General features: G+C 44.0%; 11 protein-coding genes and 5 long non-coding RNA genes across 39 annotated transcripts; 5 read left to right on the forward strand and 11 right to left on the reverse strand.

Annotated features, from left to right (window-relative positions):
* Positions 1-785: 785 nt before the first annotated feature.
* Positions 786-9,334, reverse strand: LOC122185718. Of its 2 annotated transcripts, XR_006180957.1 has the most exons (6): positions 9,020-9,334; positions 7,992-8,149; positions 7,390-7,637; positions 6,218-6,285; positions 2,091-4,477; positions 786-1,946 (listed from the first exon to the last, which is right to left on the reverse strand). It is a non-coding gene; the product is annotated as an uncharacterized LOC122185718 (long non-coding RNA). The 2 variants fall into 2 exon arrangements; XR_006180958.1 differs by having other exon boundaries at positions 786-2,242.
* Positions 4,892-7,202, forward strand: LOC122185717 (thymosin beta-12-like). 2 transcript variants are annotated; one of them, XM_042881762.1, is made up of 3 exons: positions 4,892-4,962; positions 5,865-5,972; positions 6,835-7,202. In XM_042881762.1, exons 2-3 carry the CDS (start codon positions 5,873-5,875, stop codon positions 6,870-6,872), a joined length of 138 nt encoding a protein of 45 aa, XP_042737696.1. In that variant the 5' UTR covers positions 4,892-4,962; positions 5,865-5,872; the 3' UTR covers positions 6,873-7,202. The 2 variants fall into 2 exon arrangements, with proteins under 2 accessions (XP_042737696.1, XP_042737695.1); XM_042881761.1 differs by lacking the exon at positions 4,892-4,962 and having other exon boundaries at positions 5,755-5,972.
* Positions 9,335-17,439: 8,105 nt separating the features above from the next.
* On the forward strand, positions 17,440-20,718 carry WNT8A (Wnt family member 8A). Its single transcript, XM_042881722.1, has 6 exons — positions 17,440-17,510; positions 17,589-17,622; positions 17,823-17,961; positions 18,789-18,914; positions 19,058-19,200; positions 20,158-20,718. The coding sequence occupies exons 1-6, from the start codon at positions 17,440-17,442 to the stop codon at positions 20,716-20,718; spliced, it is 1,074 nt and encodes a 357-aa protein (XP_042737656.1).
* A 12,943-nt stretch (positions 20,719-33,661) lies between these two features.
* On the reverse strand, positions 33,662-42,879 carry NME5 (NME/NM23 family member 5). 2 transcript variants are annotated; one of them, XM_042881405.1, is made up of 6 exons: positions 42,589-42,879; positions 41,411-41,576; positions 39,295-39,500; positions 38,836-38,936; positions 37,726-37,844; positions 33,662-35,367 (listed from the first exon to the last, which is right to left on the reverse strand). In XM_042881405.1, exons 2-6 carry the CDS (start codon positions 41,537-41,539, stop codon positions 35,281-35,283), a joined length of 642 nt encoding a protein of 213 aa, XP_042737339.1. In that variant the 5' UTR covers positions 41,540-41,576; positions 42,589-42,879; the 3' UTR covers positions 33,662-35,280. The 2 variants fall into 2 exon arrangements, with proteins under 2 accessions (XP_042737339.1, XP_042737338.1); XM_042881404.1 differs by lacking the exon at positions 42,589-42,879 and adding an exon at positions 42,004-42,074.
* Positions 42,880-48,886: 6,007 nt separating this feature from the next.
* Positions 48,887-76,723, forward strand: HNRNPAB (heterogeneous nuclear ribonucleoprotein A/B). 5 transcript variants are annotated; one of them, XM_042881399.1, is made up of 9 exons: positions 48,887-48,978; positions 49,099-49,402; positions 52,455-52,623; positions 52,714-52,872; positions 53,276-53,407; positions 54,973-55,081; positions 55,175-55,327; positions 55,404-55,488; positions 72,499-76,723. In XM_042881399.1, the coding sequence occupies exons 2-8, from the start codon at positions 49,137-49,139 to the stop codon at positions 55,472-55,474; spliced, it is 1,059 nt and encodes a 352-aa protein (XP_042737333.1). In that variant the 5' UTR covers positions 48,887-48,978; positions 49,099-49,136; the 3' UTR covers positions 55,475-55,488; positions 72,499-76,723. The 5 variants fall into 5 exon arrangements, with proteins under 5 accessions (XP_042737333.1, XP_042737335.1, XP_042737336.1 ...); XM_042881401.1 differs by having other exon boundaries at positions 72,766-76,723; XM_042881402.1 differs by lacking the exon at positions 72,499-76,723 and adding an exon at positions 57,579-58,015.
* PHYKPL (5-phosphohydroxy-L-lysine phospho-lyase) lies at positions 50,222-66,419 on the reverse strand. Of its 7 annotated transcripts, none has more exons than XR_006180910.1 (14): positions 66,342-66,419; positions 64,781-64,899; positions 63,780-63,939; positions 63,129-63,203; positions 62,293-62,380; positions 62,088-62,204; positions 61,875-61,969; positions 61,366-61,591; positions 60,952-61,106; positions 60,342-60,431; positions 60,004-60,134; positions 59,553-59,609; positions 54,256-54,843; positions 50,222-50,319 (listed from the first exon to the last, which is right to left on the reverse strand). XR_006180910.1 is itself a non-coding variant. In XM_042881394.1 (13 exons), the coding sequence occupies exons 1-12, from the start codon at positions 66,398-66,400 to the stop codon at positions 59,557-59,559; spliced, it is 1,368 nt and encodes a 455-aa protein (XP_042737328.1). In that variant the 5' UTR covers positions 66,401-66,419; the 3' UTR covers positions 54,850-54,925; positions 59,553-59,556. The 7 variants fall into 7 exon arrangements, 5 of the variants coding, with proteins under 5 accessions (XP_042737328.1, XP_042737329.1, XP_042737327.1 ...); XR_006180909.1 differs by lacking the exon at positions 50,222-50,319 and adding an exon at positions 51,052-53,469; XM_042881394.1 differs by lacking the exons at positions 50,222-50,319; positions 54,256-54,843 and adding an exon at positions 54,850-54,925.
* Positions 75,773-224,581, reverse strand: COL23A1 (collagen type XXIII alpha 1 chain). The gene is made up of 29 exons (XM_042881805.1): positions 224,372-224,581; positions 221,097-221,166; positions 118,288-118,332; positions 112,348-112,355; positions 108,960-108,986; positions 98,200-98,226; positions 96,719-96,745; positions 96,160-96,186; positions 90,424-90,459; positions 90,086-90,112; positions 89,656-89,682; positions 88,483-88,527; positions 87,843-87,905; positions 86,587-86,631; positions 86,051-86,128; positions 85,717-85,740; positions 85,043-85,096; positions 84,235-84,279; positions 83,654-83,743; positions 83,264-83,326; positions 82,532-82,573; positions 81,868-81,894; positions 81,304-81,375; positions 81,150-81,203; positions 80,752-80,778; positions 80,209-80,262; positions 79,558-79,644; positions 78,062-78,139; positions 75,773-75,778 (listed from the first exon to the last, which is right to left on the reverse strand). Exons 1-29 carry the CDS (start codon positions 224,579-224,581, stop codon positions 75,773-75,775), a joined length of 1,485 nt encoding a protein of 494 aa, XP_042737739.1.
* A 1,680-nt stretch (positions 224,582-226,261) lies between these two features.
* Positions 226,262-235,046, reverse strand: CLK4 (CDC like kinase 4). The gene is made up of 14 exons (XM_042881651.1): positions 234,935-235,046; positions 233,369-233,428; positions 232,560-232,717; positions 231,305-231,530; positions 230,020-230,110; positions 229,542-229,608; positions 228,440-228,556; positions 228,185-228,351; positions 227,982-228,076; positions 227,679-227,808; positions 227,277-227,359; positions 227,013-227,092; positions 226,737-226,824; positions 226,262-226,618 (listed from the first exon to the last, which is right to left on the reverse strand). Exons 2-14 carry the CDS (start codon positions 233,420-233,422, stop codon positions 226,481-226,483), a joined length of 1,494 nt encoding a protein of 497 aa, XP_042737585.1. The 5' UTR covers positions 233,423-233,428; positions 234,935-235,046; the 3' UTR covers positions 226,262-226,480.
* A 4,212-nt stretch (positions 235,047-239,258) lies between these two features.
* Positions 239,259-310,479, reverse strand: RASGEF1C (RasGEF domain family member 1C). 3 transcript variants are annotated; one of them, XM_042881634.1, is made up of 14 exons: positions 310,422-310,479; positions 270,862-271,044; positions 269,243-269,365; positions 266,562-266,699; positions 261,327-261,539; positions 258,359-258,433; positions 255,166-255,258; positions 254,384-254,486; positions 254,197-254,276; positions 253,645-253,740; positions 250,520-250,615; positions 249,121-249,244; positions 247,073-247,145; positions 239,259-246,658 (listed from the first exon to the last, which is right to left on the reverse strand). In XM_042881634.1, the coding sequence occupies exons 2-14, from the start codon at positions 271,036-271,038 to the stop codon at positions 246,634-246,636; spliced, it is 1,416 nt and encodes a 471-aa protein (XP_042737568.1). In that variant the 5' UTR covers positions 271,039-271,044; positions 310,422-310,479; the 3' UTR covers positions 239,259-246,633. The 3 variants fall into 3 exon arrangements, with proteins under 3 accessions (XP_042737568.1, XP_042737569.1, XP_042737570.1); XM_042881635.1 differs by lacking the exon at positions 310,422-310,479 and adding an exon at positions 284,269-284,375; XM_042881636.1 differs by lacking the exon at positions 310,422-310,479 and adding an exon at positions 273,544-273,584.
* LOC122185649 lies at positions 310,227-315,290 on the forward strand. The gene is made up of 3 exons (XR_006180940.1): positions 310,227-310,334; positions 314,621-314,731; positions 315,096-315,290. It is a non-coding gene; the product is annotated as an uncharacterized LOC122185649 (long non-coding RNA).
* Positions 315,291-333,419: 18,129 nt separating this feature from the next.
* On the reverse strand, positions 333,420-355,251 carry LOC122185727. Its single transcript, XR_006180962.1, has 3 exons — positions 355,080-355,251; positions 334,691-334,809; positions 333,420-333,745 (listed from the first exon to the last, which is right to left on the reverse strand). It is a non-coding gene; the product is annotated as an uncharacterized LOC122185727 (long non-coding RNA).
* Positions 355,252-369,647: 14,396 nt separating this feature from the next.
* On the reverse strand, positions 369,648-382,538 carry LOC122185671. The gene is made up of 2 exons (XR_006180943.1): positions 382,473-382,538; positions 369,648-371,263 (listed from the first exon to the last, which is right to left on the reverse strand). It is a non-coding gene; the product is annotated as an uncharacterized LOC122185671 (long non-coding RNA).
* Positions 382,539-394,425: 11,887 nt separating this feature from the next.
* On the reverse strand, positions 394,426-418,085 carry MAPK9 (mitogen-activated protein kinase 9). Of its 7 annotated transcripts, XM_042881482.1 has the most exons (13): positions 417,536-417,688; positions 414,296-414,333; positions 413,935-414,109; positions 409,793-409,922; positions 408,594-408,652; positions 408,098-408,236; positions 406,390-406,555; positions 405,032-405,103; positions 401,273-401,455; positions 400,183-400,307; positions 399,618-399,681; positions 399,059-399,130; positions 394,426-398,443 (listed from the first exon to the last, which is right to left on the reverse strand). In XM_042881482.1, exons 3-13 carry the CDS (start codon positions 414,054-414,056, stop codon positions 398,301-398,303), a joined length of 1,275 nt encoding a protein of 424 aa, XP_042737416.1. In that variant the 5' UTR covers positions 414,057-414,109; positions 414,296-414,333; positions 417,536-417,688; the 3' UTR covers positions 394,426-398,300. The 7 variants fall into 7 exon arrangements, with proteins under 7 accessions (XP_042737416.1, XP_042737414.1, XP_042737418.1 ...); XM_042881480.1 differs by lacking the exons at positions 414,296-414,333; positions 417,536-417,688 and adding an exon at positions 418,019-418,085; XM_042881484.1 differs by lacking the exon at positions 414,296-414,333 and having other exon boundaries at positions 394,426-398,371.
* Positions 418,086-418,646: 561 nt separating this feature from the next.
* Positions 418,647-435,080, reverse strand: GFPT2 (glutamine-fructose-6-phosphate transaminase 2). The gene is made up of 19 exons (XM_042881751.1): positions 434,982-435,080; positions 430,333-430,440; positions 429,607-429,705; positions 428,824-428,949; positions 428,230-428,288; positions 427,592-427,726; positions 426,009-426,070; positions 425,100-425,179; positions 424,706-424,823; positions 423,848-424,011; positions 423,644-423,739; positions 423,436-423,533; positions 422,986-423,106; positions 422,516-422,673; positions 422,266-422,380; positions 421,548-421,675; positions 420,733-420,900; positions 420,176-420,337; positions 418,647-419,533 (listed from the first exon to the last, which is right to left on the reverse strand). Exons 1-19 carry the CDS (start codon positions 434,986-434,988, stop codon positions 419,489-419,491), a joined length of 2,049 nt encoding a protein of 682 aa, XP_042737685.1. The 5' UTR covers positions 434,989-435,080; the 3' UTR covers positions 418,647-419,488.
* Positions 435,081-442,385: 7,305 nt separating this feature from the next.
* On the reverse strand, positions 442,386-445,473 carry LOC122185737. The gene is made up of 3 exons (XR_006180965.1): positions 445,454-445,473; positions 445,074-445,169; positions 442,386-442,771 (listed from the first exon to the last, which is right to left on the reverse strand). It is a non-coding gene; the product is annotated as an uncharacterized LOC122185737 (long non-coding RNA).
* Positions 445,474-482,722: 37,249 nt separating this feature from the next.
* Positions 482,723-513,325, forward strand: CNOT6 (CCR4-NOT transcription complex subunit 6). 3 transcript variants are annotated; one of them, XM_042881488.1, is made up of 12 exons: positions 482,723-482,881; positions 497,055-497,168; positions 498,976-499,162; positions 502,857-502,942; positions 503,385-503,489; positions 503,578-503,646; positions 504,749-504,906; positions 505,419-505,573; positions 506,182-506,336; positions 506,820-507,050; positions 508,354-508,556; positions 509,202-513,325. In XM_042881488.1, the coding sequence occupies exons 2-12, from the start codon at positions 497,057-497,059 to the stop codon at positions 509,412-509,414; spliced, it is 1,674 nt and encodes a 557-aa protein (XP_042737422.1). In that variant the 5' UTR covers positions 482,723-482,881; positions 497,055-497,056; the 3' UTR covers positions 509,415-513,325. The 3 variants fall into 3 exon arrangements, with proteins under 3 accessions (XP_042737422.1, XP_042737424.1, XP_042737423.1); XM_042881490.1 differs by having other exon boundaries at positions 503,385-503,474; XM_042881489.1 differs by lacking the exon at positions 482,723-482,881 and adding an exon at positions 495,450-495,485.
* The last annotated feature ends 7,300 nt before the right edge of the window (positions 513,326-520,625 follow it).

Raw genomic sequence — 520,625 nt, forward strand, 5'->3', positions numbered from 1 at the left:
AGCTTTTACTTGGAGAAAAACTATCCCCACGTCAGCAAACTATTTGCTTTTGGTTTTAATTGTCTATCTGCAAACAAATAATTTGATACAGTCTCCTGGACATGTTTGGTCTTAAATGGACCCTATTGACATCTTGCAAAATATTGACAAAAGAGAGTCCTTTGAACAGCAAAGAATTAGCAAACAGCAACGCTTCCCAGCTGGTTGCTCTGCAAAATCCTTTCCTTTCCTATATGTTCTTTCCAGAGACAGTAATGTCTCCAAAAGGAGTCTTTACTTTGTTCCCCTTTTCCAGCATTGAAAGCTTTCCTGAGTTTTCCTTTACAGCACCAGCACAAGGCTCTGGTAAGCTGGAGCCCCACAGCTCCACTGAAGCTCTCTCTCCAAGCAGCACATACACAGTCCTTTTGACTCGTGGCTCCCAAAAGGGCACTGAAGGATCCATTTTTGAAAGCTTTACCTTGTGTTAACAAAGGAAATTTCACAAAGCTCAGGTAAATAAGTGAAAGAATCTGTTTTCTGGAAACGGAAACTCCGCCACAGAGAAATGCATTCATCTTTTTGAAGGCTGTCTGCCATTACAAGATGTGTGTATAAGGATTTTTGCTTTAAACTGAGTTCAGTATCAAAGGCACATGCTCTACATCAATGTCAGACATTTCTACTTGGTTTTCTACCAGAGTTTTTGATTACAGCATAAGGATTTTTTTTTTCCTTGTGTTTGGAAAATCTGTCTTTAAAGCAGAGATCTAGGAATATAGAGCAAATGTGGCTATTGAGGCTTGTTCACATTTTAATTGCATGGTTGCAGACTTAACAGGAGAGAATTCTTTCCTTCTTGAAATTCAAGACATTGAAAGGTTAATTCAGTCTTCTCAGTTCCATTTCCTTCCGTTCCACTTCCCACCCCCATCTGTAGACAGCTGAGTTATTTGAATTTTATGCAAGCTTGTATTCATCCGAAGGGAAATATCATTCAGTGTAAGCATCAGAGAAGAGAAAATTACACTACTGCACATTTTCATTTCTCAGTTCCAATTTGCTTTTGTCTTTATTCACTGGTTTGGGCAGCAGGCTGACACACTCATGCCCTAACGCGAGCTTCCACTCAAAAGTTAACTTGAATTAAAGCTTGAATGTCCCCATCCCCTTTAAATTCCTGTACTTTAAACCTTTGAGGATCTGCCCTTGAGCTGTGCTGCTCTTCCTTTGAGCTGCAGAAGAGCTGCAGTTCAGGTTAGCACAATCTGCCCACTGCCAACACAATCAGTCTCTGCTGCTCCCGTGTTTTTTCATGGTGTGGTCACTCACATTCAAAGTATAATAACTGCAGAGGTGACAAACTGAGTGTACAGAGCCCAAATTAACCCTGCTATGAAGACTTATCCTTAATAAGACTGCAGATGTTTTCTGTTGGTTTTTTTACTTTTTTTGGTATATACTTGCAAGGAGCAAGCCTTAAAGTAGCCACTGGCAACACTTTAATGTGGTCAAATCCTGAAAAAAATGGTTATTTGCTTTGGACACTGCAGAAGGAAAGTAGCCTAATATTTCTCCTTTACATCTTAGAGAAGAAAAAGAGTGTCTATGTAGCATGCTGCAGCACTCATTTGAGCATGCAACTGATAACAAATGTGGAACTTATTGATTACAACTTTCTTAGGTAATTGTTGGCCTTGAACACAAATTGTACTCTCTCTGTGTATGGCTTACAAACCAGCTCATAAAACTGGAGAATGATTTTTGGAAAAGATGATGTATGAATCCCTTCACGTAGAAATACAACTTTTTGTTCTGGTAATTCCTTGCAGAGATGAGCTAGAGGAGATAGCAGGCTGTCTGCTGCTCTGCTTCGGTAGCTTTCCTTCCTTAGGCACCTTAAAAACGTGAGAGTTGATCTTCTTTTCCACAAAACATAATGCATACTTCAGCTCCGAGGTCCCAATCTATTGGAAGTGAAAGGATTTTGCAGCACTGGTGGTAGGCATCCCTCAGCCTCAGCCACAGCCGTGTGTCCCTGAAGTCGGGGCATTATGCCATCATATCTGCCCCAGCACACAGCGTAACACTGATGGAAATGGCAGACTCACCTGCTGTCTGTTTTTCCTCTGGACAAAAATGAAAATCTAAATGCTGAACTTGTAGATCTCTGGATTTTATTACCTTCTCTCTGATTGCCTGGCTTATCAGTTTGGTAGTCCAGCTGCAGATGAAGTGCCACAGTTCAATCAGAACAGTGCTCCTTTTGTTTAAAGTAAAAAGAGTGAAGAGGTCAACAATGGATTGTTGGATTCAAGAGGCTGCTGAATTCCAGAGCAGTCAGCTGCACTGAGAGAGGTGCTCTGAGCACACTTCCAGTGCTCACCCATGACTTCTTTCTCTGCCCTGCTCTTTCTCTCTGCATATGAGAGATGCTACTGTTCTTAATGTCTAGAGACACAAATAGATATATATTTAAAAAAAGAAGTAAATAGTGTAAATCATGCTGACCTAGCATTTCTAGAGCAGTATTCATCACCATTTGCCCTATAGCATACTGTTGTGACTAATGTGTCACATGCTTCTTTCCCCACCCTTTCTCTGGGAGAGAATCGCATGCATGGACATTTTGTATTAATCTTTTCCCTTTAATAACGCACACATATGTCACCACATTTTGCTAGAGAAGGCAATACCAAAGCCAATTATGTAGTGCTGGAAGACACAGTTTTGGGTCAGCTTTTCAGAAAGCTATGTTGCACAAATCTCCATCTGGCCAAACCTTTAAAAATTCACCCCCATAGTAAATTTTGGAAGTCAAAAAGAGAGGGAGAGAGGAAATTTCCACTCCTGCTAGCTTATGTTTTCTCTCCGTTTTTTTCCTGCTGCAATAAGACTCCTAGCATAGACTAACTCCAGAGCTATTTGGAAAACATGGGGTTGGAAAATATAGCCAGAGCAGAAGGACTGTCCACATCTAGCCTGTCTTCTCCTCCCATCTGCAGCCACCCTTAAGACCCAACATTCTACAGGAGGAAAACTGAACACCTTAGGTAACAATCAAACACACTGGAGGACAAGAACCAATTGTTTACACACCAGCAATGCAGGATTAGAAGAGACATTCTGCCAAAGAGACATCACTGCCTTCCCTACACCCCCAGGATTCATTGTCTCTTAGCCTGGGAACCTGTCTGCGTTCCCAAACACGGTTATTTTTTTTGGCAGCAAGATAGAGCAAACAGCACAAAGGGAACTGAGAAAATCCTTCCAGTGAAGCTGTAGTCTCCTTTCTGTTCCCCTAAGGACAGAACCCTCTAAGTGTAGCTTACAGCACACGCTGTCCTGCCACCTTGCTGGAAGGTGTTTGATTCCAAAAGGAATTGGGGTGCTCGCAGAACCCAGCCCAGCAATTTCGGCCTCAAAAAAATCAATCTCCTACCTTTACCACCAAAAATACCACAACGTTTTGCAAATGAAATCACTGTTCAATTTGAGTGGGTGTGTTATTTCGAGACAGTTGTGTCAGCTTATTGGCTCAGCTACAGACTCCAATCTGCACAACGTCTGTTCCCCGACGCGTTCGGATGCTTTGTCCCTCTTGGTCCCACATACAAATAGATGCAATCTGATTCTCAGTGTTGCACCCAAGAGAAAGAAGCCCCTTCTTCCTGCAGCTTCCCACCTCATCACCGTGCAGCTCGGCATCTCGCCAACACCTCTTGAGCCAGAGATGAGCACTGCATCCCCAAACTGTGGACAGTGCAGACACAGAGACGACTGAGCCAGGCTGCACCACTTAGCAGAACTTTGATCATAATGAGCACGGCCACATTGCTGCCCGCAGCCCTTTGGGAGCAGCCACAGCACAGACAGGTTTGCATGGTGCTGAGCTCAGCGGGACCCAGACCATCCCTGTGGAGTTCAAGCTGAGCCGTGCTGTGCAGATGTTCTCACGTGAAGGTGCTCTGCTCTCCTTCACCTCGTTCCTTATTTTAAGTACACGTTGGAGGAGGAGGTCCTTCAGTCGTGTTCACAGTGCACACAGATCAGATCCCAAAGCGCTCTACTTAAGCCTTCGGAAAAGTCCCACATCACCTTCCAGGATCTCTCCATCAACTACATTTGTCTGCCCAAAGATCTCACAGCTGCCCAGCGGCTCTTGGAGCTCATCTCAGCTCCCTTAGTTTGCTGGAACTCCAGCAAACTATTCATGCTATCCCAGGTTGGACACCTGGGAAAGGCAGTCCGGGTACATGGCTAAGGATGGCCACCTTGTTCAGTTTCCCACAAAGTGTCCCAGCAAAACACAGCCAAGGGCTCCAAGCCATTACAAAGGGTTTTTAAAATCACATCACTCAGCACCCAGAGCATGATTTCCTTCTGTCAGCAGGACGTGCAAACACAGCTTCTCACAAAGCCCAGCAGGAAGGTGGCTGCTTCCCAGGGACTGCCTTGCAGTGGGAGGCACCTCCATGAGGATTTGTAGCTGCCAAACCTGAGAACAAAGGAGAGATTCTTTGTTCCTCCTTCCAGGACACATGCCTGGCCACTAGCTGATGGATGAGCCTCGGGTGGCAGCCGTGCCACCATCACTGTGCACAGAGCCATCTCCAGGGGTAGGGTATCCCCCTGAACTCATCACCCACAACCTAGCACCAGCCCTTAGGTGAACTCCAAACCTCGGCATTACAGGAGAAGGGCAGGAAACTCAAACACCATCATCTTGGAAAAGGAAGAGAGAAAAAAATCAAGATGTATTTTGGCTGTTTTCTGTGTTGGTTTCTCCATTTCCCCCTCTCGTGCATTTTCTGCAGAGGCAATCTGTCCTTTCCCTAAATGCTGAGCAATCCCAGCACAGAACTAATCAATATTAATGGCGATGGGACCGGGGGTGGGAGGAGAGGAGGGATTAACGTGACCTTTTTAAACACGCGCTGCCTCAGACGGTCACCGAGCAGCTGAGGAGAAAGCAGCCAGACGGTAATGCCATGTGCTTTCAGTAGCTTTGCTTTGGCTTTTTTTGATGGTTTGTTGTTTTTTTGGGTTTTTTTTTTTTTGTTTTTTTCCCTATGAATATTTACTTCTGTTGTCTCAGAGCAGATAGGAATAGAATCAGGTTGTCTTAAGGAAGGAAAAGGTATCCGCCTGCCAGCACCCGCAGGCCGATCATCCTTGCTAGAACCTGTGCTGAGCTCAGCAGAACAATGCATGGGATGGATTTTAGCTTGAATTCCTATTAAAAATGGGAACTGGATGAGGGATGGTTTGCCAGTGCAGCATTTAATGCTGGTGTGCTTTGTGACTATCTGCTATGTGGGGTCCAATCGAACGCACCGACTCAAATATTGAGTGCGAGAGCAAACAAAGGACCCTGCGAAGCAGCCCTCCTATTGTCGGGCACAAATGCACACAGCAGCTAATCCCCCCTGCTGCGGGACCGACTTAGGGCAGTGTACTGAGAATTATAGAAAAAGCCTATTAATGAAAACAAAACCATTATTGAAACTATTTGTGCATGTCGGATTCGTGGCTTACTGCAGAATTTCTGGGTATCAGCATTCCTCAAAGCAGCAGTTCAGGTCAGGAGGTGCTGTGGGTTATTCTCTGAATGCATTGTCTGTATTTAGTTTTGTTTCCGTGTTCCAAATGTGACTTTTAGAAACTGATGCTGAGAAATCTATATTAAATTCTACTCATGTCTTTCCTCTTCTGCTCTGAGAGCACCAAGCTTTGGGGAGCGACCCCAGATTGAGGCGTGAGATCTGTGTTTGGTTTTGAATGAACATTTTTACCGCATTTCTTCACTTTTGCAGCAGGCTTTGCCTTGCAGATGGCACAGCACGAGCTAACAGAGCCGGGTGTGCTTTCCCTTTCTTTGTCAGGACCCACCATGTCTGACAAACCAGATTTCGCAGAAATTGAAACGTTTGATAAGACCAAGCTGAAGAAGACAGAAACAAGAGAGAAAAATCCATTGCCCACCAAAGAAAGTAAGTGCTTGTGAGGCTCTTTGAACCGAGAGCAGCAGAAACATCAGCCCGTATTGCAGCTAACGTGCAGAATGAATAGCGATCAAACTCATCCCTGATTTAAAGGGGGACAATACTAAGAGTTGTGCTAAATGTTGACTTTCCAAAGGTAGGAGCAGCTAAACCCAATTGTGCTTTTTGTGTGGAAGTAATCTGATGGTAACATACCCTGCTAAAAGCAAAGATAATGGGATAATGGGACATACCTGCACAGATGCTCAGAAGGGAAGGCAGTGTCCCAGGAGGGGCCTGGCCCTGGTTTGGCACATCAGAGCTGTGGGAATAAAGCAGCAGCAGAAGCCCATCACCGCCTGTCTCAAACAGGAAACCTCCCTGAGCACAGGGTTGCAGTTCCAGGCTTTTGCCTTCCCCAATGCCTGTGCTGTATCAGATGCTGTCTGCATTTCCCATTCAGCTTTGGTGTGAAAATGGCACTTCCCTGCTCTTGGACCAGGCTTTGGGAGCAGGCTCTCTCAGAAGAGCACCACTAGCCACAAAGGGCGCCATTAAATTAATATTTTATCAGATGGTTTCTACTTGGGGTCTGTCAGTGCTGGCAGCCATGGGGACACACTGCTCCCCCAACAGGAAACCCATTCTGCCCTGGTTTGTTGTCCCTGCTGATGTTCTGTCTGTCCTACAAGAGGAAGATGCAACATCACAAAGTGGACCTCAGTAGCAAGGCAGACAAAGGAATACATCAGAATTTTGGGGCGGTCAAATCCAGTGGGGATTTGCCACCACTCAGCACAGAGACCTGTTTTGCCCCCAACCCTTGCAGTGCTGATTGACAATGGTTTTGTTCTCTGCATTTTTCTGGCAGCTATCGAACAAGAAAAGCAAAGTGAGAACGCACCCTGAGCGTCAGAGAGATGATGTGACTGCTGCTTCTTCGGTGGGGTTTGGGCTTCTGCGCTGGGTTTTGTTCTGTTTTGTTTCCCCTCCCTTCCACTTTCCCCTCAGTGCTCATTATCCATTTCATTTATTTCATTTAGCAAACACTCCTTTCATGTTCCCAGGAAGAAGTTTGTTTTGTATGTGTTGCTCTGTATTCTTAAAATGGGAATTCAAAGTTCTGTACCACACCCATCACTTGAAAAAAAACAAAAAAACAAAAAAAAACAACCAACTGCATAAAAATGTTTTCCTAAACCTCACAATGAAGAAGTTTCTTCCATCCAGCTGTGTTTGAGACTTTACAAGTAGGAGTTGCTGTGTAAATCCAACAACAAAGGTAGCTGTGACTGTGGGCAGCAGCTCTGCTCCGCCTGCACAGGGGATGTGCTGATGGCATCTGCCTTCATCTGACCACACCAAATGCAAGAGGGCATTTCAGGGGAGCTCCAGGGAGCAAACCTTACATTCTAACAGGTCTTACCTTTGGACAAGGGTGTGAATAAGATGGGAAGGCATTAGCTTGTTTCAGTCCTATCAAACAGCAGGTTGGAGGTCTCCAAGACAAGCTGATGGCTGGGTTGAGGAAGGACTCCTATCAGGAGCTCAGGTGGGAATGGCTGCAGCTCTCTCACTGGTGTTCTGCCCTTGTTAGCCTATCAAGATCCAATCAGCCTTGGTACAGCCCTTTGCCCACCTGATACCAAGCAACATGGGAATGCTGGAAGGTCTCTGGGCAATAAAGAAAAGAAATTCATTGTAAAATTATTACTGCATTGATTTTCTGGGATGTGAGACACCTTTGGCAGCAAACAGGCATGCAACAAACCCTCAGAGCAGACAAGGTATCCTTGAGTCTTCAATACTAATGCTGCAGAAACACCCCCTCTGGGCTGGGTAGAGCTCAACAGAAGTCTGCTCTGGTCTCACTCTGTTCTCAGTTATGTGCTATCGTGTTAGCTCTGGAATTAGCTGCAGTTATGTGTTATCGTGTTAGCTCTGGAATTAGTTGCAGTGATATCAGGGGGACACATGATTAATTTGGGCAGATACACTGCTGCCACCAGGGCTGCAGCCTGGTCTTACCTGCACAAGGAAAGGGGATAACTGAGTGCGTATCCACTCCGCAGGGACACTGCGCGTATGGCTGAGGGAAGTGCAGCTGGCCTATAGGCTCCAGGGAACAGGAAAGGATGGTTGACATGGAAGGCTCTCACTACCCAGGAGTTGTTTGACAGCTGACACTAAAAGTGAATCACAAGATTTGTAAATAAATTAAAAGAGCATAGCCACAAAATGGGCAACATTCCCTAGCAACAAAAGGTAAATGGTGACCAAGAGACCAAGGGGAACGCATTATGTGCAGGGCTGGTAACTTCAGAGCTTCATTCACCTCCGTGTTACGCAAGGGGGAGGGTGGTATGCTTCCACCCAGGGGCTGGGAGCTTGGCCTTGGCCAAATATCTGTTGTGATGGCAGCCTGGTGGTGGAGACAGCATTTAGAACTGGTACGGAGAGAACAGCCCCTGCTGGCAGCCCGCACTGCTAAGAGCATTCAGACAGATTAACCACTGCTTTTCTGCGCAACAGTTTTGGCAACCAGCACGCACCACAACCACACTCAGCATGTGAGCCTGAAGACTAAACTTGCTTCATTTTCTTGTGCCAGAAGACAGCATTCTGCTCCACATGACAATCTCCCTTGTTCCCTGCCAGCTCGGAGCATCTGCCAACTTGCTCAGCACAATACGTGATAAATCACCCAAAACTCTGCGTGCAGTGGAGCCGATGGGAAGCACCCACACCCCCCAGATCCCAAAGTCTGTGCTGTGCTCTCAGGCAGCAGGAAGGGAAACGAGGTCTGGCCAAAGCAAGAAAACAATAGAGATATTCTTCTCTTTGCTTGCCCAGAAGCCAAGGATTAGCAGTGCTGCTCTGAGGACAGAGGCAAAAGGCCAAAGCAGCCCACAGCACCAGAGGCACCAGGTTTGTCCCAGCTGTTGCTGCCCCAGGCTCACACTGCTCCCATGAGACCTCCTCCCAGCTGAGCTACTTGTCCTTAGCGCCCTGTACACTACACTCAAAGTCTTAGCACTTTTATTTGTGTGACTTACCCATCCAGGAAGGCTTTGGAGCCAAGGACAGCATCAGCCCAGTTCCCCAGCCCTGGGCTGCAAAGCTTTCCAAGTTACAGCAGAGCTCATAGCAGCTGCACACCACAAAAGGCTCTGCAAGGATCGAGGCCACAGCTCACCCAGCGCAGATACTGCAGGCTGGCATATTTGGAGGCTGCTTCTTCCACCATCAGCAGCTCAGAGAGACTTGAAGTTGAAGGCACGCAGTCACAGGACCCCAAGTTGAGAAGTGTCCTCCCCTGTTGCAGTGTGAAGTCACTGCACCAGGAGACTAAGATTCAAAAAGAGGAGGGCCAGGTCTGGCTCTCTGTTATCACAGTCAAACAGTATTACAGCCTTTATCTGCAGGGCAGGCTGAGGGCGCAGACCAGGAAGTTGCTGATTACCTGCAGCCAAGACCAAGGCAGAGTGAATGCTGATCATTCCAGCCACTCTGCTGGGGAAGTGTTTCCTGCCAACCACACTGAGCACCTCAGGTGCCCCTAGGAAACATCTTAAACTGCTCTGAACCCCCATCTATAGCTAGGCTCACTGATAGCATCCACTCTTAGTACCCAGACCTTCTCCAGCTTTCTGCAGGCAGGGCTGACCTGAGCCACCTCTTCCACAAATCTTGCCCACCTCCAGGTGGGGTTGGGGCTAATTAGCTGAAGAGCAACAGGCCTTTGCTGTTTGGATGCTTTACATAATGAGACAGTACCTTAGGGATCTTCCAAAGGAAAAAACAGCTTTGGTGCTAATCCCATCACAGAAAAAAAAAGAATCATATACAGACAAACACCAGCATTCTTGGCATTGCCATAGAGCCAGCCTTGTCCCCTTGTGAGTCACTGCTAGTTGATTTGCACAGCCACAGTGAGCCCTGGCTGAGCAGAGGAGATCTGCATTCCTCTTGTTATTATACAGAAGATACTTGATCAAACAAGGCTCGTTAGGCAGGTGTTTGATAACAGGGAAAGGCAGGGAGGACAAACCCTGAACTTGTTGAGTTCCAGTTTAAGCTCACCTACAAACCATAGGGGAATCCTGATGACTCCAGTTCCAAAATACACTTTTTTTTCCCCAAAAATTATTTTTTAACGTGGTGGCTGAGGTGTCTGACAGCATAATGCTCGCACCAGGCTCGAGGAGCTGGAGCTTTGGGAAAATATTCCGTTGTGCTTCTGCTAAATCTATGGGCTCGTGACCTGACAGAGACCTCTCCTGCTACTTGAGGAAGAGGGGAGAGGAAAGCAGGGAATGTGTAAGGGAGTGAGCCCAGTGACACAGTGTCAGCAGGATCTGAACTGCAGCTGCATGGGAAGAAAGATGGAAGGGAGCTGAAAGCACAGCTGAGGAGGTGCCCAGTGTGGCCAAAACCCAAGTCAGAAGCAGCACAGGCAGCTCTCCTGCCCCTGTCCAGCTCACTCATTGTCTTCCCAAAACCATGGGATGAAAACAATGGCCCCTAAAAAGCACTGACCTAGCAGTGCCAACCTGGACCTCCTCTGCAGCAGGGAGGGAGCAGAGCTGCTGCCTTCCCCTCAGCCAGGCACAGGCAGCCACAGTCCCACAGTGTGCTGCACGTCCTGCACCCAGCACTGAGTATGGAGGAGCAGGCGTTCTTGTGCAGCTGTGTTATCCTGATCCAACGCCATGCCTCTCAAGCTGGCAGCGGGCTGAGCTTTGCCTCCCACTGCAGCTCTGCGCCAGGCCAGGCATCTCCACACACCTCTGTCATTTCAGGACAGACCATTCAGGAAGGAGCAGTTGCTGGGGATGGTTTGTGCACATCTTGCATATCGTGCTGACAACAACTCTTGAAAGCTCCTATGATAAACTGCAAATGTTCTGATGCTGCATGTTTTCTGCAAGGCCCTCCACAATTCATTCAGTTGATGGAGAAGTGTGTGTGGATGGGGTCCAGCAGCAGGCACCAAACAGAATGAAAGAGGATTTCAGAGCAAACCAACCATCTCAGGCATCTGAAGCCAACTGCACCAATTCAGAGGCTGATGCTGTGAAAATATTTGCATTTGGCAAAGTTGCAGCAAGCAGGGCGGGAGTGAGGGATGTGTGACTTCAAGTGGGTGTTTTCAAACAGCATTTTGTTTGGGGAAAATAATCCCTCTTGGTCTGCTTTGTTTTCTCATGGTGCTGGAAACAATTCTCCTCAGTGGAAAGAATTGGGTTTTTCTGTTGCTGTGTCCCTGACTGGGAGCCAGCAAAGGTTGTGTGGCCAACACCCCTGCCTTGCTAGCACTGGAGAGGTCACCTCCAAGAGTTAAAGAAACACAAGATGGGCCCCGTATCATGTATTTGGTTTAGCAATAAGAAAACAAGTACACATGAACCCCCCCTGGGTGCCCTGGAGCAGCAGCATTGCTCTGGGGAGTCGAGTGCAGGGAGAAGGATCCACCACAGCTCCGACTGCTGCCTCAGCTCTGCCACAGCACAGCCTGCACTGCGCTCCTCCTGCTTTCCCTGTGCCCTGTGCAGCCTACTATCGCAGCACCAGCCTGGCAACCCGAGCCCTCACCTCCCACCTGCACAGCCCTCAGCAGGCAGAGGTGCATGGTGAGGACAGGCACTGTGGGATGGAGGCGTGGAGCAGCTTTGGTAGCAGCTGCAATTCTTCCATGTGTGCACATGTGCCCAGGAAAGCTTTGGCGGCATCAGTCCAGGGGGAGATGGTAGGGTCCAGTGCAGGGAAAGCCGCAGTCGCCATTTTATGTCAGTGGTGCACAAGCAGGAAGGAAACAGAAGAGCTTAACCTAAAATAGCCCTCGGTGTGCAGAATGAGCCGAAAAATCTGAACCCCAGAGCCACGCTGGGACAGCAGGGCAGCTGTTTGTAACACGGGGTGAGCACACAGAGCGGCAACACCCGTCTACGACTTCGGTCTCTGCTGCAGAGCGTGCCCCGGGGCCGACCTGTGGGAAAGGCCGCTCGCTGAGCTCCGAGTTCAGCGCCCGGTGCCGCCCGCCCTGCAGGCTGCACACAGCGGGCCGCCCCCAGGGGGAGCCCCGGCACCGCCCGGACGGATCCGGGCCCGGCGCTCCGTGCGCTCGGAGGGCGGTCCTGGGACACCTCAGCCCGCAGAGGGCCCTAACGGTGTCTGAGGGGATGATGAGGAGCCTTTGTGCAGCTTCGAACCTGTAAAGGCTTAAGGCTGCTTTTGTAAGGCCAGAGAGCCTGCCCAGAGTCGTTGCCTCAGGTGACACTGGGAACATCTCTTCCCACCTCATCTAGTAATAAACACACGGCACCTGCAGGCTGATTGAAGCCTCTAATGAACATGCTGTCAGTGCTTCTGGGAATGCAGGACCAGAAACAAAGCTCTCTTCTCGCTGGGCTGTTCCCAGCAAGACTCAGAACTCTTAATGTTTCTTTCCACCCCAATTTCCCCGGAAAGACATTGCAGTTTTGTGTGCTCCTCTGCCCATGAAAATATTCACGGCTCAAATCATCACTTCCATGATACTGAAATCTGCCCCCATTTGCTGCCAGAGCCACCACCTGCTGCCCTGCACAGCCGCGCACCTCCAGCTCCACAGCATGGGTATGTGGGCTCAGGGTTTCCCCAGGACACAAAGTGGGTCAGGGCAGGAGGGGAGGCAGAGCCACAGCCACTAAGGGACATGTAGAGACTGGTGATGTGGAGAGCTGTGGAGCACCACACAAGCAGCGTTATTCATCAGTTAATTTAGCTCAAGTTTGAATGGGAATGATGAAGAAGGAGGCGATAATTTTCCTTCATATCAGGGGCCTGATCTCTTCCTGGACAGGAGTTTATCTGCTGAGGTGCTGCATTTGCGGAATGGGAGATACCCACATACCCATGGAGTAACCTATGTGCTGCACTAACACTGCTTTGCATGACACTTCCTCTAACGAGGGAGAGGAAAACAAAACTTCTGGCACTGCTTTATCGTGCTGATGTGTAAACAGCCCCGTGGGCTTTGAAGGACACACCTGGAGGAGCAGATGAGGTGAGGCCCATCAGGTCACAGCACTGAGGCATGGCAAACTAAAGGCTGGAAACGTGTGTCTTATCCTGCTCTGCTCTTCATAGCAGCTCAAGCAGAAGGACTAAGCTAGTTGCCCAAAAGTATCTTTATCTCCTCTTAGGATGCTGCAGAGAAAGAAGCACAGAGTAGCCATGGGGATTTACCCATCCAGCTCTTGGGAGGATGGGCAGACAGACCTCAACAGCCCTTCCCAGGGGGAGATGCTGAGTGAGGAGCAGCTTTGGTCTGCTATAGGGAGATCTGAGGCCACAAGAATGGGATTTCTGTGCACACACACAGGGTGGCACAGCAGGGCTCTTACCAGACTGCAGTCTGCCTATAGCCCCCATGCTGAGTGGGGAACAGCTGCCTTGGGGATCTAGAAATGGGTGAGGTCATGGAAACAGAGTGGAGAAATCAATGGGGAGAGAAGGTAGCGGGGAAGGACAGATTTAAAACATGTGATGCAAAACTGGTGAGAAGGACGGGGAAGAAATGCCCTTTATCTGCTTGCAAGTGAAATAGCCTTGCTCTTGCCAGAAGCAACATCCCAGCTTGCTCCTGAGCTGAAGTCTCCATTTTGAAGCCCAAACTGTGCAACCTCACACCTCCTGTGGTCCTTTAAAGATCTGATGGTCCTGTAGTATATTCCAGGAGGCATCTCCTTCAATAGCAGAGCCTCTTACATTGGAGTTGCTCATTCTGGGCTTCCCTGATGAAGTTCACTGCTTGCCCCACCACACAGTGCATGAGGCTATGTTGGGAATCAGGATTAGAAACAAAAAAACTGGTTGCATTGTTACAACTGAGAGAGACGAGCTGCTGCATGGAGGCAGGAGACAGGAGCTTCTCATTTGGTCACAACAAAGTGTACCCTCCAACTGCACTGCTGGGCTTTTAAGCCTTCGTTCAGTGAACATGAGCCCACTTCTAATTATGTACCAACATAGGGATCAAGAGGACTGAGCCTGCAGGGTAGGTGTGGCACAGAATCTAATTTCAGTTTCACCCAATCTTCAATTAACATTCCTTAACCAAAACATGTTCGTTATTCAGGCAAAATTCCCCCCAGCACCGGCAGGACGAGGGCTTGGGTCCTGCAGGCTGCTCCTGCAGCTGGGAACTGCAGCAGACAAAGCAGACACGAACCTATTTTGCCCACTATGGGAAACCTGGTGTCGGGAAGACTGAAAAACAAGAGCTGAGCATTCAGGGCACTTATTTAGTGCTCATGATGGATCATTCTGGAGCAAAACAAAACACTCCCGTGGCAGAGAGACTGTGCAATCCAAGGGTATGGCATCACCTTGGGGGCTTGGGTGGCTTCCTGGGGAGAGCACAATAAAATGCAGCAGCTTCCGGCGCTGCTGACAAGGGGGTGTCTCTCTAATTACCCAGGTGGATTTTATTGTAATGGAGCCAGCAATGCAGGATTTGACGCGAGGGGTCTGAATGTATCACCTGCCTAGGGCAATTTAGTGAGCTGTCTGTGCTTTATCTGTTGTTCTCCATGCCAGCAGTGCTCGCTCCCCTTGCTGCTCCCTGCACTCGTGACCCCCACACGGCCCATCCATCTCTCTTTGCATGGGCTTCTACATGCAGCATTTGTATGATCTGATTTGCCTCGTGTCTGCCTTCCTTTAAATGCCATATTCTGATGTGAGTAGGATTTCATGAGTACACAGGGTTGCAAAAACACAATTAAAGTCTCGTGGGGCAAAATATTTCAGGACTCCCATCATCTCACAAAAAGCACTGCCTGTTGGGTCACGTAGCAAGAAAATAAGAAACAAAGCATCACTAGTTGGTCAGTAAAGCCAAGGGGCTCTGGCCAACATCCAGGGCACCGATTCCCAACCAGCATTCCCTGCTCAGCTGTTTGCAGCAGTACCGAGCCTCTGCTTGTCCCACCAACCCCACGGCTTGGGGCTTCGAGGACCGCTGGCCATTCGTTTTCTGCACTACCAGGTAAACAAAGGAGAAATTTTGCTTTCAGATTTTTCTTTCCCTACTAGTTTCTAAGGAATGGGAATGCCAAAGGAAAACTCCTCCAGCATTCTGCAGCTGAGCTGTATGGCTCGGTGAGCACAGGCTTTTCCCATGGTGATGGATGAGCCAGCACTACCCCACAACCTGGGGAGCAGAACACTGAAATCAGCTTTGGAATAACTACAGCCAATGCAGCTCTGCCATTTACTTTGACATTTTATGCACATCAGCCTCTGTACCTCAGTTTACCCAATCAAAAAGCAGAGACTGCTACATTTAATCTCTCTTCCTGCAAGAGCACTGAGCAAAGCACTTTATAAGTGCAAAATTTATCAACACAGTAGGAGCAAAGTCTGCTTAACCATAATGTCTGGGTGGTGGGGAAAGTCCTCCAGCAAAACCAGCATCCCAGCCCATGGGTCTGAACAGGCCAACAAATCCCCAGAGCAGGAAGGCTCATCTGTGCACAGCTCTCCATTTGCTGACAGCTAGCAAAAGTGACAACATTACAAGTGACTTTTAAGATCCCGTGGCTTTAATAGGGAAAGATGTATTTTAACAGCCCAGGCAAATAACTGTGCAATGCTGCCAACTGCAATGAGTGCTTGCAGCCACGCTTCACGCCCAGAGAAGCTGTTATTTTTCTGGCATTAGATTGGAGGATCATGTGTGAGCTGACATAACAGACATGCCAAAATTGTTCAGCTGTGCAGGCTCTCCCAGACAAAATACCCAAAAAAAAACCAACCAACCAAAAAACCGCCAATATGCCCCCAGGGACAGACAGACGCAAAGCCCGAAATGACATGTGTGCATCTAGAAAATGCACAGCAGATTTCCAAGTCATATGCACAGGCTTCAATCAACGAACCTCGCTGATACATGGGAAACACTTCATTCCCAGTAATTGTCCTTTGACAGCTCTAACAAGTAGGATCTGCTCGGGATGGTAATGATTACAGTGCTGACTCACAGAGGGTTTTGCCGTGCTGGCAGCAGCGCACCAGCATGGTGCTCACTTGGAAGGCATTTTGCATTTTGAACCAATCTGCATTTTTAATCCTCTGACTGCCAACGGTTGTTGGTGGCTTTGCGGTGCTGACTCCCGTTTCCCTCCAGCAGGGGCTGGATGGGGATGTTCCTCTCACTTATTGCCCAGCAAGGGGAGTGAGGTGGGGGTGTTCCTGGACTCCCCATGATCGGGAGCTCCATGTGGGCTCTCACCGTGCTCACACACACACCATGGGCAGATCAGTGGGCACATTTGAGGCACAGTCTGCTCCTGCCCCTGATACAGCCCAAGCCTCCGCTTTGCAGCCCCTCAGCACATCACATCACCTTGCAGCAACAGCAGGAGCCCAAATGTCAGCACCCTGATGGGGAAATGAGAGCAGCGGGACAAGGACAGCCCTGCGCAGGGTGAGCCAGCCTGCCTGGGGCTGCTCAGCCACAGGAAAACCACCCGAGAAGTTTCCATGAACAAAGTCTTGCTGCTGCTCCATTACAGCTCCCGCAGCCCTTAATGACCGTGACTATGAAGAGGCCTTTTGGTTTTCCTCTGATAAGGATTTTCCCTTCCAAGCACACGGGCTTGAAGCGGAGGGGCCGAGGCAGCGCTCACGTGCACGGAGCAGCCAGAAGCCAGGGCAGACCTCGCTGCAGGGAAATCGCAACCCCCGGAAAACTGTTCCCCTAATTACAGCCTTGAAGCATGGAGCAAACCACATAAGTGATTCACACAGCGTTCCCAAGCTGCAGCCGCGTGAATTGGAGAGATTTCCAAACGCTGCCGCGACGTGCACACTATTATCAGGATGGAAATACGGAAATTTTCATCATAAGGAGGCGAGGAGGGGGAAAAAACCACCATTAAATGAACCTCTTCGTGTCAAGAAGACCTGGGAGGTGTGTCGCTGGTGGATCTGTGTAGGATACAGAGCTCTCATGGCAGGGAGCAGGCTGGCAAGGCGCTGTAGAAATTCTTGGGTTTGTTATCGCAGAGCTCGGGGCCCGGCCTCTGCTTGCGAGTGGGGTGTGAAAGGGAGCAGGCAAGTGCACTTGGGGAGGGAGAAAGGGATGGAGCTGGTGTGGAGTGGAGTTAAAAGTGGCCCATTGTTAGGGAAGTTTGCTTTCCTCACATCATCACAGCTCCCAGTGACACCGCTCTGCCTTTTGAAGTGCAACATTAGGCGTTTCCTTGTCACCCATTGGTGAGGGAGCTTTTTTACCACATTAAGTCATTGGGTAGCAAATGAATGGGGGGTTTTGACTATTCAGAACTTCACCTTATAAATATCAGGGTTGCAGGTTCCTGCAGCTTTCCTGGACCCGAATATCTGGAGATACATTGGGACGCGGCGAGGCAGCCTTGCCAGGGACCTGCGGGATCAGCGGAGGGAGCCGGGTCCCACACTGACAGCCATGAGGGGCAGCAGCTTCCTCCTCCTCTCCATCGTGGGCATCTCTGGGGCTGTTCTCAATGCAGCAGCGTGGTAGGTTTCAGGGTGTGTGGGGGGATGCTCTTGAGCCTGTGTTAAATGGCGTGGCTCATTTTCCTTTCTTTGTTTCAGGTCGGTGAATAACTTTCTGATGACAGGACCTAAGGTAATTAACGCAGGCACCATCAATAATTTAAGCGGAGCGATTTTGTTTTGCAAATGGGAAATACTGCTTTTCTAAGGAACCAGATTTCCCAGAGCATACCAGCTCCGAGTCCTGTTGAGGCAAAGGACCTGCAGCCCGTGTATGTCTGTTGTCACAAATAAATGCTAAGAGACAAGGCCCTGACGCTGCTCTCCATGCAGGCGTACCTGACGTACTCCAGCAGCGTGGCGGCGGGCGCACAGAGTGGGATGGAGGAGTGCAAGTTTCAGTTTGGATGGGAGCGTTGGAACTGCCCCGAGAGCGCCCTGCAGCTCTCCACCCACAACCGCCTGCGCAGTGGTGAGTGCCTTGAAATGAACAACCTGGTGATGAGGACGGTTTTCTGACCCCTAAAACTTATGTTTGCTTTTTTCTGTCTGCATTCATCTTCCTAAGAAACACAGCCAGTGTTTCTCCTGTGGTCCCAGGTTCATTCTGGGTATGCATCCTCTCTAAGCCAGAGCTCAGCCCTGCCTGCAGCAATGGTCTGTGCAGCATCACAGCAAGCACTGCTCTGGGCACCAAGCTGGCAATGGGGAAGAGCGGGGAAGGGAGAAACCGAGGACGTGCTCTAGGAAACTGCTTTCAAGGGAAAGTTGTGGGTATATTTGACTGTTATCTACTTCAGCCAGCCATTGTTTCACCAGAGTGAAATTCTATTTAATAGAATCGTGGAATGGCTGAGGTTGGTAGGGACCTTAAAGATCATGGGGCTCCAACCCCCTACCACAAACAGGGCTGTCAACTACTCAATCAGGCTGCCTGGGGCACGCTGGCTCTGTTAGGAAAGCCTAAAAAGAAACTAAAACAGGAGCACGGATCCAGACTGCTGTTAGTACAGATCTGACTGCTGACTGTACTATCCCACTGTTGCTAAGAACCTCTGTCCCATACAGGGATGCTTGCAGAACATTGTGCCAAGCTGCTGAGGCTCTTGATGCTGAAGCCTGAAGCTACTCCAGGCAGGAGCATTTAATTTCTGTAGCATCTTACCTTTTGCACAGACTCTTTTGTTATTCTCTTCTTGCTCCTTCAGAATGGCGATGGCTTCACAAGAGAGCTTCCTTCCCAATAAACAAGGACTGGTGTATATGTTTGTGTGACAGCTTTTCTCCCTTCTCCCTCAGCTACCAGAGAGACATCCTTTGTGCATGCCATCAGCTCCGCTGGTGTTATGTACACCCTGACCAGGAACTGCAGCATGGGGGACTTTGAGAGCTGTGGCTGTGATGACTCCAGGAACGGGCGTGTAGGTAAGATGCTGACATGCATCCTGCTGTGACCGACCAGCAGTGAGATGGGCTGCCATCACCCCAGCCCCACTGCACTGCAAGTCCTGTGGCAGAACTCAGCCCAGTGGGGCAGTTCTGTTCTTACCGTCTTGTTTGCCTTGCAGGTGGCCGAGGCTGGGTCTGGGGAGGCTGCAGCGACAACGTGGAGTTTGGGGAGAGGATTTCCAAGCTCTTTGTGGATGCTTTGGAAACAGGACATGATACCCGTGCCCTGATCAACCTGCACAACAACGAAGTTGGAAGACTCGTAAGTCAAATATTCAAAAACATAATACTAATTGTAGTAATACAAATATAATAATAATAATGTATGTCAGAAACAACATCAGACAGCCTAGTAAACTGTTCTGGTCCCCTTCTCCAGTAGCCTGTGACAATCTAGGCCTGGTAATATTTGTTGGGGGAAAAAAAACATAGCCAGAATCTGACCCTAAGCCTGAACAGGAGCTGCAGTAAGATCCATTTGCATCTCCAGCAGCTGTGTGCAGCACAGTTAACTACTAATGCCATTTATTCAGAAATGCACCAGTTTCATGCTCACATCCATAACACAAGTACCAGCCCACATTCCTGCAGTGGGTTTTTGCAAGCTGCTCAGCAGGGAAGCTGGCTGTGAGGATGAGCTCGGTACCCAGCCCATGAAGGCACAGTGGCTCAGGCCAGACCTTGTCTGTAAAAACAAGGACAGCAGCACTTAGCATACCTATCTCATAGGGTGTGTCGAGGCGTAATCTCACATAGATACCAGTGATTGGGACCTTATAAATACCTGAGGGAGATGAGTAGATAATAGCTGTGAAGTGCTCGGCCTGGAGGAGATGCACACAGGCTCTCTGTTGTTACTCCAGTGCATTTCACACGTTCTGAAGGAGGTCTGTGGGAGGTGATGGGTTCATGTGCCAATGAGCAAGATGAGTCCCAGACTGGGACGTGCCAGGAGGGTATGACCCTGCCTCTACCCTGGCCAGAGAAGGGCTGGGGGCAACAGTTTGTGCCTGCTCATTATCTCCATCTTTTAATTAGTGATGAGGACAGATGTTTGCCTAGAGCTGAGATAAAAGCATCAGTTTGTGTCTTGGGAGGACCTGAAATCCTGTGGCACAAGTCACGTTTGACCCATTCCTCGCCGCAGTAGAAGTGCCATACATTGAGATTTGAAAGGCGATGACCTGCTGCTTCCAGCTTCTGCCCCTTTTCCTCGCAGGCTGTGAAAGCCACGATGAAGCGAGCCTGCAAGTGCCACGGGGTGTCAGGCAGTTGCAGCATCCAGACATGCTGGCTCCAGCTCGCCGACTTTCGGGAGATCGGCAACTACCTGAAGATGAAATACGACCAAGCCCATAAGCTGGAGATGGACAAGAGGCGGATGAGAGCCGGCAACAGCGCTGACAGCCGCGGGGCCACTGCCGAGACCTTCCACCACGTCCACTCCACGGAGCTCGTTTTCCTGGAGGACTCCCCTGATTACTGCACAAAGAACGCCAGCCTGGGCCACCACGGCACCGAGGGCCGCGAGTGCCTACAGACCGGCAGGAACCTCTCGCAGTGGGAGCGGAGGAGCTGCCGGCGGCTCTGCACAGAGTGCGGCCTCAAAGTGGAGGAGAGGAGGACAGAGGTGGTCAGCAGCTGCAACTGCAAGTTCCACTGGTGCTGCACAGTGCGCTGCGAGCAGTGCCGGCAGCTGGTGGCCAAGCACTTCTGCTCCCGCCGCGATGCCGCTGTTGCCAACCACACCAAGCGGCGGAACAGAGGCCACAGGAGATAGGGGGAGGCCAGCAACCAACCGCCTGCCAGGCGGGACCTGTGGGTTTCTCCACCTGTAGTGGCCCTGATCATAACTGAGGGAAGGAGCCTTACCCGGGGAAGTCACTTTATATCAGACAGAGGGAAGAATTTCACTTTTTTGGTGGGTTCCACGCGTTGCACTGCCGCCAGCCAAGGTCAAGCAGTGTTAGCGTGAGTGGGACGGGCACCATGGCCAGGGTTGGTCCTGTTGGGCTTCTCCATTTCTGTGCAGGCACCACCACCCCAGCACCCCTATTTCTGCACAGGCGTTGCTTGGAAGCACTCCTGATGGGGAAACTTATGCACTTTGTGATGTGAGAGGGTTTTCTGAGTGCTGCTGTTTGTATTAGCACAGCTGCAGCTTTTTGAGGGTATCAGTAGGTTTAAGGACTGTGTTTACAGGGTTGCTTTTTACTTTTAAAATGCTGTGGTTCGGTACCAGACCCTCTACCTGAATGGATAACAGCCTCATGTGTTTGTACCAGGTGAAATTAATTCGTTTACAATTCCTTTACTTTTTAAAAAAACAACATAGCAAATAAGAATCCAGAACTCTTTATGCCTAATGCTGCTTATTAAGAAGCTGAATTGTTGCTTAGCACAATCTCTTTTCTCCATACATTTTGAAGGCATCCCTAAAGAGTTAGATGTCAGCCTGTATTTTGCAATAAACACCATAATGAAAACAAGTGGCTTTCTCCTTTCAGACTTCCCAGCAGAACTTCAGGTGTAAAACCACCCATTTCCAAAGCTCAACACTTCCCAGATTCCTCATCACAAATCCAAGAATCCACCAAGAGGCCTTTTCTTTCCCAGACCTCAATGAAACTTGGCCACAGTCATAACTCCTTACAGGGTTTGCAGTAACAGCCGTGCTGCAGCACTGGCCGGAGCCCATTTTGAAGCTCTGATGCCCCTTTAATTTGTCTGTAGCCTCACGTCCCCAGACAGCGAGAGGCAGCCCTGCTTTGATGTGGAAAGCACCAGCACTGCTGCAATATTCTCCCAGGCACGAGAGGAGCACTTTGAACTCAGGGCAGGGGGGAGAAAACCTGAGGCCAGCTGTGAATGCGCCTGCGGCTCAGCTCCCCTGTTGCTCCCCTGCTGCTCAGTGGGAGACCTGGTGGGATCCTTCCTTGGGCAGCCCCGGGGGTCTCAGCACTGGGGGGAGCAGCAGTGCACACCTTGCACTCACGCTTTGATGCTTTGTGTGCCATGATGCTCCCGGAGCAAATACAGCCTCTGCTCAAGGTGCAAAACACAAACTGGGAGCGGGGCTGACATGAGTTTATGTTTGCAACAGACAGTTTCCTGAAAGGGGGAAGGGCTACAGCAACCAACAATCAATTCTGGGGGATTCTTTGCTCTTTCCAAAGCTCACATAGCTAGCAAACAAGCCACACCACCGGAGCCAAAAAAAATCCACCAGCACTTTTTCAAGTGTTGCCACAACAGCATCTGTTTGCAAGCCACCAGAATTTAAGCTGAACTGGAAACAATACAAACAAGCAAACAAACAGGAAGGAGATGTTATTCCACCAGCACAATTACCAGGCAGATACAGAGATGGTCCTACTGCAGAGGAGGATCACAGTTAACATCTCACCCAGGTCACGTCCCCACAAACCATCCCCTGTTCTCCCCAACCTGCAGTTTGTCGAGCTGGCACCTGGACCTGCTGCACTGCATCTGAATGCTGGAGATTGCTTTTTTTCTCCCTCAAATCTATTTGCTTTTTTTTTTAATCCCATTTACATTTCTGAAATTCAGACTATCTGAGGCAGCCTGATCAGATCTTATGCAAAAACCAAAGACCACATGCAAAGTGAGGAGAGCCTGGGAGAAAGTTAAGTATCAGTCCGTGAGATCAATTTCCACTTCTTCACACCTTGCAGAGTGAACACTGAGTCTGACCAAGGACAGAAGACAACAGTGTGCCCTAGGGCCACACCTTGACACACATACTGCAGTACAGGGGGAGCAGAGCCCTCCTCTCCAGGATACAACAGCCATCATTTCTCACTACATTCCCTACAGAACAATAGAGATTCCAGGTCCCGATCTATCAGCTGCTGTCAGGGAGCTCCCCAAGCACTGGTTTTCTGTAACCACACACTGTGAGCACGAGGGCTAAGAAGCTGCAGGCTGCCGGCCAGGCTGACCTCACCATTTCAGACATGTTTCTATCAAAACAGCAAAATCTCACATACCAGTTTTCAAGATAACTGATGACACACAGTAAAGTGAAGTCTTGTCAGCTGCGACTTGCAAAGACTCAGTCTCTATCCATAACACTGCAAAGGGACTGGTGGTGTCTTTAAACCCGAACATATTTACTCCCGATTAGCTGAAATCAAATAAAATTTAGGACACTGATCCCAACCACCTGAAATCACTTCATGTTTGTGAAGAAGGGGGACCTGGTTTTAGAAATGCTTGAGGAGGATCCTGATGGCTTTACCATAAGAAACATAACAATCCCAATTCCAACGAAAAAATGAAACAATTTACAGCAGATGCTGTATGAACTCAAACCAAAGTCCCAGTACCCCAGAGGGCTGCTGCTCAGAGCCCTGCCTGCCCACATCACCAACAAGGTGACTGCCAGCAAGATGCGCATCAAGCCTATTTAATTCACAACTTGATAGTAATGACAAGAGAGGGAAATGGAGCCAGGAAGGCTGCGTGCCGACAGATTGCTCACATGGCTCTCTGGGAAGCATTTCCAGGGTGGCTGCATTTTGGCTGAGTGCTCACTCCCTGCTGTGGGATGCTCAGAAGCCCCATTGCCCCACTACAGCCCTCCTCTATTCAAACCCGCTTCACTTCAGCTGTTAAACTCTTTGCTGGGTGGATTAGCTTTAAATTATGCTGCCGATGCCCTTTCATGGATTATAATTCTGTACGAGATGTTTGCTCTGTATCCTCCCCTCGTATTAAAGTGTCAGGAGTGCATCCCCAGGCCATCCATCTTGAACGTTTCCGCATGGGCTTGGCAATTCTCTGACATGAATATTATGGCTCTCAATGCCAGTCTCCATCACTCAAGCTGACAAGTGTTAGATTCTCCTCTCTTCAGCAGGGTAAGGGACCTTTTCATATGCAGCGTAGATTCCCCGTCATGCTGCATCTGTTGCAACGAAACCAGGGATCCCAGCAATTCCCTACAGCCTTAGAAAACAACTCACAGGTCCTTTTCAACTTGCAAAACCAAGCCTTAGCATGACAAAGTTAAAGGCCCTTAATCAACCTCTGCTAATGCCTGTTCTGTAGAGGAGGATGTAAAAGCATCCAGGCGATGCTTTCAGTGAGATTTATTAATGAATGGGCTTTCAAGGAAAGATGAGGAATTTGGTTGCCAGCTTGCTGGAGCATACAGAGATTTTTATGACTTCAAACCAATTCTAACCCTAAGCAACACTTTCGTAGGTGAGGTGCTTAAAGTTAAACCCCCAGACCCCTTGGTTTTCAGAGCTGCTATGCATACACACTCCCACCTGGAACACAGGAGCTTCACTCCACCAGTGCCTTGCAGGGAGCAGAAGGAGGAAATGGCTCTCCATGCCCTGCACTGGACACTCCATATCACCAGAACAAAACTGAATCTGCTGGAGAACTGCCTCCTAATTCAGTTCAAACTACCAAATTGACATTACTCCAGATCTTTGGCTAAACCAGGGCCCAGTAATTTTTTCTCTCTATTGAGCAGAAGTACTTTCTTAGTAATTTCACCCACCTTCTCATTGCACAGCCCTGTGCAGTGGCTCGCAGCCAGCACAACCTAACAGAAACTTGTTAACACCTTTTCAGCTCGGTCTTATTAAAGTCAAGGTAATTAAGAGCTTTGCTATTTACAAAACAAATCCTCTCTGTAACACCTGAGAAAAAGCATTACAGGTGTTTCCCAAACACTTCTCAGCTGGCGAGAACACCTACGGTACCCATCTGCAGGGTGGTGCTGCAGCTGCCCTCCCTGTTGGAGGGGATGAGCCCAGGTTTGGGGAGCATTTGTGCCACACTCCTGTACAAAGGCACAGCGAGTCTGCAGGGCAGGGTTACAACTCAGGGAGAGAAGACACCGACAGTAAGGCAGGGTGGAAATTTGCTGCCTGCCTGCTGGTCCTTCCTCACTTCTGCTGCAGGCATGTAGCAGTGCATGAGAACCTCTTGTGCGTGAGGCAGGTTGTTCTCTCCAGATGTCCCCACAGGTGGCTGGAAGCAGCAGGTGACCTACCCCAGGTGTGCACCTCTGCAGTGAGCCACAAGCTCACTCCCACCCCGCTGTTTCCCTTTTCTAGGTCCCTGTTTTCTCCCAGGATACATCCCGTGTCCCCCACTTCAGCAAAAAGTGAAGTAAATCCCCTCTTTTCAAACAAGCCTGGAGGCAAAGAGCCCTGTAATGGGAGATTATGGAAGAGATGCCGTCAAATAAATGCTACTTGCTATGTAGTCTCAGAATTAATTCCTTCCTCCTCTTTTCCCCCAAACTCACAGTGCTTTCCTGGTGGCCTCTGGCTTATGAACAAGAAAGAGGACGGAGCAAAAAATCTTACTTGGATGCAGTGTTTCTGCTGGGACAGCTTCACATGGGAGCATTCCTGGCCCAAGAGGACCTCAACCAAAGACTTCTTAGGATTTAGAAAAGATCCAGTCTGAAGTCTGTACCATGTTCAGGCCCCAGTTCAGCTTTTCCAGAGGCTCTGAAAGGCAGCGTGGAGAGCATTGGTGGGAACCCCAAACACAGTGGAGAGCAGTGGTGGCAGCAGCTGGGGATGCTCACCAGATGCAGGTGAGAGAAGAGAAGAGCAGCAGTTGTGTGGGCCAGAGTGGGACAGAAAACAAAAGACAAGAAATCCAAGTCTGTTGTGGAAGGGGAATGTAGAGGTTTACAGGGAGATAGAAATAAGGGGAAAGAGAGAAGGAAATATTAGATAGTATTTTATCTTTCCTTTTTTTTTCTCATCTTTTTTCACTACCCTATGCAACGTGAACTGAAGCCACTTGTGGGCATGTACAGGAGAGAATAGCTCATCGGGGGACATATAACCACAGAGCCTGGACAGTATACAGCCCTTAATTTCCTCCCCTTAATGCTTTCAATAGCTCACAGAATGCCATAAAAGAGATAATGATGAGGTCAGAGGAAAGACTGTAAAACAACGGGGCACAAACCATTACCCCTCTTGGGCTCAGACTCATGGGATGGGGTGCTTCAGCCAGCTGTGCGCTTGGGGCAGCTGCTGTGCTCCACAGCCATCATGCCTAGCACTCAAACCATGCTGTGATGGGTGTCCTGGTCTGACACATCGGGCTGTGAAAGTGATGGAGCTCCTGTGAGATTTCAATCTCTTCCCACAGCTCAGCCAGACACAAATAAGGGTGAGGAGAGCAGTTGTCCTGTCTCTTCCCAATTCCACAAGCTTTCCTAACTCACAATGCTCCTGGCCCAACATTTCCAGTTGCCTGTCCATCAAGGGTAGATGACAACTTTAGAAACACCAATACCTACTTCTCTCCCTTTTGCCCAGTGCCTTGAAATTAAATCTCCTGAGCCAGTTTTGCATCTCCACTCCTGCCAGGCAGAAGTTCTGCTGGCCAGCTGCCACCACCCATTACAGGGACAAGGCACCTCCTCCCTATCACTAAGTGGATTTTGAAGGCAATAAGAAAGAGAGTAATTACATTAACACAGCTCCAAGTACCTCCCGATGTGCTGAGTATTCCCAGCATTGCAGCCACTCTCTATGAAGCAGGTAATACTGGTAAGTGGTAGGCTGCAAACATGGTTCGGGGGAACACCCGTGCTGCACCAGCAGCAGCTAATACTGGGCAGGAGTCCTGGGAGCACAGCACTGGGACTTGGGATGGTTTTGTTTGAGCTAGCTCAAGTCCAAAAGCAAAGCAACTATATTTAAACTTTGATGTGCATAAGTGAATAAGCCCTATCCCAGGGCAGAGTTGTATTTCCCAGCTTTCAGCTATCCTCGCGGTTGTTTCTTGTCCCATAGCCTCCCCTCGGGGGTGCCGGGGATATCATCCTGTGGATCAGCAGTCCGAGCCTGTTTTATCCAACAGCCTACTATTTACATTCCCTGTGAAACATTTTTTGACAGCAGCACATTCATTTATTCCTCCATGTACTACAGACAGATTCAGGCTGTGGGACTTGAATCTGGATTTGAGACAGACCCCATTGGGAGTGCTCCATCTCCATCTCTGAGGTGTGCCCAGGTGCCCAACCTGGCCAGCATCAGTGGCAGGACAGGGGATGTGCCCACCACGGGGCTTTATCTCCCTAATCTCCAGAGTCACAGATCACCACCTGGTCCCTTTCAAGCAGCCCAGAGCTCTAAATTGTACCTCTTGTATCCAAACACCATCCAATCTCTTGGAGCCAGGCCAGGTACGCTGATAAGGAGATAGTGTAAATGGTCATGCACGATAGAGGTCAAAAGTCAGTTTCCTGTGGTTTAACCCAGCAAGTGCTTATTTAGGGTCTTATTTAGAACATTTTTGGTTATCTCCTCTTCTGAAGGCACCATTCTGGCTGAGCATTCAACACAGCTCTGCTTCAGTGTAAAAGGTTTCAGACCTTGTGTGAAATGAAGTACAGAGTGCTCTGTACAATGCCAGCACTAATTTAATAAGAACTGTGGCAAAAGAAGCATTGAGAAAGATCGTGGAGAGTACTGTGGTAAAGGCCATCAGTTCCCTCTGACAGGAAGCTGAGCTGAGTTTTAAACCCGTGGTGATCTTTGGGACACTTGTACTTTCTCTGTCCCATGAAGATGTAATTAATTTCCACATCACCATGATTTGCTCAGTCTTGCATTAAGCACTCTGCCTTGTAACCAAGCTAACCACTGACAACAATTCTTCCATTCAATCTTCTGAAACTAACCACAAGAGTTTTCCCACAGACAAACAGTTTACCCACAGACGAGACTTTCTAGCACTGAAAATGCAATGGCTCACAGGTGGAGTGAATGCTTCAGCAACGTGGCAAGAATTACACCATGGGGACATGATGGCTCCATTTATTTCATAAACCAAGTCTAACTAATTTAGCAAAATGAAGACAATCAACAACAACAAAACAAAAACAAAAACAGGCATGGAATCAGTTTTCCAGGTGAGTCAACCAAGGAAAATTGCCTGAGCCAAATTAGTAAGCTAACAGCATGGCACCAAGTTACATAACTGGCACATTACATCAGGAAGAGTCAAGCCTGAAATAAACTATCCCATGAGCTTCCACTATTATTCATATGGGCACATCTGTTCTCACATGCACCACCACAATTTCCTTCATATTAAGGCTTCAGATATCTTCTCAGTGCATTGTCTTTGTATTTATAGTTATTCAAGTAAGTGTTAACTCTGTGAAACCCGAGGCTGTTGACAAAAGAACTTGATTTCCACAACGAAAACTCCAGTACAGCAGCACTGGCAGCTAGGGCCCGACTGTCCCATTGCACAGAGACTTCAGAATACTCTGAAGAAATAGCTCTGCCTCTCTCTACTGCAACACCACTTGCAAGATTTCAACCTTCTCTCACCTCCAAGAGCCTTACTAATTTAGAAGAATGCACTGTGACTCATTATTTCTTCCAAAGAAAAGATCCAGAAAGCCACTGCATCTCCATTAGGCGTCTGCACCTCCTGCTGTGGCTTGAACTTAAGGCACCAGAGAAGCTGCAGTATTAGCTGCACTGGAATGTTTTGGTTTTCCCTTGCTAAACAAGCCCATCTCCCCAAGTGTGAAAGTGCTTCAGTTACCAAAACACTCTCGTGAGGGGAAAAAGGGAATTTCCTTATTCTGTATTTAACCAATGGATTCTCACTTTTGATTAAAGCAAAGAGAAAAAGACATGCCTCAGCATGTTCCCTTTACCCTCTCCACCAAGACAAGAAGAAGCTTTCAGAAATTCACTTTTTCTTCTACAGATTAAACAAATTCCCATCAACAAATTATTATCTCTGGACCACTGTGTAAAACCCACAACCTCTGTGAGCACAGCCAAGCTAACATTGCATGTGTGCACATAAGAGACATACCTTAATTGTGGAAAATCCTGCTGGCACCAGGTACTGCTCTCTCATACGCAGGGAGGGTTGTGCACATTAATGGTCATTTCATCTTCTTTTTTTTTTTTTTTAAATGTTCAAACTTTCTCAACCATAATGAAGAAAACCTGCAGCAGAACAGCAAATGAACGCCAGGTGACAATGAGATAGTGGTTTTCAACCCAGCTGGATAAGTACAGCAAGATCCAATTCCTCATTGCAACAAGGGAGTGAAAACCCAGAATTCTCAGTTTGTCCCATCAGAACTTAACATTCTCAAATCGTATCCAAATTGATATGATATCACTTTTAGTAGAATCACACAAAATTATAATGTGGATGTAGCCCAACATCATCTGCTGCAATAAATCTGTGAGAGAATACACAGTGCACCTGGTGGCAGACTCACACACCTTGATGGAGGTGCATTAGCAGCGTAGGAGTTGCACTCCAGATCTGCCAGTACAACAGAGACACTGAGAGCACTGCTGCCTCTGCTCATTTTCACTTCCATAGCTGAAGTACAACTTCAATGTCTCCATTACAGATACCAAACCTCCTTCTCCCACAGCTGTCTTACATGAAAGTTTTTTTAATGACTTTGCAGTTGAAGTGCTGTTTTGGTTTCAGATTATTCCCACTAGACTGAATTTGCATGTATTTGTTACTGCACTGCCTTACAAGAACACATGCTAGAATACCACCTTTTTCTTCACCACCAGATATTCTTATCAGGTGTCAGATGAATTCATCCTTTAAGGTTACTCTGTAATACATGTTATTTTTTAAAACTAAGCTTTGGCTGGACTGAAGAAAACCAGCCACTGGTTTCTGATAGCTAACTTAGGAAGATTGGAATTCATGAATAGATTTATCTTCAGACATTACTACAGAGATAGCTGCTCTCTTCATTAAAACACAGAACCACACACACAGATCCTCTACACATATGCAGCTAATAGCCACTGCCTATGAGAAAACATTTCAAAATATCATACGCCAAATGATCCCAGCCCCAAACAATAGGCAAACTTTGACAACCCAGCTGTTAAATTCCCTACTTCCACACAGCAGTAGATACTGAAAGGTGCCCATCACAGCAACACGACTGCAGTAACCATCTGCTTGTGTAGTTTACTCATGTGGCTGCTCCAAAGCTAGTGCAAGCAGTAGGTGCACAAGCAGTCATGCTCTAACAGATGGAGTGCTCAGCCCCTAAACCATTAGGTGCATTGGATGATCACGTGAATACTTGCCTACAGTCAGATGGAAAAACTGAGCTGCTAGGCAGACAGGAGTCTGATGGACAAGCCCATATTACAAGTCCATAGAACTAACTTGAATTCTTTCCCAAAAAAAGGCAACGAAGAACCTTTTCCTCATGAACTCAGAGGACGTTAGATTGGGCTACACATCAAGGACATGGTGCTAGATCTCCTTAGCTACAATGGACATTTCTCATTGAAGAAATACACAGCTTTGTTTGTAAGACACAAAACTGGAACAAAAGAAAATGATGGATTTTATTGATTCTGCTGCTTCAAAGGATGACCTGAGGGGCTCATTTGAATTCTCTGTACATGACCTTCAGACTTGTACCATTTGTGCTCCATTAGTTCCTTTGTACAGCATTCTGCCATCTGGTGAGAAAAACTGTTATCAAGAAATTAGGTATCATCATTAAAAATACATTTATATATTACTCAGAAAATTTCTTTCCAGGAATGCCATGTAGTCTAAAGGAAGAACATTGTGAGTAAGCAGTAAAACTGCATCACAGCTGCACTTTGTGGTAGGAGACATTCTCTGTAGGTAATGACCAATGTAACACTGAATTTGGAGAATGCCTCCATGCCTGGTCAGTGCTCAGGTGAGGCAATGTTACGTTGTATTGCAGTTCATTAAAAAGGCAATAAAAAGCTTAAGAGTTTTCACGGATCCTAACCATATGAACCTAGTAATCAGTATGATAGACTATCATTTACATGAATAGGAAATTGAATGGACTTTTCATTTCCTATGCCTTTGTTGCTCCCTTTCAATTGCACTGATGGTGCTATTCGGGGAAGCCCAGCATGGTGTCTGTTTACAAGAGAACTTTGCAAAACAAAGACAGTCATGGTCAAAACTTTGTTGGTCAATTCAGTTTATTTACATGGAAGACCTCAGAAGAAAAAAAAACACAACAAAGTATTCTGAAATATCCTCATGGCGTGGTTTTGATGGAAGTGGTGAGTTAGCAGAGGATGATCTCACAGCTATCTACGTTTGTGGAGGCCACATTAAAATCATCTGGTTTTCAGAGAGGCCCGATCAAACTTCCCTCATCCGGGCAAAAACACCATTGCAAATTTTCCTTTGCAAAATGGTCTATGATGAGGTGTTCTGCACACAGGGAACAGTATTGCCCATGTTTCACTGTAGAGAAATCAGGCTCAAGCACTCTCCTCCCAGTTGGAGTTCAGGATGCGCCATGCCAGCATCTGACTGCATTTCAGACGTGTGTATCACATAACAGCTGAGCAGCTCTCTGGTTTTCTTTTCTTTTCTTTTTTTAAGCCAAAAGAATGGAATTGTTCTGAATACACCATGAAGAAACCAAAAGAATAATTGGGACCAATGTTTTTAAGGAGTCCTTGCTATGCCATAACTTCTCCTGGTTCAGTTGCTAAATTACACTATAAAAATAAGTAAGTGCAATTGAGAGGCTGTGTTAATCTCAGAAGTTTAAACATCACCCCGTAATGACTGCTTTATAGTGGCCCACAGTAAACTACTTTATGGGCCATGCAGGAGATTTATCCACACGCGTACGCTAAATACTGCTGGGAATTTTCTCACATAGAGAAATGAGGATGACACAAAACCAAATGCATACAAAACATGCAGTCATTCACACTGCAGCAGGAATACCACCCAGTAGGAAAGAACATTTACGACACCGAAGAGAGATAAGAGCCGATAGCCAGCAGTGAGACGTTGCTTTTGGAAGTGTAGAATTTCCTACCTTGATAATCAGTGCAGATTCTAGAAACATAACAAATAACAACCGCCTCTTTGCAAGGAAATGAGAGCTTAGGCACTGACTATAAATAAGTTACAAAGAAAAAAGGAGTGGTTTGCAGAGTTGCTTATCAAAATCAAGAGATGTTAGAGCCAAATTAGGATCTCGCACATAAAAGTTCCCTGGGCTTAAGGGTGAGTATATTTGTGATTTCTTGCCCAGGCATTTGGGGACTGCACTCAATCGCCTTTAAAATTTCTCTCTAGTAATACAGGAGATCCATCCTGTCTGACTCAGAGATCCCAGATTAAAAGTCTTTTAAAAAAAGTTGGTAGCATAGTCTTATTTAATTTTAATTTTATTTTTAAAGTAACCTGATTTCAGAACAGTACAGCAGCTAGACAAGAGTGAGTTAACCTGAAATCCATCACTACCTGAAGAGTCAGCCTGATTTTCTCAGGGAAAAAATGCATTGCCATACAAGACAACTGTAAGTACACCAGGCACTACATGAAGTCCTTTATGTGAGTGCATCACCTCCCTCAGCCATAAAGCACTCACAAGCAGTAAAGCAAAGATCATTCTTAATCTCTCTGTGCTATCATTAATGAAGTATCATTCACCCACTTGTCTGCAAGCTGCCGTCCTCTCCCGCAGGCCGCTTCATCTTACAACAATGCCTCCTTTCTGGCTCGGAAGACCAACAACTGGCTCTCCCCTGAGCTTCTGGCAGATCTCCGTGGTCACCTGGCAGGAGGCAGCATAACAAGAATTTATTTGACAGGCATCCTCCCAAGGAGGCTCAGCGTATCAGTCATGCTGCTGACACCCTCGCTACCCAGAGGATCTGATCTTTGCCTCAAATTGTTGAATGAAAGCTCTAAGTGCCAAGCAGCAACTCATGTCTGAAGCTTGGCATGCTGGAATGCTCAGACTTACGTAGACAAAGTGGAACCGTCCTTGATTGAGGCTTATGCCATGTTTAAAGTATATTCAGGTTTCCTGGCAGTATAACTGGTCTATACTTACGGTTAAAAAACCCCTTTTGAAACAAGAAGTCTGAACAATTACACACTTCACAGTAGCCTAGTAGCTTATAGGTTCATGAATAACTTCCAAGGCACGTAGCAATGAGCACATAATAAGCAAAGCTCCAAGAGAAAGTCTTATTAAAAAAACAAAAAACCCACCAAAAAACAGAATTATGGGAAGAGATTGAGCTACTGGTTTTATGGACATAGCTCTATTCCAGCACTCTAGCAGTACAACCAAAATGAACTCCCTCAAAATTAAAATACCCAATAGAACCCAATAGGCAAGGTAACTACTTGGACTCAACAGAGGTCACTAATTACCAGAGAGCTTGCCTAGCAGACATCAGATGATAAGGCATCTTCAACTCCTGTGTTTTTTTTCCCCCAAAACTACGCTTTCTCTGATGTGGAATCACAATGCTGGCCAAGCCTGTAACGCTGTGCCAGGCAGAAACCTAAAGCTCAACTGAAACCTGAGCAGCACTTCCTCAAACAGCCTCTCCTACGGTGTGACAGCTCCCCCAGGGGACCAGGCCGTCATCCTGCCTGTCCTCTGGGCAGGACTGTCCTGCCCACGTCCCACTCACTGATGCAACTTCCTCCACATCTCAGCTGTGAGGTTTAGTTTACCAGGTCAGTATTTGTCCCTGGTGTACAGAGGCAGCGAATGGAATACTAGAGAACAAAACAGATACGCACCTGAATGACTGATACATTATACTGCATGGTTATGAAAGTAACATTTGCAACTCCAGCTAGTTTTGCCTTTTTTTCCTACACATCCAGTGTACCATAGGACCCGGACACTCACTGCAGCATCTACAAACCTTCTATAGGTATGACGTAACAGAGGTCTATTGCAAAAGACAAACAGAGCTCCAACAGTGCCATAAAGGAGATATTTATTGTCAAACTGTGACACATCTAAGAAAGTAAGCAAACACCTCAGTAACTGACAAAAGCAAAGGAGAACACACTGTGAATACACTGGATTTTAGCTTCTGGCATGTTCAATATAGAAATGCTTTGGTTTGGCTAACAGGAAACCACAAAGCACAACTGTCCTATAATTGCAGCAATCAGACACGTGCAGGGAACAATAATTACAGGCAAGAGAAATTAGTTATAAAGAGATCTGTTTGCTGTATTTCTAATGACCATGTTGTTTTTTCTTCACATCTGAGCGTTAGGCTGTTGTGTTTTTCGTTTTGTTTTTGTAGAGGTTGGTTATCTGAAATGGCAAGTATGGCTCAATTCTCTTAGAAGATACAAACGATTAGCTTAGAAAAAGTTTAATATTACAGATAAATGGCTCAAATTGCTGCTAATTACTCAAGTTTGAGAAGCAATGTTTGCCATAAAACAAACTCTGACTTTGTGTTAGTACGAGTTAAGTCTACTCAAGTTTCAGAACTGTAAGCCAATGCTTTCTCCTCGCAATCCAGGAAAACCGTAGGATATAAAGTTTGAAGTTAACAGTGCAAATACAGCTTTGAAGAAAACAAAAAAGCCTCCTGCCCTCTCCCAACCAGTCCAATTAGAAATAGAGTACAGGATTAACCACTGCTTGTTGAACAGCATAGCCCCCTTGAAACTGTCAAATAAAACATAGTAAATTTCAAATGTAAACTACAATACAAGGAAAACAACAGCAATCAGCATAGCTTTTAAGAGCAGATGAGCACAGAAAAACACCCCTATTACAAGCTGTTGCGTTTAAGCACCTTTCTTTAAACAAATATTGGAAATAACATCAGCATTAGTCCCTAAAACACACCCTCTTGTGACTTCCAATAGAAATTAGAGACTGATTTATAGCCACTGTGCCTTTTGTCACAGAGATGGAAAATGTACATTCAAGGCACCCTTAATTCAGATTCCAAATTATTTTGTCAAAATACATCAGTCTCAAGTCACCACTTTAGGAGTTGCCATAGTTCAGTGATGCAATCAACAACCATATTTCTCAGGTTGGTAACATGGCCTCAATGTCTGTTTTCTAACTTACATTCAGGTACCTTCTCTCAGAAGCAATTTGTGTCTCCTAAACAAGTACTGGAAACAAGTCTGCTTAACAAAGTATAGAACAGCTGAAGGTCATTTGGGAATCTGCGATTGTCTTAATGATTTTATTTTCCCCAGACAACCAAACCAAGATAATTAGAGAAAATAGCAGCTCAGGTAACACCTGAAGATAATTTCACCCTTCTCTAATCACCTGACACAGTAGATTTATTACGTTAGTCTACATTCTCAAAGTCAATAGAAAAGTTACTACAGCTTTTAAATTCTGGTTAAGAGTAAGGATTCCATAAAGACACGAGAGTAGTTATGACAGTAACATTTACTTCAAATAATATTAATTGCCCAGAGATACAATGAAAATGATGACATCTGTCTGTAACTTGGAATACTTGAGATGATTTCCACTGAGATCTCACTCCTGGTGTTCTTCTTCAGCGATGTAATGCTGTAACCTAGGTTTGTTAGGGCTGTGTTCCATCAGCCAGTCAGCGAGCCACGTCTGTGTAACAACAACAACAAATTCAACACCTTCTGTGGGTTTGTTTGTTTGTTTGTTTGTTTTCTCTATGAAGTGTAAGAAAAGCAATTTAAAGCATTATTTGAAGCCTCTGACACACAGTCCTACAGTGCTGTAAAATGAAGTCCTTACAGGAAACAAGAAAAAAAAAAAAAGCCTGATTTTTTCTAGATGTTCTTTTGAATCTTCACCACTTCTATTGCTTTCAAATAACTCACACCCTTTGGCTGAGACAACCTCAGTGCTGCTAGAAACTGTTTCTGAGTGGACTGACATTGGTTTTTTATTTCTGAAGATTTCATGAGGAACAAACAAGAGATTAAAATTAGCCTAAATTCAGTTCATGGGAGAAAAACACCTAAATATGTGAACAGAGTATAGAAAAAAATGCTCCATCAATTTCCTTGTGAATCACCTTGTAGAATCAAGCTGAAGAGCAATAGCCAACGTATATTTTTCAAGTACAGCAATATCAAATCAAGCTTATTTTCCGTTTGTGACAAGGTCACAGTCATTAAGAACGTGGAAGAAAGAATTAATACATTTCTATTGGCATATAACTTTCTCACAAGAAGGACGAGGAAAATGGTCTGGTGAAGTTATTAGTTCTAGCTACATAACTGGCCAAAACAAACGTGCTCAGAGCACAGAGATAATTGAAAACAAAGAAACAAAATGATTTAAGGAAGTGTGGCCTACGAGTTAAGATAGAGGAAAGAAAAAATAGGTGGTTTTTTTATTATATATTATATATTATTTTATATATTTATATTAATATTATTATATTATATTTATTTATTTATATTATTATATTTATTATTTATGAAGAAATGACTGGGAAAAAAAAAAAAAGGAGAGACAAGGACAGCCTTCAAACAGGCAACAGATTGCTGCAAAAGAGAGGAGATGTTACATTGTCTCCAATGTCCTCTGGGGACACCAAAGCAAAACAAACCAAAGCAAAAATGTCTTGGGTTTAAAACTGGAGCACAGGAGACTTAGGCTAACTTCTAGTGAAAGGTTTTCAACTGTATATAATTCAGCACTGAAACAGATCGCCTGGGGAGGCAGATTCTCCATCATTTGGAGTGCTGAACAGGCCAGACAAATGTTTGCTAGGAATGGTTGTGTACAATTGGTTTGGCCTTAGGGCAAAGGGATGGATGAAGTGGCTGCTTCAGGGACATTGCATCTCAGCGTCTTAGATTTCAGTAGTCACAGTGCCAGACATACAGACAAAGTGAGCAGGCTGTGAAGCTGGAGCAGTTACAGTACATTTAATCTGACACGGGTCACAGACACACCTCAGAATGCTCTTAAGGTCTTTTTCTCTGCAGTGTCTCTTGTGGGAAAATGCAGTGTGGATTAAAAGAGTGTTAATAATGCAGAATGCACCACAGCTCCCAGTAAATCATCACACTGATTAATTTTCCACATTCCTGAGTACGTATAGTGTGAATTACTTGAATTTTAAGAATACTCCAAGAAAAAAAAAAAAACAAAAAACCTGCATTTTCCAGATGAAAGAAAGCTAATTTTATTTAGGCACCAAAGAGAAAAACCCAATAAATTAACCCTTCCCCCCCCCCCCCCCAATAAGAACTACAGTTCATACGAAATCCTTTTTTCCTTGAGATCTCCTTTAAAGGAGGGCAAGACGTATCAACTTATTACATAGAAAGGGTTGAGATGACATAATTTTCTAGAGGCCAGTTTGATTATTCAAGATGGGTTTTACTCAGCAGAATCGTAATTAGTTTTCCTGGTGAGCTGTGGGGGCAGCCCATGTAACTGTTATCAGTGCCATAGTCAAGATAATTGCTCATCCTGAAGAAAGATTAGGTTGGTATTATTAAATTAACCATAGTGATGAAGTAAAGGCAGCCTTGCTAAGAACTCTACAGTGTTTTACTCAAGCATGTAACTACTACCAGATTGATTAGCATCGAAGTAAGCTTACCTAGAATCTATGATGAGAGCTATTTCATCTCAAACTTACCTCAGAAATATTAAAGTAAAAACTTTCTCTTGGCATTATATAATAGCACCTATTTGCTTTTCCAGACATGTGTAACAACTTGTTGGCAACAGTTTTATCAATGTCACCTAAAATGACTACTTCATAAAAGAGGATTTCATACAGCCTTGGCCCTCGTCTCATCTGTTAACAAACAAATCAACTTCTTGAAAGGCAAATGCTATCTGACTACCTCATTAGCAGTTAACTGAAACAGCACAGCTCTTCTGCAAAAGAGAAGCTTATATATATACAGAGAGCATGAATATCAGTGTAAAACAAACATATCACAAAGCACACAACGCAGTGCTGATATACCATACCATTGGATCTGCTGGCTTCTCTTTACAAAGTGCAGTGAGCCCAGCTAGTAACGTAGGTTTTATGTGAAGATTCAAATAATCTCTAGCTCTTTGTCCAGCTGGAATTGGCTCCGAGATCACTGTGAAGAGCAACCACAGGCATTGGAAAGCAACTTATAGAGCGATCAAAGAAGGCCTTCTTTCATAGGTTGTTTATAGTAACATTAAGGTAAATGGAAGCTCATCTAAGTTAATAGTATATAATAGTTTATGAAGATTTTCACACAACAAACTGCAAAGAAACCATTTAAACCCCTTTACAATGTCACTGAGGAAATCTTTCTAATTATAGCCAGTTAGGAGAGGGGAGAAACTCAGACTATCTGCAGTAACATCTATATCTGTGAAGATTCATTAGGAGGTAGGAGAGCAAGAATATATTCCATAGTTTATGGAATCCATTACTTCCTTCTTGCAGTGTGGCTCTGGTTTCTGAAAACACCAAAAAAATCTCATGTTAATTCTAGCTTTGCTAGCAAATATGAAGACTCGTGGTTTAGACAAGGTAAGGTAGGAAATATAACAAGCTTTTCTAGTCAGTTCCCCTTGCATCTTTCTGTCAAAGACTAAAATCATAATTGAAATGTTACTTTATAAACAAGAGACTATTTCCCAGTCTTTCCAGGTACTATGGTCCATTTCTCTAGCATTTACCTTAGGAAAAGCTCCTGTCATGTGAGTGAACAGTTGCTGTTGAACAGACACTGCTCAGCCTGAGCCCAAGCGGGATCTTCTCAAGCCAACAGGAGTTCCTGGTCTGATCACCGCCAGAAGAACATGCTAGAGTATAATAGCTTCCAGTTTTATTTGCAGTTTTATCTGCTCCAGTTCCCAAGCCACGGAGTTTGAAAAGTAGAAGCACTCACTGTAACTATAATGGCTCTTCAAATAGATATTGGTATGCTTTTTGCAGGAGAAAATACCAACATAAATAAATACACATTTGCACAAAGCAAACAAGCTGAACCCTTCTAAATTAAATTATATCTAGAGTCTGAACAGAGGCAATAAGAGAGAAGGATGCTATGCTCCCAAAGGCTGGCAATATATATATTTTTTGCATCATTTTACCTCCTGGAAACATGAATCGAATTTCTCTTTCTGCTGAGAACACGCTGAGACTGCCATGAAGTCCATTCCTCAGATCATCAGTCCCATAGATCGCTCTTAAACTAAAAGCAAGAGAAAGAACTGCTGAGCGGGCAACTGCAAATACCTTTAAAGTCCCTACAGTATAAAAGCAATACACATAAGCTATATAACAAGGCTGTGGTGTGATTTGTTTTGTTTTCAAACAAATTAAGTAGCAGATTAAAATTTGTGTTCACACATTCAGCATTCTCTGTAAAAAGGGTGAATTTTACATATGCAAAGGTGAAAACTTATGTTACAAACAAACTAAAGAGATAACACTAAAAATCCTTACCTCATTTGAAAGAGGGAGAGCAGTAGAAGGCAGAAGAAATTCTGGTCTCATTTAAGAGAATGACAAAATCCTACTGAGTCCACCAAAATAATCCAGTGAATTACCTGTGAGGGTGAGTCATCCTAGCTTTTATGCTGTTTGATGGTCCAAGCAATTCCTTCCAGTATGAGACTGCACGATGTCTGGCAAGAACCATAGCAACTGAAGGTCCAGAGCTCATATAGGCTGCTAAATTAGGAAAAAACATTTTTCCATACTGGTCTGCATAAAAGATGCTGCATTGCTCTGGGCTTAACTGGAGCTTCCGTTTCTGGGGAAAGTGTAAAACAGAAGAGAATGAAAAAAGCATGAAAAAAGCTTACTATTGAGCTAGTTTGCTGCCTCAGGTACCACACTGTTCTTTGGGGCAGTCACATTGTCAAGTGCGAGCTGAAGAGGTACAGAGTAACTTCCCAACTTAATCTGATTCTCTCAGATTTGGTCCTCCTCAAGATACAAAGCAACAAAAACCAAGAGGTTGCTATGTTAATTACATAGACAAATGCACTACTTGAGGAAAATGAAATCTTGGTGTACACAAATTGCAGTGTTTTAAAACCACTGGGTGACACAAAGTACAGTCAGGGCATAGCATACAAAACCCGAAAAGCATTACAAGAGCAGTGTTTAATTATTCATCTGTTGCAGAAGAGCATTCCACTTTTACAAAAGTTTCAGCCCACAGCACTAATTATACAATTGTTCGTTCTTTCATTCAGTGCTTCAGGACTTTCACAATAACTATCCAGCCAGCAGGTAGCCAGAATTAGGACAAGTGTAACAGGTTATCCACCCGTTACAGGTTATCCACCAGAGGGCATGGGGCAGCATGAAGAGAAATAAACTTATTAAAAAGTGCTTTCTTTGAGCCTGCTCTAATGTGATACAAAGTACTAAACGTTCAGATTCCTATCAACCTCAATGTCAAAAGTTAATGACTGTAAAGTTCTTCTCATTAAAAAAAAAAAACCAAAACAACCCTCTAATCTTCTGATGAATTGCCTATAAATAAAACAACCAGAAATGAAGGGGAAGAAATTAAAAAAGAACAAGTTTGAAAAGAGGCATTTACAAAAGTAAAAGATTACCGTTTTGGGAAAATATATACGTATAATATTTGTATCTAGAAGCCTGATTGCTGCTCACTCAGTGCCGTGGCCAAGGCGCTGTCGGCGGAGGAGGAGGGGGAGCAGGAGGAAGAGAAGGCAGAACACGATGAGGACCACAGCGGCACCCAGCGACCGCCCCAGCCCCGCTGGGTAACATGGAAGAGGGTTGGTTTTTTTCGTTTTTTTTTTCGTTTTTTTTTTCGTTTTTTTTTCCCCCCCCCCCCCCCCCCACTTGTGATCGTTTCTAAAGGAAATTAAAAAGAGCAAAGACTTCCTGCCAAAGTAGTATTACTGGCTCCTGCTGAAGATAGCCCTTACTTCCTATCTCTTACCTCAAAATAGCCTGAGGATTCTGAATTATTTTAACAGATTTTTTTTTTTTTCCATCTGTTCTTAGAGAATGTACAAAGAGCTCCCTGAATGAGGGCCTAGAGTATGCACGTCCTTGCTAGCTAAAGGCAAATCTTTATCTTAACCCAGTCTCCACCAAGAATCACGGCCTGGAAGCTTTCCAAGTGACAGAGGGGGTTGCACCAGTGCTCTGCGCAGCATCCCCACAGTCACGTTGTTAGGTCCAAAACCATAAAGGACAAACTCAGTCAGACCTATTTAAGTAGAACATTTGTAATGCTTTTAAAGCCCTTTTAGGACAAAAACACTGGGAATAAGAAAAAGCACTTCGGTCCACAACCTGCCATTTAAATCTGGAAGCATCTACTTGGCAAATGGGTATATGACACATTGATATTAGAAGGGGATCTCACTAAAGAGCTACTTTGGAGCACCCACCCATCTGCTACATGTGTTACATAGACGAACTACTAAACCCAGTTTATTAAGGAAGTACGGGATCTCTTCTGGCCAGCAAAATCATTTGTGCGCTCTCTTCCATGTCACGCACCAACAAAATGTATCCTCAAAGAATCTGGGAGTTGTGTCTGATGACACGAAAAATATAAACTGATTTTTTTTTACAACAAAAGCTTTTAATTATTGAACTGACTGGTGAAACTTAAGACTATTGATGTGACTCACAAACTGCAGCTGTTATCTCAGGAACACAGCCTTTTACCTGGATAATCATGAATCCAGATCTGAGGATGAGATCCTCTATCTCTTCCTCTTTAGCTACAACATCAGGTTTGATGAGAGCCAGTGTTTTTTCCACAAAAATCTGAGGTTCGGGCATTAGCATCTGCATCTTTGCTTCTAGATTAGAAGCCGGGTGCTTCTTTGTCCTGCAATGACATCAGTTAATGACATTTGGGGTTTGCCTACCACGCAGTCACCTGCAGCCACACCCAGTGCACATCCAGGAAGGAAGCAGGACGTCCTCATTTCAGACCTGGACTAGTTAGCATCCCGTAATTCACGCTCCCATCTTCAGTAAACGAATGTTTTGTAGAAAACAAGCCAAAATTAAGCATTGTTAGCCAATCGTGAATTAAAAACTCTTCTAAAACTTCTCTAACTCAGACCATGCATGAGCAGAAGCACAGCTATGCACAGAGATCAGCGAGATATGAGGCTCCAACATTTCTCCCCGAGCAGTGGAAGCAATGTGGTTTCCTGCAGAACTGTGCCCTTCTCCCCCGTGCCCGTGGGTCTCCGAGGAGACAAGGCTGAAAACACACGAACCCCCGCGGAAAGCCTGCAGCTACCGACCTGGAACCACAGCTCCCAGTCACGGCCTCCAGAGGTCCCGCCGCGCGCGCCAAGCCGCCATGCCGCGCAGCTCCCCGTTGCTAAGCGACGGCGGGGCCGGGCGGGCAGCGGGCTCAGCGGCCACAAGATGGCCTCCGCGGCTCTCGCGGCGGGCGGCTGCGTGCGTGTGTGGGGGGGGAGCAGAAATGGCGGCCCGGGAGCGGCGCGCCCTCGGCTCGCCTCGCAGCCCGCGGCAACCGCGCTTTCCGGACCTCGTTTGCACTTTTCTGAGCGTCTGATGTGATATGAAAATAAAAAAGGGAGTAAATCGGTTTGGGCAGAAGGTTTCAAGGGATCTGTTGCGTTGTTAATTCTGTGACGCAGCTTTCTGTCGATTTTACTCCACGCGGGAAGCACAATCTCACGGCAGACCCTCATAAGCAGAGGTCACACTGTTGGACGGGTATTTTGGAACAGAAATAAACGTCTGAGTGCAGAAGCGGGTTGTTTACACGTCGCTGTGCGGTGGCAGCACGCACAGCACTTCCTGTTCATTTCCCGTCCGATCTGCCCTGGGATGCAGCTCACAGCTGAGCAGGCACTGACCTGAATTCCCAGCTCTAGAATACAGTTTCTCAGCACTTTGGATTGAAAGGCATTTTCTCCCCGGTGTGACTCGGTTGCAACACAGAAACAAGCAGCCTGCCGCCCTGCTGAGGCCTGCCGGCGGCTATCGGGGAGGCACAGCCCGGCGGCTGCGATAACACCCGCACCAGCCCATGGACTGCTCACTTTTGGGCCTCGTCTGCTGCCGTGTGATCTTTACCAAAAACGATGTGATCCCAGGCAGTCTGTTTGTCACATCCAGCTGGAATGGCCTGTCACATTCATGCCCCTGGGGTGAGATGGACAAAGAGACAAGTGCTCATGTATATGGGCTTCATTTCTTTTTATTGAAAACAGGCTGAAAGTTGATACAAAGGTGAAAGGGCAGAAGGCAAAACACTTAGAGAGCCATAGGTGCAATATTGCGTAGTAATGGTCAGCAGAAGAAATGAAAGTTAAGTCTTGAACAGTTCAGATATAGACTGATTTTGCTAATACAGGCATACGATGTTGGCTTCTTTATCAACAGTTAACAACAGTTGAGTTGAAGATACTGTAAATGCAGCAACTACTCACAGATAAGGAAAAGAAGTGTTTTATGAAAAATAAATTCCTAGAAAGATTTGCGAGTTCATCTACTTTTTCTTTTAGTTCAGGGTTAATTTGGCAAGAGCTGTTCCTTGGCAAAGTAAATGCTTACAAGGCTGACAGGCTGACCCTGGGTTTAGCAGCTCAAAAACCTCCTCAGCACCAGTGAATATTTCAGATTATTACATAAGAAATATTGAATTTAATATCCTCACAAAGTACTGCTGACTTTGATCACTTGCAATTTCTTCAGTGTGTGCATTTTGCTCCCAGTTAACCAAGATAGGAAAAAAGTATCTCAACATCCGTCTGTGCATCCTTATCTGCTGAAGCTTCCCCACGAGCAGCATCCTGTGCGCTTCGCTCCTTCCCCCATCCTTCTGTGTCAGAATTTCTCCTCCTTGCTGTTTCCAGAAGCATTTCTGGAGGGCGGAGATCATCTAATTTTAGCAGCTCGGAGAATCCTCTGCTCTCCAATGAGCGAGCTGCTGCATCTGAAGCGGCAGCCAATTACCCGGGGTTTCCTCCTGCTGCACTTCCCACGACCGTTTAATAATGCAGAGTTACACATTTAAAGGGGCCCCCCCACACTAAGAGAAAATAACAGTGTGTCCCCTAACAAAGAAGTAGCTTTATACAGTAAGACTATCTCAGAGGTTTCTTCTAAATCCTCGGATTCCATAAACCCGACCTTTTAACCCTGTGTTGATATTGTTATTGTACGCACGTTATCTTTGTAGTGCTTGAGAAGCTATTTCTAATAACTAAAAGGCTGGTTTGAAGCATTGTCTCTAACTTCTGTAGCCCAGGGATGTTACTATGGGCTAAGCAAAGAAACAAACAAAACCTGAAATTTTAATTACAATGCAACAAACCATTACTGTTCTGAATACTTCTCTGGGCATAGCTTGGCTGCTGTATCTGATCTGTTAAGTGGTTTAACAAGCCTTGTTTGTCTTATTTTTAGCTGGCATGGAATATAATAACATTAAGATGATGGTTGCAGATGCATTTGCATTCTAGTAACAAATAAATAACTTCTTAAAGAAAAAAATACTGTTTTAGAACTTTGAACTCCAATATTGCAAGAAGATGGACAAAATATTTACTGGGGGATTGTTCATTAAAAAAAGAAAGGAGGAGGAAAAACAGAATGATGTAAAATTGCACGGGATAATGCAAAATAATAAAGAAAAGTTAAAGAGTAATACTGGCTAGTTTCACTGATTAAAAATGAAACTTACACATTTTAGCTTTACACGCATTTTAATGTCAAGCATGAAAAAAAAAAAGTAGTAATAATTTCCTGGTTATTCATTTGCCACACAAACAACTTCTGTCCACCACTGACACCATTTTTTTCGTTTCTGTCTCCCACAATAAAGGCTGGGATACCTACATGCAGTACCAGCTTACCTCCATAACCTCCATCCGTGCTTGCTCTTGCAGTGCAAAGTGTCTTTGACGGAAATCCTGTGACCAAGCTGACTTCCGCTCCTGCAAGCCCGCTCCCTCCTCCATTTCTTACAGCTAAACAATTCTGCTGCAGCTTGCCTACATGCCTGTAATCCTAGCTAACTTTTTATTGCTTTTGACTAACCCAATTCAAGCCTTCATTTCTGCTGTCATGTATTTGCTATGTCACAATTTTCTTTACATATGTTATTATTTCTACAAGACTCTAAGTAATAAACTTCTTATGTACACATCCTCTGTAACTCCATCAATTGCTCTGCTGTCCCTCTTCCATTTTATTTCCTGATCACCCTCATGCCCCCTTTTTCATACGTTCACAGCTTTTATCATACACTCTGCTCTGACCCCCAGCATCCACAGAGATGCACTTCAACCTCTTGTACATCAATCAATTAATTCAATATAATCCTTCCGTAGAAGCACCTCTTCTCATCTCATGTTTGTAAGTCTTCCAACCACACCTCCTATCTGGTTGCAGACAGGAGATGTGGTTGGAATTCACTTCAAACACAGTTTTGCTTTCTCTACTCATCTAAAAGCTTCTCAACACATCTTAAACCAAACTCTTTTGTCTCCAGTCACTTTTAGCATAGCTAGCTTCCCTCTTACCTTAGCTTTTGCAATTATTCTCACATACTGCTTTTTCCCCAGCAATAGCTTCCCTTGTGTTTCTTTCCTGTGTCTGCAAGAACACCAGTGAACTCTGCTATAATTTCTCTCCTCCCTTCCCTTCTAGCTCATAGCTCATTGTGCTAATTGACAAATACAGATATGATTGCCTCATATTACTGTCTCCTTTCAAACTTAAGGTGTTCCCATTGCAATTTACTGTCGTGTAATGAGCGTGTGCTAGATAAATGATCTGGCTGAAAACCAACCACTTTTCAGCTGAGTTATTTTACAACTAACTGTGCAAAGGAGTAGGTGGAACTTCACAGCCAGGAATGTGAGTTTTAGATTCAGATTAGTCCAAACTGCTGTGACTTCTGTGAGTCACTGGTGTGGCTGGGTATCTTGCACAAGCCCTTCTCATCTCAGTTACTGCTGATATCTTTTTCTCTGATCACAACATATAAATCATTCTCTTCCACTCAGATTTTTTTTTTTTTGCGAGTGTATTTTATTTTGTAGACCATCTTTTTATGTCAATTCTCTATGTCTTTCCACATCAAGTATTTTCTGCTCCACACAAAACATTTGGTTTTCAGTTGTAAGCCCATACACATATTGATCAAGTTCTATTTACCTTTTGTTCCACAAACAATAGCTCCTACAATGTAAGTCATCTAAAGCAATTGAATTCTACTAAGCCATTTTAAAGTAAAGACTCTCCTGCTCAATTCCATGATTTTGCTTAGGATGCATTCATGTTGAATACCTGTCGAGGCTAGCATAGGCGTCCTGTTCTCTGTAAAGCTCCTACTCATCTGTACATGGGCATAGCATGTGGATACTGTATATAGATACTAGACACCCTTTACTTCTTAAATATATGTCTCTACCTTATTTCTACGTAGCATAAAATAGAGATAGTAGTGGAAATTGCTTTTCGGAATTGCCAAGCTGAGAGACTGAAATGGGATTGACCAGAAGAAATCAACAGTTGGAAGAGATTACAGATCTGAAGAAAGCGTTGTTAAGCACATCCATGCAAGAGCTACAAAAGGAAAGCAGATAGTTCAGCAAAGCAAAAAAAAAAAAAAAAAAAAAGAAAGAGAGAGAAAGAAAGGAAATGGAAACCTATGGAGAACTGCAAATCTAACAATAAATCATGCAAGTCCTTAGCAAGGCTTGATAAAATACAAAAGAGATATTCAGAGCAATGACTTTTGCAGAGAAATTAATACACTATATCATTAAAACTACCCAGATTACATCCATCATCTGAACCTAAGCTTAGACAACAGACTTTCATAAACTGCCACCCATTTTGGTCTACTCTTGCTGCTGGTCTATACACTTTTAACTTCAGAGCACATTTCTGCATTCAGCTGCCACAAATATAAAAACCTGCAAGAAAGAAAGTAGTTAGTGAAGCTTAGCAGTACTTATCTTTTCATCCACCCCATTTAAGTCCAGCTGCAGACATCAGTTCAGTCTTAGCTTCCCCCTCTGTGACTTAAGCAAATGCAGGATAATTTCCAATTGAAGCAAGCTGATGGTTCTGTATAAATTAACACATACAGGTGATAGCAGCTTTAGGTACAGATCTGATTACAATCTAAGCCAAGGAAGCCTGAAAGAAGCCAACAGAAGATCTCTTGCTGGATGTGGGGTAAGTTTCCTCAAGATGATACAAAGTAGGGAAAAGAACACCTTACAACAACAACAACAATCTTTGTTTCTAATTACACTTAAAATGTAGTATTAGAAAAAAAACTTTAAAGGCACAGTCTTGTAAAGATAAGTATCTTTACCAGAAAAGAGGTACACAGCCTGTTCTACAGAATCACAATTTTCAAGCCTGCTAGTTAGATGCTCTTTCTATCGTTCTTACTGGATGTGACCTCATATAACAGTTTCATAAACTTTACAATTAAGAGATGGTTGTGGAGCTTGTCCACAGTTGCTCATTTAGATCACCTATTTTCAGATTGTCTTAATACTTTTCAAATTGTGAGCAGCAAAACATAAGGGAAAAAAAAATGATGGAAGCAAATAGTTATGTCCAAGGATTTAAACTTGAGAAATTTGTAAGAAAACCTGTTACAATTCCAGTAAGAAATAGGAAGCAGTTTTGCTTGCATGGGAATCAAAGCAGAATGCTCAGCCTGAACCAATTAACATGGCTCTCATGTCAAGTACCACAAACAGCAAAGCAACACAGTGGCTTCAAATTCCTGCTTGTGGATCTTTATATGATATGATCTTTACAATACTAAGTATGATATATATACTTTTTGTTCCTCTTAAGATGTCTGACTTATAGATTAAAACTGTTTTTATGCTGAAAAAAAAAAAAATTAGCTTCTTAATCTGAATGTGCTGCATTGACTTTATTTAGTAAACATCTTTAATGCTCTACCCACATGATGCTGCATATAAAACCAAATATCCCACAGTGTGTTGTGATTTTAGCAAGGTGCTACTTCGATCTCACACAGGATAGAAGTTGACCTAAAAGTGGTTTGCTGAAGAACAGCCTGGATCCTGGACTTCATAGCTCGCAGAATAAAGGTAAATAGTGCTGCTTGTCTTCATTACACCATGCGCACTTCCTGAATTGTAGCAATGGTGCAGGTAAGCTGGGCCAGAGGATATATTTGACAGAGGGTGGGACGCTCCATTACATTTACATTTATCACTGCAAAAAGTTAAACTGTTACTTTTAGCACCACCAGCAAAGGGTTTCATGCGTCTGAATTGTTTTAAAGAGGCGGTAGCAATCTTTGGCTCTCCATCTGAAAGCTGAGCTCCGTGCCTTTGCTGCAGACAAATGAGATATTAGGGATGGTACATTGCACAAGAATTTAAAGCACTAACACAAGGAGCGTTGTCTACTGCCCTCCTCACGCGGGCATTGCCAGCAGAGCCGGTACATCCTTGGGCAAAAAGAGCGCCGGCCCGGGCCCGCTCAGGGCTCCAGCTCCGGGTTATGTAATACCGACTCCAGGTTTCCATCAAGAAAACAAACTCCGGCCTTCTCTGTTGCAAAACCAGCAGAGCTGGAAACATGTAGTAAACCTCTCTCCCTGGAGTGACTGAGTCAGCGCGCACCGCACCTTCACGGAGCGGCGCCAGGAAACGCAGCGGCGCTGCCATAACCGCGACTCACCGGGACGGGAGCGCTTTGCGGCGGACCGTTAGGAGGCTGCTGCGGGCAACAGCCATCGCCTCACGCGGGCGTTGCGCCTCGGGCTGGGCTTCACGCCCGGTCTATTATCGGGAAGCGCCTCGAGAGAATAACGCAGTTGTAAGTGAGCGCGGCAGCCACCCGCACGCCCGCTTCTCCACGGGCGCACGGAGCTGTGGACGCTGAGGTGAGAGGCGCGAAGCCCCCGCACGCGCTTTCCCCCACAACTCGGTCCCGCGGGCCGCCATTCGCCTCACCCCGCGCGCCCCGCCCGCCCAGCGCCGCGGAACCAATAGGAGCTCCCGAATCTTACGAGTGACAAAGAGCGACGGCCAGCCAGGAGACGTCTTGTTGCTGTGTGGCCCAGGCTCCGGCGGTATAAAGGCGGCCACGCGTTAAAGCTTCGGGCCGGAGAGTACGTGTCTTGGGGGGAGGAGGAGGTGGCGGCGGGGCCGGTGCGGAGCAGCCGAGCACCGTGGGGGATTTTAATCCGATTCCGGCCGGCCCGGATTTTATCGCGAGCGGCTTTTAAAGTGAGTAGGGGCGGGCGGCGGCACGCGGGGGGAGGGGCGGCGGCGGACCGGATCAGACCGGCCCAGCCCTGCGGGGGGGGAGCGGCCTCGCTGACCGCCGGCCCCGTTGGTCTCTTGTAGGCGCCTCACGTCCCTCTCGCCTCTGCGGACGGGGCAGCATGTCCGAAGCGGAGCAGCAGTTGGCGGCCGCCGCCGGCGCCACCCAGAACGGACACGAAGCGGCTGAGAGCTCCGGGGAGCAGCAGCAGGCCGACACCGGCGGGGCCTCGGCGGCTTCGGCGGGCACAGCGACGGCGGCGGCGGGAACGGCGGGAACGGCGGCGGCGGGAGCCGGTCCTGCGGCGGGGACGGCGGGGGTGGCCGCCAGCCAGAACGGGGCCGAAGGCGACCAGATCAACGCCAGCAAGAACGAGGAGGACGCGGGGTAAGCGGCGGGCGGAAGGCGGGAGCGGGCCGCGCCCCCCCATCCCTGCCTCGGGCGCCATGTGCGGCGGCAGAGCGCGGCCTTGGGCCCGGCGCGGCCTTCGGGCGGGCGGAGCGTCCCGTCGGGCCCGGGCCCCGCGGGGGTGGACGGCGGGCGGCCCCGCGGCGCGGCGCTCGGGCGGGCGGCGGAAGGCGGCCCGCAGCGGCAGCGCTCCCTTTGTTCTGGAGCTGCCTTTTGTTGGCGCCATGTGGTGGCTGGGGGAGGGGCGGCCGCGGGCCCTCGCCGGCTCGCGCTGTAAAATGGAAGGGATTTCCCTCGGCGCGCCTCCCGCCTCGGCCGCTTTAAAGCAGAGGGGAGGAGGGAAGGAGCAGCTCGCTGCCCGCGGTGCTGGCTGCGAACTTGGGCTTCGCGGAGAAATCCCGCCTGTCGGCAGAACGCGAGCGTGCTTTGTGTAGGGCGTGCGACATATCGGGGGTTGGAACCTGACGGTGGCAGTCTTAAGTATTTTGGGAGGAAGGAAGGGAAATGCAGCACGAGCAAAGTGATGTGCGGTGTGATGAAAAAGTAAGAGTGATTTCGGTTTACGTCTTCGCAGCATTGTCAGAAAACTGGTTATTAAGAGTGAACTGGTTATTAAGAGTTTTCTGGAGGACTCGGGAGTTCTGCTGCGTTTTAGTAGGAACATTCATACACGAAGAGACTAATTTATTCACGATCGCAGTCGATTCTTTTCTTACTTTTTGAATATGTACACTTGGCATGAGATCTACCTGCCTGTTCCTGCAGACTCTTTGTGAGCCTGGCTGCTCGCGTATTTAATTGGAACTTCCTTTGTTGTCACTGGGCCCCGAGTCGGGAGTCGAGGGTCGTTTGCCTGAGGCTGAACAGAGCTGAAGCTGCAGCAGTGCGATACATTTCTGTTTATAAGGGAAGGAGTAAGAGTTATACGAGCTTCCTGTAGCCTAGGGCCGGATGTGCCTTTTTTCACAGCATTAAAGGATTGAGGCCTACACCTGTGTAAGCTGTGTGAATTTTCTTTTTACATCCTTAGTGTGCAGCATTCCCTGAAAAGTGGATGATGTCATATCCTGTGTGACAAACAGGACAACAAATTTCAAACCCAAACCTGTAAACTGAAGTCTCTAAAGAGAAAGAAACCAAGAATAAAAAAAAAAGCATAATTATTCATAGGGATTGTATTGAGTGAAAATTTTCAGCCTGTACACAAGACTTGCCCAAGATAGAGTTCGGGACATAGGCAGTAAATACAGTTAGTAGCTGAAAATTGCTTTGATTTGTGTTGGTATTCTGGGGAGGGGAAAAAAGAGATTGCATTAGTAGTGCAATGTCCAGTTTGTGGCTGCTGAAGGGGAAGTGAAATACTAAGAATTGATCTTAATTTCAGAAGCTCTGTGCTGTGGTGTAGAAATATATGTAGATGTTGAGCATACCACTTTAAAAACCAGAAGGCTGTAAATCAGTGTGATATCTACTCCCGTGGTAAGCGATTATTTTAGCACTGGCAATACCTGTGTGCAGTCCCATCCTTAGGGCATGCCTGAGCTGCCTGCAGATGAATTCCTGTCATCCCCCCTTTGAATTTCTCTTGGATCTGTTCTGTAGGAACATCTGGTAAAACCAGGGCATGCTACTGAAAACAACTGTCAGTCTGTTTATGTTTTGCATGGTTGCTTGGTCAGTAAGCGATTTCAATGAGAATGGAGCCATCAAGTTACCTTTTATCTTTATTGAAACGTTTATTAAACTCTGGAAGGCCTTCTCTTTAAGGCCTCTATTTTAAGGGCTGTAAGAAGCACGGATGTGACTTAGGCCTTAAAGACTAAACTGCACTACTTAGTTGGGAGTGCAGCTGGATCTGAAAAATTACTGATTTAGCCTGTGAAGGATATGGTTTTCTCCAGTAAAATGAAAAAAGTCAAGCAAACAGATCAATCACTTTGCAGATCTTTTTCTCAAGTTGCTACTTGATCCTAAATGGAGGCTGGTTTTGGCAGGTTAAAGTTATACATTAACACCAACAGCCAATTTTACTTAGATGTAGGCTAGTTTATAAATTGCTGCTAGCTTCTATTGCCAGATCGTGGTTACCTCAGAACAGAGTAGTGACAACTTAAACTGCTTTAGTCTGCAGTTAGGTAAAAAGGCTCGCATGCTTTTAAAAGCTCGGTTTGTTACCTTGGAAACTCTGAAAATAGAAAACAATTGTGCTATTAATGGTATTATTTAAGTGAGGCATTTGAAAAGTGCCTTGTTGACTGATCTTAGTTTTGTTTAGTTTCAATTCTGTATTGCACTTGAGTAGTTTATAGTTCTTTGTGATACTTTAGAGGTAATCTGTGTGGGAGTGTGGGTAAGGAAGAACTGTATCGTGGCCTCCCATGAAAGCAAAGACTGGCTTAATATTGTCACACTGATGAAGATGGAACTAGATTCAGGAAGCGAGCAGGAAGAAGTGCACAGTGTATTTGTTAAGGCAGGTCCAAAGTCCTGTCTGTAGGAGACTGATCTTAGATGTCCCAGATGTCTCTTAAATATCTCTTAAGTGGTAAGGCTAATATTTTTACATTCATTTCTCCAAATTAAGACAGATCTTAAGTGTTTTGATTTTGGTGCCCTTTTCTAGCCCGAGTGCTTTCACAGCAGTATGTGTGACCTCAGTTCCTTTCAAAAAGGAAAAGGCAGTAATTGATAATCAATACTGCTTCATTGTAAGTAACAGAATGACAGCGGAAGAACAGAAGTTACTGGTGAGAAGCATTTGAAGCAATTTTTCCTGCTTTTTTGACAGGACCTCATAAATTTCAGTGTACTGTAATTCCCTCAAAGAAGAGGGAGGGGAAAAAGAAAAAAATCAAACCCTCGTGTGTCCCTGTAGCGTTAGTTTTTGACAAGATGCAGAAGTGTTTAACCTTCAACATTTGGACCTGTTCTGACAATGCTGCTGAGGCTTGTGCTGCTGTGAACATCTTCCTGCATGTGCTTTTCGGTAGTACTTCCTGAATCTAAACAGCTGTTCTCTTTGGAATTTCAGGAAAATGTTTGTTGGTGGCCTCAGTTGGGATACAAGCAAAAAAGACTTGAAAGACTACTTCACCAAGTTCGGTGAGGTAACTGACTGTACGATAAAGATGGACCCCAACACAGGGAGATCCAGAGGCTTTGGATTTATACTCTTCAAAGAACCTGGGAGTGTTGAAAAGGTGAGTTTAAGCTTTGTCCTCAATTTCTCAGATTCTTAAATTAGAGGGAAATTTTCTAGCTTAAGTTAATCTAATTAAATTGCCTCTTAGGTTCTGGAACAGAAAGAACACAGGCTAGATGGACGACTAATTGACCCCAAGAAGGCCATGGCAATGAAAAAGGATCCAGTGAAGAAAATATTTGTTGGTGGACTTAACCCCGAAGCCACAGAAGAGAAAATCAGGGAATACTTTGGCGAGTTTGGAGAGGTGTGTAATGCTAACTGAACACTGAAATGCAGTATAGTTAACAGTTGCTGTTTAGATTACTATGGCTTGCAATTATTAGTAATTTCAGATGTGTCAAGCCTTTTGTAACTGATCCAGAGGCTTCTTATCTTGAAGCAAGGCAGGCATTGCACTAAATGCTTATGTTGCTAGTTAGATACCTCATTTGAACTCAAACCATTCTATTTTATGTTAAAATTCTTTTTAAGACTTGTAAAGTTAGTTGAAGCCTCTGGTTTGAAAGCTAAGCTTTCTATGGGAGGAACATTGCAACTTCAGTGTTGCTTAATATGTATAGATAAACTTACAGTTTTACTGTACCAAATGCTATGCACTTTATTGTTCTGCTAAAATTTGAGCCTAAGACAGTATTTCATGTCTTTAGATTGAAGCAATTGAACTTCCAATGGATCCAAAGACCAACAAAAGGAGGGGGTTTGTGTTCATCACTTTCAAGGAAGAAGATCCAGTGAAGAAAGTTTTGGAGAAGAAATTCCATAACGTCAGTGGAAGCAAGGTAGAAACTTAGATTTGTGAATCTTTGACCAGGCTGTTAAGCAGAATACCACTGTCTTTACTCTGAAAAAGATTTTTGTAAAGCTATGATTCCAGAGTACTCAAAATTCAATAAGGATAGTGTGCAATTTGCTGTATTATTTTCTGCTCTGTGTTCAGCCACAGAAGCTGCTAAGGTTCTTTGCCAGTATTTGCGGCTTTAATATTTATTAAGTGCTCTGGGCTTTTATAAGTAAAGGATTTAATTAATATAATTACATATGTATGGAAAAACTGGCTTGTTTATATATCAGTATGGTGATATAAGCCATCTGAATAGATTCATGTTCTATTTTTCATCATAGAGTAATTGCATAAATTCAAGGCTTATTGGTGCCTTATGCTGAAGGGCCCCTTGAACCTCATCAGCTGTCTGTGAGAACCACTGTAACAGTGGTGTGAGATGCTCTGGTTGTCTGATGCTGCTTATCTGTGGGAGCAGCTAATACAGGTTAAGGTGTCGAGCTTATGAGGACTGGAGGCAAATGATGTACTGGCTGGAAGGTGTCCCTCTTTTGCTTTGTGCTCAGTGCTATCCATCCATACACTAACTTCAGAGTCCTATCAGAACTTTTCATACAGCCCCACGTAGTAACTTGCATTGCATGTAGATTAAGACAAGATTACTTTACGCAACACAGAGTAAAGCTGTGGTCATTACCTGTTCATTTGGTTTGCCAGACTCTGTAGTTAGCCATAAAGTTCATAAAGAGGCAAAGGATTGGGTGTGAGAAGAACTGAGAAATCATATCATTAAGTCTCACATCTGTGGCTTGTTTTTATCATAAGATAATAAAACCAGCACCTTACCTTAAAGCAGGATCCAGTGTGAAGAATTCTAAGCAAAGTTTCCTGAGGTACCATCGCAGGGTGGTATTCCTCTCACTGCTTCATCTCCAACCATACACCGATCTAGGAAGTAGAAGCTGGCTGATAACTTGAAATAGAGCTTGGGGGCCAGTCCTGGAACTTTTAATTCCAGTTATTTTTAACTATTTGTAGTATTGGAGAAGTTATGTTTTCAACTGTTGGTGAAGTGTACTTCACAGTCCAACATACTCATAGTACAGGCTGCACGAAGGCTGCCAGGAAAACTCATTTGGCTTATTTTTCAGCCTTGTTGGTAGCTCTTCAGTCAGTGCAGCTCAGGTGAAGCAGTTCAGCAGCTTAGTCCTAGAGTTTGTGCAGATTGGGGGACAGCCTTGTAGCCACCCTGCAGGCAGTAGTGGCTGTGCTGAGGTGACCTCTCCACTTTCCTGTGAGGAAACTGATGGTGGGGAAGGGGTGGCATAAAGTACTCTGATAGCAGTAGCTGGCTTGAATGGCAGGTAGTGACTGACTTACCTTGGCCTGAGCAGCATGATAAATCAGATGCTTCTGGATGTGCAGTAATACTGGCTGCGTGACAGGGAGCACAGCATGAACACCTTTGCCTCTAGAATAACCTCTGGCTTTCCTAGGTGGCTAGGTTTGAGCAGTGCTGTTTTAAGACAAGTAAGCACATTCCTCTTTATTCTTTCGTTTCAGTGCGAGATAAAGGTAGCACAGCCAAAAGAAGTATACCAGCAGCAACAGTTCAGTAGTGGTGGAGGAAGAGGTAGCTATGGAGGAAGAGGCAGAGGTGGAAGAGGTGGTGGTAAGTATTGCACACACTACTTTAGTATGGACACATTCAAACTAAGCTGTGTGTACTAAAATGGGATTTTGTGGATGGTTTTCCCTTCTATAGCTCAAAGTCAAAATTGGAATCAAGGTTATGGCAATTACTGGAACCAGGGTTATGGGAATCAAGGATACGGCTATCAGCAAGGTTATGGTGGCTATGGAGGCTATGATTATTCAGGATATGGGTATTATGGATATGGACCAGGCTATGATTACAGTAAGTAAAGAACTGTATTGGGTATAAGCAAGCGTAACTAATTAGCAGTTTAATGCATTTGTTCTCTTGTTCATAGGTCAAGGCAGTGCAAATTACGGGAAGACACCAAGGCGTGGTGGCCATCAGAATAACTACAAGCCATATTGATCAAACTTATTCAGGTATGCAGTGGCATGGTCTCTTTTGGAAAATGACTGCATAGGTTTTGTATACAATGCTGTAGATGGTATTTCAGTTCTGTACCAAATTTAACTTTACAATAAATTTCTATGGCCTGTTAAATGTGCATCTTACTTGGAAGAGCTCCTTGGAAATGTTTTACATGTTTAATACTTACAGATAACTAGTTGTTTAGACAGTGTGGTGTGTAAATTTCAGCCTTGCTGAAGATATTAATTAATGATTTTATTAATAGGTTAAACTGAAACTGATTTTGAGGGTCTGCTTAAAGCTGCAGCTCTGCATCTAGGGACTGCCTCTTGGAGTTAACTATGGACTCTGCATTACTCCAGTTGTACAGAAAGAGATGCATCTTTAGGGAACCAGTGTCACTTTCCACCTTTTTATTTTGTATTGTTTTTGTGTCATACATTTCCTGTAATGGAAGTGTTAATTTTACTGTACTTTTTGGTACCTTTTTGGAATCTAATGTATTGTAAGGTATTTTACATGTGTTCTGATTCACCATGACATGGATATTGAAGCTATCCTAGCTTTTGAAATAAAAAAGGCGTAATCTAGTGTCTCGTGCCATTCTTCAGCTCTATCTTAGTAAAACGGCAGTATGTTTTTCCCAGAACTTAGCTCATGGCAGTACCTTGCTAGATGAAGAGTTGGGCTTGCTGCTTTTAATCTGGAAACGAGAGGGCTGTGTTGGTAGGTCGTTGTGTTGACTTCAGCAGTTAAGTGAGAGCTGAAAACTGCAGTCACTTGTGCCTAGAGGCTATGGAAGAGAGCCTGGGCGGAGATCCCAGCTGTTGGGGCTGCGCTGGTGGCTCAAGTTCTAGACAGGTACAGAGGTAGTTGTACTAACTGCAGTAATGGCTCTTGTGGGTGGAGCCAAAGGCTTAGGTTTCAGGTAGGGTTTGGCAGGCAAGACAGCCTTGCAGGAGGAGGCTTAAGAGGTATGCAAGAAGCTAGCTGCTCTTCCTTCATGTTTCAGCCTCTTGACTCAGAGGTTTCTAAAGTTCTTAACAGTATGTACATACGTCTTGAAAGACAGGTTAGACAGACATCAAATTATGAATGCAAAGCTTCACTTTTTGCAGTCTTACTGTGTATCAAAAACATAGTAAAGAACTTCCACCTGAAGCTGTGGGAGGAAAAACAAGGAAGGTGCATCTAATAATACAACTATTTTTCTAGAGATACTCTTTCCTTTCTATTGATTACCTTACCACAGTTTTTAAGAAATAACTACTATGTGATTTGCTTGTCTGGTTGCAGAGTAGTCCCTGTCTTAAACTTAAAAATATTCCAAGTAGCAAGTACTGCTGCACAAAGTAAATTTCTAAAAATTTCTAATCTCTGTTAAAGTAATGTTTTTTTTTTTGTTTTTTTGTTTTTTTTTACTTCAAAAGTTGATATTTTTCTTTAACACACGATTTGATCCAACAAACCAGCAGTGGAACCAAATCAAGTAACTACGAAAGGAGAAAACCATGTTAATAGTGATTTTTACTTCTTTTTTTCCATGAGGGAAGCAGCAATTCCTACAGGAATGACAACGTGCTGCTCCCTGCTGGCTGTCCTTGAAATTAAAAACCATAAAGTTAACCTCAGACAAGTCTTACAGACTTTTAAGCTGCACTCTTGAATGTAAAAAAGAGTGAAGCAGATCTTTTAGTTGGGTAGTGGGCACGTGAGCGTTATAGTTGATGTGTGTAACAAAGTGCCCAACTTGAAAAACATAAAACTAAACAGTTGAAACAAGTAATATTTGGAAGGATTACTCTTGAAGATTGGCAAGTGAAGTGCTCTATTCTGTTGCATCTTTTTACTTGTTTTTCTTTTGAATTAAGGGTTAGAATACCTTTCCAGCAGGTGGCTTGCCCACTGAAGGGGGATTTGGACGGTGTTATGCCAGAACCATACTGCTGCTGTATTTCTGTCTAGTTTGTTAGCAGTATCTTATCAACCTGTTACTGGTTCCCTTTGGAAGATGATCCTCAAGTAATGCTTCATTTCAGTGGTTGGACTAGATGATCTTAGAGGTCTTTTCCAACCTTAATGATTCTATGATTCTTTACAGGTGATGTGGCCTCATGCAGAAATGGGTTACTAGCACTTATATGAAGAGCTTGCTTTCCCTTTCTTGCATGAAAGGTGTGTGATGCAAAGAAAATCTTACTGTCAGGTGAAAGCAAGGGCTTGTACACAGAGTTGTATCTGAAATGGCTGTGACATACTGTTCATTTACTAACTGTACTCGGATATTTCCTGAGGACAGTATTTCCTAACAACAGCTGTGGGAGCTGTGACTTTGAGCTGTCTGTTCCTCATGAGATGAAGCTCTTTACTTCATCTGCTCATTGCGAGCTTGTTGATTAAAGTGCTAACTAGGAACTTGTCAGCTTGAAACTGCTTCCTGAAACTGATCAGAGGAGCCTGAGAAAAGCATTTCCAGGAATGGAGTTACCACTGGTAGCAGCAGATAACAAAAAAAAAAAAAAAAAGCCAGTTGGCTCCTCTTAATTTTTAAACAGGCACGACCTGAAAGAGCAGGAGTTTGGAAAACATAGTCTATAGTAGCTACTAGAAAGATGTTGCTTTAAAACCAGTTTTAGATACTATGTTAAATAAAAGCCAATCCCACATCTGCAACAGTTGAATATTTATTTCTCCTAAAGCTTTCACTTAATAATAAGATAACTGAAAATAACAAAATCAAAGGTTAACTTATCTGGTCTAAGACATAGTAATATGAGGATTAAATGTACATTATCACAGTAGAGTAATTTTTCTTAGTAGGTCTTGAAACATGTTTGAAACCTATGGAAAGAAAATAATGTTATGTTTTTCTTACAAAGTATCGTAAAGCAAAATCTCTTTCATTGCCTTGTTTTCACTTACATGCAATGTAAGTGTTGTACTGTACTTAGTGAGAGGCTTTTTTGCATTCTTGCTTTTCTGTAGAGGAGCATTTTTTTGCTTATTTTAGATTTGCAGATAAGCATATTAAGTTATTAGGTGTCTGAGTTAAACTGATTCTGTGAGTCATCCCTCTGTTCTCAAGAATCCATAGTACTAACAGTTGTATGTCTTTTTTATTAACTTGCTAAATAAAATATTAACACACTTTTCTTGTGCCTGCTATACTGCTATTGCTCTGAACCAGAAACTTGCATTTCCTTAGCTTAGGGCCACAGCACTGTGACTCCAGCATGGCGCTTGAGGCCAAGTGATTACATTCATAGCCCCACATCATAAACTTTACTGGTACTTGATTAAAGACACATTCAGTTGTCTTCTGGTAGGGAGTTGGTTTAAGGAAGTACCAGGCGTCCCAAAGTGTTGTTATCAAGGTGTTAAAGTAGCTTGATGTTCTGCAAGCTACAGAAGGACCTCAACAGATCTCAGAGTTAGGAAGACTTAACAGGTATTTGTCTTACTAGCGCCCCAAACCTGGTAGGCAGAGGGGTAAGCTGATGCTGATTCATGAAGCAACAGCCACGAGCTTGAAATGATTCTGTGTGATTCAAATAAAGCAGGGGCTGCAGTAGTTTTATGAAGGGCTATAAACAGTACTATCCCTACGAGATTAAATGGAGGTTCCCAAATAATGGCATGCAAGAGGTATAGTTTTGGAGCACACATTCTTAGGGGCAGTTAGAGAAAGACTTGCTGAGAGGTCTGATCCATCTGACTGTAACCAGGCACCGTATGAAGCTACAGCTGCTTCTGCCTGGAGGCTAAAGAGCAGCTGGCACAAGAGCTGTGACAGCATGAGGCATTTCTGAGATATGTTCGACCTAGCTTGAAAACAAATGAATTCGTAACAGTGTTACACTAGAAGTATCAGACCAATAGAAGGAATAGCAGTGAATTCCAGATGCAGCCAAGCATAGTGCGTGCTTCGGGACTGCCAAAGAGCTCTGAACTAATTTCGAGTAAAAGCAACTGAGAAAACTTAGTCCTGCTCTACTGCCAGGGTCAGTGCCTGTGAAGCATGTTTAGAAACATCAACTTCTAAACAGTAATATAAAGAGTGAATATAGATAAATACCTGCTTAGGTTGAGCCAATGGATGTTTTCTCCTGGTTCAGCTGTTTGTTTTCCATATCTGGAAGGACACCAAGCAACAATTTAACAAACTTGCAGTTGACACAAAGTTTTAGACTAATTTGTTTAACACTGAATGTGCACCAGTTGTACAAAAAGCATCAAATGCATCTAGAAGATGCCTCTCACCAATGAAATTTGCTTAACTTTGACAGTTGCTGTAAGTGAACACTACCCTCTGCCAGAGCAAAAAAAGGTGTACATGCATCCTTGGAGTAAAAAGTTCTGCTAGAGAACGTGGATTGTTCGGAAGTGAAGGCTAAACTCTCAGTGATTGACTTTCCTATGTGTTTAGTGTCTGTCATTTTGGCTTTGTTTCAGGACTTCTGAAAAGCAGGTTCAGCTGCTCAGTCCAACAGTGACTGCTATAAGGCATTTTTTTTCACCTGTATTACCTGTTAAAAGCTTGTCAATGGTGTCCACTACAAATTTTGCATCCTCCATAGCGAAACACATTGGGGGCTTGAATTTAAGTACATTTCTTCCTGGCCCATCTGTACTCAGTAGAATATATTCTTCTTTAAGCCTGGGAAGAGTGGTGACAGAATTATTTTCACCTTCTGCACATAGCTCAGAAAACTTCAAAAACATCCTAATGGTGACTGTCCAGACAATGCTTTTCAGTGCTGACTGGTGCTAATTTGCTGTACTTCAGCAGCTAATGAATGGCAGGCTGCTTTGAAACTGTATGTTTGTCTAGCACACTGAAAAGCCGTGTGACTGTTGCACAAACCTTGTTATTAAATACTCTGCTTCTTCTGTGGCTGGGGTCCTTTTTGCTTGATCTTTAATTAAGTCCACTCCAATGAATAGGCCAGAACCTCTTGGAAAGAAATGTAAATAGTCAGACTGTGTCACAAGAAGGAAGTGCAAGTGAACTAAAGGAGTGAGAGACACAGTTAAGGTTTGGTCTCAAAAAAGTCTGAGAATTGGGGATGGTTGTTGGCTACTGTTAAAAAAAAAAAAGAAAAAAAAAAGTATAGCAATCTTGCAGAAATATGGTAGTATGGTATGGGCTTGTCCTGTGCTGTCATTCTGAGTATTCTGTAACACTTACAGATTGTGTTCTTTGTGCACTAAACTACTTTTGTTTAAACTTCTGTCTTGACAATTGATAGATCAGAAGTGTTATACTGGCCTAGAGTGGCAAAGTTTATCATACTTTTGATCAGCTCAAGTATGGTTTAATCCAATGGACAGTAGGGTGCTGGTTTTTGTTTTTCTTTTTGCTAATGCCCCAGCTCTGAACAGTTTCATAGAAATACAGTTTTCTTAAACTTGGTGATGTTAAACTAAACAAACCAAACAAAAAGCAGCTAAAAATGTAAATAAGGCATTGCTACCTGACATCACCAATGATGGGGTGCTTGATTTTTTGCTCCACGAGTAGCTTCATCAAGAAGTTGCCAACTTCTGTGGCATGAACCTGAAGCTGTTCCTTCTCTATCACATCCAGAACAGCTAATCCAATGGCACATGAAACAGGGTTTCCTCCAAACTGAGTTCAGGAAAGAAACGTGCAGTCTTGTCAATGAAAGCACAGCCTCAGTGATAACATGAGCACACTAAGATTTATGTCTGATAGTCAGTAATTAGAAAGCCAGGTACCAGAAGGATGCAATTAATATAAGCAGTAAGTGTGCGGGGGATGAAGATCAATTAAAAACAAACGCCATGGTTCTCATTTTAGTACTGACTCCTGTTTTTAAAAAACGAAACAAAAAACAAAACACAAACTGTGGTCGGTTTTTACTTACTGTGTTGAAATACTCGACTCCTGTGGCTGCAAATGCTTCTGCGATTTCTTTTGTTGTTGCTACGCAGGCAATAGGGTGCCCATTACCTATGGGTTTCCCCATAGTGACTATGTCAGGTATAAACTCTTCTCCCTGAAGCTGGAATGCCCAAAAGTGCTTGCCAACCCTGCCAAAGCCGACCTGAATTTCATCAGCAACAAATACACCTCCTGCCTTGTGCACGTGCCTGTAACATAACAGTGATTATATGTTAGGAAGGGAGTAAACGTATTTTCTGTTTTGCAACATACAGAATAATTTGCAAACTTGTTGAAAACAAACTTTGTGAAGGAAAACTTCTATACCAATGTTTAAAAAGAGGCCATGGCCCCACTAGGATTATCTAATGTAAAAGCATTCATCTTTCATCTAAAGCTATATGCCACAGGAGACAGAAATTCTCCTGTCATCTGTACGTAGTACAGATTTTATGTTCTGCAAGTGAAGATAATGAATGCCTGACTACTTACTCTGCAACTTTGTGGAAGTAGCCTTCTGGTGGGATGATTTGACCACCGACGCTTGGCAGAGATTCAGCAAAAAACGCAGCAATCTGAAACATGGACTGCATAATGACTGACCACAACAGAGACGTGTGTGGAAGTTGTGTGAACAGTCAGCATTGACAAGCACCTGTACTGATCTCTTATGCAAGACAAAAGGTTGAAGAAATCACTTCTTACCTTTCTGCCTTTCTTATGTGCTTGCTTAATAATATTTTCTACTTCATTAGCATAGGCTGTTGCTGGATCTTCATGGTCCTCTCTGTATAGTCCCCTGTATGTGTCTGGAACAGGAGCCTATGCAAAGGAACAGCATTCTGTGTTCGGTAAATCATAAATAAGTCTTCATTTAATTTAATCAGTCGTTACAGGCTGCAGTACATACCACGTGGACCCATTCCTTCTGTCCTTCTAGATTTCTGAATTTATATGGGCTTATGTCAATCAGGGATGTCAGATGTCCATGGTAAGCACTTAAAAAACAATCAGCAGAGCTAAATAGTAATTTCCTCATTATCACAAGTTCTTTAGGCTTAACAGTACTGACATCTAAAGAGTAGATGAGTTACATCACCTGGTAGGAATACACTTACTAGTGAGAACAGCTGTAGGATTTCTAAGGGATGTAGGCAGACAGCAATCCTTAGCACTGGTTTTCCAGAGCCAGCAAGTAGAATTACAACAGTGTAAGTCACAGATAGCATTAAAAGACTGCAGGAGTCGATGTTTCTGGCCTGCTTCTGAATATCCTCCAACAATGGAATTTTCAGTTTCTCTGGACATCCTGCTCTAATATTTGCCCACCTTTATGGCAGAAGAGCATTTTCCTGTCTCATCAGAATTCTTCAGATTTCTCCGTCTGTCTGCTGTCCCTTTTTCCTGTCACTGTGCAGCTTCAGACCTGGCTTTGTGGGGTTTTTGTGTGTGTGTGTGCCTTCTAAGAATAAACAAACTCAAGTTTTTGAAACCTCAAATCTAGAGTTTCCCCTCCTGTAAATGACAGCAAAGTGCTGGCTTTGTTTCAGCATGGCAAAGCCTGTCCTGTGCTGGAGAGCCCCAGCTGAATGCAGTCAGTACTTTAGGAGTGGTTTCACAAATACTGAGCAGAGGAAAATTCTCTCAACTTCTTAGCTACATTCTTCCTACAGTAACAAGTGCTCGGACCACAGATATAAACTGAGCCTTGTAACCTACAGTAGATAAAATTGCCAACATACTTACTGGTCTAGAACTATAACGTCCTCATGCTTTGTAAACTGTCGTGCCAGTCTTAGGGCAAGATCATTAGCCTCAGATCTGTAATTGAAAAAACTGGTGTTTAATTGCAGATACCCGAGGTTTGAAACTTGCAGAGAACACAGAACTAGATGCAAGGTACTGTCAGAGCCCTGAGTAATGAGTAATGCTCTGCACTCATTAGGTAGAACTGCTTAACAGAGTAGAATCCACCCTTAAAAAGCTGGATTGCAGACACTATGTGGAAGCAGTTTCCTTTTCATTTTAATGCGTAGGTTGCTTGGGAATACAGGAGCTTCCCATAAGTAGAAATGTGCATTGTAACACTGAATTTTGAAAACATGTCAGACCAGAAACAAATACAGTAAACCTTTATGTTAATGTAGTCCAAGGCCTAAGAATAAAAAGCTGTACAAATAAAGCACTAGCTCAGTTTTCTGACAGAGAGCTTGGTGAGTACAAACTTGAGATCTGCTGATATTCTAAATGATCACAGTTTCTTCATAATCAAACATCTTCAATTCCTTTCATTTTTTTTCTAATATAGTCATCGCTCCAGAGCATGCAGCTGGCTGCTGTACTTGTCTGTACACAACCAGGGCAAAAACAGTAGCGATTCTGATACAGCTGACTTACCCAGAATTCAAGAAATAAAAGGTGCACAACTTCTCAGGCAGCTTTTCTGAAAGTCTCTCTGCATAATCCGTCAAGTTGTCATGAAGATAACGAGAATTTGTATTTAGCAATTGGTTTTGCTCGTGGGCTGCTTGTACTACATCGGGGTGACAATGTCCAACTGAGAGAGGGGAGAGAGAGGTTTGAGAGTTCTTTGTTATGCACGGTGTCTTTTAGCAGGCACATAACGTCTTTGTGCTTATGTTTCTCCTAGCAGTACAGAGCTACTGTCAGTGTTGTTCGTATTTGATCAGTTAGGCATTAATGGTGTTATCAGCATAGGACAACACTGGTATGCTTTGAAAGCTATCCTGGAAAACTTCCATTGTTCAGAAAGGTTTAAATTGGTTGTTGTATTTCAAGGCTGGTGGTTAAATACTGCAAGTCGATATACTGAAACAAACAGCATCTAATTTTATACTTTGAATTTAGACATTTGAATAGCTGTATTTACAGATAAGCTTTACCATCAAATAATTATATATTGTCGATATATATTGTCATTACATATTGACAGTAATATATGGTATGACTGTCAGCCCTGACCAGCAATTTCGAGTACTGTAAGAAACAGCTACTTCATAAAACACCAATACTGCACCACACTGGGCTGTGGTCCTTCAGTAGCACCCTTAGTGCCATCTGTGAGTACAACAAACTGTCCTTTGTTAGTTTTACAGTCAGATCCTTGACCTGAATTTTCTTGCACAGAGCTCTGTGAAGTTTAGATAGGAACTTTTCTGTGAAGGTAGAACAGGAAGCAAGTCTGGAAAGCACCACGTTGATGCAGCAATCCAAACGTGAGCAGAAGTTTCTCAAACTATAGGCTCAGTAAAAGTTTCTTCCGCTCCTCCAATTAAACAACCACTTCCCCCCACACCATGGAACAGTGGTAAAGAGTACTGATTGTTCCTTGCTCTGCTTAGTAAAACATGGTATTGAACAATAGAACTTGAACTTACCATGAGCAACGTTGTTTATGCAGTCAAGGTATTGTCTTCCGTTCTCATCATACATGTACTGGCCTCTTGCCTTTACAATCTTCAGCGGATCATTAGGATAAAACAGTCTGCAAGAAGAGCTGTGTAAAGCATCAGAAAGCAAAATAAGCCTTAGTGAAGTCCCCCAGTCATCTAGTAACATTCTCAGTGTAGTTAATAAAGAGAAAGACATCATCCTCCTGGCCCCTAAAAGCACAGCTTAGGATGGAGAAAAGAACAGTCTGTGCTCTGACTCGATAGCCAAGTTTCGTTAGGCTTGCAGGCACAAAACCCCATTCCTGAACAAAAAATCCTTCACTGGCAATCCCCAACCACAGCACACAGACAGGACTTGGTTCTGAAGTTTCATCTGAAACTACAGTTCCTTGGTATCTATGCTGGCTGCCCTCCCTGTTTTTTAAACTATTTGTGCCTGTCTCTCATTAATCACTTTTATTATACTCCTGGTATTCTTGCTGAAGGCACAGCGCAGCTGATTCTTACATCTGTACAGAGCTTCACTAACGCTGACAAAAGCCTTGAGTAATTTATTTAAAAGTAATTTATAAATAGTAATTTATTTAAAAGTCTGGGCAACGTATCTGCCAAAGGAGAGCTGCAGGATATCATTGATACTGAAGGACAGTGCCAACCTGTAATACCTCATTTAATAAGCATTGCTTAGAAAAATAGAAGGGACATAACACTGTATACTGAGAAATATCAATTAATTAAAAGAGTTGGTTAAAATAAGACAGTAGTTCACTGTCCGTCCCCTACAGGAATCTTACACCGTCCGTATGCACTGGCAGTAGGATGTCAGAACAGGTTTGTCAGTAAAATCACGCTGACAGTTCAGCCTGTGCTAAGAAAGCAGTAATGAGGCTGGGCTGGATCCCCAGGAACAGAGCAAATGAGTTACAACAGGATGCAGTGCACAGGGCGGTATCTTCGGCTCAGCGCGGCCAGCACAGATCTGGTTGCAGCACTGACCCCAGCCTGCTTTCTGTCGGCACGAGGCTGTACGGATGGAGGTAGCCTTCCTTTCCAAATATGTAACATTCCTGCGGTCAGACAGAAATGCTCTTGCTGCCGTTCCTGGTAGCATTCTCCGAACCAAGAATTTTTAAAATCGTTTGGAACAAAGCGAGTGATTGAAAGCCTGGAGATGAGTCTTGTGCTTAGTTCTAGTGTGTTAATTCTGACGTTTTCAGCTCGGACAGGTGGGCTCTCGTTCTGTGTCAGCAGCACCAGGAGCCGCTCGGCAGCCGCGTGGTTTGCTCGCTCAGAGCCAAGCGGCCAAAGATCGCTTTGTAAGCAGTTCTGAGCTCCAACAGCCGCGCCGTGCCATCCGTGTTTTGAGGGCTCTCGATGCCTTGTTTCATAACCTTCCTTAAACGCTAATTATACGAGTAAAGCCCAGGCTCCGCTCGCTCTCAGCACCGTCTCTCTCCCGAAGTTGCAATTCAGAGCAGGGAGCGCTCGCAGCCCCGGAGCGCCGCGCTCGCAGCCCCGCTCTCGGTAGGACGCTGCCGGCACTTACCCGATGATCCGCCGCCGTAAGGACAGCGTCTCCTGGCGAGAGCGCTGCGCTCGCCTCATGGCCGCCGTGTCCGCGGCCCGGCCCAGGCGGGAGGAGCCCGCTTAGGGCGGCATCCCGCCCGCCCGCCCCGCCGCCGCTCCCCCTGCGGGCCGCCGGCCGGCACTGCGCTCCGTGCCGCAAGGCGATGCTGCGGCCCCGGCCCCGCCCGCTCCCGAGCCCGCCCTCGGCAGCACCGAGGGGAGCGGCGTAACTCACCCGTGCCTCGGCCTGCCCTCCGTCTGCTGGGCTGGGCTCCCCTAGGAGCGGGAGTGGTGACTTCACCCCGCGGGTCCTATTCGCTCTGGGAGGTTCTACCAGCGCTCGGTGCTGGCAGCAGCACACGAGGCTCAGAGTGATTTGTGAGGGTAGCTAATTAGGGGTTAGAGCTGCTGTGTTTAACACGCCGCGCTCCTTAAGCGAAAGTAAAACAAACCTCTTGTATGGTTGAGCTCCTGTGTCTGCTCCCCTGCAGCTGCCCCAGAGGCAGCGGGTGGGATAAAAGCCAAGCGCTGCCCTCAGGTGAGAGGAGATGGTCCTGGTCATGTTGGGATGGAATTCCCTAAAGAAAAACACAGAGATAAGAACCAGAGGGGACACATGTCTGGCACTCCGCTGCTGTAGGTGCTGTATCCCCAGCAGAGCCGTCGGCATGCTCCACTCTAAAAGATACCAGATTTCTATTTTTTCTTTTCAAGTATGTGTTTGTATTCATTTGTTTTAAACTGACAACAACTGAGAGGACTCAGACCATTTGACTACATACCCAGCAGACCAGAATTATTTTCAGTTGCAGTTACTTGGTAAAGACAGGAGCAGTTTAAGTTTTGTGTTAATACAGGGAATCCCAAACCAAATTGCCATAGATTTAGAACTAACTGAGCTTCAGTGGTAAAACTCAGATGTTGCATAAGTCAATTTTGAACTGCTGAAATGAACTGAAAGACAGTAGAAGAAATATGAATAATGGCCATTGATCTTTATTTGAACTCTTGTCTGGTTAAGATACTTTGCAGCTATTTATAATACCAACCGGAACATTTACAGTTTGCTTATTCTTGGTTACAAATGCAGAGTTCATTGTACATATTCACACAATTGTAAAAGCAACCTGTACAGAGAGACCATTTCTAAACACCAAGCCTTTGCTTTTACTACAGAAAGCACAAGGAAATGTTTTTGGAGGTCTCGAGCTGATGTGCTGTTCATTGCAGCTTTAAGCTAGAAATACATACTGCAGGACTAATTAATAACCATTTTAACATGTTAAAACAATGGATACGAAATACTGTCAATTAATGCCTTCATTTTTAAAACAGTTGTTCCCCAAAGCAGTGAGTAAATAGAACACTCTTCATAGCATACACAATTAAAAATTACAACTGTTGCAAATAGAAATGTTACTCACTTTTTTTTTTTATATATTTATATGTATATATATATATATATATATATTTTAAAAGTGGTACATTTTACAGAGGCTTCCTCAGCTTTGCATACGATACCACGTAAATACAGCCACACAAACTACTGCTCAGGGTGCTTAGCATGGACACGTGTGCTGCACACAGCCCTGGCAGCTCCAACAGCTGCCCCGAAGCAATGCAGCCATTCCCGTAAATAAGGCTTGCATAACTTGGGAGAGGATTAAGCCTTATCAGCATAATTTCAAACGGGTACAGATAAAACTCATATTGCATACATTTCTCTCAATTGCGTTATAAATAAATCAGATTTTCAGTTAGGTTTTCATACCAGCAGCTACAGTTTCTCTACTTGTATCATTTCAGAAATGGCACCTAAATGCTAGAGGACAGACCGGTGTTAAAAGATCTGTATGTCCAAAGCAACGTAACGTGGCAGAGCTGGTGGCTTTCAGTTCTGACCGGTTGAATATTTGTCATATTGAGCATTTTGTTTTCACTAAGATACCAAAGAAGAACGCTAAATAGCAATGCAGGAGTTGCTCTGTTATGAAATTGCCTATACCGTGGCATTCCATGTATGAAACTGCCCAGCAAACACAACAGGACTCCAGCTCCTTTTCTGACTAATGGCAATTTACCATCTCTTCTGCCTATTTTGGAAATTCAGTGGGTACCTGCAAAACCAGGTCCTACCTTTATTTCATAGCAGAGAAGCAGATTTGAAAAGCACCCCCTTCATAAACTCATGTAAAATGCACTTTTACAAATTAAATGTACAATTCAAAAGAACATAAAAACCCACACGTTCCTGGGTACACAGAACTGTACTTCAGATGCTTGGGACATTTCCATTTTAATCTTCATTAACAGCCACGTTACATAAGAAGCCACACACAGACACACAAGTTCACTGTGTCTGTTCCATGAAACAGCAACTGAGGACTCCTACCACAGCTTAGCGAACCGGGATTAATTGTGCTAAGACATAGGAAAACCGCAAATGTTAACGTATTTCTTATTCTGCTCTGCTGTCAATAATGCCACTTCTTATGCATTGAAAACTCATGTTTCCCAGCTCCCCTGCAGTTTTCCCCCAAGCCCTCTGCAGCAGTATAGAGTCCTAAGGTCTATCAAGGCCGTCTCCCATTCATTTCCAAGTGTCAGGTTTTCAGCACTTGCTTTAGCTGCAGCTTACGCAACAGTCAACCCTTCTGGTGTGCCATCTGATGAATGAAAGCATGGGAAAGCTGCAGTGGTTCACTCGAGAACATGAGAAGCAATGTTAAGTTCACAGGTACAAACTATATACTTACTGGTTTGCTTCAGTACGTTATTTTTTTTTTCTCCCCCAGCTGTTATGAACAAGCCTAAATGCTGTTCTGTAAGATTGCTGAGCTCAGTGTATGCCACATTGATTGTCTCACTGAAGTATCTTAGGCCTCTTCAAATCTCATCAAAATACTTCATCTCACTTTACAGTCTACCTGGTTAAGCCTGGCGATACAACCAAACACACCACCAAGTACATGATGAGTCAACCTGAGGGCCTGCAGTGAGGCCAAGTACAGTACAGGGCCTTTCCTGCACCCTGAGGATGGTGGGACCAAATCTGTGCCTGGCTGTGCTGGCGTAGGTCGGACCCAAACCTATCCTGGTTCAGCCACTTACATACAGTATTAATTCAAGAAAAGCAGCCTGGGGACACTTTATTTTTAATCATGGAATTATTACTAATATTTTTGCATATATTCATACAAATCTATTGTCTGTAAGGAAAGTAATTCAGAGCTTTCAGTCTAAAAGTTTAGAATGGAAACTTGGCTGGCAACGTCCTTTTATTTGCATAACGCTTCAAATTAATTATCTGGGCAACAATTGGATTATAAAGAAAACGACTGTGTTTCCCAAGAGGAAATACAAGAATTGGGAAACATATGAAAGTTTCTGTCTAAGCACTCCTGCTTTGCGCTGGTTGATTCGAACCTCAGCTGGCAAAGGTTTGTCTGTGCCTATGTATGCAGCCAGTTATGGAGCAGGGCTGTCATTTCTGGGGTAGGGATGGTTTCCCATCATAGCACCGAATTTGTTGCTGTTCAAACAAGATGGCCTCTAGAGGGCAGCATGAAATCAGCATTCAATGCCCAGGAAAGCCATGCTCCCACATGCCTTTATGGTGAATTCACAGGACGCATTTATTGAGAGCAAGGATGGCTGCTTACCACTACAGTGAATCTGAGATTTTTCTGGCATTTTAGCATTGTAATTAAGTTAGGTGTTACAGCTGGCTGAATTCTTTCATTCTGGCCCCCAGACCAGCAGACAGGCTGTCCTACATGAAAGCTCATAAAGAAACATGCTTCCTGGGCACTGGGTAACTATAACCATCAGAAACACCAGCCTAGCATCCCGGGTCGTTGTCCATGGAATACATTTTATCATTGCATAAGCTGCTTTGAGCCACTGAAACCTCACGTACGTTTTGCTGGCTTGTTAATTTCAAACGCAGAATGTAGGAAATGACAGAAGATTAAAAAAAACCAACTCAGTTAAGTACTTTAGGTTTTCTAAAAAAGAAAACACATTAGGAAGTCTGTTATAAGAAACATTCCTATTTTAAAATATGCAGGAGAAAAATCTGTATGAAAAGAAACTCATTGCCATTATATATACAGCAAGAATTAGAAGCAGAGTATACAACCAAGCCTTCCCCATGACAATAAAACCAAGTATATGGCTTTTTGGGTTGTTTTTTTTTTTTTCTTTTTTCTTCTTAAGCTAAAATCCCAGCGCATTGGGTCTTGGAAACAGTTTCAGTTTGGAGTCAGACTGGATTTTATCTACCACCTGTTTCACAGCCCAGAGAAATAACACTGGTGAACTAACTGGCCCAGCCTGCAATTAGATCAGCTGCAGAACTCTAATTAACCCCCCCTGCCCCTCCACTCAGGCTCACACCACGACAAGGGCACTGCTGGAGCTGCCAGCACACTCCTGGCACCAGACCGGACCTACAAACAGGGGCATTTTTGACCACCAAAACGCAGACACAGCTGAGCTCTGGGCACTTGGCCACACTCACAGCAACACCGTTCCTGGAGCACAGACAGCCCTCACAGCTGCATGTCCTGTTCCTGGGAGCAGGCAGACAGCATTATCTGGGCCTAATGGGAATCACCACACTTCTAAAGTCAGTTACATCGGACCACTAATGTTCTGTAAACTAGAAAACTGGAATAAACGCGAGTTTGGCTTGGCTTAATTTCCCCCCAAGACAAAGAACTTTAAGCGTTTTAACCCAAATATTTGTTCACTGATGAATCCACAAAGCTCACGCACCAGCCACTGCACTGATTGAGATAAATCAATTGCTCAGTCACACTGACCTACATTTCATCGCGTCAATCATCTTTATTGCTACTGACATCTAGTGGCAGCACTTAGCTGCATTTTGGATTTCCTGTAAAAATTTCTTACCTTCTCTCAAGCCAGAAAAAAGGGAGAATTCCTGGGGGAGAAATGCACTGTGCTCTGTGAGTGGCTGAGATCATTCCTGAGTTTGGACTGAGACCACTAACACTGCCCAAAAGTAAAATTCATCTTTGTGAGCTGTTTGCATATTCCGTGTTCTAAAGAGACCTACGTAAACATTTTCATATGGAAAGAGAAAATAATCAACTGATCTGGCATGAATCTGCTGAGCAAAGCACATCCTTTTTTAACTCTTCCCAATAAGATCATGACCGCCCTGAAACAACTCTTCATTTAACAACCTCCCCTAAATGTGCGTGCATGGGAAGCACATGGATCTAAATACATTTCCTCTCAGACTGTGCAGTCAGTGCAAAAGAACAGTTACTCTAATATGGTTTTTGAGTTTGTGCTGCACGATGGACGAGAAACACTGAGCTCAGAATGCACAGGCTAAGCACAGCGGTCACTGTGCAGGACCAGGAAGGACGAGGAATACAGGTTACAACTGCAGCCCCTGGCAGTATTTGTGCCTGGAGATCTGTGCCATGCCCTGTGCCCTGAAGCTCTGCTTGCCCCAGGTTTCAGCTGCTTTGGTGATGGTTGGGACTGCCTGGGACCAGCAGACCTGTAACTAACCCCCTACTGGTTAGTTCCTCAAAGCTGGTGAGGATAGGTGCCACATATTGCAGGACTTGCCCCTGCCAGCACTTCCCATGGAAACGCAAGCAATAGCACACCAGAGAAGCTGCTTTGCACAGGCTGCTGGTCTAGACACACGCAGTATATCTGATGCATCCTGAGCCACCAGACTTGCTGCTTGTGCATAGGTGGACCTGCTTTGTACGTGCAGGATGCACCATATTCAGCGTGCAGCACAAACCCAGCAGAGGGCCTTAACCTGGGGATTTTCAAACATTACCTCTGCGGTGTCTGTCAGCCGAGGTGGCAGCACTGATGGGTATGGATCAGCCACAGCCCCGTGCTAGGATGCTGCTTCCAGCCTTCCTCCTGGGCTGGCACGGGAACATTACGAGGGGATGGGGAGGAAAAACCCCTGTGAAGAAGTTCAGTGGCTTTAAAAATAGCTCTCCTGCTCTGCTGAGAGCAAATGGCGTGGGTTCTATGGCACCAGGCTCTGTGTTGGGAGGGGGAAGGCGGCCATGCACAGCGGTTAGAGCAATAGGTAAAGCACTGTTCTGGTATTCTGTATCAATGTTTTGCAGGCCTGGCAGTGGTCACAGTTGATGCCTACAAGCACTGGATATTCCACAAGTTGAAGACGGAATACTGACTTGTTTACCTGAAGATAATAGGACTTCGGGGGTATTTCCTCAGAGAAAATATAAATTTTAATATAATTTCATAAGCTTTGGAGGTTAGCTTGTCTTGTAGCTTCAGTGATATCAAACTTCTTTGAGTAGGAGCTAGATAGAAAGCTGTTTAGTTTTTGCCAGCATATGTAAAACAAGACTTTTCTATCTGCATTGTAGATTGTTTGTGGACACTTCCAGATTCTTGTGCTTTCTGCAGTCATTCTGGGGACTGAACTCTCATTGATATCGATAGAGGTTCCATGAACAGGACATCTGCAGGATACCGAGTAGAAGCCCACAGTGTGGTTTGGAGTAGTGAACTGCTTTAGTTTGGAGATGACTGGGGGAGATGGGAAGAGCAACTGTACATTAAGGGAACAATGACAGATCTTCCCAGTGACATCAATGAGAGATTTGCCTTCGACCTTCCACAGAAGAATTAGCTTTAATTTGGGACAGCAAAGGGGTTTTTCAAAAGCATTAAAAGCCAGTGGGAGCTCTTTCAGCAGCTCCTTTCGCCTTTAAAAACCCTCACACCAAAAGTAATAGCTAACGTCATAAAATGGAAGTAAATAAAATGCATTTTCATTGCTGTTTGAGTTACATAATTCTTGTTTCTTGATTTGTTAGTTGATCTGAATTGATTTGATTTGTACAGTGACCGAAAATGTGGTCAGTAACTAATTGGTAAAGATGTGAAATATAGCCACAAAGCAAGCAGCGTGTAGGTGTAGGCCCTAGGCAGTGAACAAAGCTAGACAACAGATTACTGCCTATGTCTGTAAATCTTGTGTGTCCACACTGACCAAGCCAATGTCCAATTCAGCGTTTAACAGATGACAAATGCTCCCACCTGACTGAAAGGATAAGCCCAAGAACAGCTAGGACACAGTCACCAGACATCAGAAACCTCACTCTGTCTGTGCAGAGCACCGAGCACATTGCTGCTGCTATTCACACCACCAGGGCTAGCATTACTTACACCAGGATGGAGCTGTGCAGGGCACGTTCCCCCTGGAGCCATCAGCCACATGTCCTCCCAGCGGTCCTGCAGCACCAGCTGCCCTGAGATGCAAAGGAACCTCCTCACAGGTTCAAATCTACTCAGTGCACCAAAAATGACTCCTTGTATCAACTGGCTTGTCAGCACAAAAATCAGGCCCTTAATTTCACTTGAGCCTCCTACACAGCGCCTAGCAACTTCTATTGGGCTAAGGTATTTCCTCCCGAAACCATCTGTGAAATCAGAAAGGCGTTAAAGCCACGGGGATTCATTCCATCACCACTCTGGTTAGGATTAGCCAGGCTCACCAATAAAAAGCCATGGCTTGTTTTATGTGATTTTGCATAGCTTCCACTTCAGCCATTGGATGCATCTTCGAACATCTTTCTCTGTTCAGTTCAAGAACTTACTGCTATAAAGTATCTCCTCCTTGTAAAGGAATCTGCCTCTTGATCTTCATTGTGAGCTGAACAGACTCGGCTGTAAGCCATTGTGTTTCCTGCAAAATAATTTTTCAGAGCTTTTTTCTGCACAATCCCTGCTTTTCCAAGATCTTAAGAAATGTTACTCATAAGATGTTTGCAGTTCTTTCCTTTTTAAATTTCTCTCATTAATGCAATATGTAATAGAAATCCTAATCATCCTTCATTACCTTGCTCTGCATGGATGTGCCTGAGATAAGTTAAAGAAAAGAGACCAAAAAAAAGCACTGACAGAGGAGGACAAGAGGAGCGTGCAGAGCTACACAGATCACAATCAAACCACACAAACACAAGGAAATAAAATGCAAGTGAATCCTACAGACCAAGACAAATACTCCGAACTCCAAGTTTTGGAACCCCAGTAGCAACAGTATACACTCTTGCTTAATGGAAGACTTCAGCAGAGTCCCTCCCTGCCCCACAACTGTCTGTTCTGAAAGCATTGCTGTGTTTTTGTTTTGAAATTTTGCAGTAGAGGTTTCTTAAAGAATTTGAGTTCTGCTTTTACAAAGAGCTGGCACATCTTCAGCTGCAGACCACAGAACAGGACCCAGAGGTGCTTCCTCTTGAGATCAAAGGTTATCTGATAGTAGCCAAAACATCCACAGGCAGTCCAGGTTACTTTTTCCAACAATTTGCTATTTCCATCACAACGACAGCAGGCAGCAACAAAGGGAGCTTGGCCTTGTTTCCTCTGCAGGTTTGAAGTCCTTTTGTTTGACCAGATGGCATACAGCAGCTTCTTCCATCCTTAGGGCTGCATCCTCTTTTTCTTTTTTTTCTGCCAGTTTTTTTCACTCTTTGAGTACACACGTGCAATGCAAATAGAGTTGAGAGCCAGGTTAGGACAGGGAGCTGGTAAGGCACACAGGGCAACGCGCTGTCTCAGTGCTGTTAGTTCACACAGCAGCATTAGCAGTGAGTTCTGGTCATTCCCAGCAAGTGTCATTGGTACCTTTATCACGTCTTGATGTTATCATGCATATCTTATGGGTTTGAGAGCTTTACAGTATATTCAGAGTCCATAAATGACAGAATCCAGTATAAAAAAAGGTCAATATATTACTGTTGAAGGGCTGTTTTCTTCCTTTTTTTATACAAAAATCAAAAAGATCAAAATATATCACATTATTTACACACTGTGCTTCATGCTTAGAGATCACTGCAAAAGAACACACAGACAAACATTTTAATCAAAGAGAAATGCTCCATTACTCATCTTGTTAATATCAAGATTGATGATCAGATTCCTTATCATATTAACAGCATGTCCAAATGATTTGGCACCGAATTAAAACCTTACACGCTAAGGGCATGCTTATGTCCTAACTGAGGGCTTGCAACCAGTTAGTAACGTGCTTGCTGTTAATTGGTGGCTTTTTCAGCCTCAGCAAGGTTTTGGCGTGGTGCTCCCTGCAGCTGTGCAGACAGCAGTGTGTGCTATGGGGAGCAGGGCATGGAGGCAGGCAGGGCACTGTTCTCACAAGGCACAGCGCTGCTGGGCAGGCACACAGCCCACTGCTGGAGCACAGCACCTAACAGCTCCCCAGGGCCCACGCGAGGAGGTATTGGCATTACTCTCACTGTACCTTGTGCCAACATCCTGCTACTGGCAGTCCGTCTGGTCCCTGCAAAACAGAATATATGGATTTCATTTCTGTTGATGGCAGTGTAAGTGTCAGAACCAAAAACCCAAAGCTCAGTCCTGAAACAATAAAAACGTCAGCAGTGCGGTAAGAGACAGTGAGCATGCAGAACCAACTTACTGTATATGCACAACAGTACATACACAACAGTACATACACAACAGTACATACACAGGCAGTGTGGTCTGTGCACAGCACAAAATCAAATACGCTCCAGGATAAAAAAAAGTTGACACTTCCTTGCAACAAAAGTGAACACATAAAAGTCTGGAACCTCGATTAATTCAGAATCTGCTTTAAAAAGTAGCGTTTTTGTGATCAGACCTATTTGTGGAAAGCATGATGTGGAAATGTATCTTTTGTTCATATGCACTTCTTGAGTTGGGGTTAATATATCTTTTCATGATATTCTGTGTTCAATTTGATCCTGCAGTGCTTAGTTTCTTTAAGAAATCTCGAATTGCTGAACTGACTGAAATCGGATAGGTTGTGGGCTGTGTAAGGGGAGTGAAAAGACTTGTCTTTTTCTGATGGAGATGCATGAAGTATACAGAAATGAGAAAGCTGGAAGAGCTTACTTACCAGGAGGAAAACACTGACAAGGAAGGAGCCCTCAGCAGAGGAATGGACTTTTTATGACCAACTTTTCAAGCTACGTTAGCAGACATAGCTGACTTCAGCTATTTCAGCCTTTTCTGATGCTGGATTTTTTAAGGCTCTTGGATCTCTGATTGCATGAATTGCTGCATGTAGAGCTACAGGGAGCACACATGCACCGACCCTTCCCTCAGAACCACCTCCAAGTTAACTAGGGGTTGGAAGCCACGAAGACGTGTTTGCAGTGGAGAAAACTGCTAGTGCAAATAGAGGTCAAAATGCATTTTTACATTTTTTACTGTAAATGTCAGTCATCACATTTTTTGTATTCTGTATTGATTTTATATGTAAAATAGCCTATGCCCAATAAAAGAGATGCAGTGATGTAAGGTTACCCTTTCCAGCTACTCCTAGTGTGACAGGTCCAGTTATTTTCAGACTTTCCTATAACATTACGGTAGTTGGAAGCACATACAGTTTTCTGCTGACAGCAAGCCAGCATTTTGATCCTTGACATTTGGCGTGGTCAGGGGGTGAAGGGTAACAGGGACAACATGCAGAGTGGTTCTGGCACCTGGAGACGTCCTGACCTGGTCTGTCAGAGCACATCCCAACACACCGATGGTCACAAGGCTGATTTCCCCAGGCTTTTTTCCCTTCTGCACACTCAAAATATTCATTTTGGCCATCATCAAGCTCCACATGTTTCTACCACGCTTCACTTGAATGATTCCAGAACAACTGGTCAGCTCACAAAGTGCTTCACAAGCCTCAGCTGAGGCTCATACCCCAGAACTGAACAGAATCACTGAGAACCCAGTAGCCCCCATGACTACAATGGGGGGAGGAGGAAGACAACCTCCCAAGGCAGCGTGCAACAGCTAATGACAACTAATGACAATTAACCTGTCATACACAGGCAGGAAAAAGCGCATCTGCTGCATTAACTGGTCACTGTAATCAACTGTAGGAGAAATCCCCTTCTGCCCCTACGGTGCCTGCTCTATAGCTTGACTTTGTGTATTCTGTACAGTTAGGATGGGACATGCTTAGCAAATATAACATCTCTGGGGAGTAAATCTGAAGAGCTGAAGCAGGCCTGCTGCTAATAATTGGTTTCTTTGACACATATGAAAGCAATTTAACTTTTTGAAAAAGAACTTACTGCCCTTTTGTTTCTCTGAAGACAACTGCAAATCATCTAACATGCAGCATTTTCTATGGTTAAAAAAATGAAAATAAAACAATGACCTCTTTTAGCTAGTCAAGCAGAACCCTCTGGATCAGCGAGCAGAGCTTGAACCTCTCTGCCTAATCAGAGGATTTCAACCTGAGCTCCACAGTGCAGAGCTGATGCAGCAAATGCCCTTTTAATGCCCAAAGGGCCCACGACCTCCAGTCACAGCACCTCGGGCTGTTCAGTGGGGCAGCTCAGCACCCAGCTGGTACCACAAGGGGAACACTTGGCCACAGGTACCCAGAGAAACAACTGAGTTTTAGGATCCACTGCTGAAAAGAGTCAAACAGCCCCCTGTGCGATCTCCCATGGCCTGCCCTCCTTGTTTAAAGGCAGTAGGAAAAAGGCACAACCCAGTGGTGTCCTTCTCTGAGTGCCAAAGTGAAGCGTCTCGTTCCTGCTGTTTTGCATTCCTTCTCTCCTTGATGGGATTCATGCCTTAGGAAGGGGCTTGGCCACAGCAGGACACACACAAACCATGCAAGAAAGGGAAGAGCAGGTACCGTACCAGCGGGCAGGGCACGCTCACCCCATCCAGGCCTGGCAGACCTGGGTCCCCATTGCTGCCTGTAATACTACGATCTCCCTGTTTAAGAAAAAATAACTGCTTGTTGAGAACGATAAAGGACATGGGAGTTCCTTGAACAGACATCAGTGCCTGAGCAGAAAGGAGAAAGAATGGGCTCAGAACTTTGCGCATCCATTTCTGATGACACAGCAAATCAACAGAGTTGTTTTATGGTGGGGAGCTCACAGACACACAGACTGTCATCTGGGAAATATCTTCTGTACTCAAAGCAGAGATTCTCATTTGAAAAAGATGAGGGTTAAATCATCCAGCATGTTGAGAAAGGAAAGGTGATCCATCAAAAACAAAATATTTGTAGCTCACATTCAATCTCCAAGCAAAATAAAGCACAATGAATGAAGGATATTTTTGCTGGTACGGTGGAGTTCCGCGACAGCTTTGATGGCTGTAGCTGTGCTGGCGAGGTGAGAAAGCCACACATTTGGACAAGCAATGTGTTTTTGGAGAGTTAAAGCAGAGCTGGCACTGCTAGTTAAGTGCAGCTGAACTATGATGTAATAGTCACATTTGGGCAGCCTCAATAGTAGACACAAATTATTCTTTCATCCTAAAACCGCACAGCATTTTAAGGAATGGCTATCTCTGGTTTCAGTCATTAAACGAACAGCAGTAAAGTAAAAGGAGGTACATTTTACCAGGCCAAACAACCAGGGTGAATTTTTTTCTGAGCCGTATAAAAGGTTTGAAACATCCTGGAGAATCCCAGCTTCCTCAGACCTAAACATCAAGGCAGGTTTTCTGGAAAGGCTGTTTGTGTACATGCAGCACAACGGCGGCCCAGGATGTGTCTGAGAAAGGACAGATCTGAGCTGCTAGCTGCTATCTCAGCCTGAGAAACACGGGAGGTCTCTGATCCCAGAGGCACTTTTTGGCAGCCTTGGGGCTCATACATCACACAGCCTTGGCTGTATTAACATGCTATCAACACCAACCTACTTCCCCACGCGGGAGAGCTAGAGTCAGCATGGTCCCTGCTCAGTTTGGGGAGATGATGGGATAAAGAGCTGACCTGGCTTTCAAATTGCCTCCCATCCGCTGCACAGTTACTCCCCAATTGCAAATGTACTCAAAATCTAGGCAGGCAGCTTCACCAGGGCACGCTATCTCCTGAAGAGCGTTACTGAAGCCCATTGTTCCTGACTGCAATAAGAAGATCACTACACAAAGATTCTTTATTTTTACTGCTGTGGCTTGTTCCCATCTGGCCAGTGAGGAGCCCTTAAAGCGAGCACTGAACTTCCAGCAGTGCAGATAAAACAAACCATTAAGAAAAGTGAGAAAACAATAACCATCTGCTCTGATTTACTGCAAACTAAAGATCTACCAAATCCTCCCTCCCTTCCCCGGGCTGCAAAGCTGCAACCCCTTTCAGTCCTTGCAACACACGCTTCAGATGAGCAAAGCAGAAGACATACCACAGGGCAGGGTTGGTCCAATCCGGGAGGGCCAGGTTCCCCCTTCTGCCCTTTGGCTCCTTTTCTCCCTGGTATCCCTCGCTCGCCCTGTTGTTGCAAAAGGAAAATAGTATCAGGAACAGAGGGGTGGCTGGCAGGGGAAACACACCTTGTTTTTACTTTGCACAGTTACTGCAGCGTCCCACATGGCAGCCAGAGTAGGGATGTTTGCACTGGTGCAACCTTAATTGGGCAATTAAATGACTGAAAGTCTTCAGTTAAAGCAGGATAGCAATAATTTAACAGGGTGGCTAAGTCACCAGTCACTGCTAGAGACCAGGTTGGTATCTGGCAGCAAGGAGTGTTGGGCAGCCCCTGCCAGCGCTGCTGGAGCACCAGCTTCCAGCACGGCACCAGTCTAAGGATTCCTGCAACAAAACCTGACTGGGACCCAGTTTCAAGGTCTATAAACCAAAACTAGCAATTCTTCCCAACCTGGAGCTGCTAGGCTGCTCCAGCTCCCCAAAGTTTGCAGGCTGCCAAGGAGGGAGAAGCTTACAGCTGTGAACCACAAAACACTGGAGCTGGAGGGGAACCCATGCTGCGGGACATGAGAGGAGCAGCCAGTCCTGCTCATCCCCACCAGCACCCTTACAGCCATGACCCACTCACCTTCTCCCCTCTTTCACTCTTCTCTCCCTTTTCTCCTCTGAGACCTGGGAAACCCTGTTATGGATTTTTTTTTTGGTGGGAAAAGAAAAGGGGTGTAAGCTTATTTTGTGCACATCCCAGTATCTCAAATCAACAAAAGCAACCAGCAAAGAATATGGCATTTTCTTCCTTTTTTGTCTTTATATCTCATAAATTTATTGGGAAAGCTAGTGCTTTAACTATCCTGCTAACATTTCATCTGTAAGAGATTTTGGTTTTCCTGAATCTAATACAAGTATTCTCAACTGGGAGAGAAAGCCCCCCCAGCACCTTCAGCTGAGCAGTGGTAGGCTGTGTGGCACAGTACTGCTGTGCAGCCAAACAACTGCTGCTGTGAGTTACGCCTCTTCCTACTGACATCGTTCTGTGGGTGCCCTAAGAAGGGAGAACAGTCTGTGCAGTGTTAGTTATGTGTATTTGTGAGAACAGCAAGCAATCTTGATGGCCTTCACATGTGTGTGATTCACATTTTGACACATCACAATTAACTTTCTCCATACTCACATCTAATCCCGGCTCTCCTGGCTTTCCCTGCAGTTGTAAAAACAAAAACAAGACACATTGGACTGATTTCAGTGCAGCAGGCAAAGATTTCCATTTGGTGACATACTAAGTTTGGTGGAGATGGTGAGGGTTGCACACCTGTCTGTGCACTCAGCATTGCCTGCCTGGGCTCGATGTGCTCCCAAGTTGTTCAGGGAGCAACCACTACACCCAACTGCTGTCATCAAATGCTGACAGATGCTAAAAAACAGCAACTCATTGGAGCTGAGGTTCTGGAGACGAATGTTGGTAAAATGAGCAACTTTGACCAGGAAAAAGCTTTGGCCATCCATAACCTAGCTTCTATGGAGCTCCAGTAGGGAGAAGGAGATCTAACGCAGGCCTACATCAATGATTACCTTTTCTCCTTTGGTACCAGGTAAGCCAATGAGCCCTGGAGCACCAGGGAGACCCTTGAAGGCAGTTAAAAGAAAGAAAAGAAAGCATTAGGAAAGTTGCTGTAAGGCTGGGTTCTGCCAACAGTCAGAAGTGAGACGTGGGGAAACAACTCACAGCTGGGCCCGCATCGCCTTGCTCCCCCTTCTCACCGCTGTCACCTTTTTCTCCCTTTGCACCATCCAAGCCCTGCAGAAATGAAACACTGGCATCAGCCAAGCAGCACGTGGGCCTTGGGAACAGCCTCAGGTGGGAAGTTGGTGCAAAAAAGCAGGATTGTGCTCTCAGGCAGAGCAGTGCAAGCATAAAACCTGCTGCACCAACCCCAAACACAGCTGTGGCAAGGACACCTCCCTTGCTGCTGTTAATGTTCTCCTCTTGACCAGACCATACAAGAAAGAGTTGAAAATAAAGGTTTCAGTATGTGGGTTTGGAAACCCAGACTTGCATGTGCTGCAGGCTGACAGGACTCCATAGTGAATTTAAGATCATAAAACGTATTTGGAAGGAAGAATGGCTTATTTTCAAAAACACCAACTGCTGAACAACACAATCAAGGGATGTGTTGTCACAAACTGTGACAAAAAAAATCAGTCCCCAGAGCTGACAGTCCTTTGTGGTCCTGCAAATAATGCAGTGGAAGCCTGGAAACAGTGGGTGACATTTGATTTATTGACTTACTTTAGGCCCCTGGATTCCTGGAGGACCCTACAGGAAAGACAATGGTACATTATAAAAGCAGAATTTAAAAACAAACCCCTACGTCTGCTTCCCAAACCGCTTCTTGCTAAAGTTACGGGCTGACAATAGCTAAATATTTCTTTTTCAAGACAGGTGGTAGTTTATTTGGTTCTCCTACGTCAAATCAGTGGGAAGGAACTGTAAAAGGCTGCGTTGCGTAACACGCAACAATAAAATGCTGAAGAGTCAGCTCTGGAGGGAGAGCTGTGCAGCAGTGCAGAAACGCTGTGTGGTTGTGAAGCGTCACCCTGCGTGGTCTCCCCGAGGTGCCCATGGACCAGTGAAGGTCTCCCAGCTTTCCTGACTCCCTTGGCAGCTCCTCGGCCTTTTGGAACACTGTAGATACCAAACACCTCAGAAAACTGCACTGAAAATGACTATGTGTATTCACATCACTGCCCACATCCTCTCCCGCTGCAATCAATGGCAAAAAAAAACTGACCTGGGCAAATTTGTGGGAATATCAACACCACAGTGGTGGGGAACCCAAATTGACAGCAGCCCAGATTAAACAGAACAAAACCACCCTGTTTCCTTTCACTAATTGCATGGTATAACTCTGTAGCTCTGTTCTATTGCGCATGCCAGCGTCCCATCATCCTACCATGGGGCCGGGCAATCCGGGCGGTCCTGGCTCTGGGATGATCTGCATGAAAGAAATTAAATGGCACGTTAATGGGGCTGGGAACGGGGACACAGAGAAAGCAGGCAGCTCAGGAAAACCTCACACAGCCCAGGATTGCTGAAGCCTGCCCTCTAATTTAATAGAGGTAATCCAGGTATCTGCTAACCAAAGAGGTGCCCGTAGAATTAGTAGGTAAATGGATCTCAGTAAGCACACAGATCAGGCTGGCCTCAGAAATGAGAGGCGTGGGCCATGCTACTCAGTACATTTGCTAGTTGCAAAATAGATTCAATGGAAAATGAGGTCATTTTCCATATGGACACAAACCAGCCTTTTTGTTTAGAAAAAAAAAAAATCAGAATTAGAGCTCATATGTCATTAATAAACACCTAAAAAAAAGTTTATGAATTTTGATACTAAGCACAAGGCGTGAAAAAAGAAAAAAAACAGGAGCCCTATAAAACAGCACAAAGCACAGTACGTTTTTAGAGCAAAACAAAATAGCATTCAACATCTCAATTACCAAAGCAAAGTCTGAAGTACCTACACAGTGCCTGATCATTTCCCTCATCTTCCCTCATACACAAACCCCATTTAGAGGCATCCCAAAGTTCTCATGCAGAAGGTCCGTCCTGTGCTCTGCACTGATGCACACACCAACTTCCCCTGCCCTTGCCTCATGGAAGAGGCTGCGTGGTGTCAGCGCCTTACATGGTTGTTCTGCAAACACGGTGATCCAGTGTCTCCTTTGTCTCCTTTTGGCCCATCTGCTCCCTGAAAGATATGGATTTTGCACTGAAGTGTCTCATCTCCCAGAAAGAACAAGAGAAAAATGCATTTGTCTTCCCCTAAACGCCATCCTCCCTTGCTCCAGCAATAGCTGCGGAGCTATTTGAGAAAAGGAGGTTTTCCCCAGGCTGGAGCACACATTTCATTTATTCTGAAGAAAGCCACTATCAGCATTATTAGTTAGGAACACTCCAAGTCCCCACTTCCTCCACCTGAAGCAGTGTAGTGTGGACAGCCCACTGCCCAGCTCAACAAAACCCAACCACACTCCAAGACTTGCAGGAATCAATGCACTGCAGCACACAGACATACCGGTGGACCTGATAAGCCCATTTCTCCAGTCTCTCCTTTCGGTCCTGTGACCCCTGCACTGCCTTGGTCACCCTTAGCTCCTTTGGGACCCTAGAATTTTACAGAACACAGATACGGGTGTTGAAGAGAACCAACCAAATCAACACCCAACCAACCTGTTTCTGCCTTTCTGCTGTGTTGCTCTTCCCCCCCCCCCCCCCCCCTCATTGCAGCACCAACTCGTGAAAACATGTTTTAATGTTAAAACTCACACATACTGATTTTGCAGACACAGCAGAATTTTGCTTGGCCACAGCAAAGAATGCAGCAATTAGGTTTTGGAAGGTTTACGTCAGAATTTGAGACTGTCTCACAACTTGTAAAAGTAGCCCATTTAACTCAGCAGATGTGGACAAGAGCATCATCTGCGTGCTCAGAGCTGAGTGTTTAACTCAGGGAGGTGCAGCGTTGTAGGGCTGTAGGGGCAGGCTGATGTTGGCTTTCACAGGGGCAGCCACCACAGACACACAGGTCACTTCTCTCTAACTCAGCTCCTGAGTGCTCTCCTGCACCATTCCACCCAGTCCAACCATGCTGTGTACCTTTTCTCCATCCAGTCCAGGTGGACCTGGCAGGCCCAGCTCCCCCTGAAGCAACACAAAGAAAGCAGAGCCAACAGTAAATTAGATCAGTAAATAATCCTAGGAAGACATTTTGCAAGGAAAGAAGTTACTCATTTATGGTGGCTATAGGCTGAGCATCGGAGTGTGAGGAACAGCGGTGAGGATGACACCCAGATCTGATGGGCTTCATTGGCCCAGCACAACCTGGGCTGAGGTTGGGCAGCACCAAAATCCTGCCCTTTCCCATGTGCTGACACACACTGGTAAACAAATTAAGCCTTCTTTTAAAGAAAACTATAGCTGACACTAAGTTACTGGTGATCAGTTACGAACAAGGGCAGTGGCAGTGCAGCAGGGGCACAGTGGCAGGGTGCAGGCACTGCCCCAGCATGTCGGTGTGGGGCAGGAGGTGAGCTCATACTGCAATCTGTGACACTCCCAAACCCAACTCAGGCATTTTCCCCCATTTTCTTCTCTCTCCTGCCCCATGTAAAGTACCAGACCAACCAGGATTTCAGCCCTCAGGTGTAGGGCAGAGATGGATTCCTTCCTGGAACATGTGCTGTAGGGGACCAAGAACCAAGGAAAGGAGAGCCCTTCTTGGCTGCTGTATGAAAACTTGCTTTTTCAGCTAGAGGAAGCATTAAGGAAGCATAATTTCCTTCACTATACAAGCCCCAAGTCCTGCCTTGTTTTAGCAGACATTTGCCCAGTCTTATGACATGAGAGCCACTAATAAACATCCAGCTCTGTCAACAGCACAGCCTGCACTGGCGGTCAGCCTTACCTTGGGGCCTGGAGCTCCCTGTGGGCCTGGTGGCCCTGGGGGACCTGGCGAGCCCTAAAAAACAGCCAACAGAAGAAGCATGAGCACAACTGCTTCGCCTTCCACAGAGCACACGGTGTGTTCAGCACCAGCACAAACACACCCGTGAGCTCAGCCCCTGGCACTGAGGGTGCTGGTGAAATAGAACACATGCCCTGAGCCATGCAGCAGGCAGGGTGCTGTGGGGTGTCAGCACAGCCCCACATTTGATTGCATTGTTTGCATTCTGCTGGGTACAGAGAGCACAGAACACCTTACGTTGCGAGGTGCAAGTCATCTCAAACAGCAAACTCACGGTCTCCCAGCTGAAAAACAACCCCGTATCACACCTTTTGTCCTTCAAACACTACCATGTTAATCACACTGGAAGCTGTGTAAAGCAATCGCTTCTCCAAGCTCTCTTCCCACATAGGGTAAGCGTGCAAACAGACAACAACAAGCAGAACGCCTATGGCCGAGCAGTGTGGTGTGCTCTCAGCCATGTCCCCATGCACACACAGGGACGTCCTGCAGATGGACCCTGCTGCATCTGCTGGGGCCGCCCCAGGAGCTCCATCCACAGCCTCCACTCACGGAGCTGCATGCCGTGCTCCTGTCAGAGCAACCCATGCAGACATCTGGCAAACGGTAATTACCACCACTTTGTGTATCCCTGCAGCCTGTTATAAAACAATTAGGATGGTTCTCAAATGTGTCTGTAATTAAGTACTTATTCTGTTCGCCTTCTTTTATCCTAACACAAGCAGCAGGGAGAGGCTTGGCAGGCACTGGGGCAGGTTAGCACCCAGGCACTGCAGCCCATCCTCCCACTGCCTTCAAGGACACCCAAACAAGAGACAATTTGCAGTGAAAGCCACGCACAGGGTGGAATAAACCCTGCCCTCTGGGCTGGCTCTGCGCTAAGACCTCAGGAAGGAGAAATAGCATAGGACTTCAGCCCCTCCCTGCCACCCCCAGGAACCAGCTCACCTTGAGTGCATCCAGGATGCGGCCGTCGTAGTCGATCACCACCGTGTCACCCTGTTCCCCTTTCAGGCCAGGGGGACCCTGCAACCGAGGACAAACCTGTTTAGTTTTTGCAGCACCTGAGAACCAGGCTGTGTGACAGCAGGGACCCAGCAGCCCAGTGTCTGGGGGGGAATTACCAGGCACCAATGTAATGAGCTCCTAGATAGACAGCTGTCATCCATCCAAACCTCAAAAGCCTACAAACGTACGTAACGGAGGGGTGCATCAAAATCATTGAGTAACCCTATTGACAGCTTCTTACAACAAAGGAAAAATGATGACAGGATGGTCACACTGATAAGAAAAATCAGACTTTACTGCGTTTCCCAGCGCTGTCTCCACGGGCAGTATTTGGTATTGTTTTAATATGCACCATCTGTATCTCCTAACATGGAACTGATCCTTACACTATTTGACAACACGCTAAACAGAAGGAGGTGGCGTGGGGCAGCTTGGGGCATGGTGAACACTGAAAGGAAAATCCTGAACATCCATACCCGGGGTCCGATGGAGCCGACTCCTCCCTTCTCACCAGGCTCACCCTGAAAATGCAGATCATATTTTTTGTTTCAGAAACACCAAGGAAAATGTGGAATATTTATCCTACAACTAAGCTAAATGGCACGAGATGCCAGCATGCATTTCAGATTCAAGGCAAAGTATGGTGCCAACAAGGAACCGCTGCACCCAGCAAAACAAAAGCCCCCCAAAAACACAACAAAACAAACAAAAAGCCCAACAGATCTGACTTCAGAGCAAATGCATTTTGCACAGAGTGATACTGGAGGAGCTAGCTGGCAGCAGGAAAGCATCCATCCCATTTGCACAAGTGCTGCCTGCTGCTCCCGCCATGCCAAGCTCTGGCTCCTCGTGCTGCAGCTTCTTGCTTCAGGCTGAATATCGCATGTGGAAAGTCTCAGCCAACATGTTTAAACCATTTCTGAGGGCGACTTTAAGGAAGGAGTCTGTGCCAGTTATTTTTTATTATTATTTTTTAAGTTGTGAGTTTTGAATGGCTTTAAGATTCCCACCGCAGTGACCTGGAGTTCAGCTCAGGATTCAGAACTGCCCCTTCTGCCATCCCATGGAAATCTATTCATGAATCATATTAAAGCCCTTGACATAGTAACACATAATAAATATACAAACACAAGAAGTCTTCATAGGAAAATTTCAATTCAGCAGACCCTAGGCGGAACAAACAAGCACTGCTACCCTGTTTTTAAAACAAAAAACGTGAGAGGGTCATCCAAGCCCACGTTTCTGCATCCTGTATAGCCTAGCAAGGAGCCATGGCTGCTCAATACAGAAAGACCAGGGATAGATCAGACTAAATAAGAAGCAGCTGAGGAGGGAATAAAGGCTCATGAATGCTGTCCATGTTATATCATCACCACTTAACATATCAAGACTGTCTTACTACATCCCTTTGCAGTTCTGAAGATAAGTAGAACAGTAAGGCACATAAGCACTCTCCACTTTGAAGCGATACCACAACAATCAATGCATGAAGGTCAAAACGTGATCAGAGATTTAGCTATCTGGGGAAAAAAAGAGGCAATTCAACGAAAAACATTAAAGGAGATGATTTTTGGATCTCCAGCTTTCATTAAGCTGCCAGAAAAGGGTAAAATACTTCTCAAAAAACTCCTATTTGTTTCATTTTTGGCACTTTATGAGACTTTTAGACAGTAAAGGCTTATGACACCAACCCAGCCAAAATGCAGTGCCTCCCCAGCAGGCTGGCACTCACCTTGGGTCCTGGCACACCATCCGTGCCATTCTCTCCCTTCAGACCCGTGCTTCCCTTTTCTCCCTGAAAGCAAGATGATTTAGATGAATGCTGTATGGTTAGGATGCAGAACAGATTTTCCCAGGTTGTAGTTTTCTTGCTTTATTGTTACCTTTATGAACACAAGTGAAGAAAGCTCCGTTTTCAGCCTAAAACGTATCACATTGCCTATGTGCAAAATGGGGAACATTCAAGATTAAGGGGAGCTTTACAGGCTCAGCAGTTTGGCTGTGGGTTGTGTGCTCATCTGCAATGTTGGCTCGACAACCACAGTCCAAAGGCTCCCAACTGAGAGCCCACTGGGTACAATGCCCCATCCCAAAGCCCAGGCCATCGCCAGCAATGCTGTTTGAATTGTTTCTGCAAGTGGAGGCTCTCCATGGCAATTCTCTGCAACAGCCAACAAGTTGTAAACTCCAGGCTTTCTGACCAAGGCAGAGGGATGAGTTACACATCTTTCTCTTTTTTGTTCTTTTCCCATATTCAGGCAGAATTGTATTTCTCAGCATGTCCCAACCACACCGCAGTGCCAACAAGCAAGCCAAAGAACAACAGGTGCTGCCAAGCACACACATTAGATAGACACAGAGCAGACACTCACCTTAGAGCCCGAAAGTCCTGGTTCCCCTGGGATGCCATCATCACCCTGATGAAACAAAACATAGCAAGTGAAACACAGAGGGCCTGTACACATGTGCCATCTGGGTTCAACTCTTCATTCACCCTCATTGACCTGAGCACAGATCCAAGCCCCACTCGGGTTTGCAGGAAGCCAGGAAAAACCTGCAGCATGGTCTTCTGCTCCCATCCAGCTCTGTGTCGGCCTCCTCTGCTCACAGGTATGGGGCATGGCCACAGAGTTATATATTTGACCCACAAAGGGTATTGGGGAGCCTTGTTAATTTCACATTTTTTTCACATTTCACATTTTAATTCACAAATTAACAGGCCTCCTGCAAACTACCCCTCATCCTCACGGACTTCACTGTGACCACCAGCACACCAGGAGATCTTCTAGGGTTCACGTGTCATGCTTTGTTCTTCTCCTGAAGTAATACTGCCTTGTAGGTGCTTAAGAGGTTAATTTTGCTGGGCAGTTACCAAAACTTTACACAAATTGTCATCTGAAAAATGCACATGGCCACGTCTGTTTTGGGGCAAAACAACCAGAGGAAACGCCTGGGCCCTGTCACCACTTTGGTTTTGGATGAAGGCAGTGATTTATTCACTCCTCGATAGGGCCAACAGCAGAAAACTTGGACACGTGCATCTCCCAGTCTTTGACACCCAACCCAAACAGAGCATCTGTCCTTCTGAGTGTGGGAAATTCCTCTCCTGCCCCTGAGAATTGACCACACTGAGACTGTGTGTGGCCATGCCTCTCCCCGGGCTCTCCCAGGAAACTGAGCCCACCACAGGGCCTTTTGGGAGATAACATCCTCCAAAAGCTTCTCAGTCAAGCTCGAATTATTTGAGCAAAAGGACTCAGACCTACTGCTTTGTTTTGGCATCCAGCATTTCATTCTTTTTGTCTACAGGGCAGATGTGATTGCAGCTTCTGGCCTGTTTGCTGTAATGAAAGCCATGCTTTGACATGGCAGCATCTGCGCTTTGGGGTTGTGCGGTCGCAGCTCTTCATGGAGCACACTGGAGGGACCCTGGGGAACAGCACTGGGGTGCTACATGCAGCCAGGACTGCAGCTTCTCCATCACCCTCTGGAAGCGGTTTCCCTAGTCTAGAACTCAGCAAAGTAAAGCAAAGTCACTGTTTTACCTTCTTTCCTTGCATGCCGGTCTCGCCCTTCAAAAGCAATAAACAGAGGAGAAAGATTAGGGAACAAGAAAATAAGGCCAATTGCACCAATACTCAAAATTCATTGTCAAGTTCAAATAATGTGTTGCTTGCGTTGGTCAGCTCTATGCTCCCAAATTGGAAGAAAGCACATTCCTACAGCACGCTGACCTCTAACTCCCACAGCTCCTACCCCACCCCATTTCAAGGTTTTACCAAGGGCAGGGGCTGTGCTTTCTGTGTAGGTTGCACACTCAGACAACTTCAAGTCAATGGTTAATTCAGTAGTGCAGAAATTCAGTATGCGATCAATACGGGTGAGAACAACTCCACCGTGAAATGTGTGTGTGCATTTCTACTCCTCTTCTACAGAAATATGTCAAGAATTCTTGTTAAAATGCTGATCACCCACCTTTGGCCCCGGGGGTCCCCTGGCACCCTATGGAATGAAAAATCAGTTTGTTATACTTATAGAGCAAAACAGAATACAGACACGTCCAGGAATATTTTCATCCCCATGAAAAAAATGATGCAGATGCCAGCTTTTCATCCTCCCTTATAAATAGAACCATGCTCCCAACAACAACTAGTAAATAGATACACACATATATTTTTACTCGTGCGTTCTATGCATTACAATTTTTGGCATCAATACGCAAAGACATGAAAGCACCCAGTGCAGAGCAAGCAGCACACAGAGCAAGGGATGTCCTGGGCAGTGCAATAGGAACACCTTTGTGCAATACTAACCACAAGGCCGTCGTCCCCTGGCTCGCCTTTAAGACCCTACAAAAAAAAAGAAACAAAAGAAACAAGACCTGGAAGTACCTGTCATTCATTCCTCATTCTCAATACTCAGTGATCAGGCCATCCAACAGCATTGTGTTTCAGCTTATTTCTTTATTAAATGTATTGCCAGTGATCTGGAGATTTGCAACAGGTCTTCTGATGCCTACAAATCACTGAGGGGATCCCCCTTGGGCTCCCTGCATTACAGCTGGTGGCCACAAACACACGCTCCGGGTCCAGCTCTTTTCTCCAGAGCTGAAGATGGAAACCTCCCTCTGCTTCCTCACCCTGAGACCCAAAGCTCTGCAATGCAAGCAGCCTCCAGCACTGGGGACACAGCATTTGGGATGGGGAAGGGGATGCTCTTAATTCTCCGCTCCCTCACTAGACTGGGGACCACACAGCATGTGCCCACTGCACATCTCTGGTCCTTACAGGGGGGCCTTGAGGTCCTCTTGGGCCATCCTTTCCTGTGTCACCAGGAGGCCCCCGGGCACCTGGGGGTCCTGGTGGACCAGGGGGACCAGTGGCTCCATCTCGACCTTGATCACCCTGGAAGAAGTTCACACAGACACGGTGAGATGAAGCAGCACGGGCAAGCACAGCAGCTTGGTATTGACCAGAGGGTGCCCACAACACATGCATTGCATCCCCAGGCCATGGGCAACTTGATCTCTGCCATGTTAGAATGAGGGTAGTATGATTGGGTTGTGGTTGGACTCGATGATCTGTAAGGTCTTTTCCAACCTGAGCAATTCTATGATTCTATGATCCCAGAGGGGTTAATTGCAGCAGCCAATTGGGAAGGCAAAGAGCAAGCTCAGAGCTGCTCCAAGATCTTTGAGTCTAGTTCCTCAAATGGAATTTTGCTCAATGCCTTCCATCATGGTTTCATCTCATTAAGCCTTTCCCCAGTGACCATCTGCATAGAATCCACCAATTCAACATACCCAGAAATAAATGAAACCCAACAACATGCTGGTGTGGAGCATGCACACAAGTCCAGACCTTAGCAGACCACACAAAAAAAAATCTTCCCCCCACCCCCAAAAAAAGCAGTTCTTAGTAGTAAACTTTAAATACAGCCAAAGTCCTATATTAACATCCAGCTCAGCTGACATCCTACTGGGATGCAAGGGAAGAAAGCAGCCACTGCCTCTCCTTGTGATTGCAAAGGTTTGGTGCACGCTGTGCAAGGGGAGCGCTGCAACCCGCCGCCGGCCACCGCGGTTCCGACATGTGGCTACACAATGGAAATCCTCATGGAAAGGCTGTGCCATAAATCTTTTAGCAACATCTGGATGGGTTACCAGTGAGGCACCAACAGGACTGTATTTAATATGTGGTCCACCCTCAAATCACAGACAAGTGTGGGATTTTCAGAAGTCCTTAAGTGACTCAGCAGCACAAACCCCGCTGCCTTTCAACGAGATCTGCACTCCTAAATCACTCGCATGATTTTTAAAGACCCTATCTGCTAATCCTGAACGCTGCATCCAATGGTGACAAGAGTCTCCCACTGAATTTTGCCTAATTAAAAAGTCACATTTAGAGCACGGGGATTTAGGCAATTGCATTTTAGTGCACTTTACTTTGATACCAGCATTGTCCATATGCCCTATGAACATTTATAGGGTTTGCTGCATGATCCTGCTTCCCAGGAAGGACCAAATGCTGAAACACCATCACTTTTATGTCTCCTTGCTTTGCCAAAACTCCCCTGAATTCTGACAGGGCTCACCCCAGCTGCTCCTTGCAGGCACCTCTGAGTGCTCCATGGCAGTGACAATTCCAAACAGCACCAGTGCGCCATCAGCCAGAACGAGGGAACAAAAGCAGCTCAAACAAACACAGCAAACCAGAGGCAGCAGATTTGATACGTCTACCTTGAGCACCCGGCGGCTAAAGACCAGCTGATCGTTAGCCAGAAATCCGTGATTGAGGCGAGGGAAAACCATCTAGCACAGTGCAGGGGGAGGAGGAAGAGGAAAGAGCAAGAATTTAGGATGCAAGCACAGCACAGAGTGAGTTTGAAAGGCCATAAAATGCACAACAACTTCTCTTCAATAATTAATTGATATAAGAGGAGTAGGTCTAGATAGACAACCTGGGACTTTAACATTCTGGATGCACTATCAGTAAGTAGACACAGCAAAACAAATCTCCTTTCATGAGCTTACTGCACAATAGGACATTGAGGGCTGCTGGGTATGGACGATTCTCTACTGCAGGACTCTTCTTCAGAATGCAGAGCATTTTCCAGTAAAAACCACATGGGATATATCCCAGCATTTCTCCCGAGACCAAATATTATCTTTTTTTTTCAGGCAAAAATGAATACTGATGTATTCACCAGCCTGCAAAACGCTGATAAATCTCTCAGATTTATATGATGCAAAAACAATGTATTCAGACCATGTCAGTAGTCATTGCTATTGTCTTTCAGCCTTCCCACTTATCTAGAGAGAAGCAGTAGGTTTCCTTTCTCAGGCTGTTTTTGCTTGCTCCCTTTTCCACCATCCAGCCTAGGGTTCATCCATCAGAAGACTGCAAGAGGAGAGACCAAGCAAGCAGCATGTCCTCCAGGAAAGAGGATTTTCACTCTGCAGAGAGGCTTTAGCTCAGCCCTCACTCAAATACAGCCATTCTGGAAAGGAATGATGTCCAAATCCTAAAGGGTAAAACTGAGATGAAACACATCCACATTAATGGTGTCACAGAGCCCTTGCACATTTTATTTTAAATGATTCCTGCTAAGGATGGTGATTGCCCCCAGGGCCATGAAATGCAGAGATGTCATCTCTGGCTCTGCAAACATCTGGACTACAGAGAGGCGGGTGCCAGGGGAGCACACAGTAAGCCAGAGCTGCCCCAAACTGCACTGGCCCTGAGGCATTTGGGCTGTTGGATCTGACCTTGTGCAGCAACGTGGCCTCAGAGAAAAGAAACCATGAACACTGACATTTGTCAGCTTCAGAGTATGCGATTTAGCTATTTCAACATCATGATTCAAAATAAGTAAATACTATAAAGATCTGTACATTTCCACAATGGCTGTCACAGTGAGCCCTGCAGGACACTCCACATGCTGAGCTCTTAACCTGCAATTTGAGCTCAGCAAGCATCTTTCTTTTTACATAAAGAGAGAAAAAGCCCCTTTTCACTTGCTGAGCCCACAGCTGTTCAGCTGCGCCAGGTTTAACTCTACAACAGCTCAGAAGCTGACGCTGCTGGGACAGTCTCCGGCCATTAAGCAGGAGAGCACCTCATGGGCTATGGAGCACGGGCCCTTTTCTCTGCAACACGAGGCAGAGGCACTGGGAAGCAAAGCTAGAGAGCCAACAGCCTCAGGTCACCTTTGCCAGGCACCTGGACACCGGATAAAACCTGGTGGTGCCGCACTGCCGTTGTCCCCGAGCTGCCTCATCTCAGCAGTAAAATGCCTGAGACATTTTGGCAAAGCTCACAATCCTTGCTCTTCCTTCACCTGACCTCCTCCAGTGACTCCCACCCGTGGTGCCTGTCGGAAGTTATACTTGGGATTCTTTAAGACGCGTGAGGACAGGCTTGTGTTGAAGCCCCTCTTCTCTCCTTCAGAGCCAATCTGGCACCACTGCTACATGCACAACCCAGATGTGCAAAGTTCATCAAATCCCATCATTTGTCCAAACGTCTGCATTGCCAGTGAGAACAGGATCAACTAAGCCAGGGTAATAAATCCAGAGCGGCTGTCCTGGATTATGAAGCTGTTTAGAGGTGTAAGGAAGTGTTTAAGAGAGAAACCAGCATGAATTGCAGGGCACAGAAGTCCCAGCTCTGACAGCATCCTGCTTTGGCTCCTTCTTTCCTCCCCAGAACAGAGAGGACGTGTGGTCTTACTTTCTCCCCATCAGTGCACCCAGGGGCATTGCACCAGTGCTGGGTATGTTTGTTCCCTGCCTGGTTAGGCACAGCCCCACAGCACCCTTTGCAGGCCCCCAAATGCTCAGTTTTGCCATTGGGTTTTGCCTGGGACAGCCCAACAGAAACTGCTGCCTCCAAAACTCACTCCCAGTATTGACACGAGCCACGCTCCTGTGTGTAATAACCACGTATCCATGCTGCTGGCAGGTATTAGTTAGGGACAGATACAAAAGCAGACACCAATATGTCCAGTAGCTGTTCCCCAATATCCTCATCTCACCTCCATTGCGTGCAGTCCCTCCAAAACCAACCCAAGTGCTATTTTCTTTTAATCTGCCATTCCTGGGGATAACATGCTTGTGTTCAGTGACACGCACTGTCCCAGCCCCACCTCTCATAGACACATTTGTGAGCACACAGTGCTGGATACAGCCAGAGTTATTTATCTTCCCGTTGATGTGATGACTTGCTGTGACATCTTTCAAAATCAGCTCAACAAAGCTACCACCGAAACTCGAGGAGGAAGATAGATTAAACTACGAAATAAAAAATAATCTGGGCCAGATGGTATCAATAAGTTTCATATCCAACCCAGCCCTGAAAGCTGGAGATAGAACAGCACGATTTTCACAGCCAGGCACTGGTTGGTAGACCTACTTGGTCCAGCCTTTTACTTATTCTTGTGTAATATATATGTGAATATATATGCATATAAAATATGCATAAATAAAAACAAGATGACACAAGAATAAAACAAAATCTGGACAAAGATCAACCATGGGAAAATAAGTACATAATTATTGGTAGATTAAAATATTAGACAAACACTGCTGTGAAAGCTGGTGCAAGTCTATGTTTGCAAGTCCAGCCCAGGCCTCTGCCCACTGCTCTGCAGCAGGATGGGGGCTGCAGGCAGCAGTCAGGCCCCCTGCTTACCTGGCAGCATGAGACCTGGAGCTCCAAGCCTGGTGAGCACCTCCAGCACCAAGCAAATCACCAACCCCACACCTACCCTCACCAACAGAAATAACCTATAGCCCCAGCCAGGGAGCAAAGACTCACAGCCATGTGCAGCTGAATTGTCTCCCAAAGCCTGTTTTGGGGGTGGGTACTCAGAACAAGGCTGAGATCTTACACTGAACCCCTCCACAGCTGTGCAGGAATAAATCTGGCTGGGGAATTTTAGGGGCTCTTGAAGCCCAGGGGTGACGTTTCCAGATGTGGAAAAAAAATGACACCAAAAAGCACTTAACAGCCTCAAGCAGAAAAAGGAAAGATGGCCCTGAGGCATCTCTGGCCAACATTAACCACTGCCCTCTGCAGAAAACTCCATCTACGTTATAGACAGAACAATTTCCCCCTCACCTTTTAACAGCCTTCATTCTCAATCACAGGCAGCCTAGGCACTGCCTGCACATCACCCTCTTCCCAGCAAGAGAGGACAAATCTCCACCCCACCCAACACAGCACCTTGCCTTGGGAGCTATGACTTCTATCATGTACTGGTACTTTGATGCCAGGAGACAAGGAGCACAGCTTTGAGAGGAGAACAGAGCCCATCTCAGACATGGAAAGAAGGAATGAGGGATAGGAAGGCACGTGAAACTCTTAATGAGGCCCGTGAAGATCTTCAGCTCCTTTCCCCATTCTCATGGTTAGACTGAAACAACGTGAAGAGCTCCAATGGCAAAACAAAGCATTTCCAGAACCGCCACGTGGACAGAGTTGCACGCTTTGCACAGTGACCAAACCCAACCAGAATTGGGAGTGAAACAACACAGTGTCACTACTCACCCTCGGGCCGATGTCCCCTGCTTCACCCTGTGCGTCAGGAGGAACAGCAAAGGTCAGCTGTTAGAGGTCAGATTTCAAACGCGAGGAACCAAGCGCGGGGTCAGCTGGACGAGGGAACAGCACACAGGGGAAGTGGGAACAGTTCTATTGCTTAACGTATTCAAAACCAGGGAGGAGAAGTCTTGGAGACAACACAATAGGGAATGGTTCTGCCCTGGCAGGCGATGAAACATAATAAATCTGAAACAACGGACTGTTTCCAACTTTAAGGCTCCGCTAGCAAATGCTTATGTCCTACATATGCATGGACTAACATCACTTTCTGTACAGTAATGACATTCCCTGGCTGCTCGAATTTCACAGGAGGATGTCATGCAAACAGAGAGATAGAGCCCGCAGCCTTTCAGCTCCTGTGCTGACACAGCTCTATGGCTGAACCAAACCAAGTGGCGATGCCATGCTGTATGGGATGTGCATGGGCAAAGTGAACAAAAAGAATCACAGCAAAACAAGGACATGCAGCGGTTTCTGATTAACTGCATGCTAATATAGTCTTTACCTTTTCCCCTTTTGGTCCTGGAGGCCCCTGAAAAAACATAAGGACAACAAATCAGAAACAGTGGAATCAATGCATACACTCTTACCCCAACATCAAAACCAAGCCGATTGCTTTCACCAGTTCACAAACCTGAGGCATGTAACTATTGCTTTAAGCAGTTTGTTGCTGGACACAAACAGCACACTGCTGGGAAGCAGCAAGGGGGTCTGCCTGCTATGCAGGCGCACAGGAGTGGAGAAGGGCTGGGCAGAGCAGGCAGCGTGACAGCCACTCGGGGGCAGATGATGCTGAATAGATACAAGACATTTCTCGAAGTATTAAATCACTTCTAGAAAAACACATGCTCAGCATATCATTACAACAATTATACATCTGTTTGAAATAAACAAGGAGGATGGGCTGCTTTCTTTGGCCTATTCGCTGAAGACATAAGTCATATTCCTTCTAAACAGCTTTCTGTAAGACATACAGCCAGAGACACACTGCAGCCCCAAAGAGAAGCCGCAGAGCTTTGATGTGCTGCTCTACATCCTTCAAGCACAAGACCATCAAGCATCATTTGCTCAGTCCAGCACACAGCGTGGAAGCAGTGCGGCACGGAAGGAGGCAGGAGGTCAGCAGTGATGCTGGAGCATCTACAGCCTCACGCTGCATCCCTCCTGCTGGTAGCTTGGCTCTGAGCAAACCTGCTGGCCGCTCACTCTTATGGAAGAGATCGTGAGCAGTCTGGTTTGAGTTTGGCCAATCTTAAGTTTGCTTTTTCATTCAGGCTCTCCCTGCTGCTCATCCAGAGGTCTCCCTCCTCCCCTTCAGCCACTTGCATCCCTGTTGGTGAAGGAGTGCAGCGCTGAGGTTTGCATCACTCTTTTAATTATGGTGCTTTGCTAATTCAAAGACAATATAAAAAAAGAAGCAAAAAAAAACCCAACCACAGCTATGAAAAAACATACAACATAAAGCTATAACAAAATATTCCCTAGCTGGCTAGAAATTAGGGTAGTCAAGAAGTTATTCCAGACAAAGACTGAGCGACTTTAGAAAAAAAAATAATCACTTGGTCGAGGACCAAAGCTTGAAAAGATTTCAGATGGTGCCCTCTAGTGAACGTGGAACAAACTGAGACTGGGAAACAAAAACCAGAAGCAGCCACGCCTGCAGCAGTTTTCCAGTGAAAAGACTCAGCACTGACCGGTGCTCAGCCAACACCATCAGTGCGTGTGCGACTGTAAAAATTAGCAAGAGAAGCATAGAGCACTGAGTGTCCACAGGGCTTCTGAGAGAAAAAGAAAGAAAACTCAGGCCCAGGGCTTAAACTTGCACGTGTTACTGATCACAGTGTAATTATCCTAAATGCAATCTGCCCCATAAACAGTTGTACACACAGAAAATATCTGGACTCAGGTTGTATTTGGGATTCTGCCTAGACATGGCACAGCAGTGTGAAGGAAGAGATGACAAGTTCAGCAGGTGCTGCTACTTACTGGTTTGCCATCCAAACCAAGGGGACCCTGAAAAGGGATGGAAGAAACAATATGATTAAAGAATAAAATACTCCAACAATTTACAAACATAGCAGTATCAGTCATGCTCTGAGAGAGACTCTACTCGCATACTGTACAATCCTTGGCTATGTTACTTATACACCTTATCCTTCATGCATGCGATCCAGCAAGAAGGTTTCACAGCAGCTGAGCGAGAGGTGACAACTTGCAGAGCACAAAGAGGTGAGGAAGGAAGCGACAGGGTTAGTGACAGGGGCACGTGGTTCTGGCACAGCACTCAGGACTACCTCAGGTTTTTAAGGACTAAGAACTGCTCTGGTTAAACTGATGGGGTCCCAGGAGTGATTCACCACAGGCTTGGAGCAGGATGCGGTGTTCTGCTTTGTCCAAAGGACGTGCTAAAGCTCTGCTGTACTCTGTGGGGAGCACCCATCCCCCCCAGATCACAGTGGGAAGCCTCATGGATGGGGCCAGGTGTCTCACTGGTGAGGAAGGAAGGGTACATCCATCCCACAGATCTTATGTGCTTGTCCCATCAGCAGCAGCACTCCACCAGAAATACAGCTGTATTTGCAGGACCAAGCTCTGGGCTACCCCAGCTCTCCCTTTCCTAGCACTGCTGCAGGAGCGTGTGGTTGATCAATGTGTGCAGCTATTTACATTTAACAGTAAATCCAAGGAGAACTGCATTTTCCCTCTCCTCTACCTGCAGCCTAGGCTCTTAAAGCCTCTCCTCACATAGACAACTCAGCCTGGAAATGTTTCCCAAAGAAATAAGACACGATGGCTGCAAGTCCACAAAGTGCTCAGGCTCCTTCTTGCACCACAGACCCCCCCAGCCCAGGCTGACAAGGGCTCCAGGCAGAACCCAGGGCTGTGCCAGATGTCCCCACAGCATCTTTGGCTTTGCAGCCTAGAGGACCTACTGAAGCACACACCCTCTAGATGGTTGCATAACACAACAATAAAGAGTCAAAGTTTTCTGTATTAGGGAACTGTTTAGGGTGAACTTTTTCTGAGTTTAGTTTAAATCTATGATGCTGAAATGGAGATTAAAAAGAAAAAAAAAAAAACAGAAGAAAAAAAAAAAGAGATATTTGTAAGAGAACTAAAGTCTGCATTAAAAATAATGTGCCCGTCTCCCAGCTCCAGCTGTCAGTAAGGAATAAATCAGCCTGCAGTAGCAGTACTGCCAGGCTTGGAGTGTTAAACCCCAGGTCTGCATGGCTCTGTTGGATGAGAGACAAACCCAGAGGGGTGGGGGAGCAGTGCCCAGGATATTCACCTGAAAACAACAGGCATCCCTGCACACCTGAGTTTTTGGAAGCTACCAAACCCTGATTATCTACGTACTGTATGTTATTTATGACGAACTACCAGCATATAAATGTCAATACACAAAAGTGTTGATGAAAGATACGAGCGAACTTAGCAGCGTCCACTGATACGGGCTTGTGTACCACAGCCAAACTACTCCTTCCCTGACAGATATCACTCTGCACTTTAGTTCAGCATACTTTCTTCACATCAGAGTGATTGGGAAAGGTGTCAGGTCTGCCAAATTTCCCTCCTGAAGCTACAATTGCTGGAGCTGTTTGACCTGAATCTCCCAATGCAGCTACGGGGGACCTCCAGAGGAAAAACATGGGACCTGAGCAGGGAACTCACAGCACATCCAAGTTCTCAACAAAACAGAAGTCCCACGGATTTAAAAAATAAAATAAATTTATAATAGCAATTCATCAGCTTCTAGCTATTCTTGTATCAGTCCACAAAGGGACATCCAGAAGGAAAAACAATAGCCTATTCAAAGAATGTTTGTTTGAGGGAAAGCATTTAATGCTCAAGAGAAACAATATCCATTGGGCTTTCAAAGGGGCTCTGGGCCAGCCGCTCCGCTGAGCGGACAACGCCGTAAGTTAGGCTCGTAAACGCTCATCAGTTCAGGCTGAGGTCTGATGGGCTGAGCCCAACCTGCCCAGCCAGCAGCCCATGGCAGAAGGCCCCGAGCAGTCATGGAGCTTCTGGGGTAAAGGAAGAGACCACACTGGAGGTGTGGGTGTGCTCCGTGGAGAGCCTGCAACATTCAGAAGCGCCCAAGTGTTGAGATCATGATTCTCCCTTCCTTGAATTCTGGTCCATGTCATTTTAATTAAAGATGAAGCAATGTTTAGTTTAGTTGATAACTAAGGAACAGAAAAACAACTCCCTGTTCTCCAATCAAAAACCAACTCTAGAGAAGCTTTCATTTTGGAGGGGACAAAAACCACACTTCAACAACCAACAAAGAGCTTAAAAGAAGGGCGAGCGTTCCGTACACCCCACAACAGAGCCAAAGCAATAGGAAGCTTGCAGAGTTGTGCTGCGATTTTTGCCAGGGATAAGTTTCACTCCTGTCCTTGCCCATGCTCTACTACAAGCCTTCTGCTCCTAATCACACAGTGAAAACACTTTACATAATTCAACACTCACAAAGTTGAGAGACGATGAACCATTTTGTCTACAACAAGCCTGATGCTTTGAGACTGAGTAGAGAAAAAATGTCATCAGCTTTTCTTCAAACGAGGATCTGACCAAAACCATCAGTGCAGTGACAAAGTGGGACAAAACCCATCAATTCCAAGCAATTTGAGCAAGCCAGCACTGGTGTGGTCCCAGCTGGGCACCAGCACAGCCACTGAGTGAACACTGGAGCCACTGATTGCTGGTAAGTAACTCAGATCTCATTTTCTGATCACACACCAGTAAGGACCACCTGCATTCAGCACTAGGTCAGCATAGCTCTGCAGGACATCACCAACATTTGAAGGGAAAGGAGGAAATGTTCCTGTCAGATTGATAAAGAAAACACATCTGCAACATCTGGCCAGAGCCACGCTGGAGCATGGGAGGCGAGGAGATGGGTCAGCAGGAGCAGAGGTGAGAGGTACTGCAGTTGCACTCCCAGACAGTAACACCCATCACACAAAGACATGATTTATGTGCTAGCTGAGAGCACAGACCTGTGCCAGGTGAGATGCCAGAGCATAAGTGCAGTTTGCTACTGCTTCATGCGCTCTCACTGTCTGCCTTGATTTGGTCACACATTTCAGCTTTAGTGCCCTATCACAGTTTTAAAGAACATGATATTTTTGGTGTTTGTTTCACAGTAGAAGCTCAGGAGGGTCAAGACACAGCACCAAAATACCTCACTTTTGCAGTGACAGCTGATTCACTCAATGCTGAGAGCCACCAAAGGCTTAGGAACAATTAGAAAACACGTCAAGCTTACAAGCTCTGATCCCAAAAGCAAACACTCATGGATTAAATAATGAACATTTCCCCTGCACATCCCTTACCCCGCTCAGGGGGAGGCTGGGTGCCAGCCAGGCTGACCTCCTGCCTTCCTCCTCCATCACTGATGCTGTTGGGGATGGATTTGCTTCAGCAATACTGCAGGAATGTTAGGGGCAAAATATCGAGTGAAAACAAAGCCAGAGATTACTAAAAGGCCAACCCTTCCGAGTTGGGAAATCTTCTCTCGTGGTTATTTTTAATGTTTCCTGCTCTGCTAAAAATTAGCATGGAGGTCGGAAGGAACCCTGCAGTCAAATTTTCATGGATTCAAAGGACTGCCTTCAATCTCTGTCTCTGTGGTTTAGAAGAATAGTAAAATCTTACATTTGAGAAGGAGAAAATTGTCAGAACAAAAGGGCACAGCAGTATTTTAGCACTATCACCAAGGGCCTGGGATCACTGAGTGCTGCTGAGCCTCTTTCTGCTCCATCCACCACCACCACCGCTCCAGGAATCACTGGCCCTTCCAAGCAGCAGCACTTACATACACGTGAGGAACCCATGGGAAGGGTTACCTACAACACCTCTGCAGGTGATGGCTGAGTCCAGACAGATCCCTTTTGGCCGTTCCTTCTATGAGATCTGTTGGTATGCTAATTAACAACCTTTGCTAATAACGTGCTTCAGATGGAACTACATCCTTGCAGCCACAGCTGAAGGCAGCAAATCCCCAGTAGAGGGCTCAGACAGAGGATGCAGAGCAGCAGCCTGATAAGGGCCAGGCGTGTGTTAACCAACCAAAAAAAAAATTGTGTTCTATTTAAAAATTTTTTTTAAAAATCCTCATATTGCTGGGCAGCCTTACGTCCATTCTTTGACAGAAACAAAGCAGAAATGAGCAGCAATGTGCTAAGAGCTTCACCCATAATGCAAACCAGAGCGTGGGGCTCTGCAGGAGAGCTGCCACTCCGCAGGCTGGGCTGTGCCATGCAAGCTGCCCGCCACCCAACGTCCTCTGCAAGGGGATCCCAGTGCGGATATCAGTGCTTACAAGGGTTCCTGAAATCCTTCAAAAATACAAAATAAAACAGGAAGGAGGAAAAAAAAAAAAGCAGCCCTGGCACTCTTCCGAGGGTCTTTTGGAGCAGTACTGGACCCTACTCATCGTTCAGTTCCTTCTGGGCACCACCAGCGCAGGCTCACTGCAGCACTTTGCTCCCAGCTCCCTTCCCAGATGCACCAACAATGTTCATCAGGGGTTCATTATAGAGGTAAGAGACCTTTTCCCCTTCAGTATCTGCCTTTAAGATAGAACTCCAGCACAAGTCTCCTTCCATCTCCTCACAGGACTCCCTCATTGCTTCGCTAGGCATCTTTCCAAAGATGCCTGGAAGTAAATTTGATGTTAAGCAGCGCAAAGGGATGGAAACAAATCACTGCACAGGCGCAGCACCAGATATCGCCTCAACTCCTGAACCTGCTTAGACGAATCACAAAGAAATGTCCCAAGAGAGACATGGGTTCACCCACTCCTTCCAGCACACAGGGAAGCAGAGAAGCCCTAAAGTTGCCTGCCCTGATGCGTGGGCCAGTTCCTGCTCCTCCACACTCTTGTACAATTGCACGAGATTGTGTCATCTGCTGCTGAGCACCAGGTCAGGAGCGAGAGCTCATCTGTGCATCACATGGCACCAGTTTGCTTCCAGAACAACAAAGTGCTTTTTATGGAAGAAAGTCCCCTGACTTCCCTCAAATTTCTGAGGTTGAAATGGGTTCCATGTGTGCTGTGCAACTCCTCCTTGTAAGCATTTGGTGCCCAGTTGGGTTCTGGACAATTTGTGTTTAGCATCCAGCTAAGAAAGGAGACAGCCTCTGTGGTGGGAATAAAATTTTGATGTTGGTAAGCAATTGTGTTGGAGAATTCCAAGCAAACACTTCAACCTCACAGTATCTTTATATCCTTGACCTGCTACTGCAATTCCAGCTCTATGGCTCCATTGGAACTGCCTCCCCTATTGGGCCAAAGAGCATATTCCTTCGTTTTCCTCACTTTTCCTCTGCATACAAGCAGCAAAATTCTCCTCACAGTTGTTGTTGGCGCCTTTGCTTGGCCAGAAGTACTGGAAGAGGAATGGGAAGCCCAGAAGACAACCAAATTCATCTGCCATTCCCCTGCTGGATGCGATGAGGCAACTTTTTATTTTTCCCTGTGCAGGAACTACCTCTAAATCCAAAGAAAAACAAACTGCTGCCCTGAAGAGATGTTCTTTACAAAGTCATTGTCTCCACAGACAGAGACAGTAAATGGACACAACAGGAGAATGGACTGGATCTGCTTTCCTGGCTTAAAGTTACCCCCTCTAGGCAGTACGTGTATTGGCCACAAAACTGATATTAGAATGAAGAAACTCAAACTACAAAATTTGCCTTGTAAAATGAATTTTTTGTTACTTCTGTCTTTTGGAGTCTTACTGGGAGAATTATGTGTGCAAATGACTTAATTCACAGGAGATACCCCTGAAGTTTGAATATTTATGAATAAAGAGGCCCGTGAGAACAAACATAGGACTGAAGCCTGCAATTGACTACAGTTCAACAGTTATGAACTTGATGAACCTAGCCAAGGAAACAAAAAAGTCAACTTGTTGATGGCAACCTTCATTTTGGAGATGGACACCAATTACACAACACTGTTCTAGGAGATATCTAGCAATGCCAGACATTAAATATGATGTTATTTTATACGGGCATTCACAATTACCCCAAACACCCATGGAACATACAGGAGCTCCACGTCTGTGCACAAGCTACCACTCTGGGTCTGGAAATCATCTGCCTATTGTAAAAACAAAACAAAACAAAAAACAACACAAGAAAAGTATGAGATCCACACACTCGTTCCTACACCCATGGGATCTGACCACGTAGCATGGTCTCCCACCCCTGGCAGTCTTCCTGAAGTGTTAAACTGCTGTTCCCAAACACACTTGGCTAAATCCACGCTCTGGAGCTTTTTGGTAAACTCGAAGGGACCACGACAGAATGGAGGAACTGCCACAAGCAGTTGGCTTTGGCACGTGTTCCTCATTTCTCGCCTGTGTTCAAAGCACGTTTATGGGTTGCACACAAACAGCTTACATGGACTTTCCCCTGCTGAGTTATTTACATTAATTGAAACTCCTAATTGCTCGCTGGAGGAAACCCCAAACTCAGCTAGTTGAAGCCAAGGTCTAGGGCTGCCACCAAAGCATTGCCATGCTGCGGTCCTGGGAGATACGGAGCCAGCTTCCCTTCTGCAAGCGCTCCCCCAGCCCTGCTCCCAGACATCAGCTCAGAAATAACATTTGGCTTCACTTTTTGCCTTGAAAATTAATTAAGACCAGAGGTTGTCATCCTTACAAGTTCATTTCTGGCTCCAAGCACTACAGTTGAGCGTTTAGCTCACTATGCAGAGCTCCCCAAAAAGCATTTCAGAAGATGCTGAGCCATTTAGCTCCAACTGCAACTTAACCCAAGATGAGAATATCCTGTGCAAGAATATCTCAGTTTTGACTTAGCAGTTACTCCCTGCAAGGTGCATCTGCGTAGAGCAAAGTCTGTGTTAATCTCAAAGTTCACCCAGCACAAAGTGCCAGGATGCAGTGAGGGTTCAAAAGCCCCCTGTTGCAAAGCATGTAATTAAAAACAACCAACAACTCACTGTCCTTTACCAGAACTCTGTTTACTCATCTTGTTGGCGTAGTTATCAGTCAGCAGACAAGGATGGTATCACTGGATAGTGAATTACTTTGAGCAAGAAGGTGCGTGATTTCTCAGCAGGCAGAACTGGAATCCCTCTCCACCCCCACAACCCTGATGAGCTGCCATCACTGCAAGAGATGGGCAGAGCAATGCCAAAGCTCTTTCAGGCAACACGCATTAATGATTTACAAAATTCAAAGGCAAACACTATACGCTGGAAGAAACAAATGAGTAACACTCTGATCAACTAAAAATAGATGCCAGTATTCCAAGGAAAACGTATAAAGTAAGAGACAACTCTGTTTCCTATCACACTTCTTCTGCAAAGCCTATTCCCTGCTCTGCTTTTTATTAATGAAGACACGCACATAAAGTAATTCACCTCATTAATCAACTTAATTCCTTTGGTTTCTTCCCACTTGAAGTGACAACTCTCCATTGGGGATGTCACGTTTAGGTGGTGTTGTGGAGACCAACTTTGGGGAGGAACGAGTTAGCAGAGGCAGATGAAACTCTTCAGCAGAGTTGGGCTCCAGAAGGCTCTCTGATGGATGGGAAGAGGGAAGGAAATGGTTTCTGGTGAACAGTAAATATGACATCTCACTGGGAAAGAGGAGAAATATTGTGTAGGAGGAGAGCTGAGTGGTTTGAAGGCAAGGAGAAAACCATCCCCACATGGGGCAGGAGGATGGGATGAGCACAGGCTGCTGAAGGCACCTCCCAGCCATCACTTCTCTCATCCATAGATTATCTGATTCTATTAAACAATCTCATGATGGGAAGATCTGCCTGCATCAGAAGGTCACTTGGAAGAGCTGTACTGGAAGCAGACTATCCATCAGGTCTTCATTTCATATCTCTGTTTCCCAAACACAGCAGTCTACATCACTATCATAGGCAGCCAGATGCACCCCTGTGCAAAGCCCACCCCTCTGTTCCCTTCTTGGCTTTACAAGGATGAATGACCCCCAGTGCCAACGCACCGACCCTACGGTGAGATAAGCACAGGTCCCTGCTCAGGCACAGAGCAGAGCGTGGGGGCAGTGCACATCTGCTTCTCCTCTGCTCCAGTACAGCTGTGGAAAAACCCAAAATCGATTCTGGGTCTGTACGCAAGTTTGGGGTGGGCACTCTCGGCAAACACCAAAAGTGTCATCCAAATTGTCCTCATCAATCTGATACAAAGCTGCTGGCATCTCTTCAGAACAGCTGGTGAGGGGAGCGCCGGAGCGAAACAATGCAGGCAAATCAGCAGGAGTGGCTGTCCTGCCCACAGCCATGCTCTGCAACACCCTCCAGAGCAGCAGGGAGAGCTCAGCACCCAATTGTGCGCACTCAAAGTGGGTGCAGCTGAAGCCCCAGTGCTGGCCCCATCGTGCTGGGCATATTCCTGAGCAGGGCAACTGTTGGCACAGTGAAATAGGAGCTGAGCATCACAGCCAGAGACATAAAATGGCCCTGGAAGTTGCTCTGCTCCCATGCCCTCCATGCAGCCCACACCACGCAGCTGCACTAATGCACGTTGAAGGCTTTTCCTGTCCAGGATTGTGCCTAGCTAATGTGTCCCAGCTCACCAGAAGAAACAACTTGAGCTACTGAACTTTGAGCCTGTGACCGCAGAGAGCTCGTGCTCTATTTCCACTTCATTTAATTCCAACACTCAAAACCAGAAGGGACTTAGGGTAACACACGTTGTTGTTGGCACATGCTTAACTGTTAAACAAGAGTCTCAAAGCCCAGCTGGGATGACAGACTGGCTCAAGCCCTCCTGAGAGGCTATCTGCTCTCCCTTTTGCACTCAGCACCTTGCTCAAATGCTAGCAACTTGCAAATAAAATCAAAGAACTGTTATCCAAGAGGTGAAAGTGTTACCACATCCATCTCTGGTGCCAAACACTATTTAATTTCCACTCACCACTACTTCTGCACTTGCCTGTAGCCAAAGTTCCAAGCAATTTTGTTAAGGAACTGCAGAAAGCATGGGAGAGGGGAAAAAAACTTTCAGAAATGATCAGAAGGTGCCAAGATGATGGCACAATATCCCCACATGATTCTATGAAAGCATCTACTCACTAGGCTCAAGGCTCAACTGAGGTTTCCTACGTTAGAGCCATCTCTGGCCATGCCAGAGCCCAGCCCTCCCCACCAGCCCCATCCCCAGCAGTGCCCCCAGCATGGTGCTCTCCCAACAAGGACATCCATTGAGCCCTGTGCACCCTCCACTGTGACACAGTTCACCTCCACCACCAGCCCTGCACTGTTGTACAGGTGCAACCACAGCCAGACGAGGCCTACGTATACCTTCAAATTTTACCTGCTCAGATTTCATTTCATCAGCCAGAAGGAAACTAAATAATTACATCAGTTTGCCCAAGCACCTGGATGTAATAAAGTCTCTCCACATGCTTCTACTGAATTACTCTCAATTCTGATTTATGCTGTTTTGTCCTTCACATATACACCTTGAAAATACAATTATTATCACCTCCTTATTAGATAAAGCTACTTAGCATAGCCACAGGCCAGCAATTCACTGTTCACTGGGTTCGGCTCATCATTTTGCAAGGCCCATAATAAAACCGGTAGCGCAGCAACAGAGGTCCCAGGGAGCAAGGAGACAGGAGCAAATACCTTCCAGGGATATAATGCTGTTCTCCCAGTGCAAATGTAGTAGCAGAGCTGGAGGTGGCTGCCAGCCCTGGGGCAGCAGCAGAATCCCTCACTGGGACCTGGAGTCAACACAAGGCTGGGGCTGGCTGCCAGGCAGGCTGGGGGGCATGCTCTGTGCTAGGGAAAATCTGCTATTTCATCTCAGCATTTCTGATGTTCACGACTCCACGACTAACTGCAGGCACACGCTTTGCTAGAATATCACCAGCATAAAGATGAGGACAAACCTGCCCACAGCCAAGGGTACTGCTTGTTCATCAGTGGTTAGCCACATCCTGCAAGAGCAGGAAGCCACCGTAAAACTACAATTGCATAGGTCAACTAGAGCAAAGTCTCCCATCTCGAGCTCAGCTCGGAACCACCACTCATGTGTTTCTGTGCCCTCCTTGCTCTGTGAGGCCCCACAGACATGACAAGCCTCCAACATGGCTGCCAGGGGAAGATGGAGCCATCCGAAGCAATGGTGCCCCAGCCTACTGCAAAGTCCTCCTGCTCATTCTGCAAAATTAACACACCTGCATGTACCTCTCCTCCTCTGGGCCTGCTGGAGAAAGGTTCCTGTCTTCCTCCATGAGGGGAAAATGGAAACTGAAATCAGCTTTGTTTTCCTTCCAGCCCTCCTTCCTCAAGCTCTCCATCCATCACACGCACAAAATCCAACAGATGTTGGTTTCATTTAACAGCTGCTCAGGGGAATCAGGACAGGGCATGAGGTGGCAGTAACAAGGAGCAAGTTTTCTTAGCAGCCTTCTTGAGAAAAAAGCAAACAGGCAGGAGTGCAATAACAAATACCACAAGAGTGTTCTGTAATACCATGAAAGACTTCAAGCCTTTTGCTCTGTAAACAACAGAGAACACTGCAAAGGCTCCTGAGATTTCGGGCCAAATCTCTCTAAAGGCCTTCAGTGACAAAGAGTGCAGAAAAAAGGAAAAAAAAAAAACAAAAAAAAAGATCAAGACACGCAAAGAAAATCAAGTGTCATGGTAAAGACAGAAAGAATGACAGGGTGCAGATTAAAAGAGAATTAAAACAAAAGGAATAGCGGAGTTACCGGGTAACCATCGCGTCCTGACTGCCCCTGTGGTGGGGAACAAGCGAGATATCAGGTCAGTCAATGCTCATAGCAGCAGGCAGGGCAGGGGCTGTCAGCTCCCCCACTGGCCCTAGGACCAAACTCCTCCATAGAAAACTCTCGGAGCAATTTTCTTCCCCAAGAACGTCATGCCTACAGCCAATTTTTCCCAGAGTTTGACCTCATGCCTCACTTAAGCTACTTACCAAAGGCTTGGCCAGCTTGCTCCCATCCCTGCTGCCCGTGAAGCACACAATAGAGTCCCAGCCATGCACCCATAGCCCCATCCCAAAACCAGAAAGAGGTTTTGTTGGTGATTGCTGAGCACTGAACTACCCTGGCACCTGATCCTGTGCAGGTTTCCCCTTCCAAATCCATTACTCTCTTTGAGGTTGAGATTCCCCCAGCTCACCTCTACACCTCGCTTCTGTTTGCAGTGAAGTGGAAAGCAGTGGATGCTATGGGGAAAGACCTTAAGTCATTAACAATACCTGTAGGATCAGCAGAGAAAACCCCAACTCAACCAGAGGACTTCACCCTTTCTGCTTTCTCAAAGGCATTTACAGCTCCAGTTGAGCCAGTGGCACAGTGAGGGACTGCTGTAAGCCAGACACCAGGAAGATTCCCAGGAAGGAGCTGTTAAGCATTAGCTGGTACACAGGCAGGCAGTAAGGCATGTGTCTGCTACAGCAGTGTCATATGCTACTATAAACATAGATTATGTCAGCATGCCTCAGATATGCAGTGATCTCCACACGTTTCCTACAGCACGAGCAGCTCTGGCAGCCCATTCCTATCCATTACAATGGTTTTCACTTCTTGCTAAGTGCTCCTGCAGCTCCAAACGCCTCCTGCAGCACTCTTGGTTCATCCAGAAACAACACTGGCTTCCACAACCACCTATTTAACAAATTGCAGCCTTGGGATAAAGCATACAGTGAGGTCTTTATAGAGATGTATGGCACTGGAGCACACACACAAATAGGAAACACTTGTAAACTCGCTTGCTGGTGAGCTCCCCAGTCAGCATGCTAATACATAAAGTGTCTGCTAATATCTGAGACTATAAATGTTTAATTATGCATGTGGCAAGTCTATCCTTCAATGGCAGAAATTTCCTACCCAGCATGTGATTTTAATACCCTCTGAAACAGAGGTTTTACAGCACAGCAGAGCAGAATCCCCCTCACTCACAAGACAGGACAATCAATCATCCAACAGCCACAAATCCTGCACCACAAATTCTAATAATTTTGTACACACAACTAGCTTATGACAGCCAAAAAATGAAATGCCAGAACAACTGCTACTAGGGAACAACAGAACTGAGGATACAGCCTCAGCAGTGCGATGCTGTACATGTAAGACGTAATCGATTCCTTATGGCCAAAATCAAGAAACAGAAGAAACCAATAGAACTAAATGCAGTACTGCTGAAATAAAATAATATTGTGGTTCTGTGGGTTCTAGGACTTTTATTACAACGTTTAAAGAGATCTCTGAAAAAATGCTACTTGAGCTAAAAATCGCAAGATTATTATTTTTGAAATGAACTAAACCAGGAGTCGTCTCTGGAAGGGCAAAGGGAGAGAAAAACGCCTTGTTTGTGTTCCATCGCCCCTGCGCTCCGCCTGCACTTCAGTAGTGCCGTGGGAACCAGGAAATGAAACCAAGGAGAAACAAAGCAAAACTCAGAGTGCTCCATATGTTGCCTCTGCTGAACGGCGCGCCATGCAGCACACGTGAGGCAGCGCAACGCGGCTGGCTGCGTGTGGGCTGATGGCAGGTGCAGAAATGGTTAAATCAACCCCTTTAAAAGCCAAAGTACTTGGATTAAGAGAAAAAGTCCCTTACAGACATATCAGTGGAGTTCAGCTCCAGCACCCTGAGCACTGTGCATCCACGCAGGGCTCTGCCGATCCCTTCAGATGGAAGATCCCCTTTCACACCATCATAAACATCTCCAAAACCCATCGTTTTTGTGGTGTGGGCAGAGAGGCCGTGTTGTGGTTTTCAATTACAGAATATTTACAGGAAAATGATTTCATGGTCAGACTAAACTTCTGAACACAAACTGACAAGGAAAATTCATTTGTTTGCCTTTCTCGAGCCAGCCAGTATCTGGGATTTATGGCTAATGTTTGGCACAACACTTAGAGTCAATGTGTTCAGATCTCCTCTAAGGACAGTCAAGTCAAAGCCATTAAGCCTTAAATTTTCCTAATTTGCTCCTTCGAAACGTGGCCCAATAATAACTTTACCCAATCCCCTCTTCGGGCTAAAAAACAAACTTGAAATAGAAGTGAAATTTCCAACGGCTGAATGCCATTAACCAAAGCCATCAGCAGCGTTGTCCATCCCAGGAGAACCAAAGCCACAGCGCTGCGACAGCTCCCACGCTCCACGTGCAACTCCTTGTCACCTTTTGGCCTTCAGGTAGATGGACAGAACTAGAAATTAATTAGCCCAAGAATTGCTAGCCAAGCTATTTTCCCTGAAATGACCCCTTTCCAACCCTGTGAGGCCCTGTGAGATGAGAGCAATATGGAGAAACGTCTCTGTTAATGCAACCATGGACAGGGAAACACATGGCTGCCAACAGCCTATGCCTCTCCTCCTGCACTGGGGGAAGAAAGAACGAAAACAGAAGCACCTAACACCCATAAATCCTTTTTAAAAACCCCTCGGCAGCGAGGAGGGCCCAATGGAATGTTCTTTTCTTGCTCCAAAAGCAGCAGGGTAACCTCAGATTTGAAAGTGGCGGTGGCACAGCGAAAGGCACGTCTAACATTTGGAAAGAGGAGTTGACACATTTTCAACTATTACCCCTTCAAACAACAAATTCCCCATAAATTTTCTGGTTGCACTGGGAGGAATGCTCATTATTCTCCCCAGGACTTCAAAGAGAAGCAAGCAAGCTGCATCTTTCCCTCCAGTCCCCGTTGCAAGGCTACCAAACCCATGTTAAGTGATGGAAACACAACAGATAAGAAAAGCAAGGCAGAGCTTTGGAACTAAAAATCCCACCAAAACATTAAAATATTAGTATAGCGCTCTTCGGGCTCAGTAGAAGCTGAGTAAAGAAACTCTAAAGGGAAATCTTTCTTTTTTTTCTTCCTTCTGAATATTTGCTGGGTTTAAAATTACTGGAAGTCCCCGAGGGCAGCAAGTTAAACGTTTTAGAACTCCCCCCACACCATTTGTCTACAATTGTGAAAAAAATACAGCAGCATCTGGTACCAATTTTCCTTCCAGACACACCTCTACCAAAAAATGCTGTGCTTTTGCAATGACACAGAAAGGAAGGGGAGGGGGAAGGAGAGAGCCTTAACTTTGTCGATCCAACAGTAAAATCCACGATACTTACTGCAGGTCCTGGAAAACAAAAGAAAAACAAAGAAAAAAGTCACTTAATCACGAAGATGAAGCATAACCTAAAAAAAAAAAAATCAGAGTTACATTACTTCTCAGTTCAATTCCAGCACGATGACTTCCAAGATAAACTTGATGCTGCCCTCGTTCTTCCATGTCACACATGTTGTTGCCCTGCCAGCATTCATGGCGGGTGTAAAATCACATTTTTTACACCTTTGTTCCCAGTGTGACTCCATCCTCTCTCTCTGCACAAGACCCCAAGTACAGCACAAGGCATCACCCACATTCACTGCCTGGGCATCCCATGCAACCATGGAGCATGGCCAGCAGAGCCCCTCAGCACAGCTGGAGCTCCAAAATAAGAAGGGTATCTTCACCATGGAGCTCCACATGACTATGGAAGAGAAACTGGAGAAGAAATTTCAGAAGTCATCTTTGCCACAGTAGCAGCACAGCGATATGGCTGCCCTCAAGGCCAGAGGGATGCAGCGATCCCACAAATCTACAATAGGTTTTGGATACCAGTATCACTGGCTGAAGCTGTGTTTAACGGTAGTTAATAAACAGTAATAAATAATCACAGAGAACGGTGCTCCCCTGCAGGGCAGGGTCTCTGCCACGTGCCCTGCTGATTTCTGCTGATTTCCCAGCATTTGCCCTGGTTGGTGCTACCCGGAGGTGAACCCTGAGCCCCTGCTCTAATGCAATCCATGTTCACTTCCACTTGCGAGGCGTCCCAAAGCTTGCTGGTTTGGGCTCCTTCATGCTCCATTTCCTGGCTGATCCAAACCAGAAACAAATCACAATTAAAAAAGAAAAAAAAAATAATGTGGGAAAAATTAAAACATAGAAAAAAAAAATAATTAGCTTTCCTCATTGTGTATTATTCTGTGAAATACAATGAGAAGCATATTTCAAGCTAACGCATCTTCGAGGTTTTTAAAGTTTGTTTAAAAAATCTTATGTTGAAAAGTTTAATAACAAAACCCCCAAAAGCTGAAGAATAAGGGCTGAGACCAAAGTGCCTGCTGCCAAAACTCAGCCCATTAACCTGTGCTTGTCAGCTGAACGTGGCCAGTCCCACACACAGCCACTGCCAAGTGCCAGCTCCAAGTCTTACCCCCACCTAGAATTCAATTTTTCTTAGTGCTAAAATTCACTCAGGCTATTAGTGTTGGTTTAGTTTCTTCTGTACACAGAAGTCAGTGGATCTAAGCCAATGTATGAACTGAGAATCGTAAACCTGATTTATTAACTCATATACCAACTTACCCACAAAAGGCTCATGTAGAAAAGTAGAATCTAAGTCTTGAATCAGAATCAGCCAGGAAATTATTTTAATATGGGATTTCAATCACCTACCAATTATAATCTCCTTGGGATCCATTGCCTTTTCCAGCTACTGTTTTCTCCCCACATGTAAAGGGAAGTGCTCTTTAAAGGTTCTTCTCAGCTACCAGAATCAAAGCTAGGGGTCTCCTCTCTGTGCCACATAGAATGCTCACAACTGACACCCATGGAGTTTATTGGCACTTCTGGCCAATAAATATTCATTAAGGCATACATTTAAACCTATAGAACCAATCTTTCCTCCCTCAGAACAGCATGATGCTCTGGCTTATGGATCATGTTCTTTAAAAGCCTGGCCACAAGATCCTTGTCTCCTATAGAAGCAAGTCAAGTATCCTGCAAGGCAGCAATAAGCAGGAGCTCAGCCTGTGGCGAGGGGCTGCCTCCTCCCCAGCCACCCTCGAGATGTAGGCATGTTGAAGAACGAACTGGAAATTCTTGTAACGAACAAAGAGCTGGAAACAGACTTTGTGACTTTCAAACAGGATAACAGATTAACTTGGGAGCTCACTTCAGAAGGAGGAAGACAGAATAACCCGCGTGTGCACGGAATTTGTCTACCATCGGTTTCTGCGATCGGCTGCAAACATCACTGTGATGGGTGAGGGACCAGCTGGTATCTGAGTCTGCAAGGGCATGGAGATACTCAGATACACCATGAGATTCCTTAGGAAGCTCAACAGTTGCACTCGAGGGGGGTGGACAAGCCCATTACAGGTAAGTGACCCAAATTTCCTGACTGGGTATACGAAATAACATTCATGTCAGTCTAAGACCCAGCACGGTCTCATCCGTGGCAGCACACAGACATAACGGAAGTGACAGGTCACAGACAATTGCTTCCGCATATTTTTGCGGCTTGGGAACTTGGGGATAAGCAACTATTCCTGTTTAATCATTTATCATGGAGTCCTTCCTGCCATGACAGCAGGGAAACCAAACCGGGGATAAAAGCTACAGTGGGAAGATGTCCTGGAGCATAAATAAGTAGGACTGATGTTGCTTCTCCTAAAGCTCAGTAGATACCAACACAGTCCTCACCTACAATGGACTGTGCACAAACTGATGATGGTAAAACACAGGGAGCACTGAAGATTCCCAAATAAAACCCAAGCTCTGCATGATTCACGCATACACGGCTTGAATAACTGCACACGTAGGGCTGTATGTGTGCACATGCAGGGCCAAGGGGCTTGGAAGTGCCTTAATGGGTAAAACATGGGCTGTAAGTATGTGTAGGGCTGAGAGAGGAAGAATGCTTCTCCGTGCAGAAATTGCTTTACTCTTCATTAAAAAGAGCCTTAGATTCTTCCCTATTCCAAACTGGGATGTTTCTGTAAACAGAAGGGATGTAACAAAATATTAAAAAAAAAAAAAACAACAAAACTTTGAACCAAAACTTTGGTAGAAGTTCAAGCTAAAGAAACAACTGCAGTGAAATGTAAATTTGGAAACAAGGGAGGGTGGGGGTGAAGGCTGTTTTATCTCATTTCAGAATTTCAAAACCTTTTCCCTAGAAGTGTTTTTGAAGCACAAAATTCCTGTAAACAAAACTTGCAGCCAGAGACAGCAGCTTTTACCCACGCTTCTCAATGAAATAGCACTTTGTCAAATAACAGCCCCTCTCCAGGCGTACCCACATGGGCAATTCCTGTGCCCAAAGCAGCCACGCTACTGCTGTCAGAATAAGATCCAGCTCTTACTTCACATGAAGACATCACTGAAGGTGAGTTTAGCATGGGAAGAAAACTGTATCTCAGATGTGCAGGCTTGCTGTCCAGAATAACCACAGCAGCAAAAGGTTCAAAGTCTTCCACATTTTTCTTGTAGAAGGCTGCAAACTGCACATAAGGTTGCATTAATTAAAATGCATCTTTCTTTTCATGCACCAACACTTCCTGAGGACAGATGCACAAAGGCCTTCCATGCCATGCTTTATTTCCAATGGACAAGCAGCAGCTGGCATACAGCAATCAGCCCCATTCCGTGGATCTGGGGCTGTGCTGTAGCAGAACAAAGACAGCCAGGACCACGTTGTGCTGCTCCAAGATGCACACGTGCCCTGTGGCATCAGCCGGTCCCCTGCGGGAGCTGCAGTGGAGATTCCCAGGGCCAGATGGCCACTCGCGTAAATACCGCGGGTCAGACAGCACCGCTCGCCTCCATAACTCTGAGTTTGTTTAGCAGGGCTGACAGCCGCAGGATCGCTCCCCAAATATCTGAGCTTCACATTTATGGTCGGCGAGGAGGTGAAGGGATCACGATGCTCAAGCCACTGCCAGTGGTTTACCCCAATGTTTTACACCCTTCTTGAAGAGCGTGTGACACATCTGCCCTGTTTCAAAATCCAAACGGTTCACTTTTTTTCAGAGTTGGTTTAAAGCTCATCTCTTACAGCGCCTTCCTGTGGCACAGCAGTTCTCAGCATGCTTTCAAGATGATGAATTCTTAGAGAAATGGAGAGCTGTTAGGTTAATTTTCTTTATGATCCGAATCCATCAGAGCCAAAGAAAAAAGCAAAATTGAGTCTTGGTTTAAATCAACAGAACAGTGCGATTGAAAAGGGACAGGATGATCTCTTCAAGGTTTCTCTGCTTGTTTATAAGAGATACAGATTGAAAGTTTCAACATGAATCAGAAAGGTTTTTTCAATGTTACCATTTTAAGAACTGCCAGGAAAAGCTCTCCCTTTGGCAGGGCTGGAACCAGCACTGCACCTCCTGGCTTGACAACAGTGTCTGCAGGCTGTAAGACCATAACCACATCTGGCCCCTGGGGATGGATGCTACCATGCTAGGCAAACAGTGTTTTATTCACATTTATCAGCTGCAGCGAAGGAACAAGAACCTGGTTTATGTGTGGTCAGGTTCTCAAATATAGAAATATATATTCAAGCTATCTATGAAAACAAACATCTGGCAGCTCGGCCAAAAGCAACATACGGAGGGAAGTCTGCTCTCCACGTTTCTATCTGCAGCAGAGCAGAGCAGGCCTTGGGGCTGCCCTGCATTACACAGATTTAACTGCTTTGCCCCACTGAGTGTGTGTGTGTGTGTGTGTGTGTGTGTGTGTGTGTGTTGGTGCACACAGGTGTTTGCTGTTGCCAGCCTACTGCTGCAGAGGAAATCAGCTCCAAGGCCCGTTGCCAGCATGTGCTCTGTGGCTCTTCCTTCTCCAACACCCCACTCCTCTTGATTTTCTTCTCAGTTGCATAAAAGTTGAGAAAAGATGCATGTTATTAGTAACTATTGGTTTTTTTTAATATGTTATAACTTCTTATAACTTTCCTGTTGGTCCTGTGTTGATTCACCAGCAGCTTTCTGCTTCTCCAATGGGACGCATGGACAGCTGCAACATGATGTTAAAACCTTCAGAAACCACAAACCAACAGCAGTGTTGATGATACAAATCACTCTGCCTTCCACATTTGCTTGGAGTTCATCAAGGAGTTATCCTCACAACTGTCCTGAGGGCACTGGGAAAAGCAGGACTCAGGGACTCCACCCTTGTACCAATCTGCTCACAGAGCACTTGTGGATGTGCTGTGGCATAACCAGAGCAGCCTTCAGAAGCTGTCATCTGAAGCAAGACGACAAATGAAACATGAAGGCATACTCACATTTGGCGCTGCTAAATTTTGATAAGGGCTAGAAGCACCTTGGAAATGCTTGCATGAATATGTGTATAAATGTACCAAATTCATGGCAGTCCTTGCCAGCTGCCCTTGGTTGAATGCTGTATCCTTTAAGGGCTTTCAAGAGTGCTCTGATGCTTAAAAACAAACATGAAAATCAAAGCTAGCTGGTGGCCGTTCCTACAGCCCAACCGCTGGGAAAATGGGTTTTGGTGAAATGGACTGCGATCTGCCATTGTCACCATGAGAGCAGTATCCCTGCCCTGGCTGCAAGGAATCCCTGATGCTTTGTGAGCAAAGATGCCTCAGAAACACACAGTGAGATGGCACCAATGAAAGGAACGGAAATGCCTGCCTGTCCTCCGCAGAGATCAGCTCCTGGCCCGCAGCACTAGCAGCCTGATTCCCTCTCCCCATAGTTAAAACAAAGAAAAAAAAAAAAACATTAGAAATGGCTGGCCATAAAGTTATGCTTTTAGAAAACGCAGTGGTTTATCTACTGTAGTCAACAGCAGCAGAGAGCAACCTCCTGGATAAGAAAAAACCTGCCTGGTCCCCATTCATTCACTCAGATTCAACGGCTATTAAAAGATAAGGAGTACAAAACTTCATCTGCTGGTCTCTGACATGCCTTTCTGGGTACTTTCCTTCAACAAGGTGCAACCGTTCTCCTTAAAAGAGCAACACAATCCACATCTCTCCCCTTTCCAACCACATTCAAACCTAAGAGCAGAACATGAACAGCCCTGCTCTCCTGCTGACACAAGATCAGTGCTTTCCCAGTTCACAACACAAAAGAAAATCCACCAGACAGCAAAACGACAGAGATGCAGAACCAAAACACTTAGCAAAGATACAGGTTCCCATCGGGCAGGCTTGGGCTTGAGCAGGAGCCAGCCCACAAGACTCATAACAGCATCGGTACCAGGGGGTGACTGCAGTGCTTACCAGGCTCTCCACGCCGTCCGGGCTTCCCTCGCCTCCCTGGAGGGCCTGTAGAAAGAGAGCTGAGGGTTAGAGATGGGCAAACTGTGAGCTCTGCCCCATGCACCCAAAGCACCGCCTGCCCCCCTCTTTTCGCCTCCCACAGACACAGGCTGCCAGCCTCCTGCACAAAGTACATCGGTACAGTGAAAAAGGGGAGAGAGATGCACCTAGGCAAGGTAGGAAGGAATTTTTGAAGCCATTGTGAAATGTGGTAGAGAGATCTGGGCTCCAAAAACTCAGAAGAAAGTTGTAGAAACTACATACAGATTCGTGCTCTGTGGTGCAGCTGCAGTTCTGGGCAATCCATGCACCACACAAGTGGCTGCTGCAGTTTCACACATGACAGCAATGATCCAAGTGAGGAATGGGAACCTTTTCTTGCTAATCTGAGTCAGGAGTTCCCACATAACAGCCTGCTGATGGAAATTCTCTGTTTTCCCCTATCATTATGAAAAGGTGAAAAAAACTCCACAGCAGCAGCCCCCCCCGTGAGCACCCAGGGGGCAGGGGATGTCCTCACAGAGCCCTGGGAGGAAGAGGCTGAGTTTTGAAGCAAGCACCTGGTATACGGGTAGTGGTGCTTGCAGCTAACCAAAGGCAGGTGTGGTGGTGAAGGGTGAACGTGTGGAGCTCAGGCTCTCAGGATGGCAAATGTGAGAAACTTGTGAGAAAGCAAAGATTGCCTTTTAAAAAAAATAAACCTGTTTTAAATGTAAAGGGATTTCTTACTCCTTCACACCTCTGCGTCATGCAATATATTCTCTGTGACCTTTCCTTTCCAGAAGGAGATCTGTAATAATAAGTAAAGCTTGGAACTATGAGTACAGCACCCACTGAGAGAAATGAAAGCTGAGAACAAAGACAGATTTGCCTTCCATTCCATTTGCAGACTTTATCTTAAAAAAAAAAAAAAAGAAAGTTAAAAAAAGTGGATTTGGAAAGGCAGGAAAAACGTATTTTGAAAACCAGGGCTAGGATCCTGCTGCCAATGGACATCTGACTACAAAACAGTCTCTGATAAGAGAGAGAACTTCAGTGGAGGCTGAATGAGAGAATGCCGTATCCACAGCACCGCTGGCAGCAGCTCACAGCCCCGTTGTGATGCGGGCGCCATCAGGTGTGCAGCCTGCCTGAGCATCATCCTGACCTCCTCTCAGCACAGGGGACAGAAGAGCACATCCTGCAGGGCCAACTTCAGAGCACTGGGCAGAGCACACAGAACACCTCCTTTCAGACCCCTTCAGGAGACTACAAAGGGCATTAAGGAGGCCAGGGAATTTGTTTGAAGATAAATGGTAGCTGTAAGCCGTTACCTAATGACTCCATCTCCTAAGATCTCGCAGTTTGATGCTTGTTCAATATAATTAAGATTTATGTTGCATTAGCGTCAATTGGGTAATCGCTGAGCCTTTCTTCTGACCATACCAAGCTCCTCTGTATCAGCACTGGGAGTTCTTTATTTACATTTTTACGAGAGACAGTTTTGGAGAGGAGAATGGATCCGAAGCATAAAGCAGTCTGCTTTTAAACAACTTGTCACGTTCAAGCTAAACAGCCCTAATCCAGAGCACAGCATGCCACTTCTGACAACACCGTGAGCTTTCCACTGAGATGACAGATGTAGTAACACAAAGGAAAAGCATGAAATGCACTGCTATTAGGAAGCATCATGAGAAAGAGCTGATAGGTGCACCTAAGGAATAGATGCTCAAAAAGGTTAAAGGTTCCTGGTAAACAGACTGCACTGACTCAGCTGTAAATTAATCCCATTTGAACTAATTTACCCAATGTCAATTGGGCTGCTCTACTAACTCTGTAATCTATCAATACCAGGAAAACAGGTCTAATATGTAAAATGCACCACGTGTGTTGCCTATCATCAAAGTTAAAACACTTTGGACATAGTCAGACTTAGGAGGATAACCAGCTATCACCTCAACTTTATGAGCAAATTACTGCCTATGTCACAGTCGGACATTAGGTAAGTTGGTATTCACCAAAATGAAGGTGAGCTTTAAATGCCAGCATGAAAAAGTGCCCAACATCACAGCCCAGCAAAGCCACACCATACTGTGATCTCAGCCAGAAGCACCAAGGTACATTCAGAGATTCTTTCTCCAGATGCCATTGCCTCTAACCCACTGTGTTCTAACACGGGATTAAGCTTTATACCGTTTTGGAGGGCTCTCCCACTCACATGCTTGGCACTCTTAAAATGTTTAATTTTCATGAGCTCGAAGTCATTTAGATTGTTTCCCCTTCTCCTTGTGGCAGTTTTCAAGTTGTCTTCAATGAAATTACTTCCCCCCTAAGCCCCCATTGAAAATGAGTCAACCAGAAGAATAGCTTGAACAAGTTGGTTGGTTCGGCCACTCTCAGAAAAGCAATTTTCTTTCTTTCTTTCTTTCTTTCTTTTTTTTTGGTATATCTTCCCATATGGCTTTACTTAGAAGGCAGGAGACCTTTGCAGCGTACCGCAGGGTCTGGTGTAGAGCACTGAGACTGCAGCCCTACTCGAGCTGTTCCTGCACAAAGGCCAATTTACTTTCTTATTCCCTGGGGAAAAGCTTTATGGTTCATGGACAGAAGTCAGCCCCTGCAATGCTTGCTCAGCTGATACTCATCAGGTACTCAGGTTGGGCTGCAGACTCTGAGACCGCGGAACTGAGATTAAACAGTTTTGGGTCACAACATATTGCATGAACCCTCTTGGCTTTGGATTCCAACGGACCCAAAGACTCAAAGTAAATACCAGACAAAGATTAGAAACACCCACAGTTTTCCAAATAAAAACAACAAAAAAAATCCAATCAGATTCATTTCAAATTTGGTCCAGGGACCCTAAGAACTCTGAAATCTTTGGCTATGCTCTATGTTAGTAGAAAAGCCACCCAGAAAGCAACGTCTGGTTATTACAGTGGAAAAACCTCCTCACAGTTCAATATGCAAGCCAGTTGCTTTCAAGATACAGAAGAAAGCAAAGGATTATTTTTTTTCTCATACCTTCATGCAGACCTTCCTGAACGAGGATGCAAGGAGGAGGATGCTGCATGCTGGGGAGCTGTGCTCAATCTCAGAGAAGAAAAGAGCTCCACGAACCAAACTGGAGCAGCTGGGCAGCACATCTGCGGTATGCTTTGCCTGGAGCAGTCCAGAACCTTTGCACCAGAAATGTACAGCCACAAACTCTTCTTTAACAACAGCTGAGCTAAAATGAGGGGGATGAGATGGGGCATGGAGCTGGGGAGGGAAACATAAACCACTCCAAGAAGATATGGCAGAGAGTCTACATCCCAAATTTAATGACCACCAACACCAATGACACCAGTGATGCCAGCACATGAGGTACATTCAATCTGGTTTGGCAAAGCTCTTTAAATATCCCAAATTTGCCTTTGGTCTTAAGTGTTTTTGTTAATCGTAGCCAACAAAGGTTTCCCTTCCCATGGCTGGATCCTTGTTGCAGAAGGAAAAATAATATTCAAGACCATTCAAAGAGTAAAACTATATATATATATATATAAAATAAACATAGAAACAAATTGAAATGCCGACTGTGCTTCATTTACAGCAACTGAGACTGTGCCATATGCTGAGCATTCTGAATCCACCCCCACTCTTAAATCATTTTTCCCTTTTTCCTCACACCCAGAGACAGCTTCTTCAAACAGTCAAGTGCATACAGCTCTTTTGTTTAGTCACCAGGGCATGAAGATAAACTGAATTTGAGATATAAATTAAGAAGTGACTGGAATACAGCCACAACTGCACTTACATCAAACATGGAATTTTTTTCCCTTTGTTATGGCTGGGCTTACTCAGGCCATTTTCTGATAATACCCTGGCAAAGCTGCAGCAAAACACAGGGCAGGAGCAGATGTATGGAGAACACCCCACTTTATTTTTAAAACAAGAGGATGCATGTTTTGGCAGCTGTGTAGGCTGCCATATGCAAGGAAGGGAGGTTTACACGGCAGATTTCAGCTACCCACATCTGCACTGGTGCAAATCCTGGACAGAGATGGTAGCTTTGAAAAGCTTTCAGAGTGTAAGCATGAATGGTTTGCACACACACATAGGGCATTGTGTTGCTTTATGAGAACAGTGGCTGTCTCTGTTCACTGCACCCATATGCTCCTACACACTCCAACCTCTGAGAAAAGTTGAACAAATCAGGCTTCTCGAGGTATGTGTTCAGTCAAGTCAGGCAGAGTTTCATCAACATGAATCTAGCAAATAAACAGATTCCTTTATCTGCAATGGATGCAAACTAGAAAACCATTCGGTGGTAGAGCTGAGGGAGAGGAGCAAGGTGACACTCACACTGGAGCCCTCCAATAGCATTTGGTAGAAATTCATCAGCCTTACTATAGCATCTTCAGGCAAATTAAAGCATCACTCACCCATCTGTTACCCACAACAGATGAGCAAACATACCCTCAAAGACTGCTTTTTCAGGACGCATTTGCACCTTGGCTTTTTTCTGCTAAAACATTTGCAAACACAAAGCCACCTCCTGGAAGAAGCAAATCACCAGTACTGAAGCAGTCCCTGGTGACCAGGATGCTCAATTATCTACAATGTACAGTATTGCTTTTCTTGCAACAATAAATCTGCCCAAAGTACCAGCCTGCCTGCGATAATAAGAAATGCATACAGATGTTGGGAATACCCCTACAGCATAGGGAATGGCTGTGCATTTCTTGCAATAAGGCACCTATTCTCTTTTTTCCCCCAAGAACTGCAAGATACTTCCTTAAGGTAAGCAAGATAATGAAGCACTTATTGCTTCCTTTGGTTTTCAGTTACAATCTCACATTTAAACAAGTTTGACATGTTGGATTACAAAATCTCTAGTGCAACATTCAGATCTGACACAAAGTACTTGGGTTTTGATGAATTGCATTTTTAGAGCACGGAAGTACTCAAAGCTAATGAGTATTATCTGCAGTCGGAATTAGCTGTTCCAGATCCAGGATCCCACAGCAAAAACTAAAGTGTTCTTTGTCATTTCCCATATTACTCAACATGCAGTAACTACAGGAAAAGTGAAAATGGCAAGGCTAGAATTTGAGAACAGCTGAGTAACAGTTTCTCGTAGAAAAAGATCCTTGTAACTACACAAAGAAATATATGCCATGTAGATTTTAAGCAAACAATCATATTCTTTGTATTTAAAAGTTATAGAATAGAATCACCGAGGTTGGAAAAGACCTTCAAAGATCATCCAGTCCAACCATCCACCTATCACCAATATTTCCCAATAAACCACTTCCCACAGAATCACCAAGGCTGGAAAAGATGAATGTGAGCACCTCTGAAGATGCAGGCTGTGGTCAGTGCCTCATTTCAGCAGGATTTTCCACACCTTCTTTCTCAGCTTCCTAAAAGCAAACATGCAATTTGCCATATGCAAACCACAAAGCAAGTGAGCGATTGGGCCCAGCTGATCACAAGATCAACCCTACAGCAATCACTCTAACAATGCCAACAAATTCAGCTTCCATGTGACCAATCAACGTTAACATAAAAAGTGAAGCTTTCCTGCTCAAAACTGATCCAGCACTGCACTATGACAAGTCACAACGACAAGAATAACACATCAAAGAAATGTAAGCCATCTCTGGGAACTCTTCCTATTTTCATTGCTTGCATCATCTTCAGACCAAGATTCCACGCTGTTGCACGCTTCAAGTGACAGAGCAAAAGTTCACCTTAATGGAAGAAAAAGCCAAACAAAACCCACATAACCATGTCCTTCCATGTGGAATAAATACAAGAAAAAGTACCTTCTCTTGCATGGTTGTGCAAGTAAGCAATCACCAACACACACATATTCCAGCAAACACTGCAGACCAAGGGAAACTAAAGAAAGAACAACTGAGTATTCAAGTTTTGCTCTGAAGTGACTACCGGCGCCATTTGGAGTTTCTATTTTTAAGCTGAACTTGGCCAGAATCAAACACTGTTGACTGATTTCAATGACTGATTTTGAAAACCTAATTGTATTACATCAGTTTGGCTTCCCAAAATCCTGTCGTCTCCAATGACGCAATGAGGTGATGAGCAACATGCTGATGTTGATGAAGCCTTTGTGAAATTTAAGTAAAACCCCAAAGCTGCACTAAGCAGGAAAGAAATTAATCAGATTTTATCACAATGATAGCAGCATTACACAAATAAACCCCTAAACTGTGGACATTATGTTGGCTGCTTCAGAATAATTTTGTCCAGCGTAGAGTATCTGATCCCAAGGCACAAATAAATGCAGTTACAAACAAAAGCACATTGGGATACATCCACCTGTTAACATTTCCTTGGAAAAACTTTACATTCAAGCTTGCCACCAGCAAACCTCTGAAGCCAGAAAACCACAACACTGTTTTGGGAGAGGATTTTGCCAGATAAACGATGCTGCAGCACAGAATAGGGCAGGAGGTGGTATCCAACTGCATGTTACCCAATTTACTGATGGTGCCAGTCACAACACACAAGAACAACAATCTTTTTGACAATGTAATTTAAAGGAAACATGATTCAGCTGTCAGGAACTCTGCTCTCCTGGAACAACGCCCGGAGAGGTACTCAGAGTAACGCTATTAAAATGCCACTCAGCACGCAGGAAAGGGCTATTATTAACATTACTGTGACCTTGGAGAGCTGGAGATTTGTCTGATGATGGTGGCAACAGATGCAAAATGATGCTGCTCGCTATCAGGAAAGCATCTACCCAGCAGCTGGTGGGATGGAAGGGGAGCCAGCTGAAATGCAGGTAAAAGCACCATGCAAATTGGGCAGACCACTTAACGCATGCAGGAAACAGACTAGGTGGCCTCAGGGGTTTTTACCCCATTTTCTCTGACCATCATATTTCTTTTATTTTTATAACTGTGCATATCACAACAACACATCTAAACTCTTAAAAGATGCATTTTTTTTTCTTTAAATAGAAAAACGCTCAATAAATAACACAAACTTCTAAATACAGTACATGCCTCAAGCTTTTGTTTATAGTAAATCCTCTGTTCTGCCCTACGACAAGTCTGGAGTTGCTCTGAGATCCACCTGTACCACTGGCTACCAGCTAAGGCAGCTGCCATCACAGGAGAGGATGTCACCACGTCTTCACCACGGGGCTTTTCCTTCCCTTCTTGTCCATACATCTGCAATAAACCTTACAGGAACTTAAGCCCTAACAATACACTCACAGCACAGTTCAGTGAGCATGAAGCAATTTCTTTAGATTCTTTGGAAATTAAAACCTTTTGTGAGCAGGCAAGCACACAGCAGTAGATTTGACAGATAGAACCCATGTCTAACAGGCATGTAGCAAAATATTATGTCCCTTCTACTGATAGGAAAGTTCCCTTCTTGGTAAATTCCACTTTTTTCCTAAAGCCTGTAAGGCACTGGTTAAAGTTAAAGCACCTCTCAGGCACAGTACCTTTATTTCAAACATTCCCTCCAGCCTCCCAGTAACATACAGGTGTGGTGGTTGCATGGAGGAGAATTAGACAACTGGAAAACAACTGTCCTGCATCTATTAGCTCCTGGTTATCTTCTCTACTAAGGAGCTTTCAAAGTTCACAGATATTTTTAGTGAAGCCACTTGGGTATCTTAATATCTACCTTGTCCCCAGTTAAGCTCTTCCCTAAGGGCAAAGCCTTGATGTCAACAAGCTCAATGTTCAGGCTGTGGTGGTCTCATGGTCAGCTCTTGGGAAGAGGTTTACATGGGAAAGCATGGAGAACAGCTAAGGAAGAGCACTGCAAAAGAAGCAGGAGAAGAAGTAAGGATGGAAGACTTGAGAAAAGAAGATTTAAGAAAACAACAGCAAAATATCAAAAGCCAATTGCATGAATGGCCAAAAAAGATTCTCCAGATATATTAAATACACCCATACATCATGCTGGACTGGCCTGTCATAGAGGCATTATCCTACTCAAGCATAACTTGGAGAACTAGAGGGGAGAAGAGTCTCAGCCTTATGGAGCCTTCCTACATCAGGGTTGAAATTACGATGGAAAAAACGTCAAATAAAAATGATTTCACCCCCAGAGCAGCAGAAACAACGTACTTTGTTCTCACAAATTGGGACCAGGTAGGTTGGCACAATGTCTTTGGCAAAGAAACAATTTACTCTCAAATTTGAGACCAGAGCAATAGCATTAGATCACTTACTCAGACTTCAGCTGTGAGCAGCTGTTTGGCTTTTATTTCACACAAAAGCTTATACTGTAAAAGGAATTTCTGGCCCATATTCAAATGCTATATTTGCTCGTAAGCAATGTTTCTCATTTTAGTCCTGATAATGCAATGAAATCAGTGACGAAAAATTTTTAGAGAGATGTAAAGGGGGAGAAAAGGTATTTCTTTGTAGAGACGCTGCATTTGTTCTGTTGAAATGCAATACTTATACCACGAGTTTTCACCACGCTCCATTTTTATCACCAAGCTTCTCCTCTTTGGAGGATGTAATTAAAGGTACAACCGCCTTCTCTGACGGCCCTGGGCAGGCACTGGCTTTGCTGAGAGCAAACAGCTTTCCCACCCACCCGAGATCCTTCCAACAACAGAACAGATGAACTTTTATGGATAATACAGTTTCCATTATACAGACACAACCAACACGTGCTACAGCCATATTCACTTCTTGGGAAGAATGGTAGCAAGTGCGAACCATCAAACAGTGTGAGCCCTTTTACTGCTGTATCCGACCTGTGCTGCACAGCTTCCAGCAGGAACACGCTGGGGTCTCGGCAGCCACATGCTGGAATTCTGGTCTATCAAAGCAATTTCTGACTAATTGAAGAGCAGCACTCGTGCCAGCTGCTACTTGCACCTGAAGAATTGATTTACAATTAACTGCAATTGCCATCAGCAGGAAAGGCAACAAAGGTGAGCAGCTGTAGAGCCACCATGCTCACTGCTGAGATGGCAGTGGGGCTGACAGCTTGCTGAAGGCTAAATACGGGCGCTGAGCAGCCAGCAATGAGACCGAGCACAAAACAGCTGTAGGAAGGCCTGAAGACAAATAGGTGCGTCGGCATGCACAGAAACGTAGCTGAGATACCAGAAAGCGTGCTGACATTTCTTTGGCACGTGCCATGCCTTGGTGGTTGGCACCAGGTGGGAGCAGGCACAATGAAAGACACAGCACAAGCCAACAACAACAGAAGTTGCTAAGGCCAACTCTGTTAGAACCCATTTCTACCGTGCCTGGGGTCTGGTCTGGCCCAGATTCAGTGACAGTGGTTGTTTTTATTTCGGGGCGAGGAGGGGATGATCTATTGCTCACACATCTGGGGAACGTTTTGGTAACAACTTCATTGTAGACTGAAATCTTCTCCTGGGCCAGCACACTGCATCAAGCTGCTTCCAAGCTCCCAGCTTTCCAAGACGAGAGGTGTTCTGAGGAGCCCTGCAAGTGCACATTAGTTTCCCAATTATCAAAATTACTGCCGTATTTGTTTAACTGCTTCCATTTGCTTACTTGATGAATCTCTTTTGATGAATCGTTTGTTTTATTTGGCTGCTTCAGAATCACCAGTCTTGCAAACAGCTCAAAGCCAGAGTGGAGAGACTGACTTTGTTCAGCTGCTTCTTCTACATGCTTAATTCATTCCCAAATGCATTTTTCAAGGGTACTTAGACTGTTTTCAGCTCCAAGCTTCCAGTCATCTGTAAAGTAATGCATTTTCTTTTCCAATTTTGAAATGGGGGGGGGGCCCCCCCCAAGTGGAGGTTTGATGGGATAGAAAGGCATTTAGGAACTACATGAGTTGTTGTTCTTAATAGCAAAAAGCATCTCAGGGATCAAAAAGGAAATTTAACTTATTTCTGACAATACTGAAGGTGCAACCTTTTAGCTGCAGATCCCTCACTTCTGTGCCATCTGCAGATCTCAGAGATCAGCTGAACAAATGCTGGATCACCGCTTGGCATCAGCAAAGATAACCAGGGACAGGGTTCAAAGTTTTAAGGAGATGAGGTACTGTTGTTCTTTAAACATGGAAATAAGATGAAAAGAAAGAGGCAATTATTGTGAGCAAAGCTATCCAATACGTTATTAAGTTTGGATGCTACCATCGGTTTCCACTTGTACACCGAAGCGGCCAAGTTTGAGAAAAATGGTGCAAAATACCATACCAAACAGGAAACAAGTTCAGAGAAATGAAGCAGGGAAACACACAAGGTGCTCAGCACCTCTGCTTTGGTGTTAGGGACAAGCACAGCAGTGGGACCACATGTCCAGAGCTGCTGATACAGGGACACAGGTGAGACGGCGGTAAGAGATCCTGTTTGCAAAACAGCACCAGGACATGAGATTTCACTCCCCAGATACACCAGCTTGAGCCATTTTGTGAGCCATTATCTTCCCAACTGTACATTTCTGTAATCACACAAAGGCTTTATTATCATTATTAAAAGAAGCCTTTCCAAGCCTACCTGGTTCTTGAAAGCCAGAGGAGTGGGCAGGTCCCTCCCCAAAGCAGGGCAGTGGGGTTGGCCTTCATCTTTCATTGATTGTTACACGATGCCTATCACCACATCTTGCCAAGATCTTAACTGAAATCAGACTTCAGTTTAACACAACACAATAAGCTGGATTCTGCTTTCAATTTTGTCTTCTGGGTTCCAGGATACGCTTTTAAATGACTGAAGAACTGGATCTAATTTCACCTGAGGATCTAAAAGTACTTAAAGTAGAAACCTTGAGAGTCCTGCATGAATATAGATATATTGCTGCTGAATTCTGAAACAGAGATAAATGAAGCCTTTGGAAGGGCAGCTAACCACGTATGAGACTGTAATAGCTGGAAATTAGTGCTGAACATCAGGAAAAAAAAAGAAACCGTATCTAGATTCTAGCCTCCCACTTTTGCTCTCTAAACCACGATCCATGAGGCCACAACGAACGGCTGGAAGCCAGTCTGGCCTTCATTATCTGCATCTGCCATGTCTTTGGGTCTGTGCATCTGTATCCTGGAAAAGTCCTGCACGCTGGTAGCAGTCTTTTCTGAGATCATGACATTTTCAAACCACTGCTTCAGCCCCTACTTCTCTCCCCTGCAGATGAAAAGTTTCTAGCACATCTGACTCATCCCTCCAAGAATTGGGTTGCTGTCATTTGATTATTAGTCATTAATCACAACCAGCCTTTCAGCATTTACTGCATCCCCAGCTGTGCAGGGCACAGCCAGTTTGCGTTACAGGATGGAACCCAGAGGGATTTCAGGAGCGCCGTGCAATGGTGCCTGGTCTGAAAGAAAAATCCAAACCCAAATATTTCCCCTTGTACATTTTGTGAAATGTTTAAAGGTGCTTCCCTGCCTCCAGCACAGAACACCTAGAAGTGCAACAGGGAGCTCTCAGAAGTCAATGGACACATCTGTAAGTCAGTGCTGCACACTGAGCAGTGGTTGCATGGATCTGCTTGACCTGCACCCAGGGAGCCCATTGCAACCAGCCAGGAATTCAGTGCCATTAGGCTTGGCTGGAGAGGGAGGTGTTTCCCTCCCCAGAGGTAGATAGGTGGAATAACCCGTGTTACTGAGGTGAAAGAAAAACATGAGGAATGCCATCTGGTTTCTGCATAACTTGGCTGTCAAACCGCTCTCGCGCTGATGTTTCTGTTTCTTATCTTTTTGCTTGTGTTGGAGCTAAAACAAGATCCATCTGAGTGGAGGACGGTCTGCACAGCTCTCAGTTCTATGGCTCTCCATTCCCAGGGCTGCAGCCCCAGCGCAGCACATGCACCCCTCGAAGGCACAAGGCAGGATTATTTTATCTCTGTGAGAAGAGCTAGCAGTTATAATGCTGTCCTGCTCTCCTCTCACAGTTCTAAAATCTTCCTACTGCCAACAAAAGCCATTTTCCACCTTCATATTCCTCCAGCACTGTTGAATTACACACATTTACATTTGCTGTAATACCATAAAGCAGGGCAAATCTTGCAAATGCTCTCCGTAAATCTATGAACAAATTGATTGGCCCCCCCCCCCAAGAAAAAAACAACAAAAAGCCAACCAAAATAACCAAACCCAAACCAACTTGAGTGTCAGATGCATAAAAGTCAGAAAGTCTCAACCCCCAAATTATTGCCAGCGCTCCCCACACCCCCCCCAGCAGCTGCAGGGCCACAGAGGAGAGCTATAGCTCTGAATGACAGGGGCCATGAACAGGCAGAGGTGAGCTGCTGACTGACAGGTCAGTTTCCATTTGTCTGACTTTGCTTGGTAAACCATTAAATACATGTCAAACAAACAGTGCAGTTCAATGGTTCCCTCTGAAACCCCTGCCAGCTCTGTTCCCTCTGGAGAAGGCAATTACCTTATTTACAGGGATCAGGGAACAAATGCTGCATTTCTTTTCTGTAATCATTTATTAATTGCTCTCATATTGAAAAGTGGCTTTGGTAACATTAACGAGATCCAGCCCTCACTCGTCTCACTACAAGAGCAGTGCACTTTGCACAAGTCAGGCATCCCAGAGCCAGCTGTGCCCCTCCATGCAGGACCTGAATGGGAAACTGGAGAAAGCACTTAGGAAGATGGGTATCTGTGCAATGAAGAAAGGGGAATTCCCAGCTTCCATATACCCAGCATGGCTCTAGCTCTGAGTATGTTACGCCATTACTGTTATAGCAACCAGCAGACTGTTGCATGTTTTGCAGACAAATGCACAAATTGCTTTGCACACATACAAAACTCCTGGTCCAAAGACACTCTCTGATCCACCCATGCAACAACAAAAATGAGTTTCAATAGGAAACGGATGGAACGGAGAAGAAGATAAACAGAACGAGGGTATGACCAGAAGTTTCCCATGGTCACTAACTCCAGCAGCAGCGATTCATGCAGATTTATTTCATGGTGCCACTGCCATGCCACCAAAGATTGCTCCCTGCAGCCCTGTGGATGGCACTTTTCAGTTCTCACCTCCTGGAAAAGCCCCTTTTACACTTCAGAGGTATTAACTCTGCCTGAGACAGCAAAGCTTTCTGCAGGGTTGCTTTTTTCTTTTTACCCCCAAACTTTTAATTTTTTATTTTATTTTCCTTTAATTATAGCAGGAAATTGCAAGAAACTAAAGTAAACTGGCCACTTGACAATCACTAGAAAATATTTACACTAATGTAACTATAACTGCCCAAAGCAAATAAACAATTGCCAGAAACAGGACTTAAGTTGATAGAATGAGAAATAAACACAGGAATAACAGATGGGTTCAGCACAAGACCTTTTTGTGTGTATAGATCTGTCCCTGCTCTAGCAAATCTGAGCCGCAGAGTCCAGCGCCACCTCCAGCTCCTGCACTCACCCCAGATCCACTGTGGTGTCCTCTGGGACACACATCATTGCCTTCACTGAAGCACCAGAAACCTGGAAATCCAAAGGATGTGCTGATTGCCCTGCATTGACAGCAGGCAGTGATGGAGCCCAAGAACAAAGGAAACTCAAGGAGGTTTGTTGCCCAGATCGCACAAATAAGTTAGAAGCATTTCACAAAATTCTCAGTTTCAAGCAACTGCAAAATCAGTGCTGCTTTGCCGTTTCCATGCAGCTGAACCCAGGGCACTGCTGACTCTGCCCCTATCGGAAAGGCCACAATGTCACCCACATTGGTCACACAGCCACTGCTCAGCCAGCTCCTGCAAAACCAGATGGATGCTTTTACACCTGACAAACCTGCACCATCTTACTGGATATTGAAATAGAACTGCTGGAGCAACGGCTGAAAACCACTTTGTTACTGAAGCTTTGCATCAGCAGCATCCTTTGACCCGACATTAGAGGGAGCAATTAACACCCACACAGCACCTTCTCCATTTTCAGCACTTACTGACCAAGGATGAAGTTGAAACTTTTTGCTGCACATCCAAAAACATTGACTGCTATATGCATATGGAGTCTGGGTAACAGCATCCTGAATGTACTTTTTATCCCACTACTGGGGCACTTGGCAACAGGGACAGGAGCACCAAGCCGCAGTTCAGACCCATCCCACACCCCAGCACTGAGCCTCCCAGCACAGCAAGCCAGGGAAACCCAGACACGAGGTTAAGGCCTTTTTTTGTTTTTGCTTCATTATTTTGGTATCCTAAGATGTTTAATTTAATTTTCTTCTTTTTGGTTCGATATCTCATTCTGGAAGTGGTCACATATCTGATATGCATTTTAAAAAAAGGAATTTCCACCTTTGTGAGAAACCAGAGCCCTTTCAGCAGGTCATTCGGACACTATTGTGACACACAAGCAGCAAGAGCTTGGAGAAGAAATTAATTCAGCACACAGGGAGCAGAGGACATTAGATCTGCCAAGAGAAATATTAGCTTTTCTCAAATGTAAGCCTGCTTGACATTGTTTTAACCATAATAATTTGCATACAATGCACACATTGCACAAAACCAGGCCAACAAATGACAAGCAGGATAATTTCACAAAGCAAATAACAGTAGGGCAAAAAGTCAGTTTTCTCTCCTGGGACTTCAGGTATTTGAGCCCCCCAAAAACAGCAAACCAAGCAGAACTGAACAAGCTCAGGGTGTTTTTGTGCTCCCACTCAACCTTGGGCAGAAACCCGCATTGCACACGTAATTTTGTCATCCCTTCCCATCCCACAGGGAAACAAACTCAAAAAGCTCAAGGCTCCTGGAAACAGCCTGGCCAGTTTGGAAATGCCTCAAGCACGTTTCATCCTCTGCGTTTCCACCCTCACCAACAGCAGCCCCAGATTCTCCTCTGTGCCACACTGATCCCAGTTCAGCCGTTCTCTACCTCTGCCAATGATCCCAACCCTGATCCACAGAGTGGCAAGATTTAATCCTTTCCCTGAAACGTTTCCAAGCCAGATTCAAGCTGCCAAGAAAAAAAACCCACATTCCTCAATTTCTATCACCCTTTGCTATATGGTGTGTTGGTTGAATTATCTTAACAGAAACACATAAGTAATCAAACGTGAGTGCATGGACATCACCACCTCCGGAGAAAAATCTGCTTTGCCCAACTGCTCAAGCCCCAGGGAGCCTCTATGCTTGTGGTACATTGGAGACTTGAAGACTAACCTCAAAGCAGCTCTTGTCAACTGGACCAAAAACACAGATCACCTACCATAGCTTCTCTGCATAACAAAAAGACCTATTTCTGTACAACTACTCCATTCAGCTAGAAAGTTCACAAATTTTCAAAAGGGAGGAAATGTATTTTCAAGAACAGTTGGACATTAGGACCCATTGAGATTTCTATGTTCTTGCCCCAGAGAAATCTTTGGTAGTTTGGGGTTGAACAGGACCTCACTTTCACCAGCCATCAGCAGTGCTTCCCTGTCACTCCTCCTCTGATCTCCATAAAGATGCTGAAGGATCCTGATCATCTTCATGGCAGGATGTATGGAAACCCTCCATGCCTCCCAACCAGGTTGGCTTCCTTGAAAAAGTTATCTGCAGAACTACTGTATTAGGCCCCCATGGCATCCTAACCAGCTGTCTGCAGCACAACAAACAAAGCTCTACTTCTCCCATTTTACATCTAAAGTGCTTCATCCAAAGACATACAGCAGTGCCTCATGTTGTTGGGGGAGATAAGGAGAGAAATGAGACCACACCTCACAAAGAAAGCAGAACGGCCCCATGCCCCAAACTGCGGGATGTAGGCATAAATAAAAACTTGGTCCTGGATGCAAGTTCTTCAGATTCTACTTCCAAATATCAGAATTAAGGTCTCATTCTTTCCAGAATAGCAAAACTTTTCCCCTGTGCCTCCCAAAGACATCCAAGCAGCCGAGTACCAAGATCCCAAACTCCCCACCTTTAGGAAGCACAGGGCTGTGCAACACAACAAGGATTCCCCCCTCCCCTGGCACAGGGTTAATGCTGAGCAGACAGCAGCATCCCTGCTCACCGTAACATGAAATGTGCCCTTCCAGTCTTGTGCCACACAAAACTCTCCTCTGAGTTTCAAATTGTTTTTTAACCCAGCTATTAAATGAAGTGTCTTCGGGGTTTTTTTGTTGTTGCTGTTTTTTTAATCTTTGGAAAGAAGCTTTGTTTATTTGTTTATGATTTCATTTAGAGCCAATGTAAGAGGTCAAATAATTTCCAGATGACATCCGGACTGTTTTGCATTTGAATTTCTGTAGTGTTTTCTTTTGAAATAAATTGAAAGGAGCACAGTATTACAGGGAAATGTTAAAATTCTAAATCCCTGATAGAAATAGCATCAGTTTCAGCTTCCAATTGCAAGGGCATTGCTGACACAGCAAGATTCACGCTACAGGATACAGAGTTGTCTTATTCATCTCACAGAGCATTTTAAGTACGGGATTTAATATTGTTTTTATCTCTTTTTCAACATGTGTCACAATATTTGGTGATTTGGTGCTTCTCACAATGCCACAGACTGGAAATCATATGGCAACAAGGAATGGCATCTATTATTTCCAACATTATTTCTACTTTAAGAGTTGTGGACATGAGGCTGGGAACTAAAACATGAATGAACTGTGAACTGTCAGCCACAAACGGCACAATTCTTAATTTCTGACCTTCAGATCAATCAACTGAAGAAATGCATACACTGTAACCAAAGCTGGCTTTCATGATCCAGTCACAGGCCCAATTAACCAATGCAGCACCCAGGAGAGGCCACGTTTTGTATGTTCAAAGCCATCAGCTTTCAGCCCATGAGTTGATACCCCAACACAGAACCAACGGGCAACATAGGAGCAGAGGGAAGCACTCTCCTCCCATCATCTCTCCTCATCGAGGATGCACCTAGCTTGGCTGCCCCTCAGAATTGCAGCATGGGTTTTAGTGCAACCTGGCAGAAGCTGAGGGCCAAACGCTGGAGGCTTGGAAATACAGTATTAATAAGAAAACATTCTGCCCACTCAATTTCTGTGTCTGAACAGACTACAAAGGCTTTCCCTTCCTCAGAACTGCTCATTTCCCAACATTGACAGATTTTGGTCTGAGCTAAGCTACTTCAAAGCCAATAGATATTGGTCAGGGGAAAAACAAACAAGAAAAGAAAAAAGAAAGCTGGCATTTCAGCAAACCACTGGTCACTCTGTGGGATCTCCTCAGGATCTCTGAATTCATTTCAGTCTTTAAGTTTATATATCTTGGTGCATCATTCTGATGCATCCCACTGTCTGAATGGATCTCTCCTCATGACAGTCTTATCTTCACAATCCCCAAAAATTCAGAGAAAATCAATCAAGCTGCCACTTTCTAGTGATGCAGACTCTGAGCCACGGCTGTCCGACCTTTTGGCTTGTCTGGGCTGCACTGCATGAAAACAAATTTTCTCGGGCCATATAAAAAAAAAATAATGTATTTAAGGAACAATCTTTTGGTTTTGTTTTAACTAAAGAAGAGGGCATGCAATGTAGTTAATGTATATAATTAGCATATTTTATTTCTTTTTGTGCTAAAAAAAAAAAAAAAAGGCAACAAAAACACAGTGTATTCATCAACCCTACTAGTTCTAAAAGCCCAATTACTGGAGTTGGGAGGCTTTCATTTTTGAGTTAATGGTGGGAATGAAGCTCCTGCTAATCCCAGCTGCATTCTGGACCTGGTGAGCTCTACCTTGACAGTGCCTCCCCTTGAGGAGGACAGGCTGAGATGTGGGACACAGCTCTGGATGACCCTTCACTGCCTGCCATTTGCTCGCCTCAGATCACTCACAAAGTCCATATTAACGTATTAGTCATTATATGATGGCATTTTTAATTGGCCTCTGAACATACTGTAGAAAAAACATGAATTTCACCAACTATTCTACCTAGAAAAGAAACCTGTAAATAACAGTCAGTCTTCAACAAAGGCTAAATGCAGCATTTGATACTGCATTCCTGGAATTTCCATAGGGGGTTTCATTGGAAGAGGTCAAAGAACACTTGTACAATATCACTATTCATATTTCACAGATAGAAAACAGCTCCTCAACATTTCAGGTGTCTATCTGCTAACAACAGCTCACAGGTGCCCCAGAGAAATGAGAGACACTCCATCCAACCTTCCACCAACAGAAAGTTGGTCCTTTTTGCCTCCCACACCTACAGGGGAATCTAAGTTACTTTACCGAAGCAACACCTTCCAGGTACAAAGAACAGCCCTGGAAAAAGCAGTGTTCAGAAAGAAAACTGACCTTTCTCAATCTTATAGTATCGATATGAAGGAAATGGATCCTTTCCAACTGAAAACCAGAGCAGCACATGGGCTGCGCAATGCATTTTCATCAGATGACCACATTGAATTGCTTTCTCACATTAAGCCCTGAATACTCAAACAGCAACATGCTTCCACATTTTTTCTCCCCAGTAACAGAGATGGACGGTGACAAACATCCATTCTGCATGAGGTGCACATTACTAAAAGAATTTATCTGGAGTTAATAGAAACTTGTCTTCATACCGACGTGAAACAATGCCTCGAGAACAGGAGTATTTACTATCAACATTTTTCTTTTTTTACCTTCAATTGATTATGGTCTTTCTGCTTTTTAAACACTAGCTTGAAGCCACATGTGTCTCCACATCAGCTTATCTGCTGCTTTCAACTTCCATCAGCCCCTGTTTTTACTCAAACAGGAAAGAATACAGAATGTTCTAGTTAAAGTCTATTTTTGAATATAATAAAGCAATGCAAGCCCATTTCCATTTTCTGGTGTCTCCAACAAACAGACTATCCAAGTTCATTAGGACGACAGCTTCTTGGCAATCAAGTCATTTTTCATTGTGGCTATAGGAACTTATTTCATTAATTCTTTGGCTTGCCTACAGAACCAAAACAAAGGAGCCACAGGATCACCAGGTCCATATCTTGTGTCTTATTTTCACGTGTTGCTGGGGAAGGTGAAGCAAGGGAAGAAATCAAGCAGACGAAGATCTAGATGTGCGTTAAAGCTACTCCTTGACCTTGGCTTTGCATGGAGCCTTTCTCCAATGGAACCCAATGAGCAGAGCAGCCCCAGCTCCTTGGTTGCTTCTCTGCTGAACCAAGGACAAAAGCACATCCAGCTCTCAGCTGCAGCTTGGAGGCATGAGAGTAGTGCAAATGACTGCTTAATAACTGCTTAATATTAAACAGTAATAAAAATGCTCACATTAACAATGGCGAGACACTAACGCACACATGTGCTCACCATACCACCCAGCCTTACAAAGGCAACGCTCCTTCCCAGCACCTGAGCTAGGAAGGGACAGGCAACTCATCAGAGGATTTTTCCCTTAGCAAGATTCACTCTGCTATTTCAGATTTTGTACTTCAGCTAACTTCTAGTTTACACTTCAAACCAAACACTCTTGCACCCAAATTCAGCGTGGAGACTTTTTCCTCACTTTCCAGGCAATCAGTGCCCCATGTCCAACCCATCTTCGCAAAAAGACAGCCTTCAAATACACAAGCTCTTCATAAACATGTGGAAATTCATGCTTTAAGAAGAAAGGACAAAGAAAAAAAAAAAAAAAGGACAAAGCACTAAAAAGGGATCTTCTTTTCACTTCACATTGTGAATTCCCATTCCAACAGGGCACACTTTGCACAGAAAAGCCTGGCCTTTATGTCAGCCATCAAGCGCTGCTCTGACACGCCATGCCAGGAATGAACTAATATAACCCAGAAGGACAGCAACAAAACAAGGGCCCCCTCCACGTTTGCTCAACAGAACTCAAGCCAGGAGTGACTTCAAAGTCAATCTCTCCTTGCACGACACGGGCAGAGCCCAACAAACATCACAGTGACTCAAAGTCCCCAAAGTGACCCAACCCGAGCGCCTGAAAGCTGCAGGGAGTTTGGAAAGTCCTGGTCAGGATGTGGTTCTGGAATGGGCACAGCAAGGTGGGCTACATCAGGGCCTGCCACATGGAAATAAAAAGAAATGAGTGGATATTGCGAGTACCCACATCATCAAACCGGGCAGAGAAAACCAACAATTCTTTCGTCAACAAGTACAAATTGGTCTTCAATTTATAATTTTACAATTCCCAGGATGTCTACGAAAAACTGTTCTTAAATTTTTGCAGTATATGTTACCTGCTGCTCCTTGCCAGAGCACAAAACAGCACAAATCTCTTCGGATTTCTTGGAAGTCTTTATGACCACAAGTAACCTATCCACATTGAGATCAATGTGCTGCTAGGCTGTCTTTGCAAAGGACAGCTCTTGCGAGGTACAGGGCTTGTCCCCTCCTGCACCATCGGCCACAGGAAACAAAGCCTTTGCTACCAAAGTCTCATGGCCATAAGACAACACAAAGGGGATTCAATTTTCTTCAAGCTGGGAGGAAAACATCCCTTTCAAAATGTTATCAAAATAATAAAACATTTCAATAACTGTACAGCTGCAGAGCAGCAGTGCTAAAAGTACACACCATGTTAAAGACTTTGGTAGAATTTTACAAGTCTGCTAAAAAACAGAACCCCAAATCCTCTGCAGTTCCAAAACACACATGCAAAGCCCCCCAAGCAACTGCTCCAGAAACAGCTGCCTTACCATACTGATGGCAAACCTCCAGTCAATACGACCAGCAGAGCTGAGAACTCTTTTGTGCTGATACACAATGAACGGTAATGTGTGCGAGTGGGGAGACGTGTCCACAATCATCTTCAGTGTGGGAAAAGGGTACAAGACCACAAAACTTCTCTGATCCAGTTGCACAGGGACAGCAGATTTATTTATTGGCTTTTAGATAGGTGCATCCTTAGAGCATCAGCTACAGCTCTGAACCTCAGGGCATCAGGTAGGAACCTAAAAGGACAGCCCCTGACACCTTCCTGCTTTCAAAGGCACAGAAAAACAAATTCTCAATAGGACCAAGCAAGGCCGGATGACTTACGCAGGAAACTGCCAGTGTCCTGAGAGCCCCGCTGTGGGGAAGAGCTTTTCCAGCAGTTTCACTTAGCTGTGCACCTCCGTGCAGCTCCTGCCGGTCCCAACATCTGCTGGACCACCACAGGGTGCCTGCCCAGAAAGTGAAGAGCTGCAGATGCCACCACCCTTATCTACCAATTCAGGGATTTCAAACAAAAGAGAAAGGGTGGTCTCACCATGGGGATTAACTGCAGCTGGGAGGTCTCCTCTGCCCAGCTTCAGGGGCAAGTTAAAGCAGAACAGATAAACTTTACCAAACTGCTGTGATTTCTCAAGGCACTGCAGCATCTTTTTGCAAAATAAGAGCTGCACCATGCCAGGGTGGAGCCCAGCCTTCCTCCTCCCCACCACCTGCTTTTTGCACTGCACCCAAGCATGGAAATCCCTCCCTAGTCAGCAGAGAAATTCTACTTGCACCTTCATCACACTAACGAGCCAAGAGAAAGTGGGCAGGCCAAAGGAAGGCAAGTACGGGGAAGGACCGGGTGCCCATGAAGCTGCTTTCATCAATTCCAGACTGGATTCAGGAACTGTGCTTTCTGCAGGTGTCTGGAGATGCCCTGATGGAGGAGTGGGAGGAAGTGGGGAACTGCCGGTACCTCCTGAGCACAGACCCCCTCTGCTTCCATCTGGAAAGCTTCTGGCCGTGCAGCTGGTGCATGCATTTTAGAAAAGCAACTAGATCTTGTGTTACCATTTGCACTACAAGTGTGTCCCCGAGTGCTGGTTTCATAGAGAATGGTCTGACACGACCTCCACCATCTTTTGTATTGATCCAGCACAGCTGAGCTGCAGGAAGGAGCACTACAGAGATGTGGTGTGCTGGGAAGGAAATGAAAGAAAACCAGAAAAAAGAGCATGCTTTTATTAAAAATGAGAAGTTCTGTATCCAAACATACCACGTACACGCATGTTTTTTGTTGGAAGATGTTACATCCTTGATTCCAGTTGGGCTTTTTATCCACAGTCATTTATTCCAAGGAACATAATTCCCATATAACCACACAATTCCCATATAACCATTCTAAGTCATGTTTTCAGCCCATTAGTCACACTGTAATTACATCAGAGGCACAATGATCCTGGATGATGAGCAGAACCTCACTCAAGTCCCATAAAAAGCATTCCTGAATTTCAGATGATGTGGATTCATCCCACAGCCCACGTACCTGCACATGTAGAGTTTTACACATCACACCTGGATATAAAGGAGCTGCAGCTTCCATTAAAAAAGTTTCTGCCCATTCCTATAGGCATCCACAGCATAAAACCCAGTGAGCAAGAAATGAGCTCAGCATCCCCTCCAGCAGGAGCAGGGGAGTGCAGGCTGACAGGAGACCTGAGGACATGGAGTGCCACCTCCAAGGAATCCCCACGGATCCCAATTCCCATTCTGGAGCCACATGGAGGATGACCACAGCTGTAATAATTGCAGACGTTCAATAAGTGCTCTGACCACTGCTTCCAAGATGAAACCGAATCACAACAAATTCATTTCCTGGCACAATTTTGTGGGAAAATAATAGCATTTCCTTTCCATCTTTATTGAAAAGTAAGTTCAAATTCAATAGCAACAAATAAACTGAAAACATTCGTGGCTGTAGAAGAGCCTGCATCTCTTCCACCTTTATTAATCCTGGAGCTGTCTGCCTGTGTTGGCAATGATATGTATTTATGAAAACAAAACAAAAAAAGAAGAAACCCAATAAAGCATTGTGATTTACAGCCCCAATAAAGACTCAGATTAAAAAAAGAAATCTGTAAAACCTTTGTGGAAACAGGTAAAAATTAAAGACAATGAAGCATAGAAACTTCTCGAGCGTTCCATACTCCTCTGAGCAAAGCATAGAATTCTACAGAAAGTAAAACATTAGATGCCTTCTTGCAAAAAAACAAAGTAAATGCAAACTACGTGCAAGTCCATCAGTTTCCAGAGCCTATACATCTCCTCCATTCAACAACCAGGGATAGGAAGCCTGAAAAAACTGCTCTGAAAAATTAAGATGCTTGGGACACAAGGCGTTCTCTGTGCCTCATGGGAAGCAGAGAACGGCTAAACAGCATCTCCCTTGATGTTGTGGCAAATATCCTCATCTCGGCAAAGAAAGCGTTAATATCTCAGCAACGCAGACTGCGCTCTGAACAAATACAGGCTTTAAATGCTTCTCCCAGGCTCATTGTGCTTCACCTTATCAGAATACCAGAGCACTCCTCTCATTTTCGTAACTGAAGCGCTTTAGAGAATACTCCAAACATATGGAAAACTTTGAGACGAACCTCACAAGGAAATGAGGTACCACGCTTTGTATCACAAACACAACACAACTTGCATCGTTTCCCTTGAGAGTTTTCCAGGCTTCTGTCCCTATCATTAAGAACCCAATAATGACCTGCAGTTCAAGTGAAATTATTTCTTGTTCCAGGTGCTTTTCTTAGTGAGCCATTAAACAGCATGAAACACAATTTTTGAGCTACGATTTCTTCTTTTAAATAGAAGTTAACAATATCCTTTTCCATCCCAAATCTTCTCCTATTTTGCATGTCAATCACTTATACCTAATTCTTTTCATCTGGAATATAAAAACATAGTCTATTTTAGCGTAACCACTGTAATCAACCAAATCAAGCAAACAGAGCAGTTCTGTTTTCTATTATCTAATGCTACAACTTCTAATATAGAATTTGCCTCCCTACACACACACTAATGACTGAGGTTGAAAGAGGTGCCACTTTCACTCTGTGAATGACACAGAGCAGCGGGCTCTTTTGGTACCCAAAGACACCCCTGTTCTGATCCAGCAGCTCTAGGAACCCAAGGGATGCCCTCCAGGACTGCAGAAGCCACGAGCTGAGGAAGAACTTGCTGTTACAAAAGCATTGCGATTGTTCTCTGATTTTACAGGCAACATGGAAAGATTTAACCATGATTTTCTTTTCAGAAGATATTCCCAGTTTCTTCCCCCTCCTCCCCCCATTTTTAAAGACATCATTTTCAATTTCCTACATCAGCCTTAGCGCCAGCAGCTTTGGAATTATAGGAAACAGACCCTGCACATTAACGATGTCCAGGGAGCGGCATCTTGGACACAGCCACCGATGTAAGAATAACGTGACTCTTTTACAGCCTTTGAAGATGTTCAGGCACTAACACCGATCCAGCTGCCAAGAAACACCATAACATGGATCCGGACGAGATGAACCCTTTGTATTTGGCTTGCCCAAAACCCCACCCTTGTGGTACCCAGCTTGCTTTTACAGAGCCGGGAAAAAGTAGAGCAAAAAAGTTTTCTGAGTTACTTCCAGAAGAATAAAAATGGAAGCCTTCATTAATTGCCAGAAGTACTCCCACACCAGTAAGAGAGCACAGCAGTCCAGCACTCTGCGACTGCAGGTTTCCCTGCTGCACTGGCTGGGCTTTAGCCTTGGCACCACAGAATCATTACAGTCAGTAAAGACCTCTGAGAACATCACATTCGACCCCAGCTCACCCCCACCGTGCCCACTGAGCCACAGCCCTCAGTGCCACACCTCCACAGCTCTCCAACACATCTGGGAATGGTTACCCCACCACTCCCCTTGGTATCCAAATTCACAGCTTCTAGGCTAACAGCAGCCCCAGGAGCAGCCGTTATCCTTAAGAACCACCTTTAACTTCAGCGCAGCAGGGCGATGCGCTGACCTTCAGTGACGCCCACCCAGCAGTATCACTGCCATCTCAGCAGGGCCCTGAGCCCAGCACTCCACGTGCCATCCTGGCGAGCATCCCCAGCCCCAGTTCAAAGCACACTGCATTGCTGCAGGGCTCACAGGGCAGCAGGCGACCACGGGAGCGTGGGCTGGAGCTGGGCCAGCTGCAGTGGCTGTAATCAGATCACACAGTAGTGACTTCAGAACGCAGGGGCGTGTTTATTATCAAGCACTAACCAGGCTGACATTCATTTGGTCTAGCTAAGCTGAAACAGCCTTTCAGAGTCATTTTCTGATTCAGATCACATTTACTTAGTAGATGTTAAGTACTTTTTGTGAATTATGCTAAGAGAATCACTGTGGTTACAGTATTTTTCATTTGTGATTTTTTCTTTTCCGAAAGGCAACAGCTTCCGCAGTGTTCCTCAGGTTGTACTCAACTTACCAATAAATCAGAAGGAATTCTGTCCCTCAGTCAGGGACACAGCCAAAGTGTTGATTTAAATGCAGCGTTGATATCTCTTTCCCTGAACCAGAGTGGGTTTGTTAAGTGCTAACACCCCCAGTCCTCATTCCTAGGCAGGACCAGGACAACATACAGAACATTTTTGACTACTATCTCTTTATACACCACCTGCAGCAGGAAAAGACTTCTTTCAAAGACATTTAATGACCACTAAAAAAAGATTCATTAAATGCATGTGTAATAATGGAAAAGTTAAAGGCTCAAGGTCATCAGCTCAGCCCCAAGCAATGCTCCTTTTGGCTGGCTACCATAGCACCCACAGCAATCCGTGCCCTGCACACAGATGTGTGTGACTTGGGTTCTGCAAACACAGCGTGAGAAGCTGACTCGGGCTGCTCAACTCAGCTCCCATGCAATAAGTAGAGCAAACAAATCCCAGGTTGCTGCTGGAACGGCACGTACCATGCACAAATCCTGGCTTTGGATGCAAGCCAGGAGGTTCGTCTCCCTGCTGTCTTCAGTACAGCAAGGAATTCACAAGCAGTATGTGGTTGGTGCATCTCCTGCAAGTTGCAGATAGGAAAGACCTGCACATGCAGTCAGGAACAGCTGCAAACAGGACAGAAAATCTGCCTTCAGCCCATTGACCATCCCTACAACCTCAGCTGGACACTGTTTTTGTGTTTGTTTTCTGTTTTAAGTCAGCACAGATGTAACACCTCCCAAGCTGCATTTCAGTAGCACACAAACTGTTTCCATCCTGCTCACGCACAGCAGCAGGGCACTCAGGGATGCAGGGCAGCACTGCAGGGAGCACAGTGGCTGTGCTGCTTCCAGATCTGGGGAGGATACTGCAAAAGTGTAAAATAAAAGCAAACGCCGTGGGCAGGTACCCCTACGGTCCACGTGAGAATTGCATTCTGACAGAGGAACTCTTCAGGGTGTTCCATATGGGGAGGATTTTAAATAGGGATTGTCACAGTTCCAGCCTGGGTCGGCCTAGTTGTGTGACTAATGGGAGATTGATGCATTTCTGGTGTAGTTATATAAAATACTCCACTGTAAGGCTATCACCAGAGTCAGCACCACAGTTCAACAGAAATTCAGAGCAAACCACGCAGTCTGCAGGGTTCATCATTAGCACAACCACAAGGGTATCCTTGGACAACAACTAGAACATGATATTGCAAAAGAAATCTGCAAGTCACAAGGAGGAGGAAAACCCAACAAACACTTACACGTGTATCAGGTGTCAATTAAGGATAAATCTGAGCAGGTGCTTACAGCAAGAATAAGACAGAGGTTTCGCTGCTGGAGAGGGAGGAGGGCTGAGAGTTCTCAGCAGGATGCGAGCTGGTGAGCAGGGACCAATGCCCCCCCGACAGCACCAGCCTGGTCCCCACAGCAACTCCCCAGAAGTGCTGGTCTGCCCAGTAGGGATGGATCCACTGTGCTGCAGTGCCTCGACCTGCCCTGCCAGGACAGCTTTGCTTCTGGAGTGCACTGAGAGGTGGATGTTTTCCTCTCTTAAGATGGCAACCAAAGCAGAATTAACATTTACTGACTTGAGTTTATTGCAAGCTTAAAAAAGAAAAAAAAACCAAAACAATGGATTTTTCAACCTGCAGAGCTAGAGCCCTTATGAAAACAGGAAAGCCAAAGCTTTCTGCTTATCTTGGTTTAGAGAATGTCAGACTTGATTTCCTGCAAATTACCCCAGCAGATTGAAAAATAGATAATACTGTTAATAACAAAACATATTAGAGACAAAAGCAAAACCCAAATTCAGACAACTTCATCCACAGGACCTAATAGGATCCCCATGTTCATTTCCAAAAATGCAAATGACAGAACCATAGATTTGGGCAGCCAGACAAAGAAGCTGCCCACCAAGCTCTCATCACTGCAAGTGACACCTGGCTGTCCAGTGAGGAAATACCAAGGATCATTTCATTTTTATTCCTGACTGATGGGACAGAGGGCTCAACATGCTGCTGCAAAGGGCTGCGGGACAGCCATGGTTCCCCCCAGAGCTTAAAGCCAGGGGACTTCAAACTGCAAAGATTCTTTTACTGCGGGAAAGTGAATAATCTGCTATTGCAAAGGAGGGGAGGAAAGAATAACAAATCAGGAGGGAAAAACGTACTGAAGTATTTACACAGCTGGTTTTTCAGGACAATGCTTTTATGATCTGTTCTTTTCAGCCACATGGCTCAAGAAATAGTTTTAGTAGACGAGCAGCATTTCCACTGCTGTGGCAGAGGTGAGCTCTGTAAAACCATGCCATGGGCCAAACGTGCCCTTCCTTTGCTGGACCCATTTCAAATCCACGTGCATTTTTTACATGAGGACATGACACTAGCATCAATCTGATGTTCCTAGATGCTTTCTTACTGACAGCCTCAAATTGTTTCTGCATTCTCCCCCAATCAAAACCCAACCAAATTATTTCCAAAAGGAAAAAAGGAAAAAGTCGTTTTCTCTCCTTTTATTGATATCCGTTGGCTTTGTTAAAAATAGTTCAAAATTACTGAGTTTTGTACTATAAGATGATGCTAAATATGCAGAGCTAAAGTAATAACCCACATCTGATTATACTTTTGCTCCCTGTGAATCAATATCAACCCAATCACTGCCTTAGGACTCAGAAATAAAACAACACTGGCAAATTTCAGCAGTGCCTGGCCATGGCAACCACAACCACTCCACTTCAAGGAAGGGCCCTTTTGATCCATAACAGATCTCTCACACATCTCACATGTTTTTTGAATTGCCATCAGGAAATATAATAAAACAGAGGGAATTGAAGTCCAGAGTGAAGCCCGCCTTGGTGTTCTGGAGGTGCTTTTAGCTGAAGCATCTACACTCACTTCTGCCCCTTGAACAGCGTGGGTTGGGAAAACATTGCAGGTCCAACCCCAGCCAAGGGACCAAAGGAAGCTGCGATACTTTGCCCATCTACAAAAATAAGGGAAATACACCCAGCTTTCTTTCTATAAAGCTGTCTCAACCATAGGGTTGCATTGGCATAAGAATAATACATGACTATGAATAAGCTAAGGTTAAAAATTAAGTTCTGCCACCCACAGACGGTCAGGAATAGCTTTCAGATAGGAGAACAGTCAAAAAGAGGCGGTTTTAAGATGAGGTAACCCCGACTCCTCTGTGTAATTACACTTCACACGTGTTACAGTTTCAGCACAGGAACCGCCTGTCTGATGGATGACAGCTCTGGCTGGATATCTGAATTAGTGCTAACACTTCATGCACTCTCCAGCCCCAGTCACATCAGACCACTGAAGGCAACCAGAATACATCGACACGTGCTTCTGCAGCAGGAGGATGCTGGCAGTGCATCCCCAGCAGAATGAGATGGGTAAAGCACAAGCTCTATGGGAGAGACACAACTCAAACAGCACATTCTCACCAGATAGCCACTGGAGTTACTTGCTCTCTTCTCCTACAGATCAAGAGAAACATGGCCTTCTGTACAGACCTTTGCATTTAGCACATAGATCCTCAAAGGATTTCTTAGAGATCATTGCTCTTCCTGGTTTATAAGCTGATGTTGGATGCAAACACCAAACCCAAAGATGTGCCACTTCTGGAGTAAGATGCCCATGAGTTACTGCTCTAGGTAGAGCTGGAAAACAAGCCACACATGGAAGCCAACGTGTAATTCTGAAGGATAATCTCCACAAGAATTCCATACTATAAGTCTCATCACTAAAGAGATTTGTCTTAATGTAAGTTATTGCATTTTAAACAAACTTACTGGAGATAAAAACAACTATTTCATTATTTAGTACCAAAATTTCACTGATTTGTGGTACTAACATGGGAAATTATAAATATACTTTTTAGCAAATTCCCTTTCTCCGAATCTCTTAGCATACTTTCAGGCTTGGATCACAAACACAACATGAATCATTTGCAAATAGAGTCAAATAAGCATTTTAAAATAACATAAAACATTCATGTATTTATTATTTTTAAACACATTATCGTTTGGAGCTGAAGTACCTGACAGTAGCAATTTAAACAACATAAAAAGAACAGATATTTGTATTTTATGTGTGTCCACCAACTCATTAGTGTAAGATGAATAGATTTTTAACATATGGCGTAATGGGATCGTTTGTTACTTTTTGAACCCTGTTGAAAAGTTTATCGGAGCAGCTATGGAAAGTTCAAGTTTTTGTAAATGGAAGGAACAGTACTCAGAAGTTTAAGATAATGTATCAGCACTTAAATAAGCCTTCCCACTAAAACGCTGATTAGAGCAGACGATTATTCCTTGTGCAGTTTAAAACTTTCACATTACTCCATCACTATTGATACAGAGCCAAGAACAGAATGGAAAGTCATTTAGGCTTTTATTTACTTGAAAATATGAAATTTAGCTACCACAAACCAAAACCAGGAAGTGAAACCATTGTCTAAATTGTCCTAAATTCACCTTACAATTATTACACTAGCTGGAAGAACAAAAGCTGTGGTTTGAAGCTTGACTTGCATTTGTCTGTGCTTCCCTCGGTTAAGTAGGGGAGAAGTCACCACCATTGTCCTTGTAGATCTGTAGGCTTTATTCCTGCAAGTACCTCATTGCCAGCAAGAGCAAACGTGCACCAACAAATTGACTATTGAGAACTCTGCAGAACTGGATCCACCTCAAGCTGGAAGCCTTCTGTAGGGAAAGGCAGCGTTTGTGGGCAAGGATTACAGATGCAGCAACTCCTCGGTCTCAGAAAGACCATTAGAGTTAACTACAAAAAGAAATCTGTGTTCTGGACATAAGAAGATTCTTAGCATGCTGATGGTATAGCTGTAAGTAAGGAACTGTCCACAGTCAGATTTCAGCAGTACAAGTCGATTCCTGCAATAGAGATGGTTCCATTGATGGACAGATTTCTTTTAATCTAAAAGGGTGGAAGGCTGAGAAGGGCCTGAGACCTTCTGCTAATGTTAACACTGTTGAAACAACACTTTTGCCACTGTAGGGATGACAAGGCTCATTTTTTACCTGAAACAGGGTAACAGCTTAGAGCTGTGCTGGGGGAAGAGGATGGGGACAGCCACCTCTGCAACAGCATGTGGGAAAGCCTGCTAGGAGATCAGCCTTGGGTGATCTGTGGAAGTCACCAGAGCTCCGCTTGCACCAGTGAATACCCAGATTTCATCTGAGGAGAAGTGCTCATCATCACAAGTCGCACACAGTTATTTTTTACTTTGTACAAAATGGAGAAGAAGGCATAGAAAACAAAATAATCCCCTATGGACGAAACACAGCTGGAAGAACGTGCAAAATACCAGCGCTAATGCATGCAAACATCTGGCAAAGATGGGAAGGAGACTAAAGCTTTCTCCCTCTGCATTAATGGGAACACATTGAAACCTGACAGCAGCTCTGTCCTATGGAAATACCACTATTCCCGTCATTCAGGCAGTCAGGCTTGAAATCTTGACATCAACATCAGAGCAGGGAAAAATGACTCCACTGTTTCTGCTTTCCATTGAAATAAAACAGTCTGCAACAAAAGGCGAACGCATGCATTTGTTTTCCTCGGTGTGTTTCCAATCACCGCAGTGTGTTTAAGTAGTCAGGCTGCATCCAAGCCTCAGAGCAGAGAGGGCAGATGACATCCTGATGGCAGAAGCGGCTGTGTAAATCATCTCCAAATGACAGCGTCATACACGGAGAGCTGCTTCATTTGGAATGTGCCAAACGGTGCTTTTGCTCATCTGGCATCATCTATACATCAGCCAACAATTCCTTTGGGGATTGTAACTCTTGCCATAGACAAATGCACAACAGATGTTAAAAATCTCCGCAGAGGTAACACAGCAGCCACTCCTGAAGTCAAAAGCAAACTTGCCAACAGCCACAAGCCTCTGTCATCCGGCTACCAACCTTCAGCACAGCCCAGCAGTAACCGGGCAGGGGTGAGGGACGTCGAGTAAGCGACGGAGAATTCAGACCCTGAGCTGCTCAAAGCTTCTGTTTCTGATTAGGGGTTTTCACAATTCCACATTAAGTACATCATGTTATGAAGTTTCCTTGCCTGCTTTTTTTCACCCCAAATGACACAGGGTGGTTCCCCGTTCATCACCCTCTTTATCAGGTGTTTCGCCCAGTTTAATTCTATAAACAGCTGTACCAAAGGGGATAAAGAAAACGATATGCTTTGTTTCTTTATTGCCGTTATGCTGTGATATGGTGGTGTGACAAATGCCTTCCTGAAGTGAGCAGAACCTGCGCCAGCGCAGCTGTTTGACGGCAGGCTGAGCACACACTGCTACCTCATCTCATGTAGCCCCTTGATGTGTTTTGTCAGAACTGCTGTAGGGACTCTGCACGTTTATACAGCCCCTGCACCTTGTAAGAGGCCAGTGAGAAAGCGGCCAACTTCTTTTTCCTGTATTTACATACCATCACGTGCCCAGGACACATATCTTAATGTAAACCATCTCGGTATCTTTTTTGATTCTCGATATTGTTAAAAACAAACAAACAAACTATGAGATCAGAGAGCTACAGGGATGGTCGTGCCAGGAAGGCTCAGACATCTGCAGCAGCAATGGGGATGGAGTGGAGCACAGGCTGTGCAGAGCAGCATGGAAGAGAAGGGACATCACCAGTGCCTCCAGATCCTACCCAGAGAGTTTACCTTGGAGACCCTGGGGTGTGAGAACCAAACTTGGGATCTCAAAAGAGCCATGAGAGCTCTTGTGGCAAGGGCTGCACTTCAAGAAAACATTTTCTGTGAATAGTTTTTAAAGTAGAACTTAATGCCAACAGACTTGCAGATCAAAAGGTCTCAGCTACTCCAGAGTACTCCATGTCAATAACCAGTAGCAAGAAGCTGTAAATGACTTAGGGGCACAAAGAGAGCTGTGCTATGCACTCGGGAGCCAGACATCTGCTGGGTTTCAAAGGGAACTTTGCCACAACTGCTTCAGCATCTTCAGGAGTGCCCTGCAAAGCAGCTGGCCGCCCAGCCTCAAGGTCCCGCACAGTTTCAGACTCAGAGGCCAAGGCCATCTCTTCTGCTTGATGTTTTTCAGAACTTCAAAGCTTGGACTGTGATCCACTGCCCACTCAGAAGGCTGCTATCTTTGGCATCCCCCAAAATTAAGGGAACATCAGAATTGGACTATTTTTGCAGCTGGCTCACCAGTTTAACATTGACAGCCAGCGTCCACAAACTACATCCTGAAGCTCTTACTCAATCCCATGGAAAGTTTGCTGGAGGAAGGGATGAGTAAAGGTTAAAACGTTTTGGTCGTCTTATTATTAGGGAACACACAACAGCTGTATATCCAAACTTGATTTTTTTTTTTTTTTAAACAAGCCAAAGAGCAATTATGTTTTTCTAAGTCTTGGCGTGTCTTTAGCTTGCTGTGCAGAACATCCAGGGGGCATGAGTCAGCTCACAAACCCATAAAAATCTAATTATGGTTGATGATCATCCTTTTGTTTACACTGTATGTAAAATTTTAGCTACTTCCGATACTCACTGTATGAAGCAAGATTTACCATCAATCTTGGGACTACTCCTATCACACCAAAAGGGCTGAAGATGGCCCACTTAGCATAGAGCAGAACCCACACGGTGCACAAGGCTTTTTCTTATTTGCCAAAAACTTGATTTCTCTTTCACACAGCTACTGAAACATTGCGTGCTCAAAAGTCATTCTTAAATTTAGAACAAAGTTCAAAAAAAAAACCAACAAAAACCAAGCACTCAATAAGCAGCTAAGTTCCAGTTTAAAGAAAGCAACACGAGGCAGATGCTCCAGCAGACTGCGTGGCAACCCACCAACCTTGGGCCACACAGAAAACTGCCTTCGTGATCTTACACAGACCCGACCTGCACTGCAGCCGTGTCTGGATATGCTCATGTGAGCACAGAAAGCAAATGTTAAAGTTTGTGTGGCGATCACACCATCCTTTGAAGGAAAAAGCTGCATCTTACAGTGCCACTGCTGGAGGAAAGCACAAAACCCCCAAGACCAGATGGCCGACAAAGGATTTATATCCCACCTTTTTCTAGTACCATAGGATTTTTTAAAATTATTATTATTTTTTTAAAACCAACTCCAAATTTGCTTACACAGGTCTTGGGGAAGAAAAAATGATCCTCCTGGGAGCGTGGTCTAGGTTGAATGTAAATGGCTCTCAGAGAAGAGTCATTCCTGGAAAGCTGCATGAGTGCAGTCAGGAGATTTCTAAGAGGAATTCCATCAACTTTACGTACTGTTCATGAAGAAAGCCCAGCAGCTGGCAAATACAGGATGTTTTCAAGGATGGTCTGTTTTTCCCATCCCATTCTTTTCCCTCAAAGAAATCTTACTTCAAGTTGCTTGTTCACAGTTCCTAAGCACAGGTACCACAAGAAAGGCAAGTGTGCATGCTCTCCATACAACCAAAGCCATGCATACAGCTCTGCAATTTCACAGCTCTGTTCATGAAGCAAACCACACTGTGGCATCTCAGCTAGTGAAAGCACAATATCAGCAAGCATCTGAGCGTGGGCAGAAAGGACAAAAACAATTCATCCCCACAAAAATGTTAGTCTAAAATAAGCATCCTCAACAAGCAATCCTGTTGTCAGAACAGTCATAAATAACAGTTGCACCAAGTCGAGGCCTTAAACAACAGGCCTGGTTTTATTGCTCCTAACACCCACAGTTCTCTGGGTAAGAACTGGCCCTGTTTTCTTCTCTGCTAGGCTGCAAATTCACAATAGCTACTGCTGTTCAAACAGTGATAACACGTGAAATACCTTCTGCAGGAACAGTGGCCCCATACAGGGAACGAGTGGGCTGTTCCTAAGCTAAAGCAGAAAGCAAAGAGGCAGGGTAAAACACTGATGGCAAAGGAGAGACTAAACCAGGCTCTTCCAGTAGCCCTGCAGAGACTTAACAGAAGCAAAGGAGCCACCCAAAATCTGCCCTTCTTTCTGCTGTCACCTCTATGCACAGACACCACTACAGGCAGTGAGCTTAGAAATGAATGCAAAAGATGCCATCACAAGTGGAAAATAAACTATTTCAAGAGCATAACAGTAACAAACCTAACAGTATCTCTGTGTGAAAGAACAAAGACATGCAAAGTTCAGATCCTGAAAAGCAGTATTTCTCTTCCCAAGCACTAAAAAAGATCCTATAAAAAAAGCGTAATTTGGAATGTGCAGCATCTCTGTTTGCTTTAAAAGGAACACAGATGATTAGGAGAGCCAAATGACGAGTCATCTTAAGAGAGAATTTTATTTGCTGTCAACACAGCACTTCCACTTGGCGATAAACTTCTGCCATGCAAACGGGAAGTTGCTCCATTTCTCATGGAAACTAATCCTCTAAAACCCATCTGAGCATCCCTCACGTATTTTCCTGCTGGAGACCACTCTCCAGGATTTAGCAGAGTCACAGACCTATGCATTCCCAGCGCACCCAAGGAGGTGAGGTTTCACCCATCTGCCTTCCCCAAGCTGTGGATGCTTCTCAAAGCACAGGGCTCACTGCACACTGTGCTGCCCAGCACACAGCTACCATTCCACTTGTATTAACTTGGGGTTTGAGGATAGGCATGGCGGGGTGTACTGTAGTAGTACTGAGGCTTTGTGCCCTCAGGAACTGCTCGCAGAGATTCTTTTTTAACCAGTAACACCTTCCCTTTCCCCTCCAACACGAGCTTTGGTTGCTATTTATTAAGAACTATTATCTTTCTCTCTGCTATTTAACACCAAGCCATTTGGCTGCAACGAGTTTAAACTTCACATTACAAAGCAAAAACCAAACCCACATACCATTCTGCATTATCTCCCAGAGACACCATTACAGCTTTCAAGTGGGACGAGACACACCATGGAGGAGCACACAGACATTTGAAACACGGGAACCAAGAGAACACAACCGCCCAGGGTTTAATGGTGGAGCCTTCAATATGGCATTTATTACTGTGTTTGTGTAGCAGATGCAATACCCCAGTGTCATTTTCAAAGGAGGCAGATTTCTGTTCTTGGAAAGGGCATGTTAAGAGTAGTACTGAAACTCAATTTTAAAAACAGGCTATTTTTTCTTTTTGGAGTTCAAACCACAGGCAAGGGGAGCTGCTAAACTTTATTTCCCTCACCAGCAGAACTACAGTGGCACAAAGCAGAGTGAAAATCCCCCCCTGCAGTACTCTGAGCTGCAGCACTATGGTTTTACTACTCTGGAGTGTTAATTCCTCAGCAGCTTCCCAAAACTGCAGCTCCTCACTGCTGCTGTGCTGAGAACACCTGGCTGAGCAGGGAGAAGCTGGGGAGACTGCTTGTAGATGTCAGCCTGGATTTACTCTGCTCAGCATTTCACATGAAAAGAGAAAAACCACACTACTAAAGCTTCTGTTTTGCCCTGACCAAACTTCCAAACAAATTCTTATTTCTTTATTTAATAGTTTAAACTGCAAGAGGGAAGAGGGCTATCCCCTTCCACCATGATACACCTACAAATGCATGTATCTGCTCAGGATGTGATATCCAGACCCAGGAGGAAGGTGTCCCTAAGGAAACACAAACACCTCCAAACCCATAGGGATGCACCCAGCCCCTTTCCTCCCTCCAATGTACCTAGGACCCTGCTCCCATGCTGCAGACAACCAATATGTACACCACAAACATCTCCAACAGTGGAGCACACACCACCTAAAACCCAGAAAATTCACCAAACCCAAAGGAAACCCCCCTGCCTGGCATCCCTGTGCTATAAGCAGCAGTCCCATCCCTCTCCCAGTACCTCCAGCTCCTGCAGGATAAGTGACTCCATGTTTGTATTAGGCAAGATTAATTTATTTAGATTTGGCTGTGCAGCAGTCATAAATCAAAATGAAAGAAAAATATCTTAAGCACAATCTCTGTTTATCTAACTCTCTGCCCACACCACCAGCCCCTCCCCAGCTCTATGCCACAGCCCTCATCGGGTTTCCCATCAGCTGTGGCTCCTCCATCAGTGCTGCCCAAAGGGAACGCTGCAACTCATGGATGGATTTAAAGCAGAGTGAGCATGGCTGTCATCGGCCTCCTGACCATCCAAAGAGCCCCTGTGCTGCCTTTCATTGCATGAGAGCACAGCCGTGCTAATGCAAATCCACCCTGGCATAGCAGACGATAAACACAAAGGTTCTTGTATCCACCTCATGCCTTTTATCAAACGACCCAACCTAATCCTCACGAAAACGTTGGCTGATGAAGTACGCTGGCGTCTACAAGATTTTTGTGGGCTGGGAAGCTGTTTTGTTCTGCATAGTTGTGCCTCCCCTAGCAGGCGAGCGGTGCCAGCCCAGGCTCTGCGTGCTGGCAGGGCAGACAGAGCAGCTATTATCCGCTTTGTGAGGGCTTGCCTCGAGTCCAGGGCACAGTCTGTGGGGCATCCCGGTGCAAAAATAGCACAGAGAGGTGCTCGCCTGTTTTTCCTGAGCATGCCACTGCTGCAGAAACACTCAGCTTCATGTGGGTTTCGTGTTTTACCTGGATGTTGCAAGATCTGTGGTGACACTTTCCCACCACTTTGGTGGGGGTCTGATGCTCAGCCCAAAGCTGGAACCAACACCAAGCCCCTTGCTGAAGAGCCAAAGTCACTAAGCGTTCATCAGCACTGCTGTAATAATTAGCAGTGACACAATCACATTCCTACATCAGCTACATGGCAAAACCTAAAGCTTCTTCAGGAGCAAAAGCTCCAAGAACCTCTGGCTATTCCCTTGTCCAAATTGGTTAGTGGCCTTTGCCTCCTGCATTACAATATTTTGGATTCAAATGTATGCCCAGTCCATCACAGACACACTGCATCTCTTGAGCCATAAACCTGCCATCCAATAGTGGGTGGAAAACACTATTTTAAGAAACAGAATTTACTTGAGGTGATTTCAGTTGAGTTCTTCCAAGCAAGGGACTTCAGGTCATTTCCACACTTTGTAGATAGGAGGCAAAGTGATGACTGTTTGCTGCTGTTCACACTGCTAAAGAAGGAAATCAGAGCCAGGTGCTCTCAGCTCCTCCAGCCCCGCAGCACAGCACCCCCCCTTTCTCCAGTGGGTAACGCAGTCCTGCTGGCATTTATGCATCTCTTTATTACCACCATTAAACCATTAGCAGCCAAAGCTTGATCTACAGGCTACATCTGTGCAGCGGATACTGAGTGCAGGAGAGATGAGGTGAGCCCATAGCCACAGCCCTGAGCTGGACAATGCCCTGGAGAGACCAAGGAGGACGACATCACCTCCTTCTCCATCCCAAGCCACAGGTCTCCCACTTGACAATCACATCCATCCTGCAGGCCCTTTCCCCTAGGGTAATAGGTATATAATTGTTAACAAAGTGCACTTCAGAACCTTTGTCTCTCAGCAGAGGGGTCTGGTTTTCCGCACTGTGTGTGCAAGCATGCACAATAAGAACCAGACCCGTCCTGGGTGGTATGGAGACAGTAAGCTCATCAGGAACCACGCACTCTACCATATGAGACATTGTTTTATTTGGTGCCAAAGAGGAAAAGGGGGTGGGAGGAAGGAGGATATGTAGTGCATTTTCTCCCTCCTCACTCTGCTCAGGCACGATCAATTTTGGTAAATGCAGAGTGCAGCCTGTTTCCACCCAACGGGCACCCGCGCAGCTCAGACACATGTTCTGCATCTTGGCAAAGCACTGGCAGAAATAACTGACAGCAAATACAACCGCCTGTCCTCCTGAAGTCTGTTAGCAGTGCAATAGAAGGGATTAAAAGTGATGGCCAAGGATCTAATGAGATGCTCCACAGCGCGTTTTAAAGAAGAAAATTATAAAAATATGTACAAATTGTACACATTGAAGAACAAATCAGAGTCAAAAGGTAGGGAGCAACTTTGCTCTCAGCATACTGTTGCTGTAGTCGTGTTTTATAGCTGTTTAACTGATGTCAAATTCAATAACACATCATTAATAGGTACTTCCCCCCCATTTCTACTCAGATGTTTTTCCTGTTTCAAATCTCTCCTTATAAATGTTGAATTATATTTTATACAAGAGGATTTATCAACATTTAAAAGAAAATACAGACGTAGCTGATGTCTGAATTTATACACCATGAAAATGCACCAGGGTGTGTTTGTATCAGCAACAGAATGCAAGTTAACGCAGCAGAGCCCTCTGCTATGGTGTTTGCAGGGTAAGGTCACTTCTAGCAGCTGCTTCAAAGGGAAGAAGAAATCTGAGGAGCTGTAAGGAAAACGCAAATAAAGAGATTCATGTATTAGACTAAAGATCACAACGTAATGAGACTGCAAAAAAAGGAATCAAGTGCTGATTTTTGCTGTTCTCCCAACAGGGACCAGAGTGCAGAGGGATCTTACAGCATGGGCACCATGCTGCTGCTTCCATGCACTCCCAGCACAGTGCAGGCTCTGCTTAGAGCCCGTCCCAGAGGGGACTTTGGTATCACATTAGTACAGGTGTGATCAACAGAGCACTGAGGGGACATGGAAGGAGAGGTGACATCACTGCTTCAGCCCCACAGCTCTTCCCTCTCCCCACACCCTCTCCCCTTGCCCAAACCATCCTAACAGCACATAAATGGAAAGCAAACTGGGATTCCCAGATGATTAATTTTAATTTTGGATTTGTTCCTCTTTATTCCCTCTCCTAAACTGGAAAGAATAAAAAAAAAGTAAGAAGAAAAATGAAGAAAGAAAGAAGACTGTAAGGTATAATGAAAGCAGCATGCGAATGCAGTAAACCAACTGCAGAGGAACCTAAGCACCCATGTGCAACTGATCTGGATTATGTAGGGATACCTGCAGCATGGCTCTGCTTCCCCAGACAGCCTAGGAGAGAGCAGACATCTGTCTGTTTCAGGAAAGCCAGCCACCCCACAGCACAGCTTTGCGCTCCCTGAGCCAGAGAGGCTCAACAGCGCAGCAGCACACCTGTGCCGTAACACAGAAACAACCAAAAGGAAAGCCACAGACAAATGGCTCTTCACACAGGATGTCCCTGTGCTTGCAATAACCTTTCAGCAATCAGAACGTGAGTAGCTACTCAATTGCTCATGCAAAAGCCAGCTCTGCATTCAGCAGGCATTAGAGAGGTATAACTCACTTCAGGCACAGCAGGGACAAAACAGCTCATCCCTCAGCTCTTTGACTTTCACATCCAAGTGGCATTTAACATACCACGTGAAACATGAACACAGTGTGCTTGATAGTACGAATGCAATGCTCCAGCAACACTTTAGTTCACCTGAATTTGTCTCTCTCCGTTTCCAAGCAGTGTGGGAATTACTGTCTTTTTAGGGTGAAGGACACGTGTGTGTTTTAATAAAGCCATTCAGCTCCAGCAATGACTACCAGCACTACAACCTAGAAGGGCTGCTGGACATTTTATCACTGAAATAAGCCACTGATTCACCACACTGCCCACAGCACGTTGCTGCAAGCTCCCCTTTGCCTTTGTCAGCACAGCTGAGAATCCCAGGTAGAAGTTGAAACCTGGTGCTGCTCCTCAGCTGATCTCTGCTGGGTGAATCAACTGCAGAAGCCTCAGCCACCGCAGCACAGCCAAGCACCAGGGCAGCACCAAGCACCTATGCCCTATGAACAGGCATCCACCCCACTTCTCATGGCCTTTCCAGTGCATTCCCCTCTCCTGCTTTTGTGGCAGCAGGACTGAGGTTTTCAAATGGTTTTTGCCGAGGAAACGAGCAGTTGGCCACATAGAGACTCAATTACTCCATGTTGCAAGAGGTTTCCTGCAGTTACCCAAGCATACAACACTGGAAGCATTTCCTTGGATGGCAGTGCCAAGCGATTCCAGATCAGGATCTGGCTTGGGCTCAGAAGACCCATTTCCACATTATTTTTGGTAACCAAGTCAGTTTCCAGCCTGTTTCACCATGCAGAGAGGCAGATGCTGCTTATGTCAGTGTTGCTGCTGAAAGAAGGGTTGGTTGGACAGCAGCTCGAAACAATTCCCCACTTCAGTAGGGTAACCAAGAGCAGAAATTGGCTCCCACTTCTTCCAGCTCCTTTGTAGCTTTCCATCTTAAAATAGAGCTAGGGATATGTTTTGGAGCTCTGAGGTTTTTGTTGTCGTTGGTTTTTAAACTCCAGTCCCAGAGTCTATTTGCAAAACCACAGACCAAATACAAGCCATTCCACAGTCATGATACTTTGTGGTAAGGTTAAAAAAAAAGTCTGGAAGGCCCCCTTAGTGAAACTACGCACATAATATTTCAAAGCCACGTATAACTTCATTATGCAGTAAATCAAAATGACTTCAGCGTTTAAGCAGCACAATATTCTGTAGCAGAGTTTTAAAAGGAAGAATTGTTGCATTACATAATTTATAGTCATCCCAAGCATGAAACATGGGCTGCAATCACGCAAGTGGATCTGCAGACCCAGTCCGTGTGCAGAGCATCAGCAGCTGCAGCAAGGCTTGCAAGGACAGTGACATTTCCTTGCACGATGGAGCACACAGACCTGGCACTTTCCTATCTACTGTTGCATTCTGCCTCTCCCATTTCATACTAACACCAAAAATCAGGAAGTTTGTGTTTTTACTTCTCAGGAAGGAACTAAACACAACATCATCCACATTCTCTATCTCTATATATGCTTACAACCACATATATACATGTCTTGCATCTCTTATATGCAAAGAATCACATATATATTCAGGACAAACTCCAGTGATGTGCCATGACCTTTGCAAGAGATGTTACAATCGCAGAACTTGATGCTATACTCAGGAAGGGGGTGATAGTGAATCAAAAACCATTTTGACTAACTACCTTTACCCATGAATTCAACAGTACAACAGATTGCATTATCCCATCCTTCCCTTTCATGGGAGGAAAGGAAAATCATTTCCACTGCCCCTTAGTGGCACGCTCCAAGCATGCTTGGTGTCCCACCAGGAGCTCTTGCTGGTGAGCCCCAAAAGCCCACTACAGGGCTCCTTCCCTTCCACATCAGCATCTTCCTTACTCCCCACTGGTATCTGTAGCTTTGGTTAGCCAGAGGGGTAAGATGATACCAAACCTCCAGTGATCCATCCCCATCCCTCAGGATATACTGGTGTTGGGCAGCTCAGGCTGCTGGCCCAGCTCCCCACCTGCTAGGCAGTGAGAAGCAGCACACTCCCAGCAGGGCTTCACGCCCACAAGCTACATGAAGAGCAATGGATTTGCACTGGCCAAGCTTGTTTGTGAAGACTTCAACCAGAGCATTTCTCTCTTAATTCCAGAATACCTTATCTAAGACACTCAAATTACAAAAATATATACATATATATGTTTAGCATTCCCAAGCAACCTCCAGATGATACACATGCCCTATCCCTTTCTTCCTTAAAAGCAATATCAAGGACTTCTGCTACATCCTTTCCCATGAGCCCATGCAAGCTCTCTCTCACCTGTGCAGGCGTTGGGGCCAATATGTGCCATGAGATCAGCATGCTAAAACGGGCAGCTTAAGATACAAACTGGCTTTTACACCCAGCTTTACCAAGTCATTTAAATCCTGACCTTGTCTGCTTGGACACTGTAGGAACAGGACCTTCAAACCAATTCATATTTATTCCTTGTTTGGCTGCCAGACACAACACCGAGGTTCCTTTATTGGCACAGTTTCTAACAAGAGCCTTGCAATTCCTCAAACTGGGTATTCTTCACAAATGAAAAGGAAAACAAGTAGAAAAAAACTGCTTTTCTCCCTCCCTGAAAATGTCAGCTTTACAAACCTACTGTGCCTGGAGCTAAGTCACTTGAATTCAGAGGACAACCTGCTTATTGGCACAGCAAGCACATCTTATTGTTTCTGGTTGTTGGTCTCTAAATTGTCAAAGTACTAACATAAGTTTTTCCCTGCTGTTCAACCACCATAACCTAAGAGATGCCATTTCAAACAGACCCATTTTGGTCTACTGCATTCATACCATCTACAGACCTCACTGCAAAAAACTGAAACATTGGCAGAGATCTGAAGCTACTGAAAAGGAGCAGTAAATGGAAAACCCCTGCAGCAGCTCCCAGCTGAAGAACTGGGGCAGCTCAGGGGCAGAGCAGAAAGCTGAGATGACCTGATCCACGGGGAGAAGACCTGGCCATGCCCCAGAGGTCTGGGTTCAGTCACTGCTGCCTCTGGGCAATGACTTGCCTGAGGTTACAGGCCATAACCTTCAGCAAGTCATTTCTTTGTGCCTTCACCTCTTGGAAGAGGTTTTTGTTTGTTTATTGGTGCGTTCAGGACAAAGCAGACCTCCCTACAGTTTGCATTACTATCTCTGGCTCTGTGATTCTTAATGAAACACTGCTGCTAATAATGAAAGTATTAAGGCACAAGGGATGGAGTTGATTTACCTCTCAGATGTCCCACTAGCTGCTTTCAGCAAGCATACACAAGCTTGAGGCTGTACGTGTAAGTGAGGAAGATCTGACTATCCCCAGACAGAACACAAGTTTCTTTCAAGCTGTCTTGTTTTACTATGAGAAACACTTAATTCTTTTTGAACTAGAAACTAATCACAGCAAACAACCCAGCATCCTTCTAACACCGCAAAGATGCGGGTCTGGCATTCCTATACAAGGAGAGCTGATGCACTTAATCACAATATCAGCTTTTAATACTGAAAATCAATGAAAACAGTAAGTGCACACAGCCTGGACAGACAGCTGTTTGCCATTTAGAGCCCATACAGCGTTCTGTGTTCCTGTTTGTGAAGCCAGGCACTGCAACTGGGCTGGGAAGCCAAGCAGCCCTAGGTGCAGCTCAGGAAGAGTCTGATGGGATTTCTACCCATCACAAAACCGGAGAGTGGGGTATCCATTTCAGAACCTGCTTTCCAGCAACAAATATCAACCAACCACACACAAAAGACGCACATTAGTAGCAGGTCATAAGGAACTCTAAAATCCCAGGGATGGTGGAGGAATCTGTGTTGCATTTCACTGAAGGCTTTAGATTTATCTACACAAATGAACCACCAAATAAAAGCATCACTGCTTTGTTTTCTGGACTAATCTTCAGTTTCATCACCATGGAAGACCGCCCTGATGCTTTCAAAAGACACCAGCACATGTACAGGAAAAATAATTGCAGCGGATCCCGTTGGTACCAAGGAGCAGCACATCTCATAGAACAGACACAGAAGCATTGGTCAGGGAAGGTTTGTTCTGCATGTAGAACACTTAAATCTGTGAGTGACAGAAATCACTGTATGCTTGGGAGCAATAACCCCGAGCCTAAGGAAAACCAGCACTTAGGGCTAAAGCGCTCCTTTTATAAGCAAAACTGTAATACAAAGCTGACTTGGCTTAAAGTTGTTACAAAGTACAGTTACTATGCAGTAGGATCAAGACACAAAGCTGCAGAAAAAAAATCAACCTAAAACACTTCATTTTTTTGCAATCAAACCTGAGGAATAAATTCCTTGATTTCTGGAGTTGTTCCCTGCACAGTTCCCCAGACCAAAGGCAAAGGTTGCTAGGCTGGATAAGTGCACTAAAGGCAACAGATTTCAGATCTCCATGACTAAAATTGTCAACATCAGAAGCAAAACAGGGATAATTTCTTGACCATTTTATACAACCACCTGACATCCCGTATTGAAAAAGACATTGCAGAGGTAGGATTTCTCATAAAACCCTGAGCCTGAGCCTTAGGGCTCAGACTACATGTATCAGTTTGTGATATTTTCTGAAACTTATGTCATACATTAGGGTTTGGCAGTAGCGGTACTTCCTTCTCATTCTCTGTTGCTCATTAGACATGCTGGGAACAGAGCTTAGGTCGTTCGTTTCTCTGTTGCATAATTCTTTGGTTTAAATGCTTATCAGAAGGTGGGAAGTCAAAGGGGATTAAAACAAACTGAAACTCCAGTGATGAGAACAAAGTCATGTTTGGGGAAAGCCATCCACGAAGAAATAAGCCAGGAGATGTGTCAGGTATGCTAAAGACAGAAGGCCACAGCCTGCTGCTCAGCCCTCGAGCACGTCTGCTAATTAGGGGAACGGAGGCGCAATAAAGTAGGCAGAGCTGCAGATCTGGTGCCAATTCTAAGGGAGTTTGTCGACAACATCTGCACTCATGTCAAGCTCTCAGATGATAGCAAGATAAACTGGGCTCCCCCGCAAATGGCAGTTTGTAAAATCTAGAAAGGAAATCTGGAACAGGGCTGATAATTAGCGTTAGAGCCGCTTTAATAAACTCAGTTACAGAGCAAATGCTGCCCTGTGCTGCTCTCGTGCCTGCCTGTGCGGCAGGATGCTGCTCTGCACCCCAGGCTGCCAGCACCAGGAGCACAACACCGCTGTGCTGCACCGATCCATCCTCAATAGGCAACAGAGCTGCCACGTGCTGAACTGTACTCGCAGCTCTCAGAACTCAGATTATGCTGCATTCACACTCGATCCCAACGCAACCACTCAGGCTGCATCGCTCCTGCAAACCCCGCTACCCATCTCCCGGCCTTTTCCAGGCACCCGGTGCATCGAGGCAGCTCCGGGCGATGGGAACAGCTTCAGCAGTTCACATGGATCACACTGCCCTCAGCCAGCCCAACGCACACCATTCCCACGTAAAACCGTGAGGTAAGAATTCAGCTCTGTTTATTTACAGACTCCGTACCAATGTGGTATGAATCAGCAAGGGGAAGGGGCACGCATCCCTAATTGCTCTGGGAATAGACTGCCTTGCTTGCTCCAAAGGAAAGCAGAGAATTTACTTAACGCAATAGGTCAGTTGTGCAGCACTGCATCCCTGGGGAAAAATTCTTCTCTATCAAGCAGTAAGAAAAATAAATAGATCATTCTGTCCATCAGTCACTTAGAAGCACTACAGACCATCTGCACATGAAAGTACATTTTAAGAGAGTTACCCACAATAAACTGAACTCCAGCTCCTCATTTAATGAGCTGTAGTCCCTATACCACGACAAGATAACGGGAAACGAGACTGAAAGAACGCACTATAAACCTACACAGACTTATCAAATGCTGAATTGTAAGGAATATCTGCAAACTGTATCTCAATACATCATTAAACCAAGCATTTGCTACTTTAATCTCTTCCTATCAAAGCATGCCATCCACCCAAACCATCTCTTTGCTTAGGAAAAGCAAGCAGTACCTATCAATTTGATTTAAATTATGGGTGCTACAAAAACATCCGCAAGTAGAAAAAGCCCAAGACTACACATCCAGAGAGCTTGTTACATTTTACAGCACTGGACAAAGATTCCAATATTGAAGCCAATCCCAACTAAGAAGTCTGTTTAAAGTTCATAGATTTCAACTCGTTCATAAGAGAATACATTGCTGAGCACTAATAGAAAAGCATTTATTGCAACTTCTTTCCATTACTGCTGTAGAAGGAGAAGAAACACATGAATGGAATCAGTGCTTTGCCACACAGAGACCAATGCTGCTCTTCCTGGAGGTAACTTTCAGGGGCACAAATGAAGCTCTGAGTTTCAGAAGTAACGCAAACACAAAAGAAATCCTGCTGCTCGTATCCTGGCCATCAGAACCCAAATACAGTTCTCACACTTTGCAACCAGTGCCTTGCAACTCCTGAAAGCCTGCTTCATTTTAAGGGAAGCATACGAAGCCCAGGAGATGTGGCTTGGGTGCACAAAAACAAGTTCCAGTTATCCACAGGAAAGGAGATAAGGGGACAGAGCATGGATCCCTTCGGGAAAATGGAAATCCAGAAATTAGCAGAGTTTGTAGGAGGAAGTAAGAGGAAGGCTTCTTTCAACACCAGTCCCCAGATCACACACTGCTCTGTTTACCATCTCAGCGGCCTGGCAACAAAAGGTCTCAGCAAAACAAATAACCCAGGAACCCAGCAGTTTTCCAGGCACTTCTCTCACAGGGCAGGACAGCGAAGGTGGGCACACCCCATAGAGGTGCCAGAATCCCATCTGCCTGAACAGACCCCTGGGGACTTCGTGAAGTGAGGGTCACTTCACCCAAACAGGCTGAAAACCCAAACTCACCACTGACTTCTACATCATTTTCCTATCACTTGCAACATGCCATCACAGAGCAGTCTGCCTTGTTTTCCCCTGCCGTTTTCATGTCTCCACAACCCAGACTCACTGTGCAGGCAGTGCACAGTGTGCTGCCTCTTCTTCCTCCATTTGGTTTGGGCAGCATGAAGCAAATGTACCTCTTCTCAGAGAACATCTCCAAACAGCTCTTGGACATGCTACAGAAGGGCTGGCTGTCCTTCACTGCTGTAGGGAACCCTCAGTGGGGCTGAACTGCTGCTGGGGAGTGGAAGCCAGTGCTCCATCCCCCCCCAGGCACACCTCCATGGCAATAAAAGTCAGTGATGAAAGATGCAATGAGAGTGCCTGTACCAGCATTAAAAACAATAACTCTCAGAGCTGCTAGATGAGCTGTAATCTCTTTGATGACACTGAAATCGCATTTGCTTACCGATTCATTCATCTTTATGTGCTCACATTGAAAAAATGCCTCATCTTCTGAGGAAAGGAGCACAGGGACTCACAGATTGGGAAATGTGCCCAAACAGTAAGCAAGAGTCACCATGTGTGGAAACCTCCCCAGGACCCTGGGACCTACAGTGATCTCCCCAAATCTCTGCTCCTACAGTAAACAGCCATTCATTGATCAGAGCTTTAAGCATGAGTCAGAGAAGCCCATGGAGCAACGCATGATGGAAGGCTCACAGGAGCAATTAACTTTGCTGGTTGCAGCTTCTTCCAGTTTTGTGATAATATGTAAGGAGTTGAGAGGACACACCATCCTCTGGGGGAAGGGGGAAACTAAGGCAGAGATTTATCCTGCTAAAGCACGAACTCATAAATCTGTGGGCAAGCATCCAGGAATTCAGTGATGTTTATTATTCCCTGAATACTTTCTAATAAATTCCCTCTTTACTACAAAGCATGCCTGATCCAATTTACTTAGTATTTTCTCAAGTGTCTTACAGACTGGCTCAAAAAAAAAAAAAACCAAAACAAACAAAAAACCAACCCACCAACCCCATAGTGCTTTTTCCAGATTCCCTGGTTGGATGCAACGGCACATTTCTTCTCATTGCACTCCAGATGGTCCAGATCTTGAAACCCACATCTCCCAGACAGGCTCACAGGTTTGTGGAGGGTCCACCACCCAGCCAAACCAGGACTCAGTTGAAGAGCTCCTTGCCAAAGCACAACCCTGATACCTTGGGGCAGAGACTGCCAAATAGGGGTAAAAAGATTTCTTTACATTGTCTTGGAAAAAAACAAGTAGGAGCAAAACATATGTTCCCAAATGCATACGTTCCAGGGTATCAGAGCATCTTGTCTCAGGCGTGCCAGCAGCACTTCTTCCCTCCAGCATGAATTCAGTTATTCCCTTGACACAAGGGGGCTGATTCTTGCATCTGCTGGGCAGAAAATTAAAGCAACAACTCAAGCCCAAGAGCTGACAGAGGCACTTATCTCACAGGGACATCATTGCAGCCTGCAAAGCCATAACTAACCTAGCACCAGAGACATGAAAGATTCCTTTGCCCTTCCATGGCTGTACTTTGGGAAGGTGCTCACAGATCATCTCACAATGAGCCAAGAGATCCTGCTGCCATGCACAGATCCCACAGTCCTGGGGCACAGCAGGAGGTGCAGGTGTGGGTATGCTGTGAGTAGCCAAGGAGAATTGCTATTAAACATGGACTAGAATATGAATCTGCTTGTTTAGCCTCACATTTAAGCCATTTTTCCTTAGAATGCTTTCTTTTTTCTGCCCTGACACAATACTTCCTAGCAATTACACCCAAATTGATAATTTATCAGATCTCATTAACGTTTCCTTGAGAGCTTCAGAAAGCTTTTGATACTGTTCACTAAACCATCAGTTTATCCACCACATTAACAGCATTCATTTATCACCGTGAACAAGCCCAACATAAACCCCAACAACTGCTGAGCAGTGACCACTGGGATTCAGCAAGTGCTGCCAAGAGACAGATACTGGAGGGACTTCCAAGGGTTTCAGAATAACTTGTGGAAAAGCTCCAAGCACCACTCCTGCGCCCCAGCAGGCTCAGGACGAGGCATGGTGGGGAGGTGAAGCAGCATCGTGGGGAACAGTCTGTCCTCAGGCAGCCACCCTACAGCTGCTGCCAGGTCTGGGATAAAAGCTCATCCCAGCTCAGCTGCGCTCTAGGAAAAACAAGATCAGATAATGATCACACCTCTGAGTGAGGCAGAGAGGATGCTTCTATCCAAGAGACTCCAAAATGCAGAGGACAATCCTCAGTGATGCGTATGGCAGCAGGGTTACTTTATGAAAGCTAAAACAATATGTCAGTAGCACTTCTTTTCCCCCCCCCTGCAACCCTACTTAATGGATGAATCAAGGAGAGCAGCCCTAAAGGGCAAACTTCTCTTAACCCTGCAAGAGGCATGTGAACTAAGTAGTACAACACTTCTGGGATGCATTCAGCACGTCCTGGCCTCAGGCCCAGGAACATAAATCCATGCCTTACACTGGATTGAGTTTGCTTTAGTCTTTCCATTGGACACGGTCCAGAGCTCCGTCGGTCCCAATAGCCGTGTCCCTGCAGCCTCCATCCACTCGCACAGCTCAGAGGTCCGGGCAGCAACAGTGCTGGTATTGCACTGGAGGAAAGCTCAGGCCTGAGCTCATCTCATTCCATCCCTTAAGGCACCCATGAGGGTCAATGTTGGTTCAGGAAACCCAGGCTGCTTGCTTTAAGAACTCCTCAGCACATTTTTAGCAAAAAGAAAACCACCTTAGCCTATGGCACCAACAATTATACTCAGCAGCACTGGTGGCAGTGAGGGAAGAGATTTCTCAGGAGAAGAGGAGACTGAGCTCACATTCGTGCAGACAGGCTCATCATTCCCTACTCTTGGGTTTCTTATTATAAGAGAAAATATAAGCAAGACTCCAGAGGATCAAAAGACAAAAAGTCAGTGTCAGATGATTCATGACCACTCAGTTCCTCTTCATTTCAAGACTGGCAAAGTAAAATAAATGAAATCCAGCTGACTAAAACAAGCCAACCTAATTCACAGATGAACCAGAAGAATCAAAATCTTATGACAGAATTAACAGGAAAGCCTTCTTTTACATGCAAACAGCCCTCCCTGTGTAAATGGCCAATTAATTTATGGGAGCCAGATGTCCCTGTTTACAGCCATTGTTTACCTTCCTGCCCTTTGATGGACTGATGGACGTCACCATTCATCCACTGCCTCCCAAGCAGAAACTCCTTGCTATCCTAACCCCAATGATTTCCTTATCCCCAACCAACATTCTCTTATTTCCAGGCTTGATTTATAATGAAACATGCTCCTTCAGCAAATGAAATGAAAGATGGTCGTCGTGCTTTTAACAAAGTCTTGCACAAAAACAAAAACCAGACTTTCCCCATATCAAAGTGGGTACACGCGCTGGTCCTTGACATGCACACCAGAGAGCTCCAACATCATTAATGCAAAAGAAAATTCAATGCAGAAGAAAAGCAAGGCTTCCTTCAAGCATAGGCTAATAATGTTTTAAAAATAGAAAAAACAGGAACAAGAGACTTTAGATACAGCCACATCACAGCTCCAAGATAATAAGCAGAGCAAGAACAAAAAAAAATTTTTTAGAAGATATGCCAAAGTTTTCCAGAAGCAGAAACTCATTTTATATTTGCAATATGCTATAAAACACAATTTAATTCTAAAGATAACTGGCAAGTTATAGGAGGCTGACAGAGATCGGATTGAACTGCTCTAACCTGCTTGGCTCACTATTTAAATCCATTGATAAACAAAAGGAGGAATAAAAGCCGCTGGAACATAAGCAGAAACTACCACTAGAAGATACTTTATAACAGTGAGAATGGGCTATTCACCACTAGCCTTTCTTTTAGCAACTACTGGGCAGTTTGACAAGAGAAATGAACTTGCTTCACAAAGTTTGTGAGAAGCTGCTGCAGATCAGCAACATCCTTGTGTCCTACCAGTCCGAAGTCAACGCGCACTGCCAGCTGCTGCATGCATGCTGCCACGCCGCAATGCAGAGCAAGTTCAGAACGAAGGGAAAAACATATTCTCAATCATCAGAACGGACAGGACTTGTCCATGACATCCATTTGTTCCCCAAACAATCAGCAGTGCATTTCCAAGCCAACACACTGCTCCAGCCCAGCGCTTAAGAGCCTCGTTCCTCAACATCACCTCTGGGGAGCACGCTGCTGGAGACACAGACCAGAGGTGCCATCCTGTTCCCATTTGGTCTCAGTATCTCCAAGGAACAAGACTTAGATTGTAGCTAGAATGCCACATTACCAAAGTAATTTACTTCTTTATGTGTCATTCACTAGCAAAAACGCTCTCTCATCAAAGTCCCAAGCTTTCACGTGTTGCTGTAATTTCACTGATTATTTCCTTCCACTGTTATTTGCAACTAATATTATTCATGACCAGATCTTGAACCTTCCAGCTCGATTTTTTCTGTAATAACGCTGTTGCCTCCAGCCTCTAGTTGAGGTAAGAGCTGACAAACTGAACAAATAAATGAGCCTAATGTTAATAACAAGACCTTCATCAATCTGAGCGCTTGCATTCCTGATGCAGCTGAGATAGGTCTGATCTAAGCCTTTGCATAAACTTCACCTACTTGCTCACTTAAGTAGCGTTCGTTCCGATAAACACAAACAGAACCAAATACTCTACAGAGTATTAAACAAGACTGAAAATCAGTTTTTTCCTTTTTATCATTTAATTCCTTTCCCTTGCTACTGCAGCATGTAAAGTTCTGCAGCCTCCCAGCCAGTACGAAGCACAAGCTAAAGGAAAGCCATGCTCTTTATTTCCCAGAGTCTTCCAAGTTTAAAGATCAACATTATATTTTTCTTTATAGTTTTTCATCCGTTCTGTCTACAGTTTGAAGTGTTCTCAGTGGTGAACATCTGTTAGAAAATCTCTTACAAAACCCCACTTAGTCTATGGCCCTCTAATCAAAGAAGGGTGAGGGTATTAAGAATTTAAAATAATATATCCAAGTTTAAAAACAAATACATGTGTTTTTTATTTGAGAATGTGTGTTATTACTTTCACATTCTGACCTGTTAAGTACACATGCTCCACCACAAGTCTCTCTGGAATTCTGGCCAGGATCAGCATTTATTTAATAAAAGGCCTTATTAATCGTAGGGCTATCGTTGATACTTTGCATTTACAGAGCACGTTACATTTTCAAAGCTCTCCAACATTAAATAATTGAAACAACCTGTATATTTGCATAGATGGATACACACAATTGTAAAGGAAATTATGAAATGTGTTCATGTTTCTATCTGAAAGAAGTTAACAACTAAATTCTTCAGTAAGTTGAAGCGAGCTCACTACTCTTGGCACTACATTATGAGAGAAAGCCTAGAACCAAAGCAGAATGATTCCAGCATGTTCGATAAAGATTTGAAGTGGGATTTCTCTCACCTGCTTCGCATCTTAGGGAGATGTTTCCTTCGGATCTGGTGGTCCAGCCCCTGATAGTGACAGGAGAGGAAATGGTCACAGCCCGTTACCTCTCAACACCAACCTGCACAGGGTTGCTGACCCCTCACCAGATCACCTGGTGTCCAGAGGATTCAGACCCAGGCAGCAAGGGCCATTTCACCATTCAACAGTGCACATGCCAATTCAGCTCAGTGTCTGCCCATCCCTGGGCTACTTAACCAGTTAGCATTAGCTAGCCAACGTAATGTGGTGCTTGAAAGGACTGCAGGCTTTTTTTTTTTTGTTAACCAACACCACTCAAACCAAGGAAAACCAGAACCACTGGAGCCTCTCCCCTAGAGTTCTGGTAGGTCCTTGGAGACACTCACAGTAAGCCATAGGCAAGAAGTCACCATCACTGATGTGAATGCTGCTGCTTTCACCTGGAAGTGCTGCAAAGTGCTTTCAAGGGAAAACACATCACTCATGGCCATGAACTATGAGGAGGATTTGGGCTTTGCCCACAGAAGGAAGCAAGCAGCTGGTTCTTTGGGAAGAGCAAGAAAAGCACACATATCCCGCAGATATTCAGGCACTTAAGCAGAGGTTACCTTCCAGAAACCTACAGCTCAGCTGTGCACAGCACAACAAAACACCTCCATATGCAGAGGACCTACCCTAACCAACACCACCCGATGTCCTCTCTCCTTTGCTTCAGCAGTAATCAGTCTTTCCAACTTCACCTTCTTTGTGCCATTCCTGATTTCCTAGACCTTTGCACTTCTCCTGTATGTGGCTCAGAACAGCTCATCCTGACAACACTGACAACTGACTGTTCTTTGTACCCAAGCTGTCCCATATCTTCCAGCATCCTTTTCACCCTCTGCATACTTCAGAGACCCTGTCTGCTTCTTGAGCAGGAAGAAGACAGTTTCAAGATGTAGGTGAGGCCCAAATTTGTCATCTGTCCTAACAGCCACTCACTCCTCTCCCACATGCGTGACTACTCATCTGTACCTCACTGGCTGTCATTTTATTGCCTGGTGATCAAACAGCTGTTAAGCAATTACGACAGATGCACCCACATGTATTTTGTCATTAGAAAACAACCTCCAAAACCCCAACTCAACCACACCCAAGTTCTTCACAGCACATGGTTGTTCAGCTTCGACCTCAAGGAACACCCCCTGGAGGACTAATGACAGATGGCCCCCACCAGCACAGTCCTGCTCTTACAGAAACCACGTTGCCCAACATCCCACACACCTTTCAGCTACCTACAGCTACATCCTAAGGCATTCGAGAACGTGGTTGTGAGGAAGAGATAAAAGGAGAGAAAGATTGACCATAATTATACATTTCAGGAGGACACTTTAAAAACCATACCGAGATCATCATCTGAGAGTGCTCTGAAGTTCTCTCTACCAACATGAGGTTACCTCCTAGGTGCATAAACCTATGAATTTGTACCTTACTACAGCCAGATCACTTTCGCATGTATCAAGACGTCCAGTTATACACACTGGAAACTGAGATGATTCAAACTGAAGAATATTAGCTAACGAGTAGTGATTTTACAACACAACAAAACCAAGTTCATTGTACTCATGACTTTCTTAGTCCACAACTGGACCAAGCACAAGTAATACAGTCCCCATGAAGTTTAAGGCTTTTTCCCCCCCCTTCTTATTTCCAAGACAGACACACTCATCTTTCACCCACATTACAGAATTTCCCCATTTAACAGCCTAGAATAACAGTGGCTTACACCAAACATTGTTCTGGATCCTCCTTTTTTCATATTTCATTATAACAAATAACCAAAATAAACTTGCTTTGTGCAAGTCCACAGACCTCAGCTCACTGCAGACAAGCATGTGTACTTCAGATCAATTCAGATACCCCAGCTACAAAAATTAACTAAACACTTGAAGAAGATTAAGACTCCCAGCGGAATCATGTTCCTATCTGGAAACAGAATCCTAAAGAAAAGCAGAAACTTAGTGAAGTGTGTTTGCCTTTAAAAATTCCATTTGCTGCCCAGCAGTCAGATACCTAACAGCACCTTGATCTCCTGCTGATATTCATTAAGGAGACAAATCCGAGAGCTTCAGTGCATTAACAGCCCTGTGTGGTACTTCAGTAAAGCCATGAAGAGCACAGCTTCAAGGGGGTAACTGTCGAGAAGAGATTTACAGCACCATTGAACCCAAATGCCCACGTCACATCATCATTTTCTCTTTTATGGAGATGTGCTAGGATGTTAGTGTATACCAAAACCTCCCTAATTACTGCGATTTCCCTTTGGATAATAATCAGGAAAATATACAAGTCTATGAAATCCAAGTGGTAAACACAAACACGAGAAAACGATTGGGAAAAGCACTAAGAATGTCGTCCTTATTTGTGTATGTAAGAGCCTCCCTCTGGGACTAGAGCCTGGTAAAATTCCATGTTTACACTGCTTATGAAATTCAGCTATAGAGAGAACATATGACGGTACAGATTCCTTTAAAGATTTTATTGCCTCGAGTTCAGGTCTGGTAGCATTATGAAGGTCTTCCCAAGCAAAAGCAATAAAGGCTTTACAGCATCCTGGATAGTCAGTATGTTTGTTTTTATCTTCTTTCATGCCTTGTTCTTCTGCTTCTCCCTCTTTGAAGTTTTTGCAGCAGAATAGAAATGTTTTGGTGTTTGCTGGCACCAGTCAAGTAAGATTTCTGCTGCACATTGGTAACAAAGTTTATTAACCCTTTTCTAGAAAGCAGGCTGAGAGAAAACTTAAGGGTAAAGAGCGGAGAGGTGGATGGCTCCTCTCTGTGTCATCTGCAGAGGAAAAATAGCTACAAGGACAACTTGTACCGATGTAAAACTTGTTCGGACCACAAAGGAAATACGCCAATAGCTGCAGGAGCAGATCCTGCCTTTGCAGTGCCAGTCAGTTTTCCTCTGCAAACAAGCACAGACATCAAAGAATGTCAACAGCTGAACACTAAGTTTCATGTTATACAAAACATACAAAGCAGGAGATCTGGAGCCCCCAGATACGTGACCACCTGTTCCTCAGGCAGACACATCTCTCACATGGCACTCATACCAGCATGCTCACACTGGGGATATGGTTTCACTGCCATGTGTACCAGGCTGTAAATCAAAGCTAGAGCCTTTTAGTTAGCACTGATGGCACCAAAAGTTGCATGTACAATAACAAAGTGCAGAAAAATGTTGCAAAGTTTTAGTGCCAGCAGTGCACATCCAGTTCTCCGGATGCTTCAAAAAAAAAAAAAAAAAAAAAAAAGCCAACAAAAACATTACAGCAACAGAACAGGCGAGCATGAAGCCAACAGTTTGAATTCCTTCACTTGCTTTTGATCTGCTACTTGTATTTAAAGACCTCCCAGGTTACAAAGCTGTCACTCTCCAGGCCCTTGATATGACAGCTGCAAGCCTCGCACTGCCCATCAAACCCAGTCCAGAGCTCATGACAACAGCTTTGCTTAATTACAGCTTCAGATATTTTTCTCGTGCTTATTCTCCATACTCCTCTGTTTCTACCTCATCCCTCCACTGACTTTTAGGTAATCTGACAAACTACTACCAAGACTGTCAGTCACATAGGTTGCATTACAAACACTTCTAAACCACAATCCCAACCACCTGCTTCTTTCTTATGAAGTCATTCTGATGTGCAGCACATGGAGGTCAGTTAGTGACAAGGAAGCATCACTGGATGCTGAGAAAACAGCTTCTCTTCTGACCCTGCAGGAAGGACTACTCAATCTCAGCTACGAGCATCCTCTTCAACAAATGTTTCCAGCAGTGGGACATTGCAGACCTGCCTGACATCCCCAGCAGCAGCCCAAGTCCTCACACAGCGCTCTCATCAGCTCAGCTTTGTGTCATCCACCTGCAACACCCAGCAACGAAGAGGGAGGAGGAGAGGACAGGTTAAGCGTTGGTATATTTTTCAGTCCAGAACCGTGTTTCCTGAGAGAAGCAATTCAGTTGCTTTGGGAAAAAAGCACAAATACCCTCCATAAGGGCACATAACTGTCACTCTGTAAGGGAAATTCATTCAATTCCTTCTTGAAACCAAGCAGCTTATAGCCCTGCCAATCAAGTTTTACCCTTATCAGTACCTGCTCATGGCTTTTGCCATTTCTGTCATGCCACGACCAAGGACCATGACAAGTACTGCACAGGACCAGCACCCATGTGATATCTTGCTCCAAAGCATACACAATTCAAGGTAACAACCCAAACAAAGGCAGGACCACAAAAAAGAAAAACAAAAAAACCCCACAACCTGTTGATCAGTGCAGTACTATTCCCAATGTCCCAACAAAGCTTTTTTTTTTTCCTTCTCCAAATCTTGCTAACTAGAGAGATCTGAGCGAGGATGAAGACAGGAAAGAAGAGATGGCTTTGCAGGTCCCTCCTCTAGCTCCTCCCAAAGGTGCTTCTTTGAAGAGGGTGGGAATTGAGAAATAAAGGAGTTGGCACCAGCCCTGTATGGGTTTTGATGAGGATGACTTGTTTTCCTACAAGAATTGCAACACTGACCAAACTGAGGTAATGCGGAACGCATGTTTATTCCATGAGATGATTTTACAGCCCTGCATCTGAGAATAGAGTATATATTTCTTGCTAAATACAAACAGAAATAAGCTTTTGCAAATCAATTACAACTGAATGTGTGGATCTGTGTTCTGGCTGGATAGAGAGACCTGCAGAACACAAAAGGAAAAAAAAAAAACACACAGAAAACAAGCAAACAAGAAAAGCAATGTCAGCAGTAAAAGGCTCCACAACTTTGGCAAGAAAACAAGCAACAGCTGGCCATAGCCCAGTCTGACAAAGAAAGAAGCTCTTAACAGGAGATCTGGGCACCTCTCATCTCTCAGCAAATGCAATCGTGACAGCAAGTGGGACAAGCTGCTGCTGACACTGCCTATGGGCATCAGCCAAGCTCCAAACACAAGCAAGCTGTATTGACTAAATGGAAAAGCACCACAAGCCCACATCCTCCCCAAAAGATTTGCTGTTGGGTGCGCAGTGTGAATGACTATCATGGGGCAACTCCTGTAACACTGCAGCAGGAGTGAGGGGACGGCCAACAAAACTTCATAAGAGCCAAACCCAACACCAGCTGGAGGGCAAGAAGCAGTAGGGGGAGGGAAATGAGCTAAGAAAACAGAGGACGAAATGAAACTGTCAAAAGCAACCTATCTGGTTTGTTTGTAAGCTATGGCTGTCACCATATGGACGGGACACCTACTCTTTTTAAGGCCAGAGAACAGTTTACACGTGTAATCTGTTTTAAAAAGCCTTCAAGTCCACAGAACAATTTGTCCTCAGGCATCATATACTGGAAGAATATCAGGAATCTGTAACCACTCCTTCAGGCCTTCCTAATCAAATAAAAATCCCATACAATTATAGATGCATCTACATAAATTTAGAGAGTCAAGAAGTCGCAACCTGGCAAGAGTACTGTTATGGTGTAGAAATGCACCTCCTGCTTCCAAAAAGCCAACTGGAGTAGGTCTACTTGTTCTTAGGAGATTTTCCAAGTCACAAGGAACATCCTATTTGATAGGATGACCCAAGCTGTTACTAATTCTTAAACTAATGTTTCACAAATGCTCGCTTACAAGCAATATCCAGAACAGCACAGCACGCGTGCAACACACTTCAATTTTTAGTTTTTTAAAGAGCACACAAAAAAATCACAGCAGAAGGAAACAGAATAAAGGAACAAGCTACTTGTAAAATAAAGGAGCTTGAAATGTTTCAGGAGAAAAAAAAAAAAAGAGAGGTAAGTGAAGTAATTCAAGCCAGGAGAGAATCCAGCACAATAAATAACGCATCTATTATTCATAAAAGAGTACTAAAAAAAGATATATTAAAAAGCTCAAGAATTTCCTTTACTTTTATTTAAACTCATGTCGAGACCACCTAAAAGAGGGATAGAAAGCTTGCTTTCTGAATGCTGCTGTCCCCCCTCCCCATCACAGAGCTGGCAGCGCTCAGGAACTCACACAGCACTGATGGCAAAGCATCATCACTCAGGGAAACATCCTCATAAGGCAGAACTGAGGGCTTCCATCCATCAGCCCCTGCTGTGCACTGTGACTCAGGAACAGGGGTGCAAAAGAAAAATAGTAAAAAAAAAATCCCCAAAACTAAAAGCACAACAAAACAGCCGCCATATGCAACTGCTGATAATGAAGAAGAAAAAGCCTGAAGCATCATTCCTCCAAGTGTGAAGCTGGTGTTGCTGATGTCAGCGAGGTCCTTCCCCATGGCAGGAGGCAGGCTGCTTTCCTGGGCCACTGTTAAAACCACACATGGCCAGAGCTGAACAGAGAGCAACCAGTCCTCTGAGAAGGCACAGGCATTCACACTTCATTGCCAACCCAGAGAGAAGTGAGAACCTTGTGCGAAGCCGCTCAGAAGCCATTCTAGTGATGCTGAAAGCAGCATTGCTCAACTCCAGAAAACTTACACAGAAATCTGGGAAAGTGTTTAGAAACATCTCACGCACAGAACATCACCAGGAAACTGCAAGACAACACTTGTGGACACTTCTAGCTTGAAGCTCAGTACAGCCTCTTGTGTTTTCTTTTGGTCACAGCTAGTGGGCAAACAAGTCAAGCCAGCAACACCAATACAGCCACAGAGCAATCTCACAAAGCTTCTAACAAGCAGTGCATTCTCTTTCCTGCACCATCTGTAGTGCTCCAGCCTCAAATAAAATGCAGCTCCAACTCACAGCACACAGTTAAATTCAAACCCTTTTGGAAGCACTGCAAGTCTGGTTTTTTGGCTTGGGTTTTGTTCCCAGCCAACAAGAAACCCTTCTAAGGATGCTCAAAATCTGGTTCTGCACACTGCTCTGTGCTTTCAGAGGGCTCATCTGCAGCACTCCCCAGGCACTGCTGACCTCTCAGCCCCTTTGTTTCCTGCCCTGCTTTCAGAGATAGCTGGCTTGAGAAAGCAGCAGGAGGGAGAAAAAATAAAGAGAGATTCCCAAAGCCACGTCCATGCTGAGAAGCCCTGGTGTGCACTCCAGCTCCCTGCAAAGCAGCTTCACGGGACATGGAAAAAATTACCCCCCCTCAAAGAGAGACCAATGGAGGGGTAGTAGTGCCACACAATGCCTTATCCCTCTCCTGCTTCCTTTAAATAAAGAAAAAAAAAAAAAGAAAGGAAAGAGCACAGAATAGCTGCACAATTTTTTCCCCTCCTGTTCATTAGGAGACCGCTGAAATACCTTCCATTTCAGCTAACGTGCACTACCACAAGAAAAAGTCTCATAAACTTAAGAGCCAATTCCACAAAGCAGGACTCCTGCAGTCAGGGCAAGACACAAGCACGCAATGATCAAGAAAACACACATCCCTATTATCACTGGTATCTGCTTTGCCTCAATGCATCCCAGCAGACTCAGCCGCCAAAGAGGCTGTTCTTGGAATACCATAGAAGCATGCTAATATCATTTCCACAAGCACAAAACATGGCAAAGCTCATCCCACGTGCTCATCCCTTGCAATGTCACACCACTGCCACCATCCTGGCGTGAGCAGCAAGAGGGGACCCAGCAGGGTGACTCCACTGAGACCTGTGCAGCCCTGGAAAAGCATCAACATGAGCAGCGTTGTAAACTGCTAACAATCACAATTGTTTCACCAAAGCTTATGCTATAATGGGCATTTCCCCCCCCCCAGCAAACAGCAGTTCCTAGAAGATGGATGTTGCATCAAAATCCCACCTGGCACCTCCTTGTACCACTGGGCTGAAGGCAGCTGGCAGTGTGGGGGAGGTGAGCAGCACTGGTTGTCACCTGCTTGGTGCTGGGACACAGTAGGAATGTATCCCAGGAGAGCAGAGATGAGATCCCAATCAGGTTTCTACAGTCAGAGTAGAAGGCAGTAAGAATAGCTTGCCCATTTTGACACGTCCCTGCTCTGTTTTTTAAGCCAAACAATTTTTTTTTTTTTTTTCTCCCTTTAAGCCTTTCCTTCAAGAAAGGGCACACAGAGCACGCATTTCCTGATCCTCCGCATGGCAGCACCACAAAATGCAGGATGCCATCCATGCATCATGGCAACCAGTGACGATGATGAACAACGGAGCAAAACAGCCTGGGCAGTGGTGTTCAACTCAGCATCTCCCTTTGGGATCCTGAACATCTGATTTCACACGCATGCCAGAAAGCACCGACCTCCTCCAGATGGAGAAGGCCCGTCACCACAAAGCACTGTGAGGAGCTTCCCTAGCAATCGAGCACTTGCGTACACTGAGCAGATCAAACTATTTTTATGGAGGCTGCATCAAAGTTATGACTATTTGTCTTTTAACCACAAACCCCAAATAGAAGAGGAAATGCCACAAACCTTCTCAACTCAGCCCAGTTTAGAAAGAAGCCAAGATGAAGATGAAAGGAAAAGCAGTTTGGCCATCGCTGACACTGAGCTTATACCCAGGACAAGAACCACCTGAGCTCAGGTTCTACATTTAAACAGTTAAGACATGTACATGCAGTATACTAGGCCACATAATCATTCTTTTTCAAGGACTAATTAACATATGCTAATGTCCTTTTGGGCACAATGTCCTTGCACCTATTGGGTGCAAAAGATTAAAGTATTCTATTTTTCCCCCAGTGCAAAATCATTGAGGAAAACAACTGTTCACCCACTAAAGCTGAAATGGAAAGTTTTGGAACTATCACTCAAGGATTCCTTTTGCTAAAATAATATATTGATTCTTAAACTAAAGATAACCAAACCAACCTGTACCATTGCTCATGCTTGAATCAAAGCAAGGAGAAACCTGAAGGCAGCCAGCAAGAGCTCCCAAGCCTGCTGCAGTGCACAGCCAACTAAATCAATAAATCCATTCACTAGCAGTCACAAAGGTTCAGAGAACTGCACACAAATGAAGAACTCAACCTAAATGCTGCTCCTCTTGACAGGAAATCCTCGAAAGACAGCTCTTGGTGCAGAGAATAGAGAGATTCCTGTGTCACTAAACCTCTTCAGCCTTTCACCAGTCACAAAACACCTCATTAACAGTTCGTGTCTACATAATGGTTGTATTTTACCACCACCTGATTTTTAAGCTTACTTGCTGGGCCTTGTCAGTGGACACAGCCACCTCCCCCACAGCACTACCTATATGTCCTATATATCAATATTCCCACCTTTCAAATAAAATTCAAGGCTATTTAAGCATCCTCCAGTCCTCAATTAACAGTCACTTAAGCTTGACTGAAGGCCAAAGTTTATAATTTATGATCAGACATATTTCAAACCTCCAAAGAATACGTTATATTAAGAGAATAGCAAGGAGCGCAGCTTATCTCTCAGTAAGCAGCACAGCCTTTCCTTTCGAATGTTGCATTTCTCCAAGGAGGGATCAAGCTCCCACTGAAGAAAGCAAACTCTAGTTTTCTGATTTTATGCTTCCCCCACCCCATCCCCCCCATCTCCATTTTAAGTCATCTTCCCTTGACATAATTCTCCCGTAAGCACCACCACATTTGCTGGCAGTGACAGGCTGTCACTGCTATTCTGTGCTTTCCACTCACAGAATCCCAAAGCAGCTGCAGAGGAAAGCTGGGTCATGCACACTGCTTCAGCCCAGCACAAGCAGCTTCTCCAACACAGCTCTTCCAGGAAATGCTGGTTAGGGCAAAGGACCAAATAGATCAAAGACAGTGAGCACATTTAAACTCGTGTAGCTCTAGCATAGATTAATCTGAAGTGGAGGAAGAGATGCTTTCAGGCACATTCAGTCATGGCTGAACTTTTGTAGTTCACAAAAGTGGACAAAAGTAGTCCGTGAAAAAGGGATGAATCAATCAAGCAGAGCTTTGACACCTGGAGTGAAACAACAGCACTTGAACCCAGCACACCCCAAAGCCCAGGTAGATTGCTCCACTCAATTCCACCACACACATGAAAAAAACCAGCAAAGCAGTTTCTGCACAGCCCCATAAGGAAGAAGCCTGCTTGAGTTGCTGCCATGCTGAATCCACCAGGCTCCAGTGGTCTGGGCTTGCCAGATAAGCTCTGAGCAGGAATGCGAGGTCTGGGTGCTGCTCCAAACCCAAATCTGAAACCACTGCAGCTTGCCCATCACAGCCTGTGATGTATGACTTGCCACAGCTTCAAGTCTTACAGAGGAGATTAGATACTCTTCTAAAACGAGAAGTTTTAATCTGGTTTCTGGGAGAAATCCCCCAGTCGTGATATCAAATACAGACTTAATGAGCCTAATAATTCTTTCTGGCCTTAAATGTCCAATCTGTAATCTGGGAGGTGTCAGGCAACTGCCACCCAGAGCTAAGGTTACAACTGCCACTCCTACACAATCACAAACGTACGTGAAATCTCACCTCAAAGGAAAAAGGATAAAGCTTAATAACTGATCTACAGATGGCCACCACAAACTGAGGTGCATTTAAGCTTTCACTTTTTTATTCCAAAACCCAGACAGCCTTCCACTGAACAGTCAGAAGAAACCCTTCTGAAGAGACCAGTTGCAGTTTGGGACAAACGTGAAAATCATTCCTCGAGATGAATCCAAACACCTCAATTCATCCAAATTCCCACTTGAAGCTGACCACACTGCCACATCCAGCATCATGTTGCACACACAGACGGTGGCTTTGGTGGCTCCAAAGAGTGCAGCTACTCCAGCCCTGAGCACCCTCTGTGGACCCAGGGAGTCCTTATATCCAACAGCTCAGGGCAATACACACACTGCTCAACATCCCAAGAAAACATTGCCCTTTAGTTGAAGATGCTGCCATGTTTTCAGAGGTCAGATATTAGTCCCTATTCCTCTTCCTCAATGGATAAACTGTGCAAGATCTCAGCTCACACCAGCTTCATATAGTGAAGAACAGTGCCAGATGAAGACATTAAAAGCCAACTATATGTTTTCCTGCCTCAGCTTTTATTTCCCTAGAGTCAGGGCTGCACCAATAGGTGGGCACCTGGATGACAAATCCTCTTCAAGTGCTGAAAGCCAGCAGGCCATTGCAGAAACTCCCCCCTCAGCTGGTTAAAAGCCTTCTTTCAATTACTAGGCTAAGTCTGCTCATCCAAATGCTTATTTGAAACGAAGCATTTAACTACAGACTGACACTTTGATGCAAACCACTGTCATAACAGCATTGTAAACTTGATGTCATCACAAAATAAAAGCTTCAGTTTTAATTAATGTTTCATTAAAAATCTTGAAGTGCTCAGTATTAATTAAAAGAGCCAATGCTTTCCATTATGCGCATTTCCAAATTACTTTTTCCTCCCTATAATTTACCACTCTTTGCACATCTTCTATGTATTTTACCTTCACTGATTGAGAACAGCTTCCTATGGGACTCAGCACATGTACAGCACCTGCACCTCTATACCAGCATAAAAAGCCATGCTTTCCCCAAGCAGTGTGCCCAAGGTGAGTGCAGGTTCAACATCTTTGACCTATTATCAGAGATGCGGCCATTGCAGTTCCTCCTCACCTCGCAGGGAGGCACTGGGCAGCAGAGGAACAGAGTTGCATCTCCCTCAACCCCCAGTGAGCAGGAGAAAGGCTTTGAGATGCTGGAACCTGTTGGCTTTACCGCAGCATTGCCCTAAACTTTGAGCTGATAAAGCGTAATCTCATTACACTTTAATTATGCTATTGCATCTACAGCCTTAGATAAAGTATTTCTCTCTTTAGATTTAAAAGCGACTTAACGCTACACAAAGGAGGAAGATGGGCAGAAGACCACATCAAAGGGACAGAAAGGGCTTCACATCACATTCATTACCGGGAAGGGCTAAAGCACAGTGTGTAAATAGCATCCTGGAAAAGGACCCTGCAGCTGAGGGCTGCAAGGGGATGTTGTGGCCCAAGTGGTGCTGCTGCTCCCCTTTCCCCAGAGGGATCCCGTCTTTCACAGCAAGCAACAGGAGCTCTGGGGTTCAGCACTGTGACCAGAGTCACATCTGGTGGGACACCCAATGGGGCAGGGAATGGGCACCCACAGCTCTGTCCCTTTACTCACCAAGGTGTCAAAGCAACTTAAAAGCACTCCTCAGGGCTTCCTGATAAGAGTGGATAGCATACTTAGCAGATGTACTAAAGGTCTGAAACCCCTGCTGAGTTCAGCTGTGCTCTGAGGCTCAGCATCTTTGGGATGGGAAAAGCAACCACCAAAACATGATGTATTTTAAAGGCAGTCCCTACATGCATCACACACATTGGAGGACAGGGGTTTGGCCTGAATGCAATGTGCACAATCATCTCTTCTAGAGAACACGAGTATTTAAGAACAGTCAGTCTTTTAAAGATGAGCCTTTGATCTTGTTCCCAGTTATTTATTGAGATTCACCCCAGAGAGCAGTAAAATGCGTGAAGTAGTGGGAGAAGGCAGATTGTATGTTTTACCAAGTTTAACAGAGCAGAGAAAACTCATGTGCATTTTAAATACAACAGTTTGTGCTGGCTCCATTAAAGTACAGCCATACATTTCTGAGCAGGAGGAGTCCAAAGTGTATCAGGGTGGTTGTGATCTCTCCAGACACTTCACAGCTCCTCTGCTACTCGCAATTCACTTCCAACCCAACACAATATTAAATGCACAGGGAGAACACAGATGCTTTGTACGCAAATCCAAATTACTCAACAATCTGCTCCAGGAACAGAACCTCACAAGCACTGCTCCTGCAAGATGAGAGACCAGGCAGGTTATTACCCCTTCATTTACATCCAACCCTAATCTAACATGTCATGCAAATGGCACAGGAGGGAAAACGAAACCAAGAAACCTCCCAGCCCTCTCCTTACCCCTGAACTACCAGACCATCTGCACTTTCAAAGAACTCCTAGCAAGCACAGCTCAACATCTGCACCCCATTAGGATCTAATTTGAAATGATCGCTATTCACTATCTCCCTTGTTTTTTTTTGGGCAAAGCAGCTTTGATGTCTCCCAGTTGACAAAAACACGTAAGAAATTGGCATTTAAAGAAATAAATAATCAACAGGAAGGCAGGGATTCCTTCACATGAACAACAGGTATTGGTGTTTGGCAAACAGAAAGCAGAGCCCCAGGCGCTGGGCCCACACAGCACCCAGGCAGGCAGTGCAGCACACTGAGGGGCACGGGCACCTCCAGCCTGGATGTGAGAAGGGAGGACTGTGATGCTGGGACAGAGCCCCAAGAGGTTGACAAAGCAGACAGCTAACGAGCGTGAAAGTGTTTATTTTCTCCTGGAAATGAAAATAAACTAACAGTAACACCACCGACCCATTAAAACAGGACTAAACTCTGCACTAATGGCCAGCTCTCTCATCGCTGAAGCACAAGTCACACAGGCCCAGCTATCTGCATCAAAACACATCAGTTCAGGTTCCAGATGAGAAGTATTTCAGGATCTAAAACCCAATGCTTTGTAATTAACAGCATTGGGTCAGCAGCTCTTCAGGAGGATGGAAACATTATCCAACAGCATTAGTGCAGTCTCAGCATTCCATAATTTCTGAACTACTCTGCAGCAATTGCAAGTTGAACTTGATATGTGCAAGTAATGGCAAATAGAAATATGAATTCAGGTGATTCAGGCCTAACAGATACAACACACGTTTACTTTAAGTCCTCATATCTTTGCCTTCAGAGCACTGATGACAGCCCACCACCTTCTGTGAATGCATTTTACTCGAACTGCTCGCTGACATTTTAAAGTGTAGCCAAGCAAAAATTGTCATTTCAAGTTCAACAAAAACACCAGACGTCTTTTTTTTTTTTTCTTTTTAAATTCAGTGGGGCAGCAGCTTTCTATTTCTATAGCCAGCAGAATACAAATGTTTTGAAAAGACACCCATTGGTTTTCAAATAATCCATGCAGTCAAAAAGCTGACGTTCTTCCCATGTGTTTAATTCTACTATGTGACTCATGCACTTATTTTTATCCTTATAGTGAAATTGTTATTACTGGAAAATTTGCTATATTGTCTCTGTGCCACAGGAGCTGAAGGCTGATGAAGTCAAAGAGGGCCTTTGGTTTTCAAGCTAGACAGCTGGTAGCCAAATGGCACCTGTACTCTTTAAATGCAGACTGCATGAAACAAAGCAGTTGTTCACCTCTGCAAAACTTTGAGCACAGGCTTCCTTAGATGAACCAGAGGTAACTGAAGGAGTATTTGGCATGTAGGAATTTTTTTTTCATGGGAATATGAGCAAGAAAAGAGATCTTTATGCAAAACTGTGAAGAAAGAAACAATAAAAAGATACATCAGAAACCAGAAAAGCCTGAGTAGCTCTGATGATCCACAACAGAGCTGCAAGGTGACAGCTGCCCTCTCCAGCCAGAAGCAAGGGGTGTTAGCACAACAGCATCACATTTCTCATCTGCAAGGCACAGCCCAGCTTGTGCTCAGCACTGCCTGCACCATTCTGAAGTCTCACAACCCATCAGCACGTTCCCTTCTGTAGGATTCATGTAGAAAAGGTCACTGCAGATGAAGAGCTGGGTGGGGAAGTGCCCATAGCTGTGGGGAGATGTGCACCCAGCACCTCGCAGCGTTGCTGCCCTGTGCAGAGCACAGCCACTGTCTCTAGTACAAGCACCAGAGGGAAGGCTGAAGCCCTGAGCCACTGCCTAGCCCTGGCAGCCAGGCACCTGCATTTGGCCAGCTGTTGGGAAGCACCCACCTCACCATCTGCTCCCCCTCCCCAAGTACTGGCTATAGCCTAACACCAAAAATTCCACCCCAACCTCCTATTCTGCAGAGGAATTCATGCAAACATGAGAAGACACTTTCTTAATGGGACAGAGGGGGACACACAGCTTAGAACTGGGTCCCCAGAAAGGGCAGAGGTCCCCAGTTCTGCACAGCAGCTCCCAGAGCCCCAACACAGACAATGTCCTTCAGTGGTAGCGGATATGTGGGAAGCGAGACATGTCCTGTGCTTGCCCCAGCTGCATTTGGCAAAGACCCAACAATTTAAAGAGCAAAGGAAAAGCAACTTAAGGAGATGAGCTTTACAATTGGGAGATCTTCCACCAACTCGACAGGCAGGGAACCAGGTCACAAGCAGATGTGATTTGCCAGTAATTTTCTAGCATCCCCTCCTGCTTGCCATGCACAGAGGACAGTTTCCCAGAATTTTAGGCTAATGTACACAAACTGGAGAAGAAAAACCCTGAGTAACAGCACTTTGGATTAAACTATCCCAATCAAATTAATCAAGTCTTAAGTTGCACATTGTGCTGGAAAACATTTCTTCCCCAAGTCATAGGTTATAAATATTTACAATTTCAGCTGTAACGATGTGGACAAAAACCGCATACAGCTCATCAGGAACAGAGCTGAGTGCCAGGTACAAGAGCCTGGCCTTGCAGGAGTTTCAGATCCTCCCCATGGATATTTCAAAATATTATTTAACCTATCGCTGCCATTGCAGGAGGCTTTAATCTAGCTCTGATCCTGGGTGAGGGGTGCCCTCACACACAGCACTACACAGCTGTATGTGTGCATCTGCATGTCCAAACATCTGCAGGAAAACAGAGCTACAGTCTGGCAGACAGCTTGGAGGTGGTTTTCTTGGAAGATTCTTTCACCCCAACATCTGAGCAGGATGCCCTGCTTTAAAGTCTTTCCTCTCCAAAAAGGCCTGGAGCATCGGTAAAGCCTCTGGCTACGCATTAAGACGAGAGCTCTTCTGAACTGCAGCATCTTGGTGCTGACAAAGTGAGGACAGATGCCCCATATCACAGCCTACACAGAGTCAGACAGCTCAGCCCAGCATTCGGTGATGGCTCTGGTACATCTCCAGCTTGAACCAGCATTTAGACTAACAGGCTGTGCCCTTCCCACCTCAAACCTCCATTGAAGAGTCAGAATGCTGTAAATTTCCAGGAAATCTTGAGTTTCAGAGCAGGACATTTCCAGTTTATGTAAGTAAAGCTGACAAATGACTGCTCTGACTGCTGAAATCCTGCTGTAAACTCAGCAAGGCAACTCAGCTTAGAAGGATCTGAACTAAAAGCACTAGTAAACCAAGTCTCTCACATGGCTATAAATCCATCCAAAGAATCAACAGCTGTCAAGAAAAGATATATAGTAAACACCCACATGCACACCTTCGTCCTCCTTGCTTAACTGCTTTGCATCTGCTAATCCTTCCTCCACACTTACTAGGAAACATATTCAAGGCTAAGAATGAATAACTAAGACTCCAATTACTTGGAGGTATTTTGTCAGTTGCTGTGTTAGTGCACAAGAGGGACTTCAACAAAGTTCTGCTCTTCCAAGACAAAGGAACAGCAAATTCTTGCCCCAGATTCCTTGGGTGCTTCAAGCACAACAGGACATAAAAACTCAAGAGAAACACACGTGAGAAAAGGGACTGACAGCATCTTAGGATGACCCAAGATTTCACTGCAAATGGTGATTATTATTATTATTATTTAACTTACATACCTTAATATTTTAAGTTATTTAAGCACTACTTCTCTTCCACTTTCTACAGGAGAGAAAAGACACACTGAAACAGCTTCCTCTGCAAGACTGGCAGCCCCATGCTTTTCCTAACACACCGAGAGAACATTACTTCCGAATTCATTACCTTTAATGGTTCTAATTATCATATTTTAGACAACAAAGCCAACGTGCATGGTGATATTGTTAGAAATACCAAAACTGAGGCCTTCCACACAGAAGCCAGGCAGCACAACACCAAATTTCATCAGGATTGTGCACACCAGGCCATGGAAACACAGACACTTCCGTGACGTTTATGAATTCTCCATGCTCTGAGCATGTTGTTCAAGGTCCAGAGCAAAAGTTAGCCTTTTCAGAAAGATCTTAAGTTACATCCTCTGGGAACATCATGTGCCACTGAATTTATCCTTTTATTTCTTGGATGGTTTATTCTAAATGACAAAGTCCGCCTGCAGCTGTCCTGAGCCATGCAGCCAGTCCCTGGGGAAGCCGAGCGCTGAACGAGGGCAGCAGTACCAGGACCACCAACTGCCTCATGTTATCCACCTACGCTCAGTTAAAAATAATAGTAATAAAAACCAATCTCTTCAGCCATCTGCCTTCTTGTAGGCTTGAAAGGGGGTGCAAGAAAAGAGCATCGCCTTCCCCCAAGGAGAGCTGACCTTTCAGCTCGCTGCTGACTCAGACGCGAGTTGTAAACAACTGCAATTTATTCTTCCCCCATAGCCATTTGTTCTCCTCTCTCCATCTCATGCTGCCTTATGAAGCTCAGAAGCCTTACCCGTTTCCATCTGCCTCTCAAGCACGCTAACCTGTTTTTCCTTTGGCATCCTGAAGGATTTCAGCTCCATTTGCTTTGCTGTTCATGAGGTTGCTCAAATGAGCTTCCCAGTCCACAGCCAAATACTCAGTTTTCCATGGTACAAGAAATACTTTACTTAAAAACATCCACTACTGCAGCAGTTTAACCCTTGCTCAAAGCACGGTACTGCACAGAGGTAAAGAGTAACACTACTTTGAAACCCATGATCTTTTTTGCTGCACATTTTGGAAAGGACTAACGAAGAAATAGCCCTCAATTGCATAATCACCCCTCCCCAGCATCCATCATCTCTTCAGTGATCACCTGGAAAATCTGCTTATCCCTCATACACTTCTGGCAACTCAGTGACACGTTAAGGGTATTTCCAGCACTAACAACACAGCTGCTCTCTGGCTGGACAGCTGTTAGCTAAGTCCAGAAACACCCTAGCTCTTCCCTTCTACCACAGCAAGCAGGGCTGAATTTCCAAAAAGCTTCACACCTTTGACTTGGAGCTCTGTGGGATACGTTGGTAAGCTGCTCTGACAAAAAGAAATGGCACTTTACAGCCACATTGTCAGAAAACGCCAATGATTCAACTCCACAAACACTGAGGTTGTGAAGAAAACTGGTCTGGATTCAAGATACCCAGCCAGCAAAGCTGAGTGCTGGACACACAAGCATCGTGCCAGGGCACCGGGTGGACACAGCATCATGGGCTCTAAATGCAGGCCAATGGGTTTTGGCCACATGTTTTTAATCCTTTCTGGCAGAGCTCCTTTGCTATTTGGCAGGCGAGGCTCTCAGCCCAGGACGGGTTTGGCATCTGATGTTCTCTTCAGTAAACTTCAGCTTTCATGAATGCAGTAATTAGGCTGCCTCACTAACAAAGAGCATGAAGTAATGCATCCAGGCTGATTCAGCTGGCCAGGTAGAGCCTTCTCAGAGACTCTCCTGGGATCTTGAGCTCTTCTGATCACTCAGAATGATTTTACACCTCTGGTCTCAACAAAGAGCCACGGTAAATGCAGGCTTTCTCCCTGCTTGCAACTCCAAAGCAACTCAGGGCCTCTGAGCTGACAACACCAAGGGCACTGCTGCTGATTCATAACCCAAAGTATTTGTAAGGCAAGCATCCAGGTGAGCAGACAGCTTCATGGCACTGATTACATAGCAAGTCACAACCAACAAATTGAAAAGTGCGAGTGTGAGCTCTCCTTTATTATAATAAATTAGGCTGATTAAAAGCAGAAGAAAGCAATGACTAATCCCCAAATAGAAGAAAACACTGGGTCAAAATGATAGAGTGATTTCAACTCAGGAGCACTTGTTCTCGTCGAATTAAAGAGCATCACATCAGATTGGACAAAACACACCACTGTCCAAGAGTTCAATGCTCTCTCTTCCCTGAACTGTCAAAATTTAAATTTCTTTAACAAGGGAAAAATAGTTTTATGAAAAGAAAAATCTAGTTACATACATAAAGATTACGCTCCTATTTCAGACCGCCTATCTGGAGGTGGGTGACAGAACACTCTGGAACTACAAGCGCTTACAGGTGTAGAAGTGCCATTATTGAAACAGCACGAAGATCACTCTTCTGGTCTGCAGAGAGTCTTGACAGTAATTCCCAATGGGCAAAAAGAGACAGCACCCGACGGTGCATTTGGATTGATCTCTCAATCTGCAATGCTATGATGAAAAATCAACTTTTTCATCACCATAAGGTTTCCCAACATTGTGTTTCTCAGGTTACGTACAGGATTTTGTGCACTCATAGGTTTTGATTGTAATCCTCCATACTGGAAGGCACTGTAGAAACTTCCCTGATGGCACCTGGCTAGAGATTAAAGCTGAATGGTGTCACCTGCTTGGCACCTGCTTCTTCCTTGTTCGCTCTGAGCAGTCAAAGTAGTTGTGGCCTTATTGATGCCAAGAAAGTCGAAAGGCAGAAAACACTGCTTATGGCTTTGCCCTCAATCTTCAGCCAGTATTCTGTAGGAACCAAAATTTTCCCAATTTTTATTTCTATGCATTTTGGTCAGCTCTCAGTCACACACAGGAGTCCAAGATAAACAATCCACTCAGAAGCACAAGCACCTTACGTGCCTTGTTTTATGTCCTTACTGATCAGACTGTCGTTTTGCAAGGCTTTTGTGCTGTCAAATATTTGAGAATAGTTCAGCCGTGCTTGTTCCTAGCTCTAGCTACTTCTTACTGCCATTTCCAGTTTCAGGCACCTACCTAACAGCCAAACACGCAGCTCAAAACTAGACAAGGGGGACTTGATACTCATTCAAATATTAGTACATTCTCCGCGTTAACAGCAAAGCACTTGGCACAAAGTTTCTCCTTCCTGCCATCTCCATCTCCAACAGAGCACAGAAATAGCAATATTTTAAAGTATATGAGTCCAACTGATGCATGTGAATGTAATTGCTTGGGCATTTTATGTGCTGCAAGGCTTTATTGCCAGATGATTGATTTCTTATGGCTAAATCTGTCATGTTCAGGCAACGTTAAGCTTTGATTAACAGTACTTAACCCACTGTGTTTCTTGAGATCTAGATTAAAGAGGACAATTGCATATTCTTTTCCAAATCTACAAAAACCTTAACAAAAATACACCAATGACAACAAATTATGGAGCCTGTGTATTTCCTTCCCTTTCTTGGCTACAAAATATCACTAAAGACTCTGTTTGGAGAGTCAGGAGAGATGAAATGCATAACTCAGTCTGGGATTTTGTTATTTAAAGGCAACAGAGAGGATAACATTTTCCTCTCAGACCCCTGCAGAAGATTGGTTGTGCGATACATAGCTCTGGCTCCACGTCTCAAACTCCCAGGGAGAGCAGAATATCAGAGGCAAAAATCAGCAGGTCAGGTTCAAAATACTACATTTTGTTCTTTGGCATCAAAATAAGTTCTCCAGTTTAGTACAGGAAACTGGTTTCCACTTCATACTAAGTCACCAGAGCTGTGCTTTACAGTACATTTCCGAGGCAAGCTTTGCTTCAGAGCACGTGTAGTAATGCTATATGAAAATTCTCCTTAGGGAAGGCTGCCTTTCCTCAGATTTCCAGGCTGTTTTTGATAGACCACGCTAACACATCAACTGACATGCACAGGATCAAGATGAAAACCACTGAAAAATACAAAGACACTAAAAACGGCAACTAGAGAGAGCAAGAGCTGAAAGTAGGACTTGTGCCACCAAACTAGCATCAGGCAAGACTAATGAAAGGCAAAGCATGCACAGGTGATATCACACAGCCTTAAGAAATCCTTCCTTGGAGGGCAGCAAGGAATGCCATGCATGACACCTCCTGCTCTTCCACCTTCCCCAGAAACACAAGCCCTGATGCCAGCTCAGCAACATCTCAAGGATGCCTCGAATGCAGCATCCATCGTCTGCAGTACCTCTGCCCCATCACAGCCAAACAAAAAAAAACTGGCTTGATTAAAACTGATTCTAATTAAAGCATATACCAGCTTCCCTCTCAGGTTACCAGTTTAAAGCACGAGGCTAATGTGTCTCAAAAGCTCTGTGAAGTCTACATGTGCCAAATGCTTTAAGGAGCAATAGGAGGGAATTATCCATCAGTTTATTTAAACTGGCTCACTGAAAATATTTAAGCAGGAATTCCACGCCGAGATAAGCTGCTTGGTAAGGCGAGAGGTTGCAGTAAAGATAGGAGCTCTTGTGCTTATGTGGGCATAGGTTACAGCAAGGAGCATTGTGACTGGGTGGCATTTCCAATTTAATCCTGTTCTTCAGTTGCACACAGCTTTGTTAAATTTTGCATAGGACTGAAGTATTCTATGCAGCCTGAAGGCAGTTTTTCTTGTAAATTTTTAAGCAATGTAGAGCTGGAGTTATGAGCAGAAGAAAATAAGACACAAACCAGGTTTTGGGCAACCCACTGGTTGAAGGATGGGAAAATTTATTCACAATTATTTTTAGTTAAGAAGCAGGATGTTTCTGAATGCATGGGCATCAGCATTTCCAGCTGGAAAAGGAAAATCTTCTGGACTATAATAGCCCACACATAATGAAACATGATCCTCTCCTCAGAGATCTGAGTGAGATCCAGAGTCAAATAGGTGAAAGTCATAGAATCACAGAACAATTTAGGTTGGAAGTGACCTTTAAGATCAAGTCCAACCACAATGCAACATCAGCAAGTTCACCACTTAACCAAATCTTCAAGTGCCACATCCACACATCTCTTCAGTGCAACCAAGGATGGGGGTTCCACCACTTCCATTCTGTAAAGAATCGTAGAATCACCACAGTTGGAAAGGACCTCTAAAACCATCCACCATCAGCATTGCTCCACTAAATCAAGAATAATTCAAAATAACTCATCACTGGTCCATATCTTGGAATATTAGGAAAGAGAGAAGAAAAAAAGTGAGATAATGAACACGTGTTGCATCAAGTATGAATAAAGTTAAAAAAAACATTCTTTGGGGAAAGAGCAGGCTGTACATCACAGCAAAGTCAACACCACATCATTTAGAAAAGAACGTTCCAAGGTAAAAATTTGAGCGGAATTAAGAGCAGCTATTATCTTCATAATTTGGAATTTCCTTTCCCAAGTGACAAGCAGGAACCTGCCTGCCCCTCAGCCTCCCTTCCCTCTGCAACAGCCCCTTCACAACCGTGAGAAAAACACGACAGCAAAAGCATAAGAAGAGCAGAGCAATGCTTTCACATGCATTTCCCTTGAGTTGCTCCTCTGCTCCTAGCACTACAATGTCATTTCCTCTCTAAGGTATTCTTTATCACTGCAGATTAAAGGCAGATTCTGCGGCTGTTTGATTTGGCCCATGCTCATGCAAACAAGTAAACGGCAGGAACGCAGAAATCACCAATCAAGACCAGTTGGGTTGACGGCAACCAGATAAGAAGCAGCAGGTCAGGGTCTGGTTTGCTTCATTTTCTTACACATCCTCTCACCCTGCTGCAAAGAGGGCTTTGGGAAGAATGATCGCTGCTTTACAAAAAATTGCTTTTTTTAGTTTAAAATAATCAATTTGGAGAAATATCGATGGCGAAATCAGTGTTCAGCAGCACCTCCTTTTCCAGCTTGTTTATTACTAGAAAAAGAAAAGAGGGAAAAGACTTTTCCACCCAAAAATGCAGGTAATTCTGAGTTTTCACTTGCTCTGAAGAAAAGGCACAGTAATGGACTGGGTGTCTTTTCTGCCCTGCAAGGACAGAAGCTCAGTGAGAAACGTTTGAGAGCCAACACACCCAGAATAGGTGATCAACTTTATTTTCCACGTGCCTGTGCATTTGCTCAAGCACTCAGTATTTTTTATACAGAAGTATGTCCAATGGAAAGCCCCACTCCTGCATGCAGAAGTGAATCGGGGACAAGCACAACCTCAGCCCCTCAAAGCTGCACTGGCTTGATTGTTTATTTTGCCCTTTCTCCCCCCTCTTTAACCCCAAAGAGCCGAGGTGACACAGGTTGCTTCAACCCAGCCATATGCCACAAACCCAAGCCACTAAAAGCTCAAAGCTTTGCAAATTTGATCAGCTCTAAACTTCCTGCAACTCTGAAGATGCATTATGGCAAGCAGCCCATTCCTGGAGAAGTCTGCCAAAAGGTATTTTAGGGCCATTTCCTAAATTAACTCGTTCATAGTTTCCTTATTTCTCCGGGCGCTGCAGGCACTGCTGAACAGACAGCTCATGCTGAAGGATTTAAATCTAACCAAAAAGGATTTAAGAGAAAAGGTAATCATAGGAACATATGCACTGACATCGATTCCCTCTCCAAGCAGTGCATACAGCATGTTAAGCTCAAGTTGGGGAACAGCAAGTCCCTTGGTTTCAGCATTTCCCTCAGCCCATCCTAAGGGTTACAGTGGGGACCCAGAGATGCACAGCATACAAAATTCATCTGCGAGCATCCGCTCCCCAGGAAGTCTGAACGTGCATTATCTTGGTAAAACAGCACATTTAATTTCACAAGGTTTTTTTTTTAAAGGAAAAAAAGCGCATTTCTTTTGAAACCAGAACATAATAAAGTGAACAAGAAATGCACAAGCAGCATGATGCTCATTTATTCCTTATATACCCCAGAAGGAATGTAATTTAAAATGTGAACTTTGGCAATTCATCACACAGCCTTTCAGGCTTCAGACTTTTCAAAGAAGAAATTGAAATGAGCAAGATGTTTGGTGTTGGGAAGTGCCTACCACAAACACCAGAGCCATCAGACACATGGATATTTGCCTTCCACGGACCACATTCAGCCCATCTCTGGTGCAGCTCCACTGACTCTGAAACTTGCAGGGAGAGCAGGCCTGGCTTGCTGTCATAAACACAATGAAATAATATTTATATCATCACATCTAAGAACCCCACAATTATATGGAAGAGGTGTTTTAATTAAAATATTTATAGACTGCAGGTGACAGCCATTTAAACCTGTTGGGTGAATCATACGTATGCAAGACACGCACAAGAGTTAACATGAGCACTTGTATTTATCATCACTCTGGTAAGGAACACTGAAGGTTTGAGCTAAATATTGAAGAGTGACGCTCATTTCTGAGCCTCAGCTGTTACACAGCAATCTGATGCTTAGCTGCTCAGATCAGTGGCCTGCACCATATCAGCCCAGTGCTGCTGGGAGAGATTGCCCTGCAGCACGAGGTGTTGTGAGCAGCCCCAGGCTGAGCTGCTCTGGGCAGGAGACGTGGCAGAGCATCCCACAGGTCGGCTGCTAAGTTACCAGCGGTGGAAGAGCAGTGGTTATTCCATGGGATACGCTGAAGTAACAGCAAGCCTAGTCACCACTTTGTTAAAATTAATAGGCAACCTTGCCCTTCCTTATCTACGCAGCAGTTATTTCCTAATGCAGACAGGAAAGTGGTGCCAATTTTGCCCTAAGGGCCTCATGAAGCACACAGACTAATTCACGTTATCCGGGAGCACACAAGCCAAACATTTTTTTAGAGGCACAGATATTCTTATATCTGCTCTCATTAAGCAATTTCCTGTGGTATTCACCATGTGGCTGCAGCCTGCCCAAATTAGACCCCTCCCAACAATTAAATTTGTGGGGCACCTAATTTATTTTGTTTAAATGGGTATTTAGGGGTGAGCTGTACTCAAGGACCTGGGAAGTTTGTCCAAGAAAGCCCAGCTCAACAGACAGAGCTATTTTTGCTGTTGGCTGCTCGGTAGCATAGTGCCATTTAACATTAACCTCTCCCACCAGAAATTATTTAAGAGGGATTTATTTACTGCTAAAGTAGCCTGCTGGAAAGCAATAAGAATCAGCATCAGACCTATGTCAGGCAAAACTCCTATTCTGACTAAGCTTGTCATGCTCCTGCAAATCACCAGCCCAAGTCATTGCACACCTTATCCACCACCATTTGCTGCTCCACAGACACAGCCATACCTTTGCTTACCACACCTGGGCTTCTGGACTACAATACTGCCTTCTGGAAAGGGAAACCAGAAGTGGTTTGAAGTCTTCACTTTTCACAAACACTTTGGGCATTTTGGTTCTCATTTTGGGTTCAAAATGAATTTTTCCCACCCCCTCGCGCTCTGAGGCTTTGACACTTGTTTCTAATAAGGACTCAATTTCTCATGCAGCTAAACAAAACAGCTGGAGGGGAATTAAGCATCACAACAGTTGAGAGAAACCCTCAAGACGCTCTGATATTTTCTTTTTAAAAAGTTAAAAACAAGGGAAGTTCTCAGGAAAAGGAAACAAACAGAAATCCCAAGCTAAGCACAAGTTGGGCTGAATTGCATCTAAGTCAACCAGGTCGCAGTTGGTGGCCATCTCTGAGAAGGCCTGAACCAAATACCTCACGGAAACAGCAAAATTTGGGCAGAGCTTGCAAGCTGGATCTACAGGGACCTTTGTTCTAAATCACTATGATTATTGTAATTCTTCCCTTTCCCTTTTATTTCCAGAAGTGATACAAAGGACAACCTGTGGATAAGAGCTTATTTTCTTATCTTAAAAGAAATTGGCTAAAACATTTTGTCTGCTTTAAGCAGGCTCAGAGCTGTGATGTGAAGTGCTCTGGAAGCATTTATCTAATTGAATTATAATTTGCTTCATTTGCGTTTGCGGTCTCTTGTGCACTGTCCAGTGCACAAATCAGGCATTTGCTACAATTCAATTACAAATATACTCAGGAACCTTTTAATCTCATATTAGGTTTCATAATTGATTCCAGCTGTCAGCATCAAGTCTCAGTGCATGGTGAGCTCCTTCGGATCACGTGCAGAGTCTATCAGATGTTCACAGGCAAAAATTACATTACAATTAACTGTAATGGATAGCAAAGGCAGATTTTAGAGACCAGATCACTGCTACAGAAGCGGACATAGATCTGTGCATGGTGAGATGTGCAGTGGGGGGAAGCAATGTATGCTCTGACTCATTCCTGACCATTAAGTCCTGGGTTTTCCTTGGAAAAATCAACATACACACAGCACTGTACCATAGGCAAGATGTAAAGTGTAATCAGTTTGTGCCTGGAAACATGTTCTTTCAGACTGGAAAACAGCATTTGTATTTATAGAAACTGGAAAAAAAAATTCACAGTAGTACATCTGTTAAACAAACTTCCTAAAACTTTCCTAAAGTAATGGAAAATGTCACGCACTACTGATAGAGTAGTGCAGGCAACAAGCTCCTCTAAAAACTCAAACCAGGTGTTACCACTTTGGATTTCAGCAAAATAAACCCTGAGCACACCAGTTTACAGAGTCTGAGTCAATCTGAAAACTCTTCTTCCTGAGAACCACCATTTCTGCCCTTCTGTGGTAGCACAGCAGAGCTCACACCCACAGAAGCCCATTCCCCTTCAGAACTATCTGTAGATAGAGATCACATTGAACAAACTGTTTCTACACAATTCCAACTGCTCCAGCAGCCACGAGCACTGCCAGCACCCTGCGCTACCTATGGACCCTCCATGGAACGTACTGATGCTTTGCAGGAATCTCTTGTTCTTAAATAATCACCTGATTTTTTCCTGTAAGTGACCAGCCCACAGCCAGCTTCTCCCCAAGACCACATCCCAGCCCTGCCAGCTCCCAACACTGCCTTCTCACCAGCCAACATAGAGCTGCCTTTGATATTTCTGCTTGCAAAAACACACTTTCGGATGTTATGCTCCATAGTACACAGAAACAATTACCATTACACACTGCCCAGTACAAGTTACACAAGGTGCTACTCCTTGGGGCAAGCACGTAGACCAATGTTATGAGAAAGATGGGCAGACACAGCAAAATATTTAGTTTAAGAAACGGACTTGAATTCAGCACTTAGTTCCACTTCCAAGACCAAGCTTAGGAAAACAAGTGCTCAGATTCCCATTTGCTTTGTGTGATGGTTTGTGCATGCAGCTCCGCAAAGCAACTCCTCAAACAACACCAGTTGTTTCCTGAAGGCTTTATCATAAGCCAGTGAGAAGGAAACACCCCAGCAGCTATCTAAAGGGAACCACCAGAGCCACGACAAATAGCAGACCAAGTCTTTCCCCTGCACGCTGGAGTGGGACTGAAGGAAAAAGCTTCCTACCTTCCACATGGCACGTGGCGTGTGTTTAACAGATGACATTCGCAATCAGGCCACATCAAACAGCAATAAATGCTCCTTCAGTCTAAGCACACTTAAACAATGCTTTTCACAAGGAAATTAAAATGCTGTGGCTTATCACAACACTAAAAAAAAAAAAAACAAAAAACAAACAACCCCAAAAACCAGCAGCTCTGGGGGTATCCAGAGAGCTCTGATGTTCTGTGATATTCCAGAGAGGAAGAAGCCCCTTTCAAGAGGGAGCAACACACAGCCACGTGCATGACCCCAACCACAAACATCGTTTTCTCCTGCTGGCACACAAGGATGTCCATAGGCAGATGATGGATCTGCCAATGCAGTTAGATGTTTCTCCTCAGCACTGTGCTGGCAGGGGATTGAGAGTAGCACGATTCCCCTCTGCCAGAGCTTGCACAGCTGCAGGTGGGGAGCTGCCCCAAAGGCACCCACACTTTGGTAAGCGTGCAGCCTGTGGCCATGCCAAGGGACAGACCTGCTCAGATTTTATTGCCATGAAGTGATTGTTCACTTCTGAAGCATTTTCTGCCACTCCAATAGAGCTGTAGGCAGTGCAGTAAATTCACACCTCCAAAGCACTGCTCTGCCCAAGCAGAAGAATCCAGATGGTACCACTGTTATGGTATCAGCTATGATTGCCTCTCTCACTTTGGAGACCTTATTTTACGTTTTGATCTTACAGGTACAGACAGTGCTGCATTCTGTCCTGGTATCTCTTGCTTAGAGATGGACCAAGCGAGCTGTTCCTGTCATCAAGGCTTTAAGAGCATCTCAATCCTCAGTTTTAGTGACATGCATGAAAAGCAACTACCTAAAGTCATACCTAGGGATACTGACTCAGGTTTGTAGTTACATTTTCCAAGGAAAAAATAAAAAAAAGCAATCCAGCTTCTTGTCCCCACAAACCTGGGGAGGTCTGAAGACAAATCAGGCCCTTCCCACAGGAAGAGAAAACCCTGCTAATGATATGTGAACCAAAACCAGAGATCAATAAAATCCATTTACGTCCCTCTTTACCCAAGTGACACCACAGCATTAAGAGAAATAAGATCCTCCCCGGAGGATTTGAAACACAGCTTGTGAAGATGAAGGTGCTATTCTCACAGTAGAACTTCAGTGCAGCCCTGAATTTTAATATTCATGAAATGTTTGCAGCCTTTCAAACTTGCTAACCAAATGCTAGGGTAACACTATATGTTTAGACAGAAACTCAGAAGGGAAATGCTATGTTTGAGCAAGCACAGGAAGTGCTCAGGCAGAGCAAACCACCCCGCTTTTACCCCAGCAGCACCCCCAGGGAGGAAGGGGCTCAGCCCCACAGGCACTCTCCCTCACAGGTCAGCAGCATGCAGCAGCATCCCTTGAGCCAAAGAGCCCCCAAGACCCAAACTGGAGTACTGGCAAGAAGTCAACACCTTGGACCTGCATTAAAATCACCTCTACTGGTTATATGTAATTAAACCTGCACAGACCTGCAGGACACAGGTCACCCACCAACATCAGAAAGCCCACTGCCCTGGCAGCAAACAGCAGGGAGCAATTCCTGTGCAACTGTATCATCTGCTTGATTTTGGCAAGAAGTGAAGGCACGCATGCCCAGCGCAAGGACAGTGACAGCTCTGAAACCTTCTTCAATCAGCAGTTTAGAAGATCACTTAGAAAATAACGTACTGAAGTAGAGGCACAGCTTGTTTGCCTCCACTAGAGGGTTATCAATAAAGACTTCACAAGCAGTGCTGCCCAGAGAAGTTGTAGATGCCCCATATGTGGAAGCATTCACATGCAGAATCACAGAACGGCCAGGGTTGCAAGGGACCTCAAGGATCATGAACCTCTAACCCCCAGTCACATGTAGAGCCACCAACATCCCCATTTAATGCTAGACCAGGCTGCCCAGGACCCCATCCATGGCCTTGAACACCTCCAGGGACGGGGCAATCCAACCAGCCAGGTTGGATGGAGCCCTGGGCAACCAACACATAGCAGGGGTTGGAACTGGGTGAGATTTAAGGTCTCCTCCAATCTAACCCATTCCATGATTCTATGATATGATTCCATTCCCTGTAAGTGCCACACTCAATATTGGACTATCACCCACACATTCCAAACTCTGCAGAGGCAACAGCCACGTGCTACAAAACACTCCCAGCACATTACCATATTGAACTATCAGGGGAAAAAAATGCATCTGGCAAGTTTCTCTCTGAAAACACATCATGCACAGATGCTTTCAGCAAATTGGATCCAGTTGGGATCAGAGTCTGTGTTCAGTATTCAAGGATGGTCACTTGAGAGGAAACGAACATTTCATGATTTTATCTATGGCTCACAGTTGATCCAGGTATTTTCCCAACTGGGAAGAAACACTGATCAGGAAACACCTCCCCTGCTAAAGTTCTTAAGTTATTTTTTATTCAATAACATCACACAGATCTAAGTAGTAGTTAGGCAAGGGTTTAAGTCAAATCATCACAGAGTCATACAAATTGGAATCTTTATGCTATTCAAAAGAGCTTACTAAGAGCTGCTTGAAAGCTTCTCTGAACTGGTCCAGAGAAACCATGGTGAACTCTGAAGCTTCTACTTCCTCAGCAGTTTGAGACAGAACCCCACAGGTGACAGAAGTCACTGCAGCTTGTCAGCACCCCATTACCTGCTGCTCAGGAGCAATGTTACCAAGAGATCCCAATTATGAACGAGGACCCCAGAACTGTTTCTGGCAACCAGAACAGCCTCCTGGAGTGCTTGGTCTTGTCTCATTCCCTAAAACATGAGGTACTCACACACCAAGTGCAAGTAGCTGGAGAAGTCTGAGAAGTACTTCCTGATTATCCATGCCCAAACATGCACTTGCAAGGTGGTTTAACCTAACTTCAGCATTATCTTCTGGTATTTCTGCTGTGGATGATGATGACACCGGATTCTGGAGCTGCCAAATTGGCATCATTCATCCAGAACAAAAAATAAAACCTAACAAAGAATAATCACATAAATCAGAGTCAAATATTTGGACAGATTTTTACCTTTTAATCATGACAAAGATTTGACATCTTCTCATTCACAGACGCCTGCTCACTGAAGTGCCAAAAAACCAAACACCTATAAAACTTAACCAGCAGACAATTAACTACATGAAGTAATGTTACAAATGAGTCTTTCCATTTTCTAAATCAACAGGTCATAAAATGAACCACAGAGATAACTGTTAGTCAATTTCTTCCTCCAGTCAGCCCATGAAAATGAAGTCACTCTTTGTGTTGGTTTATCCATGTCTAACTCAATTAGTGTGAAACCTGTATGAGAACCACATCCTGATGTTTGCTGCCTGGAAGAGTAAAACATCCCTGATGTGGACCCCAGGCCAGCAGAGCTGTCTGTCATTTATCTCACGAGCCCATGCCATTCTGGCACAACACAGGTTAGGAGTTTTTAAAGACATCTGATTTACTTGAGGAGTGCCCTGAGGGGTCAGTCTAGCATTAAAACACGTACACTTCTCGTACAGGTCATACAAAAGGAACATCTGCTGCTGATTCAACTCAAACTCATAACTAATCACTATAAACAGTTAAATATCTCTCCAGTAAAAATTCTTCAAAAGGAGTAGTCCCTTCTCATGCATAACAACATCATTATTCAGTTGCTGATTACAGGAATGTCAGGAGAAGGAGGACTGCAGTTAGAGAATGGAATCATTCTCCTCAACACAATCACAGCAGTGTCCATCAGGTTAGACCCCTGATTAGTGCTGGCAAGACTTCAGCTCAGATGGGAAAAGCTCAGGACATAAGAGGGGAAAAAAAACACCTCACCAATGCACTCAATCTTTTTCAACTCACTCTTCATAGCAGAACACAACTCTTTGTCTTTCTCCCAACATTCTCCCTTAGGATTGAAGCCAGGCATGCTCATCTGCTGGCCAGTTATGGACCAGGCAGAAATGAGGCTTCACGAGCATTCGTGCTCCAAAGTAACCCGTTCCCAACTAGGGCTGATCTGCAGCTGCAGGCCCCCAACTCGCCGTACCCACAGCAGCCCCAGCACCTGCATACCAAGCAGAGCCCAAAGCACTGCAACAGAAAGCTGAGTAGATACCCGAGTAACCTTCCATGTATTTGTGTGAGGAAGTAACTTGGACAGAACCAGCAGGAAAAGGTGAAAGCCAGAGGCAAAGCAAAAGAGAAGAAGAGGAAAACCAGCAGCTACCAACTCCATCACGCTCAGGATAATAATGGTTACTTTCTCAGAGGAAGGGAAAAGAAAGCTTGACCTAGTGTGAGATACCTTCAGAGGTACATCACAGCACTACGAGGGATTCTGCTGTAGGCTGGCTAAGTCACTTGCTTTGCACATTTGCAGCAACTGGCCATCAAGGGAAGGAAGAAAGGAAGGAAAATTTGCTGCAATAAAACCTTCCCAGCAACCAAAGGCACTTCTGTGCATCTCAAATGAACTCAGCTGTAAAGCAGGTGGAGAGGTGAAACCACTGATGTGGTCTCAGGAGCGAGGTGTTAATTTCATGACTACAGTTCTGCTGTGTTATGTCAGCTTTCAATCTCACCTGCGTGTCCTAAGCAGCATCATACGTTGCCACTAGTTGCAGGAGCATACTGGGACAGACAGACAGGCATGCTACTCTCATGCAGTCCCAGCACCTCCCAACAAGTGCAGGAGCCCAGGACTATGTTTTTACCCTGAGGAGCAAAGGACCTGAGCTGTCAACCACTTCTCTTACAGGTTGCCATATTCTTTCTCATATGAAAGAAACAGAGTGCTGAGGGAACAAGAGAAGCATTAACGTAAATGGGCATTTTTCAGGTCAAAATCATCCATGCCATTTATTTTTCCAAGCCAAACTTATTTTCCAAGCTATTTTTCCTCGTGGCTAAGCAGTAGACACACACACTAATTAAAGTGTTTGTTCAACTCTGAGGTCAGAATTAGCAGAAAGGCTTTTGGTACTCAGAGGAAGAAAACTGGAAACCATCCTAAGCAGAGAAAGTTATTTGACTCACTGGATTTCTCACAACCTATTGCTTCCTGGGGATAATTGCCTTACTTTAATTTAAAACTTGAATGCTTCAGTGCGTTTCTGCTGCAGTTCACATACCAAGGCAGACTTCTGCCTCTGCCTTCAGCCTCAGCACTTCTGGACATCACGCTCACAGATGCCAACAAAACCTCCTGGCCGTCTGTCTTGCTGTGCCCTCCCAAAGCCCATCAGGAGGACAGCCTGCTGACTTGACTGCATAGATATTCGAGCACACTCAGTCTTTTCCCCCTGACTGCAAATACAAATGCAGAGAAGGACACAGAATACCATCCACATCTGAAAAACATGTGATACTCTGAGTCTTACAGTCACAGCTAGCTGTGAAGCTGTGCTGCCCTTCATGCCATTTGCAAAAACAGACATAGGATGGTCCTTTACCAGCAAGCCATTTTATACCCACCTACACTGAAGCCTGCCTGGTGAGGCAGAAACATTCAGGACTATTTTATCCTAACATGTAAAAGCCTTGGATGTCTGCCCAACACATTTACAAGTTATTACATCTCTCCTTGGTACTGCACATGCTTTGAAGGAAGAGAATAACAGGGAAGCGAGATCTTGCAGAACTTTTGCCACAGTTAAAATACATGCTTTTTTATCCATCCAGAAACAGTTCTCCTCCCATTATTCAAGCATCACTCTCTAGAAGGAAAAGGACATTATTTTATAATGCTACACATCTCCTGTGTAAGGGGTGGTGAAAAGTCAGTTTGGAGAGGGAGATCAGCCCACACTAAGCAGTACCACAGCACAGAAGGCATTTACAGCAGAAACACTTATCATGTGTACAAGCATCAGTGTGAGAACTCACAAGGGCATGATTCCTTGTGGTTAAAAGCTCAATCAACAATTAGGTTTTGAACTTTTAGGTGTGTGAAAACACAAGGTGCCTGCCTGAAGAATTCCAAGGACAGCCATAAACACTGTGAATATGACAAACTCAATTAGTTCTTTAAAAAAACGAGTCATTGATATGTTCATTCAGGAAGTGTTCAGCAGCACGTTATCAGGTTTTGAGCCTTAAGTCCTAAACTGAGACACATTTTTTGCACTTAAGGATCCATACTTTAAGCTTACATCTACCTGGAGCTCTACTGCAGCAAATCCCATACTCTTGGGACAACAGGTCTGAATCACGTCCATGGAGCAAAGCACAGACCACAGCCAGCTCTGAGCATGGGTTCACACACGATTAATCTGAGTTTTACAGAAACATTTGCTTACGTTGTTATTTCCAGTCACTGCTCTCAGTGGGAAGCCTGCCTTTGGCTTTCTGCAGTAAGAATCAGGTGCTGTCAGCCCGCTGGGACCTCGGGATGCAGGTGCCTGCTGCTGGGCATGCAGCCCCTCTTAACCCAGGCATCCTCAGGCTCCAGCAGACCTGCTGCACTGCGGAGGCCCCACTGTGCCCAGCCACACAGCTCCAGCTTGTCCCAGAAGTTGCACCCAGGCGCTGCCGCCGAGTGGAAGATGTGATACAACCACCACGACTCCTTCCAGCAACCGCAACGCAAAGCGTACCAACACAGAGCTTTGATAAACATATCCTCCACCTACTTCTGTGCAGCTTTATTCACCTCAGTGGACTATATCTGCAACTTACGTCGGTGTTGAATTTTACAGCAAAGCAAAAGCTGTGAGAGGAGCTTTTTACACTGCTGGTATGAGGTTGGCATCTCTGCTCTACTGGAACAAGATCTGTGTGCCTGCAGCCAAAGTACACGCTCTTCGAAGCCACAAGTCAGTGCCAATATAAAAATCTCCTTTTGAAACCTCAAAATGGACTTTTATGAGGTCCAAACTACCTATGTGAAATCCAGCCATCACATCAGGAAGCAGAATTTAATCCTCTCTTCCCAGCAAGAGGAAGAGGTAATGTTTTCCTTGGCAGTTAGGTCTGTTTCAAATACACTTATTAGGAAAACCACAGCTGGATAGAGGTGAAAAGGTGCATTTTCAGAGCAGATTCTATTTGGTGTATGTAGCAAGTACAAAGTTCATCTCAGCAATGTAAAAACTAAGGCACTCTTACAGCTTTGAAGAAATTAAATGCTTGATACAACAGAAGCTTTAGATGTCACCCATGAAGCGCTTTGTGTTGATGCACAGCCTTGGACATGCAGATCTGGGCACTCAGATGTGCTTCTTTCAGCCCTGCTGCTGGAACGAGGGCTCCTCAGGCATTCCCCTCCACTGCACTATCCAACACCTTTTGTAGTCTGACATTCTGGTTAACCAAAGAAACGAGTCTGCCTACTGATCCTAACTACATTCCTAAGCAGCAAGAAAATAGCATGCACCTTTCCAGCTGAAGGCAACGTGAAGCTCAGCTCAAACCATCACCAGCAGCTCTCCTCATTCAAGACATTGCTTCCCATGGAAGTTTGTGACTCTGACAGCCACATACTTCACCCCAGGCAAAAGGGCATGAAATTGTGCCAACTGGAGAAAGGCATCGCAGTTGGTGAGGAAATCACTTCTTACAAGAAACACACTCAATCCCATATAGACAGATATTAGGCTGTATGAGTTTCCCAGCAAGAGGAGGTTGTGCACATGGGCAGAGCCAGATGCCACCCGGAGCAGCTTCTGAGCTGTACTTGGTCCTTGCTCAAGGCATACATTAAAAAATAACAAAGGAGCAAGAAGATTTGTACTTCTTGGGTTAGACACTGGCTGCTAAAATGCATGTTTGTCTGAGTTGAGGGCATGGAAAGTTTCTGATTTTAAAAGGAATTAATCCGTTTAACGCAGACTGTATTAATTACGGTTTATTGCAGAAATGTATTCTGTGCTAGAAAAACACCACCACATATTTATTGAATTTTAACCATGATTATTGTTTTATTGTTTCATAAACTTTGAAAATGTCATGATCTATTTCATCTCAGACTTTCCATCTAGAAAACATTACATATGCTCTGAGAAGCCAGCCCGGCTGCACATGTATGTACTACAGGATTCTGTTTGCAACAAAAATTATCTGCAAGCGATTCTCGTGGAGACCAATCTTTACAGGCATTCTGTGAAGCCAGAGCTAAATAAGAAACAGGGTTTGCAGAAGACCATACGTTTTCCTGCAGGCAAAAAAGAAAAACAACAGGGTGTGGGGGAAATACAACCAATACGTTAACTGCAACTCCAAGTTAATGGGAACCTATGATGTCAGCAGAAGCACCAGAAATGCCTCGCTGTGATGCCAGAGCTCAGTGCAACAGCCTTTAAGGAACTCATGCCCAACGGCATGCAAAAACCCCAGCAGTTCTCTTGGTAAGTATTTAATGGGCACCAAAGAAAAAAAAAATGCATGATATGGAGCAGACAAGCCAAGTAGCACTGCTAGAAGCTTCCATCTTACTAAATAACAGTGCTGGTCCACATGCCCACACAATGAACTCCCATATGCCAGAATCACAGTGCAGTCACTGCAGGCAGGTCAGCAAACCAGCCTCAGTCCTCACTCTCCCCACTGCTACAGCACCACTAAACTCCCAGCAATGCTTCTTTGCTCCAGCCCTCGCAAGCTTCAGATGCTCTCACCTATGGAAGTGGCCATGCCTGCAGACCAGTCCTCCCTCCTGCTTCATTCCATCACCCCTGTTCTCACATGGGAATTTCATTTACAGCCCTCTATTGCCACCCATATGTCTTCTCTGGATTCAAAGCAGTGAAGAATTCAAATTCTGTGGGATAATGGGAAGACACGTGGTTCAAACATTTTGGATTTACCAGACTGATTACAAGGACTTGCTATGTTCTCCATCTTCCCTTGCTGATTTTCCAGTCTCCAGTGGGACAAGGGAGCTGCTCAGACAACAAAGGCTGCCTGATAATGCCTACAGTTCCCCCAAGAGCTGCTGAACTGATCTGACACCACATTCAACACATTCAGCTACAGACAATCTGAGTGTAAAAGCCTTGCTTTAGTTGGCCCAACATTAGCATCCCACAGAGAAATAAAGATGGCCACTGCCACACTCCTTAATCATAATTGAGCCTTTATTAATGGTGTGCAATTTGGAAATTGCAGCAGACTCCGAAGTGGGGAATTCTTTCCACCCTGCCACCCGGGAGCTGTTACTGCACACAAGAGTTGCAAAGCAGCATGACCAAATCATTGACAACCAACCTCAAAGCTGTGAAAACCAAGCAAACACTGGGCCACCAAGTGTTGTGAAGGCAGGGACTCATCCTCCACCCCGACCCAAGGGGCTCAGGGAACCAATGGCCATAAAGCCTTCATGGCAAAAAGCATGCAACACAGCAGTTGGTCAAAACAATTCATGAATTCCATTCAAACTCCATTTTCATCTCCCAGAGCAGTATCTTGTACCAAAGAGCCTGTCATATGTGCACTGAGCCAGGATGCTTCGTTTTAGGAATAAACAGCCACAAGGGTTCCCTCCAGCTCCCTTAGGCATGCTCCAGACTTGCAGAAGATGTTCTAGTGCTGGGCTGCTGCCTTTCAAGGAACTTATCTATTAGAGCAATAGACATTATTAGACTCAAATTAAGAAAAAAACTTACAGAAGTGGTTTTGTGTGCCTTCATAGATAGTATGCATAGTTCCTATCTCTCACGGCAGAAAAGCAGATACAAAAGGAATTAATCTACTTCTCACTAAACTGGCAGGTGCAAGACGACTGTCCCCTACAGGAAGGTACCAGTGAATAAGACTCAAAGCAGCAGTGCTATAATAATTACTTCTAGCTCAGTCTTGAACACCAACGACTGGATGTCTGACCACATGACAGCCAAACATGTCAAAAGCTTCCCACTCCTCAACCTTCAAATACACTCTGCATGTTCAAGCAGCAGTTCCACATCTCCTCCACACTATCACTAAGACATGCAACACTTAACCTTCTCTTAAACCCCGGAAAGTTTGATGTTAGCTGACGAGTTTTGAAACAGTTCGATTTACAAGTGCAAAAAAAACTAAAACAAAACACTTTTTTCCCCCTCTTAAACTTCTCTATTTGAAGCAGTTTGCTGGAATTTCTGCCAGGATCTGGTGGAAAGTTTTCACATCTGGGCTTTACAATTAAAATGTCAAGGCCAGAGATTATTTAGTGTAATAAGAAGAAATCTAAAGAAAGGACACACATTTTTAAGAGCCGTTCTTTGCTGAATTATGCCAAGACCATCTCCTCATTCTATATAAGCCAGTATTTCATATACTGAATATCACCAGGATCTAGCCAGTTTGCAACTCTGCTGCTTTGACCCCTTCTCACCCCACATTCCTCTCTCCTTCCCCAGGCACCCTGCAATGCCTCAAGCATCCCATCACAGATTCTGCCACAAGCACACACAATTTGATCTCCTGTATTAACAACTACAATTTGAATAGCTGCAAAAGTCTGGTTTATTAATGCCTGACAGAGATGGCAGTTCACATCTGTGTTATTCAGCCACACATTTCAACCAGTAAGAGCATTTCTTGAAATCAGATTAACTATTTCAGATCCGAGGTATGGCCAGGCAAGCAACACAGTAGTTTAGCACAGTACTTCCCCATCCACCTGCCACAGATTTGCAATGGAGGTTGTAGGCTTGCAGAGGGATGTTTACAGCAAACTGGTGGCATCAGAACAATGTGCTCAGCCAAAGAACACAGACAGCGCAGCCGAAAGGGTCCCCGCAGGTTCTAACATGAAGAGGTGCAGCACACCACCATGACCCAACTCAGAAAACAATTTCTCCCTGACAAGGCTATTAGTCCTGCATCTGATCTCTCCTGGACCTACAGGCTGCAAAGCAAACCTCAGTTGTGCTAAGAGCAAGAAGAGCACAGCTTTGGACAGCAGCACCCTCACAGAGCTGCAACAAACAGCTTCACCATCTGATAACGTGAGCCAGAGCAAAGAGGAAATTATTTTGGCAGAAGAGAGCAGAACTGGAACTGAAAGGTCAATCTATTTAAAGAGTGGTACCACAACATTACAGAATATACAGTTAAACTGCTTGCAGGAAATATGATATTCTTCTGGGTGATCTGTTCAGCAAAGGATATCACAAAAATTGGACAAACCAATGCATACACCAACTTAATAAACATCTCTAAGTCCCAATAAAAGTCTTTCAACCCTCATAAAGAATAAGTAAATCTGTGAACAATAACCAGAACCAACGCTGATCAGCAAAAGCTAGAACCAGCACTGACTACAACCCAAGGAGCCATTCTCTCCAGGAGCTTAACTCGATAGCACAGTGGTAAGCCAAGAGAAGGAGCTGCTCTGAAGGCTTTTGGAGGAAGAAGGGCTTCTGACCAAACCCATCTTCAAACAGTTTGCTGCAAAGATGCATACTTCTGTTCTGTATGGTTTATTCACTGCAGTTTCTTCCTGCTTCTCTGAGAGGGGAAAAGGTGTTTGACTTCGTAGCAGAAAAATCAGCAAAGGATTCAAGAATGAGCCAGCAGTACAGCAGTGTTCAGCAGACAGTGAGATGCAGAGTAGTGAGCTGCAAAGCAAATTCACTCTTGTGATCAGTTTGTCTGCAGCGTTTGACTACAAACTACATCAGTTTTCCCCCCAGAGTCACACCTTACCCAAGGTGAAAAACACTGATGGTGAAGATTTGTCATCTTTTGTTTTGAATATTCATATGCAAACCCATTTTGAGAGGGTGGGAAGACCATGAAGGAAATGGCATGTCAAGATGCACAGGCTGCTAAGGAAGATAAGCAAACCAAAAGAGCTTCTCCAACCCTGCAAACAAAGAACTTCAGCTTGCTAGTCACTGTGATTTATAGATGAGAGCTGAAGAGTCGCATGTGAACACAAAGTAGAGGCTTAAGTGGTAACACATTAGCGATGTTTATACATGTAGACCAAACCCTAAATAAAGATCCAGGCAGCAGGACATGCACATCTCTAGTGTATTTTTTACCTAGATGTGCTGGAAAAAAAAAAAATAAAAAAATCTGCTTTTGGCTGCAGCTCTCCAATTGATTGGAGCTGTGAGCAATGCCTGGCACTAGAAAGCTTCAGTTCAGGGGAACCATTTATGGTTCCAGCCAGCAAATCAATTTGTGCTCCTTAAATATACATGTGTGTATATACAAAAACCCTCTCTGACTTCAAAAGAAAACACAAACAAACATGCAGCTCCCTCAAAACCACGGGGAAGGACCCCGTCCTTGCAATAGTCCCACAGAGGTGTTCAGAACACGACCTTCACATTTTCCCTCCCTGGAAATGACAGCCTCGATTAGGACTTGGCTGCACAAACCTGATGAAGCGAAACAAAAACATCTCACAGCCCGCAGCACTCCTGGCTCCCCTTCAGCACGCTGGCAGCCAGGAGGACTCAAACCCTCTGCCCCTCGGCTGGGCCCAACCACTCCATCCCCTTCTCTTGCTGCTTCCAGCTTTTGCACTTAAAGCTATGGGGAAAACACCAATTGCCTTCAGCATGTGATATTAGTTTATGTCTCAGGTGTTAATGGCTGCATCAACTGCAGGCCCTCACTTTATCCTAATTTGCATAGGAACAGCTTCATTAAATGGTCTGGATCAGCTGAGAACCATACTTCAGCTGGCCCCATTCATTTTCCCTTGGCAAGCATACAACTGAAGCAGAAGAAATTAATGGCCTAAACCCAGGGCCCAGTTTTACACCAAGACAGGCTTTGCAGATTTCTTCCAAGCATAAAGGTCCGAAAGCAGCCTAGCACTAACAGCATACAGGCTCAGCACCATCTCCGTACCCGCCTCCAGCCCCACAAATAGCCACCAGCTCAAGCTTCGTTAACACCAAGAAGCAGCAAATGGTAATCAACAGCCATTGTACTTCACAGGTGCATCCAGATCGAGGGTTTCCTCCCCTTCCCCACTGCATTCTGCAGCACCCATCCCAGGCAAGGCTTCCTTCATCTAGAAGGGTTTGTTCTGCCACACATAAAGGTTCCATGCACAAACAACAACAAAAAAAAACAAGTGAACACAAAGAAACCAAAACAGCAGAGACGGTAGCACACCTACACAGCTCAGCTGGAAGAGCTGCTACAGACAGAAACCAACCAGCATTATTGCTATGATGTCCTCCCGCACAGAAAACCGCTTCCTGAAGTCACCTTTCTGCAGTAAGGCCCAACTGCTCCATATGCCATTTTTTTCCCCTAAACGCCATTTTGTTGCTTCACCACAGCCAATAGCCGAGCTCAGCTCCATTGCTCCTCTCAGCCATGAGGTGGAAGTCCAGGCAGAAGGAAAGGATGGAGGGTTCCCCAGGGCATCTGCAGCGAGCAGCCAGCTCAGCAAGGTTTCCCAAATGCTTCAATCACTTCTCCACACATGAAGCAGTTGGGTGATGCCAGCTTGCAGGGGTCCCCAACAAACACACTTGCTCAGAAGGCTGAGGGAACATAGCCAACTCTACAATTTGTTCAGACTGAAGACAATAGTTCATGAAGGCAGAGCATTAACAAACCCATCTGCAAAAGCAGAGACCTCTCAGAAGCATCCTTGGTGTTGGGCCACTTCACCCTTCCCCAAAGGGCTGCTCCTGGAGGTATGTATTCGTTCATTAACTGCAGCATGGTCTACAGCAAGCAAACCTCAAGCTTCACGGAGGAAGAATTCAATTAAAATCAACACATCTGTGTGGTCAGCCAGGCCAGAAGCCCCTATGGGACAGGGCACCACGATACCGCAAACAGGGCACACAGCACCTTGCTCCAGCCTTCAACATCAGCAACATAAAGGACAGAACCCAGGCAGCCACCACAGCCACCCATGGACCAGACCTTACACATGCTCAACAACACATACATCTGAACAAATACATGTTTTCATTTGCCCTCCTGTTCACGATGATTTTCACTCCTATACACCCTCACCCCCCACCCCATATTCCAAGAGGAGAAAAAGGAATCCAGGTATTTTCAAATATTTAACTCCCACCCTCAGGCAGAAAGGCAGCCTCAAATAACATTAACACACATGCACATAAATTCTCAATTTGCTACCCCTTCCCAAGAGCTGATAAATAGGAAGCACCATGAGACTCACCACAGAGCCATGTCCCAACTCATGGAAACCTCGAGCCCTGGCCAATCCAGTGGTGAAAAGCCTCACAGGCAAGGAAAAAATGAATATGGGTCCTTTCAGGATGACCACAAGCACAGACTGCTAGAAGGGCAGCAGCAGCCCCCAGAGATGCCTGGGATGAAGGCAGCTCACCAGCTGTGCACAATTGCTTGCAAAAGCAGGTGAGAGCTACTTGTTAATGCTGCACAGTGGCCACCTGTGTGCAGAGAAGGGGTAAGCAGCTCGCTCCTCATTATAAGAAAACAGAGTGCAGCTGTACTGCTCCGTCTATCCCTGAGATATTCAGAGGAGAAAGAATATGCTTAATGTCTTTCTAGGCTTTTTAGAAAGGAAAGCAGCAGTTTGGAGTTTGTTCCTGGGGCAGAGAGGGTGCAAAGGGGGGGGGGGTGCAAGGGAACAATCTAGCAGTGCAGGATCAACATTACGAGCCATGAGTCCTAGCCTCTTTGGGGCCACTGCAGCCCCCCCTGCTTCCCTCGTTGGGGTCAGCACTGCATTTTTTCTTTAGAAGGGGATTGTGAGCTGTACAGCTGAGAGCAAAAATGTTGTGATTTCATCAACTTTAAATGTGCTTTTGGACTTACAAAGATTTAAAGCTTCGATGTAAGCAAGTTTTTAAGTCTACCAAGTGTTTCTTATTATTTAGTCCTGACAAGGATGCTATGAGGCATTGAGAGGTCCAGTGCTCCCCGCTGGGGCTGCTAGCACATCAGACAAGGGGCAGCAGCTGAAGGATAAAGTGCTCCTTCATGTGTCAGTGCTAAGAAATGGGATTTGGGATCCCAATGACAGAGCTTCAATGTGTGCTTCCCTCCGTGACTGCGTGCAGTTTTACACCCAGAGGAAAAAAAAGAACACCTTCGTTTGGTGGCAAAAGTCAAAGTCCTCAGGGAACCTGTGCCAGGCTTGGCACTGCCAGCTCAATATGGTTGCTCTGTATGGGATTTCTGCCAGAGGCATTGAGCTCACTGTATGAAGTGGCTGAAATTCAGCAGCAAGGGCATGGCACAGCCACAGGGAATCCCAGGCAAGCAGTTGAGGATATAAGATATCAAATCAATTTTACAGTAACACAGATCAACAAAACTGTTCAAGTCACACATAATTACCAAGCTCAAACCAAGTCAGGATAGAGCCACCCAGGGGCACCCATTCCCAAAAATGTTATTGCCCAGGGATGGATGGGCTCCTGTCACAAAGTCATCCATCAGGGCCAACCGGGAACAAAGAGGAGATAAGACCTACAAAACAAACCAGGAAACAACAAACCAAATAACAACAACAAAAATGAAAAAACAAACCAATGAAAAATAAAAACAGAATAAAACCCTGTAAGAGAAGATGGGTATTTATTCACCAAGGAGAAAGAATGTGCTTATCTTTCCCTGTGCTTCTGCATTCACTGAGTTTTGTTTCACACACTTAACATTAACAAGCACCAGTGAGTGTGTGCATACACATATACAGAATTACAGAAGGGATGGTGCACATGGGAAGGGCCTTCTTCCTCATGAACACCACCATGTGGCTGAAGAGAAATGTGGGGCTCCACTGCCAGGAGGTAGGGGATGGAAATGTCCCTTGATGTGATGGGGAAGGGAAGATGGAGAAGAGATCTTTCTACCTTCAGATTCTCCCATGAACTCAAAAAAAATTTTTTTTTTTCTTCTTGCTAAATCTCAGGTGCCTATTTTAACAAAACACAGCCTTCCCTCTACTCCTTTCATACAAGCAGAGAAGCCTGGCTTTTATCAAAGGCCTGAATGTGTCCTTGTGTCACTATAACCAAAGGGAACCAAACCAGAGATGAGGAGAGGGGCAGACCCCCAGGCTGCGGTTACCCCAATCTTGAGGACAAATATTGATGGAAACAGTGCAGGACTGAGCTGAAAAAGCTGTGTCTTAGGGTGCAAAGTTCAGAAAGAAAACCTGAAAGAAGTAAATGAATCCAAGAAGTCCCTGCACTCATGGCACAGCAGCCAGCAGTACGTAGCCCGCTTCCAATAGCATGTTTCACATCTATGGTCCTCCAATAAGAACCAAAACAAAACAAACCCAACAGTTATTTTCAGACAAGCGAACACCAACTGTCAGTAGCCAAGAGCCAGGCCTTCTCTTAAAAAATTGGACATACTTTCCTTACAACTCCTTACCAAGACTGGCTATTGCAATCAGTCACACCCTCAGGTCCCATTGGTGCTGTACTTCACTCTCTGGACAGGACCCTGCACAACATGGTTGAACATATTTAAATGTTTGCACAGTAGGGACCCAGAAGCATCATTATTTGGTAGTGGTTACTGCCAAAGCTTCCAAAACATGAGGTGGTTCATATCAATACCAATTGTCTTCCAGACTGATCTGCTGGGGAAAAGATAGGAAAAAAAAGAAAGAAAAAGAGAAACCTGTTCAACATCTCGCCCAATCACTTCAATTTCTCTTAGCACTGAAGCAGTACAAACTCAATTCTGCACTGCGTGCCTCGTGCTGAAGTAGTACAAACAGGGACTGCTCAGACAGCACCAAACAGGGAGAAAACCCAGACAAATTCAAGCCAGAAAGAAACATTTCCAGATGTACTGTACTGATAGACCTTGTCTGCACTACTATTTTTTTAGAGGTCTGACCACAAGTGTACAGATGGTTGGGAACTCCACTGAACCTATTTAATTTTTCTTGGTAAATACCTCCCTCTCCATGTCATGCTTGCTGGGAAACAGCCTAAGAGCCTGGGGCACCAGGGGTACAATGTATGTGGTGTGCAGAGCCTGGGCTTCGGAGGTCCACCCAGGGCTGCTGGGCACCGTGCGCTGCTTACATGGCTGAGGACCACAGTCATGCTATGAAGAGGCCAGAAGCAAAGGGAGAAATGTGGGATTTCTCTCCAGTGTGTAGGAAACATCCCATGTGGATCTGGAGCCAAGTCCTCTGCAGGAGCTGTCTTGATATGAATGGTCCCAACCAACTCACACCAATGGGACCCTCCTGGTGAGCTGAGGATTTGGGGAGGTGTTAAAGGAAAGGAGCTGTGAACCTGAGCTTCCCCACAGCAGGGCTCATTGCTGCAATGATTCTCCCCGAAGGCAAAGCGTGTGGGTGGCTTCCCACACCACAGCCCAATGGAGCAGCAACTGGTTTGTGTCTGATGCCCACCCTTTGCCCTTGGGTGGCTCTCATAGGGAGCAAAAAGTTAATTTGTATTACAGAGCCTTTCTGAGACAAAGATGAGCTTCTCTTGGCATCCAAGCCTGGTCATGATTGAAGTCGCTTTTCAAAACTGAACCATAAAGTCAGATGCAGTTCAGCAGAAGCCAAGCTCTCTTAATGTCTTAAATAAATAAATAGTCCAGATTTAAACTGTGCCAGAAACTTGAAATAAATACAACCAACACAGCACTGAATCTCTACCCTAACCAAGATTCAGTATGGCCACAGAAATTCCGAAAAGATGAATGTGAGGTCTTTCATTAATACCCCTTTCAACTTGTAGAAAAAGGTGGGCTTCTGGCATCAAGTTAACATTTAATATTGCAACAGGATCTCCTAACCGCCCTCCGCAAATCCCCTGTCTGCCCGCAATTCATCTCACACGTGTGTTTTCTAATCCTTCTTGTCCCACGTCACTGTAAAAGAAGCACAGCAGCACATACTGAGCGGGCAGGGGGAGATGCGGTGCCACTGACAGTGCCACCCCCTCAATTTTCAGTAGCTCCCTGGCTTGCTCGTACAAAAGGCTGTGAGCTCAATCCATCTGCCTCAGGGATGAAACCAAAGAAGCACACTGTTTGCACAGGCTGCCAAGTCCTGGTGCTCAGCAGTACCTCAGCACCAGCCCATCTTCTGTCATGCGATAAAACAAAGACTGACGGTGATAAACACAGAACAGGTGGAGGTTTAATCAGATCACTAAACCATGTGATTGTGACCTGCAGAGCTATATTAATACAAATGCTTGCACCCACCACAGCCCAAAGAGCCACTCACCTCCCCCAGGGCTGGATGTACAAATTCTGGGATTACTATGGGGTCACAGCTGGGAAATGATGAGAACTGTTGTCTCTTGGGTCAGATTTAGAAAAGCAGAGAGAAATCCATCCTTTTTACTGTCTATGTTATCACAGCAAGACAGGTGCAATTAAAAAAAGACCAGCACCTGACTGTCCCCTCGTGCAGCGTTATCATGAGGACCCATCACTCAGAGACCCCCATGTGATTATTGCAGCAGTGGGTTCCTACATGGCACAGCACCAACCCTGGCCATCCACGGCCACCATGTCTCTGCCATTTAGGATTAAGGCTCGGATGCACTGAGCTCAGCAGCTACTCAAGACTGACAATTTTCATGATATAAAATTCCCACACATTTTAATTAATGCAGATTCAGCAAAGAAACCCTTGAGCAAAAGAAAATCCTGCCTTGTTGCTCCATTCTGCTGGCATAATGCAAGTTGACTTCCCAAGAGTCTCATGAACGAAAGCAGAAGGATGGGACAGTCATAAAACGAGTGAGCTCTCCAATGGGTTTGACCAGATGTCATGCAGACAAGCAACCACAAGATCTGTTTCTTGTGCCAGGAGGTGCTGGGGGAAGAGTGTTTGGACAGAAACCTGCCACTGTTGATATGGGGATGGAAGATGGTTGTTCTGCAGAATAAAAAATGTAACTGGAGGGGAGCACAACCATTGAACCGATCATCACAAAGCAGAAGCCCAACAGGAACAGCTGTTTCCATCTCTTTTATACAAATGTTTCATGATCTGAACAGTTTTCCCCCCAAATCCACCCTCATTCTTGGAGTTGTCTCCAACAACTCCAAACAAATGAACTTATTCATCATCTTTACTGGTTTTCCCACTCAGCCTCTTTGCATCTTCCAAAAGACAAAAGTTCCCTGATCTCTCTCCATTTCTGCATCTCACATAACACCTGGAGCTTTATGATCCCAGCTGGCATGAGAAGTGTTTGGCTTGTGTTGGTAGCAGAGCAGCGAGAGAAAAGTGCAGCGATCCATGTGTGGATGTTGTCTGGATTCACACCCACGTCCGCATAAGCCGGGCAAGTGGCACTTCTTTGTGAACAACTGTTGCCACATAATTACTTTCTTCAAATCCTGTTAGGATCCAGCTATAGCCAGCTTTGGGTCTCACTTACAAGCTACAGTTCTCCCTCTCATAAAAGCATGATGAGGTATGAGCAGATCTGGTGACATGACAGCATGCTATTTGGGTGCCAGAGTTCAGTTCACTCTATTTTAAGGAAACTCTTACAAGAACTGAAAGGGACTCTCTTGACCAGAAATCTGTAAAATAGCCCAAAATCTACTGATAGATTTATACTTTTGGGGAATCAACCTGGAAAGATAATGCCAACACAAAGCACACTGGGTTTGGAACACGTTCCCATCCTATTGCAGAGGGGATGGTTAGAAAATGGTGGCACTACTGTCTCAATGAGACAGTGTGAAGACAGCAGGTACCAGCCAAGCCAGGCTTTTATCAGGAATCAGTTCTGCAGAGATCGCTGCTCACATGCGTGACAGCCATCCATTATTTGACCAAGGAAGAGAAGGAAACAGCTGATGTGCAGCTCCCAGGTGAGTCGGTCCATGAGCACTGACCCAGGAAGCCTCAGTGCCTCCCCTCCGGACTGGCAGCAATGACGGGGCTGGCAGCAAAAATACCACGTCTAGATAAATGACTTCATATGTCAAGACAAAGATACGGTTACACAGAGCTTCTTGAGGATACGGTCGTCAGGTTTATTTTTGTAGTTTTCATTACAGTCCAAATAACTTTGGCAGACTTAGAAAAAATAAATTTTCAGAGCTTTCTCCCATCGATGTCACCATTTTTAATTAACTTTTGCTGAAGCGGTCTCAAGACAAACGTTGCTGCAAAAGGACCAGTTCCTGGTGCACTGCTCTGAGCCTCAGTGCTCCAACGCCTTGCAAAGCCTCAGGGCAGCAGTGCCCGGCCCAGGCAGCCCCAGGCAGCACGGAACCTTTGCACACGTGGTGTGCAGACACAGCTCCAGATGTCCTCGGGACCTTCCACCAACACCCAAAAGGCGCAGGGAACGGTCGCCAGGAAGGAGCCAATGGAACATAGCTGGCAGCAGCTTTTATGCTCAAAGAGACGCAGAGCAGAGTGACATTTTTCCATGAGCTGCAGAGATCTGCGATGGGATCCTATTTTGAAAGGCTAAGATTTGCAAACGTATCCATTAAAAAGGGAGTGCCTGCATTTCTATGGCCCGTTTTGTCAAAAGCCCTTCGCAGACATTTGTTCATTATCACGTGGATGCTTTCATGCGTGGTTTCTGGGTAATTTTTAAAAATCCTGGCACAGGTTTTTCTACACAGGAAAAAATTCTGATTGTTGTTTAGTGCAAGAAAATCCTGTTTATATTACTACTGTGATTATAGCATCCTGGCCTCCTGTGGGTAAAGTCAGACTAAGGAACCAAACCCTGATGAAAGAGACTGGCACGGCATGGAATGTAAAGAACTTCTCATGAAAACTGAGGTTAGGAGGATTCAGAAACATTTAAAACCTTGAAGACATTCAGAAGACCTTTTCTCATTCTAAATTAAAGAAACCATAGAAAAGTACTTCATCTGAATGGCTTCAGTAGGTAGGGAACCATGTCCTGAGGTTACAGTAATGAGTACTTCATACACTTGAGCTCAGTAGATGCAATGCAACTCGGAAAGACAAGATCACTGCTAATTTCAAAAAGAAACACTTTCATTTGATAATTTTCTACATCTATTTAACCACTGTGAAAGAATCATGATGACTTACAAATGCAGAATTGCAGACCCAGACATAGGAACAGAAATAGCAGAGAGCTTCTATCACGCACAAGTGCAAAACAAAGAACCCGCGTTGGAGCTCAGTGTATTGCATTTGGCCTGCTGGAAAACATCTGCCATTTGTCAGGGCTACAGAGCAAACAGAGTCCTCTCCTCCTTGATCTCCAGCAATTAGGGAAATTCTGTTGTGCTAATTACCTGGAGAGACAAAGCAGGGAGAAGACAGATAGCAAAGTGACACTTGGAGACAACATTTACACCAGTAAAAATGTGGCAGATATTTCAAGTTGCTGGGAACCACAGAGCAGATGTTCCCAGCAAGATGGAAAAGCCCATCCACGTGCTTTAAAATGTAAAAATTATCATTAAAAAAAGTGCAGCAAGACAGCCTCTGGCATTGCTGAGAACGCAGAGGTATGGAGGATTTTAAGCCGTCAGTTCCCTCAGAACACGTGGTTTGGATTGCCCAAAATGGAGCACCGCGCCGTCCCACAGGCTGAAGCACCACTCGGCCCTCGAGTTGCCCAGCCGTTATTGGGAAATATTTGTCACATATTAACTGGAACATCAGATTACCACACTGAGTATTTAACACTGCTTTGTAACATAGACATACGTTCAAAAGCGTACGATAGCCTCTCATCATGGATTCAAGATGAAGACGGGGATACGCGTCTCCCGGCAGCCAGGAAATCAGTTTGGGCTCCTCAGCAATGTTGAGCACAAAGCCTCAGGAGGTACAGCTAAACAAAAAGGCACGCGGCCGCAGCAGGCACACAGCTGTGAGCAAGGAGTCTGCAAGCACCAAGGTTTAGTTTTGCTTTTAGCCCACCTCCACTTGCTCCTGAGCTGAAGGCTGCCCTAAATGCCATGTAAACAAATGCTCCTGCACCTGCTGAGATGTAGCTTATGGGGAAGGCGATGTGAGGACCCCATCCAGGGGGACAGGCTGAGTGTAATGCAACAGGGCGTCTCTGCACAGCTCACCAGGCCTGGCTCAGTGCATGACAACAATAAAAAGACTGAGCTGCTGCTGTGCTGCGAGCCAACATGTGGGGACAGCCTGTCCTCAGCCTGGCCAGCATCAGCAGCACGCAACGGCTGCAGACCCCAAAATAGCTGCAAGCACTGAAAATTGAAAGGCTCTGCTCCTCAGCACAGCAGGGCCATCATCTCCACCACCCCAACCTCACCACTACTGAGCCACCTCCACCACCCCAACCCTCACCATTGCTGGGCCACCTCCACCACCACCCCACTGCTCATCACAGTGGGATCAACATCATCTCCCCTTTCCTCACTGCACCAGGGCCCACTCTGAACCCACTGCTGCCCCCTCAAGACACCCATGAATGTATTCCTCCCACTCCTCACAGAAATTCCCTAACGATGAAGAAGCAAAACTGACACAAACTGTTCCTCTCCCCTACACCCCATCCCGCAATGTTTTGGTGAATAGATAAAGCAGAACAAATCTCCACGCATCCCTGTGAATCCCACAAATGCAGGTGCTGAGAGAAAACACAGAGACCTTTCTGAGCATCCCGAACATCAGAGACGTGGCAGCAGCTTTATTTAAGCTCTTTCCCTGTTGCTGTAATGTTTTATGATCGGGATTTCTCTGTGGCCCTGATGAAACGGCCGGGCCCCCTCTGCTGGCCGCCAGCCCCAGCACCTCAGCACCCATCCAGACCAGAAAGAAGCAACAAAACCCCAAAACAGACTGCATTTAAAGCAAAATGGGTCTTTTACAAAACAAACCCAGAGCACAGGGGAGCTGTGCGGGTCTGTGAGCGCTGCTCATGCTGGAAGAGGCAGCGGCTGCCACGGCTGAAGTGCCAGCTTCAAGTTTTGGGGTTGCTGGATCCTTCTGTGGAGCAAGCGAGCTGGGGCCACACTGATAGTTTGCAATTTGGCACCGAAAAAAGCATCGTGTGTAAAAGTTCCTTTGATTTGGTCCAAAATAGCTGTTAGATTTCATGACAGCTCCACAGCACATCCCCACCTAAGCACAGCAGAGGGGCCCAGGAGCAGCCATGGCCACCCCAAAGCTCCCTGCCAACAGACAAGCACTCTGCTCACAGATTACCTGGGCATTCGTTGCTAATGACTGTAACAAGCAATTCAACAGCACGTGGGAAAGCCTTCCCCCCTCTCTCTTCCCTATCTCTTGACCAGCAAACCCAGTGACCCAGAAAAGAATTGGGACCTGGCAACAAAAGAACTCTTAAATCTCAATTGCTTTCTGCAGAGCAAAGGAAAAGCTCCTTGACCACTTAATCACATCAGCAGTGCCCTCTGCATGGGCCCAGCAAGAGCCCACAGAGCCAATGGGCTGTGCTTCAGAGGGCAGGAAATAAATTTGTCCATCAGACTCCAAGGAACTGAAAGCAGCCCTGGTGTGGCCAATGTGGTTGGGTTCCAAGGCACACGGGACACCCACAGCTTTCCTCCTGACAGCCCGCTGGTGCCACTGCAGCAGGACACTGCAGAGAAGCATTGCTGATACATTTCCGAGGCCATTACATGTCATCTTACAGGGGAAAAAAACCAACCAACAGACACACATCTTTTTTTGTGCTGTAAGTATGGACAAATAACTGAGCATCCTGCTGTGATTCTTATCCAGGATGTCAGGAAAACGTCAGACATTTGCCTGCAGTGCTGCTGCATGCAACACTCAGGGTGGGTTTTCTCTTTAAAAGCACAACTGAATGATCTGCTGCTCACGGGGCTTTGTAGCAGACCACTGCATTCCCAACCACCAAAGCACTGCATATCTTTCACACATCTTTCACTACCTTCTGTAGGGAAAAAAAACAACAGAGAAGGTTGGAAGTGCCTCAGCCCAGAGTCATTCAAGCCATCAGTGTGACAGCACAGCACTCACTGAGTCTTGCTATAAATGAGATTCCTTTACAAACGAATCTAAGCTGTTTATTGTTTCCAAGGAGCATGCACTTCCACAGCAGAACAGGAAGTTTTGACAGTTTAAGAAGTTCATTAAACTCTGGGAGGAAATCTAAACAATCAGCGACAGCTTTCATACGGCAAAGCAGTGCCGGAGATGTCGCTCCCTCCTAACAGCAGAGAGGCTGCAGCTTTTAATTATCACACTTGCATTAAGCCACAGTGATTTTGTTACTGCTTCTAAATTGTTTTGGCCCAACACCCGGTGCTCACAACCGAGCAAAGCTGTTCGCTCCGCTGTTCATACAGCTGAAGATCCAAACCTCCAACTCCTTGATCTATATGCAGGCCATAGCAAGGCGGTGGAAGAAATCAACAGCCCCCCAACACGAGGCAGGGATTCAGCTCGGAGAAACATTTTTTACATGGTATAGGTGGATACAGAGCTGGCAGCTCCCAGGCAGTGCGGTGTGGCTGTGCTGATCCCTCTGCACTTACCTGGTGGGCACATGCAGTCGGACGGAGCCTCTCTCGCCGTCCGCAGCTTCGCGAGTCCTTCGCCCAGCTTCTGTTTGGAGAAGGAATAAGAACAGCCATTTAGGGAACACGTTCTATCTCACAGCATACTGTGTGTGCATACCAACAGCCCAAGCGTCCAGTGCGCTTCCTTTGAGGAAGACGGTTTCACCCTGCTGTGTTTAGCTTTGCAAGACAAAGCATAGAGCAGCACACAATATATTGAATGTTTCAAGCAATGACGCCCATTCTGCAAACCCCAAAGTCACCTGGGCCGAGCCCCATGGGCTGAATTTGTGCACATGCATGGGACAGTTACCAGTCGTTGAGCTTTCTCAGTGCATTTGTCGGCAGAAGCAGTGCTGCAGAGAACCCTGTGCTGCTCCACTGGCCAAAGGCAAAGTGATGCAAATGCTGCTCTGCCACCAAGCACAGCAATGCAGGTCACCTAGCAGGGGATGCTCACACAACACCTGATGCTGCTGATTTTGTATCTGTACTCACGCTACATGAAGCACTACGGTTCTCTTTAGGAGCGGGGTGAGGGGGTGATGGGCAGACACTGTGGTGCTCACACACCCCCAGATCCACCTCAAGACCAACACAGTGCCATCGTAAGGCGAAGAAGTGATCGGCGGGATTACTATAACAAGTATAAATTCCCCAAATCTGCCCACGTGGCATATTGCAGACAGATGTGAGCACATTCTGCCTGCTCTCTAAGCCAACCAAAATGTTCGTGCCTGCATTTAGGGCAGTGCCAAGTTGGAGTTACTGAGTCCTGATGACAGGCAAGTTATGTGAGCTGAGGCACAGTGCTCGTGGCTGGGGTAGCCCTGCAAGAGTAGGAGCAATTCCTCTTCACTCACAGTCATTACTTTCTGAGTCCTTTTGAATCCTCTGACTCACCCAAAGCATCTACCAGGAGAGCAACAGCAATCTGGTAACTGGAGTCTGTACTCCAACATTTACAAGAGAGAAAACTCATGTTCTTATTGAGCTTTGGGTGCTCAGGCTTGACCTTTATGCAGCTGATGATCAAGTCTGTGTTCAAATGTCTGATGACTGCAGACTATTCAGGAATTCAGCTACCTGAGAGCTAGATTCTGGTCCTTTATTCTGGAGATTGTTTTCTCTGTTGCTGAAATGCTGTGCATCCTTTTCGAGCTGCTTGAATGTGATGCATATAGATCCTGAAAGCATCCATGTGGTTTCACAGCACCAGACAGAGAAGCTGTCCTAAGGGAAGCATGAGAGCAGCACACACGCTTTGCTTGAGAGAAAGCAGCAAAAAAGTGATCTAAAGAGACTTTTATGACATCCACTTAGAATCTAACAAAGTATCACTGGAATTTTATATGTTTTAAATTACTTGGATGGCGAAGGTGCTCAAGGAAAAGAGAAGCAGCTCTGCCATTCTTTCATTCTGTAGGCACTGCTGGGAACACCAGGGGAGAGCCTGCCCTGTCCTGGATGCTGGAAGGAGTCCTCTGTTCTCCCATTGAATTGTTCTCCTCATGAAGCTGATTAATCCGGACACTCTCTGCCTACTGCAGACAATGAATCCTTTGTGAACAAAACGGTCTGGCTTTGTTTACAACAACTGGACGCTCCTCTCATCCCCACGTTAACTTTTTCACTCCAGCACAAATGTGACGCGCTCCGAATTCGGGCTTTTGCTGTGGACGCAGTGGAGATGCCACCACACTTTGGACAGCACTGCTGGGAAGGCTTTGGAGGCATCAGCCCAGGACCCTGCAGGGCTAAAGGAACACACGAGGGAAAGCAAAGGTCCTGTAACCCCAAAGCCGTCGTCTCTGTGCCATCAGATGGATGCCCATCACGAGGCTAGAAGTTTGACTGCAGTTGTCCAAATTGGCTTTCATACACTTAACTACACACTTACCCCTTCTTTATTACTTCCTATCCCCTCTTACTCAGCAAACACTTAAACAACACTCAAAGCAATGCAAACCAGCATGTTTGCGTTGCGCCTGCAGCTCTTCCATACATTGCACCCGCAGACCCCAGGAGCAGCACAGGCAGTAACTGTGCGCGCAGTGACGGAGAACAAAGTATGAGGGGTCGTGCACAGAGAGCATATGGAGCTTTGGTTTCACTTCTGAAATACTGTGGTAAACTTCAAAGAAGGACCAGAACGGAGTTTAACAAAAAAACTGACCCCAGGCATCGGCTGATGTTTGTGGCCATGGAAATATTCCCTCTCTCCCAAGAAATTCCCAAGCACAGAAGGACAGATGCTGCCCAGTGAGAGCCTTATGTAACGAAGAGGAATGTGACCACGATACAGATGTGTTCTCGACCTTTATCATAAATGAATAAGCTCGTTTACAGTGGTGATTAATAGCTAGAGCGATGGCTCCCATGCATTCCTTGAATCTGTTACCCATGATTTCGGCATTGACAAAAGTTTGGTCATACTGAACGTTTCAACAAGCTCGCTCTTGCATTAGAAGCCCAATTATGTGGTTTTGCTTTATTTTCCCCTGCACAATCTCCACTCGAGCGCTCCCAGTACAAAACAAGCTTTCCACACTTAACTAAATCTCAGCAAGAGGCTGCACATGATCTTAGGCAGTGCCACAGAAACCGTTCCCATTGCTAAGCACATTTATTGGCGTAACTGGAACAGAACCACGGCCACGGCCGGCAGGCTGGTTCCTGCCTGCAGAAAAAACGTTAACTAGATTTTGTGATTACGCCTCACAAGCATCCCTCTGTTCTGGCATTCAGGGCTTACACACACACACACAGTTTTTTTTGCATTCCCCGTGATCGAGATCCATCACAGAGTCCCGGGGAGTGGCGGTGTCCCAGCCCAGCTTCGCCAGGAGGTTCGCCTACAGAGAGGAACCCCGGGCGGAGAACAGCTCGTCAATGGGAGGAACGTGTCAGCATAGAAAGCTTTAGCGGTCGATTTCAGAGCTCTCGGAACCGGGAGGTGGGGACACAGACGGGCGCTGCTCCGCCGCAGCACGCGGCGCAGAGCGTGGATCCCGTCCGGGAATTTCTGACGAAGGAATTCCAGCCCATTGCGCCCGGATAAACGGCACTTCGGTACTCGGATTACCTTTGCCGGTGAATACAACGAGGGGGAAAGCGGCGGGGTCTCGCGCGTTAAACCTTTCCAAAGTGCAATGAAAACGAGGGGGGAAAAAAGTTCGGCGAGAGGGAAAAAGCAGCCGGGAAAGGAGGCGGCCGCCGGGGAGCCCCGAGCCGAGCCCCGCCGCACTCACCTCGCGCAGGAGCTGCTCCACGCGGGGCTGCAGCGCGTCCAGCAGCGGCCCGGGGCCGGCGGCGCCGCGCTCCTCCAGGGCGGCCAGGCGGCCCTGCAGCTCGGCGGTCTTAGCGCCCAGCAGCAGGCACACGGCCACGGCGGTGAGCGAGAGGAGCAGGCACAGCGCGGAGGTGGCGGTGCCCGCCGAGCCGCTGCCGCCCGCGCTCATCGCGCCGCGATCGGACCCGCTCGGCTGCCGGCCGCCTCCCGCCGGCGGCTCATCCAGCGCCCGCCCCGCCGCCGAAATGGGGCCGGCAGCTGCGGAGCGGCCGCTCTCCTCCGCTCTCGCCTCGCCGGCCCGAGTCTTAAACGGAGGAAGCGGGGGGTGGCGGCTCTCCCCTCCCCGCGCCGGGGACGGGGGGATGCTCCGAGAGCGGCCCGCCGCCCCCCGGGGGGATTACGCGGCGCAGATCCCACCCCCGCCGCCCCGCTCTGCCCTGCCCTGCCCGCCGCCGGCCCCCCGCGGGGAGCGCTCCCAGCCCGGGCCGGGCGGTGCGGGGCGCTGGGAGCTCCTCACGGCCGGGCCGCCCCGCTCCCATCCTGGCCGCTCCGCGCGGGGATGGCGCCCTCCAGCGGAGCTGCCCGCGGCGGCACTGCGACTGAGCGCGAGCCGTGAGTGCCGAGCGCGGGGAGCCGCTTCTTCTTGCACTTCTGATTTTATTCTGTTCAGCGGGGAGTCTTACGTTCTGCTCCTGTATAAACACTGAACACCTCCAGACTTGGCCAGACGTCGGCTTTCTCTGTTATAGATTGCAGCACTCCAACTCTTGACTCATTTATAAAACATCATCAGATACCCTCAGCTCATATGCTGCAAACAAATTAGCAAAAGATACACGTACTGCATAAGCAAGAGTACACAACCTTTCACTTTCTAATTCTGATAGTGCCGTTGTGTAGTTATTTTTACAGATAGAGCAGCATATATATTTTTCTTTCTCATCTGCCTTTGATTTGCGTTACTTATGCTGATACACTCAGCCAGGTGCCTGCTTTGCACCTGAGGAATGTGTGGGACAGAAAGCAGCGTGGGAGGATTCACACTGTCCTCCTCAATCCCACCATGCTCACTGCTGACCAGGTCCAAACCATTCAGTTCCATCCTGCAGCGAAGAAACAACAATACGAGCAGCCCAGGAAGGGGTTCTGGATGAGGGCACAGCTCCAAGCTCAGCAGGTGGCATTGCTTACAGAAGATAAGCTTTCAAAGCATCCTCCCAGCGACACAGTAACTGATAGGCACGTCTGGAGCCTCTTGCAAATTAAGACTGCCCCAGATATATGTGGAACAGACATCAGTTTCAAATCCTTCAGAGCTTTAGGACATACACATGCAAACACAAAACCTGAACTCGGGCTCCTGTGGCGCTGACACAGTTTGCAGTTTCTCTCAAGACAAGACTTACATGCTAAAGCCTGCAATAAATGGCCAAAATGTGCATACTGCATCTGGAGTGGTAGACAGCCAGGATGAGCCCTAAGCCCTCCACACTGCACCGAGGGCTGGAACAAGAAAACAGCTACTCACACGTGGAAGGGCAAAAGCTACCCAAGAAAATACAGCAGCACCACTCAGACCCTGTGCTCAGGAGTTACAAACGAGGACCCATCCTCACCCTTCCTCTATGACAGGCTGATCAGTGTTTCCCAGTTGCCAAAGTTAGTTGTCCATCATTACAGATCGAGCTCCACAGAAATACGTATTTGAAGACTTCAGGACCATCTGGTAACCACTGCAAGAGAAGGGCCTAAAGATGCCACAATGAATTCAGGGCGTATTAACTATCTCAGCCAAAAATGAGACTGCTGCACCTTCCAAGAAGTGGGTGAAGTTTCAAAGAGAAAACAGTTTTCAAAAATGAAAATTACTTTTATTTTTCACTTCGATATCCATAATCAAGACTACAACTGCTCAACAAGATAAACATGACAGTTTACAAAACAAAAGTATTTACAGACTTAACTGTACAAAATAACTTAAAAGTTTACAAAAGTTTCATGCAACCTTTGTTGACTGACACAGTCTAGGAAATCTCCTTGGAGAAGCATAAAAGACATTTGAATTCATTTATTTTTTTAATGGGTCAAAAAAAGGATGCTGCAAGGCTTCATCGAGAGTAATTCTTTTGGCTGGATCATACTCCAGCATCCTGCGAACGAGGTCAAACAGACTTTGATGATCTGTGTCTTGGCAATGCATGAACTCCTAGAAAAACAAACAAAGTATTTAAAAGCTCTTTCACATTTGGGAATGCAACAGAATGTCATGGTTTTATGCTTCTCGTCACTCCGTGACACGGGATAATCAAAACCTGCTCTCCTACCTTTAAAGGCTTACAGCGCCGCCTGACGTACCGGCCTGCAGAACTGTGTTCATCCCAGTCCAACTGGTTATGGTGAAAATAGTGCTTCCTGTGTGACGAGGAAAAGATGCTGTCACTATTAGGACTGCTCCCAGCTGCTTACACTCAGCTGAAGCTGGCACAATCTCTCACAACAGACTAGCAGCTAACAAGCCTGCAAGTCTTAACTGGAACATCTAAAATTTCTTTTACAATAGGAATACACAAGGCAACTTACTCCTTCTGTCACGTACTTACCTGGATTTCTTGATCATGTGAGCTGGCAGAGGCCCCAGTATTCTTTCCATCATTGCCAAGTGTTCTTTACTATCATGTGTCTGTGTTAAAAAAAAAAAAAAAGCAACATTTGCCAAAGTATCACTGCAGCATCTTCAGATTCCAATTGTTTTGCATGACCTTATCTCTGTAATGCTCATTAAACTAAATGTTGAGTATACGGCATGACAAGATCAAAGTCAGGAATCTGTAACAAAAACGTTCCACTTAACTTTACATGCATACCTGAAACACTGTAAATCCCAGGTAATACTCGATTAGAATGCAGCCAATACTCCAAACATCACAGGGTTGCGACCATCCCAGTGCTGCAAAACATGCAAAGTTTCTTTCACTTTTTAATATATGCTTAAAATCTGCAATCCATGAAGAATACATCCAGTTTTCATGCATCGTCTGATGCCTGCCTTCCCCATTCACACCCCTCCCCACCCTGGTTGGTAGGGAGAAGGAGGGATATGTCTCAAGTTCAAGACATGTTTCCTTCTACTTCAGACTTTCAAGAAGTCCCCACCTGTAAGAGATGGCTCAACTGTGAGAACCATGGGGCACCCCTCCAGTTTACTAAATAACGACATCAGGATGAACTGCAGTTATCTGCCAGGAAGTTTGAAGGCTGCCACTGACCTAAGATGACCTCAGGAGCCCTGTAATGTCTCGTGGACACCAGAGTGCTGTGATGTTCATCATCAAAAGTTGCGCTTCCAAAATCAACCACTTTTATGTCTGTGTTCTTTAAGGTGCGTTCATCTCGCTTCTGTAAGAGAATCCAAGTGCTGTTTGTTAGTATTTTTAAAAGCATACTCATACAGAAGATACCACACTACCCATTTAAACTATTTTCAGAATTCCAGTTAGCATAATTGTGCTAAAAAGGAAACTTCAGATGAAGGCAGAGTTGCAACGCTGAGAGAAAAGGCACACGCTTACCATTTTTGCGTTGTACTTCACTATGTAATCAGACTCCACAAACAGAATATTTTCAGGCTTTAAATCTGTATGAGTTAATTTATTATGATGTAAAACTGTAAGAAACAAAGGAAAAATATCCCACGGTTAACAGATTAAATTTACCAAAGTGAAAAGAAGAGAGCACATAAACACGTTTGATAACAGTAGTCAGGCTTACTTACAGTTTATAGATTGGCAGATTTGATAAGCCATATTTCTAATGTCATTAATATGAAATGGCAGAAAGCTGTTTTCCTTAATGAAATCATAGGTGCTAAGTCCAAGCAGCTCAAAAACAATGCAAACGTGGCCATGATGATCAAACCATTCCAGCATTTGGACACAGCGGCTTAAAAAAAGAAAAGAAAAAAGAATATAAACACACAGACTCATTCCTTTGGTGAGTTCTTGGTATGCTCCTCTCCATCCATACTTACAAAGTGCTGCTGGGATCCATGGTGTTCAAGTGTTCCAACACCTGTATTTCTGAGCGGGCTGCCTCTCGGTATCTACCAACATTTTTCACTATTTTAACAGCTACGTGCATTCCTCTCCTTCAGAACAGAGAAATATCACAAATAAAACCGGTTATCATTAAACATCTACACGGCCACAGCAGTCTAGTTACAATAAAATGAACACAAAAAATCAAAGGTCACAGCTGATTACACGCTGGATTAGGGGAAATGTGACTGAAGCAAATTCCAAAGGAAAGCTAGGTATTACTTTTTTTTTTTTTTAAAGCAGAAACAGTTCTTGTTAAGCTCATACAGCCACAGCATATGCTACATTTCTCATATGCATATGCAACTATTTCTCAGTCTTACACAGCTGATTCACTTTGAATAAACATCAGGAACCCACCCAAAAGATGACACAAAAACCTGCAAATCTCTCTTCTGAGAAAACAACTGCAAGAATTTGTCCATTTTTTGGCAGCCTACATAACTTGTTCCAGCTCTCAGTGCTCCTAATGGCATCAGTGCATTTATTTTATTGCAGTAATTCATTTTATTGTTTGTATCCTGAATGTTTTGTGCTCCTACAAGCAGATCTGCACTCAGTAGCACACTGAAATGCTAAGGATATTACTGTAAAGAACACAGCTACACTAAGTCCACTCTATCCTATTCTCTCACTGACAATTTTAAAGTGTCTCTGTACTTAGGAATACTTTCTGCCTTCTCAACATGATCTCAGGCTCCAGTAATTAGTCATTTGTACTATGCACTTAGTTTGTAAAGGAATACATATATATATACACACACAGAGACACAAACACACACAGAAAGGGCTGTTTTTGAAATAAATCCTTTCAGGCAGATGTTTCTCATGAAGAATGTGGCAAAGGAAATTTACTGTTAAGGACAGATTCTCAAAATCTCAGAGAAAAAGCAACCAAAACTATTTCTTTATATGCCATCTCATACAAAGGCAATACCAAGTGAGGGCTGCCACAGAGCAAAAGGAGAAACAAAAAAACGTTAATTTCCGAGCTGAGCAGCACCTTGTGGCACGAGAGCACTTGCTGACACTTACATATCATGATCTATGCACTCCACCACTTTTCCAAAAGCGCCTTCTCCTAAAGTCGCAACAATTTCATCTAAAAAGAACAAACCGAAGTCAGAATTATGTAACTACTTAGGTAAGAATGAATATTACTAATGCAGATTTTAAAATGTGCCATTACAAAAAGCATAATTACTTTAAATCTCAGCGACAGAACGTGTTATTTTATTGGACAGGCGTCATGAAAACAGTTAGCCAAAAAAAACCCTATCTCTTGCTCTAATCTCAAAACTCAAGTTCATTTACTACTTGCAACTTTTTGAATACAGTACTTAAAACTCTACAGAAAAGAAGATATGCAAAAAAACAAAAGCACGAAAAAAAAACAAACAGAACAAAAAGAGCAATGAAGATTTCCTCAGCCCCCCTCCTCTGACATACTATTCTAAACAGACTTTTTTGCTGAAAGGTTTTTTTAAAAAAAGTGTTGAAAAATGTTCTATACATCTTGCTCTTAGAACGTCTCCACTTTCACAGATCAGGTGACCCTCCTCATCATCCTCTACACTCCTGGATCTTTTCCTTCGGTGACTCTTCTGGAAACGGCACCAAGATCGTCCAGCCAATCAATATATCAGAGTGAATTCAGGGCAGAATACGCAATTCATTCAGCGGGGAGATATTCAGGCATTCAGTAACGCACCAGGCCACGAACAGTTGGCAGGAGCAATTTCAAATTCAGTCCCCAGAAATTCACAGGGCACAGTTTATGTTACAGAAGAAAAACATGGCAAGGAACAGATTTTCAGATAAATACTTAAAGCGATAAGGCAACAGAAAAAAACAACACAATTTTGACTCTCAAACAGTGGCTTAATTGAAAACAGATTAAGTATGCAACGTCACTACTTCTAATACTTTGCTATCATATAGCAAAAAGCAATATTTGATTACATAGCTAAGCTTACAATCAGATGAAATGTACATTTTAAAAATAAAGACAATTCTTCTCATTTAAATATTAAAGACTATCAAGTAATCTTACTTCCCTTGTAGATAAAGAGTGAAGAAAAATTACTTTCAAGCTACTGGTTTGCATGGCATAATCTACTACAACCTGCTGTTTCTATAGCAGGAACATGGCATAAAATACTCAGAGCTAAGATTTACCAGCAAGCATTGTGCCCATCATAAGAAATTCAGTGTGCCTTCTATGAAGGCAAGCAGCAAGGTTATCAGATATCTTCAGTGAGACATTAGCTGCCACTGGCCAGGCACATGGCTCAGTACAGTTTCCTGAAATCAGGCATAGAATTGTGCAGCTTCTCCTCATCAATTTACCAGACATGCATGTTCCATACACCCAATTGGGTTTACTTTTAAAAGGCGTTTTATTTAAATTGCTTTTAATAATAAAATGGATGGCATCTCACAGTCTACCTGAAAACCAGACAGTTTTCTATGCTGCAAGACTGAAGGGATGGCTGCACTGTACTACAGCATAGTTATGTGCCTTTGTTTTCAATGCAACATTTCTCAAAATAACCCCAGTGCTGTGGCTGCTTGCTACCTCCAAACCCAGTGTGCAGCTACTGCTGCCCCCCCAACAGCCCCATCCAAAACTCGCTACTAAGAACATACTCATACCCTCACAAATGGATTCAACTACAAATCCTTCAGTAATAAAATAGTTCCCCAAAGTACTGTGATCAGGAATTGAAGTTCTAGCAGTCACTTAAGAAGTCTATTGCCACTAATTCATTAATAATAAAGTTAAAAATTACTCATACCGAATGTGATTGGTGACTGGAGCAATGATGTCTCTTATGCTTCCTTTTATGACTACTTTTCCTGCTCCGACCAGAGGATTTGCTATAGTGATGATGGTGACTCTTTTCATAGTCTCTCTGATAATGCCTGTGGTCATATACTTCACAGAAGTCATTTCTGTACTCCTCAACATATCTCCGGTCATGATGGTCTCTTTCATTTATGGCTCTATCGTCCAAATAATGACTGAAAATATATTTTAAGTGAATGTTCTCCACTTCAAAAACTTGCGGTTCCAACAAGATAAGTGATTGAACTGAGTTACACAGCATCCGTCTTTACACCAAAGAACTTTTCTAATTTACTCCCTCCTCAAAAGAAGTGGAGCTTTTCACGTTACTTTATTAGGAACTAATGACATTGTCAGTCTCAAATACATAGCAGCCATCCACAGGAACAATAAACACATCATCAGTTCAGTTTGCATAGTAAGAAAGAAGTCTGGCCTCAAAAAGGAGAGGCACTTTCTAAAATACATCAAACAAATCAAGTTACAATCTCCAAAGCCGAAGGATAAAATGCTCCTGCTACAACAATAACCCCCTTCTGTTCTTCCAAAGCTCCAAGTATTGAAAAGGAAAGACAGAACCTGGAGATTCTAAGATTAGCAGTATTGTTCCTTAGTGCTTTACTTCAACCTGAATACTTAAGGAAGTATCTGGATCAAGAATCTTCTGCCCAGAAAAAACAAAAGCCAAACAGCCTTAAAGCCGCAGAGGCAAGGAGCCTCAGCTGCTGAACACATACATACCCCTGCCAGCATTTTACAAGCACGACTATGAGCTCTTAAAACAATTCCACAGGATCTTCTTCTCAAAGGAAAAACAGAAAAACACATCCTTCCAGGGAAAGCAGGGTGGAAGAAAAAGCAAACCACCTCCACATTATTGAAATCTAACTCATACTTACCATTTATTAAACAAGCCTTCTCTTCCCCTCCTTTTGTTCACATTAAAAGTAAGCAAATGGACACACTGTTCACTTGAAATTTAACACTGAATGCTTAACTGTTAATAGTGAACCAAACTAGTACCACTTACTGCTTTTATTAAAGAATTCCTATTTAATGATTTAAATACTGCATACAAACTACCTCTTAAGCTTGAGTCGAACCTTAAGGAATCACCAGCTCTGCACATCTAGAAACTCTCATCCTGGACATGTATTTTAGATACAATAACAAGTATTAGCACTACTCAATTCAGAGTCTTATACCTTTCTGAAACATGATTTGGTTTATAGTGCTTGCTTTCCTGTCCACTGCTGTGGGACCGTTTCCTGCGCTTACGGCTGCTGCTGTGCTTTCTCTGATCCCAGCTCCTCCTGTCATCCCACTCAGGGCAGTGGCTTTGTTTTGAATGACGCATCTGCTCCTGAAAAACACAACAAAAACAAACAAAAAACACAAACCAAACAAACAACACACAAAAAAAAACACACAGAAGACAGAAGTGTTACACTGGTATTTGTAGCTGTGAGTCCATTACTGCAGTTTGATCAAATGACAGAGCTAGAAAACCATTTCCTCAATTCTTCTTCCTCAGCTTCTCCCTCACATTACTGAGGTGAGCAGGCATCATTTTCCCATCCTAACACTGTTACGAAACACAAATCAAGGCTAAATGGGCCAACTCATCTTTGCTTAATAGCTTCAAACATGTTATTAGAGCGTGTTCTAAATAAACTCTCAAGTGACTGAAGAGAATCATTTCCTTGAAGAGACTTCTCCTGGAGGGACCTTAACCTTCAAATATTCTGACAAACTGCAGATTTAGCTCTTCATACCACGGGTACTTAAGTTACTACATGAAAGCCACATATGTGGGATGTGTTTGTTGGCCTTAAACACATCCCACAAACCTCTTTACGCTGTTGTTTTTTTTTTGTTGTTTTTTTAAGTAATCATACAGCACATGTTGATAAATTAACCTAACTGAAGTACCACGAGCCAAGCCACAGTTTTTGAACTCTGCCAGCACTCAGGTGCTCCACAATACAGCTGACTTGCCAAAGACAAAACCCACCAACTTCTGTTGCTGGACGTTATATGCAGGAATTCGGTGTTCAAACAGGTACATGCACAGCTGAAAAAGAAAGCAAAGCACGGCTGTAGAACTAAGAGTCCATCAGGATCAACTGCACGCATTTCACCTCCTTTAGCAAAAATAAGCTCACATATTTCTTTCAGTGTTCTTTCTGAAGAGCAAACCAAGTATTTTCACAATACTTAGTGACAGCAAGAACAGAAGTTTAGAAATAACTTCAACATTAAAAAATAAGGGCATTTCACTGCGCAAACTGTCACTAACAAAACTGGTTGCCTCTACACCAACTGGAGGCACGAAGAAGGGAATTTTTAGAATGCATACATAGCAACCTGCTTCTGAAAAAGAAATTTGCTAAGACACTTAACATTTCTGACAGGCGGGTAGTTAAAAAAAATCACTTCCTAATTTTATGGAAACGTTTTAAATACTGCAAAACTAAGTGACTGGACCATCTGAATCAGATTCAGCTCTCCTGAAAATCTTATTCACGTTAGGAAGAAATAAATATGAACCCATCAATAAACATCCCTGAAGGGTCAAGACAAAAGTAAGATCTGTCAGTGCCTCGTTTCTTATTTTCTTACCCACCTCTATTTCCAACCTATATAACTCGAACTGTGAGGCACTCTCAGGTTGCAGCTATTCTATTTTTGAGGTGGAAAGCATTCTGTTCCCCCAGCCAACTTTCTCACAGGTGAACTGAGGATTTTGCTCCCTCCCATTTGGCAGCCTGCAAAAAGGCTCTACAAAAGGGGCAAATATTAAATAAAATCCTCACGAAAGAGCCCTGCAGAGGGAGGGCGGGAATTTCCCACAGAACCTTCGAGAAAAGGTTTTGCTGAGGACAAACCGCTGATTAACTGCACTTCAGTCCCGAGTTAATAAAGACAGAAGCTGCGTGTTCTGTCCTGAAGGGACCCGAGTAAATGCTAACGAGCAAGTAATTGCTACAGACTGTTGGAGAATCGACCCGCGAAAGGCCCAATCCATTTCACAGCAGGATCCACCTTAAGATTTTATTTTTTTTTGCGCTCTTACGGACTCCCTCTAAATTTATGCACCGAAGCCCTTACGTAACACTGACAGCTGACACGAAATAACGCCTTCCTACAAAGCTCGCGGTCCCAACGCGCCCCGCGGGCCGCCCTCAGCCCCGTTCCTCCACATGGGGCCGTGCAGCCGCGGCCCGCCGGCCCTGCGCACGCAGCGTTTTCTCAGTGCCCCCCCCCCGCCAACCCGGCACGTATCAGGTCACAGCTCCGCTCCGCCGGCACGGCTGAAGTCCGCCTCCCTCCGTGCTCCGAGCCCCGATTCCCCCGCTGCGCAGTACGCAAAGCCCCACAGGAGCGCTGCTGGACCCGCGGGCCGCCTCCCACCGCACCGCCCTTCCTCACACTGCTCCCCCGGCCCTGCGGCCCCCATCAAACCCCTCCGCTCCAGCCTCCCTAGAAACAATAGAGAGAGAGAGAGAAAAAAAAAAAAACGAAAAAAGAAAGAAAGAAAAAAAAAGAACTGAAGAATTGGGCCGACAACGTTACTTACAGCTGAGAAAAAAGGCAAGCGAGACCTGCGTCCGCCCTGCGCGCACCAACAAAATGGCGGCGGCGGCCGAAGGCAGAACGCTGCTTCTCCACCGCCCGCCCCGCTCCCGGAAGCGCTGCGCACTGACGTCACACGCACAGCGGCGGGAGGGGCCTTGTGGGAGGGGGAGGACGCCCCGCCCCCCGAGCGCCTCAGTAATGGCGGGTTCGGTGAGGGCAGTTGTGGAGCTGTGCGGCGTTGCGCTCCCGCTGCCATTGCAGGGCAGCCCTGAGGAGCTGAGTCTCAAATTCGTGTTGAGGTTCAAAGACCGCTCTCAGCCCCCAGCATCACCTCACGCAGCGGTGCCCCTCCCCCCACCAGAGAGCTGCTGTACCCCGGCAGACGTTGCAGCAAAGCGATTTGGCGCCTGGTGGTTCCCACCGTTACATCTGGCTTCACTCTGGCTCTTAAGGTTTAAAGCAGCTCAAGTAGGGACCATAAGAGCCTTCTCTGAGTGCAGGTCGTGCGGTGATCAAACTTTCTGCCCAAGTCAGCAGGCTGCAGCCTCCCCTCGGTGGTGCAGAATTGGTCTGACTCCGCAACACTGGTGTTCCTGAGAGGAATCACGAGGACATTCCCAGCCAAGAGAAGCGGGCATGGCGGAGGTGGGGTCGGGCTGCTGTGCTGCTGCCATGGGGTGCCCGCAGAGCGTTGCCCTCAGGAACTGTGCTTCCAGGACAGTCAGAGACTTCAAGGAGAGCAAACCCTGAATTAATGCAGTATACAGTGGACAAATGTGATTGCAAACTCCTCTAGCACAGAAGAGATTTGTATCACCCAAAGAAAGAAGGTACAAACGCGGGGAAGCTGCATCTGATAGGCAACCTTCCAATTCATTAACTCATGAATTCGCTCGGTGGAAGCACTACGGATCTCTGCCTATTAGTGGGTGCACTGAAACATCCCAAACTCAGGACCTCTTTCCCAGTACGGCGTTAACACATTTTCCCTCTGACACACAGAACTTTTGTAACTGGAACACTGAGCGCAATGCCTAACGTGAGTGCTCCTTTAGTTGAACAAGTGCTGGGGTCTTTTTCACAGTCCCCAAACTATCAGCGAACAGTACTAAAATGGAAGACATTTAAATCTGGTTTTCACGAGATTGAAAGGCCTGTTTCTCTTCATTTATTTATTTTTTAAGGATAGAAACTGAGTTATGGAGCTCTGTTTATTGCCATTTGTCTTTAGAAAAGCCATGTTACCTTGTAGTCATGTCATGCACCTAATCTCTCAATGCCAAGGATAGCTTTGGTGGTTTGTTATTTTAGCACATAAGAACAAAGATAGCAGTAAGGTCTGCAGTGTTTTGCTTTCCCAACAGCCAATTTCCCTCAGCCCCAGCCTGAGGAATAGGCAGACTGCAAGCAACAGAAAGAAAAGATAAAGAGAATATCAAAAACAACTCTACCACAAAGCAGGAGAAATTTCCTTCTAAGATATCTTGGTTCTCATCTGTTAGCACAAAGGATCTTCAGACTGAAAAAGGGACAGAAATAACTGTTACTCAGTATGAAAATGCAACACACGAAAGCTAGTTAAATTTACTGTTTTCCTTAAGAGGTTTTTGGCTGACAACTGAAGAAGGAATAAATCTGTCAGAAGTTAAGAATAATTAGCTTTTCGTTTTGAATAGTTTTGGAGAAGTGGTATATGTAAATGTTGTACGTTCTTCTTATCAGACACACATAATGTAAATTAAGGAAATTTCACTCTGAAGTAAAAGCCTTACAATAGGCTTTACAGAGAGCAGCCTGTACGCTGTATGCTACAAAGCAGACTTCCAAATATTGCTGTCTTTGTGCTGAACAGAGGACAGTGTGTTCAGAGATACCTCTGTAGACATTCCAAAGAAAAGCCGTATTGAGAACAGTTCGTTTTCCTTCCTGTTCGGGAGGTGGCAGTGGAGACCCGGCAGATGAGAGACATCAGGCTGCTGGAATTCAGGTGGTATTGCCTGAGTAGGATAAAATCAGTTCACTGGCCAGGACCAGTGATGTAGTGCATAGAGAGTGAGAGCCCCTCTAGAAATGGCCGTTTTTAAAATGGCAGCGATCTAACAATGAAAAGCCAAATTAGAGGAATTAAATCACAATGAAAATGGGAGGGAAACTCTTTTGAGTGCATTTAAAGCTCCTTCTGTTGCCAATTTATGTGGCATTTCCTTTTGTTTATATGAGACATATCCTTAATTAGCTTATACAACACCAAATGTGTGTACAACGTGAGAGAGTAACTCACAGTGGAACCACGCTTTACTTTGTTCTGTATAACAGAAGACATTACTCTGCAGTATTATTACCCCAGTGAGACCCATCTGTGCATGCATGAACTGCTACATTCAAAACACTGCCCTCAGAATGCAAACTTGTATTGGTTCCTTTTTCAAGAACTTTACAGCAGTAGATGATCCATCCTCGCAGATGCCATTCAGGAGATGTAAATCTCATTTACTTTCCTCATTGTACGGTTACAAAATTTAAAGCAGAGGTTGATTACTTTGCCCTGAGCCTCAGGAGGCTCAGTGACAGCCAGAATCTCCTGGATTTCAGTACTTTCAGAACTGTGCTTGCTTCTTTTGATTAAAATGTATTGGTTTTGTTTTTTCTTCTCTCTGGTCAGTGCCTGAGTATGGTTGATTATTGGTTCTGCCTGTAGTTTGTGGATTTCTGCACTTCCAGGGTTTGAGTTTTACAGTGCTGGAGAGCCTATCATAGCTGTGCCTTGTTTGGGAGCTCAAGGACAGAGTAATAACAACACGGCCTATTTAGAAGAGGCTGAACGATGGGGATGGAAAAAGAACACCAGGAACCTTGCTAAGATGTATCAGGGAAAAACGTTATTCATTTCACAAATCACTGTAACTATGGGCAGGTGAGGGGCTGTCCCAGATTGCTGTGGCATGTATAAATTCAAGAGATAAGGGGAGCTGTAGTGTGAAGAAGCTGTGGGAACCCAATGACAGTGGTACTTCCATCCCTTGACACTTTATTTTTTAAAGGGATACTTTTAGAAGGTTTGCAGTTTATACAGTAGAACACAAAAAGGCAAACAGCAACAGCAAAAAAAGCAAGTTCAAATCTGGGCTTGGAGACACATTTCCCTCATTAATAAGTCACTAGAATTTTCCTTAGGAAAGCAGGGGTCCAGAACCTAGCATCTGTGCACTTGTGTTTATTTGCACTGGTGAAGTTGTGGCCCAGCCATGAGATCGCTTCCTTCGAGCTGTGACAGCTGGCCAACAGGAACTGCCTCTGCAGCCTATGGCACATCCATACAGCGTGTGAATCTGCTAAGGGCAATCAGAATGCTGTGCCCTCAGTGACTGGCAGACTGCTGCTAGGGCAAGATGTTTGCTTGCCAGTGTGTACACTGGTTTTAAGTTCTATAACACAGTGCTGGGGTCACCCTGGGCTGAGCTGACCTGATCTGTTTCCTTTTACTGAAAGGCTCATAGGCTCTGCTAAACTTCAGCTTCTCTCAGTCTGCTTGTAGCATAATTGAGTCTTCCAAGGACTGAGAGGCTTTAACCTGATAAAAGTTCAGGGGTTGACGCTGGGAAGCCTGAATAAGCTCTAGTTCAGAGGAAATTCAGCCATAGTTCCTCTTGGCAAGAGCTGTGCCACTGTGAGAGAACTGGGCTTGTTCACAGAAGTGTTCACTTCTGCAGGCTTTGCAGTAAGTGGTGCTGCTTACACAGCCAGGCAGAAAGCAACCCACAGAAGCAATGTAATGCTTTATCAAGGAAACTCCACTGCTAAGCCTCTTTCTTTAAAACAATTTTAAGCTACTTGAAGCATGGATGTGTCTTATTGTACATACTTACTGAAATGGGTCCCCAAATAGAAGCTCTCCAACTACTGCAATACCAATAATAAAAAGCACACATTTAAACACCAGCTGTACCACAAAGTTTTATAGGAACAGACTGAGAACATTCAGGCCAAGCTGCAGCTCTCACTGTGGTATTTTGAGCCTATGACTCCTTTTTGGGAAAACACATTATAGTGAGAAACAATAGAATTTGCCTCTTTTCCTTGCAGTATAAAGCGCAGTACAGTCTCCCAAGTGTCTGAGTAAGAAGAGAGAAGCAGTGCAGTGGCAGCAAGGAAAAGCAGACGCCACAGGTTCTTTCACATCTATATGCGTATTCATGACTGTTGAGTCAGAAGTATCTTTGTATTTTTTGGTGTTTCAGAGCAATCATTTTCTTTTCAGCCCGTTCTGTCATTCAGAGGTGTTGAAATACCTACCTGAAATAAAATTGGGAAACCAAATGCACACAGCTGGGCCAATTTTTTTTTATTCTTCTTATTTGACACTCACATTACAAAATTTAGAAACCATAGACAGTTCAGGCAAACTGTTAAAACACAGTATAAATTAGGGGTTTTTAATATATAAATTCTATACACAGGTAAGTTAGCTTGAACATGACTGACAAAAGGATTTCATAACAATCTTACCACAACTGTATAAAAAGGCATGGGAGTAGGACTGGCACTATAATCATGAATGCGGGTTAAGACATTTTCCACAACAGCTATAAAGCATAACAATGACCATGCTATTCTTGCAGTGTTTATGGGGGTACAGTATGCATTTTACCATTAACATTTTGCAATATCTATGTACAGTCACAAAATCATAACAGCCACTTTCAAGTAACCTTACTGTTTTCTGCCTGCGCAGTTGATAAAGTGTTGGTAATTGCTTTGAGGACTTCCAACAAATCTACACGGTTTGAGTATTGTGGAGGGGAAAGGGATTTCAGTTCAGCCTGAAAATGAAATAGCTGAGTTTAAAGAAAAAGCTATGGGAAAAACACAGCCCCTCATTACTACTGTTCCCACAGTCAGTACCTACCAGTCTTTTAATCCGTATTTCCTTTTATCCTAGCTTACTCTTCCTTAAAAACTAATTTATTTCCATTTTTTTCCAAGCACAGTTGTAAAAAGGAATTACAATAATAGATGAAACATAGAAGTTGCAAACAATTTGGGGTACATTTTTGAAAGCACGTGTTTTCCAGGTGACCAGACACACATCTTTTAATTTCTCAGTCTGAACATAAGGACAGTTCTGCTTATTCATTTTTAAGACTGTGAATAAACGTTTTGCAGTAATATGCTCTTAGTGTACAGGCTTAAGATAGCTGGTATTGTCACATTTCACAGAGCTTGCTAAAAAATCCCAAACTAAAATCTGATTTGTGATTCTGTGATTCTGATTTCTCACCTTCGTATACTGATGAATACTTGCTAAAAGTGAAGAGTTCTGGAACCCAGAAGCCAATTTATTTTTCATCTGTGTTGCGTACTGGCAGTTTTATTTCATTTTACAGGCTGGCTCCTAAGGGAAGTACTTGCCTGTTGGTAAGAATCATGTCTTGAAACATGTCTAATAGCTGTGTGCTTGTATCTTTCACAAAGCTTTAAGAGTTAGGAGGATTTTACTGGAACAATTCCTTCTTCTTCAAGGTGAGGACATACTATAAGCAGTAACCCAGCTTGGGCTGTTATGAAAATACATCTCGTGTCAGCTGTCTAGATTATAGCCCCCATTTTCTCGATTCTGTGTACTCATATGCCAAACATCAGGAAACGATCACACACGTAGCTGTCCCCCAAATATGGGGATTGTAGAAGCTTAATTAAATAATGAAAGCAATGATGCAATACTGACCAGTCACAGCTCACTGAGGAAGTTGCACTTCTCTAAAAGGTAGCTGGGTTCTGGGATTTTCTGGTCACAGGTCCATTAAATAGGCTGTGCACATTTCAGAATGAAGTTTACTGTACAGGTATTTAACTTACAGAACAAGCGAGTCCTGAACTTGAAGTCTTCTGCATTCAGGAAGGCCTGGGAGCAATGCTGCACTGCAGTTTTAGTCTGGGCTGGTACTTCTGGTGCCATGAGGGAAGGGAGAAGGGACTCCTAAAGTGACAGCTCTGGTATGTGAGTGCAGAGCCCATGTATGGCAGAGAACCTGAAAAATACTCCCGTGGCATTTTGCAAGAGCTGTTTATAGAGCAAAATGCCAATTCTGTGGAGGGAAAGGCATCAAGGGGAGAGATGGAGTCCAAGCCACTCCGAATGTACAGCATTACAGTCTGAGTTTGGCCACAGTGCAAGGCAAGGGATCTAGACAAGTTATCCATAGCTAGCTTTATTCTGTAACCGAGGTTATAGCCTGAGTTTCAGTGTCTTGCACCTCTGCAGAGGGTATGAAATGCCACCCGTACAAGCTATTAACTTCTAATATATATCTTGCATAGTATACAAATGCAGAATGTGATGCCTTCTGTGCGCACTGACAATGTAGCTGATATTTTTTGCATATCTGAAAATATGCAAAAAGAACTGTAGAAGAAATAAATACAAAACAGGTCTGCCTCCAGGTCTGTTCCACTGGAAAAAAAAAAGGAACTTGTTTGTTGCCATCCCTGCTCAGCTCAGGGATTACAGAGCAGCTAAAGTTGATTATAAAGAAAGGGACTCCCCAAGGCAGCGTGCTTCCTTTCCAACATGCCCAGTGTTAAAGTTCTGGTATTTATAATCTGGTATATATAATATATATATATAATATATCTGGTATCTGGTATATATAATTCTGGTACAGCTTGGTGCACGCATCACTGCATGTCACTGTATTCTCTCCTGCCTTGGCTTGCCCAGCTGCCATTGATGTTAATAGGAATAGCACATGCACAGTTATCTTTTTCCACTCTGCTGCCATGCTGTGAAATACAAAAGTTAACAACCATCAAGGTGTTACTCACAATTTTTTAGTACTTATTTTATCAAGCTGCTTGGATCTTAAAATCTCTGTCAATGAAGCAACAAATTCTCCACTGTTTTCCAGCCCTCTAAAGGAACTTTCAGTTCCAAGAATTTTCTTGTAATTATTCTGTTGGATGGAGGATGAAATACATTTTGCCTCGGGTGAATTTCCAATCATGTCCTACCTTTCCAAAGCATTGTATCCCAGCTTCACAAACCTCAGGGCTTGCACAGGAATTTGCACGACAGTTTGTACTGGACCATCTATCACTGCTGCACCCCATCATTGTATGCACTGCTGTATGGATACCAAGTATGTTGATGCTGTTTCCCAGACACAATTCAGTAATTCCCTGCACCAAATACTGAGGTAATCTCATTTAACAGATAACATTAACAAAAAAGAAAGGAATGTTTTTGGCCCACAGTTGAGCCTTTGAGAAGGGAGCAGGGAGCGTTGCCATGCTTCCTCACCTCTTTCTAACCCTATTCTGCAGGCGCAACAATGGAAATACTCAGTTTACAATCCAAGGGGTTTTAATTTCTGATCAAAGACACTCCTGAGACAGTAAGGCTGATTTCTACTGCTTTAAAAAGAAAAAAGGATTCAAAACCAGAAGGCCAAATTCTGCTCTCAGATGTGAATTAATTCTCTGGATCAAATTCCTTGAATTTGCTTCTGAAACGTCAGCAACGTCAGAGAAGACATTTGCCAAGGCTGGATTTTCACCCTATTAAGTGCACCTGCCCATCTGAGAGTCGGAACTGGCCCTAACAAAAGGCCAAGGACTATTCAAGTTGCCAGTGTAATTTAATTCCTGTGAATAACCTGGAGCAGTGCTACAGTTACAGTACTGCTCCAAAACCCATCAAAATCAATTGGAGTTTTTCCCCTGGCACATCACTGAGCTTGAGTTAGGTCTCTATAAAACACTGTCATTATTAGGCCAGATACTGTAAGCAAAACAGTATCTTTTCTACTGATAACTCCAGTATCTTTTCTTTTTGATAACTCCAACTATATATTCAGTAATCTGAATGGTGTTTTAAGCTGGATTTACCATCGTGCAAACCAGTGCTCGTGTGCTTTAAGAAAAGGTGCATAAACTATTGCAATAAAACATGACAAACTGACCAAGGTATCAGTAATGGGCTGGCTTAATTGTAAGCAGGTGATTATCTTATCAATACTGACCACATCATAACATACTCCCAAGCTAAAGAAAACATCTCTACGCTTGAACTAATTCGAAGTGCCTTAGCAGCCGTGTCTGCACTGTGTTGATCCCAGCACTGCTGAGATCACAGTTTGATTCCAGACCTGCACGTCCTCTATCCGTGTGGGGAGCTCCCAGCAGTCGTACAGCAGGACTGCCACCTGCCTAGCAGAGGGATAAGGATGTACTGTGCAAGTGCACCCTGCTGCATGGGGTTCTTCTGGGTGAGACTCCACGAGTTCTCTACCTTCCAAATTCAGTCATGGCCAGGAGATCTATGTTTAATTATCTATCCACCTTTAATGAGGTGATGTGATTGATGCTGACGTGAAATTGAGAGCGAGTCTGAACGATTAACTGTCTTTTGGAAGGCACTGAGCAAGTTCCTCCGCTGACTTCAACACAAGCTGAAGGCACACAACTCGTATTTTGATAAGCTTTGGATCTAGCCCTATGTTGCAGAATGGCACTCTCAAAAAATGAAATACAGGACTTGTGCTGCACTCTGATTACACAAGAGGAGGTGCAGAAATGATTTAATATATTTAGGTCTTTTCAAATATTGCTGTATAGGCAGAAGCTAAGTTAATGCTTCTGAAAGACTGTATCATCTCACTGGCTTACTGTGTTAACACCCTAGGATGATCTGGGGCTTCTGAAAGTCCCAGCTCTAGTTTTGCTCTGTTCTCTGCTGCATTAGCTCATGCAGTTATCAGGGAGGCAAATTCACCAAAAAATAGTGGTGGAAAGCCATGGCATAACTAACTGTAACTTGTCTTCATGTTAGTCCAATGACTACATGCCTTACAGTTATTTTGCAAGGTGCAAGCAGCATTTCTGGAGATCATACACTGTTCTGTGTACTGGCATCAATATGCCATGCACCTCTGTGAAGCATTAATTGCTTTAGTATCCACCAAGAGATGAGGATGTTTAGCACCTTCGAAAAAAAACCCTTTTAAATGTGGGATTATATAAAGGCTTAAGGACGATCTGGTGCTTCTGAAAGTCCCACTAAGCCCTTAATACCTTCCTAAATCTAACTTCAATGCTTCCATTTTAAGTATTGGGGATTGAAAATTTTGGACCGTGAATGTAATTTAGTTTGCAGCAGTGATAAATGCTATGAGTCCAAATTTCAACTCACAAAATTGCCTGAATTCACGGAAGGTACCCGAGGCTGTAAAATATCACAAGAAATGGAAATTCGATTCATCTTTGGGTGTTTTCATCTCAGCTGTACCGGCCTCTATTGATCATTGGAAAATGATCATTTGCACTTTAAAAAGCAGTTTTAGGGAAGGGCCCATCCACCCACAGTGGGTTTCAGACAACTAAAAAACCCGTTCTGCCATGAAGTCATGCTGTGCATGTGTAATGCAGACATTACAAAAAACAACAACAACAACAAAAACCCATTTAGCAAACACATGTAAGCATTGCCATTGTTGATGGATATGTTTATGGTTATTGCTCTGGATTTGGTTGGAATTAAACAATTTTTTAATGGCATCATTTTGGAAATGGTTCTGCTGGAAGCAATGGCTGTGTGTATATGTTTCCCTGTATAGCTCTCAGCTCATGGACAAAAATTAACAAACAGTATATCAACAGTATCACCGGAAGCATTGCTCCCTGGCTGGAAGGATGCCATCCCATCCTCACACTTAGTTCTTCCATACAGAGCCCGAGTACAGACATGACATTTTTATGTTCCCCCTGCTTGAACTTGTATGCTGGTAGATAAATGAAGAGGAGAATCAGCGCTCTCCATCACATCCCTGTGAATGCACATCTAGAAGAAGCTGTCCTGGACAGCTCAGCCAGCTGCAAGAGTGGATGCCACGTGGCCATGATCCAGATTGCACAGGTTTCCACAGATCAAAACCCAACCTAAGAACTGCACCGGAGATACCAAGCGTTAGCATATGACACAGAACATGTCTCAGGCCACTGTTTTCGAGGTCAGCTCAGCTGCCTGGGTTGCCCTCAACTACTGCCTCACCAACGCCTCGTATTTCAACACCTCACTCAGGCATGGACAACCTTTGTGAGGTCTGGCAGTAGGCAGGAGCAGTTTCAGCTTTCTGTCTAAAAGCGCAGGCCAGCACAGCCAGCTTTTATGATTAGCTTCAGTTTTCCAAATCCTATGGCCATTTGGAATCACTCTAAATTGAAATAAAGCAGTTAATGATTTCAAAGAAAGCTTTATGTCCTGCTATTGTAGACAGAGTGGAACATCTGGAAGGTCAGCATCAAGTCAGTAATAAAGCAAAGTATCACAGGACATTAGGTTTCAGCTAAGCTTTTTGAGGTTTTTTGGGGGGCAAGTGGGAACAGCCCTTCCACATACATACAGTCCTTCCACACACAAACTCTTCTGGCTTTTGACTCTAACATCCACATAGTTCATTATCACATATTATATATGTTAAAGTAGCACCATGATCACTATACAAATTTAAAAAGAAGACGTAGTCCCTGCTTGCTATTACCTGTAAGGAAGTGGTAGATGCTGTTTAGAACCTAAAAACTAAAGAGGAAGAAAATGGTTATCTGCTAACGAATGACAGATTTTGCACTTGAGTGCATTCATTCTAGCCTGAAACCCTTTGTCTTTTTAAAGAAATTACCCTCCCTCTTATAGAGCAATTATTTCTTCCTTCCTATCCTCTTAGTATCAAATTGCAAAATAAACAGTACTGTATAATACTGTACAATAATGCAGTATCCTTTTTCTTTAAGCGTGATGAAGCCCTCTAAAGGATGCACCTCAGCAGGAACGAAATTATGGAATAGGCTACACACATTAAATAGAGGTAAACTGAGTCCATCTTCTTCAGTTCAGCTTTAGATGTTGGGTGTAGGGGGTCTTTAAGGACTATCACATACAACCTCCTCAGATCTGCCAACATTCACAGTAAGAAAAACAACAGCAGAGGCAGGAATAGTAACTAAGCAATAGTCATACTTCAGATTGTTCTCTGTAAAAATGCATGGGATTTGCACAGCTCTCCCATGCTGATGTGATCTGTATGTGACATACATGGGTATCTGTGAGCGACTGATGTCATTTTCATCCACTGGAAGCTTATACCTGTAGCAGTCAGTGCTTTGTTCAACAAGGCTGGGGGACTGCTAATGTTAGATTAAGTAGTTCTTTCTTCATTCAGCAATTAACCAGATTGCTGCTGTGTCTGATTTGATTTTATAATCCTCAGAGGGTTTAAAGAGCTGCTGTCTGAAGCACCTGCTTCTGAAATATTTATGTCTATATATATATTTTTTTCCCTTTGCAGTACCATGGTTCTCCATGCTCCTGATTTTCTTCTATTTTCCTTCAGAGGCAAAAGTTACAGTGATCCTGACGCAGTTTGGGCACAGCCACAAATAATCTGTTTGTCCTTCCTCTCTGTCTCAGAGTTAGAAAAGCGTCCTTGTGCACAGTTCTGTTGATTTCAGTGGATGAATCCAGTTCATCCATCACATTAGGCAGTCAAAAAAAAAAAAAAGAAAAAAAAAAAAAAAAAAAAAAAAAAAGGCTAACAAAAAACCCAAAAAAAGAATTTGTCTAAATCCCAAACAGGCATCTTTGGAATCAGTAGTGCAAAATGTTTGCGGATTTCTTTTCTTTGACCTACTGCAGTGATCTCTTTATCTTCAAGTCTTTCCTAAAATAGTGGATCTGTAAATTTAAAACATAAGAACAATGAATAAGTAGTAATTATAAAGGGTGTTGTTTTTTTTTGTTTCCTTTCATTTTTACATCACTGTCTTCAGATTCTCATTTACACCAAACCATGTTACATCTCTTATAAGAGACGCAGACTGTAGGAGGATTCCATTAAACTCGGAGACTTCTACTGCAGGGCTAAAGCACTGCAGAAATGCACAAGTGGAGAACAATGTCCTTCAAATGGTAGATAATTTGAGATTAAGATTAGCTTTTATCAGGGCAGCTCCAGCTCTGTCAATTAGTCATAAATGGAAAAAACCTCCATCAGAGGTCACGCTTGCAATGCCAGCACTTTACAGGCTCTGCCTATCCACACAGCATTTGAAGGTACTTTAGAATCGAGCTGTTAAAATGAGAGGTTACCTTAAGGATTTCCATCTGTCTTTCTCTGTCTGGTTTTCCGGACTTTCACTTTCATAAGAAGCCAGATATAAACCTGGAAAAGTTAAAAATATGTTGTTTCAACAGAAACAGTAAATCCCTTTGTGTCTGCGTTCATGTATGTCCTATCCTGTAACAAAGTAAGGACAGCTTGTTATAAGTTTGTGGCTCACCACACTGCTGGCAACCAGCAGGACGCTGCTGCTTAGTTCACATTTCTATCTTTGGAAATCTGTTAGGTTAGCTTTGATGGAAGAGGAGCCCAGAGTTAATATATGCTGGCATGACCTGCTTATAATAATACCAAACAGTTAAATGATCTCCATAAAAAATGAGAGATTTGATATTGTGGCAAATAAACTTTTTACATTCAAGACTATTCCCATCATTTAACACAACTTAATCTTCCTCAATCTCTTTAAGACCTGACAGGACATGGTATCTTAAATGAATACAGAACAGCCTCAAGATAAGAATGAGTTACAGAAACCAGAGACGGAACACAGTAGAAGAAAATAAACAGGTCTCCTTTTCTGCAAAACTTTGCCATGAGGGTGAATTTTATGATACCAACATGCACCCAGGCTGTACAGCTTCCTGGTGGTGCACTGATGTCTCACTGTTTAAAAAAAAAATAATAAAATTAAGTGAGCTATAACTTGCATGCATATGTATTTCGTCATTTGACTGTTTGGTGATGCTTAATTCTTTAATACTGGAACCATCTCAGTATTGAAGTTTGTGCTATAATTCAAGCCCATTTTAACATTAAACTGTTGGGCCACTGCTCCTACATGCTGTGATGGGCCTACAGATGTATGTCACATACCAGTGCAGCATCTGTCTAATACATTCTCCTGTCTTTTACTCAGGGTGATTCTGCTCACCACTATCCCCATGGGCAGCAGGGGAGGCCTGCTCTGGCTTCTACAAAGGACATCTACCAAAAACAGTGCAAATGTGGCAGAGGATATGAGAAAGAAAATATGAAAACAATTAGTGGGTTGAGGTCACCCTTTGTTGGTTCACCAGCCTGAAATCTGCACTTTTAAACACCACTTGTGACTTGACTTTCACTTCATATCCCTTCAGAGCCTAAATACAGAACAAATGCCTCCATGCTGTCTCCTTTCAATACATATTACTTCAATCACATTCATTATTCCATTTTGGCAGCTGTTTCTCTTAGTATTTAGGTAGGATTTTTGAGGCAGCATTTACTGTTCTGTAGTAGTCTTTGAAAAGCTGTCTGGTGTGATTAACTTGGATCAGTATAGAAAACTGTCTAAAGAATCAAGGAAAAAGAAACCCAACCCAGTACGGCCTATGGGAACATAGCTGTAGACAGTTTCTGTGCATGACAACACACCAAGAAGCAACCAACATGAAACAGTATGAAATGACACAGCCCGTTGTGCTGGGCAGCAGATTGAAAGAAGAAAAGAGAAGACACATAGAACTAAAAGTTAAACCAGAAAAACAATTTCAGAACAGCTTTTTTTATAGCTGCAGCTTAAGTTAGTCACTAGAAAATATTCTTCTTAAAAAATCATTTCTGTAAATATTTTTCTGCTGCAGTGAAGGAGGTCAGCTGAATGACCATAGCCTGAAGCTGTGTTCACTGAATAGACGACAGTGTTGGTTTGCAGAAGAGATGAGTCCTGGCTCCATCAATCACTGCATGAATTTGGCTAAGGGACAGCTGACATTCAGAGCAACCCAGAACATGGTTCTATGGCCTCTTTTCTTGATTTCAAAAACAGGGCTACCACGACAGCTTCCTAGACAGCAGTGCCTTTTGGACAAGCTATGGAGTAGAGAAAAGTAATCAGACAGCAGCTTCATGAGGTAGAAGGCTTTATCTGCAAAAGCATGTTGGTAGTCTGGGGATAATAAACAAGCTGCATGACAGGAAATCTAGGAAGGAAATGGGACTGGTCAGTGAGAGAGATCCCCCGAGATGGGTCAAGATGTTAATTGGTAGTGATAAAGAGACATTTTTTCAGTGATTAGAGGTTGTACAGTCTTACCATCTTCAGTAAAAATGGGAGCAGTGTGCAGGTAGTGGATTATGTTAGCATCTTGTTCAAAGGGACATTCCACTTGCTTCCATGTTATAAATTCTCCTACTTGCTTAGCCAGTTCCAGGAATTTCTGTAAACATAAACCCATTCCATTCAGATACAGTTCCACTATCTCACTTAAACAACCACATCCAAGCAGCAGATCAGGATGTAGGGTTCCTGACCACAAGGACACTGGGAGAAAGGAGTCTCGGATCTTTTAGATTGGTAGATTTTCTCTGCTCGTTTGCTGGGGAAAGAAGGAAGAAAGGGTGTGCTCCACTCCTCCTTGCAAGTAGTCTCAGTTTGTGTTTAAGTGAAAATGCATCCATGAACAAAGCTATGGGCATAAACTTTGAGAGACCAGAATTAGACACGTTACCTAAGGTAGGGGGACTCCAATTCCTCACAACTCTTTAGGCCTTCTAACAGTAAATACACATGGCAAAAAAGTTCTGATATAACTCGAGGGGATGCTAGGCTCTATCTTATGCATTGCTCACTATCTCACAGTGGCCCCAGCAGAAGGACAAATGTAATGCAACTGACCAAAGAGATGCTGAAGAGCTGATTTACAAAGAATCTGAGAGCCAAAGAACTGTTTTCTCATTGACATGGGGCAGCTCTTTCGAAAGCACTTCATCTCTATCCCCATCAGAATGCAAGAACACAGCAACTGCAGCGCACAGCACAACGTAAGAATGTGAGTGCCTACACACAGCCACCAGCAACAAACTGCACCAATGTAAACCACCCTCCCCAGCACAGAATTGCAACCACTCAGGATATGTAGCCACCCAGGGCCAGGCTGTGGGAGGGTATTCTGCTTTCACTGATAGAAATTCTTCTGTGTAAAATTTAGAGCAACAGATTATACAATCAAATCCTTACATCAACAGCATGGCAGACTGCACTGTAATTCTGCTTCTGTATTCTAATTTTTGTCTATTGACCGCAACCAATTTATGTCTTACTTTGCCAAGTCTTTTTATTAAAAAAGTTATTACAAAACAGATACAATGAATTATAAAACATTTCACACTGATTTATCTACATGTGCACCTTTTCCCTTGTTTTCTGAAAGTCATCCTCCCCTCCAAGCCATAAATATAATCACGCATATTGCTGACATTGTATTTCCAGCAGCCAACCCGCGTGAAGCAAGTCAGAACGGTCTGTTTGCAATGTCTGTACAAAACGTATACATTATTTCTTTCAGAAAACATTCTGAGATTGGTTTAACCTTCAAGCAGTCACTTGAGATTGTCCCTTTTGGCATATTCAGCCTTTGTTGGGCTGCACTGAAATTGCAGGCACACAATCTTAGTGCTATCAGAATGAGATAAAAACATTTTTCAGATCTTACTTCAAAGTTGACGTGTCCATTTGGAAGGCGATTAGCACATCCTTCATTCAAAAAATAAATGTCTTTGATCAATAGGCTGAAGAAAGGGATCACAATCTGTGAAGAGAAATGGCATAACTATTATCTTTCCAGTTCAGTATTTTCTCTGCATGAAAGAAGAACTCAGTCAGGAGAGAAGAGAAAAAATAAGTATTTACTTTTCCCTGTTTTGGGAACTTAAAAAGCAGTAGAGTGAGAAGCAAGCAAAAGGGCAGCAGGATAAAGGGACATCCTCAGCCATCAGGAGAACACTGAAAGGAGCATGAACTGAAAGCAAGAGTCACTGAGCAGACAGCCATGACTATGAAAATACTGATAACTCAGTTTATTAACTTTCTGTACATCCACAGCATCACTGTCTGACGACAAGATCAGACAGCAAAGAACGAACAAACAAACAAAAAAGCTACACAACCCTTCCTTTCTCTGCTGGGTCTTTACAAGCAAAGCTGTTGCCTACACAAATTGAGCAACTTAAAGGCAGCTGAGAACCAAAGAACCACTGCTGTCTCTGAACAAGGAAAATGATCTCATGAAGTCAAAAGATACTCATGGAGAGCTGGAGCCAGGCCCTGATCCCCAGCTAGCAATTACTGCCAGGTTCTGTGTATTTTTTTGCAGGCAGATACAAGCTTGTTCTGCCCTGCTCTGCACTACTGGGGGCCGGGTCACATAAACTAAGAGCCTTGCTGGGAAGGAAGGTATATGAATGTGGGCTATGTGCCATGCTAATACAGCTACAAAGCCACCAGCCAGCTCGGAGCGTGGGCAGAGCTTGTTCTCATCTGCATCCAAAAGGAAGCAAAGACATTCCCTAGAATACAAATTCTCCACACATTTCCAAGGGATTTCTGTCTTTGGGTCAGTATTTATTTCCCTAATAAAAATATGCTGCACTGCATGCTTTGTTTTCCGAGTTTCTGTAGTAAAAGCAACAAAAGTGGATACAGTTACATTTCAGCATTGGCTTCAATCCAGAGTCTTTGCTGGCATAAAGTCTGGGTTAGCGCCAGAAACTCAAATTTCACTCCCTTTTGATTCTCCCCAAACCATCCAACCCACCCACATGCTGAAGGACAACTGCCTCCTGCAGAAAGAAGAAAGCTAATGAGCTCAGACATGTTCTTCCTCCAAAGCATCACATGGCAACGACACACAGCGCTGCCCTGCACATCCTCCCAGCGTTCCAAAGCCAATCAGAGCAATGCCATTAACACTGTGCAGGGTGTCCCAGCGGAACGACTTAATTTTGGATGTGGCAGAGGTCAGCTGACTGCATAGATAAAACCAGACGGTTCCTAACAAGCACACCAAATTCTGCATGAAATGTCCTCCCTCCTTCGTCGCCTGTTCTCTCACCCTGCACTTGGGCAGGTTTCTTTCTGCCCTCCCAGCAGAGCACCTTGTGTCCCAGGGAGATGGGTGAAGCCTGCATCTTCACATGTGCTTCTGTGGTGGCCATTTGTTGGGAAGAGGGGCAGAGGGGACTGGGATCTCAAACTGTTATAAGCACAAATCAATCTGAAGCAAAGTATTTTCTTCAATGAGAGAGCTTTGCTGCAAACATTTTCTATTAAAAAAAATGATCATGTGTCTTTAATTTTATTCAAAGTCAATAAAATAAATAATGAATAATATGGCTTACAGTAGGCAACAAAATTCCTTAATTCCTACACCATGAATTACAAGATCTGCTGTCTCCATAAGATGCCCAGCATGACCAACTACCAAGTCAAATGCTTCAGCTTTTTCTTGAACATAATGTTATGTTCACAAGGTAAACAGAATATGTTTCTCTTCCTATGTAAAATAGATTCCTTTCAATTTAATAATCTCCCTGCTCTCCCTTAACCAGCTAGGGCTAGAGATATGTCAGAGATTGCAAACAACTGCAGGAAATTAAACAACAGAGCTGCTGACTTCAATATATATGATGGCTGCAGAAGAATTAAACTGCAGAAGGATCTCAAACTGATAGGTCCTTGCTGCATTGTGTAAAAGTTAAAAGGGTTTCTTCTGCTAAAGAACATCCAAAGCCATCGTCTCTTCTTGAGATGTGCTCTTCAGAACAACTCAGCACTCCCTTCGCAGCTGAGTCAGCCTGCGACCAGCTGCTGATCTCATTTCACTGTAACTGCTGTGAGATTCCATTAGCTTCAGCAGATTTACATCAAATTCACAGGGATGTGAGATCAGCATTTGCTCTCGCTCCTCCAGTGAGAGAACATCTAATTCTGTATTATACTCGTTCATGCAGTATGTACCTTAGCCATGCTGTGTAGAGATCACCCATTTATGACTATGTGCAATGTTAAAAAGAAACTCTCTTTCACAAAACAAAACAAGGGAACAGAATGGAGAAATAAGAAAATAAACAAGAAGTATGCAGGCACAAAACAGTAGGATGCTGCACTAACATCTCATGAATCTGATCAGAACGCTATGTATCTGCCACAGACAGTGGTGATTCAATTCTTGCTCAGCAGGATGGCAACAAATGAAATGAAAACATAACAGCACAGACTTTCACTCCAAATTTGCTGCAATGGGTTCAGACCACACTCTTTTGCATGACTTGCAGTAAATCATCTTTCTCTAATGTAAGTGGAGAACCACCTCATCACCTCTGAGTGCTGTGCCCTTTGCTCTGTATCTCAAATCACAGGCCGTACAATAAAGGCCTGTCTGCACAGAAAAGCTGCCTGGCATGGCTGCAACAAAGCACAGCTCCACCTGGGCCTGCCAGGCTGATGCTCCATGCCAAAATAAAAGTCATTTTACTCTGGAATACCTTTTCCTCTGGTTTATCAATCTAAACAATGTGACCTTTCAAGAGGCACAGAGATGCTTGCCACAAAGTCATCCATTCTACCTGCTCTGCCTGCCCTGGCTTCCTGACAGCAAGTTCACAAAAGCCCTCTGATCCATTTCAAACCCCTTTCAGCTGCAGATTTACATTTCCATTGCATTTAGCAGTGAAACCTTGCACTGGTGCCCCATGGAAAAGGGGACAGCAGAGCTTCAGTGACATTTTCGGTAGATGCACACCACTGATTTGCAGGTACACGAGATGTGGTCACACCTACCTTCTCCCTATTGCTGTGTGCAGTGAGGGACCTGTGAGCAGCCCCCCGCAGTGCCGTTCTGTAGTTATAGAAGTTACCAGTGGGGTCCATCTGGTGCTAGATATACAAAAGACAACAGATTGGTTAGAAAGCAGCCTGAGTCCTCTGAAGACAGCTTTGCCCTTAGTTGTAGCAAAACTTGAACAGAGCCAAGCCTACATGTTCAAAAATACACATAGAAGCCGATGAACCACAAGCAAACAACACTGGCATCAGCTTGAGAACTGTTGCTTGTGTATCAGCCCATCCTCCCCAAGCCACTCGTCGCTTCCTTTTAGATTTTGAATATCTTTTTGCATGTAACATTCAAGTGCTCTGCTACCCCTCTGCACACCAGCAGCTTCACACTTTCTTCACCATCCTTTAGCAACTTCGGCCAGAATCCAAACCTCTGCCAGTGAAATGTGTCTATAAACATCTCATACCTGGATAACAACGTGGAAATTCACAAACATACAAAAATAAATAGATAAATAAATAATTCAAGCAGCATGTCTTTATTGATGTACTTACTTCAAGAATGAAAAATTTGGCTGTTTTTACTTTTGACCAAGTCTTCTTTAACCGGGAAACAGGACTCATGTTCATTCCAGCTATGAGGGAAGAAGAAGGAAAAAAAAAAAGCCATGGATGAGGCTCACACTTCCCCTTTTCCTTTTGCTACAGCCAGTGGAGACATCTGGTTAGGAGCTGTACTCACAAATGATTGCCATCAGTGAATTAAAGTTCCCTATGTTAAAGCACTCTCGGGCGACATCAATGAAGAATTCAATGACTTGTGCTCGCTGTTTCTTTTTTGCAGGCTGTAAATTAAAACAAGCGTTTGTAATGAGCATACACAGAACTGGAGGGCAGAGCAGGCTGAGTGATAGCTTGTGTTCTAAATCCACATTTTAACTGGATTGGAATCACCCCACCTTCCCAAAGAAGATCTTCAGGTGGCAATGCTTTCCAATCACAAGCTATGTAGGATATCCCACTACAATTCCTCCCTTCAAAGGAGAAAACATTCACTTCATTTTGATGGGGCCAACTGAACTAAACCCAAATCTGCCAAGTTTAAAATCACAACAAACACGGCTCCAGTAATGGGCAGCAGGACAAAGAGCTATGCAATGGGAATTCACATGCACAGCAGAGCTTCAGGATGACAGATAACAAATACTGCTCCACTAGAATCTTTTCCAGCAGAAATCTCACAGGATAATTCAATTTTTCCTCTTTTTCTCCCTGCAGGGTTCATTATTCCACACTGTGCTCCTACTACATCAATAGAGCAGTGTACCTCCATGTGTTGCCAGCTCTGTTTTGTAATCTGTTTGTCATTTATCAGCTTGCTCGTGTGAATGCAGCATTACTAAAACTTACTGTCAGATGCTTAGCTAGGTCACAAGAAATAAATCCCCAGGTTTGCTTATTAGCGTACCATCTGAAACTGGTACTGCAAGAATGTGTAAAACGAGCTGCGTGCTTCCCACTTACCATGCAAATTTCTGTTGCTACGAGGTAGCAGAGCCTATTGAACCATTTCACATAAGCCTCAAGGTTACTGGTCTTCTGGTCACTGAAACAAGGCTGGGGAGGAAAAAAAAAAACACACGAAGACGTGTAACTGCAGTTCAGTCAGCTGCCTGATTGCAAAATACCCATTACACGAAGGTAATCATATGGCCACATCTCTCTCACATACAGAGAAGACTGTGCCTTAGCACAAGAAAAAAGCAAAAGAAAAAATAGTTCTAGTTGCTTCTCTATGGGAAAAAAATATATATTTCCCTTTAGTCTCCTGAGTATTCAGGATAATAGGCTGTTGAGTGCCCCAGATCTCTCTTGCTGGCTGCACTGGAACAGGCTGCTTACACACAAGGGAGACTTCACCAGTAAGAGTCACTGCAAAGAAACACATTTTTTACTTCTTACATGAAACTTCACATAAATTCCCTCTGCTGATACAGGTGCAGATACTTGGCTGAACTCTTTCAATTACTTGATATCCAGACACTCTGACTTCAGCAGAGACACAGGGTAGTTCACACAGCCTGAAGACATTGGTGGGCATCATAAGAACTCGACTCCTTTCTCCAGCCCTGAACTCTGAGACCCTCCATCTAAGACACCCTGCTCCCTCACGGTTCACATGATTTATGTGAACATTCAGCAGCATCCACTAGAGGGTATCAGAGAATACCAAATTTTTGTACTGTTCTGATGATCATCTCCCAGAGCTGCCAGAAATACACTCTGCTAAGAAAACCGCAATGCATAAACACAGATCCACGGATGTCGATGAAACTACCCATATTATGCCAGTTAGGTGCCTAAAACCTGGGTCTTAATGTTACAGCAAGTTACCTTACATTAAGATTCTTCTAATTAAGGTAATTCAAAGGAAACATCCCTGCGATTCTGTATGCAAGCACATTTAGAAAAAGAAATCACAGTACGATGGTATTAGGCCACCAATCTGAAGCCTGATGTTCCTAGCCATTTTATGGAAGGACTATCTATACAATAAATGAAGAAATAAATCAAAGCATCTCAAAAGTAAACGTTGGCAAGCAACACGTGAATGTCAAACTAAAAGAAATCCCAACACAGCCCCACTCCACTCATAGCAGTTACTTTTCTTGCACTCTGTGGTATTTTTTGCCCCCTGCTACTGCAGAAAAAATACACACAAAACCTTGGTTTTGTTCTGAACATGGTATTTCCATCCACTGCTGTTCCATGCCACGGCATAAGAACCACATCTAATGCCATCTAACTTGGTTAAAACGTGCACATTTAATGTCGAAACAGATTGCCTTTTAAAGGTTAAGCTTTATAAATGGCAACAACATTTAGCACCTCCCCAGCATCTTCCATCAGCAGCTCTCAAAGTGCTTGATAAACATTCATAAATGAAACTTTTGGAAGCCTTCATGCAAGAATGATATTTAAAATGATCTCCACCTGGAGGCAATGTGAACCAGAGCCAAAGCCCAGTGGTGAAGGTGGTGCTCACCATGGGCCAGGTAGGTACCTGTCACTCCACGTGAGGCGCGTGCTGCTGTGCACAATGCTCTGCCAGGTTCCACACAATCTCTCAGCTGTAACACACCAGGGCACGGAGGATCTTCCAAGTCATCGCTGGGACCTTTTCTCAACCCAGGAAGAGGATGCTGACAAGTTGCAGACTACCCCTGCTTTCACTAGCTTGCTGACCTGAAGCCCACTAATTCTTTAGTGTCATATCTTGTGTGAAAACATTAAGGCCTTTTTTTCTGTACTCAGTAGAGCCTATCTGAAGGAAGACACGCTTTGAACTTAGAAGTCAATGCAGTGGTGCATCCTTGCTTTGATATTTGCTCTCCACCTCCCACTCAAATCCTTCCTATCCACCATAGCAGATGTTTCTTCATATTCCTCTTCATATCTTGGTATTCGTCTGTTCTGCCACTACATTTGAAATTCCAGACAAATTCTACGCAGAGCTACAGCCACTGTGCCTGCTTCAGCTTATTACTGAACATTTCCCTCTTAACATCCTTTCCCCTGCGTGGCTTTACGTAGTTTGACTTCATTCACTGCTGCCTCCCTCCTATCCTTCCAAAATTTACTCAGATTCAGAGCCTCCACTTGATCTCTTTCATTTTACTTCGTAACAGAGATGATGACTTCCTGAGACACTTCATTTTCAATCTCGTCCCTCATGCTCACAGTGGGTTACTGAAATCTCAGCTCCGGCTGCCCTGATATTTCATGTTTCTGACACATCTTTGTCACACAGGGGTTCTTTCCTAAAGGATGTGATCAATGTTCACAACACCTGAGACACCACCTCTGCCCATTCCTCTCTCCCTGAAACAAACTGCAGAATCTCTGTAACTCCAGTACAAGAAGGAGAAAGCTCACGACTGCACATTTGGTCTGTTCATACCTCCCTCCCTTCACCTTTAGAAGTGATTTTGGTGCTTTTTGGAGAACATTTTAGCAAGAAGTCTTCCTCTATCTAATGATGCAATTTTGCCATTGACAGATGATCTCAGTGGGAGCCCTTCTGTGGTTCTGGGTAAGAATTTTCCATCCTCTTTCTTTTCTTGTCAGCATATGAAATACCAAACTCTTGCTCTCCAGCTGGAATTCTCTTTCCTTACTGAAGCACTCATCGAAATGCTGCTTCAAACCCCACTGGAACTCATGGAAAGACTCCAACTTGCTTCCAAGAACTCTGGAGGAAACCCTGATCAGACACTTCGTTCCCTGCAGCGCTCCGGGTTAAAAGCTATTGTATATAGAGAGGAGAGAATGTTGATTCATGACGCACTGACTCAGTACTGTGGTGTCTGGGCACACACTGTGGCCATTACATCATGGCCAGAGTCCTTATGCCTTTAACATTAGGAACAGACATTTCCAGTTTCCATGCAGCTACAAGTTGCGTGCCCTGGCCAAAACAGGTGAAGAGGAAGAGCCAAAGGCCAGAAATTCATTGTGTAGGCCAGTCTCTGGCTGGGACACATTCTCACCATGAAGGAATGGCAATGAACCCACCAGCTAGAGCTTCACCAACAGGTCCATCCTTGCTGTGAGAATACAGCCCTGCTAGCTGCCTTGCCCTGGTGATGTCCCAGGCTTGCTCTTATGGATTACATCAGTTACCGTTGGAAATATTTCTTATGTGGACAGAACATACCTTGGTGCCATCCAGAGGATCCTTGTGTACAAATGCCTGCACAAACTCCTCAGGTCCGATGTGACTTAACCTCTCCTATTAGAGAGACACAGAGACAGGAAGAAATGAGAAAGCACTCCACAATGCCTGTTGTTTCTCTTCATAAAACACTGCCATTATCTTTAAGTTCTGAATGGTGTTGTTGAACTTGTAGACAGACAACTAGCATGAGATGTTAACACTGATAAGAACAATTAGAGTTATTTCAGTAGAAAATAGAAAGTGTACATCTTATAAGTGAGAAATCACAGCAAGAGCTCTCTTCAGTGCTCAGACAGAAAGGTGCTGATGCTCGAGGCCTCATCCGGGAGCTGCAAGACCTCAGTTGCGTGCCTGGAGCTGCCACAGACCTACTGCTGCCCAGCATTTCTCAATGGCTGTGTTTCCCAGTTGTTCAAATGGCAGAAATACTGAGCTCTGGTAACCATGGCAATTCGTTGGCAGCTGCGCAGTGCTCTGACCCTGCCTCCCTACCAGCCAAGCTCAGGTGATGCCCTGGGGGGCTGGCTGTGTGCCACTGGGGAAGGCACCAGAGATGTGTGTGCTTAGATTACAGTCACTGCTCACTCTGGAGAGCATCCCAGGCATTACCCAAAACAAGAGCGAGTAAAGCACCCAGATCTCTCTTGATAAAGGACAGTCCACCTCCACCAGATCCTGAACAAATGTGGCAATTTCAGTCAGACCAGCAGCCACTGTTTGGGAAGAAGAGCGGTTTATTCCTCTGCATCAGGACTAAAAGACCACAGTAAGCACTGTGGACTAAAAAAATACGCTGTCACTCATGATTCTGCCTCTATGGGAGCTCCCTTTGGTTCCCCAGAGGGCCCACGTTGCTGATACAAGCAAACATTGTTTTGTGGAAGGTTTATTCAGCACTGGCAATGACAGCCTTGAAGGAGCCAAGCAGCTGTCAGTGCTTCTGAAAAGTACTGTCAGGGCAGGTGTGTTTGGGTGTTACAGCAGTGTGTGCTGACTGCTAACACAGCTTCACCGCCACCAGTGGGAACTTGGCCATTTCTCTGAGATTTGGTATCTATCATATTGATTAACCTAAAAGGTACCGAGAGAAATATGTAGAAGTAAGATTTGGTGTTTTACAGCAGTCACAATTAATTATAATAGCTGCCATCCAGCCTATTCAGCCTATCTTAATGAACTATGCCCTCAGAGCTATGTTTTCAAATACGCTCCTTAAGTCCCTTTGACTTCTACTTTTGCCCATTAGCACAGTTCTATTGGAATAAGACAGAAGATTATTTACATTGTCTATAAAAGGAAGAATCTAGCAGCAGTGACTGAGCTAGAGACGGGCACAGCCCACAACAGAACAGCCCAGGAGTCAGCAGATGGGGGCTGGTTTCCTCAATATCCAAGGAAACCATTACTGTACAGTCTCCAAAATGCTTTGGAATGAAAACTAAGTCATTAAAATGATCCCCAGGTTACAAGATCTCAAAGGCAGTATTTTCAGTGACACAGGAAACATGTTCCTTCTTATTTGCCGTGCCCTTTAACACGCTTATTAGAAAAATACTTGCAGTAGGTTGTAGGTCATACGAAGTATTTCAGTAGAAATACTGTGGAATTCGTACAGCCCAGACATAGGACACTCGAGTAGCATTAAAATCAGTGGTAGTTTTGTGTAAGTGAAAATGTTATGGCTGTTCTTGAGGTATTCCTCTTGTCTTCTCACCATGCCACTGGTGCCTGTACAGAGCTCTTAAACAGAAATAACTGTTATTAAATACAGAAATACTTCTTGCTAACAATTAAGTATCTGACAGTTTCAGTGCAATGCATTTGGTGCACCAGATGCAGTAAGTGAAAGAGAAGGTAGGGAGCAATGATTAAAGTGGCATGAAAATCTTTGGGTGTATCAGTTTTAAAAGTGTAATCTGAATATAGGGAATCCTTGGAGAACACTTGTATTGTAGAGGAAAGGAAAAGCAAGAAAAAAACTCTGGGCAAAAGGACTTGTACTTCCTGGCTTAAACTACGTACAGCTAGAGAGCCAAAGCTGCACATTCTGAAAACTAATCAAGGTGAGAAGATGATCCAAAATTAGGGCATTTCCGAGCTATCCCACTTCTTCACAAACACAATAGGAGCTACTTTCAGAATCCCTACCTTTAACTCCACAATATTCTCTCCAAACCACAGTCCATTTTATGGTTAATTTTTCCAGCCTTCCTCTCTGGAATGAACACTGTCCACAGGAGGACAGGCAGTAGAAAGCCGTTACAATATCAAAAGATCTGCAGATGGCAGCAATAACATTTTGTGTTCTGCAAACATCCTTGGAGGACCTGAACCTGGCAGAAAGGTGTGCAACACAACGCTCTGGCAAAGATTTTGGTACTGCAATTGGTGCATTTATCATCCAGAGACTGATGGAGAGTGGACTGCGGTCCAAGGAAGGAAACAGCGGGACTTTGTTTGGGGGTGGGAAGCTTTTCTGATATTTGCACACCCTTGTATGTCCACACTCAAAGTAACAAGGGGAAGAAAGAAAAAGGCAGCTCAGATGCTTTACGTATCTGTGGGAATGGATTTGAGTTAAAACTTCTTCCTGATTAACAAACGGGCTGACGATCAGCCACTTCAATGGCACCTTCAGGTTTTATAGCTCAAAGCAAGTACCTTACAGAAGCCTTATTCACCTTCCTGGAACAAAGACTCATATTTAATGACAAAGCAAGCTCAAAAGGTAAAGTGACATGCCCCAAAATGCACAGGAACACTGGTAATTTCTCACTTCCCATGCATCTCTTAACCTTTCAGACCCTGCCTCATACTGCAGTGCTGATACAGCAGTGTGATGTGCTGCAGCAGCGCAGACGCTTTTTGGTTGTGTCTGGAATACTTAGCAGCTGATGGCTTAAAATAATATCTCTGACTGTGAAAGTTGGAAACCATGCCCATGTACCAGCTCCACATGTGTCAGCTGCTGAGCCAGAGTGTAAGGGTCACTGCAGACGCTCAGGATTTCTCTCTGAATTGATGGAGGTTTACTTTTAAAGGCAACCAGCTTATCAGAGACAGCAGCATTGATCTTGACAATCCCTTCTTGCCCATGGCTGAGGGTGGCAAGCTTCTGATTCAGGGTCTGCAAAAGCTGATTCATCTTCTTCCAGTAGGCCTGGAGAGACAGGGAGAGAAAGAAACGTAAACCACCCACAGAACTTGATGAAGGTATGTTTTTGTGCTGCATTTTACCTTCTGCAAAGTATTCCTAAGCCAGCAACAGGTTATCATTTTATTTTCAACGTGCCTATTTCAGAACAATCAGTTGGCTTAATTACAGTACTGTGCTCCAGACCACAGAAACAGACTGCAGTCTAGAGAAGAGGCAAGCAGGACTGGTGGGCTGGGCTGGCACTAATACTCACTTATTGCTGCCAACACCCATGCTGCAGGGAGCAGAGGAGATGGAATGCTACAACATGAGTTACTGCAGCTTTCTGGAGCACAGCAGCATTTGGTACTCATCCTTTATGTCAGCGACACGTTGCCTGAGAGCTCTACCTGTTAACAGTTGCTAGTCAACTCTTATTTATTGAGAATATGAAGTGCTTTTACAGCTTTTCTCTCCATCCTTCTTTGCTGAGAGCAGCTAAGCACACTGTTACTTTTTACCCAGTTGGAGTAGCTTTGAGTATTTAATATCCAAAATGTTAATTGCCAGTGAAAGATGCTCATAAGATATTCCAGGCACAGCCATACGCTCAGCAGGATGATCATTACTCAGTTGTGCAGGTTCCTCTCAGAGACAGAGCAGCTCTTTGCAGGAAAAGAGCAGAGCTGCTGGCCATGGAGGATGGGTAGATAAAAATGCTTTCAACTCCTCGTGACTGACAGATGCAGACATCATAAAACTGAGAGTACTGGTGGATGGGCTCTGAAAACAAGGATTAATTGGAGAAGTCCTTGGGCTAAAACTTCACACCATACTGAGGTGTTCCTCGACAGCCAAACCTTGTGGGCTCTCCCAGCCAAAGAAGCATCAGGCATGGGTACGACAGCTCAATTTCACAGAGCAGTTGCTTGGGAAAACAGCTTCCAGGCTGGCCTACTACCAGCTCCAATCCCAGCACAAAGATATCCAGCTGCTCACAAGTGGGATATCTCCTCACTCTCTATCTGGGCAGATTTCAGTAACATCACGTTGTCAGTAACATCTGCTTGTAATAGGCCAGTGTGAAACCAGAGCCAGCACAGAGCCCTCTTCTCTTACATCTGTACTGTACAGCAGATGTACACCCTGGTACTCTCCATGCAGTTCTTATCATCGCATCAGGGACCTGGCTGGAGTTTGACATCTCATGAAAGCCAACACACACCTGAGTCACAGCCCAGTGCACACTTGGGAATGGTTCAGAAACAGCTTGTGTCTTCTCCAGACTTTTCTAGGTGGTAGGCAGGTCTTCAGTTTTAGCTGCTGAGGTCCGTATTCTTGTATACATAGCATACCTCCTGCATTGTGGGAGTAGTGAAGAATAACATGCTTCCATGAACCCTGTTTCTATCACACGTCTGAGGCTGGGAACCCTCAAAAAATTACAAACGCTTCAGCATTTGCTGCAATGTTTTGCCATATTCGTACAGCTCTTCCAACAGAAGTTTTCACATCACTGAGGTACCTTTCAGTTCACCCAAAGACGACATTCTTTTGAGCCAGGCTGGAGCACGGGCCAGAGAAGCAATATACAGTCAGGCTATCTTGCAAAACAGAGACAAAACAGAGTAAATGAAGCAATGACCCAGGAGGTAGGAGGGACTTGTCTTGGGAGAACATCCACACAGGTCTCAAAATCATGGAGCATGAGTGAAAAATCAAGTGAAAAATCACTGAAAACAGGTTTTTAGAAAATAAAAACTGTTCTTTCAGTTCCTGATGTGTACTAGCTGCAAAGAGAACAGACTGCTGGTCTTCATGCAATTCCTCACCCAAGCAGATGATCAGACTTTTGATTTACAAAGGCCATCCTGAACCCAAACTGCTGAGTACCATCTAAATACTTCTCCGGTTTACATCCAGGTGTGTTTGCAAAACTCAGCACAGCTTATCAAGTTCTATGATTAGAATGCTATTTTTAGTGGAAACTTAAATAAGGGAATATTTCAGCATTCTGTGAACACATTTTGTAAATGTGGAAATTACTTTTACTAAAGTAGAAGTTGTCTGTGACATATAAAGCATTTGGCTAAAGAACTTTCAGCAGAAAACCCAGTTCTCTTTCAGAAATGACACCAGATAAGGAATCTTTGCCCACTGAATTCTTCACTGTTGGGTGAAAAGCTAAAAAGCAGAATAGTTTGAAATGCACTGATGTTTAGTGGATCTCTCAACAAACAGTCATCAAAAGATCTACTTTCATAGGGAACATGGCACAAAAAGATAGATACAGACAGACAACAGTAACCAAAGGACTGAGAAACACAAACAGAGAGCAGAATGAAATGAGAGACAGATAATAAAAATAATTCATAGAATAAAGTTCTTGAGGAGACTCACCTAGAAACCTTACTGTAGGTTGGAGGAGAGAAAAATTAAGCCTGCTGTTGTCGCTTTAAAAGCATTTCCTGCTTTCTTTAAATTATGTTCACTAATTGAAAACAATATTGTTCACTACCTTCAGTGTGCTGATAATTACCTTGCCACAAAGTGACCCCCCATTGTACAGGAGCTGCATGCTGGACTCTTATCATCTATTTCACTGCGTTGCCACATTAACAGTCAAAAGAAGCATACTTCTGTTTAATATTAAAAGCAAATGTTTCATTCTTAACTGGGAAAGTTTCTCTGAAGATAGCAGGCATCAGCAGGTGGCTTAGGAGCTCAAATTTTAATTAAAATTTCTAACTCTAAATGCAAATCACAGCACTTACCAAGAAATGCTTCTCAGCATGGACACCTTTATAAGCACATCACAGAGCCTTTGGAAAGTGGACTCTACAAAGGACAGAAGCATACACTGCAGGGGAAAATCCTGCATTAACCTACATGGACTAGATGACCTCACAAATCTTTCAAGCTTTAATTTCTGTGGTCCACAATGGGAACAACTTTTTTGCAAACATCTGATGGGCACGAGCACTCTTTCGTGCTGCTCCTTAAAAAAAGAAAAGAAATTCATATCTGCAGGATATGAGCTGTTCCTTAAATTAATTATTGATTTTGCTCAGGCATAATCACTTGTAATTATGGGTCTAGTAGTATTTGTAAAACAGTGATCTGAAGCCAGTCCAGTCAGAGGTCCACCAAAGCACCCACGAACATCAGCGTGTAGCTACGCACCTTCCAGAGCAAAGGTGTGCAGCGTTGGTCCAAGTTAGGCAAATACAAGCCTGCTTTGTACGCAGAAGGCTGATCTTACCCTGGAAAAGAAGGCTCTTTTCCAGAGCAGCAGCTTAACATGAAGCAGTTGCCTTTAAAAGGGTTTTCTCTGTTCCCATAAAGCCCCTGCTGACTGCCCTATGGGCTGCTTCCCTCTTTTCAGCATACAGAACTTGGGCAGGTCTGTACAGGTTTCTCTCACTTCAGATGCTGATGCCCTTTTTTGTGGTGGCTGGCTGAAACAAGTTCATTGCCAGGGAGAGTTTCAACTGCTCTAATCAATGAAGCTGAGTTCACCATGGCCTCTTCTGGCAGCATTTTTTGTTTCCTCCACCTCCAGTGAAGCGCCACACAACTTCCCCTTCCCATCCTCCATCCTTGCAGCCAGTCAGCAGAGCCGTGCCAGCCTACAGCCACCCAGAGCCTCCAGCCCAGCCCAAAAGCAGCTGTTTCCATTGCTCTCATGTTTCATGTGGGTAGGAGGCTTCAACTTCCTTTTCATTACACTGCAACTCTGCTAATTCCTTTTTTTGACTCTACGGGTGCTGTGCTTTTTGTCATACTGAAGTGCATACATCTGTGTCCTGAAACCAGGCCTTGGGGCAGCCCATGGAACTGAGTTCCCATGGTTAACCCAGACGTAATTAGAGCTCTATATGCTATTTGCTCTTATCCTTGTTATTTTCACAGACTTTGTGGTACTTTTAATGTTTCTCAATTAACCTATGGGTTTCACCCACCTGAGTTTACAAGCAGGTCTCCCAGATGCTCTGTTCCCCATGTCCTGCTCTGCCACACACACAGCTCGTTCATTTGAATAACAGGACCTACCATCTAAACTGAGTTTCTGCCCATAGGGCCACACACTGCTGTCTTCTGCCACTTCTATGCTCCCAGAGAAGTTACATGTCCATAAATATGCTTTTTTTTTTAAAGGTAAGAACGCTCCCTCACTATCTCACAATATCAGCAAAACAGACTGGATTCAACAGAAGCTGTCTTGGCCCATAGATCACATGGACTCTGATGGGGATCCCAGTGGCACCAGTCTGCCATTCTGTGTCTACCTGCCCTCTGTCTGGGTGCCAGCTCTACAGCATCAACCAGCTCAAGCACAGAGTCTGTGAACTCTCATACAAAAGGCAGGAATGTGTAAACCAAACCCGTTTGATTCACTAATGAAAAAGATGGCAAAATGCAAAGATTGTTTTACAAGTTACCAGACTGAAGACACGAAAGGTAACAAAAAGGACAAAAACACCCCGTGGTGATTCCACTTTTACAACCACTCATTTTCTTAGAGATAGAAAGCCTTTGTCAGGTTCCTTCAAGCCAATAATAGTACTTTTTTAGCCCCACAACATCACTTGATGACTGCCTGCTTCTTCTTCTCTCACACACTACCTCAAACACCCTGAAGTGCTCCCTCAGCCATTGCTTGTGCAGGGTGGTTGCTCTCGAGTCATGATACTTCATTCTTCTTATAGATTGTAACTTGGGAGATCACACCACTCTTGCTGTTTGAACTCTAACCACACTTTCGGTGCATGCTATGTCTCAGATCTTCTATCATTGAGATGGGAATAGTTTTCTTTTAGAAACAAAGGTGCAGAAGATGGGTTCTGCTGATCACTGTGATGTATCCCCATGTCACTGCCACAAGAGAGACGTGGTTTTCAGCAAAGCTACTAGAGGTTTTAACCATTAGGGGAGAACAAAACGGATTTTCCAGAGAAAGTGGAAAACATCAGGAGGAAAAGGAAGAACCAAGTGGGAAACTGCAGTTAACGCTTTCACACAATGCCCCACGTCAGACATCCTCACCTCATCACACGGGGCTATCCTGTGAATCATGTCTTTCAGATGGCCGATCATCCGCTCTTCCTGAAAGTCATACGGGAAAGTTTCTGTCCACTCCGTCAGCAACTGCAAGATTTTGGGTCCAAATTTTCTGATCCGTGCCTGAAGTGAAACCCAGAATAAAGCACAGGGATTGAAACGTGTTTACTCATTGAAGTTCCAGCATTTTTCTGAATGTGGGGCCAGATTTTCAAAGAAGGCACTTACAGTTGCACCTACAAAATCTGCACACATGCAAACAAATAGTGTAGTGCATAAATGACACATTTTGGCATGCAAAAATATCAGCACGTAGATGCATACACAGCTATCTGTTTTACATGCAGATTGAAGTATTCTGCACATGCAATTGGTCTGTTTGTGCCTGGCTGGACATTTTGTTGGTGCAACCTTTGTACCTTTTTTAAAAACAACAGGCTCTTGTGATGATTTGAACCCTGTGTTCTTCCTTGATCACAACCCTCCTGTGCTTTCATCCACTTGTAAAAAAAAAAAAACAAAACCAAAAACCTGATCATAGTTCATTTCTTGACCAACAAAGTGGTGAATCTCGTTTCTTTTCTGTCTGGATGAAAAAAAAACCACCTCAGTGACCAGTGGCAGACAAAACATGAGGAAGAACTGATGGACACACCAGCATTTCATCAGCTTTACCTGAACTGGTGATAACACTGCTCTTCTCCAACACAAGCTTAAGGTCGTGATAAGACAAGGACACTCACATAACACACAGCTGGTGCCCACTTTGCTTTTGGTGTGTTTTATCTGAGGATGCAGCAGCAAGAATAGTTAGGATGATACAGGGCAAGGAGGGAAATGTGGGGCACAGCACAACTGGTGCCTTAATATTATCTCAACAGACAGCCAGTGCAGCTGCTTCCAAAGCTTTCATCCTCTGTTATCCAAGAAGAAGGGAAAAGGAAACTGCATTAAACAAGAAACTGCACTTTTATTTACAGAAAACACAGAGCAAAACAAACAGCCTTCTTCTGCATCCTACGTACTGTAGCTAAAGTATACCCTATAATCAGTGAAAATTATACTCTTGAGTCTCTGCTTTTCAACCAAGGTGGTTGAAATGAGTATTTTAGCTTTCCACCAACAACAGGTTTCAATGAACCACATCTCTAAATATAACTGCTGTCAGCTAGCATTAAGCTCACTCTCAAAGACCAGCAGGTGGCTGCTAAAGGGAAAGCTTTATTGGAAACTGCAAAGATCTGGGGAGATGTTTGCTCCAGCTGTACAAACTGCTATTCTGAACTGAAGGAGAGGACGTTGTGCAAGTCACAGGACATGGCTCAGGGGATGGGAGGTCACTAGTGTGCAAAGTTTCGAGGTCAGGCCCACTCCCAGTGACATAAAATCAGCTGTGTCCCACCACCTGCACATTACTGCAGGGATTCCAAAATGCAGATTCACTTCAGGCAGACTGGGAGCTCTTCGTAATACTTCTAATTTCTTGAAATGAGCAGCAAAACTCTGGAATACTCACATTTTCATTCTCCTAAATTTGTATCTCAGAGTGTCATAACAGAACAGAATCAATCACGCCTCAAAAAAAATTGTCTTGGATGCTGCACCTCACTCAGATAGCTCTAACTCGCACTGTATGTGCAGCCTACATGCTAGACTTCCATGTTGTCTGGCTGGTTGTACCATGTAGTGAAGGCAGAGATCCTGTTACTCATGCCAACAGTTTCCTGGGTGAAACAAGCACACAGATATCGGTAAAGGAGCATTTTGATGTCATTGTGTTTCAGTGCTGGGAAGGCTGATCCTGAAAATCATTCCAGAATTCTAGGTTCTTTTTTGGAAAATTGCAACCAATGCACATTCTTCTCCCTTCCACTGCACTCAAGATGCAGCTCCTGTTCCAGGTATTGTACTGGAGAGGTTTCCATCAATGCACTGAGGAGAGCCCAGATGGAATCTGCTGCTGAATGGGATCCAGTGGCATCCATGTGCACCGCAGCGCCTGGAGGACTGCCAGAGGATACACGTCTGCTGTCGTACACAGTACTAGTCTGCACAGTCACCTGGGCAAAACAGGAGGACTGTGACACACTAACAGCTTGGATTTGCTCATTCTGTTAGCTCGTCATAGCCTCACCACTGCTTCAACTCGTTCCTGGTGTGCCAGACAGTGCCGCTCTGCAGCACTGCTGTGCAGACAATCTGTCAGTGCTGGCAGTGAGGGATTAGTGGGAAGCTGCATGCTGTTATGTGGTGTTCACAGTAACAGGTAAGGCCAAGGGGAACTGCTACGTTCTGTACCAGAAGTAAGAAAGAGAAAGGGCAGATGCATTAAGTAAAATGGGGGAGACAGCAGTGTGCTGACATCTGCAATTGACAGCGTGTGAGGTTTACATCCTACCTCCTTGCAACCCGCAGGCTTCATCAAAGCCTTAAAGAAGTTAAGAAGGAAAGTCACCTGGGAAGACTGAAATGGGGAAAAGGGAAATCAGAAGAAGATCTGAAGTGACTGGTGCCTGGAGCGCTGCTCTTGGACGTGGATACTAAGATGCCTCAATGTCAAGATCTCAGCAACAGCCATCATTATAAGAAAGTCTCATTCGATTCCAAAGAAGGCAAAGCCACACACCGGATCACCAGACTCTGCCTGTTGAAAATGATGAACTAACCTTGTCCAGCACAGGGTCGTCCAGCCGCTGCTGCTCAATGCACTTGTGACAAACTCGGGACAAAAGCTCGTGGGGTTCAATGAAGAGTCTGGAACTCAGCAGGAATGTAAAGATATAGGCTTTCTGTGGGAGAGAAACAAGAAGACCTACTATAAACCATACATTCTGTGGTTTTATTTCCACTGGAACTGATAGGACAGAGCTGAGTGTCCAAAAGGAAGGAGGATTCCTGGCCCTTAAAATGGAACTGGTTACAGTGAGTGCAGGAAGCAGCAGCATCTCCTACCTCCATAGCAAAGATGGCCCAGGTACTGGAGACAGCACCACCAGGAATGCACAGAGAGCAGTGAATACTCAGTGTGTAGACTCAGGCATCCCTTTGCTGTACTGGGTTGTGAGCTCAGAAACCCTGGGGTCAGTCACATCTCATTTCTGCCCTGGAGTCTCACCCTGCCTCCATAAGGGAACACTGAATTTATTCGGCTGCTACTCCACATTTCTACCAGTCTAACTATGCCATATGCAGCCTTCCATCTGAAAGCTGAGGGGAGCAGGCCTGTTGGATAAATCCTTGGACTATTTAAAGTATTCCTGCAGTGAAATTAAAATACATGCATGAATCTTCAGAAATCTGCTTCCCATCCCCTCCTGGTGCCTGGATTATCTTCTTTCCCCCAGACCCAGCCATGCTCCTGAGCAGCGGGTGTAATATTTCATATCACACACTGCTTAATGAAAATCTCACAGCCTAATCTGCCCATTACCTATTCTATTGCCTTTCTGTTCTCTTATAATTAACATGCTTCTTTATTGCTTATTTTTAGCTGATCAGAAATTGAGCTGTGGGTAATTTAAAACATGCTGTCTGCTCTGCATTGATAACTTTAGTAGACCTCTAAACTGCCTAGAAGTCAATGCTACTCTGCTGCTTTGAGATACAAGCCTTTCCACGGAGACATATTAGCACTTGAAAGTCTTCCAGTGAAACTCTGTTCTATTCCACTGAGTACGTGCAGAATCTGGTGAAGTCAATGGCTTTCAGGACCATAAACCTGCTTCCACTACAGATACTCACATTAGTGGTGAAGAAACACTGAGTGTTCACTGACTGAGTGAGGATCAGGATCTGCGTCCTGTTGTCCAGCGACTGCAAAGTCCCTGTGAGCATGAGCATAACCCTTTGTTTGTTATGAGGCCATCAGAAGCAGCGTTTCTGTTGTCACTGAGGAAATGCTTTGTATCTGCAGTGACACCTGGACAACTTGAACAGCTACTGAAATTCAACTGAATGCCCATTCAGACTTGATTTTTTTTTTGCTTCATCTAACCCTCCCTGGGATGCACTTTTGAAGTTCTCTTGACAAATCGCTATTTCATCGTCACCACAGATTTTTTTTCTCCACTTTGTTTTCTTATTTAAAGGTAGCATCAAACTCTGGGATCTACTTTTTCAAGGAAACAAACCCAGAATGGTGAAACAGCATTCAAAGCAGTGCATTAATTCACCCAGCTTTTAAATTACATCTCTTAATTCAAAATCAAACACATCGGCACTTTTGCATAAAGCTCTATCTCAATTCATCAAAATTAAACTGTTTATTATACTGTGAATTGCTTACCTCAGGGTAGTAATCAGTGGTAGGTATGAGATGCTGGATTAGAGCATCCAGAGATGCTGAGGTAAGGTTTCCATCCTGGAAGATAAGCCCTCCTTGTTCATCTTCTTTAGAAGTATGTAGATGAGGGCTGAAGCTACATGGGGTAAACATACTGGTAGAACTCAGCGTTTGGGGCATACCTTCCTGCAACACAGAGAAGCTCACGTCAGGCAAAGATCCATCAGATTCACAGCCACATCTGTAGTCTGGTTGTTTGGAAAATCAGAAGCCACTAATGAGAGTTTCCTGTTCGCAAAGTTAACGTTATCCCTTCATTGCATCTTCTTCTAGAGTTGTCATTAGTGGATTACACCTGTGGTGGGAAATACAGAGGAAAATGGGCCATTTTGGTTTGTATCTTTGATGATGATGGTGGCTGCTCTGGGCTCCCACTCCAGTCAAGGGCTCTATGCCAACTCCTCTTTCTGCCACCAGCCCCACACAAGAGAGATGGGGCACTTGAGACTTGGACTTGGGAGGTTCTCAAGGAGAGCAGAGCTGAGCTGCTGCTTCTATCCTCTGCCCTTCTGAGAATGAGGCAGGGAGGACTTAGGGTGAGAGAGGGAGAGAAGAGGGGTGCCACCCCAGGAGAGCCATCAGAGTGGGCGAGGGGCAGCAGCAGGAGCAGATGTCAAATGGAGGAGGATGGAAAAATGGGAAGAGTTGGAGGGCGCAGAGAATGCGCGACCTGATCAAGAGTTTAAAGAGCAAAGGAAAGAGAAATGAGGAAAAGGGAGAAGGCAGACACTGTTTTTGGAGCCTGAATTTAGTCAGCCCTAGATCTACACTTAGGTACTAAATATACTTCAGAAAGATCCTGAGCACTCACCGACTTCACAAGAGCTGCAGAGTCCTCAGTACCTTTGGAAATGCGGCTGGGCAAGCTCTGAGCATGCAGCCCACTTCAAGCTTGCTATATTTCAGTTCCTCAGCTTGTATTCTAGGCTGTATCTCAGTTCTGTGGCTTACAATCAGCTTTAGGTGTTTCCTCCGTTGAGCAAAGCTGGGTTTTGGTTTGCTTTTTTTTTTTGAGATGGTGAAGCAGGACAGATCTCACCCTGAGGGTTTGAAAGCATCTCCAGTTGTCTCCAAAATGCCCCCTAAGAAACAGCTCTGCTCTCAACTAGAGGCTGGGTATGGGACAGGATAGGGACTGGGAAAAGGACAGTGCACACGCACTCCCAGGTCAGCAAATGCATCATCCCAAACAAGGGTCTTTAACACACACGGCCTCTGAAGCCTGACAATTTGCTTGAGCCTTGAGGAGAAGGGGCTGCAAGCCAGGCAGGGTGAGAAACTCTGGGAGATACTGGGAGCTTCACAGTGCTGTGGGAAGCTGGGCTGTATGGGCAAAATTTCATGACTTCATCCTCCCAAGGAGCATCTTCTGCAGGCTGGGAGCACGGGCTGCCTCCAGGCTTTGCAACTGTGCAAACAGGAGCCAAAAGAGTCAAACCCAACCAATTCCTGCCTCGACTGAAAGGCAAAATAGATCTCAGGGATTTTAGTTGAAAGATCAGAATATCTAAATGGCGTTCCAGCTAGAACGGAAGTCAAAGTGTTTAGTTTTAATAAACATGCAGATGTGCCAGTAAATAAGGCTTTGAGAATAAGCAATTGCTGCTTTTTGTACACATCTCAGACTTTGTGTAGTAAATGGCAAAGACTGCCAAATCCCATTTGTTACTTCTAACATGCGCTACGTACATCTTGTTTCTATGGCAATAATCCCAACAAAGATTACGAGTCCATATAGATCAAGAAATAAATCTCACAGACATATTGCTGTCTAGATGAGGGAAAGCAAAAGTTAGAACAGCTGTGAACTTACAGGACACATGCAGGCTTTGGTGTAAAACAGAACTCAGTGATTTATTCTGTGCAATCCCTCACTGTCAGCACCATTTTGTATTATCAAATCAAAACGTGTCTGAACAGGATATTGCCTGAACTTTTACATCTCATTACATGAGAAATCTTGCTGAAATACATGGTAATACTTCTTAAAAGTTTGTTTGTTTGTTTTTAAAACAAACTGAATAAAACCAGCTGTACATAGTGCTGAGACATCCTCCTTGGGTACTGTCAAGAAATTAAGTTTGACTTTTGACTATCAAGTTCCTGATCTGATCTACAGTTTTCAGGCAAGGCCAGCAGGCCAGCATCAGATCTGTTTTGATCTGAGCTGTTGCCTGGCTGCCACCTCACTTGCCACTGCAGGGAATAATGCTTCTGCCATCAATAATGTGCATTTGTTGCAGACCTGAAGGTTTTAATGTCACGTCATTTTGCTCACTGGGGGGTTTGGAAGGAGCAGAGATGCTCTGCCAACAGCACACAGGCTCTACTGGCAGTGACAATGGCAGTGAAACGCCATGTGTACCTTGGAGGACCAGTCTGATAAACGGTGCTTTGGAGGGAGCACTGTTGGAAGGGGTCTTAGTGAAGGGCAGAGCTCCATGCCCTGCCTTGCAAAATGACGGATGGCCCAGGTGGTTGCACACTTACAGCATTCAAACCAACCCTGTGCTCTACAAGACTGACACCTGGAGCTGTGAAAACCACCTCCAAACTGCTTTAAAGAGCAGGTAAAAAAAAAAACCAAACCAACCCAAACAATACCTCCCAAAAAAGGAATGGAACCTGCTTCTGGGATGAGTCTCCATTCTACAGGTGCCCCCAGCTGGGAGAAGGCAGGATGTGTAGCTCTTTCTTCGCCTACAGAAAAGCAAGACTGTAACATGGAAAAAAGCAGGCTGGACCCTACAAAGAGGCAACAAAATAGGCAGAACTGATTTTGCATTTATTTTACCAAAAAGGCAATGGCCACCTGCAGTGGCACAGTGTAACCCCAGCTCCATGCAGGCAGTGCTGAGCAAGAATGAGCACACAAATACCCTGGTTGCCTGCTGGGTCACTTTGCAACAAAGCGTCCTGGTCACTGTCCCTGATGCTGGGGCTGTGTTTGGCCAGGAGATTCTGGTCAGGAAATGCTGCAGCTCAGGCATAACTTGTTCAGCTGTGGCTGTTTTGGATAACAGAAGTTGGGTTTGTTGGCAGCAATCCTACCCGCTGCAAAGGAAATGCACTGCTGTGGTGTCACGATAATAACTGAAACGGGGAATCTTCGTTTGCATTTTTATTGCCCTCTGCTCTTTTCTGCTGTTCTTCTTTCTCGCCGTTCATTATCCTTAGCTTTTACTGGCTATTACAGAGTGCTTTTTCTATACGTTCTTATTAATATATTCCACACTTTCTTAAGACTGAAAAAAATATTAAGAAATAATGATAATATAATGCTTTATAATCTTTCTTTCACTGTCCAGGACAGCTCAGTGATGAAAACAAGTAATTAACAGACACTTCTCACTGCAAATCTTACAAAACCCTTATGGACTTGATTCACTGAGCCAGAACACAGAACCAAACAATCACCAATATTTGGGACAGAAGCCACCCACAAACCCTGCACTCATCTACATCTGCAAGTGCCTTAAATCTCTGGAAATCCAGTGCCCAAACCTCGAAACCTGAAGAGGACATGGCTCAGAGAAAGGGCTGCTAACCACACGGCAGCAGGGCCCACCAGCCTGCTGGCAGCCTGTCTCCTCTCCCACTGATGTTTCTCCAGGCTCAAACGTAGGCTGCAGCAAGTGGTCCAACGTGCTAAAGGAGCTGAGATGAAAGCATCCCACCAGCACTGCCCTGCCTGCTGTTACACCACCCCTGCAGCAAGTACAGTTAATGCTTACGTGGACACAAAACGTCCCGGAAATATTTAATGTGTTTTTTAGTGGCTTTGATGTGATAAGCGTTTCATCCTTTTATCAAAAACTTAATCACAGTGTTTACTTTTGATCTACATTTCATCTCTGCCTTCCATCTGCTCTGCTTCTCTCAAGGGAAACAAGAGCTGGTGCCATGTGACAAACAGAGTGGGGCTGCGGATGCATCTTCCCACCCGCTTAACTTCCAGATTAACAAAATAAATAAAACTCTTCCCACTCCAAGGATGAAAGGCACGAGCTTCTGAAGATCCCTCACCAGAATTACAGGAGTTGGAGAGGATGGTAAGGGAAGGTGTGGAGTTGGGGTGCCCACCTGTGCCATCACGGAAGCTTCAGACCATAACGGAGCAGAAGCTCTGGACACAATTCACTGCTCTGTGAGCACAGGCAAGGAGCTCACCCAGGGTGTGGGGGACCCAAGGTCATGAATAACCTGGCAAGGCACAGACTTGAATATCCCTAAGTTAGGGATTTTATTATTTAAAAAATTATCATTTAATAATTTATTATCTAAAACACATAAAGCTCTTCCCAATACAGGGATGAAAGGCACAAGCTTCTGAAGATCACCAGAACTATACAGGAGTTGGAAAGGACGGTAAGGGAAGGCATGGAGAGGGAAGCAGAAGAAAGAGGAGAGAGAACTCTGATGTTCCAAAAAGAAAACCATTGCACAGTAATTGCTTCCAGTTGTCAAGACTGTGGTTGTAAACGTTTTTTTCAGCTAGAGTACCTGGCATTAACAAACTCATAATGTACTTGGTGCTGATATAATTAGAAAACTGGTAGGAGATGTAACTTTACCTTCTCAACAGTTCATAAAACATTCAATTTACAGCCCATGAATTCGTGAGATTGCAGAAAACTCAACCTGTCAATCCCAATACCATTGGAAATGGTTAAATGAGCAATAAATTGAAGGCACGCAACTTACAACCACAAAAGAATCAGCAAAGAAAAGAACCGTGGGATGGGAAAGGTGGGGAAAAAAACACTTAACTGCAATATTCTCCAAACTCAATAGCAATGATTACATTTAGGCACAGGCCGGCTCCCTCTCCTTTCCTATTTATTCCTTGCATCACTGAAGCACTTCACCGAGATTCACATCAATGAGATTGCAAGAGCAGCAAGTGAATTTACGAGCTTTGGTTTCTGGGTATCTAATGAGACACAACACACAGAGGTGTGTGGGGCAGCTCCAACCGAGCTGCAGCTTCCATAGGGCACTAAGGAAGCACATAAAGCACAAATCCTCCTAATCCTACTTACACGGGAAGACTCGCACCAAAATGACCTCTGCTGTAAAGTGCAGACACAAACTTTCCAGTTTCCCCATAGCAAAGTGCTCTAACCAGAAAGATGCAAAGATTCCACAATTCAGCCCAGCAGACGTGGCCCAGCAGTGATCAGGGCACACAGACAAAGCTCCTGGGGCTCCATCCTCTCCCTGCTGGCACCTGGACAAGTCACGGAGCAAAGGCACCCAGGGCAGGCACAGAAAGCAGCCCGGCTCCATCCTCTGCAGCAATGCTCCAAAACAGAAACACTGCCAGCACTGCTAGAGCTGGGCCTAATTTCATTCCCTGAAAGACATTGCAATGTGACAGAAAAAAGATACAAAAACCCACAGAAATCACTGCATCTTCCTTATTTGCTCTAAACTGGAACAAGAGCTTTTATTTTCTTAAATGGGCACACCACTGCTTTCAGAGCAGCCAACAGGAGAGGCGCACACACACCTTCCAGCTCCACTTTTTCCATCATGTCACTGAGAACAATCATAGTGACTCCTGCAATAGAGGCTTACAAGCAACATCTTGCAGTCAAAATACTACAGCAGGAAAACAACCACGCTAACCAATTACCTGAAAATCTGACAGACGTGGCTCAGAAAGAGACCCAGTTTATAGGTAAGGAGGAGACATTAAATCAATTACCAGTACACCGCAAGGAAGAACAAGGTCACCTTGCTAAAGGAATGTTTCTGTTTATGCTCATGTCCAAGTATTTTGTTCAATAGAGAAAAGTGAAAACCTGATTATCATGAATTTGGTAGACTGGACTGAAACAGAATGTAAATCAGAAACGAGAAGATTTATGGCCAATTAAATTGAACTCCAATCAAAATCTCATTCAGGCAACAGTTCCCTGGGGGCTTCAATTTGTTAGTGCCACATTTTTTTTAATACCTTTCTTTTTCATGTAACATCAGCAATAATAAAAGCCCTTCAATAACAAGCCGAGCAGCAAACGCATTATTTATCTTAAAATGCCATCATTGCCTGGAATCAGAAAGCACTGAAAGCACGCACTGTAATCACTCAGGAACAACCCCCCATAAAACCACTGATGTAAAGCTTTTTTCTTAGTCTCGGAACAATTTCTCTTTTCATTAAATTGGTTCAGATCTGAAGTATTTCTCCTGAGTAAGAGCGACTTGGCACCAGCCCTGGCACGAGACGGAACACCGGCTCTGATGTCTCAGGACGCCCGCGCGGCTCAGACACTTTCCCAATATTATGACTGAAGTGCAGGGCCTGTGGCATATCTGTGCCTCATTACTATCAGATTCTCAGCAAAGGAGAACCCCATCAATGTATTCCAGATGCCCTTGACAGTATTCAAATGTATGTTGAAGGCGACAGTCTGGATTTCTCTCCCTTTAGGCAAGGCAATCCATTCTCTGCTCCAACCTGCTGTCTCTCCCCTCGTGCCTCCTGAGTTCCAGGCAAAACCCTTAGATACAAAGACTAAGAAAAAGATAATGAACTTAAATGGAGCAAGGAAAATGCGAGCGCTCAGGGCAGGACTGAGTCACTCTACTTTTTGTTATAAGAATTGGAAAATTTGCCCAGAGTGAAGTCTGAGCTCAATCAGGCACGGACAGAGAGGGGAATCCCGGAACAAAACCATGCAGGCAGCAATTCCCAGAAACCACTGACATCAACAGGAGCCTTCTGGCTCACTTCAGTCCTTGCTGATGGGCCACTGCTGTGAGTGCCTGCAGATCAGCCCTCACATGGATCTCCTTGCTCAGACAGTAGGAGAGGTGAGGGGGTTATTTAGGGATAACCAGAGTTATCAACCTGAGGGCTGTATGGGCAGCCCGGGCTGTGACATCATCAAAATTCACATTTAGAAAAGAGAAGGCAGCTGTGTGGATTTAAGACATAAACATGCAGGTGTACCATTGGGAGGACTTCAGATCTCCTCTTGAGGACAGCTACTACCACACCAAACCTGGAAGAATCGAAGGCTTAAAAAAGCAGCGTGGTGAGTCCAGCTCCTGCAGCACTGATAGCTTTGCATGAGTAAGGATGCCTCTCCCCATCTAAATGAACACCGTCTCCATGGCACACTGTCAGAATTACAATAGAAAGCCCGTAAATAAAACAAATATGCAGACTTGAGTCCTCCTCTCATGACATCTTGGTGAGAACAAGCCTTGACAGGAATAAAAACCCTCCCACACTAAGCAAAGCGATTCTGTTCTTTATGCAGAAGGAAGAAGGAAAGCTGTATATCAAACAAATAATTACAAGAGCAGCTTTATCAGTCCCTGCTGATTGCTCTCGGCTCGGTTTGATGATTCTGCCAGCGCTCCGCAGGTTGTTCAGAGAGGTGCATGTCACAACATCTCACTCGCAGTTCTTTCATTTATTAGCACCTACTGCTACCTGTCTCCCAGTCAAAAATCTTTGCATACATTTAGAAATTGGTCTCCTGGAGCCTGTCAGGAAGGCTTAAAAACCTATAAATCAGTTTTTTTTTTAATATACACGTACCTCCTCAGACAGACTCCGCATGCATACATGAATGCATAATGATGCACTTTGGGCATTACACATGCACAAGTATATATACATATAAAAATATATATACACACCACACATATAAAAGCATATATACTTTTATATAAGCACACCCCACCACAGTACATAACTACAGCAATTCCAGACCTTCCCCATCACAGCTCTTGTTTGGGTAGGGCTGTGCTTCATATGACTTTTTATTTCCTCCCAGATCTGCTAAAACACGGAAGAGGGTCCAAACTTCTTCACAATGTTGGTGCTTCATGAAAAGCCATGTAAGGCCTGCCAGCAGCTCTGATGACATATGAATACAGGATTTCACCTACCACCTGGGAAGAGACACAGAGTGCAAGGGCTGCACAGCACAGCCAGCACCAGCTATAGAATTTGCTTTTATCATTCCAGCAGCCCCAGAGAACTGCAGACTGATCAGCTGGCTCTCGTACTGTACGAGCAGCATATGGACGCGTCTCCCTAAAAGAAACGAGCTTGTGAGCTTCTAGATATCCCCTTCTGGAGCACCATCTGCACCCGCTGCCATGGCACGACCAGAGCAGCCAGGCACATGCCAGTTCTGGCACCCGCCAGTGCCTGAGGAAGCAGCAACACGCTCTGCAGCTGTCCCCAGATCTAAGCATCTTCACACTGGATACGCTCAGCCCACGCAAATTCAGCCTCCATTTCGGCAGCCAAAAAGCCTTCTACCCACAGATCTTCTCAGGTTGGATTAAGTATTAAAAAAAAAACCAAAGGCTGCACTGATATTTAGGATAACACAGCAAGACTGTAGCCGGAAAATAAACCCCTCAGCTTCAGAGAAAGGGCATTTTAGCTTTAACCCACACACCTCAAGTGAGGGTGCTCCCATGCCTTGGGAAGTGCTGTGCTCAGCCCCGACCACCCAAGCAAAGGGATAGGAGCAGTCAGCTGCTGAGCTGGCTAACTGCTCATTAGCAGAAATTAACTCTGCAAGACACTTCTGTGGTCGCTGCTAAAAGTCTGTCATTAAAAGGGACTGCAGACATCAGTTCTTTGTCTCCATCAGAGCCCCAGTTACGTGACGCCAGCTTTGGATTGGCGATCTGCCTCTTTGGAGGAAGCAGGGAACTGCCTGCACTGAGCTGCCCCATCCCAGCTCACCTCTCCCATGGACCAGCAGCAGACACATTGCATGAAAGGAGTAATAGCGCTGCAGGGGGCTGAGATACAACGGTTTGCTCTTTCGTAGCTAGAACAAGGTCTTCCCCTACAGCACAGGATTTAAAGTCCATCCAAGATTTGCCACAGTTCATTATTCTCAGTGCCCATCTAAAAATTACAGCCTGCAGGAGCCAGCAAGCAGAAACCCTGGTAGAGCTGGGCTGGGTAGCTTGGTGAAATACACGTGTGCACAGGAGACTACTTATAAGGGGATGGATTTTTTCTTGGCATCCTTTCATCGATTTTGGTGGTATGAAGCCCAGGGGTGAGTACAGTCCAAGACATACACAAAATGAGCTAAAATCTGAACTGCACTTACTGACCTCATAACTCCTTAGCAGTTGAAATGTGGGTTACAAAGCCAATTTCTATAAAGGACACGTTCAGTTAACAGTGGGAGACTGTGCTGACTCGAGCTGTGTGAGCAAACCAGCTGGTAATTTCCCACATAATCTACATTCATTCCATACTTTTTGGAAGTTCTCCTCTAAAGACTGTGTCAAGGGCGCAAATCCTGTAGATCACTAAGATATATGACCCACAGAAAAGACACAGCTGATTTAACTCATTACTCCAGCACTTTGAGGAGCCCCAAACACCACGCTTTTTCTCCCCCTCACTTTCCAAGGCTGTGGGAACAGCTTGCTTAGCTTATAGACCACATGCATGGTAGGCAAACACCCCTCCAGACCAGAGCCAAAACATGCTGTACAAACATGGGGAAAGCCCCTGCATTCGTCTATGGACAGGGTCTGACATAAAAACCTGTACTCATTTGTTCACTCAGCATCTCTCTTGAGCAACAGGATGTTTTTTAAAGCAGCAACCACAATTGTTACGAAATCGTGCTATTTTAATAATATGACAAACCACTTGATATAACATTTGAAAGAACACCAGAGTTGTTACCCTTTGGCTAAATGTCTCACCCTTACTTAATCTTCTAAGACTCCAGACCTGCACAGACAGAGACATTCACAACAGGACTTTAAACACTGCAGGGGAATTTCTGGTAAAAAATTATGCATATACAGATATGCAAATATACGTCAGATTTGCAAAAGGAAGAGTCTAATGTCACCTGTAATCTCTTGAGCACAGAGATTTATACACGCAATTGAAAAAACCCTCGTCTTCCCACACCTGCATGGGAAATTGCATGAATCACAGGCTCAGATTAGGTCAGGCACTGACACATAGCAGGAGCCAAATTCAAGCCACCTGATTTCTGTTCAGTGGTCACAAAAGGCATCAAGAACTTCAAATCAGTCTGACCACTCAGAAAGTATGCTTCTGCTGCCTGTGGATAAGGGCAGTCAGCCCCCGCTCCCCAAATAAAGCCAATTGCTCATGTAAATGTTGGCAGTACCAACATGGGCTTTTGCCTTTAAAAATTCAGCTTCTGGTGTTTGCAAATTTTCCAGGAGCGCTAATACCAAAACCAGGAGTGTGCTGCTTGTCTTGAAATGTTTATCCAGCTATATAATCACTTCAATTTGAATAATTCTAAAGGAGCTGAGCCAGCAGCCTGTTTCAAACAATGAATATTGATAGGAATTTGCAAGCACAGGTTTACGATCAGTTTAAGGCAGTAACCAGAAGAAACATACAGCATGTTGTTAAGTGGACGTAAAACAAACAAGACAGGTCTCAAAAGCTATTCTGTACTACTTAGAATTTAAACAATAATTACAGACCAGTGATCAAGATGGTAGCAGCATGTCCACAACTTCCATGGCTGGATCTTCTCTGCTTCCCTGCCAAATACACCACATGGATCCAAAAGTTGGAATACAGCACGGGTTGCACTCACACAAACATCAGCTGTGGCAGGAATTTGCAGAAGGATGGACACGGGACAGGTGATTTCATTGCTGACTGCAGACAGGATGGACACAGCATATGGCAGGCTGATTAAGAAGTCATCTGAACTCCATAAGGAAAAGAGACTGGAAGTGACAGATGTAATGAAGTGCTGCATTCAAGGCAATGAAGCCTTGGGTTTGAGCGTTGGTTTGTAAACAACACGAACTAGATGAGAAAATGTAAGAATGGCAGTCAGATAAGTTCAGCAAGCTTTTGTCAGTACAACCAAGGAGATGAAATGCCATATACAAGCAGCAGTGCACCTTCTCGTGGTGTACTGTGACACTGTTGATGGTTGGACTGGACGATCTTGAGGCCTCTCCCAACCTTGGTGATGCTATGATTATGCTTTGGACAGAGCATGCGGTTACTGAGTTCCTTGATGCAGTATCTTAAGATCCAGGGTGCTTTCCCCACACTTCAAATTCTTGAAGTCCATTTCACCTTTCCCTGATGTACTTTCAGACAGCACTGAAATTGCAGTTGGTATTTCTTTGGTAAGACGCAACACCAAGAGAATCCATTTAGGATAGAACTAGGGAAGTAACCAGCTGGAAACCCATAATGAAGGAAAGCTTGCTTGTTACCTTCCTGAGGGATGTGGGGGAGGGTAAGAGTTAATGGAAAGATAATCAGGAACTCTTCAGGGATATTAGCTTCTAGGCCAGGAGCATATATACAACCTGAGACTTGTTTGCATATCAAGAGACTACAGGAAAAGGTGTGACAGCCAAATGCAGCTTATGGAAATATGGCTATCTGTAAAGCTGATAGCTTCTTTGCATGTGAAAACACAGTCCTAGCATTCAGCTTGGCAACTGAGGCTAAATAACATCAATATGCCTGTTTGGGGCAGCCTGCACAGTGAAATCACTTATGAAATTTACACTGCTTTCAGCAGATACGCCTGGGACTCAGGGAAATAAGCCGGGTGATTTTCTCTACTTTTTTAATAATTTTTTTTAATGGATTTCAAGGATCCATGCTTGAAATCTCCATGAAAATGAAATACTTGGGCTTTAAAACAACCTAGAATTTGGAGACTGCTCACAAGCATCAAGCTATACTACATCAGGACTGGATTCAGCTTTAGACAGAGCTTCAGCTGTTTCAGTTCTCCAATGAGTTTTATAACAGATTAAAGATTGTTTTCTAAGTGAAGCTATCTGAAGATCCCATCTTCACGCTATGGCTCTAATTCCCCTCCATTCCCAGCTGGTTTACATAAGTACCACCACATGTAGGCCAGCTCTGTGCCCTGACCTCCCTGCCAAGTCCAGCACAGAACTCCCCTTCTCTTCCTGCTCCGGACTGGCTGGCAGTGTCACGACACACTATTAAACGTATGAAAAGGAAGGATTACTGAAAGCCTTTCACTGGGCTAAGTGCTCAAACACAGGATTTTATTATTAGAATGTTTTGTCAAAAAGCAGGATATTGGCCAAGATTATCTCAATCTGTTTTGTGATCATTTCAGTGAAATCTTTCGTGTTGGCCAAATCCAGAAATGTGTGGGAAATTAAGTTATTTATCCCATTATGGCTCTTTTACTGTGCAAATGACCAACACCCTTCATTACTGTCAGGGCATTTTTAACATGTGCCCATCACGCACAAATACATGATTGCTTTCTTGTTTATAATTTTTATTAACATACTGAATATTTAGATGGCTACCACACAATTACTCAGGGGGGAAAAGTCTTCCTCATAGCCATGGTGCCAATTCACCACCATGTTACAGGACAGTAGCCCGTATCTGAGTCACTTCTCAGCAGGAACTCAATTCAGAAGTTCCCAAATTCGCCACTTTTAAAACGTCCCTTTTTACATTACAACTGTTCTTCACTCCACTCCATTGACACACACAAGCCAGCAGAAGCTGGGGTTGGAAAGTTACTCTGGAACTCATTCGTTATTCAATGCCCACTCCTACAGCAATTCCCAAATGACCCTCCCACAAGAACAGGGCTCCCAGCACCACGTCTCCATCCTCTCTAGAATATTTCTTGCCATTGCATTTGCAAAGTTTTGAGAATTTTCTCCTTTTCTAGGCAGTCCAATGACACTTTTGGTTTGCAAGTATTTTATCCGATGAGCAGTTTTGCTATCTCTGCACGCATCTCACTCTCACATTTGTACTGGCTTTCTTCCAGCCAGGAGACATAGAAGAACCCTGAAGAGGTCTTTGTATTCAACCCAAACCTTCTGCTGAGCTGTGGGCACTGTCTGTAAAGTGCCTCTATGAAAATGACGTCATGGTGTGACAAACTTGTTCTTCCGACAGTAAAATCTGTTTGGCACACAGGTCAAAACCAAGCTTTTTCAAATTGTCAGCATCTTGAGTTCAGTCTTGCAGCTGAATACCAAGTTGTGCTCCTTCCACTTCATGTCTTGCACATCAGCAACAATGCAAACTCGGCAATCAAACCTGAGCTGGCGTTTTTTGTGATGACTCACAGAGCTGATTAAAATACAATTGCTCTCCCAGATCTGTACTGGCTCAAAACGGCTGCAAATGTATCAAAGAGGTGTCTCTTAATTCCCCACCCTTTGTTCAGAAAATTAAACACACACAGAGAAGAGACAGATGCAGTAATGGAGCATGCATTTTGCCCTCATTTGTAACCAAGCCAATCCTTAACTAATGGGGCTTGATGCAGCTGTACATTATGATTTCAAATGGGCGTCTTTACTCACGCTGAGTTATGCGCTCCGAGAGTAGCAGGAACAAAACCGGGCACTCACAAACTGAAGCACTGAGCAATAAGGCTGGAGACAGACTCTGTAAGTTAAAATGACATTTAGTAGCATAACAGCCACGTAACCTCAAGATAGAGGCTCTTAACCCATAGCAGGCTTATTTCTAATGCCGTATTTGTCACAGGTGACATGAAGTTACACACTCCCCAGACAGCAGCGGCATACAATAGAGAAACCTTCAGTCGCTCTGAAGGCAAAAAATATTTGTCCTTGTCACCCAGCAGAAGGTGGTAACCCCAGCCCAGCGTGCTGTAATCACAGCAGCACAGTGAAACCACGGGGAGGAAAATTAAAGCAGGAGAGAGGCAGTGCCTACCTTCCAAATCGATTTCTCCTAAGGCATGCCTCTAACCCTGCTCTGCAAGACGCTGCTGCTGTGCACTGGCGATGTCTTTAAAAGCCTCTAAAGCAGTCAACAAACATCGACCTCCTAAACAGCAGCCCAGATCCTCCGGATGAACCTTGGATGTGACTCAGCATGGGAATACAGCCTCAGAAGCACAGGGCATTCTCTTCAAAACGCTCAAACTGCTTCAAATCGCTCCTCCTTCTTCCTGGTGTTTTTAATTGTGCCTTTTTGGGCTACTATTTTAAAAGTTCAGGCCTAGGGAAAGTTCTGCCAAGTCCTAGCAGAGCACAATGTAATTTTAAAATTGCAGCCTGACAAACTGCTGCTTAGAGAGAGCGATCATCTTAAATGACTGGGCAGGCTGCTCCAAATCTCTGCTTTACACGAGCAGAGAAAGGGCTGCAAGAACATGAAGCGGTCACTGCTCTGAGCCCGTGTGGGTCCCAGGCTTCAAAGCCACCTGCACGTCACCACAGTGCTAAGGGAAATCCTGCAGAATTGCACTGTCCTTAGTTGGCCTGAATTCAGCCGCTGTGCTGAAACGTCAGGATGGCACCGGTGTGAGGCTGCTCATGCCTTGATCCAACTCCAGACTGCTACCGCAGGGCTCCATCAAACACAAATAAATCATGTCTCCCAGATACAATTAAATCCCTTTGCGTTACTGAAGTCTGAGCTGGACTGAGCACTAGGGGATATTATGCAGAGATTGGGCACCCAAGGAGCAGAGCTGATGCTCCAGGCACCGATCTGGATTCAGGCTGGATGCAAGATTGAAAAAGCAGTGATGGGTGATCTTGGCAAAGATGAAAGAAACACCTGTTTCCATTCCTTCAGGCCACCCTGCAGCTTTCAGCCCCATCAACAATCACACACTTGGCACGATAAACACCGCAGCATGGTTCCACCAAATTAAACAGGAATGATGTCTGAATGGCACCTCCACTCTCAATCCTGGGATCTGACTCAGCTCCTCCAGGACCACAACGTGAAGGGATGCACGGGAGGATTTGAGAAGCCATCAAAGGGAAAGGAAGACATAGAGCACTACTCATCCCTCACTCTGTACAACCATACTGTAGATACTAGGATAACACGTGGCATGGGGGGGGACAGCAAAAGGCTGGGAAGCAGCTGGCAGAAACTGAACCCAAACTTCAGGAAAAAGCAGTATTGAACAAAGTTATAGCCCCAGTTCAGTCTCTTTTAGCCCCAAACATGCCCATACCCTGCAGTTGTCCCTCCTGGATCCAAGGTGAAGGTCAGCACGTGACACGTCAGCCCCACACTGCTGACCACCTTGCTGGTTGCCTACCTTCACTGTGTAAATATGAGTTTGCTGATTAGCCACAATCAGATGCTCACGCTGATTTATCTGGGGGGAATGCATCCCTCAATCTGCCTAGAGGGAAGAACAAATTCACTTATAAGAGTTCACAGACTTGCTCGCAGCAGGTGAGCATCCCTGCTTTCCAGCTTCAGCAGTCTATAGAGCTTTACTTGCTGCTGGCTGCGACCTCGAGCATCAGTACTGTAAAAGATTTACATTTAAAGCATATTAGTAACACTTTTTAATGATGAGAGAGGCATTTCAGTAAACAGTAAATTGTGCAGAAGCTCTGCTTGGCAGAGTTATCGATAATCCTATTAATGACAAGGTGCAATTTACAGCAAACTGACAGTGGAAAGGAGATACAGTACTTATGTGAAACAAAAAGATAACAATATTATTTCATTGACTGTGCTTTCTCTTAATTGCCTTGTTTTGTACGCTTGGGGCACACAATCTATCATGGATGAAGTTGTTTGTTCATAAAACAGCACGCAAGAGGTTTTTAATCCAAGATCCCTGTAGCTGCATTTCAGGATTTATTTCAGAATTGTCTTCAATTTTTCTATTTTGCACAAGTTTATCCTAATATTAGGAAGCACTTCTCTGAAAAGAAACTGCTGTGCTCAATTGTGCCACTTGCACTTCATTACGGGACTGCTTACAAAGGCTTTATTCAGCTGGACTGCACAAAGAGACATGATTTGCAAACCAGACCACAGCTCCCATGTCACTTGTCTGTGCCCCAGGTTGGCAGAAGGGTCCCCAGCCCTCAGGACTGAATCCAACCACCATTCATCTGTGTGCGTCAAAGTGACCCACGTTCAGTGCATGTGTCACAGCAGAGGCACTGAGAATTCGGGGGGTTGGACTCGATGATCCCTTCCAACCCCTCTGGTTCTGTCGTAACACCCTTTCCACAAATACAAAACAACCCTACCAAAGTGAACGCTGTCATTTTAACATTATAAGCAAGTTTCATTCCTAAGAATGTATCCATCCTATTAACAACAACAAAAAAAAACCCTGGAAACTTTCAGGACTGCAGAAAGACACATTTGAGGCTTGAGAATCAATTAAATGTTTTCTTTTCAACATTAACTCATCTTCAGGTGTCTGCGTAGGAGGGCAGACTGATGGTTACTCAACAGAGGAACTCGAGGCTGTCTCCATATAATGGAAACAATAGGCAGTCTGAAAAGATGTGCTTCAGACCAGGCCAGGGCCCAAACGCAGAGGAAGAGACTGGAAACATCCTGTAAGAGAACTGCTTGGCTCGAGCTTTTGTGTGGTTTTCCTTCAGCTTAAGATTCCCAAGGCTCTCACAGACAGGTTTGGTCCTTACGCCACGAACAGCTAAAATGCCCAAGGTGCACATTTTTGTACCATATCTAGCACTAAGAATGCAAACTATGCTGGGAATGAAGATGATGAATAAATGTATTTTATTCGTAGCTTTAATTATTGGGTGAATTCCATTTACCACCTAGAATGCGAATGCGGTTTATTGCAATAATAAGCATTAGGCACAAATCCAAGCAAGGCAGAGGGGGCATTAAATTGTGCTGGCGTTTGTTGAAAGCATTTGACATTTCTCCATTTCATTTCCTGGGTGCGACATCATAAATAAGCTCAGTAAACTGCTGCTTAAAGCCCTGACCAATGTGAAACCCTACTTGATGGATTTATTTCAAGTATACCCTGTCCTCCAAAGCTGCTGGGAAACAACAACTTGTCACTGCCAGCCTGATGGTTCTGGACCCTACATTGTAACGTCTGCAAAGCCATTTCCAGAGCTCACATGCAGAGTTGCTGAAAGCAACTGGGAGCTGAGAGCTGCTGGCTGTGGTGGCTGGGGAGGCAGCAGACAGCCCGAGTGGCATTTTGGTGTCCTGCATCTCTTGCATTGCCAAAAATGGAGACTGCATCAAAATGAGGAAGCAGATTTGGATTTTTTCAATTCATACTCCACGGTTTAGGAGAACTAGAGAAATATTCCTTGCTTAGGATAAGAACATAAGCCCATCTTCTCTTACAGCTCTACTCCCCCAGCAACCAAGTTGACTTGGCCAAAAGAATTCAAAGTCATTCAGAACTCCATCTTGCAAAAATCATCAGCTTAACATTACATGCCTCTGGCAAACACAACAAAATCTAGCTGAAGGTGTTCCTCCAGGTGTGTGCTTGTTAAAGCATACATACTGTAGACCTCCTCCACACAGATGACTGATGTTAAAAGCACTGGAACATGCACTTCCCAACTCACACAGCCTTAACTTGATGCACACTGCAGACAAGATGGCCAGAGGTTGCAGTTAGCTCAGCTGAACAGTGAAAGCAGCAAAACCATTTCAGTTCTGGGATTCTACGCCTTCCTTTTCTCCAGCTGACGGAAGCTGGTAGCTCACACCACCAGAACAGTGCACACCTACCTTTGGGTTTTCCCACTCAAAGCTGTTTCCCACTCACAGTTACAGTGCAGCAGCTGATATCTCAGTCCCAACCCCGTGTGTCCCTGCACAAGACCATTTGCCACCCACCGTCCTCTGCATGTCCACAGAGTTCTATAGCAGCATTTCCCTCTCACATACACACAGCATGGCTCTTTGGCCTCTGACTCCAGCAGGAGCTGCTGCACAGAGGGAAAGAGCCCAAGAAATCTCCACGTTATCATGGCCTTCCACAAACAACTTCAAAGGAACGCAGAGATCCTATCTCCAGGATAGCTGGGACAGCACTACCTGCGCAGACTTGGTCCAGTCCTTCATCCTGCAACTTAGAGGATTTTCATATAGCAGAGAATTCAAGGCCACGTCGGCCAAAGCCTGCGATGCTGTGCCCACAAGACGGTCATCTGCTGCTTCTGGGCAAGTGTGACAACACCTACAGCCCATCCCATAGGAGACAGGTGTTTACTGCAAGGTGTGCAGCAACCACCATTGTTTTTGGTTAATAAGTATTCAAATCTTGCTTTGTTTTGTGTTCCAGAATTACTTCTACTAGTTTACTAAACACACATAATTACATTTCCATTAATACAAAACCCATTTCCTGTCATGCCTTTACATTCAAATCAGCAGCTCAGCAATACTCGAATGCACATCTGAAGGATGGCAATCCCTGGGAGCTCTGAGTGCATCTTTACAGAAGAATCTTTGCCTGTGAAGCAGAGAACAGGAGCTACACCTGTCACCAAAAAGTAAACAACACAGTCTTGAAAAAATACAATGGGTGCCAGTGTGCAGCTGCAAAGCCCAAGGGGAGCTCCATATGCTGCTAGATTTCTCCTTACTGCTATCAGACAGGGGCTCCCTGGGCTCTGCATGAGTTGCTGGGGATGGAGCTGGGCCTGGCCCTGCTCATGGCTCTGCAGGAAGCCTGGCACTCTTCTGTATATCAGATTTCCAGAGCACTGCAACTGCAAGGACTGCCAGTTCTGTAGCAATGCTTCACTCACACTCACGGAGTCACTTGTGGGTTTCCACAACTGGTAGACTCTCAAATATCCTACAAGAAAGCACTGGAGAACTTAAACACATCAGGGTCTTCTGCAGAGGAAACCAGCTGAGCTTCACCTGTGCGTGCCAGCTGCAGAAGAATGACGGGGCAGAGAGGGAACAAAGCCACACGGTCCCAGCTCTCTCCTACCAACCAAGGTTCCCTCAGCATACTGCCCTGCTCCATGCTGGGCTGCCATCAGCAGTTCCTTGCACACGCCTGCCCACAGCTCACATCGCCTTCACACACCCCAAAACATGAAGTTGCAGGGTGGCAAAGGTAAGGATGGCACAAGGTTCCTCCCCTGGATGGATCCTTGTGCTGTGCCAGCCGGTGCTGCGTTATGCAAAACTGAAACTGCTCCGGCTCCACATTAGCATTCTGGAGCACAACTTTATTCTCCTGCCTCAGAGACCAGCCCCTGTTTTACATAAATCTTTAATGAAATGCTCTGCCTCAAGCACCGATGCCTACGCACAAAAGGCAGAGTTGAAGGAAAACAAGGTTTTGCCTCCAAAAGAAAAAGCATTTCTGTGGATAGCACATGGAAATTACACTTGCTATGCCCTGCTGGGATGCCTGGAGCACCACTAAGGAGAGGATACAGCAAGGAGGCAACAATTTCAAGTACTTTACAGAAAAGCAGGGAAAAGATTGGTTTGACTGCGGTACATCTGGCACACAGCAGGGCCAACCCATCTCCCAACACACGTGCCCAGTTCCTGTGTGCGCAGGAGGTCGTAAGGCTGCAGTGCCACATTGCCACTGAATGTTCCTCAGCAGCACAACGGTTTCCCACCCACCAGGAAGCTGTTTTCAAAACCTTCAGACTTAAACAACAACAACAAAAAAAACAGAAAAATAAAAAAAATAAAAATAAAAATAAAAAAAAAAAAACACACACACCAAAAAACACACAAGCCTCTCAATTTTATATTCCCTCTGGGATCATGAGCACTTGTGGTTAAGGCTGTCAAGTGCTGCAAGTCCTTCTTTCATGAACAGAAAGGTTGTAAACGTTCATCTCCTCCCACAGCACACACTAAATAAAAAGAATAATGGAAATCGACAGTACCATTATGATCAAGGAGCAGAAACTGCTATTTTAAGATGAATCTCTAAGTATCATGAAACCAAAGATAAAATCATAGAGACTGGCAGTACTGTGCAGTGAGGACAGTTATATCCCAATACAGAACAGTGACCAGGAGATGTTATAAGGCCACAGAGCTGAGAATGCAGACTGCAGTGCCAAGACATCAAGCATTTAAAGGCTTCATAGTGTAACGCTTGATTGATGTGTTTTCAAAGCAGACTCCAGGAATTAAGACATGTATCTTCCATTAATCTTAATGGAAAATGTTTGTTGAAATCCCCAAGACTGCTTTGAAAAGTAAGTATTTCAACTTCACAGTCTGGGTTGGATGCCTACATTTTCATTTTAATATTCACATCTGCATGTTGGCCTGAGGTCAGCAAATCATTTAAATGTGCGCTTGAACATGCATCAGCCAACAGGCTATTCATGTGCTCAGTATTAAGTAAACATACAAACATCCCATCCAGAAGAGCTGTTCACATGGTTCTGCTTTGCTGAACTAGTGCCTAAAATCTGCAGAAAGGCTGCCATAAGAAAGTTAGTACTTTGCCAACAAATGCCATGCTTGTTCTTATAGACAAAGGCAATCTTGGAGACAAACAAAGACAAGACACATTCGTATCTTTGAGGTTGCTTGTGCACCTTGGCTTTCTCCTATGTATTTTAGGCTTCCAAATCAGGGATTAGAATTGAGTTGAAGAATCGGGCCCAACTGAACAGTTTTCAAACATCCTTGTTTTTTTCTGGACAGCAAGAGTCTAGTTTAGGTTTTCCATATTGCCTTAGCAGCTATTATGAAGATTAAGAAACAAAGCAAGAAAACCTTCCAATTTAAAACACAAAACTCTTAAATAACAGTAAAGTGGTGTAAAACAAAATTAGACCGTCGTGAGACAGGTTAGTTTTACCCTACTGATGATGTGTTGTTGCGCTATTAATCCTGGATTAATCAGCTGGATTTCAAATACACAAAATGCAAAAGGCTTTGGCAATTCAAAATACCTTCAACCTTGGCTTCCCTTAGTCCTGCAAGACAGCCCAGGACAGGAGTGGAACTCTGGGATTTGAGCTCAGTGCCCAAGGACAGGCAGGGAGTCACCCCCTTGAGGATCAGGCATTTTGGGAAACATCACCACCACCATGTGGACACAATCTCAGACTTGGGAACAGAGTTCCCCACAAACATACAAGTATTTAGATATCATCATCAGATTCTTGTTTACCCCAATCAACATGAGTCTGACAATAAATTAATGAGTCCATGCACACAACATTTTAGCTTTTTAAAGCCAAATAGTTATTTGTGGCTTTATTTTAAAACTCAGAACTCGACACCAGCCACGTAAAAGCTCAGCAGTTTCCATTTGCAGATGCATCCAAGGTAAGCAATAAGTAGGTAAGACAGCAGTTTGATGTTAAACATAATGTGGTGTGACCATGCGCAACATGAAGGAGCCATCCCACTCTCCCACGCTGCCTGTTGCTTCCTCAGCAAGGGAGCAACTGGCAGACAAGCGAGGCAAGTCAGCTGAGCTAGCAGAAAATTAACACACCAAGAGGGGGAAGGAACCCTCCAACGATTCTTTTGCCCCTTATCAAAACCGAATGACTCACAAAACGAGCCAGATGAGTCAGCTGCTGTTGGCCACACAACCTGCAAACCTGAGGCAAGGGAGGAGATGCACAACTGCAAAAAAGGAGAGAGACCATCCATTTTGGCATCGGTTCCCAGTTAGGGTAAAATCTTCAAACCCTGCTCTTGGTAAACAAGTGGCGTCCAGCACACGTGGGAGAGAAAACAAGTGCATGGCTTTTTGGAGCTAGCCGAGAGACAGAGGCAGGTTTGCAGAATAATACATAACCAGTACATGCAGAGATGAGCACGTAGAAAAAACCACAGCACGTGGCTGGCAATCTGCATTATACTCTCACAGCTGTGCTGAGGCAAATGCAAAGGGAGGGCACACATTTGTCCTCTGCTCCATACAGCTGTAAGCTTGGCCCAAGTCCTGCCAAGCAAGGAGTGCCATTTTTCATACCAAACCTCTCCTCCCTCCCTGAAACACTTTATTTCTGTGATTTGGAAGAAAGGACACACATGAAAGAGGCAGAAAGACTCACCTACCCAAGGTGCAGGGGTCATAAGTGCCAAAGGTACATGGCCCATTTACACTGGTGGTACCCCGTGGGCTGGCAGCTATCAGCCTCAGCTACTCACTGCTGGACAACTGCATGAACTTCCATCTTTCTGGGGGTGGCCTGAGCTGCATCCACATGGTCCTACAGACGTCCAGCTAAAACTAACTGCAGCACTTTCATATTCTTCCCACTAGTGACTCCAGCAGCGAGGAAAAGCTACAGTATTTCCTGCATATGGTTTTTACCATGGCACTTCTGCACTTACAGGCCTTCATGATCTACATCTTCCCAGTACAAGACTTATGTGACAAGTACCAAGAATCACAGCACATGCTGCATAAAGAACCAGGTTTCCCTGAACTCACTTCTGTGTGAATGACAACATCATTTTCAGAAAAAGGAACTCGCTCTGATCCACCCGAATAATTCCGCTGATTGGAGTCGCCAGTTGATTGCTCTGTGGCTCATTGATTATGCTCAACGTGAATAATTACATTACAAAAATAAGCTGGCGCAGACAGTACCAAAGACAAGTCAGAGCAGCGTGGGATGGCAGAAGCAGCGTGCCCACCTGCATGAGGGCCACACGAGCAGCCTGGCTTCAGCAGGACGTGCTTGTGGGGCTGCAGAGAACCAACCTCCCAAAGGTCTGCAGCTCATCTGTTCTTCTCAATGCTCCCAAGTGGATGGGCCACTTCATGCCATGGTCCCAGACATGTGTTTAATATGCATGACGGTGCTCTGGAGGGCAGCGTGTAAGTGAAGCAATGCTAAACATGCTGACAAAGGCAAGGGAAGTGACCTGGAAATGACAAAGTGAAGCAAGGCTAGGAGCAAAGACGAAGCAGCAGAGGAAAAGCATCTGCACGGTTATATTGATAAAGCCCGCCAAGCAAAGGTGATGGGTTTTGTCTGATACAGCTGGTGCAATGCAGACGTTGCTAAGTGTCTCTGGCTTGGGCAAAAGCTCTGTAGATTGGCAGCCAGAAGATTAATCTCACGCTGCCCAGAAGTAGAAGGGGGGGAGGCTACACATGGAAGGAAAAAAAAGCTACTTTATTTTTTCATCACGTAGAATATTACATCAAATGGAAGAGACGCACTGTCCTGAACACAGTAACAGCTTCCTGGCAGCAAGCACAGAGTTGCCAGACAATTCTTAGCAGCTTAAGCCATAATTCCTAAAGCTGAGGTCCATTTTTCTATTAAAAAAAAAAAAAAAGCAGAAAAAAAATCACTTTTAATATCCAAAAGGAATCACTCATAAAAATCAAAGATCAATCCTAAAACTAAGGAGCTACTTTTCATGATGGATGATGTTTTATGCACTGCAAGAGAGAAGCCAGTTTCTATTTAACTAATGAGATTTGGTAAATGAGTGTATTTCCTGCACTACTAACTACAGACTTACCCTTACAAAGTACATTATGTTAAATTGGAGAACGGCCCATTATTCTGGAATAAAAGACTGCCCACTGGAGAGTCTGCACTAAAATAAGTATTCCAAGAATACTTTCATCCTGGAATACAAGCAGTTTATTTGCAAGCAGACACCAAGCAATCCTTAAATACAATGATTTCTCCTAGAGGAATCCATACAGTCAAAGATGAAGCCTAAGCAGCCAAAGAAAACACTGTAGCTGTGCCTGAAGTTTTACACAAAATCTCGAGAGACAGGGATGAGTTGCCTGCTGTAAACATAGGAGCCTCAGGGCACATGCATGCTCTGCAGCACAGAGGCATGGACTGGCTCTGTACTCTGCACCAGTCCATGCAGACAGCATGTCTCTCTATCCCTCCCAGCTCCTCAAAACCACAGCACACTCAGTAAACAGCAAACTGCAGTATGTGCTGTCTGGAGTTAGCTCAAGCATTTGGGCACTGTGCTGCACTGCAGCGTACAGGCAGGAAGGGACAAGCATCCCCAGCACTGCGAGGAAGTCCATTGATTTGGGCATTATCATCCCAAGAACGTGGATGATACGGCAGTGGGGAGCACAAACATGTACTGGCTCCCCCTCCAACACTGACAGCAGTTTTCTTTGTGGTCCCCAATGCCTGACACCCTTAACCCTCTGGGACATGGCATAGGCACCACTAAGAACACTGACAGAGAAGAAGCAAGATTAGCCAAACCCTTTACACTAGCACAGGTCACAGCCTGAGGGGGCAGTCCACCTTGTGGGCTCCTAGGTGAGAAAAGCCTTTGGGACTGACAGTGTCCTCACACCTTCCTTAGGCCAGCAACCGATACCCCTTGGCAGACTATGTGCTACCAACACAGAAATACCATTCAAGTTATGCCCTGGAATAATAAGCAACAACCTTACCTCTTCAAGAACATCTCTGTGCTCTCTCACCATGAACAGCCAATGTCAACTCACCAGGACACCAGACTCTTGACTTTCATTCCACTAAATTATTCACAGCAGAAGTGTCATTTCAGCAGCGTAGATTCCCTACCATTATAAATATTCTCAAATCATGACTTTGCTTTCCTTACACCTGTGGTGTCTTAGACCACACTGGTCTCCTCACCTTTGGACTACGCTTGGTCCCTACCGTACAGGAAGACACAGAAAAAAAGAGCTCTCTCAAAATCTTCAGTAGAAGCATTAATATCGATTTCTTACTGAACAGTTCTTTTTCCTATTCCTCCAAATTGTCTCCTCCTATCAGAAGGCCCAAGTATGCGCCCACTCCATCTTCAGAATAATCAATATATTGATACAGAAGTGAATGCCCTGCAGGACATCTTTTCAGTGCTTTAATACTCTGACTTTTCCCTATGGCTGTTTGAACTAAATCCATTCTAAACCTTAACTTCGCTTCTGTACCAATGATTTCCGATTTAAAGGCTTTGCATTGACAATTACATTCATGCAAGCAGATACCTGTGTGTACATCTCCATTAATATTCTAAGAGACACTTGAATCCTTTAAGATTCTTTCCAAAACCTTTTATTATATTCCCACAATGCCGTTAGGTTACCAATTAACCCTTCTGCAACATCACTTTGTCCAACATTCGTACAAGCTTTTCTCTCTACACAACAGTCAACTACATCACAGAACCACGCGTTGATCTCCCCATATGCAGATACAGAGCCCTGGCTGGGCTATAACCGTGCTTTTTGCTAACTTAGGGATGGAAACACTATGACTTATATACAACTTATATCCTCTTATCCACACTTATTTCTTTGGTTCAGAGCAGCACCGTTGAGCCACGCCTTTAGAATCATCACTGTATCTTCAGTGATCTGATCAGCAATGCCAGCACTGTCAGGTAACACAGATTTGGCACATTAAGGAAAATGGAACAGCCCCAGGAGAGCAGATAAGCACTGTTGTAGCAGCTGGGATATACCTTACTCCAATCTCCCACAGCATGCCACCCCTGAGATGGCAGCAGATGGAAGCACCACTTGCAGGCCAGGCTTCGTGCTGTCAGCCACCCCACAGCATGGACAAGGGCAGCAGATGAAACTGCTGCAGACAGGACACAGCCCAAAGTCTGCAAAGGGCTTATCCTCCCCTCAGCTCACACCAAAATAACCAGGGAGCCAAAGCAGAGGCTAGAGCCCCCAGATGATTCCCACACCCCAGTTTACAGTCAGCCTTCTGGGAGGCTACCTGGATGCTGATCAGGACCACGCCGCCCATCACTTGTGGGTGATACAAGGAAGATGAAAAGCAGTCCTTTGCATAAGTCCTGGCTGCTCCCCTATTTTTGCTAATAGCAAATCTTTGCTTTCTCACTTTCAGCATTCTTTTAATTCACCTGCAGTGTCCAGCATTTCCTAACACGCCTTTGTTCATTGGGATAAATGCATGTTTCTGTGCTCCGGTCAAAAATGAGACATTTTCCACGATCAAAGGAACTGGACATTTCATGTTGCATACATAAACCACTGCAGAAATGAAAATAAATTTCCTACATGAGAATGAAAAGACAGAAACCTTCCTACATAAACACGAGAGAATAGACACTGAAGTCACATACCAGGCATTTTACAGTGGCTTGGGAAAGGAAAGGAATATAAAATTGGAAGTTAACATTCCTCATGGAATGAGATTAGAGATATTTATTTTACGCTCTACTTGAAATATCACAGTAATTTTCATCTGCACTAATAAAAATAAATCAGAAGCTGATCTTCCATGCACTAAAATTACCATTTCATGCAATAGTCACAATGTTTCTGAGACATATGTGCCCTTTGGAAGCCATGCCACAAATAGAACTGAATTTAAGGACTGCTGTGTGCACAAATTTATGACATCAATTCTTTCCAAAGCAGAATATTGTTGTGTACAAAATGCCATGCGGGCAGCTACAAAAAAGCATCCAGCATCTAGTAAAGACTCTTAGCTTTCAGGAGAAAAACAAATAAGACTGTGAAACTAAAAGAAATAATCAGATTGCACGATACCAACCGTTAGGTGACCAGCAGAGCCCTGTTGGGAGAACGCTCGTCCACCAGACAGGAATTAATGGGTTCACAAGCAACGCGTCTGCAGCCCAGCCTCTCACAACGAGGCACGCTGGCAGAGCAGGGTACAACTTGCTGCTAGACAGAAGTTCAATATTCATTAACCAAAAGAGCCCCCACTTTGTGCTGCTGTCTGCAGTACAAATCATCCGCCTGTGGGTTTTGTCAATCCCGTCACCCGCTGTTCTGTGAGCGCTGTACCTAAAGACACCACACACTGCATCAATACTCCCAGCCCTCAGCTGGGGCGTTTTCAGAGGCAGAGTCCAAAGCTGGGAAACTGCAACCGCTTTTTGGAGTGATGCAGACAGAAAATGCTGGAAAGACAAAAGGTCGTATCTCAAATTCACATACAGCAACTCCTTTGCACAACAGTTTGCTCTTTTTCAGGTGAGCTGCGTGAAAGGAGAGGACTGAAACCGGCAGTTGTCTGTTGGGAGATTGGCTCTGGATCCTCCCAGGTAGCTCTGCAGCAGGCTGGCGAGTGCCTGCTTTTTCTTTTGCAACTCAGGATGGTAATGCATTCAACTGTGCTAAAGCAAAAGCGTCAGGCACACAGATTTTAAGGAGATAATACTGCGAAGGCACAGGGATTTGATGTAATCACACAGAGATGCAGGCAGGAGCCACTCCTTCCTTGCTCTTTACTCTCCCCATTGTTATGGCAGATAGGAAAGGCACAGCACGATTGCTTCAGATGACAGGGATGCTGGGGTACCTCCTCAGCTGCCCAAGGCATGCTGCTTCTCACAACCCAAAGTCAAGCTCAGCTTGCCCACTGATTCCTTCATTCTTCTTGGAGTTGCATTCTGGTGTGCAAGGCATCGGATGCACAGAGATTCACTAGTAAGCATCATCAGGTGGAAGCTTAGATTTCTCAAGAGGTCAAAGATACAAAGACAACCTTTCTTAGATGTGTCTCTGTCTACCTTTCTAGTGCTCTGCTCAGCATGGCGTCTTGGTAACACACCCAGTTGCCCAGGGAGCTCAGCCAAGCCACAGATGGGAGATAGTTATAGTGGAGCCCCAGTATCACACAGCAATCAAAAAAACCTACTGCCAAGCCTCTAGAAGTCATCACACAGAAGAGATTTTCATAACCATCTCTCCATCCCTGCGAGCAAACAGTCCCACCAGAGGCACAGGTCATGCTGGAAAACAAACCCACAGACCTGCAGTACCCTGCAGACATCTTCCTAACAACACCAGGGCTGATGTCTGCTTTCTCCCAGCACTGGCAATGTTTGATGACTTGTGTTTCCTCTCTTCTCTGTAAGCCTGGAAATGCTCTTCCATACCCAGCTATGTCAGCCTTGTCACCATACTCCAAATAACTCATATGAATGTCTTGCATTTTTCAAGTGGTGTCATAAAACATGGGGCTGCACACACCACAAACACTGACATATTTCACTAATACAATCCAGAAGCAACTTATGAAGAATATTTATGCAGCTCTTTATTATTTTCTATGAAAGGTAAATGACCCTTTTGGTGAAACGGTGACTTGTGCTGACAGCATCTTTGTTTTTAGGAAAAAATACCAATTGAGGTAGCTTTAGAAGTTGATTCAGGGGTACAGATTTCTCTGGTCTCGTCAGAATAACAACAAACAAACTTCTCTTCTTCCAAAGATTTTACTGTCATTCATCTTTCAAGCACAATAATTAGTAGTAATATGAATGAGCTAAAGATGCATATAAATAAGATCTATATATTGACTAAGTGAGCCTTTAAACACAACCAGCCATGATCTAAGTCACCTCCTCAATATACTTTTGTGGCTAAAGGTCAAGTATTTCTAAGCGAGGAAATGAGTGATTTTGCTTATTAGTGCAAGGCTGAGACTAAGCAAGGTTAGCTGCGCGTGCTGATCTGCTAACGCACTCCCAGACTGAGGAAGCAGTAACCTTTCAGATGCCTGTCCAATTAAATGTTCTTAATTGGTGCGGAGCTAATTGATGTAGAGTGGTTCTGTTGTGATGTTAGCTGTTGATGAACAATTAGAGAAGGAATTAATGCTGCGTTCTACCTAACTACTGAGGGAGGCCAACATGTTCAAAATCAAGTGAAAGAACCCAAACCCAAGCAGAGCAGTGTGAGAGCAGTGTGATACCAGTGTGCAACATCTCATGAGGAGGAAGCCAAGAAACCAGCACCCATTCTCCAGCATGCCAACAGCAGGAGATCGCTGCAAGGCTCCCAGCCCAAGCAGGTGAGATACCAAAACCTCAATTCTTCATGCTTGCACATTGCTCACTGACAGCAAATACCCATTCAAGGCCAGACTAAGGCGACTCTTTATCAGGTTACTTTCTTTTTTTCCCCTTGTTTTCTTACTTTTTTTTAAATAGTATTTTAGAAAAAAATTCCATTGGCATTTATTCAGATATTTCACATTAGCTCACATCCTTGCAAAAACATCTCTTCTATCGCTAATACTGAAACCAACCCCCTTCTGCTCTGCCAGAAAAAAAAAAACAAAAAAAAAAACCAACTTTTCAATATTTTAAACTAGGAATTATCTGAAGTAACTGGGAAAGAAAGTGGGGAAACTCATTCCCCTTCTCTACTCTAGGTTCTAGTCACCTTGGGGACTCTGGCCAAAACCCAATGAAAGGCCCAAGTGATGCTCTCCCAAACACCTTATCCCTTGGAGGCAGCATAAGAACAAGACTTACTTACTGAAACAGCAGTATTCACTGCTTTCCCTACAGTTGTTCAGCTCCCCTCCCCACCCCTGTGGGAGGCTGCTGGCTTCTCCTGCCTTCAGACCAGATGCACTTTTCTCAGTGACATCAGTGCAAGTTCCCCAGGTCCCCCAGGCCGACTGCAAACTGCACAACTGCACCTGGAGGAGAACAAACACCAAGTTCCCATCGTTACTCAGATGCTGGAAGACCATTTGCACACCCATGTTTGCTGAGTCTCATTCTTTTCCAATGGAAAATCATGATCCATCTCCAAGCTACAGAGGAGGCTCTCCAATAAAAACAACTTTCCACAGCAACCTCAGTGAAACATGGGGAGCAGACCAAGTTACTGATGGGATGGGGCAGCACACCGCTCCTCCGGCTGCATTCGGGAGCCTGGTGCAGGGCACAGTGCCAGGCGTGTGTGGTGTTTGTCCACCCTCCTGAGGGACAGCAAAGGCACAAGACAGGCCAAAGGAAGAGTGATGCAAGACTCAGGGGAGCAGGATGGCTCCAGGGAGCCTGCGCTACACTCTTGTTCTTTGCTACATCACACAGCACCCTTAGACAAGTCCCATAATCTCACTGCCCCACTGTTTCCGGCCATCAAAAGTGGATGACAGCCCGTCTCTAGCAGGGGAGGACGCCTTGATAAATGTACTAATTATCACCAGACACCCCACCCAGCAGGCAAGAAAAGAGAGGCCATTTATTTGCCTAAAAATCTTGCAATTATAAAATTACTGCTTGAGAAGTCCGCACATCAGGGACCTGGAACCTGGTTTAATTAAATCAATTGGATTTACAGCACCAATTTACAACAAAACTCAGATCTATCAGGAAACAGTTTATACTGACCAGCATTCAAAATCCTTTCATACACTGAGAGCAAACACATTTTTATTATTCTTAGCACAGCAGAAACTGCCATGAAACTGCTCAGCAGCGCTTCCATGGCAGCAGCCCGGCCAGCCCAGCTGCACCTCCGCTGCTCCATTTGTCATCTCAATGCACCATTTGTTCCTCCAAACACCGATCATCTTACACAAAGCAGTTGTCACGCGTCTTCCCAGTCCCCACCACTTCAAGCACTACACATTCCACTCCACACATGCTCATAAAAATCACTTGCCATAAGAGCTTTAAACGGTCCTTGTCAAAACATCAAAATAGAAGGTGTTCAAGACGGAACCTCAGATTTCTTGTGCTGTTTACAGAAATAACCGTAAGACACACAGCCTTGTACAATGGGCTTTTCTTTTTGAGACCCCGGGATGTGGCTCAAAAAGAAGCATGCCGGGTGGGGAGGAGAGACAACCACCTTATGACAACTCCATGCTCAGGAGGAAAACCTGTCTACCTGTAACAGAAACAACAAGGAAGTGACTTAAAGTAGTTCAGTAGTATTTGTTCAGTGGTTGTGCAAATCTATCTATCAAACACAAACATTTGTCAGGCAATCAATGCTGATGTGGAAGAGCTCATTTCATCCTGCCAAACACAGAAGGCAGGAGTCTGTTTTCCATGAAGAACAAACTTTGAACAATTCCAATGGATGAGAACTAGACTCTGGGTTTATCTCAGTTTAACTGACAAGCACTCTCCATCTCTTAAAAGCTCAAACCTCTACCAGATCTTATGTTATATAGACAGCAATTGCTCATTTATTGACAGCAAAGAGCTGTGGATCAAGTCTTAGTATTTGCTAATATATCTCGCTGAAAGCAGACTTTAATGGTCCAATCCATCTCCCATTACCAAGAGAACATTAGGTCACTTTAGCAGAGCTGCATCAAGTGGCAGCGTTAGCATCTGATCAGGAAAAAACATTTTGTGCACCAACTAGTTCTTACTGACTGCATTTTGTCTGTTAAGAGATCTCCAAATCTAAGCTGTAACAGAGAACGCCAGCTATACTGCTGTGCTATTAAAAAAAAAAAAGTGTTGAGAAGTGGAACTCCAGCTCTCACTCAGTCGGGTGTCATTGAGCTGTAACCCTGGTGAAGCCAGGAGAGCTCCAGGAACATAAATATGAAGTGACAAGGAAAGCCAGCCTACTATTCACATCACATATTTCATGCTTCTTTCTATTTCACAATAATACACCAAGTTAAGCTGCTTATTAGTTGGGCACATTCTCTCCTAACCGCAGCCAGATTTGTATTTTATGCTGGGCTCACCATCAGTACTGACTGCCCTTTAATCATAATACTGCTGTCATTTGTGGTTCCCCTTTGCAAGATACTTGCTCTAACACACAAACTGCACAGCTGTTAACACTGCTGTAGCCCAGAAGAGAATGGCACAAGTAAGGCCAAGAGAAGGGCTTTATTGTAACCGCCCCTGTTCATAAGGACCTCTTGCACATTCTCCTCGAATATTTGTTAGCCTAGATGATGTGGTGGCATCTGCTTCCAAGCCACTCAGCACACCAATATGTCAATAATGATCTTCCTGACATGAATTAATAACAGCTAATCGCTATGCAATAAAAAACAAAAGGGGTTTTGCACAAAAGATCTTCCACAAAATGACAAAAAAAAACACAAATGCTTTTTATTAGTAGGATCACTAATAGCTGCTCCTCATCTGATCTGTATGGATTTGAGAAACATTTAGTATCAGTTAATGAAATTACCCCAGAAAACACAGCTCCCAAAACAGCATTTCAAAACACATACCACAGCCTGGCAGCTTATGAATGAAATGCTCCATAGGAGTTTGTGTACATTTATTATTTACTACACCACATTAAGAAATAAGACTGCAAATGACAAGCTGATGCTCTTCCAACTGTGTACACTATGTAATATATGCTACCAGGGCTTTGCTATCACCTCCTGAACAGCTTCTCATTGGAGACAAACAGAAGGATCCAAAGGAACCAAGCCACCTCTAGCACCTGAGAAATAAACTGCAGCTACTCTGCCTTTTATAAAGTTTTATCAAGGGTGTTTTAAAGCAATTGAAATTAGCATTTTAGATGGCTGTTACACGTATAACATATGCACACACTGAATGAAAGCACAAATCCCATCCCTGACGTGCACAGGAGGCTTGTGCTGCTGGCAGCCTCCATGGAGGCAGTAAGGATCAGAAAGCTCTCCCCAGGCTCGCATCCCTCCTTGCTATACTCCAGATCTTGCTTTCAGCACCCATCCTAAACTCGTACAAAGTCTGTTCACCTCACAGAAGCAAACATTCATATCTGACAGCTCACATAGAGCTAAAGAGCCAGGCACACCACAGGGTGGTAAGAAAAAAAGTCTTTTCCCTTAGTAGCCAGCAGCCCTCATGCTTAATTTGCAAATACCCAGGCTCAGAGACTGCCCCTGACTTCTGAAGAACCGCTCACATACCCCAAATTCTTCAGCCAGTTTTGAAGTATCTGCAAGGCCACTGGTTTAGCATACTTATCACTATCATAATTATGTATTTTGAAGAGGAGAAAATAAAGAGCATTCTAAGCTGTGATCTTCCAAACCTTGCTTGGCTTCCTGCCTTGGTTGCATTGGGCACTTTTGATGCAGCAAGCATTATTGAGGGAACAAACTGAGTTCCAAAACAAAACACACACAAAAGCCCCACACAAAACTGAAGCAATCACTAAAAACATTCCAGCATAGAACTACTTGACTCTGTCAGATCAGGTCTTTGTGGTCACGTGCCATGACCCAAAAGTGTCAATAAGAGAAATTAACTACTTCATCCGTCTTTCACTGTGCTTTTTTCCTGCTAATAGGTATTGTTGCTTACCCTTGACCTTTGAGAAAAAAACACACACAATCCCACTGTGTCTGTGACCCAGGTGACAGCGTGGAGGGGAAGGGTCACGTCAGAAATGCCCAAACATCTCCAAAAATCAAAACCACTTGTGGACTTGTAGCAGCTCCTGCTGTTAGACAGCTGGATGGAAAATAGGAAAATATTACCCAAGTAAAAGGCACCCAACCAACCCATCTTAAAGCTTCGTACTTCCAACCCAATGAGTTCTGCTGGATCCACTGTTTGCAGCTGCATCCCTAACCTTGGTGAATTATTTTATACTGTACCACCCTAACAGCAAAATCATAAGTGACCCACGTAGCTGCTATCTCAAACTCTTCTCTGCATGCAGATAAAGGTCTGCAGAGTTTCTGTCTGAATAAGATGACAGAATTGAATGAAGTGATGGGAAATATCAGAAGACCTCTGTAGTTCTCTTTGCTCTTCCCAGACTTGCTGAGCACAAACCCACAGAACAACTTGCCTTTTGCCTGCACCAGCATGGAAAGTTGCAGCTTCCTGCACCTGTGGCTTTCTCTTCTGTCTGCTCTGATTTGTAGACAATAAATTCTCTGGAACGTGAGATCCAAGCCTCAATGACCAGACCCTACATGCTGTATGATGTTTATGCACATGCACTGGAACAGACTGTATGTACATATTCAAAGTTGCTGTAATCAGGAAATGAGCCATGAAATGTGTAAGTGATGGCACATTTTTTTTTTTTTATAGCTTAAATTAGAATCTTTGGAATTTCACAGCCAGAGACTTTTAAATAGGTCAAAAAATGTGATAATCACACTTAATGATCGCATTCACATGCACTGCATCAGAACTAGGAGTGGGGAAACCTGAGCAGAATGGATACGAATGCTGGCACAGCCAAAAAAAGCATGTAGCAAACCTCAAGTGATTTTTATACCAAAACCAAACACAGCCCAGGCCAGAAGCTTTTTCCTTTTGGTCCTGCATGTCAGAACTGGGCTGCAAGACTCCACATGATCAGAAGTTAACTGCTGTGCCTCTGTCGCTTCCTTTTTGCTAGCTCTGCAGATTAGCAAAGACTGCAGGTTTGACCCCTTATAACTGGAGAGCACGTAGTGATGAAGAGAAAGCACTCCCTACCCGAGGAACACGCTTTATTATTGGACTTGTCCACACACATTTCACCCCTGGCATACATCAGCAACTTTTAATGAACCAAACAAGAACCCACAGAGCAATCACAATAATCATTTAGGCTCCAAATCAGGGCAGTACCTCTAAGTTCAGATGCCTATGCTCTCTTTACACCAATTGGGCTGTATGGACTACAAGCCTAATGGAAACATCGTGGAAAGACTGAGAATTCCAGGGAAATACACCATAGCTGCTAATTAATACTGTCCTGCCAAGCTGCTGAGATGTAACCAAAAAGCTAAACCAAGAGGAAAAAAAAAAAAATCAGTTATATTTTGTGTCAAACTGAGGAAACAAAGTCAATGTTTGTCTACTGTGGAAGTACAAAGTCAGCAGGGGAGACTGCTTGGAAGCTTCTAAGAAAGCTACAGATAAATGTTTTTTGGTTTCTTTTTTCCTCCAGTCAAAATTGGCTCCTTCTGAAAAACAAAGCAAGGCAAAAGATGAAAGGCTCTCTTTTCTGAAGCCAAAGATGAAGAATACAAAGAATATTAATGACTAAGAAGTCTGCCCGTAAATGCCATGAGCTTAGCAGCAGTAGGGACAGAAAGGAAGAACAGGTCTGCTATTAACTAATCAAGTTTCCAATCTAATGAGCAGTGATGAAGGCTGATTGGGTCATTTACGATTCCATAGTGTTAGTTGAGAAGAACACAGGTTCCCTATGAAGGATAAAGGAAAAGATGCCATTACAGACACAGGAAGCTCAGGATGACCGTGGGTCTCTCACAAAGCATGGAACAGCAGTAAGCTCCCCATCAGTGCTCGTCTCTCCTTCCCACCTCTGTGCATGCACAGGTATACAAGATGTCTGTCCTGCAGGAGATTGAAGAATTGTTTCAGATGCGTCACCTGGATTATACAGCACTTCTAGTCAATGCAGTCACAAAATACTATGTTTTCATGAATCACATTTCCCAAAGGAAAGCTTCAAAACACAGAGCTTCGCCTTCATCATGGTTATTGAATGCAGTGTGAGCCTGCCCAGCCACCACAGCTCCCCAGGACGCTGACATTCCCCATCACAGGAGGGATCTGTTGACCAAGGGCAGAGCAGCATAGAGGCTGCGCCCAGCCCCTCATCTCTGTGCTGATGCTGTGTGGCGGTGCAAAGCACAGCCCTCTGCAGCTGACATTCACCCATTTGCTTCTGAGAAATCCCTTGAACTTCAGGAAACGAAGCAAAACAACGCCGTGGAGAAAAAGAAGAAGCCAGAAGCGTGTCATGGTTTTATGTTTTTTGGTTTTCAGCATTCCGCATCATAACACTAAGCAAACTTGAGATCTGGAAACGGATTCATTTGCCAGCTCATAGGCATACACGCCTAGTGTGCCTATACTTACATGCTAGACTCAGGCTCTCCACTCCATAGAGGTATTCTGAATATTTTTTTAAATCAGCAAGAACTCAACCATCACTGCACCTACAGGAGAGAAGATGGAAACGACCCCCCCAGTCTAAGATGTGACCATTCAGGTTAAAGGAACCTCCAGTCTGCAGCTCTCCTTATAGCAAGACAGAGCAGATAAAAGAAAAGTTATATTTGACATTCTTTTCCTCGACAGGCCATTGTGAGCTCCTGCATACGGACTGTATTTTGGATTGGAATCTGGTCCAGTAGATGATACGACAAACCCTTGTGTTAACTTTGGAGGCTGTGGGATGGAAATTTGGGGAGCGTGCTTTACAGCATAAAAGCTGGCAGTGTTCAACCAAGTGCTGCCACAGAACTCTGCTGCTTTCCCTGTCCTACAGGGCAGGTATGCAAAGCTGCAGATTCCATGCCCAGCTCTGAGTGACACAGCAGCCTCAGCAGATCACCAAGTTCTCACAGCATCTGTCTGAGAAATGGGAATAACAACACATCCCAGCGGCATCACAAAGACTTCCTAATGCTTGCAAGCACTTTGTAGATAAGGAACATCAAGACTGCAGTTGGCAGAAGGATTTTGGGCAGGCAGACAGACATAAACCCAGGCACTCACGTCATATATGCTTGCAGACAAGCACAGCAGCAGATCAGTTCCTTGTATTTAGTGGTTGTGGGCTTCATCCTCTCAACATACTGAGCACTGCCTTCGATCTGAAAACTGAGTCCAGGGAGAATATTCACATGGTTAATGTTAATCATTTGCTCAAATTCTCTGGATTTATAGAGAGTAAAAGAGAAAAGTGCTCCCCAGCTCCAAAACAAATTGCCCAAAGATATACTTAGGACCCAAGTAAACATTCAACCAGCAGGGGAAAGGCCTCTGCCATGCACCTGCTGGATGTCTGCATCACTGAAGAAACACACAGGTGGGAAAAGCGTCTGGGTGAGTTAGTTGAGACAAACCCTTTCTAACATAACCAACACGATGCTGTTGGAAAGAAGCACCCTAGAGCATGTGAGCAGTATGCTCAAGCAGAAAACATCCTTGAGCAAGGAAAGGTGGAACAATAAACAAACGAGATTTTCTAGGAAACCCTTCACATACATTTAAACTTATGATTACGAATCAATTTCCTAAGCCTGTTAATTACTGCATGCAGTGAGAGAATAGGTTCTCCCAGCAGACAGGCACTGCCAGCAGGAGCTCACAAGTGCTGCAAGCCTTGCAGCAGGCACAGGCAGCATCATTTCCTCAGCCCTCTACATCAGAGAGGACATAAACGCTAAGCAAAAAGCTTTTGACCCTCTCTCCCCTTAAAGCCTTGTTTGTTTAAAGCACACGCTCATCTCTCTTGCCTTGTTTCTGTGAAATATCTGACTCATTCTTAAATCGTGCTGAACTCCTGGCCAAGATAACGGCCTGGGGCTATGCAGCCTCCTACACTGGCTGGTCAGGAGGTGCAGAAGGGTCTCCTGGTTCCCTGCAGGTGCCTCAATCACTCCAGCAAGGACACAGCAGCACTTTGGCACAGGTGAACCCAGCACAGCTGAAGGTTCTCACAGCATCAGGTGAGCTGAGCTGCACGTGGTCACAGACGCACTGCTGGAGAACAAAAAGCGCTTCAAGCTGCGTTCCTCACTACAGCACAGACGTATCCCTCTCCAGATCAGTGTCAGCAGCATAAACAAATAACTGACTTCCAGAAATGATTTTCTAAACTCTGTTCAACAAGCACACATAGCAAGAAAAGCCTCAGGCAATTAAAGGACGACTATCCAGTGCTTGATTGCTCCAGCAGATCTGTAAACATTACCCAGCTTACTCACAGCAGCATCATGCTTCGCCAGCAATGTGAGAAGGACACACCACCCTGTGCCCAGCCCAAATCACACAACATGCTCACTAAATAAGGCTCTTGACTATCTCAAGGGATTTTTGAAAAGCGTTTTAAGATTATTACCTCCAAATTTATTAAATAACACTAAGTTCTTTCAACTGAGCATCCTAGCTGAAGTGATTTATGGTATAGTAGAAATGTTTTCTCAGCTAATGACTTCTTGCAAGGTGCACTGTGTTGCAACAGCACTCACCACTTCTAACTTAATAAACCAGGGGGAGCTATAGCAGTCATTTCCAAAGGGTTAACAAGGTAATTATCTTCCTTGGTTGACCGAATTAGAACTATACAAAATGCTGTGCCTCAGAGCAGACAGAAGTTTACTCCTACCCTCACCTCCCGTAACCCAAAACTGACAGGGGATGAAATTACATTGCTGGGTGAGGCTGCAAGAAGTCCAGGCGAAGTCAGCACAGCAGTAGAAATGCTGGTTTTGTCTCCCATTGCAAGACACTTCGCCATCCCAAGGCTTGTAAGTACTACAGAACACCACAAAATACAGTTATTGCCCAGAAGGGGGGAAATCCCTGGGAGAGGGACCCAGAAGACACCACTGTGACTCCCAAAAGCAGCAGCATCACTTCTCATGATGGATGGTAAGTAGCAAGGCACAGCTTCAAGCTTGTGCAGTCTCAGAACATCTCTGACAACAAGCTAAGACCACTCTGACATCTCCAGTGCCTTCTCTTTGTTCTGTAGCATCAACCAGGAGGACTCCTCTAACAGATCCTTCATTGCTAGCAATGTTTCTCTGGCTAGGATTTTGACTCATACTTCGCTCTACCATGTCTTCCATGGAATTTAGAAAGAACTTGAGGATAAAAAAGTGAATCACTCCACATATCACCCCTTTACCCAACCCTTCTTTATCCCAAGCAGTCCACTCCTCTCATCCATAATAAACTAAGCAAGGACAATGCACTCCTGGAAAGCAGTGGCAAGGAGCATCGCTCTGTGCAAAAGCAACAGGAGATGCTGCACCACAGAGCAGTTAAAGCAGGGGCTGAGCCTGGCAAGGCTTGCTGGAATAGACCTATTGGCTTACAAAGAGCAATTAAACTTCCAGTCTAATTTCCTTCTGATCTAAGTCCAGAATGACTCCCATTAAATCAATTACTGACATGGTGTCACTCTGGATTGTGGTCTCAAATAGAGCTTCTGAAATACAGGCTCTGTTACATCTACTCTAATACATTCTTTTGAACTAGGAAATACCTGTCCAAGAAATATCTTCTGTGCAATACACACATCAGTATTTTAGGTTTTAGCAACAACACGAGGTGTACCAACCCTCCTGCCTGGAAATCTCAGGGGCAGGAAACTGCCTTACAGGACCATCAGGTCCAAAGAATAGAACCTGGGCACAGCTCCTCCTCCGCCCTTCTCTGTTCCCCCTAACCTCTTAGTGTTTCACATTGTACCAGGTCATCCCGGAGAGCCAGCACCAACACAGAGCACCAAATCCCCCAAGCTACGCTGTGTCACCCAGGAATACCCTGGCTATCAAAGCCCGTGCTGATGGGCAGTGCAGCTGCTCTCATGCCCTGGTAATTAGGTGCTACGGACACGCTCCTGCTGTAAGCACATCTTTGACATAACATAGCATGACAATTTCTTCAGAGCCACAGAAATGCACTGCATACAAATAAACCTGAATGCTGAAACCATTTCATTGTTCATAAGAATATGCACACTGCACCTGTTACGACCAAGGGCACTGCCTGTGCCTCGGAGCTGATGAATTCAGCTTCCACCAAACCTGGTTTGCCTAGGAGGACTGTTAAATTCCAAGAGCAAATAAAACACCGCAAAATCATTTTATGAAAATAAATCCTTACCAGATATACGGGAAGAGATCTTTAAATCCGAGCTAAGCAAAACAATTCACAAACTGACATTTTTCCCTGAGCTTCCCTTACGACCGCGGAGTCAGTTTAAATTAAATTTAGCCGAAAGCAAATAACTCTCGGACTGACAGCGCTAAAGTCCCAGCCTGGAACAGCTGCCGGGGAGCCCAGCCCAGGACTCCGAGCAGAGGGAGGCAGGACGGTGCGAGCCGCCAGAGCCGTACGGGAGCAGCCCGCGGGGAATCGCTTCCGCAGTGCCCGGAGGGAGCCGGGAGCAGGTGGCAGAGGCGGGCGGGTCCCCACCGCCAGCACCCACGGAGCACCGCCGGGTTTTTAGGTGGGAAGGAAAGGCGAGAGGAGTGCGGGAGGGGGACGCGGAGCTGCGGCAGCGCGGTATTGGGCGGCGGGGAGCGGGGCTACTCACCGAGCTACGCGCGGCCGCTGCTGCCCCCGCTGCTGTCCATGGGGGCGGTGGGGCGACGGGAGCCCGCTGCGGGCGAGAGCCGCCCCGCGATCCGCCGCATCCGCGGAGGAGGAGGCGGCGGCGGTAGAAGAGGAGGAGGAGGAGAAGAAGGAGGAGGAGGAAGAGCAGCCCGCGCCGCACCGCCCCGAGCCCCAGCGCAGCCGGGCCGCAGAGCGCCGCCTGCCCGCCGCGTCCGGCACGGGACCGGCTGCGAGACAGAGCGAGCGCGGCCCGCGGGGCAGGTGCAGCTGCAGGGACACGGCACAGCGCCGGCAGCTGCAGCGCCCCGGGGCCGTGCCAGAGCTCGGGCAGAGAAGGAAGGCGAGGAAAGGCGTAAAGCGGCCGTGCGTACGTGGCCGAGCATCGAGCCGCCCCGCGAGGGCTCCTAATGAAGTACAGCTGTTCCCTGATATAATTATAGCGTCCTCCTCTTGGTAATTGGCTTTGGCAGTTGTGCTGATCAGAACCCTCTCCGTGCACCTTTCGCGCAGCCCCTCCTTGCTCGAGGCAGAGACTGCAGCCAAACCCTGTCCTTGCCTCCCTGCAGACCCACGGTGTATGGGAAAGGCCCTGTGTTTCCAGCTCCCCAAACCCCACGATTAGAGAGCTGTGACTTTGGCAGATGCCTTTGGCTCCCAAATAGTGAAAATAAAGGATGGTGTTCATTTATTTATTTCTGAAAGTATATGTCCTTGGAAAAGCAAAATGACTGGGCTAGGCGTAGAAAAAGAGGGCATGGCATTTCAGATTTACAAACAAAAGGTTATTGCAGATGCTCAGGAAATGCTATTCTCTGGAAGCATGGCATCTTGTCAGGTTGGCCGCTAGGATGCCCAGAGCTGGCTGAGCATGACAGCACAGGTCCTCTGCTGCTCCCTCGCTCTACCTGTGCTCTACACAGGCTGGGTAAGCTGCAGCTGGTTCAGACACTCCAGTTCTTCCCAGATGAGTTTGTCTTTAGAGCAATTGCCAATGAGGGCACGCTAATACAAGCCAGATGTGTGGGTGTTTTATGTGTGTATGTGAGGAAAATGGATCAAGCCCACCAAATCATCCTGCAGAGCACGCGCAGCCAACCCCAGGTTACGATTTCCAGTCCCTACAGGCCCTGGACCTGACTGCTTCCCCTGATGACTCAAAGCTGAAACGTGGCTGCCCTTATACCTGCTGACACTTGGGTGCTGTGAGGAGTGTAAATACTACAGATAAGTGGGATTAGGGAAATCTCTTAGCCCAGGGTGGCTACAGTCCTGTGAGCAAAGGCCAGCTTCCCAGCCCAGGCCTTCAGTAAGTCACTCTCCCATGTTATGTTCACCAGCAGCACCAGCATGACAACTGTGGACCTCAAATGACTTTCACAGAATCGTATGAGTAGATTAGCATGCTTACCTTACTGACAATGTCCTTGTTTTTCTTACACTTCATGGACCTTCCAGCAGGAGCATGAAGACCTTCTCCCTGCAGTTCTACACATCAGCATTTTTCATCTGTCTCCCACTGACTCATTTTCTAACATCTTTCCAGATGTTAAGCTATTGAATGTATGGCTTCCGAAGATGAGCTTTGTCAAAAGGAGGAGGAACAGTAAATTTGTTCTGCTCTGACTTCTGTTGCAGTCAGAGCTGACTTCAACTAATTCCTCAGATATTCCAGGGTAACTGTCTCCAGGCTTTGTCTCTTTTGGCACACCTTTTGCATGTGTGCCCCTCTGCAAACATTTTCATATTGTTTTCTGAAGATCTTACCCTGGAAGTAGAAAACAAGGAAGCTGAATTCAGCCAGTAACGGGTCAGTGATTTTGTTCTTCATTTCATTCCATTTTAAGAATGCTTTCTTAAAGGAAATAAGGTAATGTAACTGTTTGATCCTAAGCAAGTGAGAACAACGCCTTTTTTCCCCTGGTATGAGGCACCTGTCCAACATTTTATTAACTCTGCTAATTGCATTAAGCATCATGCAGCGCTGAACAGTCCTTGGCTGCTAATTCCCAGATCTCTATAGTTAAGTTGACTGTTATAGAAATAAAATTCATAGCAGGAAAAAAAAGGAAAAAAAAAGAAAAAAAAGAAAGGACATTTTAGACTCACAGTGGCAAAGAACTGGTCATAACAGTTCTCAGTTCTCAATTCTGATCAGCTTCTGTCAGCAATCACATTTTATGAACTACTGGAAGATGATGTTAGGACTCACTGCCGCATGCTTCTGAGCTGTGTGGGTACACGAGAGATTGATTGATAGATCTTGCATGTTCAGACATTTATACAAGCAAGAAACATTAATTTTCCACATGTGAATATCTTATGGAGATTTCTATGCAGATAATTTGTATATGCTCTTTCATTTTGTTACGTGTGAACCTGATAATAATCTGAATTTACATACACAAATTACTGGAAGGTCTGGATCTGGCACACCAGGGAGTCGTTTCTGGCTAGCAGCATTAGAGATGTGATAACTATTTAGACAACTATATAAAATGAAATCAGCACTTGTCGAGGAAAAACGCGTTGTTATGAAAACTGGAACCGATACGTTCTCAAATCAACTCTCAAATAAAGTCTGTGAAAAAGTTAATCAGAAATCCTCTCCTGCCACTCACCTGCAGTACTGCTCTTCTTATTTCTTTCTCTCCTTTCCTGGGGTGCAAACCCACACCCAGCAGCAGGGAGCTGCGGAGGCAGAAGCAGCAGTATCATGCTGCAGATGTGCAAAAGTGGTACATCACTGCTCAGAGCAGGGAGAGGTAAAGGTCCTGCACTCTGCATTGGTGGCTCTGCCTGCAGGAATCCAGCACACGTGTGCCCAAGGAGGGCATCATCCATGGTGTGAGTGCAACACACACTGGGTCTGGCTGTCGTGCATGGTAGGTTTGACCTGGAAAAGCTGGTCTTGATACTTTTGGATCTGAGAGCAGCTGAGACCCGAGTTCTGCTCCAGAAATAAGAGAAGAAACAAGGCCAGAGGAGACCTATGGAAGAAGCTTCAACTGTCAGGTGGTTTCTGGATGACACTTTCCATTTTTAAGAAGCACAAGGGCTTTTGAACTGTTTTGTTTTTTTTTGTTGTTGTTGTTGTTTTGGTTTTTTTTGAATGGATATTGCTTCTGCTTTTTCTTATTTGATTATTAGGGTACCTATGCTGCAACCAAACTGAATGGAAACTGCGAGGACTCCCATTTCCTGGAAAAAAAGGAAACTGAATGGAAGCAAGTGGCAAATAATAATAAAAAAGCCATTCAAGCCACTGCTAATCACATTAGTTTATGTATGCTGTTTATAATTAGACTACTTAAACACTCATTTCCTTACCTCGTTACAGACTATATCTTCGGAGGACCCTCAACTTTGTCCATTGCCATTGTGGCATACAGTAGAGATAGATACAATCACTCAGCTCAGTATTTGTGAAGTAGTCCAAAGTACTTTGATGCAACAGCATAGTAAATTCTCAGTAGCAGCTAATTGTCTCATTTTAATGCATTTTTAATGAGACACCTGGTAGAATATAAAAACAATGCAAGCCCACCAAAAAACAATACTTTTCATTGGCTTTGCAGTCCCTCCTCATTTATGTCTTCCTGCAAAAGGGCTTTTTCATATTAACACACAAAGGAGCAGCCCCTTAGCTTCACCCAGCTGTGTGACAGCATCATTCTCTGCCACACCATGACCCACCATCCATGGGCATGGCAAAATCTGTAAAACACCATGGAGGGAGTCCAGAGAGTAGAGTCCTCCATCCTGCATATGTTCCACATCCCCGTCACTTCTGTCTCTCTAGGCAACACAGGTACATTTATGTTGCCAGCAGGTTGCAGAAGGTAGGTTTTTTCATTCCTTGTCATCTGAAATGTAGATGTAACTCTCAGATACATCAGGAAGAAAACAAGGTGGCAAAGGGTTGTAAGTGCACTTCCAGTTGGTGCTGGCCTGCCCACATGCCTAGTCAGTAGGCAGTCACTGCCCAGTGCCTGCAGTCACTAGCTGGCTTCAGCTGGTGAGAGCTCTGGTCCAAGCTCAGTAACTGTGATGCTTAACAATATAATGACATTTAATACTATTAGCATGTGAACAAATTGGTTTCTTTCTTTCTTTGTTGTGTTTTTGTTTTTTTTTGTTTTGTTTTTTTTTTAATGTATCTTTGCTTCTTAATTCATAAAGGGGCTTTGCGCATCTGCAGTACTTACAGAGACAAGGGGCTTGTTGATTCCAGCAGAAGGGCTCTCCAGGCTGTGCTGTGGCTGTGGTAGAGTGCCTAGCACAAACACTCAGGTTAGTTGCAAAACTCCCCTTGAATTTTGCTGCTTCTGGGAAATGCCTCAGAGTTAGGTGAGCTGGCTGCTTCCAGAGCACTGCAAGGCTGCTGAATTTGTTTGAAGCAAGGGGCAGAGGGTCACGTTGCAACCATAGGTCAGGGAGAGCATCACTTTTGGGAAATGAATATTGACTCACTGAACCTACAATAACAGTAAAGAAAAGCTCAAATCTCATAGCACTTAATAGTCCTTTGTTGATAAAGATTATTTTGACAAGACCTCCAGGAAATGTACTTTCTCACTGCATACCCATTTCCAGGCTGCTTTTGCCCTTACTGTATTTCTTCTCTTTTTCTAAAATGGATTTTTCTTCTCCACAGATGAGATCCCGGTTTCTTTCCAGACTTGAACAACAGTGCAGTTGAAAAGGGTGACAAAACAAGCTTCTTCTCAAGCTACCACACAAAAGACGTCAGTCAGGATATTTACAACAAACACTGGCTCCAAATGCGAGGACTCCCATTTCCTGGCAGTGTTGCTCTACACAGTGTTTTCTCTGGAAGGAATCAATTACATCAGTGGGTTCGGGAATGTATGCTGAGATGGTTTAATCAGAGTTGAAAATCACAGTACAGAAAGGGGCTTCAGTTCTTCTGGCTGGACACAACGTACTCCATTTGGGAGACACTAAGGAATTTCACTGATACCAGACACATTAGCTCATCTCCATCCAGTGTTAACATGGCTGGTGGCAGTACTATATGAATCTGATTCAGCAAAGCACTGAAGCACATGCTAGACATTAATTTCTTTAATTAGACTTAGACATGTGCTCTGGGGTGAGGATGTGCCACAATACCCACAGAAATCACAGCACCGTTCATCAGGTAATTTGTTTCGACCAGTGAATTCCTCCGTAGACAGAAGTTTTGTCATGTTTCCCATCTGCCTGTCTGTTGCTTGGCTCTCCCTGTTGACTTTATTCTTACAGTTCTAGGCAGTCTTTCAGAACTTAACACTTCCTCTTCATTATACATTTGTACAACATCTAGTACAAATAAGGCTGTGGTTTCTATAGCTCTCGTAACACCAGTTATTACGACAGGAATGGATTAAGTGCAAGCTTTACTGCCTTCCTAAATAGAGGCTTATAGTTAGACCCTAATCTTTCTTATGTTTTCCTCAGTGTATGAAATGGGTCTTTACTCATCCCAGCTTGCTTTAGATCCCCATGGGGCAAAATGCCTGTGGGTGGAATAACATCTATTTAAAAGGATCAATAGGAAGCAAGAAGTGAAGATTAAAAGGTCTGGAAAACTTCTAAGACTTCAGCTGATACGTTGTGTAACACCAAGGTTGTAGCAAGATGACAGAAGCCGCGTTCCTATGTGACTTGACAAGCTATGGAAATGCCAAATGTTTCTGCAGTAAGCTAATCTGCTGATAAGAAATTAAAGCAGTGGTTAATTAGAGACCAGGTTCAAGGGAAAGCTCAGCTGAGCCTACACAGTTATTGCTTCACTGATAGAGCATGAGGTTTCAAAAGAAGCACTGAGTATAGGCAGGTAACCTGCAAGAGATGGGCCAAAGCCCACTCTGTTCCACCAGTGTAAAATTTATTGTCAGTAGGAGCAGATTCAGACTGATAATCATCAGTAAGTTTCAGTGAACTGGCTGCTTAATTGTGTGAGAGTTGCGAGAGAAAGATAAAGGTGGATCTAAGTCATTATCCAGGGGCAAGTTCTAACAGTGCTGGACAAACATTTTGCTGAAGGGTCTTTCTTAGGCACTGGGTTTTTATCTGAATTCTATCAACTGCATTCCTAGGAGGAGGAAAAAACCCACAAGAGCAAACCCTCACCAGGAGAAGGAACAGTATGTGCTTGATTGACAGCCATGTATTCTTTTGTTTTGTTTTAAATTAGGATTTTCAAAGCAGTAGGGCTAAGGACCTTCTCTTGCTGAAGACCGAGGGTCACATCCCTTGCTTGTCTAAACCAAGTTGGCTTCATTGACTCCTTTGCTGATTTATAGCAGCTGAGTGTCTGCACTGAAAGTATAGACCCAACAGAGAACCAGCAGCACACCCATGCCTGTTCTTCCATGATTCCAAGTACAGCATGATTCATACCCAAGTACAGGAGAAGTGGAATGCAAAAAGCAAACAGAAGACAAGGTGAAAAGTAATTACATTTCCTTGACTGCAGATTAAAGAAAGAGGAAAAAAAGCCTAGCACTAAAAATTCATTAGATTCTTTCTCTTTAGAAACCTGTAAACTATGAAGGCAGGCTCTTTATTGAATTAAGTTTTTTGGCAGAAAAAATAAATATTGTTGTGTGAATTATTGGAACATGCATCCAATTAAAATCCTAAAACAGAAATGCACTGTTAATGTAAAGGCTATTATGCTGAGCTGAAATGCATAGATCATATTTAAACTGAAAGGAGGTAAATAATCCATTGCACTTATGTGATTGCCATTGGCAGAAAAGGAAGTAATGCAGAATTATGATAAAGGGTGCAGCCAATAATGGAAGCTGTGGCTGGCGTCCCAGAAAGAGACACCACCCAGAACTGGTGAGTAAAGCAAGTAGTAAGATAAATAAAGTAGTGGCAAGACCAAGTACACGATCTGTTTTGTTGACTATAGGCCTACACAACCATTCTCTGCATGCAGAGAGGCCTGGCCAACCACTGAAATTGCAAGGCATAGAACACTGGGGTGGAGAAGCCTTGGCTAACCAGAAATTATGGGCTGCTGGCATTTAATCCTGCTGTGTGACAGGCAGGTGGGTGTACATGTGTGTGTACTGGTGCATGGACTGCTCTCCATTTCAGCCCAAACTGGAAGGTGACGGTTTGCTTTGGTTAGTTTTAAATGGTTTGAATTATGTAAACATTAATTTCACAGTCACAGGCTGAGATAGTAGAGACTGTGAGAAGAAAAATTTAAGAAAAATGTGTGTACAAGAGTAGAAAGGGTTGCTGCTCTGTGCTGCAGAGGAGAAGAAAACTTTCTGCAAGATGGACAGAGCAGCCAACTTTAACAGGAATTACCCCATAGGGGCAAAGTATTTTCTTAGTGAGAACAGAAAGTGATTTTTATTTTTGCCACAGAAGATATTAAGGCTCACTATCTGTGATGGAGTCTTTCTGACTTCAGAACCAGCAGAGCAATACTGTGTGTCCAATATCAAGTCACAAAACAATTTATTTGCCTTTTCCATCAGAACACACTGTTCCTACAGGGGCATAATTTTACAGCTCAACACTCGTGCTGGCTCTGAAAGCTTCTATTAAGACAGAAATCTTCCAGATAATAGAAAACTGTCTTAGGCCCCGTTCTATCGGATCTCAGCTGCCGTCTGTCCATTTGGGAGTTTATAGCAAGCTCATCTTTGCAATAATAAAGAGACTTTATAAGAGGTCTTAAAAGGCCAGCAGTTTCCAACAGCATCCCTTTCCTCCTTCCCCCACTGTTGCCTCTTTTTCCTTTGTTGTTTCTGGGAATGAGGCATCACTGCAAGTCAGATCTGCTAGGGATGAGAGACCTTGCACTGAGTTTGGGGGGTGTCAAGATTTGATACCATTTTGACCTCCAGTGGCAACGTACCCTGCAGCCCAGGAGTATAATCACCCCAGTGCTGCCCACAAGGGCATGATGATCGCTGTGATACCCTCATCTTTCACCTCCATAGCTGTGCTGCTCTCCGATGCAGGCTCTCGAGATGCTGACTGCAGCTGACTCTGGCTGCCCCACAGACAACTCAATAAACAAACTTCTCACAACAGCCTGCCTCTTCACTGTTTCATTTCCCCACTATGCGAGCACCGGTGTTCCAGAGGTAGAGACAACAGTACAGATGTTAAACCAGGACTTCCCAAACCAATCTGGTCTATCACTGAAACTGAAATCTCCTGGCAGAGGCAGTCCATGCCCCAAGAACCCCCCAGCTGCAGCAGAGCTGCCAGACCCACTAGCCAGGCATTCCCTGGCAGGAAATCTTCCCCTGCTTTTTCGATGGGGGAGATTGCAGACCCACAGCTCTTTTACAGGAAGGTGAATAAATACAGGAGAAATCAGAAATATGGCAATAGTTGCATTTCATTACTTACCTCTTTAGTCATCCAGAAAGTTATACTCACAAAGTGATAGCAAACATGGTTATCTCCGTGTTCTGGGTGGGTGTGAAGTATAACTTGAAGGACACTCTCAAAGCTGCTACTAGCTTCCTTTAGGTTGTAAATTTCTCTAATACGACTGAATTAATTTCTTTATTACTGTATCAGAGAAAAAGGCTGGGTTTACTTAATATCCAAAGGTGCTGGGCCTAGATAGGTGGCAAGGCAGCCCTTCATCAGCAGATGGAGGGAAAAAATACAGCCTCTTTTTTTGGTGTATTTGTTTTAACATTTTTCATTGCCAACATTCAATTAGTCAGCAAGGTTAATCTTTAGCTAGAGCAAGAACTGTCTTTCTTTCCTCCTCTCTGCCAGAGTTCCCCATGCATGGAGCCTTTGTATTTGACAAGGCAGGAACTGACCTAGGGAAAAAACAAAGCTGTTGCCTTCTCCCAAAATCTCCTTGAGAGGGCAAGCAGTGCACTGGGCTGCATTAGGACACCCCCATGGACCTAAGTCTTGTCCAAAACAACAACCCCAGCCAAACCACCAATATCTGCTCTTAAATGTCAAGCAGAGGAATTCAGTCCAGATGTGTCACTTCCTCTGCTAAAATCGCATTTTGGCAGCCCCGCTGTCCCCACCAGTCAGAACTAGCTCCTGTTGGGATTCTGAGTGGGTTTGTTGCAGATCAGAACTGTTGGGAGAGGCTGAGCGGGGACACTTCAGGAAAAAGAAAAAAAAGAAAGAAAGAAAAAAAGCAGCAGTCATACTTCACACATGAACTCATTTTTTTCTGAAGTTATTGAACTTCAGAAGAAAAACTCCAGATTGTGAACCTCAGATCTCTTCCCAGCAGAGTACCCTTATCTTGGCCCAGACTGAAATGCAGACAGTGGGGCAGCTGTGAAGGGATCATTCCTTTTCCTTCTGTTATGCGGAAGTTATGGGAGGACCAAACCAGGACAGATGATTTGTCTATGCATTTGTCAGCCAAAGAACTTGGACTCTTGCAACATAAAACCACTACAATAATAATTCTGGCTGTCCAAGGAGCACGTTAGGAAATGTAAAAGCTGGAGAGGAGGGGGAATACTTGTTTCTTCTTTGCGTGAACAAAAGACTCGTGCCAGTCACTCAGGGCAGCAGGCAAAGGCAGCACACGTTCATGCCACACGACCTGCAAAAACTGCAAATCTGTTGTTGTGGAGTTTCCTCAACAAAATTAGGTGAAATAACAACATGCTTGACTGCACAGGATAGGCTTGTGCCTTTGTATCTCATTTGGGGATTTATCTTCCTTGACACTTTAGAAAAAAACAAGCTCTGTGAGATGCTGTTGGTTGCAATCAAATGTAAAACATGAAGCAATGGGAGAAGATTGTAAATAGTTCCTTACAAGAATTTGCTACAGGGCCTCCAAGCAAGAAGAATAACCCCTCTATGAAATAACCAGTCAATATAAGAGGATATGGAGAGGCCAAAATCGTAGCAATAGACTCTATCTGTCCAGTCAAACTAGAAAACACCATCAGTGTAAATTAAATTGGAAGTCTGCTTGGTCTTGGTGCCGGATTGTATTTTTAGAGCTGAAGTGCATCCAACAGGGAATGAAGTCATACAAAATTTCATTAAGCAATAAAGGAGCCAGAACTGAACTTAGGCAGAATGGGCAGAACAAAGCACAGATGAGGAAGAGTTTAAAGGAAATGTGCTCCAAAGGAGAAAAACAAACCTCTTCGAATGGCAGGCAGGGAAAATCTTTTTTCAAAGTGCATTATTCTGTGATTAAATGATAAATCTTGGCATTACGGTATTTATTCCTGACAGCATCCAAATCTTTTCTGTACATTACTTAAAAAGTCCACGGCTGTTTGGCAAACAGGACAGAAGGAGAAGTGTCAGCTGTTAGGGGCTCCCGCTTTGAAGACAAATAGATGAGCAGACAAAGAAGCAAGGAAAGGCTCTATGGTTTCAGCTGCGTGGCCACAAGCCACTTCTTTGTAGCATATGGCATGCACTAACAGGTTTATTTTCCATGAGGAGGATGTATAAACTGTCTGCAACTGCTCTTCACACTTGTCATTCTAAGTCAGAAAATGTTCCCGAGGCATCCTGCAAAAGCAGCCCCTTGGTTGAAACTGAACAAAGAATCCATGGGTGCCTTGCAGGTGATTTGTGGTTGGTCCACACAGGAGTGCAGGGAAGCACCCAGGGAGGTTTATCACAGAAGCTGCCAAGGATACGGGGACACAATATGAAACAAGAGCTATGAAATGAGGAGGGGCAGGGCTGGAGGGGAGCACTGCTGGGAAATGAAGTTAAATTCAGGTCAGGGAAGAGAAGCAGCAAGTGGCAGCACGGCACTGTGTCTCTCCCCCAATGCCTGTGGGCGCCAGGGCTGCCAGCACCTGCTGCATCTCCCCCAGGCTGCAGCCTGCCCCGAGGCCCATTAGACACCATGATTAATATGCAGGGACTAAAGTGACTGGCAAAGATAATCACGCAGCAAGTCAATTGGCTGGCAAAGTTAATTATGCAGTGAGTCAAATGAGTGGCAAACCAACTGACTGAGGCAGAAGAAAGAAACATTTGGCAGTGACAAATGGCAAAACAAGTTACTTCGACAGGGGGTCAAGCGGGCTGGACACGAGATGTTTCCCAGCACAGATGCTGGCAGGATGTCAGCATGGCCACTCCTGGCACCGCTCCCTGGGAGGAGAGCTGGCAGCATTCAGCCCAATCTGCCTTCTCTTCCACTCTTCAGTTACCTGTGACCATGAGTCACTTCTCTCTGCCTTAGGCCTGCTCACTGTCCCCACTGTACATCAGTTGAGATTTTTTTTTTGCATTTGGTGCTGACAATTTTGCATTTTCTGCAGCTAAATATAAAACAGGCATATCGACCTGCAAGGGAAAAATACAAAGCAAACCTGAAGCAGCCCATGGGTACACCCCTGGTGCAGCCATCAGCAATAACCTCTCCTGCACATCAGAAGCTAAGCGGAAAGGAACCATTTTTCTTTCACCATTAACAGTCTAAGGGGGAAGAAAATGCATGGGCTCAGACAGAGAGGTTTCTGCTAACACACACCAGCAGAGCACATGGTTTTGGAAGCCAGCTGGAATTTATTTCTCCTGACTGTGAGCAGTGGCACATCTCAAGGGCTTAGTGATGGAAGATGGCAGAGAGCTTAAGATCCCTCTGGGAAAGGTTACGTATTTTATTTCCATATATCTAATATATATGGAAATATCCTATATATATGGAAATATTATATTATCAAAAGAGTAACAGACTTAAACTGATCTGTGAAAGGCTTAAGAGAGGCAGGCAACTGATTTTTTTGTTCTTCACGATCTATAAACATACCCAGTAGAGCTGAGATTCTCAACAGGTTGGTTTGGTTCCTCGTTTGTTTCTACGCTACGTAACTCACAAGAACATCACAACTACAGACCAGAACATTTACAGACTGCCTAGAAATTAAAGAAACAAAGTTTAACCCACTGAAAAATGAATGTTAAGTCTTGCAATCTGCAATAATTTTGGTTTAGTCAGCATTTATTCTACTGGCTGATTGGCATTGTTGGCCAACAGGGGGCTTTGAGACTACATCTGTAGGGAAAGCTCAGGTATCTATAATGCAAAATTGTACTCAGTTCCTCCAATATAATAAAATAATTAATGTAAACTTTTCTTAATTGCCTATGAAGACGTTTTTTCAAAACGATACCTTCTGTCTGCCAAATAATGCAACATTTGCATATCTTACTCCTGCATTTATTTGAAAGCAACAAACTTTTTTTGGGATGATTCATGTTAGTGTGGTGATGAGATTAACATAAAAAAAAAAAAAAGGAAAGGAAAACAAGGAAAGGCAACTCCAAAACACCAGGCAGTTTAAAACAAACAACAATAGCAAAGAATCACTATGGTGCATGAAAAATAAATCCTTTCTAGGTCATGCTTAAATTTGCATTAATGGCCTTCTTGTCAAATTATCTCAGGGGAACTTCAGATTAGCATGCAAAAGAAGATGATACAAACTAGAGCAGTAATACTTGTTTTATTTACCAGACCATTTTCTCCAAAGGAACTAAAAATGAGAATTTTGAGGGATCTGACTTTCATCTTTTATAAAGGAAGTGCAGTTGGGAAGAGCTCACTGTAATTAGCAGCTAGTCAAATAACATATAATTCCTCCCTGTATTTACTCAGCAGTGTGTACTTTAATCATGGAAAACATTAAGCTGACCCTAACACCTCCTGCAAACTGGCTCAGGAACTCATTTCTTCAATTCTTGGATCAGCTCTTCGGAAAACAAATCTTAGCAAGCACACTTAGAAGCAAACAGGGTATCCCAAATCTGCAATTGAAAACATTTAATAAATAAGATAGGGACTGAAGAAAAAAAAAACAACGTCATAAGCATTTCATCTGCCACTCTGATGCATAAGCAGGGTGAGGTCACCAAAGGTTTGTTGCTGCTGTCATGGAGTGGCAGGGCTGGGTTTGGATGAGATTTGGGAGCTGATAGGGATTCTGGCTTGTCTTGTTGGCTGGAGCTCCAGCAGATGTGTGGGGCACTCATCGCACTGGGGTTTGGATCCACACTCTCTATCAGCATGAAACAAGACCTCTGATCCTCCTCTTTTCTTCTTATCATGCAGCTGTACAGAATGCACATGTTATCTTTAGGACTGCATGTCTCAAGTGGTGCTAGGAGGTGGAATTTCGAGACTGTGCTTACACTGCTGACTCTCTCCCAGCAGGTCATGGTACAACCATGGTACAAAACATCAATGACGTTTTTATTTGGCAAATCTGTTAAGCTTCACTCCATAACCAACTGACTTCCTGCTTGCACTAAGGGAATCTGGAGATAAAAGATGGACTTCTGCACCTGATGCTGAAGGGCATGTGAACATGCAGATATAAGGGTTGCCCGACCAGCAGAGGGTACATCATTCATGTGGCTGTATGTGGGCCACCACAGCACGGAGCTGTGCCAAGAAGCCACTTCTCAAATGCCAAAATCTCACCACCATCCCGGCACTATAAACAGAAGAACAGCAGATAGAAGAACGCTGCCATTATCATCACTTCAGGCTGAGAAAATTGAAATATATTCTTTGAATTAACAGTCACCTTTAATAAGAGCTGAGAGCTGCCAATTTCTTGGACTTTCTTGAAACTCGTCTGAATTTTGAAGATAGACAAGACTTTCCAGCTGGAATGGGAATAGATAATCCAGCCCAGACAGTGCTATGGGAGAGAGACTTGGCAGAACAAAAGGACAGACACAGAGCACCGCGGCTGGCAGAAACTGTTCACACCTATTTATGGAGTCACCACAAGGGCGCAAGGCAGTGGAAAATCGTGCTCAAAGAAAATCTAAGGCAGCCAGGTCAAGACACAAGAAAGTGGCTAACAACTTGTTCTTAAAGAATTAGCACCTACAGCGACTGCACAGCTACCTGCTTTCATCCTGGTATTCAAATGATGATTTTTGGAAATGTAAGTCCTATACATCAGTGTGGTTTGATCCGCAGTTCTACACTGCTCAGTCGCGGCTTCTTTCCTTATCTGCCACCCATCTGTACTGTTGGTATGCTTGGCTCTTTTACAGTGTTGATCATGTGTGATTTAACATGCCAGGTTACATTAACAGCTCTGAAACCCAAATGGCCACACGAGTCCTGAAAAAACGTTTGGGCTGCTTTGCTGTTGTTACGCATTATATTCCTCTCTTCATTGTCAGTAATTCCAACCCAAGAAGCATTTCTAGGGGACACCATCAGCCACTGAACACCCCAGGGCATCGCAGCAGCCCACAGAGCTGACACTTTATGCCAACCAACCAGCCACTGTAGAATGTGCAGAGCCTGTAAGCTTTCAGGGCATCTCTCCCCTCAGTTACTCGTACCACTGACTTCTCCATACAAGGAATGAGGAAGAGGAAAAAAAAATAAAATCAGCTTCTCCTGTGGCTTCCAATTTAATAAAAGCCTTTAAAGTTCAGTGATTTCAAAGAAAGTAACCTTTGGGGGTCTCATGAAGAATAATGAAAATAATAAGAAACTATATTGTTTCTCATATAAGTATATTCTTAAAACTGCTAGAAATGTTAGCTGTTTTGGTGGAAACTTAAACCAGAGGCAGCTCAGAATCTTGTCACGCTGCTATAAGATTAAGTAGTCTATTAATCAGAAAACAGATTAGCAATACTTTGTTAAAACTAATTACGTGAGGAAAACCAGCCTGTTGTTGCATTGCCAAAATATTGGATTTTTTTTTTTCTTTATTCATTGCACCATTTTAGACCAAATGTTTTGGCAGCTTAATTAGAAGCAGGTGGTGTCGTTGCCATAATTACATAGAAGTCCTCATATTTTGTCATCATGCTTAATTAGAGCCGTTGATTTAGCATGAAAGGAAAACATCCTGGCCAACTAAATACTGCAGCAGCCTTTATGGGAAACACAATGCACCTTTAGCTGGGAGCTGCTTTAGATGGCACCAGGTGTTTACTTCGGGTTTGGGACTGCATTGCCTTCTCTAGTAGAAAGTAGTTAAATTAAATTGAAAGTCATTATTTGCAAATGAAACCCAGGCCTGCTGCAGTCAGTGGCAAAATTCCCACTGACTTAATGGGGACCAAAACCTCGTTGGCTTTCCTGAGCATGGTAAGACTGATTCTGATTTATTCAGGACAAATATGGGACAACTCCACAAATATCACTGAGAACAGAATTTAGCTCATTATCTCACAGGAGTTGGGCTGGCTGCATCCAGGGAAAGTAGAGCTGAATGTGGCTTGTGTGACACTTCAGGAGCACAGCCCTCCCCAACCTCTCCTCTGAAATCAGGTAATGTCGTCACAAAGTCCTGCTGAGATGTTGTAAAGAGAGTGGTCATCTTCAGTACAGGGTCATAGAGGCTACAGCCTATCAATTTATGCACCCAAAGATCTGAACAAATGACAAAAATTCAATTGCTGTATCCACCTTCATAGACCTCATTTAGAGCGGGATGTCAGCTGGGGCACTGCACCAACTGGCACGAATGGGAAATTCACATCCAATGCCAGCTAACTAGCTGATTTTTCAGAGTGAGGAAGCAAGTGTAGATGGCAAAGCTACAGTCTGTACAGCATAAGCAGCCAGATAACCTCTCAGCCTCAGATGGTCTGTCTGGGTGAAGGAAATCATGCCACAGCACACAAAGAACTGGTGCAATCTGCATCACGTGCAGCAATTTTCAACAGCCCAGACTCAACTCCACTCAGAGGCACTTGGGCTAACAGGTCTCTGAACACAGCACATGCTACAGCTGATCCTAACTGAAACAGATAGAACAGATAATGGCATTTTTAACACCTTTGCCCTCTTTTCCACTTCTGCCATTCCATTTATTTTTAACATGCACATGAATTATCTTATCATTGTGTTCCTTAGACTGAGCTCCAGGGGCCTTGCATAGCTGCAGCACAGGGAGCTCCCTTTGATTTGGATACAGTGCTTCCAATATTAGAGAGCTATTAATCAAAATCACTACTACAGACTGTAAGTAATAAAGTCCTTCAAGAACCATACTTCCCTTAAGCCTTCTCATTTATCCCAGCCATCTTACACTGCCTGTTCAAAGTTAGTGACAGGATTCAATTTCCCATCTCTACTTGCTAACTTCTTGCTGATCCGAGAGGCTTTAGACCGTTCAATCCAGGTAGCTCTTCTGGGGGAATGGGGACACGTTAACACATTTCAAAGAACAAGCCTGGAAAATCACTTGAGGAAAACGCCCAGTTCCCCGTGACTACTTGGTCATTTGGGAAACAATCTGAAGAAATTAATGCTATATTTCTATCTGCTTACCCAAAGGATATTTTGATTTCACCGTGTTGGGCTATTTCCATGAGCCTGATTCTGCTGCTGCACAATGGTTGGAAGCTCAGCTTCTTATCAGGAAGATCAGAACTTCCCCACTTCAACTGGGCAGAGTGCCAGAGGAGCTAGGAGTAAATACCAGCGTAATCAATGATACATTTTATCCCATTTCCAACCCATGCATCAACTTAAATCCTTGTGGCTATTATTACGTTTAATGCCAATAACCTAGTAATAATCTTATTACAGCTGTAGCTTCAATGAAGTACTTAAAACGTCACAAAGCCTTGTAAAGTGTAATCAATTTAACCGTAGATTATCAGATTTGGGGTGTTTTCCATATACATGGCTAATAAATCCTGAAATGTATTTTAAAAGCCCAACAACGAATAAAGATGATGAGGCTATAAAAGACCTTATTTATTTAAGATATTTTCATGACTGAAAGAAACAGCAAGCTGGCCTTTGCGTAAACTCTGAAGCCTGCAATGAAGAAAAAGTCCCACAAAAATCTATCCCTGGACTTCTACAATTTCAAAAATAGAACAAACTTGTCCTGCAGCCTTTACCTGAAATGAGTGCTCAGCCAAGAGCAGAAACAAGAGTCAGGCTGGAGACAAAAATCTACTTTTTTTTTTTTTTGTACAGAGATGAGAAGACAGGATCTAGCAGTTGTTAGAGCAATGGTCTGATCTGAATTTCTGTTCTGGATAAACTCCAAGCACCAAATGAGAATACTCTGTCCTATACTGCAAGGGAGTTTTAATCCACCCCAAATTCAGCAGCAGCAGCATCCTTTCCCTCGTGGCAGCGTGCATTTAACAGAACCCTGCAGTCATTCCCCCCTTTTGTGAATTCACCACTACGGAGAAGCTTCATGCTTCCTTTTTATTATTTTCCAAATGAAATGGCAGGAAAGTTTCCCCAGGGGAAAACTCACCACTCCGTCCTACAAGCTGGCTGGCTCAGCGTGCAGCACAAACACTGTGGAGCCTCCAGCAGGAGCAGCAATGCCTCTGAAACGCTCAGCCTGAGCTGCCAGACACAGGACAACTCCATCCACCCAGGATGTGCTGAGGCCAGGCTAGTGCAGGTGCTCCCAAGCTGTCAGCCAGGAGCACAACATAGGCAGCTGAACTTCTCTCTATACAAGTGCACAGTTGGATATGTACAGCAGTAAGGATGGTAAATTAATGAAATCAAGCTTGGGAAATTGTTAAAATCAGCTTGTAGCAGCTGAGCTGAAACTAGGCTGACTCCTTTAATTTCTGAGAGGAAAAAGGAAAAATCAATACTTTGAGCTATCACAGCTGGGGGCCACCTTCCTCACTACTGCATTTTGCTTTGTTTTATTACCCAGACTTTTCCCTATTTAAATTAAAGGTGTTTCCTGGAAAGGGAAGAACTGCAGACAACACAAAAAGTTTGTCTGTAGATTTTAAAATGATATTTAGGATGGAAATAGCATTAAAACAGGTCAAAGATATTCCACATCAAATTCACAGTGTTGGAGCTGTACCTCTGAGATATTGAATACCTGAGTGCAAATGAAGGAGAACCCACCTCCATCAGAGACTTTGATAATAATAAGCACCCCATCTGTAATAGCCTATCTTTACATCCCAAATGAGAAAGTTATTTTTGCTTGACAGACATGTGGAAGTCCCAAAAGCAATAGGCTGGTTTTCCTCATGGAAGAGTCAGAGACCAAAGCAAATACTTTGTTCAACTCCACAAAGCACCCAAGTGGACCAGTAAACTCATTATTCCTCTATTCATCGAAGTCCAGAACTTAGTGCTTAGTGAAATGCCCAAATTCACATCTCAGCAAAAGTTATTAGGTACACATGAATCTAGCACTGCATTTACACACATTTTGCACTCACCAGGGTCATCCCCATTGGCCCAGGAACTTCAGCTCAGCACTGAGTATTCAGCCCCTGCCTGAGCTGTGCCAGAGGAATATCTGTCCCCATCTCTCCAAGTTTCAATTTTAGCAACTCCTGCAATGGTCTATTAAATAGATCATTTTTTCCAGCCATAATAACTCAAGCATGTAAGATGGGGTTAAAAAGTGTATCTGAAAATCACCTGAATAAAAAGATCCCTGTCAGTTTTGTTCATTGAATATTTTCTAGGAAGAGAGAATGCAAAGCATAGGTTGCTTAGGCAATTCTTATTTCTGCCTTGCTAGAAAAGAAAATTCTTGATGCCATCACACAGGCACATAGGAAGGGTATGGATGTAATACTCCTACTGGTATGAAAGGGATATTATATAACTTATTATCATTAGTATTCACCCTTTGATCATGCACTATTGGCTTGTATGCTGGTTGATTCACATCCTGCATAAATACCAATACAGAGGGAGTAGTTCAGCCCATTCCATTTCCTTTGTGGAGGCTTTGTAACGATGGTTGTTGTTTGTTCCTTGTTGCCCGATACTGACATCACTACAAACTTCCGGGGCAGCATAGCAGCCATCTCCCTTTCTGGTTCACCCCATTGCCTGCAAGAAATGTCAGCTCGAAGAGTCGTAAGATGCACAGCTGCAATTATGGATGAAGAATATTGCCGACCACACTGCTATGAGTGGTACATAAAGCAGCAATTAAAGGATAAGTAGATCTCTTCGACATGCCTACTTCTGGTATTTCCCTGCATTGCTCAAGCAAAAATTAAGACTTTCCTTGCTCTAAGGACAGGCCACTTGTTTCTTCTAACTGTCTCCAGTGCTGCCAGCCTGGCCCAGTGTTCCTTAGCACAGAAAATAAAAATTTCCAATACAAAAGCACCCACAGAACAGGAGGAACTCAGTGCATTACGTGCTGTGGCATTTGCTTGTTGGATGACAATCGCAGAATGGCCATGCCAGCATAGGCTCCTTTCAGTAACAGGCTGGTGAGGGCACATGGGACAGCTTCAGGGCTTGCTGAGTTTGCTGAACAAAGCTGTTATGCATTAGTCCCACTAGATTTCTAGGAATGGACTGCAGTCCCACATCCACAAGACTTAACAAGTGCAAAATCACTTTCAACAGAGACTTCAGTCCCAAACATGAAAAGCTGGGTGTCCCATTACCAGTCCCCCAAGCTCTCTTGTTGTTGCCTTATTTTGCTTTGATGCCTTTAGCTGTACTTCAAAAGCCTTGGCCCTGCAAACCTTAATCAAGGAAATCAAAAAGAATTTCACTAGATTAAATCAAAAGAAGATTTACAAGATTAAGGACAGCAGAATCAGGAATTCAGGTTGAAAATGAGAACTCTGAAGTGCTCAATATACAATAAAGAAATATAGTCTTCCTTATATGCCTGGGATGGGGATTTCCAAGTAGGTGTGATGGAAAAAGCACCCAGATCCCACTGAAACTCCTGGGAGTCTGGAACCTAATTGCATTAGGGTACTTAAAAAATCTCAGTCATGCTTATTAATTGTCTGTGATAAAATTTAAGTGATATATTTGCCCTTCTCTTTTACAAAGCAATAACCCAATTAATGTGTGGATAAACTAGGAGGCCAAAGGGAATTGGATTATGTCTTAGGAAAACAGAAGAGCAATTAAAGTATCACTATTATAGGACAGATTGAATTAACATAGTAATGAAAACATTCCTCCCTGTTTGGGAAAAGGGGGCTAAATCTCCAGTTATGTCTGAGGATTACCAGCAGCGAAAGCTCCTCGTCTGTGCATTGGCATCACAGCCATCATTTCATTGCACATGAAGTGGCTACACAGGAGGACTGTAAAAAACAAAGATAAAAAGAGTGAAGGTTCATTCACCTCTTTCTAATCCAAAGCTCCACTCTCCTGCCAACCTCAGTCTGCACACCCAGGGGATGCTGCTGCCCTGCTTCCAGACAGTACTTTAATTTGGAGTCCAAATGAATTCTTTAATTAACGGAGAGCAACTTCTACCTAAAGCAAGTTCATTAAACACATGAATCCAACATTGGTCATAATTTGCCCTCGAAATTAAAATAATGCCTCCAGGAAAACATAAGATTGTCTTACAAACCCATAGAAAAGTATAACCATAAACCAAAATGCCTTTTAGCAACAGAGCAACCTTATTTTACCCAGACTACCAAACCTACGGCACAATTATAATTCTAATCTACGGGCCAACTTGGCTTTACTAAGTATAAAAGTCATGGAAAAGGGTATACAGAATGGTTATCACTAGCTTATGGCTTCTTTCTCTGTATTGTCCAAGGGCTGCAGCCTCACTTATAGCTCAGACAGAAGTATCAGTGTGCACAATGTTGCAGAATGAGTTATTGCCTGCTGTAACGGAATGGCTTCTGAAATCGTGGTGATAATGCTTAATCATGTATTTTGCAACTATGTTCCCCAGAGTCATAAGGATGCAAAACAGTGCTGGAAACACATTAGCAAGAGAAAGAAAGTCTTCGGTCTCTCTTATGACTATGTTAAAACGCTGCATTTTGCTTTGTGCTTGCTGGGATGTGAGTTTAGCTTTTGGAATATTAAACAAACTGACAAGCTAATGAGTTTTGCCAGTGAACAGACTTTCAAATTTAAAAATAGGGTCAGGTTTATCTTAATATTGATGTATCCCTGCTCTTACAGATTGTCCTGCAATAAGCACCCAGAACCTAACACACTTCACAGTAACTAAATCTTCCTTCTTAACTCCACTTCCAGTAGCAGTCAATGCTTGCTAGGAATGGAGTTACACAGCACGGCCGGATGTCAGCACCAAATGCAGTCCTCCTCTCTGCCTTCCTTCAGCTCTGACATTCATCACCTCTTGAATTTTGCTACCTTTTTTTTCCTATTTGCCACAGGTGGGGTGGACCCATGGAGAACCTGCCCCAGTCTTATGAGGTGTACAGACAACTTCAGTTATTTGCACTTGAATCAGTCATGGTAGACAAACATAAACTACTCATCTCAGATGACCAAAGGTGAAAGCTTGTGGCTGAGGTTTGTCCTTGTCCCTACTGTTACTGCAATACGCCCATGGCAGGCTTCATTCTTCTGCTGTTTTACCCTTGGGCCCTGTGGAGCCCAGCTGTGTGATCCTAGAGATAGACAAGACATGCACTGACCCTCTGCCCAAGCCAGCAAGCTCCACAACAAAGATACTGCACTCACTTCAAAGCTGGCTGCTGGCTCACTTTGCCCTTCTCATTTAAAGTTGATTTGATCCCATAGGTTACAGCACTTAAGAAGACTGCAGGGGATACATGGTATTAAAAAGCGGAAGCACTAGGAAACACCAGCCCTGAAGATTCCTAACCAGAGCTGAGCAATGGGTATTAAGCAAAAAATATAAAAGGTTATGAATTATTGAGAAAAGAGAAACATTTTTCATGCAAAATATCCTTAGCAGAATTGTATGAATCACACTGACTGGAGACTGGATATTTAAAGATATTGTCCTAGTTTGGGCCAATCTCAGTCCCTATTAATGCATCCGTTATTCCAAAATATCCATCAAATTTTGGCAAAGACGACATTAATTTCAGCTGGTCTGTGCTCACTGTCACGTGTGCATAAGGTCAAGATGTTGTCTCCTCCTGTTTCTGGCTAGAATTTTTCAAGTGAGAGGACATCTTAAAATGATTTTGGTGATTGCTTTAAGAAACTTGTTTTGCAAGGGTACATAGAAATGTGATCAAACATGAACACAGCCTCATGGTAAAGGGTCTTCACAAGGAAGCCTTCACTACAGCAAATAAGGTCCCTGTGCTCTCCTTGGTGTTATCACTACAACATTTCAGATACCAGAAATATTAAGACCACAGAGCGCAAGAGATAACAAAAGAGGTACAGAGATCATCCTGGCAGTAAAGAAGAGAATGCCAGTTTCAAGATCCTGTCCAAAAGAAGCAGCTAGCAATGCATTTTGAAAGGACATCCTCTTTCTAATAAGTTACAGCTGGTTGGAAGAGATTGTAGCTAGAAAAAATGGACTTTGGAAGTCTGCATTCACAATTTACCCACACATCTCCCCATCACCACCCAAGAGAGAGTTGACATTTCTGCACACTGCTAAAACCTCAGCTTGCCCGGAAAGTCATCATACAGAAGGTGTAGCCTTAAACTGGCTGATCTAAGAACTGCAGTTTATCTTTTCGAGTGCATTCAGCACGGAGCAGCTGTAAATTTACCAAGGGTGGGTTTTCACAACCTGCCAGGGCACGTACATATGCATACCAGGTCCAGTGTCCTAATGCAGTCATAAAAGATCAATGCTCATAAAAGCAGCCAAACAAATTTTCTGGCTCGTTTGATTTTCAAGTGTGCAACCAGAAGATCTGAACACAGATTTTTTTTTCCCTCCGTTTGAAATTCTTTTAATCTTCCTAGCAAAAGAAGTTTCTTCAGATTCTGTCCTCACTTTCTTCTTTGCCTCCCTCCAACAGCAGCCCCTCTGCTGTTTTAACAAGCTATCAGTCTCTTAACGCTTCAGAGCATTCAAACATTTCCTAACAAGTGCCTGGAGAGGGACCAGGAAGAAGGAAAATGATTATTTTCAATCCATTCCCTAGTCAAACCTCTTACATTTTAACTGCACTTGAGCTGAAATTCATTAGCAAATTGTAGGTAAAGAATTCAGAGAAAGAGTCAAAGTAGCTTTCATGGAGACTATTCCCTGCAGTCTGGTTACCGAACGGATAAGGGGAAAAACTCACATCAATATAAACATTCATCCTTTGAAAAGCCCTTTTTTTTAAGCTACTCCTCTGAAACACTGAACTTTTTCTTTACATGGTTAATATTAATAATTCACTAGTACTGAAGTGATTCCAGCATTTTATTCCATTTTTAAGCTAGAGCATTGCTTTCATCTTCACAGACTTAAGTCAGGCAGCATTTAACTGAGATCATGTTAACATAATGAGACAAAGATCGTTCTGTGGTTAAGGCCCTGCTAATGCTTGGGAGCTCTGAGTTCAGTTCAGCTTCTGCCCTGCAGTACTTGTTGGACCCCAGGGAAGTCATTTAGTCAGATTGCTCCCAAAGGCATCTCTCTTCCACGTTTTCTGTTAGACAAAAAAAGTAGAGCTTAATAGGAAATCAGTTCTTGGTTGCATGAAAACAGCAGGATTTACAGAAATGTTTTTGGGCAAAAATTACAGCCTTTGTGGAACTGAAACCTCACGTTATTAATTAAACTTGATGTGGCATTTTGGAAAGACTGGGACTTCTAAGTAAGTGAAAAAATAGTGACCATGCAGAGATGCATAAGCTCTGTCAGAAGTGTGGGAACTCCAGTCACTTCCACACAACCACTGAGATTTGACAAGTGGAAAATTCCTGTTCAAGAAATTCCCTACTAGTCTTGCAGACAAGCTCCAACTACAAGCTCTTCCATGTAGAGATGAGCTCTAATTACCCAAACCTATCAGTATTAGGAACAGGGGATACCTGCCATTCGCTGATACATCCATGTGCTAAATAATAGCACACGCCTAATAAGGAGCAGTTTCTTTAATATGCAAGATGGCATTATGAAATTAGAAAGAACCTTCTGACAACAGCTGCTTTCAAATGTCTCATTTACACTGTAAAAGCTGTTGCTTCCTGTAATAATTGGGAGGGAGAGGAGGGAAACCGCACGTAAGCTGATCCATGCCCCCAGGTACTGTGCACGCAGCTCCTGTCAGATCAAAGAGGAGCCATGCTTCGAGTCTGAGGGGAGAACTTGGCCTCTGGCACTTTAAAGAGAAATAAGCTGGAGCATGCCTTGTATTTAGTCAGTACTCAGCCCATATCTTTGATGTGTGATAACAGTGAGGCAGGTAAAGCGTAAGGGGAGGCCTAACAAGTCATAGCGTAAGTGAGAAACGCTGTTACAAGTCCAGGGAAGGCTGAATGAAATAACATTTGTGCTTTTCTGAGAAAGCCCAGACGTATGTCTCAGTCGTGAAAAGGTTCAGACAAAAAAAGAAAAAAAGCACAGAATCCAGAAGCCTGCAGTTACTAACCTTGGAGGTAAGGTGAGTGGCCAAGGAACCAATCCATCTGCACTTGGTGCGGGGGCTCAGAAGGAGGTGCTTGGACTGCAGGCACACTTTGTATTTCATGCACACACAGAGGACCAACCCTGCTCAGGACAAGAAAATTTCACTTACAAGAACTGCAAGATACCATTTGAGTAAGCTTTGGGTAAGGGAATCTTTCTATCCTGGTTAGATGTGCTTGAAGTCCACAATACCTCAGTGTGCAACGTTGATAGGTTTTATACTTGCTCTCCATTTCAGATTTGTTGTTTCATAAGGAAAAAATATCCTAGGATATACATGGGGCTTAAATCAGTACAGTAAGGTTATGCAGGGAAGTCATGCTTGTGCACGTTACACATGTTTAAATGGCAAAAATAAACTACTGTGTAGAAAGCATGATGTCATAAGATACCTGAGAGCCAAAAACAACAAACTGGCCTGATTTGACTTGTTTTCCATTTGCAAGATGCCTTCAGCAAGTTTTTGTTCATGCTGACTTTTCAAGGAAACAAATACAAAGACGGGAAGATGCTCCTTTGTCACTTTTTGTGTAAAGAGAAGAGAGAATTTAAGTTCTCAAAATGGAAAAAAAAAAAACAACCAAACAACAGACTTAGGCTGCTGGTGAAGATTCTTATGTCCTAAATAAATCATCTTCTGCTGCTCCTAAAGATGTGATTGATTCGAGGGTCAGATAGAACATGACAATTGAATGCACTTGCTAATAGTCATTAGTCATCTGTCTTCAGTAAGTGACCAAATGTTGGTTTAACCTTCCTCATCCAACAAACACCACCAGCTGATCTGATGGCTCTAGCGATGAGTGTCACCCCCAGGAGATGGGAGAGGAAAAAGACTTGACAAAGTGAAAGGTAAACAGTGGCACCAGATCATCTCTGACTTTGACACTGGGGACATCCTCGTACAACCAGGATTGTCACTTAGAGCTGATGGATTTATTTATTTTTGGAAACCAATTCATGATATTTAATACCAGCTTCAATCTCAGGCTCCTTTTAGAGAACAGTCTATATAAGAGATTCCACATGAGTATAAATCTAATTATATCTTTGGCCTCGTCCAATTGGCTTTTCAAACTTCACTTATGAACCACAGAAGAAATTTGTTTGAAAGGAAGACTATTTTTCAAAAAATAAGATGTCTGTCATACAGTTTTAACAAACTTCACACAAGTGCACGCCAGCACTTTTCTGAGCCATATGGGGATTTCTGTTGTCAGTTAAAAATTGTGAATACTCCCTGCACTGGTTACTGAATAAAGCTTTTTTCATAGTAGAAGCAAACAGAAAATTTTTAGGTGATTCTTTGCATCTCATCATTATTACCAGCTTAAGGCACTTTCACATTTATTTAAGTTTGTATTGTTCAAAAAGCATTAAACTAGCATTAAATTTTATGAGTAGAAGCAGACAACATTTAATCTGATCTTTTCTACAGCAGCTGTAGCTGGCTACACAGCTAATGCTTTTCAAGCCAAGAGCCAACTTTTTGTTTTTGATCACAGCATGTCTCATACTGGAAGTTTATTCTTAAACCAGTAATTCTTCTGACAGAGGTTTACGTTTTTGAATCAATCTGGCATAGTACAGGAGAGCCCCATCTTCCACTGAAGCAAATTCTCCTGACTCTTGTCCTCTAGAAAAGCTGAGGGTTCAAACAGGAAAATCCTGAAAATGGGAAACTCCACAGTGTCAGTTCCCTGTTCTATCTCCATCATCATAAAAATACAGGAGCGAGGGCCTTGCTCACAATCCAGCTGCTTTGGCTGATGCAGCTCCTTAATATCTCTGGAATTCCTCAAGTACTGCTCTTGCTTTGCAGCAGGATGAGCCTGAGCAACTTGTTTGTATGAAGCCTCACACTTAGCACACAGCATTCTCAGCACGGATACAGCCTTCTTCACTGCCATTGGAATCCACCAAGGAAAGCAAGCTGAAGAAATGCTGTTTTCTTTCCACAATTAATCCGTGCTTCTCTCTGTTTCCTGAAGGCAGCTAATCTATAGGAGGCCACTGGGGGTGCACCCAGAGGTGCAGATGGCACTCTCAGGTGCAGAGATGGCATGTCATGTCAAAATCCTGACAGCGTGAAGAACAGTGGGCTCTGCAGTGACAAACTTTGCACACAAGTGGTCTTAGCAGTGGGTTCTTAGCAGAAGCCACTCCTCTGAGTCCATGTTGTTGCAGGCAAAGGGGTTCAGTTCTGCTGGAGCAGATGGGTAAGAGATTAAGCAGAGGAGATCTTGGCTCATGTTCTGTTGAATGCAAGCATTGGGATTAGCATCATGGTCAATACCTGGCTCTGCCACCAGCATTCTTCCTCTGCCCTGTTCTAGGAATGCCCTGGGGTTTATGGGGAAATGAATGGATCTTGCCTGTGCCTTGGAAACTGCCGGGTAATGGTTATTTTACCAGCTCTACTCCAAGCTACAGGACAAGCCCTGGTTACCTTCCAGAGGTGGGTCTAACCTTCTGAGATGCTACCAAGAGGCAGATGCTTTCAAAGCTGAGACACCTGTGAAGCCATTTCTTGGTATCCTACTGGAATTAAATGATGGACAAAGCAACATTTAGTGTTCATGTTGCAGAGAGACCGTGACACTGGAATTTGAGTGTGCTAGGACCTAAGAAAACACAAGTGGGCAAAGCCATTGCTTTGATATGGTATCACAACAACAGTCCCCAAAGCAAAGTAAGACAAGATAAGACAAACAACAATTAGAACACATCAGGCAATGCGAATCCCTCCATCATGGATCTCCTCTTCCTTCAGGGCCATCTCAATACTGTGTCACAAGATTTCATTGCTTCCCCAGCTTGTCTCCTCCCCCAGTCCTCAGAAACTGGGCTCCTGCACCAGCTCTGTGTGGACTGTGCACATCCTAAGCACATTTTCAATGCTAGCAAAATACCCAGAGTGTTATAACAGACAACACATCCTTCAGTGGAAAGCTGAGTCCCCATTTCAAATTCCTCTTGAACTATTAAGAATCAGTCTGTTGTTCTTTTATTTTTTGTTTTTAGACTTTTCTCTCAGTTAAAACAGAATCTACATTTCTAAATGCAAATTGTCAAATCTTTGCTATTTTGGAGAATGATAGTTATGAGTTGACAAACAGTCCACTCACCATCTGAGAGAGCTTGTCACAACACACATAAATTAACCCTCCCCCACACAGAGTATGGGAGTCTATAAAAAAATGGATTTGTCTTTTCTTCTACTTCAGCCCATGGAGAATTATCTTCTTTGCAGAGCTTCTTGTGATGTATTGCTGCTCAATCATGCATGCTCCTTTGAAACAGCATCACAAGTTCTTCCTGACAGCAAGGAATGTGTTCCTACTCCAAGGTTACCTTTGTTCAAAATATACAATAGAAAATAGATGCTAATGAGAAAATAAATGCACAGCATAGTCTTTGGAAATGGCAGTGCTGAAGCTATCACCTTGCCTGAAGCAATAAATTCCAGGATAGCACAGGCTGTATTTTTTAAATTTATCACCTAACAAACCAGCAAGCATTGATTATATGTTTTTCCTTGAGTAATTGCCAATATCATTAATATGTTCAAAGCGATACTTAAGAAGAAAAAACAGATTCTATACACAGAATACACGTGAAACGCAATGACTGAAACTCGCTGCCACAATCCCGACAAGACCACTACTTCAGTTAACTGGGACAAGCTCAGGAAGGAGATGAAACTGTCCATGATGTTAAGAGCAGCAACAGATCGGGAGCAGCGACCTTATGCCCTGCAGCTGGGCCAGTCATGCTTGCATGGGTCCCAAGTCCCCCTCAATGTTTCCAGCCGTCAGCCCCTGTTTATGACCTCATGGAGAAACAGCTTAGAAACTATGCAAGTACTTACAAAGCAGAATACAGTACAACTCCTGCTACTCTTTCCCCAAAGTTGGACTGTGTCTCTCTATGGTAACCTAATTTATATCTAGCTATGTTATCCAAAACTGGCTTGAAGGGCTTCTTCCACTTTCATGTGATGGAGAAAAGCCAGGTTAAAACCATCCTACAGAATTTTTTCCTGCAAGTTAATAGCAATCCTTAACCATTCACATTTAATGTTTATGTCGTCACAGCCTTCCACTGAAAGACATCCAAGAGCAGAGCAGAGCAATGATTGTCTTCTCAATTGCTACCAAGAACACTGCGGAGAAAAGAGTGAGGAATGGGCAACATCTTATTTTTCTCACTGTGTTTCAGTGATGTTTCCCAATCCCTCTACACTAAGGCATATCTGTGCATGACAACCATGTACCTCATTCTGGCTGTCAAAGAACTGATCTTAATACAGAAGATAGCTGTTAAGTTGTTAGAATACCAGACAGAATGCTCCTCACCTCTGTGAGAACTGAATTACTACTATTCCCCAGAAAAAGAGCTGGTCCTACCCTCGTTAGGAAGCTCTTCAAGTACCACTGGGTTACTGAAACAGGAACAAAATAAAGAGGAAACCTCTGTAAAAGTCCAACTCCATAGCCTAACATCTACTCTGCAAACAGGGGTTTCAGAATCAAAACAAGACCTGGATTAACATTTATGGCACTTATCTATGTCGCATTTCTCACATTACCACTTTATGTTTCAGCTGAGGTGCTGAAATCCTATCTCAAAAAGGCGGCAGGAACAGAAAAGCCCTGGATAAGGAATAATACATTTTGCCCTATGCAACACTATAGATAAGAAATAAGCTTCTCATTTATTGGTTGTCACCATTCTAACAATGCTAAAACACTTTCATTTCTGAATATCACCCTTAAACATGTCCTGAACAATTAGAATAAGAAGAGCAAAGTAACCAGAGTCCTGTGCAGATAAGACAAATATCATTGTAGAAGAGGAGCCTTAAGAAACCCAGTGAACATCAGATATATATCACGCACATTCTAAATTTAAGATCGAGGGCAATTATTTTAATGTGGAACTTTCAATCACTGCTCACCCTACAGAGCTTCCCCGTGGATTTGAGGTTGAGTAATGTAGTAATGACAGTATTACCACTTGTAATAGAAAGAAACATTATAGTATCATTATCAAGGAATTACTCTTGCAATTAGTAATAATTCCCACACTCACAGTCAAATAAGTAACACTTTCCCCATTAATTTAATTTTCCCTGTAAGGCTCGAGTAAGCAGCTATTCTTATCACTGTTTCAATACATCTGTCTGCTTGTTCATCTACATAGTCCCTAGTTCTCTGATTTTGAAGAGAACTGTGTCTAGTCAGATAATTTCTCAAGAATTGAACTACATGATCTGTCAGCTTACTGGGCAGGTATAAAAAGAAAGAAAGGAAAAAAAAGAATTTCTCATGTTTGACCTGGTTCTACAATGTACTCTAAGTGGAAATCACGCCCTTCAGGTGCATTTACAGCATGAGAAGAATGATAACTCAGGACAGGGTAAAACATCATCCTGTGTGCATCCTGTTTGCAATGGCTTCCGCACTATTACCAGTAACAGCAGCTCACAAGAGTACTGCAGTGTAACTACTGGTGCTCCTGGGATAAAACCTCTATTCACAGGAGTGAACCGGTCTCTTTAACCTATCAGAAAGAGCTGAGGAGTTCAGGACTATGCAGTGCATGGGAAGGATTTGATCACTTGTTGTTCCAAGTGCGTATCCTGCTCCATGGAGGCACAGCATCCCATTCAGGACCCCGGCTCCTTGATAGCGTGCTTAAGTGGGAGCCAAAATCTTACCTAGACTAAATTTCTGAAATCCTTGTTTTAAGTTCCACAAGCACACAAAGCAAGAGAACAAAACAACTGACCTCACAACACGGCCTATGTAGTATACTAGATGGATGTGCCAGTTTTATGTATAATTCTATTACATCCCCCTTCATCTCCCAGCTGAACTCTTTGCAGAAGCCCTCCTCAATGAGATCTTACAGCTGCTTCATAAGAAAGCCTATGAATACATTCATTGTTCTTACACAACTCGAAGGCATACAGCTTCTTAGTAAATCAGACCTTCAATACACAGAGGAAAACACTGTAAAACAGTACAAGATACAGTAAGCAGTACTTGGATTGCTATGAAAAATTAAATAGAAACCACTGGATAGTAGTACCATTGCTGATGCTCCTCATGCAAATTTTTCCTGCTTCACTGATGTTACACATCATCTGTTTATTTCAGCTTACACTCCTTTAGAATTGCAAAACATCTCTCGAGACATCACAATTCTGCTATCATGCTCCAAGTCATGCAATCCTTCAAATATGAATCAAATGCCAGTTTACAGTAACTTCAAGGTGCCTTGTCTACTTCATACCTACTGCAACATCGTTCCAAACTCCTGTAGTTTTCATACTTAGAAAACTCTTCATGCCCAAATTTTTACTCATCCGGACTGTTTTAGTGCTGAGCTTAAAACTGCCCTAGCTGCTTTTGTCCAAGACTGTAAGAAGAGCAAATTCTGCAGAGAGAGGTAACATCTTTCATTAGGTCAGCTTATAGAAGGGGAAAGCACTGGGTGAGCTTACTGATGCAGAAGTCAACACAGGGTAACAAAAGAGGTCTCCTTCCTGCCTATCCCCCTTTGTCTTTACAGTCAGCAATCCCATTCCCTCCATAGTTTCCATTTCACAAAGTTATATACGCCAAGCTGCTTCTTCTGGAACCAGGAGCATCAATTAGGATCAGATTTCTTGTTCTTCATGGCAAGATCGTCAGCCATTGTGCACCTCTCCCTGCCTTGGATAGCAGCCTGCTGCTCCTCTCTTTCAGATGCTCATTACCAGAGTCTGAGAGGCAGCCCAAAGGCTCACCAGAAGAATTATCTCTGGTTAAAAAAAAACCAAAAATTTTAAGCATTCTTGAAATGGATCTTTTTGTTTGTTTCATTTGCTCAGTCTTTTCAGAAAGAAAAGGCATGGTTTGTTTACATTAACAGTTTTAAAATCAGGAACGAGAGCATGTTGGCTGAGACTGACTGATGTTTTCCATTGCTTAGTACTTAAAAATCCCTACGTGCTTTTCTTCTGCTCCTTAAAAGTAGTCATAATTAGAGATCCAATTCTTGCCTGCCATTGTACAAAACAGCATTTCTCAGTTCTAGCATCAAAGGGGAGTAGTGTTGAGGGGCATATCACTCAGATGATTAATGCCACAAATAGGAATTTTGTCCCCACATCACTTGTGCAAATGAATATGCAGCTTGCTTCATAGGCAGGCCTCATTCTTGGATGATCCTAACTCATTGTGCTTTGTAAAGCCCCAAGGTCAGTAAGTTTTTTTTTTGCTATGAGTGAATGAAAAAAATCTTGGCGTTTCCCCAAACATAGTTAAATGAAAAACACAGAAATATCACTGAGCAGTTTGTTCTAGAGCAGTGCTCCAGCTCTGGGACCCTGTCACGATCCTGCAAATCCAAACTCTGCAAACAAAGACCTGCATTTATTGCAAAACATCTCCCAGCATTGCTGGGATTTTAGCTTGGCAAGTGCCATATCAGGACTCAGCTCAGTGTAAGATGCCCCTATTTTTATTCCTGTACAGGGCAGTCACATTCATGTTTTCTCCCAGAATCCTGGAGCCTTGGTGAAAGGAAGACAACTACATTGTGGATCAGTTTCCCCTCCTTAGAGCCCACAGAGGGAAAGTCCACATCAAGGAGAGTGTGAAAGAGTAACCTCCACAGCCTATGATTTCAGCTCCAGAACAAGAAGCTGAACTTGCCTGACCCTAAGCTCAAGCTAATAAATCCCATTACAAAGCTGCTATGTTGTTCATGGGCAAAGAAAGCCTCACTTCTGCTCTGTGATTGCTTTGTACAGCACCTAGCGCTGTGGGGGGCAAGGGGTGATAGGAAGGGTTGGTGACTGTTTGTTGTCTTATTTGTGTATCAAGTGTTTTGTTTACAGAGGCAATCGCTATGCTCAGCAGACTGAGTGCTGCAGAAAGATCATAAAAAGAATTTGCCATGAATTAAAAATGAACAATACTTAAAACCCCCATTTTCCTATTCTCAGCAGCAAGCAGCACAGCAAGGTAACATTTCAAAGCAAGCTTCATCAGTTTTGACACTTTAAAATGCAAAGCCTGACCTGTTCAGCATTTACATAGTTCACTGATCAATTAGGATGTGGCACTAAACAGCAGTGCTCGGGACACAGTTATTTCTCCACCTTGGCCCTTTTGACCTCCTCACGCAGTAATGAATTTTCTTCCTGCTTGCCCTGCAGAATGGATCAACCTTAATTATCCCACAAAAGACCAGCACTGACCTAGATTTATTAGAAAATTGAGGACCTATCATAGAAAACTAGAAGTTTGATGTCACATCAAAATCAACTGTAGCACTGATACGTATCTCTGCAGATAGGACTGCAGTGCAAGCCAAAGCATCAGTATCAGCAAGCCCAGGCTGAAACGCATGGCAGCCTCTCAGGGAATCACCTCTTAACCAACAGTCCAGCACTGTCAATAAATCTCCATTCTCTGTCAGCTCTGGGATCTCAGCATCTTGCAAAGTCAAGACAGACGTGAGGGCTCACTAGAGGTGCTGAGTGTCATAAAGGTGGAGAATAGCAGCCACGAGCCACCCTGCGTGGGCAGCAACACATATCTGCAGACATGGGAGGATGAGAGCCTGTGGATCACAGCACTGATTTGGTATAAGCGGACTCAGTAGAGACCTTGAGCAAGCCATTCAGCTGCTCTGTATCACACAGGGGAGACTTTCCTCACTAATTGCTCTGTTAGAGGATCAAATCCTTTATTAATTGAAGATTGTGGTTACAAATGTATTTGCATGCCCAATTTCCACCAGTTTGAATAAGTTAGGCCTAGACTGTAAGGACCTATTAAGCGTATAGGTAGGCTTCAGACAAGTTAATTAAAATCCAATCATAAATCAATGTAATTAGAAATAAAACAAATGTGAGAAATAGCCATAATGAGAGAGCTCTTCATGAATACAGAAGAGACAAATCATGCAATTGGGTGCCAGTATTCCCTGATCCGAGATTCAGCAAGCACAAAAGCCTTTGCAGCGTTTCCTTTTGCTTTTCAGTGCCGTGTCTGTCCTTGTACATGCCTAGAGCAGTGGCAGCTTATAAATATAATCAGTATGCACATACAACAGTTCTATTTTAAGTATTACTTTTTCGGGGGCACTCACTGGGACTGAGAGCTGAGCTGGAGAGCAGAGGCAGCTGCAGAGCAAATCTTTGGTAAGGCAGAACCTTCTTGCTGGGAAATCCACATCTTTTAAAATATGAAAATGAGACTACAACTGAAATATCAGAAGTACATAATAAATCCAGAAAACTGATGGTGGAAATTACTGCTACAACTTTGTTCTCCTATGCCTTGTCTGAGCAGAGTCTTTTTCTGGGAACTGATAGGAAGCTGTGTTGTTCATTGTGTGAAAGAATCTTTGCATAGGAGGTTATTCAAGTAAGAGATGCCAGTTTTATCCATATTACAAGCAGTAATTACAAACTCTCTTAGTACTTTATTTTATTTTAAAGAGCCTGCATACTGAACCAAAAGCATTAAAATATACTGATGCATCTGACTGCAAAAGAGGTCCTGAGTTACCCCAAATCTGTGCTGCCGAATCCAAGAAGAAGCTCCAAATGACATCTGGAGATCCAAGAAGGCCACATCACACAACAAAGACTCAGACCTGAGGGGACACCAGGCCTGCGTCCTGGTTTTGCATCTGTGGTCCAGTAAGGAATTCAAAGGGAACAACAATTAACTGAATTAGCGTATAGCCCAACAGCTCTGAAATACTGGCAACCTTTAAGCAGCTCTGTAATGTGCATCAGAAATCCCTGCAGGTCTGTGAACTATCCGATCTACCCTTTCACACCAAGTCAACTTGTATACGTTTGAAAAAATGCTTTTGAATCTCTTGTTTACTGTCTTCATTAATGATTATTTTACAGTAGAAGTAATGGAGCTGGAAAATGATGTACTTAATACACCAAGTAGCTAACTTTAAAGCAGCTATTTAAGTTCATGTACTACTCAACTTCAAGTCCAACGGAAGCTGCTATTTTATTTCTGTCAGATTCTCCACTGGTGTGTAGCAATGTAACATCCAGGGAGCGATAACTGCTTCCATCAGATAAGAACATGTCACGATATTATCTGTCTGCCCAGAGGAACTGGCGAAAATTCTGAAGCCCATGAGACATTCCTGTCTGGATAAATAATTACTAGCAGAGTCTGATGCCTTTGACACAATCCTATTTGCTTTTAAATTATGTACAAAGCCTTGTTTCTCTTCACACACCAGGAAAGAAACAGCAGGAGAGATCTCCAAGTCTCTTTTTAGCCAGCAAAAAGCTGCAGTCAGCATCTTCTCAAAACTGTGCTGCCAGTGCTTTCTCTCTGTGCTTTCTGTGGCTGCTATCTTTCTCAGATGCTCTGATGCCATTCTGCATTCATGCAAACCTTCACAGAAAAGCAACTTATAAAGCCTCTACAACTCCTATGATTGGTGACTTCAGATTGTGCTTTCGGTGAAAGCAAGCAGGGAGACCAACTACCTCCTTATTTTTTCTGAAACAAAGCAGCAGCCATTTACACCAACATTTACTGCAACTCAGCAGTTACTTGATTTAATGCAACTCATAAAATTTACAATTTATACTTTCTAGAGTCCTGGGGAGCTTTCAGTCGCTGAAGTGTTTTGGGGTGCGGATAAGTTCCATGCACATTGCTCTACCACCAAGACAATGTTTGACTCAAGCTACTTCTGTGCCTTCTTCCCTTGCTTGGGTCTGATCCCAGAGCAAGGAGCTTGGACTTTCACTGCAGTCTTTTTAGCTAAAAGGCCAATATTTTGGCACTGTAACCAGCTCATAGAAGCTGTACACACACAGAGTCCAGGCATCCAGCTGCCTGGCACTGATATACAAGAAACTCAAAAGCACTGCATGGTGCATGCCACATCACTGTATTCAGCTTCCTTCTTCTCCTTAAGCAAAATGCTTCAAGATTGAAACCTTGTCGCTAGCTTTTTGAGAAAACTTTCACCATTTATTTATGATACATCCTAGTTCAATTTTAACCTACATGCTGAGGCAGCATCCCATGTTTTGCTGCTTGTTCAGTGACTATGGACAGCATCTCTAAACCGTGTGCACATGCATGCAGCAGCACAAAAGACAGCCCTACAGGAGTCTGCTCTGTACCTTTGCAAGTTTGCTCAGCACCATGCATTCCTCCTCATCACACTACATTGCCGTATTTGCAAATGGGAGGCATTTGCATTCAGACAAGTATTTAGAAGCACTCTGCATTTGTTACAGAAGTCATCATTGGAAAGGTGATATAAATCAATGTGCTAAGGGTGAGAAATATTGATTTTCCTGCAAGGTTTATTTGCAGTATGACTGAAAGACCTAATATTAAGAGACAACAAATTGAGCTATCGCACAGATCGGGGGCAGTTTGGACAGAACTACACAGTAACATGGGGAGAACAAGCACGATGCCACCCTATGGCTAGGGCCCAGCAATGAGAGAAGCACTCCCAGAATACAGCCAGTACTGAGAATAGCAGAGGATCAGAACCTGCAAAAAAGAATACTCCTACATAGCAACCCCAAGCTCACCAGCTGTGTCTGAAGCTCTTCCACACACCACAGAGTGAGCACAGGTGATCTTCCACCTCTTTGAGCTCCAGATGCTCTCCAAGAGCATTTGATGGCCACTTCTCTCTCGGCATCCTGCATGGGGCTGCTGCAGGGAGCTGGGCTCACCCCTTGTGCCTGCTGAGGAGTCAGGGCCTGGGCACAGGAGAATGCATGTATGTTCAGTGCCTAGAAATAACAATCTTGTTGTTGTTGATATTTAAATATTTTTTTTCTTCATTCTTATGTTTGCTTCGTAAGTCTCCATCCACCTGGTCCCTGCAGGCCCACCACCTGCTCCTCGTTCCCAGCCCAGGCCCATGGTGTGCCCTCTTTCAGGGAGCAGCAAAGAGGGCAAACACAGCCTGGTCAACTCTGCTCACTGTCCAAATTGTGGTGGCAGGAAAGTGCAGGAAGTATTAAAACCTTGCCAGCACAGGTTTTTGCCTGTTACTTCAGGAAATTAATTTCTACCAAGTTTTGCAATTTCCCCTCCTGCTCCATGGACCCAGTGATAGTCGTTTGTCACTGCTGCTCAGAAGAAAGGCGGTTCTCAGGAAGGCAATGAGGCATTCGACAGGCTTTCCAGTGAGTGTGAAAACATCACACAATGTCATACAATAGCACTGTAAGCAGCAATACCTCTCAGAGGACCTGTACAGTTACATCTTGAGGTAGTGATGAAAGCTCCTTTTGTGAGGATAAAGAAAGAGCTCAGGGAGGATATGGTCCAGAGCAGGGAAAAATATTAACAAGCAAGAGATCGTTAGATGCTTGGTCTCACTGACATCATGCAAATAAATTGGTGTGGAAATCAGAAACCCCTTAATAGAGTGAGTCAGCTTCTGCCATCCTTGCACAGCCCAGCGTCCTGCAATAGTTCAGCCTGAGGCCACTTCCTGGTAATATTATTACTTCGTTAGTTTGATAAGCCTCCTCCACACACACACTCTGATTTACATCAGCATATAGACAAACCATACAGATGACATTTGTTAGAAACTTTCCTAAAGCTTATGTTGAATTAGCTTTTCTTCCCAGGCAAGCCAGGCCACGGTGTTGAAATCCTGCAACATTTCCTTACAGAGCAGCTAAGTCCTACCTGATGTAACCTGCGGGTGTTTATTTAGTGTCAGAAACAGACTACAATGCAACCTGAATCCTCCTGACCCTGTCAAGTAAAGAGATTGCAAAGCTTTGTAACTATTCCTTATTTCAGGAGTCATTAGTTTACTAGTGACCAGAATTGCTGCCAGTTAAAAAGAATGGTATTGTTTCTCTCAGCAGCCTGGGAACATGCCTTTCTTGTCCAGCCAGCCTCCTAACCTTCTCAAGTTTACCACTTCCCATTTTTCCAGCTAAATTCTTTCATCACAAACAAGATTTAACTCATAGTCTGGATACCAGGCAGAGGTCAATGGGAAGGTATAAAATGGTATACATTACCGTAGGAATGAATTAATTAATTTCTTGGCTCCTATGGAGAATGAAACCTAAGAGGATTTGCAGTCTGTTTCAGTCAACACTTCCATATTGCTGCTTGTCTTTCTAAATATATCCTGCTCTTCTGGCTCTTTATGCAGAGAACACCTCAGGTAGAGTGAGCCATATCCGTGGTTGTGTGTGAGTAATTACAATATAAGTGGGTGTCAATCAAAGAGCAACAGAACTGGTTTAACTAGCACACTGAGGGGCCTGGCAAAAGGTGCAAGTGATACCAGTTTTGGATTGGTTCTGAATTTTCAATCGTCATCACCATCACAGTTTAGTAAGAGAGAACTAAGCTTTGACTCTAGCTAGCCAGTTCCTTCCAGTTCAGTTCTTAATGGGTAAAATACAGGGCTCATTTCCATGTCGCCTTGTGCAGTTCAAAATCCCATTTTGAAAAGATCACAAATTACAGCCACTTTCACATTTACCTGCGCCTTCATACCTGCATTGCACTGGTAAAAGGTTAAGGTCTAAGACAAAGATTGAAGCTTGTCTGTGATAAACAGCGAGGAGCCAACCTCATACACTGAAATTGCTTTCTTCATGAACTAAAGAGCATTGGAAACTTCCCTATCCTAGCAGCTTATTTCCTTCACGAGCATCCGAAGCAAATCCAAAGGCAGAGACACAATGAATGTCTCCAGCAGACACTAAGCAATTTGCTCAGTGATTACAGGAAGAGACTTTGACACTATTACTGGAGGTTTTACAACAGCCTACACAAATGGAGAAACAAAACGGGAGATTCCAAAGTGCTCCTAATAATGCAGTCACCTTTTGCTGATGTCCCTTGTTTAATTTGGCACCAGATTGTTTCCTGCAGTGTTTCTGACACTGTGTATGGATTGGGATTTAAAGGCCACCTGAGGGCAGCCAGTGTTCTGCAAACAGTGTTCTGTGTTTCAACTAACAGTTATATCCAGAAGAGGCCTTGTCCATCTTGATGCCAGTACACTCGGAACAAACATGTTGAAACATGGAAAGAAAAAAACCTATTTAAGTAGTGCCCTAGCACAAGCTGGAGCTCTTCTTAACCACATACTTTGCTTCACTGGAGCTGGTACAGCTGAAGTAAACTTCCTACTGAATACATCTCCAACCGCAACTGCAAGGTGAATAACTTTGTAGAAATCAATAAGAAGGAAATCTGTCCCCTATCTCAGACATCTATAGATATGGATTTTTTTTTGCCCATGGCAATAGTATGGGTTCTCTTGATTTTCTATCTATCTGTTCACTCTCTCAGTTAGGTTTGTCACATTTCCAGCTGTTTAGAACATCACTTCTCACACTTAAATAGGCACAAAGCAGGAAAGTGTTTGCAATAATATGGAACAGTCACTTACCCCTGAGCAAGTAATTTATCTCAGACCAGAGTGCCAGAGTAATAACTGGGATTAAAGATAGAGCAGTCAAGACAAAAAAAAGGTAAATCAATCACTACATTAGGATATTTGAAGAATCATTTGCATGTACTCAGAAAGTATGATACTTGCTATTAAGCCTAGCTGTAGCAGAGTATCAAATTAATAAATATTCATCAAATAACCTTTTAGGAAAACTCAGTGACTACGATGGTGGCCAGCTACTGAATTCAATCTAATTGAAAACCTGAGAAGTAATGAAATGATTGCATGTCTGTCTCTTCATTAAATCAGTGTGCAAATTTGCATAGATTAATTTGTGTCAAATTAATAGCTCCACTCTTGGCTTTACGCCAAGAGGACTTATCACAAAATCAATCTATAGTTTTAATTCCATTCTGCACTCCCAAAGTGTTGCGTGGCTTGTGCTATTTTAGAAACCAAAAAAAAAAGAAAAAGAGAGCTGAATACAATTTTCACCACTTCTGTCATTTTCCCCTATTTCTTATGTTACAGTGATTAATTACAATAAAATATGCACATGATTAAAAAGAAAAAAGGAAACGTGCAGTCCCAGCCATGGAGAAATGAGATCTGGTTTACTTTTCTGGGAGTAAAGTCACATTGGAATGCATGAATGCTCAACTACGTGAAATCCAGCACAGGGTCGGATGTCGGGGGCTGAAACAGACAACTTACTGCCTGTTTTATCAACCAGAGCAGCTCCCAAAACCAGTGGGGCTCTTGGTATTTTCGTACAATTCTTATTGCTTGGGTCCCCAACCTATTCTGTCCTTCCAGAGGCTGCAGAATTTGCTGTACTTATGCAGCTGTTTGATCTCCATGACGTGTAAAATAAATTTAAGCATTCTGATGTTCACCGTTTTGAGATCTGTCAGGAAAATAATTATTCCTTCGGCCCTCAGTTATTTGAAGTTAATGTTCCGGACTGCCAGTGCACTCATTTCCATTTTCAGCTTGTTTTGACTTTTCGGCCTTTTATTTTTTAATTTTTTTAATAAATACAATCAGGCTTTAATTCAGGACATTTGATTAATCAAACTCAGACCATCTGCTGCAGTCCTGTCTCCTGCTGATCTGCATTGCCTGAAGTCAGTGACATGCTTCAGGGCTGCAGTCTCACACTGTCTCTTCCTCTGTCAGCTGTCTTATTGCTAATCTGCTCTTTTCACCCAACACACAGTGACTGGGCTTTGTTTACTGTTGATGACCATTTACGATAGTTGTAATGCTAGACAATTTGTATCAAAATACAGTATGTGCAAAATCCAGTTATACAACAAACACATCAGAATGAAAATAGCATGAACCAAAGATACCCCAGTAATGTACAAAGAAAAAAACAACCATAAGAAACCTCCTCACTAAGACAACTCAAATATTTTCTGTAATACCATTAAAAGCAATTTTAGCTTCAGCTTTAAACTTCCTACCAGTAACAGAGACTCTGCATTCACATGTTGATTTCCCTCTCATGTTCAGAAATTGACTCCGAAACTCAGACTGAAAGTCTGTACAGAGATAGCTTGCACAGCTTGGAGATTTTGATGGGAATACACCAGTTTTGTTCTAACAGAACACTTTCTGGTCATGGCTGGTTGTATTTGAAAGGGAAGGGGAAATATGCCCCTTCAACAGCTGCACCATCCAGAAGGTCCGTAATTGCTTTCAGAGACTGTCAGGTTCAGAAGTAGCACGGTTAGAAGGCAGTAATGGATAGGAGAATGTCCAGTCCCTACATAAAACCTTGATTTTATTGATGCATAGGCCTTCTGCAGAGGGATAAACATCATCTCTCTTGTTGTTAGATGTTAGAGTCAGTCTCAAAAGTCAAGAAGGAACAGCACATTCAGAGAACAGGCCCCCCTTCAGCATCAAAGCTTATCAAAAGAAATCATTACATTAGATATTGAAAGCATAGATATACAGAGATATTTGGCTGCTGTGTTTCTGAATGCTTGAGAATGGGATATAACACACCCATAATACTTGAGCATGGGGGAATTCACCAAGAGGTTTATTACTGTATGACCAAAGAATCAAAGTTCTCCTAAGCCAAATGTAGAACAGAAGAAGAGGTCCATGTGCAGCTCTAGGAATGTATAGGGTAAACAAACAAATAGAGGGAGAGAAACAGGAGCCCAGAAATGTCAAGATTGCAGCGAGTAATAGCATCTACCCTTTTGAGGCAGGGACTGGTTTCCAAATGCATTATATCCTGTCATTTTCTTAGAAGCAGTTTTACTAGCAGCAAAGAAATGGATGGAAGTCTGCATCATACTGACTTTGTGATGAAACTACAAGAAAGGTTTGTCACCTTACTTAAGTGGTCACAGAAATGCAGTGCTATTTGCCATAATACTCAGCAGCAGAGCATATGGGCTTCTCTGTACTTCCACAGCATTTTGCCAGCCAGGAGGCACAGGAGGCAAGGAAAGCATACAGTTTCCACACAGGGTTTTGATTTACATGGGAGAAGAGAGTAGTGTGGACTTCAGATCAGAAATCCCAGACAAACACACCCAGAGAAGCTCGCTTCTACCACTCATCAGTTACTGCCATGGACAAGGCACAGCTCTGCACACCCTTGGGTTTGAGCCAGCCCTTGCTGGTACCTGTGGAGCTCCATAAGGGACTAAACACGCTGTGCTCTTTGCAGGAACAGGACAATAGCTATCTGAATGCTTATGATAACAAGCATCCTCCAGCTACTGAGGCTAATGCAATAAAGAGAATTTCATTTTGGCATAAGAAAAACCAAGGGAATGACATGATGTATTGGCAAGATTTAAATTATATGAGGCCAAAGAGGCAGCTTAAAAGAGTTAGGCCTTTATTAATCGGGTAACAGTGATGCTGCATTTCAAAACAGGCTTAACACCTGCTAATTTCATTTCAGTGCTGCTGAAGCTGAGTCAGCTAACTGAGCCTGCTGTGGATCAGGCACGTTCAGAGCAGCAAAGCTATTCCTTGCCTTCATGAAAATGTTTTTCTCTCTTTAGTAAGGACACTGAGGGGAAAGGGGGGAGAAAGGATGACCTCCTTTCTCCTTTAAACACACCAATGTCCCATGCAGCTGGAGCTGCAGGGAAAGAAGATAAGAAGCATCACAGAATTCAAGGAAATCCCATAGCTAATGATTATATATTTGCAATGCTAGTGGAGGAAAAGGCATATTACTCTTTCACTTGCAGACAGAGGTTTGAAACAAGCCTAGTGGCTTTCTGAGCCATAGCATAGGTCAGTGAGAAGCCAAGAAAAGACTCAGTCCCAGGTCCCCGTCACTGCAGGGCACTACAGATTCTCCCCCTCATTGCTCTCTACCCCCTGCTAGCTAATCATCTCCTCCATGTTTCTCCATTCATTGTGAGCTCCAATTTTATGGGAAACTCAAGCAGCACCCAATAAAGTTCATCTGCTGTTCCTATCTACATTGCACGTGTAGACTTTTAAAAAATATCGTGTTGTTCTTCCACACACTGAGTGTGATAGATGCTACCATACATGCATGCCATAAGACACCGCGACCCTGAGGTATGTTATGAGATTGTAGAACAGCCACAGCCCAGACACAGAGCCAGCATGGATCTGCCTGGGCTCCGTGAGCACAGGTTAAACATTACCTGAACCAGACTGTACTGTTGGCTTCACAGCATCACCCTGGCTCTGAAAGCAGCTCAACAACTTCTGCTCTCTACTGAGAAGTCATTCTATGCTAGTTCTGCTGCTTGCAGAGCATGTTTTTTCAGTTGCCAATTTGTTTATTACATGCTAAGGTTTCTGTAACTTCACAGAGGACTTGAAGCAGATTCTACAATAAAAACATTAGTGTGGGCCAAATTATTTTTGTCTCGCTTTCATTCTGCTTGGAGACAATTTTCACCCCAAGGCTAACGATGAGAACCTTGAGTCAGATTTTTATAATGGAGGCCATTTGCATCCTAAACTGTAACATTTGCTGTCAGCAGAAATTATAATGCTAAAACTCAATAGTTAATGATACAGCACACACCTCATTTTCTATGACAAAAAGGCATAGTAACAGCAAGAAGCACTGCAAACCAACCATAATACACTGAAGCTAGAATTACTTTACCAGGATTGGCACTTACTACAAGCTTAAATGGTTCATATATGGTACAAAAGGCAATTGTGAAATGACTGGAAATGTATTATGGAAGAAGGTAATTGGTCTTGCTGAAGATTGATTGAAGGCCATTTATTGAAAGTAGTCATCAGAAACAAAGGTTGGATCGTCTTTTCAGTTTCACCAGAGTAAAGCACTGTAATGGCAAGATCAAAGAAAATCCTAGATTTTTACTGTCTAAAGGGCTCAGGCTGATTTGAAGCAAGTGCTTCAACAGAGCATTGGATCCTAGCAGTCCTTCTGGACAGCTGGAGTCTAACATTCTCACTTCTAACTGAAGTTCAAAATGCTCCCAAAGTAACTCTAGTTATTTGTGTCATTCAGCCAATACCGATGTTGTTGAAGAACAAAGCAATGTGTTTAAAGTCTGTTGTCCTAAGCAGAGGAGCTGACTAAACTTCTCATATCAGGACCCTTTCCGTAGTTACAGAAGCAAAGATCACTATTGTCCCTTTCTGACGCCATTTCATTAAAGTGAATGAAGCGACAGTCTTGCAAGAATACCCAGCAAGCACCTCAGTAAGGCACAGAGCCTGGGGCATCTGCCTGTCTGCTGTACATCTGGAGAGTGCAGATAAGACAATGAGGGAAGGGAGACATTTCTGTGCAGTAACAAACAGAATTTTCTTTCGTGTCATGTAGATGCTCTACAATCACCAGAGGTCTGCAGTTAGTGAGGGATAATTGCAGCAAATACTTGGGTCACCTGAAGAACACTTGCTACAAATGACCAAACAACACTTCAACACCAGCCACCATCATCCCTCACCCACCTTCTCTCCCTCCCCCCCCAAAAAACTAACAAATTCTTATGCATTTACAACAAATCTAGGTGAAGGTTAACTTCTCCACAGTTTTTCTTTTTCCCCCCTCTCCAAAGCCCTGTAAGTTATCCTGTTCTGGCACTGGTATAAACCACCACAAACTCCTGTGAACTCCACCAAGAGAAAAATGTCCTAAGTAAAAGGACATAGCTTAGAAATGTAGACTATAGAGAAAGAAGCCACAAGATTCCTCTTTCTAATTTCAAGCATAAATCTGGTCCTTCGTAAGTGCGTCATGTGGCCTGCTGCAGTGAGACAGCCGTGCCAGGAGGATGCAGCAGACACAGCAGGTCAAGTGCTTTCCATTCTCCAGGATCAAACATCTTTCATCCTCTGTTCAACGCTTTTTATTTTCAGAGCTCTCAGTACAATAGGTGTTGAACTTCTCTGAAAAGCAGTTGGTGCCTGTCTACCAGGAGCTGCTTTATTGATTGCTCTGGAAGTAGACAGACATACATTTCATAAACAGCGTATCAAAGTTCAAGCATAATGGCTGTGGGCAGAACACCAGAAGAAGTATAAGAAAAAGTTTCTACTAGTAAGCGAATTAACTTGACCATATATCACTGAATTTCCTTGTACGCCCAAGCAACCCACAAACAATAACTGTGGTTACAGAGGATGATAAGCAATCACAACAAAAATAAATTAAAAAAAGCAGGGCTCGTATCTGTAGCAACCCACAAACAATAGAAAAACCTCAATCCACTTTGCTGGGACACAGATGCTCTCCCCCAGCAGACTGTCCTAGGGCACGTGGAAGAGCCAAGGAGCAAACTGAGAAAACAACCCAGGTGACCTCACCCCATCTTCAAAACCCATAGGAGAGAAACACCACAAGTGAAAACATTCAGCACCAAAGTAGCCCACGGACCGCTGCTTACCTGCAACTCAAGAAACATTCAGGTTACAAGCTTCATAAAAATGTATGGTACAGAACTAAGGAAGTGGCCTAGAGGTAGGATCTTCCTCAGATATACCTTAGGGTAACTGCATTCCCTTAATTGATAGCTCACTAAAGTATGGCTGTGTAACATCTGCTGGGAAGATGGGAGTTGCAGGATGGAGTTCAGGGGCAGTGTGCAGCTGGCAGTGATTGAGGGCTTCTCATCAGCTAAAAGGGTGCTCCACCACCAGCTGCTGCTGGGGAAGGTGGAGTGACGCAGGGGAGAGGCTGTTTGGAATGATTTACAAAACTAATAGCTCAAAGAAGGAAAATGTACCCCCCTGTTCTGTTCTAACAACACAAAGAAGTGTATCTCACTCCAAAGGGAAGCCTTCTGGGGTCGCTGTGTGTCTCTTGCTGTGCTATGGGGTAATTAGAACAGTTAAGAGTGAGACACAGTAGCTGACCTGATTTCCAAAACCATCTAGATCTTTGGCATTTTGTTAACAGCAGCATGCTAGCCCGAGCTGCAGGACAGCACAAGCAAGGAGTAGGAATAAAACCCAACAGTGCAGCAGTCACATACATTCCTTTGGGATATTTCTCTTCAGACACTGTAAGAAGAGATGAGACAGGAACATGAATGAATCTCCCCTTAGTACTGGAGGTCTGCCTGGGAGCAGAGAGTTCCTGGAAAAAGAAAGCTGATCTCTCTAAGGGAAGATTTGTTTTTTCAAATGACATTTCGAGACAAGGAGGCCCGTTTGTATTTCAGCTACAACAGCTAAGCAATAATATTAATGCTTTGAATTTGCACAGCGCTTGCCACCAGCAGCCCTAGCATGCTGACAAATATTTAAAGTGGGATTTTCCAGAGCATCTGTAGGAATTAGAAATGTAAATCACAGGATCTGTTATGCTTTAAAAGAAATCACACTCTTCATTTCCTTCTTGTGGTGCTTGTGTGCCTTTGGTGTTATCAGGGCCAGTGTTCTCAGTGCTGCTAAAAACTCATGCCTAAAATTAGGAATGAGACTTCAGCTCCCAAATAAATATAACCTCAATAAAAGTGACATGTTTGTGGTGTTTGTTTTTTAAGCTATTGTTGTGTCCCTGAAGAAAACACCTTTCTTTAGAAGATTATTTAAATTCTACATCTTTTCACTTAAAAGTGAACATTATCTATCAGCCACAAAGAGACATCCCTAAATCATCTTGCTTTTTTGTTTTCGGAACTTCTCAAGGACATTTCATATCCATACCTTCTCATTTGCACCAACCATCACAGCTCTAAAATTAAAACTGCTTTATCTTGCACTCGGTTTTCTCCCAGATCTGTTGTGTCCAGGACATTGAACGATTCCTTTAGAGGAGAGTGCTGGCACGAGGATATATGAGATGTGGCGCTCAGTGCCAGCTCCTAGAAAGCACTGCCCTTCCCTGCTGTTTCCCTGGAGGGTGACTGCTGCCTCCCTTTGCACCAACAGCACTGAGGCCACCGTGGGGATTCCTCAGCTGCCACTGCAGCAGCCAGGCACAGGGCAGTGCTAATTTATCACTGACTTCAGAGGCAGTGAGCTGCTGGCTTCCCTGCGGTCCTCATTGCAACGTCTACAGGTAAAAATCTTTGCTAGAATGATGATTCACTGAGTATCTGGAGCAGTGTTTGCTCCTCTGGATCAGGACTCTGCACTGAGCCCTGCTGAGAGCCAGACCCTTGCCAGGCTTGTTTATATATTATATATAATATTATATATATATCAGCATGCTGGAAAGGAGTCTTTGGATATATTTTCAGCTCATGTCAGAACACCACACATGTTATTCTGATCCCAGCACTTAAATTCCAAAATACTTTAAATCTGCTCTCATATTTGATATTTTTAAATAAGAAATGTTTACATGTACATTGCCACGGTGACAGGAAAATAGAAATAAAGACAAGGAAAAAATTCTCCTAGTGCACTGAACTCTATTTAGAATACAATCACCGTTAATATATCCAAGCTGATCAATAGGGTCTCAACATCTGCTGACTACCATTTTGATCAATAGCAGTGTAGGTATGAAGATAAATTCCCATTACAAATTCCTTATAGATTTTAAGCTCTCTGCCTAGTTCATCAGCATCCACCATATAATTGACCTCAGAGAATGTGACTCAACCTCTTCCTCCAGCACCAGTCCTCCCCATGGTGAACCCCCATCCTCTGGCCATTGGTATTACTGCCCATGGTGACAATGTTTTCTTGGGGTTTGCTTCTGAGACCACTGAGGCACCCCAACCTGCTGGCTGCCTCCACTGACATCTTCCCTGAGGTCTTTAAGATCTTGGGTAGGAGTAGGCTCCAGTCCAGATGAACCATTCCAGCAAGATGGATCCTCTTTTTTGAAGGACTGTTGATTTTCACAGTAGTTGAGCTCTCAGAGCTCTAGGAACACAAACACAGGCAGAGTCATTCTGTAACATGAATGTTCTCTAACCATAAATAAATATCCTTAAGAGTTTCCCAGGCATCAGAACAAATCTTACTTTCAGGAGAGTTCTATTTTAAAGGATGAGAAAGCCAGAAAAAAAAAAAAAAAAAAAAAAAAAAAAAGTAAAAACAACCCTGCTGCTCTGCAATGGCAATTTTTATTGAGGTCTGAAAGCAAATTGCTTGCACTTGCAGGCAGTACTTACTAAGGTCTGGGAGAGGAGCAAGAACATACCACTTGTCTCCCTCGCACTGCCATTTATGACGGGGTCACAGACTACAGTTCTACTCTTGGATTTTAGCTATTGAAGTTACAGTCCCCGAGGGCTGTAAAAAGTTGCTGCTGTCATATATAAATCAGTCTTTTTCATAAAAAATGACACGGTTTGACATGGAAGGATAACATTATAAGGTAACTACTGCGGAGGTTTCACGCTTGGATATGTTCAAAAGGATGTTTCTCTTTATCCCTGACCACAAATACTCACTGATGGTTTCTTGTCAGCTGCTTGAAAGCCTTAAAGAACTGCTATCTCCTCTGGGTTCTGCTCTGTGGCCAAACTTCTCATTCACCTTTGATCATCCTCCAGGGTGTTTTTGGTGTGTTTTTTTTTTCTCTCCCCTGACTGAAGAATTTCAAATGCTACAGTTTGTTCCAATGTGTGGGGGAGAAGAAGAGGAGGTGAAGATTTTTACAGGCGTGCACGTACATCTTGTACAAATACACACCCAAATCCTTACCTCTGTGAGAACACAAGTTCTTCTATTTTTAAGATTTTGTAAAATTAGATGCAGGAGGAAAAGGGATTTACTGCCCCAGCTCCCTTGTCTCTCACACCACCAGGAAAAGGAGTGATTTAAAGGTATTTCCATGCAGGCACCCAGGGCATGCTGTGAGTTCATCTCCCTTTGGGGTGTTAACACCCAGCCTAGGGCTGTTGGCATAGTCTCACTCCAGAGCAGCCTGTCCTATACACAGATAGATCAGTAGGTCTTTTCATTGGCTACACTTGCAAGCAGGCAGCTGCACCAAGTTTTACAGATTATGGAGCAGCTGTGCCACATTTTATTCCTGTTTGGCCCAGGTTGGGTGATTGCCTCTGGATGTAAACAAGCACCTGGTACAGAAACGTGTTGGTTTTGGAGCAGGCTGGGAGCTGTAGTCCTTTGGGAGATCTGTGTCGGGGAGGAGGACAAGAGGCTGCAGTGCAGCTTTTATGGCTCCTCCTGATTTGTATGTTAGAGGTTTGCATTTTGCATCCCTACGTGAGTTTTTCTGTACTAAGTACATAATCTATGTCTCCGCGAGTACAGAAATATAACAGACTGCTACTTCATCATAGAAAGACATGGAAGTTGAATTATCTGAGTGCCCCTGAGTGCTGGGTTTGGTGCCTGTGGGTCACAGCTGTAGGGCAGCCTCATGCAGGTGCAGGGCCAGCAGTCAGCATGGCAGGGATATGGCAGGATGGCTGTGGAGCACTCGAGTCCCTGCACCCAGCATTTGGTTCTGATGGGGGAAAAGGATCTGTGCTAATGATGTATTTGATATGAAAGGGCACAGTGCTTCAGTGCGTAGCTTGCAATAAGAGGAAAGCTGATATGACAGCTGAGGCTTCGCAGTGGTAGAAATGGGCCTTTCAAACTCTCCGACAGGGAAAAAACAAACACTGAAGGACAAATCCAGAGCCAGCATAACAGACTGGTGGGTTTGGGGGGACATGCTTCAAATAAGCCTCCTTTGACAGCTGCTATATTTGTCTCGCACTGCCTGTTCTCCACACAGCATCCCCTCCCCCAGGAGCCCCTGGGCTGTAGGTAGGATGGGATTTAACCAATTCCTGAGAGTGCAGCCAAACCCATGGCAGTCAGCACAGCAAGGGTGAGCACTGGGCTGCAGGTGGGAGAGAAGTACCTCGGTGCAGCCTGGGCTGGCTGTGCTGTGAGGAAGGGCTGCGGGATGCTTGGGGTGCTTTGGTTAAGGAGCAGGGCTAACATGCACAGAAGGCATTCACAAATGGCAGCAAAGCTGTTTTTTTTTGTTTGTTTTTTTTTTTGCTCACTGACAAAAATAGATGGATTGAATGCAGGGATCACAGAAAGGGGAAGCTGGGTTTAGAGTCTGAGTGGGGTGTGTCAGCACACTGTTATCTCTGGTTATACATAGCAAGGAGAGGAAGACATGGGATACATGGGGAAAGACATGGAACACGTGGGTGAACCCATGGTTACTCGGCAGCCTAACAGCACAGCTTGGCACTCTGTGCCATGCACTCTCCTCCACCATTGTTCCCAAAACAGCACTGGGTACGTCGTGGTGCTCTGCATTAACAATCAGCCCAGACATTAACTGCTGCAGTTCTGCCTGGTGCTCTCCATTCTCCATTTATTTTTTAATTATTATTTTTTTAATGATGATGCTTCTTTCTTCACTTTATCCCGCTGAGCCCTCGGGGACATTGTTAGTGCTCAGTGTCACTTGACCTTCTCTGTCTCAGTGACCTGCCACATCTCAACACTCTCCTTCACACATTGGCCAATTTTATCCATTTAAATGCTTCCTTAGATACATCAAAAGAAGTTGTATAAATACGTTCTTTTTTTTTTCTTTTCCCACCAAGCTTTGTGTTTCTTCTTCATTTATTTTCTCTCCTAGTAATTGTGTATCTGCTTTCATTGGCCAAACCTTCAGTATCAGGTTACTGACACTGCAGACGCATCCTTTTTAAACTGAACTATGAACTAAACTATTTCTTAATTTATCTTTTATGTGCTACAATTAAATACACTATCATTCCAGCTTGTAAACATAACAACATATTCCATGAATGCTTTGGCCTTTTTGAGTTATAGAAAGTTTAATTTCCATTAAACCACACAAAGAAACTGTGTCATTTTCTACAGTCTCACAAAATTGAAGGGGCAGAAAGACTGCCAGGATGACTGCTGAACAAATGGCTGCACAAATAAAACAGCTCAAGCATACAACGCACTCAACTTTCATTTTCTCCTGATACGTGTTAGGTGGATCTCCATTTATATTTTTTAGTGTCTGGGCAGCCCATACACATTTCAGGGATTTACCCGTGCTCGGTTGGCAGTTTCTACAAAACAGAGGTGGAAGATTTTCTGAGGAAATGACCGTATTTGTCCCCTTGTGAAGAGTGATGCATTTGTTTCATCCAAATGCAGAGAGACCTCCAACTGGCTCTCAATTGCAAGTTCAGGACCCAAGTATTTGGAGATATTTATCTGACAAATCAGACAACAACTACCAAAAAAAAAACCTCCTCTAAAAATGAAAGAGATGGTTATCACTGAAGATTTGCTCTCCTGTCCTTGATACCCTGGGGATCCGGACCATTTCCCAAAGCTGGTGAGCACATCACAGTCCTTCTAGGTTTCTCCCTGATCATTCTAACTCTTTTTTAGTAACTCAAATGCACAATTTCTAGTCAAAGGGCTCACTGCAGCAGTGACTATTTAAAGCCTGGCCAAAATATTTGGCAGCGTTCTTCTGCCCTCTCTGGTTCCCTACTACCCCAAGCTGCCTGGCTGCCTTCTGTTGCCTAGCAAAGACTGCTTGTGTGCAGGCAGCCAAAGTGCTTCAGGTTCACATTAGCTTTATTCCAGCTTCCAGTGATCTTAAAACCAACCAAAAATGTAAGTTTTTAAGGTGAAGCTCACTAAAGAACCAATATTTTAAAGGCTTGAGGACACAAGACTATTTCAGTATGCTTTTATGTCAGAAAGCCCTTAAAATATCTTCCACTTTTTGTTAAAAAAAGTTTCTTATATAACCCCCTCCCAAAATATACTTGAGGCTTTCAGTAATGTAACCAAATGCTAATAGAAAGCGAGTGCCTCAGCTAATCTGCTGTTATGTTAGGTAAGTTTATATATTAGCTTGCTAAATAATAAAGTAAAATAAATTATTTCCTATCAAATGTTTCCTGAATGCATTCCAGCAGGAGCTTATTGTTATTTATTCATCTCTTGGACTGCGTCTCGAAAAGCTGAAGGAGTGTATGTGACTGGAATAGTCTAACTGGAGGAGCCATAGCTCGAGAATGAAGCCAGCAAGTCATTAATTAGGGAGCTGTACAGTTTGCAGTCAGCCTTGTGTTCCTGCAAACTGCCTAAAATCTGCCTCTGTCCTCCTCCAGTTGTGAAGCACTTGGGGCTTGAGGGCATTGCCTGGGGGGGAGCTGGGGATAACCCCAAACCTGAGTGTTCTCCCCCACTTACACACGGGGCTGATGTGGTTCAGGCTCACACACTTTTCAGTAATGTTGTAAATTGTCCTCAAAATGCCAGCAGCAGAGATTGCTGCAGCCTTCGGTGTTGGAGGCAAATGCACACAAACAGATGAGGCTGTGCAGGGCTACAGCACAAGGTGACAGCTTTCTGCTTCTCACATGACATGACTTGATCTTCCTTGGAGATATATAATATTCTTTGCATCCTATACGATGCCAAGTCTGCATTTCTGGCCATATCTATCTGCCTGTGTTTGAATGAACACTGTAGCAGAAATAGTTGAGATGGAGAGGAGGGTGACATAGCAGCCATACTTTAAAACAGAAACCACACCAGATCCTCCAGGTCTTATTTCACAATGTTGCTTTTCTGACCTCTCTCAAATGCAATGCAGTCAGGAGAAAAGTGCCTGGCTGGCACTACGGGCCTCTTCTGTGCCACTGCCCTTGTAACCCTTTTCATTGCACTTTTAGAGGTGGCTCAAAATGTTTCAATAGCAATAGAAACAGGTATTTAAATTACATGCTATCATTACAAATATGTACAGTTACACGGCCAGTTTGTCTCTGGAAATGATGAAGTGGAAAATTCACCAGAGATCAGCAGCTGCTCAAACAGATGAAAAGAGTTTTCTTATTTTGTTCACTCTGGAACCATATGCACAGGTAGAGCATCTGGTCCTCCACGAGGAGCTTCTTATGCTGCTTCCAGCAGGAAGGACTGAGAGTTGGAGCGATCTACTGACCTTCCTCAAAGCTCCTGGTGCTGCCACCTGAAGCAGACCAGAGCACCCAGCTGGATGCCTTTCATGCTAATCCCTCAATCAGTGCATTTCCAACACTGTTACTGGGATTTCATGTGCTGTCAAAAGACTGAATTCCAGTGGTTCTCTCACTCTCTGTGTTGTTTATCTTTTGGAGCACTCTAGATTATAAATCATTTTAACCATCATTTGTATATTTTGCTCCCTTTGTGCCATAAACAGGAACGTGGCAAACTGTTCCTACACTTCTTCCTGAAGAAAAGCTGGGAAGTTGTAAGACAGAGAAAGAAGTCTGAGTTGTAGCTAAAGTCCTTTCTCGTCCTCCAAGTGGAGGCTACGTGTTGGGAGGATGGTTCCTTGGCCTCACCTCCTGCAGCATTCCTGCGGGGAATGGCAAGGTCGACATACAGGCACCCAGCTGACAGCTTCCAGAGATGAAATATTCATTTCGGTTTGAAAAAAAACAGTGATGTGTTAAGACTTACAGGAAAGGGAGAATGCCACAAATTTTGATCTGTTCCCAGAATGGGTGAATCCTTCATCTTCAGCTCCAAACCTGCACCCTCCAGCCAAAAAAAACCATAGAAGGCAAAATCCCATCCAATCCTGGGGCATGGAGGGAAACAAGCTGCTTGTTACTGTGAGCAGAACGTGGTGCAGGAGAGCAGCAGGCACCTTTGTCTTCTCATTAGCACCAAGGGCTGAAGCTCTTTAGAGAATGGACTTTCCTGCTGTGTATTTGCACAGAGGGAGCTGATCCAATGAGGGCAGCTGAATGCTGAGGTATAAATAATGAATTACACAATAAACACTACAAGACTGGTTGAGCTGGGGACAAAAAATAAACACAGCAAACAAAGAAATCCATCACATTAGTTAGAAATCCCATGTCAAGGTCCAGCAGGGATTCTTATCAACTTCACCCATGTGCCCAGCCCACAAACATGATTCCTTACAAACAAAATCACTTTTACACACCAAACTTTGCTGTGTCTCACACCCACTCAAAGGGCAGAATGAATGCAGATTTCCCTTTCTATCTGCATTACGGTTTCTAATTTAATCCTGACCTGTTACAGAATCAGCTTTTTGCATATTCTTTCCCGGCAGCAGTGGGGAGTTACTTCTCGATCTCTCCTCTAAAAGACAAAATTAACAAAATATTTATTTCGACAATGGCTGCGTATCAGTCAGCCAGGGAACTTTGTGATGTGCAGGGAAAACGTCTGTGTAATAAACCATGAGAAGAGCTGTGAATACTGCCAGCACTGCAGAGCTCTGGGCTCAGAGCCACTCTCCTGGCTTCATTTGAATGTTGCTATTGATCTAATCCAGAGAGAAACGATCCCAGGAGACGCTCCTTACATTATTTATCTTGGATCTTGGGCTGGACGGGGATTCTTTTTAGTTTTCTTCTTTATTTGTTTCTGTTATTACTAATATTAGACGCTGTTAATGAATTCTACAGACAAATGGCTCTCACCTCTCATGACACATTAATTGTGAGTGCTGAAGGATTCTATGTTCTTCATCTCTTGAGCCATGAGGACAACCCCAAACTGTCCACCTACCTGCAGTGTAACTCAGTGATCAGCCATGGGGAGCAGGGAGAAATAAGGCACATGGGTGAACAGAGCATGCAGGAATGCTCTGCAGGGCAAGCAGTGGCACACGCTGGGTCTCTTGATTCCCACACAGCCCTGAGCCGAGCAGGAGCATCTGCATCTCTGTTAAGCAGATACACAGGGAAGACAGAGCCAAGAAGGAGATGAGAGATGCCAACTGTCTGAGAGATTGATATCTGACAAGGGAAATAACAAACACCTGGCTAAAAAAGATCCAACATTCCAATGCTCAGCTTTGCACAGTGTGCACATGGGTGCTCATGATTCCTGAGCTCCTCATGCTGCACCTGTTATTTGGGTCTGGCATTACTGCCCCCTCCAGTCCAATCAACTCAGCTGAGACACTTCTAGAAGGATTTTTATGGCAGTTGCAATTGTTGGTATGGAGAATATACAGAGCGACTCCCTGGCTGGTCTTTTTTACCAGTTTTCCAAGCAAGGATCATACAGTATCCCGTGTTGGAAAGGACCCACAAGGATCACCGAGTCCAACTCCTAGCTCCATACAAGACCATGCAAAAATCGGACCAGGATTTCTAGCTGGGGCTTCTCCTGCAAGCAAGAAAAGTCACCAGAAGATTGTGAGGAGCAGAGGATGAAGCTCTCGTATTTCTGGCTGGTTCTCAACCCAGCAGCAGCACAGTATTGCTCCATGGGATGGCAGGTTTGTGCTCCTGCTGCTCCTGAGTGAAAGGAGGATGGGACAAGAAGGAGCAACTGCAGTTTTATCACACTTCATGTTGGCTACTGGGAAGAGATCAATATCATTAGATGTACAGTATTGAGCTGAATGTGACCCAGGACACGGTGGTAAATCTGCAATACAGCTATGCAGGGGCACACGGGGCTCCCCACCTTTAGTCCCTCCTTTGTTTCATTATTATTTCCTTCTTTTTCCAACACCAAAGTTGCTCAGCATGAAAAGCTGGGGAGTTGGACTGAATGACCTTTAAATGTTCCTTACCACTCAAACAGTCCTAGAACTCTATGATAAAATACCTGTTTGCTCTTTGCCCATGAAGGCCCTGCCACGTACCCACGTGCCAAACAACCACTCCTGTACATCCATAGATCAGAAATGTCAAACTCTTCTCCTGAGGCTGTCAGTAGTAGTTATCATTGCAGCCTAAGCTCTTCAGATTGTGAATGGTAATGCTGAACCTTCCAAACGGGCGATGTCATCTTGTCACCGTGAATGACAGATAATTTTGGCTCTTTCTAGATGCCTGTAATTAACATTGCTTTCTAACTTTGACATGAGCATCCAGAAACCCAGTAGATTGAGATATCCTTTGAAAACTTCGGCTTTCTCTCCTTGTCCGTTTCTTTACCCTGCAGGTCTTTAAATAAAGAAATCGCCAGCTGTTTAGTACAGACCATCCTAGAAGGGAGGTTGCAATTCAGAGCCCCAAATAAATACATGGATAAATATCAGAGTGAAGGCTGAAGCCAAGCGTTGGGTGCACACAGCCCTTCCCCGCCAGCATTCACACATGAATAATGCAGGGCATGGCACCGGAGAGTCACGGCCTTATCTTCAAAATCAGGATTGACTGCTACCAATCTCCCTCTGCCCTGTGCTTCCTAATATCCTCTGCCATTTCTGTCTTTTATCACCTTCATGCATCTATTTCTTCACATTTTTTGCTGCTGACCTACGGCAGCACGCTTGATTAGGGCAATACAATTTAATGTGTGGTGGATGCATAATGTCAGCAGTGGGCTCAGGTACCTGAAGAGCCCAGCAAAGAATAATAACTCCCTGCTCCACAGCCTGTATCGCTGCTTAACTACGTGACGCTGAACATCAATCAGGGAAGGATTAGGCTCTCCTGGTAATAGATAAACAGCAAAATGAACAAGATCATCTAAGCTCTTCAAACAAAATGATGTATTTTTAGTCTATGAAAATTCAAACCAGGTCTCAGCCAGAGAACCAGAAAAAGCAAAACAAAGATTATTGAAAGCTTATGTTTAAACAGTTTCAGTCCAAATATTTACTGATGACACAAAAAAGAAATGAGAGTATGTTTTGCAAGGAAGAGCTGGACCCTTTAATTGCATAGGAAGCCAGGTTTGGGGAATCAAGAGAGAAAATAAACATGCCCCCTGCAGAATGCGCTGCAAAGCCTGCACATTTATTTACATTCCCATTTCTCTTAACCTACATTCCCCATGACAGAAGTGTTGTTTTGGGTAATAATCCTTTTCATATAGGCCAAGACTACAAGAAACTATTTGCAATTCATTTCAAATATGGATTTTGGAATCTACAGTAAATCCCCTCTGCTAAGATAAAAAAAAAAAAAAGCACAAAGAAAGAACAACATGCTGCTTAATCTTTGGGCTCATCACAGCCTGGAAGATTATTTTGACAGTTAATTTGATACATTTAACTGAGCTCCCAGTCTATATTACTCAAAGAAAGCCATCACTCATGACTTGCTGTTGTGTAGGAGCATTCCAGACAGCTGCAGCTTCTTTTGAAGAAATATTAACAAGGGGAAAGATTGTACGTTGCTGTTTCCTTGCTGTTGGAACTTAGTCCTCCCAAAGCCCACAGCACATCCTGAGTGCCTCTCCCTGGCTCTCAGCAGCTGCTCCTGAGACAGTGCACAGACAGCAGGAAAGCAAAAGGTCTCCGTGGGGTTGCTTCCAGCTGCACCTCCTTGCCAACCATGGTGTAGAAGTGTCTTCATCCCTGCACACCAAAATACAGATGCACCCTCAGGGACAGCTATGGCCATTGGTGCACAGATACACGTGGCTGTGGGATCCGTGGAGGAGTGGGAGGCCACCACATGAGCACTGCCATCGGCCTCCCCTGAAACTGCTTTCCTTCCCTGGGGCAGATTTGCTAAGGTGCAGCTTATTGCAGCACAAAGCACCGCTGCTCCTGCAAGTCAGAAAACAAGGGAGGCTGTTGTGCTGCAATTACAAAAAGTAGGTCAGATCCCACAAATGCAAACAGACAGGGAAAGGTGCTTGTGTTTCTCTATGCTCATCTTTGGGAATAGCTCTGTAGCAAGGACCAAAAGTCCTCAAAGGACGGTGCTAAAGTGTAGCTGCCCAGCATTGTTCACTGGTCCTCAAGGATGCTCACAACTGGGCATCCCCTGCAAGAAGCACGGCATCCTCACACAGCAGCTGCTCCAGGGTGGGGAGCAGATGCACCAGTGCAACAGACAGGGCAGGAGGAGATAGCAGCTGCCTCTTTTCGCACAACCTCTGCTGTGTGTTCTCCTCCCACAGACAATGCCAAGGAGTTGCAGAGATCAGAGACACTGGATAGTGGTCAGCAGCAGAAGCAGGGTGATTCCTGAGGTCAAGCCAGATGCTCTGGGATGCTTTTGGCCAGCAATCTACACTTTTGGCTGTGTGCATACTTGTTATTTCCTGTCAGAACATGAGGCTAAAGGCAATAAGCCAACAGTTTTCTAAGGCAAGGTGAGAACTGCAGCACCATTTAATTAAGCTGTTGCTTTAAATGCGCTCCAGCATTCCTCCAGCCTGCTGGAGACACAGGAGCTGATGAACATGTCTGCAGTCTCTTCCTCCTCTGAGAGCACATTTTAATTACCCCCCCCAGCCCACTTGCACCAGATGGCACTTATATACTCTCTGCTGAATGATGGCACTTTCTGCCCCACAGGTGATGCCAGGCACTGAACCAAGGAGGCTTCTGGAGCAAAATCCTTGGGGACACCAAACAACCTGAAGGACAGATCATCCAGTACAAGGAGCTGCCTTGGTTGTATTGAGCTAAGAGAAGAAAGAGGAGCCAAGGCACCAAGTGTTCATTGTGTCCCCAACATGGATCTGCAATGTGGTTCTCCCATCTCCAAACCTTGGGGCCAAGTGGCTTTGTTGCCAGACTTGCACCTCCTATCCCCAAATCCCAGCATAGCTCAAAGAACATTCTGCTGCAATTTGCAGCAGTAGCTGCAGATGTGGTGCTCCCAACAGCGTGCTTCACATGTGCAAGGCTTTTTCCAGATTGTGCAGTGTCAAAAAGTTGGCACAGGAACAGTGGTATGGGAGCAAGCTCACAGCAGCAATTCAGGTTGGCTGCATATTTCCTCAGCATGAATATCCCTGTTCCTCAACCATGGCTGCAAATCAGGAACTGCAATGAGAAATGCTTAGTTTTCTAGAAGAAAGGACGTGGCTTTCTCTGGGGTCTGACTTCAGAGGATGCATTGCTGAGGTTTGAGTTGCCCTGCCCAAGTTGTGCCCACAGACCACAAATGCTTTCCTGCTTTTTAAGATCTCAGAGAGAAGAGTCAAGAGAGATCTGCGCCCATACTGTCAGGCTCACAGCTCCCTGCATTTCTTCCCATCCATGCTGGCAGCCACCTAGAGCCCCACAAAGCGAGGTTCTGCAGGTGTGCACAGGGATAAGCCCTTTGGCTTTATGAGGTGGGAATCAGCCCTTTGAGTCACCCATTGAGAACTACCCCATGTGCCACAGTGCAGACAGGCAACCCAGACCTTCACTCAGTAGCTGAACCTTTGTTTATTTCAGTCATCACCAGACCCTACAGAGAGCTGTGAGAGATCTCTTCTCCTTCACCACCATCACCCGAGACACCCAAAGTATTTCCAACCAGAGATTCAGCATATTCTTACCATAATAGATGTGCATAGCATTAAAAATAATTGCATTTTTTTCATTATTTTTTATGACTTAACAACTACAATTGCCAAATGCTTTTCTGCAGCCTGGCTATTAGAAGACTGCATTAGCGAATGGGAGTTCATTTGCTCCAGCTGACTCACTTTGGGCCTCATCTAAGCCCATTAAAATGACTTTCTGCTGTCTTGAGAATATTTTGGATGAGGCTCTGCTGGTGCTAAGCACACTTGGAAGAGCAGCCCTTCCTAGCAGAGTGCAGATGAGCCAAGGCCATGCCTGCAGTGCTCTGCTGGTGCCCAAAGGGCAGTGCCAGGACAGGATGGGGCCATTCCAGATCTGACTCCATTGTGCACATCCTTGGGAAGCATCAAACTTGTTAACCACGAGAGCAGCAGAAAAAGAATTCTCACTATAAATATTCACAAGATCACAGGCAGCCCAGCAAATCCTCTCTAAATGAAGGAAAATAAATTAGGAGAGGACGCTGTCCTGCTGATTAAATCTTAACCCCCACTCCCTGCGATGAGCTGACATTTGCTGGCTCAGATGCAGCAGTTGCACAGACAGCCCCTCCGGCTGCTGGTGACATTCAGGGATGACTCTGCCTTGGTTTTAGCACAAGAAGGTTTGATGGCACCAGTTCTGCAAGGAAAGATGAGCGCTGGTGCCCCACCACCACTGCATGGTGCAGGTGGTGCTCACCCCCAGCTTTCCTTCCTCGTACTGACAGCAAACCTGTTGGCTGTTGTATAGCCAGATCCCAATTCGCCTCAAAGAAAGGCAAACTGGAAGAAAAGGAATGCCCTTTGCAGTGTGTACTGAGCCCTGTTTAATTTTTCATTTACAATTATTTCCTAAGCAGCACTCGAGAGTTCAGGTGGTAACATTAAAAATTCCCCGCGCCCTCAGCTTTCCCTAATTAAAATTGACAACCCTCATTTTGAACCACAAACATAATTATCCAGTCCTGCTCACCGGCATGATGGCTGAGATTGTTTGTTGATAATTTATGAGCGCTGGGGAAGATGAATAACAAAGCAGAGGCTCTGAGAAGCCTCTCAGCTCCTGCCTTTGAAGTCACAGAGGTGCCAACACAGACATCCCCTTCCCGTGCCATCACTGCTAAGGTGACATCCGTGGGATGTGGGGTTCTGCTGCTTTGGGGGTGCTTTTCTGGAAGGTTTCTAGGAATACCAGGGCAAGTGCTCAACCCCAGCTGCTCTGTAGTAGGGAAAGCATCCCAGGTGGCTCAGGGCACCCTTGGAAGGGTTGTCATTGGGTGAGCTCTGCCCCTGCATGAGAAGTCTGTGCCACAAACCAAGCCAACAACACACACCGAGTGACTGCCCAGGAACAGCTTGAAAAAATAGCTCCCCCAAACCAAACTGATTTTCCCCCTTGGTTATCCCATACTTTCCTTACTATCTACGAAAAAATAGTTGTATCATAAAGCCATAATAAATCATTTTTTTGTGCTTAGCTCATCCACAGACCACTGTGCACAGCAGCAGCTCCTACAGCAGCAATTAGCCCCTCCATATGCTGGAGATGGAGCAGGATACAGGGGGGCAAGCAGGGGAACATCAGCTGCAGAACCCAGACTCCTTCCTCAGAGCCATCACAGCTTCTTTACAGCTGTGCAGTACTGCAGGGGAGGAAGCTGCTACAGAAGGAACAGCAAGAGGACAAAGATCAGTGCATCCTCTTCGAGGTACTTTTTGCCTTCTGGAGCCCATACCTCAAGTGGGCTCTCCAAAGCCAGCCCCATGAAGCATGCTTGTTCCACACAGGCTGAGTTTTGGGGAGGGTTTTTCATTGGTAGCCATGCAGCTGCAGGTGGAAAATCAGGTTAAACGATCCAGAGGACATGAGCAGCATCAACCACCCCAGTGATGGAGCAGACAGGCACCAGGTGTTGGCCAAGTCACTGTTTACCAGGTGAGGGGAAGCAGTGAAATAAAAGAGATGCATTTCGGTGATTGTTCAGTGTTGGGGTTATTTAGGGAAAGTTTTTGCTCTCAGGCATTTCTAGCATGGGAAATGAAGTGCTAGTTGGATTGGAGTTTTTTTCTGATAAAAACTATTGCTTGTGTTTGCAGATGGCAAGAGTGTGGGGTTATTCTGCAGACCAAAGCTGCTGTATATCTGCATCTGGAAGGAAGCTGGAATTAACATTGCGCGGCCATATACATTAATCTATAAAAGATTCCCCTCCTGAGAGCTGGCTCAAGATGGCCATGAGGATGTTGGGTTGGCCTCAGCACAGACCAATGACAGTATTCTCCATCCAAGCTCTGTCCATGCTCAAGGGTTCATCAGGTCCAACATCAATAGATGAACTACTGCCACTGCAGAAGTTTGTCCCCAGCAGGAAAAATAATTGTGATTATCATCAGAATTCATTTGCAAGATGACACCACACTGAAAGAAACAGATAGAAAAGATTCAGATCTTCCAGGAATCAAACAACTCATACCTTAAGAATAAAAGTCCTTCTCCTGTTTTCATTTTGGAGTTGCATTAGGTCTGTTTGGTAATTTTTTCCCCCCTTCCCAAAATGGAAGTGAAAGATTTAAAGGAAAATCAAGATGGCTCTTTCTGAAAATGTTAAAGTTTCGATCTGAAGAGATTTTTTTATACCAGCAGCTTGGTGAAGCCAAGAAGAATGCCTGAAATATTAAAATATTGGCACATCCACTCAAAACCCTTCTGCTTAAAGCAGAACCTGTCTCTGCCTCCAGCTGTTACTGGGGTTTTCCTCTGATTTCAGGTCATTCTCAACCTGTTTCCCTGCTGCTGTTACCATTATTCCATCAATAAGCTACATGAAAAATGACAAACCACTGAGAAACAATTAATATCCATCTATATCCTTTGACATTAGCAAAATGCTTCATTTACAAACCAGCTCTGCATGCAGCAACCCAGACACATGCCTCAATTGCACCCATTTGTCACCAACCCATCCCTCACAGCACATAGGGTGAGTGCCAGACCCTGAACCAGGATGGGACCCTCAGCTCCTGGAAAGAAATACTAGGGGAGCTCAGCATCACCCCAAACGTGGCCTGGGTAAATCAGGAGTGTGGTTTTCTCCAAAGACTCATGAAGGCTTTGGTTATGTGTGAGCATCACAGGTAGCTTGTTACCTGACTTGGCTGTGCTATCAATCCCAGGCAGGAGCTACCAAGATCTGTAGTAAAGCTGCAGAGGAAAAGTGTTCCCTTGCAGCTAAAACCTAAGACAGACAGAGGTCACTGCAGACTCTCTACTTTTCCCTCTGAAGCATGAGGGGCAGAGGTACAAGGTGGGCACAGATGGGTTCGTGGAATCTTTAAGTTGGAAAAGACCACTAAGTTCATTCAAGCCAACCACCAACCCATCCCCACCATGCCCACTGACCACGTCCCTCAGTGCCACATCTACCCTTTTCTTGAACACCTTTAGGGATACAGGCAGTCTCAGAAAGAAGGGCTCTTCCATGAGATCACCGGCATGCGCTGAATTAAGAAGTACACAACAAGTTGTGTGTACACAGCTGCTGGCACCAGCTCTTATCACAGGTTTGCTATCAGCACAAAAACAGCTTTAAACAATCTCTCATGAAAAACAAGGGTCAGGATTTCCCCAGTCAACACAAAGAAATCGCACATCTTGGTGTGCTGCGTGCAGGAGCAGAGCTCGCGTCTGGGATCACGCTGCTACTCCAATGCATATTAATGGCCTGAATTTAAAGCAGAGTGAGGGAAGCAGGCAGCTGGGTTGCCAAAATTCCCCATGCACACTGTGAGCCAGGCAGGATGTCACCATAGCTCCCAGTGCTGGGGTCAGCATCACACCCTGTGACAAGAGGACCCGTCGCTTGGCACAGCTACCAGCAAGCAGAGCTTGAGATGATTATTCAGCTCAATCACTGGCACAATTGTCAGAAATTTCTTTTACTTTTAATCTGCCCTGTTCAGCATCTTGGTTATGCAGAATCAGAGATACTGCCATGCCTGGTGCTCACTATGTTATGTAGTTCTGGTGGTTCAAAGACAGCAAGTACTGCTACCAAGGCAGGAGTGGAGTCCCAGCATCTGCAGCTGATGGATGGAAATGAGAGGGTTTGTGTTAATTGAATACATGGATTTCATTTTCTTGTGGAAGCTTAGATTTTAGGTTACATTTCACTCTCTGTACTACAAAGTAGAAGAAAATGTGTTTTTTAGTACTGAGCTAGTATTTGCACAGCTCTTGTCATTCAAGCAGAGCATCTTACAGTCAACAATTACCTCTATCTTCCCAGCATCTGCGTGAAGTAGAAAATCCCTGCCTGCAATGAAGGGTGGAGAAATAAAGCACTGCAAGTTTCAGCTATCTGCAGTTCCAGGAGACTCTGAACACTGCCATGGGGAAAACCCAGGGCTACATTGAAAACCATCCAAACCTATTCTGAGCACCACAAACCCCATGGCCACGTTGGGCAGCCTGATGACAGTGGCCAAGTGCAACTCCGGTGACATCCGTAAGACTGAACCACAACCAGCCCTTCTCCTGAGCTGGGAAGGCCAGGGCAGGTTCTCCCAACCACAGACCATGTTGTGGTGTTTGCCTGAATCCAACATCAGCACAAGCCTCCATGAGCCTACCTTGCACCTCTGCTGCCTTCATGAGTTCTGTGTTGGCAAAGGAAAGCCCTGCAGCATGGTGATGCTCACCATCCAACAAGGGAGGAGTGCAGCAAGCCACCACCTGGGATTATGAGAGCGAGTGGTTGGCACAAAGATTAAGGGAAAGAAAAAAAGCCCTAAAACTACCCATCCCACCTCCCCTTAAAACTCATCCCTTAAATTAATGACATCCTCAGCCCATCCACGCCGGTACAAAGCCACAGCAGACACCGCACTGCTGTTGTCAGTGTCTTCAAAATAACCAAAAATGGGACAATATACATAATACAAAGAAACCTGCACATAATGTAATCATTGTGGTTATAATTTCCAGTAAGATCTACATGGGTTAGACTTTCTATATAATTAAATCTATAGATTTCTCTCTCGTGCTTACCTTGCAGTTCCCTGAGCTCTGATGAAAAGTGTGCTGTTTGCAACAAGATTTATTGCATCCAGCACTCTATATTATAGCTGCTCTGCTAACCACAGTAAACAAGATATGAAAAGCAATCACACAGATAATGCCATGGAGGAACAAGCACCCACTCTGTCTTTAACCCTTTCCTTCATGCTGGAGGTGTCAGGCAGCATTTCCGTGCCACCAGTCTGCTGCATTAGGGGTCTTGTTTCTGTTCTTACAGAGCCAGGGCTTGGGTTTCTCATTCACCTCATTTCCAAATTGTCAGGAGAGGTGGCTTTAACCTCCAGGGCTACCAGGGGGCACAGCCCACAGAGGGAAGAACACTAAATAGGCAGAGCCAGGCCAGCTGCCCTGCTGGGACATCCTGGAGCTGCTCTGGGCTCAGCAGGATGCCGGCCCAGGAGATGGTGCTCTCATTTGTAGTGGTTTGCACCACAAAAGCTTGGATTTGACCCTAGAGACTTAGAACCATTATTTAAAGGGCACATTTTCATACAGAGGTCAAGTGCAGATATGTACGCTTAATCAAGTCATTGCTCACAAGCGGAATAGGTCCCCTGCTGCCCACATGGCACAGAGCATTCCCTCAGCCTCCCCTTTTTCCCTCCTTTAAATCTTCACCAGATCCAGAAAAACACCCCAGGGACAGGAACAGCAAACAAAGACAAGAGTAACAATGATAAAAATCTGCTTTTCACCATTCCCATCCTACTTATGCAAACAGTGAGCACATATCCCGTGCACCTAACCAAATAAATAAAGCTCTGCTAAACATCAGCACGCGGGAGGATGAGGAAGCAAGCAGCCACTTGTTTGCTGCCTTACAAGTGGAAATTGTTGTCCACTCCAATTCAGTGGAATGAGAAAAATCACTGCTCTATTACAGTATTTTCCATCCCAAACTCAGTTAACCATTTACAAACAGGACAAAGGCTCCAAAGATGCTTAATTGCTCCTTTATACAGAAGCAGCTGCTCCCTTTCCTTCCTGCCCACTTTCCTCCAGCTGTAAGCCTGCCTGCAGCCAGACAGGAGCTGTCACAGCTCTCATCCAGGCAGAAGTCCTCCAGAATAATGAGCTCCTTCTGAGTGATGCTGAGGTCGGACAGCAGCTGAAGTACAGATCGAACTGTTCTATCAAGGATAGAGAAGTTTAAACGTGCTGGAAATAAATGTAAAAATAGACCGGGGTCTGCAGCCCAAACAGAGCATATATTTAGAAGCTGTGAGTGGGAAAGAGCATAACATTCCTGGAAAACATTCAAAAAGCATCCAAAGAAGATTAAAAGATTTCCAAGCAGAAGTTTTTAAGGCAGGTTGCTAGGGATGCTAGAGAGGGCCAGTAAACTCCACCCCTCAAAACATGTTCCTTAAAAAGCCATTTTTGCAAGGGGAATGTTGGTTCTGGAAACTTCCGAGAAAGGAGTTCTTTGGTATCTAGCAGGCCTGAGAAACAGCTTCAGGGCTGGTGACAAACAGCTCTGGGAGGGACCCAGAGTGACCCAACCCTTTCCTCACCCTGGCAGTAAGGGTTTGTCAGAAGCATTTTCCCCATCCAGGCTGTTCTTCAATTTCTCGAGGCAGAAACTGTCATAAAATCATTAAGGTTGGAAAAGACCACTAAGATCATCCAGCCCACCTGCCATCCAGCCACCCCATCCACCTCCTCAAGTCAACCCCATCCCCAGCCTCCCTTCCTATGCCCCACATGCCCTGCTCACTGCAGCTTAACACTGCCCTTCCCTGCCCCATCCATTATATATATATATACATATATATTTTTTTTTCTGTATAACATATTCAGATGTTTATGCCAAATAAACTTTGGCAGGAGTGGGTCTTTCAGGCTGATAGAGAGACAGCAAGAGACTCATCTTCTGAGAAAATGACACTAATAAGGCTGAAGCTTTCTTTGCTAGTTTTTCTCCTTGTTATTTCTCTTAAGAAAATAAACCTTTGTGACACATGCTGCATATACAGCTCATTAGTGCAATGCATTTGATGGAGACAGGGTGTGTAAGAAAGGGCAAGAGGCAGAGCTGGCCCTCAAGAGCCACCAAAAGCTGTCTGTGCCCCAATTCCTGCCTTCACAAGCATGGTTCCCTGTGACATAAGCTGGATCCACTGATTTTTGGCCCAGCTGAGAAACAGTCCAAGACTTGTATACAAAAATGAGGATTCTGTTATTGAAAGATTACTGTCAAGGAGCTGAAACATGCCTGTTGTTCCAGAGCACAACCCCGAGCATCTTTCTAGAACACAAAAGCAGTGATTGCTCTTGCCAGGGACAGGGGCTTAGTCTATTTGTAATATAATAGAAGAATTTCAGAGATTTGTGCCTTATTGATTTTGCCTAATGGAACAAGCACATTTCCAAGGGTTACTGTGTACTCCAGTCTGCAACACAAAGGGCAGGAGAAATCCCCTCTCCCATTCTAGCAAGCTGTCAGCATTTAATTAATCCAGCAGCTGCAGGGTAGATCCTTAGTGCAACCCTTCAAAAAAAAGACAAAACACCAATTTATGTTCTGAATGCCCCGGTGCATTATTATACTCTTACAGCTCCTAAACTGGAGGCTCCAAGGCAGGACTGCCAGGAGCAGCTGAGCACCTGTCAGACTTCTCCCCTTTAAGGCCCTTTCAGATGCTCTCTATCCTTTAAAGCATCAAATGCTTTCCAGCAGGAGGTCCTCTTTGATGCTCATTTTCTGAAGGTAGATAAATGAATGCTTCCTCTGTATTTGGAAGCATGGAGGAAGTACCTGGCATTCCGTAACTGCAGCATGCACAGCACAATGAACCTGGACATGTTCTTTGGCAGCATCCCATAATGCTCCAGCCAGTTACTCCTGCTTGTCCCCACCTCCCCTGTCATTCTGAATGCCACCACTCAATAGGTTTTCTCCCCATCAGTGCCATAAGCTACTAACTGCTTTGTCACTCCAATCTCTCCTCTTCCCAGCCCTGCAAAGACCTCCCATTCACATGAATGGCACTGGTAACCATCACCTGGTTTGGTTCATCTAAGAAAAAAAAAAAAAAAAGCAACACCAATTTATGAGGAGAAAAATTATTTTTATAAGCTGTAACATCTTATGTATGCTGGAGCAAAGCCAACACCTCTGTATGCCTTCAGGGAATGATGCAGAGATCAGGTTCACTGCCTGATAATTAGAATCATGCTATCTTTAAGGCTGGAAAAGAGCACTAAGATCACCAACTCCAACCCCAATGCACCCCATCCACAGTTCCCAAACATTCCCAGGGACGGTGACCCCTTCCCTCCCCCACCTCCCTGGGCAGCTCTGCCACTGCATCACACTCTATCACAGAAGAAATTTTTCCTAATATCCAACCTGGATCTCTGCTGTACAGTTAAGGCCTTTACAGAATCCCAGAATGGCCAGGGTTGGAAGGAATCTCAAGGATCATGAATCTCCAACCCCCATTTACCTCTCATTCCAATTTGAGGCTCCTGGAAGCTTCCTCCCTGGTGCACAGGGTTGCAACAAGTACTGTTGGCCAAAGGAAGTGGGTAAACAAAAGGACCCTGTGTGACCCAAATCTCCTGTTGCTCTGCTGGCCTGAGCATAGGAATGCAGAAAAGCAGTAGGTACCTTCAGAGAGGTATTAACTAAATGGGGAGAAAAAAAACCTTATCACAATACAACACAGCTTTCCATCTCCTAGACTTAGCAGGGAGTGGATAATTGAGGGTCATGTCTGGGAAACAAGTGATTTTGCAGCTTGGCATGGCACACTCCCCATTTAGAGGAGAATACTTTCTGGCACTGGGCATGGACCAGAATTTGACACCAGTAGTGACTCACTGTGAAAAGTGGGTGTTGATTGACTTGGCTTCTTCCAAACACAGCGCTACCCACAGATCAGAAGCCACGTGGCACTGATGTAGGAAACTGCTGAATTTTGGGGAGCCTTTCTCAGCTGCCTTTAGATGTTTTCAAACTCACGAGGCTTTTACACTTCATGCTTCCTTGGCATTGAGTGAAGTGGTGCAGAACGAGAGACCCAGATACAAGAAGAGGGAAAGATGACACAACTACAGTGGGTCTCTTTGGATCAAGGCTAGGGTTTCTGTTCTTTTCCATTTCAAGAAAACCTTAATGGGACTCTATTGACTTCACCTGTGGTAAAACATTAGCCTAAATCGTGGTTTATAAACAGTAAGAGAAACAGTGTCTAGGGTACCCATTGCCAAGAGTTCCTCCACAGGGCTTCAGGGTGGTTGAAGAACTCCTTCAGCCATTCATTCAAGTTATACCTCCGCTGCTCATACTGCATCAGCACTGGTGGGATAAATACTGGTTAAAGCATGACTTCAGGCACCTGACCTCCAGTTCTTACGTTAAAAGTGGATGCAGCAAGAAGGGAAGGCGTAGGAAGATGCCCTACCCCTGAGCAAATTCTTTGCCATCCATCCATCTTCCCCCACGTTAACTCCCAGAGACACCACCAGAGTGCAGATAGCTGCATGCTGGACTGCCGCCAGCCCTGCACAAGTAAGGGCACATTCAAGCCCAGCATGTTCTCTGGCAAAAGCATCGAGCTTCATTTCTAACAGCTAAAGATGCTCAAAGGGCACTGTAATGGCTGCCTGAATACCAGAGGCGTTCCTGCGGCCACTTGGTTTCTTCGTGTGCCAACGCGTGGTCTGATTCACACAAGGTTCGCAAAGGATCAAATCTGCTCTTTTCAGAGACAGCTGGGAATACCCCCGGAAAAATGTGAAAAACACAGCATGTGTTGGGACCAGTGTCTCTCCCTCATTATTCCATGTAAATACACGCAGCCTGACCCTCCAAAAAGACTTTGCATTTCTCAGAAAGTGACCATCTGTCAGGCAGCAAGGGACGCTCGTTATTTAAATTAAGGAGCTATTCCCTGCTGCCATGTTCACTCACATCTTGTTACACCAGCAGTTCTCAGACACCCCATTCCCTTCACACCGTGAGCTGAGATCACAACCCACCCTGCAGCTATTGCCCATAAGGGCCCTGCTAAAGGATGCCAAAAAGATGTGGGCCAGAAGAGCCCTGGATTTGCCATTCAAGGGTGTTACACAAAGCAGAACAAAAGCATAGGGAGCCCCATAAGCATACAATGATGATTTGGGGGCACCTTAACATGCTATCTGAGTGCACTTGAGGGGAGTAGAGGTGCCACAGAGAGGTCTGCCTGCAGGCTGGGGCTGGCAGGAGCTGCCCCTGCATGCTCCCTGGGCTGCTCAGAGCCTACTGCTCCTGTGAGTTTCCAAATCACCTACACCATGCCGAGTGAAATCAGGTGAGGCCACCCAAATATTAACAGTCATTGCTGTGACTCACTGCAACACCTCATGCACAATTGCAGAAGCATGGTAATGGAGGATACCCAGCACGGCCCCAACTACACACGGTTGGCCTAAATGCTCTGAAGTGGACTTTTCCAACCCTAATGATTCTAGGACACCCTTGGCTTCTCAACAGCTTCCCCAAGCATTTGCTGCACAAACCACTCTGGAATACATTTTCTGGCTAGTTGTGCTAATCATGGGCCTATCATGTCCAGGGACATCAGGGATGTAAATGAGCAGAGCTGGTCTGAGGAATCATCTGCAGACTACTGCAGGGGCTGGAGGATCTCCAGAGGTTCCTCCAACCCCTATGGGTCTATGATTGTGTGCATCCCCAGCTCCTGCTCAGCTGCTGGTGGAGCAGGTCCAACTTCTCACAGGCTGCCATCTCCACCACCAGATACCCACAGCACCAGAGAGGCATTGGGATTGGAAATGTGACTTCCCTATGGCCGCAGAGACAGGCAGGAAGTCTGTGCCAACCACAAATAGAGGGCTGACTGTGGCACAACATCCAGAGGTGCCATGCAGGCCGAGAGCATTTTGCTAGAGGTAAGCTGCATGGCCAGGCACCAGAAAGGGTTGTGAAGAGTTGGAAAGAGCCATGGGAGGGCAAACTGTTAATTAAACTGAAAGAAAAAAAACTCTGCACTTTGTTTTACATGAAGGGAAATGAATCCATTTTCTCATTTTTAATAAGGCAAGTCTTAAATGCCATCATCAGAATAGATCCCTTTCCTGTTCTAAGAGAGCAAATATTCTCCACAAGCAATCCCAGGCTGTGTTTATTATGGATATTGCCACATTTTTCGAGATGCAGAAATAAGAATCAACAAAGCACAGGCTGTTTATCAAACTGTTCTAAAAAAAGCCAGGAGGGAGCAGAGCTTTAGGAATGCTGAAATGACATCAGCTCTTCTTCTGATCAAAATCAAGACTGAACAAGTAGAGGTATGTGATCTTCTCAAGTGCTGAATGCTAAGTGACCACACACCAGGAAATCCTGAGCACCACATTGTAGACGGAGGTTGATGTTGCTCAAGGGGAAGGAAAGAGAAATGGAGTTGATGTATGGCAGTGCTGGAGCTGGCAATGGGTGGCCACAGGCCTGATCAAATACTAGGATAACTGGACAGCTCGAGAACATGCAAAGAAATCCTGTTAAGCAAGGCTAAGCAAAGATTTAGAAGGATGGATGGTCTAACAGTGCCTACTGCCTGCCTTCTTGGCATGGCTGGGATTGGGATTTTCAAGACTTGAAGCTCTGCATCCTGAGCATTTGAGTGTTCAGTGTCCAGCCACAAAAACAGCCTCTCCTGAGCTCCTGCTACTGCCAGCCATACAATGGGGGAAAGACAAGTAAGAAAACAATATCACTGGTACACAATTTTGGAGAGCTGGACAAAAATAAATCAGAGCTTATTTCTGGAGTGTTCTTCAAAAGAAGAAAGTTGAAAGCAAGTCAAAGGCTACCATCCAGAAACAGCAACGGAAATGCCTCCTAGTGACACCAGTTCAAGCAGCCACTACAAAAGATAACCAAGCACAAGCAAGAGAATGCAGCACTTTGTGCCTGCCCTCTGGAAGTCCTATTTCTATCACAAGGCGCTTTGCCCCTCTGTGTGCCTCTAGGAACAGGCTGTACAAGGTGCAGAAGCCCCCCAGCTGCACACACAAACAAGGAATTCATTTCTTCTGGATGGCCCACAGGAGAGAGATTCCTGCAGGAAGCCCTGCTGAAAAATGGTGCTGTCATTGCACAAGCAGGAACCCAGCCCTACAAGAGTGAACCCCCTCTGTTTTGCACTGGAAGTACCTGAGCTGAATTATTTGGTCTAGATGTGCATCACACCTCAGCAGGACCAGAGGAAAACAAGAACAGCCCAAGGAACAGTGGGAAAAAAAAGGCTGAATGAACAGGAACTGAAACAAAGAGATGAGTGATGACCTTAGGTACACAGACACTCACACAGTCTCTTGTAAAAGTCCAGCTCTGCAAATAGGGAGCTGTGTGCTTTAACATCCCAGAGCACAAGAGCGCCTTCCACCCATCTCACGACCGATATCTGTTGGGTCCTATGGGACTGGAGGGGGTCAATTCATCTCCATGTCTCCCATTAAAGCTTTCTCCTGCTGCTTCCTGAGCAGGAGAAGCAATTCTTCACAGCCAACAAAGCACCTTTGCTACCAAATTGAGGTTAAATGAGAATTCAAAGAAATGCTTAAAAATTTCATCAGTGCCACTTGGACATATGCCTTCAGGCTGTTTATCTTTAAATGAGACGTCACATGTAATTTAGTGGCTAGATTAAACACTGTTTTTCACACGGTCGCTTGCTGTGGGCAGCCCTGTATCAGTGCACACCTTCGTTCTTTATTAGGCAAGATAAATGAAAATGGCACCATTTTTCTGCATTAGAGCCCAAATATCTGACACGTCAACACCATCTAATGGAACAAAGCACTACAGATTTCTAGAGCAGGTGTTTAATTTGCATGCTATTACCAACAAGCAGGATTAATGCTTTACTAAGTACTTACGTTGCAGTAATGAGCGAAGCAGGGTGGGGTTCTTCCTCAGCATAGCAAACAAGCACTAAAGCTCCATGCTCCTTTTACTCCTCAGGTTGTACTGTCTCAAGAGCACCAGGTGTGCTCAGCCTTGACTTCTTAGATGCGATGCTCTCCCTGCCTCAACTGCCAAGCAAGCTTGGAAGAATGTTTTTTCTCTCTAGTTAATATTTCTAGCTGTGAAGTGCAGGCTGTGTTATTAATCCTGCTTTATAAAGCCCTTTAGAACACACTGAAGTTTAGAACACACATCAAGAAGTTTTCTTTGCAGGCTGATGGGAAGTCTCACTTTTGGGTTTCACAGGCATTGGCAACCACTGCTCTCACCTGCAACTGCCCTACATATCATGTACAGAAAGAAGAATGCCTGAACTTTCTCAAAGTTGCTTTCATTAGCAGGGATGCCTCCTGTTTTTCACCAGGTTGGTAAGTCCCAAGTGAGCTGCACCTGGGGCACAACACATGCACATGATGACAGCTCCCACAGCAATATGGGCCATCCCCTGCTTCATGAACCAGAGGGAAGGGAAGAAAACTGAGGAGTATGACAAACTCAGCAGGAGGTGGACACACCAAGCTCTCCTGCAAATTACTACGTTAATGAGTTTAATTTTTAAGAAACACATCTCACCTGGTTTTTCCTTCAGTCAGTCAGAGGATTCTCTGCAGGTCTTTATGCCCATCAGGTCAGGAATCTTTGGTAAAAATAACTCACTCTCAGTCTGGGGCTGCCCTTCATTTATATCACCCACCCCACCTTTTGCAGAGGCTCCACCTCCCTCTCCCAGCTGTAAGGGACTCATCCATCCTTGGGTACCTCGTGGCAAATTGGGCTATGAGGGATGTGGGCCTGGAGCTGATCACACAGCTGAGAGCACCTTACCTCATCTTTAGCACTGCTTTGTTAAAAGCCATCCTCATTTTCCTGAGGAGGAACCATGCTAACAAGCGGCTCCTTCAGCTGCTCCTCCTGTGACAGCTGATATGATGCAGCCCACAGGCTGGAGGGAACTGCTGCATCCAGTCATTAAATAAAGGAAAAACCTCACCTGCCGTGTTGCTGTAATCCTGCTGCATTGCCTATCATAGGAGAAATGAGGAAAAAATTCATTACTATTGATTTAAACAACCATGCTCGCATTATTGGGTGGTGGCAACAAACGGCCAGCTGCAGGGAAGGCACTTCTGCACAGCTGTGTAAGCACTGAGGCCGTGCTGGAGCCTCAGCAGAAATGCTGCAACAAATGGGGGTGTTCCAGTCTTCTAGTCCCAATGAAAACAGCGCTCAGTGATGTCAGCAGAAACTGCAGTGCATGCACTGCTTGCTGTTGGGGCACTTCTGGCACCAGAGGGGTCTCATGGCACCTTTTAATAAAAAATAATGCATCCCCAGCTCTCCCATTCCTTCAGAGGTGGCTCATTCCCCATTTCCTAGAGCCCCATTTCTGCTGAGTGCAATTGTAAATTGAAAAACTCCTTTCAGAACAGGCAGATGAGAAATTTGTTCCCCTTTCCACTTTATGTCTGGGCATTTGCTGTGCATGAAGTTCAGATCTGTGTAAATGCCACAGCAGCAGGTGCCGTGCTGGGGGTGCCACTCTGGGGACAACACTGAACACTGTAAAATGAGTCAGGTGCTATTTACCCACCTCTAAAGAGACATGGTGAAGGTCACTGTTAGGGAAATACAGTGGGGGTGTATTGGTGGCCTTTGGGGGAAGTGTCCCCATGCTGTGCCTGCTGGTTCCTGGCCAGCAGTGACTGTGGAGCCTGCACAGCCTGCAGTTATCATGGAGCCTGGAGGACGATGAACAATAACTGAAAGAGGGTTGTATAGAAAATGTGAATTTCTGGAAAGCTTGCATTATTTACATGGGAACACACAGCCAGCAGAGCACAGGGTGCACAGCCCCGAGCTCAGTGTGGCAGTGGTGCTGAGCGGCTGTACATGAGCAGCTGAAAGGCATTTAACAGCTCACCACGGCCAGCAAGCAATGAATTATTTACAATATTTTACTAAGAATAATTGCTGTTTTTAAAAGTGAATTTTTCCCCCTTCCTCCCCAGGGTCTGTAAATGGCACGGTGGCAGTAATCAGGAGTAAAAGGAAAAAACTGAACTAAAATGCAAAGTCACCCAATGGTGGCTGCATGGGGTCCACTCAATCATGGTGCAGATGAGAGCATCTTGAATGTGGATCCAGCAAACTTTATTTGTTAACGTTTATTCATTCAGTACTCAACTGCAGAGATCCAAGTGAGCGTGCTGCCAGCAGCCAGCCCCAGCAGCCCAGGGATGGAGCACAGCTCTCATGCATTCATTAGAATGTCCCCAAAACGCTGGGGATGGTGAGAGACCTGCAGATGACAGCATCAGTGCTGTGCTGTGCACAGAGCAGCACCTGCAGTGGTTTGAAACTCGGAGGGTTTTCCAGCTGCTGCTCCCTGCACTCCCCGTGCTTCCCTCAATTAGCAGTGCCCGCTCTTCCTGTGCCTAATGATGATGTGCTCCAGGCACAAGTCCTCAAGCAAGATGCTCTTTATTGATTCCTCTATTGATTTTTTATCTTTTCCCTTCTTGTTGTTGTACATGCAAACGGATGGTAATGACTCTCCATTACCACCGCTCTTCAAGAAGCAGTGCTGCGCTCGCTCGGTGCCCGTGCTGAGCCCTCCCCTTCTGCCTCAGTACAATTTCACTTTTTTTCACCCCAAAACAGTGCCCAAGTGCAGGGCATGCATTGATTCCCTCCCTGGCTTTTGGTGGTACCAAACCCTGCTCAGATGAAATAATGCATCTGGTGATGGGCACAGGAAGGAAGGTCCCTTCAGGAAAGGGTTTTCTTAAGTCAATGAAGAGTCAGCAGCATGTGGGACAGACGCACAGCACCACGTTAATGGGAGAGAAACTCAGAGGCAGTTGCAGAAAACCCATCAGTTCCAATTGGCAGCAGATTCCAAGTGCAGTGTTGGTGGCAAAATGCAAATAGTGCCTCTATGCTGGAGCAGATGGAGAATAATTGCAGAGGGGTGAGGGGAACAGGAAAATGACCTCTTTTCTTCCCTCTTCTTCAGCATCTTTCCTGGGGTGGGAAGACTTAGCAGCATTCCTCCAGAGCAGAGCAGTGCTGCACTGAGCAATCCTCACACTTATGGCATGTCCCATCCCACTCCATGCAAACGGTTCCTTGCACATCAACCTCATACACTGCCCAACGCAATTGTGTCAGTGGGAATCACAAGGAAAAGAAAAAACACAAAAGCATAAAATAAGTTCTGTCTGATGTGGTTTTGCTGGTTTTTTGTTTGTTTGTTTGCTTGTTTTTTTCCTTAATCCCTGTCAAAGATGACCTCGGAGCTCGTGGTGGAGCAGCAAACCCACAAGTTCTGGTTCTGGTCCATCCCATCCAGCTCTGGACAGTTTAGATGAAGAACCAACAGCTGAAGATGATATTGGGAAATTCCTGACATTTTCCCCTTTTGCAGGGGCCAAAGAACAGCACAGGAGCAGCCTTTCCCATGGGACTGTGGTGTTCTTTGTCTGAGAGCCATCTCAGGGCAGGAATGCAGAGCAACCCAAAACAACAAGAGATGGAGCAAAACACACCTCAGCTCCTGGATGTGCAAACGAAACAAGTACCAGCACTTGCCAAATAGCAAGGGATTGGGCTCATTGCCAACTCCTGCAATGTTTTACAATGCCATTGCCCTGCAATGCAGCTGGCTGCTCTGCCAGAACGAAGCATCCATACTCCCGCCCCAGGAGAATTCCCCTCTGTGAATGCTCTGTAGGAAGCTAAAGATTTCTGAGCACAGGTTTTCCTTGCCCTATTCTGGCCAACGCCAAATGTGCCAGGCTAAGAGCGAGGTTCTTTCTTATAGCTGCTACTAACGAGGTTAACGTCAGTAAATGAGTGTCATCGTAGAGTGAAGTTGTTGTTCATGAAGGAGGTCACCAAGTGTGAATAGCAGAGGAGGAAAAGAAACAGGAATGGGATGGAGGAGGGGAGGGATGGAGGAGACAGGGAGCCCCGCAGGGCCGTAGCTGCCGGCAGAGCCACACTGCCTGCTCCTAGATCTTAAGAAGCACAGAGCTGCGGATGTGGAGCGTACACCACGTTAATCTGATGACTCTCACAGATGTCTGGAGCGTTGTTGGAGCTGATGTGGAGCTGGTGTTATCTGAGCTCATTGAGCCTTTCTTGCTTTCTCTGTTCTTAAACTAGCAATAAGATTCTTTTTCATATTATGCGCTGCTGGAAAGTCCCGTTTGCATGCAGACAGCTGCTGTTTTTATAGACATCATCCAAAATGCAGTTAAACACGACAGCTCGCTTGGAGCAGCAGACATTTGTTACACTGATAGCTTCCAGAGGGATTGCGGGAGCACTCTGCTTTTTTGCTACTTTAAAGCCAAAGCCTTGTCCTTATGCAAGGACAAAAGTCCCAGATGGAAACGTGCCTTGGGAAGACCCTGAGAGAACGCCGGGTGCAGCCCCCCAGCCCTACTTACAGCCCTCAGGGTTCCCTTGGGGCGGCTGCGCTCTCCCCATTACAGAAGCTCACCCCACGCACACTGCCCTTGATGTAGCCCAGCACATGGAGCGCTCTCCTCCCAGCAGCCTCCACTTTCCACCCGGTCCCCCTCACTCAGCTTTTCGCTTTTAAGTCATGAAAATTAATTCCTGGCTTGCTTTCATAAGGCGTTGCTCCCAAAAGTCTGCTGAGCTTGGCAGCGCTGTGAGTTCCCACATCAACCCAAACCCAACCGTGACACCTAGTGGGTAAAAGGTGAATACCTTTCTCGGAGTAAAAAATAAAACTTCCTTTTTGCTTTCCCATCCCACTTCGGACAGCAGAAGCCCATACACCGGGCCATCAGCTGCAGGGAAGGGCTGCCCGGCCTCATCCCCAGGCACAGCCCAGCTGCTGGGGACGGCTGCATTGCACCATCGAGTTATGAATGTTTGCTTTTCTGTTTGTTTTCCTTTGCCAAAAACTTGCTATCCATCAGGACGGGACTGCTGCCAAGGGATGGGAAACAGCGAGAGACACCTGAGTGGGGCAGCCAGGAACAGGAGCCGGGCCAAGCAGGGCACAGCAGCTTTGCTGCAGGTGCAGAGCAGAGCTTTGCTCTTGCTCCCATTTGTTCAACATTTCCAGCACAGCAAATAGATCATTTACTGTTAAAAAGATCGAGTGGGACGTGGAGAAAAAAAAAAAGACACAACAACACAAGGAACTTATTTTCCTCTTGCAGTCAATCAATTAAAAATAAAATTATAGATGAGACCACGGGATTCACTGTTCTAAAATCATTGAAACCTGGGCTGAAAACCAACACGAAAGCAAAAAAAGCAATTCTTTAACAGAAAAACCAAGACAGCACTAAAGTCAATTTCAGATGCAGAACACCCCGACTGCGGGTGGTTTAATTTCCTACAAAAATCAATTCACGCGTTTTCATCAAGTTCTGATTTCTAAACACAGCTCGTGACAAACCCTCGTGTAAAAGGCTCAATCCTCGAAAACTGCTTCTTTCATTACAGCACACAGGTCTGGAAGCTCTGTCTGAATAATGCATGCAGGTGTCACGCAGCCCCAAAGCAATGGCACTGTGCTATCTCAAGGCACAGAGCTGAGGCCCCAGGAGCCATCCTGTTGCACCAGGCTCTCCCTGGAGGAACCGTTTCCAACGCATCAAGGTTTTGACCACACTCTGTGCTCAGGATGAAGCACAAGCTCCATTCCGAGTCAGTCCAAAATAAGACATAATTTTGCAAGATATCTCAACTCCATGCAGAGTCTGGAATGGAGTTCTTCTGCTGTCTCAAGACAAAACCACAACGCTTTGCCTTGCTGATCTTTCATTGATGAGGAAAGTAATACAAATCAAGGCGAAAGAATATGGTGCACAAATAAAGGTCAGTACAGAGGTGGAGCAGTGCCAGCAGTCTGGGTGAGCAGCACACAGCATGGGGCTGTTGTGCCCCACTGATGCTCTGAGGGCTGCACATTCCCCACCTGGAGCTCAGTAGCCCCCGCTGTGAGGTTGCCTGCAGACATGGGCAAAGATTGTATCCAGCCTGAAGAAGCCATTTCTTCCCTTCCCACATGCCCCGCTGCCAGAACAGAGCTCCAGGAGCAGTGGGAAGCCACGTCCCTGCCGCTCCCTGTAGTGGCCATGGGCTGTGCTGCTTCATGGCACCGTGGGCAGTAGGGCTCAGCGCACCCATCAGTATCTTCTTGTTATACATCAGCTCTGGGATGGCTTCAGGGTGAGCAATCAGCAAAATGCAGAAATAGAGAGTTCTCCTGCAAGCATTAGAGCGAATGGAAGTGTCTGTGGCAGCACTGAGGCCCACAGGTGAAGCAGAGGGGCCATCCTGGCACTGAGCAACCATCAGCTCTGCACACTGACCGAAACCTGCAGCCACCACAGGGTCCCGGCAGCCTCAAGCAGAGGGATGTGCCTCATCCACTGCCCAGAGCTCCTCTGCACTGCTGTCTCCATGTCACCCTTCCACATCACCAACCGTGCCGTCACAGCAGGGAACAGCAGCTGCTGCCTCCCTTCTCAGTGGAAGAAAACATCCATCCACGAAACTGAATCTGATCCATCCAAAACTGCAGCCATCTGTCACGTTATTAATAGGCACAGAGCTCACGCAGAGCGCCAGCACTGTCAGTGCAGGAGTGGTTTTGCCGCTGGAGGAGAAGTTCAGGTTAGCAGTGCTGCTCCATCATCTGACTCGTGTCTTTCCTGACCCATGCAAAGGGAGCACGAGGAGCCATGCACCTGCAGAGTGAAACACTTTCTTGTCACTTTTTGGTCATGTCCCAAATCTCCCAGCCCAGAAATGAAATGGCTGAGGGCAGCTCTGCAATGGGCTGTTGGTCAAATAACGTCAAAAGGACAGGAAAAAGGAGCAGATCGTGGGGACAAGAGCCAGACTTGCAGGCAAGTGGATGCAAAAACAAGCGCCTGCAAGGAACCCAGGCTTCAGCAAAGTCAACTGCTTCCAAATATCTGAAAAGCTCCAAACAGATGCGGGGAGAGAGAAAGCTCTCACAAGCTGTGACAAGGCAAAGAAAGATGGGCACCAAAACACATCCTGCTGTAACAGAAAGGCACTGAGCTCTGGCAGGCACCTGCCCTGAGCAACGTTTAAGGGAAATCCTCCTCTGAGAAACCTGACAGGGCTAAGCTGGCACAGAGATGCCCAAGAAGCACAGACAGCTGCCCTGGGGGCACAGAACACGGACCCAGGGGACAGCAGTGACAGCCGCTGTCCCACAGGCCCTGGCCCCTGGCAGTACTGCTGGCCAGGCAGAAGGCAGAGCGCGAGGCCAGAATTGCATGACACGGCTTTAACAAACCCAAGGCAGCATTGCTGTGGGCCTCCAGATGCTGAACACAAGGGACATCATTTCCAAATGGTGCTTTTCCATCACATAAATAAGAGGAATGAATGCATCACATAAATAACCCTGATGAACCGACATCATTGGCTGTAACTTGGAGGTATGTCATGCAAGCTGACCATTTGATTAAAACACAATACACCTCAACATGCATCTTTTCCACAGACAGAAGCAAGTGGCTTAATTTAGCATTTACCATCCTTTGCCTTGAACACTGTAAAGAAAGAAATCCATCACATCTTTTTACGTTTCTTTATTCCCTTCTATTTTTTTCATTCATCTCTTTCTTCTTAGAAAGCAAACTTCTCCTAGGCTTTGGCTTACCATTCTTATTAAACTCGTTACTGTGTTCTGCTTACATTTTTCCCACCCTGGAAGTCACATAAGTGAATAACTCTTCTACCTGCTGCAGAGCTGTAACATGAACAGTGGCATCTGTATACTTAAACCTGTACTGAATGTAAAATTGTACCTTGTATGATAGCAACACGTGGCTCAGCCTTTGTTCTTCAGAAGGAATCCCAGCAGTGACCATGCAGCTGATAACCACATGTCTCACTGGAAGATCTTATGACGTGTACACAGAAACAGCAGATTTTTCTCCTTCCCCACAGAACAGTTTGTTTAAAGATCAAATATGAATCCATCTTATTGCACGAGGTGAGAGGGGTGAGGCAGCACTTCCTTGCAGGCGTGTCAGGGTGCTGCTTTTTTGCTTTTGTACTCTTCTATTGAAAGCATTAGGTCTACCTCTGTAGCTTAAGCAACCTGAAAAACATTCTATCATCACATAAGCAGGAGCTGTGGGATCTGCTGTGCATCCCTTTATCCAGATAGTCCGTTGCAAAGCCCTGCGGAGAAGAGATAAAACTACGAGTTCTCCATAAAAGAGCAATATTCCTGTAGGAATTAATTCACGCCATCACATCACAGGTGAAGCTTTTTCAAAGCCAAAGCCTGGCTGAGACCCAGCCCCTTAGTATTAGAAAGAAAAACGAAAAGCAATTAGATCAAAGTAGCAGATAAGTTTCACTACAGCTCTCTCGGATGGTTTACAGAGCAAACAAAAAACCATATCAGCATCTTTACAAGCTTAACTCTTCCAAATGCTACAACTGAACATTTTTTTTTTTCCTTTTTTTCCATTTAGCTGTACATCTACCTTGTTCAGTGAGAACAAAGGGAAACACAACACTGTTAGAGCACAAGGTGAAAAGAGATTTCTACCAGTGTCCTTTTATATACATGCAGATAAATCACACATGCCCCTATGGCCACCAGTAGTCCACCTGCAACCGGCAATGAAGTCTGAAAATCCAATTATGGCACGGTCTGGATGTGAATACAGACCTGTCAATATTACCCAGAAGGGTTCTGCAATTTAGAAAAACAAATTTGAAAACACACTTCTTACTTGGCAGTAAAACCAAGAGCTGTTTGTGTGCCCAAACATTTCAGTTCATCAGCAGAAAGCAGCTCCCAGCAGCCTCAGAAAGCTGTTATTCATTTATTTTTCATACTCAGAGTTTCTTGGTGAAATGAAAACTCAAGTGGCAAACAAAACATTTCTGTTTTAAGATAACTAAGAACACTTTCTCTTGGTTAGATAAAACATTCCACTTCAACACAAAAAAAAAAAACAAGAGAAAGAAAACAGCCACAGTAAATAAACAGACGGCTCAAATTGCTTAAGTATACATATTTATTTGTCATTTTACAGTGGCTTTAGTACTGTTTTACGGTAAGATTTTTGGAGAAAAAAAGCTTCAGAACAAGGCTTTAACTAGCACTTCAGAACTAGTTATTGGCAGCTTTCCTCACGGAATTCTAGTTTCCTTAGAAAAAGAATCCAAAAAACGAAACAAAACAAAACAACCAAGGAAGCATGACTGCTGTCCGTCCAACAAAAATACCTTCCATCATCCTGGAAACAAAGTCCAGCATCAGACAGAATAGTCACTGCACCGAAGGGAACATGTTCCTATTGCACGAGCGTCAAGAACGAGATACGACAATCAAAGCCTGTCATAGGCAGAAGAGGCCACGTGTTTATGGCATCAGACTCCAAAGCACATCTTTCTTCTGAAATTATACACCGTATCGTAACGAATATTAAGGCCAAAATATCAGAACACTGTGACAGGTGACAGGGCTTGATGCTGCTCCGTGACGTTTGGGAAAGGGGCTGCAAACAGGGCCCAAAGGGGACGGACAGAGCGTTTGAGGGCAGGTACAGCCTGAAGGCATTTCCAACAGAGTTCTCACAGAACAGAGAGCCTGGGGGAGGTTAAATCATGGGTAATGTCAGATTTCCTAACAAATCACTCGAGGAGCCTACCGTTCCCTTTCATAGCATGTGTTCTGGAGCAAAGCACAGAATACGTTCTCTGGAATTCATACAACAACAGTTCATTATTTCCATTTGTTCCATTTCTCTGAAAAATAGATGAAAAAAAAAATCATGACTTCTCTAAGTTATCTTAAGGACCCAAGAAGGTTTCGCTGCACTGGGTACCTGCACACAAGGATCTCTGATTTGCCCTGATGGAGGTTTCTGGATGAACAACACTCCTGGAACCACCTGTGGGACACAGTATGCCCCAGAACTTAAATAACACGATTGTAGTTATGTGTTGCTATCTTTTCTAATCATGTTGATTTAATTAGCGTAGAAAACACTTGAAACAATTGCTCCAAAGAAGCAGTAACTGCCATGGAATTTTAAACACTTTAGGAAAATTTGGAAACCCGATGAAGGTGAAAATGCACATCAGTCATTTTATAAAGTTCGGTTTGCCAACATTTAAGAAAAATATAAGTATCAAAAACAGACAAATACGTTGCTAACCATCTGTTACATTTTCTTTTAAAAAATTAGCACCAATTTAAGCATCTGAATTCATAGAAAAGCTAGTGACACACACGGCTCTTCAAAAAGTTATTCCCCATTAGCAGACACAATCATAGCTTGTGTTACAGGCATTAACCTGGCTTCATTACCACCAACAAACAGGACTACTGATTCAGGTAGTGGGCACAAAATGTGGCTCTTACCTTCTTGCCTTCTCCTCTGCTTTTGTTACCCTAGAAACTACGAAGTAAAGACGCAGCCTGGGGAATGCACACGTGAGCAAGCACGTCACAGAGCATCAGGCTGCTGGAGTGCTGCTCCGGGGACTCTCCTCCTATGGGATCCACAGAGCATCTATTACAGTAGAGTCCCAATGGAAGAAGATGTTGCTGCCTCACACTGTATACACATCTGGATTAGGATTAAGAGTCAAATGGTAATAGGAGATTTTTGCTTTAAGAAAAAATCCTAGTGCCCACAGCTAGCTGTGCTTTCTATAAAGCTAGAAATAAAGACTTTGCCATACTTTATACAACAGATGCCACGCTGTTGTTGAAGTCACCCTACACGTATTTATCTATGTAGGGAGATGGTTCTCAAGTGATCTCTTACTACATGTTAAATCTTAGCCCATAAAAAAAATCTCAAATATTACATCTCTGAGAACAGCTTCAAATTTAAAGGAAAACGCTGACCAAATTATCAGAATAGCAACCAAACGTGAATACCTCAAATATTTTTATGTCATTCCTTCTTGCGCCGTATACCGGTTTTGTTTAGAAGAACCCTAAAGTGCTTCAAACCCAACAATTAACAAAGCTGATTTCTGTTGTGCAAAACCGCAAGCACCTTTTCAAAAAATAAGCAGCAGCATCAAGGAGTATAAACTTAAATAGTTACGTGTATATTCTCTATTTTCTTTTGAATACTTGGACCAAAATAATTTGCCATATTTTCAGTAACAAACTGCAGAAGACTTTTATTTTCTTAATGGTATACTGGACTTGTTCTAAGTATATTCTTTGAAATATAGGACCCAGGTAAATTTCCATCCACAAAGCAAAGCTGTGGGATTAAAAACCAACAACTGAAATGCGAGCTACAAAAATAGTCATTTTATAAAACAAACAGAAACGTCGATCTCTTCACTTTCCTCCAACACTGATATGAGAAAGGACGGCTTACGTAAAACATCAGTTCAGCTCCAGACATTTTCAGCATGCGGTGGGCAAAATTAAAAGTGATTTGGTAAGCTGTGTAATAAGCTTTAAGACACCACTATTACTCATGTAATAGACAATCTAAGATACACGTAAGAGAATGAGCCAGAATGCTTTTTTTTCCTGTCATACTTTGAACATGTTAAAAAAAAAAAAAATTGAAGACGCAGTGGCAAAGCAAAGTTATTGGATTCACCTATAGGAACTTCAGTCCAAATTCTGCATCTGGGTGCACATATCCCCGGAGCAAAACCAGTTTTGAGCAGGAATTACACAGCACACATCCCAGGAAAGAATTTGGCTCCCAGCATACAGCATCACTAAGTTTAGCATCAAGCCCTGATAGAATCCAGGTGACATACGTAGAACACACAGACAAAGGCTGGTCAGCAGTTACCCCTGCACTCCAGTACTGCCATTTCAAGAGTCACATTTCAAATGAAACGCTCCACACAAAACCAAGCCCGTGTTCAGAACCAGCACTGTGCTCAGGAAAGATTTGTCTGCACATCAACAGCTCAATTCCAGCACACACTGACTGAGGGGACTGCACTGCTGCCCAAAGCAGCACTCCCTGCTGGAAGGCTCAGCGGCTCACTTTTATTCTGAACGTCCAAATCTTACTTCATTTGTCAAATGGTAATTTTAAGCCAAACAGAAACCAATCCAGCACTGCAATTTAGCAATTGAGGTACTTGCTTTAGGTCAGAAAAATAAAAAATGTGGTATTACGTTTTTTTTTTCCCCCTCCCACTTAATTTTGAATAAACATATATATACTCTGTTAGGACTTAAAGAGATAAAAGCCCTCTGGTCCTGAACAGGTTTTGAAACTTACCAACAAATTAGTTAATTATGAGTTTATGTTGAGTTTTGTTTTCATTATTTTGACGACACAAAGCCTTGCAGGAAAGAACACAAAGCCCCAAAAGCTGTTTGCAAACACTGGTTCTAGTTGGACTTGCTTGTTGTGTATGCTCTGTGCAGACAAAGCCCTCATTTTAACATTTGCTTCTTGTGTTTTTGGCATTTTCAATTCAAATAAACACAATTTGTCATACCATACCATTTCCTCAAAGCGTACTTTCAAAACGCCAGGGTTCTCCTTCCAAGGGTTTTTGGGGTTTTTTCTTTTTGAGGAAAAACGATATGAGCGCAGATAAACCTTTAAAACATACTCCATTTCTGCAATGCCAGTCAGCTACTCAGTGTTCATACATCTTTCAAGGTTTCTGGTAAAGAATCTGATTAATAGCCATAGATTTTCCTTTTTTTTTTTGTTTTTTTTTCCTCTTCAGGTGAGCAGTTAAGATTACAGATTGCATCTATGTTGACCATCACTTATTTTTAGTTGTACTTCATAAATTGCTTATGTTCACTGCAGTAGTGTTAACACTAAACAAAGCCTCCCATACTCATACAGAAAGGTAACATTTGTGTTCACAAAACTGAGCAGGTTTCTATTATATATATGCATATGTATACACACATTCTTAATCTTTAAATACATATAAATATTTATAAATGCCAAAGTGCAAAAAAATGGTCAATTGCATCACTTTACATACATGATTTTAGTATTAGGAATAAAAGTGATTATATTGCACACCAAACTCTCTATACTTTCAAACCCCTGTGAAGTTACATGTGCATTTTGCTTTCCACAGTGATGGGATCTCACAGCATCCATAACCATTACACAGATGTTGCACCAAACTTAACCTGCAGCCAGGAATACAACCAACGTAAAGCCTGCATGCAGTGCATATGCAGTCTCTATGTGCACACTGGAACAGCATGGGAACTTCAGCATGCATCTATTCTGCATGTGCTTTGCTGAATATAATCTGCTTATCTGCTTTCTCTGAGAACTGGATGTTTATTTGGGCTCTTAGCAGTTTGTTTTCAGTTATTCTGGAAATCCACAATCCTACTTTTCATCTCATGCATACTCCATAGGCAATGATGTTTTGGTAGAATTTAGAAACTTCAAAGTGTGCAACAGCGAGAAGCCATTAAGAACATGAGGTATGGAATAGCTTTTCTTACAGGAAGATTCACAAAGAAGCTCAATCTCAGGGCTTTTTTTGCTCAAAACATGTGAGATAACAGTATATACCAGGAGAAGGTCAGATATCAGTTCACATCATGCAGACAGGGCTGTTCTGTGTTCAAAACCAAAAAACAACATAAGAAAACCACTTGAATCACAGAGTAATTTGGGTTGGAAGAGACCTGGAGGCCATCTGGTATCTAAATGACACGAAAAATCTTTGCAGCATTAAACCTTCTGAAACAGTAAAGGTTAAAACGATGAATGTATTACAGTGCAACTTCAGTTGAAAATGATAAAAATAAATCTTGAATAATAAACTCCAGAAGATTACTGCCATAGTGAATCAAGAATATCAAAATGCACGGAGGTGACTTTACAGAGGGCTCTGGTGTAAAACAGGAAGAGACACAGTCAGTTACTAGGCAGGTAAATGGGACAGATTTGCTCTGCAGTTGTTAGAGCAGGAGATTAATAAACTGCTGGAGATCTTTGTCCCTCATGTTCATATAAACAAAAAAGCTTTTTCATCAAGTGTAACATGAAATGTATAAAATGCTGCATTCTACCACTCCTCAAAGACTTCAGACAGCCTTCTAAAAAAGGAAGGCAGAGACTACAGATGACCAGTATGAGATTGTTCACAGGATGCTGTTTTTGAAGAGAATGCTAAGCTTGTATTGTCAGGAAAGCCATCCCTTTATAAAAAACTACTGGCTTAACACCATTATGCCACTGGTCACTTCTGAAAACATTGCTAGGAACAATCAGTAAAGCATAGCTAACTTCTGAGATTCAACTATTAGCTTCTCTGTTATTTTGGGGTTTTTTTGCTTGTTTTTAGTCCTATTCCATAGTGGTTGCATCTTTTGATGGGCTGAAGAGGAAGGGAACAAAACCACAGCTAGTCTGAAATCACTAATAGTAATTTTGAATAGGTGTCTTTAATAATTTTAATTTACACATATAACAGTGATTAAAAAAATACAAAAGAACAGCAACCTGTACTGTATTGCTGTACAGTAGTAGCTATTTTATATATATATATTTTTTGTCAGTGACAAAAAATGCACTAAAAATACTCCATATATATCATCAATATCCAAATAAACTGGTTTTAAACCAAACAGCTAAAAACCCAAGCCCTCAATGTCCTACAACTCATATTTCTTTAGAAAAAAAAATCATAATTCCAGATGAACATTCTGAAGTTAACATAACAGCACTGCATTGCATTTTAGTTTCTGGGACAGCCAAACTCAGTATTTTTGCTACACCAAATTAAGCTGTTTATAACCATACAGGTACAATTTGTAACATGAAAGCAATGTTTGCATTAGAAAAAACTGCTGCTTTCAAATCCTAAGGTCAGAAAGAAGGGTCAGTTCTCTTCTACAAGAGTGTACTAAACATCTCCATAATGCAGCAGCTAGCTATGCCAGCACATTTGTAAGTTCTCTGTATATATTCAGGTCAGCAGTAGCTGGATCATCAGCTGAATACAGTGCCTTTAAGAAAGTGGTGTTTTACCTTGTCTTGCACATCTCTGTTACTGTCACAGTCATACAGTTTATCTCAAACACTCACACACACACAAAATCCTTTAGCAGAACTTCACACAACTGCTCTGAAGGGATGTGCACACATTCAGGTGTGCAGTACCTGGTAATTTAAGCCCTACTCTATCACAAACATTTTCTAAGAATGGTGCCTGTGTTATACAGTCCTGAAAACTGCATTGAGAAGTGTGTGTCGAAACAGAAATAATCTCCTCTCCTCTGACACTGTATTTAGAAAATGTACATATTCAATACATTATGATTTCCTCTCCCAGTAAAAATAGAGAGGATTTCTCAATTTGGAACTACAGCTAAGTTCTGTTCAGTAAATAATTAATTGACAAATGACTCAAAGCTACTGTATCTTTATTTTTTTAATTACTCACTAGATAGAATGGACCCATTTAAAAAAATGGAAAACATTTATGCAGCTCTTTTTCAGGCCACTTAGACTGCAAGTCTCTCCGATTCACCTGTTACTGAATGAAGAGCATCACATATGTAATTTCCTTTTCTGTTTCAGTTAAAGGATCAGTATCACGAGCTAAAAAAAATACAAAACAATTTAGCACTCTGCCCTCCTTTAAACAGGCACAGTCTCACAAATGTCACCCATCCTTCCTTAAAATTGAACTAAGCCACTGTATCTTCCATCCACGTTTAAATAACTAGAAAAGAGTCAGATATATTTGTTGATGAAATATGAAGGTATGGCTATACTCTTTGAACACTGTGTTTTTCTCTTCTACAAGAAGATAGAACCGTTGGGAAGCGAAGACAGAAAGGGCTCAAAAAAGTGCTATATGGAAAAGTAACTGCCCTTAAACACAGTACTGAGAGTGTTCAACATGCGAGTTAACACTTACACACAACACTCCAGTCGTTAAATAATGCACGCTGCCATAGTCACACATTAAAACAAACTTCATAGACACTGTACATTCAAAAAACCTACAAGTGAGCAATACTGTACTAAAATGTAAACAACCATTGATGTCACAAAGCCTGCCAGTTAGGACTGAAGATGCATGAACTCACTCAAGAGAAGTTATTGGCTAGAAGCCTATTATAACTGCTCACCTGAAATAGGCTGAAACAAAGAAAAGCCTGTAATAGTGTCTAAACTTTTTTTTTTTTTTTTTTTTTTTTGCTCCTTAGACATTGATTTGCTTTCATTCTACAACATTAAGCAGGCAGTTTCATAACAACTGAGTAAACATAAAAACAGGCATTACTTTAGCAGAACATGCAGAACATGGAGTTTTTCTACTTTGTTCCATTAACTTACAAGCAATTCAGGCCCAATGGAAGCAAGAGTTCTTTTCCAAAGGTAAGTCTGCAATCCCGGCTGATCATCGGCATCCTTCGAGGGGTCCTGTCAAGGCATCGAGGCTGCTGTCTGTATCTGAAGCCAATGTTTGCTCTGTTGACATGGATGAAATGTCATTGATAGATGATGACTGGGAAGGACTGGTGTTGCTATTCACTGCTGCATCTGTGCTAAGTAAACCAAACATAATAAAATCTGAGGCAAGACAATACCGCAAGCACAAATAACCACACTTCTAGGTTTGAGCACATCGTTTACCTCAGAGAAACTCTTCGAAAACAAACCATTAAACAGTAGAAATGCAAGCACTAAGTTTCCTAACACTTAAAACCTGCAGCACAACATTCCAATTACTGAACCAAGAGAACAGCAGCAAACATCAAGATTCAACAGCAGGCAAAAATACTTCATACTATTAGCTCTCTTAAAATAAAAAGCTCTAAAGATGTCTGAATGTGCTTGAAAGGTACACATTCATTCAAAGCCAAGAGAAAGCATTCAGCATAACATACATGTGCACAACAGCTGATGTAAAGTAGCATCAATTATTTCAGCTTACGAGGGAGCCTTCAGTGCGTTGGATTTCCAGGACTTACAACTTGCTTTCATACAACTCATTTCACAACAATGAAAAATTACTGCCCACAGATCAGAATCTTTGTCTGTAACAACAGAACTTTTGCCTACCTGTATTAAGTAGGATTTTTTTCATTCCTCTAGTCCAACAGATCACTCTATGCAGCACAACATTATAGAAGAACTACTGAAACGATGACTAACCTGAGGGCTGATCTTTTACCACACCATTCTTGCTTCTTTCTTCCCAATCCATTACCTCTTTGTATATTAATTCTTATAAGGTAGGAGGAATAGTAGAAAAGACAGAAAAAACACTGTTAAGATCACAAGGGATTTAAGTACTATTTACAAATGCATAAAGGTACAATTAAATAGCTACAGGTCAGTCTGTAAGTACCACTATATGGCTCAGAACTAGACTTCAGAACAGCACCTGAATTAAAATATCACAGACTTCTAAATGTAACAAAGATCCATTATTTTGCTTTGGTTCACTGTGATATGGTACATGCAAGATGGCTCACCCTCAACTCTTCTAGAGGAAAGGATTTACTACTGCAGAGCATACGTACACACACACATATTTATTCCAAACAGAATATTTTTCCATAATCAATTTATTTTCGTATTACCATAAGCAGTACTGCACATTTTGAACATGCTCCAGTCAGTTACACAATCCAGCACAAGCACAACAAGAACGCACAGCTCACAGTACAAGTTGTTACAATGAATGTCATTGCTCATGCTCCCTTCTTACCTTTCCATTCTTCAATTGCATGTTCTCTCTCTTCCAGCTGTGCATCATAAATTTGAGGTGGAGGCTACAAAGAAAAGTAAGTCTACATGTTACGTATTACACTGCAGGCAAAACTCAAAATGATTTTCTTAGCCAATTGTTACCTTCCTCTGGCAGTCTATTCCCTACATCTCTAATTTTACATTCATTTTACATCTACAGAATTTAGGTTCTACCACCCACTGATATGCTGTTTAAAAGCATCAGCTAAAAATGAACTTTTCCAAGGTTTGGCAGGGCCTCAGATGAAGCCCACTACCCAAAATACAGCAGATTATCACCCTGCAGGCAACACTTTCCACAAAGGGAGCTACCTTCCTTTCTACAACCACTTTCAAAACTGCATCAATTCCATTTCACCAACAGCTCTTCAGGTGGTACCACTTTGAACATTAACCTGAATGCTTACGTGCATCTCTCACTAAGCAAAAAACTCAACTCAAGGCATGCACTTGGATCCAAACTAAAGCTGTCCTTTTAAATTATCAAACTGGTACCTTAACATGTATTTTAAATGCAAACTTACAGCTTCTGCTTCAGCTGGATCATACCAGACAGTAATATAGGGATGACGTAAGGCCTCATCTACGGAAATTCTCTTGTCTGGATCTACTACAAGCATTTTTGATAATAAATCTCTAGCTTGACTGGCTAGAAAGTAAAAATGAAAAAGAACATACGTGTAAGGAGCTGTAGATTTTAAACATCTGACAAAGCATACACAAACAGATCTGCTAAGCTTCTATGCCTCCCAACAAGTTCCATTTGTTAGTGACATGCGAATATTTAACTTCTAATCCCATGGAGTTAAATAGGTCTCACTGAGCACCGTTTTTCAATCAGCAGTGTAGGAGTGGAGCTCCACATCTTGCTCAATACCCAGCAGCATTAGGCTGCACTGCCAGGACAGGCACAGAGATGGCAGCTTTCCTACGCCGCTGCAGATTTCCTTCAAAAGGAGGTCACAATCCTCTAATGTCAATGTTATTTTACTGTAATCCAAAACACAAACCCTGCAGCTGACATCAACCAATCTCCATTTTGAACAGTTGTGCTGCTGCGTAGGTCACAGTTTGTCATCAACTACTGCTCATAAACCACATTTTTAAGTGCACAGTAAATGTCTACTCGTCGCAGTGCCATCTGACTGATAGTTTTTTTGTCTCAACTACAAATGTAGCATAATAAAATAACTTGGTGTAGCCTATTTTGTATAAAACCTTATATCTGTTCATAGATTTTTTCAACTTTTTTGGTCATTTATCTAAAGCGCAGGTATAGCTGATATGAATTACATTCCCATATGAACCAGAAAAATACAAATAACTTTAATGAGTACTACTTTCTGAAATGTTTCAGCCACAAACATCATTCAACACGTTCGAATGAAGCGATCTAAACAGAACAGTGAAATATCTTTGTATTTCTCAACTAATACTGAAAAATCAGAATCTGTCATACATGGAAAAAACAACAGGTATGGAACTTAAGTCAACACCTATTGCAATACAGATATTTTATATTAGTTGTTGTTGGCTGTTTTTTTTTTTTTTAATTAAACGTATTACAAACATTTTAAATTAACACCTTCAGAAGAAGAAAAAAATCTGTCTTACTTTTTAACTTGTCACGGTCTGATTCTGATGGAAATATCCAGTCTGGAAAGAGCTCTTCAAATTTAATACCTGGATATTTTGGCCTGTTTTCTACATAATTCCTCACTGTAGGCTGTAGTTTCTTCATGAATTCTGCTGAAGGCGTTCCTAGTTGTTCAATTACTTTATTCCATTGATCAATATCTGCACCATATCTTTAGGAAAATCAGCTGCAGAATTTGAAGTCTGTGCTACACAAAAACATTGCTTACAGAAATCTGAAAAGCTGAAAACCTGAACTAATAATAAAACAAGAACTTCAATCTGACATCAACAACATTCCAGAACTGCCATGCAAAAGGCTACCCTGGCAAAAATCTAAAATGTCAGTTTTGTAAGATAGGGACAGACAAGAAATGCTGCACAACTCATTAGGCTTCAATATCTTCAGTGAATTTGTACCTACTGGCCAGTTTTAAAAACATGACTTATGAAGAGTCAAAACAAAGCTTCATTCTGTAATTATGCCCATAACATAACAACTACAGGGACAGAAAAGAAAGAAAAAGAAAGGCTGCTGGTATATCATCTGCCCTACACCTAACAGTACCATGTGGAAGATTTTTGATGGCAGGGAAAAATACATGAAAGAATAGATAAAACGTGGTATTTCTTCCACATCCTTCTACAGTATCAACAATCCTAATACAGTAAGTTTACTCAGATCAACACTTTGCATTTTTCCTGATGAAAGGGATGGGCAGCTCTAGCAATCTAACCACAAACCTTGCAAACGAATCTGAACTCAGAATCTTTTATTTCAAACTACTGATTTTTCTCATACCAATTTCTTAACAAGACACATTTACTGCACTTTGAATTATAATTAAAAAACACTATCATTTAAGAAGCACTTAGTTGTGTTAGCATGCCAAAAACACATCCAGAAATATAATTCCCACTAAAGCTTTAGACTTCTGATGCAAAGATTAAAAATGGTATCTGCTTATTTAACACATTCCGATGGAAAGACAATATAAAAATAAGAAGTAAGAAGTCAGTATTATTAACTCTCATGCTAAAACAGAGCACATACAAAGCAAGTTTTGACACACGCCAGGAAATTTTGTTGGAAAAGTAATTTGTGCAAGAACTCCACCAATCCAGATTCAAGAAAAGGTTGCTGATTTGAGCGGCAGCAGCGCAGAACACCAGCTAGCCAAATTCAAGGGCATTCTGTGGTGGTTTGGGGGTGAGGGACCTACTACACTTCAGTAATAAGAATGTGGGGAAAAAATTGAAACAACAATATTTCCCCCAACATAGGTTGGATATGAAATAAGTGATGCCCATTACCAGAACCCCTATCAGAAGAAAATCTTAATGCTGATGCAAAGCATGCAGTGTCCCTCTGAATAACCTTGCAGTCTGCAGACAAAATTACTCTTTCTGTTCAACTACTGACCCTGAGGTCAAAAGTAACCCAGGACCTTGAGTCCATAGCAGAGTGTCTGTCTGCTTTGTGAGACTCTGCAAGAAAATGTTGAAAACAGAGTCCGTATTATAATCAATGAATAATAAAGCATGACTTTTCCCAAGAAATCATGACTATGCTCAGGCAGGCAGGCAGTTTCCTTCACCTCTTGGGTAGAAGAACACTGAAAACATTCTGTGGTGCGTCCACGTTTTCCATTACTTCATCTCCAGTATCTATGCTGAGTGTTTTTTCTACGTTTCTCATCTCTAGTGCAACAGCAATTGCCAGCCTCTCAGCTCGGGCTATGGCCAGGAGCAGCTGGAGCCCCTCCTCCACCCTGATGGTGTGGAGCACTTCAGCCCAAGCAGGGCTCTGCTGCAACTCTCCAAGAAATCCCTGCTGACCACACAGCAATGTACAAACCACTGGATCTGAGAGCAGTTCTCATGAAGACAGCCACAGGTACATCATTAGGCAACACAGTGAACTTGGCTCCCTGATCTAAGTACCAAAGCACTAGGACATATCAAAATTTAATTTAAAAAAGGAAAATCCTGAGGCCATGCACAGTAGCATCCATTCCCTTTAACCCATGGAGTCAAAACAGACTTGAGGCTGCAGCTAGAAGAAAATGACCATTGCAATTATTCCAGACCGATAACTGCAAAAGTCAACAACATGACTTATCTGCCAGTACCTCACATTAAAGGGAACTGAAAGACTCAGAAGGAAAAACCCTAAGCACAGCCATGTATTTTGAAAAGATAGAGGGGGAGACTCTTTGAAATATGGACTGGTGGAGCTTCAGTGACCTCCAGTGAACTACAAATGGTAACTTGCATATTCAATGAATACAGACAAAATTTCCTTCCTTTTTCATGAACAAACCAAGATAGCCCATGCTGACATGCAGGTGAAAGACACATAACATATATGAAGAATTGTGTTAGGTTGGTCTGAAGGCTTTAAAAGGTAAAACAATATAGAAAGGAAGAAAGGTAGAAAACAGACTTATTTAACAATCATTTATGCAACTAACTGATAAACGATCAACTGCTGAAGATTAGTGTCATGAAACTTTAAATTAAAAGTAGCCTCTACACAACATATATCTATGAAAAGATTTTAGGAACATATACTTGGTATTGTAAGTGGTGGAGCCAGCTTTTCCTTGCTGACAAGCAGAAATATTATACAACGTATTATTTCTATATCTTGGACCACAGCCCTTTGGTTTCATGTGCCTTACAGCCCTCAGGGGCAATTGTGGTTTAATTGTATCTTCTGCATTCTATGTACTTACTGATCAATTTGGGATATCTTGCCCTAGAACACTACTCCTATGCAAGACTATTTTTTATAAAGAATGAAATTGGTTTAAATCCAAGTTTTCCTCTAACTGGAACTTGATAATGAGTCCACTGTTTTAATTTCTTTGTCTAGGAAATATTTCTAAACGCATACAATTATTTGAAGAATATGCATTTGATTAAATGCTCATTTTTATTCACCTCACAAAGTGTAAATGCTTCTTTCTGATCCAGTAATACGTTATTGAGATCTCCCAGGTCTAAGGGCATGAGGGCATAAAAATTTCTATTTCTAATACAGAAAGGTTCCCACAATTTCTATCATGTAACAAAGTACAATTCTGTGAAGACAAACTTGTGCCAAAAATACTGGAGGAGAAAGTGAAAGAAATGATCATCTCAGAGAAAAAGTAAGTCCAAAATAAAGTTTTCATAAAATGATAATAAAAAATAAAAACATTGTTTTTCTATTAAATCATAATAGTAAGAAAAAGAGATTTCATGCAGTGTGCTTGCAATTAGCACTCACTGGACAGCAGCATCCTAATGAGTGAGAAAAAAAGTTGGGTTGAAATTCAAAAACCTCGTACATTAAAAAATAATAATAACAAAATAGGAAGCAAAACCCCCATGCACAGTGAATGCTGACTTTGTAGAGTTCTGCTTCTAACACTTATCTACTAAGAACAACAGTAAGAAAAAACAGATAACGCTTTCCTTTTTTTCTTTAACCTACCAGCATTCTATTAAAGATAGAAAAGCTGAAGCTCTTAACACAAATTCTACAGATTCAATCAGTACAAATTACAATAAATACAGTCTGCTAAGAAAATAAAATAGGAAGCTCAACAATTTGGTCAATGACACTAATTTCATAGTTAACAGTAGATCCACTAAAACATGATTGAAAACGGTGCTTTACGTTTTTATACGGATCAAAGTATGTTTCTGTTGGGAGTGGAATGAGGTTCAAGGATGACTAGGGAAGGATACGATCAGTGCCTTGGAATATCACACAACCTTTCACCAATTCTCCCATGATGCAACCAACTGACCAGATATCAACTGAAAGTAAAAATGAAATGATCAAATTATGAAGTATCATGAACAAAAGTGAGGAAAACAAACAAACAAACAAAATGAAGACATCTAGCATCTACAATACAACACAACGATGTGGAAACCAAACTGCTAACATGAATTTTGAATCATTTCAACGCCAACTAATTAAACTTTTGCTAAATTTTGTTTTCAGCATTTTGTAAAATATAATCAGCAATTACACTTCTGAAACGACCGTGAAGAAGGATACAATCTCTTCCTGGGAACAGGACTTTATGGAGGACCATTTCTGCCATAATGCACCCAACAGACCAGATATCCACTATCATATGTTAGGTGTAACAAGGACAAAAGATTAAAGAGGTTTTTTAAATATCACAATTATTTATTTGTAAATTCACACTGTTTATTTATAGCCGTGCAGATAAGTATTTTTGTCCCATCCAGAACTGCCTCCATAGATGTTCTCATCCACGTGAGCACTTGCAGCAGAACAAATGCCACGTGCACCAATGTAAGTTTTTCAGTGGCTCAGCAAGGTCCTGCAAGTCCCTTGTATCACACAGCTAAAGTTATAAACAGCAAGGTATCCCCAAGCCCCAGTGAAAAACCAAGAAGATATACTAGGTTAGAAGACCAGAGGAGGCAGAACGTTACTTCACAGCTAGAAAATATCAGCAAGTAAAACAGCAATGTGGGTCAAGGACAGTTTCCTTGCCAGCAGTTTTGTTGGCTGAATGTTCAATATATTAAAGCCTGTATATATACATAGTACAACACCCAGCCTCTTTAAGTGCTATTTATATAGATTTAGGAGAATAAGCTACGTGGTTTATTGGAGAATCTGAAATAGATTTTTAATGAAGTCATCACAGACACTGAGGGGACAGACTTAAAATATGCTTCACAGTAAAAATCACAGTGATAAAAAGGTTTATTATTTATGCACTGATCATTGGTTAGTTGGTTTTCTAAAACATCATGCAGCATAGGTATCTCATAGATTGGTAAGTTAAAGAAAATGGCAACAGGACAACAAAGGAAAAGGTAAGACAGCAGGGAAGCAGAAACAGTACATGCTAAATGGAGATATGGATACAGTAGAAAACTCCTATTCTCCACAAAATACTTATTGTACTTTTTATGTTTCAGTAATCTCCAGTAACATGATTAGCATTAAAAATAGACATAGCAGAGGGAAATTAGCTCTGTTCCAGCCTTTTAAAGCTATTATGTTTGGAGATACATGCTTTAGACAAACAATTTAAAGCATTACTCCAGTAACTTACCATTCTCTTTATATCCCATTCCAAGGATAACCTCTGGCGCTCTGTAATATCGTGTTACTACATATGGAGTCATCATAAAATTAGTACACGCTGTTCTTGCCAGTCCAAAATCAAGGATTTTGAGTGTACAATCTGATTTTACTACTATGTTGCTGGGTTTCAAATCCTAACAAGAAATTAGTGCAGTTAAGGAAGGCTCTCCATTCTGAGTATCATGCATGTGGTTGAAACCACGTCAGATACTTGCACTGCACCTCACAACAGCAGTTTTACATTCATTTACATTCACAAGAGTTTGAATTACAGATGTACATTTTGACTCTGTTCAAGTATTTGACGTGGTTTCAACCACATGAATTATGCTTTCAGGTGCAGAACTTCCTTTTCTTAAGAGAGACAGGGACATCCAAATAGGAAAGCAACAAACTTTTGCAGAATGGTATTGAATCACAGTTTGCTTGCATTTTCTAATCTTCCACACAGACTTTTCTCTTGAAATAACTGAATAATTATTTACAGTAGTTGGCAGTGAAATTTGTTATCTCATCTTGTTATAATGCTGGGCCATGTGAAGCATATCAGATTTCAATATTCATCTATTAATAACAGAGGTTGGTGTCACATACATTATCTCAAGCTGTGTTTAGTCACAGACTCTTTTAAGTCATCCCTAGACATATTCCTTTGAGCTATCCAAGTTCTGTCCCTTTCCTAGCCTGGCTTCTTTCCAAAATTTGACTTCTCATCTAATCCAGAGTTTCCACTCAAGGTCTTGACAGGTCTTTTTGCTTTGGTCCCAGACGAACCCAACACAATCCACTTTTGCTTCCCTATTTAAAGAAACTTCCTGCCTTTGTTTAGCTATTCACAGTCTGGTTCGTTTGGTTCCACCAATGGCCCTTTTCCATGTTCAACCAGCATCAGTTCTGTCCTGCTCTGTCAGCTCCAATGGGTTCAAATTTCTCAGCAAACATTTTGTCTCCCCTGTTGCTCCAAATCACAGCCAACAAGTCAGGCGGAGTTCAGCTGGAGTTCCAGCCCTCCCCCCCTCCCTTCAGTCTTACACATGTTAACTATACACAACGGTAGATTTTTTCAGCAAGGCAAAGAAGTTTGTTGCAATTTACACAGGTTCTTAATTCTGTTTATGGATTGAACGTGAAGAAAAAAAGCACGTTATACTAGAAGCTGACTGAATTTTTCAACTACCACGGAAAAGAGATTTAAAAGATGTGTCCAGGAAATAGGAGAAAAGAAGAACAGGAAAGGAACAAAAAAACCAAGCATGACTGTCAGGTAGACTGCTGGTCATGGAAAATATAAAGAGCAGCTGCAGGAAACCAGAATCAGAGTTGCATGAAGTACGCTCAGGACTTGAAAGTTCTGAACAACCATTTGGTAACATAACTTATAAAAGTCAAATGTTAAATTAGAAAGACTCATTCTTTAGTAATTTGGAAGGTATACAGTTTCTCATGTTTTATGAGTGGATCAGTTCAGCAACACTTAAATCCACAGAACCGATCTGTTTTAAGATCTGTTAACAATACGTTGGTCTTCACCTTCAAATCTGAAAATCTCCAGGTTTAATAATGGTGTGAACAAAATAACTACAAACATACAAAAGAGCAATTCCCTGCCTACCCCTCAGGTTCATAAGAACATCTGTGTTCATAAAGAATATCAGTAATGATCTAATACTACCTACTCTGTGGATGATACCAGCTGAGTGGAGATGTTTGATACCACATAGCATCTGGTAAAGGAGATAAGACATCCTTTCATGATCCAATTCCATATGAATAACTTGGCACAAGTTGGCATCCATCAGCTCCATAACCAAATATCTGAAGCATAAGAAAACATTCATAAACTGTAAGAATAAGCTTATCATTTTAAGAAAACATCATGCATTAAGACAATTTCAAAATTAGGGTCGCTCACTGGAACATATGAATACCCCAAAATTAAATCACCATGGATAAAAGATAAATAACTATTTCCCACTTCCATTTCATGTTTGAAGCGAAACAATTTTATCTCTCAATTTATTCCAGAAGCATCAAGAAAGACTAACTAAAACTTAAACTTAGACTTCAGTTACCCTCAACTTTCAGCATAAAGAGTGTAAGACACCAGAGCTATGCTGCTATGGCTTAGATGAATATTTGTCAGGAAAACTGTAACAAAAGTCTAGTACTTACACATCCTGAAATTCTTCTAGTGACTTCTGCGGTGTAAATACATTTAATAAACTAATTATCTATAAAGAAAAAAGAAGCTTCAGCTTTAATTCAAATAAAAATCCAATTATTACAGAAATTATTATTCAAAGCCAAAAACATACTGATACTAAGCACAACTTAATATTACTTGTTTCACTTAACTCACTCACGCTGAAGAACTGTTGTTCCAAATATAGTTGAAAACTGCAGCACACGTGCTGCAGGGACTAAAACAGGGCACAGACTTTTTTTCTCTCCAAGTGAAATGACACCCCTTTGTCATTCTTCAGTACCTAAAATGTATTCCTTTTCTCCCCACATAAACAATAATCTCTTATTTTACATCACCTACTGGGCAGGAAATTTTAACTAACGCTGCCCAACAAGAGCAGAGGCGCCCCATGCCACCCCGTCCAATTTACATTGTTACACACTATTTCTGAAAGAACTCCTACCATTACTATGTTGCCATCCTTAATTACAACCTTGCCTTTATTCTGCTACTTCTGGACTTCACCAAAAGCTATTTCAGCAGCCCTAGTAGCTTTGACACCCCAGTACAAAACTTTCACAATCAGCACTGTTCCCAGTTCGCGTTGGCAGCACAATGCAACACACTGTGATCCTATATTCTTGTACGTTCAAGTGTTGACATTATGGCTTAGTATCTCAGAAGGCTCAATGACTTTGTATGCATGTATGGCATGTCTGCATTTCAGTTGTGTACATTGGCAAGTTTTCAAGCTGCACCACTATACCTTCCAAATCTACCAGTCAAACATTATATTTAATAAAACTCTTGCATAAACTCAGGAAATATAACTAGAGAGAAACTAGAAGAGCCAAACCCACAACCAAACCCAGCGCCAAACAGGCCTTGCTGTAGTTGGATGTAAAAAGGCAAATGCACCACAGCAAAACCATCTCTGAAGCCTATACTGATGATAAACCCATAGTGACACTGCAACAAGAGCCTCCTGCTCTTGGCACTTCATCCTCCAAACAGCTCACCCAAGAGCTGAACCTCACACTGGGAATAACTGTAAAACCCATTGCAAATGTTTCTAGTTTCTCTCACCATTTTTTTCCACTAGTTTGGTTAAACATTTGCAAGAAAGCAAATCTTGAGCTTCTTAGATATGAGAGAACGAGAGAGGGAAACACAAAGGCAGACTTACATTTTTGTGATTGACACATTTTAAAAGAACAAGCTCTCTGTAAGCTCTTTTTGCGTGGGTTTGATTCTGAAAAGGACGACTCAACTTCTTTACAGCAACGTTTATTCCAAGGACCGTATCGAACGCAGCACTGCAAGTTGTCAAAGACAAACAGCTTAAGTGAAGTCTGCATGAGGGAGAGGCGAGGGAAGAGGGGAGATGGGAACACAGAAAGACATCAAGACTTGAGGAAATAAATATCAAATTAGCTGCTTACACTAACTTCCTTTCACATTTAGAAAAAACACATTAAAAGAGAATCTAAACAGTCCTTAAAAAAAAAAGGGAGGCTGAACAGAAGCCACCAACATTCTTATGAAAAGCCTCCTGTGCCCTTCCTTCCCTCAAATAAGACAAAATCTGCTGACCTGAGACTTTTGCTCAAAATTGAGAGATCTAAAAATCCATTAAGCATGTTTTTAAGTAATATTTCAGCTGCCTGTATTTCCAGCTTAGTCTGTACGCTTGGGAATTTTTCTGGACACTGCTGCTGACAGTCATTTAACATTTGCAGTACTAGCTTATCTTTCCTAAAGAACAGTCACAACATCTGATCAGTCCTGCAGGTGTCAGTGCTCTCATCTGTGCGGATAGCTTACAACTCCAAGCAATTTTAGTGCAGAAAATGAATTGCCTGGTTTCAGCAAAAACAAAAATCAATATGGAAGATTTACACGCTGCAAGAAGCCATGCAACAGCGTAAAAATGAAAATGAGCATTAATTTTGTAGCTTTTTTCAGTTGTTTTTTCCCTCTGTAGTTCAAGGTACAGGTGCAAACACTTTAAAAACTGTAAGAATCTAAGGCTAAATTACGTGTATATCCAGAACAAGACTAAGGTTGGAATATTCTTCATTAATAACACACAGGGGATTTGACAAAATACCTGCAAATGCATGCCAGGAATGACACAGGAGTTCCAATCCATTACCTCTCTGGCTTTAAATAAGGATTCCCACATGATCTCCATTCAATGCTACTTTCATATGGTAGGAAAGAATTCTCACTCATGTCTTTTCCAAAGCTGCCACTCTGTGAGCTCCTTCCCTGCCTCATCAGGACACATACAGCACATACAGATGTGAAGAACCACCCTATTACATCACTCTTAAAAGAAGTGCAGCTCATCTCCAGCAGCAATACTCAAACTGTATGAAGTTTATCAACATCAAATCACTGCCTTCCCTATTGGAAAAGGTACCACCAGCATGTGGCAGGGTTCACCCACAAGATGCTATTTACTGGGAGGCACAGTTTAGTGCCCACATTTCAATCACTGCACCATTTTCATTAAAGGCTTGCTACTTTTCATTTTGATTCAGTTCTGTGACACACACAAGCTGTTATTCAGTGATATGATCACTCTCAGATTTAAAGGTTTTTAATTTAACTATGCAAAACAAAACACAAAATGGGAGGAAGGGAACAAGTGAGAAACTGTTTTTCTCCCAGATATGAAAGCTCTGGTGTTTCCGATATTTCATCTAAATGACATTTTACATACAATTTTATTTATATTAATGGCTTTAACAGCACCCTGGTATTAGCAAACAACCAGTAACCAACAGGGTTACACACAATAAACAGCTGCTCAAGCCAGCCATGAGCAGCAAGATCACTGCAACAGTGGGACAGACATTTTAGGAAAGATACCCCTAGCAATCTGAGCAACCAGGTATGTGTCAAGGCTCCATCCCAGCACATACAAACAACTTCACCTCCACCTTTTTTTTTTTTTGCTTACCCACATGAGAGTAACTGACACTGCATCTCAATAATGAATCTGTATTTGGTATCTGTGAAGAACCCCCACGTCTGTCCTTCCACCCAAAAGCAACATCAATCCGATCACAGTCAGTTCTATTAAGGTTTTCAGAGCACTTTTAAAAGTTTGTATTTTAATATTAGGAGTAAAGACACCATGTGCACAATGGACTTATAAACAAAACATCTTGACCTAAATTACAGCAAGAAATCATGCTTCAGTTCTGTAGGCAAAGGACTTTTGCCTTGAACCGCAATGTGCTCCTGCTGTGGATTCCTGCTTTACCAGCTCTGCTTTGCTCACTCTTTCCCTACCGCCCAAACACGGCTTTGCAAACAGCAACAAACTCCTGACTGTTTCTTCAAGTGCAACCATAGGGAAAATTATGGACAAAGCAAAACTCACACGAGTTTGTAAGATCACAGTTTTGCTATCTTGAAGGACAGGATCAATTTGTTGGGACAGAAAAATCAGATTGACTAATTAAACATCGGAAATCCAGGGCAAGAAGTGAAAAACTGATATCAAGACTGAAACAAAAACTAGTTCAGGAAAATCATTTTGTGCAAGCAGATACTCATTTGTAAATAGATTCTAAGGTTTTGAGTATGCTAGAACTTAAGAAGTGTGAAAAGTCACATATAGAAGCACACTTTGTGTATAAAATACCCAAATAAACTCTACATAAACAACCAAGTTCCTTTTTCATTTTCTGGAGTTCTCATTTGTATTTCATTTATGCAACATGCAAATGACACCGAGATTTTCCTAGCCAAGGATGACAGGACAGCACTCTTCGTATGGTGAGATTTCCACACCACGTACCCCTACATTTTGCATATTTCCCCTGTGTATTTTAGGGACTTTTACAGAGAAATTTAGATTTTGCACCTTCTTCAATTTGGACATAGTTTTCAGATGTTTCACATGAAGAAAATTTATGCAATGTTTGATTCTGTTGTTCCAAAAATCAAGTTTTCTCAAAACAAGTCAATAAATCACTTCATCCCTTTCTCCACCCAAGATGCTGACCTTAGCACGACCCCAACTGTTTTGAAGCAATGCCTAGTTTTACTCATCTCATTTAGACATTAGGCACTACTTCCAATGAAAGGAGAAGCAATTACAACCAACCTAAATTCTTACATGCAATCTAGAACCAGCATATCACTAAGAATATTTATACCCAGAACACATGTGCACTACGCTAACACTTACCCAAACACTAATACCAAGATCTAGCACGCCCACCCATTCCCCATTCAACCCACTGAACAATGAAATACAGTGTTCTCTTCTCACTTATTTTTTCACCTGTTAGCACTCCTTTCCTAAGTATAAAACATTTTTTAAGGTCTTAAAAAAGCCAGAAAGTCACGGGCAGGTGCTGTAGAAGGGTTGCTCGCAATATGAGTCATCGCACTTATTCTGCAGAATTTATTGGCAGACAGAAACTGCAGATTGGATTTAAAGCACCAACAACCCATCACGCGTTTCTGACTGTGATATGACAGAGTTCCTCAGTACATCTGTTTGCTTCCTCATGTATGGAATTGTAAAACCGCATCGATTAGATCTGCTGCTGTGACCCAGTAAGTTTTGCCCAACAAAATAAGGGCTGGCAGTGAGCAGTGCAGAATAGACTGCTGCAGTCTAAAAAACATTTGAAAGTGTTTACCTTTAGCTGGCCCAGAGGTGTGGTGCCATACAAGAGACTAAGGTTCAGGATCAGACTAACGACTCTCACGTCCTGGGCCAGTGGAGGCTGGACACATAGCTGAGGTGACACAGCAAGGAAGACGGCCAGCCCAACCCCTCACAGCATCCCTTCCTGGTTAATCCATGGAGTGACAATGACACTGATTTGCCTCATCCTGCCAGTTAATGGCAAGGCACTGCATTGATGGCTCCTAGAAATGGACAGGAGTGACTGGGAATAAAAGGGGGGAAAGAAAGGGGGCCATGATGAAGAAACGAGTAAAACCCAGAATCTCTCACCATCTCATTGCCATACCTTACACTGTAATAGCATAACTACATGGGGAAGGTGACAACTAAAACAAAAATAAAGTGGTTAATGAGAAGGAAATCTGTTGACCCTCTTCATTTATGCTGTTATCCAAATATTATTTTCCCCTAAAATCAAAACAAAAGCTAGTTTCCCACATGAACTACTGCAGGCAGGTATTCTAGTAACTGTCCATCATAACCTGTAGCAAGAGACAAAGCATTCATTGATTTTGATAACATTTGATATCCTGGCGCCCCTATCAGAACACATTCATGTTTTGTTATGCATGTAGAGCTTTTTATGTTTAAATAAAATATTTATTACTCACCAAACAATGCCCTGTGCCCCTGATCCTATAGGCTTCAATTGCTGGTAACGTTTTAGTACAGTGAATGTTGAATCTGCAACTTGAACACTGTAAAACTGACTATCGGATTTACTGTCACTCATGGTGTAGTGTCATGTAGTTTTCTCTCTCAAGGACCTGGTACAGGCTTCAAGATCTTAAAGAAAAAGAGAAAAATGTTCAATCTGAGTAATTCAAGGCAGACAAGATGGAAAATAGATTATGCATATTTTAACACATATGAATTTTTCAATAGCATACTATTAAATAAGCATTAGTTTAGCTTCACTTACAACTACTGCTAATGAAAAACCTCTGCAGAGGAGACAACAAATAATCATACCTTACTGAGCTGTAAGCAAACATTTCCATTCCAATCCCCTAAAACAAAAAGCAGCTAAGTAAACAACTGTGAAAACAAACACCACCACCCTCAGGCAACCCTTGTAGGAGACTCCAGGACTCAGACCTTCCCTAACTTTGAGTTCCTGCTATCACCACCCACTCTCCCTCCTCCTGTCTTTAATACACACTGACATCCCATGCCACAGTTAGTGTTCTTCAAGTCCTGCAAGAATTAAGAGAGTTGGTACTAAAGTTTGAAAGAACTGGCCATGTTGTAACAGTAACTTTTATCCCAAATGCATTACAGTGCTTGAGGACCATTATGTTTGTATGTTAACATCCCCTTTAATGAAGGCAAAAGAAAACTGCAGGCAAAAAGCAATTCCATCCAGGTAGTTACACTGCAGTTCACCTCTCTCATCTGCCTTGCTCTTAAAGCTGGGACTAGACTTTCTGGAAGACGGAGTCCAGAGGGCAGCAAGGAGCTAGGAGGAAAAGTCATCTCATTAACTGGGTTACTTACAGGAAACAGATGAGAGGAGGAAGAGCACAGAAGTCCAAAGAAAGGAGGAATAAAATAATGTACGAACACAATGGATGTGGTGATTAGCAGTGAGCTATGAAGATTCTGATTAGACATTTTAGGAGATATGAAGAGGAGGGGAAACAAAGCCCATTTTGCAAAGGTAGAAGAGATGTAGTGCTAGAGAAGATTCCCTAAGGAAGTTACAGGCTCTCCCTCACTGGATGTTGGTGCTACGCTAAAAACTGTCCGTAACGAATTAGATGGAGGTAATTACACCTGAGATTGAGGTAGTGTACTACACCTCTTCAATTCCAAATCACTACAGTAGCGAGAGCACAGACCTTGCTTTCCCAGGCACCCATCTTCCCTCCATGCCTCATAACAATTACCTCAGTGATAACCAAAGAGATCTCTGAGAAACTCTCCACTTTTTAATTTCACATGCATCATGATAGTGCCATTACAACCCAGACTAAATTGCACAGCCAAGAGTTCCCCAAAACAGGAAATGAAAGCAATCACCTCCCTATAAGCAGCTGGCCCAACCACCCAGCTGTACTGCATCATTTGTAGCTAAAGAAAGAGCAGTTATTCTCTCCTTCTTCACCAGTCTACAGAACATTGGCGAGCCCATGCAAAGCAGAAGAGCCTTGACAGCAACCCAGAAGCACATCCTGGAAGGGCACAGAGCTATATAAGTAGTTTCTAGTAGCTTCAGGAATTAGAATATGGGCCTCTCCCTTCCAGCCAGCAGCAGGATGGATCAGTGTCTTCTCCATGGCCTGGGCACAGGAACACAGCAAACATGCAAGGAAAAAAGATGTAAAGCTGCAAATGCTAATGGAGACTAAAGTCAAAATGGTAACAGTTAGCTTTAAGGCATTCTGAAGAAATATCTAGAGTCCTCTTCAATTTCTAATATCTCAAAATCTAAGCAGCATTTTACAAAGTAAATACTCAATCTGGTCACCTCCAGCAGCTATTTAGACAGTAAGGAATGAACCCCCTCTTCCTTCCTGTGTTTTATCACTCCAGAGCTATGGACACTGATGCACCACGTTTTTTGATTAACAGCCCCTGAGCAGCCCTGGTGTTTTCTGTACATCTCCAAATGCTGGAAGACAGACACAGCTAGAAATACAAGACTAAGGAAAAGATCAAGATTCTCTCTCTGAAACGGGGCTTGGGGGGGGGGGGGGAGGGGAAGAAGGGTAGATGTGGATTACACTGAAAATCAAATGAAATATGTTAGTTACATGGGATCTATGCTGGTACTTCTTCAGAGGTTAATGAGGATCACTGCTGTTCAGTAAGTGATAAAGAAGCAGAGGAAAAGGAAGTGATCCTGAACCAAAGAAACCTCACTTTAAGAAATCTCGTCTGTACAAAGTCATTATTTGAAAACAGTTTAAAGACCAGGATAAGCTCTTTACACAAGACCCAAAGAGGGATTTGTGAATCACAACACACAAGCTCTATGCATTCAGACATCCTCTGGAGCTCACTGTGCTGGGCAACAGCCTACCCTGAGCCCTAGGCAGGAGTTAGGTTATTTCAGGTATACACACTAATGTAAAGCTAAATGCCATGAGACTGTAAGTATTGACATAATTTAAGGCTCTGAGACTATTTTGAGGCTAAGCCCGCTGAATAAGAAGGTTGCCCATCACTCAAGAGGGAAAAGTGCATCTGACAGGTAAGTTTCTTAAACCTGAGCTGCTACTCTGCTACCTGAGGCAATCTGATTCATCACTCCTCGCAGGTACACAACATATCCCACACATCTCCCATACAGGAATCTCTTGGAAGTTGGCATTACTTCCATTTCAGAAATACACATTTTCATTCATGGCTTCCTAGCTGCAGCAAACAGGAGCAATGCCAAATGTGGAAGTCATTCATTCATGGGACAGTCAGCAAACATACTTCTGCATATTGATAAGGGCACTCAATCAGTGCTTCAAGATAGTTTTCTATTTTTGAGCATGTATGAGACGCGGATAAATTGAGTGCAGGTTTCTGTGTTTCAAGAAGGTGCTTGTAGAACTGGAAAAATTAAAAAGCATAAAGCTGATTTTACTCTATGCAAAGAGATCACAAGTGCTTACAGAAGTGGTTTTCAGCCTCAGTTCATGCAAAGTAAAATAATTTGAAAAAAAAGGAAAACAGACACACCAAATCCACCTCCAATAAACCTTTTAGCTGTCATACAGAATCGCTGTAGGGAAGTACTTAGGGGTTGAAAGCAACTGCATTACAGTGTAAGTACATACTGCACCAGTCACCTCTGCAAAAGGCACCTATTAAAATGGCAACTTAGTATTAACCAGATCCATTCTCTGGATATTTTCCACGTCAAAAGCTTCTGAAGCAAACAGGTTGGAACAGCTGGGAACGTTCCCTGTGCTGTTTTGGATACAGAAATGTTATCACAGTGAACATCAAGAAACTAACTTCAGGCTAAACTGCACTGCAGACAGAAAGAACCCAGGGTGCACACACATACGAAACGACAGGGAAACCACACAGAACATTCACCTTCACAGACGTACTCTGCAAATTAACCAATACTTGCTTTATCCACTCAGCTCTCTGAGAAGCACCTCAGCCTTCAACCAGCCGAAGCTATCAGCGAGCAGATCTCACCGACTGCCACCAGCCCCGCCGTCATTTAGCTGCCAAACAAACGCTGAAAGCAAACACTGGGCGCACCTCGGCCGGGAGACGGAGGGGAAAAGTTCAATCGTGTATCTGCCGTGCAATGAGTCCGCCGTGAAATGACGGAGCAGCCGTCGAGCCGAGCGAGCGCGCTCACGGAATTCCTTCACTCGTGCGGTTTGCGTCGCGGGGCGGCACAGCGCGGCTCCCCGCCGGCACCGAGCGCGGCCAGGACGGCACGGGGCACCGAGGCCGGGCAGGGGCGGCGGTACGGCACGGGAAGGGCGAGGGGCACGGCAGGGCCGAGAAGAAGGAAAGGGCCCCCGACTCGGCCCCTCCGCCTCCTCCCCCTCTCCGGAGGGCCGGGCCCGGGGCAGCGACGCGCGGGGAAGCCCGGCCCCGGCCGGCTGCGCCTCGGCGGGCGGGGCCCGCGGGAAGAGCCGGGGACTCCTCTCGGCACAGGGCCGGGGGGCTCGGCTCGGCTCACTCCGGCTCCAGCCCCGCCGTACGCAAAGCCCTCCTCGCGGCCTCCCTCACCGTCTCTTCACTCGGTCGGGCTCCAGCGGGACGGGGCGCGGCGCTCGCGAGCCGCGCAGCCACCTCCGCCGCCGCCTCCACCTCCTCCGGCGCGCAGGGCCGCCCCAGCCACAATGGCCTCCCGGTGCTCCGCGCAGGCCGCGCCAGGCCTGAGCGCGCTGACGGGCAGCCACTGGGACCAATCGCGAGCCCATACCGCGAAACTCAGCCAACGGTGGTCCGGGGGCGGGACAGACCTGGCGCTATATAAGGCAGGGCAGCGGGGAAGCACTGCAGTGGGAGAGGGGAGGTTGAGCCAATCCGGGCCCGATCGCCGCCCTCCGGCGTGATGTCATCACCGTACGTCAGACTGTCACCGCACTTCTGACGTCACTGGCAGCGGTGGCATCAATTGGGACTGCAGGGTGGGACCGTCTCTCCACCACAGCAAAACAAGGAGAACTTATTCAAATACACCAGTAACTCTTTACCAAATACATGTGCCACGCATGTGTGTTTTTATATGGTGATGTTCTGTTCTTGACTGTTGGAACACAACAGCCCTCGTGGTGGTGTTTTGCACTGTTGTTGCAGCTTTCAGATCATACAAGTGACTAAGAGGGGAAAAAAAAGCCCCAAAACAAGAAGCATCTGTATAATATTTTCTTTAATTGCATATTAATTACATTGTACACACTTCAACCAGAAGTACCTTTTGGAGGATACACTATTTTGGAAGTTCCCTTATTTTGTTGCTCTATACAAGCCAGGCAATAAGAACTGGGGCAGTATACAAAACACTGCTGGGCCTTCTCACAGCATTAGCTTGAAAGTAGGAGGAAGAGCTGAAAACACAGCTGAGAATTTACGGCCACAGGAACTCTTTGCAAAAGGTGGTGAAATACAAACCAGGTGCAAACTGTAGGAGTAGGGGGGCAGGAAACTGGGAGGAAGAGGACAAGCAATTTCCAGTTTGAAGCTGTAGTAGAAAAATCTAAAAAACTGTACACAAACTCCCCATGAGTACTGAGCATGTCGACTCATTACCAATGCTGTAGTTAAGCAATGTACTAAAAAAAATAACTTAAGAAATGCTATACAGTTGTACTTATAAATACTTTATCTTTAAAACTAGTTAAGTAGTGTAGGCTAAAAAAAAAAAAAAAAATGTTCACAGTTACTCTGAAGAGAGCTGTATATATATATATATATTGCACAGTAGAAAAGTTCATTCAGTATACCATGTGTAAACATTGATTTTTATCTTATCCTTTGGCAATTTCGGGACTTAGAAATATTTGCTGTGAGCAAAAGCACTTGGGTAACAAGGCACATCGGGAGCTTTTAAAGCTGCAAGATAAATCCTTCTGCCACTGACCAGTTATCACTCTCATTCCCTTTGAAAAACATGTACCTATTGATTCAGAACAACACATTTCAATAAGCATAACACAGAGGTCTGGTGATAAAAATATCCACTATTCTTGGCTGTTATTCTACAGTAACCGATTTGGCCAAATTCCTTGGGAAATCCACCTAGAACGAAAAGACAGGCTGTCAGTGTGTGACAGAACATAACTGGCATTCTGCATTCGATAGTTCATTTAGTGTGCTGTTCTGTTTGGTGTTTTTTGCTTTTTTAGAAAAGAATTCCTACTGAGTTCTGCTTTATTCTGGACACACTAATGCACACAAGAGACTACAGATCTGCAGATAACTCACTGCTGAATTCATCATTACCTGCAAGAACCTCCTAACAAATCTTAATATATTGTTTTGCACAGGATGCCTTTCCAACAGGGTCATCTTTACCAAACTGACACACCTAGACAGAGTCAACAAACTAAGCTGTACAAAGCAATAAACTCTTCTCTGTTGAAGTGCAATATCACTCTTCAATGCTTAGTTTTCTGACAAATTATTATCTGCATTCTTCACTAATCAAACTAAGCAAACAATCTTTACATTTTTTTAGAACCATCATCCATGCCAATTCAAGAAAAGGCTGAAGAATTGGCAGTGAAATGCCACCTCTACTACCACAGTAAGTACCAGTTGCAGCAACTATTACCATAGTTCTCTGTTAGAAATGCTATGTAACCTTGCCTCTTCCTTAACATTGGTAGGAGGAAGTGCAAAACTGCTCCAACTGGAATGCTATACATAGAAAGCACTTACATCATATCCTCTGAGAACAGCCAGGTGGAATGAAAGCAACTGGAGAGGAATAACACTCAAGATTCCTTGAAGGCAGTCAACTGTGTGAGGCAGCTCAATGGTTTTGTAGGCAAATTTTGAGCTTTCTGTGTCTTCCTTAGAACACAGGATGATTGGACGACCCTGAAAGTAAAGTTCTACAGTTAAGAGCTGCTTTGAAATATTAGTTCACAGCATATCTGTACTATGTTTGAAAAAATAACAAGGATAGCTAACCAAGAAAATGTTATTCCTGCACAATGGGTTCTGTCACTCACTGAAAACATTCAAGTCTCATGCAACAATCATTAGAGTTTTAACATTATTCTCTTTGATTCAAGATCAAGAAACATCTACATACAATCACTTACCATTACTGGTGTTAAACTGCAAGCTGCAATGAAGCTATAGCACCTTATTTATAACTTTTTAAGTAGAAAAAAAATACCCTCACCAAATCCTGCCTCTGAAATGTATTTGGCAACAATCCAGCGTGCACAATTTCTTTCCCTACAACACTGCATTACTTTACAGCTTACCTGTCGAGCTGTGACCTGTTGCAGAGCATTCTGGCACTTGGTGAAGCAAGGATCCTTCATTATGACCATGATAACAGGCATCTGTTTATCTATTAGGGCTAGCGGACCATGTTTAAGCTCACCAGCCAGGATACCTTCAGAGTGCATATAGGTGATTTCTTTTATTTTCTAACAAAACAAATGCAAATACCAGAAAGTTAGAAGTAAATTAGATTAGAAATAAAAGCTGCAAGAAGCAAAACATCCATCAATTAAATGCAATTGCTCTTTTCAAAAATCAGTTAATGGCTAGAACAGACATTCCCATACACTGGGATTTCCAGCAGGCTGCTGGTGGAAATGGAGCTTGCTCATGCACATGCATTTGCAGAGAATGAAATGGAGTGATCAACAGGAATTTTTAAGAGCTTAACATCTAGCACCACATTTCTAACTTCTATGAGAGATGGACATAGCTCCATTACATGAGGGTATCTGTAATTAATTTAGCAGTTCCCTGCATGAACATCTTGCCTGAACACCAGTATATTGAACAGTGTTTTATGAGGATATTTTCAAACAACCAGCATTTTAAGTGGTATTAAGTTGTAGGGTTTTTTTCATTTTCTTTTTTTAAATACACTCCTTAAGCGTATTTAAGAATGACACCAAATTCACCTTATGTGTGTGTTCAGTCCAACAGGATTAATCGTTCTAATTACACATGGCAGCAGTTTTATAGCAGCAGAATTAAACTGTAAATAGATATGAGAAAAAGTGCTGCAGAAACAAAAGCTCATTTCAAGTAGTATCCAATGACTTTGAGAGATTCCTACCAGAGCTCCTTCCAGACAAGTGGCATAATTATATCCACGACCCATAACCAGCAGTGACCTTTGTTTGTACAGCTCAAGAGCCAAGTCATGTATCTTCTCATCCAAGGACAAGACTTCTTTAATCATCTCTATTGGATCACATAAAAAGCACATATAAATTCTCCATCAACTGGAAAAAAAAATAGTATTTCCTAGCTTTTTGTAGTATGATTCTCTAATGATATTTTTGTAACAAATATGCTTAACATAATTCAGGTGTTAACTTCCTATATCTGCAACTTTGATAGAGCTTTAAACGTGCTTTGTCTGATCTTATGTACAGTAACAAATTTAAGATGACTATTAGTTTAAGCAGAGTCGATGTATCCCATCTGAAATACTAAAGGAAGTTCTGAACATCTGTTTTAAAGTCAGTTTGGATTAGTTTTGTTTCCCCTATACTGGTTTAAAGTGAAAGGCATTACAAATTTTAGATTATCTATAGGAGATCAAGGAATAATTCTCAAAGCTATCCTACTGTAATTCTAATCTTTCTGCCAAGTTTTCTGGAAGTATATTTGTAAAACTGGCAATTGGTGTAGTAGCCTATTTTTCGTATGTTATCTACCTTTCAGGGAGAAAGGAAAAGAGCAACTTAAATATTTTTCAAAGGTTTTTTACATTTCTGTATTATCCATTAAACAAAATCTCCTCAAACCCAAAATAAATATCAATATACCTGGCAATGATTTTAGTCCACTAATGATTTCCCTTCTCCTTTTCTGCAGAGAAATTCGGTCTTCAGACATCATGAGGCCAAACATTACAAGAGACACAAACTGGCTGGTATAAGCCTGCAGACAAAACAGAGCATTTAGCAGCCAAGCTTAAGTGAGTTACTATGATCTCAATCTGAAGTGCTATGATTAAAACTATAATTGGATTACACAGTGGTAAAGTGTAAAAATTGAACACCAAACAGCTCCTACCTTTGTGCTTGCCACACCTATCTCAGGTCCAGCATTGATATGTACACCACAGTCAGTCTCTCTGGATATTGAGCTTCCCACGGTGTTTGTGATGCCAACTGTTAGAGCACGGCGTTCTTTGCAATACCTCAAAGCCATAAGGGTATCTGCAGTTTCACCTGGAAAGCATTCACAACTTGATTTAAAGTTCACATAGGATAGCAACAACTCCTGAAAAATACTACGGAAGAAATTATTCTGTTATAATAATATACAGTTAATATACAGTTGTTCTGAACAACTGTATCCATGCCCAGAACAAACATTTCAGCACTCACCCTTTGTCTGTGTATTTGAATCAAGACCAAAATAAACTTTCATTCAAGACGAACACAGCCCAGCATCCTCCTTTGCAACGTTCAGAAAGCAAAGGAGGTTTTTTATTTCTCTTTAGTTTGCACTCAGTAAAACAAACAGCAGAAACAGCTCACCTGACTGACTTATAAAAAAGCAGACATCATCTCTGAACACAGGTGTGTTCCTGTCCAAGAAGTCACTAGCAAGTTCCACCATCACAGGTAATTCAGTTAATTCTTCCAGTACTTGTCGAGTCTGTAATGAAGCAACACACGATATCTGTTAATATCAACACCCATAAAGACCTGACATTGAAAGAGCGAGAAAGAATCTAAATTGATTCCTACTGCAAAAATAGACAGTTTGAGCTTACCAAGATGAAAAAAGTTACTTTTCTAGCATGGTAGGTAACAGCACCGGAGTTTTAATGAAGAACATGGCACAAAGGCAGATTAAACAAATGCTGCAATGCCGCAGTGAAAAGCAAAGTTTGTGGTACAGAAGGAAAAGCAGATGAAGATCTGTTCTATTAAAAGCCCAGCAACTAAGAGGTATAGGTGCAGTACAGCTAAGGTTGAACGTACAGCTACTGCAGCATGATAACTGGTCCCACAGCCAATAATGATCAGCCTTCGGCATCTTCTGATTTCTTTCAAATGGTCCTTCAGACCCCCCAGCAGGACTGCAATCAAACAAAAGAAAAAGCATATATCAACCGTGTATGGTATTTTCCAGCTAATAGGCTTAAAATCATGTGTGCTCAGTGCAGCTTGAATGCCTAGTCTGAGTTACCTGTGCTGTTCTCAAAATTCACCCTGCCTCTCATAGTATTGACAACTGATTCTGGTTGTTCAAAAATTTCCTTTTGCATGAATGCACTGAAGTTACCTGTTAAGAAAAACATTACAAGGTCATGCTTATATATACAGATATGGCTTGTTATTTGGAGATTGTTACAGTTACAAAGAGAATTTTCATTTACATGTTTCAACTCACCCTTCATGATTTGCTGCAATTCCATCTGCAAGGTCTGGATGACCCGGGAAGGATCGTCACTAGCTGAACGCTCCAGACGGTGAATCGAAAGCTTCCCATCAGTTACTGCTGCAATGTCATCATCTTCTAAGAAAATCACTCTGTTGGTGTGCTCAATGATAGCACTACAGAGAAAAACAAAAGCAAGACAAACCCGACATTTCAGTAAGAGGTGGCAGCAGCACTCCTCAAAGCAATTAAATATGCTATATTGCTTGTCTAGCCCATTTCTATCTTCCTTTTGGGCCTAACTACAAATAGATCCGTCTCGAAGGAAATGGCTCCATCTGCTGCTCCTCCTGAACTCTCACAGAAAACTGGAGCAGGAAGGTCCAGCACAGCAACTCACTTCAGCAAATTTGTGCCAATGTGATTTTGTCTCTTGTCATCTTGGATAGATCTCCAAGGTCAGGATCTTGCTTCTGAGACAAGTGCATACCCAGTACCTAGGTTCCTCTTTAGTTTGGAACTTCACCACTCTTTTCTCCTCTGATATCCCAGATAGCTGGATTAAAATGCCAAAACTCACACCCAGTTAGAGTCTGCCCAAAGAATTGCCTGATAGTGGCAACTTGTACTCACCTTCCTGCACTGGATGCATTTTACATAGAAGGCAAGGAGGTAAGTAATTTGCAGACACTGCACCAGTAAACAGTTCAAATACTGTTGTCAAGCCTCTACATTACTCAAATGTCTTATCTCATGGGCTTAATGAAGTAACTCTGATAAACAGCTATCCTAACAGAACAGAGCTGTGCAGCAACAAAACAGCGTAAGATTTCCAGAATCATCTCACTTCTAAACAAAAGCAGTTCTTACCTTGCATCTGAAGCAAAGAAAAATTCTACTGCTTTATCCCCAACAGCATGAAGGCAGGTAGAGCTGTCCAGTCTTTTCATTCGTGAATTGCACATGTTCTTCATATTCTCAATGTTGCCTGTTGAAGAAATGAGGCACTTAAAATGCAAAACCAGACCTGTTCAAGTTGGAGATTACAGGCTATTCAGGTTAAAGTTATCATAGTTGCACATTATGCAAATACTTTTCAGGGGAAGGGAGCAGTGTAAAAATAGAACACTTTCAGATAAGAAGATATTTGGAGGATCAGCTGGCAATTTTATAGTACAAAGACTAATTAACCTTGTTTCCAATAAAACAAATTAACTACAACTTTTGGCTCTTAAAAACAACATAATTAGATTTATCAACTTACATGTTCCATATAAAACAGGAATCTGTTCAGTGGAAAGCTTGTACTTGCTTCTAACTCCAATGAGCAAAGGACTCCCTCTTCTACAAAGGGAAAACAGCCAAGTTTATATAAAGAAAGCTGCATGCAGAGAAGTTAAAGGACAACAGTGAAGATGAAAGACAATATCCGATTTAACCTAAATAGGAAGATCCTCCTCAACTCTGATCCTAATACTGTTATATGACAGAAACTGCATAAACTTGGCTTATTTAAGACTCTCCAAAGTTTATTATATGACTAAGTGCCATATGCTTTGGTGATTCCTTCCCAGTGATCTACACCCAGGTAGAGGGAGATGTACATGAAGGCACCAGTTTGAGTCCCATTTTTAAATAAAGCTCACTTTGCCTCCAAACCTAACTAGCAAATAGTTCTTTGCTATTAACATACTATTCCACCCTTAAGCATTTTATACTGTCAATCTCTAAAACTGTAGGATATTAAGATAATTTTTGAATTATATAGGTCACGTGCCGTATTAAAGAGCTTACTTTAAAAATCTCACAGGAATAAAAAAGTAATTCATTTTCTCAACACCTCAGATCACAAGTTTAGCTCCTGTTAATCCCCTCACTCCTGAAAACCCAAAGTCAAACTTGATATAGAATAGTTCAGAAGATGTTTTTCAGTTTGAATGATGACACAGCTGGCTTTTTCATGACCTTAATATAGCCCCTTTTTAGACCACAGAAGCAATGGGCTTTTTAGTTGTATTACAAAACAGTCTTTATATCCAAAATAAATTGTAATTAAATAAATAAATTTGTACCTTACCCCTCCCCTTTTTAAATGAAGCAGAAATATCAGCACAGTCTTAATGTTCTTAACCTAAAATGGCATGAACTACACATAAAACGGGCTTTTACTAACCTGGTAGCAACAGCTTCACCTGGGTAATGGATGCTCTTGAAAACCAGTGCAAAAGCACCTTCCTGAAAACCATGGAGACAGGAAAGGAAGAAAAAAAATCCTGAACGACTTATCTCAATTAGTTGTGCCTCATATAACTGGGGCCCCTCTTCCTGAGGAGGGCCCAAAGGAAAGCTCTTACTACTATCAGGAATCTCTTTCCGAAGGGCAGACTGCACCTTTAAAAGGAATTGGTCACAAAGCAGAGCAAGCTAACACACAGGGTGCAGCAGTTGAAAGATCAGGAAGGAAGCACTTAGGCAAGATAATTTGCCTCCTTTTATAAATAAAAACAAAACCTTCCACTGCAAGGATGAAGAAAATTTCAAGAGAGTTACTGATAATTAACATAAAAGTTCAGTTACAAGTTTAGTTTTAGTAAGAATATGCACACACAGGTTTGTCTGTCATGCATTTCAAACTAAAAATTCTGCAGTCACTACTTCTAGTTTAAGCAGCAAAATCTCATTAACTCATTTACCAAAACAAACAAACCAACCAACCACCAGATCCCCGCACCCACAACAAAAACAGGAATGCACAATCAACAGCTCCACAGTATTAATGCAGCTTGCAAAATTGAGAAGTGTTCTAAAGGGAAGAGCAAAAGCTCTCCCACCCAGCAAAGAGATGTAATGCTCCCTTCTCTTACAATGCTCTGGTCTGAGACTACTCTGCGCTTGTTCTCGCACACAGATGAATTTAGCCTTCCTCTCAACTAGGTTACTGCACCACTATTCCCTTCCGACCCATGCAGACCTTTGCTTCATGTGTATTCCAGCCCTGCTCCAAGGAGAACACTACTACAGAGCTGCTTTAGAGAGGAAGAAGAGGTCATAAAGAGTGTAAGAAACTGCAGGAAGGGGAGAGAAACCATGTGCTTGGAGACTGGGCAGGAAACAAAGCAAGCTTTCTCCAAGTTTGCAGTGCATCTATCAAAGATCTTAAGCATTCACAGTGAAGTAACAGTAGATTACTACTTCACAGTTTGGGAACCAGCTAAGCCATGAATCATTACAGCTTGTTAGATCTATTTCCAAACTTAGGAGCCAAGGCATCTTATCAGACAAACTTGAATCACTGCAGTGTTTTAAGTTTTAAAAGATCAGAATAGCCTAAGAATGCGTGCTGTCCTTTGTGAGAGATACCAAGGCTCAGAGGCTCCATCAGTTATTTCTAACTTAGTTCTTCACTCAGAAACTGTGATAACCTCTTTCTTAAATTAAAAAAAAAAAAAAAGCTAAAACTTTTTATAACTAAAAAGTTAAAACAAACCCAAAGAACAGCAACAATAAAAAACCCCAAAGCCACCCACCACCTTCTAATGCAATTTAAAATTTAGCACTGAAAAGCCTTTGAAGTTCCCAAATTTTTAATCTGATTTCTTGGTCTGTTAAGCATTCTCCAGAGGCCAAAAAGCATTTTTTTTTAGAATCTTCTAAGGAATCCTGCAGAGGATCCTGAGGCATAAATACAGAATCCTAAGGAACATCATAAATAGCTTACACTTGTTAAAGGGAAAAGAAATTGAACCTCCCACTTACCAACTGTTGAATAACTCTTTCTACCAAGGCTGAAAAACTGGTGTCTTCACTCTCTCTGTTGTCATACATATATTTGATCAGTTTAGGGATCGTTTCTGTATCTGTTTCAGACTCAAATTCATAGCCTTTGCTTTCCTGAAACATCATACAGGAAAGTAAGAAGTTTACATCCTCAGGCAACAAACACTTCATCTGTCTCCCACCAGATACTGCACAGTAAAACAGACTGCTCAAAGCACTGCATTGGACTGGTTCATGCATAAACATGCATACATACACACACACACACACCACTACAAAGCATAAAGACCCATCTTGTCACAGCTTACTCTCCGAGAAACACTGCAGTAAGACTTGCTTATCATCTGTTAAGCAACGAGACAGGAGGGAGCCCACTCCTCACATGCCTTCCATCAATTTGAACACTATGCTACTCTGTAGGTAATTACTTTGCATGAAGTTACAAGAATATACTGCAGCTCACGAGCTCCTGAATACCTTTCTTAGACTCCCTCACACTACTATTTTATAGCTGACATCAAGAACATTGAATTAAAATTCTAACAGTCATGAAAGACCAAACAGCAGATGGTGGGGCATTTACTTTCAGTTTTAGAATCAACAAGCCACAGGCTTACCAAAAATTTTCTCAGGTCTTTGTAATTTGTGATGATTCCATTATGGATAACAACAAATTCTAAAAGAAAGAAAAATAAATTATTAAATACACATGGAAAACTAAGACATTTAACCCAGAATACATGACAAGAGAAAGAAGTGCACTAGAAACTACCTGCTATCATTTTCAGACCTGCAGTTTACTATAACATGCAGAGCAGCAAGCTGAAGCTTGGGAATTTTGAAGGCATACAAATGTTGTTCCAAACTATATACCCAAGAGAATAGCAGCAAGACATGCCTTACAGCAATCTTTTTCCAGCCATGACAATACTGATGCACTTAGCTTTTTAGATTCTTATAGAATGTTTTCCTTTGACTAACTTGCATGAGTTTTCAGAGAACAGACCTCTTCAGCTTCTCACAGTGCTACTTTAGCCTCAAAAGAGCCTATGTGATTGCATAAGTGTTTAACCTAAGTAGAACAGCAAAAACTTAGCCCTATGTCATATAAGACGCAGACAGCCTCTTTTCTCACTTGCTTTAGTGTATTTGTACTATGTGGATACCAGGACTTCAAATTCTTACAGTTCTGAAGTGCTGCAGATACATACCGTTCCCTTTATCTGATCTCTGAGGGTGGCTGTTTATTGCACTTGGTACTCCATGGGTCGCCCAGCGAGTATGAGCAATTCCAAAATGCGTTTCAAAATCTGCTTTGGAATCCAAGTCATCTTGTTCTACAGACAAGAAATTCATCTTATTCAGTATTTAAAGTTGAGTTTGTCTTTCACTCACACAAAGTTAGTAAATAAAATTCTAAGAGAATTCTTACAGCAAAAATCTAGAAGTTATCTTCTGGCTTCCTTTTAAACCATTTGCTTACTTGACATTACACTTCAGATAGTTCAAGCGGCTGATTAAAACTTTGTTTGGCAAGACTGAAGCATTCTCAGCCAATACTAACAGCTAGGCCAACAGAACACATTACTACAAATAATAGCATCAACTTACTAAAACACAACTTTACAGACGGAAGCACAGCATAAAGCAGATTGTGATGGCAGCCAGCTGCTTAAACGCTCATAAATTCTGTCAGAGTCCACGTTCCGACATCTCAGCTACCAGGCACAGAAATCACCAAAATAAAGCACCAAGGGAGCCCAAGTACTGAACAAAGAGGCAACTAAATGAGAGGGGAAGTAGACTGATAATTTCACAGCATGGTATCCAGAGGTCAGATTGCTTTTCAAGTGCAGACTCTTTAACCACCATTAGATTACATAATGCAGTTATTTCTGCCACAAAATCATGACAGTAAATTTCACGGTCCAACTTCCTGCTGAGATGCAGATATTACCTGGCCAAAGTAAAGGGGTATTTTTAAAGGCACCTACTGTACAACTCTTCTTCCAGGGCCTTTACTTTTCCTCTTTTCTTGACCAGTTTGATGAACCTTTCTTTATCTTCATTATTATTTCCATCAATTGCCACTCCTGTAATACAGCACACAGACACATATTGAAAGTATGAAATACACTGGCTGAGAAAATACAATCGAGCACATGCAGATCCAATGGTTATTTCAAAACCATCCTTCCAAGAGATATCTGTCACTGCACCTGTGTATTTTCCAATCAAACTATCTGATTTCAAATCACTTAAAAATCAAGCCAGCTTGACATCTAACCACTGCACAGACGAAAAAAGTACAGGGTCATCTCAAATTTTACTTGAGGATACACTGATATATTTCGCCTGGTAAAATTAGGGGACTCAAATTAAAAGCTCAAGCTTCCTCATCTTTTCACAAGGATTTACATGTACCAAAAACAATGAGGCACAAACTAAATGACCCACAAGTCTTCTTCCTCACACCTTATTTACTTTGCTTAGGTGTACCAAACTTCAACCACCATCTGATTCCAGAGTTGAACACCCAACTGGAAGTTCTGAGTCAAGCTGAAAGAAACAGCTCCAAGAATTGAGACAAATATGCTGATCTTTCAATCTGAAAGATATCAGTGAAAAATCTGATGGTGCTGAAAGCACCCAAGAAGTCACACAGGTAACATACGTAGCTACTGGTTGCTAAAAGTAACGCGTTGAGTTAGTTTAGATACCTGCAGAGTCATATCCCCTGTATTCTAGTCTCTGTAATCCTTTTATCAGGGTTTCAAAAATTTCCTTCCGAGTCCTGGGTACTCTGTAGTTCAGATAAGCAAAAATTCCTGTTTAAAGAGAAAAGTAAAGAAGGATTAAGAAAAGCAAAATTTATTTTTTTTTTTTTTTTTTTTTTTTACTCATTATACCTTCAAACCCAGCTTAAAACTCTTTATTAGCATTACAGAGAGGCACTAGGAGGATACCACCTCTCATTTACTACAATTCTTGCTAATGGGTTTTTAAATTGAAAGAGCTCAAACACAATAAATGAATCAGGAGTATCACAGCGATCACAAACACAAGCTTTCCTGGCTGACTTACTCTTCCCATAATACCCACCAGGAGTTAAACAGTTGAGAGAGCTTCAAAAAAAAAAAATAAAATAAAATAAATCCTACTTTTCATGGAAACCACAGCTGAAAATGGGAACATTGTGATCTATTTTATATCCAAATCTAAAACTAGACACTCAAAGAAGGAACATATTCAGCAGTCCTAACACAAGGCGATTTTTGTAATCAAAGTCACAGCCCTAAATACCCATGGGTAGGTACTAGGCACAACACTATTTTTGAAAGGCTCCAGCTTAATCTAGTATACAACAGCCACTTCAGCAGGAAGGGAATAGAGAGGCCAACATAAAGAAAGGGCAGAAGTCAAAAGGATAAGACAACAAAGGAAAGAAACAGAAGATGCAGAACAGGCTCACCCACAAACCAAGCACTCACCCCTGGCGCTGCCTCACACAAAGCTGCCTACCAAACCCTGCACAGACATCAGATCCCTTCGCCTGCCCCAAGTCACTCAGGTCAGCTCCTACAGAGGCAGCACAGGAAAGGCACACACCCCCTTGATGCCTACTTGGCAAACAGAAGGAGCCTGAAAGAGCCTGCATGTCTGACCTCTCTTCTCTTCAATAGGCCACTCATCAAACTCATCAACCAAAATGCAGCTTTTTTAGGTTTTGGGTTTTTCCACACCCACCCCCCCCCTCCCCACACACACGACTCTTAAACTGAGTTTCTTGGGGTGACATCATATCTTTAGGAAAGGTTTAACAAAAAAAAGCATCACCTGCAAAGGAAAGGAAAAACAAAAGGAAACAACCATTTATTACTTATTTTATTTGCCTACTGCCTTCCTTGGGATTTGTGTAACTATAAGAGTAAACTATGCCTGATATTAACCCTTGTAAATCTGCACCCCAGTACAACAGAGAAGTCTAATCTCACTGTTTCAATAGTTTCTCCAAGCAGCAAGTCAGGACTGGAAGCTAAGCTCACAAAAGCCAGACTTGAAGAGCTCAACAGATAAGCAGTTAAGAGACAAGCAAGTGTTTTCAATAGAAAAAGCCTTTGTTTGAAATTCAACACCCTCTCCCCCTTCAATTACACCTTTTGAACTGTAAAGAGTTGTAGGAAGAAACAGTTACAATGATGCTTCTGTATACATATTGTTGGGAATTCGGGACTCCTTGGTCTGAAGCCACGAATGCTGCTGCTCTGACAGTGAGACCAAGGGACTGTTACATTGACATCTGCATTTATCTTGGAAGGCTTATAGGCTGGAATGCAGATTTCTGCTTAAGAAGTGAGATTTATGAGGATCTTCACCTAATTGTTTCTAGAAGCCCTACATTAATGGAGATACAGAAGCAATGGATACATTTAAAGAGGTATTTGGGAATTTGAACAGCAAAACACTGTTCTTCATGGATGCTTTGAAAAACTGTTCCTCCAGTTACATAAAGCCACCTTAGACTGAGAGCTTGTTGATCATTTTTCCAGACAGACATTTACCGTTCTCCGGCAGTAACCACGAACCTCAAGAGCAGCATACAAATTTCTCAACATCATTCCAAAACATTGCTACACACCTCGTTTCAGACTCAGCTCTACTTTCTAGGCCAGATTTCACAATGTATTTAAGATGCAACAGGCTTGTGTGTTCCATGTGGCATCTCGGACGACGCAGAGCTCCAGGAAAAACCTTCCTTTGGGACCGTCCTCACAATGCTGCCAGTGTGCTGCGATTGTTAAAGGGATCCTTGTTTGCAGGGAGCCGGGGCTGTGCTCACACACGTGAACCAGGGGAGGCTCAGAAGTCACTGGAGCCGTTACAATGAAAGCAATAGTGCAGCCTGACTTCTTAAGAAGTACACTAAGACTCTTCAACTTAAAGGAAATCTATCTTGCTCTCAGCACTGTTTCCCTGCTACTCCTCTGCTTCACAATATACCCACTCGCATATTTTCTTCGCTAATCGGTCACCATTTTGACTAGATTTAAAGTGCATTGCTCAACATGCAGAGAAGCAACATTTGATAAAGAGCTCTTATAGCTGAATTCCTTTTGGAAGCAAATCAGTGTGACTGAACCCTTGATGAATCATAAAGAGAGGTCTGTGATGCTAGAAGTCCCTTTGTAACAGCCTCCCCAAGCTGTTAGAGGTTATTTCCAGAGCTTGCTTCTCCCCAATAAAGACCCAAGTGTTCTCAAAGTTAATGCAATACTGATGCGATACGTATCAAGTGCTGGCACAGCATAAGGAACGTAATACTTCCCTAAGTGATACAAACAAACACATAATCCAATGAAATGACTTCAGGGCCATTTCACCAGGGCATTGCTCTCTTGACCTCAATGCTAAGTCTAGTTTACAACTTTCCACTATTACCTAGTTTGCATAAAAACACAAACGATGTCAACTGTAACACAGCCTACCTTCAGAATCAGCACCCAAAACAGAGGGTTGTTACAGATACAGAAAGCAAGGATGTCCCTCTGCATGCACACCACGACTTCAAACTTTGCCCTTTTGGGATTGCAAGCTGAGCATCAAGAAGAGGGGAGGAAAAAATATTCACTGAGTATTTTTTGTGGGAAAATTCCACAAGAAGCCTTGCAATTGCAAGATTTCACCAAAATCAAGAAGGGGGCAGCCTGTACTTGAAGTTTGAGAGAAAATAATAATTTTTTTTTTTTTTTTTTTTTTTTTTTTAATAAATGGGTGCCTTTAATGAGGTAAGCACATTGCTGACACCAGAAACTTAGCTGTGAAGCAGTCCCAGACAGAACCTCCTATCCTGATGAAATGGTTTTTTTAAAATAGGTAATAAGTTTTAAGATTTTTTTTTTTTTTTTTTTTTTTTTTAAATCTGCTACCCTGTCTTTAGATACATGAGCATGGTAAATCTCAACTTCATTTCCTGAAAAGCATGTAAATATCAGTACATAAGGACCTATGCATTTTCAAAACCCTGAACGCTGGCATCAAACCTTCATGCGTAAGTTCCTAGAGCAAGAGGAAACATAACAGGACATATTTCTATCCCTAAACCTAAAAAACTCCTGCAGCTCCTACATCAGGGCAGGGGCAGCTGCAGCTAAATGATCTTTAGATCAATCCCTTCCAAGTTAAACTATTTTTCGTGATTCTGTATAGTCAGCATAGTAAGGAGATACAGCACAGCTTTTGGGTTAACAACCACCACATTAAATGGGCCAAGATTTATGTTCGGGGAACAGACCAGTGATTCCGCAGGACTTTTTACTCTCACCTATTTTGCAATATTTGCCTATTTCGCTACTGCTGAAGGTGGCGGACCTCCAAACACTGATGGAACAAACTAACGTTGTGGCCTCACTGCCTTTGCGAATTACTGCTTTGTGCCATTCCGCACTGAGTCAGTCTCTCCACCCCAAGCTCACTGATCTACCAAACTCATTGAGCAGCGTTAACACCCTCATTTCCCAACCACAAGTCTCTGACACCATCACGGTGCTCCTCACTTGCAGCCCATACCTTTGGTGTGCGCTGAGCCAATCTCTCACCTGATGCTTCAGGGACAGTCAGTGATTCACGTAGGTGCCAGGTAGCACCTCCTGCTCCCATACAAGCGAAAGGCTCTGAGGCCACTCGCTTTTTGAGGTTATAAAGAGAACGCGGAGGTAGGGAAAAGCTGTCTAGCTCCGAAAGCACGCTTCTGGGGAGAAAAACAGCTTTTTGTCAGCCTGCATCTCACAAAGAAGGTTTTGTCTGTGACTGCTAAAAATGAAAAAGATTTTTCTCCTTTCAACGAAAAACTTCCCTCTGAGGCTCAAGGGAAGTCTTAGGGAAGGGACAGGTGAAGTTCTGCTCCCATTTCCCTCACAAGCGGAATAATTGCATTAGCGGTCTTCGTGCCTTTTTAATCTCGCCCACAGTACACCTTAAGCAAGCCTATACCGGATGCAGATGCTATCTTCGCCGTCTTCACGAGATAAGGAAGGTGGATAAACTCTGAGCAGCTAAGAACGGCGCTCCATACCGCCTTTGTTCGCAAACCACAGCCTCTCCGCGGGACTCCGCGCACAGCCTCAGCCCGGCGGGCAGCAGCGCTCAGCGCGGCGTCACAGCCCAGAGCCGCGGGTCCCCGCAGCCGCTCGCCCCTCTCCCCATGCCCACAAAATGGACTCCCCTCACAGGGTCTCTCGCCCCGCACCGTCCCGCGGGTGCGCACGGAACAAAGCAACTCTCGTCCGGCTCCCTTCGCGGAACCACCGGAGAGAACGCGGGTCTCCGCGCTGGCGCTGCCCGCGGCGCCGTCTCTCTCCCCCTCACTCACCGCACATGGCGAACCTTTCTCGCTGACAGGAAGCGCGGCTCCCACCCGACGGCCCGGCTGAGGGCTTGCCGCCTTCTCGGCAGCCTCTTATAATGCGGCCACGCTGCCTCCGCGCTCATTGGCCGGGCCCGGGCCCCGATCCGGGTGCACGGCGGGGGCAGAGCTCTGGCGGAGGCGGAGGGCCGCGCCGGTTCGCGCCCAGACCCCGCCCGGCTCCCCCTGCCCAGGGCGCCGCGTCTCGCCCGGCCCGGCTCAGCGTGGCGCAGAGGGGGAGCAGCGGAGCCCCGCGGTGCCGCTGGGCGGCCTTCCTGTCAGCGCGGTGCCTGCGGGCTGGGCAGCCCCCCGCCCGGCTGGCCAGGGGAAGCTGTCCGCGCTCTGCCCGCTCGCAAGCACTTAAAAGCACTCCGCAGTCGCTTCATCACCGCCACAAGGGCCAAAGGTGTCGGCCATCGGCCTCTGCCTGCGGCCGAGGATTCCCAGCAGCAGCTGCCTGAGCTCCCAGCTGGGTTGCATGGTCCTTCTGCCATTGCTCCCTTTGTGAGAAAAGCACCGCGGAGCCTCGCAGTGCTTCAGTCCTGTGCTGTGCGCTCCTTTGGGCTGGACGCAGGGCATGAAGATGCCCAGCCATGCAGATGCGACCTGCACAGCTTTGCCTTTTCTGACCAAATCTGTGGCGTTTTATCTCAGGAAGCCTCTTCTGAGCAAAGGAACAGCTGAGCATGAGGGCCTTGCAGCGTGCTGCTGGCAAATGTAGCTCAAGCGGCTGTTTGAACACATGTGATTCAAGCACACTGTATTTAAACTCAAAAGCAAGGGCTTAGTTTATGTAACATCTCTTCTTGTAGAAAATCCTTAACATAGGCGAGTGACTGTGCCAAACTTTGTCACTTTTGCTGTTGATGGTAAGGTTGAAAGAAGAATAAAGATCAGAACATCAGCACTTCAACTCACTAAAAGCCATGGTTCTTCCTTAACACAGAACAGGAGTTTCTAGAGGAAGTTACACTTCAATTCCAAGACAAGATTTAAAATATCTTGAAGTCATAAAATGAAAGAACAGTATCCTATCAGAAATTGTGCTTTAAACTAGCTCCTGAGAAGGAACACATCTACGAGTACTTTTACTGCCTGTGCAGTACAGCTGCACACGCCATCCTTGACACCAACCCCTTGTGTTTTCTTCCTTCCACACCTCAGAATGGGGCCAACCAGACCCTAATTTGCCATCACTGCAGCCCCTGCTGTGCCATCAGATGGGTTGTTTTGACACCATTCCAGTTTGTCTTGTTTTCAGATCACCTTGCTCCTCCCCTCTGAAGCAATCTCTGGTCTTGTGTTTCCCCAGGCCTAGCCCAGATGGAAGGGGAAGTTACTCATCTCAGCCATGTGTAGTAAAGGACATTATTATTTACATGAAACAATATAATAGGTCTTTTTTACTCTCTGTACAACATGGGTTTTAGTAACTTGTTAGCTCTTGATGGTGTTTTATTTTTACACAATCATACCAAACTCATGATCTTTTCTAAGAAAACCAGCACAGGGCTAAGAAATATACACAAATACAGATGTACAATAGCTCAAAGTTTCACCACTTTCAGCTGTTCTCCCTCCCAGTACTCAAGGTTACCTCCTTCACAGAGAGCCCATCTGCTCCTCAGCCTCCAGTGTATTACTACAAACTGCCATTGATCTCAATTTGTTGCTGTTCACGGGTTGGTGTGTCAGCACCTGGGAAGACTCAGACCTCACTGCTGCTGGTTCTGGGGTGGTAGCTAACACGTGGCACAGGCAGTGGGAAAGCAGCACTGTGGGATTTTTTTTTCCAGACATCACTGCAGCACTAATTAGCAAAGATCACAAATCAGAACCCAAAGTTTCACTCATGCAAGCAATTTCATCTTCCCATGTGATATTCCCGTGGAGAATGCTAAACAAAAAAGACTCAGCTGAAAGTCTGAGTTGCACTGATTAGTGGTTAATGTGCCGCTTTGACTACTTAACCAGTCAACACTTCCCAGGCTTATCTGTCTAATGCCATTTGGCTTTTCCAAGATTTTTTGGAAGTGTATTAAAGAATACACATACTGTATTTTGGTGGGCCTGTGGCTTGAAGGAACACATTTTGCAGCACTCAAACAAGATTATCAAAATGATCCCATCTCTCATTAAAACCTGTTTAAGTCTACAAGTCAAAACACGTGAAAGTATCCTCAACCATAAACAACATGAACAGGATATCTCCATTCTGCTGTACCCTGGTGAAGTGCTCTTCTCAGGAGACTGCTTAGAAAATTAGTACTTTTTACAGTCTATAATTCAAAAGTTGTCATTTTTATGCTCTAAGAGGCAGGCAGCTGAGAAGCAAGTAAGGTCAAGTGATGCAATTTCACATGAAAGTCTGAATGCAAATATGAAGCGACGCTCTAAAGATCAGAAATTTTTACCCAGCTGCTACTTTCTTTTTTCTGTCTTTGCACAAGTGAGTAAAAATAAAAGAAGGAAATAATAGGGTACAGCAAGGAGAATATTATGTCCCTGCTTTAGAATCAAGTAACAAGGGAGCTGCCTGGGGCACAGTTAGGCAAAACTGAGGAGCAATGAAAATCATTCAGCACATGGTTGAAAAGAAGGATTTCTGCTTACGTTCTTTTGTGAGCCTAGTGCTGGTACTAGTTCTTACAGTGCTCATTATCTGCCTAGAAAAGCTTTCAGCAGCAGTTCAAGGACAAACATTTCAAACTGCATTTGCATAACCAAGAGATTCAGATACACATCCATGCAGCTTGTTCTTTTCTGCACTAGATACCAAAAGACTGAGCTTCCTACTGAGGAGTTTCAGTAAATACAGTTACCCCAGAGAGTAAAATGACCAAGACATTGTCACTAGTACACAGTAACAGATGAAGTAATGATGAATGTGAACTGCAGTATAGAAGAAGTGTGATAAACATCAGGAAAAAATGAGGAGGAGCAGATAGGCAGTAGACCAGACTGCTTTATGGCCCTTTCACTGGTGACAGCGCTCAGCTTGAGCGCTGTCCTATGAGGCAGCACGAGCAAGTGGATCTGGGTGTGATGCTGAAGGTGATGGGTGAGCAAATGGAAGTTCTTTCCGGTTTTATAACCCAGCTCTGACGTTTAGAAACTCCTTGTTCACCACCTTTTTTAGACTACTGAATGAATGGTGCCTGCAGATTCTGAGAACTAATAACCCGCAGCTAGACTCATACTGAAATAAACAGCAGCAGTTCTTGTGTTAATAATGATAACTCACCGAAAAAATAAATTGGAGAAAAGGAATAATAATGAGAATTACTTCAAAATGTAAAAATTGAGACCAAAAGCTGCCTTTGTATGTTGCACGTCACCACCACCTTCCTCAGATAGACTCCTGTACCTTCTGCAATCCTTAATATACTCTGCAATCTTCATATACTCCCAAGAAAAATATTTGCAGTGTTAAGAAAAGCTGAGCACTGTCATTGCCATCATTTCAGTTTTAATAACATAGGATGGAGTTGCTTCCTACCAAGATCTTCAGGAATATTTGGGCTACCAGCTTGAACTGATTTTTCCTATCATTTCTTCTTAATCTGGTAGCAGAGTGACTGCTGTCGACCCACAGTCATTCCTTTTAAATTGACTGAGGTTCACAAATAGAGAAAAAAGTATAAACGTAAGGGGCTGACCTTGCTGGTGCTTGAAGAAGGCTGAGTGGTGCATGGCATAGTGCCTGGACAGGACGCAGCCAGGGGTCCTGTGCATCCAGCCCAGTTCCACAGCCAGTCCTGAAGATGATCAGCAAGGCACTTTGAAGTGAAAGCAACACCTTTCTTCTGCTGAGAAGTTGAAAGGAGAGGAAAGGATGTTTGTTGCACTGATGGTTCTCTCAGTGGAGGTGTCAATGAGCAATTCATGTAGGACTTGTCTAGGAAAAGGAAGTCGAAGTCTGTTTCTTCAGTTTAAGAGTATGCGATGGTGATTAACGGCTTTCAAGCTGTTGGAGAACGAGTCCAACAGCTGGGTTGAAAGCACTGGAAATTCACGTTAGGAGGAGTTACACACACGTGAATCAACATCATACCTATGATAGAGAATTAAGCATTCAGGATTTAATTCAGCGACAGCCTTTCAGCAGAAATACCATGATGATATACTATGTATGTGACATAAAGCCAAACTGGCTAATTAGCTAGATTCGCAATACTTGAAAAACACAAAGGTGCATTTAATAATCACCCATTTAAAGCACTGGGTTTTAAACGGCATTAATGAGTTTCCTGAGTTTATGTAAATTCCTCATAGCAGGAGCTGCAAAGAATTTAATTGGAGATGGCAGGGAGAAGAAGCAGTGCTTAGAAGCATTCTGTAGCTTTTTCAAGAAAGCTTGCTTTTGGTGCAGGATTAGTTTTCTCAACATGGTGTGTGGTCCTTAGGTAGAGTGAGAAATGCTGACAGAGGGACGTGGGTATCTGTATAGCTCCCCTACCCCTCTATCTCTGGCTCTCAGGCCTAGCTGCTCAGTATTTTTCCTAAGTACAGGACCTCACAGACCATGTGAGGTTGGAAGGAGCAGAGCAGGCTGCTCTCAACAGCAGGAATTCAGTGCTTTCCAACCTGCACCCACACTGCACAGCAGGGTGAAGTGCAATTCCTTCACTGTTCTGGTTAATTCCTGCTTCCAAGCACATGAATCTGGCTTGGTATTTTGGTAAGAATAATTTCATTCCATTCTTCTCCTGATTTGTTTTCTCAGCTTTAATACTTCAAGGGTTTAAACTGGCCTTTTGAAAGGAACACCTTTGAAGCTAGAAAATAGTTTTGCTGCTGGCTGCCCTCTGGTTTGCCCTTTAGACAGCTCTCTGGCAAGAAGCTTCTGATTATGCAAATCAAAACCTGCTGTTCTCCGGCACACATACCAGCACTATCCACACAGCAAGAGAGGGGAGGGCTGAATAAAAACCTGACTTCCCCCATCCTCACGCCCCTCTACATGGCTTCTGCCAACCTGCCCTGTAAAAAAGACTGCTGCAGGAACAGCTGGGAAGAGCTGCAGGGGAGTGAGGTGCCAGGAGGATGAAACGCTTCTGCAGAGCTCCTCGTATCTGCAGTTCCAGATGAAGATAAACCAATCCAACTCTCTACAAACAGCCCATGTAACAAGATGCATCTGGCTTTACCTCACACTTTCAAATCCACTGCCCTTATTATTTCAAGATAAGTATCAGAAGGCAACCTATTGAGAACTTAAGACTTTCCTTCTCTTTTTAATGCTGTCTGTGGTTAAAATAAAGGTGAGGGACTGCTGTATTTAGCACTGCAGCTATTGTTTAAAAAGAGACTGGAAGTAAAGAACCTCACAGACAAACACTGCTGAATACCCACAGTTCTAAGACATTAACATTTAAGATGGTGGGTATGGGACACTATTGCCCAACAGCTGATGAGATTGAAAGGTGTCATGGTTCTGTGATTTTTGGTTTTCGGTATTCCACATCATAACATCATGTGAGGCACTGGAGTTTAACTGTTAATGCTCGAGTCCTGGGTACCTGTCCAGAAGAGAAGAACTACATTCCCCAGGGGACCTTGTGGTCACGGAGAGGAGGTAGAACTCCTGGCAAGGTCACTGATGCTCTTTTTCGTCCACTCTTCTTCGTCCGCTCTCCTCCTGTCTCCCTGCTGCTTAGCTGGACTGTGCATCTCACCTCAGCACTGTGGTGAGGCCTATCCACCTATCCACTCATCTCACACGTGGGTTATTTCTCAGATCTTCTGTTAAGGATTTCTTGCACCACCCTGAAACTTCTGATACTGATTTCAGTCAAAGATGGGACGGAGGCTGGAAATCCTTCTGTCTCCCACTGGATTCCAGCATAAGAAAACGCTGTTTAGAAGTGAAAGATTAAATGAAAAAAATTCCGAAAACAAGAGCTTGGGGACACAAAGGTTGATGCCTTCCCCCAAGCACCAATCCTACACTCAGAGCAGCTGTAGCTTTCATTGACCTTCCACCCTACCACCTTCCCACCAGGGCTGCACTAAGATCCACAGTATTTCCTTACCTGCAAACCAGAGATGCTCTGTGACAACATCCCACATCTTTGCACCCTCTCCACCCTGAGCACAAACCTCTGCTGAGCTCATACTGTGCAAATGATGGGAGAGATCAGAGCAAATGCATACCAAGATTTGTCTCAGTCATTTGATATGATATTTGTGATCTGGACAGAGACCATCAATCCCAATCCCACAGTACTGCATTCACAGCAACTTCTGTTTCTATGTTTTTTCATTTTAAATGCTAATAAATCATATCTACAGCTTCTTTGCTCCCCCCTGCCCTCCCCCCAACAGCTTATGATTCCCCCTCTATGTCTCTACTTTTAGAATTGCAGAGTTTTTGGGTCTGCCATAACCTACCCCTTGTCAAAATCAGATTTGGGCACATTTGCATTTCACACTGGGGAATTCAAGAGAAACCATATACAAGAACTCCTCAGAGAGGCAGATATTTATGTTTCCTATATGTTAGTTATATTTTGAAATGGTTTTGCTCTTAAATATTCTCCCCAGTCATTACACTTTATTTCAGGTCAAATCCAAACTTTTTTTTTTTTTTTTTTTTTTTTTAAGCTCTACAATTTGTCAGTGAACACAAACAGTTCTCAATTCAATCGACCAAAAATGGTTGACACACAAAACCGAAGCAGCCACAGCCCATATTTGCACAGCTGCATGCACCAGGCTCTCCTCCACCCCTCACAGATACTCGTGCTGCAGGACATGAACAAGGCTGCAGCAAGGAGTGGGGAAGGCCACAAGTCTCTCCTGGCTTCACAAGCCATGGAAGTCCTGCCCACATTTGCAGAGGAAGTCATGCTAAAATCTTCAAGCCATGACAGTATTTGTGTTGCTGGTTTTACAGCTTTACACACAGCATTGTCACAGCCTAAAGGAGAACCTGAATGCAGTACCATCACTTCAGATTCAGAGCTTGGTCTCTGCCATGGCATTATAGTAAGGCTTATTAAATCAAATTTACCCAGTCAGATAGGTGCTGAATTTAAGGAATGAAGAGGCCATCATTTAACCAGGATGTGTACATTTATAAATCCCAGTTTTTCATGGCAGGTGGGTTACCTCTAAGCAACTTCAACAAATGCAGTTTGAACTTGGATATACTAGAACACCGTACAGTCACAAGGAATTCTCCAGTATGGAATAATTATATCTTACATCAAGTCTTCTGAATTCATTGACAGCATGCAGAGCTAAAAGAAGTCAGTCTGTCACATGCTGCTGGATTTGGACTGAGAATTTCAGTTCTGGAAAGTGACAGTAATGCGTTCTGGGGAAGGCTGGCTACTCACATGGGCGCCAGCACTGACACCCTGGCACTGAGGACCAGACAGCTACTTTGCTTCTCACTGATTTCCATGAATTGAGTATTAAACTGAGTCATATTAAGGAAATCCCAGCTAAGATTCTTTGCCCTCTTCCAAGAAATGGAAGATTGTCATCTCCAATAATTACACGTTCCAGTTTAAAGAGAAAAAAAATCTGATTTCATTTTCTGAGTCACATTGTTTACTGGCTGTTGAGGCGCAAAGAGCACAGATGTTTAGTGAGGAAGCACAGCACCTTCTCCATGCTATGAACTAGAGATGCAGACAGCCAAGGTGTTAACCTCAGTCCAACTGGGGAGAGTCATCAGAAGAAGCTCCTTTATGACATGACTTCTGCTTCGAGGATGCTATGACACATGGGATCTGCTCCCTCCGTGTCTGCATAGGAGGAGAAAACATAACTCAGCCAGGAAATGCAGGCAGACAGAGAAGGAGGAAACAGCGATTTTTCCCCTCAATCAACTGAGTCTCCCAGTTCCTAAGAAGTTTACCCAACTCTTTGAAAGTCTCAGGCAGCATAGCTTCATCAGCCTGCACTGACATAAGTCTCAGAACATTGTCCAGACTGCGGATGCCTCTGAAGCACCTCAGCATTCACAACTCATGCAGCTTTCAGAAGTTCACATTGGAACTTCTCGTGTGCCAAAATACTTCAGTGGATGAGGTTTCACGTGCACATTCTCTCTCTCTCCACCTTCCCCTTACGTATGGAAAAAGAGGCCCTCCAAGTTGTTATTTGTCAGAAAAGCTGTTGGCCCTGGATGAGAACCCAGCTCCCCCTGCAATCTAACATAGGGGAGTGTAACAGGATAGGAGAGTGCCATAAGGAACGGGAGCATTTCTCATTTCAATGCTGCTGGGAAAGAACACGGTGGGAGGAAAGGTGGCTCCTGGAGCATTCTCAGGGCACAGACCTCAAGGGAAATGGCTGCAAAAGGTTAGAAATGAGCTGCCAGGAGATGGGGAGATGCTGCTGCCCCACACATAGGGCAACCCTGAGCAATACATCCAGTGAGCCTTGCTTCAATCCCAAGTCTGGGTATTACAGAGCAACAGTCACCATACAGTTTACTTCTGTACAGGATTTTGTGTTTTCGGTAGAACAGATCCTTGTTGGAGAAAACTACACAGTTCAAACTTCTTAGGGAGTAAATTAACATCTCCCATCTCCCTCCCTTTCCTTTAAGACATCAGCACAGAGTCTTTACTAGCAAGTATCTTCTTGGTGTTCTCCAAATAAACCTGAAATCCAGAGAAGCTCTTCAGAGTTCTTCTCCTCTGTAAAGTTCCCCCCTACAGATAAAGCAAACCAGGAAAAAGAAATTCAAGTGTTTGATTTTCTGTCCAGTCACTTTTTTGGTGAAAGAGAGCAAAGAAACTCTTTCGTGCTTCTTGCTATGAATTTTCAGCTCTGTTTGCTTTGACTTGTAGCAAAGCCAAGGAATTAAAAAAGTCTGAAAATTTCCACTAATGAATTCCAGACTTCTGGACGGCAAAACCATCTGCTTGCTCCCAAGCCATGTTGTCAACAACTGAGCACAGCTGTATGAAGGGCAATAAAATATTATACAGTTGCTTGTGTTTCTACACCCCTACATTTGCAAGTTTATTGAAGTACTGTTAGTTTCAATGCTAGGTTTCACAGCAACCTTCCTTTCTGCAAAAGCTTTGCAACATTGCCCTGACTGCACTGGGCAGACAGGTAACATACATGGCCCATCTTCACGGTAGTTTTTGCTTTTCAAAGCCTTACAACATGTGGCAAAGCGTACTACCAGGGCTGTAATTGTCTGGCCTAGGAAGGAGGAGTTAAGATGCTGCTCATCAGTGACGCTGAACAGCTCAGGGTCTCCCCTTGCACCTGGGCAGCCCAGTGGCTCTCAGAAAGATGGCACATATAAGCAGAAATATACTCCATGAGCTCATGGCATCTCTCAAACCAAATCATTGCATTAACACCACAGACAGCTGGGCAAATACTTTTATCCACTATTGGTTTGCTCACTTGAAAATGATGTGGATGCCATGCAGCAGCCTCTACAAGAGCAGAAGCCAGTGCTTCCCATTACACACATTCAAGGCAAAGAACACAAAGCACAATCAGTACATTATTTCCCTGTTTGAAAAATATTATACAATTCACAGGGGCTTTAAAGAGGATCAGGGATCCTCCCTGCCATACCTGCACACACCAGCTCCAGGTTGCTGTTTCAAGGGAAGGGCATCATTGCTGAGACCCAACAGCTATGGCACCAGCCTGAGTTCCCCTGCATTTACCTTTGCTGTTCAAGTGAACCTTTGTCCCTTTGGGCACACACAGCTGAAGGACTTGCTCCTCACATTCAGCTCACCTTCATCATCCACCTAACAGCCTATAGTCCTGGAAAACTCCATCCTGAGGCACATGATGCATTGCTTAAGTTAATTCTTGCATCTTGGAGAAGTCTATCCTTAAGTCCAACTTCCAAGATGCACTTATAAAATAAATACAAGCTAAAAAAAAAACCAAAAAAATCATTGAAGTGAACATAGAAGTTTCAGTGCACTATAATGGAGCCACTGCAGAAGACCTATTCTCTCCTCTTAAGTTTCCTCAAACTCTTTCTACTAGCTTTTCTTTTTATAAGGCACAGGGGAAGGGAGGACTTGAGATGAATGCTTGGAAGTTAGAAACACTCACCTAACACAGAGCTGGTCAGATGGTTCCAGTAAGAAATGCTCAGCAGGTTACACTTCAGTTGTTACAGCCCACCTCGAAGCATCTTTTCCAGGTAGGCTGGAAAAAAACACAACTCAGAACAGAGAAAGCCTTTTCTCCTAATGGCAGAGCCCTGAGGAGTTTCCATAAACACTAATAAATACCACTTCACTTGCTTTACAGACTAACAAGATCCAAGACAATCCTATTCTCCCTCTCACTCCTCTGTTAACAGCACAAAGCACTGCTTACTCCTTGCCTTAAGCCTGCTAGATCCCTATTTGGTTGCTGACAGGGAACCACACTGAGCTTCCACCTAATCCCTTAAAGTTACAGAAATATAGGCACAAAGATAACCCCACCTCTGCAGACAAAACCATCCAGGTACAGCTTAGAGAGCATAAATGCTGCAGCTCTTAAATATAGCTAAGGTTCACCCACTAGTAAGAGCTCAGCCACACAGCAAAGCAATTTGCCTCATCCACACCGACTGAGAGCAGCTGTGTTAATTTACAGATGTAGAATGTAAGCTTCTCAAGGAAAAAAGCAGCAACATCCAGCTGCTTTGTGAACCTCAATTCCGTTTTCCATACAGATGGCTTAAGTAGTTAGGAAGAGAGCCGAGCTTTCAGAAGCAACATTTCTGAATGTTGTATCCATCGGGCTCTGCTGAAAGCTGTGCTTTCCTGTAAGCAGCTCAAAACTGAGCATCTTTCATGGAAGCTCAGCACAAGCAGTAAGGTGTGCTGCACACTGCTGCAGGAACATCTTGTCCCACAGCTATCCTGCATTCATCCCCTGAGGAAAAACAGCCAAGAGCAAAGCTGGAAACTGGTTCTTCCATTCCTGTTTGCACCGGTGTTTTCTTGGGTTTTACTACTTCATAACAGCACCTGGAGAGGCAGAACCTTCCTTTACCTGAGCCTGACTGCAGGGAGACCCTTCCCTCTGATGGTTCATGAGCATGTGTGTCTGTTCACACATCTGCCCATTTTCCTTCCATTTACCTGCCAGGAAGATTTCTAAGAAAGCAGAAGTTGCTGGAGGTTTCAGAGCACACAGTTGTGATGCTGAAGGCAATATGCACAATTTGCAGTTTGGGCCTGTGAGCTCAGATCTGTGTACGTGGTGTTTAATGTGCAGCAATGTATGTAGGAGGGATTATTCATAGCACCTACAACTCAACATCTTCATTTAGTTTTAACGAGGCAAAGAATCTGCAGAGGAGGTTGGGGGTTGGAGATTCATGATCCTTGAGGTCCCTTCCAACCCTGGCCATTCTATATTCTGTAAACAGTACTCTTATTCCTGCTCATGGGGTGAAGGATTTGCCAAAAGCCTCAACAAAAGCAGCACCTGCTTTGTGATGCTAAGCATGGAAGTACCTCTGAGGCATCCTGCGGTATTGCTGTCCCAGGCACAAGCTCCCCTCAGCCTACAGCTGAACACAGAAGGCAATGAAATACACTGCTTTGCCATGCAAGAGGTCTCCCAGATGAATCGGAAAGGCAGCCCTTGCCCTTTCAGAATTTGGCACCTGAAGATTCCAACTCTTCACACCTTGCCATACTTACTCCAACGTTACATTGCTCAGCACTGGAGAAATCATACCCAAGAGGACACTGAGCACTTTTATTTCAGCCAACAAAATTAAAGGCAAAAAGTCCAATACCCCCCCCTCTTCATTTTTTTTTTTTAATTCTCCTGTGCTGTGCATTATGGAATGGTTCAAAGTTGTAAAAGCTTCCCTTCTCTTGGCAAAAGAAAGAGCTAAAAATTTATTTCCTAAGAAACCCACATCCACTTCTCTTTCCTCTTTTATTAAAATCTAATAACTTCTAATAAATAGTTCTTGTTTCTGCCTTCAGTGACAGCTTAGAGGAGGTTTTGGTAATGACTGCCTTTCAGCTGAGCTGAGCTCAATTAACTGGGCAGAAAATTAGAAGCCATGTCTGCAAAATTAACAGGAAATACATCGCATCGCTTTCTGGCATGCAAAAATACAATTCTTTTCTACCAAATTTGGCTTAGATTTAGCAAAACATGTTCCGCAGATGGAGTTTCTTTCAAAAACAAATTAGCCATCCTGAGATAACCAAGCTCTAATGCTGTGAGGACAAAAAGATAAAAAACAAACAATCCAGCGATATTAATTATATTTTTTCCTCTTCTGTCAATGTATTCCTTGCCAGCTGGTTGTGTTGTATGTGGGCATAATTGTTAGAGTAATAACTGTTAGCCTAGTAATATCCTAAGGTAAAATATCCTAAGGTAAATAAGCCCATGAGGTGTTGAAAATGTCCATTTCCACCATTTACTGTACCACATCTGGGGCCGAAGCATCCTGTGCAGCGCCTTTGGAATAAATACTGAAGTGTTACTGTGCAGAAATGGTGAATTATTCTTTTTTCCTACTGTGAATCTTCTGAAGATGATGCATGGTGTGCACTGCTTTGAGGTGCAGGCAAACATCTCTGTGAGTCAGTGCTCAGCCACTCCAGGGCTCAGCCAATGAACTGCCCTGTGCAAGCTAACAGCAAGCGAGGGAGCTCATCTCCTGTTCGATAAGGTTTTGCTGCGTTCATCCAGCTCTTGCCTTGCGTGCATGGGAACAGTTAGGTTCCTCTGAGCTTCCCTTGTTTTGATACAGGAAAAGAATGAAGCTGCTCTTTTGATCATGCACTACTCATGATGAATTGAAACCCACAGAGCACTTTGCCAGATCTTTTGTGGTAAAGCAGCATCCTCTCTTGTTTGCAACGAGCCTTTCTACTTCCTTCCACAAAATGAGACATCAGAGGAACACCACTGGCAGAGGAAGCTGACAAAAAGAAGGTATCCTGAGTGAAAATTATTGCCCTCCTAAGGCTGTATTTAGATATCTCAAAGGTTTCCGGAAAAATAGCTCAGCACATGCATTATATTCCCCAGCACCCCAGCTGTTAGCAGCTGGATGCAGTGTTTCAGCAGCCACTCTTGAAGGAAATGTAACAGCAGTTTTCAACAATAGACAGTAAGTATCCATGGATGTAACCAGGAGCCCAATTTTGCAACGTGCCCCCCCAGACTTCCCTTTGAAGCGCAATCCCACAGAAGTTGCTAGCCAAGATGCTGCAGCGTGCGATCTGTAGGCTGTAGGAACGGGCTCTGAGAGGCAGATTTGCTGACCTTCACAAAGTGCTACGAATGCAGAACATGGCTCTTAAGGGACACGAAACACCCTGAGGTGAACACACAAACCAAGCTTGTAGCATTTTCCTTTCTAAAGCACCACTTAGACCAGGGGAAGGTGGTTCAGGGATTGAACGTGAGCAAAGCTTTAGCAGATCCTACTTCAGTCTTGTGTTCCAATGCTACTTTTTCTTAATGTGAATTTAAGTCCGGACCATTAAAAATACCCATGTACCACTTTGCTCAGTATTGCAATTCCTTGTGCCCAGACAATCTGGGAATGTAAGCCTTGAGCCTCCAGAAGCAGTTCAGCTGCACTTGAGCCCTCAGTAGGCATGTTTTCAGACTACCATGGGAGAATAGTGCTTAAGGATAGAAGAGTGTCCATGGGAAACTGGGAAATAAACTCCACTGAATCACCAACCTGCCCAGGAGTGACCCGGTGTGAAAGAGGTTTGCATGATAAAACAGCAGCCCCACATGCCTGTCTGCCTGCAGAAGGCAGAGGCAGCTTCTGTCCCATCCCACCCAGTATCACCCCATCCCATTCCAACTGAAACCACCACCTGCCCATGCCTTCCTGCAGTGCCCCTGCATGCCTCCAGCCCTTCCCTGGGTGGATCCTGTCTGAGATCCCTTCTCTGTGTAGAACAGATCCCTTTTTCTGGTCTCCACCAGTGACTATTTCCCCGACACATTTTACATGAGCCACATGAGTTCAGACAATGAAGATCTGCATGTAATGTGGTAGGATTTACTCCACCATAAGCTACTACAGCTCTAAAGCAAGGCTGAATTAATCTGTCTCTCACAAAACATCATATTTTGAAGTCTTTTTGAAATCTTTCACAGAAACATAGTCTGGAAAACACTGTGCATGACTATGCCAGTAATGTCCCTAAATGTTCTCTCCAGTGAAAGGACTGATTAAAAAAAAAAACGCAATTCCTTCCTAACTACTCATTCTGCCTCTCCCCTCGTGCGTAGAAACACAGTCAAGTGATGGGATCATGTGCGTCTCAGTGACAAATACAGTTGAGCTAACGCAGGAAGATGTTGTGTTCAAAATGGAAATGACCAACTGAAGCTGCAGTGTCAGATATTGCATGATTGGGAATTAATCTCATAGTTTTCTACAACAAATAGAAGCTCCAGAGCTTAGCAAGAGATATCAAAAGAACTACACACATGAAGTCCAAACCAGCTAGTCAGTTTACATCAGAGTTGACATGATGGCACTGATGGATATGTTCTTCCAGTTGGAAAGATTTGTACGGAACTATCAAAGTCCTATGAAATAATGACAAAAATAGGCAGACTTGAGTGAATATACTTGAAAATTACTTTCGGGGGGATTGCCTGTAGATCCTCAGGGGAGAATCCATCTGATGACACGGAGAGGATGAGCTGCCTGGTTGCATGGTCACAATTTGCAGAGGTCATCACTTGACTCGAATGTTATGTTTTGTTCTCGGTGTTTCCAGTGAAGACAGTCAAAAGCAAACGAAAGTTCGTATCTCCTCAGTAGAGAATGATGAAAAGTTTTTGGATTCTGCAGCAGAAATGGATTCTAGAAATGGATCCTAGAGAGGTGATTTCAAGGGCCACCATTTTCCGCTGCTCAGCTTGAATCACTGTCCAGAAGAAAACACCTCTGTAACGTCGGTCTGTTTTTATAACTCTACAGTCATCACTCCCTTTGCAGAAAAAGGTCGTCAAGATAACAAAGAGAACAAACCCTTTGAACAAGGTAGCATAAAGAGCACTGGGAAAGCTTTTCATACAGCCAGCAGGTTTGTGGCAAGGAGAGGCCCCTTTTCAGACCCCAAGAGCAGCAGACACAGCGTCATCTTCAGTGCCCTCCACACACAGAGCCAGACTGTGAGGCAGGGAGAGCTGCGTTGGGACAGGTCAGCGGCCTTCATTTGCAATGCAAAACCAGCCAGAATTGTTTCTTCAATCTGATACTGCAGATTACACAGCAGTTTTGACCCTCATAAAAAGCACTTTCTTCTTGATCTTTCAGCTGAGCTGTCTTAAACAGGAAAGCAGGGCACACTGATGGAAACAGGATGCACGATAGTAAGTTCTGCTTTCTGTACAAATCCAGACTCGCACATTAGTTAAACCATATTTGCTGCAGGGGAAGAATTGTTGACTTTTTTTTTCTTCTATCCCATCTGTTTTACCTTTTCTCCAGAGTATCCATTCTAACATCTAATCCTAACAGTCCAAGCAACAACAGCAGTGCATGCATGACGCCACTGGTGAGGCAGGGCTCTTAGCAGCAGCAGCCAGAACTTGAGCCTCTGAGCAAAGTTACTCGGTGGCCATCTGAAAGTGTACACTGAATGTTTTCTTTCTCAGCTTCCACCAAAGGGTGTTTGTTTTTATCTGCTCTGTTTCTTTCCTCAGTAGCAGCAGAGACATTTTGAATAAAGCAAGGAGGGATACTTCTGATTGTTTGGATTCCAATCAAGAAGGACAGATTTATGTGTTTACCCTGGAAATGACTTATTTGAATCATAGTTGTGAGCAGAGCCAGGGAGCCCCTCGCCTCCACCCCCAAAGCCAGTCCACAGGGCTCTGCCACAATGTGCTTTTAATTATGAGCAGGAGCTGCTGCAGCATTTTTTGCCTCACTACAGCATTTTTCATTATGCAGGCTGCAGAACAATTAGAAAAATCATTCTATGTTAAGGAAAGAGTTTATTAAATTCATTGAGGGAATAAAAAGTTATTTTAGACTCGTATATGTTTAAAGATGTGATGATGAGCAAGCAACTTAGTTGTGCCTATAGCGCAACAATGTGACATAGTAAGGATTAATTGACAATGGACCTCAAGATCACTTCAGATCTTTGGTGTGTCTCTGCCCTCGGTCACCACTCACAGTTTCCGTGGATGTTTGGGACTTGGTGATGTGACCCCACGAGGAGCACTTCTGCCCTCAGCTCCACACCATGGGCTGCCCACACAGCACTGCTCAGTGAGAACAAGAAGCTGCTTCCAAAGAGATGAAGGTGTTGAAGACATTCCTCTTCACATTCGGTTTATTTTTTCATGCCTTCAGTACATAAGAGTTAATGAAATCCAAGGTGTTTCTCATTTCATGTCACTGTAAAGCACTTGGGAGGAATACCAGAACATGGATGTTCATGCTGCTGCCTGGGGGGAGAGCAGACAAAGATCCCATGGGTGAAGAAATAATTGCCACTTCTTGGTGATAAAAATTATTCATCCCAGCAACTTGGATGCTTGCACAAGGCATTTTTGCCCACTGCATTCATGTCATATTCACTCTGCCACGAGGGATGAGAGCCCAGCAGCCTCCTCAGCAGGGTGGTTTGGTAGTTATCTCTCTTGCAAAAAAGCTGTGACATCAGCAGAGGTCAGCATGGTGTGTGAGGGGTCTGCTCACCCCACTTCCCACCTGGACATGACCCAGTGCCCCAAGGCTGCCTGCTGCAGACCCCGGTGCTCGGTCTTGGGGTCTTGGGTCATGGGGTGCTGTCAGCATTTCTGCGCTGACTTTGGTCCCACAGAATCACCCTAAAGGTTGTCCAGAATTGTATCACTGCTTGGAGGGATTTCTGCCTCCACAAGCCCTCAGTTTGTATCAACCTGACATGCTGATACTCTGTTTGTATTGCTGTTAGCATACTGATGAAGGACATCTCCTATTACTCCCTTGAAGGGAGAAGAAGAGAAGGACTGCAGGGCAGCCTGCTCTCCAGCATATCAAATGACAGCCCCCAGAGGTCATCTAAGACAGCCACCGTTCATTTCCTTGGCCTTGGAGGTGGCTGCATTTCACACAACATCCTCACTTTACATTTGCAAAAAAGCTGGGTGAGGACTTTTCATAAGGGCATGCAGCAACAGGACGAGGAAATGGCCTTAAACTGGAAGAGGAGAGATTTAGACTAGATTTTAGGAAGAAATTCTTTACTGTGAGGGGTGGCCAATGACTGGAACAGGCTTCCTTGAGAGCTGGTTGATGCTCTGTGACTATCTGTGCTCAGGACGTGGTTGGCAATGCCCCCAATAACAGGCTGTAACTCTTGGTTAGCCCTGCAGTGGTGGGGCGGTTGAGCTCAAAGATCTTTGAAAGTCCCTTCCTATAAACCATTCTGATTCTAGCTCCAAAAATGACGCTGTGCTGCATGATATCCTGTTTTATATGATATTTTAACTTTATTAGGATGAGAGATGACGAAGCTGACCAGGGAACTTCTGAAGTTTCCATGAGAATTCCTGGGCTGGGGTTCATGCACCCCTCCCAGAGTAGTCATGAGACAGTCTCTGATGCCTGAGACATGATGGTCACCCTTCCACAAGAAGGGACATTCCCAAATGCATTTATTACCTCTTCTGATATTTTCTTTTCAGCTTTGACTTTGCTTAAGACAACACAAATCCAGTTTTCTTTTTTTTTCTTTTTCTTCTTAAAGACCTCAAAAACTAGGAGATGTAATGATATTGAGCAAGGAGCCGCTTACCCAACTGGAGCTGCTTGAGTCACTCTGCAGTTGTACCTACAGCATCCCTGCCGTGTTCTGTGGAAGTTCCTGGGGCAGATAGGACCAGATGGCATGTTTCTCACAGGAAGGGCATTGCAGGAGCTCTTGTGGAGATATTTTCAGCCTAATAGCAAAGTTTGGAGCAGTTTGACATTTCTTGAGTTGGGTGGGATGAATGATATTTCATTAATCATCGCTTTTGGAGTTACATCACTGTCTATGAAATTGAAAAACAAAGTATGACACGTAGTTTGAAAGGTTTTACCATGAAATTACATAAGTCTTCTGCGGAAGGGGAGTGGAACAGGCCATCCTCATGGGTTAGTGCAGTGTGGCTTTTTGTGCTACCTAATGTCTTTTTCATCTGAGCGTGGCTGTGCCTAAACAGCACTGAAAATTACACAACTGCAAAATTGTGTCATTGCCTTCAGTGGTCCCAAGAAAATACTTTTATTTTTGACATGTTAAAAGTCAGACACAGAACTACGAGAACAAGGCCTGTTAAAATGTCAGTGATATTTTTAATAACCAACACTGGGGAGTTTTTAAACGAGCGGTATTTGCAAGTGGAAAATACCTAGCAACACTTTGCAAATTTCCATCGTCTTCCTTTGTTACAAGGAATAAAAAATGCCATTTTCAAATGTGACCTTTTCCCCTCTCGTATATGGCACAGATACAATAAATACCAAAAAGAATGGATGAATTATTTGAAGGATCCAAGCTATGCAGCACTGGGTACCTGGGTCCAGCTGGCTGCCCTTTGCAGCAGGGGGTCCTCAGACATGTGGGCTGTTGTGGAAGGAGCAGTTCTGTAAGCAGAACAAGACAGGATCCTGCAGCAGATGCTGGAAGCTTCTTGCCAGCCCATAGCCTGGAGAGGCCATCTGAGCACATGGAGTTTGGGCCAGATCCTGTTTGTGTTGAAGTTAATAGACTTGGACATCATTCTCAATGGGCAATGTAATTGATCTTCCAGGGGGGCTTTGCCCACGTGTGTGATTAAGTTCATGTACAAGCTCTTGAGCCCGTATTCCAACAGTCCTTTCTTTAATTAATTTTGTATTTTTCAGACATGCAAAATAAACACTGACTTCCTCTGTTAAATGAAGAGCAATAAACTGGGGTTACATACTTTTATTATTAGGAAATAGTATAATACTCAAAATTTGAAAGCATGCAGTTTAGTATGCTGTACATCTAACCCTGGGATGAAAACATCCCATTATTGATATCATAAAAGGACTTTGCACAATACTACTCACTTACATATGTATTTATGTGCATACATGAAGCAAGATATGGCTAGCCCATAAAAATGTAGAGAATATCAAGCAAGAGAAGCAATACATAAAATGATAATCTTCATCTACAGTATTTGGCCACATCTGTGCTGGATCAGAGTTTGGCTGCTGAGGATGAACTTTTGAATGTGTTACTTCCATTTGTGCATCTTTGGGGAGCTCGGAAGCTTTTCCTCCAAATTTTCATGGTCTCTTATTTTTACAGCGCAAAGGGCTGAGCAATTACAGACTTGCAATGTGGTGGATACTTTGGTAGGTGAAAATGCTATACAGCATCTCCTTTTACACCCGCTAGTAAACTTCATGTGCCCACAAAGACTCAGGCAGAAAGCTCCTCAGTGCACAACCAGGAGATTTTAAGAACCAAGGCTCAGAATGCATCGTCCGTTCTGCAACACTTCATAATGAATGCACATGAAGTCCAGTTCTTGTCCCACTCTGAAGAACTATCATCTAACAGGTTCAGTGTCGGAGAGCTCATTCTCTGGCGCTTGTTCTCCATTGACATGACTTTATGGCCAAAAGCCAACTGTGTCAAATCAAACTTTTCAAGGAGATACCCCACAATTGAGAGAAGCCCAATTTCCGCGTGCTCGAGGCTCCACTTTCTTTCTAGCCATGAATTTGCCTGGAAGTTCTTGTGACCCAACAACCCCTGCCTCAGTCTGCAGCAGGCAGTGCTCCCGATGGCCACGTTACAATCCATGGGGTTTTAAATTGAGACCCAGCTCCTCCTGTACCGCAGTGATATGCAATTTAGCAATTGGGGTGGGGGAGTTAAGACCACATCTAGGACACCTCGCTTTGATGGTGCCGTCAGCCTGCAGCCATGCTAGACTGGGGAAGTAGTTTAACCATGGCCACGCTGTGGGATTTCAGACCTGACCATGCAGCACAGGTAATGCTGCCTGCCCTGACCTTTTGACCCTCTTAATTTCTTTGTGGCTGTGGGAGGTCTTGCTGGGATGTTCCTGATTTGGGGACTGATGCTTTGCAACATTTGCCTTCTAAAACAGATTTGCTCTCTCTGTTGTGGTGAGCAGTGAGACATCACAGTAATTCACATTTGTTTAGATTTGTGGATTTTTTTGCTGGTAACTACTTACACATCTCCTTTTGTAGCAGCTGTTTTTCTATGACTTGCATCTGTGGCATGTTTTTGAGGCCAGGAGATAACAGATTTGTTGCTGAATGTAGACATAACATACGTTGTCAAGATTCATATGCAGTGAAAATCTGTACCCCTTCATAAATCACCAGGGTTTCTTTGTTTCCTCAGTTTAAACATCCCTATCTGATCGCTCATTAGCTGAAGTCTGGCACAAATTCAGTGGCAGAATCGAGGCGATAGATAGCTGAAAAGTATTTGAGTCACAAAATCACTGAGGGGCATTTTATTCCCTTGTGCCTTTGGAAAGCAATACAGTAAAAAAATATAGCAGGCTGCTATTCAGTTTCATACAACACTCCCAGTGTTGAGATTTAGCTGAACTGCAGCACAATTTTACCCAGAAAAGCCCACGTTCTTGGGTACACTTGTATGGCAAAGCCACAGAACAGCCAGCCAAATGCAGAGCTGGTGACAGAGCTGCTTTCTCCTGCATCTTTGAAAAAGACTGAAATTCAGTCCTGTGAGCTGGACAGTCCCTTCGGGTCTTAACTTATTAGGTGAGACAAGCTCTCATGTGCTCTTGTATACACAGGATCAGGATAGAAGAGGACATGTGAGCAAACCCTGGTACCTACAAAGAAAGAGGTGTTTGGTTTTCCTGTGCAGTTCATCCTCCCCCAGGCCAGTGCCTTCCCCTCCAGATGCCTTCCTGCTGCTTAGGAAGGTATCCAGAGTGACAGGCACAGAGAGCAGCATGCCTGAGAGACAGGAGACAGTATCACTTAACCTATATTATCTAATCCAATATGAGCTTGGATATCCAAAGCAGCAAAACAATGATGAGAGCTCAAAGTCCTACAGTGCATCCAACATGGGGGAGCTGCATCTGTCCCATCTCCTTGGGGCAATCTCCTTGGCTCAACGCAGCTCTAACGAGAGATGGGCAGACCAAGTCCCTCCATGGGTTGATCGTATGTGGACAGAGCCTCCTGCTTCTTATTTGAGTGCTCAGAACTAAGAGCACTCACGTTTTTCATTGCAGAAGCCTCCTTTGCTCTCCACCAGCTGGCAGCAAACCCCTCAGCTTGCTGGCTACTGAGAGAAGGTAAGGAAAGGTGAGCAGAAAGAATGAGGCAGGCAGAAGCAGCAGACTTCAGGGGAGGTTCTCCTTCACTAGCCCTGGTTTCATTTATCCTGCTAAGACCCAAAGCCTTCCAGGTGTCATGCATCTAAAGGAAAACTACAAGGAAAAATACAGATTATTATGCTTCTTTTTATTATTATTATTTTTTTCTTGCATTTAAAAAGCTGAGGCAGTTTCTCTTTGCTCCAAACGTAGTTTCCTGCTGTTTTATGCTTTTTTCTGGAAGATGGCCGGTACATCTCCCACAAAACTCCCATTAACTTTATTCAGCTCAGCATCACTGCCTTCACACACTGCACATTACACCATCCAAGTGCACCTGACATCTCACTCTATGTTCAGATGTAGAAAACCAGAATAAAGCCCTACTGTAAGTTATCAAAGGTAACATCAGATACAGTAACAAAATCTTTCCTTGTTATGCAATTTTCTAAAGGATCGCAGCTCCCAGGACCTCATTAAAGCCTTTGGTTTGGTATCACCAAGGGAGTCAAAGAAACTGGAGGGAATTCCAGGAGTTGGATTCAATGATCCTTATGGGCCCCTTCCAACTCAAGATATTCTATGATCACACAAAATAGGAATTAACAAGGAACCATTGATTCAATTATTTTCCCTAGAGAATGAGAAAACACAAAGTTTGTGTTGAAAATGGAAATAGCAAAGCAGCAGGGGAGTACTGACTGCCCGCATCACCGGGCCCATCCTCAAGGTTGCATTTTGAGAACTGGCATCTTCAGTCTGCAGCAGTGACAGTGAATGCTGGTCACCTTCCGTAAACATGTGGGAAACAGTGCGCATGGCAGAGAAGAGTTATGTAAGAATCATTGTGGTACAGAAGTAAGGGGCTTTCTAGTCATGGGAGCAGCGTGGTTCTGGAACAGCTGCACCACACATTGTGGCATTACCCACGAGGGGGCTGTGCCAGAGGATGAATGATTTATTCCCAGATTTACAGTGCTGTAAAGCCTTGCAGAGGTGATGCGCACCAGGGAGATAGACACGGGGCTCTAGAGGGGCAGTTGGCACCTCCCCTGTGGTCTTACCACCTCCCTGTGAGCAATGGAAGGAGGTGAGATGTGGCTGCATGGCCTTGGCCAAGCAGAGGAACAGCCAGCATTCTGGGAACCCTGCTGGGGGGCTGCTGTGACTCTGGGAGTGGTGAGCACTTTTGAGTAAGGCAGGAGCAGCGAGCCTTCCCTGCAATGCCTGTTATCCAACACAAATAGAAGGGTCAAAATTTGACCCTTAGAACTGATGAATGATGTCAACCTGTGAAGATTAGAGCTGCTCACTTCGGGGCTTGGGGAGGGTTGGTTTGTTCTGTGCTTTAAAAATCCCACAGGCACGGAGGAAATAAATGCACTGATGCAGGCTGAAACTCTTCTGGCTTCCAGCTCAGCTCAGGATGACTGTGGCACAATCAGTTCCAGATGCTGAGTTTCCGGTAGTGGCTGACAGACACACAGACACACAGACACACAGTAACTTCTTCAGCTCCATGGGCTCAGACATAATCCCAGACTCTACAGACAGATACCAGAAGAAAGACAGACATTACAGCTCCAGAGCCCTTTCCCCATGGGCCTGACGAGCCCACAGGCTGGCAAATGCTTTGGGTCTTTTTATGCATGTCCAGGTAGGATGATGTCCCCTGATGGTGGTGGTGGTGGAGGAGCCCAGCTCGCAGAGCTCTCAGCAGTGCTGTGTCAGCCCCACGTGAGCACAGACCTCGGAGGTGCAGCACAGCGCTGGAAATGCGTGGTTAACCTGCTGCTGGCTGTAGGCAGAAAATTAATGACTTGATTCCAATTACAAATATTCCAGAGAGGGCTAATGATGATTAATCTGCTGTTACAGAATTATTCTTTTATGACTTGTTATGTATTGCTCATACGAGTATATTCACTTGTGACACCTGTTCCTCTTGATAGCATCTATCACTTATTAAATCTTTGCAAGTAATTTGGTAGGGTAACTGTCATGCATAAATAAATAGTACTCATGGCAGGTTTAATGCAGTGACTGACATTAGTGATCGACTGCCAATGCACGAGTAGAACATAGAGGATCAAAAACCTGAGACAAACTCTACATCTTGGGAGAGACTGCCTCCATTCCTCCGGTGCAGCACAGCACATCCTCTGCTGCAGTCAATAGACTCCAGGAATACCTCCAGGCAAAGGCTCGAGCTGGGACTCAGCATAAGGTCAGAGGAAAGTTAATTTTGCGGAGAATTTTTAATATGAAGATCTAAAGTTGCAATAGAATGTTAGCAACTGCTTTAGGCTGGAATTTTCCAGATACGTAAGGGGCAATAGGTCCCCAAATCCCACTGGATGGGTACCCAGCTCTCACAGCCTCTGCTGAACAGCCCAGCTTCACTCTGACTCATTACCCGTTCTACTGCTATTATTTCTTCATAAGATTTTGTTTAAGTTATTGTGCTCTTAATTTCCTGTTTCACAATCCTTTGGTGATGCCAGCAAAATATACTACTGCCGATTTCTGGATTTGCATTTGAACAGAGGATTAAAATTAACCACAGCTCCTCATTGGCTCAGGGCGATCAAAGGTTCGGTGCAGAGATCTCAGATTAATACCTCAGACTGTCGCTGCCAAAGCCCAAGTAACAGAAGAACTGGATCTCTCCCAGCCATGTGCACTGGGGCAAACCCAAGTCTGGCACTCAGAGGTGAAGCTCCATGAGTGTGGCTGAAGGTGCACGGGCCGCATCCTTGTTCTGCTTGCTCCTAGGCAAGGAAATGCACTGACAAAGCTAAGGCTTTGTTCACCATGAGTAACAAACATCCGCAGCTCAGCTCTCTGACTAAGGGCTGCTTCATCAGCACGGTCATTATTTCATCATAAATTCATTTTATTTCTTTATTTTACTTTATTTTTTGCAGGAAGAAACCATTTCTCCTGATAGATGCATAACCACAGATGAAGTGGGTGTAAAACTGGGCACAAGTGAAAGATTTGTCAGCAGACACACGAGGTCTGGAGGGAAAGCCTGGAGACACATGGATTGACTTCTAACTGAGCTGTGCCCTCAGAGCTGCAGTGTTGCAAGATTTCTCTTACAGAGAGCACAGGAGTGTTAAGGAAAAAGCCAGGAGCTGTGAAGCATCAGGACTGCCAGGAAATGGCTGGCTGTGGAGTATTTCAAGTGTCTCCAGTGGAACACAGAGCCCAAAGGTGGATTGCCTTGATCGCCCAGTGGGCCTGTGGCCAAACTGGAGCAAGGATCCAAGCCCCCCAGAGCTCCAGGAAACGGATTGTATCTCAAGCTGAAAGATTTCTAGGGGCAAGATGGATTTATCTCTGGTTCTTCAAACAGATTTTGCCTCTGATTCTCGCCAGTGAAAATGGACTCAGGCCCTTCTATTCTCATTTTCATTGCAGATTAGCAAACATGTTAGAAAAGAGTCTGGTGTCAAGATGTTTGTTGAGGATGGTGGTTTGGTCAGATGGGAATAAGAGAAGTAAATTCTCCAGGGGAAGATGTTTGTAGTCCCGGTTCTTTTTTCTGACCATGTGTCCAGCCAGACAAATCCACAAACATGCAAGATGGTAACAACTGTAGCCAACAGAATTTTTCTAATTAACTTTCTGCGTGCGAAATCCAGTGTTTCTGTACCTCAGACTCCATCCAAAGTGTGTTTAAATGGATGGAAAGGCTCCCACTGGCTGCAGCAGCTATGGGTCAGAGCTCCAGGACAACAGGCAGAGCAGTGGCTCCATTTATTTTGGAAATTCCGTCTGTGAGCACAGCGCCTGTTGGAGAAATCCCATTCCTCAACATGAAGCAGATCTCAGTGCTGTGGTTTGTTCCAATCTGTGCTCCAGCCAGTGACATTTTGGTACATAAATAATTGCCCTTTGGGCTCTGGAGGCATTGCTTTCCCTGCCAGCCTTCTCCTACCTTTTTCTTCATGTCCAGCACTGGTCTACAGACCTTCTGTAGCTTCAGGTGTGAAGAACAGGTCAGTTCCAAGGCTGAAGTGGAAACTGGAAAACGCACCAAGCTAAACAGAATACCCAAGCCAAGCATTTTATGTGCATGTAACAACATGTGCTGTTACACAGGAAGACTGAAATCTCCCTGCACTCCACACGATGAACATTTTGCTGATGATGGAAGTCATTCAGATCATGCTTTGTTGCAGGGTACAAAGGAACTATTCCTGCCACAAACCTGTCAGCTTTTATAACCTCTATTTCTTAATGGTGCTGCGATTTTTTTTCTCTCTCTCCATTTTAACAAGCACCCTGGAAGGTGGTAACTGTTGAGTTCCTGAGGAGGTGAAAGAGTTTTTTTCAGTGGATGAAATTTGAGCAAACTGGAATCTCTGGAAGCGATGTTAAGTCCAAGAAAGACAGTTAACATCTGTCAAGCTTACACCATGCAGCATCCACTATAGATAGGGGAAGTTGGCTCTTGTACTACAACCAGCTGCCTGCAGGAGAGAGGAGAGGAGGGAAGGAGAGAGGGAAGGAAATGAGAAGAAGTGGGGGCCACAGTTCTGTGATGGGACGGGGGAATGAATCCTGCACCAGCTGATGCATGGCATGGCTCTAAGTCCTCCTGCCCACCTTAGTACATCAGTGGCTGTGCTACTGTCGAGCTTAGACACCAAAATGGTTATGCTGGTCTTTACACTCAGGTGTAGCCTCAGACCTGAGCTCCCATGTGTGCCATGTAGTTGCTGCCCAGGCAAGAGGCTGGCTGGAAGATACTCAGGGTTGTAATTCAGCAAAGCAAGGGAGAGAAAAGCAGATAGAGTGGGTGCAGGTGTGGGACAGCTGCTGAACATATGGGTGGAAAGGAAGGGATGGCCTGGCCAGGCTGGGTAGCTGTCAGCAGGAGGCACACATCATCCCTGTGTGTGGAGAGAGGGATGGCAGTTGGAAGGCAAAAGCTGATTCCTGCAAAGTTAATGGCAATACTTCCAGTCACTACGTGGCATTTCATTAAAATTTCATTGCATTTCATAAAGATTTCCCCTCCATGGCTTACACCCATGGATATTAAAAACCAGGTGTCCTGCTCATTTGGAATAAAATGTGGTGGACATTTGAATTGATATAATTTGTTGTATTTATAGTATCAATAAAGCTAAAGCCTATAAAAAGGAGGCATTTTGGGAAAACCCTGCTGAGAGTTGGGTTAACACAGGGCAGATGTTCCTTCTCCTACTGACAGTCAAAGGATCGTAATGATGGAATTTGCTCCTTTTTAATTAAAAAGGCTGAAGGTGAATAAGGATAGATGTTTGGCAAAGGATCTTAAGGTGTATTTTGAAAGAGGTCTGCTTTATTTACATACTCACAGCTGCTCGTAAGTCTGAGTCTCTGAACTGACTGCTGCTTTCGTAACCAGATGCGATGTACTCCCTTATCTTCTCACTGGGAAGCACTCCGTGCTGAGCGCTTTGTTACACAACCTCACTCGCTCAGGGATGGGCGAGTGGAGGCAACAGGGATTGCTGGGGGCTGGATTCGTCTCACTTGACAAAAAGAAACTGGAAACTGATTTCCCATCAGAGTGCTACAATTTGTTGTTTTGTATTGGGCAGAACCATGCAGCTTTCCCTTTGAAACATACAGCAAATGAAAACAGCGTGCCCTGAAGATAATTAAATGTGATGCGTGAGCTTAAGCAGCACTGCAGTTCCATGTAGGACACATTTGTAAGTCTTTATTATAAAGGGAATGTGACCATCAGGCTGTGTGTGCTGCTGTAGGGCAATATGGGCACAGTGAGCATCAAGGAGGGAGAAGAACGTGTGGTGCAGCTGGGCTCTGGGCACGCTCTGTGCCTGGCACACCTTGCTGCTGATGTTTCCTGGCTGCAGGCAGGTCAGGAAAGCAGAAAGAGTCCATTGACTGCACGCAGCCAATCTGCCTGCAAGGGAAGGAGTCAGGGAGGTGATTTCTCAATGTGTGTGGCCACATTTCTCATGCACTGGAGCGGAAAGAGCATCTCAGAAGCTGGAAAAAAGCAGCTAAGCTAGGCTCAGCTGTCACAGGGGGAGAGAAGCACTGGGGAAAATGCAGGAGACCAATCACCCAAGCCATCATGAGGAGGTTTTGCAGCTCGCAATCAGAAGAACAAGCAGGAACCAGCCCTTGACATACAGGACAGCAGCCAAAGAGCTTGCAGAATGGGCAGGAACTTCAGGGAGATGGGTCTGAATTATGGCTCGGATAAGAGGAAGAGATCCAGGGCTGATGAGCCTCTCATTGGGCTTTCTTGGAGGGGAAAAACCTCTCCAGCAACCCAGCACTGACCTTGCCCTGTGCTCCTGCAGTCGCCTGGGCTGCGCTGGTCTCCTCCCCCAGTCAGAAGGGGTTTTCCTTAGCACCCAAGATTGGATCACGTGGGGTTTTGCTTGTTTTTGTAGACTTAGGGTTGGCTAAAGAACGGTATTATGTTTTATGAAAATAAGAAAAAAATAAAATGGAGGTTTCAAAATTTATTTTCTTTCAGCTCAGAAATGAAATTGAAACCGCTCAAGAAAATCAGATCCCTCCCAGACCTCCCTAAGAAGACCTCCAGCCAACTGAAGCTGAAGGACTTTGTTTGCTTGTATGGCTTTTTTTTTAACAGAAAGCAGACTCAAGAAATGTCCACTTTTATGAGGGCAGTGGGAAGAATAAAACAGAGTGAGTGGTTTCGGACTCTTTAAACCAGCTCTAAGGAACGCAGAGGGCTGGGAGTTACCGTATTTCCTTGGTGAGAGTCAGCTTTCAGCCCAGCTGTGACAGCAGCACAGACAGCAGGCTGTGACCGACATGCCATGGACAGATGGCCCTCATACATATCTGCACTCACACATACCAACCCTTGCACCCACTCACCTTTGCAAAATCTTTTGTGGCCCTCGGATGAACGTTGATGTTTTAAGAGCAACACATTATTGCTGTGCCAAGAAAACTGCTTTCCATCTTGAGTGCTTTATTAGCTAATGCAGCACAAAAATAATTCAACTGCTCGCTAGAAACGTGGAAATTAATTATGTTCACTTTCATCAAATTCCTAGAGAAAGAAATATTTGAGTGCGTGAGCAGCCTTTAAATAAGACGGCCTGCCAACTGCAGACAGCTGGGCTCGGGGATGGGGGCTCAGGGACAAACCTGCCCAACGGTAATTGCTAACGGGGCTCTTATTCATTGCTTTTCTTGGTACAGTTGTCATCCAGGACGATGATAAACCCCAATACCTTATAATTATCTCAGCAAAAACAACTTGGAACAAGTCATCTGAAATTAAAGGGTACTGGAAAGACAGAAAGTGTAGGGAATGTGCTTGCAGTACCTCTCGCTATTGTTTCTTCCAGGATAAAACTCTCTCTTCCCTACAATTTGTGAGAGCCATTCTGACAGCTCCCCAAACCCACAGACACCCCAAGTGTCAGCAGTTGCCTGCAGGCACCAGTGAGGCTCTGGCTGCAGCCCCTGGATGCTCCTTGCATCACCCACAGGGCTTCCTCTGCTCGGGGAGCAGCAAAGCCCAGCCTGTGTGCAGCATAGAGATGGCACAGTGAAACATCAACAGGGACAAACTGGCTTAGACAGCAACACTCCCCTCCTCTCCATCACCACTCACAGTGTAGCCAATGCAAACTGAAATCTACGCAGTGCTTTCCAGCCCCCAAACTCCCCCATACCGCCCTGAGCCCCACTGGAGTTGCAGCAGGAAGAAAGATGCACCAGGAAAGCCAATGTGTTCTGACATCTGTTCAATAAAAGGCCCAAATTAATTTGACTTCTGTGGTCTCCTATGACTTCCTGACATGGTGGGGTGGGAATGCGTATGAGTGTGTGCATGTCTGTAAAAACATGTAGGAAAATAACACGTTTGCATTGGGCAGAGGTGGTATTCAGTATGTGCATTCTTCCTCAAGGGGCTGCTTTACTATAGAGAGTGAGCGAGGCAGAGAAAGGAGGAATTTCAGACACTTCTATCGCTGGAAGAGAAAAGGAATTAGCCTATGAAATCAGAGCTGAAAATGGGATTAAGGTGGATGGAAAGAAAGGGTTGGAATGCCTTATTCCAACAGCCTCCTCCAATACTTTTGAAACAAAACTATAGAATCTTTCCAGCTATAATTCTCTTCAGACCTGTGATGGTTTCTCCCAGGATTTGTAGTCTACCCACAGCAGACTTTGCTGGGTTGAGAAATTCGAATGCAATGGGATATATGTGCACCACGGGCACTAAATCTCAAACCAACACTGGACTGTCCTTGTAGAAGAACCGCAGAACATCTGTTTGTTTTATCACTTCCAATTGCCATGGAGATGTGAACACCCCGTGTTATTCACAGGAAGATGACATAGCTATTCTTCTGCAAAACAGAAATCACTTTTTAAGTATTTCCAATCATAAATCAGGAAAACACCCAGAAATCCAGGTTCCACCCACAGCCCTGAATACCACACCCTGATCAGTCTATTAGAAATAAATGACTGTGATAACCCTACACTGCCTGCAGCCCTCCTTGTTGAGCAATGACAGCATTGCTGCAGAAGCAATGCCTGCTCTGCAGGATGCAATCACTGCCTGAATGTCAGATAGCGACTGCTCATGGCAGACACAGCAGGGTGAGCCACCAGGCTGCGTCACTTCTTGGACAGCCCGAGCAAAAGTTGCTGCATTTTAAGGAGCAAGAGAATGATGATGGTTTTCCAAGCAGAAAGCCATTAATGGAACAAAATACATGCAGGTATGTACACCGTTCTCCAGGCTCTACCTTACATTAAATCTTTCAAGTCTGTCACTGATTATTTAGCAATAACATAATGCTGACTACCAGAGGACCTGCAAATCTAGCACTGAAGTGCAACCAAGGACCTTCTCCAGCCCATGTGCCACAGTCCTGTTGTTTCCCTTTCCTTTTCCACCTATCAGCAAACCTGTTCAGCACTGCTCTGCTGGCAAGGATCTTTGCTGCTGACACCTGTGAGCCCATCCAACATCTGTACACCCGAAAGTGCCACTGACAGGTGTGCTCTGGACTTCTGCTTATAGGAGCAAGACAGGTGAAAGAAGGAAAACGGAGACACCATCAGTAAGCAGCAAATTAGCCTTCAGATCGTGAACAATTTGCTCTCTTGGGAATGTAGCTCCTTCAAAATACATGGAAAAATGATGAGTGATTGCAAGCTCCTCTACAGAATTCATTTTTCTGGTTTCCTTTTACACCCTACTCCTCATTATCTCAGCATGAGATACAAGCTGCTATTCACAGTAACTGAATTAGTTGATGACCCATTTTCATTGATAAACAACAAACCCAAGCATCACTGAGTGCATCACTGAGGCACCAGGCTGCAGGGACAGAGAACCATCAGTGCTGGCTGCACACAGAAGCATCGCAGGCATCAGTGGCAGGTTGCTTTGAAGCAGCTCTGTGGGATTTGGCTGGAACAGAACTCTGCTGGGTCCCTGATCTATTTGGATTATTAGAACTCAGCTGCACTGGGAATTAATTCCACACTTCCAGCTCCTGCAGTGTACAAGGACAACTGCCAGGCAGAAAGTTGTCCTTTATAAAACATGATTTTAGTCTCATGATCCCAGGTTGATTTTTCACCTCCAGCTCCATGATTGAGATAGGCTTTCAATTAACTGCCACGGGCAGATCCAAATACAACCATAAGAAATGGGCAGTTGCTGGAGAACCCTGCACTTCAGTGGTTTAAATGCAGCCTGATGCAGAAGGAAGGCCATCACTGATGGCTCTCAAGGAGGTGCTGTTTACTTTTCTGTGCACCCACCATTTAGTGCCTCTTCCACAAGCAGTGGCATTGCTGAATTCTACAGCATTGTGAGCCACAAAACAGATCATGAGATGATTAGCAGAAGGCTGCAAGCTTATGCAAATGTATGACCATTCACTATAAAACTTATTTTAAGAAATAACTTCAAGTCTCTGTCTGTGTTTCTGGTTATTTTGCAGCAGGATCGTGGCAGGCACTGATAGCTGTGTGCTGTGCTCCCTCCTTGGATGTGTTGGTGAGAGGTAACTCCTACACCTCCCCGTTGGGAAAGCAATCATTAAGCTAAAATGACTGATGGACGTTATCACAACAAAAAACTGCCCTTTGCAGGAACTCCTACTGATATGAAACAACGTTGACCTATCTCTGCAATTTCCACTGGGGGAACTGCAGTGAGATACAGCAGGGTTTGCACAGCACTGCCTCTCCTTCTGGCAGCCCCAGCCAGAGGTATTGCCAATTGCACTCATTGGGGCCCTCAGTTGCGATGGAGAAGAAGAATTGCAAAATTCTATGAGATAATTTGTCAGTTCTTCTGGGAGGAGAGCAGGAAGGGTTTAGAGGACTGCCAACATGCAGTGTAATGTTTTCTAGTGAAGTTCAACCAGGTCATGAGTCATTAAGGTTATACAGACTATTGCTAAGTGCTCTAAGTGAATCTCTGCATTCTCTTCTGCAAGCTACTATGCAAAATTTGTAAAAACAGGCTGTATTTCACTAGAAAAAAAAGCTGAGGGTTACTAAGGCAAAAAGGGTTGAAAGGCATTGGTCTGTGCTGTATTCCTTAGCTGCAGGGTAGCACCCCACTGAAAGGCATATATTTTTGGCCCTCTTTGCAGCTCTGCAGCCAAGTAAGCCCGCATGCACAGCAGTTGGCACTCAGGTGGGAGATCTGTGTGTGTGGATAAGGGAGCATGAAGGTCAGCACCCAACTGCATTCTTACAGCAGAGAAATGCCCTGATTACCCCAGAAACTCCTCCACGCATGGAGTTTAAATCTTTCTATAACGAGCTCAGCCTTTCTTGTAACCTTCTGATAGAGGCTGCAGGAGAGCACCAGGTGATTTGCATGTAACAGACGCGTGGGAGATCCCACTGCTTTCACACTGCTCTGCAAGGCTCCCAAGAAGCGGCAGAGCAGCCAGGTGCAGGTGATGCCCGGAACAGCTCAGCCCGGCCCCGCGTGCTCTCGGTGCAGGAGTTCCCAGCCGGGACATTCCAGTGCCACCGGGCGCCCGTCCCCACTGCTGACCCGGCGCCAGGACCTGCGCCTCACACACACGACAGAAGCTTCCTGGCAGCCTCTAGTGGCACTGCTGGGGCCATGCAGGGCTCTGCCTGCCTGGTTTTAAGCCCAGCAACGCGGCTCTCCCCGCTTTCGGGGCTCTGTATGCAGACAAGTGGGGGGCTCGCATGTTCCCAGCCGGCTTTCCCAATAACGTGGGCAGGGTGGGGGCAGCAGCCAGCAGCACTGGCTGCTCATTTCAGGCTCACGGTTACTGCTGCTGCACGTATGCTTTTTTTGTAAGCAGCAAATTCAGGCCCAATACTCACAGCTAGGATCGCATCGGGATCCTAGTGTGCTTTTCTGGAAAGCTTTACATTTATAAATGATGAGAGCCAGGAGGATGGATAGCATGCAACATCATAGTGATTTCAAAGCATCTAACATTCGTTGGCATTTTCTGCCCCCAGATTAAACCCAAGTCTCCTTGTCTTTCTGCTGGATGACCATGAGCCAGCCAGTTAAGTGGCAATGCAGCAAAAGTAAAATCCAGATGGGATCTGAGGGCACAAAGTCACAGTCCTGTGAGTGCAGTCAGGACAGACATGGAGAGAGGAGCTGCCACGCCACAGGAAGGGCACCATAGCACTGCCAGCACAGGATGGGTGCACAAGAAGATGATGCCACAGATGGGCAGGCACATACACAGATCCATGCAGTTCGAGATAGTCATTAAGATCCCAGGGGAAGACTGTTGGTAGAACAGTATGTATTTGCTCCCAAATCATCTTATTTTTAAATGAGACAGAAAGCACATAGGGATTTAGGAATTAGTACTAAGTCAGAAAATGCTTGCAATAGGGTAATGCGAGACACTGGTTTCCCTACAAAGGCTGCAGCGATAACAGAGTTGCTTTCCCTTCCCATTTCTTGTGAGTTGGGTGACTGTGAAGAATGCAGTGATGTGTGTAATGCTCCTTGTGGTGGCTGGTTGCATCTGAGCCATGGGAAGCTCTGCAGTGCCCCGCTGTGAGTATGGCCAAACCACAGGGCGTGACAGCCTTCTTCCTTATGATGATGCTTATTGGAAATGAGATTACAGTATCCTCAGGATAGTGCATAAAACATCACATTGAGCACTTATCCCGACACTTTGCAAAAGTCACATTCAGCCTGATTTCTAAAATGCAAGCAGTGCAAATAGCATGGTGCTATTTCTTTCTAAATTGCTCCTTCTCTGCTTCAGCTGCTCAGCTGTCTCCCACAGTAAAGCACCCAGGGTGCTTTCCCACAGACACCTGGAAGTGAGGAGTGGTCCCATGAACTCATTATAGCTATTTCAGGGCATGGTGCCAAAGAAAGAGAGCACATTGTAGTGCCTTTTCTAATACTGTTAAGTGCACAAGGACCACCAGTAGCAGAGATATCACAATTCCAATCAATATTTCAATCAATTAAAATGATGCTATAAGGGCAACTATGGATTAGAAGCAGGTTTAAATGAGCAAAGGCAACACGAATGATGCCTTCGAGCTGGCATTCAGCATGGGTCTTTGTTCAGAGTTCCCTTTGACTTCTGGGAGCACCCAGATTTCCTCCTGTTTTCTGTGTGCATTTACAACCAGTGATGCTCAGGTCTCCTTACCTGTAAGCAGTGGTTGGGCTGCAGCATATGGGCTGATGCAGAAAGCTGCTGATGAGTTCCATGTTTTGGTTACAAAGCAGTCCAAAATGGTGCTTAATTTCACACAATGTTCTCAAATCCACTCTGTGCATATTACTAAGCTACAGATGAGACAAGCAATCTATTCTGACTACAATAGGCTGAGATTTGAATGTTGCTTGTGATGTAGCAAGAAAAACATCTGCCTGAATCCAGCCACTTCCATGAGCAACAGCATAAGTTAGATGCTATGGAGTGGGAAGAGCCTGGCTTTAAAATCCAAACATAAGGTCATATCTTACAGAACTTTTTATCTTTATGTATATTTACAAATATGAAGCAGTCCTTTTAATCATTAATCTTTCTGGGGGAAAAAGCCACAAAAAGCAGTTCTTTTATAACTGGCAATCAGTTACAACTAAAGCTAGACATGCTTTTTTATTAACTGCTTGATTATGCAGAGAAACACTTTTCCTGTGCGTAGCACTATAGCAGTTGGAAAACAAAGGTCTTTTATAGGCAGCTACAGCCCTTAGAAAGACTGTCAAACATTTCCTGCCAAATAAGAAAAAAATCACACCACATAATATAGTGTAATATACCCAACACACCCTGTGACGCACCAACACTGCGTCATTAACCAAGGTATGGGAACCGACGCACAAAGAAGTCGTGTCTTCTTAAAACAGGCCCTTTCACCCTGCATTATCTGCCTCTTTTTCTCTGGCCTGGAGAGATGAGCTGATAAGTCTCGTTTGGATTCAGTCATTCCAGCACTAAGGAGGAGTTTCTTTTTTAAAAGCACTCAAATAATTCCATTAAATCACATTTTTTTTTTTTTTCTTTCTTGGAGGCCTTTATAACCACACAAAGCACTCCAGCATCTAATTTTAAATACAAAGGCATTTTCAATTAGATAAAAGGAATTACTCTCACTCATTGCATAAGCACTGAAATACTTCACAGGGGCAAGGTGAGCAACAAAGTACAAACCAGATTCTTTGATTTGGACATACACGCCTCAAACTTAGAGAGCAGGACTGGGGCTGCAGTCTGGTTTACAGTGATAACTGGCATTTTTCCTGGAATACCCATCAGAAAGTGTAGTTTTCCACCTTGGCTTTCTTACTTCTGAGGTCTGGAACAGATCTCCCCTTCGTATCCCTGCACGCTGATCACCTCCACTCCTTCCTGACATCTGCAGCCCACAATGTTCCTCCTTCACTTCCAACTCATTCATGGTGTTGTGCCAGAATGTTACTTCATCTGCTGCGTTATATTATGATTTTCTTCATTCACTTTCACAGCGGTAAGATACAGATTGCAGCAAGATAGCTGTATGAGTGGCTGTGAAGCCTCTGTGGACATATACTTCAAAAGTGCACAGCATAAAATCCCCTGAACCGTTCTGACCTCCACAAACATCACTGAAACACTGTGAACTCTTACATGAAAGCTAGTTACCATGAGAAAAACACAGGCAAGGTCTCAATCTCTTCAGGTAAGTCTCCATCTGAGAAGATTTTTCCTAACAAAACAAAAGATGTGCAGACTCTGTAGCAAAACTGGTGACAGAATCCTCTATGGAGAGGAAAACCCCCTTCCTTCTGCTGGAACAGACTAATTTGGGAAGTCTATAGTAAAAAGCTCCAAATATATTTGCAACTTGCCCTCATCCAGACCCATTTAGGAACAGGCAGGTCTACTGTTTCCTTAGGTTAAATGTTTTGCAGCTGAAACCTACAGACATCAAAGGCCAGCTGGTGAATTCTTATCAGGTTTACAGGGGTTTTCCACAGGGATCTCACAGGCGGGTACCATATCTCTACCATGTAGGGTGGAGTTGGCCTAATTACTAATGTTCTCCTTAGCCTCCATCCATATCTAATAGCAGGACACTGTAGGCAAAATATCTGGCTGCCTTAGCTGATAGCCTGTAACTGAACCTGCAGCAAAGAGCCGGAGCCATGGCAGCCACAGCTGAAATCTAGCACTGCAAAGCCAGCCAAGGAGGGAGCCCCAGAAATGCTCACCCACCAGTAACACAAGCACCCTGTGCTTTGCCAAATGTACTGAAGCACCCCTTTACTCCTGCATATGCATGCTTTGCCACTCTTACTAGAAAACATTGGATGACAGTCAGCAGACACAGTGAAACTTAGCATTATGTGAACCAGCACTCTGGAGTTCTGATGGCTGAGCTTCCCAAATCAGAGGAAGACACACGTGAGCTCAGCTGGACCTTCAGACAGAAGTACCTCTGTTCCTGAATGAATTTCTGTGACTTGCCTCTCAGCAATTCAACTTTGTTTAAAGGATACAGCTTATGTCCCAGCTTCACATTGCTGTTTATTCACAACTCGATGCTTCTGTTGCAAGCTATAAGAGACTCCCTACAAGGGAAGGAATATCTTTAGTAGACTCCAGTGCAGCTCTCGGTGCCATCAGCCTCAAGTATGAGAAGATGGAGAAGGGAGGATTTTTGCTCCTGTTTCTGTTTACAGAGCTGGACACCATCCTGCACATCCAGATTCCACCTACAGTTAATAGTTCTGCTGTACTGAAGTTAAACAAGGAGTGGATTAGTCTGTCAGGGGAAGCTCCCCCAGAGCACGAGCCATCTGCACTCCCACCACGGGTGGTTCCCCCACGTCACTGCAGCGAAGGTTACTGGCAGGACACTCAGTCTACACTTCAGTTTGCAGAGCTTTCCTATCATCCTGTCCTGAAGGGAATATCACTTGCTAGAACTGACTTTTCAGCAAGAACCACCCTTCAGAAGCAGCTTGTTGTAATTATAAGTCAGAGTCTGGCTAAGCTTGACCAGTAGTATCCCACATCTGTTGCTACATTACTTACACAGTAGTCATCCTAGCACCCACCCTCTCCTCCACTCAAAATCCCTTTCACTGTATGGTTTACTAGCTAGCTAACTTCTCTTTATAAAAACATCTTAGCAGCACGCAACCTCAGTGAGAAACTATCCCTGCTGTTAAAATTTGACTAAGTAAGATCTGTCATGTGACTGGGATACAAAATTAATACCCACTTTTGGAAAAGTTGGGGTTTGGCTCAACTGCTATTCCACTACATTGCTGAATACTGTATGAAGCACCTGTTTGTGGCAGGCTTGCATTGGAAAAGAGATGACACAGTCACCTCAGTGTATTAAGAACTAATTTAAACTACACAAAACAAACCTTTGAGACCATTTGCAAGTAGGGTCAGTTCTCCTCAGAATCATTACTTCTCCTAAGTTTAAGGTGGGAACAAGATCCCAGCCTACTGCTGAAGAAGAAAAGTTCTGGCTTGTTCACACGAAGACATAAAACCTCAAAAACAATTTAATTAGAGCAGGCTCATAGTTTAATTCTGAAGAAACCTAGACAGTTCAGATTATGCAGAGCCGAGCTGGATCATGTATTCTTGTGACAGCATCTGTTTTCCATAGCATAAAATTCTGGCATTTCTGCTCTTGTAACAGCAAATAAACATATAATAGATTTTTAGTATGCATGACACAACCAGCTACCTCTGAAAATACATCCCAGGTAGGTGGGCTAAGATTCTTGGCACAGCTCAGCTGTGCTCTGGTCCATGTCTGACCACGGAAGGTCTTTGCTGTTATCTGAACAACCAAACTGTAGATGTTGCTGCCCAGATGTGGGCACTTTAAGGACAATCTGAAAGCAATTATAAATCCAGTCAAAGGAGAAATCTGAGGCGAAGTCACTCAATTTCAATTAAGAACATTTCATTGAAGCAGTATTTCTCAGGCCACGGCAGGTTGTCGTAATACTTCAATTATGTAAGTCTAGTTATTAAATAAAACAAAGTTTACACCTTTATTGGAACTGAAATATTTCCAAAGCGAGCAGTAAACAGTGTCTGTACTAAATAAGTCATGGGATGAATGTGCTACTGACATATCAATTCACTGGGCTGAGTGCTTTCAAACCTCTCATGCATCTTAGTCCATGTTCATGCAGATGTTCTCACCAGCCCTATACAAAGCACCCTATTATAGTAAAACTTACAGCAATACTTGCTCAGAATAGTTTACTTTGTGTCTGTTGATTTACAGCTTGCGGGGAAGACAGCTCTGTATGTTCTACACGCCTGCATGAGATACAGTGAACCAAGTGACCAGAGCCTTTCTGTGTGAAACTCTACCCTGGCTATTGTCCCATCTCTCAGCAGCCTTCTGCTTGTAGTCCATTTGGGCTGGGAGAGCTTCTTTCATTTCAGCAGAACTGCTAGCTGATTCAACCAAGTTAATTCAGCTTTCCCATGCAGGAAGGCACAGCCTGTTCGAGCTCAACACTTTTCCCAGCCTGTCTTCTGCTTACTCAGCACTACTTGCACGCTTCCACAGCAAAATTATCCTGCATGATGTTATAGATTCAAGCCAAGACTCGCTCTTTCTTTAACTCAACAGAAAAGCTCACTGAGGAAAAGTGACTCCAGAAATGTCAGAGGTAAAGGGAGTGGCTTCAGCCTTCTTGGGAAAAAGAAAGACTTGGAAGCAGGCTAAAGGCACATCCTCTCTGGCATTCGATTTCCTCCTCCAGACCCCTTTTCATAAAATAAGATGAAGCTTTGGAAGGAGTAATTCTTTCAAAAAATAAAAAGATATTGAAATGAACATGTGCTACCACCTGCTGTCCATTATTTGAAAGAGCAGCACGGGTCCTGGCGAGTCACTAGGACCTGCAGGCCCTGGCACCAGGCAACCTCAGGCTGCATCTCAGCAAAACTATGGCATTCACCAGCGATTCCCTACCCCTGCTTCAACACATCAGAGCAGCTTGAGTCTGTGCAGAGACACTGCCAATGGGCTGGCAATAGCCACACTACAGAGAAAGAGTTTGGGATTTTTGTAAAATTTGTGAATATGTTCACGACAGAGCATCACTGAGGACTGAGTAAGAAGATGCTTAGTAAGTAAGAAGGTAAAAAGGAAGCTCAGAAGGTGTTCAGGCTGGAGAAGTTTCATCATATATCAGAGCCACGGAGGTACTGAGATGGAGAAAAGTGCCAGCAGCTGCACACAGCCTTATCAGGTACTTCTCTATGGTCCATCATGGCTTGATGGAGTATTTCAGAAGGGCAGCTGCTGTTACAAATAAACGGCCATTATGACAAACAACTGCAAAAGGCTCTGAATAAATACACATTTAAATAAATAAATCACCATGGAGATCACTTAGCTTCCCCACATCTCCACCAGGTCATCGCCGTCAAACCAGCAACGCAGATCTGAAGAAATAAATCACCTAGAGCTGACAAGGGTAACTTGGCCCAGAGCTCACAAACACAAAGAATGCACTTAACCTTTTTCTGTTGCTGTGGTGAGCAAACAGAGTGTGCCTGGCACATCAGGAAGCAAAGGTCTGGACCGTTCTTGTGCTAACATAATACCCATAATTATTTGCAAAATAAAGTGGAGGCCAGTGAATTCATTGTAGGCACTCACTATTCAGAACAACAAAAGGACTCCCAGGAACCATTATCCTCCAAAAGTCCTGGAAAACAATTAAAGGAGAAAACAGATCTGGTTCCAACTGTTGTAACCAGAATCGTGCATACAGAATCCATTGCTACGTGTAAGATATCACAGGAGAAAAAGGAAACATCCACAAAACACTTCTAGAACTACTCACTCAAGCACACTTTTTTTTTTAAAAAAGCTATTATATAACAGCATTATACAACTCACTACAAGCACCGAGTGTAGAACACATTACAGGTTTGTCTTGAGCAACCCAGGTGCTCAGATACACCACATTTAACATTAATTAACAAGAAATTGGGAGAGATATTATCTTTTCCCAGAAGACACGTCTGAAAATCAAGTGTGGCTAAATTTAATTCCTAAATTACTCAGATTTAATATTTTGACTAAACATGGGGTTTGGTTGAAGCACAGATTTCGTTGGTAACTTCCCTGCTCTTCCCAAGCCTGTTAGACTTTGCTCTGAAAGTAATGATTTCTAAAACTGCATTTGCTCCTCATTTATTTGAAACTGTTTCTGCCCAGGCAGTGTGCTGGAGCAGTTTGGAATAAAGGCCAGCCCAGCATCAACGTGAAGGAAGGAAAAAGCTACTCAGAGAAAAAGTGAAAAGCTATTAGAAATTCAGGATCTACAAATACGCCCTTGCTTTCTATTTGCCACTATGAAAAGAAAGAGACAGCCTGTGCTGGAATAAAAATAGGCAACATAAGAAAATCGTGTTCTGAAATCATTTATTTCCAAAACTTTGATGATACTTCGCTTCCACAGCACCCCACACCTATCTGTAGTTTAAGCTAGCGAGTGGATGCTTAGCTGCTGGTTTACTTCATCCGCATAGCATGAACTTGTACTCCTTGCTATTCTCAATCTGTCACATTCAACAATCACATGCAAAGTGACTCACGCTGCCAGTTGTCTTCATGTTGTGCTCGCTGAGCGTGTGCCAGTTACTCAGGAGCAGGCTTTATATTGAAAGACACTCTTCTGGAAATGGAGCAGTTGTTTCAGGTTGTTGCATTGTGCTCCAACGTGTGGATTTTCTGGACACAATGAAAAGAAGAGGTTAGACTGGTGGCTCATTCAACCTGGCGCTTTGCTCTTACTGAAGGCATTTATTCAAAGTGCCTCATATATTGGAAGGAGTGGAAAAGCCGTAATGAACCAAGCCAATCATAAGCTTGAAACATTGGACAAATTTTCTTGCTGCCACCTGCAGCAATCACCTGAAAAGGAGGTAATTCTTTTGATTTTTTTTTTTTATTGATCAGTTGTACAGCCCTTTAGAAAGTATGGCTATGGAAACTAAGTCAACCATCTCCCATTTGCAAGAGGGAGCATTGAGTGTTTGTTCAGCGTGCTGAGGTCTCCCAGCACTTTGGCACAAATCCCATGCAGTTTCATGCTTTCGACTCCACTGTGTGATTTTAAGTCTTTTAAAAGCAATGCCAACACCAACGATTGGTGCTATAACTCTACTGACCATAAAGGCAGCCTATGGTGACCATCTTGCATATGTGTACGATATATGTCCACATTCATTTAGGTGAACTGGACCCATGGGTGTCCCAATGAACTCAGCTCTGCAGCAGGGAAGCCATCCAGTGGGTAGCTCCATGAAAAGGGGCTTTTTAGTTTTAATATTTAATTACACTGGCTGTGATTTTAAACATTTCACCCAATACAACACCTTTCCCCCCCACTCTCAGCAAATTTGTTATCCTTAGGAAAGTATCATGTCAATTCAGATGAAGGAAAAAGATACAGATACCCACACTTCACAGCTACCTATATTTATTGACCTTTTTTGTAGTTTTTGCAGCTACCAATGAAGAAATTATTGCTGTTTTTCATAACCTCATGACTAAAGTGTATTTCACCAATTCAGTATCTTTTCCCCCCCCATTAGAGGCAGCACTCAATCAAAACTCTTCAGACAAATAATGATTTCCTACGCAAAACATGTGGCAGTGAGGAAAACTGAACATACAGGAGCTGTCTAGCAAGTTGCAAAAAGAAGGTTATGACTAACTGCACTATTGTATGAAGTCACTTTCTGCTACATAATTTGTGCCTAATGTTTGATGCAAGAAAACTATAGAAATAAATTATCAAAGCTTTATGCAATCATTTTATTGTTATTCAAAGTAATTAAAACTAGTCACTAATTTACAAAAAGAAAACAATACATCACTCATTCTGTCAAATATCAGAAGTAAGGTCATGGTGAAGATAGATGAAGTTTGTAAAGTCTTCTAACAAAAGAGCAAACGGACTCTGCATTCAAGAACCCTCCGTAACATCCCCTAATTGCACAGATAGCAGTCCAAAAGCATACGGTTTGTGTAAGGACTGCATATACCATATGCACGTATCAGTTCACTTGCCACTGAAACAGTTGTGTCATGGGTGGAATGTGGCAACTCTACCCACACATAGTAATGTGAGACAACAGATGAAGATAGTGGAAAGCAGTGAAACTGCATGGAGAAACTTAAGTAGATTGAGCCCATCCTACTCCAATGGGAAATAGATCAGGCTCCAAATGATAATTTATGCACGACAGCTGGATTAACATATTTATTTCCTCAAAGATAGCACCTTTATAAGCTGAGAGCTTCACAGTGCCACTCTGGAGCATTAGTTCAATCTTTATTAAGAGAAAACCCATCACTTTTTAATTCACAGTAATTTCCTCCAGGACAAAGGTTTCTTTAGTTATCTCCTTTGAGTCCTGATCCTACTAAATTTGCAAGGTATGAGATTACAGTAGGGACAGCTTAGTGCATATTTGAGGTACAATCGCACATATATTCTGGTTCACAAGCAGGAAACGATGCAAGCATGAGAGGTCAAACTGAGTTAAAAGTTCAGAAACCTCCCATATCAGTGAACTATCAAGAGTCAAAATATTGTAGCGTTGTTGCAGTTTGTTTGTTTTTACACAAGAAAAACTGCATACCCTCTTTTTTCCCCCCCTAAAACCATGCCTAAATGCAAATCTGTTTGATAAGCAGCCTGAAATCTTGGCAATTCTGTACACTGGAACTTCCTGTCATATGAAACTGAACCAGACATGCAGTGCCACTGCAGGGGGAAGCTTTACAACACAGCCACACAGATGGGATCAGCTTGCAAGTAAATATGTTTCTGCTGCTAGAGAAAAGTATAGAAAATGACAATGAATAGATGAAAAATAAGATGCTGACAGAAAGAAAAGAAGCACAAAAATGGGCACAAAGAGAAGAGGATATAGTAGAAAGGACCAAAAAGATGAACTGGTAATTTGAGCAGCTGGCTTTCCACTAGTGAGAATCCCTCCTTTTTAGATCAGTAATGCCATTATTTGGCACTGAATCTCTCAGTTGTGACTCTATAACTGGGTACTGAAATATTGCAAAGTAATTTTCACTATTTGTCACTGAACTCACATACATAAAGGGTTGCACCATGCAAAGCAGAGCTGTGCTTCTGTTGTCATGCTTTTAATGACAGTAGGCACTCTGCCTGTGTAATGATGTGTGCAAGTCATAACTTTTTTTTGCATCATTATCTTACTTTTAAGACGAGAAGATGGTCATCTTCTTGGAGAAGGGTAACCAAGAGCTGGGGAGGTGATTCTAGTGACAAAAACTCATAGGAATCAATCTGTATCTAGAATGTTACAGTCAGCAAAACAATATGGTTTGTAATTTCAATTCAGACTCTTAATGGTTCCCAGATTTTAATATTTGATTACGATAATTAAGAATCATTGTATTCTTAGATTTGTTATTTTAGCAGTGGAGTATGCCTAGAAAAAGAATTGTGACTAAACGTTCCATAGACCTGAGAGCTGAAGAAGTTAGAGAAATCTTCATATTAAGCAGAGGTATTTCTAGCAAGAAGCGTCCAAAAACTTTCATCACATTCAATTTCTTTTAATGTACTTAGAGCATTTTTGTTTAATAATGCGTATTAATATAATACCTCAGGCTGCAAAGTCAAGTACCTACAAACTGTGCCATCCCAGCATTAAAACTCCTCAGTTCACTTCTGCTGTGGTTATGTGAGAGTTTTTGATCATTTTCTTGCATACAAGAGTTATGGAAGCTACGGAACTCCAGTCCACGCAGAGGAAAGCAGGAATTCCCTCCGTGCTTTTTGTATGGGGCTTTCATTGTGGTTTCAATGCTCAATAAGCATCAAAGATTTATCTTTATTCTCCAACTGTTACAGGCAACGCTCTTACATTCATTTGGTAGATGGTGAACAGGCCATAAAACCAAAGGCTGAAATCATTAAACATGCAATGATTTCAGACGTCCAATCTGAGAACCCTAAGATTGGAATTTTTCAGAGTACTGTCATTTTAGGAATGCTCCACGTTCAAAGCAGTGATCCCATGACCTCACTAGCAATAGAAGCTGTTGTTCAATTCAGATCTGTCTCTCTACCCACATACTCTGAAAATACAGGTTGTAACTAAGTTCTGCCCTCCTGTTTGGGGTCCCTCTCTGCTTCTACTTTCTTCCTTGTTATCTCTCCTGCTTTGCCATAGTTCTTCTCTGCTTCATTTCTCACCTGCTTATATTCCAGTAATATTATTTCTTCACATTTCCAGGGTACAGGAAGTAGAGGAGAGCACTGAAAATCTCCTTGTTCAACTCTTCTGTAACCACAGACACCAGAGCTTTCACAAGCCATGACAGCCCTGTGTTTGTTCTCTGTTTGTGTTGTTCTCATGTGGTGATGCCTTGCCAGTTCACTCATCATGCATGACCCACGAAGGATGAAGGATATGTATTCTAGCCCGAAGCATTTAGAAGTCAAACAAGCCTTAATCAAATCTGGCCATTTTAGCAAAGCAAAAAGTACCCTAATGCTGCCACAAAGACAACTCCCTGCCACAGGCTTCACATCCTTCCGTCAAGTGTCATCAACATGGACAGAGCAGCACTCCCAGAACCATTCCAGGCTGTCCCAGACAAAAGTGACAGGGAGGTGGCAGTGCTGGGAATCATTAAGCTACTCACAGCAAATCCTCTTAGCCCCAGTTTGGAAGGGTTATAGGATGCTCACTTTTGGGTGCATATCAAAAACCGTATTTGGCCCAAAGGTGGCCACCTGAGGTTTGTTCCACAGTGCAAAAAAGCATTTTGTTTATAGGTAACAAATGAAAATTTACACATACCATACTCTGAGCTTAACAGCGCAGATTAGTTTCTGCTCTGATTGTCTTTAATATCATCCTGAACTCAGGAAAACTATACACCATGCAACAAGCAGCTCACCATATGTAGGGAAACTTATGGGCAGGTAAAAGATTAATGGGAAGGGATCTCATCTGATTGATGAATCTGTGACCTTAAGCAACAAGAGCACTTGCAAAAAATCTATCCACTATGAGAAACAAAATGAAGAGAGGCTCATATTTCACTCTCAGATCTCATTAGGCACCCAGGCCTGAAACACCGACACCAGCACAGACCATCTGCTCCAGTGTTTGCGTGGTTACAGGTCTGATAACACTTGCACAAAGCAAAAGTTAATCACACGTACAGATGAGCACCAGCACTTCTGCACAGGAAATTCCGCGCAGCATAACAGTTTCTAAAAAAAAAAAAAACCACATACATGTTTTTACTTCATTCTGTTGCTTCCATCCACACAAGCAAAGAAATGGTCCAAACAAAAGTTGATACAATAGGCTGTTATTCTGGACTCTTGTTGGGTTTCTGTCATTGTTGTGTGGAGGTTCTTTCGTATATAACCCGGTGCACAACCAATAAACATACAGATATTACAGTATACCAAAGAGCTTAGCTGTGTAGCTATCACACCAAAGCAGAAAAGATAAGACACTTACCCATATCCTGGGCTCACTCACAAAACTCCAGCAGAGGGGATCTCCAGAAGAGATCCTTCCCCCCTGGTACTCAGCTCTTAAATGGGTCTAGCAGAGGTGCAGCCAGGCTCCACCCCTTCCAGCAGCACAGATGAATTGCCTTCACCTGTGCTCCTATAGTTTATTGCTCACCTCAGGTGATCAATCAGAGGTTCAGGCCGTGATTCAGCAGCTCCCATACACCTGTAAAGTTACCAGAGAGTTAAATAACTTGAAATTTGCCAAATGGCTGTGATCTGTGATGGTCTGATTTTTGGGTGGTGCTGTGCAGAGCCAGAAGTTGGACTTGATGATCTACACAGGTCCCTTCCAACTTAGGATGTGCTCTGATTCTACTGGTAGCTTCTATAATGGGCAATAATGCTGAATTATTTTGTGATTGATTTAATTCATCTAATCCTCTTTTTTTTTTTTTTTTGCTTATGTTGATTATTTGAGAATCATTTGTATTTTTGCCATTTGCTTTCTGTTTACAACAGCAAAGGCCCTCCCCAGTGTCTCTTTCCAAATGTACTGCAATTTTACCCCACCATCTGCCCTTGGGGCATAAAGTTTCCCTGCAACCATTTTTAAGGGACAAAACCACTTGATCTTCCTTTGCCAAAAAGCAATTCCTGGAAAATCCTGCAACACGCTCAAAGACTTTACTACTGCTTTTAGAGAACTAGCTCTAGGCAAAATGATACAGTCTATGGAGGCCATATCTGACCTAGAAAGTATTAACTGAAGAATGTGAGGGACAGCTGGTTATTGGAAAGAACATGCATACAGCTCAGAGAATGACATGTAGAGCTGCTCTGCTCTGTTCTGAATGGCTGTTGGCTCTGCAGCTAGTCTGGCACTAGTGCACAGCCCACTTTACATCCAGTGACCAAGCCAGCTCAGGTATCTGACAGCCACGGGGAGGTAGTTTGCCATCTGAGAGCATTTCAGATATATGATAGGATAAGGCTGAACAGAAATCTGAAGTACAGCATGATTGTTTCCCAAACCAAGTGCCAAAGGACTAACTAAGGCTTTCTAAGGAGGATGTTTTACGAGCAGGCTGGGTACGTGGAATGCTGGGGTTACTTTTCAGAGCGCTGCTCATATTGGATACTGCTCAGATGTTGGTGTTCCTCAGCACAGCCTGGTTCAGCGCCTTTCACATTGTTAGTAGAGAAGGCCTCATTGCACAACAAAGGAGAGTGCCATTCATTTCCAGCCACATATCCATGTATACCAAAACAGATGAGGCTTCAACTCTTAGCTTTCCCATTCCAGAAACAGAGTTGTGATCTGTGCATAACAGTATCACAGAATATCCCAACTTGGAAGGGATCCGCAAGGACCACTGAATCCAAATGCTGGCTCTACAAAGCATCACCCAAACCCAAATTCAATGACTCGTAGCAGTGCCCCAGTGCTCCCTGAGCTCTGGCAGCTCAGGGCTGTGCCCGGGCAGCCTGTTCCATGCCCACCGCCCTCTGCTGAAGGACCTTTCACCTATCCTGAACTTCCCTTGAGGTTTTCTCTTTACTGTTCCTTTTGCTGAGGGGATGCTGCCGCACCACCAATGCTCGAATATTCCAACAGCATGTTGAGCATAATGAGAGGGAATTCTCTTCATTTTGAAGTTATTTACAATTTTATCTGACAGCACCTTCCTGCCACCCCCTAACATGGCCTCGTCCCTCATCCCACCCTGAGACCTTGCTGCACAGCAGCAGCACTAACAGCACTTACAGACATCTTCACTTTCCCAAGTACCTCAGTATGTATCCATTAACCAGTTCAAATAACAAAAAAGGAGAGGAGAGGAGAGGAGAGGAGAGGGGAGGGGAGGGGAGGGGAGTTCCAGTGGATGGAAGCCGGTGGCCATATCACAGTGAAGGATGTGGGGCAAGGATCTGCTGTATTATGGATATAGGCGTGGAAAAGACTTCTGCTAAATGCACCATCCACACCTGAGGCCGTGTACGGCAACTCTGAAACGCAATTACATGGAATTTAAAGTTCTCCAAAAAGACTTTAATTAGGCTCCCTGGCCTCGCACTGGGAACTGCTTTACAGCTGTACACCGCTCAGAGTTTTAGAAAAACGCCGCTGACCCGTCACTTTTATCCACTTTTCCGTCACCCCGACTCACCCTTCCCATCACACGCCTCCGTTTGGGGGACACGACGAACCCCAGCGCTCCCCTCAGCGCCCTCCTGCGGTCCGGCCCTGCGCAGTCGCGGAGAGGGGGCGGCCTCGGCGGGCGGGGCGGAGGGAGGAGGAGGAGGAGGAGGAGGAGGGCCGGCCCGCCCGCAGCCGCCGCCACCACCGCCGCCGCCGCCATGATGCTTGTTTGCTTTCAATGAGTGTGAGGAGGAGGCGGGGGGGAGCCGCTCTCCCGTCCGGCCCGCGGCAGGAAACAAAGAGCCAGGCAGGCGGTGGAGCGAGGGCGGCGGGGGGACGGGGATGCTGCAGCCACAGGTAGAGGGGCTCGGTGGGGGTGCGCCCGCCGCGCCTCGCCTCGAGGGGGGGCTCGTGCTCAGGGGGACGGGGAGCGGGGCTGCGGGGGTTAACGGGGGCGGGGGGTGCCGGGGGGAGGGGAGCGGCGTTATTATGGCGAGCGGCGTAGGGCGGGGGGGATCCTCCGCTTTGAGGGGGTGTTTAGAGTTCGGTGAGAGGAGGGGGGGCTGTTTTGTTGGGTGTCAGGGGCGGACGGCGGGCGCTCCGGAGGCGGCCGCGCCGGGCTTGGGGCTGCGGGCGGGGGCCGGGGCTTGTCCTGCCGCCCATCCGCCGCCAGAGCGAACTGGCAGCTTCTCGCCGGGAATCAGGCTGCGTTCGCATCGGATGGCAATGAAGAGGAATAAGCGTAACGGCATCTGGAAGCACCAAGTTCTTTATATATACGTATATATGTATTTATATTTTTCCCCCAACTGTTTAAAAATAATTAAACAAAGGCAGAGAGGGAAATGACATCAATCTGATAATGGTCCAAAGCGCAGTTTTCCAGCCATCTCGTTTCCCTTCCTTCCTGAGCCCTCCGCTCGCCGAGGGACGGCGCTGCTGGGGCGGCGGGGCGAGGCCTGTGGCTGGCAGCGAGCGGCCCGCGGCCCTGCGAGCGGCCGGGCGAGGGGAGAACCGCCCCGAGCGCTCGGCGCGTGATTGGCAGCGCCGGCGGCCAATGGGGGCGGGAGGGGGGCGGGGCTTGCGCTGACATGTGGGGCGGGGGGACACGCACCTGAGGGGGTAAACAGAGGGGAATTGGGACGGCGCTTCCTCGGGTGCGGGGTGGGGAAGTCGAGGGGTTGTGGAGCTTGTGAGCGGGCACGTGTGTGAGCGCACGCTTGTGTGCGCCCCTGGAGCGCGGAGAAGTGGGTCAGCGGGGCCTGAGTGCCTGCAGGGAGCTGTGTGGCTCAGGGCTTTGTGGGGAGCTGTAAGCCGGGATCCCAGGGGGCTTTAGGAAAGTCTGCGTCCGCACATCTGTCTCTGTCGTGGTGTGAGCACGGTGTGAGCACGGTGTATCTTGACAACTCTTCCACAAAAATTAAAAATACGTATCATACTACTTGCTCTGCGTTCTGTAGTATGAAAGTACAGCCATAACAAATACAGTCAAACTGGTTTGTTGTTTTCCTTTCACCCCCACCCCCATCTCTTTTTAACGTCTATCTCCACAAGTGCATAGAGATAGAGCACTGGAACAGGCAGCACAGAGAGGAGGTGGAGTGTTCTTCTCTGGAGATATTCAAGACCTGTCTGGACACTTTCCTATGCAACCAACTGCAGGGAACATGTTAGGAGGGGATCTCCAGAGGTCCCTTCCAACCCCAACAGTTCTCTGACAGTAACCCGTGCTGTGATTCTGCAGGCAGGTATTTGCTTTGTAAGCAGAGTTGCAGATCTCCAGGATTTTTTGTTTGTTTTTTTTTTTTTAATTTGTTTGGTTGTTTTCTGGGGTTTATTTTCTTAATCTAGCTCTCACCACAATGGGTAACAAATTCAAAATTCAAGGGATTAAGGAGTACCTGAAGTATGTGTCTGGCTTAAATACAGAGATGTGCAAGTGTTGACTGGTAATTGTATTGTATCTTGCATTTTTTTCATTTTAGAGCAGGTCTCACAATTGGGAATTTATCAGCATTTCCACTGGGGTAATTTTACAGGATTATCCGCCCTCTGTTCTTCCTGCTGGTTCATCTGGACTCTGTGGAGTGTGCTGCTAGCCATGAAGCCTTCTGTGGGGGTTTGTTCATGCTATTACTGACATGGAGCCCTTCGCATTCGGATTAACTCTTTACTCACTTTTCATCTGAATCGTGTGGATCAGTCTGTTTATAAAAAGGACACTACCATGCATCCCTTTTCTGTTTGCATTTTGAAGTTGAACTCTCAGTACAGACATAATGAGTTCAAGCTGTTTACTTTGCTTGAATTTTAGAGGAAGAACTGAAATATAGAGATAGATGAGACTATAATACTGCAAGGGCAGGTAAATGCTTTTGAAATTTCATATAAGTCTTGAAAGCATGTCATAAAAGGCTACAAATTGAGTGAGCATTGTACTCATCAAGGTAAAAATTACTAAGATCGGGCAGTACTGGATATTAGGAAGACTTATTCTTTTAAGCAAGTGCAACGTTTATGATGGAAAACACTCTTTAAAAAGGGTGGAATACTCCTAAGAGAGCAAACTGAAAATGCTTTCCCAACTCACCAACAAAGCATCCATTTTTTAAAGTGTGGCAGTGTAAATAAAAGCAATCTTGTTAAACTACCACTAAAAAGCTCAGTATGCTTGTTTGTAGTGCAGTGTGTTGTTATTTCGATTGCCACCATGCCTAGAAGGCTGGGTGGTGAACCAGAATTCCTCATGCCAGTTGTGCAGCACCTGCTGCAACAGGCAGTCCTGCTGCAGAGACTGCAGCCTCCTGCTTCTGTTTGCTAGCAGGCTGCAAAGGTCTAAAATTAGCCCCTTGATTTGTCGTGTAATTGTGTGTATGTTGGTATATGTAGAGCTTGTAAGTGCCATCCCTGGCCCAAATGGGGCCACGTGAAGTGAAGGTTATACGCAGACTGTATATTTATGAATGAAGGTTATGTGCAGGCTATGACTTCATGAATGAAGATGCCATTCAGTCTTCAGAACTGAAATATAGAAGGCACGTCACTTACACTTTGGGTTGTTTTTTTTTTGCTATGAGCAAAGTGTAGCATTCAAAGGTAATAGTGATGCATGATAGGCTTGAAAAAGTGCCCTCTACCTTAAAACCCCATGAAAAAGATCTCAACAGATCCTACCTCTGGATTTTAGTCCTAGTTGCACGATGCGTACGTTGACCTTTGCTCCATTGCATACAAAAGCTTCATACATAAAGTAACCCAACTGAATCACTGCAGGGCTTTCTCCATTTTGTATTCCCCCTTCAGTGCTGGTGTTTCACACTTGGAGCTGTGATTATTCTACAGTTATCATGCAAGATTACTAATGTTGTATTAAGCCTTGTAATTTGTGTCCTCATGTTGAAATTAGGTTGTAGGAGTCCACTCAACAAAAAAGGTTGGCATGAGCTTGGGGACCTGTGCTCACATTTTCTGCATTGAGTGATTTCTGCAGGTGGAGCCTTAAAGAATACAAATGCCTAGGCAGGTCCCATAGAAAAAGCAGTTAAAATGCTTAACATGTCCTTTTGAGCTACTAATTACACTTCCAAGATGGTGCTTATTTAAAAAAAGAAAAAAAAAAAGTTGGCAGCAACTCAATTTTCCCTATTGTAAGAGTGCACCAGGAATCCTGTTTTTAGTGCCTCACAGAGCTCTTTTTAGCAAAGAAATTGAGGAGGGCCTAGGAGCAGAAATCATATGCATACTTGTTTATCTGAGAAATAAAATGCTTGTTAGGATCGTGGTTTGTGCTGTACTGGAGCTCTGAAAGAAGGGGGTTTTGTTTTTCTTGAAGGTGGGAAACATATTAAGTGTTTTACTGAGGCTGCTGCACAGACATTGTGATTGTAGCTGCAGTGTTCTGATGGTTCTCTTGTGTGTCTTAGTTATGTTCCTGATCTGCAAGCTTTACTCAGCAAGTTAAGCTGCTTCTTACCTTAAGCCCGTCTGAAGGCTGTGGCCGTGTCTAGGACGTGCCACAATAGGAACATCAGTTGTGTTGTTAGGGGACAGCCACCCACCCTGCTTAGGGGACTGAAGGAATAGTTTCTATACTGCATGTTACAAATTACCTGTGTAGCTTTACTGCTGGAGATATTTTGTGGTGTATTAAGAGTGCAGCGTGGATCACACAGGTTAAATGGAGCTCCACAAAAGCGTTGCTCTGTTTAGATCAGTTTGCAAGTCAGGGACCAGAAAATGGCCTGTGCTTCACAGACAGCTCCTTCCATGCGGAACTCCCTGAAATGACATCTGCAAAGACACCGAGGCATGAAACTGAACTAAAGCAAAACTAGGTTTGCACCCTTACAACCTGATCCGTATCACTTGTCAGGACGTGAGCCTGTACCATAAGTGACTAAATAATGAAACTTACTGAAATGTTTTGTGCTGAACTTCCACCATTAATACTTCTTAATCTGTTTTTAAAGAGTCTTAACAGTTGTCCACCCAACAGAAGAGCTTTGCCCGTCAAAACAAAAGTACTCTGGACTCAAGGAGAGGAATTTCAGTGCTGCCTTAATTACAGCTTGTCTGTACATAGATTCCTGAGTATTCTCAGCGACAAGAGCATTGGAATAAGTGATCTGTGAAGAATAATTAAAACTAAAAAGGGATTTTTGCTGATGGTCATCTTAAGAGTGGCAAGTCTGGAGATGAGAGAGCTGGCCTTACGATAACTACCTGCCATAGGACAGGTCTTTCCCACATGGAGCAGCCCTGTTGCCTTCTGCTGCTACTGCTGTTCCAGTAGAACTAAGAAAGTAGCTGAAGACAATTCTTCAGTGACAGAACTGAGAAAACTGCTGCTCTGGTCGGTCATTGCAAGCTGCATCTGTACTGCCATCTCTGAAGCAGCACTGGAAACCAGCTAGTGGTGTGACTGATGTGATGGGATTTACTTTAAACCACTGCCACCCTCATAGCTGGGTATTGCTGCTGCTCCAGCACAGCTGAGAGGGGGCACAAAGGAGGACAGGAAAGAAACCTGCAGTGCGTTTTGCTGCATGACAGAGGGGTTGTGAAACAACATCTGCAGGCTTGTTGGTCTAAACTGAAGACAGTTTGAGAATAGTTCATCTTTTTCTATCAGGATGTGGCTAGATGGGAGAGGAAGAGCTGTAGAAGTGAGTGTCGTAATGTGCTGAACTAGAGTTCAGCAGCTTTAATATTTACAAGCATTTAAATGTCTTCCTAAAAATAATTTCTAGATAAAACATTTTGGAACTTGATACTGAGATCTGTTGTCCTTCAGATATAAAGCAGGAAGGCTGGAAATGAGCTCATGTCCAAATCTCATTTAAAATAATTAGGTTGTCTTTGACTCCAAGTCCTACTGCAAGGCTAAGAGAATAATGTGGGTGAAAACAGGAAGTCAGCATGCACAAAGCAGCAGAGACAGGGAAATTATTCTGCAGATGTATGAAAGAAAACATGGTAAGGAACCTTACGGTATACAGGGCAGTATTTGAAATAGCTTACAAACAGACAAAGAGAAATTGCCATATTTCAAACAAAAATAGTTTTTCATACGATGGAGAATTGTCACATAGGGTTGCCTGGACACAATGGGTGGAATAAGGATTTGTATTTGTTGGCATCTTGGTAAGACCATTCTTTGACCACCTTCAGAAAGGCTGACCTCACCTGCTTTGGAGCCTTGGTCTTAGCACTGATTTGCATTTTTTTTTAAACTTAGAACATGAGGCTTTGGGATGGAACTCTTCCATTTAAAGTTGATGTCTTACGTTCCATCTTACTTGTATAGTATATAATATGCAATTAAAATGAATTCTTAAAGTAATTAGTAAACCCGACTGGTCTTTTAATGTAGTGGCATCTCAGAATACACTAAAATAGAAGATAAAACATTCGGAACGTTGCCTAGCATTCATTAGCTAGCCAAAGTTTCTGGGGATATCAGTTCAAGGTCAGGCTTTGCTTTGCAATTTAGTTTTGCACTAATGTTTGTTTTGTATACAGCAGCCTTCTACTATAGGCATAATTATTTATAATTGCTGATAATTAAGAACTGTGCTAACCATTTGGACTCTGCTACACTTAGAACATTTGGAAGTAGTATTTCTAATCATTAGATGTTTTGCAGGCTAAGGGGTGGGAAATTAGTTATCAAAATCTAGCTGAAGTTTTATCAAGTAGATCTGTGTAAAAGATAGAGCAATCAAGAACCTCTGGGCTGAAACATGCCTTTCATACTCTGTGTTACAGTTCTTTTTTGAGCCTAAACTGATCTTTATAGCAACTGAATGTGGAAGTGAGAATTGCTGCATTGCACTACTGAGCCTATAGTAGATATTGTCACTCCTCTAGGCTCTGAGGGTTACCTGTACTCCATTAGAACATTGTGCTTCAGGTTGCCTGTCTGCTGGGAAATCATGACTGCCAATGGAGTGCAGGGGTGGCAGGGCTGGGGAGGGGAGCTGTAGATCTGGAGAACAGCAGCCTTGCTGCCCCTGCCATGCACCTCAGCACCAAGCAACTCATGTTCCTATAAACGCAGAGTGAAGGAGGACAAAGAAACCTTTATTACGTTTTAAGTACCTGAAGGTTAAAATTTAATAATGTGCTCATTTTAAAAATATGAATTGACTTATTTTTAAATTTAATGAAATGGAGCCTGAACTGGTTAGGTACTACAGCTCTGTGGTCTGATCAGGCCTTCAGGATTGGAAAATAGCAAACACACCCTGCAACTTTGTGACTCGGCTGATAGAAACCAAGATGCTTTGTTCCCCCTCCCCTTCAAAAACAAAATTCCAGGGAGTTTGACTCCCATTCAACTCCAGTTAGAGTAAGAGCTTTGCAGAATTCATTTCCATATAGATTTTGTGAAAGAACACTAAGGCACACGTCAGCCTCCAAGTTTTCTGTAGTACAGCTTATTTGCTGCATGTATGCAAAACCAAGTAACTTCACCTGATTACCTGCATTACAGATACTCACTCAAGCAGCATATGTTGACTTAATCAGTACCTTACATGTAACTGTGAGGCACGCTCACGTACCTTCATGGTATGTAAGCCTGCAGAAGAGGAAGGGTTCCTCATTGCCTTGTATTGGCAGCCAGGTAGAACTCTGGTTTTGGAGCTCTTCAAAATATGATGAGGCACATTACTTCCCTGATGGAGCCATTAAATGTTAATACACTAACAGCCCCTGAAGCATCATCCCACTGAGCAAAGCAGCACTTGAAATGAATCAATTGGCTTTGTGTTGGGTACTCAACACCTTTTTTCCTCCCCTTTCTTGATTTAGATTATTCCAGCATTAAGCCATCAGTGGGTTAAAGGAGTCTTTGACATTTTCCCACACATTAGAGACGAATCTCTTGGGGGTGGGGGTGTGTTCCAGGGCTCACATGTGCTGCTCCCCCATGCCAGCAGTGCTAACGTGCCATCATCCTCACTCCAGGGAGAAGAAAATGTAAATCCCAGGGTGTATTCTGAGAACTTCTGATTACTGTTTAGCAAGTTCACTGATCAGTGATTTTTTTCCCCCAGTTTTATGTTTTCAGTGCTATATACCTAAAAACCCTACTCAAATATCTTCTATAAAATGCCAAGAATGCTTACTCTGTTCAACAAATGCATGTTTACACAGACTTTCCTCCTCCCTGTATTCAAGTCTTACATAAATATTAAGTGTTCTCATAGAGCTCTTTTATGTGTATTTCAATAGAGAATCATATTCACTCAGTATTAAATGTAAGGTTGCATTGCAATAGATAGGCAAGTCCTCAAACTCCTGAGTATTCAACACGAAAATATTTATGGCGTTCTGATGGGCTTTAGTCTGTTTTCTTCCTCACTGGAGAAAACATTTCTGCACTTTGGTGTATCTGTTTGCATAGTTATGCTTTGTAGCAAGATAGAAGCAGAAGCAGTATTACATAGCAGGGTGCAAATTGGCTTTGTGTGAAGCTGTGAGTGGTTGGGAAATCCAGATATGTACCATGTTGAAGCTTTTTTTAACATCATGTATCTGAACTATAAGACTGTATAAGTTTAAAATGATTTGTAGGTGTATCAAGAATTAAAGAACTAAATGCCTTTCTCTGTACAAGTTCTGTGGGGAGTGCATGCAGGTATACTTGTGTCCCAAATTTTGAGTAAGAATTTAGCTAAAGTACATTGAATTTGCCTCACGTGGCAGTTGAGGTCCAGCTGGGATACACTGGGCAAGTTTGCTTCTTTCCCCCCCTCACCACCACATCTTGCCTACAACTACTTTTTCCATTATTTTCCAGGATTAATGCCATTAACTAGTTTGTTGTGCATACATGATATGGACTGAGGGTAAATCCAGGTATTGCCTCAACTCATCCAGTCAAGAGTGTGTGAAGCTGTGCCATAAACCTGCTCAAGCTTCTGTTGTTTTCTGTAGGGAAACAGGTGTTGCACCTCATCATCCCAGCCAGGACAGCAGCCATGTGCACAGGGCTGTTCCTTCATTTGCCTGTACTTCAGGCAGAAACATAGTTCAATTCCCATAGAAATCATCACTTACTAAGTAAAAGGCCAATGCTGAAGGGAACATGAAAGCTATAAACTTAATTCTCTTTGAGCAAACACCTCCTTAAAGAGCAGTTAATGCTTTATGGGAAATGCAGAAAGCGAGTGTACTTGAAAGAACAAGCTTAGTAAACTTTAGGTTTTATAGTGAGCATAGGAATACAGTGTTATAAAATTAGCTTAATTTCCCCCCTCCCAAAGTGGAGTAGGTATCTTTTAGCTGCATTTCTGTTGTTCCTTCTCTTTAAAAAGAGATCATTAATTACAGTTCAAAGCAATAGTTTCTGTTCTCCCTAATAAAGCTCAGTAGAAGAGATATTAACCCTTCATTCACAGGCTAACATTTTTGATTTGACTATACATAAGGACTAGTATAGTTTTGTTATCTAAAAAGCGTTGTACTTTGACTTCGTGTAGGATTTTAGACTTTGTTCAATGTTACTATTTAACTAATGCCTAGATGATGGCAGGTGGAAGCAAGATTTTGCTTCCTGCTGGGCAAGAGAAAATTTTAGATATGGCCAGAGAAACAATGACATTGTTTGGATTTCAGTCTGTGGAAGAGCTGTGCTGCAAATACACACTTAAATTACTACTATGAGGCAGGAAATTGAACTCCCCAAATGCATACCTTCTTTTTTTCCTCCCACCCTCTTTTGGCCAGTGAACATCTCTTACCCAGCTCATCTCCTTACCAGAGAAGGATCAGTGTTGATGCAAGAGTGAAGAGGAAACAGTGCTGAGGAGGGAGGAACCGCAGGAGGACCAGCTTAGTTCTGCTTAGCATGAAGTAAAACCACGAGGCAAGCAGTTGGGGGTGAGGAGAATCCCAGATTGACTTTGAGTTCAAGGCTTATCAGGCTGTGCCAGAATCACTAATTTGTGGGGAAAACCTTTGGATCTGATTTTTGAGTAAAGTTTTGGATTACATGAAGAAGCTTCAAGGTTAAAGGCACAAAATTACAAAGGAATGATCTGCTATGAACATCCAGTGTTAGAGTTTGGAGAGGGGGGAAAAAGGCCTCACAGGTTATAAACATCTCATTAGATTTTTGATTGACTGACTGGTTTTACTGTCTAGTAAACATAGTTCTAGTACTTTAGCCTCTCCTATTGCTTTCAACAGATGCAGTATGTGTCTTCTGCACTGGCAAAAGGAAAACACTTCAGTTATCTGCTTACTTCCAACCTTATTAGACTTTGATTTCTATAGTTTATTTACAGTTTTGACATAAAAAGAAACAAATTTCATTATGCACTCAATCAGATGTGGTTTTACTTTTACTTCTCCTTTCCAGAAGCTTTTTGGTCTACATCAGTTTTAGCATTCTCAAGGAATGGAGAAAAGGAAGCAAGAAGTTCTCAGCACATGTCAAAGAGTTTCAGAAGCAGATTCCTGCTGCTTCAGCCTAGTGTGTTGGTATTTCTAAGGGTACTCACGTATCTGTAAGTAGGCTTTGCAGAGGCTCTTTCACATACGCTGCAGTAGTTCTTTCAGAATAATGGATTCAGTCAGAGGAAGTTAAAATGGTATCTGAATATTAACTTACACTGCTTTCATTGGTTCAGTGTTTTATATAGAGCTTTAGAATAAAAGTTTCCTTTGCCTGGTTTAATGGCTGGTATGGAAAATACTATATAGTATTTTCCATAGAAAATGGAAAATATTTAGAAAATATTTTATGAGGAACTTAACACTCATAGTAAACTTAATACTTGAAGGGTGGATAGTAGATTTGGCTTACAGGAGCTGCCTAAAGCATTTAACTTTGAAAAAGAAGTCATTTATCTGTGGTGTTTTGGATGTAAACCTGTAGTTTTTTATTCTCTCTTTTAAGAAGAAAGGCTTTACTTCAGTTAAATCATGCTTCATGCCATTTTCTAATTCCATAAAACTAGCAAAAGGGAAGGACAGGAGGAAGAAAAAGCCATCCTCTTCCCTACTTTGTCACTCAGAGCAGTTCTCCCACACTATCACCCCTCTAGTTCAGAGGCATTATTCAGTGATACCCTTCTAGAGTTGTTTGGATCATTAGCTGCCTCATAGCCCAGTTTCCACCTTTTATTTTGCTCTAACATAGGAGACTTACCATGCCCTGGGGCTGTGGTCCTTTCTCATCCTTCCCTGGAGAGTAGTGCAGCAGAAACAGCTTGGCCCTTAGACAGCTCTTCCTTTTTAGGCCACTAACTTTCCCTTAGCCTGCACTCCCAGTAGCACTGCTGCTTTGGCTATAAATGCTCTTCAGCAGCAGAGCAGCCCCTGCTTAATGGAGCAGCACACCCACTCACACAGCTGCTGGTAATCACAACTCTTTTCCAGGACAGTTCTATAGAACAGCTCGCCTGGCTCTTAATCACCTGACTGCACTCATTGCTTTAACCTGGAGAGTTGGGCAGCAATTGGCACAGGTGCAACTCAACCCTGTGGGAATTTGGTTTGTCTCTAGTGATCTTGAGAGAAGCCCAAATCATCATCAGTTTGTTGCATTAGTCACCACTGTCAGCACTCCTAACAGTTTGGCCTCTCTTGACTTGGCAATCTTCAGTATTTTTCTTCCCTTTGTTTCTCTTTTTGCTCTCTTTCTCTCAGAGCCATTCATGTAAACAAAGGCTTAAAATTGTGTCCGTGTTGAAGGTTCCCAATCTGATTTCCTGTGTCAGATAGAGCTTTTTGCTCTTGACATCATCAGCCTGGTTTAGCTCAGCTCCTGTAAGGTTAGGAGTGTTAATTCTGCATTGGGATTGAGTGACTGGGGTAGGAGTGGGCAGCTGTCCTCCTCGTCAACTCTCAAGCAATTTTGTGTTTCAGCTTTTAAATTTAGTTCTAACAACCTGGTACAACATAGTAAACAATTTAATTTGCTTTTAAACATCATTACATGCCCTTCACTGCATGAATTTTGGTTGCGTGGAATGCATTCTGTTGTCTGTGTCCTGTCGTTGTTGATAAACCGTTTCTCCCTTGCCAACTAAGTGGTGTGTGTAACAGCTGAATATTCAGTGGTGCTTTCCCCAGTCTGCTGGTGCAACTGAAAATTACAGGTGGTGTAAGCTCTTTTGAAAATGAGATGTAAATGATCGCTGTGTTAAGCTACATTATTAAAGCTGCACTTATCAAAGGCTTTAAGGATGTCCAGCACCGTTTTTATGCCTCTTAAAATCGCTTTAGTCTGACAAAACCATATCCCTTCATCTGACGTTTACCTCAGCAGGTTCTAAATTTGGAATGGGGAAGGTGGAGAAAGAAGAGGAGACAGTGATTTGCAGAAAGCAGTGATTTATCCAACTACTCCCTGCTGTGCAGTTTTGAAATATAGTTCAAGATATCACATTTGTGTTCTTTGGTGGCCAGCATGACCCACATTTACTCTGGCTGTCAGGGCCTGGGAAATCTTCAGCTCTACCCGATGAATGAAGGTGCACAAAGATCTCGTGGGGTGCCTTCCCACGTCAGTGCTGCACCTCAGAGCCAGCACTGCTCCTTGAGCATGGCTGCCCAGTCTGCACTTGCTGCTTTTTCTGCTGTGGGGTGATCCTACGCTTAGGCTTTGCACTTTGAAATGCAGCAGTGGGAAAGGGAAATCTGTCAAACAGGAATGCTGAGAACGGGTCAGATGGTGACACTGGCAGGACGGGCTCACCGATATCCTGTGTTAAAACCTGCGTTTTACCTAAAAAACCTAAATCCTGTGTTAAATCTCATCAGTCGTGTTACCGTGCATTAAAAAAACCCACTGGAAAAGTATGTCATCCTCTTTTGGTAGCAGGGAGGCCATGTAGCGCTGGTACCAGCAAGTCTGTTAATTAGTGCATGTGATTGACTGTGCTCTGGGGAGCATTCGCATTTCCGTACTGAATGAGATTTCTGTCTCTAGTACTACCTGCTTTCGTTTTTAGAAAGTGGAGCACGTTTATTAAGTGCAGGAGATGCAGGAAGAGAACGCATCAGAGGGGTGAAGGAGGGGAATGCTGCCTGGAAAGGCACGGCGACAGCGCTTTGTGGTGACAGCCTTTGTGAAAGGCGTGCTCATTTGTAGCAGTTTCAGAGGAGATGCTGTATATATTGTTTTGCCATCTAGGATTGCACTCATTAAATAGCTACTACAAGGTAAAGTTACACTTTTACCTTTCTGGTGATTTTCAGTTCAGTCTTACCTATTTTAATTAGCTTCGTTTAAAAGCATAACACCTAATGATTTTAGCATCCTCAGATCTCAGGTATGGCCATTCTATAAGGAACCCATCCCAGCTGCTATTTATAATCTCAGAGCTTTACCCAGAATTCACTTCTTAAAGAGGAATTTCTTTTCTCTGGGTGGAGCTGATTCTGCCCAGCAGTGGGAGTGGGAAAGGGAAGAGGTGTGGATCAGTAGAAGAGCTGTTGCATTACAGTAAGCAGTTGGCACTAGATAACTTTTGTTTTAATGAAGTCACGTAATCAGCTGTATTTTGTTTTTTAATGTATGTAGTAAATAACTTCCATTAAATAAATGGCAAGTAGGTCTGGCTGGTGGCCTGGGGAGGATTATTGTTAATGCTCCAGTGAGGTGCAGTGCTTTTCTGATGTACTCAGTTTGCCCAGGGCTGAAGAAAAGACTCGATAGAAAGCCTTGCTAGGTGTGATAACTGGGTGTTATCAGGGTGTCAGCTTCTCTGCATTACTCTTATGTGTTTTGCTCTAGTAATTGTATCGCTTTGCTTCTAACATATTTGTAAATATGTTTTGAGTGACTGATGTTCAACTTATTGCGCATAAATCACTTTTGTGGTTCATGGCTTGTGCTTCTTGGTGTGGATACTTCAATGTAAGATGGGGAACTTTGCCATGAAAGCTCTTATGTATGCATGGAACTGTGCAATAGTGTGTTTTGATTTGTGGTAAAAATGATGTATGTTGGGAGTCCTTTGTAACCTTAAAACATGCAACTAATGGGTAAGCTAATACAGTATTTATATAAATCAAGGTACGTTTAAGCTGTTTTCCCTTTTCAACTGACCGAATCCCGACTATATTATTTGTGAGGTGGAAAGAAAGCAGTACTGCCTTTTTCTCATTCCTTCTCTGTCCTCGGAGGTGGTACTGGTCTGCTGCCATACAGGAATGCTGGAGGGAGGGCTCTGCCTAGGAATTTTTGGCAGTTCTCTTCCACTGTCCAGGCTGGGCTGTGGTAATGAAGAAGCACTGACCAGAAGTGTTTCTGAGTTTCTTATCAGGAACAATGAGGAAGAGAGTGAGAGAAGTTAAGATCAGTTAGATGCTTAACGGTAAAACTTAAGAAACTGATCAGAATCTCTACGTTAGAAATAATGTTTTTAGACTCAGAAGAGTAGGCTAAGGCTTGGATTGCAGTGCTGTTGTTCTGCAGACTTGAAGAATTGAGGATCCTTTTAGAAACATTTTCTTGGTTACTGAATTTGTGTCATGCGTTGAGAATTGCAGTAAGCCTGGAAGTGATGGGTAGACAAGAATAGTAGCAAACATTTTCTGTAGTTTGTGCGAGGTGTATGTAATGTGGTGGTGGTGGTGGTGATCAATTTCTGAAGTCTCGTTGTTAAAGAATTTGGATATGGTTGTTATTCTAAGCAGCTTTCTGACCAGCTAGGAGAATGGAAAGTCTAAAAGTTTCTTTGTCTAGCTGTGGTTGCTGGAGGTTTTGCTTCTGTAGGCCAGTGGCAAAGGAGACTGCGGTGTGATGGGGTGTTTGCAGAGCAGTACAGGGGTGTACTCATGAGGGGTGTCAGATAGAATGCTTGTATTGCATTACAGACATGGTTAAATTATTGGGGGCTGGGGTTGGATCTTTGCCTGTCATTCTAGTATAGACTTATAGATAGATGCAGATTATCTTTACATATTTGGATTGAATATCCAGTACAATACCTAGGTGTAAAATGGAAATTACCTTTTAAAGAATTCTCACTCTAACATGTCATAATCCTTTGTTGTTGTGTATCGACAGGAATGCCCAAGGAAAAGTACGATCCACCTGATCCACGGAGGATGTACACAATTATGTCCTCAGAGGAAGCAGCCAACGGAAAGAAATCACACTGGGCAGAGTTGGAAATAAGTGGTGAGGAGCTGGGGAATGATCCTCAGTTAAGGTTTCAGTGCATTTTAAGAGCAGCCTGCACGGTATGAGCTTCAACGAGAAACATAGGGAGTATGAAACAGCTGTAGGAAAGAAGTTCTAAGCTCGGTGTGGTACGTTCAGTGGTAAACTGAAGAAGCGATAATAAATTGAAGCTTTAAGCTGAAATTTTGATTAAATAAGGAATTTCTTTAAAAGATTGGCATTTCTAAGTGGCTGTTCAATAGAGAAATGTATAGAAAGCAAATAGGACTTCTAATTGTGAAGACTTTCCCTTCCAGATCACTGAATCTGTGTCTTGCTTCAAGTGCCACATGTCTTTACATGTGAATTTCAGTACTTACTCAAAGGTTACAGATGCAGAAACCTAGTTAAATGCTGCTTCAAGAAGCATTAATTTAAACTTGAATATCCACTTGGACATCTGCTACCTATGCATAGGAAATGCATTAAGTAATAGCTCTTTCCTTTCATGCTTTGTGATCTTACTATAGTCTGATTCCAGCCAAGAGAAACATAGGTGGTGAAGAGAATATATAAATCCTTTCAGCTCGAAAGGTTTCTTTGATCACAGTCACCTGTTTGCCTTTAGAGGCTAGGAGAGAGGGAGGAGTTGTTAATGCAGTTTTTAAAAATGCAGAGAAATACTGATTTGTACTTAAAAACCTTCCAAAAAAATTATTAATGAGCATCACAGGAGAATGAATCCTTGAAGGAATTGTATGCATTTGCCTTGCAAAGTAAAATGTGGCAGTGTCTTTGTTCCATTAATGATCACGCTGTCTTTTCCTTGCAAAATACTTGGTCATCTGCTGCAGAAAGCCACAAATGCTTTAATTGCTCTTATTGAAATCTCAGAACTCTTAGCGGCAGGCTTTTGTGTCCTAGTCACTCTCTTGTAGCTCTCTGGCAATTACACCTGCATTAAACATTTTGTTACCACGGACTGCCTTCCAGATACACATGTATCAGTGTAGCTTTCCCCAGGCACTGAATGTGAGCTGTTTCCTTAAATAGTGTTCTTCATAATAAAAGGAATTACTATGTGTACCTGTTGGTGTATTTATTAACGATGCTGTTTTTAACGCTGGGCTTTTCAAAGGCTTTAGCACTTTTTTAACCTTAGAGAAACTGATGGTGATGCTCCTCCTTCAAGTTGGCAGTTAGGTGATTCTTGCAAATGAAAAAGGGCTCCTCCTGAGGAAAAAAAATCTTGGAGGGAAGAAATGTTTTGAGACCTTCTTCTGATTATATCTCTCGCTGTTTGCATGCTGCGATGTAAGAGCCTTGATTCTGTAACGCAAATCCGTGTTTCCACCTTTCAGTTTAGACAAAAATGATACCTTTTAAAAAAATCTCTGGCAGTGATGTATGTATTCTGCTTTCAGTTGAAGGCCAGATGGAAATCCGTGTTCTCAACCAAGCACTTTGGTCACTCCAAATATAGTATTTCTGCCTGTTCCTGGCTGGATGAATGCCACAGAACAAAGATCTTTGGTTTGAAAGATGTTCCACAGAAATAAGAGGAAAATTGAAGAACCATCTTATATCCCAAATATAAACAGCAATTGAAGAAATGTTTCTTAAACGTCTATTAACTGTTGAGGGGATGGTCAGTAAATAGGTCTGTTGTTCTGTATGGAACTTGAGAAAAGGCAAAAGCTCAGAACTGAAGTCTGCATTGTTTTTGCCCGATCAGTACAGCAGTGCTTTATTCTTTGAACCTATAAGATCAGTGATTCATTGATTTTATTTTTTTAATGTTTCCTTCTTTACCTTCCTTCCACAGGGAAAGTGAGAAGCTTAAGTTCATCGTTGTGGACGCTGACCCATTTGACAGCTTTGCATCTCAGTGACAATTCCTTATCCCGTATTCCTTCAGACATTGCCAAGCTTCATAACCTGGTGTATCTGGACCTGTCCTCTAATAAAATCCGCAGTTTACCAGCAGAGCTCGGAAACATGGTGTCACTCAGGTATGTGAGTTTTAACAGGAGTTTAACTCGTTCAACTATTATCTTTGTAGAAGTAGCTTGGGTTTTGGCATAATAGAGATGTTCTAGTAAGTGAAAAGCATAAACAAATTCCCTCTTCCTGATTTTTTTCACTGTTCTCCTGTTCTGTGATACCCTGTTCTGATGTGTGGCATCATATATCTGTAATGAGCTCTAGAAGTGCTCAGTTTGACAGCAGTCTCCCATTTTATGACTTTCCAAGTCAGGTTTCCATTCCTATGCATCTCTTTCTAAACTCTTTTACAAATCTTTCTGGAGTTATCTAAGAAATACTGATACACAGAAAATTGCCTTTATTGCAATGTAGGAAAAGGGTCCAATTAAACATTCACAGTTGTATTAACTACTGTTTTTCCTATTTATTCATTATTCCTAATAATATTAGTTTTTATTCTCTGGGTTTAATAGCGAATGCAACTTTTCTAATATCATCTCTTTCCCACCTTTACTATATTACATTCCTATGGAAATTAAGGAGGAAAAAATATCTACTGTATGCAACTTTTTCACTGAATTTTACAATGTTTAGCTCCTCAGAGTTTTCATGGAATGATACCTCCTTTTGGAAGTGAAACACAAGTAATGAGCATTTGTGTTCTATAGTTAAGACTGCAACATTTCATTTTGTTTGCAGAACACTGTTGTGTAAACACATAAATGACATATAAAGGTAAATATCTACAAGCAATAGACTTCTGCTCTTGACCAGAAAAAAAAAAGCCTTATTGTTAGGTTTATATCCAGCAATTTACTTTATTAATTATAATTTTGAAGATGTTTATGGTCAGATCTGTTGACCAGAGAACTCTGAGTGTAAAAGTAACTAGAATTTTATTGGAAGTAAGAAGGAGTGATGGACCACCAGCACAGCTTTATGAAACTGGAGGCCAAGCAAGTTTGCACATAGAAATATTAGTCATTGAATTTTATTCTACTTTAGCAAAGACCACTTTGTTGAGGAGGATTAAATTAGCTGATGAAATTGTATCCAAAAGCTCGAATTCCAAAGTAGTTCACATCTGAATCTATGATAACTTTCTTCTCTCCTTTTATCTACTCTTCAGATATTGTAATCTAGCAATCCTAAATTTACTGGTACATGCTCAAGTTCATCTTTGTATTTCATCAGCATCCTTTCATTTTCATCAGTCTTTTTCTTTCCTTCTACTGTGCTGCTATAAAATTGATACTCACTACCTGAAGTTAGCTTACCCTTGCATAGTCATCAGTAGTTTCAAAAGATACAATGCCATCTTCGCAACACTTTCCCAATTTATTCTGACTCTGGAGGTTCAGCTCTGCCAAGTCCTCGACCTCTTCAGTAGAGAACGATAAAGCTCGTGAATGTGAGATGTGTAGCTAAGGCCACGGGTCAAACTAGAGTTCTATTTGTGACAAAAACGTAGCACTGAAATCCAGATCTCTAGACATGAAGAACTAGTGCATTAATCCACTGCGCTCTCTCTGTCCTCAGTAATTGCAGCTGATCCATGATTTCTTTTCACTGTGGTGAAAGTGAAGAAAAATCCGTAAGTGCATCCTGTGTGATAGCGCTCTGCAGGTCTCAGCTGTGCTGTGGTTTTACGTTTCAGGCTGGCTCTCACTGCAGATGCTTCCCATAGGTTCTGGGGAGTCATTCAAACTAACTGTAATTCAGCACGGGGCATTGCTAATATCCTGAGCCACAGAAACAGTTTGTGCTCTCACACTTCAGGATCGGTAACAGGTCGTACAGCTCCCACGTCTGGAGAGCGGTTTGGGCTGCGTGGCAGAGCTCGTGGCATCTCCCTTTTTACTGCAGGTACTTGAAGGAAGAGGTGTCAGGGGGAGCAGTAAGATGTCTGATCTGTGAGGAGACAGGAAAAATAACTGTAACATGCTAGCTTGGAAAGCTCAGATCTAAAACAGATTCTCTTGGTACACTTGAAAGAACTGGCGGAATTTGCTGTGATCATCCCTTCTGTACAGCAGGGGTTCCATGCATGCATAGAGCATTAGAGAAACAAGTTCTTTCATCCAAGAGAGAAATGGTGATGATATTTACTACTCTGCCTTTCTTCCTTCTCACTCATTTTCCACTAGAAGATTGAGAACTATGGTTTTTTGTAATTCGTATATAATCTTTTTCTAATATTTTATTTTATTTTTTAAAAATTTTTTTAGAGTTTAGTGGTGCTTTGAAAAGCTGTTGTAGGAAAAAAGGCTTTCCTAAAGAATGAATTAGGGGCCTTTTAAAGTCATATGGAATGTTAAAAATAATAATTAAAAGTAATTAAAAAAAAATTAAAAATTGTATCTATTTGAATGTTAAGTGTTTATGGAACTGCTGAGAACTGTTGGGAGTGTTGATGTTTTCAGATATTTTTTCTGTAAATAATATCATAATATCTTCTCTTTTTTTTTTTTAACCTGCTGTGTGTCTTGTTCATACTTAAAACCCCAGAGCAACACAGTGGGCTTCTGAGTTAGGCTGAAATATGTGTTTTCAACTGTAGGATTTTCATATTCCAAAGAAACACCAAAGCAACTACAGACCAGGTGTTAGGTGTGTTGTAGCTGTCAGTTAGCTGAGTACTGGCTTGCCACTTCTAGACAACCAGCTGATTAAAAACAATCTCCTCCTTTATCTTCCACTGCTCCATGCCACTTCAGTATTGGTGAAATGAACCCCTCTATTCTTCGCACCCTTTCTGAATCTTTGGAAGTCAGTGCTGGGGAAGGACCAGATAGAGCTGACTTTTGCAAGGCTAGAAGAAGAGATGTTTCTTTCCTTTTCAAATGCAGTCTCATAGAAATCTGAAGGAAGCAAATTTGATTGGAAATTGTGAGCAAAGTCTTCAACTTAGGTTGGGATGATTCTAAGAAATTGGAAAGCTTGCTGAGTAGTCCATTTTTCTCTGCCCAATTGATTGGAATGTCAGAATTCCAGGCATAAATTCTGCTTTTGTGTTTGTTCTGCAATTTTGGAAGTTAAAAAAGGTGTATTTTGTGTTATGAAAGCAGTGTTGCTGAGAGACTTTTTTGTGTGTGTGTGTGCCTGGAAATGCGTACGCAGCAGATCAGTGTGCACTTTGCTTGTGAGACAAATGCAAGCAGCTTAATGGAGAGAATGAACTACCTGGGAGGCATGCACACTGCTTTTTTTATGAAGTGTAAACCAGTGTTCTCAAGAGACCTTAACCAAAAAGAGCTGTAACTCCCTGCACTAACACAGTAATGTCCAAGCTCTAGTAGTACTACCATGGTCCTGAATTTTTTGCTTACTTGTTTTCTGGAATATAATTTTCTTTTATTTGGCCTTTAATCACAGCTGAGCTGGTTCATGGCCTGGTTTGCCAGAGCTTCTACTGCTTGATCACTGTAGTTACTAAATGCTTTAGTAATTGTTGATGTTTATCATATTTCTGTCTTGTTAAGATGAGCTTCCCATTCACCTGCTTTCCTCCTTCCTTCAGTTGATACCCATTCTGTCTGTGCCTGTGTGAGTACAGCAGAATCCCCCTAATGCTGTTCAGTGCTCAAGTTTGTTTATTTTTTTCTTCCTATGCTGTGGTTTGTTAGTATATTGTTTCTCTTTTAGTAACTTGTACTATAGGCTGCTGAAGACAAACTGAGGTCTGTTTTCAGCCCTATATGATTGTTACTCTGTCTACAGGGAACTACATTTAAATAACAACCTGTTACGAGTTTTACCTTTTGAGCTGGGAAAACTGTTCCAGTTACAGACTTTGGGTCTGAAAGGTATTACTACTTTTTCTTGGTATCTGTGCTTTGTTTAATGATGTCTCTCCTGCAATATAAGGGCTGTAGACTGCTAATTCATGAATGTTTCTGAGCAGCAGTCCCAGATGTAGCTGCTTACTCCGCTTTTATAAGCATTGTTTAGTAATTGTTAAAGAGAGGAACAAGAGTCACTTGGGTGAAATCCTCCAAGTGTAAAGAAGCTTCTCCTCTTTCTGCAGAGCGAGAAGCTTTCTGTTGCTTGTGCAGGAATCGGATAAGGTGCTTGTTTCAGTAACAGGCTACATTAGCAGTATTTTGTGGGATTGAATACCTGAGATTTGAAGCTTGTTAGATAATAGATTTAGTATTCTTTCTCAGTGATGCTGGCTTTTAACACTGATAAGTAAATTCATGCTGGTTCTGTATCCTTCATTCAGCACTTCTGTAAATGTGATTGCAGGAAATCCACTCACACAGGACATTCTGAACCTTTATCAGGAACCAGATGGGACACGAAGGCTACTGAACTATTTGCTTGATAATTTGGCAGGTACTGCAAAAAGAAGTAAGTGATCATTCTTAGAAGATCTATTCCTGCTGTGTGAAATAAATGTGATTATCACTTTTGTCTCTACTTGAAAATATTTCCATAGTCTCAACAGAACAACCACCTCCAAGGTCTTGGATTATGTTACAAGAACCAGACCGTACCAGACCCACAGGTACTGTAGCACTTCAAGAAATTCTTATTCATTCTATATCAAATGTTGATCTCTATTATCTGCCACTAAGATCTCTCATTCTTAAATTAACCAGTCATCTGCCCAGTGCTGACAGCCAGTTAGTTGCAGCAGTCCCATCCTACCTAGAACCTCTGCTTCAGATTCTGTTATAATTTCCTTTTAATTAGCATACTCTTCACAGAAACTGAAATTACTGTCCAAAGTGAGTGAGTTAGTTGAATTGTAACAGGCTTAACTGAGCATTTGTTGGAGAATAAAAAATGGAAGACCATGATCGTAATGCCTCAGAAAGGTAAAGATTTTTCTTTGAAGTTCCCTATGTGTCATCTGACTCTATGCTTTCTTGCTATTTGGTCTCAGGTTATGTTTAATTGTTTGCTAGTTTCTTCTGCATGAATTGTTTAAAATAAAGCCTTTTCTATTTACTAAAATGCGGCTTTTTCTGTGAAACAAAAGCAAATATTATGCTGCTGGGTTACCTGTAATCTTGCCCAGAATGTTTCATTATATCCCTCCTGTTCCAAATTAATGCTGAGAAGTAGATTTTTCCTTTTCTGTAAATTGTAAGGTTTTTGAAATGGAAATAAAATTGTGTTTTTATTTTACCTATACTTGTGTTTTGTGGGAAGGCTTCCTTGCCCTAACTGTGAATCTGTGAAATTATGTGGATCTGTTACAGTTGGTGGTACAAATTAGGATAAATGCACTAGCTATCCTAAGGTATGTAAAGTCCTCAAATAGATTATCTAAAATCCATTTGAAACGCCTTTTTCAAGGCTTTTCCCAGTAATGCACCACTTAATGTAAAGTACATTTTTCTGCAGTATATTGCATTAACCTTATGAAGAGTTGTTTTGATTTTTTGGTTTCTATGTATATGTTAGTAAATGGCTGCCAGAAATCCCAACCTGGAGGTAATTTATCCTCCTGGAAGGACTGAAAGATGCTTTTACAGTGCAGGTGCTGCGTTTTGGTTGCAGGACTTATCAATTCCTAAGTCTGCAGAAGACAATAGAGAAGATAATTGTATGGTTTTTTGTTGTTATTCTATCAGTATGTAAGCAACATTATTGTTCTGCAGCCTTGTTCTCTGTCATGTGTTACAACGTGCTGTGTGATAAATACGCTACCCGGCAGCTGTATGGCTACTGCCCGTCGTGGGCGTTGAACTGGGAGTACAGAAAAAAAGCCATTATGCAGGAAATCCTGAGCTGCAACGCTGACATCATAAGTCTTCAGGTAAAAGATAGACTGTAATTTCGTTTTCCCTTTCAATTCTCACGCGCTTGTTTCTCTGTATTAAATACGTTTGCTGTAAATGGTGTGTTTTCAAAACGCTCTAAAAATAAAAGGAAGAAAAGGAGTGGTGTTCAGGGCAGTATTTGCTGTTTGACATCAAAAGAATGCTTTTCAGCCCACACAGTTGGAATGTGAACCAGCAGCTGCTGATCAAAGAAGTGTATGTGGGGGTGTCTTTGTGTGTGCATGTGAGGGTATAATTGACACGTTTTCCAATAAAAGGCTTAGGATAATCATAACTCTGGGGATTACAGAAATTCATTTGTATTTTCTTCTTAAAGTACAAATATTGCTCTCAAATTTGTATTCTCCAGTGTACTTAATTCTTATGTGTGGTTTTTTTTCCTTAAATCTAATTTGGAACTGATTTACACTTCTGAAGAGTAAATAATATCAGTCTTGTGTGTTTTGGTAATAGTAGATTCATGGTGTGCTGTGTTCTGACTTTATAGGAGGTTGAAACTGAGCAGTACTACAGTTTTTTCCTGGTAGAATTGAAAGAACGTGGTTATAATGGATTCTTCAGTCCAAAATCTAGAGCTAGGACAATGTCAGAACAGGAAAGAAAACATGTTGATGGTTGTGCAATATTTTTCAAAACAGAAAAGTAAGTGATTTGATTTATAAAGCCTTTCATTGTGTCTTGCTCTTTTTCACACAATTTCTTGGGTCATTCTAAAGTCAAAATAATTTGGCATTGCTCACCCCTTTTGTAGCTGTTTGGTATTAACAAGTCATGAGTTCACTAAATTATGCTTCAAATACAGCCATTAGGCATTAAAGACGTTTGCGTTTTAATTCTTATTTAAAAAAAATAAAAATCTCAAAGACTGAATTAAGACTGCAAGCCATGGTCATAGCTTTCCTTCCATTCCTCTGTGTCCACAACGATGCCACAAGCAAGTATTTAGTTGCTATTAAACTTGCAAGTTTGAGCTTGAATCTTATATGGAATCAAAATGAAGCACTCTTCCAGTAGGTCTTCCTTCTTTTTACAAAATAAATGTTGTCATTAAAATCAGCTTGATATCTTAAAAATAACTAGGAGAACAGTATCCTTTTGATTTCAGTTAATGATGTCTATGAAATCATAGGATGGGCTGAGGCTTTCTTACCGTGAATGTGTTTGAGCTTTAGTTAAGAGGGGGATTTATCTAAAACATTTCCTTTGGTAACTGTCCACTGAAGGAAGCGTATCTGATGTTCCTCTTTCAGATTTACTTTGGTTCAGAAACATACTGTTGAGTTCAATCAACTGGCTATGGCAAACTCAGAAGGCTCAGAAGCTATGCTGAACAGAGTTATGACAAAAGATAACATTGGAGTTGCTGTGTTGTTAGAACTGCGAAAAGAATTGATAGAAATGTCATGTAAGTGCTGTTAAGTTTTTGAATGCACTGTATTTTATCAATGAACACAAAAAGCCAACTGTATCACCACTTGAACCTACACCTTTTCCTCAAATCCTCTTCGGAAATAAATTTCTCTGGGCTTGCAGTGTTTAAACTTACATTCACCTGTTAGATCCAATTTCCTTTTTACTGTAACTTTGTGCTGAAAAAAAAAAATAAACCTGCAGTTTGAGGGATTCTGCTTGGAGATGCATGAAGGTATCAGAGAATGAGTTGATCTCAGATTATTCCTTGTGCTTACAATCAACTAAAACACTTAGCACTTAGTATTACAAGAGGAGTTGTGTAGCCTTCTTAAACTAAATGCTAGTAATTCTTTTCAAGCAGCTGGTATTCTTTTTTTCTCCCCTCAAATGTCTTGTTTAAAATTGAACACAATTAAAGATGACAGTATTTTCTGTTGCTGACTATGCAAGGTAAATATTTAATTTTAAATTTTAGCCGGAAAGCCACATCTGGGGATGGAAAAGCAGCTCGTTCTTGTTGCTAATGCACACATGCATTGGGACCCAGATTATTCTGATGTGAAGCTGGTTCAGACTATGATGTTCCTATCCGAGGTAAAGAACATTATTGATAAAGCTTCTCGTAGTCTCAAGCCTGGTGTTGCAGGGGAACTTGGAACCATTCCACTTGTACTGTGCGCCGATCTCAACTCTCTGCCCGACTCTGGTAAGAGTACTACTCCTGTTGTTACTCTTTTCTCAGACTATTTCAAGTGTGTGACAATCCAAATGCTAAGGGCTCAATTTTTAAAGGGATTTTTAACCCAGGGAATATATTATTTGATATTACAAGGGCTAGAAGTGCTAAGAAAATAAAAAGATGGAACTGCTGCTTTTGTGAGTGACCTTTACTGCCTGTGCAGTACTATAGCTCAATTTTTGTTTTTCAGAATCATTTTGATTGTTATCTCAAAATACAGGAATGGAAAAGAAGAAAATGTCTTCCAAAATAACTTTCTGTGTTACAGTGCTGCTGATGACTGTGGGTTGTTTTTTACGATTGGTTTTAAGTGTGAAAATACATGTTCTTCTCTTTAAAGTTGCAACCATACAATCATTTTCTGCTGCTCAAATGTTTTAGGACTTCTAAAACTCAATACGTCTCCTATGAGAAAAGAATTCTTCAGTGCTCCTCAATAATGTGCAGATTTCTTTGACTGTAGCAAACTACAGAATTCAAGAAAAGAGCAAATTCAGTTTACCCCTTCTTGACTCTTTCTCAGGAACCAAATTTGAGTGGTGGATTTGAGCACCATCCTTCTTTCTTGTTGATTACTATATAGTTATCTCCATCCCCAGTCCACCTTCCTTTTGGCCTCTACTTGGCAACATCTTAGCCATTGCTATCAACCCTAACCTGATGCTATTGCTTAGCAGTGCTGGAAAAGGGATTCTCTGTGATGCAAAGAGAGCAAGTATTGGTGGTGCTTATTGCAGTGGGCAGTTCATGTCTGATTGTGCCTTCAGAACACTTAGTCACTTCTTTTAAATCCTGAACCCTAACACAGCTGTTCTGAAATTAAGAGGCACAATCATAGATATATATTTTTTAATTTTTTTTTTTTCCAGGCAGAATCTGTTCTGCTTTGTAGCCTCCTGGATTCCAAGAGTCATTTTAGCCAAGCAGTGTTGAAAGCTGAGATTTGTGTGTGAAGATAAGAAGTGGCCTATCAAGCACTATGGAATTTTACTTCCATCTCTTTTATCTTCCCCAACCCTCTCAAGACAGTCTGTTCTATTTAATTTTCTGGTTGTTTTTTTTTTTCTAATTAATGAATCAGTCTTTGTTCTAGGTGGATTTGCTCTTGAAACACATAGACACTGTCTTACAATATCTCTTTAAGATCAACTGCTGACTATATTGTGTGTGCTTATATAAAGCAGAAGATTTCACATACAGATCAAAGTAATCCGTGCACACTTGCTGCATGCTTGTTAATACCTTATTGTGTATCTGCCTCTCCTGATAGGTGTTGTTGAATACTTGAGCACTGGTGGAGTGGAAACAAACCACAAAGATTTCAAGGAGCTGAGATACAATGAAAGTCTTACTAACTTCAGTTGTAACGGAAAAAATGGAACAACAAATGGAAGAATCACACATGGTTTCAAGTTGAAGAGTGCCTATGAGAATGGTCTAATGCCTTATACAAATTACACGTTTGACTTCAAGGTAAGGACTTTGCTGTTGCTTTGAAAAAATTTTCCGTCTTTAAGTTTTATTAGTGGAAATCCAGTTAGTTAATTGTTTAACAAAGAAGTTAATGTTTAGGTAGCTAACAGTAAGTTCACCAAGTTCGTTTAAAACACATTTAGCAAACAGAATGCCTAAAACTTCCATCTCCAAAAATCAAGCTTTCCTTTCTCATATTAATATTATAGTAGTTCTGCAAGATCAAGGGCACTGTTATCCTTCCCTGTAAATAAGATGATGTATTCTAATAATCTAAGCTAAATGGAATAGTGGAATTTGGACAGTTAAGCTGCCAATCTCGAGGAAATAATGCATGCTACTGCTGGAAAAGAAAGATGGCTCTGTTCTTCAAATTACATTTCTCTGATTTTGAAGCTTTGTAGGAGAATGGAAATGAAAACCTCCAACAGGAGAGCAGGAGTGATGTGGGGTGGAATTTTCACTTGTTTTCCTAATCTGTACTACCCACAGGACAGGAAATAGAAGTCTCCCAAATTGAAGATAAACTGCAGCGAAGGAATGATAGCATTGCAGTTATTCCTAATACTGAATTCACCTTTTGTTTAGCAAAACAACTCGGGTAAAGATCATGTACTAATAATGCTGTTTCCCTTCTTGTTTTAGGGTATTATTGACTACATCTTCTATTCTAAACCTCAGCTAAACATACTTGGCATTCTCGGACCTTTGGATCATCACTGGTTAATAGAGAACAATATAAGTGGTTGTCCGCATCCACTCATCCCTTCTGACCACTTCTCACTTTTTGCACAACTGGAGCTTTTGCTGCCTTTCCTGCCTCCTGTAAATGGAATCCATCTCCCTGGCAGGAGGTAGTTAAGTACATTTTAGAGGGTAACCTCAATCAAACCTGTACAATTGTAAAATCTGAATATAGAGGAGTGAGGTATGGCCAACAGGGATTTTTTTCTTAATGATCTTAATCTTAAATCTAATTATTTGCTAAAGACATAGTAAAAGCCAGGTGCTATCAACAGACATAATTCTGAGCCCACTATACTTTGTATACAGTCGACAGCGATCGGTGCATTTGCACCTTTCTTTAATACGTTGCAGTTCACCTTCCTGTTTCTTTTATCCAACGTGACATTTTCATGCCTTGAAATAGGGAATTGTTATACAGTATATTCTCTTTGCACAGTTATCTGTAGCACTACTTTTTTGAGGCCAGTAGGAACATCCACAGAACATTCTTCCGTACTTCACTCCCTCCTTTTTCAGACTTGTTTGTAAAATATAGAATTTGAATTTAGCCTTTATTGATTGTATATGAACAACAGAAAACCTGATTTATGAAATTTTGTACTTTAAAAAAAAAAAATCAGATTTGGAAAATGATTGTATTGTAAACTAAGGCTAAATTTTTATCTGTTTTCATGTGTTACAAAGGCCAGCTCGTAAAAGAGGTTGACACAGGTTTTCTCTGCTAACGATTTGCACTGTTAGGGTTTTGTGAGCCCTTTTGTACTACTTCTTATGTTCAATTGAGAACGTTGCTTTTAAAATCCAAATCTATAAAATCTCAGTATCTTACAGAGGACTAAATACATTCTATTGGTCTCTGATTTAAAAAAGAGAAAAGCACGGAGTTCTCACAGAACATATAAGCTAAGCAGTGAATATAAGTAGACCTGTATGCATTGAAAGTTACTGCAGATGTGTATACACTCAGATATTTTTCTCATCTCTAACTTTAGAGGTAAAATGTAGGGATACTTGTGTATAGCTTCCTCATTTCTGTTTTAATACCTGTCCTATCTCCACTGTGCCTGCTTAAATTTGTTCTCAACTAGCACTGCCTGTGCATGCAGAGAGAGCCTGTGCATCCTCTTTTATTTTTTTTAAATAACGTTAACACTTGTGAAAATTTTATGAAGATACTTTTGTATAAGCTGTGGCATCTTCTTTTTTTCCTTTGTGAAGCATTGGGTATCACACTCTGAACATGTTCGGGTTATGGGTACACAGTTTCTAGCTTCTAATCCCGCGCACTGCTTCTTTCAGTGTCATTGCACAGTGCTCTGTTTCCCACTAAGAATTATCATGTGAATTCTCCTTAGTTTGAGTGTGTTCCTCAGTTTCAGAGTATAATTCCTTGATGAAGAAAATAGAACCCTTACGTTTTCTATTGATGAAGCAGTGTAAAAAAGAAACGCGTTTTCAAAACAGGTCCCAAAGACAATTCTTCAGATCATTTTTAAAGTGACCAAGTCTTATTTTTAAAGTGTCAAGACTAAAGTTATTGTGTACCCTCAGTGCCATTTGTGTCACGAAGCCAAGTATATAAAAGCTTATGAATTTAACTTGTGTCTTTGTAAAAGAGAGACGTTATCACCTCCTTAAAATAATACCACAGAAATAATCAATGTAAAAAAGAAAATAAATGGAGATAGAAAGCTTGATCTTAAACAGCTTTTGTTTCAGCTGCGGGCAGGGAAGCAAAAGGACACTGAGCATTAAGAGAACTTTCTAAATATTAAGAATTTTTATATATATGGGAGAGTGGATTGGTAATAATGATTCAAAATTTTATTAAAAATTAGTAAGCACACGAGTGTGCTCAGACCGTTCTGTTTTAAGCTGAGAGTGAACGTGACAAACAGTTCGGATATGTGAAATGTACATTTTTAAACTGCAGTAGAAGAAATTCTGATCTTGAATCCTTGTCTGGGACCTGATCTCCTGGGTTACTTTGTTTTCGTTTTAGTTGTGAAAACACCAAACACGTCCAGTTTATAATCAGTACATTGAAATGCTGGTAGTATTGCTGTAGTAGATTTAATGCGTAGTGTTATTTTTTTCTCGTTTTTTTTGTTTGTTTGTTTTGCTTTTTGTTGGTTATTATTACTTTTTTTTTTTTTTTTTTTTTTTGTAAAGTGTGAATAAAAAGTTTTACTCATGTTTCCTTAATGATGTCTTGGTAATGTACATCATGACCATTTCCAGTGAGGACGAGTGGATTTAGCTCGTCCAGCTGAGCAAACTGTTTTTCTTTTCTGAGGATCTGGATTGTGTATTGAGTCCAGAAAGCTTTACAGAAGGGGAAGGGAAGCACTTACTCATTTTGTATTTCTTAGAGGGGGGATAATTTTCTTTAATAGATTCTGGAGCTTGAGTGCACTTGTTAGATTGAAAAGGTTTGAGCTTTATCCAGTATGTGTTCTCCTATATTTCTTAGTCTTAAACATGTTTGAAATTATTACATCATTAAAATGTGGCCCGTGGTGCTTTTGGAGAGACAGCTGTCCCTGCTCAGTCACCTGGCAGTCTTCAGGGTCCATTTAAGTAACCATTTCCTTCAGCTTTTGTACTAGTCTATCAGATCCCAACTAAAGACCCACTGAAAACATTTAAGGCACTCCTTTGACTTCACTGGGTTTTAACTGGACTACACTCAGAGTGCATGTGGTCACTCGAGAGAGGAGGGAATGAGAAATACTTTGAATGCAGGGAAAGAACAGAAGGCACCAAAACGGAGCTGAGATAAACTTCTAAAGAAAATACATTCGTACGTCAAACAAATGTAACTCAAAACTCTCAATTTCCAGCTATAGCATAGAATAAGGCAATAAACCACGTCTTCACACAATCAAAACATTTGCTTCATAGTTTTTGACTTGAAATGATTATCTGCAGTATTTTATTGGAGGTGGATTTGGATGTTGCCATAATGTACCTTCAGTGTTCCTGTTGTAAAAGCACGTACTGCGAAAGCCACAGAACATCAGTGGGATTCGTTGAGGTTTGAGCAGGCTTTTTTCCACTTAAAATACGGTCAACCATATCTTGTCTACTTGTATTTACATTTGCAAAGAATTCTGGGAATCAAAATGTTAAATTGAGCATACCTTTAGCTAAGAGAATTGATTACAAGATTGATTACAAGGTGAATCCACAAGCTACTGCTTTAGAATGGCATCAATGGGGAGGGGTGGAAGGGGAAGGCGCGTCAGTCAGTGTCAGTGCATTTTGTAATTATTTTGTCCTTTTAGCTTTAAATTTGGCCAACGCTTGGACAAAACTGAGTTTGTTTAGAACGTTGTACGTAGGCATCTTTGGTGTAACTTTAGCAAGTCTCTCAAGTTTGGGTGTTTTGTGGTTTTGTTTGGTTGCTTTTGGTTTTCTTGAGCAGACTTAGGTTATTGTTTGCTTTTTCAGCCACAAGCTAAAATCTGTATTAAAGACAAAATGATTACGATGTCATTGGAAACGGCGACTAATTACACTGTAAAACTTTAAAAATAGTAATAATCAGTTAACTGCATAAGCAGCAAGCCTTTCTCATCCAGCCGGTCACAGTATTTGTTTAGTATGTTAACTGCTCTTCTTTTCTTTTGGTTGCATAAATTTGTAACACTTAAGTGTCTTGGTATGTTTAAGTAGTGTCTAAAATAGAATATCTTAGTCTTTATTCACAGTACTTCTGTATAACGTGTAATGCACTGGACTAACTCTTGTTTACCATTCATGTAACAAAAACCAGCACATTATCTGCACTAAGCTCAAAGAATGTTGCATTTGTCTATAGGCAGCTCTTCAATAAGATAAATGGGAAACTGAATATGGTCTGATGGTAAACAAGGGCTTTTACTGTTCTCTTCAGTGGAACTTTCTTCTTGGTCAAATTTTAACTAGTTAGTATTATATTTATATACAGGGTCTTCTTTTTCCTTACCAATGTATTTTCCTACTCATAGCTGACCAATAAATCCAATATCTGTTTCAAACCTTCTTGAAGTCTAATTCATATTTTAACTAAGTTCTGAAAGCTTTTTCTCGAGGTACACATGTAGCCAAAGTCAATGAAGGAAGCCAAGGGTAAAATGGAAGCAAATAAGCAATCTGATAATCCTGGGAAGCCTTTCCTGTACTGCGTAGAACTGAGGACCAAAAAACTTTGAATCAGTTGGGCTTGGATTGCAGAATCAAGAAGTGGTTAATAATGCCTCCAGACTTTGTGGAAAACGTGTCCAAACAAAATATGAAGCCTGTTATCCTCTGACCAGATTACACTGCAGCTCTGTGTCTTCATATCTAGCCATCCTCTGGCCTTCGCAGTAAGGCGTGTTGTGTGGCAGTGCAGGAGCCATGGGTTTGCTCTGTGACCCATCTCCTTCCTACCCCAGAAAGCCCAAGTCAAACCTAGGATCTGGCAACAGGAAGGAATTCAGAGGTTTCTCTTTTCATTAATGTACTGCAGAAGAGGAACAAAGCGAAGATTTCTTTTACCTTTCTTTTCAGAATGAGATTCAAGGTGACTTGTGTCTTTTATTCATGTATTTTCTCCTGCATCAGAGTGTATGCAGGTTTTAATGGCCACAAGGGCTTCAGTGACCAGAAGTGTGGTGTTTTGTTTTCTTGTTCCCATCACTAACTGCAGAAAACAGAATATTTTTGCTGTGTAAAGTACTGAAGCACAGACATCTCACGGACACTCCTGTGTCGTTTCAGAGCTCATACTCTGTGCTGGCCCTGCTTTTGACATAAATGGCCTTGTTCAGTGTTTCTATGAGTGCCGCTGACCTGTTTGTATTTTTAACATTCAGAGTTGAGAAGCAGCTGTAAGTCCTTAGCAGAACCATGAGTCCAGGAGAGATTTCTGCAATGATCTCGTATTTGAAATTCTCACCAACACGTTTGCTGTCTTGCCACTAGATGGTGCGTGCAGCACAGGCTTTATGTGCACAGGGAGGCAGAGGCATGTTTGAGAGCGGCACCCAGAAAGTGGGGCTCGTGGAATTATTCTTTAGAGTTCTTGCAGAAATTCAGGCCCAGGAACTAATGTTTTTCAGTTGGTTTGTTAACGTCCATGGCAATTTAATACTGGTTTTATAAATACAGCTGCTACGATGGGAATTAAAAAGACCTACTTTAATTACAGTTATTTTAACACAATGGAGTGCCAAATCTGGCCAGACTCTGAGTTACTGTCTCATGTGCACCAGCTCTTCAGAGAGGGTACAGAGTTATTTTATGGTGTGAACTTTCCAAAATGGTGCAGGTGAACTCTGCAGGGCATTTCTTACCTACTGCCATGGATGGTGGAGATGTCTGAAAACATCTGGAGTTGATCTGGGTGAGGGAAGGCAAAGAATCTGAGAACAAGGTAAGTGCGAAGGACAAGAATATGGAAAAATCTTACATCCTTAAAGGGGGAGTTTTATACTTGATTTTCATCTTGCTTCCTACCCAGAGGCACTAATTGTTCATTCTCTCAACATTCACCTGCATGGAAAGCAGTAAAGTTAACGAAGCAGTAGGGATCTTTGGTGTGTTTGAATATTTTCTTTTTCCAAAATAAGCCCTGTATTCCCATGTATTTCCAGTTTTAAAAAGATAGGAAGCTATGTTCTAGTTAAATCTTCTGAGTGTGCCTGTAGACAGTGTTCATTTATTATAGGAATGCTTTGTGTTTATTGTAATAAACATACATTACTTAAAATAAAAACCATTGGGTTTTAATGGCCATGAGGGTTTCAATTCTAGCTAGTTTTTGATGGGATGCTTTTTCTTCCTTTTTTCTCTCTCTCTCTCTAGTTAGAAAGAGCATTCAGAGTACAGGCTGCTCCTTCTGGGTCAGAGTAGTGAGTTAATGGCACTTTCTCTGCAGTAGCTGATGGTATTGGTGGCTCTTCAGAGGTTGCTCTTATTGGTTTTATTTCTTCTTTAAAAAAGAAGCAGACCAGTTAGTAGTCTGTGTTTTGGCCAGGGACACAGAGACTTTACCTCAACCTCTGAACCAACCTGGTCAGTGGGTTTGCCCACCCCAGCATCAGGACAGCACAGAGATAGAGGTCAGCTGGGGGAAAGTCTGTGCTGCTGTTTCTGACCTTTGACTACTGACTGTAAGCCAGGGGAATGGGAGAAACAGCTTAACTTACATAAAATATTTTTAGATTTCTCGTGGGCAGAGGGAATGCGTGGTCAGGGAAAGCATCCTGCTTTTGTCATGTCTGGCAACGTGATATCCTATGGTCGGGCTGTTGTTGCTAACGTGTTGAACACAGGCAAGGCCAGACCTATCTTTCTCAGTTAGCTGTTCTCTGCAGTGTTCTGGGCTCTGTGGTGATGTGCTCCGGTTCCAGCTGGTGTGTAGGAGAGCATCACCCAGCAGTTGTGGTGTTTGGATGCAAAGAACCATGTTCTTGTTGCCAGGGTTGTGCTCTCAGAGGTCACTGGGAGCACATGCTGCCAGTAAATAATAGCAGCTATATTCGGCAAAAAAGGCTGTGCAGCACTCAGTGAGAAGAACAAGTCAGATGTGCTTGGCTTGCAAACTGCGTTTGAACCCACAAAAACCCAAAGATAGGGCGAGTGTGTGTGTGCAGAGGTTGTAGCACTAAAAAGGAATTCAGAGTGTGCTGAGTTGCTGTTGTGGTGTTTATGTTCCTCATTGGAGCCAGTCCTGAGCCTTTGGCATGTCAGTACCATTTAATTAAGTTCACATTTGAGGGTGTCAAACCGTGGTCCCATCCAGTCACATAACTGCCAGCAGCCAGCCAGCTGTGTTGTTACATTGGTCTTTGTACAACTCATGTATTGCAGGAACTATGCCATGAATAAAGAGGAGGAAGGTGCCCAGGGCAGCAGCACGTGCTCTCCTGCCTGCAGCACAGCTCTTTGCTGTCTGGAAGATTAGAGCCACTGCCACTAATCTTGTTCTATCTAAATGTTTCTTTTTGTAGGTCTGGCTGATTTTACAAATCCTCCTCTTCCCTTAAGAGTTGTTCCCACTCTACACAAAAGTAACTCAAAAAAAAGCCGTAACTCATGGGAGGTCGTGGGTGTCAGTGCTGCAGAGCAGATTGTGCTGCACTCCCCAGCTCAGCCTGCTCTGTTGCCTGCTCCATAGAGAATACAGGTCTGTGTTTTCTGTGGAAGTGAGAAGGAGCTGAAATAAGTTGCCAGCAGCTGCTGTGAAGCAGGGTGCCAGGAGCTGCAGCAGACAGGAAGGCAAAAGGAGAACACAGTGCAATTTTGCAACATGCATCCTTCGTTTTGGAGCGGACCTTGATGGGGAAGATTTGCTTCCTTGATTTTTGGCAGCAGTTGATCTCATTCCTTTCAAAGATAATGGGCATCCTCTGAATGAGACTGCATTTAAAGGTTGCCATGTTTCCCTTTCTACCTGATACCATTTGCAGTAGGCTGCAGGGAGATGGTTTTGTTTTTGTTGGTCAGATATAACCTCACCTGGTGTTCTAGTTTGTGGTGTCATTGTTCAATAATCAGTTTAGTTAATGATGTCAGTAAAAAGGATGCACTTTGGGTCATGCTTCATTTGAGGCAGAAGCCAAGAGTAACTTAGCAATTTCTGTCCTGGCAGGAGGCAGCATCCTTATGTTTCCTAAATCGTGCAACAGGAGGCTTCCTGTTGCAACCCAAGTCAGTGCACAAACAGCAACCATGTTCAGCTCATGAAATGTACAGAAGAAAATGAGATGGTATTCATAAAACTCCACATTGTTATTTTAGCACTCAGAAGTGATGTTAAGAGATGTCATAGTGTATAATTGATGAATATACAGATGTTGTAATTATGAAATATACCAGAGAGTTTAGCTAATCAAGTTATACAAAAAGAGAATAGATAGAGTGCTTACCTGTGTCCTGGGCTTGCTGTAAAACTCCAAAGGAGGGACCTCTAGAAAGAGATCCTTCCCCCCTGGTAGTCAGCTCTTAAATGGGTCTAGCAGAGGTGGAGCCAGGCTTCACCCCTTCCAGCAGCACAGATGAATTGCCTTCACCTGTGCTCCCAGGGCTGACTTGTTGCTCACCTCAGGTGATCAATCAGAGGTTCAGGCTGTGATTCAGCAGCTCCCATACAGTAGGCAGTGGGGACTCTGGTCCTGGGGCTTGGTGCTGTCTGTGTAGGTCATTTTTTATTTATACCAAAGTAGAACAGAAGGGTTTGCCAGCAGTGAAAGTTTCACCTAGAGTAACAACGTAGGCTTTAACCAGGAAAAGAAACTAAATTCTGCACCACCAGCTTGTTTCTCCAGTTACATAGCAATCATTGGTTTCAAAATAAGAGTGTAGTGTCTTTGTGGCCTCATGGAAAATATTTTCATACAGAATTTTAGCCAGCGTGAGTAAGTTTTGAGAACAGCAAACATCTCTGAGCTGAAGCCTGGATCCAAGAGTACAGCTCGCCCCGAGCACAGCAGTACTGCTGCATGTGGTGGGCCCTCTTGGCACCTTGCTGGTTGCCTTTGGCTGGGACCTTGGGCCTTTGGGTTCCTCTTCTGGATTAAAATCCCTGCAGAGACTGAGCAGTTGCAGCTACTGATCAGCTGCAGCCATGCTCACAGCTTAGGAGAGGAGGTAGAAGTTTCTCTGCTTCATTTACACCCGCAGGGGCAAAGGAACCTGTTGGACTCTGGCTGCAAATGCTGCTGAACTATTGCAGTGTCTTTTCTCACAGGCTATGATTTTTGATGTAGCAATAGTCTCTTTTGTAGATTGATAAGTTTGATTCTTCAACCAAGATGTTAAGCAGCAGCCTGTTCCCTTACATCTCCCTTCTTGGAGCAGGAGCTGAGATCTGACAAGGCAATTCTGCCAGACAGAGGAAAAGCATGTAAGAATGCAATGCTTTACTTTGGGTTAAAAACACACCCCTGGTGCAGAGGGGGCGATGCTGTGTGCTCTCTGCAAACCCCACACACAGGGCTGTGAAGCTTCTCCCACTGCGCTGCAGAGTGGTGCTCAGTTTTTGTAAGGGAAGGGATGAGGCCTTGTGATGGAGCCTGCTGTTGGGGGTGGTAGCTGGGGAGGAATCTCCTCTAAATCCAGACAGTACCAGCTCTGCCCTGCAGGCAAGCACAGTGCTGGACATCTCCAGTATTTCTTTGACCCAGTTAACAAAGCACAAATGTTCCCGATCACAGGGCTGTCTAATCCTGTAGAATCCTGCTGAGTTTTGTCTCGCGACCGCCTCCAGGAGCAGCCCTTGCACAGCAGCAGGCAGGGCACAGCCTGTCCCTAGGAATCAAATGCCTTCGGCTCTTCCTGTGCTGCTGTGTGCACACAAAGCAGCTCTGAGGAGCAGCAGCCGCCATGTTGGGCTGCCCCACACCTCAGGAGCAGGCTGTGCTTGTGGCCTCGAGGATGTGTGTCTTGGGACCTATTGGCCTCCTCCACCCTCATCTGGTCCTCAGCAGTATCTGAGGAGGTTAACGTTTGGATAACAGTTAAAATTTCTTCTTCCAAAGAGTGGTCAGGCTGCCCAGCTCGTGGTGCAGTCACCGCTTCTGGAGGTGTTCCATGAATGTGGAGCTGTGGCACTGAGGGATGTGGTCACAGGGCAATGGTGGTTGGTGGGCAGTTGGACGAGGTGATCTGAGGGGTCTTTTCCGTCCTCAAGGTTCTATGATCTTAGGATTCTAAAGGCCTTTCTCAAAGCTGTGAGGCAGTGCTCTGGTGGGTGAGGTGGCAGGGAATGGACATTGTAGCTCCAGCATAAACCAGTCTGCTCTCCCATATTCCTGTCACCAAGGAAAAGCAAAACAAAAAAAAACAACCATTCAACTGAACTCGAATGACTCGTGTGGTCACAGTCCAGCACCAAACTTGCTGTGGCAGCCTCCCTGCTGGCTCCTGCTCTGCCAGGCTGCACAGCCCTCGCTGAGCTCACAGCATTTCATGAGGGCCTTTCGGCGTGAGTAGCTTAAAAACAAAGACAAGAAACGATTGACAGAATGCTAACACGTGCAAGTGAATAAGATAATAACTTCATTTCCCTCATCAGCTGCTAATAGAAATCTGTGCTTTAATTGCAGCAGAAAATTGTCCCCATTATGAGCCCATTCCAAAGCACTTACACTCCCTTTGGTTTTAGATGGCACTTGGTCAGATGTTATGTAGCAACCAGATGATATTCCAAAAATGCCTGGGTTTTCTACAGCTCTTTGCAACAGTTCCTGGAAGTGCTGCCTCCAGGAGCTTTATTTCCAGGAAGGCTGTGATTGCCAGGGACATTGGATGTGAATTTACACAATGTGAATTTTGCATCAGCTTTATCTCGTGTCAGGCAAACTCAGTTACTCTTGAGAAGTCCAAAGCATGGGAAAAGATCACGAGACCAAGGTGTGGTGTTTCAGGGTTCGTTGCTGCTATCAGCTGTGATTTTGATGCCAGCCACAAAAATAAGCTGGGAGCTGTGGTGAGCAAGGCAAAGGGCCGAGCCTAAAAAATCATCTAATGCACGAGGCTGCAGGCTTGTTCTTTTTGAGTTGGTATATCTGAGGTAGGAGCAGGAGGCCTCTGCCTGGGTACTGCAGGATGTGTCACTGATAGTGCAGTGACAGATGTAGCACTGCCTCCTGCTGCCAGCAGGACAGAGAGGCTACCCTGCTCCTTTCATCTGTGCATGCATTTGGCTGTCGTTTTGGATCTGCTTTATGCTCTGCTTATTGCTGCAGATGCAAAACTCTTGGCCATTAATCACGTTGCTGATGGGACATACAAGGCTTTTTTTTTTTTTTTTTCCAAAGCTAAGAGATTCCTCCTTAGTCACTAAGTGCAGTTTAACTTCATTGTACACCATTTATCATCGCTCTCCATTTGTAGAGGCTCAAAATTAGCTAAAAACATTCTCAGTGAGCATTAGGCCCAACCGTGGCATTTCAGGGCAAGGGGAAAGCTTGATGCACAGTCCACACAGCTGCTAACCTATGTGGAGGGACCCCATATCTCACCTCAGGCTTAGATCTGATTCCCTGAAACTATGCTCTGTGTTTTCTCTCAAAGCTGTCAGATTTTGATTTTTTTTTCTTTAAAAAAGCTGCTTTTACACAACTACAGTGTTACACTACTGCTACACCAGTACTGTCATTTAAACTTTTCAGAAACCAGCTTTGTTGACTTCACACAAAGGCCTCCTGCACGGACCTTCTCCATTTCCCATCCTGCCATTGTGTTCTCTCTTTAGGACAAATGCATTCCTGACCTTTTCTGTTTCTAAACACATTGCATTGGTTCGTGTCTTAGTTTCTGATCAGTGCACTCTTTCTATCTGCAGAGAGA

The sequence above is a fragment of the Lagopus leucura genome, unplaced genomic scaffold (assembly GCF_019238085.1).
Source record: "Lagopus leucura isolate 7727_CA_CO unplaced genomic scaffold, USGS_WTPT01 Super-Scaffold_100030, whole genome shotgun sequence".
Classification (NCBI taxonomy): Eukaryota; Metazoa; Chordata; class Aves; order Galliformes; family Phasianidae; genus Lagopus; species Lagopus leucura.

Coding starts and splice junctions, on each gene's coding strand:
- COL23A1 (XM_042881805.1), bottom strand. CDS start 224,581: ATGAGCGCGGGCGGCAGCGGCTCGGCGGGCACCGCCACCTCCGCGCTG. Junction 90,460..96,159: donor CAGGGGACATCGGCCCGAGG/GTGAGTAGTGAC, acceptor TTTTTTTTGTAG/GGTCTTAAAGGCGAGCCAGG. Junction 86,632..87,842: donor ATGGTGTGCCAGGACCCAAG/GTGAGTGCCAGC, acceptor CTGCATTTTCAG/GGTGAGCCTGGTGAGAAGGG.
- CNOT6 (XM_042881488.1), top strand. CDS start 497,057: ATGCCCAAGGAAAAGTACGATCCACCTGATCCACGGAGGATGTACACA. Junction 499,163..502,856: donor GGAAACATGGTGTCACTCAG/GTATGTGAGTTT, acceptor CTCTGTCTACAG/GGAACTACATTTAAATAACA. Junction 503,490..503,577: donor GGCAGGTACTGCAAAAAGAA/GTAAGTGATCAT, acceptor ATATTTCCATAG/TCTCAACAGAACAACCACCT.
- WNT8A (XM_042881722.1), top strand. CDS start 17,440: ATGAGGGGCAGCAGCTTCCTCCTCCTCTCCATCGTGGGCATCTCTGGG. Junction 17,962..18,788: donor CCACAACCGCCTGCGCAGTG/GTGAGTGCCTTG, acceptor CTTCTCCCTCAG/CTACCAGAGAGACATCCTTT. Junction 19,201..20,157: donor ACAACGAAGTTGGAAGACTC/GTAAGTCAAATA, acceptor TTTTCCTCGCAG/GCTGTGAAAGCCACGATGAA.
- HNRNPAB (XM_042881399.1), top strand. CDS start 49,137: ATGTCCGAAGCGGAGCAGCAGTTGGCGGCCGCCGCCGGCGCCACCCAG. Junction 49,403..52,454: donor AAGAACGAGGAGGACGCGGG/GTAAGCGGCGGG, acceptor TTGGAATTTCAG/GAAAATGTTTGTTGGTGGCC. Junction 53,408..54,972: donor ATAACGTCAGTGGAAGCAAG/GTAGAAACTTAG, acceptor CTTTCGTTTCAG/TGCGAGATAAAGGTAGCACA.
- NME5 (XM_042881405.1), bottom strand. CDS start 41,539: ATGCAGATGCTAATGCCCGAACCTCAGATTTTTGTGGAAAAAACACTG. Junction 38,937..39,294: donor AGGATGACTCACCCTCACAG/GTAATTCACTGG, acceptor TCTTGCTTTTAG/TTTAAGAGCGATCTATGGGA. Junction 37,845..38,835: donor TCGATTCATGTTTCCAGGAG/GTAAAATGATGC, acceptor TGCTCTTCACAG/TGATCTCGGAGCCAATTCCA.
- MAPK9 (XM_042881480.1), bottom strand. CDS start 414,056: ATGAGTGACAGTAAATCCGATAGTCAGTTTTACAGTGTTCAAGTTGCA. Junction 408,237..408,593: donor CTAGAAGAATTTCAGGATGT/GTAAGTACTAGA, acceptor CTTATGCTTCAG/ATATTTGGTTATGGAGCTGA. Junction 399,682..400,182: donor ATCCAGCTGAAGCAGAAGCT/GTAAGTTTGCAT, acceptor TTTTCTTTGTAG/CCTCCACCTCAAATTTATGA.
- RASGEF1C (XM_042881634.1), bottom strand. CDS start 271,038: ATGCCCCAAACGCTGAGTTCTACCAGTATGTTTACCCCATGTAGCTTC. Junction 255,259..258,358: donor ATCCTCTGGATGGCACCAAG/GTATGTTCTGTC, acceptor TTTCCTCCCCAG/CCTTGTTTCAGTGACCAGAA. Junction 253,741..254,196: donor CCAAATTTTTCATTCTTGAA/GTAAGTACATCA, acceptor TTGTATATCTAG/CACCAGATGGACCCCACTGG.
- LOC122185717 (XM_042881761.1), top strand. CDS start 5,813: ATGGCACAGCACGAGCTAACAGAGCCGGGTGTGCTTTCCCTTTCTTTG. Junction 5,973..6,834: donor TCCATTGCCCACCAAAGAAA/GTAAGTGCTTGT, acceptor TTTTTCTGGCAG/CTATCGAACAAGAAAAGCAA.
- GFPT2 (XM_042881751.1), bottom strand. Junction 426,071..427,591: donor AAAGAGTTATTCAACAGTTG/GTAAGTGGGAGG, acceptor CATGGTTTTCAG/GAAGGTGCTTTTGCACTGGT. Junction 422,381..422,515: donor TAGGTGTGGCAAGCACAAAG/GTAGGAGCTGTT, acceptor TTTTGTCTGCAG/GCTTATACCAGCCAGTTTGT.
- CLK4 (XM_042881651.1), bottom strand. CDS start 233,422: ATGTACCTGTTTGAACACCGAATTCCTGCATATAACGTCCAGCAACAG. Junction 228,077..228,184: donor AATCTGCCAATCTATAAACT/GTAAGTAAGCCT, acceptor TGTTTCTTACAG/TTTTACATCATAATAAATTA. Junction 227,093..227,276: donor TGGGATTTACAGTGTTTCAG/GTATGCATGTAA, acceptor TTTTTAACACAG/ACACATGATAGTAAAGAACA.
- PHYKPL (XM_042881394.1), bottom strand. CDS start 66,400: ATGAGGCGAGCGCAGCGCTCTCGCCAGGAGACGCTGTCCTTACGGCGG. Junction 64,900..66,341: donor TTACGGCGGCGGATCATCGG/GTAAGTGCCGGC, acceptor TGCTTTACACAG/CTCTTCTTGCAGACTGTTTT. Junction 62,381..63,128: donor GACGTTATAGTTCTAGACCA/GTAAGTATGTTG, acceptor TTGTTTTTTAAG/TGCTTACCATGGACATCTGA.